We start from the raw sequence: 553,829 nt of genomic DNA, 5'->3' as shown, positions 1-553,829 counted from the left end.
GTATGGACACCAGAGGGGACACGATCAATAATCACATTAATATCATATCCAGAAATGAAGATCACCTCTTATGTATCTTTGCTATTCCTCTTTACACTTGAGATATACCTGCCGTGAGTGATCCCATATTATCTCTTTCTGCTATGGAAAAAAGAGCTGTTCATCTAGGCTGTATGCAGTTTAGTCTTCAAGTGCAAATGAGCCATCACTGATTTCAAATTTAGCATATGTAAATGATTTTTTACTTTCCTTCAGAGTTCTTCTTTTCTCTACTTCATTGTTTTATATTTATACTTAAAAGCAGATGGAACAATGCACTCATAAGAGAACTGCTCAGCCACTGTAGCAGAAAATACCAATGCCAGTGTTGCTTTGTAGGTCTTCTAAAAGTTTTCTAGACTTAGTGTTTTTGAGAGGAGGAAAAAGTGATCATTATAATGCAAATAGTTACTACTGTGTCTAAAGCCTATTATTAACAAAGACTGTTGACCTTGTGGTTTTCATCCTGTTATTTTAATTGTAAATACTGTTGTATCTAACAGTATAAATTAGTTCACAAATGGGACTTGGTAACAAAGGACATGGAAGAGGCTGAGGTACTCATTGGCATCTTCACCTTGGTTTTCCTTGGTAAGATTTGTCTCAGGATTCCCAGGCCCCTGAGACTCATCAGAAAATCAGGAGTAGTGAAGACATCCTCATAAGAGCAGGATCATGTGGGGAGGGGGAAGTCCTGAGGGCTAGAAAAAGCAAGTATCAGTCCTGTCTTTGAGAAGAGCGAGAAGTAAGAAGATCTGGGCTAGTCAGCTTCACTTCTTGCCTGAGAAGGGGGCAGAGCCAATAATCCTGGAGACCATTTTCAGAGGAATGAATGAAGGACAAGAAAGACCAAAGGTAGCTGGCATGAATTTATGATAATAAAATCATGCTCAGCTCACCTTCTAAGATGAAATTACTTTTTTAGTAGATGAGGAAAAAGCAATGGCTCTTGTTTGTTTTGACTTAGGCTTTTGACAGATTCCAAATAACATTTTTGTAGGCAAACTTATGAGGTGGGGACTAGCTAAAAGGACAGTGAAGTGGATTGAAAACTGACTGAACTTTGGGCTCAAAGGGTTGTGATCAGTGACATTAGTACAGCTGGAGGCCAGCTATTTGTGGTATACCGGGTTAATTGTATATGGCATTAAAAACACCTCTTTTTATCAATGCCTAGTATTTTTCTTATTTAAATAAGAACACTTCCTCAGTAACTCCTTGATTTTAAAAAAAGCATTCAGTGATAACCTGGAAGTATGAGCACTTCTAAGCACCAGAAACACTTTTAGGGTGAATGATTAATGATGTTGTCATTATTTGTCAAGAGAAATTCTTGTCACAGCAGATATACAGCTAACACAGTTGAAGGCACATGCTTATGTCCTTGCTGTGGTTCCTAGGAAAAGCCTCATATAGCTCCATACAGACAGCCTGTAACATAAGTAGCATGCCTGTTTAAGGAGTGTGGTGAGCACTAGTGAAAGCATTGCTCAGCTGGCAAGTGCTCCCACAAACTGTGTGTCACAACTTCCCAGCAAAATCCCATATCTGGAAAGAACAACATGCTGCAAGACATGTGTGATGAAGATCTTTCACTCTTAAGGAGAAGCAGTACATTTGAGGAAAGAGCCTTGTTTTGCTTAGGAGAAATGTAAATCCCTTTTATTATTCTGTTTGAGTTCGGGCCTTGTCTGTGCTGAATAGCATTTCCCAGTGGATGGATCAAGAAATGTAACTCAGCAAACCCTGCAAATGCAAGCAGATTTCCTTTGGTTGTGGAGATAAGGGTGTTCCTCTGAACTGTATCAGTATTATTACAGCATCTACACTAAGGCATTTGCTGGCCTTGATAGCAACCAGAAATGGGAGGAGTGGAGCTGACACCCCTGCCTTTCGTAAGTGTGCCAAGCAAATTTCAACTACATGCATGAAGATCACTTGTTATGAAGAAACTTGTATGCCATAAGTATTTTCATTTAAATTTGAAGGTCTTAGAGGAAAGATAATCTTAGTTGCTAATCATCAGCTAAATCCCAGGCCCACACTGAATTCAGTAGGACAGCTTTTCATTCAAGGTATAGTTTACTTAGGAGTAAGTGACAGTATCCACTCCTATTTGATTTCAGCAGGTTTCAAATGTTAATTACAAGTAATCACAGCAATCTATAATTAATGCAACTCTGACCTTCTTTGGCTTATGAAATATGCTTAGGGTCTGTCCGTACTGATAAGTAAAGTGGACCACACCAATCTGTCCCTGCAAGGCAAGAGACAGAGTGTGGCTCACACTTAGCCATTTAGGTGCCATATGTGAGTTTCAAGGGGTCTCACTCAAACTGCATATTGGAAACAGTTTGATGCTGTTCCCTGAACTGTCCTCAGGCTACTTGGAGGAGGGGTAACTGTCCAGGTTGTTCAAGGGAGTGTGATTCTAATAAAAAAATATGGACTATTGCATTGTAGAGCTTCTAGCTGGGTCCATGCTCAGGTCACATTTGGTTTACTATTGGACTTTACTGGCATGGAAGTTGTTTGCAGATTTTTTTTAAATGGTCAAAACCTGTTGTATCCTGTCCATTGTGAGCTGATACTTCTGTTAATTACAGAATTACAGCTCTATGTACTGTAAAAGACAGTGAGATTCTCTCTGTGGAAATACTAAGTCATCTCACAGAATGTAACAGGTATTCTGTTGCTGCTACATAGCTTTACATAAGGAGCCAGCCTCTCCTTAGCAGTGCCCACTGGTAGAACAAGAGCAATGGTCATGAGCTGAAACATAGGAAATTCTATTTGAACATTAGAAACCACTTTTTTTTCCTGTGAGATTGGACTACATGATCTTGGAAGGTCCCTACCAACCTCAGCCACTCTGTGATTCAGTGGTTCCATACATTACTTCATCACTGCAGGACATCTTCCCCTGCAAGATCTCAAGAGCCTTTGAAAAATCTGATAATTACATAGTTTATTTGGTGGTCATTTGATAGTCAAATTAGTAAAGCTCATTTACATAAGAGAAAGGCATGGAGAGAAAAATTTAAGGATGAAGCAAAGTCCTATTCAAGTTACACATTGGTAACTCTGATTATGATTTCACACTGGCTTTATAGCAGTAAAATGCCACTGACTTTGGTGGAGTTGTCCCTACTGAATACTACTGCTGGGAGAAACAGGCTGGAGAGTAAACTCATCAGAGACAAGTGTTGATTTGGCATTAATACCACTGCTGCGAGAAGAAGCTGAGCCCATGTTTTCACATCTGTTTTCCTCTAAAATCATAAGACAGCCTGGCTACTTGGCTTTACCATCTCAGATTGAGGCGGTGAAGGTCTTTTGTCTTGGATGGACATAGGCGGATTTACCAGGCTTTTCCAAAACATACTAGACCAAATAGCAACCCCAGTGAGGTAGCAAAACTGCCTCAGTAAATAATTATATTCACAAATAAATAAATAAAAGCAAGAATGCATAATTGCAGAAGGATTTGGGCAGAGAAGAACTCAGCAAAAATAAACTTCTGGTATTGCCTGTGTACCGACTGATGATTTTTTTGCCAGCAAATCACCTACTGTCATGACAGTGCATAAGAATTTAACCACGTTACAAGCCAGACTCAACTGGGGCTGGCCATACCCTCTCCTTCCCTCAGTGTTTGCACTCCAGCTTGGATGCAGGCTTGCATCTGAACTTCATCCATTAATTCTAGCCTAGAAACTCCCAAGAATCCAGTGTCAATTCAACCTGCTCATGTAAATAGAGGAAAATACTGAATTCAAGAAGCAATTTTGCATAAATGTTTTTCTCGCCAGCAGCTGATTTTACAGGATGCAACAGAACAGTCACAGGACTGCCGAGGCAGTGCACATACTAATATTGCTGTTCTGCCTCTTTATTTTTAATGTAATACCTAGATCAGTGTGCTGCTTTCTTCATATTAATCTGTTGCATGTGGAATTAGCGAGTTGTAGGCTTATACCCGAGTTTGTGTTACTCAGGACCAAGGTGGTTAACACAGAAAAGAAAATAATGTCTAGTTTTCTTGCACTTAACACCACTGATTTGCTCAGTCTCTTGAGCGTAAGTCAGACTTAGATTCTGAAAGTCCATTTCCTCCTATGGAGAGGGGTCTGGACGTTGCCTATTCTAATCCTGGCACTTGTGGGTTTTTTTGGTTTGGTGCCCAAAGCCTGTTTGAATAAGCACACTGCCACTGCTTGATGAAAGAAATGAAAAGCACAACATTAATTTAAAAAGCCCCAACCCATTATATAACCAAATGGGATTTTCTTCATTTTCGGGGCTTTCCTTGACATTTTTGTGTTAGGTGGAAATGTTGCTACAAATTTTAAACTGGAGAAATGCTTCTGAACTGTGAACATCTGGTAATGAATAGCTTTCAAATCCAATTTAATCTTTGGAAAAACGAAACAACTTTGCTGCCCTACTGCACCATCTACAGGCAGAAAACCCCCATGCTCATGTTACAAAATGTTTTAACTCTTTCAAGCATTTTCTTTGATCGTTGCAATTAATACATAAACCCGGAATTTTTCTCTTTTCATCTTAATTAGTATGAGGTTTTTATGCCTTTTGTCTGTAAAATGACATTTCCCACAACTTTAAATACCTTGTACACTTGGGCCAGGGAGCTGTGCCTCTGCAAACCTTGTGTTAATTTGGATCTTATCACGGGATTGTAGAAAACAAAATTGGCTTGGTCCTTTATTGCAGTTTAGGCATTTAATGGGACGTAGATAAAAGCTGTTGCATTTATCAGCTGTCACACCCTTTTTCATAAAAACACCTACATAGGGATTATGATTAACATCAACTCGCTTGTCACCACTATGCCTTTTTTACCCATGATTCCTCACTGGCTAGAGTTAAAGATATTCTTAAAATGACCTAGAAAATGCTGCTTCCCTTTCCCACAGCAAATAAAACCCTGCTAAATATTCTTGTATATCATTATGATAAAACGAGAAGGGAAAATTTAATGCCTGAGCTTGTAAAATATGCTCTAGTTTTGCAAGGCTGTTTAAAAAGTGAATATTATTACCATGTGAGGCCACAGTAGCTGCACATCTGTAGCTGCTGTTAGCTTAAATCTAACATGTGGTTTGGATGCCTACGTTCTTTAAGTAATTGAATAGGAAAAATACGACATGAAACTGATGGATCGAATCTCATGAACTGCCCTCCTCCTTTTTAGGAAGAAAGCAGACCTTTTTTAGTTGTTTTCACCTTCCTGAAAAGATACGTGTTTAAAAAATTATATCCCAATGAAATAACATCCTTACTAGTGGTAAATAGATATATGCATTCTGTCAATAAAATTTGAAGGAATTTATGTGATTTTGTTTTGGTAGGAGAACAAGGGCCTAAACTCAAGATCACTTATCTACTTGGATTTTAGTCTCATATGTAGTGCCTCTGCTGGGAAATCTATGGAGCAAGAACATTATTTGATGCTGGATATGCAGCATCCAGAGGCAGTAAGGCATGGATCCCGATTACAGTCTTTTTCCATTCATATAATGAAGAGTTCTGAAAATACTGCATGTTTTTGGTCTGTTCTTCCACATTTTTGCCTAGAAAATTATTATTTTACATTTTGATTTGTGCCTGGCTCTCTCTTCTTTTTTTCCTGAGCTGCTGTGCAGCAGTGCTGGTTTCTGATGTTAAGAGAGCTGGCATGTTTCACCCCATCATCCGTATTCAGCAGAGGCAGAAGTCACTTCCATATGTGGTTTGTGGAGTGTTTTGGGATTCTTTCAGGATGAAAGGTGTGATATAAATATAAGATACTGTTCATTCCTTTTTTTTTCTGCAGCACACATAGTCCTAACAAGTTATCCTTTCATCTTGAGCTCCCCTGACTAAATTGTCAAGCATCTCAGTAATACCATGAATGTTTGCTTCAGGCACAGTCATAATCACTATTCTGTTAGCTCCATCCTTACAAAAGGATGGCTATTCTCCAGGCACACAGTTGACTCTCCTGCTACCAAATGCTTTTTCTTACCATCCTTGGTATCTTCTCTTACAGTTCCCCTTGAGTTTCCTTGCTTCGGTCTAATCCTCCAGATCTCATTCAGGTCCCATTTCCCATTTGCCGTATTGGTTCACCAGCAGTACATTGTTAAATCTGTGCTGATCCTGTATCCTGAGCAAAAACCGACCATAAAGGATACTTCTTTGGACTTCTGAGTCCGTCCCTTCCTTCCTTCCTTCCTTCCTTCCTTCCTTCCTTCCTTCCTTCCTTCCTTCCTTCCTTCCTTCCTTCCTTCCTTCCTTCCTTCCTTCCGAATTCCTTCCTTCCGAATTCCTTCCTTCCGAATTCCTTCCTTCCTTCCTTCCGAATTCCTTCCTTCCTTCCTTCCGAATTCCTTCCTTCCGAATTCCTTCCTTCCGAATTCCTTCCTTCCTTGCTTCCTTCCTTCCTTCCTTCCTTCCTTCCTTCCTTCCTTCCTTCCTTCCTTCCTTCCTTCCGAATTCCTTCCTTCCTTCCAAATTCCTTCCTTCCAAATTCCTTCCTTCCTTCCTTCCTTCCTTCCTTCCTTCCTTCCTTCCTTCCTTCCTTCCTTCCTTCCTTCCTTCCTTCCTTCCTTCCTTCCTTCCTTCCTTCCTTCCTTCCTTCCTTCCTTCCGAATTCCTTCCGAATTCCTTCCTTCCTTCCAAATTCCTTCCTTCCTTCCTTCCTTCCTTCCTTCCTTCCTTCCTTCCTTCCTTCCTTCCTTCCTTCCTTCCTTCCTTCCTTCCGAATTCCTTCCTTCCGAATTCCTTCCTTCCGAATTCCTTCCTTCCTTCCGAATTCCTTCCTTCCGAATTCCTTCCTTCCTTGCTTCCTTCCTTCCTTCCTTCCTTCCTTCCAAATTCCTTCCTTCCTTCCAAATTCCTTCCTTCCAAATTCCTTCCTTCCTTCCTTCCTTCCTTCCTTCCTTCCTTCCTTCCTTCCTTCCTTCCTTCCTTCCTTCCTTCCTTCCTTCCTTCCTTCCTTCCTTCCTTCCTTCCTTCCTTCCTTCCTTCCTTCCTTCCTTCCTTCCTTCCTTCCGAATTCCTTCCTTCCTTCCTTCCTTCCTTCCTTCCTTCCTTCCTTCCTTCCTTCCTTCCTTCCTTCCTTCCTTCCGAATTCCTTCCGAATTCCTTCCGAATTCCTTCCTTCCTTCCGAATTCCTTCCGAATTCCTTCCGAATTCCTTCCGAATTCCTTCCTTCCTTCCAAATTCCTTCCTTCCAAATTCCTTCCTTCCTTCCTTCCTTCCTTCCTTCCTTCCTTCCTTCCTTCCTTCCTTCCTTCCTTCCTTCCTTCCTTCCTTCCTTCCGAATTCCTTCCGAATTCCTTCCTTCCTTCCAAATTCCTTCCTTACGAATTCCTTCCTTCCTTCCTTCCTTCCTTCCTTCCTTCCTTCCTTCCTTCCTTCCTTCCTTCCTTCCTTCCTTCCTTCCTTCCTTCCTTCCTTCCGAATTCCTTCCTTCCTTCCGAATTCCTTCCGAATTCCTTCCGAATTCCTTCCTTCCTTCCAAATTCCTTCCTTCCTTCCTTCCTTCCTTCCTTCCTTCCTTCCTTCCTTCCTTCCTTCCTTCCTTCCTTCCTTCCTTCCTTCCGAATTCCTTCCTTCCTTCCTTCCTTCCTTCCGAATTCCTTCCTTCCTTCCGAATTCCTTCCGAATTCCTTCCTTCCTTCCAAATTCCTTCCTTCCGAATTCCTTCCTTCCTTCCGAATTCCTTCCTTCCTCCCTCCCTCCCTCCCTCAGCAGCACCTCATTCTCTTCTCAGAGAGAGGCAGAACACAATTGCTTTTTTGAGCCCTTCTGCCCAGCTCTGTGGGAAAGGGAATAATTAGCTTCATTTAGCTACAGGGCCAGCAGCTCCTTGCCTTCTCTGCCCTCCCCTCACTTGACCCCAGTGTTTTAGAGCTGCATCAGTGCCTGGGTAAATACAGCTGAGCAGGTGGCCGCTCCCAGCTGTGCCCACATTGCCGCTCCCTGCTCCTTCTCTGGTGCTGCCCTGACACCCACCCAAGGCTCCACAATTGGCCCTTGAGAGCTCTGATGGGGAAAGCAGAACATGAAGGGGCACTTCCTCACACTCCCTCTTTTTCATTCCTCATTATTTTAGCTCAATTAATTTGCTCTCATGTTCCTGAACCCTCTTGCATTCAACTTCAGGCTATGCAGGCTACTTTTCCCCCTGACACACTGCCGTCAGGTGGTAGGTAATATGTAGCTCACCAGAGCAAGAACTTGTCAAGAAAATCAATGAGCTGCTGTGACCCTTGGGGTCAGGCAAACAAGTCTTGTGGAGTTTGTTAAATGAGGTATGGGGCTATGCTGTCATGTGAGAGATAATATAGGAATAAATAAATGTCTATAAACATTCAGATTTCTGATACTTGAAATGATCCACTTCATTCACTGTGTCTGGTGCCCAATTTAGTAAAAACACACCTTTCTTTACTTCTGATTACTTTCCCAAGCCACCATTTGTGCTGGAATGTAGCAGGCTGATATATGTCATGGCACATAATCTAGCTTCCCTCACTTCCCTAAGTGTACACTGGGACTTCATCCGTAGGACCCAGTGGTGGTGTCATCATATAAAACTCATGTGTGTATGATCAAAGGAGTCCTTGTTTTTCTTTCCCCACAGCTCATAACAGAGCTCAGAAATACAGAACCATTTTGATATTTAAAAACCATTTGATATTTAATCAGAACAGAAGCTTGGCATATGAAGAACATGGGCATATAGCTGAGCTGAGCTTTGGGAGACATTAAAAATGAATTATGCTGATAAAGAACAGCTGTATTCTTACATCAGAAACCATGGGGACAAATAATTAATTTGCCTTCATTAATTTCCCAATTCTTTCCTGGCAAAAAGTCCAGAAATGCTTAGACTACAGATCTAATTGCCATGAAGTGAGTGTATGTATTAAGAGACTGTATCAATTATTGGGCCGTCAGGTGTATTTATAAAAGCCAATTTCTGCTCTTACAATGTTAAGATCCCTGCTCACCTCCACCTACCTTGGGTCTTTTTTGTTGCCAGCTAGCAGGAAATCTGGAGAAAAGAAGGTGATAAAATGTTGACGATCATTTTCTTACTTAATGAGTCTGTTTCTGAACCTTGGCTGAGCAGAGCTGCGTGCAGCTGTGAGGTGGAAGAGGGAAGCAGGGTACGATGTTAATTCCCTTTTGAAAGACAGCACTATGGAGGCCACAGTATATTTGTCTCCCTTGACATTCTAGACTGTGGAAAATAGTAATTCCTAGGTTTAAATTTGGTGGCTCATGTGTGGTTTAAATAAAATAAATAAATCAAACCAATTGATCAGGTAAGTGTGGGAGTTGAGTTTGGTGTCAGAAGAGAAGGGTACTGCAGGGATGGTGGGGTTTGTACCCAGTGTTTTTGAAGGAGTGACAGAGACTCCACTTACCATGCTGAAGAAGGACACTGAGCCCTTGCTGTCATGAGGAGTGCACACTGGAGGGCAGGGAAAATGCTGGGACACACTCAGCTGCCCCTGGCTTCCAATGAGCCAGCCCGTGCAACAGTCCCTTCCAGGAGGGGGCTTGCCTCTGTCTTCTCTGCCCAGCAGTGGCCTGTAACGGGATGTGTAGTAGTGGGCTTGTTTGGAGGGAAAATACATTCAAGGCTTTGTCTACCTTGTCTATGCTTCAGGTGGAGCCTTCCGTCTATGCCTCTGATGCTGGAGTGTAATGTGGGTTTACATTTGGAGAAAGATAGGGACATACACATACAGAATATAAGTACATACAGTATATAAGAAAGCTTTACATCACAAACACTCCTGTTGCACCAAGCCTACAGACTGAGGAAAGTTTTAGGAACTGATAGATATTCAAAGGATAGAATGAGACTCCTGGGAAATGCAGGCTAAACCTCTGCTGGTGTGGCTCTTCTGAAGGATATAGACCTTATATTTATAATTTATTGAGTGCTTTTGGATGAGTCTAATTTTATTTCAGTGGCAGGCAGAACAGAAATCTTGGCACTTTTTTTTGTCATGAAGCAATCTTGACAAGTATATGTGGCTGGTACTTAAAAATTTCCTACTGTGTCGTTGAAACACTTCCAGGCATCATTTAATCAGGTGAAGGAGATCTTAGCTCACTCCTTGTTCTCATTCAGTTTTGCCAATTACAGCTTGTCTAGAATTTTGTCTCCTCTTACTTGCAAACGTCTCTTCAATTCTTGCTAATTTCTGCAGCTAGACCAAGTGATTAAAACCGACCTTTCTGGCAGGCACAGTATGTGCTCTCTGTCTGTGCACCATGCTGACTGTGCTGGTAATCACTGTGAGCCCTCCAGCCTGCCTGGATGTAGGTCTGGAATTTGTTTAGCATGGGCTGGGAGGGTTTGGGAGGTAGGGGTGCACCAGCCCACAGACCCCTACTCATGGGCACGGGGCCCGTGTGGCTCAGGGAACACCGAACCAGACAGCCACCTTTGCACCACGGGCTGGGCAAGCTGAGAGCTGGCCTCTGTTTGGCTTGTGGCCAGTGCTTGAATGTATTTCATAGAATCATGGAATCATTTAGGTTGGAAAAGTTCTTTCAGACCAACCATTAAGCCCGACATTAAACCATGTCCCCGAGTGCCACATCTACACATCTTTTAAATATTTCCAGGGATGGTGACTCAACCATTTCCCTGGGCAGCCTGTTCCTTGGACAACCCTTCCCGTGAAAACATTTTTATGTAATATCTTACCTGAACTTCCCCTGGCTCAACTTGAGGCCACTTCCGAGGGATTCCCGCCGGACAGTGGTGATGCCACATCTTCCATATTCTGTTTCGGTGTGGTTTGTTTTGTTAGTTGTTTGTTGCGTTCTTTCCGATTAATATAGAATGCTAGCAACACAGAAGGAAGCGATTTATTCCCGGAATCCCTGAGCCCCGCCGCTGGGCGCGGTGGATGCGGTGCCCGGGTGCGTGGCGGTGGCGGCGCAGCCTGCAGAGGGCGCTGCACCCCCGCCCTGTGCCCGCGGCCGCCGTTCCCTTTTCCCGACGCGGAAAAGAAGCATTTACAGCGTGTAGTGTCTCCCGGCTTCTTTTCTTCCAGCCTGCTGGCGACAGAGGAAGTCACCCAGTCCACTGTCATCTGTTTGGCTGAATAACATGCAGTTCATTTGCGTGGCATGTGATTACAAGGGTCTAGAGGACACTAATTAGGAAGAAAATCTGGGGAGAGAATAGGGATTAGAGAGTATCCGCCAGTCAGATGCCTGTCAGCCAGCAGAATAATAATAATTAATCATTATTAACAATATGTCCTGTGTCAGTAGTGCATCTTATCTGAGGACTCTACCAGCTTTTTGTGTTTAATCTGTGCAGCTCCTTCTGAGGGGAATAGACATGATAAAATATTTAGAACTGAATTTGCAAATGGCATTTCTGAAATGAGACCCCTAAGGCAAGCCTTATATACAAGCATCAAAATAAAGTGCCTGGTTTTGAGACATGCTGAGCATCTGCAAAGCCCCGAGTTGATGTGCTGGTGTTACCTCAGATGCCTCTCAACGCAGACAACACGAGTACCCCCTTTATTCTTGGTGAAGGACAACATTTCAAGTCATGAAATGCAGGCTGTGCTGGGAAATGCAAATCTGGCCCTGTGGCCTTGCCTGGATTTATTGCTCATCTCTCCTGTTTGCATACAAGCATGCAGTCTGCAAGGAAACTGCCTGATCACACATGCAGGGCCAAGTTCTTATGAGTAAGCTGTGCACAGGTTGGGGATGCACAAGGCCAAGCATGCCACAGGCCAGTTCACCTGCAAATACTCCAGCTTCAACTCTTCTTAACCATGGTGTGAATGCTTTGAATACATCTGGGGTACTGCCAGCAGTGCTGTTTGCAGGACTCAGTGTACTCACTCTGCCTAAATCAGCTCCCAAATCATTGTACAGGCATTGTCCAAAGCATAAGAAGTGTTCTGGTGAACAAAATGCCATGTTGCCTTACAAGTCAAACTTCTGAGTCATAACCAAAACAACAGTGCTGAGAAGAAATATCCAGCAGTTTTGAGAAACACGTTTGGTTTTACATCTATGCATTTTTTTCAGTGTTTTATGCCTCAGATAGGATCTAAGAATGTGAAATGCTATTTTTAGCAGCATCTGAAAAAACCCAAAACAACACAGAAAAACCCCACCTCCCAAAAAACCGAGACCAAAACAAAACAAAAAACCAAAACCAGGTTTTGAGCTCACACGTACAATGTTTTGCTGCCATGTTTCCCACACACAGATGATTTCTGTCATTTTCATACTCAGCGGCCCTGAAATCAGAAGTATTGCAGCCTTAAAGCTTAGACCCCTAATCTCTCCAGTATCTCACTGGAGGGATACATGCCATTTCAGGTGAAAAGTGTTTGCTTTGTCCAACTAATAATGTGGTTAGTCGCTTAATTGGATGCTGCTCCACCTCCTGCAGACCTGGCAATTTTTTTGCTAACACAAGTTGACTGAATAAAAGCAAATAAACCTATGCCACAAATGACTCTTTGCAACACCAGGGTATATAGCCCTTCCTGGCCTGTGTGCAGCCTTTTTTGTCCTTTTTTTTTTATCACCATCATAACAAAGAACTGGTATACTCTGTAGGGAAGGAAGCCTAAATTATGCCATGTGATCTCTTAGGTTTGTAGGACAATGGTAGAAATCCTCCAAGTTCTGTAGCAAATGCAGATTAGTTAGAAAATCCCTCTTTAGAATTGATTTAAGTATGGAAAGAAAAATACATCCAGTGTTGCAGCACTAGTGCTATTTATTTGAGATCAAAAATTTTCCCCTCTATTTTCTGGGTCTCAAATATTTTATTTCTGCCATGCTGCAGTGCTTTTGAATGAGAATAACATAGACCCCTAGAAAAAGACAGATATAGGACAAAAGATTAGGAGTCCTGACAGTGGACAAAGTGGCAGTACACAGATTTGTAATGTCCTTTTTGAGTCTCAGACTTGTCACTACTTTGTAAGCAAATGGGCAAACTTCACAATCCTCCTAGCTGTTGTTTCAAGTTGTTTGGGAATAGAGGCAGAGCCTTCTAAACTGGTGACAATCAGATACTGAAGTCAGTAATAATCACTACTATGGGCCCCAGTGCATTTCCTCTGACTTTAAAGATAAAATTCTGCTGTTCTGTTCAACACAACATGTAAAAATGTTATTTGTAGATTTGGCAATGTGGCTGGAGAGGTTTCTGGGAGTATTGTGAGCCCACTGCGACTTTTCTCCAATGCTCAGCTGGAGATATGTAGCTTAAGCTCCTGCAGAAATCTTTCTTGCATTTTATACAGAAGGGTCTTTTTATTTCCACAGATGCCTTTTCTACCCTACAGGAAGTGTCAACTGTGCTGTGACTAAATCCACTTAAACTGCAGTTACCCCAGTGCTTCAGAGGACAGTATCACTTGGGGCACGGAGTGAAAGTTCATCCCTTAGGAAAGAGTTTGCCATGATTTTGCAAGGCACAGCAGTAACCTGGTAACCGACATATCCATTTCTGTTACATTTTCTAGGTCAGTGTGAATCATTCTTAAGGGAGAAAATTTAACCAGGCAAGTTGAGAGGGCTGTAACTGCTCTGCGCTCCACCTTCCCCAGCTAGTTCTGCCCAAGGAAAGGCTTTTGGGGCACATGGTGTAGTCAGGGAAATACAGTCCCTATCCTCTCCTCATCCTCTCAGGATGCTTTGCTGCTGGCAGCAGGGCTTACAATAGTTCTGGTTCCAAGGATCCCACCCCTGGCATGCCACTGAACAAATGCAGAGTAAAATGAGAGAATAAAGCAATTTCAGTCTGAGTCAGGAGGTGCAGATGTAAAGGCACAAGGAACCAGTAGGAAGACACTGCTCAGAATGAGAGGCAGATTCCAAAGCAAGGTGCCAGGCAGAGAGGCAATTCTGTTATACACCCTAGTCTAGCCCTGTATTGGACATGTGAAGGAACCCACAGTCTTGGAAATAGTAAGAGTTCACCCATTACACACATTCAAAGGTAGTGACATAAGTATGAAAACAATACTCTTCCATATGCTGTGAACAACAGCATCAGTGGTTGACACGTCTCTCTATTACCTAAGGAGTAGTACTTACCAGCAAGACAACAGTGTACGGGGTATAAATTTGACCATGCTGCACCCTTTCTTTCATGTTATCTCTGAAGATACAGTGGGGCCATGGTCTTGGCTGCTTTCAGACCTGAAGCTCTCATGCCATAAAGGCAAAAAAATGTGGTAGCAAGGGTTACAGACTGCAGTGATTTGGGCTGAGGACCAACAGAGCATAACATACTGAATAACACTCTGTCTAGGTTCAGCAGTTTGTGGGCAATGAGCATCTCTCAGCAGGAATAAACCATGAAAACCACAGAACTCATCTTCTTCAATTACACAGAGTATTTCTTAGCCCAGCGTTATCACCAATTAGGCAAATTCTTTTCTCTAGTGATGAACTTCTTTTTTGACCTTTTATAGGATACTCTACTTCCTTGTGCCTCAGTTTCCACACAGGGGATAAAAATATTCCTTTAACTTGCAGAGATGTTGTGCTGATTAATTAATGCCCAGCTGCACTTTCCAGACTCTTGAGATGAAAAGTGCAATGTCTGTATTTCCTTGTAAAACTGTATTTTACTATCTTGCTGAAAAAGGCATAATTTGGACCACTGCCAGTGTGGGAGGGAGGACACAGGAAATTAGAATTAAGCATATCTTGTTTACCCCTCAAACCCTGCACTTCCAGGACTTGCTCAATGCTCATTGTAAAACCAGAGTATCTGCAAAGTACCTGCTATCTCTATCTAGGTTTAATCTTGGCTAAATATTATCCAAGGAACAAATTGTGACAGCTGCTGTTCAAACACTGGGCCTTCTGTTGATGTCAGTAGTTGTATGAGAAACGAATTTGGCTTGCTGTCCCATTTTAATGAGAGCATGAGTGTGTGCATCTCCCATGCGTAACACTGAGACAGTGTTAAAACAGGTCAGGATTTTTGGTTTAAATACCTCAGTCTCTGGGGCTATCCTATTTCCTGCTGAAGAAATCAGCTCTTCAGCAAAATGTGTGTCACCTTAGCAGAATCAGCGGTGCCATCTGCAGTTAGAAAGCTGGGCTTCACAAAATGATGCATTTGCTTTCAGTGACTGCATTACATCTCCTCATGAAGCCTCTTGGATCACAGAAGCACTGAATGTTCTGAGTTGGAAGGGATCCACAAGGATTATCAAAGTCCTGGCCCTGCACAGGACAGCCCCAAGAATCATGCCATGTGCAGCCATGGATGTGGGCCATGATTTTGGAAGAGGGGTCCTGGTTTGTTCTGTCAGAGCAACACTCACTGTTTCTCAGACTGCTGTGAAGGGTAAAGTTTGGTTTTTCTTTTTACCGACCTCTGCAACATCCCCCAAAAAGTGTGTGACAGGGAGAAAGAGCTCTACCTGTTGGAAGACAGACAGGCTCTAAACAGAATTTTTAGGTACAAAGAATGTGTGGGTTGAGTGAGTAGCTGAGCAACATCTGAGAAGCTATGGAAATCAGAGTTTTCCTAGATCTAAGAGGTTTAAATTTTTCAATGGAGAATAACTGTGCCCCATTGTAACAAAGCCAAATGTTTTTTTGGACTGTGTGTGAACCCTTGATTTTGGCAAATAATGGCTGACTGGGAAGCTGGAAGCCATGTGCTGTGCATGCAGTCTGTAAGCCTTTTGTCATTCTGAATGTTGGTTCAAGTAATCTTTCTTTGACAGCTCATTTGCATCTAAGCTATCCCCAAAGAGTCTGAGAGTTTGGAAATAATAGAGATGACATTTGGGTAAGTGTTTAAAAATGCACAGCAGCAGCATGCTCGGAGGCTTGCATTAACAAGCAGAAACGAATTCTGAAAGTGAGCTACAAAAAAAAGAAGAGAATCTGTCTGAATGAAGTAAGTTTCACTGGGCATCTGATGACTAAGTAGGAAGCGTTTTGTGCCAAAACCTGAGAAGGTAAGCGTTACTCGCAAGATGACAGTGCCAGAAAATAAACCACCACCAATGCGGCTCATGGCTAGAATGCAGTATTGAGCACAGCATACTCCCAACCTCTGTGAAGTGCTCCATTGAGAAAATTGCTTGCAAATCAGGCTGAATGGCAACGGAAAAACAGGGCAACAGAATGATTTCAATGAGCCAAAAAAATTATGTGATTTTAAGTGTTCCTGTCCTCTAGCACAGGCATGGTGCCAGCAAATCTGTTCAAGCAAGCTTTGAGGATTAGGGCGATGCAATTTTGCTAGTTCCCAGGCAGCTGATGTCATGTGCAACTCAGGAGATGTTGCTGGATACCAGTAGGGTGTATCCTGTCAGGAAAAGAGATGGTGGCTGCTGTGTTTGCAAAAAACCTGTTTGTGCCAGGATGGGTACATTAAAACTGTCTTGGTGAAGGTAGCTCCGTGCAACTGAAGCAACACAGAATTGTAGGTATCAGGAGCGTTAAAGTTCATTAACTGGATTTACCACTGGTGTTTCCATGATGTGCAAATGTTCTAATTTCCAGTCCTATTGATATTGTAATAGTTTGTAAAGACAGCAGTTCAGCTGAGGGGTTGATTTTACAAACATATAAGAAGAGACACCGTTTGCCTGAGAGCTTGTTAGTCCAAATGGGGTGAAACTAATAAAGAATTGAAGAAGTGAACAAGCAAGATGAGGGGAGGAATTGCCATGAAGTAAAAGGACAGACTAGGGCAAAGCCAGAACTATCAAGTTCAGCATCATGCCAGTAACAACCATTCAGAGCTGCTCAGTGGATATAAACCACAACAGGACCAGCTTTATATATTCATTTTGCAAAGCATAATTGCCTTCATAAGGGAAGGCAATGTTAGGCCCTCTGAATAAAAAACGATGAAAGCGCTCAGGAATTTGGCTCTAAAATGGGCATTTTGGGCTCTGGAATGTTACAAAAGTATATTTATTTGTTGTGGAAGGATGGAGATGAAATTCAGGCTACAGAGTCAGGACCCAGCTATGACTACCCAGACCTGATCTGGCTAGAGTTGGTGCTCTATTTATGTGGTGCTCACAACAGCCTTGACCCAGGGCTCACTCCTGCCCAAACTCCTGCCTGTTGCTGTCTATTCTAAACAAAACTCAGCAGAAACTGCTGAACTTTGGAAATTAGTTATAAAGGTCATTGATTTCAGCCATTTATCCTTGCCCGATTTCCACATTCTGGAACATACATGGCTTTACCTGGAGCCTTTTGCAGAGCTTTCTTTGTCTTCAGTGCCATAAACAGCCAGCCTGAAGTCTGAGCTCCTTTGCCTGTCAGTGTCATGCTCAGGAGCACGCAAAAGCCAGAACCACTCATATAAATTACCTGCAAAGAAAGATCAAAGGCGGTAAGAGCGTGTTGAGTGTTCTCATCTGTTTCAATGAGCAGCCAAAGCACAGCAGAGCTCTCACAGAGTGCCAGTGTAGCCTCTCCTATTTCCTTCAGACCTCTCACCTCAAGTAGTGCCTGTTCAGTATTGCTGCCATCTTTTAGATCCAGAGGAAACACTTGAATTACAAAGAGGTAATACTGTTCTTCAGTAATACAGGAGCAGGGGTCTTTGATACCTGTGCTGCTGCCTGGAAGGCCCACAGCCTCACTCAAGTCCAGATGAAGGTATAAAGCCAGCAGGTGAAGCAGCATGGGCAGTAGGGATCTTGGGCTTAGCAGGACTGGGGCCCCAAGCTAACAGCAACACAGACAAAACCCCTCTACAAGATAAATTGCTTTTTGTAGAGGTCATTTAGCCACTAGGGGGCCTTTGCACAGAGAATCTCTAATAAATAACTCGGAAGGGAACAGGATTTTCTCTGCTGTGAGAAAGATGGAGATTTTGAGAACTTATCTGCTTCCTCTTATTCTTGAACAGAATCTCAGCGTTCTCAGTGTGATACCTGTCCTCTTCATCTGTTTCCCAAGCACTTTCCCGTCTTCCAAAAAGGGCTGCATTGGGAAACAGCCAGGTGAGGCACCTGCTACTTGGACACTTAAGGAGCAGGCTGAAGAAACACCAGTTTTGATAACTGCTGTTTCAAGAAACACAAACTTTTTATGTTCAAGATTTTGTGAATTCCCATGGGGAATAAAATAAGTAAGATCCTACCTCAGAAAAAAATTGAAATATCCTGCTCGCCCAACTGCTATTCTGGGATGGAATACAAGTGAAAATGTGATGAAATACTCAGACGAAATAGTAATTTAAAACAGAGTTTCCTGTTAAACAAACAAATTTTTTTAAAACACCAGCAGGATCAGTTTAAGGATGGAGCAGCTGATTACTGATAGATTTTATACTGAGGTTGTAAAGAATCTCAAAGCCAAATGATTTGTCAAGTGAAAATTTTGTGTTCATCTACTAAAGCTAAAATTATTTTCCACTTTTTTGTTTCTGTCTTTTTCATCTTTTCAACAAGGATTTGAGAAATTTTGGGTTAAATATGCATGGAAGTCTTTAGGATTGGAATTATTTTGAAGATCTTTGCTGAACCCAACCCATTTCAGAGTATGGCCAGCTGTAGTGAGAACAAAGAAAAAGTAAACAGCGGAGGACAGTAGACCTGCTCCTCCCCATAGCAACCACTGCTCAAAAATACAGATAGAAGTTGCTGGAAAGTTCTGTGGCACTCCTGGGTTTTATTTTGGAGTGGGGAGCTGAAGAAATAATTATTTTCAGACTTGGGTCAGGAAATAAGAAGCCAGTGAAATGACTCATAATATCCTAAACCTGCTAAATAAAACTTGTTTGAAATGACAGCCCACTGGAGAGCACAGTGTCTCTTGAATCAGTTTAGAGCCTCAGTGTATAAATTCTGTGATCACAAAGATACCTTAAAAGGCTTTTAATTTCCATAGTGCTTCAGCTCCTATGGATTTCGGACCCTCCCAAACAGAAGAAAGTAGGTGACTTGCTTGTTCTTCTGGACTAATGAGAGAAGCAGGCTATAGCTTTCTTTTAAGAAAGTGAAGGTGGATGTGCCTCTTTGGTCCACATCCTATCTAAGAAAATACCTTTGTTGTTTGGGAACAGGCGACTGTAACATGCCTTGATGGGTATTGCAAAGGAAGGGAATATCCTGTTCACTTGTCTCTAACTCTAGCCCTAACTCCCTCTAGAGTAAGCACTTCTCACAAACAGGCTGCAGACTATAAAACACAATGAAATTCACAAAATCAATTAATAGTCATTAACTACAAAGGGCTCTGGAGAGATTCTTGAATGCTTTACTACTAGGGCAATTTCCATGTTTTCTCTAGATTTTATTCCTTCAGGCTTCTCCACAATATTTCCAAATCACCCATGTCACAGATTTTATCTAGGGAACTTAAAGACATCTGCATAGAGCACAGTCCTTAATCAGAGTCCTTTCTTTGTTGTTTCCTCTTGTTTCAGATAGATAAGGTTGAACAATTTGATCACATACACGATTAGTAGGTATGGTTAGTAACACAAAATGCCTTATCTGTGGCTGCATCTACAGTTGCATTTTGATTTGGTAGAGTAAGATAGTGTTGAAAAGAAACCCCTGCTCATTCTCATTTCTGGTCCACAAAATTGCTTGGCACATGGGATCTAGGCTTCCTCTGAAAGAAACTGCACCAAAAGCTGTACTCCAGATTAGCATCACACATGCTCCAGCTCTCAGTGAGATTCTGGACCTATGACCTGTCCATCAGAGAGTTTCAAACCACTTGCCTGGGGCTGATCAGATGGCACCCTGCATGAAACCAGATGAATTCAAGCTCTAGATGCAACTTGTGTAAAAGACAGAAGGGAAAAAAGCAGCTTAGACTGCCAAGTGAAGTCAACAGCAATGGTACAGATCACTCTCTTCCCTGGAGATACTTGCTGTGTGTCAGTCTTGCTGACTGACTGATTCCCTCTTTCTCTATGGCATTTGAGAGCCAAAAATAAATTAGGAACTTGTTATAAATAAATTAGCAGTTAGCACTGTTAGTGCTGTGCAGGGAGGCCTGTAAAATCTGGGCTAGGACGCCTGGAAATGATGCTGCTGAAGAGTGAGGCCTGGTCAGCCATGGCCTTTGCCTTCATAGAGCACTGATGCCCACCTTGCTTGGGCTGAATTTTGAGGAATTAAGAGGTTGGTGTGGCTTGAACTCTGATGCCTGTCAGGAGCAAATGTGCCTGACTGTGTTCCTGCCTTCTCATATCTGTCAATAAACCATGATTTTGCCACTTCTTCACCTACCTGCTTTGCAGTCTAAGCTATTTGGTAAGGGTAGCTCCAACTTTGAAGAGTAGGCTGAGTGCAAGCAGCTCTTATTTGTTGTTACTTTGCCTGTGTTAAGCATTGGATTTCTCTTGGAAAAGCATTTATTGGTCTGTGTCTTGCACATGCTCCATTCCTCAAATACCTTATGGGGCCGAGCATTCCTCATGAGCTGTGCACTGTGCTGGGTATGCTTCAGATCCTCAGTGTTTCTCTAACTCTGCTGTAGGAGACTGGGTGATTTTTTTGCCATATTAACTGCTTTTGTATGCTATATGATTTCTGTGTGCTTCATGCATCAGAGCTTCTCCTCATTCTGTCTTCCTGTCATTATTCTGAACACAGACAACACTGAGAAGGCACATGGTGCACACTGGTGACACATCAGGCCAAGTGGTCATGGTGAGCTGGTTTCTGCAGCTGACAGCTAGAGGTAGGATGGCATCACGTTGAGCTACTTCTGATTCACCACCTAAAGAAACTGATTATAGCTAGTCCATATGGGACTGGCATGAGTTTTGAGCCAGACCTCTGGACCAGAAAGTCAGACCTCTGTAGCAAAAGTCTGAGTGACAATGCCAGCAGGCCCTGCCATGAGTGTAGAATCATCCCAGATTGCCTAAATCCTTAAAATAGCAAATTTCTACAAATTGTCTTTCTTCTTCCATTTCTTGTTGGTTTCTCAAGGAAATGTCTTACAAGGGCTCACATTTTAATACAGTCAGAGCATCCAAGTATCTTCCAGGGTAGTCTCATCTTAAGCCTCTTCTCTTTGTTCTCACAAGAATGTAAATATAACTTCAAACCCTCAGGTCTTGTTCTGTTCTCAAAAGATGACAAGCACCCATGAGGGCTTGGGATGCTGGGGTTGTGATGGGTTGTCTGCTGCAAACTGGTTCTGTAGGTAAGATGGCAGACCAAAACCTACCTGGACTCTGTCCAAAAATCACTGGGCTGGAGTACTGTCCATCAAAAACAGACTTCAAGAAAAGGGCAAAAACATGGGTATATTTTTTTCTGATCTGCTTTAGCTAAAACACTTAAATATAGTGAAATGATTGTACAGCACAAATAATTATTATAGTCTTATTGGCCTGTCTGCTGTATGAAAGAATTTCTCTCCTTGAAATATTTAAGAACAATGTAGTCACAGTCCACTGAAAACAATTACAACAGCAGAAGAACCTGAGATGCAACATAAAATGCCTTTGATTTTTTCTTCCTTTTTCCTGTCCTTTTAGATTTCCTTTACCCGGTTTTGCTGACAGCATTAAGTCACATTTTTCCTAGATAACTTTTGTTATGAATTTTGTAAGATTTTTTTTTAGCCATACTTCAAGGCTGATGGTAAGATGAATTACTCAAGGCATCCCACAGTTCTGTAGTTCGTATCAACCTCATGATTAAATTATTTGACATGGATACATTCTTTGCACATTGATACACTATTTTTTCTATATATAAATCAAGTGGGAATCAAAATAACAAAACAAGAAAATAAACAATGTGCTACAACATTGTTGGGCAAAGCAAGCCACAAGGCTTCTACTAACAAGGATTATTGATATATTTATTAAAATAATCCCCCATTTCCATCTCAATGTGCACTTGATTTGAATGTCATAAATAAACAATCAGTTTTTGATTTTTGCAGTGCTAAGCATAAAATTAGAGCACAGAGAAACCAGCCCACACAAAAGCCTCTGACGAATCCTAGAATCCTAGAATGGCTTGGGTTGGAAGGGACCTTAGATACCATCTAGTTTCAACCCCCATGTCATGGGCAGGGACACCTTCCACTAGACCAGGTTACTCAGAGACCCATCCAACCTGGCCTTGAACATTTCCAGGGATGGGGCATCCACAGCTTCTCCGGGCAACCTATTCCAGTGCCTCACCACCCTCACAGTAAAGAATTTCTTCTAAACATCTAATCTAAATCTCTCCTTTTTTAGTTTTAAACCATTTCCCCTTGTTCCATCACTCTCTGTCCATGTAAATGTCACTCTCCCTCACTTTCATAAGCTCCCTCCAGGTAATGAAAGCAGACTGAGTCCTTTTGGCTGAGTCCTTTTGGCTGAGCTTAGGTGTATCTGAGGTGCTATTGATGGGCAAAGATCTGTAAGTATTGCATTCAGACCTATTTCAGCTTAATTGGTGGATCTCATTTCCTAAGAGAAGAAAATGGTGTTATTAGTAATTGCTTTCTTGACGGATAAACAAAACTCAGTCCTAGGGTTAGGCTTTTTATAGGAAAATTCTTTACACTCACATGGTTCACGTGAGCTCTGTCTGACACATCCAGGCAGGAGCACAACCATTAGGAAAAGTTTGAGTATTGTTTTTCATCTGCAGACTTTGAGGAAAGAAAAAGAGAATATTACAATATTGGCATATCCAGGTAAATTTATCACACAAGAAAATAAAATCCTTAATTTTGATATGCTGTACTATCCATGGTCAGCCACCTAATGGCCTGGGCTCAGCTAAAAGCCAGCAGAAATTCTCCTTTGGCATAAATGGAAAGGACTTGCATCTTCACATCTGGAGCCCACTGGTTGTCTCCAGGCATCCATGACTGGTGGTGCAGTTGTATCTGCAGATACACTGTGGCCATGGGATGGTTCTGCAGATACGTTTCATAGTGGAGATGAAATGTAAAGAGGCAGCATGACAGGTTTCCAGATGGTGCTGCCTCTTCACTGAGCAAAATACTCCATATGCAAGTTGGCTATACATGACTGTTGGCTTCTTCCAAAAATAAAGCTGGTCATTAACATGATTCCGTTCTTTTTTGTTGATGTTATTAAACTGAGAAATAAATCAAGTATTTGTGGGTATGTAGGAAGGAAGGCAAATAAAAGAAAAAACAGAAACCCAGAAAGAGGCAAACCCAGACAGCAAATGGCATGAAAGCACTTGCAGAATTAGTTTGTGTGTCTCTGCAATGTTTTTATTTATTTTTCACCCTGCCATAATATGTGGGAAAATATCATAATGTGCTGATACACTGGAGGGACACAGTGGGCTTCTGTTCCTGTTCCTTGAGGGGCTTTAGTTTATTGAGACTGCCTTTAATTACTGGGATTGAAATTATAATCAAAGAAGGGCTTGAATAGGGATGTTGATATTTCTTGTGTCCACAGAAGTGAGAAAAATACCTCAGGCCAAGGTTGCTTCCCCAGAGATATGTTTGCTCAGTTATCTAACAGATCTTGCATTTGGCAATGCCTATATTTAATTACGACTTCAGAATCATGGTAATAGAAAACTGTTTATCCTCTGCCCTTAGACTCTTAGATGTCAGGCTGATCTGCTGCTCTTTTCCAACTCCCTGATGGAACTGCAGTGAATAACAAGCTGGTGCTTCTGGATGCACTGTGCATAAATACTCCTGGAAGCTACCCAGAAAATACCCTCCAGGAAAATTCCAGAGACACTCTTGATGATTCACTCAGCGCTAGTGAACCACCTAACTGGATGTGAGCACTCACCCTGTCATAAAGGGCTTAATCTAATAAGCAAAACAGGAGTCTTGACTCCCAGTCCTTTTTATTTCGCTTCTTCTTTCAAAGCCATCTGCTTCTCCGACCTATTTCAGAACATGCAAATTCACAAGCGAGGTGAAATTTCCCATGGACCAGTAGCCTGTGAAATGTAATTACTGTGCTAATTTTGAATTCCAAGCGGTCAGCACAGGCTAGGAGTGCTCACTCAGCAAACGTGTTAACACAATTACAACGAATATTAAAAAAAAGCCATGTTGAGATTTGGCAGTGACTCTGAAAAATGACAGGTAGCTTTTTTGGGGTCAGAAAACAGACAACAAAATGCCTGATAAATGTTTGGGGGTTTTTTTATGATGCACAGATGCATTCTCAATAGAAACAGTTGAAGGCAAAAGGAAATGATAGCAAGAGCGCATCGCATCCAGGCTGCTTTCCCAGCAATGCTTAGAAAATGAGAGGCTGTTATGAAATCTGTGCTCCCTTGTGAGGTCTTTGCTACCTTGGATGACCTCTGTCAAGTTATGTGCTCATTCAGCACTGCAGCCTGTCTGTAACAGGGGCTAACGACACTAAGCCTGCTGGATAAATCCATGTGGGATTTATGACTGTGCAATGCACAGCATTTCAAGGTATACAGTATGCCAATTTGACAGTATCAGTGACAGGGGTAAGGCTGAGAAGCTGTTTCAAAAAAATCTTAGAAAAATCCTGCTTATAAGTCTCCCATCGCTTCACAGTGGAATAGAAGACTGAGATTTAATACTGTATTTTAATGTAAATAAATTTACGGCTTCCAGTGAAGACAACACATGGCTGATTTTTTTTATTCTTTCAGGGATGCCTTTGGGATTCACCTAGTATTAAAAAAAGAAAAGAAAAAGAAAAAAAACCTGTTTTGATTATGATAGCAGGTGGTATATTATCCAATCTCTGGAGTAAATTGTACTAACACAGCCTTGCCCAAGTAACCAGGAATGTCAATTTTGCCCATTAGCACCTCTAACTCCAGTGGTGGGTTTCAGGCTATGGTGCTTTTGCAGAGGGAGCTCAGCTCAATGAAGCAAAGCCCCAGATCTCTTCTGGGGAAGCAACACTCTTTGACCTTCTGTGCTACTTACCTTGGAAGAGGAGCTACAGGCACTGCTGGTGTGCTCATGGCAGGACCTGAGGGAGTTAGAGTGACAATCATATTGCACTTTGACTCCATTTCTTGGGAGGGCTTATGTACAAGGGGTGCATGGAGTGGAAGGGGGAATATGTTTCCCTGCATCCAAGACTAATTTCAATCTATTGTGGCATAGACAGAAGAATCCGATGTACTCAGCAGGAAATATATGGAAGAGATTCCTAATGCAAAAATAAGACAAAATGTACTGAGGGGGTGTGGGGTGGGGGTGTGTGGAATTAATTTTGATATACATGCTTAAATCAAACAGCCCAGTGGTTACAGCACTGCTTCAGATGTAATCTGTCTTTGGTCAGATGTGGCTGAAAATCCAGTTACAAAAGGCAATTGCTCTTCCCCCTTGGTATTTCCTGTCAGCACAGTAGGGTTTAGGGGCAGAAGAAGTTGTAGGGGTGCTGTGAGATGAAAGTGCCCAGCAGCACAGGGCTCTCCTGCTGCAGGTACTCGTGGGAGTGTGCAGAAGCTGCCCTGCAGATTCAGGACAAGCATCTGCAGTGTAAATGTGTTTTAACAACCAGGGAACAACATCCTACATCACACGGCTGGCATCGTGTGGGAGCTCCACGAAAAAGCAGAATTCAAATCCAGCTCTCCAGCCCTGAGAAATGCTGCTTTAAGCATAAAACCAGTTTTCTCCTCCCTCCCTGATGCTAGCATGTTCTCCAAGTCAGAATCATTCAAGTGAGGCAGGGTAGGAAGAAAAATAACCATGACAGAATAGAATATATATATATGCAGAGATGCATCGATATACGTGAATACATGCATCTATATGATTTGGATGGCACACACACAAGGGTTTTGCGTAAACAAGTTCTTTTAGGATTGCAAAACAACATATTTTTCCTTCGTGTCATCCTTAGAAAATTTTAGTTGAAGTTTAAAAAAACCTCCATCAATCTGAAACAGACAGGCAACACAGTAAAATAAATTCTAAGTGATGCAAATTGGCACAGTTATTTGAATAGTGTTATAGGCAGACATAATAATTGTTGCCGCCTGCCTATATTAAAATGTTTCTGCTATACAAAGCCTTCCATGAGCTGCAGTTCTCCTTTCTCTTAAGTAGTTGTCTGAGCTTGTTTGCTATTTATAGTAAAACAATACTGAACATTTTGCTCCCATGTGGGGTCACAGGACAAACATAATGACAGACAAATGAAAGCACAGGCAGACAAAACCGAGGGGTCAGTGTATAGATGTCTGACATTATATCTGGCTGGAAATGATTCCAAAAGTCAACATATGCAAGTACTTAAATGTGGCTTATATTTTCTCTTTGGTCCAGGGCCCTGACTTCCTTAACAGCAAACACTCACAAACACACCATCTGTTGTTGAAGAGTGAGCAGTTTAATGAAGAGGATGAGATTCTTTCCATCTCACTTATTCCTTGGTGCCCATTCCATTTTCTGGGCAGTTGTCTGCAAGTAACACAGAATTTCCTTTGGTTTCTTGAGCTGTTGTTCAGACTCTTAGCTCATTAGACTGGTGATTTGGAATGCAATCAAAGATGTCAAATGTATTTTATGATTTTTAAATAATTTCCTTTTAAAAGGAAAGAGACCTGATGGAAACACTCAAGTGTTATTGTCAGAGTAGCTGTACAGTGTTTTAAAATGAAAGTGTAGCATCAGCAACAGCAGTGATACATGCATGTACCTGTGCATATGCAGCCTCTGCAGTCACCTCAACCCAACTTTCATCAATCTGTCAACAAAGGGACATGATACTGGTGTCCCTGTGTTCTTCTTCATATGGAACATTTCTTGTGAGCTTTGGGACCACGATTTAGGGTACATCTCCCACAGCACACTCCCCACACTGACCCGGAGAACTCATATCTTGTGGGCTTTTGCCTTTCTCCAGCTAAACAGCTTCACATCCTTTCCCTGCAGCTTCCCGGTGCTCCTTTCCCACTACAGGCCTGGCAGGAGGAAAAGGAGGACTTTTGCTCCAGGACATGATGAGCCTCACTGAAGATTCACCCAACCAGCAGCCACATTAAGCAACCAAGCAAGGAGCCCATGAGCAACCAGAAAACTTAGTTTCCATAAACCCAAGCCATTTATTTCTCTAACCCCACTACACAGCTGAAGAAGCATGGCAATCCAGGTGGAGCAGCAGAGGCTGCCATATTCCATCCCTGTCAGCTACTCCCTGTGGCAGTTTGGCCCTACACTGCGTTTGTGCCAAGGAAAGGGCCAACAGGGGCCATGTCCACACAAAGACATAACCGGATCCATCCTTAATGTTGGAGATGAAGGTCTTCTCATGTCACTGTCACCATGAAATAGGGCCTCAGATATGCTCCTTTACACAGTCCAGTTGGGTTAACATCAGTATGGAGAAACTGGAAATCCTGTTGGTCATAGCAGCATTGATGGGAATGTATGGTTTGGTGGCATAAAGGAAACAAAGCTCAGAGAATAACTGATATCTCATCCTAATTAATGTCCATGTAAAGAGTCCTACAGCAAAATGAGACATGTAACTCACCTCCCTTAGTCCTAAGCAGCTCTGGAGAAAATGTTCACTTTTCAGAGAAACAATCACAAGGGAAGAAGCACAGTTAACTCACCCACCATGAGCACTTCTCTTTTAACAGAAAGGCCTGTCTTTTGTAGGAGGGCATGGCATTTTCCAGAGGATGGAAACTCCAAGGTAGTAATTACCTGATTCTTCAAATTAAAAAACAGGGGGAAAGAATGAGTGTCAGGGGGAATGAACATGTGTCACTGTTTAACAAATACAAGAGATGTGCCCATGTCTCTGCACAGCTGAGATCCTGATTTAGGTGACAGTCTTAACTTTGAGTGTCCAAGCTGGAGGTTTATCTGGTTTTGCTTCAATGTTCCTTACAGATAAAAACCATGACCAAAGTCTAGAGAGCTTGAACACTGGCCTTGGGCCTGTATTTGTGTCAAACTCTCGCACCTTGTAAGAAGATCACTAAGAGGAAATACAGATGTCACAAAAATCTTTTAGGCAGATGATAAGAACCAAAAATTCCAGTCTAGGCTAGAGTCTGCTTCAGGCTAAGTCACTGACAGTAGAGAGAAACAAAGGTTTAGGAGGAATAAACAATTAGCAACTCTGATTTATTGGAGACTGTTCAGGAAACATTGCTATAAATTCTTTCCCATCTTGGATGAGTTAGCTAGAGACATGTTTCCTCTCAAAGCCTTTGTAGATTCAAGAACACCACTAGGAAAATCCCAGAATTACTGACTGCACTTTAGGTGCCTAGTTGGCTTTTTCTTCAAAAAGGTATTAGTAGCATCACCAGTTTTGGACTACACATCTGGAAGACCAGCTGTCTTTTGCTTCTTTGATATTCAGTTCATCAGAGATCCAAGTACCCACGCTGTGCCATCTCATGTTTTAAAAAATGCATTGATGTCCTTTGTGAAAAAGGCAAAAGATGAGAGGAGACAGGTGATTTGTAGGAAGAACCAAAACACAGTAGGTGTCTCTAGGGATTTGGGGATTTGGCTTGAATTAAGAGTAGAAGTAAGAATTTGCTATGTAGCAAAGAATAGAGCAGCATGCAGGCAGAAGGTGATATAGAGTTGAGGAAGCTGGAACACTTCTGGAATTTGGATCCAAGAAACAAAGAGGGCAGAAAAGGACGCTCAGAAACGGGAGACTGAGCCAGGAGTGATAAGCAGGGAAGTGTTTTGTGGAGGGAGGGGGAACAAGGAGATTACAAGTAAAGCAGTTGGTGACTGTGGAGGGCAGAATACCATGCTGAAGACAGAACATTACATTTTGAGACATTTTTCATGAAAGTATCCTTCCACTAAGATATCCGGCACCATGAAAATTAACCTTCAGATAAATCTATTTTGATAGGGATGCATTGGACATAGAAAAGGGAATTTGCAACCATGTGGGGGAATCAGGAAGTGGTCCTAAGAGATTGAAATATCACCTTGCACGTGGATAATACTTACGGGTGGGTATCCAGTAAGGTGGTGGTGAAGCTGCAGAATATTTCATACAACACTGCTCTATCCCTTTCACAAACAGGCTGTGCAAGGAAAGGCTCCAAGGACAAATGTGCCCCAATGCAATCCTAAAGGACTCCAGTCTTTAGAAGAAATCCAGGGAGACAACACTCAGCTGAGGATTAGCCATGAGGGTTTTATCTATGCCAAAACAATGTTGTTTTTATGTGACTGGTATTACATAAAGAAGGGTTTAGCAGCTTGGGGTTGTTAGTTTAACATTTGCATAGCCAAGAGTGAGGAAAGAAACAGCATATGGTGCAATTTATTATTAGAAACCGCAGCAAGGTATTCAGTTTCAGGGGAGTTTCCCTTTTTCTTCTTGTCACTTGTTCCTTACCCTTGTTAGTTCCTCTTTCCACAGTCACATGTTCCCCTCCCGGTCAAGGACACGATTTTCAGCACGAGCTGTGCTGCTGATTTTACAGTCACTAAGCTGTGCTCAGTTTCTGGTGTTACTCTGCCTCTTTCCATCACTACAGAGCTCCCTGCCAGAGAGAGGAGCTACTGTTTGCTATCCATGACCATGAAATGATGACCACGAAGGGGCCACAAAGATGCTCAGAGGGCTGGAGCACCTCTCCTACGCAGACAGACTGAGACAGCTGGGGTTGTTCAGCCTGGAGAAGAGAAGGCTCCAGGGATACCTTAGGGCAGCCTTACGGTGCCTAAAGGGAGCCTACAGGAGAGCTGTAGAGGGACTTTTGATAAAGGAATGCAATGGTAAGACAAGGGGAAATGGCTTTAAACTGAAAGAGGGCAGGTTTAGATTAGATATTATGAAAAAGTTCTTTACTGTGAGGGTGGTGAGGCACTGGGACAGGGTGCCCAGAGATGTTGTGGATGCCCCATCCCTGGAAGCGTTCAAGGCCATGTTGGATGGGGCTCTGAGTAATCTGGTCAAGTGGAAGGTGTCCCTGTCCATGGCAGATGGGGTTGGAACTAGACGGTTTTTAAGGTCCCTTGCAGCACAATATGACATGATTCTATGATTCTATGACCTTGGCTTGCAGGACATGGCAGTTAATTTTGACGGAAACTCTTCGGTAAGAACAGGACTTGAGGGGGAAATGCCGGAACTTACACACGTGGGAACCTACCCAGCATTGTGGTCTTTTGGGTAACAGCATCCATTGTGGCAGCACATTTCTGTCTCTTTTTTCCTTCCAAAAGTTTTTCCACACCTTTTATTCCTACCAGTCTTCTCCAAGAAGAGGCTGGCAATTATTCTTAAGACCACAAACTATTTTCTCTCTCTCTCTCTTCTTAAAAAGAAAGTCTTTTTCCTCCTGTTGTAGCAGAGGCATTTTTCACCCAGGGAATAGATCGACTGTGGTCATTTACTTCTTCATCCCCAAGGGAGGTTCAAATGCACATCTCCCCCAGGGCTGGAGAGCTCTCCTGATAAGGTTGTAAAGCACCACTTTCAGTGTGCTAAGTATAAAGATCCTGCACCTGCCCTTTAAGAGCATACACAGTGTTGTCAGTGGGTTGTTCAGGCAGGGTGCTCTCAGGCCACTCCAGTATTGCTTCACTTTGTGCATCTTGGAGAGGGGAAGAAGTCAGCTGCTCAAAACCACAGCAGAGCTGAAGGCATTTTAAAAACATTCCAGTTCAAACAGTGACCCAGGCAAACAGTTTTAAGGTCAAACACAGACACCTGGTGTGTCAGTGTACCTTCAGGGCCAGTTTGCTGCTGGGCACGTGCTTTTTGCATTGCCCTTTTGGAACTTCAGTTTCTGAAGCAAGACTTGGTTTGTCTTTGCAGCACAAGTCCAATTTTTGTCTGTGTCTCTGTGCCTGGTTTATTTCAATCATCAATACTGCTTGAATGAGAGTCCTCTATTGACTATTTATAGTTCTAAACAAGGAAAACAAATACTGTCTCTTTAGATGAGATGCCAACGTCTCTGTAATTCCCGCAGTTGCAGTGCTATGATTGGAATTTGGTGCCAGATGCATGGATTCCTCAGACAAACAGCTTTCTGGCAGGAGAGAGGAAGATCTGGCTCTGGCAAGTCTGTTTACGTAAAAAGTTGCCATGTTACTGGCTCTCGTTACCTGCATTGGCTTGATCTGAAGAAGCAGAGAAGCCAGACACCAACTACTGGATAAAACAGAGCGGGCTGGGTGCCTTTACACACAGATACACCTAGTTATTCCCATTGGACCCACTAAGTGATCCTGACAGGGTAGCTACAGACAAACAGTCTAATTTAGGCACTCCAATGGTGAGAGGAAAGATTATTTTATACTGATTTCCTTTTTTCTTGCTGCCAGAGATGGTGCCCTTTGCATTCCTGACAAGGCACAGAAAGAGGTGGGGGTTGGTGTGTGCATCATCCTCACTGGACAGGCTTGGCCAAAGCAAGTCAGATTGTTTCCTGGAGCAGAGTTTACGTGAACAGCTGCTAGAAGAAGAAGGGTTGGCTTCAGAGCCTGGATTCCAGAAATAACTGGTAAGAGAACAGAAGAGTCTTCAAGAATAAGGAAGGGTTAGCAAATAGCAGACATGCTAAATCAGGTCACTCAGGAGAGGGTCAAAGTGAAAGCAGAAAAAGGCATCAGCTTTCAGGATCAGATTGGTTTCCCACCCACCCCAGCCTCCAAGCAGCTGAAATGAATTCTGCCTTTTAGTTGATGAGAAATCAGCAAGTGACCTGTTGTTAAGCTCTGGTAAAGCTGGTATGGTCTGTTTGCTTGACCTTTTACTTTCAGGAACTTGGCATATGCATGAGTGCTTTGGAAGTTTGCTGCTGGCCAGCCCCCACAGGTGCCCTATCCTGGCATGAACCAGAGGTCATGCTGAACCTCGCTCACCATCTCTGAGCACCCAGGAACATCAGCCCCATTCACTCTTCTGCATCCCTTGTGTCCCACTCTCAAACAGAGAGAGCTTTCAGAGTTGTCACAATTTGTGTTCTCTTAGTACTGCACCCATCAGCGACTCTTTTAGCCAGGGCTCTGAGAGTCCCTCCTCAACATTCCTCCTAGCTCACACCACCCTTTGCAGGAAACTAGAAGGCCCAGAAACCATGATAGCTTTTACCACCCAGCACTGTTGAAGGTCATTTTGAACCATGGAGTTCCAGTTGGTGGTTTCCCTTGCAGTCATGTGATGCTCAGGGCTCCTTGCAGACAGGGAGGTTTGGCTGTGGCGTGTCTGAAGAGTGCTGCAGTGGGAGTTTCCCTGGGGCATTACTGGCCCAGCAGTGGCTTGCATGCCTCCTCTCCTGCCTGGCCCTCTCCTGCTTCTCCTAGTCTGCATCCCACCCAGCCCTTCATGCTAAGGGTCAGTGGTGTTCTTGCCAGGCCACCTGTCCCAGGGGAAGCCACAGCCCTGTACACCATAGCAGGAGCCCCCACCCACACTTCCTCCATCAAAACTGCGCTCAGGCACTGCCTTGGAAAGTGCACATTTCTTCCAGCAGTGTACCCAGGTTGTACGTTTTTTCCCCTCCACAATTTTACTTTCTAAACCCATTAGTCAGTTCCTGCTTTCTGTTTTAACAGGCTCCAGCTCGCTGAATCTGAGGGCACAAAATGACTGAAGCATTTGCCTGGCACTACAGCATTCTTTCACTGAAAATGGTGGTGGTGGTGATTCCAGAAGTAGTGCGGCTGGGTAGGGGTCTGTGGCTCAGACCCAGGAAGCCGTGACCGACCCAGAGAGAGTGTCCCACAAGGGACAGTTTTCCAGAGGTCTGTGGCGGTCCCTCAGCCGCCGGGGTGCTTTCGCAGAAAGGTGCCTGTCTCAGCAGGCTGTCAGCTCTTGAGTGATTTCAGCGAGAGTGACTTCAGCTCTTGTTCTGCCAGGCCAGAGCAGGAGAAAGACGAGAGGCCCGTACAGCAGCTCTGCATGAGGCAGCTTTGTTAGTCCACACCCCGCGAAGGGGAGGCTAGGGACTAGCTCTCTGAACTCAAAGGGGGAGAAGGGTAGATCTTCTAGGGATACAAGGGTGGGTGTGAGAGGGTAGAAGCCAATGGGTTACAAAGAATCTACATAGGGTCTCCCAGAAAATCATGGTTCTTGTTTTCTCTCACCCTCACCGTGAAGGGCTGCCTTTTAACAAGGGGATTTTGCTGGGAGGTTACACATCTACTTACCTCAGCAGGCCTCCCTCCAGGGCAGGGGTTGGGCATACCCCACACAGAAGTATGTTTGACCAGGCATTACTGAACCTAAAATTTGTCAATTCATAATTTTAACACTCCATGGAGTTTGCTGTTCAGAAGCATACACAGGAAATCTGAGCTGTTATTTTCCCTGTCTTTGATCAACATGCCAGTGTGCTGCTGTGAAGTCAAACAGCGTAGGCTGACAGATGAGAATTTTCCCCCAAGGGCATTCTCCTAGGAAGGCAACACTGCTGATTTAACAAGGCAATAAATCTCAACATATATGAATGCTGCTGTGTACATGCTTTTATGGCACTTGGGGAAGAAATCAAAATAATTTAAAAATGCAGAAGCCTTCATTCTACAGTTCTTTAGCATCTGAACATTTGTATGTAGCTTGAAATGAGCAACTACGAGCTGGAAGATGGAGCTGTGCCTTTATAACAGCTGTAGCTTGGAACATCTCAACATGCTGCCTTTGGAGCCCCTCACCAACTGAGCTCTCCATAAACAGAGACCTTGGTGCAGCAAGGGGAGGATGAAAGACAGGGAGATACCAGTGGAAGTCTGGGACTTCGCATCCCTGTCTTGTTTCTTAATAACACTCAAGTATAACTGCTTTAGTAGAATCTGTCTTCTCCAGTTCTCCCACATGTACCCCTCTCCCCACAGGGCTGCTCTTAAATGCTTTTCTACCCTCAGGAGGTGCACATCACTAGCAAGGCTCTGGCTTGGATTGACCCAGCAAGTCATGTTGTCTCTGAAGGTGTTTTTCCCATTTAGGTTGTAGTTGTGGTGGAAATTTGAGACTATAGCCCTTTAAAGTGACATTGCACACACCCAGTGGGATTACAGCAGCTGCACTGCAATTCTGAAGATCAAGTTGTACCAGCTTTGGGTAGCAGATATTGGTACAGGAGCTGACTTAGGTGTGAGAGGTGCCAAATGAAGCTTTGCGATCAACCCTCCTGCTCCTGAGGAAGTGTCAAGGACACAAACTCCAGTTACTCCCACAAACTGTGCTGTTGTTTTCTGGTTTGGGATTTTGTTTCTTTTCCCCCCTACTATCCATTACAACATTCCAAGCATCTTAGGAGAAAGAACAGCACTTCAGCAAACAAGACCTGACTTTTTCTGCAGTATGACTAACTGCCATGTGGAGTTCAAGATTTCCTATTGTTTCCTTTACACTCTTCACAGCACTCAGCAGCTCACGTGGACCAGACACAGTTACTCCTTGCAATAAAGTGTACTCCACCTACAAACATTGAGCAACACAAGTCAGAGCACTGTTGGATCGTTAAGGAAAACTTTCCTAGGAGAGCATGATCAACATTTCAAGCAATGCTTCTGAAGAAAGAAGTCTGTGAACAAATCAAAACTATTCTTACATAGTTTTACATCAAATGTCTTCTTACACAAAAACCAACAGAGGCTTGTGTGGTGATTTACACCACTTGGAAGAGGTGAACTGCTGATCAATTCTCAGAACAGGCAACATCATTTCATTAAAAAACCACAAACCCACAATAACTGGGGACCCCTCCTAATGCTTAAGTCCATCAGCCTTCCCTTGTGCTGCACGGTCTGCTTTGCCAATACAGACCCAGGTTCCCAGCAGCTTCAGGCACAGCCTGCACCAGGCCAGGCTCCTGCATGGACTCCGACCTCACAGCTTGGGCCTGCACAGCTTTTCAACACTAAACAGGGTATGTTTACAGAAGACACAGGCTTTGCCCAAATTCCACCACTGTCAAAGAACCGGTCTCAAACCCTACCTTGATTAGAGTTCAAAGTACTGGAATTATTTTTATTAGCAAGGTCTAATTACACAGTCAATTTAATAACAAGGACCTAGAGTTCATGCTTGCCTATGTTAACAGCTTGATCATGTTGCATGCTGTAAATCAGATTCCTATATTAACATCTATTTATATTAATTTACAATCCATTTCAGCCAGCTGCCATAGGATAATGGATTAGATATTACTAACAATTTGGTTGTAATCTGGGAAGCAAGGAAGGTTTGATCAAGCACTACTGTATGATGGTACAGTAGCTGGATCCAGTCTTCTCTGAACACACTTGTACACCCACTCCTTCCCTTCCTTGTCATAGCAGAGCACAGCCCTGGAAGTGTGCAAGCACCATCTCTTCAATAATGTGAAAGGAGAATTTTAAGTTAGCAAGTCTGAATAGCTCCAATCAAAAAAAGACACCAACACATCTGTAATTAAGAACTTGCTAGACAGGACTGCTGGAACTCCAACTCTCTACTCTCATGCTGCATTCTTTAATTTATATTCCCCTGGAATATACTCCATAGATTTGGGGCCATTTACTGTAGAAAATGTTCTTCACGAAGTCAGTTCTGAAGGCTATGTTACAGTTTGAGTATGTCAGCTGTTTTAAAGTTCACAGTCTGTAACAAATGTCAGTTTTCTTCCCTCCTTTGCACGCACTTGAGAAAACCTCATTACTTCAAACATGACAAAATATTCAAGGACTGTAAACACAAAAATGATGTACTGTGTTTTCAGTTCAGTAATGCCTCAAATGAATTTCAGAACAAAATCAGTCTTAGCAATTAACACAAAGATTTTTAAAGTCCTTTATTAATCTGAATATAAAAAAGACAGAAGCTGCCTACAATATAGGACAAAGCTCTTGCTTCATGAGGAAACAAAATTTTCTTTACAAAGTGAAAAAATAAATACCCTCTTAGAGTAAGGTTTATATGCTAATGTGTCATAAAAAAGTAGAGTTTTAATATTTTGACAAAATGTCTGTGCAAAGAAACAGATGCATAAACACACATTACTGCTACATTAAGGCAATATGAAAAGTATAGTCAGAAAATTTCAGTAAAGTGACAGTGTACTTTTCTAGCTTTGATTAAGCCAGTATTGCACCCAAACATGGTCTCCAGTTCCCTCTGTACCCTGGAGAAGACACTAGGAAACCAGAGCCCAAAATGCCCAAGTAGCGGGGTGGAAATCAGAAACATTTTATTGGGTAGGTCATTTCCGGCTAAAGATGCTAACTGAAGAAAGCATTTAAAATTATACACAACCCTTAAAGACTAATGGTGAATGTTTAATAGTTTAAAATCAGTCTCCAAAAATAAAGCCAACATGAAGGGCAGCTGACTGCAGCTCCCAAGACCAACAGCCAAAAATGGACTATGGGGAAACTTGGCAGTGCCCTGTCCACTGAGAGCTGTGAATGAAGTCTCATAGCAGTGCTTCCACAGGACACTGTCAACCACAAGACTTTCCTGACCCACCCTCAACACTTAAAGATTAGCAATCTTGTCTTCCCTTTCTTAAGCTATTCTCTCAGAATTGTTTTCTATTTAATAGAATTCTGAGTTAAGCACAGCTGCTTAGTGAAGCCTTGTAACTTCAGTTTAAGAACTAATTTTAAAAAAAGGAGTTCTCTCCTCTTTAAAGCAATTTACTAAAAGCAGAAGCCATGAGCCTTACTAAACTGGTATGTGTAAAAGCAAGTATTAATATTAAAATAAACAATGCAACTGTACTAAAAAGGATTTAGAGCATGTAAAAGAAAAGGCTGCATTGCTTTTGCCGGGTACAGCTGCATGTGTACACCACATTTCTCCAGGGTTACCGAGCTTTGTGGCAACACTGCCATGCTACAAACGTATGGATCATTCTTTAAGTAACATGAATCAATTACACTTGTACTCTCAGAAGATGTCCCAAACCATTCTGGACATGCTGAACAAAGAATATTTATGTTAAAAATGCAGTATTTTTTGCTTTTGATCGTGGATAGATGCCAGAGTGATTGCCTTCTTCACAATCAATGGTTGCATTTCTTATTAGTGCAGTTTGAAGAGTACATGATGGGTTTCAAGTGTGTACGTAGATCATATCACAGTCAGATTGAGAAGACTGGTGTGGGTTGGCAAGTACACATGCTGGACATGCTCTACACGAGATCTGCAAACAGGACACGACTGGAAAGGAAAAACATTGGGAAATTATTTTACTTTGTATTTTGAGAATCTCTGCACTTCCTGCAGACTTTACATACACAATAACAGAGCACTTTTTCCATCATATCCCATACCTAAGACAGGGTATGGGTGGGAAGCATGCAGCTCACTCTTATCCTCACTGCAAATTACATAAGCACATCATCCAGACAGAACACTCTCTGAAATTAGTTTGCTACAAACAAAATTTTAGTAGTTGTACTAGAACATCAACACAAATGTATTAATCCCTGATCCTCAAATATACAAAAAACAAACCTTCCACACAACTTGGCAACTCATAACTTAATGGAGCTGCATTTACCTGTAACTGGGAAGCACAGGACTTGCAGCAAACTGTGTGGCCACAGGGACAAAAGGTTGAATTTATCTCTTCTTCACAACACACCATACAAAGCATGGACTCCTTCAGCTTCCGCAACTTCTCTTGCAGGGCTTTTGTTTGTTGGCAGCTGAGACCCTCACAGTTGTCACAGTTCATGCTGCTTTCCGAAGACTTAAGAGGGGAACTTGGTGGGGTTTGATCACTTCTTGAAACAAGATCCACAATGCCAGCATTATAAAGAGCTCGCCTCGCATGATCATAAACTTCTTTTGATGTTCTTTTAATGTCAAAGACATATTTTTTACCAAGATTAATGTTTTCATTCAGAAATAGAGATGCTAGGTGACCCTTTAAGTCTCGACTATACTGCATCATGACAGCACTGGTGACAGTGTCACACCTATAAAGCAACAGGATAAATGCAAGATTGGTTAGTTAATACCAACAGACCCATCCTACAGTAATTTGTTCCCAAAGCTGAAGTACCAGTACTGAAATTAAAGCAAATGAAATGGTCTGAGGTAGTATTTAAGCTCTTGAATGATCTTTGCATGACAACTCTACTTTGAAAAGTGTAAAATGGAAAGTGACAATGGCTTTACATCTTCAAAATGTTAAGTGTCTGGTAAAACAGAGGCAGCCTATGGAAGGGACTTAAGGAATTATGCTAACAAACAGCAGACACTTGCTTAATACACAGTTCAGCCTGGCAACACCTCTTTGCATGGTATTTCAAAGCACCGCCTTAAAGAATTCCACTTAAGAGTCTTTGGCTCTCAATTTTTATCATAGAGTCAAGTAATATTTTTAACCCAATTTCCACCCAGTACTTTATATACTAGTATTATGTCATTCTGAAAGGAACCAGTGCGAATGCAGTGTAGAGAATTAAGGCATTTGTATTTGCCACTGTGCATTTCAGCTACCCTAACCATGCCTGTCACTTATTTCAGTGATACAGTGGAATCTGCAGAAGCCTATTAAGGCATATCACTTCTCTAGGCAACACAGGAAAGAAAACACAGAATGTAAGGACTACAGCCTCACAGGGCCTAAGGTCCAAGATCTAAGCATATGGCCAAACGCTATTGCCAAACTAAAATTCTGCTTAAATTAAAATCAGGGACTGCAAAGGACAGAAGAAATTACAAGCAGAGACAGAGATCAAAAAGTAATTGAAAGTGGTGTGTGGTAGTTAATTTTAAGAAAACACTGCTAAGTGTGTTTGACAGCTAGTCTGACTGATCAGTGCTGGATACCACTGAATGAAAGGGGGCTGAAAAATTGCCCACCAACAAATGAGTATAGCACCCCTACCTCAAAGAGCAGCAGGATAGAGACAATGGATAGCTGCTGGCAGGAAGCAAAATCCTGAGCATGTGAGCAAGGACAGAAGAACTGTAAGAAGGTTTAAATACAGGGGATGGGAAGGTGGCATACAGGTAACATAACAAATGAAGGAGCCAAATAAAGGATCTACACAATCTGAGTAACAGGATCTTCCCCATTGGTCTCAATCTCCCTCTTACATTGGAACAAAAAATGTATGTATTGTTTATTAAGTATCCAGGAACATTAAAAGTTTATACTCTGAAATGCTGTTATTCATAGTGGAAAAATTTTGCTTACTTTTCTTGTTACTCCCACCCCACAAAATGGAAAGCAGCAAAAACCTGTTCAGCTTCTGGACTTAAGAGGAAAGGAGAGGCTGCAAAGACAATGAAATTTTGCAGAGTATTTCCAAACTGCAGTCAGACTGCTGGCTGCTTAAGCACTTAGTTCAAACACTGGAGAAGAGCAGCACCACACGACTCTAGGGGCAATACTGACCTGTAAAATGCATGAGTCTCTGTAATTGCTCTGTAGAGTCCACTTGCTGCCCTTGTACTGATCATCTTAAACAAGACAACCACACTATTACCAGACTCCTTGGTAACAGTCAGATACACATTCTTCCCAGACTGAGTTGCCATTTGAACAACAGGATAAGAAATCCTATAAATTAGTATTAAAAAGGAAAGGTTATTTAGTTTTTAAGGATAAGGGCATTTTCCACAAACTACTACAGTGCATTTTTATCAGAAGTTACAATGATTTCTGACAGTAGTCAGCAATGCTGATTGAAGATGCCACCTCAAAAATAAATATAAAAATCAGGAGTATTAAGGTCACTTGTTATTTTGATTACAAGCAGGTAGTGCCCTCAGACCCTATATACAGTCACTTTTAGTAATTCTCAGAGCAGTTTTGTGTATTTATGCGAAAACTAGAGGCATGCTCAGTATTTCTGAAAAATTGATCATGCAAATGGTTCCAGAAAATACGTACCTGTTGATTGGACTGAAGTCATCTTTACGGATGGATATGCCTTCAGGTCCAACACCAATAAGGAGTTTTTGCCCTTCACTATCTCTCACTGAGTGCCACTCTACCCCATAGTTCTCCAGTGTTGTAACAATCTGTAGAACCTGGTATTCAGCAGATGCTTGACTTAGACCTTCAAGCTCCTTGTGCTTTGTAATAATGCTGTTGATAAAAAGATTAAGGATAGGTGAATTAACTCAAGTATCTGCTGTTACTGTCAGCAGCTTGTTTTAACACAGGTTTTTAGATGACCTAGTTAAACAGATTAGCACATGCTCCTGACCTGCTTTATCTGTCTATAGATTTCCAGCAATTGGAATTGGAAGTAGCTGAGAATTACCAAAACATCCTGAAAATGTCAAGGAGAAAATACTGCACATTTGCTAAGAAATGAAAAAGCTACATGCAATCAAGGCTTTCTAACCAACACCACCAGCCCCAAAATATTTCCCTGAGCTACCCTGAGCTAGTTCATAGTTAAAAAAACACTACAGAAAAGTATGACACACTGAATGTTTCCTGATATTCAGGAATTGAGCTATGAAGGTGTTTCAGAATTCTGTCTGCTCTTCAGGATAAGGGTACTAAGCCAGATAAATGCTTTCATTCACAAGTGTTGGTCTAAGACATACTTACAATTTAAATACTTTGCTCCAGGTACTTTTATATATATATATCTGTATTTCCTCAAGCACCAGAGTTTTCACAAGAAAAAAAACCAAAAACAAAAGCCACAAAAACCAAACAAAAATCCAAACAAGTAAAAAAACCAAGAAAAAAAAAGCCAACCCCAGAAAACCACCAAAAATACCCCCACAAAAAACCACCTAATAACTGAGCTTAAAAATTTAACTGAAATCAGAACATCAAACATTCAGGTCACATTTTCATCTCCAAAACTATTATTGTTAAATTACTGTTTTACACTATAGCACCAGCAATTAAATGCATAACAAAATCTTCTGCTGTTGGTCTCCAAAAAGGAGACTAGATCATTGTACTTTTTACCTCTCCAAAATGGTAGTGGTGAGCTCTTTTGCACACAACTCTTCATAATTGTACTTGGCAGTGTTCTGGTTATAATCTCCGAACTTCATCTGTGCCAACAATGCACTAAGTTCAATTGCATGCTCTGAAGAACACTGAAGATTACCAGCAAGAAGATCTTCTTTTATATGCAAGAAAAACATATGCCTGCAACACAATCAGAAACATTTGCTTAGAGAAATCATTACATGACATCTGTAATCAAAACATGTAACAAGTAACACCTCAGCTATGTTTGGTAATCCCAGAATTTGCAGTAAATGTACCCAGTAGATAAAGTCTGGCACAAGGGAAAGAAAATGGCCTCCATATTATTCTTCACTTACTCTTAAACATGAAGCTACAAGTGAAGACGGTATCTAAAAGTACTGCTAAAAGAAATGAGCACTTTAACATCACCAAGAATATCTCAAGAATAGGAACTGCTTTAACTCCTAAGGCCACTTAGTAATTTCAATTTAGTGAGTAAAATATCAATGAAAGATTTCAATTGGTTTTCTATGTTTACATTTTTTGTTGCCATTTACAAGTTATTCTGCATTTCACAAAACCAAATTTGGGAAGAGCACCTCAAAACATACACACTTCTGTCATGCAAGAGGAGAAGCCACACTTTGTCTACACAGTGGAAATGCTCCAGCCCATAGGGTTTTTGCCAGTGACATGATTAACAGAATAACCTGAAACACCTGAAAAGGCATTGTGGAATAAAATAGAAAAACAGCTTCTGTGTAAGCATTTGTCAGACCAAGGCAGGTTTGGCAGCTTGCTGAAAATTCACAAAGCTGCTCTTAATTATCTAACAAGTTACTTTGACAGACAAATCAACATTTTCGCCAACATTAACAACAGCATGTTAATATCCCCTATGGGCTACCCTAGCTTCTATAGAATCATCCTTTTTTCCCCTCAGGGGACACAATATAAATTTCCCACCATTTCTTTTTAAGACTCAACATATTTATGGAATCCAGATGCAGAATTATGTATCACAGTTACGTATCACTGAAAAAAATCATTCAATAAATGAAGCCTAGCACCCACAGGGATGTGTCTTGGCTTCCACAGGAATGGGACATTTACTTTTCTGAAGTGAAGTGTAATCTACTTTTAAGAAAAGCTTTACTGAAGCTCTGTATTGAATCTCTCATCACTGAAGTTGAAGATCCTAGTAAGTGATGAGCTTTCCTTACAACGGGAATTTTGAATAGTATCTTACATATATTCTTTTGTAGCATTCTGTAATTCCTTTGTACAACAGGGCAAATAGGACATTTTTTGGCACTATGAGCAATAACAGAACTTGCAAAAGTTGTGTTTTTCTTAGCTCTACTGGTAAATGTTGCAACTAAGAAGATACCAGTCCAAAAGATGCCTCATATCCACAACTTGTTGAATCAGGAAAAAAGAATTGGTATTAAATTATCCTGTAACCTTTCCTACAGTCCATTTCCTGCAACAAGCAAGTCACAGCTCCCTTTGCAAACCATTTCTCCTGCTAGAGCATCATGATAGTTGTGATGCAAGTGCTTAATTGCATCACACTGAAGTCTGAACACCAACCTACATCCTTCAGCAACTCTGGAAGGGGTCTGGTGGAAGCCAATGCACAGCCTCACACTATGCAGGACACAAGTTTAGGTGGCAAGAGGACCAGAACTTCAGACAGAGCTGCCTCTACTGTTAGCAGCTTATTCCTTGTTTAGGCTCTTTTTTTTTTTTTTTTTTGAGAGTCAAACCTCTGCTCTAATCTGTTTCTCACACCTTGAAGAGTCATAGCTCTTTGGGCTTGGGCCACAGAAAGGCCTATCTGTGGCCTTTTAAAGTGATTTAGTTGTACAGACTCTCTTTGGTGCTCAGTCCATAAACCCGAAGAATTCAGTATAAATTACTAAAACACTAGGGCCAAAATAAATTCAAATAGTAGGTATTTCCTAACTCCAATCAACATTTCATAAAATAACAGCTTCTCATGCACTCTTGATCCTCTGACAGAACAGGATTTCCAGTCACTTTAAGTACTAATTACAAATACAGTATTTTCAAAGAAAGATCTGACAATTTTTTTCTCATTAGCTGAAACATTTACAACTACCACACCTAAATGCTTGTATCTTCAGGGGTTTTTTTTGCATATGACAGCACTGACTACACAGGGTAAAGTCAAGAGTTCTCCCCTTGCTGGGAAGGCCTTATTGACATCTCAAGGTGGGCTGAAAACCAAAATATTGCTCCACCAAATACAGATGAATTACAGATGAATTCTGAAACAGATACAGCAGATGCATGGCTTGTCACATTCCATTACTATAATGCCAGTAATGGCATAGAAGACAAATGAGTTTAAGGCACAATGTGAAATAGCATCACATCAGCTAATGTGCAGTAACTTCCCATAACTGGCTCATATCACATAAGGGAAAACATCTCACAGATACTCAGCTACTTTGCATTTTTTTGATAAATGGAACAAACAGCACATATAAAGGACAGTTACGGCAAAGTAACTAGTTATGCAAATTCTTGTCCCAGCTTACACTATCATAAGCTGTTTTATTAAGTCAGAAAACAGATAAGAACAATATTTAACAGTCCATCTGCACCTAAATTACCTAAACTGCACTCAAGACAGTGAATGACTTTGCACTGATCTGTTAGAGCAGCTGCCCCAAACTAAAGTTCAGGTAGCAAATTCTCTGCCTTTTTTTTAATGTGTGTTGGGGTTTTTTGTTTGTTTTTGGGATTTTGTTTGCTTGTTTTGAGTCCTTAAGTGTGTTTGATGAAGGAAAGGCATCAAGAAATTGAAAGACAGTGAGGGTTATAAGCATTTTATACATCTGAAAAAATGGTTTTGATTAGCCCATCCAGCTGCACTCACAGTGCACACCTTCAAAGTTATATAACTATCCATTGTAAAATCATCCCTCTTCAAAGGTCCAAAACATGACACTAGCCACAACATGATTATAAATGCAGATTTAATTTCTTTTTTTTACACAAAACTAAACAAAGTCTTTTGATCCTTAAAGAAAAAGGCATAAGAACGTGATTTTATTGCTGAATACAATAGCAAAACTAATGCATTAGGAGCCTTGATGCAGTTCCTTATCTAGTTCTGCAAATTCTAAAGGACCTAATAGACTGTCTGTAGAAAATCTGGTCATATCACAGATTTATGTAAGTTTCTGTAAATTAGATTGTGACCTAATCGCTTCATACACAATCTACCATCCCTCCTCTCTTGGAACCTTTAGCTATGATAAAAAAAATTAAGACTTTTTCTCACCTCTAAAGATATGTTGTACAGTAAAAGGATACACTTTTTCCAAGGAACTATTTCAGCACTAGTATTTTACACTTAATGGAATTTTTACCTAGCACGTTTTAGAACAATGAACTGTTAAAACTAAAAACTGAACTGTTTGTAAGTTCCCTAAAGGTTCCAACATTACTGGTAGAAAATCAAAAGTTTGTCCACCATAAAAGAAACTAAATGTTTTTGTTTCTGCATCATTCACATTTCAGTTGCACTTGATGCATTAATATTACATGTTATAAATTTGAGAAGTAACTGAAGTCAGACAAAAGGTAGGTCTGTCTGTTCCAACCCCCAGCCCCAATTCTTAGCACATTCTACAGCTATTTACTACCCTTGCCAAAGCTTCATTTAGTCTCTAAATCTTCACAACTATGAAGTTTGCCCATCAATTGTTGTGTCTCCTAGTCATCTTAACACCTGCCAGATGTGTTGGGACATTGATCAACTAGTGGCAACTTTAAGGACAAACAGAACCTCCCATTGCACTTGTAGCTCAAGTTCTCTACACGTGACAGCATTGGTACAGAAGACAGTCTCTGTAGCCCAAAATAGCCTTTCCTTCCTCCCTGAACCTCATGCCACCTAGACATACCTGTGTATTCAATTATGGAACATTCCCTCTGAGTTTGGTAGTTCTAAACACTACACAGGAATATTGACTAGAGGGCAACACATTAAGTTTGCCAAAGCTACACTTTGTCAGTCACTGCCCAGACAGATTTCTTCTTTTCCAAAGGGAAAAAAGGCACTTTTACAATTAGAACAGGATCACAGGCTTTCTTCAAGCACTAGCTACAGTGGTGATCTTATATTCACTTTGCATCCTTATTTTTGGATCCACGTTTTTCATATACTTTAATATTAATGTGCATATAAAACAGTAAAATAAAATGTAGTGTGATTAATGTATTGCAGTTGGATGTAAATAATTCGATACAAAAACTGTAGAAAAGGAAGGTTACAAGGAGATTTCAGCAGATGGTCTGTTTCACAAAAAAGTGTAGCTACCAAACCGAAGTCACAGATCCAGATATCAATCCCATTAATTGCTTTTCGCCTCCCTCTAAAGCAATTTATGCAGGCTGATGATACTGAACACTGCTACCAGAAACAGACATTAAGTATTTCACTACAATGGAATTCCAAGAGAGGACAATCACCTAGTTAGTGTTCATCCAAATGAACTGGCAATAACAACTCCACAAAAAAAATACTCTGAAAAGTGTTGAGTACATGGAATATAAGATCAGCTTTTCTTTTTTAACTCACTGAAGACACTTATGTGCATTAGGAATCAACATTCTGCTAGTAGTTTCTACTACTTTTTTTTTTAATCAAGGCAAGGGAAACAGAGCAAATAGGCAGCTAAAAATTTTAAGCTCTAAACTTAGCTGTCAGTGGAAGAAGTGGAAAACCCCAGTCCTTTATCAAAGAGGTATCTGCATCTGATTAATGACTCCTAAACAGAAGCATAGCTGAAAGACCTCATTCTCATGCCAGACTGGTGGCAAGTATCTTAGCACACCTCCCAAGGAATTACCTGTTCTGTTTGCAGTATGATTCCTTACCACAGGTTAAGTCTCTTTCCTACTGTGAAGTAAATTTACTGCTCTGTAGTCTAAAATCAAAATTAAGAGGCATAATTGTTCTCCCTAAAATATATATTGATAAAGATCTCTAAATCTACAGAATATAATTCCAGTTTTAAAAGCAGACAAGGCCACGCCACATTAAAAAAACAAAGTTTTTTGCTTTTTTAATGCTCCTCAGTATCTTTGTTGTTACTTGCTCTCAGCAGAGTGGGTAAAAAGTTACCAACTGCAATTCAACTCTGATCTAGACAAACAGATCCATTAAACCCAGCCCAGCGTCTATCTCACACACTTTCATTGCCTTGTAACAAATACCGTGTCACTGCTGAGCTGGCTACCCAATGCTATGGGATAATAGGATGGTTCTCATTTTCTACCTACTACATGTATCTGACTGCTCAACGGATTTTACAAGGCCATTCTTAATTTCAACTAATTCATCAAAACAACCGGCAAAAAAGTGTACTTTGTAAATGTAATTCAAATACTGGCAAACATCACACAACTTAAAAGCCTCCAAAACAATAATTGCCACTTTCAAGGCTGGCAAAATGCAGCTCTTTTGACTGCTTAATGATATAGAGTTAGAATTTGGTCATATCTTAAACTGTCGGGGCTTACGCGTGAATATTTGATTTTCATTCATGCTACACAAAGCAAATATGGTTGAATTTAAAACCTAAACCCACCATTCTCCCAGACTGCTGCTGGACACCATTGGCCTCTTGGACAGCTCAGCAAACACTCTCCTTTAAAAGGTGCAAGTTTCAAGACTCCTCTGCTCCACGTTCCACAACAGCCTGTGGCTGATGCCCGGAGCTCTCTGCCCCGGAGCTGGCTCCCGGGCCGGGGCTACTCCCGGTCACTGCCCCGGTGCTGCCCCTGACACCCGCATCCGGCAGGGCGGACCCACCCGGCCCGCACCGCTGCCGGGCGTCTCCTGCCGGCCCCACCCCCAGTCAAAAAGTCTCCTGAAAATTCCGATTAGTGAGGTATAATCCTTTCTCTAAGTCCCAGCTCCTTATTGCAATTCAACACTTCACAACATTTGTTACATGAACCACCCACAAGTCATTCAGTAAAGAAGCGAAAAGCAGGTTTGCTTTTTTCCCCCCAAACTGTTGCACGACCTATCAAAGAAATACAGAAAACAGTGAAAACAAACGCAACACAAGCCAGAGTTATGATCTCGATCTTGGACCATCACATGTGTCTTTCAGCAAAGAGATAGCAATCCTTTTCAAGCCAGTGTGATTTTCCATGCTAAAGAAAACATGTAGCTCTTCACTCCTCTAAAGCAGCACACTGTTCACATCTCAGACTTATTTGTAAAACTCTGACAGCAGTAGATTAAATTTGAATGACATTCTTGCACTGAAGCACTTTTATTCCATTGAAAACAATTCTAAACTATGAAATGTGGTGCAATTCAGTACCAGGTAGTCAAATAAAAAACCTAGAAGCTGAGATCCAAAGAATAGAAATAAACTGCTTTTAACCCTGTAAAAGAAGTGCAGTAGATTTTCCATGCAATTCCCAAAGCACTTAGAGAAGGTGGTTTGTTGCCACAGTGGTCAGAGATAAAATTATAACCTGCTCTGTAGCAAGAGGGCTGCCTTGTATAAGAATATTAAAATTGGCTGCAATCTTCCACTGGGCTGATTAAAGATAACAGAAGCAGAGGTCGATGTTCTGTTGCCAGATCGGCTTTCACAGCATGTAGAAACCTGAACATTAAATTGCTATAAACAAACATAAACCTGAGTTTTAAATTCAAGTGCAAGGCAAGGGTTGAACAAAGCACTGCAAATGGGGTTGGCAAAGCTTCCAAAAAATACAGAAAAAAAACCTGGTAACTCAGTCACAATGCTTGCTATTATAATCATGATGAAGCATATCAACAAAATTTAGAATTACTTGCAGCTTCTCAGGTTTCAAAAGCAGTTCTCAACATGCATCTAATTTATATGCAAAAACAGGATCAGAGGCTGCAAGCAAAAGACTGGAAAATTTCCCTAGCATTCTTCACACACAGGACCACAAGGCAACAGCTCTGCCAGAAACACCCCACACATCAAATATGGACATAACTGCTAAAGGAAACTAAGGACACCCATCACTTTCTTCCTCAAGACTTTGCAGATAAAGATGAAACAATGTGTCAGCTTTAACTGTACAGCTAATCCTTGCAATTCTACGATACACCTATTAATCTTTAAGTTTGGCAACAGGTTTACAAGTTTTTCATCTTCTCCTTGATGCTTATGCACAAACTAAGTATGAACTCACAGTTACATGCATAAGTAAATCCTCAAGCAGACCTGAGGAGAAAAAAAGTCCATCTACTGAAACTCAGTGTCAACAATCCAGGAGAACAGACATTTACCACAGGCACTGGAATTCTAGGTCTGCTACATGTGCACTACCGGGCTTACACAACTAAAAGGCAGTTATTACAACTTGACATACAACTTGTATTTGTTTTTTTCTTCTGATGCCTTATCCCAGATTAATTTAAAAATTGTTTGCTAAAAATATTAGTTTCAGAACAGTCTTAATTAGTACGTAAAAAAAAAGCTTGCCCCATCTACATTCTTTTAAATCATCTTTACATTGGGGAAATATTTGCTTGCTCTGATGTAGGTGTATAAGCTCTGCTACATTTTAGCTACACAAGCTGGTCTTTGAGGCCCTTGGGGCATGTTTCACCAGTTCAACGTCTCTATTAACTTCCACCTCCTGCCAAGTCTTGCATTGACAGTGTTGAAGGCAGGGACACAGACGTCTGCAAAAGCCTTGTAAAGTTGAACAAGCATTCATCAATGATAGCATAAAAATGCTACTTTCAGGTTTCCTCAGATTTTCACCCTGATTTGTTTTGTGAGTGGAGACACATCCGACATGCCCGGGGTAATCTCTTCTGCCTCATCAGGTATGAAATTAAATGGCTCCTTTTGTTCTACATAAATCCCATTTGTAATTTGGTTTTATACTCACAGAGAATATTTAAATAAGAGGAGAAGTTTCTTTAAGGAAAAATACTCAAAGCTATGCCATGGATAGTAGAAATTATTTCCTAAATAACAGTATATCAAAACTGGAATTCAGTTTGAATGCATTTGCCTAACTGGAGCTATTATCCAGGACAATCATGGTCTACCACCACAGCATTCTGAAAACTTCAACCATATTGATAAGCTAGAACCACTGCTCCCTAAAAGCCTCTCCCCTACACATTAGATCAAAAAAACTCTAAACCTTCTTCCTATGAAATAAACACCAAATCAGACTGTCAGCCTCTGACCAAGTTCTTTAGACATCCTGTGCAGAAGCACCATGGTGTATTCATGGTCTTAATTCTGAAAGTACTAAGTTAAGGATTGTAAGAGTACCAAGTTCAGGCAAGCAGTGAATATGAGTTTTGGCATTATCATATAAACACTAGATTCCAATTGGCTCCATTCATATTAACTGTACTATCCAAAACTAACTGGAAAAAGTAGCTGGAAGGTCAGCATTAAATATATATGTGCACAGCATTCTTTAAAGATAATTCTGTTGCAATTCATGTGGTAACCAAAGTCCTGGAATAAAAGCAAGTGTTCCCTACTAATCTTAGAAGACTATTTCTTCTGATTTAATAACAGTATAACAATTTAGTTAAGAGGACCAGCCACAGAGGCAGCCAGACAGCTGTTTCTTTTGTAGCCTCTAAGGGCCTGTAGCTATATGAAAGTTACTGTAACATAATACCAGACAAAAAGGAATTCAGCAAGTTTTTTTGCACTGTGGGAGGAATTGTTTCCTGCCTTTCTGTACTAGTGGTTCAGAATGACCTAGAGTAACACCACAAAACAGAGGTTACTATCGGACACACAAATACCATATGAAAAGTTTGCTACTGGGAGCTTAGTTTCTTCCAGTTCCAGCACTAAGTGCTCACAAAATTACTCACACTCATCACTTACTGGTAGCTACACAAAACTTAATGTTGCCAATTTAATTACATTTTCCTAAAAAAAATTATCAATGAACTTCAAAACCACTAAGATTTTAAAACTACATAGAAAAGTCAAGCAAAATTACCATAAAGAAAGAAAAACAATGTGTAGTCACTTTCCTAAGTTACAGAAATTGAAAACAAAGTATTAAATGAAATGCACTTACAACCATATTTATTTACCTTGTCTGTTCCTGTAAGATAAGATGTGGCTCAACAAAGAACTTGACTCTCAATTTCAATCGATAAGGGGCTAAACCATCCATCTGCTGGGAGATCCTGTTCCTCAAATTCAGCCATAGATTCTCGCCTTTGCTGCCGGTGAACTGCAGTCCAAAATAATCAACTTCTATAATTCCCAACCTTCTGCAAACCTGAAAGAATGAGGTTCTTTACAATCAGGCTACAACATGATAATGAAAAGTAACATCTGAAGTGGTATTTCAGACTGCTCACTTAAAACACACACAAAATCCTGCTGTCAGCACCTTCGTACAAAGGCTTAATTACTTGGATTCTAGGTTGCATACAAAACAGCCCAGAGAAAAACACTAAGCATGAATAGGAATTTCTCCACTAGCCAAAAAACACAAGGGCTTCTATGGTCAAATTTTACCCCCAGGAGAGGCACTTCAGAGGGTCAGCGGATTTCCACAAGAAGAGAACATCTGCTATTCAACATCAAAGCCAGTCGCACTTGCTGGGCAAGGAGGAGTAAAAAAAGTACAGCCACCCACAAGTTTTACTTAGGTGCCACCAGCAGACCGGACTGTTCGTCTGTCTCTCCCCAGCATCCCCACGGCAGCCACCGCAGACATACCGAGGCGGTGGAGACGGAAAAGCGAGAAGGCACCTGGACGGCAGCTCCAGCCCGCTCGGCCCCTGATACAGAGGGCTGGATGCAGTGGGTGCTACATCCCCCGCCTCTGGCCCCACTCGTGTCCCCTCCTCGGGGCCACTTCCAGCAGGATTCAGTGGCGAGGCCCGGGCCTGCGCTTCCCACAGTAGAGTGCCGGAGAGCCCCGTGGAGGGGGATGCAGCACCCTCTGCATCCAACATGGAGAAGGCGTTGGGAAAAAGAAAAAAGGAAAATAAAAACCCAAAACCATAAGGGACGCGGGGAGACTGCGGCGCTCCCCGCCCCCACCACCGCGGCCGCCCCCGCACGGCCCAGCCCCGCGCCACCGCCGCCCTTCGCCCGGCGTCCGGGCCCCGCCGCGGGGAGAGGGCGGCGGGTGCCAGGGGGAGCCGCGCGACTGCGGGCACCAGCGCTCGGCACTGCCCCGTGGTCACCGCTACGCCCGTCACAGCCCCCGTCCAGAGCTCTGGCGCCCGGCGAGCGGGCAGCGGGGAGAAGCCCCTCACCTGGTTGAGGCAGTCCTCGCCGTTGGCTTTCGCCTCTACCTCCACCTCCATCACCACCGCGTCCGGCCTGGTCACATAGCACAGCATGGCTGGGGACAGGCGGCACCGCTGCTGCCGCCACGGACACGCGGAGCGGCCGCCGCTGTCGGCACGGGCTGAGCCCCACACGCACCCGCACCCCCGCCCTCGCCGCCACCCACAACCGCCCCCAGCCAGCGCCCGTGCCCCGCCGCCTGCGCGCCGCCAGCGCCGCTCGCTCCTTATGTACCCTCCGCCGCCCCGCCCCGCCCGGGTCCGCACCTGCGGGCCAATCACGGGGCGCCGCTCACGGCTGCAGGCCGCCGCCGCCGCCAATCAGCGCCGCCATGGCCGGCCGGGCGTGTGTTGTGCTCGCTCTCGGGCGCCCCCCGCCGTGCCCGCGCGGCCGCGCGCCCCCGCCGCTCTGCGGCCTCTCCTGGCCCTCAGCGCCCCGAGCCACACGGCGCTCTCACCCTCCCAAACCCGCCACAGCCCGGAGCTTGTCACCCCGCCATTGTGTCCGCTTAAATCAAAGCAAGGTGTGCTCTTCCTAGTGCCGGTGGAAGCTAAGCCTACTGGCCAGGGACAGTCTGTGAAACGTGAGAGAGGGTAGCTGTGGGCTGTGTGACAACCAAATATTACCTTCACAGAATCAATCACAGGATCAGTTAGATTGGAAAAGACCTCTGAGATCGTCGAGTCCAACCTATGATGAATCGCCACCATGCCAACTAGACCATGGCACTGAGTGCCACATCCAGTCTTTCTTCAAACACCTCCAGGGACAGTGACCCCACCACCTCCCTGGGCAGCCCATTCCAATGTCTTACCACCTTTTCTGTGAAGAAATTATTTCTAATTTCCGAACTAAATTTCCCCTGGTGTAGCTTGAGACTGTGTCCTCTCGTCCTGTTGCTGGCTGCCTGGCAGAAGAGGCTGACCTCACCTGGCTACACCCTCCTTTCAGGTCATTGTAGAATGTGATAAGGTCCCCCTGAGACCTGGCTCATCTCTCGGCTTTCAAACACTCCTTTCTGTCAAAGGGAAGATAAAATCCAAATTGATGTTCTCACTCCCATACTCTCTTTGGCCTCCTCAATTCTGTGTTATACAGCATGCAAAACCCTGGAAAAGATGGAAATTTGAAGAACAACTTGTCAAGCCCTATCACAGCCTCCATGCACCACCATGCCAAGGGATGGTGGAGATTTTAAACTCGTTTTCTGTAGATATGAATCTTATAGGTGATTCCTGACCAGGACAAGAACAGGCAAGCCCTTAGAAATATTTGTTTGTCAAACATACCCAAGGTGCATAAAGTAGTTTATGGCTGCTTTAACAATGTAAATTGAAACAACAGGGAGGACTAAGTACAAAATGCACGCTATGTGGGTTGCCCGAGAGAAGTGCAGATCAAAGATGTACTGAGCGGTGCAGTGGTGAGGAACAAGTAGGCTGTCAGGGGAAGAGCTGTGAGAGGAAATGGGTATCTGAAAATGCAGTGAAGAATAATAGGAAGAAGAACAAACCACAGCACTAATGCGAGGTCACTACAGGGCGGAATATTAGCGTGTTCCCATGTGTGTGGGTCACTTGCTTCTGTTTCACAATTTCTGCTATGCTTGTCAGGGTTGTTAGTATTTTCAGTTTTTATTAAAGAAATGCTCAGAACAGATGCTTATTCTGCTGAGAACTCTGGCACACACAGTATATGGAGCTCGATCCATTTTGTTCATGTGAACTCTAGAAGACCTCTCAGTTCTGAACCAGGCAGAACAGTAGGAGACAAATAAGAGTCAGGACATGAGATGTCAAACCTGAGTGGTGCTACATTTCACCTGCACACTTCCTAGCTCAGATTTCCATGCCCAGGTCTAGAGTGTTTAATTTGAAGAATTTAGAGTCTTAAAGGACCAGACTCATAGATTGGAGGGTTGAAAAAGGTAACTAACATGACAGAAAGATGAATAAAATTTCAAAATTATATGCATCTCAACTCTGTGATTTTCTGGTGGAAAAAACCCAAACTCTTTGGGAGAAGCTTAATTATAAGGGGATTAGCTACTAACAAAAAATTACAAAATATTTTAGTAAGGGAAAAAAGCCTGTGTTCTCCACTTCATTTTTTGTTGGAGTGGGTGCTGGAAATTAGATTTTAGTTCTATTTTAGTTTTACTTCCGTATATTGTGGTGATATAGTATTTTGTCTGATTTTGATATTTCTGTCATACTCAAAAAAAGTTCTAGATGCGTTATGAAGAAGAAACACCAAAACTGCCATGATGACTCATGCCATTAGTATTCTGATATCCTCTCCCTGACAGTAGCTCATATCAGATGTTACAGAGGAAGGTGCAAGAAATGTTTATATAATTGTGAAATAATAATGTGCATGTATATTTTCTCTAACACTAAACAGTTAAAGCTGGCTTATACCTTATAGATTACCCTTTACTTTTTTATCCATTTTTCTTGTATAGTAGAAATCAGTTCACTTTACGCTAGGCACTGTCCAGACAAAGAGAAACATGCCCTTTCTATATGTATTAATATCCATCCTGTGTTTTCCTTTAATCTGACTTAATGTGAATGCAGGTGTTCTTATTATGTCTGTAAAAGTGTTATCCTGCTTTGAAATCTGCTAAACTGTAAGCCACAAAAATAGCTTGTGGCAGTAAATTGCATAGATCGGTTAAGCCCTGTGTAAAACAAGCATTTCTTTTCGAGGGTGTCATCTGGACACCACTGTCACAGAAATACATTTCATTTTGCAGTCTCTTTGTGATATTTTATTCATGCTCTACAGGAGGGAGTAGAGGACCAAGCCCTGCATTTGCACCCAGGAGACAGCTCGTGTGACAAGTGCCTGCTGTAGCCCTTTGGGCTCTGTCTGAGAGGAAAAGCTGAAACATCTTGCAGTGTTCTGCCTGGTGTCTTTGATGAATTATCAACACTCAGTGAGCTACACTGTCAAACTGCTCATAGCATGGATGTTCACCTTTTGTGTATCATAAAAGAGCAATGTTTATCAACATGTCATCTCAGTGCTGTATTTCACAAAATTATGTGTGCTGTAGATCTCTATGGTGGGTCAGCCTTTTGCTGCAGTGTTTCAGTTTCAGCATAAGTAAGTGACCTTATATACATTTATATATTTACATTTCTTTGCCTAACACCGGTTGATTATTTTTCCTACATGTAGTCTATCTACAAGGTTAATTCTTTGTCACATCCTGATTCAAATAGTTAGTTGTAGTGCCTCCTTGTCTGACACTTGAATGGAAATCCTGTGAGAAGTCCAATTGCTACAAGAAGGGAAACAATAATTTCAAGATCTTCAAATTTAGTCCCCAACATGACAAGATTGACCATAGTTTCCAAAGAACACTCATGCCTCTCACTGTACAGACTTTTAATCTCAAGGTCTCCGAGGCAGTTGCCTCCAGCCTATTGCCATGATCCTTCATCTTGTGAGGAATTCAGTAGTGTAGCTGTGGTGTCTTTACCCAGATGTTTTTGCAAGATCTTCTCTAAGATCCTCAGTTGTTGCTCATGGTATTGGCTCTAATCAAATTCAGGATATTTTACTGCCACAGAAAGCCAGGGTAAAAGGTTCAAAATGCTCAGCTGCTGCCTGTGCTCAGGATGGGGCTTCATCAAGTATTTAGAAGTTCCTATCATTTATCTTTGCTGTTCATTCATAGCAGTCACATTAAAGACATGAATGAAATACTGCGTTACCTCAGCTCTTGGTGCTAAAGGTGTGCTCTGCTGACTGTGAGGGAGACAATAACCCAGACAAATTATAAACTTCTTTTGCCTTGCATAGAAGAGGCCTGCCCCTCTCTAGGAAAGCTAGGCACCAACAGACTTCTCACAGTGCTGGTGGTGTGTGGTGTCTTTTGTTCTAGCAAGAATGAATGGCTGCATGAGAAAATACTTCTAACTGGAATCCTAGTTTATATAACAATCACAAGCAGTATGACGATGTAGATTCTGACTGTTTCCCTACTCTTGTACTTTGCATATGCTCTTCTGTTCTCACTTGTTGTTGTCTAACTTTCTTTGACTTAAATAAGAGATATTAAGGTGGTTTAAATACATGGTTTGTTAGGCTACTGACATATTGTTTGGTTAACACCACTGCCATCCCAGGAGAGTCATGAAAGGCCCATCTTTGCAAGCCCAAAGGAGCACAGTGACAATGGCAGATAGGAAAGCAAAGTAAGGACTAAGAGGAAAGGAGATCCTCTCTGATCCCCTCCCAGGGTGGCCCAGCAGAGTCTCAGCCCTGGTGTCCGGATATGAAACCTATCACCGTGTGTGATGGGGAGCAGCTCCCCAGGTTACTAAGAGGACCTGCTATCCGAAGGTGTGGGACACATAAGGTGGTGCAAGGCAAGAGTTTTTGGGAATTGCACAGAATTCATCATGGGTATTCAGAGGAGGAACCAAAAGCAGGACAAAGTAGGGGTTTAAGAAATTGGGACAGTAACAAGTGTGGAACAAGGGAATAAAAGAGGTCACCTGTGTGAAAAGCTGTCTGGCTGTGCTGTGCCCTGCTCCTGACCAGCACAGTCTGTCCTCTCTCCTCAATAACTCCACCTTTAACTGTTTTCCAGTAAAGGGCTCTTTATTGCCTGCGTGTATGGGGGTAGAGAAGGTTGGCTGTGGTGCAGCAGCTGGAGCGAGTGTGGGTGTGACTGTTAGCAAAGATAATGCAAATGAGTCAATGAGTAGGTAAAGGGCTTTGGGAGCAGGGATGGGTTTGGAGGTCTCTGAGGATCACCTCTGGATGGGGAGTGGCTGCTGGTCGGTCTCTAGGGACAAGAGCACAGGGAGGGGGCTATAGGGACCAGGGGAATCCCCAACAGCTTTGGCTCTGTGTGTGTGATGAGTACCTGCTCTGTACCAGCAGCAGGAGTGGGGCTGTGGCTTTGAGAGCTTGTATGTCCTGGTGGCAGTAACTGGGGAGACCAGAATCCAGGAGCAGCTGCTGGACACACCAAGGCCTCCTGCTGGAGGACTCCACCTTGTAGATGAGTATATATGGACCTTCGCCCTCCTCAGCTAGAGCAGAGAGCAGAATGAGGCTGGTGGTGGTGTGAGTGTTGGTGTGAGTGGTCTGTGTGTCTGTACATGATCTGTATGGCCAACAGAGTACATCTGTGTATTTTGTGCTGTATACATGTGCTCTGGGTGTGTCAACTGGGAATACATGTTCAGCCTCATTACTGGTTGGACCTGGGGATGCGGAGTGGCAGCAGTCTTGCCTCTCTCAGGCTGCCGAAATAGGTACTTTCCACTAACACAAATCCTTAGAGAAAAGCACTGGAAAGCACATACCATACCATTGCTATTTTAGTCCTGCTTTCCTTTTTTTTTTTTTTTTTTTTTTTACATTTTCTGTCTCTTTGTATTCTGTGTTAAATTGAGTAACCACAGACCAGGTCAGCACAACTGCAGTTTAGGATGATTTGAAATGAAACTGAGTGTGATCATATGATTGTAGTCAGTCTCTTCTGCTGTCTCCTCCCTGAGTAAAATTGCTTTGTGCATGAACACAACAGTAGTGTCTGTCTTCCTTCTTGTCACTGTCAAGTCTGCTGGTCATGTTGCAAATGCACATCACTCAAGTGGATGATGATCTTCTAGCTGAAGCATGGACAGAAGCATAAAATTGAGAAGCTATTCAGGCAATGATGGTTGCTTATGGGAAACACCATAATCTATCCATAAACACACAAACATTTTTTTTCCTACCTAAAATATTCTTTTCGTGTTCTCACATGTATCATGCCTTTGCCTGAACTTTTTGAAAAATATTCCTCTGTCCACAGTGCATAATTGGCTTCTATGGATAAAAGAGTGTGTCAGTGATTGACATACTTCCCACAGTGCTGGTTCTCCTTTACCAAAATAATGAACACAGAATAAAGTGCTGAATTGTCTGTGCAGCTAACAGGCCATAAGCTGATTGTTTTACGAAGCATTATTTGGTGGTCATCCCCAAGACTTTTGATAAAACTGGTCTAGGATGTTTTAAGAACATAGCAACTATCCTGCCAAATCAGACCAAGGATTCACATACCTCTGAATCCTGCTTCTTGGGAATTTTGTCCAGTGGTAGATGACATGTGTAACATACAAGAGGTACTTATTCATGTCTATGTGCTGCAAAGTGCCCAAGGCAAATACCTCATGTTATATCAAAGAGTATAAGAAGAAATTCTTATTCTTATTCCCCACAATGCTCCCCCAGCTTCCACTGATTTGTAATTCAGGGACTTTTTTTGTATTAGATAAATAATTTTATCTTGAATTGCATTTCATTCTCCAAAACTTTCCCAGTTTGAGACCAGACTTATTGTAGAAATCTTCTTTTTCTTGTTAGAAAATATATCGGCTGCTCATGAAATCTATTAATTCAATTTAATAACTAATTATTTTATAATTGCTTTCAGAAGGAAATTCCTTAGTCTGCACTTTTTCAGAAGCTCCAAACATCAAATCACCTTTGAATTCGAGCTTGTTTTCTGGGTCATTGATTCAATTTCTGAGCATTTTGCTTCCTTTAGTGCTTGTAAAATGGAGTCATCATTGATTATTTTCACGTTGCTAAAATGTGCTCTTGTGGTCTGGAATCAAAGCTTTCACAAATTAAATTCTCACCAACATTTGTTCCTACTACTGTCACTATAAGCTCATATATTAAAGCTGGTTGCCCTTCCTCACACCACCTTCAGAACTGCCAAGACATTCAGAAAAATGAGTTGGAATTTGAACAGATTAAAACATGAAGAAAGACTTGTATAATAGGTATTTTTCTCTGTGTCTAATAACTGATAACCACAATATAAAAAAATTTATATGTATATCAGAAAGTTTTACACTGTCATAGTAATAGTCAGTTCCACAAAATAGAAAAGAATATAATGATAATAAAAAAAATCTTAAAAAAGGCTTTTTAAATCTGCTGTATCAGACCTGTCAAACATTGATTTTATAAATCTTGTAGTATAACCCTTCTGTTTTTAACTCTGTCCATCAATCAATATAACTCTTGTAATGTGCTTTTATTACAAATAACACCTAAAAAAGAGACTTGACAAAATACATATTTCTCTATTTTTAGTTGAGTTATCTATGCATTTGACCTAGCTTTGTCTGTACCCATTTCCACTGTTTCTCTCCTGCAAAACCATCAGTTTTTTGTCTGAAGAAAATGCAAAATATCACCACTGGCAGAAAAATTGAAACAAACCTAACAGTGTCATTACAGCTTGATATGATAAAGGAGAATATAAATTAGTACTATAACGTAAACTCTCATAATCAATTCTACTTTTTTCTGGTTTTATTTTCTTTCCTTTTTAAAAAATTTTTAATTTTTTTTTTAAAATTTTAGGTTGATTTTTAATCCATGTACATTTTCCTGATTTCACAGACCCTGCACATCCTGTGGTCAGATCCATCCTCACTTTTTAAGGATCTGTCTGGGCAATCAAAAACATGTATAATAGGGCACATATACAAGCAAGGTGAGTACTAATGACAAAGATGGTCTTAATTGTAACATTTTTTTAAAATTCAGAATTCGTTGTTTGAAAATTCAGTAACTATTCAACAAACTAAACTATAATAATTTCAAATGGTTTACAAAAAATGTCCTCTCATTGCCTCTTTTTCTTCTTTTCCTTGTTGCATTTTGTACCATCAAACAATCTCAGTGTGACATTCTACAGAAACATTAACTCCACCACGCTGGCCTAGATTGAGCTAATAAAATTATTAATAGCAGTGGTATTTTATTACAAAAACAAGAAATTATGTTCTCCTTTTATGATTGGAAAATTTAGGCTTCTGAGCGTACACAGAGTTAAGATGATGTCACACTGTTTATTTGAGTGCAGAAACTGGAATTCTGTGAGGTGAATTCCTCCAGAATTATGATTAGACAAAAGGAATCATTTCTAATTCTGCTGTCCTGTAATAATGGTCTAGCCTTCTGATTTTAGAGCTGCTCATCAGATTTCATGAATCCATGTGCAGATCAAAAAGTGTCACATCAAGTTTAAAAAAAACCAAACTAACCTATCAATCATTCACAAAAAGTTGGAAAGGAAAGTGGCAATTTTATGCCAAGAAATTTAACAGTAGGTATTGCCCTGGCTTCTTTGAAATATTAATTCTGAGGAGAAGAAAATAGTATAGTTACCATTATCAATTTATATTTTTATTTCACTTAGAATTTACAGAAACATAAGAATTTTCTTTAACCTAGCAGTATTTTTAGTTTATTATCTTTAAAATATTTTATGATATTATTTTAATCTACATCCTAATATCCCAGTTACAATTTGTTTAATTCACACCATTCTTTTAAGCAATTGAATACATAATTTGCTTATTGCCTAAAAAGGATAGATAAGAATTACCTGGGCTATCATATATCTGTCCTCTGATACACACTGAAGAATACTGTTTGCTGCTAAATGTTGTGTCCCCCAAGTGTTATTATTAAAACAGCTTGTTTGAGAAGATAGCATTTGATAGCAATCAACTGATTTACTCCAAAAAATACAGTCTCTAGGAATTAATGTCCCAGTATTTAGCAATTGAATGTCTGAAACAAAAGCACATGAGCACAAAAGCAATCTGATTGCACAATTTTATAAGCATATTTTTCAGGAAGGCATTTTCATGGACTATTATCTTTCAATTGCAAGTATTTGCAGTCAAAACAATTACATTTTGTTCTAAATGTCAGCCAACAAGATTGCCAACAAAACAGAAGCAAAGCTGGTTGCTCTTAGAAATAACATAACTCACCACTGTTAGTCATTTTTTCTCTCCGATCTCTTCAAACTAGACTATCTCACTTCAGCGTTCTCATTTCATAATTAGAATGCAGTTTAGGGTCTATAGCTCTCATAATCACAGTAAAGAAGTCATAAACTAATTGGAGGGACTAATACTTTCACAGTTTTCAAATGTTGCTCATTATTTTTAACAAAAGTCTACTCTGACAATGTATCAGAAGTTCCTCTTTAGAGCTTGAAGCGTGCATGGAATTTGTTGTGAGTAGAAGAGGAACAGATATCAAGTTGTGGTAATTCCAGTTAAGTGGAAATACAACGAGCAGATTAAGATAAGTCAGAAACTTTCAACTCTGCCATAAAATGGGAACAAACCTTTTACAGAGGTGATTATTCCTTTCTGTGAATAAGATTATCCTTTTCTAAGAAAGGTCAAAGTAAGCAACTGTAGATAGAGTAGGATTGAGACATTAATGCAATGTGTGTGGGTTCTCTCTCCATACCATGTTTTAGGGAGAATTTAGGTCACAGTCAATGATTTTGTCACTAGACAGATCCAGCACTTATCACTTCTACAAATAAGGGAAGATCCAAGTGACACAGAATTCTGCCACACTGGCGGCGCAGAGGGTTTTTCAGTGATGAGGTATGGAGTAGGTAATGGCTTCTTTCAAACCCTGAAGGGAAATTAGCTCACAGATTAGCTTTTTGCCTGTGTACCTATACCAAAGACAGCACAGCTAATTGGGGGGAGGGGGGTAAGAAAAAAAAGAAAAAAAAAGAAAGGAAAAAAGGTATCTTGTCATTTAGGTAAAGACAAAATATTAGTTCCTGCTAAAGATATATAGACAGGTGTATGTATACTTATATATATGCATATACTTGCACATGTACATTAATTAATACTGAGTGTGAGAGGTTACTTGTGTTGCATTGTAATTTTTACTCCAAAGGGTGATACCAATTGTTTAATGAAGTCAATGAAAACACTGCCAGTTTCAAGAAATGGATGAAGTGTGACAATTGATTTTCTGACACATTTGTCTCACAGTTACATGACACGTTTTTAGCAGGATCAGGAGCTTGTTAGACAAGAGGCAAAGCTCATGATACTCAGTGTGAATGAATTTGTTCGCCTGAATCAGCTCCCCAAACTGACACTTGCTCAGTATATTCTTGAATGCCAAAGAAAAACAGTAATCATTTTCTCAAAACTGTAATCTGGTAGGTAGACTTCTTATTGCAAATGTTTTTAATAAGCTCATGGAGAAAGATATTTTATTGATAGAACACCCCCACCTCCACCCCCAAACTTAGCTGTGGTTGCTTTTACAGCAGATAATGAAACTGCTAACAGTTGGTAGAAAGAATTTGATAAGTTGTTTGATTAAATGAGTATAGTAAATAATCCAAACAGAAGTCACAAATGTCATACATATTTAAGGATACATAGTTGATATATGTGAAATGCTCCAATAGCCACATCTGCAGCTGAAGGGCACTGCCATGCTTCTTTGGTACAGGAGGCATCTACCGTGGAGCATGAAAGAACATCAGCAAAGAGAAAAAACCCGCGAGGGCTTGGAGAGGTGCATTTTCTAGGAGGAGAAAGAGGTTGTTTGCCTGGTGCAATTTGGGAAATTGGGAAATAGCTTGAGCACTCAGTAGTGAGCTAAGGATCTGAGAAACTGGGGCAGAGCAAAGGAGAGGAAAATAGACATAACAGAAAAATGACATAAACTAGTTTAGGAATAGAAAGAAATACAATGAAAAAGTTATGTCCTTGATAGTGAAAGAAGATAATTAGAATTTGATTTTCTTTGGTCGTGGAAGACTGGAGAAAGAAAGGGGATAAAATCGAAAATATGAAGAAAACAATATGAAAAAGGTATCTGGAAACTCTGTGGGAAGAGCTCTGTACATTAACCACAAAACACACAAATGCATGCAATACATCACAGAGAATATAACCTCTTGATCCAGGATCATCAAAAACTTTAAAAATACTTTGAATTATTTACTTTTTTTCCCCCCGCATTTGCCTTCTTTTAAATTTGATTTTATGCTTGATGAGTGAGAATGCTTATCTGTAGAAAGGAAAGTATCCTAATAACCTCTGATGCTACAAGTGAAAGTACATAACATTGGTCAGACACTCAGTTAAACCCAAGAAAAGTGGCCCAGAATTGTCCTTTTAGCTTTACAAGCAACAAAAAAATTATTTACAGTTCCCAGAAGGCAGAATGGATACACAAAAATGGGTATCCTGTATGAGAATATCTTGAAGTTATGGCTGATTTGCAGTTGACCATAGCTGTGAAGAGAACAAAAAGCAAATTGTAGAATTTTCTATGAAATACATGCTATATAAGTAGAAGTCAGATAAATTATCCCTATTCTCAGAGGCTACTTTGTATGTCTACAGCTTGGCAAGAAAAACAGTAATTTCCATAGACAGTTATTGCATCTGCAGTTTTTGTGGGAAAAATGTATTGCTCTGAAAGAATTACACTGTGTTTTGTTGTAGTCTGTGTGAGTCATGTGCAAATCATTAAAGTCAGAGCCTGTCTTCTATAAACCTCATCATAATTATGTAGGCCAAGGTTAAAGAGAAAATGTCTGGTTTATGATTCCCCTCACTCTTCTAGCTGTACACAAATTCTTCTAACGAGAAAAAAAAAGTGTTTGAGAAATGACAATTCTTTGCAATTTCCAAAACTCAGTTCAACATCCATTACACAGCATCTGTTTGCAGACTCACTTGGCTAAAATATTATATTTGCACCTGATAGCTCTCACAAAAATTGGAAGAAAAGAAAGAACTATAGCTGCAAAAGAGTACATGTGTAACTCTAACTTCCAGCACAGGAAATATAATTTCCCTGTTTCTGCAGAAGGCCCTAGACATTCAGAAATTCCATTTACAAAGAAGATCATCTTTATATTAATTAATATTTTTGACTGAAGAGAAAACTAAACCAAACCAGAAGAAAAGTAGAGTGATATGCCTGTGAAAGAGCACAGGAGTGTATATCTTGCTTGAGGAAACCTATTTTTCATGTGCCATCAACATGGGCTCTTTCACTTGACTTGCTCTGTATTTTTCACAGAGCTCTAACAACTACTTTAATGTCAACGTTCATTTAAGGCCAGTATACAAGAATCTCTCTCTAGGTTTTTAAATCCCTAAATGACCTTCAGATAGTTTTTAGAAGTTTTTTTTTCCTGCATAGTGTCTTTGGAATCACCAACCCCGTGCCTTTTAGTATCACCTTCCTCTTATTACTGAGGTCTTCCAATTAGCTGGTGACTGGAAATATGTTGTCCTGTGCATTAGTCTTAATTACTATTGTGGGAACTCATTCTCAGCAGGAAGTCTGTGAGTCAAAACCTACATTTTTAAGTAGGTTTTAACCTTTTTAAGCTGTTAGCATGTAGGTAACATAGCCCTTGACCTTGTCCTGCTATCCCTTATTAGATGTTCAAAAAGGTTGTGGTTTTGTTTTGGTCTATTGGGTTTTTTTAACGTCAAACTACTCCCAGTTTTGTATTCTATTTGCAAATTATATTTTGGTAGGTGAGAAAAATGATCTGCTTGTGAAGCTGCTTTTGGCTGTGGCAGGAAGTCATTAATGGGAGGTTTCAGTGAGTGCTGGCATCCCATAAATAACAACTACTTCCATGAGCATCAAAACTAATGAAGCCTATGGATTTGTTTTGTGATTGGATTCTCAGCTGCTTAATAACCTGCTACCTCTCACTGAAGCTTTTCCTTTAACTGGAGCATTTATAATGTTCCTCTTGTGGTTTCTCTGGTGTCTAATAAAGGCTGAGTTTGTGCTGCAATCTTTCCTCACTGAAGAGACCGATACCGTCTCTCTTCTTTGCACAGGTATCCAGTTTTGCAAAGCTTATATAATAATTTGGTGTCTTTGAGACAACTGCCTCTCTGTCAGACAGCTGAGACTCGTCCACAGTTTTAAAAGTTACTGGATTAGGACTCAGCAGAGACACTACAGAAACACGTACCATATCTACTTAGGAATCCAGGCTCAGTGTTCTGTTTCCTTTAATGTTTTTTTTTGAGGTTTTTTACATCCAGGAACTGAGACCACAGGCTCCATGTTGATTCGTTCATGCATGTCTATCAGTTAAGTTAATAAGTGAGCAGTCAAATAAAGTTAAACAAATAAGTTAGCAGTCTCTGGGTTTGACTATACAATTGTAAGAGGAGTGTGTTTGTGACCTTCTTGAACAATCCATGGCCATTTCTCATAGGACAGACTCTATAATTCAGTGTCATAAATTCCCTTAAACTTTCTGTTCCAGGCATCTTGCAGTACAAGCTGCCTGGCAGAGCACTACCCTCAGATTGCTCGTGCAGGCAAACTGGGTTAGGCATGAGTTCTACAGTAATTGCTTTTCCAGTGACTACTTGCATGCCTTCTCTGTTGGACAGAATTACCAGTGAAGACCAGTGCCTCAGGGAATTTCCATATGTGTTGTGGCATTTGCTAATTATAGCGCACTAATTCCATTACTATGGATGGTATTTGTGTTTGTTCAGCTTTGGCCCAGTGATCTTGTTGTTACCCCAATTTCTATGTGAGACTTTTCAGATGGTCCCTCTTTGATCAAAGCCAACCTCTATGCAAACATTCTTACTCTACGTCACAAACTATCCATGATGCTTTGTGGTGAAACACCTCATGCCAAACAAAACAGATGCGGCAGAGTGTGGGGAACATCTTATAAAACAGGTTTTTAAGTCTACACTAATATGCACTCTGTTTTGCCAACAGAACCCAACAGAACCCTGCAGATACAAAAAGACAAGAAGAATATTTGACATAATTTCATCTAGAAATTCTTCCTGTGTAAAGAGCAGAAACAGTAGAAAGCTTTTCCTTTTATGGATTTGCTTATTTTTGCTATGTGAAGCATTATTTCCATGGAGTGTTTAATTTCTTCTTTAAATGTAAAAAGTTATTCTCTCTTTTTGTCCCATCTCTTCCTGAGGAAAAAGAGTTTCAGACATTATTTTAGCATATGCTTTAGCATGGACTTTTTCTGGGGTTACAAACTGTGGTCCAGCCGTGAGCCTTTCCGCTCTGTTCTGCAGAGATCTTCCTTTTGCCTTGGAAGATATCCTTAACCTCTTCCTCAGTTGTTCTATTCTCCTGAACTTCAGTTGAGATTGTCCTATTGATTAGAGCAAAAAGGAGAAAAGAGAAGGCTCTGGCATGACCTAGCTGTGGTCTTCCAGTACATAAAGGTAGCCTAGGAGAAAGATGGAGAGAGGTTATTTACAAAAGCAAGTACAGATAGGACAAGGGGGAGTGGCTTTAAAATTATAGAGGGGGGGTGTTAGCTTAGATACTAGAAAAACAAATCATTACTGTGAGGATGGTAAGGCACTGTAGCAGGTTGCCCAGAGAAGCTGTGGATGCTCCATCCCTGGAAGTGTTCAAGACCAGGTTGGATGGAGCTCTGAATAATCTGGTCAAGTGAAAGGTGTTCCTGCTCGTGACAGGGGTGTTGGAACTTGATGACCTTTAGGGTCCCTTCCAACCCAAATAATTCTATGATTCTATAATAATTTTAAATTCAGTAATGGGTACTTTGAATATAATACTATTGCAAATTAACATGCTGCATGGAGAGAGATAGGGGCTTAAAGTAGTTTCTTGAACTGCTGGTAGTCTTTTCTTTGCTCCAGTACTTTTTGGGGCACTATACTGCCTTGTACATCTTTGTCCAATTAAAATAGACAGAGAAGTATCCCATTTACTGTCAGATCTCCATCTTCTACTGCAAGTATTGGCTTTTGCTATGGTGGTGATTTTTTTTTTTTTCAGAACTGAAGGTGCTGATTTTGGTGCTGTTTCACTGTATTTACACCAGCATGCTCTGCTAGTAACAGCAAAACATTGCAGTGATACATTCACTGAAATTCCTCTGTCTTATGTTATGACTAACAAGCCAAGCTCAGCTTGTGTTATTTACCACAGCATGTGCTGTTTTTTTGCAGGCTTAGTTTGACCTCCACATGTCTTTCTGCTTCAAGCTTTTTTTATCAGAACTGTGTTATCTGAGCATTGTCTATTCTCTACCACTGCTGTTCTGGACAAAATAATTTCTTGTTATCAAATCCTTGTTGTTTCATCATGGGCTAGTTTTAGCCTGCCTGTTGCACTTGTGAACAATCAGTGAAGACACAGAAGAATTCCTTACTAGGACAACTGCAGCATTTAAACTGGGTTTTCAATTATTCTTTAAGGAGCCTCCTTCTTTCAGCCCTTCCCTTTCTCTCTTTCTTCATGAATAGCATATGAAAACTATCCTTCTGATTTAGTTATCTAATTCATAAGACCAAACTTAGACAGTCTGAGTAGTCCTAAATGCTCAATAATGCATTTTTCCTGGTATGTTTCTTTCAAGTTTTATAGTTACCTTTTTCTGCTTGAGCTAACTGGAAGCTGTTAAAATAGTGCAATACTATTACCCAAAAAAAAGCCACTTTCTGACCAATCATGCTGTTTTTGCTGGCATCCACTCATTTAACCTTCCCTGGTTGTCCTTTCCACTATACCTCTCCTGCAGAGCTTTTAATTGCTCCATCCCTTTGCTGCGGTTATTTTCATCATTTGTACCACTACTCCTGGTATCACATTCTGCAGTTAAAAAGGCATTCAGAGCCAAATATCTGACAGAGGCCTGCTTCATTCAGTATCTGACTCTGGCTGATCATCCCTGTCTGCCATAAGACTCTGAATAATCTCAGCATCCACTTGCAGCTGGCTCATGTCCCAGCTTCTTAAAAACCACAGTTCTTCAGAAAGTGCGTTTTCCAAAACATTGGTATTATAAATGCAAATATATTCTTCAAAGCAAATCCAGAGAAGGGTCCAGAACATAAAAGTCATAGCCTTTGAAGCCTGTCCCAACCCCAGCATACAAGTTTCTGATGGCATTAGTCTACATTCAGCCATAACTAATAACCATAATCAAAAAGAAACAATATTGTAGGGTGCACTCTGCAAAGCAGATTCCTAAAGCACTTTAGCCAGATGGCTGTGCTAATCCACGAAGACTAATTTACAAAACAAAACAAAATGTTCCAATGTTAAGAAACAAATTGCAAATAGTGGTACTAAACCAGGATGTGATTTTATTGAAAGATATGTATAGTTCCATTAAATTAATGTCTGTGCTCTAAAAGATGTAGAAATAATGCCTAATTACTCTAGCTTTACATGTGCAATTACAGTTTTTGAAGGTTTGCATCATTCATATCAAGACCAACACTCAGTTATTGAACAGAGCGTAAGGGATTTTGAGTGTGGAGTTTTGTGCCTACATCTTGCAGACAGTTATTGAAGAAAATAGGGTTTTATTTTCAACAATTTTTTAGTTAACATTTCAATGGATCTTTTATGCTTTTCAAATTTGAATAACTTGCTAGGAATTTGACATGCAGTACAATCTACAGATTTAAAAGTACCTGATACTATTGTTCTTTGTTATTTAAAGTACTAAAATATTTAGTCATCTTCAGCATGAATCAGAGTCCTAATGCTTTGGGTGCTTCAATAGATGGGAGATACAGGTTCCACTTCTCTTATTTGTGCAGTAGGTATAACTCTGATAGTGCTTTCATCATGTATTGAAGTGGGTTGGCATCAGTCTAAGAATAGGAGGTGTTTTAAGAGGGTATCACTAACCTATCAAATCACCCATTTAAACCAGAAATTTGTTCTCGAATCATGGCTACCTACAAACATGTACAACACAGTATTAGGGTCCTGTATTTGGGAATTTGATTAAGTCTTCAGTAAAGCTTATCACTGTTTCTGCTCCTGGACAGTACAGAGTTCTTTACAGACATTTGACACAGATTCCAAGTTCTTCAACTACGTTGATATAATGTGGGTTGTTGCTCTTTGTTATCCAGCAGATTCACCAGGATTTTTTGCTATCATGGCTCTAGATAATCTCAGCACAGACTAAATCTGGAGGTGAATATACCTCAGTGTGAAAGGACAGAGGGCTGATAATGAGAAAGATCTGAAGGATAAACAAATATTTTATCTTTAGCGGTATTTATAGGCCAAAAGGGGTTTCACCCCTATACTGGAATTAAGTAAAGCAGAATTGAGCAAAAAGACTACAACAACCTAGGAAGCTATACATTAGAGGAAAATATCCTGAATGCAGTGTGCTGGAACTCCATGCCTCCAGGTCCAATCAGTAGCAGGGACAGATTGTGCTGATCAGTTACAGGACATCACCAGACAGACATCCTTTCCAGCCCCTGTTTTCCATAAGGCATCCTTTGTAAACTTTAATGCTACTAGCTGGAGGATTTTGTACATCATAACAACTGTAATTATCTATGATCTCCACACAGGTATTACAGAGGATCATCCTTATACCCTCTTCCCTTAAATAGCCATGAAAAGTTAACTGGAGTCTCTAATGCATTATAGTTCATGCAAAAAATCACTGGGGAATGAATAAAGTAATATAGAGTCCCCCAGAAAAGAACTAAGAAAAGCTGGGGGACAAGAAAAAAATTGTCCTTGAGGAAAGAAATAGCTGGACCACATCTGTGGATTATGCAGCAAACTGAAGGGAACACAGAGTGAGCAGTAGTGAGTAACCTGCATAACCTCAAGGGATGATAGGTTTTATGGCATCTTCCCAAGATTTCAGACTTAAGACACTTACTCAACTTGTCTGCAATATGACAGCAGGACTGAAAGCTGTGTTTGATTTTTCAGAAAGGTTTTACACCTCTTGAAAGGACTGTTCACAAACAACTTCAATTGCCTCCAGGCATTTCTCTTGCTTATATCATGTACATAAAAATAAGAAAATTAAATTAGACTTCTTAATAAGTAATTTTCTGAATAAATCTGTAATTGTTTTGAACTACAAGTGTTTATGAACTCCTGAATACAATTCTTTATCTTCACAAACTGTAAGACAAAGAGAGAGTTTGACAAGCAATTAGGAGTCTCAAGATAGAAATTGCTCTGAAAGTCGAAGGTATTTTTGTTATTAATCATTGTGTAGCTCCCCACTACTGTAAATCAACACCAGTACACTGAAGTCAATGGAGTAATTGAAGCAACATTGATTTTTCACAAGCTGCACAGCTGACCCAGAGCATTTCAGTTTTATTCAGGTTTCTTTAAAGTAATATAGTTCTATTTTTTTATTTCTCCCCCTTTTTGTAAGTCGAAGAAAGTAAATACTAAAGCTAGATTAATTAAGTGTTTGGAGTTGAGCATATGAGACGATTAAGGACTTATATTAAGGCCTTTTTTTTAGTCTTTCAAGTATAAAATGTTCCTATTCTTGTTTTGAACTAAATTGTAATTTCAGTTACAACAATGTACTTATGGAGCATTGCTAATGAAATACAGTGCTATTACTGAGATAAACATCTGACTGATAGTACTTTACACGTACTCCGGTGATGAATTTACAATGCAGCAATTTTTCATATAGGAAAAGTTTGCCAGAATACATTACAAAAATGTTTCCGTAGTCACAGAATCACAGAATTGTTTGGGGACAAATGGACCTTAAAGATCATCTCGTTCCCCTGGTGTGGACAGGGACACCTTCCACTAGATCAAGCTGCTCAGAGCCCCATCGAACCTGCCCTTGAACACCTCCAGGGATGGGGCATCCACAGATTCTCTGGGCAACCTGTTCCAGTGCCTCACCACCCTCACAGTAAAGAATTTCTTCCTAATAACTAAACCCACACTCTTTCAGTTTAAAACAGTTCCACCTCATCCTATCACTACACTCCCTGACAAAGACACCCTCCTCATCTTTCCTACAGACTCCCTTTAAGTACTTGAAGGTTGCTACATCTGTGCTTGTTTTTAATCAGGGTGAAAAATAGATGCAATGGATTAATGAGAGGAAGGGAAATTCCTACATGTACCAAATAAGACACTATGCTTGTTGAAAGTAAACTTTCGAGTGTTGACTGATACATTAAACATACAGAATATCTCATATAATAGTTTGATACAAACCACTTACTCCAGTGTTTTGGATTACCTAAATTTAAGGTGTTTATTTTAAGCTATCACATTTCCAAAAGCTATAAAAGTGGAGCAGGGGAGAGAGGAGAATATCTCCATGGCAGCCCTAAAGGAGTGAGTGGGGAACAGCACTGTTCATGTCTGTGCTTCTGTGCCTGCTGTACAAGGTGGGAAGGACACAGACTGCCCTTCAGTAACTGCAGTGACTTTTGACCTGCAAATGCTGTGCAGCCCCACTCCTCCCATCACGTCCCCGTTCCCTTCTCCTTTCCTTCTGCCCAGTCACAAGTCCTCACTCTTTCGCCCCAAGTCTGTGCACCCCAATCTGTTACTGCAAACCTCCTCCTTTCCTGCCTTTCTCACAAACACATGCTGCAGCCCCTCACTCCCCACACCAGCCCACCTCTTTTTTGCTAGGAGATCCTCCAACCTTGGAGTTCTCCATTTGTTGCATGTCTTACACCTCTGCCTCAGGTCCAGCTTCGCTGGGAGTCTTCAGTACTTGTCACACCAGTGCAGTCTCCTCCAGCTGTTGCCAGTCAGCTGCTGTTCCTGCTGTCCTTTTCCTTGCTGTCCATATTCCCATGGCTATGTTGGGGTTTTAGTTTAGTCCTAGTTTTTTTTCCTGTTAAAGGAATTTTTTCCCATATGCATGTTGCTAGGGGACAAATGGCTGTACTTAAGAAAGACAAAAGAGCTGCCCATTGAGGGTGGGGTGGGCCTGGCTACTCCTTTGTTTCACCTGGGTGTGGGGTCAGTTCAGCCGTTTTTCTTTCTGCGGAGAAAGATCCCAGGACCCCCGGCCCACCCTCCCTGTCCCGCTGGAGGCTGGGCTGTGGCCGCCCTGCCCCGCTGTTGCTTCGAGCCTTCGCTGCGTTGTAGCCGTGCTCACCCTGCCTGCCCAGACCTCCGGGGGTTCCCCGTTTGGATACATCTCGTCTGTCCTCCGGGATTTGTGCTCATCCCTGCCGCTCTAGCCTGCCGCTCCAGCCTGCCGTTCCAGCCTGCTGTTCCTGAGAGTCCGGGATCGGCTGCCCAGGGGTTCGTGAAGCCTTTGTTCCTTCCCTTCCCGGGATCCCAGGCCGCCATTGCCCGCGTGTTTCCCGAGCTCGCTCCGGAGCGCCCCCTGCAGCCGCGGGGGAACCATCGCACCTGCCCTGCTCACCGGGAGCCGCCAGCGCCCCTGCCGGCTGCGAGCGGAACTGCACCCGAGGGGAAAGGGCCCGACAGCCGAGAAGGCTGGCACTGGGTTTGTGTGTGCTGTTACTGCCATGGTTGTTGTTGTTTTGTTTGACTGGTTATATATATAATAGTAAAGAACTGTTATTCCTATTTCCCACATCTTTGCCTAAAAGCCCTTGATTTCAAAATTATAATAACTCGGAGAAAAAGGGGTTACATCTGCCATTCCAAGGGAGGCTTCTGCCTTCCTTAGCAGACACCTGTCTTTCAAACCTAGACAGGCTACCAGAACACACACAGTCCTTGCCTGATTTCAGCGCCTTACCTACAAGATCTTGCTTGTTGCAGATAGAAAGAAATCCAGGTACAGGTTGCATTTACCAAAATTCCACTTGGATGGGACAATTAAGGAAAAAAAAGATATGTTCAGAGGAGAAGCCCACAGATGTATCATGGCCCTACTAATTTCTCAAAATTAGCATTGTACTAATACATTATTTATTTGAACATGGTGCTAAATAAACTCAGATTCTGTTATGCAACAGATCACATCACAGAGAATACAATGTACCATAGATTCATTATATCTGACATGGAATGACCCCCAGCAATAGGTCAAAATGGAAACACTTTTGATTCTTACTGACAATTGGACCCAATTAGCCCATGGAAAACATCCAGTTTTGAAAGAATGGGTCTGATTTGGAAGCCTTTAAAGCAATCACTTAGAATCTTTGTGGGGTACTTCACCAGATCTGTATTTACCCAAGCCTTGTCGAACTGCCTCCAAACAGATGTTGTAAATAACTCTTGTCTGGAGTCGTATAATTTTATTGCTAAGTAAATGAACTGAGGAGGAGACAAAGAATGCAGAGCAGAAAGAAAAGGTCAGTGTTACTCTCTCTACAGTGACAATAAACATGCTAAAGTGGGGGCACCAAAGCAGAGGTGGGAGGGGGGGAATTGCAAGGAAGGAGGGATAGATACCACAGTACTGTCTTGCGGTAGCATGTGATTCATAAAGCAGCAGGACGTGACGAGGAGAAAGGGTGATTCAACTGAGAAATTCACACTGCTTAGTACTGCAGCATCTCTCATTTCAGGCATCTGAAAGCTTTCACATTTCCATGCCACAACCTCAGTGCTGCCCTTGGTACTGCACAGGCTTTCTCTGCAAGCAGCAAGTCTGAAAAAAAGAGACCTCATGTCTGATCAGCTGCCATGGAAATACAGTCAAAAAGTATACACCAACTCTCAGTGTCTTTTTGAAAAAGGAATTGCATTTTTACCCTAGTTTCATTGAAAAAGAACTAAGGCACAGATAGATCAAGTGCCTTTCCTGAACTCAAAATACAAATAAATCTGTGGCTAAGCTTTCATTAAAACCCAGATACATTCTCAACTGTGTATCCTTCCTGCCCACAAATGACCTCTAAAAGTCTGTATTTCCTTAGAGTTCCCCTGAATTGGCCAAAGGGCAGCAGTGGCAGCAGCTGCTATGTGGCAGCAGCCAGTTAGGTCTCTCCATTCCACTCCCCCATCACACCTTTCCCGTGACTAGCTGCCTTAATAGGAACTTTTTACCTTTTAAAGTCACATTTCAAGATAAATACCGGCAATTTCTAAAATCCTATTTCCATGTTGGGCTCTTACACTACATAACTCAAGCATAATGTCTGCTGACACTTGAGCGTTTCATACACACAGGAGTATCAAACCTAGTAAGTAGAGAAAAGAGACCCACAGGAGTAACAGCATCAACTTCCAAGCAGATTGGTTGAATTTAACAAACCATAAAACATTTCATTTTGGGGTCAGCAAGCTGCTAAGCCTAAGATATGCAGATTCTATTAATTTCCATGCCTGGCTCTTGGAAAGACTGAAAGGGGAAGATATACAGGATACACAGGCAGAGCTGGCTGCAGTGCTGATTAAGAGGACACAAGAAAGCTTACTCTGCAGTACTGAGCGCTCGGATACCATCTGTCTCTCCTCCTCAGAAGATCCAAGTTCTGCAGCACTGGACAAAGAGATGGGAGGGCTCTGGGTAACTCAGCCAGCCCTGGCAATTCACTGCTGCTCCTGATCTAGAAATAAAAGGATTCACTCATCTCTCATTTGCATGCATGTCTGAGGTATGGAAAGGAGGATTTTGCTTAGGATGATTTCCACAGAACTGATCAAATCTAGCGATAGGAGGGGAGCATTGCTTTGCTGGATATTGAGAAGCAATAACTGATATTACATTGCAACCGATCTGTGACATGCTCAGCATAGCTAAGTGTGCCATCATCTACCCTCAAAGATCAATCATCTCCTGGTGAAGGCTGTCCCAGGTCTATACTGAATTAAGGACACTATAAAAGTAAATCAGGCAAGGCTGGAAACTCAGGAATGATTTTTCCAATTATGAACACAAGAAGCAATTAGTTAGGCAAAATACAGTTGGAATTTGGCCAGTAAAATCAAACCCTATTTTTATAAGAAGCAGCACAGGATCCTTAGGAGCACGAATCTAATCTAAAAAAAGGAGAGAAGATGGAATAACTGCTCTTTTTTTTCTTGTCGTAGTGTGGTTCTTTCATTTTCCTGATTTTTGCTTATAAATTACTTAATTATATTCTCTATTCATAAATATTCTATGATACAGTTGCTTGGAAGTCTAATCCTACAACTGTCATTGCAAATGAACTGAAATATGATTTGAAGGACTATATATTGAGAATAATTCCTTGATCAGGAAATTAAGCTTAATTTAGTGAATGGAGTACAGGTCTCATAATAAACACATATATTCTAATACAAGTGTGAAAACTCCAAATATGAATCTGGGGACATGTTCAATTTTTATGTCTGAATCAGCCACTTTTTGCTACTCTCATGATTACAAAAGCCAGAGAGAAGAAAGGTGTCATTTTTGACACAGATGTAAATTTGTATTATATTGAACTTTTTTGTTTGCAAAGAACATTTCTGTTGCATAGGGTGTAGGTGAATTTCTAAACAAAACGAAGAACAAAGCATAGCCATAATAAACAATGTTCCCTGAAGCTTATAGGGCCACAGCTTGTTAAAAAACCCCCAAACCTATGATAACAAAGCGCCATGAAGGTGGATAAACATTTGTTGGTAATATGAAAGGTATGAAAGCTGAACAAAGAAACCTGACAGGGTAAGGTGATTTTAACTTTTAACTGTACATATAAATATATGTGTGTGTGTGTGAATGTTACTGAGAATGAAAAGAAAATATTTCTTTGGATGGGTTTACAAAGAGAAGAGCTAGAAGAAGCAATTTTCATTTTTCTTTTGTAATCTAGACAGTGTAAAATTATTCTGTCTTTACAACCTCAAGGCAAAGAAGAAAGTCTGCTTCTCTAGCTAAAAAACAATCTGTCAGATATTTTTAAAGGAAGTCACAACTGATTTTTCATAGAATAAAAAGCAAGAGGATTAGAGCTTTATGGTGACAATGAAATCTGCTCAAAACTCTTACAGTGAAACCCAGGGCTCCAGTGAGATTGTGCTTGAGGCACTGATCCTGCAATAAATGCAGTTTAGATTCTGTAGATTCAGGGCTTGAACTGTCAAACATATAGACCTTCTTATTCATCCCGACTTAATTTTTTTTTCATAAACTCCTATATTTGAATAGAGCTAAAAGTTATCAAAATGGAAACAACCCACAGCACACAGACCCCAAACCTACAGCATCAATGCTATCCTTGTAGGAGAGTGGTTGCAAAGCAGATGGAAAAATATTTTTCTGAAAATACAGTTCTAAACAAACTGTGTTGTGTAGTGTGTCCAATTTACTATTCTGCATATTACACACTACTGTGTCCAACTGGCGTTCTTTTTGTATAATACCTATTTGCTGTAACAGCTGGTTTATAACTCTGGGCTGATGCCCAAGTCTTTGGCCAGGCAAGGACATGACTGGCGTTAATTCTGCTTTGAGGGGATTTCCAGAGGTGCCTTCAACAGGCATTTCTGTAACACAATGAAACCACATATACATTTCCTGTAGGCTCATTTACATAATCTTGTTCTTTTAGAAACCCCGAGTTTACAGGATTTTAACCTTCACATTTTGTGTATGAGACTGGAGATGGGAGAAGTAGCAACTGATAGGAAAGAATGAATACTCTTTGTGCTTACCTTGACTGGTGTTTTTCAAGCCTAAGGTAAAATTTAGGTAGGTATTTTGTTACTGACTGAAAAGATGTGACATTCATGTAATCCCCAAAGAGACAGCATTCAGCACCTTAAGATGAATTGTATTTGGATTTTGTGCATGCATACAAAAACCTCAAAAGTCAAGAAAACTGAAATCTAAGGGACAGAACCTGACTACATAGAACAGCCTGACATTTCACTCATAATAAAAAATGTGTTTTCCAGATCGATGCATTACATAGATTCTTCTCATTACCCTCAGTTAGTTTCAACACTATCTATCACTGTGCAAGTGGGGTAGGTACTGGACAAATAGATTTGTTTTATTGTTTGTAAATGACATTCGCTTTTTGCTTATTTAAATGGAAATTTCAAAATCAGCTTTGCTAGTGCCTATATTCTATTTAGAGATATATACACTTTTATAAAAGAGAAGTTTCCACCCCCTCATCAAGAAGAGTGTGATAATTCTCAAAGCCCAAGTACGCAACCTGTCTTCAGCTTGAAATCATGCCTTTGAAAACAAGCATCCATTTTCAGTTACTTGCAAAAGCTTTGGCTTGGGGAAAGGAGGAAGTCTGGAGGCTGACTTATTTTTCTTGCAGTCAAGAGGAAGCAGTCTCACTCCACATTACTGTAACAGAAACACAGGCAAGGAATGAGCCATGTAGAAATCTGTGGAGCTGCCTGGAGGACAGAGCTGAGTTTACAGCAGGCTGCTCACCTCTGAGCACAACAGACTGTAGCAACACCAAAAAGCAAATATCTGTGCCAGACTAAGCAGAATACCACACCTATTTACAAAGAAAAACATGTCAAGAGCAATTTTCTTTAGAAAATTCCTTATTACTCATGGTGGTTTGAAGCCCTCCTATGCAACTTTAGGGGACAAAAAAGGAAGAGAGTATGTAAGAACTAGGAATTCACCTATCACACTACCTAACATTCCTGGAACATAACTGGAACTAAAAAGGTACTCAGTCATTTCATAAAACAAAAGTAGTGTGAAAAACGAGGTTCACTCTCCTGTTAGAATTTAAAGAGTTTAATATAAAGACAATAAGAGACACATAAAATAAAGCAAAGGGATAACGGCCGGGTGCCTTGGCGCTCTGCCAAGAGCACACCTGTTGCTCGAGGTGAGTCTTTTTTATACCATTTTTAACCGTCTGTTCTTTATTCATATTAAAACTTTTCCAGGAATTGATCTGCATGGCCACTCCTTGGGTCCGCCTTTTTAAAGCACGCGTAGTCTTCGGCCTTGTGGTTTTATTTCTTTTGATTCTTGGGGTTGGGCCCGCTAGGTAAGAGTCGATGGTAGGGTGGATCTTTTAATTCTCCAGACAGTCAGGGCTGATTGCAGCTTTGGCCTCTTTGCCCCCCGGGCAGAGCGGTGATAGCGGCTCTCGGGCCCTCCTGGCTGCCCTTTCTCCGGGCGGAGTAGCCTTTGGGCCCTTTTGTTCCCCGGACAAAGTGTTGATTAGCAGCTCCTTGGGCCTCATCCTCTGCTCGCTTGGAGGTTATCTTACTTGCTCACACTTGCTAACATTCTTGCTAAAACGAGAGAAAACTACATCCACACAGCAAAAAGCATTTCTAACATGATATAATATCTACTTTAATACTTTGCGAGAAGCCAATACTATATGTTTATAACAGTAGCATTACTTCTGTTTTCTTGTCTAGGAAAGGAGATGGTATTTGCAGAATCACAGAATATGCTGGGTTGGAAGGCACCCACAAGGATAATTGATTTCAACTCTTAGCCCTGCACATCATCCCCAAGAGCCACACCATGTGATTCACTGTGGGAAGAACCTTTTTTAATATCCAACCTAAACCTCCCCTAACACAGCTTCAGGCCATTCCCTTGTGTTCTGTCACTGGTCACCACAGGGAAGAGCTCAGTGCCTGCCCCTTCTCTTCCCCTCTCAAGGAAGTTGTAACTGCAATGAGGTCTCCCCTCAGTTTCCTCCAGGCCGAACAGACTAAGTGACCTCAGCTGCTCCTCACACGGCTTTCCCTCAAGGCCCTTCACCATCCTCATGGCCCTCCTTTGGACACTCTCTAACAGCTTAATGTCCTTCTTATATTGTGGTGACCAAAACTGCACACAGTATCCAAGAAAAATAGTAAAATATTGGGAAACCAGATTGGCAAGGTGTCCTATCACATACTGAAGGTTGGATTCCTCATTTATAATTTATAATTTCGTGAGGCCATTCAGTTTGTAATTTCCTTTCTTCCCTTTTCTGTCACCAAAATGTGATAACAAAGACAGAAATAATGAACCAGAGAGAACCTTTTGCCTCTAGAAATACCCTTCCCCTGAAAGTAGAAATTGTATTATTAATTTATACAGTAAAGTAGAATTAATTAATTAGGAGACAAAACACAGAAATGTATTTTAGCTTCAATTTTTATGCATATGCATTTCTATATGTATTACATATTTCATAAACTATGTGCCCACCTGAAGTACGTGATGGTACCCACCAGACCTGTTTTCTGGGACATCAGTGAGTCTTCCTGGCCCTGCAGCCTTGTGGTGCTCCACAGAAATGCTGCCTACCCTTGTTCTCTCAAAAGGAGATGAGAGTATCTTTCTGCAGATGAACCAGAAGCAGCTCAAGCTTCCTTAAGCGTGTCTGCCAGGTTCATCCAAATAACCTGAGGCATACCAGCAGACAGACTAGGCTGCATTTTCATGGCATCTTTCAGCCAGTCTAGATGCAGACGGCAGCTGAAATGTGTGATCTCACACTCCCCTGGCACCATAGGAGATGTTGCTGCTCCCAGCTTTGCACTGGCATTGCATTAATGTGTGAGGGAGAACAAAAAGTGATCTGGCTGGAAAATATGGGTTTCTTCTGGAGTTTCAGACAGAGCAGCCCCCTGACCTCATTTGCATGAGAATACATGAATGTAATCGGGAATGCAAGGAGGCCTGGGGAAAGCGCCTCATGGAGCAGAGGGGTGGGTAGCATCTCTTTCAGCAGCAACTATTACTTAAATCATCTCAAAATAATCATGCAATCACTACCATGCTTGCTCTTGTGTGGTAGAATTCCTCCTCTGTGGAGTCTGGAGCACCAGCACAGGAGTGTCCTTCCTGGCTGGGCACCTCTCAGGGACACATGGCAAAAACCAGCAAAGTCCTTTATCTTCCTCCAGGGTCTTAATCTGTGACATGCAAAGCTTGTGCCTCAACCTCGAACTGTAAGTGCTTGTATTGTCTTTAAATATGCAGTATGGGCCAGCCAGAGACTTTTAAATACAGCTGCTATCAGGTAGGTTAGACATCTAGTGGAAGAAAACACCCTTGTTTTATTTTATGAGACATTTCCCAGATTCCCGGCAGGACTGTGGTTCTTAAAGACCACATATATGGTACAGACCCTGGATAAAAGAGCTGGGAGTGTGAGTCCCTACAAAACATTGGACTGAAACACTGTGGGACAGCAATACGTGGCAACAACCAAAGGGGCAAAGGAGAGATGGAAAGCTAATTTTATAACTCCATAACCTTGTTTCTGCAGGTCCTGAAATCCTTTGTGGTTGTGCGATTTCAGTACTGATGTCCCATGATGAAATGTGTTAAGTCTTTATCAATGAGATGATGGCTTTATAAAGGATAAAAATCTAAGGCTGCATTAGAAAAAATGTTTTCTAATGTCAACTTCCAGTTTGCATACAATAGAACTGTAGAATATGCAATTCAATAGGAATACTTGACAACACAGAAAAAGGCATAATATTCTACCTGTTGTCTGTGGGACAAACTGCCATAGATTTGTGTGGCATATGTAGGTACAGTTAGAAGAGAATCTGTACACATATATATCTAAATAGAAAGAAAAATGATTATGTAAGGTCAGTACTCCGGTTTGATATGGCACTTTAAGTGGTCCTGTTGTGTTACGTCTTTACCTTTTCAGCAGAGCTAGATAACACTTATTTTTTGCTCTTTGTACAGGCCATGTAGCACTGTGGGGGAAAAAAGAATGGATTTAAAGTACACCTTAAAAATAGTGAGCTTTATCATTTTATCACCATTATTCCTACTAGAAGGTTATTGAAGAACTTCATTTCTCTTAAGATAAGGCTTAGTCTAATTTTCAGCCTAAATCAATATACTTTCTAAACTAGACCCAAAAATAAACCTCCGAAGTTGGTTATTTGGCTAAATTCTCCTTGTTGCAAATTAAACTAATTTCATTTTGCCATTTTCCTTAGCAGAGTGACAAACAATTATACAGCAGCAATTTTATTGATCCATTCGCTATAACATTTATAGCCCTTTTTGTATTACAATACATACATCTCACTTGAATTTTCTTGGGTAGGACCAAAACCAGCCAGGTTGTTTGAACTTCTATTCATAGGTCCTATTTTCTGAACCTCTGGTTTCTGTTGTTCTCTCTCTCAGCCTCCTCAGAATGTGGTGACCTAAGCTGGCACACACCTAAGCCAGCACACACCTCCAGCCTCCAGAGGCCTCTGCAGGAGGAGTAGAGCATGGTAATTATCTCCATGTGTACTACATGACTTTTACATACCATTTCCTGGGTTTGGCATCATATTGCAGGCTCATATTTCATCTGTAACTCTCTAACCTTGTTTTCTGCCATGCTGTTTCTCTGCCAGGTATTTCCCAATTAGTGTTTCTGTGTTTCATTTCCCTTCCCTTCCGTAGCTCTTTGTGCTCACCTCTTCCATAGTATTTCTGCTGGAGGTGACATCCATAATGCCTACCATCAGTCAGCCTGACTCCTTTATTACAGAATACGTGGTAGCTCTTCTAGGAAACACTGCTTACAGGTATGTCAATGATTACTTACATCTGCTTGGGAGAGAAGAGAGGCACATGGTGGAAAAACATGGATCAACAATTATGCAATTAAACATTAGTGTGGATCCAGCAGGCCCTCAAAGCTCTGTTGTGCTTGTAGATCACTGTCTAGAAGTGAGTGTACAAGTGTCCTGGAGAATATCACAGAAAGAAGGCAAACTGCGCAGTGGATTTATGACAAGAACAAATGTATGCATTTGTGCAGCACCCCATGAAACCGATGGATTGCGGCAGAACAGCAGGGCTGTAGGAGTCATTTGCTAGTGAAAAATGTGCAGAGCTGGTTTAAACCATTCAAAGTACAAAAGGGAACAAAAATTCAAGCTCACACATGACAGTTACCATATGTCAGGTTTTTTTTCATATTCTTCCTAAAAAACACTGGGCAGGGGTGGGGGGTTGGGGTGGGAAGAACATCTAATTTAGGCACAGATTGCCCTTATTTGCATTTATGGAGGTGTGTGAAGAACTTTTCTCTGTCCTTTGAACTCAGGTCACCCACAGACCAATTCTGATACTTCAGAAACCATTTGTTTTCTCTGTAGGTTCTACTGCTCACCCTGGGAGGTTGCTAAGCTCAAATCATCATCATAGTTCCCCTTCCATCTTCACCACCCTGCCAAACATGGCAAGTAGAATACACTCTAGACAGTCCAGTTCACACATTGCCAAGTGCACTTAATGAAAATTTTTAAAGCTCATCCCTGTCTGTTATCAGAGCTCCTTCTCAGGAAGTGACACTGCATAAAAGATTGTGCTAATTGCGACAACCCCGCCTTTGTCAGCAATTCTTTGAAAGGTGACAGCATGGAGGAATGGCAGGGTATTTTCCCAAGGATACCTGAGGTACCCCTTTCTGTAGCCAAAACAGTTCTGCATCTACTTAGCTTGATGCATATCATCACCCTACCTGACACTTTTTGCCCACTGTAAATTGTGTCTGCATATTATCTCAGTTTACTTGTACAAATGATTGGAAAATTTAATTTAGAAGAAGTACCTAGGATAGTAAAATAAGGACCAGTAGAATAACAGCTCTTGTGCATTGCTACTATGGGTTTGAGAAATGAAGACTAAATTATTTGGTAGGGTAATGTAAAACTGAAATGGAAAATGATAAATAAAAATTTTGTGTCTCAACTATAGACACTGTATTAGTGCACCTATCAACAATTATTCAGCACAAATGACAGAACAATTGAAACTGTCCCTGCTTATGCATAACTATTATGTTGTGGAGTTTGTACCCTTGAAACACTGGAACATATACTGGACACTCAGATTCTTCAGTGACATGAGTATATGCACACATATACATACATGTAGATATACATCCTTCAGTATGTACACATATATATAAAGACACAGACAATGTTGCACTTACAATTTTTTTGCATTTGTAAAGTGTGGGTAAAACCAGCAGCTTAAAATCTCATACCAACCAAATATGTTTTTAACTTAAAAATTCCTATGAAGTTGCTTTATTCAGAACTATTTCATTATTATTCTTCTGTAAACTTCACTTTCTTCTGATTCTTGAAGTTAGTATTCAGGTTGAAATATGATACATTAGGAATGAAATACAAAGCATGGATCTCACTGAGAGCCTGCATGAATTATGGACAAGTAAGATCACATTCCCTGAATTCATGTCCTTGGTGGCTGTGTGTGCCTCAGTATTGAATAGCATTCACAAGCACTTGATTTGCTTCTCTCTTTACAGACCATGACAGGTTGAAGACACTTGGTCATTGAAATGTCCCTTTAACTCCTCACTTACTGTCAGAGGACCACTGACTAACACCGTAGAGGAAAGATTTATCCTCAAAACTTTGCTTTTCATGGTACCGACTCTCAACCCGTTTTTCAAGACTTGGCAAAAAACACACCCCAGGCAAGAGACTCTCAGATATACTTAGGGTTTATGTACAATGACAAAATCCATATTTTCATCGTGATTTCTTCTGCTAAGAGCAAATGCTGGGGAAGCTGAAAGAATTTTGCTTGTTGAGTGTCAGTATAAAATTAATTTAAAGCTAGTAGTTCCAAATGTAGCAGATTATGAAATTGAGCATCTCCAGACTGCCACTGTCTTTAAACAAAGCAGTAAACAAAATTCTTGCTGACATCCATTAGACTACCATGGTCACAGTGTAGCAGTGTAGTTGTTTGATGGTTTTAAAAATGTAGTTTAATGGTAGCAAACTGTCCTGATGGCAGTACAAGGTGGCTTTCAGGATGCCTTGGGAAATGCATGGCCTGAATGCTTCCCACATACAGGTGTGAGTGTGGGTGTGGAAGATAATCAACATGCCTTGCTCCTGTCAAAGTCACTCCAGTGTCTCTCCTAAGGCAGATAATCTTTAAAGGGGAAAATTCATGTTGATTATAGCTGAATGTAAACAGCCATTGAGGTATTGGAAACAAAGGTACCGGGGACAAGAGAAACCCAATAAAATCCTTTTGCAAACTACAGAGTTACTAAGGTACATTCCTATATGTCATTATGGATCTCCAAGACTTAAGAAATTGAGGAAAACCACAAAATCTTATACCCTGAATGTTATCATTAAGAATTAACTTTCTTCTTGTTTTCTGGGTGATCTTAATTTGTATGTCCTAGAAATGCTGCTAGCTATCTTTGCACACTCTCCATCCATTTGTTTAACACTGAGCATTTTGCTTCCCCAGGTTTTTCTATATTCCTTAATAGTCACATTTCTTCTTCTTGATTGTTTGTTCATCCTATAAGCAACAGGCTATATGAAGGATTTTTTTTCCCTGTGTGGCTCCAAATCAACAGATGCTGAGCTCAACCTGAATCTGCTGAATTACTCTTTGGATTGCCTTGTCAAGCATTATTTAAATGAGGCTGGACACAATGATTTTGGGTAGGACTCACTTTCTAAATGTGTCATATTCCAGAATGAAAACTCCTTTTGTAGAGGGCCAATATGCAGGGAATATTGAATCAACTGCAGTAGCTATTAGATGACTTTCTTTGACTTTGGTCCCAGATCCTGTTTTATGCTTTCCATAAAGTCAGTGCTCCTCAGTGTCCTTTCCATACAACAAGAGGGACAAAGCCAGCATCACTCTTACAGCTTAAGACAGGCCATGATACTTTTGGCTGACAGGCTTCCTACAGATGTAGTAAATACAGATTATTACAGCCTCTGATCCAGCCCTCAGACAGGGACCTAACCTCAGTCTCATGATGTAGTACTCTATCCACAACACAAACCACTGTACCTGAGACTGGGACCGATCTCTTCCTTACTACTATGGATAAGGACTGCTCTCTGCAAAACAGAGAATCGTAAACAAAACAATCAACTGGAATTACATTTATTACTTGTAGACAAAATAACTTGCTGCTATTATTAACTATATTGATAAGACAATCTTTCAGAAAGTGGCCTTGTCTGGTTCTGACTACAGCCTGGCTATCTTATCCCAGAGTACAAAACAAATGACATGAATGTTTCCTTGTACAATCCACTGCCTGGCACATGTATTTTACCAGACTTCAAAGTTCAGGGTCATCTTCTGTCTTATCTAGAGGAGTGTCAATATGAAAAACTGGCAAGGCCAGCATGTGGCCCAGGCCACTGACCTCTGAAAGAACTGTACTTTGAACTCCACTGTTTGTCACTGCCAGCTCAGAGGAGCAGCAATGCAAGACAGGCTGATGCATCAATTTCTCATTTGCATCCACCTGAAGAAGACAACAACAGCTTGTGCAGATACAGACCAGCATGGGAGCATGAAAGGAAATTATTTACCTTAAAGCTGCTGTGGTTCTTCTTGATGTCATCAATGTAGAGTTCATGGTTAACCCTCTGTGCCCATTTTCTTGCTCCCTCCAACAGCAGCAGACCTGAATTATGAAGGAATAAGGACCAGGTGGATCCCATTCTTTTCACCTCTGCTTAAAAACATGAAGAGGTGTAGCACACACAGTCAGCAGTACCAGGTTAAAGGCTCCTCTGGTGACACAGAGGAGTAGGACATGCTCCTACATCTGTAGGGTCGACCTGGACCCTGATGATTGCTAGGTCACTGCTCTCTTTTTCTAGGGGAAGAGTAAAATTCCACAGCTGAGTACAGGAGTCACTCTGCAAAGCAAAATAAATTGGGAAAGGAAGAAAACATTGTTTAAAGGGTAAAGGATTTTTGCAGTTTGATGGATGAGTTGTTTTATTTGGCTCTGCATACTGCTGATATTCTCTTCTTCTAAAATTTATACTGAAAATTCTTTGTCAGTAACTTTTTGACACTATCAACACCAGTAGTAAAGTTCATAAAATCCTAATCTTTCAATCGAACTTTCTCAGTCCCCATTATTTCTCCTACCAAGAGGACAAAGAGCAAGCTCATGGGTACACGTCTTGCAATTTCTGTAGTTTTGGAACATCTGAACTTTACCTCTGTTTTTTCTCTGAGTTGACATGAGGGTGAGTCATATGATGCCTGTTTCTGTTTTTGTTTTCCAGCTGTTCCAGCTTTGCTGGAAATGACTCACATGAAAGACCATAAAGATGTACCTGTGGCTTGCTAAAAGGAAATTTGCAAATCATCTCTGTTTCAATTTGCTCTTTTTAAAGGGAATTAATTAATCTCCTGCCTCACGAATACAATGGGAAAGACCAGTTTCTCTGTGTGGGTAGATCACCAAACTATGTAAAATCTTACTGAAGTTGTTAGATATCCATATAATCCTTGTCATCATTTGTACCACAATGAATGCAGAGAAGAGAATCAATGATTTTTGAGGCTGTCATGGGAGAAACTGAGACTCTTATGATGTGTAAATTCTCAATGCTAGTCCTACAGTAATTGAAACAGTTAGGAAGTATCACACTCTTTTAGCTGTCTCTGAATGTGCTGGACTCAAGTTTTCAGCTGGCAATAATTTTTTCTTTATATTGGGTGCCATGGTCGGTTGGACAGCAAACAGTATCTTTTTCTTTGTTAACGAGCTTGCCAGCATGAGAAAAGACCTCATTTTTTAAAACTAAGATTTGTCTGTTTGTCTCTTAAATGTGTTTTTCAGTTCTGGAGGACAGAACCATAATTGAAAATCCTTTTATATTTTGTCATCTTGGGACCTGCTGGCATATCTTATATTTTTGGACATCCCACAGTGAAGAAACTACACAACTTTTAAACAAAAAAAAAAATCAGTGTTCTGGATAGCATCAGGGCCACACTGACAGAAGAGACCAACTAGAGGAAAAGCAAACATCAAAGGATGAAAATATTTCTGGTATGATCTGGATGATGAGATAGGAGAAAATGTCCTTTTTTTACAATGATAAGGGAACAGGGGGATTTTTTTTTTTTTTTTTTTTTTTTTTTTTCCCAGTACAGGTAAAGCTGGCACTCCAACAGAGAAATAATGTACTGTATTTTTCAGGAAGAAGACTGTATGTAAGGGATACCACTTCATTACAATTACATGCCCTAGTGTTTCATTTTTGCTTTCTACTGCATGTCAGGGTCTGGTTTTTCGTGGACAAAAAATGACTTGCTAGACCATGGTTCCCCCTTCCTGCTCCTTCCTTTCTCCCCAGCTCTGGGATTTATGACAGCTGCTTTTCAAAATTCACTCTGTTTTGCAGTTATATATAGATCACTTGCTGGAAGTCTTTAATAGTAGGGGCCACACAAGAAACAAGCTTTTGAAAAATATTCACTTTATATTTGTTCTTAAACATAAAAGAACAATGTTCTTTGGCTAAGAACTTTTGTTTCAGTTGCAAATTAAATACTTTGAATTTGAATATTGAATCAAGACTGTCCAACCTTTTGCTTCTCCCCTCTTCCATTCCTACCATGCCTGTGGGAAATAATTGCCTTGTGTTCAAAATGGTACTATCTCTGCCTACAATGACAAATTATTTTACTTATAGGAACATACCTCATCTGGAACATATCCAGACAGAAGTGAATGGGTGAGCAGCTATTCAATAGACTGCTTTATTCTTGCTTAGCATAAAGCTCCAAGGTCTCAACATCACCAGCCAAGTCCTAGTAAAAGGACATTTATAAATTTTCCCAGGTGTCATCGCTGGCAGTCATCCCTACAGTATCTTGATGAATCATCAGCATGTTCTGGCCTAATTTAAGATTTTATAGGTCTGATGTTTTGTGACTGCTTAACATTACACAGTCCCATTGACTGCAAATGTAGTGTTGCAACACTTCCACATATCAGTTTCCTTGAACCAGGAGCTCAGAAAAATCACAAGTACAAATATTAAACTGTCTATGGAAAAGTTGACTTAAATTTGTTACCCCACAGGAATCTGCTGTACAAGCAAAACTGAGTTATTTGGTATCATATTTATCTTTTACAGATAATTTAAAAGATTAATAAAATTGAGATCAAAGCCTCCATCCATCCATCCATCCATCCATCCATCCATCCATCCATCCATCCATCCATCCATCTATCTCTCTGCCTTAACAACGTATGAACCTGCTGGGCAGTTACAACCCAGTTTCACAGAAGGTCAGTGATGTCAAAGACAATTAACACTCTTCGGATTTGACATGCTTGGGTGGAGCTGGGGACTTAGAATGGGCTCAGACACAACATGCAGACATTTGCTTAGGCAAACAGGGAAGTTACAGAAGTAGGGGAAGGAGTTTAAAGAATGAATGGCTGGAAACCATGGGAAAAGAGGTTTTATTGGTTCTGTGGTTCATGAAAATATTTTTCTATGGACTTCCATATCTTCCAAATTTTTTAGGCAGGGCCCCTGTTTTTTTATTATTCTCTTTCCCTATATGACCTTGATGAACTCCCAGAGAAAGCGTAGGCAAAGAAGGAATAGGTGATATTTTTAAAGACTGTACCAGAACATATATACATCAGCAAGAAAGGTGTGGATAGCAAATTATACCTGCACAAGACTGCCTTAATTCTGCCCTTTCTTCCCTTATATGTGTTTGATGCTTGAACCTCAGAAACCCTGCTTTTAGCAAGGTGTTTTGCAAATCTAAGCTTTGCACATACACAGATGGGAGCTGCAGGATTATGGAAGTGTGCAAAGCATTTCTGACTGCAGCATCGTTCCTGCAACTGAGAGTTTGAAATACAGAGTTCTTGTCTTATTAGTGAATTGGTAAATCTGGCGTATTTTAAATTCACAGTTCAACCATATTATTTGAAAGCAGGAAACAATTACTGAATCCACTTTTAGAAAAGCCTAAATGATAGCAAGATGTGTGAAGTATGACAGCTTTTTCATGTTGATGCAGCTGGGTCCTGAGTTTGAGGACTTTTTTTTTGTATGGATTTCAACTAACACTATAAATGCCTTTCATCTTGAAAGAACTTAACAGACAGGGGTTCATTCATTTCAAGAGACTGGCTTACAGATACTAAAAGGATAAAAAAGTTACTTGTCCAATTTTTTTTCCAATATTCCTTGTTCTAACAGGAAAAATACAATAGTTTTAAGTACATAATTTCTTAATTCGGGAACTGGGTGATAACTGACTGAAGAGAAAAAATCACATAAGATATCTCTAGTTAATCAGTGCTAAAATATATGAGCCCAATGAGAGTGACAGGTTTGTAAGCAGGAGGAAAACGTCTAAGCTGCACATGCAAAATACTTGCTTGCATGAAAGCAGCTGCTAACTGCACAAATGTTTTTGTTTGTCTTTCTCTTCACATATGTGTATGCACATCTCATCATCTGCAGCCATTAATTAGGAAAAAAGTCATCCTGAGGAAGGAAGATTTCTAAGGTTCTAGATCAATGTTCAAGACAAACACAGACAGTCCCAGGCGCTCTCAGGCTGCGATGCTCTGGGCTCCCAGGGTCCAGGTCACCATGACAAATTTGATATATGCTAACGCAGGTCTGGAAGCCTAAGGTGGAAATTTGCATCTGTGCATGACTAGGGCAGGAATTAAAAAAATACCAGGAGGATGACAGAGAAAAGAAGAAATAAAATGCTTCCGCTTGGTGCAGGAAGCATCCAAGTGGAACAGGCAAAACATCTGGGATATACTGGAGGTGCTTTATTGACTATGTGGCTTAATTTACTAAAAATCCTTTTGAGTCCTAACTTGTGGCTGAGGGGTTTGAGTCAATTAGCTGACAGAAGGAATGACAAACAACATCATTCAGTGGCAACAAAATCAGGTGTGTCTCAGAGATTTTGTCTCTTCCGTGATGCTTGCACCCTGGGATCTAGCTAGGAAAGGCTGGTTTGAAAAGCATGGCAAGCACAGGACTTTGTACGTAAAGTTTCCCAGCAAATCAGGTTATTTCCCTCTTCTGGAAAATAAGGTTTTGCTGCTCTGTTTTTCCACTAGCAGAATCCAGCATAATATGGGAGGGAATCATACAGGAAATGAAGACAATGTTTCCTGATTTGCTTAAGGAGAGGAAAACGTAGAAGGAATAACTGACAAAGGAGAGGAGAAGTTGCAAATGGAAGTGGCATATCAAGGCACTCACTTGATGGTTTTAACACTGTGTGAAATTCCCGATGGGGATTTGAAAGCAAGAGAGCTGGCAGCCAGGTCAGTAGTTCATCATTTCTAATGAGGTGGGGTCATGGAACTGGACAGAAACTGACTGCTCCTCCACAGAATCTAACAGCCAAGCAAAATTCACAGGAGTTCCTTATAGTTCATAAGCTAGGCTACAAACCCATGATTTAAAGGCCTTTGGAATCACTGATTATCCAGGCATCTCCTGTGATAAACTGCCACACAATTTAATTATCTTCCCCAGTATCAATTTAGTGCGATCCCTTGAGACATGTCACTGAACTCTGTCTTCACACTGAGCAAATGGATCTGTTACATCCTCTTCAGCCCTTTAGACACAGAGGAGAGGCACGTTCAGCAGTCACATGCCCGACTGAAGTACCAAACACCAGCAGTCAGCTTTGGCGGCTTGTCCTTGATGCTGGATTTTTTTTGCATCTGTGCCAGCTGTGAGCCCTGTGTCCCATTGAAGAGCAGAAACCAAGAGACAGAGAGCAGAGGGAAACTCCCAGCAGGACACTTGCACTGCCTGCTCTTTGCCTTCTTCCTTGATGCACCTTCCTGTCCCTGCCTGGAAAACAGTTTCCAAGGGGAGAACACTACCACCTCATTGCCTTGTATAACCCACTGGTAGTTATGGCAAGAAGCTAGGAAAGCGTTCAAAGATGCTTGCACTTAAGCAAGGTTTAGTTCCCACACATTTCACAGGGACCAGGCTCCTTTTGTTTGATCCCACAGTGCAGCTGCATAGCTGGTATGCAACAGCCTCCTTAAATTTTGTGATGACAGGAGCTCACAAAATCTTGTGTAAGCCCATAAGAATAGCATGTGATAGCATTGAAGATTAAAGCAATGCTGAACAAAAAATTCCAAACCCCACTCTGCCCTTTAGCTTGCAACAGATCAAGGAAAAACCGTAAGGTGAACACACACAACAGTAGAATGCCTGGGATTATGAGTCCAGAACAAAGAACAAGAAACCTCAAAGTTTTCTGTGGTGGAGGTGTTCATGAAGAAACCCTACCTCTGAGCAGGCCAAACTTCACAACAGCTTGGCTCCAGACCTGGTGCTGTGGCTCAGGCTTATCTCTGCTTATTGCAGGGTGTTGTTCCGAGAGCAGAATTCTGCTTTTCTGAGGTCTTTGCCATACTCAAGGTTATCCTTTAATCTTGCAGTGCAGGTTAATTCTGCCTGGCTGAAGGGCAGTGCAGCACAGCAGGTGCCCTGCATGTATGCTTGCTTCAGACATAAAAGTTGCACAGACTCCTGCTGGGTTTTTAAGAAAACCTGATCCTCCTTATAAGGGGAGCAAAGCCAACACTCGCTGGAAAAACCATTACTGGCAACAAAGGCCAGCAAGAGCTCAACAAAAGAGTTTTCACCTTTCCAAAATTCAAACGCCAGATCCCTGGAAACAACTGAACAACACTCAAGGAAGTGTTGCTGAGCAAGCTACCCAGAAGCTCTGGGACTGGAGCAAGCAGATGGATACAAGGAGATAGGTGCACTAGATCTGCAAAGTCAGTGCTGTCCTGCCCTCTTACTTAATTGAATTCCTGTAAGGAAAATTTTTCTCCTTGTACAGCTTCAAAGACAGTGTCTTTTCCACTGAATTATTGTTATTAGTATTACTGTCTTTAAAGGCTCTCTCACCCAATTTCTGTCTCATATCTTACATAGCTTTCAGAAAATTATTTAAGTTTGCTATGTTCCAGTATGAAGCACAGCTTGCTCAAGTGCACGAAGAGTATGGCAAGGAGAAAAATCACTTATGTGAGGGAAGCAGTCAATTACTCCATTGATGTGTGCTGCTTTATAGGCTTTTCACTGCCAATCAGTGTCATGGCTTTTCTACTCTCTTTACAAACCAGTGCACATGATTTCATGTAGTTCAACTGATTTTAGCCTGGCAGCAGTCTGTAAATAAAGCCATCCCTTGTCAAACAATTAACTCATTTCCCGTTGCACATCACCTCTGAATACTGCTGGAGAAACAAGCCAACAGCAGTGGTTACTGGCCCAGACATGCACCAGAAGGCAATCTGACCTTCTCCATTTCATGTCAAAATGCAGATGGAGAAGAAGCTGGGAGCCATATCAAAGCAGAGCAAGGTTCACACTATCCTCCTCTGGAGCCTTGGGGCAGGAGGCAAACTCTGATTACTTGGTGCAAAGTTGAGTTAGTTTGAGATGTCAGGGCTGCAGAGGGATTGGGTGGTGTGGGTTTAGTGTGATGTCTGGTTCTGTTTTGGTTTGGGTTTGGTTTCTTTTCTTTAATTTTTTTAAGTAGCTAAGCAAGAAGCAATCTGATGTGGAAAGAGCAGCAGTCTCATCACCCTGGCACTGATTTTATCTGCACTTCTCTTTGTGGCAATTTTTTCTTGCTAATGTTCCTGTTCATCTAATAAAGACATAACCATTTAAGTTGTTGAAGACCCTTACAGTCAGGGCTCCTGAAGCTCTGAAATAGCTTCTGTTGCACCAGAGGCCTCTGTTTATGCATCCTGACACTGGCTCTGGCAAAGGCTGTGCTAGAAACAGGAGATTGTTGTGTCCCTCAGACACAGAAAAAGAAAAATAAAAGGAACATTGAACTGGGACCTCCTCAAGAGGATCTTGCTTCAGTGAAATGGTGCTGGGAACTCCTAAAAGCTTTGCAGTGTCTTACCCAGCTGGGAAATGCACTCACTGCTCAAGAGACAACTTAGTTCATTCATGCTGTGCTGCAACATTCATATTTTTCCAGCTCAGTGACTCTGATATGCAGACATGGGTAAAGACAGAGCTGAGAAGAAAGATATTTCAGCTTTTTCCTCTGGCCTTTTAGCTTTAAGACAACATTATTCAGTGATTAGGTTGCTGGTCTCCAGACCCAGCTGTTATTTTTGAATCTGCCCTTTTCCTGGTTTCTGATATCAGACAGTTGCTAAAATTCAACATGCCTCAGTTTCCTCATCTATAAAATGGGGGTGAAAACCACTTTTAAATCTCATGGCAAAATATTTTTGAAATGCTGGGTGTTTACCTATCAATAGCTGTGTGGAAAGGCAAACTATGCCCATTTTACAAGCTATTATCTTCTATTTGGACCTCTCCTCTCTTCAAATTCAAAAGAGAATGTTGTGACTGGGTAAATAGTTTTTATTGCATTCACCAGGAAACCTGCTATCAACACTTCTATTTAGCTGCTTGGATCCAAACTGTCAAAAGCTTTATCCTGCAGGTCCACACATGGAGTTATCCAACAATTCAACAGATTTATTTTTTTCCTCCAAGTAACTCCGCATAGAAGCATGCCCCTAAGGTTCACATCTTTCACTGAAATCAATCAACAATATAGGATCAGGGCCTAGTAAACTGCTTTAGAGGTGCTTCATAGATTAATTTGCTCAGCCAAACTGTTATTTAATTTCATATAGAGAAATGTCCCATCCCATCTCAATTCACACAGCTTCAGAGGGACATCACAAGAAAATACTGTCCCCCTTGGAAGAAAAATAGAAAAGATAATACATCTTATTTCTTTGTAGTTAGAAACCAGTTTCTCCCTCTGACTCAAATTTTTCCTGAACTCTACAGAGAGAGTCAATTGAAGCACAGGCTCACCCCTGCAGTGTGAGCAGAAACATCCCTGGAAAGGGAATGAGAAGATGTTCCTATAATCCAAATGCAATCCTGACCTGCAGGGAAGAAATCAGAGGATATATATTTGCTTAACTCCATCAGCTGATTAACATGATTTTTTTCTCACAGTATTTTATGATTCATGATAGTTGATTTGAGAAAAAAATAAAATTGCACCAATCATGGAAAAAATTAATCAAAATTTTTGTAGAACATAGGAATGTAGAAATTGCAGTCATGCTGCTAAAAAACAAATAACACCACTCAAATGTGCCTTGCAAAGGCAGAGGAGCAAACAAACTCGACTTCACTACATAAGGTGGCAACACCTTTTTCCTGAAGGGTTTTCCTTAAATTTTTGATGGTAAACAGTTCAAATTATTATGAGAACTGTCTTCAGTTTTCCCTGTGATGAGCAAAACTTCATCCTTCTGCCCAGAACAAGACAAAACCAATCCAGCTCGAGATTTCTAGATGTATTTGATCAATTTTATTCTAAAATTTGAGAAAAAGGATGAAACTTGAAAGCATCAAAAGAGAAACTGAATGTTTCCATAGTTTGCAGCCTATTTAAGACATGCCTGCTGAGCTTTTGAATTACAGCACCAAGTTAAATGCCACTGCATCTGCCTATTTGACCACTGGTTTAGGGAGATGTAGGATGGAGAAGGATTTTATGAAGTGCAGCAGACATGGAAGAAGTGAGAATCCTAGGATGAAATAATATCATATCAATTGTTATAGAATAATTTAAAAGTGTAATGAGCAGCAGCATTATCTGATGTGAGCAGGGGGAAGTTTTGTGTTCAATTATAAGCTAAAAATCAATGCAGAGAAGTCATAAGAATGTCTTTAAGAAAGACAAAGGTAACATCCTGATCAAAAAAGATAAAGACAGTGTTTTGAAAACTGAGAGTTAGATAAATTGCTCGGGTGCAGCATTTACCTGTGAACTGTCTCACAACATTGCTGAGATAATATTTGCTTCATAATATTTCTTAATTCTGGAAAACTTAGGCAGAAATTAATATGCTTTACAGATTAATATTAGCAATTTAAAAATCCAAGAGATAACATTTTCTAATCCACTCTGCCTCTTTATGCCCATGATCTTTTTGCTGCTTTATCAGAAGCAAAAAGAAATTAGAGAGGCTGCCAAGGCTTAACTTGCTCAGCAGGCTGCAGGCATTAGCATCAGCCTTGTAAGAAAATGCTTGTGCTGGCCTTATCTGGGGGAGGTCAGCTCCCACAGGGTCTGGGTGGCAGTAGCTCCAGCACTTATTAAATGCATAAGTTTCCAGTTCCTAGGACTGCTTCACGAAACAAATGAGTAAATCCAGCTTATAAGAAGCCAGCAAACACCACAGTCTGATACCTTCAAGGCTTCCTGGCCCTTGTGCTCAGGAGCACAAAGGTCAGTTGGCAAAGCAGGGTTTGGCAGGCTGCATCAGAAGGTCTTCTTAGCCTTTTTAGGAGTGGTTTGAGTCTCTTTCATGATGAAACTTTAGTTTTAAGTCCTTAAAAAAAACCAAAAAAAGCAAACAAAAACCCAAACCACAACACACCCCAGCAGTAACAGGAAAGATGTTCCAAAAAGGATACTGAAGGTATTGTTGCATCAGCGCAAGACGTCTGTGGCATAGCTCAGCTCTGCCTTACCCTGTGGCATCCAGAACACGTCTGGTTTTATCTGTTATTTTTCCACAGCTTGTCTCTTGGCTTCCTCAGCCATCACAGTCCCATATTTACACAGCTGCCTCTGAAGCTGTAAGTCAACACAGAGATTGTTGCACAAACAAATGGAACATGTGGATCTTGCCAAATATCACTTACTCCAGTTTTCCTCCTCCTTCTTAAGCAGTTTATGTTTTGGCACTAACAGACTCCCTGAAAATTAAAAAGAAAATGCTTTGTGCTGTGTGTCATGTATAATGCATATCTGTTTTGGCAGAAAAAAAAGTTTTGAATAGCTTTAGGATGGGAGAAAATACAAATAAGAGAAATTTCAGTGTAAGGCAGCAAAATCCAGTGTCACACCAAGACCAGTGCTGAGGCTGCTGTGTGTTACACCCCACCTGAGCCACAGAGCCCCCTTCCACATGACCCTTTGACTTTGACCAGAGAAACAGATCCTGCCACGTCAGGCTTATTCAGTCATAGTGCATAGTCTGACACAGTGGGGCCAGGTGCATCACTTGCTTTCTCCTTCCTCCAAAACAGGTAATCCCAGACTAACCTTCAACATCTAGTTTTGTATTTTTTCTTAATCACACCAGTTGCAATAAATGAATTTATGCTGTTACTTGTCTCTGGAAAATAGGCACTACATGCTGAATAAATGCAGTGCAACAGGGAATGTCACACTGAGTATGGGAGACAGATCAGATGAAGAGATATATATACTCTGAAAGGAAGTTATCAAAGGTCTCCCAAGCTACAGATGTTGCTATAAATAGACTGACATCCTGCATTACTAGAAACTTCAGAGAAGCCTGTTTCACAGTACTTAATTCCTCCACTGCTCTAAGTGAAAATACAGACAGAGGAAGATAGGGCTGTACCAGGTGGAATAATAAAAGGTGTGTTACTGAACACAAGAAATAGGCAGATATCCATTTAGCAGCATCAAACTGTAGACTCCACAGAAGAATTTAGTCTGTGAGGAAACAGCTGAGTGAGGTCAAGTTGCACAGGGCCATGTCCTCCAATGCATTCAACAGAGGCTGTACCTCCGTGGGCACCCATGCCAGCATGGCATCACCCTCAGGGGGAAACAATTGTCTTCATATCTCACATCCATTTCCCTTGACTTGTATCTGCTGCCTCTCCTATCACTGTGCACCTTAAGAGAGTCAAAGAATAAGCTGAGTTGGGAGGGACCCACCTGGATCATCTGGTCTGGCTCAGTCTCCTCTGTGCCCTGGTGTGAGGCAGAGGTACACAGCAATGAATCCTCCTCAATACCTTCTCTTTCTTATGCTAAACAAATCCTATTTTCTGGGTAAATCTATCCAGCAGCTTCTAGCACTGAAGGAATTCATTCTCTCACTGCTCTGCTCCCCTCCCCAGAACACAAAGGGTGTTGAGACAGACTATGCACAGGTTAAACACAAAGAAATAGTGCATCTGGAGAAATGAGGGCCATAAAGAAGCAAAAGCACCTCCATATCACCCCTCCTTTTAGCAAATGGCCATGGGCTTTGCCAGTCAGAGCTGTGCCTACCAAGGCTAATGATAAATCTGAGCCCATTAAACAACACTACTGCAGCAGAAAGCAGCCTACCTGCGGTCCCACTACAGCCTCATTGAACTACACAATCTGCTAAGTTTTAGTCAGGGTCAGTGTTTGGGCAGAAAAAACTGAAGGAGCAAGTAGCAGTACCTGTGGCAGAGAGAGATCTCAGCTCTCCAGCACTTCATCTCCTGTGATGAGGTATTGAAACCCCACTGTGCTCACAGTCCTGCCATGCTGGCAGGGATGTACACAGTTAGGCCTTGCTCAAGTCCAGCAGGTTGCAGCTGCTGTGGTCCACAGGGAGGTCCCTGCCCATGGTTTGGCACCTGTGCATGCCCTGCCCTAGGAGCAGGAGGGGTGGATGGCTGACCCTGCTCCAGGGAAGCAGTCAGATGCTGTTTCAGAGGCACAGGTTGGGATGCTGCCAGCTTCAGAACTTGCCCCATGCCTCTACCCTGAAGCAGTAAGGTCCCTTCCATGCAGGGCAGCACTGGGTTAGGTAGGAATGCCTCAAATATCAGGCCTTCACCTGGTAGAAGTCCACTCTCTAGAAAATACCTGTGCAGGGAAATTCATTAGCACTGAAGATCAATGTGAGTACCATTCTTTGAAGAACTATAGGTTCATGTAAGTCTCTGTGAATTTTATTTCACCAATTAAAAATATGTTGTTTTACTGCAGGGTTTTCCTTTGAGGTGCTTTCAGTTAATTACACTGCCAGTATCTGCAGCCAAAATACCACCATGTGTCTCTTTGTAGGTGGTTCCTTTTTCAGCTGAGACTAAATGAGAGTTCAGCCTTTGAACACATTTGGAACAGTAAGAAACAGTTGTAGCCAACACTGGTAGCTTCTGAGAGGCACTGAAAGGATTTAGGAAGACATTTCTTCACTTTGAATTTAGACCAGGTGGTGATACCTGAATTAGCATTATTATTAAAGAGCACCATCCTTAGGAACTAATTTTTTGGCAGTCAGTTTCAAGCTCCAAATTAGAATATTCCTATATTCAATTTATGCAGGTAATTTTCCATAATTATTATTAGTGACAAAGGCCAGCACATGCCTTTTCAATTTACATAAAGAGAAACTGCAAACCTAAACTTCTAATGCAGTTCAAGATTTCTGGTATTTCCTGGACTTCCTTTAACTTCTTACTGTTAACTTGTGCCAGAAAGTCCAGTACAATCTGTCCTGTGCTGCTGAAGAGTAATTATTCATTCATGGTAACACATAAGGAGGTCAGACTTTATTAATTTTAATCTGTTTTACACAGACGTTAAAGCAAATTAATTTTCAGGTTTAATTAAAACACAGGTTTTAAATATAGATTAACAATATCTAAGAAACCAAAGAGGGTAGTACTGTTCTTATTGAACTTACACCCATGGGACTTCAACAGATGAAGAATCAGAGCCTTTTCTTTCTTCTTTAGCTTAATGACCCAGACTCAGCAGTGTCTTTTATGACTAATATGTGAAGAACAGACATTTGTCATCCCCAAGTATGTTGTTTACTAAATTTACAACTTCATAAAACCAGTAATTTTATCTTTCATTTAAGTGATGCTGTGGATCCTTACAGTTGTTACACTTCCACCACAATAAAAACTGAAAATTCTTAAAATACTTGCTCTCCTTTATTTTTGGAAACAACATTTTGGACAATCGTGGTAGGAATAAACAAATTGATCAGAAATTGGAGACAACTGTTGTCATTATGAGGAAACCAGGTGATGCTTGGGAATATTTATGCTGGAGAGAAAAGATGGGCTTTTAAAAACACTTGATTCTGTGAATTGAATGAACTATAGCTGGATAGAGGTTTCTGCATGACTCATACAGTTTGTCAAATCCAGATGTGTGAGTAGTGTATCAAGTGACAGAGCTGAACAAAAGAAAGGCTACAGCTGAGCTATAATAGCACAGGATTTCTGCTGAAAAATCAGCTGGGAAACCCATGAACAGAGCATACAAGAGGTAAGAATACACTGCTTTGACAAGATTTCTTTTATAGTTATGACACTATATATTCTTACCCAAAGCAGATGGTATCCTTGCACAAGGTGGTGAAATTTGTCTAGCAGGTATACTTGCCAAGAAATAATATTAATTACATGCTATTAAATGAAAGTTTTATAGTGCTATTAAAAGTGTTTTAAAGATGGATAAGGAAGAAGCACAGTTCTGCAACTTATTTCACACTAGAATTCCAAACAAAATAATGTCTAAATGTGACCTCTACAAGGCCACATAGTGCTTGAAATTGTGTGGCAGGTAAGGAAGTGTTTGGTTAGGTACAGTCCAGGGTGCTTACCTTATTTGTAATCTTGAAAAAGCCAGCAGTGGAAATGACAAATCATCAGGGGGAAAAAAAATAAAAATCACAAGAACAGAGACACATAATTTCCCAGCAAATCAAAGATATAAAAGGAAAATTATGTGTGCAATAAGAAAGCCCAAACCAACTGTCCAATATGTATCACTTCCCATAGATTTTGCTTTTTCCTTTAGTGTCCCACATTTTTGGCTTTTGTCTGCAGAACACTCTTCAGTTAAAGGAACTTCTGGTGATACTCTATCTGAAGGACACTCTAGTGAAATGTGCCTTTGATGTATTGTACTCCTAGGAGAATCTCTATTTGCATCACGTTTTCTGAGCACAGTTAAGCCATTAGATTTCAAGTTATATTTCAATATATCTCAGAGATTGAAAGAAGTGATGTAAGCACATAGGTTAGTCAGGGTGGTTGAGACCAGCCACTGGAGACAGGCCATGGCCTAATGTCAGTATTTCCTAAGGAAATGCAGGTTATGTAAAGAGAGAAAGCACATGGCCTTTTTTGTACTCATGACTGACACTGAACATTTCAAATATGTTGTAGCAGTAGCCTCATACTCCAAGTATTTATCCTGGGGGAAAAGTAGATTTATCCATTAAACTCTTGTTTACCAATAAAACCTTCAAACTGCTCATCTAAGGAAATGTTTCTTGTAAACAGTGAATGGGAATCTTTTTCTGCATGAATGAAGTCATTTGAACTGTATACTGCCTTGAACATGGAAAGAGAATTGGAGGCATTTAAAACAAGAATAAAAACTTGTACAGCATTTGTAAGATCTTTTGCCAATTCACAAAGAACCTTTAAAGCAAATAAACAGGAGAAACCTCAGCTTAGAGGTAAAAAAACCCCCAACAACAAAACATGTACCAACACTTGCCCTGCTATATAAAGGAAAGAATATCACTACTATATTGTCCAAATACTTCTCATTTGAAGTGAGGATGCCTTGTAGTTCCAGGAAGACTTCTTTTGCAGTGCTGATTTTGAAGGATATACTGAATTGTTCCAATGGTAACTGGCAGTGGAGCTCAGATAAATTCCATCCAGAGCAATTGAGTGAAAACTGGTAGTTCAGTGATTTACAGCTTTGTTCCATTCTAGCCCATGGCACAAGAGAACAAGAGAAAAGCCAGCAAGAGATTCAGCTGTCCCAGCTTCATGGTCTAGCATAAAGCAGGCTCTGACAGAGAGAGCTGCTCACCTCTTTTGAAAGGTTGTGCTTCTGGATACCTCTAACAGATGTAACATGCATGTCATCACATGTCATCAGTTGTGGAGACAACGTAGCCATGACCCTCTTCAAAATTTGAGGCCAGTAAACCTGTTTTGCAATTGTAAGCCCTTAAGTGGGGCAGGAGCCTTTCTCTTGGCATTAGAAGTCACTGACTTCCAGCCTTCACCTTCTCCAGAGGTAGCCCTTACCTCAATGCCAGGGGAGAACATCACCTGCACTGCTGTTACAGATGGGATTCAGGTCTTCAAGCTGTTAATTTCAGAACAGATAGATCCTCTCTATCTCGCTTTCCTCTTCTCTGATGCTGTTCTCCTGTAACTCCTCTACTTGCCAGCACAGCTCCTGTAGGACAAAGGGCCATCTCTCCTGGCCTCAGAGAGAGACTCCAAGCATTCCCCACAGCCTAGGACATTTGCAGGGCTGCATCCACCATTTGCAACTTACTCTGTGTCAAAGTCTCTACCTTGGCACGGAGAGCTGCCAGAGAAACCACTCTATGGTGTGTTAACACCATGTCTGAGACTTTTGCAGCAGAACAATTGACCTGAGTCCCTCTTCTTTGTCCCCTTTTGTATAAATGCTATTATCTGTGCTCTGGGAGCTGCACTCCTATATATTTCTTAGTTGAGCACCAGCTAAAAGAATGCTTGGCCCTCTTCAGCTGGGGGTGGCTGTAGCAAAGGTTCTGGGCACCTGGAACAAAGGCAGCTGATCATGCTTGTTGAAGCTGCTAGAGCATCTTCCTTACCTTGTCCTTGCCTGGTAGCAGCAAGTACCTTAAATTTCTTGGAGTGTTTCCAAGCACTCCCTGATGATCTTGGATCTTATCACCAGAAGGTCAAGAAGCTTCCAAAGCTGAGCCTAGAGACTGCTGCACAAAAACTGCATCTTTAGCTGTGCTCTCATATATCCATTTCGCAATATTTTGAATTTAGCCTCTTTTTAAACCCTAAATGGAACAGTGGGTCAGTAAAATGACATGATTTATAAAAGATGAAAAATGATTGGGAGCCATTTTTCACAGCAGGTCCAGCTCCATCTGTAGCTGCCTCTCACTGCAGACAGGTCTGGGTGTTGCAGAAGATGATGAAATACTTTCCCTTCTTCCATTTCAACTTTAAAATTCAACTTCAGATGCTGAAGATCAAACCTTGATTCACTATCATGATTTCTGGCCCCAGTGGATGTTTGTGTAAGCCATGCCTCTGGCTAGCTTTTAATCCTACTAATTTCTTGACCTCCACATTATGTCAATGAATTCAAGTGTCTGTTTCCACAGAAAAACACAACATTTCCTAGGACTTATTTTGTTTACAACCATTATCAAGCAAGAATCTCTTCTCTGCTACTGGAAATGAGAAATCTGGGTGTTATATTGATCCTTCTACTTCATTTAATACAGGCCTTAAAGTGAAAACGACACTCCATCCTGCAGCCTCCAACACAGGCCTGCTTTTGTGGATCAGCATTATGAGTCTCATTAAAAGGCAACGCAGACCCTTGGTTATCTCGATAAAGTAGCTCACTTCTGCTGCTTTTCCTACTCAACATGTATGAAAGGGACTACTTCTCATTTTACCAATATCAGGCACAAGCCAATATGGTTTATAGCATGGTAGTCAAACCAGCTGTAAAAATTAATAGGTACTTCTGCTCAAGTTCACTACTCTGTTCCACTCCAGCTGGAATGAAACTCGTAAAACTTAAAACACAATTGAGTGAAGGCTTTCACACCTTCATTGCTTGATGTTGTTTCATGATTCATTATGTGGCTGTTTCAGTCAATCTGACTACCATTAGGACAGGGAACAAAATTACTATTCAAACAGGTCCAACAGGAAATTTCAGGTCCAACAATTGGTTTCCTGTCTGACACAATTCACATGATGCAAGGTTGGGGATTTTTTGTGTTTTGCATCTTTTCCAGTAGAATATCAATATCAAAAAATCAATCAGTGGCTGATAGTGAATGCTAAAACCCCTGAATTGCTAAAAGATAGTACCTTTTGAATAGATAACAGGTTTCTGGAGGCAGAGGGCAAGGAGACTCAAAGGTCCAAAAAATTGTGAAGTTTGACAGACTCTGGCAATGCTTCTGGCACTTAATAAACCTACATTGCATTTGTAAATTCCTATTTCAAGATTCTTTCCTTATTTGCCTACAACTAGCAAATACATCACATGTTACTTTGTCTAACACCTTCACACCAAGGCACTGTTTAGTGACTGAGGCAGCACTGAGGAAAGAAGCATCAGAAGATGTTAGCAGATTACATATCACACCAATTTAAAGCCTTACAGAGCAAATCAATTGTGATGGATAGCACTTCAAATAATAATCTGATTACAGAGGGACAAACCCAAGAAACATCCAGGGAATTCCACGATGTAGAAACCCAGCAGATTAGGTCTGAAATTAATTTCAGCTGGATAATCGCTTTTGTATTCTGCATTTGCATGAACAAAGATGACTGACAAAAATGGATGTCCTCCAAGGGACATAAATTGGTAGCCCTTGGGGCTACCTCAAGAGTCAGGGAGAGAAACCCCCTCTTATTTGGCCAACATCGATTTTGCCATTCATTTCCAAAGGGCTTGCAAGTATCAGGACCAAACTGAGCTTTATAGCTTTTCCTTTCTCAAGAGCACATTTCTGTTATGCTCCATAGATTTTGGCCATTCCAAAGGGTCATGATGAGCTCTTTTCAGGGAGACAATCTCACTCTTCTATCCTTCATGTCCTTCTGTTTAAGGCTATGAATAGTCCCACTGACTCCTCTGGGATTACACGGATACTGGAAGTCAAGCACATATCAAAGTGTTGGCAGGATTGCTGCCTAGGGAGTGAGACACAAAAGGATGTAGAAAAAATATTCCTTAATGAGACTCTATTAAAAAAACCCACAAACGTTATTAAATTTTGGTTAGTTTGTTATTGGTGGGGAAGTACACTGAATCTAGCAGTGTGTATTTTCACTATAATTTTTGTTGTTTGGATACATGCTATTATGCATGCATACAGTGATGTTATCTACTCTAATATCTTTCAGATATTTTACTCTGAATGTCATAAGCACATAAAATCAGTTAATTCCTTCCATGTTATGAGTGCTGAATACTGATTGTGGAGCTATCAGTAATATGCATTCAGAGGATACACTGCACTGACTCTGAAGGATCCACAATTGAATATTGAATAATCCACAAAATATGACAAAATGCAAATAAGGTGACTGACATGATATTGGAATGTTGAATTACTGGAGGAATACAAAGGAGGTATTAGTATTTTGTTCCTCTTGTGGAAAAACTACTTGTGAGACTCTGACTTAACTAATTTCAATTTTTATTAAAACCCCTTTCATTACTCTGACCCACTGCATATGACAGCTGCATTTCAAAATTAACACTAATTTGCAAGTGCAGCTGGGCTCCCTTGACAGTGAGACAGAGCACAAAACATTGTTAAGACAGAAATTGAGGGTGGAGTTACACACATACTTAATTTTATAGTACATATGTTTCAGAATAATTTATTATAAGTATACCCCTGTGACATCACTGCCAGTTTTGGACCCACAGTTCCCTGCTTCTGACTTCCTATAAGCCAGAGCTCTGCAGATCAGTTTGGGCCAGGTGTACCTTGCATTACTATTTTAGCTGAGGCAGATGTTTCCTCCCTTTTTATCCCTTCTGGGTTGCAAACATTGCCATGCAGAGATGTAGAGTTTGAGTTTAGGGAACTCAAAGACTGGTTTTCCCTTGCTGGAGGCAGTGACAGCTTTGGGAGGGAAAGTTTCTTGCAGACTCCTCCAGGGGCAAACACCAGCACATCCTGCCTGTTTGGTAATAATTAGCGTGGCACAGCAGGTCAGGCCCAGACTCGGCTGGGTATGTGCTTGCTAAGCATGTGTTTATCCAAAGATCTTGCTTGAAGATTTAATTTGATAAACTAGGGCCTTAAAAACACTGTTGGAATTCTTTGAGGTTTGCTTGTGCTGTATGTTAATAAAGTAGCAACAACTTAGACAGCAATTTAGATTTTGAAATTTCTAATACCTATATATATATAATCATAGAATCTCAAAGGCTGGAAAAGACACATAAGAGTCCCACCATTAACCCTGCACCACCTTGTTCACCAGTAAACCATGTTCCCAAGTGCCACATCCACATGCCTTCTGAACTCTTCTAGGGATGGTGATTCCATCACTTCTCTGGGCAGCCTATTCCAATGCCTGGCCACCCTTTCTGTGAAGAATTTTTTCCTCATAGCCAATCTACTGAAAAAAGTTACTGGCACAACTTGAGGCCATTTCTGTGGGTCCTGTCACCTATTACACGGGAGAAGAGACTGACCCCTGCTTAACAACAACCTCCTTTCAGGCAGTTATAGAGAGTTAAAAGGTCCCCACTGGCCTGAGATAGATAGATAGATAGATAGATAGATAGATAGATAGATATGTCAATACATACATATAACTTCTAAAATATTTAAGCTGTACTGTATATCCAATTTTGGTTAGGAAAGATGTAGTATACTACCTTTCACTGTGACAGCTTTAAAAAGGACTTGTTATTTACAAGTGATCTAAAATCCACATGCAAGAAGACAGTAAGGGAGATTAGTGCAAAAAATAGTCAGGATTCAGGCACCAGCATCGAAGGGTTCTTGCTGGTCAGACACTTATTTAGAGGTGTCTACATTAGGTTTTATGTGGCTGTTTCCAGAGCTGAGGGATTGGTAAGGTGCCATGGCTAGGTTATAATTAGGCAGATTTCTAACCCTCTCTGTCCTTCCCTCCTCCAGCCTATGACTGTCAGTCTTAGTTTGAGCTGATCTAAGTTTCTAATGTTTCTTCTTGGGCACTGCTAACAGCCTGCAGCAGTGACCTCTCTCATCCTGCATTTTCTGCCTTTCTCTATAAGCTTTTACTACAAGCAAAATCTCTTCCTGCCCCTTTAGCTCTCATGTCGCACATGTGCCAAACTGGGGGCCCAAGCCCCACCTCATCAAGGTAGTCCCTGTGGGATCACCTCTGCCTGCTGGAGTCAAATGAAGGAACACCTTTTGTGCTTAAAAAGCTGAAGTTCACTATAGGATGTTTAAGCCTTCACAGCATCCTGTAGGCTGTTACACAACGTGACCTGTTCCCACCCACACACTTTGCGGCAGTGTTTGTCTGTGAGCAGCACCCAGCAGCGTGACACCACATTCAAGGCCTGAGCCAACTCACTTCAGAACTGATCTGGGCACCCACCATAGCACCGTGTCTTGACAGGGACACAAAGCTTTTCAAGAAATGAGGAGAATACAGACAACTCTGCAGCAGTACTGGTGCTGTGCTCACAAGCTACTTGACGTTCAAAATATGCTAGATTCAAACCTGTCTCGGTCATCTCAGACTTCCATGGGTTTTAATTTTAAATAAAAATGGAATTAATGGGAAATTTCAGCTCTTGATAAAATCAGAGTCCTTCACATTAAACTCTGACTCACACAGAAAGTGGTAATCTCTCTATTGTTTGTTTAATGAAATATGTTATTTGTCTAGTAAAAGAGAACGTTATGATTTATCTATCAGTGGTTTGCTAAACATCTCATTCATTTTGGTTTGCAAAGTGAAGCTTTAGGATGAGGGTGCTGATATTTTTGAATACCTGCCCATCCCCAGGGAAGCTGGAAAAGGTTAAAAATATATTGCAGGCGCTCAGAGTCCACTAATGTCTTACAGACAGAGCTGGCATTGATCCTTTGCCCTCTCCTGCTAAATCTTCCACAGATGAGAGCAGCTATTTACTTTACATTGTGCAAGCACAGCTCCTCAAAGAGAAATAAAATCTTTCTAACTTGGAACATACTGCTTGGAGCAGAGTTGGATTTCTGTTACACAACAACTGATTATTCTCATCTTAGAAATATCTGGGGCAAAGAATATGTGTCTTCCAAGGCATCAGCTCTGGTGAGTGGAAAAAGAACTGACAACCTGGAGATGTCTTCAGACACACATAAGACATTTATTTATCTGGGTACAGGCTGAACTGGAGTAGCAGCAAAAAAAGCATGCCTTTTTTTTAAGTTGGGAAAAAATGGTGGAGAGTGTTCAACAAGAAGGAGGTTTAATTAATATGAATAAAAGGAATAACTCAGTATAAAGACAGGAATTTTATTGTGATGGTGACAATAACTGAGGAGCAGTGTCATATCTCCCTAGGTATATCTGATGCTTCTTTTTGCAGAGCACTTATTGAAAAATTTTAAATTGACTCCAGGATTAGAAATATGTGTCTTATGAGTGCATGCCACACCTCAGCTCTGACTTCTAACTTGAGAAATACTAGATTAAAATGGTACATGCTATTATCAATACAGCTTTATCAAGATGTTGCCAAATCTCATGCACTGTGCTATCTGCTTTGAAAAATATAGGGAACGTCCATTTAGTTCCAAATTGGGCCCTCAGAGATGTATATATTCTCAGTTCTTGTGAAAACTAATGCAAGGAGTACATGAAATCTGGCTTCAGAGCACAGCCCCTTATGAACTATGCTTCTGAAACACTTATTTTTGCTTTGATTTACAGCAGTAAGTGCTACAGAGGCATCTGAAGGTCTCACCTGCACTTAGGAGCCTTTTGAGCTAGGTACCATTCACATTTGTGACTGCAGGCAGTCTCTGTGGTGTCCTAGTTCAATTTGTTGCCCTCTCTGGACAGCAGGGAGGGAGCTAGAAAGTTGAAAGATGCCCTGTGATATTCTCTGCTTTCATATAAACAATACTTTGTTAAGACATAAACGGGTTTGAGATAAATTGAAGATGAATTTACATTATAACTGTAGACTTCTAAGCAAATTTCTTTTGAAGGGACTTGGCTGGCTAGACTTCAGCAGCATCCTTTTGCAAGAAGATTGGGTTGAAATGTGAAGTAAGACTAGTGTTGCACAACCTACAAAGCTGGCAAATAACATAATAGGAGCTGAAGATGTGCATCAGCCAGAGTCACTTGCTGTGTGCCCAGGTCCCAAGAGGGGTTCTGTCTCCATGCAACTGCTCATTCTTCTGGGCAGATAAAAGCCGGTGACTTCCTGGTAGCACACAGTCACCACAATTTTGCACACAAAAGGTCTGAGCTGTCATCAAATACAGAGCTACTCTCGTTGTGAGCCTTTTATGCATAAAGCACGTCCTGTTTTCTGCGACTGCTTTAAGGGGAGCACATTCACTCTCAGCCACACAACTGATGCACTCAATAAATGCACGTACAAGCAGTAGAGCTTCACTTTTGCCCTGAATCCCACAGTGTAGAAAGCAGCTGCGTACGGAAGGCAGGGTGAAAGAATACAGATAGTGTTTGCATGAATTCTGCACCCCACAAGCCTCAGAAAGAAAACCTGAATGGGAGGGGAGGTCTGGCTGGGATGCCCCAGGGCTGTCTGGTTGTGGCTGTGGCCTGGAGTTACCCTCCTGACTAATCGCCACTTTGCTTGCACAGGACTTGTTTGTGAAACGTCTCTGCACATAAAGCAGAGCTCTCTCACCTCCATTTCTCCCACCAAAGAACGATACTCCTTGCACTAAAGGTTGTGTAACTGAACACTGGAATACACAAAAAAGTGCTTTCAAACCATATGAAAGTCAGGAGGCTTTTTTTTCTTTCCACTATTCCATTTCCCTATGAAAAAGCTCTCTCTCTTTACAGGTATGCTTCTTTTATACCTTCAAACATTCTTCTCTGTCTCTCACTGATCACCATGTCCCAAAATCTTCACCATTTGTACTAACAGACATGATGGTGAGGTTGGGAACTGACTTGCAGACTGCTTTTAACTTCAATTGCTTTTTAAACCAAGAGCAGCTAAAGTACTAGAAAACCCTTGATAAAAGACAGCTCTGCTCTACTTAAGAGAGGATTATTGTGCTTCAGTTTAAACTCCTCTCTTAATCAAATTGACATAAGCTTGCTTGATATCTATTTAAGTTTCCATCTTATTTTTGCTCTTGTTTAATTAAATCCATTTCGAATTATGCTTTGAGGCAAACCTGCACTACTCTGTATGTACACAAGCTCTCAGATGGTGTTACCAACAGCCCATTTGGAAATGGTACAGCTCATTAGCTTTGCTGGCTCGCAGACAGTTCAGGACAGTTTGAATTTCCTGCCAACTCAATGGTATTATTTAGTTTGTATTTAAAAGCTCGTGTTTCCTTTTGACCCAGGATGGTCAACAAGCACAAGCACTGAAGGGCCTGGTCTTTCATTAGCGTCTGCAAGAGCAGAAGAGCCCTGAGACTCTGGATGAGTACAGTGCATTGCCTTTTGCTTCCTTTTACTGCTGTTTTATGGAACAGAAGGAAAAGACAATGTGAGCTTTTGTACAAAAGTGAGGTGACCTTTCCAAGTTGCATGTGGGATCTGCTGCTGTTTCTATAGAGACCAAATGCATTAACCTGAGTCAAGTGGGAATGCCTGAGGCTCATTGAAAGGGATATCATTTCTCAGAGAAAGCTGGAAGATTTAAGTAAAAGGCTTGATTCATGTGTTTTACTTTCTAAACAAAGGGAAGTTGCATTTAAGCTTCCTCAATTGGATGTCTGAGCAAAGACAAACATTTTGTGTCTGATTTCAGCTTCCAATTTCCAACTTGCAACAGTCTTACCAAAAAGCTGTCCTACTTTAGGGTCCCAAATGCTTCCTTGGCTAAATAAGACTGTACAAGAACTAGGTTTAGACTGGTGAAATATGCTTCTTGTTCAGTCACAGAGTCTGCAAAAATACTCTGAGATGCTACTTAGTTTGTCCATCTTACATCCACAAACTCATAAACCGAAAACGTCCCCTCAAGGCAGGTCCTAAGACCTAACTCATTCTCTTCAGACCTAAACCCATTTTGTTTCAATACTGAGAACTAGTGTACAGAATAAAATATTATTCACTATGTGTAAGAAAGATTAGAAAAAAAATCTTAAGAGATCAGTTGCACACCTTTTCTGGGAGCTGACAAGAAAAGACAATGATACGTTTCTATACTAATTAATAAAATAAATTATTTTCACTGATTTTAGGTGCTAGGCCTATTTAATTTGCACGTGGGTGGACATGAATCATGTCATAAGTACTGCTTGTTGTCATCTGTCTAGATATATTCTGTCTGATCACTGGAGAAAATTCAGCTTCTGCCTATGTGCCTAGGCAGTTCAGTTTTTTGGTGGAGGAACAAAAGGTAAAGTGAGGATTCTCTCCAAATCCCCATTTCTACCTAGTCCAACAGGTATATTAGGTAAAACAATTCTTCTGTGGAAAATCATCCCCAAGCCCTCACCCTTCCAGTGGCTTCCCTACAGCTTATTAGAGAGTCTGAAAACAAAGCGTATTTTAGTGATTTTTCTCTTTGCATCTCTAAGGCATGCACTCCTATGCCCACCCCTGGCTTTGGGTAGTGGAGTATGCCTGCTGTAGAAGTTAAGAAAAATAAAACAACAGTCAATACCAGCTCATTAAAAACAAAAACAAAACCTCACATCCAAATAAAAACTCCACATAGTTAAAAATGGCAGAGTTTAAAGTTTGATTTAAAGGCAAATCTGACAAATGTTGCATAGGAGAGAACCATGTAACTTACAAATAGGAAAATTTCTAGTTATCACCCATGAAAAAGAAATACTATGATTAGTTTGAACTGTGTTGAACCTTTGACTACTTAAGGAAAGAATTATTCACAAAGGCAGCCAGTGCACAAACAGCTCTTCATCTTTTACCTAGCTCGGTTGGCTTTTAGATCAAACAAGTCGGATCAAAGTTTGTTTTTACAAAGTCCCCTTTAGATGGAAGAGTCCCAAAAGTACTTCATAAAATGGCCCTTTGAGAAATATAATATCTCTTAAGTAATTAGTTAGGTATGCAGAATTTAACAGAATAAAGAGCAATGCTGGGTATTAGCAACAAAAATAATTGGTTTTGTCATCTCAAATACAAAATTAAATACTTCGAACTGACTTTCATTTTCCATTCTGCTCCCCGATCACATAACACACACAAAATGCTGCTGTAAGGGCCTGAACACTCTATTGATCTTAGCAGTTCTGATGGCACCGCTCACTGATGGTGTCATTGTTCCCAGAATGCTTGGTGGTCAATTGTAGGGTGCCCTTCGAACTGTCATCTAATTGTACAGCCCAAGGGTGAAGGTCGTGTCCCAAACACAACTCACTGAAAGTATCTTCCTGTTTTCTGGCTTGCTGCTGCTGGGAAATGCTGCCTGTACCTGGTGCTCTGGTTGTGATAGGTGATGGAGGGAGGAGAGCACTGGCAAGGACCAGAAATTCTTTCTAAATTGGAGTTGTTCTGGCCTGGTGCTCCATGGGTATGTCTTCTTTGTTTGATAAGGGTTAAGCTTTTTATTAAAGACGTTCATGTGGCTGCTTTGTGTGCCTGCACGATATCATACCTCCAGATAAATAAAAGAGCATTAGTTTTGAACACAATCCTGGTTTATCCAGTGCAATAGCACATGCATATGAATTGACTGGAAATATTGACACAGAGTGACGGAAAAGGTTAAGTCAATGTTTGCTCAGTGCTGCCATCCAGAAGTCATTTTGAGTGCAGCAAATTCTGAGACTCCCGAGCAGGAAGTAAACAAACAGGTCAAAGCAATTAACAGATAAGTTAGGCGAGCTCAGTGCATGCACAAACAGGCTCAGCAAAGCACTCTGTTCCAGTCTGCTGCCCAGCCTAACACTTTGGCAATGTCTTACTGCCTGTGGTTCTGCACTCTTGTGTTTTTCTCCGTGCATGGGGCATTAAGTTCATGCTTACTTAGGGAAGTGTGACAGCCGGCAAGGGCATTGAGGCCTTCCTGGGGAGCAAGGAATACAGGGAGGTACATTTGTGGGGGTTGTGTTTCATCAAAATAAGGAGCTGCTCCTGTTCATATTGGCAATGAATGTATTGACTTCTATAGGAGCAAGACTGGGAGCTGAAGGAGTCATCAATCTTGTTACACAGTATTGAGCAGAAGTGTAATAGGTGCTCAATCTGGTCTGTATATTTTTCATTTGCAATAGCTGTGTATCAGGGGATAACACACGTTTATAGGAATTGATCTGACAGCCAGAATCTGTAACTAAGGACAAGTAGTGCAGCCCAAGAAGGTGGGACAGGACCATAGCAGGTCTTTGAGTTTCCTGGCTAGTAGCAAGGAGAGACAGTAGCCTGGCCAAACCCCAATCTGTCTTATTGCTCTAAATTACGGCATCGGCACCACCTCATTCTGGGCAGCAGTGAAGCAGTTAATGTGACTTTTGAGGGAGAGATATGAGCTCCTTGTCAGCCCAGGTAAGTAAGTCAATATTACAAAGCAAACTCCATAAAGAACTTCTTGTTCTCCAACAGAGGACCTTCATTAAAGCAGCAAGCAAAGCAGTACGCTTATTTCCCAGGGGTCAACCACTTACAGCTTAAACTTTCAGAAATTAAATTTATTCCCTGTATTCCAAAAGACATTTTATGTAGTAGTGCCCTTTTGGGATTATAAAATCAAAATCTCTGACATTTTCCTGAAATTCCATGGTAGAAGGAGGGCATAGGGCTCACATTGTTACAGCTGAAGGATGCTAGAGTGCCCCACAGTGCAAGAGCTCTCTTTTTGAATATTTGAGCTACTGTTGGCTGAGATGGGTTACCTGCTGGAAGAAATCAACACTTCAGTAAACTCTTGAAGTATAGATGGTTTACAGAGAGAAACAGAACTAAAGTCTTAGACTGGAGCTTCTCAAACGTCTGCATTCAGCTGACAGTGACTTTCAGGTGAGGCCTTTTTCTGTCTAAAGTCTTTGTCATGTTTGTATGAATTTGCAGCCACAAATGTGAGAACTTCAACAAACACGTGGCAACTGGAAGAAGGCTTTAGTGAATGAATACAGTTTAGGACTCAGGGCAAAAAAAATAAAAGGCTATCTTGGGGCTCTTCATCCTTGACATGAGAAGATGAAAAGGGAACATTGTAACTTCAAAGTACATGAAAGACTGCAGCAAAAGGAGCAGCTTCTTTTCTTTATTTACTTGTCAGATGGGACAAGAAATAATGTGTTTAAATGGAAGGAAGAATCAGGTCAGGCGCAAGTAAAATAAACTTTCTAGCAGCAACACACTGAAGCACAGAAGTAAATTCCCTTGATAGCTCTAGGGATTATCTTTGCTGGAGGTATTGAAGTACTTGACGAAGCTAGTGACCTAAATATATGTGGATATAGCTGACATTATCTTATGAGGACATGAGACCAGCCTTCTTCTTGAAGTCCCTTCAACACCGCTTCTTTTACACAGGGTCAGGAAAACTCTACCATAGAACCAGTAGACTGTTCCATAATTTCAGAGGCACTTCAGAGAAGACAGAGGAGGGATGATTAGCCTGGCAGAGTGGTTTGCCCAGTTGCAGGCTTTACTTGTACCAGAGATGGCACTCAAGACCTTGCAGTGTGGGTTTTTTTTCTCCTCATGCATGATTTCTGTGATGGTAAATAATATTGGAGAGGTTTTTACACAGTTTGTCAACTACTTTCTTAGCTGCAAAACATGACAGCATGAGTCACAACTTGTCTGAGGGTAGAAATTATTTAAATTGAAAATAAATATCCAAGTTGAAGCTCATAGAAGTCAAAGGGAAATTGCAGACCAAAAAAAATATATTCAAAATGAATAATAATGTCTCTCCATATAAATTACTCTTCTAGAAAGCAACTTTTCTTATGCTACATATTTGAGATGCTCAGGTAATTCTTAGAAATATGCCTCAGAACACTGAAAGTAATGCACATCATGTACAAAGTTGTGCTGTTTTCCCTGGCTTCAGCTGCATTTGAGATTTCAGGAACAGCTTGTATTACCTCATTCATCAATCTCTTGTCTTGTTCTGTTCCCACATTATTCTATTTGAAGTATAAAAAATGCTCCTGTTTCATTTCACCATTTGTATGTATATCAGACCACCAGAAGAGCAAATGGAGTGAAAGATATGAAGTGCCTATTAGGTATGTGGGATCTATGAAACAGCTCACCTGGAGGTAAAACAAAATACTGGCTATGAAAAGTTTTCTTTTTGTACTTCTTCAAGAAATACTGAGAGTTAAGGCACTAAATGCATTAGACATTTCATGAAGATCTCTCTCTGTGCTCAGACTACTGAACTGACAGGCTAGGATGAAAAGGAGAATTAATTAGAATTAGTAGGAAAAAGGAAACTGCTGGATCAAATTCTTGCAAGAGAAAGGAAGAAGTTGTTTCACTACCTAAGAAAAGAAGCAAGAGCAAACATTTTTTGATCTTGAAATCAATTGATCCAAATCAATTTCCACCTGACCAACAGCGGAGCTCCTAAGTAACTTGAGTGAAGCTAGATGAAAGAAAGCAGTGTAAATTAGCTAGAATACCCTTCCATTCTGACATGATTAGACCACTTTCAGTGTTTGAGAGATACTATTTTAATCTACCTCAAACCTTTTCACACAGCACTAGCACAGGTTTCTTGGTTCTGCTTTCACTACAGGAAATTGTACTGTGGTTGAACAGGAAAGGTTGACTATAACTGAATTTTAGGCTGATCTGAAAAGTCTTTTTTCTTTCTTTTTCATTCTCCAGAAAAATGGTTCGTACTTAAAGACCTTTTGGTTTTGATTTTATATTTTTATAGCTTTTTCCTAGGTGGTTTCTACTCCCCAATATACGTGTCTAAGCAAAACATTATTTTGAAACAAAAAAAGATGTCTAGAAAAAAAATCAATTTTAATGAGAGGAGGGGCTTGCTAAACCAATTTGACTTTGGTGGTAATTTGTGCACACAAATTAGATAGATCTAAATTTTTTGCAGTTAACATTTAAGTTACTATAACTTTGCTCTGTGCCCATCAGTATTTTCAGTGTATCTAACTAAGAAAGCCCCTTAGTTATCCATGTGCATCTGCTTACCTGTATCATAGTGCAATCTTAACATCCAAATGGAATTTCACCATCATGTGGTCCTGCTAACAGACTTGTGACCAACAAGCATGAGAAACATCCTTGTACATGTCCTTGCCTTGCTCTTTTCCCACTGCAGTGTGTTCAGGGAATGTCATGAGTGACTTTAGACTGCAAAACATGCATCCACTTAAAAGATTTCCATCCTAAGCAGACAAAGTGCAATCTCCCTCTGCACTACCAAGGATACCTTTCATGTCTTACACTATCTAAGAAATATCCAGTTCATCCATTCTCTCTGACAGGGAAAAAGATAAAGAATTCAAGACCTTGGAAAGTCTTATGACTACTGATAGAGGAGCAAATTTGGGTAATAAGGTCCATGTGACACAAGCTGATAGTACGTGTTCTTCCTAAAGAAGAAGAAACAACTATGGGATTCAGGACAAGTGAAGATTCTTGTCTTAGAGCAGCATCTTCAGAGCAGCAACCACTGAAAAGTCTATAACCAAACACCTGAATGATCCTTTCTGGACTAAAATTATTTATATACTACAACATCCTATCCCAAACAGTGCTTTCCAATGTGAAGATTTAGAAGGCAGAATAGTTTGTTTAATTAATTAGAAAATAGGTATTCTCCCTAGGAGTCACTGTACTTTCACCACCCTTCTTAAAACCATTTTCCCTCCCCATTTTTAAATGAAAATTTAATTTAACCCAGACAGCTTTTTGTGTCTCAAGATACACGTTTGGACTGACTGCCATTTGATGTGCTCCAAAGAGGTGAGATGCTCCTCTGAATCTGTCTATTGGGCAAAAATGCAGGTTGCCACATGTGTATAGAGGAAAACAGTTTCAGAATGTAGGCAGGGATTTTCAAAGGTAACTAAAGGGAAAGAGCTCGATATCAAGCACTTCTCGTTATTTCACAATTACCCTGGGGACATTTACAGTACCTCGAAAAACAGTAGAGGGAACAGTAAGAAAAATCAACACATCTCAAGGAGAATAAAGTCATCAGTGTTTTAAAAACAACTCTAACTGCTTTTAGGAACTGTGCAAGGCTAAAAGGAGAACACCAAATTTGGTTAACAGAATACCCAGGTACTCCTTGGTGGTAATTAATGTTTACTGTAATGATCTGCCCCTTCATTCTCATGTTAGCTAGGTTTCAAATGACTGGAAGAAATGAGCCAAAAGAACACGGCTGAAACAAATCAACGAGCAATACTTGTCACCGAGCGAGGCAGACAGTGCCACGTGAGGGCACAGGCTGCATTAAAATATTTGCCAGGTTTTTAGACAGGCAATTATCGCCTCAGTCTTTTGTAGGCCTCTGATGTATAATGTCATATTCACACACAAACACATTCTCTCTCACTTCTGCATTTGCCATTTTAACCACATTTCCCTCACTGAGCTGTTTTGATGGAGATTAGCAGGCTGCTTTTGCGTGGCAGCTGTGGCACTTCACCTGGAAGAGATGAGGGTCACCAGGGTCAGAAAAGCAGTCAGACAAGTTAATCATCAGCTGAATATGAAAATGACAGAGCAGGGAAACAGTCTGTTCTGTGCAAATAAAGTCCTTTTGTGAGAGTAACCGATTGAGCTCCATGCAGCTTGTCCACCACAGAAGTTGAATAGTAAAGGACTGGGTGGTCAAAGACACAGGCTGCACTGCTGAGAGCAGTCAGAACTGGGTAATTGTGTCTTACCACAAATAAGAACCCCAAAGAGAGAGAAATTTGTTACATATGGTTATTCCTGGAGGTGAACACTCAATGTATTTTTTCACTGGCTCTGCAGGAAGCTTTCAGGACTCTGTTTTTAGCAAGTGAAGAACTCCTTTTTCCCACCCCACAGCACCAATTATTTGCACCACAACTTCAATGGCAAAAGATTAGCTCAGTAACAGCATCACTGAACTCACCACAAGTGTTTTATGAAGCTCATAGTGCTTGAAGGCGTCCCTGCCCATGGCAGCAGGGTTGGAACTAGATGATCTTTAAGGTCCCTTCTAACACAAACCATTCTGTGATTCTATATGGCTTAAACAAAGAGGGAAGAGACAGCACTGCCAAATTGGAGCTCAGACTTCACTGTCTGTTGGCCAAGGTGCAGTAGGGAGCAGCTTAACATAGACCCACTGGATTTTTTTCTTTGTAATGCAGTGTTATTTTAGCCATTGCAATGCAGACTAAACACCTAGAAGCAGATAATGAGAGAAGGAAACACAGAGTTATGCTCTATAACATAAACACAGCTAATTCCATCTCTGCTGTGTTGCTGGATCGCCAAAGAATTTTCCAAAGGAAGGCAGAACACCTTTAAAAACTGTGCATTTTATATGGAAGACTGAATGGCTTCCCAAGAAAGACAAAATTCTATGTGTTTGATCCTCGCATTCATGTTATTGTTCTGAAAAGCACTAAAGACAAATGTTTAGACATTAGACTGTCAGTCTCTGGGGTAGGGCTGTATTTTCTAAGTATATGTATAGTGCCCAGTGTAATGAATACCTTTGCAAACTAAATAATTAGTAACTCCTGAGATACTTCTAATATCTTCTGAGATGCCTCACAATATGTGAGCTAACACCAAATAAAGCATTTTTTAATATATAAACCACCACTATCAGGAGGAATTATTTGTTTCTCCACCAGTAACTCTGAGTGGATACATAAACAGAAAATCTAGTTGTGTGTAACCACTACTGGTATACCAAACACATCACTCATCACTGTTTCTGTGCTGCTCTAATATGTGGCTGAAGGAGGCCATTGCGTGAGTCCTTCACACACATCTGCCAGTATCCTTTGAGGGTGAAGTTCAACTGTACATGATGGAGTGGATAATACATCTTTTGTTGCTGTGTGGGTAAGAACAATCATCGAAACTATTTAGAGGATAACTGGTGTGCTCTATTTTAAAAGGAAATAATCTGGTTTCCAAGGGGACTAACTATGAGACCTAAAGCCTGTAGTTTATCTCAGTGTAGGAATAGGATCATTATGGAGGAAAACAGAGCACCCATCCAGTTCAATTACCCCAATTGTATTATGAATGTAAAAGAGGAAATTGTATGTATACCAAAAAGGAAAGTTTCCCACTCTTCCCCCTCCACCCCACTTGGAACCTACCCTGGAAGCATTTGGTCTCCTTCAGGCTACAATAGGGCTTTTGTGCTCAGAAAACTTGGAAGGTTTGTTCCTTGCTGATTAGTCAGCTACCTCTTAAACCCTTCTTCATCTTACATAATCAAAATGCTGGAGCTTATCAGGCTGTATTCATGCCCTCGGTAAACTGCCATGTCTACAACTCATTGCTGGTGCTTTTGCAATCAACAAAAGAACAATTGGAAAAAACACTGCTTGGAAGGGGTGAAACATTTGCCAGGTATAAGTCAACCATAATAAAATATATTCTCTTTGGGGGAAAAGTGTTCCTTAGAACATTCAACTAAAAAAATGTTGGGAGTGGAGAGGGTAGGATCCATGTTACCCAGTCCAGAAGCTTTTTTTCCAGTGTTTGGATATCACTATATTGCTCTTACTCTTCTGACTTGACCAACATCCCCACATGCCGGGGAAGTTACGCAATATCAACAGCTGGTCAACATATGAATTCTGGAAACACTGCAATGAGAAATGAACTGCTGAGGCTCTGCTCACGAGGTTGTTCATGCCAGGCTGGGATATTCTGCCTGACCAAGAGAACTACCTCCTCTGCTGTTGGGCTGGTATTCAATTAACCACTGCAACCATCAGCTCTCTTACATGGGTTTCTAGCACTTTATGGGACAGGTCATCTGCTAGTGGAGTTCAATGTAAAGCTCTGATTTTCTCCTCAACAATATTTTTACCTTCTCCCTCCTTGTTAACAAGTTTCCTTTTCTCTTCTTCGGTAATCTGGAGTATTCAGTAACTTGGATCCTGTTTTGCTTATGTGTATTGACTGCATATGCCTGTGACCAGATCAAATTAAACACCATTAAAAATAAATGCATCTGCACCTATTTTGCTATTCTCTTTCAAATGTTGTCATATATCCAGGCCCACTATGCTGGATTATTGAACTTTGATCAGTATGCTCTGGAAATACTTTGGCAGTCCCACTGTGACACCCAGAAAATGTTTTCAGAGGGAAGCACCAATGCATTTTGGGATGCATGTTGAGAATAGCAAGAAGTGTTAGATGTGTCATGTTTATACTGATCTCAGGGAGTAAACCAAGCTGCTTTTTACAGAGGGTTGTGAAGCTATGATTGTAAGAAGAGAAAATATATATCCCAGGGTGTTCAGGACATTCTTTGATTTTAAATTATTCAGATCTTCTAAGTAGTGGCCTATTAGCACAAGTTTGAGAGTTGGCTCCTTTTCTTCTGAAAACTGTGAGTATGGTGCAGCCTTAATAATCTGTGCCTGCTCTCTGGAAAGGAACAGATGGGCCAATTCATCAGAGTAAGTCCGTAAGTCAGTATGGTAGCTGGAAAAGTTCTCTGCAAATCCTGTGCATCACTGCAGATGGGACTGATATCCTGATGATCTACTGCCAGTGGTTCTGGTAGATGATGAAAACGAGCACTCATCAAGAGGGCAACATCTAATTTTGTGTAGATTTCCACCGCAGCCATGGTGCCACTGAGGCTGGATGGCTGCTGCTCTTGGAGACAGCCAAGGGAACCCTACCTTGCACTACAGTCACAGCAGCAACTTCAGGCTTCAGTCTGAAATAAACCGGAAAAAGCCAAAATCCCCCGACCCTTCTGTTTCACAACCCTTTGCAGGTACAGAATATAGTGAAATAGATATGATGAAGGTTTGGGGTTATTTTTTGTGGCTTGCATCTGAAAAACATGGATTTGGAGCTAATGAACAAGTACAGGTAGAGGAGCTCCCCCATCCCCTGCCTGTTTCCTCTTCTTTTCGATGGGTAAAAATCTGGTTGGGTGGATGGCCCAGAGAGCAGTGGTGAATGGAGCTACATCCAGCTGGCAGCTGGTCACCAGTGGTGTTTCCCAGGGTTCAGTTTTGGGGTTGGTCCTGTTTAACATCTTTATTGATGATCTGGATTTGGGGATTGAGTGCACCCTCAATTAATTTGCAGACAACACAAAGTTGGGTGCAAGTGTTGATCTGCTTGAGGCAGAAAGGCACTACAGAGAGACCTGGACAGATTTGATCAATGGGCTGAGGACAGCTGCAGGAGGTTCCACAAGGCGAAGTGCTGGGTCCTGCAGCACTTTGGGTCCCACAACCCCATGCAAAGACACAGGCTGGCCTATGAGTGGCTCGAGACCTGTTCAGCAGAAGAGAGTTGGGAGTGCTGGCTCAGTATGATCAAACATGTGCCCAGGTGGCCAAGAAGGCCAATGGCATCCTGGCCTATATCAGGAATAGTGTGTCCAGCAGGACCAGGGCAGTGATCATTCCCCTGTACTTAGCACTGGTGAGGCCACACCTTGAATACTGGTTCAGTTCTGGACCCCTCACTTTAAAAAGGGCATTGACCTGCTGGAGGGAGTCCAGGGAAGGGCAACAACGTTTGTGAAAGGACTAGAGACACGCCTTATGAGGAATGGCTGGGTAGCTGGGTTTGTTTAGTCTCAAGAAAAGGAGGCTCAGGGGGAAATTAATCGCTCAGGAGGAACTTCATTACTCAACCTCACTTGAAAGGAGGGTGTGGTGAGGTGGGGGCCAGTCCATCTACTGTTCCTGCAGTGACAGAACCAGGGGAAATGGCCTTAAACTGACACGGGGGAGATTCAGAATAGACATTAAAATTAAAAAATTTTCTGTTAGGATGTATAATAGGCTCTGGAATATGTTGCACAGGGAAGTGGTGGAGTCACCATCCCCAGAGGTGTTCAAGAGGTGTCTGGATGTGGAGCTGGGTGAGGTGGTTTAGTGATTTAGGGGTTACAGTGGTAGTGCTGGGTGGACGGTTGGACTACATGATCTTAAAGGTCTCTTCCAACCTTGATGATCCTATGATCCTATGATTCATTCTCTGCCATCTAGGTCCAGCTCTGTAGGAACATTTAGTTCCTCATCCATTACAGATTTCAGCAGGAATTAGGCATTGTGCAGCTGAACCTTGCTGTACTTCGTCTGCAACAGAGTTCTTTCATAACACTGAGTTTGCTTTGGGAGGATGGGGTTCCAGGAGACCCTGCAAGCCATCAGAACCAGTTCTTCAAAATGCAGATCACAGCCATTCAACAAATCACAGTGCAGCAATAGGTAAAAACCATCTCTGTGCGTCTATGCCTTCCACAGAGACACACGATGTGTGACTGAAAGAGAACAAGCCCATCACAATACCTGCCTGATACAATGCTTGTTTATAGTCAGTGCTGTCAGTGTCTCACTTCCAGGGGAAATAAATTCAAATATGAATTAGCTTCCCTGGAAAAAAGTTTGCTATTAGGAAGGTTTCTAATGCACTTGTAACAGACCTCAATGGATAGCAGAATTGTTTTATTGCAGGTAGCATCCTGTAAGAGAAACAAGAGTTCTTAAATCATGCAGCTCTTGACAGCCCCGCTTAAAAAAGAAAATATCACAATTCAGCCTAACAACAACTCAGTAAAAGTTGCTTTTTAAAATGGCAACTAGTAAATTCCAGGGGCAGGGTTACAAAGCATTTTGTTAGCAGCTCAAGTGTACTCTAGTCACTTCTTTCTGTCTATCTCTCTCACAACAGGAGGCAATTTTAGACTGCAGAGCACAGATGTGTCTAGCAGACACATCCTTCTTCCTGCATCTTAAATAAGTGTCTCACAGACTGTGAGCCATTAATCTCATAAAAAACAGGTACTCAAATAGGATGAGAAAAAATATAACAACAAAAATCACCTAAGAATTGTCACTAGCTGTAAGAACCAAATGGATACCTCCTGCTGCGAAAAAAACCCCACTGTCAGCTGTTGCTCTTATTACTCTGAATCCTAGAACAAAGGCTGGAGGAATCCATTTATCTATGCATTTCCAGCATACCCGTCCTTGTGAGACCAAATGCCACTGCCAGATGCATTCCCTTAAATATTTTATTTAACTACCTCACAATGCATGTTTGTTATGCTGTCATGGCGCTGACTAATGTAGTAATTTTGAACTTCTGTGATTATTCTTGATTAGTGAGTGAAATGAAGACAGCTTCTTCTCCCTCAGCTCCCCATGCTCACTCTGGTATTCCACAGGCAGGTCCTTCCCATCTGCCAAGGCATAAGCAGGGAAATATTTCACCCAGGAGTGAGTGAACTGAACCTCACTGCTCCACAGGCAGGGATGTTCTTCCCATCTCTCCAGGTCACCTAAAATGGAATCCAGAAGAAACAATATGAAAACGTTACATACTACAGACCACGTAAATGCCTACGTATTCCAGCAGGAGTTTGGTGCAAATTACATGGAACCCCTGAGACTGAGAAAAATTATCGACTCAATCTGATATTTTTGGAGACTGGAGGATGTTTCGGCTTTAGTGAGTTCACAGCACAAACCTACACAATAAGGCACTTGCCAGAGTGGGAGCTTTCAAGTCCTGCTGTCTATGCCTTGAAGTTCTTTATAAATTTCCCTCTGACTATACTTTTTGTGCATCATGCATAGTAGGTAGGCATCAGATAAACTTAGAAGAAACAGTGTTTTCCAGTATGACTCCTGAAAAAAAAGAGTTAACTTTTGAGTGAATTTCTGCGCAATGGTTGAAACAAGGACTTGAACATTCTGAAAGCCAGACTCTGCCACTGACTGACTGTATGATCCTGAGAAAGTTGTTAATTTACTCTATGCCTTTCATTTCTCCATCTGGGAAAGCTGATACTTTATCCTAGGTACATACATGGAGCTCAGTTACTTGCTGATTATAGTGCACTTCGACATGTGCATATAAAAAAGGTTTTGAAAGCAGAAGTTATAAGTGCTGGTTGTAACGTTTTCAATGTTTTCAATTTCAGGTGAGTTTCCTTTCAAGACTAAAATAATAGCTAGAAATGACATATGTAAAGTAATAAAAATGTTGCAGAAATGCTTTGGGTTTATTGTTTGACAAAAATAAAAAAATTTGCATTTTTCAGCTATCCTACAATTTATCACTGTTATCAGAGCTGGGGAAAAGGTTCTCTCTGCACTCCATTCCTGACAACACATTGAGCCTTTGCCAATCAGGGTAAGCCATATTTTCTTGAGCACAAATTTATTCTTCCTGCCAAAACAACTTGTGTCCTGTTTTATGACACACAGCAGTCAAATGACATTCTAGACACAGACATGAATCCACCCACGAGGTGAAATGTAGCATTCATATAACAAAACCAAGTTAACCTCTTGTGCACATTTGCTCAACACAATTCTGAAACACTTTACCTTCTGGAAACCACCTCTTTGGGAAGGAATAAAAAAAAAAGTTATGTGACCAAAATCTATGTTAATCCACCAACTTCTATTCAGAACTTCTCAGACAGATCTTTTAGGAAAACAGCCCTAGCTGGCTTTAATGATTTACTTATGCTGCATCAAAACTCATATGGTATTTGATATAATTTACTTACTGCTTTCAGTGTAAGCTCTTTCCAACTTGTTTCTTTTAAATGAACGGTTGCTTTAATGCCGTAAATATTCAGCAAACATCAATATTATGGCCAGCACAATGTGGTTCAGTGTAGCAGTGCCAAGTTTTCATTGATTGCTGCTTGTATGCGCCAGTTTTAAGACAGGCTTTTAATAAGCTCAAAATATGTTCACGGGATTGGTCTCAAAATGTCTCTAGTGGAATAATCAACCTTCTAAGAGGCTGCAGAGAAAAACAACAATTTTATTCAAAGAATTCCAGCTCAGACACTCAGTCAAAACAATTCCTGGCTTAGCCTCATTAAGCAGGTCTCAAGCTGAACATCCAGATGACAAAAGCAGCTCTGAAGGACTGCTTAGGGCTTCCCCCAGCCCTGGCATCAGGGCCTTTGCAGATGTTGCATTGCCACCCCGTGGCTGCTCCCAGGTCCCCATCCCCAAGGCCATCAGAGTCTTTGTCGCTCCCCCAGACACCACTGCAATCAGGGATCCCAGCCTATGTCTCTGAACTCTCGTCAGCCACGTTTCACAGGCTGAATGAAGCCCAGCCTGCTCACCAGCCCCTGCTGCTACCCAACATTTTAACTATAGATGGCATCTTCATCATAGGCTTTGGGTCTCCAAAAACCTGAGCTTCTGCCAAAACCCTGGGCAACTACCACCCACTGATGTGCAGCTGAAGAGTGCTGGGGCAGGGGAAGGTCCCCAGGCACTGGGTCTGGGGGACACCAGCCTTCAGCCTGAAGGACACAGGCAGTAGCAGAAGGCCACTGCCCAAGGGAAATGTGAAGAGGGGGAGAGGGGCACACAGAATGAGTAATACCCAGTTTTGGTGGAAAGCGCTAGAGCACAATAATATGGCTCTGCAAAGGAGAAGCTGTTTGGAAGGTGGAATGCAAAGCTGGGTAAGGGCTTTCCACTGTCACTTGATGTCAACCATGAGGAGCTTCTCTGCACTAGCAACCCACTATTTTTATTATTATATTTCAACAATTCTAGCAGTTCTGCAAATGAGAATTGAATAAAGCCTGGAGCTTTCTGGGGAGAAAGAAAAGGACAGAAATAGGACAAAGAGAAGCACAAGAACAAATGGAGGATACTCTTTTCAGCTGGGACCTGTGATTCTTAAAGTTTACTAGGACCTTGGAGACAGTGAGGGGATCTTTAAAGCTAGTGTGATGATTTGACCACATTAATGGTGTATATACTAAAAAGAAGAATATGGGAAAAAACATACTTTGACAAAGTGTAAAGAAATTTTTTTAAATGAGTGGTTGTCATTTCACAGATCTACAAGTTGATTTGAAAGACTTTAGACTAAAGTTTAACTTTAAGTTAATCTTTAAAGTTTAAAGTTTAACTTTAAGTTAATCCTTCCAGACTTTAAGAAAAGTCAAGGAAAAAGATCAGAATTAAGACCTGAAATCACCTAGGGAGATAAGTTACATTTTTTCCTTACAACATTTTCCACAGAGAACAGAATAAATACAACAACATGTTCTGAAAAATTCTCTTGCAAAATGTGAGCTGTTGTCTGAAGTTCAAACGCAAGTGTATTTCCCTGCCTCATATTCACCATCCACCTCATTTCAAGAGCAGTGACTTTCACTGTAGAATCAGCAGTGTGCCTTCTGTTAGGGACTCAGCCATGTTCCCAGGGGAACATTAATTTGACCTGTGGCAAAGAGACATTTCTCAGTGCAGTTCAACCTGGGATAACTCAGATGTAAATGAATTGAAAAAATTCAGTCTTTCTTCCTTTAATAGAAAATATGCAAACCTAGAAAAAAAAAACCCTGTTATTTATGCAGCCTTTCTATGACGTGGTTTGGTTAATTTTAGATTCTGGAGGTGGTACTGTTTTTGCTGTTCTGTATTTTTAAAGACCTGTCACCACACAAACATTGACTCTATCACATATCATGCAATTGTGTTATTTCCCCATTGCAAAGTTAAGAATGTGAGTTTGGGAAGGATGTGTACAAGTCCACACAGGTGCAGGCTGTGGAAATGAATCCAGGTCTCTTGAGTCTCAATCAGATACTTTGTCATATGGTTACCTTTCATCTAGGTGAGATTTCTTGCTTTACTTGTGCAGACACCAGCACCAGGCTTGCACAGAAACAACACAGAGTTAGAGGGATTGAAGCAAGTGTCAGACCATTTTCCCCAGTAGTTGTCACCCTTTTTGTCATAGGGCAACTGATGTGTAAGCTCAAAGTTCTGGAATAAGATCTAGTCTGTTCCATTTTCTTCCTTTTCCACCCTTTAAAAGACAAACTGTGTCCTTCAGCCTTGAATACTCCAGGCTAAACTCCAACTTTAAGCACATACACAGGAACAAGCTCTTGCTTCTGCTCACATCAAAATCCTGAAGCTCCTGCTAAAAAAGAGGTAACTATTTCTAAAAATGAATCAATCAACTGAATTACCTTCTTCAGGGCTCAAAATACGTAGAAATTAGTTATAAATTGTTTCTTTGAGTGTTTATTTTTCTCATGTATTTCTGGCTTTGCCCGAGACTAAAACTCACAATGTCTAATATAATTCAGAGATAGTCTTTTTCTGTCTAAAGAGAACGTGAATATTTGAATGATTGACAGACTTTATAAAACTGATCATGATTTCTCCACAACATTGACTGCTCAGTGAGCTGTCAGATATTGTGCAGCTGGAGAACAAAAAAGTAAGTGTGTTATTTGCTGGAATCGAAATATCAATTAGATCCTGTGATAAGTTAATTGATATATTTAATGGAGAGAGATATTTTCCTTTGATGTGCAGGAAAGATAGTGCCATGAGTACCAAAAATGTTTGCTAAGTTTGCTGCAGCAGGCAATTGCTCCCTCTCCTCTTTTTGAAATACTTTGCTTAAAGGGGAGGTGAAGCTTTTGAGCTGAAAAATGTTCACTGAGCTTAATGCCTCCTGTCAGACTATATGCATCTGCCTCCCCGAATAACAAAAAATAGAAGTTGAACTGGAAAATTCAATAGTTCTTACACGATCTTTGTTTTATTTATTCATCTTAGAGGAAAAGAATGAGCCAAGAAAAGAGATATGAGGTCATTTTTCACTCTTTAATTTAATTTTAAAAATAAGTCTGTGTTGAGGCTTAATTCATTCTCCTACTTTCCCTGGCAACTTTCAGTACATCTGCAGTCATTGCAACTGCTTGGATCTCAGAGCCCAATGATGGCAGGCTATGGTTGAAACACAGAGAGGTGGTGAATAAGTTGAAATATTTCATGATTATAAAGGACCTTGTTTGGCTTAAATGCTGGCCATGACTGACAAATAATTATGAACAAACAGTTATAACAAATAATTATGAAGGACCTACAGTCAAGGTGCAGCTCTGGAAAGTGCTTTGGTCTTCTGCTGATAGGTATCAAAGGAACTTGATCTAACTTCAGGTATATTAGATTAAGCAGGATTTTGATTGCTGTATTTTCCTCATGATCAACTCTGGATTCTTAGCTGTGGATGACAACCATAACCTAGAGCTAGTATAAGTGGACTGATGAAGACAAATTGGCAGCTCTCTCTTCTGGAGATCCTCAAGTTCTGATTTAGATTCACATATCTTGATTTAGATGCATCTCAAGAACAGGCCAGGCTCAGTTCACAAGGATTGTGACTAATCAGTGCCCACCCCAGGAGAGAGCTTAACAAATGACCATTCCTACGACAAGAGGCCATTAGCAGTCCTTTCCAGCTGGCCTTCCACCTTCTCTCTATTGTCCAGTTCTCCAAGTCTGATTAGATGGGAAAGAAAGGATGGAGTAGAAGTCAGTAGAATAACCTAGAACACTTCAGACCTGTGCTCAATTTGTTATTTTACTGATCCATGAATTTGTGTTAAAAACATGGAATAAATAATTAGTAAACCACCCTTGTACAGAAATAAAACCATCAAATTATATCAGTTGCTTATCAGTTCTATTGTAGCACATAAAAAATAATTTTGAAAATACTGAGGAATACATCCCATGCCTAGAGCTGTTTAAATGGCTCAAAACAAATGTGTCATAGTTCGGCTTCCACAATATTTTCTTTGCCTTCTTTCTCACACACAAAAGGCTAAAGCCATTTTCTTCTTTTTGAAGAATTTTCTCCCCTGAATTGCAGTTCCCTGCAATGCAGCAGGCCTTTAATGAAGCAAATAGGATTAGACCACTGGAGGAATAGTTTATCCTGATTTTTGAAAATCTAAATCCAATGTTGTTTAAATGATGCTGGCTCTTCTTTCATCAATCATAGTCCAAAAGATGTTTTGAACTTTCTGTCGAAGTACATTGTATAACAACAGTGATACAGGTTACTGGGATATTTCTGCTCCTCGTAAGAGCAAATTTAATCAGACCGACACTCTGTAACATTTTCTGTTGCCACCATATAAATATATGCATTAGAGAAACAATATTTTGTGCTGTCCCACTCCAGGAAACTCCAGTTAGGCTAAAACGGCCCCTGTATCCAGACATGAGAGCCATGGGCAGGTCTGTGCAGGCAGCCCACAGCACAGCTGCAATGCAAAATAGAGGCATTAGAAGCCTCACAAAACAAACCAGGTCATCCAGGTAACTGCATGGTTCTGCCAAGAAAACTGCTTCTGAACTGGCGGCTGCTCCCAGCTTGGTTATGCCAGTCAAGGTCACATCTCATCTTTTCCCTACTTATGTAAGCGGATAAAACCTGCCAGAATAGCTCTGCTGGCCTGAACTGGAGTGATTTGATGTGGGAGCCTGTCAGAACTGCCACTGAAAGGATGAACAAAGACGTAATCTCTGGCAGTCAGCACTGAAATCTGCCTTTGCTATGGCCAAATTCAGTGCTGCCAATTCTTCTTCTCAACTATGCTGGCTCTGCCTTTTGAACTACCCAAATATGAAGCCAAAAATTTCCCTGTGTATCCTGTAAACAATACAGTGAAGAAACATTCACGTAACCATTTCCTTCCTGGTTTCTACTGACCCAAATAATGGTGTAAATGAGACTTTTGAACACACTGTGCTCAATGTCAGGTCTGTGTTGTAAGCATCATTCCCGATCTGCATGGGGCAGATTCTGTGTAGCAGGTCAGTAGTTGTTGTGAACATTTGTGCTGTTTCCCCAGATATTCCTGAACTGTCACATGCAATCCCAGCTGCATTTCTTCCCTCTCCAAAGGGGCAGCATTTGAAGAGCCAAAGGATCTGCTCTACCTTTGGCAAGAAGCCTTTAGTTGTTCTTCGACTTTTTTATGGTTTCACTGTGGAGAAAAAACAATCACTGCAATATAACATGGAGAAGAGATAATGCAGGTTTACAGCAATTGTCTCCAGCACATCACATCTACCCGCCCTGCTGTGCCCTGTGTATTATATGGCATGCATTTTCCCTTTTAAGGGTGGGAAATTGCACAACTGTGATACTGTCCTTCAGGGAATCATTTGGTTTAGTGGGTAAAATGCAGCTCTGTTGCAGTTAAATTCAGTATATTTCCAATCTGGTGTTGTTGCACTCACTTTTGAGAGGTCTTTAGAGACAAATGGACAAGACATGCACTCAGTGGTCTTTTTGGGGACAGAGGGTTCAGGATGAGTGTGGGGGTGTGAATTTCTCACTACTCCCATTAGTTATGGCCACGGGGATGTTAGCACATTGCATTTCCCTCCTACCCCATGAACTCTGCTCATCCCAAGCCAACCCACCCGAAGTGGGTTAGCAATGCCAACCAGCTCACATGGCTCCTGTCATGTCAGGCATTCACTGCACTCATTGAATGTATTCCAGACACTTTTGCCTTTATCCTGTGTTTGTTTTTTGCCCACGCCTTTGAAGATATTGTATACCAAGTCAGATTTTCTGCTTAACCAGCTACATACTATACATGTATATTACAGTCCACTACCCCTATAACCCAGTTTCCTGTTTTCTTCCAAGTTCACAGTCTTTGTAACTTCATTTCCTAGAGACACACAGCTCTGTCTAATCTCACTCTTCTTTCTGTCCCACTCTCAGCCCTCACCCTTGACTCCATTACTTCACAGCACTTTGTCTCCACCTAGCAATTCTTTGTCTTTTCTAACGCCATTTTCATGGCCAAGATCAGCATTTGCTTCTTTACCTGAGCTTTGTTCCTCATCTGATCCAGGGCTGCTCTTTCCTGTGTATGCACCAAAAATGAATCTTTGTATTGTGTCTGTCTCACTCTCAACATGAGACTCTCGGGTCACACAGAGCATCTTCCTGCATTACTCATAGCACCTATGATGTTATATAAATGATCCAAATGGGCACCGTATCAGGTAAACTATGTCATACAGCCTGGACCGTGGCCAGAGCACAGACGGAGATTTCTCTTCATGGCGCCAGTCCTCTGCTTGTTCCCCTGTCCTTAGCATATTCTTTTTCTGCGAGTCGAAGTCCTGTGTATTTTCCACTGTGACTCAAAGACTGAGGCATTTTCATTTTCTTCCCATTTTCTCAATCTTTTGTGCATCAACAAAAAACCATTAAGGAATACATTGCAATTAGCACTTCCTCAGATGCACTCATCTGTCAAGAGCACTCAGCACAGAGCCAGTCTTCTGCAGGTGGGTAACTTAATGCCTCCTCTCACCACTTTTATTTATCTCAAGTTAATTGCCAGAAGTGGAAAGCTCTCAGTGTTCTGCATTGAATTCATGATCATACAAATACTTAAGATGATGGATTGGGTGTCTGTGACAGCTATCAGTAAACCAGAGATAGAACCGGGATTCTCAGAGCCAAAAACAGGAGCACTTGAAAAAGCTGGTGCAGACAGGGCAGAGAAGAAGACCTGAAGTTGATGCACCTTTAGCAGCTGTTTAGACTCCTCAGGTCCATTCTTGATGCAGTGTGGTCCTTGTTTATAGACACAAGCATTTCTCCTGGCTAATATTTTTATCCCTACTGGGAAAAATGGCTTATGCATTGAGTGAAGTACACATCACCAGCACCAGCACATTTTCAGCACTGTAGTCACTGTGATGCCTTTTCCTGGTCTTAAAATCAAGAGTCAAACATGGTTAGAAGGGAAAAAGGGATTTTACCTTGGTATTTATTCTAAGGATCCTTAGGTGCACTATACCCAGGTGGAATGCACCCCAATGCACACTGCAGTGCACACCCCACAAAAGATCTGGTATAACATTATAGGTTTTACTAATTAGCATATCTATCAAAGATTCTCCAATGAGAGGCTCGAGTGAGCCCCCCTCCCCAAGGAGCCTTCCCCTGGATGGTTCTATCTTAGTTTACAAAGTATGTTCTAGAGAGGACCTTGGGGTCTGGGGCACACTAACCCCTACCTACAATGCTTCTAAAATGTTTAGTCTCCTAGCTTAACAAACAAGTCCAAGAATGTAGGCAAAAAGCATTAAGAATACAGAAGTTGTAAAAGGGTATAAAAGGGGTATAAAAGAAAAGGCAAAAAATCATCATGGCATCAACTGGGGCCTGAGAACAGGGCTGTGAGGTGTCCCCCTGAAAGAGCAGAGCATGACAGCTTTGTATGACAACTGTTTTTTCAACCTACAGGTTTTTCAACCTGTTCTAGAGCAGAACAAGGATGGAATCTTTTGCTGTCTCCCAACACAATATCTAATCAAAGCCATACTGCCACTAGGAATCAAAATGATAGATGGGTTCATCTCCTGCAAGGCACTGCATAAACAAAAGCAATTCCAAGTCCACAGAGCCAACATTCTGAAGCCTTCACCCAACAGTCACATTGTCCTTGGAGTCAAATGGTTGGCCCTGCCTTGCATTAAGCTAAATACTCTTGTATATTAGCAGGATGGAGCTCAGAAAATCAGGTGGTTATTACTGATTAGCCCCCATCAGTAATTTGCTAATTGCTTATGGATGCTGGGGGATGCACATATTGTGGGGAAAGACAGCAGTGGCGGAGCAGCGCAGCTGTGACGCACCAACCCACTGGGCGCTGCGCAAGAGGAGCCTCACAGGAGGTGTTGCATCGAAGCAGGGACTGCCTTGGCTTTCTCAGCAAGCTCTTCCTGACAATGCTGCTGGTGCATATACTGTTGTGAGAAGCCAGCTGGCTGGCATTTGAGAGCAGATGCCAAGTGGCTGTCAGATTGTCATCTTGAGTTTTAGTATTCAACCTGTCTTTCTGTGAATTGGCTTTTGGCCTTTTTTCCCCCAGGGAAGAGTTGTGCCTCAGCCAAACCACCTCAGATTTATCTCCTGTAAAAGAAATGAAAGTATGAGTCACTATTGCTTCTGGTGAAGCAATTAATAAATTGAAATTCAAATGCTTTAAGGTTTTTTCCACTCCCTTTTTATTTTTTTTTTTTTTTTGGTAGTTACATAAGTTTTTCTCAGCCATTACTAAAAGAAGCCCCAGGAAAACACATAACAGCCACTTCAGACAGTTTACTCATTCAATCTGTCCATTATGTAATTAATTAGAAAAGCTGAGAGAAATACAGTTTTTCAGTGTCTGAGCTCCTGATGGTCATATTTTAAGTTTTAATAAAAAGGCTAGTTGCATATGGTGTTCAACATAGTACTGGTCAGTCCTGGAGAAATGTCAGCAATTTATCCAAAGATGCAAGACAAAAATAAATGAAAGCTAACTAAAAAATACTCAAAATTAAACAGCAGAAATCCCTGGAACAATTTTTCCATAAGTAGCGGTCCAAAAGATGCAACTTCAAGTACCCTTAAAGGATTGCTATTTCTATGAGAAGTGCTTCACTTGTGTTCTTTGGGAATGGAACAATTTTCAGATGTGTCATGGCAGGCAATTTAACTCACCGATCTTGTGGGAAAATAATACACTTAAGAGTTCTGGAGACTGGAATAGAAAGAAGTCGTTATTGCCATTGAAGCAAGAAAGTATCTGCTGGGAAGATGCTTACATGAGTAGAAAGACCATGTTTTCCATCAGAACAACCACCTAAAAAATATGTAAAGGCCCAGCAAAGAAATAGTTCCAAGTAACTTGTGCCATTATACAGGATTTCCATTCTGTATTATCATTTGACCACCTGAAACCAATCATATTTGTGTTAAATCCCATTAATGCAGAAGGATTCATATTTGTTGCATTCTTTCTAATTCTGCTCAAAAAAGTAAAATACTTTTTTCCTTTTGTGTTCCGGGCATTTGTATTTAAATTCTGACAATAAAATACTATTTAAATTTATCCAGTGACACAAAACATCTGCTTGTTCACTGCCAGACCAAGGAAACTGAAAGAAGGAAAAATGTTTCAAATACATTCAGTTACAGAAACAGGTTTTAAGCACAAGAATCAGAGCAAAGCAAAATGCACCTTGCAGCACCCAAAGAAAAGATCACAAAAATGTTGAAATGTCTAATACAGAAAGATCACGCTGGTCTGTGCTGCCAGCTCTCATAGAACTAAGTTAATAATGAGGAAATGCATTTAATTTTAGGTCTTTTCAAGAAGAGGGCTGATGTCCTGACATAGCAGAAAACCTTGGGATACTGCCAGCACTTGGCACAGTATCCTTTCTGTATAGCTTACGTAGTTAGAAATGCGGGTTTGGATGAAGAAGTCCTGATGTCATTTTGGTAACAGCAGTAAGAAATCAAAATGTTAAAGTAGAGACAGCAAAGAGGACGAAACCACAACATCCAAATGCAGCAGCATGATATTTCCTGGATCTCAGTGCCTGGGCTACGCAGGTTCCTAAAATAAGCATTGTTTGGTATCTTTTGCATGTCCTGAAGTGCCACATCATAATTTTCTTGAGGTTTCTAATTTAAAATGTTCTCTTGTTTGAAAGAGTCAAATTGCAGGAAAATCAGGCACGTCTTCCTTTACCCACAAGCTTCTAGTATGTGTGTGTCTCCAGGAATTTGTAATAGCACCAAGAAAGATACTAAAGCACTTTAAACTATGGTTGGGATTAGAGGCATTGCAGCAGTGACCATGGAAGGCAGGTATCTAAATTATTGTGCTTCAGGGCTTGAAAAGCCAAACAGGAGGAAGTGCAAGAAGCAGGGGCATACCCTTTCCAGTACAATGCCAATCTTGGTTATTAGAGGACCTGAAAAGAGGATAAAACCACAATTGTCACATGTTCATTAAAATAAAAGGAACAAACCAAGTATAGATTTCTTTTAAAATAATTGGCTGGTTTTGAGAACAAAATATTTAGTGTTTCTAATTTATTGTTTTGAATCTTCACGTGTTGTTTTTCTCCACATTTCTGCATCTTGTCTTAGAATTACTGCATTTGATGGAAAGCTTGTGTCATCTGACCAGGCTCATTGAAATGAACATTTCTCATGAAAATTTTATTTTTGTGAAAATGTCAAATAGAAAAGGGCTTTGCAAAACAGGAATCTTTACAGAAAAAAAAAATAGATAGGAAAAAAAGATGTCTTTTAAACAGCAATCCTTGAAATGACATCCATTTTTTAAAATGCAGTTTGGCCTGCAAGGAATTACACAGGACAGTCAAACAGAAGAATCTCCCTAAGGCTGATCTCCAGGAGTAACAAAAATATTGCCAATAAACCATAAAAATGTACCCAAAAGACATTAAGAGCCCTGAGGTACTTTTGGTTCTGGTTTGGCCAGATTTCTGAAGACCTTGCAAAGAGGGAGAGGGAAAAAATGCTTCTGTCAGCACTGCCCACGTGGTCCTCCATGCACTGGAGGACGCCCCTGGGACTATGCCCAGGCCCTTCACCTCACTGGTGGCTCTGGGAGCAAGGTCCCTTGGCACACAATTGGGGTCAGCTCAGGGACCTCTGCCAGGCACTCTGCATCTCTGCACTTGGGTCACTCTGTCCTTGACAGCTTCCCTTGCATCACTGCCTGCCCTGGCTGATGTGGCCACCAACCTATTTGCTTTCCCAGGCCATGACACTTGGTCCTCTGTTTTTCCTGTGCTCCCAAAGGCATGCACCAACATTGCTTCACTTGGAGCAACACTGCAGCCACATGTGAGTGTGATGACTGTGCTGGCCTGGACATGGGTGAGAGGAAACCTGGTTCTCCCCAGATCCTGCTGGCTAGAGCCGGTCTGCCCTGGCAGGAATGGGGCAGCATGCTGGCCTCTTTGGCCGCAGGGGTGTGTGGCCATGCTGCTGACCTTCCTGCCTCTCATTACAACTTCCAGTGTATGGCAGAGCTGGTCAATCCCAGCACCACCAGTCAGGCAGCATCATCCCTCAGCTCCCTGGCTCCTGAAAGGCCAGGCTGGGTCAGGAGCTCCCCAGTCTCTCTGGAATGGAGAGACAGCCGACTAACGCGGTGTCGACTGACAGTCAAATAGGTCATTGTCTGAACTTCTGGACAGCAGCACAAGCAAGCACTTGACTGCTCGACACAAGAGCTCCACAGATGGGAATTTCAAACAGTCCTGAAGATTTTCCATGGGATCTCCTGATTTGAACATCTCTCCAAAGGCAAAATCTGTGCATTGCTGTGTTGATTAGCGCTATAGGAGGAGGATCTGAACATTCAGAAAATCCTTCAGGTGGTTTCTGCTGCAAAACAGACCAAACTGATAGATAAGATGCCAGTATAAACTGTTCCTGCAGAAGCAGAAACAGTCACACAGTGCAGTGTTAGATATTGTTTAGCTAGTTAGATGTTTTGCGTATAGTACAAGGGATGATGGATCCTGCCTGTGCAGGAATAGTAATATAGGAGCATTGGACAGATGGATATGAGAATTAACATTGCAGATAATACAATCATGAACATTATACTGTTTTTCCAGCTTTTTTAAAGGTTGGTTTAAAGTACTTTAAAGTCTGTAATTTTTGAGGCATGCACCCTCTCCTAAAAACTACTTTGAAGGCTCTGGTTATTTCAGAACCCCTTTTGCCTTCTAGACCAATGGCTCAGTCTGCCTTGGATAATATTTCTATCAGTGTTAGGATGTACTTCACACTATCATAGTGTTTGGAAAATGCTTGCTCACCACCAAGCCCTCCTGCCATTGTGTGGTGCCACACCACTTTATTCCTTTTGAAATGCTTTCTTTGCACTTTGTCCAAGCTGTTAGACGCTTGGTTTGCAAGCCAGGTTGCCACTTGTTTTCTGTTCAGGCTGGAAATTTGCCTTTTAGCAGCTTCAAAAAGGAGATTTTTACCTCCTCAATTTCCTAGGCATATAATAAAGTCTTTTAACAGAGGTGGTGGTATAGACATGTCTGCTGTGACAATGCTACTACACTCACATAAGAAATAAAACATTGGGCTAACCAGTGTTACTTCTTGTTGAAAGGCGTCTTCTGTGAAAGTCCTCCTTCCCTGGACTACCACAGGCCTGGGCAGATCAGGGCACCCTTTTGCCTTCTGTCTCCTCAGTTTGTTGCCAAAGCTTTTTGAAACTTTCTATAAGGTCATTGATCGACCAACAAGAAAAAAGGTACAGCACCAGCCTCCACCCCATGATACGTAGCTGTGATCCCCCAGAGCCCTGAGTGAAAATGTCTGTCCTCATGTATGCCACAGTCAGGGCTTCCTGCTCTGACATATTTTCATAAAATAAAAATACTTTCAATATATGGAAATAGAAAGTCTTGTATCCAACAAAGCAACAAAGTCTCTTAATGTAGGGTTTTAGCCCTCTGATAGAGTCCCAGTATCATAACAAGACCAGCAGTTAGTTCATTGAAAACTAATGACCTAAAAACTTTACTGGATTTGGCCTACTGTTCCTGTTGGTTTCTTGTCCCATGACTATAATTTCCAATCAGTTCTGACTTAAATGACTTTTTATTCTCTTCACGGCAATCACAAGCTTACAATTAAATGCAGCATGTAGTTTCCAAGAAGGAAGAACAAAGTTTTTCTCAGTAATGGCTACTTGGGGACTATGAGAACTACCTAAAAATATTCAGAGCATGTAAAAACACAAAACTGTAAAAGATTTTTTTTTTAAGTAAAATTAATTGGACGGAGTTGAACAGTGAAAAATGTAAGTCAGACAGTATCAGGAGGGGCGTCCTGGCACTCCATGAAACTGCAAAATAACCTACTGATGGGAGAGGTTGGAAGCATCATTAGTGCCATTCATTTAAAGCAAGACAAGGCAAAGCAATGAATGGAGCAATGATCTTTATGGCCCTAGAGCACCACAATCACTTGATGAAATACCCTTGTATTGGCATTTCAGGTGAACTTGTGGAACTGGTGTAGTGGTCTGTACTTCACCCATACCACGTATGTCCATTATACTCCCATTTGGAAAGAAGGAGGCTGGATTACCTGGAGCCAGAGCAGGAGGACATGCAAATACACATCTTGCTTTATGCAGAACAACAGAGCAGCCATGAGAGGCACTTCCAAGGCTTTTGGCAGACATGAAGTATTTCCCTGCCACATAGTAGCTTCAAGGCCCAGGGGTCTCTTTCATGTGTCACAAAGTCCACTTTCCTCATACGTGGCTGTCAAGCTTCCTGGAAAAAACAGATTCAGAGGATATCAAGCAGAGACACCAGCTGCTAGGTAAGATAATGCATCTGATGCTTCTGAATTGTCAATAGAAAATAAAATTCTATGTTGCTCCAGAGCCCTGTCTAGTCACTTCAGGTAACTGAAGCGATGAAGTTTCCATGGTTTCTCCAGTGAAACTTTTCTACTCCATAGATTCCCTGAAAGAATTGATCCTAATACTGAACCCAAGTTCTCCTTTTCTCAGATTTACTACTCAAACCCCAATTAACGTTCTTGATGCGACATGGTTGTCTGATTACCATCGCTGTTATGTAATTGGAGTAACTTAAACAACTGATGTCTAGTGGATAAGGACATCCCATTATCCCACTGACGATAGTCATCTCCTGAAGCAGTTGCACTGTTGTGAGGCCCCTCCCAGAATGACCATAGGCAAGAACTACCGTGAAGATTTTACGAGAACATCTCTCCAGCTGCCACCTCAGCAGCACCTAAGATGCAGATGCATCTAAACATCTGCTCCATGCTCTCAGGTGACAAAGACATATGAGAGAGATAGCAGGCAATTAAAATTCAGTTTATGAGTGGGAACACTGGTTCAGCTACATAGATCACTTCAGAAAGGAAGTTATTTTTCAAGGGAACAGGAACACTGTGTAGTTAAGCAAACCATAAACTCTGGGGTTACCTTCCGAAGACGGATTGCTGAAATCAGTGTTTTTCAACATTAACCTTTTCCTTCTGGAAAGGTCAGTTCATGCCTCTATTCCACTGAACATGGGAGCTTAAGTGCTAGAATTAATGCATCTTGGGAGCAACCATCCCAAGAGGGGGCCCTGTCAAAGCTGTAACAGCATAAAACAAGGGGATTTGTGGTTTTTTTCAGTCTGCCACATGCAGCTTTTACAGTCACTAGTATAATGCTCTTTTGGAAATCCCCTAGTGATAGTACACTTCATTTGTTCTACATTTAGGTTACCACTTCTCAACAACTAATAGGAGGGCAAAGGGGCTTTGTATTTTTTTTTAGCTACAGAAGTAAGCAGAGACATTATGGTACTGCAGAGCAGCTCACACAGTATCTCCACACCTTACCCTTACACCAGCACCCTAGATTTGTGAAGATAAAGTGACAGCAGATTGGAGGGTTGTATTCCAAGATTTTTGCTGAAGTTTGGAAACATTTTCAACCTTGAATAAGCATCTCCTTATACAAATGGCCCACTAGGCAAATAATCCCTCATTTCCTCATCTAGGAATGATCTTATTAAATGTCATTAGGTTATTGCTTCTATTAACAGTATCAAAATGCATCAAACATCCTCCAGGTTTGCCGGCAATGACCTATTTGCAAATTGTGCTCTATGGCCATTATTTTCTTGCACACATAAGAGGCAATTCTTTTAAAATGCAACCTTAGATGATGATACTGGGAAATTGCTTACCCTCCTATAAAATATACATATAAAATATGTAAAGAGTCTGTCAGAGAAATGTTCCTCTTTAAACTATAACTTGATCTTACAGGTGTACTAGTCACTGAAATTACGGGTTTTGAGTTTCCAAGCTTTGAATTATTCCACCCCATTGGACTTTTATGGCTTTCTAACCCAAGCCCTCACTCAGAGACACAAGGCAGCACAAAAAGTGAAAACAGCACAGGATGTGCAGGCTCAGGAGCACACTGATAGCCACTGTCCCCTCTGCTGTGACAAGTGCTTTAACTCTGTTCCATGAAATATTCTGGATAATTCCATGAGATTAGTTGATACTGAACACGTCTTTTTGACTCACTTAAAAGGTTAAATTTCTTGAGGTAAAAGAAAAGAAAACCAAACAAAACTTTCAACAAGCACATATCAACCTTTGCTACTCTGGGCTAGGGTAACCTTTGAAAAACATGTTTAAGAAAACAGTGTAGTTCTAATATGGCCCACATCTCCTAGGTTCTGTAAGGTCCATGTAAACATCAACTCTTTCTACAAGTATCAGGAGCCAGTAAGTGATAAAGAGAGAAGGGCATTCTTAAAAACAGCAAGACTGCATAACAAAGTTCCTGTTATCTACCACTATTTAAAATTACAGAAGTGTCTCCCTTTTGATAGGACTTGTTTAAGAAAATGCCTTCTCACCAGAGGAAAGTCTAGGCAGATGTGAGAAAAATCCCCAGTTGTTTCAGAACAAGTTAAGTTTTAACTTGTTCTGAGAAGCTGAAAAATCAGTAAACTAAGAGGAAAATCATGTTCTTCTTTCTTGAATCTAGCTTGCATTATCACACAGACAAATTCTTAAGTCAAGATATTTTAAGGTCAGAATACCCATTAAGATACAATCAAGGCTCTGTCTGAAACTTGGAGGCAAAACTAGAGCAAAGTTATTTGGGGGAAATGGAAGAAAAATTTATAAAAAGGACTCAAAATGAGTCAGAGGGCAGAAAGATGACTGACCATGTTTGTTTAAAAATATGCCAACTGTACACAAGGAAAAATGTGCTGTGAAAAATACTGTACACACAGCAGCTGGCAAGAGTTTAATAATTTTGAGTTCTCCCTGGACAAGTAAGCTAAATAATTCAAGGCACTTTCACAGCTATTGAACTTAATTTATGAGCCTAGATTGCTGATCTTGCATATGGTTCAGGGAAATCTGCACCAGTCCATATCATTATCACCTTCAATTCTAACTCTCTTACAGTTACAGCAGTTTGGGAATGTTCAGTGTGAAAATTAAGTTTTTTACAAAAGCAGAGCTGGTGAGATTCTGGCTTTACACTTGATTCTTTGCTCTTCAGTCATTGCTGTCTTTGTTTCTAATTATCTCACATTACAGAATGACAAAATGAATCCAGAGGCAAGTGGAAATCCACTGTGCTGAGTGCTGTACAGACAGCTAGAGACAGTCCCTGTCCCAAGCAGCAGGAGAAACATCAGCAAGCTTCTGAGAGGTAAGAAAATAGCCACCATATAAGAATATTTTTCAAGGCTGGATTGTTGATGGATTATGTATTGTATCTACTGGGGCTGTCTCATTTTAATTATTAAGGTTACATTAAAATGAGACCTAGTATCACCACTTTTGGAATAATGCAGAGCAAAATCATGTGTGTGGGGTGGGAAGACAGCAAAGCAACTGCTAACAAACAGCACATAAGCATTGGAAGATAAGAACAAAATACTAGGGGATGCTTATCAAAGATCTATAAATATAACCTGGAGAAAAGAAAACTTGTGGGGCCATAGCTTGAATCTATAAATACCTTCAAAATATAAATATAAATGAAGGAAGGGAATTACTCAATCTCAGCAGATGCTGAGACGCAGAAGCAGGCTAACGAGGAAGGAGTTGAGACTAAGCTCAGAGGGCATTTCTGAATGTTAAAAGCAGTTGGAGCCTGAAATACTATCAAAGAGGGTACCATCCTGCTAATACACAAAGATGTATTCAGTGAGGCATTAGTGGGAAGAAATGCAGGCAGGGTGCAATCTTGCAAAGAGCAGAAAGACAAGCTGGCTGCTCAAACAACCTTTCTAGCTCCCACATCTGTCTGGTGTCAGGAATGGCCTGAATGGATTCTCAACCCTTGGGACAGGTGTTTACACCACTCAGGCTCCTGCAATGTGACAGTAAAGTAGTAGCTGGAGATCAAATAACCTCAGTAGTAAAAAAATAGACATGAAGAACACCTTTTGGAAATCAAAAGACAAACAAAGTCCAAATTGACTTTGGAATTCGTGAGAGTTTTGAGGTCAAATTCACCCCAGAGCATTAAGGCTTTTTTTCTTTCCTTTTGTTGAGAGGAAGGCTTGTAAAGTACTGACATGGCCCACAGCCATTCTCACATGGATATGCTGTCCTTGAAAACCTTGGCTCCTAGGACACACAGATGAAAATGCAACATTGCCCTCGAGACTGGCAGTCCCCCAGATTAGGTCTGAAGGTAGCTTGTTTTGTGCACATTACTCAGGGATAGGGGAGTCTGGGATTCTTAATGTAGCATTTGATTGAGTGGGAAAAGTGTAAATATCCTTTGGGTTTCTGTCAATCTTCACTGGTACTGACAGTTATGGAAGGGTCAGAAGGAAGTTCGGACTTTGGCCTCGTTTGGATACACCTGCACGCAAGAGCATTGTTAATGCAACACCCCATGTTAGGAAATCACATACTTGTGGTGCTTCAAGGTATTTCAGCCCCATTTATTTAAATTTTAATTTCTTCTTTAAATGCAGGGCCTACAATTATACCTGAAAAAATGGGCACATTAATACTACTGTAGGACCATTAATTTACTCACCTTCTTGTGGTTTTTTACATCTATATTAGTAACTGCAACATTGCAAGAAGAATTGTCATGTATAACACGTTCAATTCTCTTGGCTACTGAATCTTGACTAGTGACATTATTTTAGATGTGTTACTGATTAAACAATGTTTTTGTAGTACAAAATGCCAGGCTTGGTAGAGAGCAATATAGAAGCCCCTCTCAGACCTGACAATTCCTACGCACCTCAGCTTCTAGCATCTTCAATGATTTCCTGTAGACCAAGTCTCTTTAAAGGCTTTGGATCCTTTAAAGCTCAACTAACTATAAACAACATAGAAGAAGGAATAATTCTCCCAGTTAAGCCTCCCACAGAGACTGTTCTCCATGCCAGTGTACAGATGAATAGGCTTTGAATGCTAATTGTAACACTGTGTGTACTCTTCCTGAGCTAATCAGCTCACAGGGTACAGACAAGCAACTTTTATTATCAATTCCATTCCAGCACACAAACCCTCCTGAAATGCTTTTCCAATAGCTAATTTAGAGACCTCCCGTTGGCTTAGTTCAGGCTGTGGAAGGTTTGTAAACAAGCTGTGTTATTCAAGAGGAATTTGCTCTCTCTCACTGTCTCTCTTGCTTTCTCTCTCTTGCCTAAAGTATTAAGATCTAATGGAAATAGTTGCCTAAGAGAGGGAAGCAAAGCATGCTAATACCTATTGGCAAAGGCACATGTTCAATGTCTCAAGAGGTTTCATGTGCAACAGACAAGAAAACTCACTTGCAGACCTAAGTAGCAGTGTATCACTTGCTTTACAAAGTAAAAAATCACTGCAAAAAAGAAATTATTTTCTCCTTTTGATAGTGGAGTAGTCTTTACCATTAGAAGTTATGTACAAATTTGGGGTTGCCTCTCACTTTGAAATGAGATATTCCATATATGATCAAAGCAGTGATAACCTTCAGATATAAAACCTCTGCTGGGAACCCTGCCAACATGAACTGCAGACAGCATCAACAAGCTGAATGCTAAGAGCTTCCCCACACTGTGTATGGCTGTTCAGATTTGTATGGAATGGGTAAAGAAGTGCCACTAAAACTGAATATTTTCCTTTGTTATAAGAGACCACAACAGCAATGTGGTGGAGTCACTTTCAGACTAGGTATTCTCTGTTTTTAAAACCCCAGTAAATGTACTCCTAATCTGTTCAGAAGTCTGTTTTGTAAAACAAAAAGTACAGTTTCACAGAAAGAAGCCTTCTAATGTTTCTGGCACTGCTCTATTTTAAATCTTTAGGAAAGAGAGTGCAGACTGTGGAAAAACGATCTTTCTTTATAAGCTCAAGTGTGTGAATAGCTGGTAATAGTCCTCAGGGAAAAAGGAAACTTAAACCAACCACTCCTCTCACTCATCCCCCTCTCTTCCAAAAAAAAACCCAACAAAAAACCTCCATCAACCCAAGAGAGAGCTCCTTGTTTTAGATAAAGGGAGTTTTGTAATCTGACAGTATTCTTACTAAAGAACAAAGATCTTAGTGTAGCTCAAGTGGACTTTCAGAGACCCTTTGTAAATGTTCCCTTCTTGCTGGAAGTTAATTTGATCCCATTATGTCCGTATTCCACTATAATAGGTGGTTACATTGCTATAACACTACTGTTCTGAACTGCACCTGGGAGCTGCTGCTCTTACATACTACAGTCTGATGTCGGAAAAGCTATTTGCAAGCCATTTAAAAATCCACATTGAATGGAAGCGTGGGCAAACATTTTTCTGCCATGGAATTCAGACACAAAACAAGGACTTAGTCTTCATATAAGACATTCACCAAATTCCCAGTTTATGCTGAGAGAGGGAAACCTCTGAATGATCTGGTCTCTCTGAACACATATTTACGAAAGCCACTTAATCCTTTGGCCACTCTCTGTAATCTACTCTGTTCAGCAGTGGAGCCACATTTTTCAAAGGTCTTAATATTTTTCTTGAGCAGCCTTTGAAATGGGAAGTGAGATCAAACTCCCTTTCTGCTGAAGTTGGTAGCAGACTCCCACTTCTTCAGCCAGCAAGTAACTGTGGTTCCCACTGACAGTATGAGTACCTCAGGAAATAGTATTCATGTCCCACATAAGTGACCCCTTTGTTTCTCATCCACATTGACTGTGTTTTGTCACAGCAGCTTTTTATACAATACAAACAAAGAGTCTAAAGAGAATTTTAGAACTGCATGAAAATGTCATCTTATCTTCGCTTCAGACAAGGATCTCTTACATACATTTACTTTGGCTTTTTCTCGTTAGCAAGGAGATGAAAATCTCAAGCATCTCATAGCTCATTATTAATACATAGTCATGCTCTGCTTCTCACAAGGGAGATGGAGATACTTGCAGCAGGCCCCTTGAGACAGCAGCCTGATTATACAACTCCTGTAATATAGACAATTCCAAGTGATTGCTCAGAAGAAAGGACCAGTTACAGTCATTAACAACATTTGTTAGGCACCAGTAGTGTTTGTGGTGCTCTACAAGACAAACACTGTCCTACTTTATCCTGAAGAACAACAGATGTCAAAAGACTCTTTTGAAGATGCAGAGAAAGCGACAACTTAAAACATTCCTGTTGGGTTTGGTTTTGCTTTCCACATTTTCTCCTATCATTAAAGGGCCTGTAAATAATATGGAATGGTGAGGACAGGCTAGTGACAATGACTCTGATAAAATGTGCTTTGAGGAAGAATTTGGATGAGAAAAAAGAGATAGCCACATTCTGGGAGATAACAGCAGCCAGCAAGAGTGAAGGAAAGCAAACAGAGCACTGCAGTTGGCACTGATTACTACACAAAAGGAACCAAAGATGGAGATTTGGCTTGGTGAGGCATTGGGATGAAGCATTTCATCTTGGAAGGGAGAGCCAGAAGATTCAATGAAGTAAAAACATGGTTTGATCGTCAGGAAGAAGGTTGTTCTAGGAGCTGCATTTCTGACATAGCAGTAAGGAACAACGAGGGTGTGTAAAAGGTGGGAAAAGGTTAGAGGTTACCATCAAATGAATGACACTCAAGATGAAAGAGAGTAGGACTATAATGATATTACTACTAAATGTTTAAGGACATAGAGCATTAAAATGCATTTAGGACATGAATAGAAGCAGCCACCAGATGGATGAAGGAGGGGATGGAAGTAGTTCAGTCATGTTGTCAGACATCACCGGGGAAGGAAAAAGACAAGAAAAAGACCAGGAACAAAAGCAATTAGGAGAAAATAAGGTAAGTTCATGGGAAAAGCTTGTGACAGACCCCTTCCCTCTTATTGTTGAAGTCAGTAACATTTGGAGGAAGAATGACAACAAGGCAGCTTAGTGAAAGAAATGAAAGTCTCAAAGAGGGACTTGATGGGAGCAGTGGGACTTCTGCTTGAGAAAGATTTGCAAAGTCCCTTGAAAGGAATTCAGTACAGACAGTCCCTCTGGCTCATGAATGCCCTTTCAAGATATTCTGTAGTGGAAGAAGCAGAAGCGAGATGTGACCTGTGGTTGTGTGTACATCACACAAGTGCAAAGGAGAGAATTACAAAGTGGAACCTAAATAATTAACTTGAGCACTTTTGAAAGCAAAAGAAGGAGCAGGTGATAAGGAGACCAGGAGCTGCAGGGACATTAGACATGTCCATAACCTATGGGGTGTACCTGAATGGACAAAAAAAGGGAAAGACACAATGAGCACTGAAAGAGCAACGGCTGGTGACCACTGAAAATTTTGATAATGAACAGTCAGCTAAGACACAATTAGGCACTTATATCCAGATCAATTTCGTGGCAAAGGATGACATCTCTCATGTTCTGGCTTCTTGGTAAAGAAGAAGATGCCATGTGGATGCAACTATGAATTTAAAACAGAAAAAGAGGAAAGTAGTCAAAAATAAGGCAGCCTTCAAAACTGTATTTACCAGAGATAAGACTAAATATATTGTTTTCTGGCATCATAGCTGAGAGGCTGAATGGTTCATCTCTTCCTTTCAATTTTGCAGACTCTGCGGACAAGAGTCAGCACTTGCTCAAAGGAAATAAGCATCAGTATTAGATGCAATCAAAAGACAAGTTCATGCATTTGTTAGATTTACTCCATATTTGATGATGCTAAAGGCTTCTTTGAAGTTATCTACAGGGCAGTATTCAGCAGATGCCAATTTGGCTGAAATCAACAACTGAGGGATCTGGTAATTACAGTCTCAGATATTTCAACCTGTGGTTTCTGGACCCCTGAGGATACATGGATTACTTCTAAGGAGTCTGTAAAAGCAAGAATCAGTAGGTTCAGATTTGCTGTACAGGATAGGTATCTTCAGTGAGAAATTTTAAGGAATCTGTAAGTGTCCCTCTACATAGTAGTTTTCAGTTCCTTCACTCCCCAGATCATGTGGCTGATGTAGAGAAATATTACATAAATGTAATTAAGCATGCAATAGCTTCCTCTCTTCTTGAATTTTAGGAGGATTTTCTTTCTCTCACTTCTTCCCCAGGGGCATTCCATACTATTTAGAAAGCATTTGTTAAAAGATAGGTTAATCTGTTTATAAGATCCAAAGAATGAGGTGGATATCTGAGGTCTCTCCATTATTCTAGAAACAGACCACATGCAGTACTTACGTGTAGTCAAGTGACTCAGTTTTAATGAGACTATCACTGTGGAGAATAAAGAAAGGATTTTTACTTTACTCCCCAAAATAATAGGCAATTGCTCCTTTTTCTTTCCAAAACTGCCAGTTTTATCAGCATTTATCCTAGCCCTTTATAGAATTCTCTCACTTCAGCAACTCCAAGGTTAATTTTGACAGAGGATGAACTGAGACAGGACACTGGGATTTGCTTTCAGAAGAGAGGAAGGTTGTATTAACCATACCAGCAAGTGTTTTACTGCTTCCTTTATTCTCAAATTATTAGTTTGCTTAATAAGAAGGTCAGAGGGAGAAGGCTTTCAGATATATTGTTTCACATCAGAGGATACACTTCAGATCAACACTACAAGTAGTCTGAGGACCATAATAAACCCCACAGTTTTCATCTGATTGTTAATTTCTACATGGCATTCTGCAAGCAAGTAGGAGCTTGTTCTTCTTGCTCCAAGCCAAGTAGAAGCCATTAGTTTCTCAGCAGGACATAGCCTGAGTTCAGTGCCCCACTACTGAATCCATACAACTGTTAGGTTGTTGCAGTGTGAGCAAAGTGAGCATGCATTTGCCTTCAAAACACAAGAGAAAAACACTCGTTTTGTCCCTGGGCAGAACTATTTGTTTCTCTGATTATCAGAAAAGGATAAATACTACTTTTCTTCAAAGCAGTTAAAGAAGGAAAAAAAATACTGGTAAGTGGCTTGAAAAAATTAGTATGCATTTCAAGATTAAGGGTTAGATCTTTTTATTATGCCCCACAATTTACCCTTTCTCTTTCCACAAATAGCATTCTCACTTTACACAACAAACTGAAGTCAGTTTTGAGCATAAACTTATTGTTCTGTCTTCTTAAAATAGGAGCAGTAGGAGACAGCAAATACAGGTGTATAACCTTTACTGAAGAACATGCAGTTTGCTGTATACTCTTACCAAAAATAAGAGATTTCCCCAAATGCCTAACAACAGACACTGGACTGTACAAGACAATTAAATATGCTTTAATCATGGAGGGCCCTCCAAATCTGCACTTTTGACCTGAAGGCTACTAAGGAATGTCTAAAGGAAATATATCAGAAACAAGATCAAGTAGATGAATGAACATTAAAGGGAAGAAGGGGGTCATATTTATGTAATTCACATAAGTTGCTCCAAGTATAACTTCAAACAGTATCACCTTTTTTCCCTACTTTCATAGAAGTAAAAGTGAATTTCTTTCAATTTTATATGAAAGATGACAAATCCATCGCATCTTTGTCATGCAGCAAAAACCAGCTTTTAAACAACACTCTGTAGTAACTTATTTCTGCTTTTTCCAGTTGAAGAGAATTAAAATTCTACATTTTACTTCTTGTAGGTAAAGGCGCATAAGCCATTATAAAGTTAGGGAAGTCTGTTGGTGGGGGTAGAAAGTTCTAAAAGTCTTTGCCCATGTTCAAGAGGCCCACCGTCTTCCACGGATAATGCCAAGAATTTTTAATAGGACTCTACTGTCCTTGAGTTCAGGGGTTATTCAGAGCCTTTTCTTATCCACAGAGGACATTGCAAGCAATGGCAAAGGATGGCATCTTTGAAAAATGATAGAGAATCAGAGAGTGTTCTGTCTGGATGACAATCATACCGCCATTTTCAAAGTTGGAAAAACCTCATGTAGTTCCCCCAAGCCTCCAGTTTCTGCCCTTGGAATCCAACCAAGCATGACAATTGGCAGCATGGGGACTGCACCTGTGTCCTGGTATTAAGGTGGTCAGTAAGGCATACAGATAGAGGAGATTACAGATGTAGTTTAGGTCTGGCAGGATTCCTTAGTGCACAGCTGTACTGATCTGAGTACTAAGCATCTACCCAGCTACAGCAAGGTTACATCAGAGCACTGTAACTCAAAGAAGTCTTTCAGAAAACGAAGAAAGAAAGGCAAAAATCCATTCCAGTAAACCTGATTGCTTCAGTTGCCTGTAAGTTGACTACAACCAACAAAACAATCTGATGCAGTCTCACAACAAAATGAGTCTGTGCAACCAAAGGCACCTTTTTGATACCAGTGTTGCGTGGGCTGACCAAAGATAACATGCAGCTGGATCTGCTTGTCACTAAAAAGGAGGAATGAGCTGAAGATACAGTAATCAGTAGTAGCTTTGGCAGTAGTGGCCATGCAATAGTGAAGTTCAAGATCCTGACAAGTGTGAGGGAGGACAGTAGCAGACTTGAGTTTATTCAGGGGACCCTAAGTGGATTCTGATGGGAGGCAGTTCTCAAGGGCCAAGGATCTCTGTGAATTTGGTAGACCTTCAAGGACAGCATCCTTTGAGCGCAAGAATGATTGCCCCTGAGATTCAGGAAGGCAGGCTGATTCTTCGTGAGACTTTTGCTAAGCAGGGAACTTGAGATGAAGCTTCAATGTGAAATGGCAGTATATAGGAGGTGGAAGCAGGGACAGGCTATAAAGACTGAATTTAAAAATATTTTCTGGGCATGCAAGGACAACACTAGGAAAGCTAAAGCTTACTCAAAGTTGGCACCTATAAGGGGTATCAAGGATGACAAGAACCCTTAACATAAAAAACCAAACAGTGAAACTGTGGGACCTTTGTTACATGGGGTATGTGACAGCAAGTCCAAACATGGCTGAATTAATCGATGTCTTCTTTGCCTCAGTCCTATGGAACAAGATGTCCCAGGCTTCACTGTTCAGAAAAAGGGTTCAAGAGTAAGAACAGCAGAAAATGAGGATTACAAGAGGAAACAGGCATAAATTGAAACAAGAGGGTTACAGACTGGCTATAAGGAAAAGCTTTTTTCCCCATGGGGACCATGGGTAACACATTGATCAGAGAGGTTTTGCAGTCTCCAGCCTTGGAGTTTTCCAGCACCCAGCTGGTTAAATCCCTGAGCAATCTGTCCCGATCCCTCAGCTGGCCCTGCTTTGAGCAGGAGGTTGGACTGGAGACATCCTGTATTATCATGTGATTTTGTGAACCTGACAACCAGTCTAGCTCCTGCAGCATGATGAAACCTGAAGAGTGCTGCAACTTCTTTCTTAAAACTGTGTTTTTAGATAATGAGAACACTTTAACAGAACTTGCATGAAAAAGAAATGAGGAAGCCAGATCACAGTATTTTATATGCCCTTCAGAGCCATGCAGACAAGCAGTGTCCAAGGCACCCAGCTTGCTAGATATTAAGGGAAATGTGAAACTAAGCACTCCCAATGAAACAACAAACAGCTGCTCTATCTACAAGGAAAGGAATACAAACAACATGCAGCTTTTTATTGCAGTGCTATTCACACTTTTATTTCCACTCACAATAAAGCTGGTAATATCTGCAAAATTTATTCCAGACTGCAAGGCTGTGCAAATATCTGTATAATTCAAGTGTAGTGCTTGGAATCCTGGCAGTTGGCCAGAACAGCTGTCTATGTAAACAAGTTTGGCTATTTCTATATTAGCCACTCACAGCTATACCTCTCTCCTGGCCTATCAAGCCAGAAGATTACCCTTTATTTTATGTTTCTCTGTGTGGGACAAAATCTAGCAGTGGAACTGCATTTACAGACAATATAATATGTAAATGATATGCACTGCAATTAAATAAATGTCCATTTATCTGAGCAAGGTCCATTTAGGAATGCCCTGCTGACTTTAGAGAAGGACTGTAGTCCCTAAGTTCCCAGTTGAAACAATAAATGAACTGTGTGAGTGGTAAAGTTAGCTGGAGAAACAAACAGAGAAGATTTGTGCAGTGACATAAATTAGGACTTAAAATTATCTCAACAGCTTACATAACATTTGCTGTGCATGAATGCATTGCATGTGGTGTTTAATATTGCATATATGCTTTGGCAGATCCAGTGCAACTTTACAGTGAAGCAAGGACACAACAGATGACAAACTCTCCACGAAGCAAGAAATGTGATAGCTTTATTCACATACTGCAGATGCAGTGAAATGAATCTGGGTTTAGTAATTATTTATTTATCTGCATGTGGGATTGTTTTGTCTGTTTCTCAGATTTTGGGTTGGTGGTTTTTTTTGTTGTTTTTGTTTGGTTTCGTTTTGTACATAGGTCACTGTTGCCTAATAAGGACCTAATACTTGTAAAGTACTGAGTACATCACTTGATGTTTTGGAGTCTGGTGGCTATTGCTTCTTGAAACACAAGAGTAAATTGAGTCAGTGATGCTGTTCAAATCAAAATAGGAAAGAGGATAACCTTGCAAATAAAATGGTATATGTGCAAATAAAATGCATATGTGTTTCGTCCATGTAATTGTAACTCTGAATGGTAACTCTCTGCAGTCCTTAGGACAGATTTTAAATATATGAACTGAGGAACCTAAAAATGCCCAATCACCTGACACAGAAATCTGTGGCTAGAGGAGAGCATTGCCAGAGAGCATTGCAGAGCCCTCCTAACACCTTGCTACATGTTTGCCAAGAGGACCAAACGAAGAACTTCAGTAAGCCAAAGACTTGCAAAGGGTACCCTTTAACAAGAGGCACGTTGCAGGTAGAGTTCTTGCTCTGTGCAGTCATCAAAAACCATTTAAAGTGCCAAGATCTGTAGTTCTGCTTTCTGCTACATTTAGTGTCATCAGCAAAACGCACCCAAAAATTAGAAAGCAAACCCCCAAAGCAAACAACTACCCCCAGAGGACCTGGGTCAAGAACTTTGTTGTTATCAAGTAGTGACTTTGTCCTGACTGCAGAACAGCAGGGGAAAAGCTCTATATGCAATCTATCCCTCCAATATGTAGATGAAGATGTGTCTTCTGGAATTCCCAGAAGGTGCAGATATGGCATACAGGCTTGTACTGGCCCCTTTGAGCTTTGCATGCCATCAGTGATAACAGGGCTGTTTAAACACACTCTGCTGAAGAAATAAACAGCATTTTCTATTGAAGTGCTTCAACAGCAAGCAGCCAGTCATCTTAGTGCTGAAGGAAGGAGTCTAAGGCTTAATTTTCAGGAGGGTTGTCTATACAACAGCAGTTATGTCAGAGGAGCAATATCTAGTTTACACAACAAAATACCCTTGAACTATTAAGCTGCAGGAAAATTCTGCAAATCAAAATTAATTACAAGCATGTCTTGGCTGCATAGAGACAGAAATGCTGCAGCCCAGTAGAGAACTAAGAAAAGTCAATCAGGGCACTGGTGAGCATTTAACAGGAACTTATATTTTGAAATATGTGGAGTACATCACTGTGAGGGTCAGCATTTAGCAGCTTTCCCCTAATTCAGGGTACTTTCAGTACTGAGACCAAAATGAATTATTCCCTCTGTATCTTTTGAACATAAAAATATAGGGAACTCTCATAGGTGAAGATGACAACTACCATTTTTGCTTTAACCATCTTATCCCCATTTTGAACATCCTTTGCCCTGCTCTCACCCCCCACTGTTTATTCAACCATGACTACATGTTGGGATAGGATTATCAAAAGGCTGGGATAAATTTCACTGTGATTTTCCTTGGCACAGCATTTTAAGCGAAAGCATTTGCTATTACACACCCTGATAACGGCACCCCTAGGTACAAATATCCTATTTTAGAAGATCTGTGTTAAACATTTTGAATTCCCAAATAGTTACCTCCTCGGGAACAAAATCATTAAGCTGGGTAGTTTGACTTAATTAGACTTAAATGTCATCAGTGATTCACTCTGTTTTAATAAACTCATTTGTTTTCATGTCAGTTCTGTAATTTACACCATAAAAACCCACTCATGTTGTTGCAATGTCTCAGGAGCACAGTCAGAAACTATCTGAAAGTCTTTCTTGGCTGCCTTCTTGCGGGATTCATGACATTGTAACAGATGCAAACAGTGTCTGTGAAAGTAAATCCTTTTCGTGGAAAGGCATCACAGAGAGCTTTGTGTCTACTAGAAAATTTGGAGCCACAACACAAAAAGAGATACAAGTGCTTTGGAGGAGGAGCTCTGTTGAGATATGTGCTTTGCCATAAAGCTCTGAAAGTGAGCAGAGTGAGAAGAGGAAAATATAAGAAAATAGGTGTTTATGTGAAACCCATTTCAAAATGGTGAGTATTAAAAGTTGCCTGGTAGCTTAGCAGGTCCACTGTCATCCCTAACTCTTTTGGAAAGAGGTGCCAGAAGTGTGGGTCAGAGCCAAAGAACAGGCTTTCTTTAACATATATACTCTATTCATTGTGACCCTTCACTCTCCCTGGACATTAGAGGTGCCTCAGGAAATCTGTGTAAAAGTATTACATGCATTCAGTCCACTGGCAATTTAAAAATCAATATATGACTTACCAATACACTACACTTTTACATACGGGAGGGCAGGAAAGGAGCTGTGGCAAGGATCTCACCTCTGTGCACTGAGCTGAGCAGTGCACAAATACCATCCTAAAGGGAATTTGAGCACTCTGCTGTGGATCTGCTTGTGATAACCTCCAATGCACAAATGCTAGGAACATGCTCTTGAACTCTCTAAAGACATTCCTCCTTGACACTGGACAGAGGTCAAAACATATGTCAACAGCTATAGGCTACCTAAATTTCAGAAGGCTGGTACTCACCACTGTGGTGGATCCAGTCTAGGAACAGCATTTGCTGGATGGGAAGCCTGCCCCAATCTACTTCAAAGCACAGTTGAGAGTAAACAGGTATGCTAATGAAGAAATTACACATGCTACTCATTTACCAGCTCCCAGAGGAACATTAATGGCAGAAGTTGATTACACATGCAGCAGCAACAAGGTTCTATACCTGATCAAACACATTTGTGGGTACGGCACTCTTTTCTGTGCTAGAAACAAGCAGGACAGGCAATATACTGACAAAATTATTCATAATGCACCTCCTGGTCAGATTAACAGGGGTAAATGCTCACCCTAGTTGGTGATATTTCTAATTAGAGACTGAAAGACAGCACTTGACATAATCTGTGATTAAAGAAGAAAAAAAAAAAGCAAATAAATGAGCATACAAATACCCCATGTAGGTTTATTTTTTTTTTTTGTATGGGTTTTCTTCCTCTACAAATACTGAACAGGTTTATGTGCATGAGATTTATGTGCATGGTTGGATATTGCTGAAACTGTGTTTGCTTTCCATTTTGTTTGAAGCAGCTCCACTGGAATCAGGTTTATTTATTTACCTGGTATTTGACAAACTGTCTCTGACACTCAGCTATCAGGGGTTCATTCCCATGTTTCTTACTGGGAACTCCATTCTCCTAATTGTTGCTGTAAGCAGGACAACACAAGAGGTGGTTTTGCCTCCAGGCTATTTTAGCTGGGTCTGGTATCAGCCATGTTTTATTATAACCTATAAGACTGACATCTCTTTGATTGTCTTTCCTAAGACTTCAGTTTTCCTTTTCTTTTTTCTTGTTTTTTCAGTTTCACATACACTCACACACAGAAGGTATATTTAAAGGGATATATTGATCTTAATGACCTCTTGAAATTTATCCTGGGGCTAATCAGAGGCTTGCTATGTTTCACTGGCTAAATCTATCATGGTATTGAATAATTCACAGCCTGCCTTAAAGGCTCCAGACTAGGTGATTTACCCCATATTAATGTGATGCTTTTGCATTTTAATAGGCTTATGTTAATGTTTTACAAAATGATAAAGCATTCTTCTGAACTCTCCGGTGACAAGGGATGATGGTATGAACCACATAACTCTAGCAAAGGACAGCCAATAACATCAGATTTATGAGTGTTGCTACAGCATCTGTTATAAACTTGAGCCAGACCAAACCATTTTGTTGAGACTTACCCCTGCTCTGACTGCAGAAGTGGCTTTTCCCAGCCTGCCTGACACTTCAATGAAAGTAGTCAGGCACAGGAGAAAAGGTAGGGCATTCTGAAAGCAGAACTAACCTTTCCAAAACTGTTTCAGTGCAGAGGTTTTTATATCCCTTTGAGGAAAGACCTAGAGGAGAACAAGAGGGACTTCATAGCACTGAGGTTGAAATTTCAGAGAGAAGTGCTCATGAGTGGGGTCATATTTTTCCATTTCAAAGGGAGACAGCCTGTCAGCAGAGCTCAATGTGTTAGGCACATGTTGGGTGCTGAGAATCGTAAAATGCAAGTAAGGTGATGAGAACACTCACACCACTTCCCTCCAGCTGCATTGCACCTTTATATCTCAGCTGCTCAACAGATCACAGGAGAGCTTTCCCCAGCCTCTCAAGAGAACAAACAAATGACATTTATCTCTTAAAACCTGCTTATGTGCTTACGTGGGAAGGGACTTGAAGGTGGGGAGGAAGCCACAACACCTCTTCAATAGCTGCTGGTAGTGGCATCCTTATACCAACACAGGATGGAAACAAAAAGGAAAAATACTCCAGCCCTGGGCCTTCTGGTAGACGGCAAGGTGAGAAATGAACTCCAGTTCTGCTAATGCAGACTAATATATACAAGGGGGTGGGGGAGGTGAACTGCTTACCCTACTGACACCAGTCAACTCAAGCCTTTGAGAATGGGACTTGCTGGCAAGTTGCATGGAAGATGGTGGCTTCCCATCTTCATACAAGGAAAGACTAGAGAAGAAGAAAAAAAAAGACAGAGAAATGGGAATAGGGAATGAACAACAGTACAGAAAATTAACATAAAACAAAGTGTGTGGCATTATGTGGAGTGGTGTACCATATCCTACCACTGACAGGCAAAATAATTGCATTTATTGATTTCAAAAACAGTTTTTTGTTGCAAAAGGCAAAAAAAAAAATTCTCTCACGATTTTGTTTTTCATAATTCCTCTGACAGGAAAAGGAGGGTAACACTTAACAGACAAACCCATCTAGAAACGCTAGGATATTCAGGTGCTCACCTAGCAAACAGAAAATTCATTTTTAGCATGTGCCTTGCAGCAAAGACCCAAGCCTTCACTTCACATACTCCAACCCAGTTCCTCAAATGTCGTGATGTAGAAGCCATCTCTACCATAATGAATATGCAATGCACAGTGGAACATCTGCTGTTGGTTTTTAAATGGACTGCAAGCAATTATGACATACACCTGGGAATTAAAAGACCCAGGTTTTCATTCAGTGTTAATTTAGATAACCATGTTAGCCTCTGGCTTACTGGCTGCTATGAGGTGGGGCTACTTGTTTCCAGAAAATGCAGTCTGCACCTGAGATATTTTCATGACAGCTGGACTGTTTTGTTAAGACTGTCAATGTTAACAACCATAGCAAAAGTGTCCACCAGTTCTTCTGCACACTTCTAAAAAGATAATACAGAATTATTTTTCACACCACATGCAATTGGGATGTGGAGACTGTGGCTACAGTTCAGAAAATGACACAAGAAGTGACTGAACATTTAAAAGGATAACAATACCATCTGGAATTTAAACGATTGCTATTAATACACAAGCTGGAAGAAACGCTAAACTGCATGCTTCAGATTTTAAACCAATTTTAGCTACTAGGTATTAGTTGCAGATTATCCTATCACTGCTTAATTCAGAGTCTCAGGAATCTGTATTGGAACATCTGGTGCAGTCAGAGAGGAAACTGAAGTATGAAGTTATGTTGGTATTTATGTTCTTCTCTACCTATAGCATGTGCAAAACTTAAAACCAAGCTGTGCACCTTCAGAACTTTAGAGAATTAAACCATGCACGTGGCTGGTAAGAACATTGTTACATACATGCCTCAGATTAAATACCTACATTTGAAAATATTGGCCATAACAAGCATCTACCACTGTAATGAAGAACCCATAAGACCATTCAGGTACAATGACATCCTAAATCACAGAAAAGAACTGAAAGCAGGCTCAGTAGAGGTTCTATTCCACCTCCCAGATCCTGAATGTTGAGTATATCAGAAAGAGCAGCTGATCTGCCTTCCCAGGCAGGCTCCTCGTACACTACTAGAGCATTTTCCTTTTTTTTGCAACTGTTGCCTCATGTTCAGCATGTGATCTACTACATCTGCCAGGTCCTTTTCTGCAGAGCTGTTACTAATGTTCAGATCTATCCTGTGCTTGTGTAGCTGATTCTTCTTGTGTAAAAGTAGAACCTTTACTTATCCTCACTCAAACACATCCCACACTTTCATGTCACTCAGTGTTTTGTCATGACCTTTCCAAATTCTCATCTTGCCTCTTAGTTCTTTGTGGTCTCTCTTAGCGCTGTGTTTTCCGCAAATGGAACAAATGCAGTTTCTATCCTAGTGTGAAGGCCCGTGACAAAATCTTCTATAGCAATATGGACACCTTGTAAGTGCAAAGATGAACTAAAAATCTTCAAAGCTGAGTCACCACTTTATTCACAACTGCAGTCAAACCAGCTCAAACTTGAAACCTAGAAACACAGATTTTTTTCATTCTTTTCCTCATTAAACACTTGTTTGTTGCAGTTCACCATCTAAAAAAATCAAGCATTCACTTCATTCTTAAGTCAAACTGAGTTAATATCAGGAGTAAATAACGTGTATTTCTCTTTGAGCACTAGTCAGTTTAAACATCAGTCATACAAAAACAGATTTACAGCAGAAATAAGTTGCTTTCTCAGAATAAAAGAAGCAGAAAGCCCATTATTTCCTCACTCAATCTTTTGCATACCACATATGTATTGTAAATATAACCCATGATTTTCAGGGCCTGCAGAATTTAAATGCATCCATATTTTGCAAAAGGATCCTTAAAACTTACTTTCAAGACACAGATTGTTCTGGAGCTGGAATCATTTGGGAGAGTACTAAATGAAAAGAGCCTGTGATGGGGAAGAAATTTTAGTCCATAGTTCAAAGACTTTTTTATTTTTCCTAATACCAAACTTTAAGGAAGTAGTTCATCTCCTCATGGTAAATACACTTGACTTTGGAAATAAATTATTTTATTTCTCTACCCTTACATAGCAAATTATGAATCCTCTCCACCAAACTGGATAGAAAGAATGTTATGTGTTTCCGATAGAGTTTCATAAAGCAGTAGAACAGCACCCATTGTTCTGCAAGAAAATTCAGAACAATGGGAGTATAAGAATACAAGCCAAAAATCTTCTTATTGGATCTTGTGTTCCTTACTGATCAGAACATGAGTAAGAACTTCTTTCTGTTCTGTCTTTGCAAGACCTTTTCAAGTGTAAGAATACATTTAGTGTCTCTGTACTCTCGTAGGACTTCTAGAATTTTTTTCAGCACTACAAGATTTAAATGAGAGATGTTGTATAAGTGGAAAGCATAATGTTAATAAGTTTTTTTAGTATCTCAACAATGATGACCATACTACTCTTCACTCAATTTCTTAGCTGAAGCACTTGGTAACCCTGTTCAATCATCTATACAGTAAAATTACTTATTTACCAAAATAAAAGACTTATCCTGATTGAATTGTCTCCCTTTAAACAAAGATGAACAATTTTCGCTGGGGGTCTTCAACACTTTGCTGAAATATAACCAAGCAGATGTCAAGAAATGGTGAGAAGCATCTGAAGAAGCTACTTAAGTTATGAGTGGGTTTGTGTAGTTTTAAATTTCATATCTTTTCCATTCTGAGTGGCAACAGAGTGGAGACTTACTCGTGTTGCATGGACTATGTTGTAACCAATCTATTTTTCACAGGGCCCTCCAAAGCAAAAGATGACTTAATTTAAAACTTCGTGTAAAACAAAGCCTAAAATAGGATCACCAATTATTGCAACTGCCTCACATCATGAGCAATGTTTGCTTGAGGACCTGAAGAGACCTTGCTCTATAGCCTTACAGAGCAGAAGGCCTTTTAGCTGCAATACCCTTGGACAGCTGTGCTGGTCAGGTGTGTATACTCTGTCTTGCACAGAGGAGCTTAAGCTATGCCTGGTATTTTTTAAGTCCTACGACAAAGCAAAACATCAACAATAGTGTTTTTTAATACTCTGAGTTGTTGCTTCTGGGCAGGGACTGTTTTTGTGTTTATAGGACACCTAATAAAACAGGGCCATAATTTGATTAAAAGGTCAAAGAGTTTTCAAAATTGAAATAATGAAAAATAACTGCTATAGTAATGTGTTTCACAGAACCAGCCTACAGATCCTAAAGAACCTGTCTAGAATGGCTGAGCCAGTAGAGAGCAGGTGATAATTGATTTCTTATGTATTCCAAGTTCACATTAGGACTTAGAGCAAATCTTCTTGATGCAGCTTTAGCTCAGTATTTCTTTACTTAATCACCATGGACAGAGAAGGGATCATCCTTTTTCTTTCTGAAGCAGCCTTTTGTGCTCTTGAACACTGTTAGTTCGAGTCAGTTCAGTCTTCTGTTTCTTGCTCTTAGCAATACCAATTCACTTGGTCTTTCTTTGAAGATCATGTGTTGTAGACTCGTGCTTATTCTCATTGCTATCCTCCAACAGACTTTTAAATGTTCATTTTTTCCTTGAAGTGCAATGCTCTCTTCTTGACCTAGCAGGAATATTGCGGCATACTATTAGGTATAGAAGGTTTCCAGAAAGCTGATAAAATACATTCTGTTAAAATTTGAGCAGCAAAGAAAAAGATAGAGGAATGATAGTCTGTAGCAATGCCTACAGTACTATTTACTAATGTTAACACAGTAATAAGAGTATAGAATCATAAAATTGTTAAGGTTGGAAAATATCTCTTAGATCATTGAGTCCAAGCACTAACCCAGCACTGCCACCATTAAACCATGTCTCCAAGTGCCAGATCTACACATCCTTTACATACCTCCAGGGATGGTGACTCCACCCTTTCCCTGGGCATCCTGTTCCTATGCATGACTGCGCTTTCCATGATGAAATTTTTCCTAATATCTAATCTAAATATCCCCTTGCACAACTTGAGGCCATTTCCTCTCTGTCACTTGTTACCTGGGAGAAGAGAGTGACCCCCACCTGGCTACAGCCTCCTTTCAGGCAGTTGTACAGAGCAACAAGGTCCCACTGAGCCTCCTTTTCTCCAGGCTAAACACCCCCAGCTCCCTCAGCCACTCCTCACAGGACTTGTGCTCCAGACGCTTCCCCAGCTCCATTACCCTTCTCTGGACTTGCTCCAGCCTCTCAGTGTCTTTCTTGTGGTGAGGGGCCCAGAACTGAACACAGGATTGGAGGTGTGGCTTCACCAGTGCAGAGAGACAATCACTGCCTTGATTCTGCTGGCCACACCAGTGCTGATAGAGGCCAGGATGCCATTGGCCATCTTAGCTACATGGGCACATGCTGGCTCTTGTTCAGTCACCGCTGACTTGTGCCCCCAGGTCCTTTTCTGCCAGGGATCAGCATGCTTGTGTGAGAACTGCCAGGTAAACACTGTCTGCTATGAATAATTTCAAGCCTCCTGGGGGCAGTAAAGATAAGAAACCAACACTCCTACCCTAAAAACAGACTCCAGCCAATTAAGTTTAATAGGTAGATCTCATCTCTCCAGTGCTGCATCAGTACTCAGTATAATGAAATGAGTCATCCCATCACCTCTGCCTACTTCTAATGCCGTCACCAAATTTGCAACGCCTTAAGTAGCTCAGAAAAGAGTCTCTTTCTGCTTTTTTCCTAAATTTAACCATCTTAGAATTGCTCTGTTATGGGAAAAGAGTACAAACTGAAGGCTTCCTAGCAATATTTCAGTGAATAAAAGAGGGAATTACTGTTATTTATGAAAGAAGAAAATGTGATAGAAGTTTAATGGGATAAAATGAGTCTGGAGATAAAATAAAAAGCTGTTCCAGAGACACTACATGTGAGTTTATAAATAACATTGTTGATTGCATGCCTACTGGACAAGTTAATACAGCAAAAGATGTTTGAGGAGAGGAAATGAACAGAAGATTGAGATTGGTTTGCAGACATTTGAAAAAAACAGTGTCATAGTGAAAAGCCAGCAAGCCAGTCTGCTTTCAAATATGCAGTCAGTGCATTTTGGTTTGTTGATGATAGTGAGGTAAGCGGACAGCCAAGCTCACATTGACACAAGTGACTGTGAAGTGATTAATACTTAAGATACCAGAGGCAGAGTAAAGAGAAGTGAAAGATGTAATTGAGAAAATAAAGAACATGAATAATAATGCTTTTTGCACCTGGTGAGAAAGCCTGTATTGTTGACATAGTGTGATAGCTACAGATGGTTACTTGGAGTGGGAAATTCGTGAGAGGCAGTGGCAAAATACAAGCATTTGTAGGACTTTTGTGAAGAAGACCTGATTTTCAAAGGTGCTTTGAAGCCAGGAGTATTCAACCCTATAAGTCAGTTGGAGAAGGTGGAAGATGAAATTTTGTTGTTTCATAACAAATGTTAATGATAGCAAAAGGGTACTCACTAGTTATTTAATCAGTGCTACTTCTCTACTATAGGGGTATACTTTGAGATTATGTTAGGTAGTTCTCTTGTCTTAAAAATGAATTAGCAGTAAATTTCAACTTGTCTCATACTTCACAATTTCAGTAGATGTTTAAATGTAGCTAAATAAATTGGAATAATGAGCACAATAATTAGGAATTTGAACTGTCGGAGAAATTATATTCTAATCTGCATAGAACACAAGCCAAACACAGGGAAACAATTCACGTGTAACACCTATCAGTGCAATGATGCAATGTATATATCACTATCAAATAACATTTGGAGTTCTATGCCTCTATGATCCCACTTCAGTTTTGTTTGCCTTGGAGTTAACAAATTATTAAATCAGAAACTCAGTAACAAACCTTGCATAAATGCCTGCTCAGACTTATTCTAGAAGAAAAGGCTGTGATCTTTTTTGTCATTTAGAAAGAATTAAGCAACAACCTTGATAAAGCGGTAACTTCTACTTTCATGTTTGAGACTAGTGGAATTTAGCAAAGTCTCAACAGCAAAGTGTACCAAAAAAATTATTTTTTCGGTATCATGCAGTCACCTTTAGCAGTGCTTCCACGACCATCTCTTTTAGCCCAATTATCTCCCTCCTGTATTCTAGCATCTGACAAGCAAGCAGCCCTGAAACGCACATCACAGTCCATGCTTCCTCTTTAATTTTCCAAATAACATTCAGATCTAGGTATGATCTAATAGGATAATGTGGATGTTGCCTTCTCAGAGAAGGGGTTACAGGGCTGAGAGGAGCAAAAATATCCACGAGAAATCATTTAACTTCAATCCATGTTTTCCTGAAAAATGAATATTTTGCTGTTTTAATAGACTACCAGCTTCTTCCCACAGGATCATTCTTAATACCAATCTCTCAGCTTCAGCAAATCAAGCTCCCATTTTCTTCCTGCTGCATGGCAGCTCAGGGGCAAGGAGCATATACTTCTTGGAAGAACACCCTTCAGGCATTCAAAGGTGCTCTATTCCCACAGCACTTCTAACCTCTTATGAGATATGAAGATCCTGTGTTTGCTCCGATGATATCTTACCTACACCTCGTGCTCTAGTGTGGAGACAGGAACTAACCCATAATGCTCTTCTCAATAAATCAAAATGTTAGCATTCAGCCTAACTCCTTTGGCAACTCTGGATGAAATAAGTTATCCTGCAACAAAACCAAGAAAAGTTGTTGAAGTAAATTGCATGTGATTTTTTTGCTCTCGAGAGCTGCTGTATTATGAGACTGGGGAAAAAAGAGGGTATTTTCAGGAAACAAAGGCTAAGTAAATATAAACATAAATCAGATAACAAGCGAATGTCAGTATTTGTTGGCTTATTTCAATACAGGAATTTAAATTGACAACTTCCTGGGCAGCAGATTAAAGGGTCACAGAGGATGCAGATAATCTTTCATGCAGAGCGTGCTGAGGCTGGGAATTCACTCTCCAGTATTTGACATACCAGTGTTAATCCTCATGTTAGCTCTTGGAAACTATCCAATCCAAGGTGAACAGCCTGCTTGTCTCTTAACAAGCATCTGGACAACAATTTACATCAATCTCAGGTTCATGTAGGAGGGATGCTGCCTAAAGTATGTGTGCTATCTTCTGGATGGGACACTGGAGAAGATTGAAATAAATTTTACTGAATGAAATTAAACAAAAGTTTTCAGCAAATTACAAAATTATTGAAGCAAGTTCAACATAATCAGGTAACTTTCCTAATGAATCATACACTAGAAATTATTTTCATGCTTAGCCAAATCTGCATTTATGCTTTCCAGGTATCATTCTCAGCAGTAAATAATTACTATATTCCTACACATAAATGACCATTTTAAATTTGCATGCATCAATTTTTTAATCAATATTTTTAGAACACTCTAGTGCCATTCTTTCTTAACAGATACTTATTTCATGCAAGAAATGTACCTTATGTGAATGTAACTTACCCTATAAATTCTGTAAACTAGTATGAACATCTAAAAATATTTAGTCCCCACTTCTTCAAAACTAGCTCTTAAAATTACACTGTTCATAACCACCTTCAATACTGGGTTTGGATACATGGGTTAGAAAAGAAAGACCTTTGTTTTTTCCCTTTCCTCATGGATTTATAGATCCTTTCCCTGTCACTGCCTAGTTGGATTTTAGTTGTCTCAACTCATTTTATCTGGATGATAGTGTCCCCAGGAACCGACATGCTCATAAACTCTCTGTTATTGTATCACTAGTTTTTAAAGCAGGACTTAAAATAATACAGAATTTTAAAAATTAAGATACAGAGTAACCACTATTTAGCTGAAACTAGAAGGGATTTTCACCAGACAGAATTCATAGCAGAATCCCCACTCACTTCAGGAAAAAGAAATTCAGCAAGGACATAGCAAGATCTATGAGAAATCTGTATTAACACTCGAAACCACTGAAATTACATTCTTGCTGCCTTTAGAGTAGGAATCAAATAAACACAGAGAGAAACTGTAGATAAAAATACTCCTATGAATCCAAAAGTTAGTGACTATGATTCATAATTACTAATCACTTCCTTACTATATGCCTGTAATTTTTTTAAGGACTAAGGTTATCCATAGTTTCTAGCATTTCTTGTTTCCTGTTCTTTCACGAGATTAATAACTGCAAAATATTTGTCTCATTTTAATTGGTCGAAGAACAAAAAAATGAAGATTGCTCACCAAATACTTTTTCCACACTGTAAGACAAATAAGGTTAAAAAACAGGAGGAAAATTAAACAACAGGAGGGGGAGCATGAGGCACTGTTTAATGCCTTTGGCATTATTTCTTTTAGCAGTGAATGCTAAGCAATGCTTCAAACTGAGATCACAGTTGAGCAGACAGGAAAGGAAAATATCATTTTGTCTGTGAAGTTCTCAGAAGCATGAACCTGTCAAGAGGTAGAGAAATAGGTCACATGAAAGTTAATGAAAAGTAATAAATGGAATACATTGTGCCACAATGTTTCATCTCAATTAAAAGTTCACTTGCTGAATGCCATTTAAATTGACAGATACCCAGCTCTTATCAACTTGCCTATTTATTGTCTTTGCATTTATAAAGGCTGCTGTTTATTCCACTGGGTAACCTCTGGAATCCTCCTGTTGTGTTTCTTAGTCAAGTATAATTGAAGTGCAAAGAAGTGAAATGCCAGGATTCATAGGAAAATGTTTCATGGGAAAATATTTCCTTATTACAGATGTTCATGTGCTTCAGAATAAACTGACATTAGAGGAAGGCTGGATTTTAACTTCTGGCAGTGTCTGGCATCACACTGACAGGAATTAGTGATTGCTTTTTGACCACTGCAATGCCATCACTTCAAGAGGCAGCTCCAACACCCCTTTTTAAGAGTTCAAGACAAAAAAAAAGAGTGCTTTGGAAGGCGAGATAGGGAACATGTAATATCTGCATGACATTCCACACTGCTGCACCACAGCTTCCCACACAGAGGCATGATGACAATAATGAACTTGCTGAAAGGGCTATGCTGTGCTTACTGTTGGGTTACAGCTTCAGCACTGTGTTACCCTGTTGCAAAAGGTAGGATATAGTTTATAGAGGTGACTTGACCCACTTGTAGATGAGACAAAATTTTGTAGCTTTTATATGGGAGGGATATCTTAAGGCTGAAGCTGAGACACAGAAGAATACCAGAGGTACTACTAAAATTGGGAACATGTCTGCAGCATGCTGAAGAGAAAAAGTGAGGCATCAGAAGGATGCACTTTTTAAGTTGCATGTGAAGTCTCATTTTCTCCAGGACAGCTGTCTGTCTTAAGCTTCATGTTAAAGTATTTCATCCCTCTTCTTAGGTTAAGTACTTCACAAAACTCACTTGTCTCAAGGTGGTAGTGGGAGACAGTGTCTCCATAATTGATTGCCCATAAGTCCTTGACCTTGCTCAGGAAATGAGAGCTGTGGTGCATAGTTGTCCTTCAGTGCCAGGGTCTCAACCATATTTCCTTCAACTCCACAGTAAATGCCTGCATTGTGTAAGAGTTGTGGAGCACCTTACACTTCCCATGTAAGAGCTGAGCTACCAAGAGGGAGCAGCAGCTACCAAGAGGGAGTCTGACATTGCAGGAAGGGTCCACTACTACAAGGTGGGAGGGAAGAATATTGATTTCTGTTTTGTCATCCAAGGATGGATGCCAGAGTGCCACAAGCACACTGAATACAACAGAAACACACAGGGTGTTTAGGAGTTTTACTGATCAGGAGCAGGGCTGTGGCAGATTTTGATTATTCTTTGTTCAGGATGGGAAACCTGTGTGCATGTGCAGAAGTCTAAATGTGGGCACCAAACACTTTCACTGCCAAAGTGTTCATGGGATGCTTCATTTTAGGCAAATGTGCAGGTGTTTCAGGCATGGTGGGAGGCTGGAATACATGGGAGACTTTCAGAGTAGCCTCACTTTGGGGGACACAATGCATCTCAGTGGCTAAAAACAAAATGTAACTCAAGAGATTCATCAGAAAGGAAAACAAGCTCACAGTTCAGTGGCTCCAGTTTACATCAGATCCAAGATCAGTGCTGCTCTGACAGTCAGGCTGGCAAATACCAAATCCAGGAATACCTCTTACGATTTGTGCAATTACACAAGTATGCAGACATATTTTCAGAGAGATTATATATGAAAAGGAGAAGAACTGTTCATCCTTAGCTCACAAACACATAAATGTACACTGCTACCATGCAAACTAAATTAGTTGTGCTTGGAATTTTAAAAAAATTATACCTGTGAAGGTCTGAAGCTGAATTAGCTGCTTACATTTAACTGTCCCAATGTCTTTATATTTTAAGGACTTGAGCAATAAGGATCTTGTACTGAATTCTTGCTGATTCTTACTTGTTCAGCATAGTTGAGAAATTGAGCTCTTTGGGTAGCTATCTCCTCTCCTTACCCAAAGCCTCAGGCTGTTAAAAGCGTGAAAAAGAATGCATCAAGGGTTATTTTTAAAATGCTTCTAAGTGGAATTTGTGCTCAGTTAATATTTAAGTACTGCCTACAATGCACATAATAAAATGGGAGCGTGCTTTAGAAAGCCCTGATTGAATGTGCATGTCGGCTGGTGCTCTGCTAGCCTAATGCAATTTGATTTTGACATAATGTAATGGAGCACAGTGATGAAAAACAGCAACCCTAATAAGGCTCCTCTTTTCACAGCTTATTTATTTTTGGCCACTGAAGCAGTGTGCTTTTCTATCCCTCTCTTTCAGAGCATGTAATCTCAAAATAATTAGCTAAGATGACTTTTCCTTGTGTCTTAATTAAATGAAATCTAAGTAACAGACTATTACTCTTACATTGCACGACCATAGGGGCATAGTTTCAACTTGAAGATACTGGCAGCAGAGAAATCAGCTGAACAATGGGAAAACTTACAGCAGCAGCAACTTTACTGAAGGGAAAGCATTGCACCAACAGGACCTGACTGCCCTGTAGGTGCTCAGAAGAGAGCTGGCAGTATTCCATGCTGTCTTAGTTGCCTGCTCTTTAGCATCCAGGCAGATCAGACTGTGCTGTGACTTGTATAAGGTGAATTAATGTTCAAAAGAGAATTGTATCAGGTTACCAAATTAATTTCTGCATAATTCTGGTTTTGAACACAGGTTTCTAGGGTGAAAGGCTAACGCATTAACTCAACACATCAAGCACATCTCATTATGCAGAAGTTAATGTTAATACACTCAGTTTCCTACATTTTGAAGGATTTGATGCTTTCGGGGACTTTTTTTCTTCTCATGCTAATTGTACAATCGGTATCTTTTATCTAACATGTAGTTTGTGTCAAAAAATTCGTTTCAACAAAACAACCATCAGGCACTCATCAAATGTCAGATCATCTAGGAAGCAAGGGAAGTAAGTTGTGGCAGAATAGAAGAGGATGCTATTCTCAGTCCCAGTGGGCAGCAAAGCTAAGCAAATGAGAGTTACCCACTGAATTAAGTGCATTTACTCTTGGAAGAAAACTGCTCCCTCACTTTAGATGTGGATGCAATTATCCTCTTTCTCTCCCAGCCACATGTATACACATTTACAGGATGTTTTTTATGTCACTGTGGGGAAAAATAAAAAGTAAAGAAAAAAAAGCTATAAATGTTCTGAACAAGCACTCATGGTATAAAAGTGCTAAGCCACCAGGATAGTGAATAGTCTGTGACACTTGAGCCTCAAAGACTTTAAAGGATGTGTCCAAGGCCATGTTTGAATTACACTGTGCTGAACCAAATAAGATGGTTCGCAGCAATAACTTCACATCCTGCACAGAGATGTAGGATGAAGTATTGGGAACCTTGATGAAATCTGTTGCTGACATTTAAATAAATTAATTATGTACTCTGTATACAAACAAGAGAAGCTGATGTTTCAGCAGTGATGGGCCTGATTAGTTTTTAATTATGATGAAGCTAGCACTTTAATGGTTTGTGTTGAGCTTTTTAAGCCAAATTTTCAGTAAGCCTGTTCATGTGGAAGCCTAATGCTTTTACTGGCATATTCAGCTATGTGAAGGTATGTAGAGTCTGGTTAAATTTAAATTGTTTATCAAACCCATGCTCCTGGATTTTCCCACCAGCAGGCTTCGTGCAGGTAACAAATGTGCTCCCTTTACACCTGCACACCTGCTTCCTTCACAAATAAACCACAAATCTGAAGGAGGACAGGAAATGTGTCTGGGTCTCTCATGGACAAGTTACAAAATGTCTAGCAGCTTAATACACACAAGCTGAGAACTGCCTCTGGCTCAGTTAATCTAGACACAGCCTAGATTAGACATTTTCCTGTCTGCTGCACTTGCAATGAAGGGTAGTTTCTGTCGTTCTGTGATGGTAGCTGTGAGGTAACTGCTATTTTATGAGAGCAATTGATGCAATGTATTAAGAGAGCAATTTCAACATGGATACATTATTGCTATTCTTTTTTTATTTATCACTTTTATAGATCTTGATATTGACAGTTTGAAAAAGAGTGGGTACTTTTTGTGTTTAGAAAAACCCATCTATTTTCATATAGCAAAGGGAAAACAGGAATGTTAACCCTGTCTGGTAGATTCAAGAAACTCATTGAAATTCATACTATTTTATGATACTGTGGTGTTAAGAAAGCATTAGTCTTGACCAAGACTACAGAGAATTGGTTCCCATGTCATTTCTAAGTGACTGTTAAAATGCAGATAATTTATCTGAGTTGGTGAAGTAATCTCAAGTGCTCAAAGGGAAGATGCTAAGCCAAAAAAGGGGTCAGTTATTAAGTTGCTCAAAAGGCAACAAAATGATAATGTTCTTTTACTTGCTTGCCTCTCAAGTGTTGCTTTCAGCCCTACAAAGCTGGTACAGACAGAAATAAATTAGATGGTTTATCATTAATCAGAGGATCATGGAGTCATAGAATGGCTTGGGTTGGAAGGGACCTTAATGATCATCTAGTTCCAATCCCCCTGCCATGGGCAGGGGCACTTTCCACCAGACTGGATTGCTCAGAGCCCCATTCAGCCTGGCCTTGAACAATTCCAGGGATGTAACATCCACAGATTCTCTGGGCAAACTGTTCTAGTGCCTCAGCACCCTCACAGTAAAGAATTTCTTCCTGGTATCAAATCTAAATTTCTCCTCTTTTAGTTTAAAACCATTCCCCCTGTCCTAACACTACCTGCCTGTGTAAAAAGTCACTCTCCCTATTTTGTATAAGCCTCTTTTAGTACTGAAAGGCCACAATGTGGTTTCCCCAGAGCCTTCTCTTCTCCAGGCTGAATAACCCCCGCTCTCGTAGGCTGACAAATATAATATTAATATACCATTTGTGCTTATTTGTATTAAACTGCTGTATTAAAAGTGATAATGTGGAATTTTTGTGTTATATTTCTGTATTACAGCAAATAAAGGTTCTGCAATGGGAAAATTGCCAATTCACCTTCCTGTCTGGAGGTAGGTCAGAAATAATTTTTCTCTCTTATTCGGTAGCAAAAGTCACAAAATTGTTCCCATACCCCAAAAAATACATCTAAAAACCCACATTAAGTCATTGTGAGGATAGAGGCACGTTACAACTCCATTGTGATCCACTTTAAATAAAAAAGGTATATTATGCTTTGAACATACAGGTTTTTGCCAACATAACACACATGAATGCTGACATAAGTTAAATGTCATACTTGCAGGGGATAGGGTATTTTGGTTAGAATCTGACACAAAATGTATTTTGCATTTTGTAGGTAGTGAAATGTCCCCGAATTTAAAGGCTGTGTTAAAACATGCCACATTTGGAATCAGGATCTTGCGTTTTGTCCACCTGAGGAGCAGATAATTGTGTTTTACAAAATTCAAAAGTGACAAGAACTATGAAACCTGACTTCATAAGGATGTCTCTTGTGACTGGATTTGCTAACACCTCACACAGGGTCAGTTCCAGCTGACAGTCTTCCCAGCTGAGGTGCCTGCAACATATAGACTGTCTCATATAGACTCCCCTGTGCCTCATAAGGGTAGAGTTCCTGTTACAGTGGGTACCCCTTTCACAGCTCAAGCTGCCTCTTCTCTGCCTGCTGGAAACTGTGCAGAGCACAATGCATTTGAGACAACTACCTCTTCCAAATTTTGAATCATTCAGACAACTTCTGCTAAAGTCAGCAGGCTCAGATCAGATAGGCACAGAGAGGGACACTGTCTAAGTCTTGCTATCTTCTGAAACTAGTTAAAAAGGGGCTTCCATGCATGCCCCAGTAGGAGTCTGACAGGACAGACCCAGTTTCACGTTCCTCTGATCAGCTGCAGTGCACCTCACCAGTTCCTGACAGACAGTACAGCAATGCCATGAGATGGTTAATTACAGAAGGTGCAAGTTAAAAAATGGAAAAAAAAAAAAAAAGAAAAAAGTATCCTTAGCTCCCTTTAGCACCATTTCCCTTTTCCTTGTCTCTAGCAGTAGAAGTGTACATTGCTAGCTGACACTCAGTCACTCTCAAACCCTGCAGGACAAAACACTAGTGTTTTGAATGGTGTTATCTCTTTCTGCTCTTTCCCAGCATACCATGTTACCTACCCAGCCAAAAGAAGGATTCCTTTACTTCCTGCTCTGAGGTACTAGGATATACATAGCATTTAAAATGCAATATTAATTTGAGTGGTTGTAGATTGCAGTACATTTAGTACTTGAAGAGAATTGTACCTGTGCAAGTAAGTCACAAATGTGGTGACAGATATTTTTTAAGAGAACCATGTAAGAATGTGTCAAAGTATTCTTCTTTTATAATGCATTAAAAGAAATCCTACTCTGGAACTGCTGAGAAAATAATTTATCCTGATTTTTTTAAAGCCTGATTCAGTCCTCTTAACATAATTTCCTGAGCTTTGAACTCATTGAGTCTTCTAATAGTGTCCTTAGAAGGGAAGGAGGTAATTTTCTCTCTCACTGCCTTTAGGAGATCATCAATCATGCATTACTTGTAAGTATTAGCATTGCACCATTTGCCTTTTTTTTTTCTTTTTTTTCTCTAAAGAAGCCTAATCATGCATGGAGAAAGTGTTGTAGTGTAAAAGTTTCCATTTATAAATTGCACAGTCTTTGTGCAGAATTGCTGTACCTCCTACAAGGCAATTTTAGTATAAAGCCTGACAATGATTCAAATCTCTAGCTATAATACATTTTTTTATAACCTTTCCGTCACCCGCTGCCACAACACATTTCTATAACAAGCAAATTCCATGGATGTTATCATGACAGATTTATAAATGAGCTGTGCTGTGATCATGTCACTGAATATGTGCTTATTAAGCCAAGGGATGATGCAAGTATTGAGCTATCTGAAAAGCCAAGATACTTCTATTTAAATGCCAAGAAACAGGCACCAAGATATTAAGAACTAGTTTGACTGAGCAGTTTTCAACATTTGCATATTCAGTTAATTTCGGTATTAAAACACTGTCAAATTAATATACCAGTCTTTTCCACTTGAAAAGCAGATTACATCACATGAAATGCGATGGTCTTCGTCTAAGTCCTCAACTGACTGTCCCCACATTACAAAAATCAATACTTACTTTTTCAAAAAGAATTGCAATTGGCAGTAGGTGATGAGGAGAAATGAAGTCTGAATACTAACTGTATCCAGTGGCAATAAATGTCCAGGAGGAAAGCATGAAATAATTCTTGATCTCACTGTTCATTGAAAATGAAAAGCAGTTCCATATTAGGCATTAGTTACTTCAGGAAAATAAATCAGAGCTGGAACAAAATATCCCTGGTGCATTCCTCCTTATTTACAAAGTTCTGTTTCTTGAATACACCATTGCACAGCAAGAGACAACATCTCTTCGCCATTCCAAGGCCCCACAGCACAATGTTCTTGGTTCAGGATCACAGCCCCAAGGACTTCCCACTTTCTTCTTCCATTACTTCCACATACCTTTCCATTCAAACAACACCCTCTGAGCTCCATTCACTCCTGTAATACCCATTTCTAAATGGCCTTACACGAACCTTAGCTGTGGGCAGTTGCATGCCCACCTTTCGCCATAGGAGATATTACTGTGTCAAAAGATGCTTATTTGTTTCCAAATGTTTGTGGAAAAGGAACACATCTTTTCCCACCGTGGTTTCATTACCAGTCTTTCATGGGGTATATGTAGTAGCAGCAGCAGGGAGCAGCCTACACTTGAGATTAGCAGTCTCACAGAATTACTGTGCAAATACGACTTAGTGCTTTCTCCTCTTTCATACAAGACTTGAGTAACTGGCACTGCCTCATGCCTGTCAAAAGACTGCTCTGTAAATCCATTCTGAGCAATAAAGAAAAATATAAGTAAAATGCGCATGTTCACCAAGTCTGTTTTTTAACCTTTTGAACTCTAGAGAAGCTTTTTAAAGCAATCAGCTCCAAGTGCAAACGGTATCCTGCTGCCACTTATCCTCCTTTCCCAAGAAACCCATTTGCAAAGTATTATTTGTTTATTTCTCTCAGGATAGAAATAAGCACTGAACATGGGAATGTTAATACACTTCATAATGATAAACCAGGGGTTTAAACGAGCACAAAAACTTGCTGAGGCAAAGCAAATGATTTTAAAGCTCTAATAGGATTCCTTGCATGAATTTGAAACATATGCACATAAAGCACTGACCCAGGACATTGTCACTGCTGTTTCTATTATCATTATGACTTTGCAAGTTCTGTCTTATTAATGAGCATTCAGTGTAGTGCTTTACCTATTGTGAGAGTCGCGGTACCTTCGACGTCCCCCCTTCTTCTGAGAACCACCCCCTATTAAATATAAAACTGCTGTGAAATGAGGTAATACCACACATAACGGAAAAAGCCCAGAGCAAAAGATTTGTGTATTGACAAGACAGTCCATCATAACACAAAGACACCTGTGCTGCCTGAATGACCAGTAGCCATCCAGCATGGGCCAGGTGTAGTACCTCCCCAGGCAAAGAAGTGAGATGCTGAATTACCCCTACCAGCATTGCATAAGACTCACCTCAGGGAGATGGAAAACAAGAGAAGTGAAGAATCACTGTTTATAAGCATGCAGATATTAGGTGTTCTTTCCCTTTACAGCCAGCGGCCCAAATGTGTACATGGAGAGCACACACAAAAATCTTCCTCCCTGCAGAAGAGAATGGCACTGGTCACTGCACCAGGCTAATGCTATGGAAGCACTTAGCCTGACAAGAGAGGAAGGTAAAGGAGAGCCAGCAAACAAGTTTTGTTTCTGTAAATAGATGCCATGAAATTGCATCAACACAGAGTAAACCTGATTCAAAGATTAGATTACGAACTACTGCAGGAGGTTTGGATTCCTACTTAAATTTTGCTGATTCAACTTAATTCTTGGGGTTCCTAAGGATGGTACATCTTCCATGGCTCTGTTTTTTCTCATCCTAGAGGCATATATCATGCAAAGCTGTATGCATGAACAGTCTGGACTGGACTGTGCCTTCAGCTGCAGCGGTCTTTTTATCTCCTGCAGTGCTGTCAATCTCCCACAGGATGGCTGATGCCACTGGCACTACTAATGAAGTATCTTGCCCAAATACGTCACTTCCGTCTGAAAAAACAAGTTAGAGAGATTTCCTGGAAATGATACTGTATCTATGCAGAGACTCACATGCCTGGTCCCAGGGAGGAAAGCAATCTATGGCAGTACACAGATCGGATGGGATCCTTACCATGTACACCTTCTCAGACCCACATCTTTTTTTCATGGAACTTTCTCAGTTCTTCATATCAAGACAGTGTAATTGACCCTGCCAGTCACAATTGCAATATTTCAGGTTTCTTTCTTCAGGTTTTGTTTGGCTCCAAGTTCATCTGCCAGGCAAACAGGGATGAAAAAAAAAAAGTATAAGCTGCTTAGCAGGAAACTTTATCCATTCAAACCAAATCTTCAAATAGTTATTAAAATGAAAGCTTAACTTTTCTTTCCTTCTGCTGAACAGAAGCAGCCTCAGTAAGAAAGTCACTCTTGCCTACTTACAGAGAATATTTTTCCCATTCTAATGTTTGTTTGCTGTTTCAAATGCAGCATATAACCAGTGAGCAGTTACATTTTGTGTCTCTTACAGAACCCTTAAGTGTTGAAATCCCACAGCACATTCACTGCTAAGGAGCATGCAGTTTCTAGCCTCCACCCAAACTGATAATCTTTGTTTTCCACATCCGTATTCTCCATCACACATAAGTCTTTGAAGTTGTCTATACATATAAATGCTAATTGACTACTGCCTTACCCAAAACTCATGCACAATTTCAATGCAAAGGCTTCCACTGACCTCATGGATCAGAACTGTGATATAAAAAAAAGACTCACAATGGTAGATGTACCTGAAGAAAAACTCTGTTTAAGTGAATGAAATATCTGCCAGCCAATTTTACTAAAAAACTCCAAATGTGCAGGATGATAGCTTTATGGATCTATTCTTTAGCCACTAGCTTCACAAGGTGTCAGGCTGATAGAAGGCACAATTATTCATCGGCCAATCTCCAAACAATTTTTCCTAAGAAAATGAAATAAATAAAAAAGGCTGACTGCATACCTAACCAGGTTTTTCAGATACAGGAACCCATAAAAGCATGAATATTTATTATAGGAACCTGAACAATGAAGTCCTTTTACCATTAAAAAGTGATAGTACTTGAGAGAGCTATGCCTGCTCCATTTTCTAGTTTACAGGCAAACAGAGATTTCTGGCTGTTGTAGGAAATATGAAACAGATTTGATTTACAGGGTTTTTTTGCTTTTAGGAGTAGTGAAAACTTTGCAAATGGAAGTTGTTTTCCTACCTCCCTTGTTGCCATGAGTCCCTAGTGTAGGGGAAACCTGCAGGTCTCAGAAAGTACAGGTGCCACTGGTGCATTTTTATACTGCTGACTTTTGCATGGCAATCTTCTTTTATTGGAATAAGCAAGACCACCACTGAAACGTATTCTCATTAATCTGTGTTACAATGACCCTTCTCTTTTTTATGTGTTCACTGCAGTTTAGGAAAAAAATACTGAGACATTCAGTAATAAAAATTTTCTGAATTTAAAATTTAAATAGTTGTTGAAAAAAATGTTGAAAAAAGTGCTGTAAATGAGATCTTTAGGGGAAAAAAAGCCAAACTCAGACTTGGAGTTGTGCTCAAGTAGAGCCTCATTCCATCATGAATTAAGAGGTTTTGACTTCCAGAGAGAACACGGCATAAATGATTTCTTATGTGTCTACTTCAGTTTATTTGTAATTGACCGACTGACTGGCTCTGCTTGGACTCTCTTATTTCTTTAAAATTTTAACTACTTATTATTTGAGCTCATTTGTTTGTAACCAGCTTTATCTTTCTGGAAATGTGCACAAGTAGCATACCCACACTGTTTTTCAAAATTTTATTCAAAGACACAGTACTCACATCCAGAAATAACACACTTCTATGGAAATCTGTTCCAGTCCATGTGGCTATGCTAGCAGGAACTTTTGGTTTGCTTTTTTCTTTTTTTCTTCTTTTTTTTATTTTTTTAAACACAGATTAAGTCATTCTTTTGAAAAGGATCATAACTTTCTTTGCTTAAGATTCATGAATATAAAGATAGAATATTTTCAGACAACGTTAATTCCTTTAGTGCCCTACAGCAATCAACCTCTGCAAACGTATTGCCTAAAAATACAGTGTTGGATGAGAGGCTGGACATGAGTTGGCAGTGTGCGCTTCCAGCCCAGGAAGCTGATTGAATTCTGGGCTGTATCAAAAGCAGTGTGGCCAGCAGGGTGAGAGAGAGGATTTTGCCCCTCTGCTCTGCTCTGGTGAGGCCCCACCTGCAGTGCTGCCTCCAGCTCTGGGGTCTCCAGCACAGGAAGGACATGGACCTGGTGGAGTGAGTCCAGAGGAGGCCACCATGTTGTTTAGAGGGATGAAGCATCTCTCTTATGAGGAAAGACTGACAGAATCGGGATTGTTCGGCCTGGAAAAGAGAATTGTGGCCTTTCAGTACATGAAGGGAGTCTATGAGAAAAATGGAGAGAGATTACTTACAAGAGCAGGTACTGACAGGTGGAATGGCTTCAGACCAAGAGTGTAGGTTTACATTAGATATGATGAAGAAATTATATACTATGAGGGTGGTGAGGCACTGGAACAGGTTGCCCAGAGAAGTTGCAAATGTCCCATTGCTGGAAGTGTTCAAGGCCAGGCTGGATGGGCTTTGAGCAACCTGATCTAGTGGAAGATGTCCCTGCCCATGGCAGGGGGGTTGGAATTAGTTATCTTTAAGGTGCCTTCCAACCCAATCCATTCTATGGCTCTGTGATCATGGCATGACTTGCTGTGGTGTGCAACTACCATGCTGATCTGTTGGGGAGAACTTTCACTCCCTAAGTGAAAATCCTGAATCTTGCAATCTACCACCTTCCTCTTCCAGGTATCCCAGCTCTTAACTCTAGTCCTTTCTTGGGAGATATTCTAAGAGATAGAAAAGACATCACTGCACCCATCCAGACGCTTACACAGGCACTTCACTGCACCAGTGCAGGAGGAGTGTTCCACTGCATGCTACAAGTGCAGCATCAAATGTGAGGAGGGAAGAGAACAATGGAAGAGCAGGGCTCTGCCTGCAGCATGGCTGCAGGCTACCCACAGCTTGGTTATCACTGACAGACAATTGCACCTTAGATACAGTGAGTAAGTTTTATGCTGGTCAGTCTCCCCAGCCAGGATGTTTCTGAGCATTAAGAAAATACTCTATTCAGTTGCCTATGTGGTTAGAAAGATATTTGAAAGGATAGACTCAGCAGCCTTTTGCTGTTGATGTGCAATAGCACAACACATGACAGGATTCAATTTCTAGTGCACAAACCTGCATATCATTTCCCCACAAGCACACCTTTGAATGCCATCCTTTTGCAATAGCCCCTTTGCAGACTTATCCCATCTTCTATTCTTTTCTTCACTACTACTTTGATTCTTCAACTCTGGCTCAGATCAGCTTTCCACGCAGTACATGATCCAGACAGACGCCTTCTCTTGTTCTTACTTTCCAAACCCAAGGATTTTCTCTAGTTCAACACACTTCTCTTCCCTCTTCTGTTTCTTTTGCAGTTTAGAGCCAGGCTTCTTTCTGTTCCTTCACACTTACTGCACTTGCTGTAAACACCTTCTCATCTGTAACCTGCCATCTGAAACAGATTGCCTCTTTCTCTCTGCTTCATCAATTCATTCTCTTTTCAAATCTCAGTCACAAGCATAGATTTTCTCACTATGCTGTATCTTTTAATTTTTTTTCATTGTGTTATCAGCTTTATGCCTGAATGCCTTAATTAGCTCACTGTAGAATGTCTTTACACAAAGACTTTCTGTAATTTATAGTCCTCTGTATCTGTGAGGGACATTTCAGGCCATATTATTTATGACACTTTCTGTAAATAGAGCACAATAGTAATCCTGTGGTCTGCCAATAAATCAGTCTTACCTATAACAAAGTTATGAAGTGAAAAGAAAGACTGTGTATCATGACTGTACAACAGAATTAATGAATAAACTGCTTTAAAGCATACCAGATTAGTTTGCCTTTTTTAAATACTTGGATCATTTGAAGGGTAGAACTCATTTCATGTAAAAGCAAGATATTTTTACCAAGTTAAATGAGTAAGACTTGTGAAATTATTATAAGGGCTCTCTGATTAATTTCATGAGCTACTGGTAGATTTACTGTAGGTGCAACTCCAATTCCTACTGAACACCTGACAGCCTCACAAGTGATGTCTTTGCAGAGACAATCAAAGGACAAAAAGCAAATTGCAATCCAAAACTAATGATGGAAAAGATCAGTCGCATCCCTTAGGGAGCCACTGGTCCTTGCTGCACACTGACAAATTCATGGTCAATCCCAATATGCCAGCAAATTCCGCAGACAATGAAAGTACCATGCCAGAAACAGTGTACACACAGTTTTTGCCCACACTCAGATTGACATGGGAATAGAATTTTTCTCACTAGTTTCTGAATTAATTAATCAAATTTAATTTTTTCACAGAAAGCTTAAGAATTACAAAAATTTTGGATAACTGCATTCATATTGTACTGGATTTAATCATGCCTTTAGCGTAGTAACTGATAAACTAAGTACTACTGTTCTAGGTCATACTCCCTGGCAGTAATCTTTCAGGAATACATTCTCAGAGAAGGAAGCAGGAGAGTGAAGATAAGAAAATCAAAGCAGGAAAAAAAAGAAACCAGGGCACAGCATACTTAATGGAGACAATAAGTTCAGACAGCTGAGAAAAAAATGGGGAAAATGAAAAGCAGACATCAATGTATGTGCAGTGTGGAGAAATGATAGGCAAGAGAAAAAAACCTATCAGGTCCTGAAGACTACTGTAAATGTTTCTCAAAATGAAAGAAAATAATCCCTATTCACCTTGCTTTAGATAAATGAGATAGATATGATTTAGACAATGCTTTTAGACAGGCTTTTTAGAAATGCTTTAGACATTAGACAATGTCTAAAGGACATTACACAAAAGTGATACGTGTATTTATTTTTCTTCCGGTCTCAGTTTACCATATCACCCATTGCTGTGGTTGACACATGAATGACATGAGTCTGTGACAGAAAATAGCTTCTCTACTAACTTTTGGTCAACAACCTGAAAATGTGAGAGGCCCTATTTTATGAATACATTCCTACACACCGCCTTTCTCTCTATTGGATAACAATGATGTCTTTCTTACAACACAAAAAATTTTAAAGGAATTTAAAAAATGGTTTGCTACCCAGTTTAGTCGGGTAACAGAGTCTCAGAGTCACAAAATGGGCTGGGTTGGAAGGGACCTTAAAGACCATCTAGTTCCAAGTCCCCTGCTATGGGCAGGAACACTTTCTACTAGACCAGGTTGCTCAGCAGTACATACAATGTTAGAGTTTCTATCAAATACGTAACACACATTACCATCACATAAAGTCTGTCTTTTCATGTTATGTTCTTTTCAGACAGAAAATAACTATGCATTTAGCAGTGTTTCATACCACATAGCTCAAAGCACACACATGGCTGGATACAGCAAAATCACCTGCAGCTGTGGGCTGACAGAAAGAGCCTGTGACTGCGGGAAAAATCTATTTGGCAACTGACAAAAACCTGTCTTATCTTGTTTTGCTCATTTTCTTCTAAAGACAATATTTACTGTCATAGAAATGCAGAAGAATTATGTTTCTACAATCTGCAAGTGAACAAGACTTGAGGAAAGAGGGAGAGGAGTATGGCTCACACAGCGTGAGAAAGCAGCTCCCTGTCTTTGGGTGCTCGAGGAAGGAGAGCAGGGCAAGTTTGAAGGCTCCCAAAGAACAGGAGCCTTGCGAGGCAACTGTCTGGCTGAGTTAGGAGCCACAGCTCTGTCCTTATCATCAAATTTGAGCCCACTTTTTTCTGCTCATTAGAAAAAATGACAATGTGTACAGGCATCAATCACCGAGCACTGGTAAAAAAGTAAAAGTGGGGAAATTCTGTTCCACAGAAAGTGAAATTCTCTGTCTCTCCATTGTCTTCCCAAGCAGTTATTCCTCAGGATCCAATTCCTAAGTCCTTTTCTAAAAAGCCATTTCAATCATGAATTTTCCACCCTTAAATGAGGTGACGTCCCTGACCCTTTCTCACAGCTTTCTTTCACGGTGATTCTTGGCCATCTAAAATACGAACCTCAAAAACTGTTTTCCCTGTAGCAATAGCCCATATTTTGTCTATTCTCACTTAAATAATTAATCTTCAAGGCCTGAGAAACTCTCTGATGGCTTTCTGCAGAGCATATGAATTTTTACTGGCATTCCCAGCCTACATCAGTAAAGGTGAAGCTGTAATGCATGCAATTAATGCTTAGTATACAAAATGGAGTCTGTAATTAAACACAGATTTGAATAGCAAAGATAATTCACATTTGTAGATCAGGGTTTTCTGCGATGCCACAGAAACTTTGAGGCAAAGTTATGCAGTTTTGCCAGAGTCCGTACCAGAAATGTACATAGAACCTATACTGTGTGATTTCACTTTCATTTTTCATTTTCATAGGAATTATGTGTATTCACCGGGAGCATCTTTACCCTGAAGTCTTTTCTTTTATAGAAGAAAGACTAAGATACTGATTTAACAAGGTTTAACAATGATCTGTGCATGTTTGCATACATAATTAAGTACAGAACAAGTCTTCTAGATGAGGACTCTCTATTAGCACTTGCAAAATGCCCACCACATGTTTCTAGTGCTTGAGCTTGGTTTTAAAGTTCTCTTAATTCACTGACATCAATTACCATTTCCAGGGACACAATTTTTAATACATGTGCTCAAAAGAATAATTTTTGCTTGCCATTTCAGTTCTATTCTCCCGTCTACTCCCACACTTGCTCCCAGAGACACGATTCCACATCTCTGCTGGGAGAGCTGTGGCTCACAGAGAGTATTGGTCAACATGGCACTATGGACACTGACAAATATGGACTTTTTCATGTCTGAAGAGCTCAACAGAAAGACAGCCATTCCACTATGCAGGATAATCTCTACTGAAGACCTAGCAAGCTCACTTTTTATCATTCACACCATCGTGTTTTTCTTCTGCTTGCAAATTTATCATATTATAACACAATACATCACATGCCAGAAGGCATTTCAGAGTAGTTTGATTTATTTGGATGAAATACATGTTCATGAAGAGAGCTGGAACTCTTTAGAAAGGAACTTGTTTTTCATTACTTTGTTTTCAGAAGACAAAACAATTAAGTGATTGTTGAATCCTTCAGGCACACTATATATTTTAGACTTTCCTAGCTTTTGGAACTTATAAAAATCCAATGGCCAGAGAAGCTGGAAAACAGTGATATGCTTTCCTTTCACAATTCTTCCACCCTTCAGAATGGTTCTAAATATATTTTAGCTTAGGGAAAGTTGTTGGTTATGGACTAATTTTTGCAAGCACTATCTTCATCTGATTTCCATGTTGTGAATGGCATGTGAAATGCAAGCTTTCTCTCCACCACCTTACAGCAGGGGCTAAAACAGGATAGAAGAATAGGAAAGCAAGCATATGAACAAAGATGGTAGGGATTTTCCACTCAGAAAGACAAACATGTTAGAGGACATCAGCCCTCGGTCCTCCAAATAAACACCCATCAACACAATCAGGAAGTCAAAAATAAAGAATGCAAACAATCTCATAATATTTAGACCAGAAGGTACTTTTGAAAAGTCATTGCACTTCCTCAGATCTTTTATTGGCTGAGAATTTTCTACTTTACTATTTCTAACTATTTGTGCTTGGGTCATGGGAACGCATGAATGCAGAACGGATGGATGAATTAAACCACACTCCTAATGGAATGGGGGAAGAAAGCGGTGAAACAAGAGTAAGGAGAAATAAGAATACCATGATCCTATTCCTGCAGCAGTGGGTTATACCAAGTGCATTATCTATGCATGTTACACAATCCCAAGTTCCTAGACACTGGAGAGTATCAGGAAGATTCTTTAATACTCTTCCAAAATGGTACAGTATCCCATCTTTTCAGCACATACCTTCAGACTATCTATCTCAGCCTAACAGTTTCTCAGAAACAGAGAGAGGAGGGGTGGAAAAAGTCTGCAGCACAAAAATGAAATTCTGGAAGTAGTACTATTACTGAGATAAAGGGATGGAAACATAATGTAAACAAACAATTTGTAAGAGTTTTGAAAACAAGCTCCCATCTGTTCTAGGCACAAAAAAATGCTACAGAAGGGCCTATAATTTACAGCATAAATGGTACTACTGTTAACCTCAATTTAACAGGAGAGGGAAAACTGCTATTCATGTCAAACACCATAGCATTATATAAATGATCCACACAGAGCAGTAAAATTGAGATGCAGAAATAAGATGGTATGATTTATTTCACAAGGAAGCCAGGGGCAGAAGCCCACATATACTGATATGCCTGATACAGTTTGCTCCATGATAAATAAATAATAATAATTCTACAAATTCTTCACATCTTCTGGGGAAAAGGAGAAAAAAAAGAACTTCCAAATATCTGGTATTTTGTCAATAATCCATATTCACTCTCTAGCAGCTGCTGTGATTTACTATGTTTCACTCCAAAACCAAAATGGCAAATAGGGCTGTTTGGGAACAGAGGTCTCTTCCAGCAGTAGTGTGATTGGTGTGGCATTTGCAACTGCATTTAGATGATTTGGGAGCACAAGTCCTCTTTAAAGTCATGGCACAGACAATAGAAATTAATCCACCATCACAGACGCAGGATTCTTTTTCTAAGTGGATTGGTGGAATTACAGACATCAGAAAGTCATTCTGCTCTGCTAGTTGAGAGGAAAGAACATTTTCCAGTTCTTCAGCAGAAATCACTTGCTGAAGTCACTAGGATGAAATGGGTCTTACCCTTAGGAAACTACACTGCCTACAGGGATGTGCATTTGGCCTGTTTTGTAGAGATGCGTATTTTCCTGCAATTACCAGGGAAGAGGAAAGAAAGGGAGGCTTTGATGTACTGGGAAGAACCACAAATACCATCGACTGATTTGCTGAATAAAGATTCATATTATACCTTAAAAATATTAATTTTTCTTTCTTTATAAAACAATTATTTTTGTCCCAATGCAGCTGTTACAATTTTCCTATTGATCAGATTACTGTTAAATTTAACAAGTTTGCCCAAAGAATATTCCCTGTGGGATTATACAAAAATCTTCAAAAGGCACAAAAGGCATTTGCACAGGTAGAAAAATTGGAAACAGTTGCAACTAGAATAAAATACTTCCCCATCAATGACAAGCAATGGTTTTGCAGCAATAGGGCTCATCTGGTAGGACTGAGGTTTAATTTGGTACCATCTCCATGCTGCCAAAAGTTACAAGTCAGAGCTACAAAAATCATTACTTTAAAAAGAGACGTTTTCTCCTGTGTTTCAAGGAAGCAATTGGAACTGCTTCCACAGAGCTGAGGGGGTTTTTGTAAGTATTTAAAAGATTTTTTTTCTTGCGTCATACCTCTGTAGTGACACTCTCCACCACATGCTAGAAATGGCACAGGCTGCCAGGAAAGTTGTGGGCTCTCCCTCCTTGGAGATATTCAAAATCCACAAGGACATGATTCTGTGCAAGTGGCTCTATGTAGCCCTGCTTGAGTGGGGATGCTGGACCAGATTTCCCTGACCTTAACCATTTTGTGATTCTATATTTATCTCTCACCAGGAAAGGTTGGTACTAGCTTTGTCTCCACAGGTGATGTTCACTCACACCAGAAGACTCTTTATTATGACAGTGCCATATACAAGACTTTCAACTTCTAAATTATTTCAGTCTACAAGTGTACCATCATTACAGCAGAGCACATTTGAATCATCGGCTTTTTCAATAAAGTGACAATGTGCTTTCAGAACCTTACATATTTTGACACGTTGCTTCTAATCCTAATGTGCAAGAATTTGTTGAAACACAAATACTGCCGGAGTTTCATTAGGTTGCTATATTTCATCCCAAATTATGTCACTTTACAGAGACACCTATTGCAATGAACAATAATACATGTGACTGCTTTCGCTAAGTACCAGTCACCAGACAAATACAAATTCCTAAAGGATGCTTTCACCATAACAAACTTTTTATTGTTTAACAGTAGATTGTCACTGACAGTAACAGGCTGCTGATAACTGCCTGTTAATCTTTTGACAGACAGGATACAGACACAGCTGCTGAGTGCTGGACAACTTCATGTGTGACATCTAATTCCTGGAAGTTACTGCAGCAGCATGTTTCTGCCACAACATATATACACACACATACTGTGTGTAGGATAGGAAGATGCCTGAGATAACTCATTATATGAGACCAAAATTCAAGTCAGACTTAAAAAGTTCCTTTGAAAGCACTCTGAAATACACTTGCTGAAGTCATTAGGATGAAATAGGTCTTACCCTTAGGAAACTACACTGACTGCAGGGATGTGCATGTGGTTTGTTTCATGGTTTAGAAGGGTCAGAGAAAACAGGTGAGGAAACTGGCTTATAAAGGGTGATGCATAAGGGAAAATATTTGGAATGACCAAGGGATAGTAGTACTGGAGAAGCCAGGTGATCCCTGTTCCGAGCAGGGAGGATGGGGAAGGTGCCTGGAGTAGCCTCCACTCACAGGACAGATGCAGGACACTGGGAAGAGATGGTATGAGAGGACATAGCTCAAACTCTGACTGAGGTGTCAGCAAAGTGGCCAAAAGCCGCCATGAGTAACCACTGGCAACCTTACCAATCAAAACTGCAACATGCACAATTCACAACATGCAAGCACATGACTCTTAAAGACCATCCCATATTACTAAGAAACACAAGAATTTCTGAAAGACATTACTGCTATATCAAGTAATGATACTAGATACTCCTTTCAATAGAAGAAGCCATTTCTCCCAGGTTTCTTGACATTGATAAACAATCACCTGACTGTGAAATGGCCAGTGCAGTCCCAGTGCTCTCTTATCAGCAGCAGGAAGTTAATGTGCTAGACTAAGGAAAAAACTGATTTACAGAAACAGTGATATCACAGAATCAAAATAGCAGTTAGAGAATAGAGCAGGGAAAATTAGGTGCAAATATTTCTCCATTGTTCCTTTCTTCTAAGAACAAGACAAATTCTTTATCAGAAGACATGTAAGGCGTTATTTAATAGGCCATGGTGATGACACCAACAAAGTGTACTAATATATATATTTAATGTGTGTATTAATATACATTAATATATAATTTATATATAAATATATATAATGTATAAGTTACTACACCTGCACAGACGAGAATTTGAATACTCAAATATTTATGTATTTGTTTAAATTATCTTTGACCCCCTCATATTGTCAGATTGGTTAAGTTGACATAAATGAAAGATAACTCACTACTGTGCAATCTGCTTATGCAAGAGAGATAGGCCACAGATACTGTCAAGGCAATAAAGAAGAGCAGCATTCATTTTCGTCAAGAGATTTTTTAGATCATATTAACTGAAAACACAACAATTGTTTTACCACAAACAAAAAGTAGAGGTAAAGCAAAAACCACATAGAAAGATTTATTCTGCATTACAGCTCTATCCTAAAACTTCAGCACTTTGGTGCAGTATTTACTGTATATCTCTTATGGTTTCTACAACATAAAGCAGTTGTATTTGGAGGCAGTCCCTAGCTTCAAGGCCTGAGTCTCCTCTCTGTGAAATTAGAAGTACCTCAGTTGAAAGAAAAATCAGTCACATAAAACCTGAATCTAAATTATATTAAAACCTTGGAGCTATGCTCTTGGCTCCCCTAAAAGGAACATAGAAATGCACGCTCAGATTCCTCCAAGCATATCAGAAACACTACTTAGGTTACATGGCAAACAAATTACACTGACGATAAGACCCACAAGATCCTGGAAATTTTATTGCTGCAGACCTTAGTCTCTGGGGAAAAAGCCCAGAGAATTCAACTGACACATACTTAAAAAAAAATAAACACAGTATTTTATGCTGTGTGTGCAGAAAAGGAAGTGAAGCTGATGGCGTGAAAAAAACAAGTGCAATATCTCATAACAAGGGAGTTTCTTATTATTACAGCCAGAAGGAAAAGGCTATTATGTGTGGGCATTTAAGATACAAGCAAGCACAGTATCAGAGGGAAATCATATGGCAAGGTGATTGTGATATTACCCTAAAAGAACTTCACAACACAATCTGTCGCCACGACAAAAGGGTTCAATGAGCTGCTTGATCACAGAAAATAATAAAAGAACCTGCATCTGGACAAAACAATCCATGTTGTAATTCACAGAAACAGCATCTAGGAACAAATGGAGCAAACTGGAAAAAAATGCAGTCCCGTATTTGCATTCCCTTCAGCCAGCTGATATTTTTGTGGTACAGTTCCACTGGCAAAGTAATACTGGAATGCTGTTATTGCACTACCCACCTTAGAACACATGGCTCCACTTTTGCCACTACACTGCTGCTCATAAGCCCTTTTCCTCATAAATCTAGTATGAAGAGGCTAAAACACGACACATTAGCAAACAGTAAGGTACAGCAGGAGCAGACCTAAACAGCCAAGTGAGACCTGACACCCTGCAGTATGCACATCTGGGGGCCACTCCTCTAGTTTATCTATAATCTTGTTCCAAGGGCCAATGCTCACTGGTGGCTGGAATAACTTGCAATCTTTATGTACAGTGTCAAATTTGACCCAGAAATCATAGACAGGATTTGGGTTTCATCTCCATTAATCCCAGCCAATGTGGGAAAATTTTGTAGTTTTGCTCCTTTGTTGATAAGGCCAGAAAATGATACAACCAAATGGAGCATTCAAACCAGAACCAGAAACAAACATAAACAACCTCTCAATAAAGCAGCCCACTTTAATGCCATTTTTCTCTCTGGAATGAGGTGTGATATTATAATGTGCCACTTAGTTTAGAATAATATATAGCTAATATCCTTCAGGAATACATACAACCATGTGATGTTTGATCACAGTAACATGGTGATACTTTGTGATGCTACAGAGATTATCAGTTATGCATTTATGAGATCATTCCTGTCACTAAGGAGATACCCAATGCCTGACTTAAAAGTTCCTTTTCTGAGTGGTGAACTTGTGTCTCTACTATACCTTGAGTTGGCCTAATTATTCTTAATTAATTCTTGCCTCAATCCTGTTGTTAAACGGAGTGGGTATTTGCAGAAACTTTATTTTGTGCTGATTTTAAGGAGAGAAAGCAAAAACATTAGAAAGACTCTAAAATAAGGTTTCCAGCTTAGATAAGTAGCTTCTGGTAGTTCAGCTAACTGCATTTTAACATCTTCCTTTTGATGCTTGACAAAGTAATGAAGATCTTGTTCAGTTCTAGGGCAAAATTTTACTTTTGTCATTGACACCTAAAGAGAACTTCAGAACCGGGTCATTAATACAATTCCGCAGTTGTGGGGAAAACACATCCATATCTTCCCCTGCAGCACAAAGCCAAACTTGGAAAAAGCTGCCCTAACAGGCACTTCAGTAAAGGCTTGTATGTTGAGAGTTGGCTTTTCCTCCATTTTCTGGTGACTCAGAAGGACTGTCTGAGACAGACATACAGACATACAGTGCCTGAAGATGATTGTACACCAGGTGGGAAGCATTTTCTAGAACCCAAAGCCAGGTTATCCATTTAAAACTGTAACTGTTAGATTACTGAGATTTGTTTGTGTTTTCCAATTATGATGGGCAGAATAAAGAGTAATTCGATCTCTAAAATATTAACCACACTTAATTCCTTCAGGCAAGAACACAGTAATAACTGGCATTTCTTTTTTGTAGATTGTCATATTACTAATGCCTTCCAGTTATTTCACTCTAAGTTGAGACCATCCCCGTTATTAAATCACAGCCAGCATTCAAATTACCATTTGCATAAACTTTGCCTGCCTCTGGCAAGAAGACAGGAGAAATGCCTTTCACAAAATCATCAAACAAGTACTTTTCCAAAAATAAACTGAAGATTGCAGCCATCTTTTAGTTTCTGAAATAAATGCAGCTTTCAGCCAATGTATCAAATGATTAAACGTAGGGAAAACCTCAAAGAGCGCAAACTGCATTATAAATACAGTGCTTGGTAAAGTGTTGTTAAAGGGCATTTGAATTGGCAGGTCAAACTGAATAAAAATGCAACAACATCCGGACATAGGACTAATTCTTGCTAAGGTGTTCTCCAAGGACTGATGTAGGAAGTCAACGGAATTGCTGATCTCAATATTGCATTTTATTCTATCTCCATTTTTTGCTTCATGTTCAATATGCATTCTTGCCAGACTGATCTCATTCTTAAAATTATGAGTTGCAATGAGGGAAAAGAAAGGTAGAATTACAGTAAAACACTGTTTCAGTGTACATACCCTGATAAAAGAACTTTGGAAAGGAAATATAATAGCTGTGTTTTACCCCATATTTTCATCCCCATTCAACTCCTACATACTTTTTGCAGTATTTCACACCTCTCAAAAGCCAATGACATTTTTCCCCATTTCTCTTTTTGTTTCCCTATTACCTTTTAACAAGAAATACCTTTCACATAATAATAATAGTAAAAGCTCTTAGTTGTTCTGGACTAAAATAAAACATTGAAGTGCTTCTAGATTATGGAACATTTTCACAGGCAAGTGTCTAAACTGAAAAAACATACATTTCTCTGGATTTACACAGATATAATTGAGATGGGAAACAGATGCTGTTCTGTAACCAAAAGCTCAATTATGTCAATCAAATGTATCTTCAGGAAGTTAGAAAGCGACATAAAACTTGATCATCCTGCTAATATTAATATATAATTAGATAATAAGCCCCTACAGAGGGGAAGTAATTTAAAAAATTGTAGTGCTCACAGTATTGCATTTTAAAGATTAATGTCACTGATGAAAAGGTACACTTAACTGGGTTTTTTTGAATTTACATTTCACTACTGCTTTATTTTGTAGCAAGCTTAGTAATTAACTTAAAGATAAGTTCAGCAAAAGAAATCACAAGTCCATTATGTATATGAAGTCATTTGTCATCATGGATATTTTATGAGAATTTTGTGAAGCTGTAACAGATGGTGAAACTTTTACTTGGACTAGAAAGAATTTTAAAAAGTAGCTCTATTTGATTTCATCAAATACATTTTACATACATGAAGAGATTACAAAACATCTTTAGTCTCTTGACTTTTCAAAGCTCTTTGACATGTAATATTTTGTCAGAAAATTTTGACACAGAGTCAAAGCCAGCTGAATAGAATCAACTTAGGCAGAAAATGATGCATGGAATCTTAATCTATAAGAAAATCTGGACAATTTTGTAAACTGTAATAAAATAAAAGATGGAATAAACCCATGGAAATCAGGATTTGTATCTTATTACAAAAGAAACATATTTTTCTTGTAAAAAAAGAATAATCAGTTTTCAATGAACACTTTCAGGCTTTGGATGTAGTACTCTATCCCTCATAATATGGATATTAACATAACATGATTTAGCTCAATCAGTGGAGCTGCTATTCTTTAAAGTTCACTGTGTGAATTCACAAGCTTCCAGCAACAACAATTCTCTTGTCTAAAGAATTCTTCTAGGAGATTTGAACCATTTTTTCCAGTGATGCTGTGTTTGTTTGAAGAACTTTGCCCAACTCTAACAGTTGACAGAAAGGCTGGTGAAGTAGACATGAAATGGGAGACTAAAAAGTACCAAAGCAGTCCAACATCACTTCCCAGACTGACTCTACCATGGGCAGACTTCTTCATATTTACTCCTCTCTAAAACATGTGCTATTATTTCCCTTCCTCCTTTTATGTCAAACATCTTGCAGTTTTGAAGACACACAGAATCTTTGGTGTTAAAGGCTCCAATATCAGGTTTGACAACTGCCTCTAGTGAATCTGGATAAATGAATGCACCTTCTAGAAAGAAATTAATTAAAACCAGGACACAATAATTGAAAAAACCCCTGTATTCAAGACTGAGATAGGGAGGAAGAGGTAGATAAAACAAAAGGAAGGACTCCCTAATACGCTGTCAATAGCAATATCATCTTCTCCAAAGCAGCTATAATACTGTGTTATGTCACAAATAGTCCACTGGTGTGAAGCCACACAGAAGTCATTTCTTTGGTGCATGAATTGCAGAAAAGCAAAAACCTGACCTAGCTCAAAATACTGTTAAAGATACAAAGCAACTCTGAAACATCTGAACTTTGCAAAGAGGAGAATAACTTTGTAAGTATTATATTCTATAAACCTCCAGAAATTGCATGTGCTTTTAGTAGAATGAGAAAAAGATAGTTTTTTTCCCTAGAACAAGCCTTTGTTCTCACTATTTTAGCTTCATCCAATGCAACATAGCAATTGAATTGAAACGCAAACATTAACTTGGCAAACACTTGAAGTAAAATCAACTTGATAGCACATGTTCTTACTACTTCCCCCAACAAAAATTACAGCGTAGAAAAACTGCTTTCCTTAGGATTTGTGTGCACACAATGTAATGTTATGGCATAGAGAGATAACCAACTCAGAGGCGAAAGTAGCCATGTTAGAGCCTTCCGAATGCCCAGTGCCACTCAGGCCAATGCACTTCAGGAATTATTCCCGTATTGTTCTCTGCCTATACTCTGGGAGAACACAGCAGCTCCTCAGAGCCAGGTCGAGCACTTCAGCCTCATGCTGTGCTGAGCAGGAAAGCTGTTTCACTACTTTAGCATTTTGTTTAAAGCTCTTCTTCCGGATTGTTACTGTCATAGTCTCTTTGCAAGAGAATTCAGCAGGACATTGTATTTCTAATCTCTTTGTCAAAGAGTTCAGCAGGTTGTAATATTTCTAGTCCTTCTGTTTTGCAAGGCTGAAAGATCCAAGGAATTATTTTCAGCTTGGCTCAGTTCTCTCATTGCCATGTAAACCTAAACAGCTTGGAATTCTGCATTGTAACTCACATATCCAGTGAAACACCACAAACACTGAAGTATTTCCATGAACTTGACTCCCTGTTCCTTTTTCAAAATAAATCTGTAAGGGACATTGAAATCTCACAAGAGAAAGAGACCTGATTCCCACCCATGCAGGTTAGAATATACCCAGCTGTCATTTTAAAACTCCCAAAATCCCTGTCATTTCAGATATTTTAAATTTTCGTTGCTTTTTTCTATGGCTATTAAATGATAGTGTCCAATTTACAATAGGCTTCTAAAACTATTTTGCTTTACAATTGCTCTAGGGTAGAGCAAACATTAGTAGTCTAGATTAAACACTGGGTGGTGTCTATGTCTCCACAGAAACTTGAAAAAACATTATTGGTTTTTTGGAGTTGGGAAAATTGACCTAAAACATGAGGCAGAATAAACTCTGTATTAAAAGGCTAATCGTTGCCTTGTTTATTAATGTAAAAATAGATCCTTTGAACTTTCTAAAAACATCCATGTGGGTAAAATTAAAAGTGAAAGTGTTCACAGCTTCTAGGACATGTAATTTTATGACATTTAGGGTGCTACTTTCAGTTTACCCTTGGTTGTTGTTCTCTCTCTCTGTAACTCCAACAAAGCAAGGAGGAAAAAAATACCTGATATGGAATACATGAGTCTAAAGAGCACTATTTACAATGACATGTGAAGAAAAGTGTACTAGCCAAACCTGAGCATGTTCTTGCACTGCCTAAATTTCAAGTTGGCAAACTCTCTGTAAGGTTACTCTCTCAATATAACGGCCAAGATTTTGAAACACTGCTATACTTGCCTTTAAACCATGCTTATTCATGAGTTCAGAAAGGATGTATCATACAAAGAAAAAAACCCCATTTATTTAGATGCTCTTCCAATCCCCAGATGAAGCTCTTTTTCAGGTCTTCTCCCAGTTTAACAGTGTTTATTTTGTCGCTGCCTATTATTTACTCTATGTCTGTGGATTTTCAAGTTTGTAATCCAGGAGTTGGACTTCAATGATTTTTGTGAGTCCCTTCCAACTCAGAATACTGCAGGATTCTACGATTCTACGATTCTAGTCAGAGATAAAATCACACTGCAGCCTCTGCCTCTCCATGGGACTAACAGAAAACTACTATAACTGCAAACTCTTGATCTCTCTGTTAACCTTACCTGAAACAGAAGGTATGTTTTATATTATTTTCCTTCTTATTCCTCTAATTGTTTATGGGACCGAACCATTCCTTTTGTTCTGTTTTATGAAGGCATTAATATCTGGATCATGGTCATGTTCTCTTTTCTGATCCTATCCTCTAGTCTAACACTTTTCTGTACAAGTTCCTTCTCAGATGGAAATAGGAAACACTCTCAGGAAGTGTTGCAGTAGGGAATTTCAAAAGTCATATTCTTCACTAGAGGTTCTGCTCTGGATATTGTTATTGCTGTATAGTGCTGAATGGTTTGAAGAAGATCCTTTCTTTGTAATATCCTTAATTCACACACTTGATATTTTTCCCCTAATCTTGTTCTCTCTCTTCACTCTCATCTTCCTTCTTACAATCCTCCTAGGACAATCTAATCTGGATGTTTAATTGAAAAATGCTCTTTGTCTTGTAAAACCATCATGTCATCTGCAGCCACACCTTGGCTTGTAGTAAATGTACTACTTCCTTCTCATCCTTTCTGCTTTCTATTTAGAGTGTGAGATCATCAGCTAAAAACTCTACTGTACAAGTTACCTTTGTACAATATCTGATAGAGTGGCCCTGCTCTGAACTCTCCACACTAATTGATCTTTCAGTATCTACCTGCTAAGCCCACAAGAATCAACAGCCATACTGCTAACATACTAGGGAGAGGAAAGCGCTTTATGCTGTGCTCTTAGAATGGAGAGAGCCAAAGTCCCAGATATTCTCTTCTCTTTTCCACCAGATCCTGAGTTTGTTTGCTTTGAGGCTGCTTTCTTGAAGCTACCTGAGCAACCTTAACTTTAGCAGGTGGTGACAGATAAAACATGGAATTACATTATATTTCTGATTTCTTTGATCTGCTACCCTGAGATACAACCTTACCTTGTGGGGTCTGATATCATTAACCTCTCCCCAACCTGGGGCTGACAGTCTTTCCAAATTCTGCCTATTGAGAAGTCCACTGATCATGGAGTTTTACATGCTGTGTACTTGGTATCTTCCACTAAGCAAGTACAGCCATCTGTTTTAGTTCATCATAGTACCAGTCAGCCCTTCAAAACTTCATGGACAACTTTTTTTAACATTAAAATGCGAAGACCTCCACGCAGCGATAAGGAGGAAGAGAGAATAAATTAGGCAGTGCTTAGAATAGGAAAGACAGCAACCCTTAGATAAGCTATAGATACTACATTCTCATTTGAATGTTAGCATGTTGCTAAGGAGATGGGCAGGAAGGGAACTTGCGAGGGGTATCTACCTTAAGGAGCAGGGTGAAAGAAGTACGTTGCCAGCTTCCCATCAGCTAGACGTCAGTTCAGAGCTGAGGACAATGTCCACTGTACAAGATGTTGCTCTTCATCCCAATCTTCAACTCAAAGCACCTGGGATACATTCTGGGAATCCTAAGAGAAAGAGACTGAAGATCTGGAACATAATCTCAATTTCACACATCAAGATATTAATGAAATGAAAAATTTTCTTCAGGTCACCCACCAGACCAGGAGATGTAGCAATGCCGTTCTTATTCAAATAAACCACCATATTGAAACAAATCTAAATAGTGGAAGCATTAAATATGTGCAGGATTTGATCCAGAGATTGCAGCCATAGAAGTGGAGCTGTACCACAGATATTCCACTGAGAGTCTCTGTTACTAGATTGTGATCCTGCTAGAGACAGAAATTAAAACCAAAAAGAAAGCAAATGGCAGCTAGAATATAAGCTGCTGAGCATTCCAAACTAATTTAATCTCTTGAAACATAGTTCTTTCAAAATAAAGATGTTTAGAAACAGCAGTTTAGCAGTTCTAAGCATGCTAGGGGCCATCACCAGCGAGATTCATCCTCCGGGGAATTAGAAATACTCATCTATGGTCCCTGCATTATAATCAGCCAATCTCGTTATGCCTTCCTGCTTTATAATTATAGATCTTATTAACAAAGATGAATTTAATGAAAAATAGGCATTACAAATCTCACATTTTTTAAAAGAAGAGGGAATCATTTGGTTTTTGGTGCCAGTGAGACTGTTTCTTCATTTAGATAGAAGGTTTATGTTTAGTTAAACACCACCTACCTGGCCTCAAGTTCCTTTTCAGCTGTGTTTTTTAACTTTTTAGCTATGTTTTTTAACTTTTTTGTGTTAAGCAGGACAGTCAGGATGTCAATTATGACATGGGTTTGCCTGGGTGGCCAGAGCATGTGGCCTTTTAAGTGCCACCACTGCAATGGCACATTGAACAGCTCATCTGGGCCCAGAAAGGCCACAGTATTTTCCTGCAACCTGTAGTAAGCTGGGAGGTTTGGAAGTGCATAAGCTCCCACTGCATGTACAAACCCAGGATATGACCAGTGTCAAACAGCAAAGTGGGTTAGGGGAACAAGTAAGTTTATCAAATCTATGAGAAGCGGGCGCTGGTCTGACGGTTTTTTGCCATCACAGTTTTTCTTGAAGACAGCTATGACTGTGCCAGTATAATCCCCCTGAACTTCTCAATGAATTCCACATTTGAGTCTGTGAGATGGAAAGGGATCCCTTACATAGCAACTAATCAGTTGGTTTTAAACCTGCTAAAGAAATGAACTGACAGAGCTGGGAACTGGCCTCAGCCTGTGGTTGGATTCCATCTTTGAAAAGGAATGTCTCACTAAGTCCTTCTCCACAGAGAAGGAGAGACCAGAAACCAGGAATGCTCTTTAAGACAGTTGTGAGTGTCTACCTTTAATGTTAAAAGTTGAGTCTTGGCAATACCCTGTATAACACTGAGATTACTCTGATACAACTACTATTCTTACATATTGTTCAATTACCAGCATTTTAGTATTAGAGGAAGGAAAATAATAAGAAACTGTACTTGGTGTAAAGTTTTTAGCAGAGCCTGTTGGGATAGTACAAAGGGTGATGATTTTAAACTAAAATAAAGTTTTAGATTAGATACACAGAAGAAATTCTTTACTGTGAGGGTGGTGAGATACTGGAACAGGTTGCCCAGAGGGGTGGCAGATGGAAATATTCAAGGTAAGGTTGGGTGGGGCTCTGAGCAATTTGATCCAATTGAAGATGTCCCTGCTCATTCCATGGGAATTGGACTAGATGACCTCTAAAGGTCCCTTCTAACACAAATTACTCTATGATTCTATGATTTGATGAATGGCAAAGAGAAAATAACTGTATACTGACTGTAATGCACACACCCGTCCTCACCTGTGCCCTCCCAGGACAAGGCAGAGAAGTTTGGTATAAGGGAGTGAAGCTGAGCATGGGGAAAGGGGGAGGAAAGGTGTTTTAACGTTTCTTTCTCACTACCCAAATGTATTTTAATTTGGAATAAATGAAATTAATTTTCACCAAGTCTATTTTGTCCATAACAGTAAATGGTAACTAATCTCCCTGTCTTTATCTTGACCCATGAACTTTCCTGTGGCTACTGCTCTTCTTATTTTCTCCCTCTGTCCTGCTGAGGAGTGGGGAGTAAGAGAGTAGCTGGGTAGAAACTTGGTCCTTAGCTACAATTAACCCACCACAGAAACACGATTAAACCTCTTTAATCCCAAAACTCAGTAGGATGCTGTTACTTCAGCTCCAATGTGTTTCTGAAAAGCTTTTGTAATAGTTACTGCACCTTAAACTCAAGATTGCTTTGATGAAAGCAGTCTTTAGGCAAGACAAAGCATAATTTTCCCACTATCAACAGGGAGTCCTGTTTCAGTATGCCACAGATCACTGCTACAGTTTATAGGCAATAATTTTGTTCATTTGAGAGTATTGTTTCTTCTATCAAATCACTTTCAACAGTTGATAAATGGAACGAACTTAACCAAGCTGTAAGCTGTATAAAAAGGAGAAAATGAAAAATTAATTTCTTAAAGGAAGGCACCACGACAAAGAAGCAAATTAAGGAGTATTAATATTCAACTCCACTCTTTCTCTTTGCGAGAGCTGGATGGAAAAATTCTTGGAAAACAGGTTTCAAATGATAAATGCCAATTTGACAGAAGATAATTGATGGAAGAATGCATCTATTCTCTGAAATTGCTCAGCAGGAACCTTGTTCACCTGTCAGACTCTGCAGGGTGATGAATTTCTGTTAGACAGCTCCCATGCTCCAGGGAAGATGAGGAGGACTTTCAAGTCTGAAGCCTGCGAGCTTTGGACTTCCAGGTCACTGAGGCAGCAAGAAATCCTGCAATGTCTGGAATGTAGCACCTCGAAATCACTTAACACAGATATGGTACTGGGAAAAGAATAATCCTGCCTTACAGGCAGCATAAAGGCTCTCTAGATGCAAGCTGGCCTTAGACAAAAATGTGTACTGCTTTGATATTTCAGGTCATGGCATCCTTAAAGAAAAGAGTTCTCTTCAGAAAAGTGGGAGAGTCTGCCTTGGGCCTGTGTATCAGTGACCATTCACCACCTATGTTTTTAACCTCATGAGACTACAAAAGTCCTTTTAGAGATATATCTGTCATTTTATAACCTGAGCATTTTGCTTTCCTGCATCAGGATTCATCCTTCACTTGTTATGGAAGAGACAGCATAATAGTCTTTTAAAACTTATAAAATTTTAAAATATTCCATGAAGTTACACTCATGTAACCTCAGTAACTTCAATAGGTATTAAAACTCTGCAAATGGTTCTCCCTCTAATGACACTACAAAATTAAAAGCTATTCTGTTGCCTTGAGTAATTTAAGCTAGATCTAACAATTCTGATAATTTTATTAACTTTGATGGACTTTGAGATTCTTTTTTTCTGGGATGCGAGTATTATGTGACAGTAACTTTGGACCTGCTTTTCCAAGGAAGTGAATAAGGAAGCTCACAAGGCACTGTACTGCAAGGTCTCCCCTTCCTAAACCTGTGAGTCCATTGAGCATTTCAAACTTCAGAGAAATACACTGTTCTCAAAGACAGCAAATTCCCATACATTTTGTGAAAACTGATTGCTGGAGATGGATTGAAATTAGTGCTCCCACTAAGGAAAAGCCAGTTGCAGTTCAGCCAGTTGGCCAATCACCACGGATATAATGAACAGACAATCGGCACACGCTTATTTCAGCAGAGGCATATGTTGCCACATTCTCAGCCAAACTGGCAAAAGACATGAGAAGGAGCTGGAAGAAGTACTTGAGCACTGAGAATGGGAAGGACTAAGGAATGTGAGAGACAAAAATAGTTTTAAAAACTTCATTAGTTCCACTGTTCACAGAACAACTTAACTTTGGTATCTTAAAACTGCAGATTTTTCCTTGAATAAAGGAACGTATGAATCTCTTACGCAAAAGACATACAGATTTTGCCTTTTAGTCTGTATTTATAAGATGCATTTTATGAGAGCCTATGTTTCATTTTGACTAGCATGAAAACCAAGGAAACGTAAAGTGAGAGCTGTTGAAAAGGATTTTCTAACAGGAGAATGAAGGTGATGCATTCTTATTCTGGTAATGACAGAACAGACAAACGGCATCATCAATGCCTGTATGTAAACTCAAATCTTATGAACTCAATAGAATCACTAAATTTTAGTAAAAAAAGCTGGATTGCTTTTCATTTTTCAGTGTCTGTTCTTCAGGCTAGCTGACAATTTGAAGACACTGAATTTTTTCTAAAAAAATAAAATTGTCTAATAAATTAAATATCTAATACTTTCCTCTGTTACTGCAAAAATGCAAGTATTACAGCCATTGCACGAAGTCATAAATGCACACATATGTACACCTACATACATAAAATATTATGTATATTACTTTTTTTTTCCTAGTCATATTTAGGCTTGTCATAGTGAAAAAAAACCCAGGGAGTCTCATGCTGAAATGAGTTGCTGGACTAACATAAATATATAAGGCTGAGAATTTTGATGAGACCTGATTTCTAGTTATACAACAATTCCATAAGTAACTGATGAATATTTAAAATCTTGTATGTTTGTATATATTTGAATCTTCATTTACTGATATTCAGAAAGCATCTTCAGAACACTCAATATCAAATGAGCTAATGTGAAATTACTGAATCACTCCTAGAGAGTGATGATTAATTGGAAGCAAAAAAACATATCACTGGCTAATTAAAGCTATACAGGAAAGCCATTACAGTAAGAATCAAAGAATCACCATTTTAGCTCAGTCTTCCCCACAAAATCTAGGGAAACTTCTACTTTCAAAGATCTGTGTCTTCAGTGTACAGGCCAGTTCCAAAAGTTGTATGTATGAGTAAAAAGGAAGTACCAATGAATCGATACAGTCATAAGTTGGAAACTTAATGCAGTATTTCAAGAAAACAAGATTGTACAGACATCAGTGAATCACAGAAGGGTTGGTTTTGGCAGGGACCTCTGGAGTCCATCTGGCTCAAGCCCCCCTGCCAAGAAGGGTTACCTAGAGCCAGTTACCCAGGACCATGTCCAGATGGCTTTTGAATATCTCCAAGGAGGGAGAGTCCAACACCTCTTTGGGCAACCTTTGCCAGTGTTTGGTCACTCTCACAGAGAAAAAGTGTTTCCTGATGTTCTGAGGGAACCTCCCGTGTTTCAGTTTGTGCCTCTTGTCTTTGGTCCTGTCACTGGGCACCAGTGAAAAGAGCCTGGCTCTTCTCACTCTCCCTTCAGGTATTTGATACCTGATAAGATCTTGATAATGTCTTCCACGAACCTTATCTATTCTAGGTGAAACAGCCCCAGCTCTCTCAGCCTTTCTCCACTGGAAGGATTCCCCAGTTCCCTGATCATCTTTGTGGCCCATCACTGGACTCTCTCTCCTATGGCCATATCTCCCTTGTACTGGGGAGCCCAGAACTGGACACAGCACTCCGGGCGTAGCCTTACCAGTGCTAAAAGAGGCGACAGATCACCTCCTTAGACCTGCTGTGATTACTCCCAGTGCATCCTCCTAATGCAGTATAGGGTTCCATTAGCCTCCTTTGCCACAAGGGCACATTGTTGGCTCAGGGCCCACCATATGCAGTTAAATTCATAAAATATATTTTCTTCCTCTTCAACATATTATTTAAACACACAGTGACTTTGCAACTTTAAGGCACATGTGAGAAAAGTCTTTAATATGTACACACAGTGCCAATATGAACAGCAGCATTTACATCTGTTTACTGCTTACTCAGTAAAAACAATTTCCTAGTGGAAGCTATGGGATGCAGGATATAGCTAGGAAAAGAATAAACAAAAACTTAGTATTTTATGAAGCTAACAGATTCAGAGATGAAAGAGCAAAGGACTCTAAGCTAGACTTAAAGATAGATCTTAAATACGTATCTTTGGAGTGAAACCAGTTTTTAGTTTAAAACCTGAGAGCAGTTCAGAGTTCTTGTATCTCCCTGTCATATTGCTTGAGTGCACAATTAATGTATACAATAAAACCATGCTGAATGGCACAAAATTGCTCTATGAGAACAACTGGATATTTGGCTACTAGACATGGATATTATTGCTACATAAACAATAATATAGCAATATTAACATTAAAAAAGCTATTAGTGGAATACATGAATTATTGAAACAATGTTTGATAACACTGCACTGAAAGAACTCAATTTCTGAAAGAAGTAAAATTCCTTGTTGCAAGGTCATGCTGGAAATGCTCTAGGTTTATTTTTATTGTAATTTCCCAATAGAAAGGTCATATGATACATATGAAGGCCTGTGACTATCTTAGAAAAGTATACATACTAGGAAAGCTTTCTGGTAATGAATAACATTTATAACTCTTCTGAGAACAAAAATAATATTCTCACATGTTACCTAGTTCCCTTACTCTGCCACAAATGTTGTTTATCTCCGCTACTGAGAAAAGGCAAGGTTTCAGATGCATCTCTCAAGGCAGTGTATTTCTTCTTTCTCACTTTAGTACACATATTTTGCTGAAGGCTCTTTAAGCCTCCCATGCATTTCATGTCAGAGCCTTGGTCTGAACAACATTACCATCACACTCTCTCGTTCCTGGAAAATCCATACAATGAAGGCTTTCTACAGAAGCCAATGCTATATCTCACAGCAGTACACCATCAACAGACAGGTCCAATCCAGTTTTTCCATTTTGTGTGCTGGGTTATACAGGTCAGAATGACAAAACATAGTGGCTTAAATTTGGCACTGAAATGTTTTTATGTTCAGATGTTGCAGAATGATCACATCCCACTCCTAATGATCTCAAAAGCCCATGTCATAACTTCAGGCACCTAAATATGAGCATTTGGCTCTTTGTCTCAGTGTTTTTCATATGAACAATATTTGTCTATGTCTAATGGACCTTGATATTCAGCAATGATAGCTACTTTCCCAGTGAAAAGCATGCCTAAAAAAAAAAGGAAAAGAAAACTGAGAGAGAGCCAGCAGACAACACTTTAAATCAAAACTCGCCTGTGCAATTCTCAGGTCCAGCCTGAAGCTGTGTAATTTGAAATATGGAGTATTTTCCAGGAGGATGAGATACTTTTACTGTAGCTAGTAAAGCAACTCTGGGTTGTCACAACAACTGTAAATACACAGATAAAATAAATCAAACTGACAAAATGTACTGTGATAAGAAAGTTCTGCAGAAGCACAAGAACCATTCTGACTATTTCATTTCATTTCATTCAAACTGAATTATGCTCAATAAATAAAATACAACATGATGATAAAAAAACCCCAGCTCTGTCTCCAGGCTACTTACAGCATAAGTGGATTAGATTCTATGCATAATGAACTAGTAAACTGCAGACCCATATAAAATGAGGAAAGAGAATTTGATTTCAAATGCTGAAACAGTATGAAGCTGACAATTGCACAGAGTTATTAGCCAAATGCTAGGCAGTCAGCCAGAAGGCTTCAACAAAAATTGCCTTAAGCAAGAGCAGCAACCAAGGGGAGGAGTTAATGGGAAAAAAAAATAAAGGGGGAAAAATCCATTAAAATTACTCATGGGATGATATTTGTCACCAGAAAGGCCAGAATGACAGACGAGTAAGATCTTGTTGATGGAAAAAAGTGCAAAAAACAAGAGCGGACTTAATGTAAGAGGAAGTCAGTGAAATAAGCAGTATATTACCAAACACAAATCTAGAAAACTCCTCCATTAACAACAAAGGGACAGCCATTTTATTCTGTTAGTCTGTTGTAACTCCCTTTAGAGTTCACTTGGATAATGAGTGATTAATGTCTGTGTGCCTAAAACTAAAACTGTGTCCTAATTGGGTTTGGCTGAGCTAATTGCCTCTGATCAATAAAACTGACACATAATACGCTTGTCCTTCAAGAATCTTACTCTGGGTATCATTCCACTTCCCTCAAACCATGCTTCTGACATCCAGGGGAACAGAAATTGGTCACGTTAATAGAAAATTGGAAGTAACACAGAAGAACTTACACAGAGCAGTAGGCACTGGGGAAATGCGTATTTTATTTGACTAAAAGCCCCTTGTGCTTCATGACACATCCCACCCACTCGCAGCAGTTTCCTACATGTCTGCAGTCCCTTCTCTGACATCAGCATTTCTATGCTTCCCTTACACCAGCACACAGACTCCAGTAGAGCTTGTTAGTGCAGACTGGGAATACAGCAATGGAAGGGGGGGTCTCTCCCAGAACACCTCCAAAACATACAGGTTCTGCTAAGGTTCATTCACACCCCAATGCCTTGTAAGTGTGCCCCTACAGCCACACTAGCATTTTCTGGCACTGCAATGACACAGAAAACACACAAAACATGACTTTTTCCTCAAACCAACCAATTATGCTTTACAGCCATGGGGAACATCTAATCATACAGTACAATGCCTACTCTAGCAAAATTTCTCACAAGTGCAATAAAAATAGCAGACACAATGTAACTACTTAATACTACTCCAAATACTATCGTATGGCATTCATTCATACTCAATACATCTTTTAAATTTCCTTGACATCAGGGTCAAGGTTAGTTACACAAGCTATGCAGTCTATACAAGTATGTTTTCTAACTAACAAGCTAAACCTGCCTGGCACTGGCAGCTCCGCTCTGTAAGGCCATGGGATCCTCCTGCCAAGACATAGCAGCATGGCTTCTTTTTAAGCCAGTTGCTACCAAGTGCATCCCCTCAGATGATTTCCACAGAAGTGCCAGTGCAGGAGTCATTGGAAATGGCATGAACTAGTATTTTGCTAGGAGGCAGGGACAGGAGGCTCTTGCCTCTGCTTTGTTTCATGAAGATTGCCTACATAGTCCTTAAAATAACAAGTGAAACAGTGTAACACGGATCTCCCCACCTAGCTTAACCAGTAGAAAGGAGCTCATGAAAACCACCCTGTGACTGTATCAAATACCAGCTGGCCACTACACACTTGAGCTTGATGCCACTCAAATCAGTGGCGGTTTTTAAGGCGTTGTTCTGAGAGGAAATAAGCCATGAACTGTACTTAATACATTATCGGTAAAATTTTGATAATTTGAGATACATGTCCTTGCGGAGAAACAAATACTACCACATCCCTATTTTGCTTTTCTATACACAGCCATGCCCTCTAGTGGAACTGGCTGGTTCACTGCGTGTTTAGTCCTTTCCTCAAAATCAGCACACTCTGAACTACATTCACCAGCTGGAGTTATGATCCTTACTTTCTTTTTGGAAGCTGCTGTATTATTAACTTTGAAGAATTTAATTGTACAGAATTTTCAAGACAGCGAGAGAATCCAAAAGATAAAGTTTTAAATAAAGCTCTCATTTTTGAGGTAGCCTTCCTATTTGTTGTTCTTTCGATAGAAGAAAATCCTGCTTTGTGGTCTTTTACATGATGTCAAAGTCAAGTCAACTAATTTGGAAAGAGATAAAAGGAACTGAAGTGATCTGGGTCCACTCCTGACCTATTCCAAGACTTTCATAGCAAAAGCACACGAAAATGACAGAAAACTTCAGTAACAGTAGAAATTACAGTTTCAGGCCCAAGTTCTACTTGCAAACTCACTGGTGGAGAAACACAGAGCTCATAATCTCATGCAGCATTACACCTGATAGCAGCAGGTTTAACATTTGTCTTTGACTGTCTCACTGACAACAGTAGCACCAAGGAAAGGGCAGTCATGGCTGACTATTTTTTTTAAAAAAAGCAAAAATATTAAAGACTAAGAATAAAGTGAAGGCAGAAAAGAAGAGTAGGGGAAAGATAACAGGATATCCAGTTTTCTAAATAGTTTGCAGGATCTGCCAGCTATTTCGTGATAGCAAATTTTTGTCAGCATCTCCACGACTGAACACAGCTGTGACTGAAGATTAAGAAAATACAAAGTCATCCCACTGAATTAGGGTAGGTTTCAGGAAAGGAGAGTTACAGCAGCCATGTTGAGATGGTCACTCCCATCACGCCAGGACGTGTTTTCCCATTACATCCAGTCAGGTATAACTGTAGCCTGCCCTTGGAATTGTCTGTCGCAAGGTATGTGCTCTTGTCCTCTCCCCAACAGCAATTAAGATCCTGCGGAAGGGATCTGTTTAGTTTCGTAACTCTGCTTAGCCACTGATTCCCCCCACCCCCAGTTTTACCCTACAGTTCAGAAAGGTAGGAATTAATAATGTCTTCATTCACCAGATACAATATAAGGAGAGTGGGAGATGAGGACCAAGGAATTTCACCATTACCCCCTCCCCCCCCCCATTTCATAGAAACAGTGAAACTGAAGCAACATATGATTTGATTCTTTTGCACTCTTTTAATTCTCATTTACAGCACAGACTTACCTCGGGGCTCACCAATTCCAACATTGTTTTAATCACTGTCTTAGTGCAGGCTACTGTACATGCAAACTTTTCGTTTGGACTAAGCCAATCTTCAAAGGATTAAGTGTAGAATTTTAATTAACTTTCACGCTGTCAGAAAGGTAGTCCATTAAAAAGTTAACATCTAAACCAGGTCTTTGGACCTCTATCAATCTGGAGATTGTTCCATACCTGTTCTTGTGTGAACTGAATTAAGAATATTTTTACTTGGTATGCAGGAATTATTCTTCTAGTTCTCTTTAGGATTGGTAATGATTACTGTCCATTTCTTCTTCTGCTACTTCCAGGGGGGAAAAAAAATTAAAGAATGCAAACACACAATCAGAAAACAACCCCTCCCTCACAAATTCCTTTATTGAGATAAAAAGATATTCTCTATTCATATAACATAAAAACTTTGTGTCAGCTGCAGAGACTATTACATAGCTAAACCCCCAAGAGTTAGTACAGGTAAGAGCAGAAATTAACTCTTATTAGAGAGTTATAAAGGTTAATTTGGAAAAATCTCAGAAGCTGATAGGAATGGTAATGAGGCCTCAGGATAAGTGAGACTATGACAGATAGTTCTTATGATGTAATGCTAAATTTAGTTTCCACTTATATCATGTAACCCTGCTAAAGTTTTGGGCACATAAAACTCTTTGATAGGTGCCAACCTTTCTTTTCAGCATGCAGTGGAATTCCTGCAAGAAATGCTGAATCAGGCCTTCACGCACACTTTCACTTAAGTTTTTTTCAATTACAATGGTAGTAGATGATTTTTAGAAATAGTTTGTCTCAGGTATTTCTAGCAATATTTGAGCTTTATATCAGTACAGAACCAACTAGCCAAACAAAATATGTATAGAACTGGAGAGCTATAATGCCCACTAGTAAAGTTTTAATTATATTCTACAGATTATTAAAAATAAAAAGCCTTAAATTTGCACCAAAAATAAAGATTGTTAAACCATATTATCAGCAAGGTTTGAGGAGAAGAGGACAAAAATTACTTCCACAAACTGGAGAGATTCTGAAGGGCTGAGAGTTTTGTTCACTATTTCTAGTCAGTTTAAAAATGTCACATTGGGGGTTATTAAGCTAACTGCACTCAAAAGAAGAGATCAAGACATAAACCAGATAGATACCTAAACAAACTACATTTCACATCATATCACCAGAATGGGAAAGTACTTAAAATCATCTTTCACTGAAAAGCTTAACAGGCTTGGTGTCTGCAGTATCACTCTTGCAGAGCAGTCTTAATCTAAAGTCAATCAAAATGGGGGTCATTAAAGGCTAAGAAAAGGTGGAATTATGGAAAGGCACGACTAGGGATGACTTTATGCTGCATAATCTGTTACAGAAATGTAGCCTAATTTATGCTTCTAAGGGAGGCTGATCGAGAAAAGAAGTCTTCATTTGACACAAGGGCTATACAGTCAAATACATTTCTGTGCTCCAAAGATTTATTGCTACTGACTCATATCAGTGTTCTTTACAGATGTGCAAAGCACAGAATGCTTATGCATTTTTTGTACAGCCCAGTATAGCCAGTTACAGCGTATTTGCACAAGATTTTACATGTGCTTGTATCAGAGAAGCAGAAGAATGAACTAGGAAGTCCTCTCTCAAATTCAGGTCAGAATTAATACCAAATAACCAGCTGTGAACTACTTAATTACTAAATGAGCAGAACAGGTTATTGATATTAAAAAGTGATTTAGTATTCATTTTATCTCTAGAAAACTTGACCCAAAGCCCCTGGCAGAATTTTAGGTGGCACTGTGCTGAATTAACACCTGAAGAATCTGTTCCTGTCTCAGAGGTGTTTGTTGACTTAATTGCTATTGTACATAAATATTAATAAATTAGTATAAATATGTAACTTGTGTTCAAAATGAAGCCATGTAATTCAGCTTCAGTGATGGAAATGCTATAGCTCTGCACTTTCTGGACAAACTGAGGAATGTGCAGATCAGACCAACACATATAAGTTTGGAAAGTGACTACAAGGGAAGAAAAAAGAAACCAGGCCTATTCACTCTAGAAACTAAAAAAGAAGATCAAGCTAAACATGTAAGCTGATAAGGAGCTTGCAGAACCTCCTTAATTTTAAATTCCTAAGAACCAGTTAAACAAAACTTTACACAGTGTATTTATAATTCATCACAGGCCTTGAGCAGGGCATGTGCTTTTAGAAGTCTCTTCCAATCTTATACTTCTAGAATTACTGTGACTGTTAATACTATCTCAACACATTTCTTCTCCCAGATTCTACACAGACATGGGAAACAAAACTGTACAGCAGTCTATGAATAGTTTTTCTAACTGTAAAAGAAGCAATGGAGTCTAAAAGTGCTTATTCACTGCGAATTAGCAGGGCCACCACTGATAAAAATCATTTACAAGAAAACTGAAAATATGTAACACTGAAGAAATTTAGATGATTTCTCAAAGGAAAGCTGAAAATTAAAGGTTAAAACCCCTGCCTTGTCTTCTGAACACTTTAATTCCTGTAACATCATATATTACATAAGGCCAGATTGCACAGCTTTTGTCAGCATTTGTAATGCGTGTCTGTGAATACATCAGAAAACACTTATTTCAAAGCCTTCCCCTCCTAGTCTGGAGAGTTAACTATCCAGGCAAGTGGGAAGTCTCTGTTTTCAGATATTGTTGCTAGGTCAAACATGAGAAAAACACCTTCTAAATGTCATACATTCTTTTACAGAACTTCATGTGCAGTCTGCCATGAAAGTTGTCTTTCTGACCTCAAGATAAGGCAAGCTACATCAATTTCAATGTTTGGAATATCAACACAATCGTTTTTCTTTTAGCAGGCATTTAGCTTTTAATTTGTATTTATGCCACAGAGCAATACTGTTTTTTCCATAAGCCAAAACAGAAAATATCTATAGGTCACACACTCTTCTAAAAGCACACAAGCTGTTTTTGGATTACGGTGTCAATTTTCCAATTGATTCAAAGTACCTCAAATCACTCCTGACTATACTTCTGCAGTATCAAATGATACATCCAGCAGTCCTCCTCTGCATACATTCTCCTTGTAACAAATTATTTCAGTGCTCTTCATTTCTTTGGAACTTTCAAACAAAATTGAATTGGTTAGCAAATAAAATGTTTTGACTTTGAAATCTCAGCTTTTTGTAAAAGTTGAAGTCTCACTTAAAGGGAGATTAAGATTTCCCAGATGTCTAAATCCTAGGTCCATGTTGCTCAAATATTATCTGAAAACACACAGGGTGTGAGACTGGTACTGTGACTGTAAATATAGCCATCCAGAAAGACTGGCCAATTGTTCCAAGAAGGTCTTGATTTCACCTAAACTGTCTAAAGATTTGTTGAATGACTTTTAACAGTTATTATTTGAGCAGACAGTACCTAAAAATTTAATTATAACTTTTCACTGCATTATTTACAATTTGTAAGAACAGCCTTTTTGCTTTTAGGTTATTATTTGTAGGAATCATTAGTATCTATAAAAGTCCAGCAGTCTCCAAAGAAAATAGTGGTGGGACCCATAGACAAATAATTCAACTACCTGCTTTGCAAGGACTTTGAAAGGTTGTCATCTATCCCTTATTCCAAGAACCTGGCAACCCCAGGGAGACCCGGTGGTTTTGCTTTCCATATTTTTAAGATTTTGTCACAAGGTCTGATTCCCTGAGTTCACAGAATGGGTCAGGTTGGAAGGGACCACAGTGCGCCATCTGGTTCAACCTCCCTGTTAAAGCAGGGTCATCCTAGAGCACACGGCACAGGATTGCATCCAGATGCGTCTTGAGTATCTCTAAAGAGGGAGACCACGACCTCTCTGGGCAACCTGTTCCAGTGCTCGGTCACCCACACAGTCAAGTTCTTCCTCATATTCTGGTAGAACTTCCTGGGCATCAGTTTATGCCTGTTGCCTCTTGTCCTATTGCTTGGCACCACCAAGAAGAGCCTGGATACATCCTCTTGATGCCCTCCCTTCAGACCTTATGGTCCCCCTCAGCAGCCTCTTCTCAAGGCTGAAGAGGCCCACCTCCCTGAGCCTTTCCTCATAAGAGAGATGCTCCAGTCCCTTGACCAATTTTGTTTCTCTAAGGAGGTCATTCCTACGCTACAATCGCTGATGTCAAAATCACTCTGGTGAGGGTCCCAACCTGCCAAGGGGCTTTAAAATAACCTCTGAAAAGCCGCAACACACACTGCTCAAGATCTATCCTTGAAACCGCCCGGGCTTTAAACGCAGTTCCCCCCTCGCACAAGGGGGGACGCAGAACGAGCGGCTCGGCTCCCCCCAGCAAACCCCCGCGCTCCCAACCTCGAGCGGATGCACAGGGAGCCGGAAGAGGCGGAAGAGACGGGGCGGGCTGAGGGGCGGTGGCACCGGAGGCGGGAACGTAGCCGAGCCCGCCCGCGCTCCGCCCTCCGGCGCTGGCTTTCGCAGCCAGGGAAGGCCGGGAAGATGCTGGAGACGCTGCGGGAGCGGCTGCTGAGCGTCCAGCAGGACCTCACCGCAGGGTGGGTATCGCCTACGGCACCGCGGGGCTGGCGGGGGGAGCGGGAGAGGGGCCCGCGTCGCGCAGCCCGGCCGGGCCGGGGGGGCAAAGCAGGTGACCGGGTGGCGGGGAAGGCGTGGACTGGCACAGGGAGGGAGGAAGAGGAGGAGATTGCGCAGACGGGACCCACTGCCAGGGGTGGTCTGTCACCCGCGGTGTCCTCCTGTTTGCCGGGACAGGCTGGAAGCGCGGCTCCAGGGTCCCGTATCCCCCGTGTTCCCGCCTGGGCTGGGCGGCTGATGGCGGGCTGGCGAGCCCTACGGTGCCGCGGGCGGCTCAGGGGAGGAGGAGGAGCCGCGGTGCCCGGGAAGCAGCTGCGGTCAGGGGAAGGAGGGAGAGAGGGGCAGATAGACCGCTGTTGTGAGAGAAGATGTGAATGGGGTCAATTAGCGCGCTTGAATTTTTTATGAAGTAAGCGACCTTCAAGGTTTTATGGATCAGTGTAATCCCTTAAAGAGCGTTGCTGGGCTCGCTTGCTGTATGGAGAAACTTGCTTTTCCTTGGAAGATGAGTTACTGTCTCTTGGGGAAAAGAAGCGCAGGATAAGCAGATGGAACAGCCCCTCGCTTGCACTAAAAAAGTAGAAAGATATTCTCCCTATGTTGCCTCACAAGGTTTATTTGGATAGGCCCCGTGTCGATCCTGTTTTTAGTACAAGCAGGTGGTCCAAGTGACTGTCATTGGAAGTCAGCGAGTGGCCGGAGGACAAGGTCATGCCTGTGCTGCAGAGCTGTTGGCTCATGATGAGCCACGGGGGAGTATCGTGTTGTAAGCAATTACTTTTAAAAACTATGTGGTCCTTGGCGATGTTAAGGCTGCCTTATAATACCCCTATGGTAAATATTTATATATAGTGAGGAATGTCTGTGTACCTCAGAAACTTAAATAGTTCATCGTGACTTACTTGTACCAGTGTGTGATGGTCAAGAGAAATTGATAGAAGAGGCTGCCAGTCAAACAGATAAATTGCTTACATGTTATCTGTCTCATCTTACCAGACAGCAACTGAATATTAAACTCTCTTAAAAATACAGACAAAAGCATTGCTTTTTATCTGTCTGTGTTTTTTTTTTTTTTTTTTTGGTTCTCAGAGGAGTTGATATCTCAGTAGTCTAAGGCTCTTTTGAAAAGGGTGTTTTTCACATGGTGAAAGAGGACAACAGAAAGGTCATAACATGCCAGATCTGGTGATCATTTAACTCTGTGTTTCCATATATTGCTGCAGTGGAGTCAGTATGTTTCCATGTAGTCTCTATTTTGCTTTCTTCCTAGTGTTGCAATGCTTTGTCCTGAGAACAGTCCCTGATTTCATAATGTCCATCTTTGTGTTTTGGCAGCTCCATTAATGAACTCTTGTTCCAGTGTCCTGTTTTTAAGTGGTATTTTCATCTGTGGTGTAATCTTTTTTTTTTTTGCCATTGGGAACCTGTATCTCAGAACCACAGTGGCAGAGACTGTGGAAGGCGTCTTTTTTTTTCCCTTTAGTGTCCCCATGTAGCCAGAACACAAGTTGACCTGGTTTGCCCCCTCTTCCTTCCTAGACCGTGCAACCTCATTTCTTGGTGTTCTGGATTACTCTGTTCTGCGCCCCACCAAAGTAATAATAGAAGTAATTTTGTGATGTTGAGATTTTAGCTTAAAATTGTAAAATTCTCAAAACACAAAGAAAGTATTTTAGGTGTCAAGTTGTGGTCAACTTGTTAACTTCACATAAATGCTTGCAAAGTAGAACAAGTTGAATTTCTTGAAATTGTGAGGGGAAAGGTTTTCCAGGGCTTTTAAGAAAATAATATCACTTCCCAAGGAATAAGGGAACATGTATGTATGTATGAAAAAGATTAAATTGGGGTTGTATGGTTTAAAAAGAGCAGTTTGGAGTTATTAGCCATTTCTGTGGCCTCGTTCCTTGCTCAGTTGTGTCTGCTGTCTATTTCTGTGTGTCCTGTGAGCAAGGTATCTAAATTTTGACCCATTTACCTGTTCGCAGGCTTTTGCAAGAGGAGGAAAAACAACCAAAATAGGTGCAGAGGACTGCTGCTATTTCAGGCTGGGATGCATACTGGAGAACATGGCAGCAGAGAAGGGCAAATTGCACAGCTCCCTTCAGCAGTGGGGTTCTTCCTCTGTGTGCTGTGGTTGTTGCTACTTGGCTTAGCTGTTGTAAACAGTTCTCTGAGAGGGTGTGGAGACCTGCCTTAGCATGTCTTTTCTCAAATTCTCAACCACCTATTTTGCTGTAGAGCTTTGAAGTTTCCTTTAGTTCCTTGAAAATATGTGGTGGTCGAGTCTGGGGGAGTGCTTTGGCTCCCCCCTTGAAGCAGCCTGAATGTCTGTATATTAGTCTGTTTCTCAGTCCCTGGGTGACTCAGGATTACAGATCTCTCTGGAGGGTATCTTTGGCTCTCAAAGCTCATTTTCATCTTGCTTGTGTCTGTGTCATTTTATTTCTTCCGAATTCTTACTGTCCTGGACAGCTGTGGCTCCAAAAGGCCTCGAGATTGAGGACAGCCATTGCCTTGGTGGTCAGGGAATAGCCAGAGGTTTTGGTTCTCATTGTACTCACTGTACTGTGTCAACTCGACTAGCATATACAGGTTGTGCGAAAAAGAGTGGAAAGAGTTGGGGGGAGGAGGGTTGTTTGGTTGTTTTGGAGGGGGTTTTTTAGCTTTCGAGGAGCAAGATACCAGTCAATTTGAAATGGACCACGTGTGAAACAAGCCTCAGATATGCTCAGTAGCAGTGCACTGTGGTGATGCTGCTAGAGATTCTGAAAGCTGGCAGAAGAAAAGTTGAGCTTGTGCTAGTTTTGTGTTGGCAGACTTGTGGCAAGTGGGTACATGTGTATGTGTGACTGTCATGCTTTTCCTTGCCACGAAAGCCTTCCTGTAAATGGTATTCCTCAGGGCTGGATTGGTTATTTCTATGCAGGTCTTTAATTCCTGTCTGCTAAGGAAACTGTATCAAGAGATGGATGACTTGTATACACAACTCCCATTAAACTTTTCATACTGAAATGCCTGATGCACTTCTACAAAAAATCTCAAGTTTTAGCAGCAGTGTCAGTGGAAGTAAATTCATCTGAAGGTCTCCACAAAACTAAGTGAAATTTGAATTATTTGTGAAACAAGCTGAAACAAAATTAACTAATAGGCTGGAATTAACACATTATGTGTTCAAACAATTTGTTCTCTCGTTTTGGTGTTGTAAATGTCTAATGGATTTGTGTTTTGATTTGTAGGTTGAAGACTTTGGGTGACAAATCAAGAGATGCAAAGAAAAGCAGGCAGAGGTACTTCTGAATGTCTTAATATATAGCATTAATATAGGATGCTGTTGTTAAGGAAAAATTTGAAGAGGCTCATATATATGAGCCAATTACAAGGTCATTTGCATATAACTTTACTATTTTGACAACAGAAAAGCTTAACCAAAGCAAATGCTTTGCTTAATAGAGCCTTCATTGATAGGCCTAAGTAATTTCTAATGGCTGTCAATCGGCTTATAAATTACTATTTAAATGAAATGAATATGCAGTGTTATTGTAGTACCTCATAGAAGATTCAGGTTGCAGTACACTGAAATGTAATTGTTTGCAGTCTCTGTGAATCTCATGCTAAAATTGTAACTCAGAGGTTTTATAGTATAAAAACAGAAATAGGAGCCTTTTTATTGTGGAAAATATGTGTGTAATGAAATACTTCAATTATCTGTTTTAAGAAGTTTTGAGAATTGTGCTGGTTTGGGTATTTTTCTTTCATTGTTTTGTTTTTTGGTTTTTTTCAGTCCTCCGCATTTTAGTTCTCTGCTCGCTCTTTCAACCTCTGTAAGCTACAGGGAAAGAATACTTGATGTCTGGAAATGGCATCTGTGAGAGTTACTTCTTCAGATCAGCTGAGATATGCTTTAGTGTCAAGCATGTTCTTGCTAAAACACACTATGTAGACTCAAATTAGTTTATACACAAGCTCAGTGCTAAAAATAAAGCATCTGAAATGAACTGTCTTAAGTTCTGAATCCTGATGTTTTGGAGGTAAATTTTTTTTTAGCAAGACCAGTTTTATTGACAAGGCATGGAGACTAAGAATGGGGGAAAGTTTGAATAAAACTGTTTTAGGCAACTGCCTTCTCTGTGTACTTCCAGTCCATAATATTTTGGTTCTTCTGGAGTACTGTAATAAATATCCATCAGTTTTTGAGAAAAGCACTGGGTGAACAAATTGAAACAAGGGAATGCTGGGGTGGCTTCTGCTTTGCTGATAAAGTTCAGGGATAAACACAGCTTAGTTTGATTGTAAGGATGGGTGAGGCCATATGGATGGGAGCCAAGGAGAGACCAGTAAGGGTGGTGTTGCAATGGGAGTTTGTCACTGACCCTCTCACCAGGGAGAGAATGATGTTTTCTCTAAACAACTTGGGGAATCCTCTTATCATTAAACCCCCCTTTTTGTGGGGGCCTATAGCTTCCAGCTGCTGGAAGGACAACACATCAGTATGCAATCAAGAAGTGTCCTGGGAGGGTGTCAGGGATAACTTCTTGATGCCTCTTCATAACCTCTCTGGCATGCTGGAATAGCCTTAGGAAAGCCAGAGCTCACCTGGAATTGACATTTACAAGAGATGTCAAGGACAAGAAGAGCTTCTAGCCCTGCATAAAAGGGTAATAAAAGGCTGAAGGAAATCATGGGATTGGTGATGCATGGTGAATTACAGCAAATGTAGAGGCTGTTGAGTTATTTAATGCCTTTGTGGCTTCAGTGCCTTGTGCCTAGTGAAAGGGTTCAAGGAGACTGACCAGTAGTGAATGAAAATAGGCTGAAGATACTCAATCCATAAAAGCCCATAGGACCGTATGTGCCAAGAGGTACCTTGTGAAAATCAAGAGGTACAAATTCCTGTTTCCCTGGGAAGAAAGTATCCCCTGCAACAATGCAGACCCGGGCTGACAGGCTATCTGGGACATAGCTTTGCTAAAAAGACCCTGGGCTTCTTGGCAGACAGCAGGCTGAATGTGAGCCAGGGACATGCCTTGCAGCAGGGAAGGCCAAGAGCTAATAGGGTGGTACAAATAAGACCCAGATAGTGGGATTGAGGAAGGTGATTGTCCCCTGAATTCAGCACACTTTAACTGCCCTGTCCAGTTTGGTCCCCAGTGTGAGAAAGGTGTTAATATTCTGGAGCAATTTAGTGGAGGGCCACCAAAATGGCTGGGGCAGGAACTCTGTGTATGAGGAAAGGCTGAGGTGGGCAGTTGTTCAGCCTGGAGAATAGGTGACTTCTGGGAGACCTAGCAGCAGCCTGTCATTACCTGTGAAGTGGTTATTGAGGAAACTGGTGTGTGGTGGGAACACAAAAGGTGATAGGTGTAAGTTGAAACAAGAAATGGTCAGGCAGGAAAAGCTGAGAACAGCTTCCTGAGGAAGCTGCTTCAATCTCATAGCTGATCCTGATTTTAAGAGGGGATTGCAGTAGAAACTTCCTGGGATCCCTTTCCACCTTACTGGTTCTGTCACTTTTCCCTTGCCTTAAGGACAAAAAGGTTTAATTTATGGTAGTTGGGTTGGGTTTTTTTCCACTCAAGTTATTTAGATGGTAGTGCAAACCAGTCTGTTTGGGTGATCTTCCAGGAGACTAATCTTGGATGACATCAAGATCTTCACATCCTTCAAAATGCCGCATTGTTAATTTTCTATAACTTGTTATAAGATGTCTTTATAATTCAAGCTGTTATTAATGAAAGTGTATGCATAGAATAAGAGATCATGGAGCATTAAACTGGCAAAGGTTCTTTAGCTTAGTATTTATTTTTAGTGTAGGATATATTAAGTGCAATATCTTGTATTGAGGGACATGAACTTGTGTAGTAGTCTTTTTTTCAGAATATTTCTGTGCTCTGTTTTAAATTAAAATGATTTTTGTCCTGTATCTTTGTTAACTATACTTAGAAATTATTTCATAAAACTTGTTTTTAATGGACACAGTTGAAAAGAGGTAAGAGTAGGCTATCATAAAACAACAAGGGAAAAAAGCTTTGGAATATTCTTGTAAGATACACTGTGTAATGCATTGTACACCAAAATTGGCAAAATGTTTGTCCAAGTAAGAACAGTAGGAAACATTTCTGTGCTCAGCATATCTGTCAAGTGCAACTGTGTGCACACATTTTTTATAACAGCCTTCTATTATTAACGATTTTGTATATTTGGAATTTGTTTTACAGAACTGTTCAGTGTTTGCCAGAGTTTTCTGCTGGACTGGAATTACTAAGCAGGTATGACCTTCCTGTCCTTTATTAGTGTCTGCTTCCTATATTAGACTGAGAAAAGGAGAAGAAAATCAAAGTGTTGCTAATAGGTTGTTGGATGCTCTGCAGTTAGTAGTGTGGAGTGGTTACCAAATGACTAATGTGTTTAAAGCTTGCCCAATCCTTAAGTGCTGTCATGTTAATGAAACTGAAGTTCTGGAGGAAAAGCCACATTTGAAAGATGACTTTAGTCCATGTTATAGTGCAGAGGGTTGAAGGAGGCATGCACTGAGCCCCAGTCTGTGGTCTCATAACTTAGACATGTTTGATATCATTTCCTTCTGTCTTTTTTTTTTTTTTTTTTTTTAATTGGAAGGGGTATATGTATGATTACAGTTTTGTTAATTTTTTTCATTTTGTTAATGAACTTGGATTCCAAGTAATGTTTAAGGCAGTGTGTTGTCTTATGAGTATTGCTGGGTCCATTTAGTTTTTAATGCCAGCTATCAGGTTAAAGAGTATTAATCACTTTTTCTTTAAAAGACATTGTTTCTCACTGCATATTTGTCTTGGCAGAGCAGTAAGTACTGGAAAGATTTACACAGCTTTTTAAGCTGTAATTTCTGGTAGTACCTGTAAATATAAGTACAGTGATATCCATGAATTCCTTGGTAAGGAGAGCACAGTAAGAAAAGTAATTTATCTTTTCTTCAGATATGAAGATGCTTGGGCTGCCCTTCATAAAGGAGCCAAAGATTGTGCAAAAGCTGGAGAGGTAAGAAAAAATAATGCCATGCTTGAAATATTCTGAAGTGTGTAAATAATTTTAAACAAAAATTTTTAGTACTAGCCTACAGGGTTAATCTTGGCCCCTAGGTAAGCGCCCACACAGCCTTGTTCACTCACACAGTAATGTATACAACAATGTAATGCAAACCTGAAATAATGCAATGTAAACAGTTGCAAAGATGATGTTGCATGTTACTGCTGTAGCTCTTTAAAAGCAGTGTGGGGGGCTGGGAAAGTACAGAACGTATTTGGGGTTGAGTCACCTCAGTGGTTTGTGTCAGGGCAGGGCTGTTGCACTGACACTGTTCGCTGCCCACTCCTATAGCACAAGGGACAGCAAGATTGGATTGCCCAGCTGAAAAGATTTGGGAAGTGTTTGTGTTTTCTCCTCATTTCATTCACTATTCCTGCCCTGGAAGCAAAGTGATAAGTAGTGTGGTTTATTTGTGGAATGAAAGGAAAGGAAACTTCTAGTAAGTATTACCAATGCATTACTCAGCACCAGGCTTTCAATTTCGAGCCATATTTATGGGGCAGTGTAATCTGGGTCATGATTCAGAGCAGGACTGAGCTGTGGGGTTCTCTGTCCTGGCTGAAACCTTCACTTTGGCTGGGTACATACTTCCTGGCTCTCCTGTTTACTTAGGAGACTTCTCTGTATAGTTTTCCAATGGATAAGTAACACACTGTGTATTTATGGTAAGAAAGAAAGTCTCTTATGTTCTTCTTTCTCTTGCCTAATGGAATGGCCCTGCTTTTCCCTGCATTCTAGTGAAAACCTTCAGGCATTGGAGATGGAGTTCTCCTTGCCCGTTTGGCATGTTTTACTGCTCATAATGATCTTTTTTTTTAGCCAGTCTCTTAAATGATGTGATCACAATTTTATAATACTTGCTATAGTTCGCTTTAAAAGCTGTCATTCTAAAAGCAATGAGAGGCTTCATATATATTAATCTAATATAACCTTATTCCCATATATTATGGCTGCTTGGGAAAATGAGAACAAAAAACTTGAAAAAGACTGAAATTTTCTGTGAAATGCAGATATTTACTTCAGGCATAAGCCAGTGTATATATTGCTTATGGAGTTTTGTTTGTTACTTTTTTTATAAAAGTGGAAAATAAAAACTGTGTAAGCACAGAAGATTGGCTGTACCATAGAAGACCTACAGGTGCACTTGTCCAGCGTCCTATTTCTTCTTACTTGTGCTGTCTTATTTATAAATGTTGAATAGAGAAGGAAACTGAAAATTTCAAGCTTTAATTGCAGCCTACAGTCTTACCATGTTAAATGGCAGATGTTAACTACCAGTTTCATGTACAAAATAGTCCTTTTAGATGATTGTCATTTCAGCTGCATTCAGTTATCTCCGGGCTGAAATGTTCGTGATGTTTGTCCCCATCTTATGGTGGCTTGGTTTGGGTTTTTTGTTTGCTTTACTGTTTTACTGAGATAAATACCATATCCCAGTTTCCAAAATAGACCTGGCTTTTATAAAATAAGACTGTTTGGTCTTCTGAAGTGTTCCATTTCTCACTGGGCTTTGGAACAAATTTCCAAAACTTGTCTGGTGAAACAGGATGTTCTTTTAACAGGGATAGATAGCTGAGGGAATTTGCAAAAGATAGAAGTTGTTCTTTAAAAAGAATGGATCTAAAGTGGGTAGAATTGTAAATTTGGGGGCGTCTTTGCGCATTGCTCAGGCTTTTTCAGTTTCTGCAAATAAAAACTATAAAAATTGAGGAATTCAGAATGCAGATACAGCCACAGGCTGTAGTTGTGTGCAAGAGGAGGAGTAGGTAATGGAATTAAGAGCAGGGAAACAATAATTGAATCATGTCAATTGTATGTAAGGGAAACACTTGTTACCTAAGATCTCTTGATCCTGGTGTTTTTCATAGAATCTGACCTATATAAGCAAAACTTTTAAGCAGTGTATCCTTTTCTCATTATCGTATTATGTAAGAAAAAATTAGGAAGAATGAACAAAAATTGAGCTAATGTAGAAATGTGCTCATAAACACTTGGCACTACTGCAGTTTATCACAAGAGCAGAAGAGCAGTACTATTATAAAGGCAACTTTGTCATTCCTTTTACTTAATTTTCTAGACTATTTTGCACGTGCAGAGTTTTCAGTTTTGTTGTGAAGATGAAATTGGAATGGCTGGCAACATTAAACTGTTCATCTAAATATGCCTAAAATCGCAGCACTGCATTGTTATTGTGCACCAGTGCAACCCTGCTGCCAAAATTTCAGGTACATCTTGTTTACAGTTAATAACATCCATAAAATACTTCCTGCATTGATTAGTATATTGAGAAATAACTTTCTGTCATATTTTTCTTCAATGCATTTTGATGGAAATATTCCATAATACAGGGGATTTTTTGAGCATGTTGTGTATTTACTTGAGAAGTGCACAAGTGGCAGTGCTGTGGGGTTGCTGTGCTGATCTTATGCTTCCAAATGTATTAATTATAAAAATTAGTCCAGATACTCATAAACAGGTAAATAAATTTGCAATTAAAGACCTGTTTGTTGCAGCTGGTCGACAGTGAAGTTGTGATGCTTTCTGCACATTGGGAGAAGAAAAGAAACAGTCTGGTGGAGCTGCAGGATCAGCTTCAGCAAATACCAGGGTTTTTAGCAGATCTGGAATGCCTCACAGCAAGCCTAGGTAAGTTCTTACAGACATAACATGCATTCAAGTTAGTACAGAGGATTAGGCGGTAGTTCAGCTGTTGTGAATGTTGTGGTTATAAAATTTAATTTTACTTTCTATGGTAAAACTGTAGTTCTTAAACAAACTGTTTTTTTTAAAAGATCAACAAGTAGCAGTGGTTGCTCTCCCAGCAGTTAAAATTTTGTATGTGTCATTATTTGAAAAAAAATAATTCTGACAGATGTTTGAACAGCTGAAAAATGCTATTCTTGAAGTCTTATTAAATTGTTAAAACCTTTGATAGTATGAACACTCATGTATATAGCTGCTTCTTTTGGAGTCTATGTAATTTTATATAATAATGTTTTAACTCATCATTTGGGGTGGGATGGGGGGAAATTTACCTGGTTAGGGACACTTTCAAGGCATAAGCCTTTGGTTTTGAGTAACTGTTGGTTCCAAAGCTAACTTCCATAGTTTGAATTAATGTATGGGGTTAAGATATTCTGAAGGGATACCCAGCTTTTCTATAGGTGAATATTAATGCTGCCTTTTAAGATTAGGAAATACTTTGAGTTTGTTAGGTGGGTTGCAGTTTTTATAACTTTATCAAATATTAACCTGTTCATTTAATTTAAAGATGAAAAGGTGACTACTTTGGTGGACTAATTCTGGAACCTCTCATACAGAACTGTTGATTCACTGTTAAAAATTAAATTAGGAAAAAAATGTTGGGGACTCTTAGTCTCTGAAAATCTCTACCATAGCTGAGCCTTGAAAGGGGGATGCAGCATTTGACAAGCAGTAACCCTGTCTGTCCACAGCATGTCTCTTGATGCTTCCATGGAAATCTATACAAGGTGCATCAAATTAAAGCTTAAAAAACCTGCTGTCTGCATATGGATTTTAGGTAGCTAAGTTCCCCAGGGACCGTGACTGCACTCTGCTTTCTTTCTGCAGCTGGGAAGCATGCAGAAATTCCTCATGTAATTGCAGCTCTGTTTTTTTGTGGGGTGGGCTGGATTTACATGCTGATGTGATGTGAAGAAAAGGAGGGTTCTTTTCTGTCTTCAGAGGCTAATTTCTCATTCTGCTATGGTCAGTGGACATGCACAAATCAGCTTTTGTTCCTAGGTAGGCTGGTAATAACTTTGCTATTTATTCTGAACCAAGGAATGTATTCCAGTTTTTATTACAATTTTCTTATACCATTTTGTTTAATAAGGCTTTATCATCTGTGCTAACCATTTAATATTGGCTTTTTGAAAAAAAAAATTTCTAAGGAAATAAAAATTTATATAATGTTTTATTAAAATACTGGTTTTAATATCATTGTACAGTCCACTGATAGCCCAAAGATAAATAATATAATAGAAAGCTAATGGAATTGCCTTTCTAGCTCATAACTGCAAATGCTGTAAATCCTGATGAATTTGGGCTACCTTCTGATTCCTAATACAGCTTTATGAACTAGAATTAATCTCACTCTGATTGTAGAGTTTCTTGGAGAGGTATATCTCTAGAATATTTCTGATACTGCAAAAGTAGGATTTAAGGAAGCATTCAGCAGCCTGCTCAGGGAAGCTAATGAATTTTGAAGTATACTGCTAGGGCTGTGAGATTTGAACCAAACCTTCTAGCTTTACCTTTTGTGTCAGATTTTATCTGTTTTATTGTTTATCTGGAGTTTCTTATTAGTTCCTCCTAGCAACAGAAATTTACTGCAATATTCTACTCACTGTTTCTAGTTTCTGTAACTCTTAACTAACTGCTTCGTATAAATGTAAACTGTATTCAGTTTTCCAAGAGATGACTATTACTCTGACTGTAAATTTTCAATATGACTGAAACATTCTGTAAAAAAAAAAAAGTGGAAATAGAATTGCAAAGTGCTGGGTTATGCATCCAAGATGTAATTTGTCTAACCTTCATCATTTCAACAAAATAATGGTTCTGTCTTGTGACATGATATGTTTCTAATAAATGTATTCATGCTTTCATTTTCAAAGTAGATAGAGGAGCCTGGCTGCTTTTGGTAAAAGAAATTTCAGATAATGGAAATGAACCTTTTTAGTGACCTACTTAAAATTGGTATGACTCATGTACACATTCTTCAGCTTTTGCTCTGTATTACAGGACACATTTTTATTAGCAATTATGAAGTTCTTTAGCTTAGATATTCATATTATCAGTCATTCCTCACTTGAAGTAAAAAGTCTGTGTCTTCATTTGATAAAATTATTGTATTATGCAACGTCTTGTAGCTGCTATTGAGAACTTTGAAGAAAAAATTACTCTCATGTAAAAGTGAAAAGGACAGTTACTGCCCTTTCAAAGTGAAAAATTGGAATCGTCACTTAAGGCAGTTTTTATTTGAGATGTTGTAGAAAATACCTGCTCACCGATATCTGACATACCTATCTTAATATGAAATACGTTTTATGTTTGAGCAGTGGCATTTTGCTCAAACGTCTGTTTTGATTTCAGCAAATCAATACACACAAACATTGATTCAAATCCTGTTTTTCTCCTTTCCTTTTTTTTTATTTTAAAGATCAGATGTTAAGCATTAACTGGATACTAGTTTCGGAAAGACTGGTCTTGTACATAGGTGACAGATCCAACATAGGTTGGAAATATTTTACTGGTGGGACTGGGAAGAATATAAGGCTGGGGGTGTATTTGTGGAGATAAAAGCCTTTGCCTCTTAGTCTTTAGGGGGTTTTTTTGAAGTATGGGCTAGGTGGGTGTGAAAATCCATTGGAGAAGCAGGACCTTTTGCACTGCTTAGAAAAAGTATCCTTGTTTATAATCTTGAGCAGAAAGTTAGTCTTTTTTATTTCAGATTGTGTATCGAGTATGAAAGTTGCCATTCTCTAGCTTTGCAAAATTCAGTCTAATTTTTTCAGAATTTGCGTTTATCTTTTACTGAGAAAATTCCGGAAAATATTGGGAAGATTTACATAAAACCAGGGGATTCAAATAGTATAGTGTAAAGATAGCTGTGTTCAACAGGGAATTTCTCCTTAGGCTCCAGGGCACAACACTTCAGCAGAGAGGTAGAGATATGTATGTATAAAAGGCATACAGTTTGGTGCTGTAAACTTGGAGGTGTCTGAGGATTAAATACACAAGGAAAAGGATCCTAGGATACTTGCAATGTAGCTGCAGCAACGAAGCTGCTTTAACTTCATGTAAGTGGTATAATACTAGCTGGGTTTAAGATCTTTTCTGTAAAAACAGATAAAAATTGAGCACTAGTAGAACTGTAATTATATAAAGTTCTTTCCTTTTTTTGTGGCAGTTGAATTGAACTCTTTCTGTTCATATATGTCTTTCACTGCTCATTTTAAGCTTTTAGTAATATCTGCCCCTGTGTGGCCTAGAGGTAGAGGGAACATCTTTGATGTAATTGCTTCCATCCTTTCTGCTTTTTGCCTTTTAGTCAGGAAATAAATGAGCTTTGTAGAAATGTCTTTAATACTCCTGCATGGTTTCTGTTGTTTGAGTGGCTGGGACAGTGCAGGAAAGATACATCTAAAGTTAGTGGAAACCTGTTTTCTGACATACAGCTGTGATTTAGCTATTCTAACAAATTTTGTACTCATACAGAACTACAGCTAACGTAGGTTTCAGTTAGAAAAATTAGTGGTAAGTTTAAATTAGGTACACTTTAGAAAGAAAGTGTTTCAGGTAAAAATATTTGAAGTTGTTGTGTTCTCAGTAAGTACTTTAATATCTAATAGCTGGTAAACTAAGAAAAACAGTGTGTGCTGATGGAAGATAATTCAATGTAATGTCATCTGACCAAACTTGAAACATACTTTAGAAGAATTAAAATTAAAAGCTTCAAATAATGTTGTTACACTTGTGGTAATGTAAGAAATACAGGCTATAATTGGAGTGATGTGATCTAAAGAACAAGTTATTTTTTCAGCTATCTAATAAAAAATACTATTTCTACCAAGTGTGGCATATTGCTATACATGAAAATTCTTAATCTAGAGGTAAATATATTTTTTAAAATCTGAAAAAGATTTAGAGGAGATGGGGTTTTTTACAGCCTAAGTTTCAAATCAATTTAATCTGTGGGTTTGTTTGGTATTGCCTTTGTATGCACAGTGCATATATTCTCATTTGGGTAAGAGAGATGTTAATTCTCAGCTGAAGCTGGTGCTACTGCACCAGAGCTTGTCTTCAAACTCTTATTGTGAAATGCAATTTTTCTTTCACTTCAGAAAGGAAAAAAACTTCTGAAACCTGTGTTGCAGTAAAGCAGGATTGTTGCCTCCTGGTGAGATCTTTAGTGTCCATTCCTGTTCTTCAGGAGCACGGTGTTTTCTGCAATTCCCACTAGAGGCTGCTCAAATTCTAGTGCTAGGAATCAGTTGCTCTCTAGAATTCACTTTTCTTTATCTTCTTTATTTTCCTGTCCTTTGTTGTTGTCTTTTAATATTATTTCAATAGCAAATACAGCAAAGCAGGTGGTAGGTTTTTTATGTGGAAAAAACAGTAGTTGATAGGTACCTTACAAAATTGTCTTCAGCCCTGCTGTGTTGAAGAATTTTGCAGATTAATAAGGGAGCAATCATTCTGAAAAGCAAGTTAGCACAGTATAAGTATTTGGATTTTAATACACTCAGAGAAGTCCATTTCTTAAGCAGAAAGGGCCTGCCAATTATAATTGTAACCATGATATTACACTTCGAATGCATCAGGATTTTGTGAGAGAAAATTGAGTATGTGGTAAACAATGAGTGTTCCACATCACAAGATGTAGAACTGAAAACATTTTTTTCCTCTCAGACTTGTTTCTGCATTAATTGTCAACTGCCTTTCTTTATTTTTTTTGCCAGTCCCTCCCCTGTCCCCTCAGTGATCTGTATACAGGCAAATAATTAAGGGAAATATTTGCTGATTATATGATTCATGTTTCCCTTTCTTACTGTTGTGGATCTTACTTGTTAGAGACTAAAAAAATCGTGTTAAGTGAAGGTGAACATATGAATATTTACCCTAGGAAATTTGCTTATGAAGTCTTAACTTCTGCTTTTTTAGGGGAACCTTTTTAGGATGGCTATTTATAATGGAGCAATGGCTAAGGAAGTTGAAATTATGTGTAGTCCAAGATAGGCTTCAAGTAGAATGGCCAATCCAGAATGGAAGATTGGACTGATGCCTTCAGCTTACTGTTTCCTTCTTTTGAGCATTCAAAATACATTAACTTTGGCTGCTATTTGTTTGTAAAAATGTGAATTATTCTTACACCTGCAATTTACTTTCTCTCTGGTATAGGAGAAATCCTGGCAAAAAGACAAATAATAGTCCTGTAATTTACACAGTTCCATCCCAGAGTGACTAGCTGGTCAGGGTTTGGGAAGATAGTTTTTCCACTGTGGAATCCTGAGGAGAGAAATGAAATTTAGCACTAATCACTGTCAGGGAGAGTAATCCTTTGATACAAGATTCACATGGGTTAATTCAGATGAGGAGGGACCCCAGGAATTTCTGCTCAAAGCAGTGTGAGCTATGAGATGAGATCAGTTTTCTCAAGACTTGTCATAGACAAGATCTATTTGAAGTTGAGACTGAGCAATTATGTTTAAAGGTGAGATCTAGAGATGTGTTTGTAAAATAGGTAGATTTAATTGTAAAATTTACGTGTATGTGAAATAGGTAAATCTTTATATTTAGCTATCAGTAAAGGGTCTGTCTTCAGAGACATAAATACATATTTACTTATATTACCATGAGACCATGTGAAAGTTAAAATCCTTCCCGTATGCTTTACTTTTGCTTCATTTGAATAAATGAAGATTTGACTTGGCTTTGGTCAGCACGGCTTTATTCCTTGGACTGGTACTGTGTAGGAAGGGCTAAATTGACAGTCTGCTCAAGAAGGAAAAGTACGAGTCCTGCATGCTTCTCTTCCTCAAATATAGACCACAAACCTGTGAGACCACGATGCTGGGGCAAGTAGAGTGCTTCAGCATCTTACCACAAGGGAACCTCAGGTAGATCTCCCTTCAACGTGGCTCTGCTGCCACTCTTTACTGTGGGATTTGGGCTGAGATTTGTTTATCTTTTGGAGCCATTTATATGTGTGTAGTTATTACCATGTTAATTATTTACCTTTACTAAATCCTGCTTCAGTTCAGGTGAGTTGTCTGTCTGTTGATGCAATTTGATATTCATACAAATATTTCTTATAGCCCAGCTAGAGGCGAACTTTGAGGAAATGGAGAATCATCTGCTGTGTCTTGAGGAACTATGTGAGCAGTGTGAATTGGAAAGATACAAATGTATGCAGACACTACAGCTGGAAAACTACAAGAAAACAAAAAGGTAAATAGAACAATTGTTATAAATAGAAATTAGCATATATTATAAACCTTTTGTAATCCCCCCCCCCCCCCCCCCCCCGCCCTCGTATAGAGTATAATCCCTTCTATTTTAATCTTTTAAAGAAACAATAGTCAGGACATTGCAAATTTGTAGTTGATTCATTGAATGTCTTAGTGATGAATAAAGAGTACGTGTGTTTGGAAAATTATCACTACATTGTTGTTAAGATGAAGTCATGTTTATTATTCTCTGCAAAGAATTGGAATAAGTGCTGTTGTTAATAAGCACAGATGAATTGATGTTTCTTTTAATCCCTTGCCCTGGTTTATGGATTTCTTTTTTTTTTTCTCCCACGTACCTGACAGTTTAGGAACTGAATTTTCCTCTATCTTCCTTTCAGTTCCATCATATCATATCAGTGCCTTTCACTCTGTATGAAAGGTATTAATCTCCTGCCATTCTCTTACTTGGAAAACCAGGGCATTAATTCTTGGAATCGAAGTTCAACTTACAGCAGTATGTGTGAAAATTCAGAACTTTGAACTCGTGAACTTCAGGTTTACCTAAAAGATAAAGTAGCAAGAGAAAAATATTAAGTGCTTAAATGACTTAAACTGTTGACTTGCTTGATTTTTATTACTGCCAGTGCCAAAAATAGCCTAATATAAGGAGATAAGAAAAGCAGTATTACATTCATTATATAAATTAGGAAATGAGTTGAATTGAGCAGTTTGTAAAAGACAGTGTCTGACAGCCTGGTAGGGAGGGGTGGGTAGATGTGGGTGTTGACTGACATGGGGATAACCAGGTTACTTGATCTGTCCAGGCAGGAGTCCTACTGTTAGCCAGGGGAAGCACCCTGGCACCCTCCTTGGTTGTGGAAGCAAGTTTGATACATATGGTAAGGGCAGAACAGCTGGTTTGTTTCACAGTTCTGATGAGGAGGTAGTGATCAAGAGCAGGACTGTGCCAGACAGCACTGGCCACATTTTGCTTAGCTTATCTGTGTTCTTTTTCTTGACCTTTCTTGCCATTTTTGTAGCTCTTTCTATTTTTATGTGTTCTTTTAAATCCCAGTCTTTTCCCAAAAGACCTATTCACCCCTGATTACTTTTTCACTATTGGTCCTCATGTATTATCTAGGGAATCTTAGCCTTCTATGGTGTTACAGATCCAGTTACTGAAGGAGTGCTGGTGTTGTAGGTTCTACCTCCAATACCTTACAGCTTCCCCTTCAGCTTTCTGTGAAATTTGGCTGTTTCTCACCTAACTCCCCTTTAAACACCTGTAAAATCCAATCATCCCTAGTGGTGCTGTCTGTGGCTTTTGTCAGTATCTTATTATATTATGTCACATCTGGCAATTCCTCATGTCATGTCCCTTTAGTTTTTCACATTCTGTTCAGTTGTCTTAACCTCAGGACAGGGCCTCAGCAGTAGTCTGTAATTTTCCTGCAGCCTGGATTTTCTCTTTCCCAGGTCAGGGCAATTCCATATTCTCTCTTCAGGAAGAGTCCACAGCAGACAGTATGGCTGAATATTCAGTTGTTCAGACCTACTTGAGTAATCTAAATATTTAAGGGTAATAATTCCAAAATTCTAAATATGTGCTATTGAACCAAATAACACAAATTTAAAATGTGTGTAAAGCAACAGATTTGGTCCCAAATAATAATCTTTCTACGGTTTTCTGAGTGGATTTTGTTCTCTCTGCCATCCTTGCTCCCTTTCCCATAGCCTCTGCTTTCAACATCAAAATAAAGTGTTAAACCATTGCCTGCTCTGCTTAGTAGCATCTAATCAGTTTTATAAATAGAATGCTAAGCAAGCTACTTAGGGTAATTATAAGCTGATTACATTTGGTCAGAGCTAGCAAAACAGGAAGAATACAGGTAATTTCTGGTTGATCATTACCACTGTATTTATTTAGGTAAGAAATTAAGTGCTAGCTCAATTACAGGAAGGACACTTGCCACTGTAGGTACTTGAAGAGTGAGCAGTCGGTTAACTTGACGTGAGTGTGATTTGTGGTGTATGCTTGGAACTCGTGTCCTGTCTTCCTCTCTTTAGAGCTTGGGGTTTTTACTGTGATACCAGCTGAAAGAATCAAGGGGGGCAGGGTTCAGGAGTCTATGCTCTCTCTTTAGCACAAAAATTATTTTCAGGGACTGAATGGTTTTGTGTTTGAAAAAAAAAAAAAGTATTTCATGTATTTTGACAATATAGGAATGAAAACTGAGATGAATATGAACTCTAGAAACTCTGGTTATTTTAAGCATGTAACAAAACGTAATGTTGTTATGAAGTCACTGTAGAGCTTAGGCTAGAGGCTCATGTATTTCAAATCTTTTGAAAAAACCCTATATGAAAGACTTAGAAGGAGGTGCTTTAGGTCAACATTAAACCTCTGAAATGCATCTTATGGTAACTGTGGGAACTTATTTTAATAAGTAAGTCTACCTATTAAATAGAGCAACTTTATTTCAGTTCAAACAGATCAATTTTTTTCCCTTTTGTCATTGTGTTGAGTACTAATTTCAAAGTAGGTTCATCAATCCAGGATCTTTCCCAAGTTATTTAAAAGCCTGGTGTTTGGGAGGCCTGGGGTTTTTTTTGTGAGCTTATCTCTGGAATTTTAGTATTTTCTTTTTTGTGTTTAAATCCATTGATCAGGGTACCAGTACTGTTGTATGAAGTCTAGATTCTACCCTTGTTTTCTCTAGTTAGTCTGTCTGCAATTTTGGATGTATGTTAGGATTAAACCATGTCATTTTGTTTCCTGTCTTTTTTCACTCAAGCACAGTTCTTCTTCCCTTTCCTTCATTCTCCTACTGAGGATATTATGATTGCAGAAAACCTTCTGTATCTCTTTAGTCTCATGTGGCAATTCTTGCTTCCCCAAGTGCACACTGTCCTTTAGGAAGCACTGTCAGGAGCTCACTTCTGTGTCGTCTTTTTATGTGCCCTGAGTGGCAGCCTTGTGGTGTAAGATAAAATGTTTCTGACCTGAAGCTACACTTCCTATGAAGCTCTTGGTACCATTTGTGTCCATTTCAGAGAGATCACCATGTTTTGAAAAACAGAAATCTCTAATTATTTTGGCAATTAAAAGGAGCTGCCCAACTATAGCATTTTGTAGGAATACATTGGGAATAGCAGAGTCCTTGTCATTGGAAGTGAGTGAATAGATTTTACTGTGTGTTATTTGACTTGAAACATAATTGTCTGAATGTTAATTTTTTAAGGACATCTTGTTTAAGACCCCTCTCTATTTTTCAGTATTTGTCAGCTTTAAGAACAGACATAGAAGGAAAATAAATGTAAAAATCTGAAATTCAAACCTTAGTGGGACTATTGTTTTTCCTTTTTGATGAGATTTAAACAAATGCTTTATTTGAAGAGAAAATGAGTCTTTAAATGTGTGTTTATTCCCAATTTTTGTATTTTAGAGGTTTATTTGTGGTCAAATAATGTGTAACCCCATGCTTTCCTAATTAGTGCAGTGAGTGAGGAGTTGGACAGGTTGTCATAGTTTTTGTTGGATGCATTGCCATACCATGATGGCGCTTCAGTGCTTCAGGGGGAGAAGAATGTTTGATTTACTTTCTCATTCAAAAGAGTATAAAATTTATGGCAATAGCATTGCGTAGATCAGAGATGTGTGTAAGGACATGTCTTAGTTACTGTTGTTTTCTTCCATAGACTTTATTCCTCTTTTTAATTGCTTTAGGAACAAAAGGAACAGTAAGGGTTGTTTGGATGTAGATACGGTGGCTTATCTTAGCCCTGACCAACACAAACATTTGAAGAGTAAATTAAAAAAAAACTTTCCATATCTGTAGCTCTTGTTTAGATCCCATAGCATTCCTCAAGTGGCAGGCTAGAGCAGTACTCTGTACTGTACAGCATCCTCAGTGATGATTCCCTCCCACCTGGCAGTGATACATTTAAATTTTACCTTCATAACCCTTTCAAACTTTACATGTAATTTTTAAACTTAATTTTTTATATGTAAAAAGTGTATATGCGCCTTTGTTGCAGATGTTTCAAACAAGTATGTTTTTCTTTCTAACATTAAGTGTACTGTGAATTATTTCTGGGATCTCAGCTACATGTTTCATAGTTCTCATCAAAATTTTTGTCAGTGTAAATTTTCATCAGTGTAAATTTTCATGCCATACTCTTTTTGATCAGTCTCTTAGTGGTATAGATTTGGAGCTGCTACACCTCCATCTAGCTGGGTACCTAAATAAACATTTTTGCAAGATTGGATGCAGAACTTTTATTTTATTCAGGGCAGTTTCCATGGTAGATGTGCAGTGGATGACTGGCTTTGAGTTTTCATGAGGCACTGTGTAAGTTTCTGCACTTGTGCTGCAAAGATGTTTTCTATCCTTTTTCATGAGTTTGCATACAGCACAATGAGCAGCAAGTGTTTTCATGGTGATAACTGGCTGGAATTAATTTTATGGCCATCAGTTGTTGCACTTCTTTGGGCAGACACACGGAATGAGAATTCTTATTGATCCTGAAGAGACTTCCACAAGCTTTGGAGGAGTTTCATGGACAATTTTGCTTCACTTTTTTTGTAGTTTGAAGGCTCTGAACTTTCTTTTGTTTGCAAGAACTCTTGCGTTACAGTAGTCTGCATACGCCAAACCCAAAGGAGTATGCTCCTTCATTATTAGTGAATTTTACTCAGTGCTCCCAGTATTTGGAAACATCGGGCAAGGCTGAACACACAGCAGATTTGAAGATTGCGGGGGTTTTGGCAGTTTTTTCTCTTATTTGCAAAGTGTGAATGTGCACTATAATTTATGTCACTTTTAAGTTGATTTAATTTTGCCCTTTCTCTGGTGATTTTTGCTTGATACAGGGACACAGTGACATTGTTACAAAGAGATTTGATGCTTACCTTCTCCTTATAGTCTTTGTTTTCTTTTGAATAGGCAAATAAAATATATTTTTCTTTGGCTTTTGTGATCTGTAATAAAAGACTGAATGTTTGTGTTGGATCCTCTGTATCCTACAGCACCTTTTAATAATATTACCTCGAAAATGTTAAAACATTATGGCAATCCTGCATAATTTATCTCTACCTTTACGTGGTGCTTGTTAGTGGGCATAATCTGCAAATCCTGTCAAGCTGTTAATACCAGGCATTCTTTGTCCAGACTTACTGTACCAATAATAGGAACAGATGGTTCAGGGCTGCCTTAATCATCATTTTGTACCCTCCCTCACCTCAAAAATGCATTATTTATATATGTAATTAATTCATTGTGGCTAGTGGCAGAAGAACAGGGCTTAGGTGCTTGTCATTACCACACTAAAATTCATTCTCTGTGCTGTGCCTCCTGATAAATTCTGTGTTTCTTTGCTATTAATTATTTCCTGAGACCTTTCATAATTCCTTTCCACTTGCATTTAAAGCAAATTCTTTTAAAAGTAGCTTAAAAAAAAGAAAGTATTAAATGCATTCATTGGCAACTCTTCTGTGAGGGAGATTTTGCATTCCTACGTCAAAGGGATATGTTGAGGGTGCCTGAAGAGATACAAGTTGTATCTTCTCTCTGGCACAATTGCATTTGTGCTGCATGGAACCACATTCAGAATTTTAGGTGAAGATTGCACATGGAGTCACAAGCTCTTTGTACTTACTTGTTTCTGTGAATTAGGGTTGTACTGTATGTCACTTACTGAATAAAGCTTGGCCAGTTTTTAAATACTGTCATTCTTCTTCTTTTTAATGCTTTTGGGGAAATTGATGAACAAGTTAAATGAAGGTCTGCAGTTTCTTGTGTGGCTGTTTACCAAAAACAGGTTTGCAGGAATTCCATTTTTTTCTCGAAGAAATTGGTGGAGTTGATGGTGGAGGTGGCCTTTGGTGGTGGAATTGTTTGTACCTTCTCTTCAACTTCTCTTACATTCTTTGTAGTTTCTCAAATTGTAGCTTCTCTTAATTTTCTGTTCTCAAAAGTGAGCTTTAAACTTTGGTTCCTAAAATTTTCGTTGTATGATAAAAACAAACTGTATTGATACATGTAGGTTTTAGTGATCCAATGACATTGCATACTAAGATAAAAGTTTTTAAAAAAAGAAATTTAAAAACTGTCCCTTTTTTTGGATAACAACAGGATGAAAGCAAAAGCATAAAAACCGTCCTGTGCAAAATCTTACATCTGAAGGCATCAGCTTTTAGAAGGAGCTAAGCATTTATTCCACATTTAACATTCCATTTTGGAATGGTTCCAGTGGTAAATGGTCTGTGTCAGTCTCTTAGCAGAGGACAACACTTGTTTTAATGATTTCACTTCTACCATTTTCTTACAGTTTTAATGCCATCTCCCTCATTTTTACTGTCCTTTTGAATGATAGTGCCTGGAAGATGACTCCTAGTGTTCTTAATGAAGATAAATATTTGTTTCATTTTTCGAAACATCTTAAGAGTAATGCTTTCACTGTACCCTGAAACTGCTGAATATATTAGGATAGTATTTGGTTTTAGTTGTATTTATTAATTGGATTGCCAGTTAATGTCGTTTCTGTTAAAAAAATTCGCTGTTCCATCTTCTGGACTGAAGTTAATGTAGAAGTTTTTCTGGAAAACAGACTTCAGCTACTTCTGTATCTGCATGAGTATGTGTACTAGTTTGAAAACAAACCAGTGGGAGGCACCAAGTCAGAATAACAATTTAATGGGGAAGTTAAAGAAAAGGAAAGAAAAAAAAACTAAAAGAAAACACTGGTTCAAACTGACAGAGTCAAGATACAACCTGAGTCCCTGTTGTGGGTGGTGGTAGCAGTCTGGTAGAATGGTGGCTGCAGTCCTCTGAAGCGGTGATCCTGTAGAAAAGAGGGTCTGCTCTTCCTCAGAAGGTCCAGTGGTGACTGTGTAGCTCCTGTCCTCTGGAAATCCAGTGGAAAGGGTTGTCTCTGGTGTTCAGCCTCAGCTTATATCCACGCTGCGATGCTTGGTTCCTCCCTCTGGGTGGAGCATCTCACAATGGAGTAATGAGTCATGAGGCCAGGTGTTGATTAGGCTCATTAACAGATGATAGTCCAGAGGGAGTTATCTCTGAGTCATGCAGCAGGACAATGATGGGCAATTAACAGAAAGATAGTCTGGGGGGAGGAGGCAAGGAATCACTGCCCCACCTGATTTCAACGCCTGATGGGGATGGTAATAGAATACACTGCAACCCAGGACAGTATGGAAGCAAAAAAATCTCCATTGCAATTTTATTTAAATGCCTTAGTTCTCTGTTCTTCTCTTTTAGTGGATAAAATGTCACTTTTCATGATGAAGAATGCTGACCTCTCTTCAGTGTTTCTTCAAATGAATAGAAACCCTGGCCTGCTGCTCAGTTGTAACAGTAGTTGAGTAATAGTGTTAGTTTTTATTGATTTTTCAGTACTTAAAGGCTTTTCATTGCTTCAGCCTCAAGTGTATTTCAAAGTAGTAATTGGCCTAAGTATCTCAAAGGCGTGCTCAACTGATCTCAGGGATGGGGAAAACAGTTTTGTGTCGGGATTGACAAAAGTGCTAATCCTAAATACAAAAAAAAAAGGACTTGAATTATTTCTGTGCACTGTGCTAGTGACATAGGTTTTGAGTTCTCAGTTTTTTGGCTTTTACTTCTGATGACGTCCAGAGGAAAGTCCCAGAGGAGACTTTCTGGTGGCTTTCTAGCTTACTAAAGCTTGAGTCAGGCTATGGAAGGATTCTTTTTTTTTTAATATATAATTTTGAAAACTTAGCTGTACCAGACATAGCAGAGGAAATGCAGCATTTCTCACTTTTTGGGTTGGATCTTGTTAGGTGCCATAAATATTTTTAGATTAATTTGCTGATAAGCATCTGTGCTTTCTTCAAATGTATTTTTTTGTAAATAGTATTTACAACCCAGCATTTATTAACACATATTATTGTAAAATCTTTTAAATTTAATCCTCAATTTTTACCATTCATATGCTGTCTTGATACTGTCTTTTGTTTATATATGAGTCTAGTAGTTGGAATTTACTGACTGTTACTTTTAGAGCTAGTATTATAAAATTGTTCCTGACATTCATTTATGACTTTTTTTGCTTTCTTATCTGCCTACTCTTTTCTTGAGGATAAAATACGAAATGGTCAATTCTGACTGCTGACATCTTTGTAAATAATGTGGTGTTTCTGTAGTCTCCTAGATATTTAACTAAATTCCATGATGTTTAGTTACACTTAGGAAATTGATCTTAGTGTTACAGCCCTTTGCAAGATACTGTAGAACCTGAGATTTTTTTCTTACTGTTGCTAAACAAATCAAATTCCATTTGATATCAGTAACTTAAAGCAGGACAGTTTTGCCTCCTGGTCCTCCCATATTATTCTTTCTGGATTTATTTTTGTTTGTCAGTGATACCAGTGCAATCTTCCTAGTGTCCATCTCATCTGCTCAGTGACTAAAGCAGGGTTAATCCAACAATGCAATGAAAAGCCTGAGGGGAATGGGAAAGTCCTTGGGAATTTGTATCTGCCTTCTAAGTAGATTGTAATTCTAACTTGCCATGTCAGTTACTCTGTGGGACAAGTCATACAGTGTAGGTCGTTTGTTTCACCTGTTGTCTCCATAATTATATTTTCTCACCACAAACCCTGAATCTCAACTTTTCTGTAAATGAAGAAGTTGAGACCACAGACAGTGTCATCATTAGAACATTCCAGGTAACTTAAAAACTGGTAACTGCGTTAGACTCGTATAGAATTTTACAGACCAATTAAGTCCCCCCCCCCCCCCCCATCTATTTTATGAAAACAAGCAACTGGAAAGGCAGGGATTAACATTATTGCCTCTATGTGTGGCCAGATAGTTTTCATGGATATCACTTGAGTGATCCTGTACAGCCTCTTGCCTCTCAGGAAAGAAGCTGGGATTCGTAAACTGCTCTGCATGCAGAATGAGATTACTTTTGAAGTGTCTCCATGCCTTTATAGCCTGGTTATATTAGACTGTAGCCTGTTATTTTAGCCTTTTTTTCTTGCTCAGAGATGCTGAACTTCATCTTTTGCTGAAAAGAGCTATTTATATTGTAATATGCCTCTTAATTCAGTCCTTTCTTCTGAAAGCTTACTGTTAACTGTAAAAAGGTAAAATGTATTCTTCCAGGAGTAACTAGCCAGGTTTGTTGTCAGTAACCTGGAGTTTAGTAGCCGAAGAGCATATAGTCAGATGCCAGGTAGTTGTATTGATTAGTGGTCAGACTCAGCGTGGGAGTTCCTTGAATCCTGGACAGATGCTGAGCAGCCCACACTGGGCTTGAAGAGCTTTCATGTGTAGCAAGGCCAGAGGCAAGGTAGGTGTGTATTTTTCTTCTAACAGTAGTGGAAAGGGTTATCTCATCCATCTGTGCAGTTCATGAATGTTCTTTTGGATGAAAACTCTTTAAAATCCAGGAGCATTTCCCTATGGAGCGTTTTCAATTGCCTTGTATGTTTCCTCCTGCTTGTCTTTTAACCTTGCTTTGGAAGGCCACTTTTCCAAAACTGTTTTCAGTTTACTCTTTTTCATTTTAATTACTCTCACAAATTGCTGTTTCTTTATACTGTCTGTGTTCTGAATATGTAGTTCAATTCTTAACGTGAGTTCAGTGTATTCTGCAGATGACTTTTTGTCTCTAGACTCTTAGAGAAGACATAGGAGGTATCTTCTTTCTGACAGTTTATCAATAAATACAAAAATATTTATTTACTTATAAAGGGGAGAAATGTGATACTGTTATACATTTTTTTCTGTACATCTGTGTGCAAGGTCTTAATTACCCAACTAGAAAATGTACTGATATCTTCTTAAGCCATCTGTTTTTCCAATATCATTGCAAGTCAGTTTCCTTTCCACTTTTCAGTTTAGTGTCATGTTCTTACCAAGCCTGCCGATAAATGAGATTTAGGATTAAAATTTTGAAACTTCCAAGTTTTTATTTGTATAATTTGACTTAATAAATAAATTAAAAAATCTTCCATGCTGCTGATGCTGAACATGGTTTCAATAAGCATGTACTTTAGTATATAATTCTAAATGGAAGTTTTATTGAAAGTCTTTTGAGAAACCACAAGATGTGATTAATTCATGCTGTGTAAAATAAAAATCCTCAGTCTTTGAGTCTGAATTGGTATGAGGATACTAGGAAGTACAGATCCTTAAATTTTGAATCTGTATTTTTACTGTATGCTAATCATAGATACTTCTAATTTTCAGAGGTATGTGTTGGAAAAATGTTTTTGTCAAATATTAGTTTCCAACTTTCTTAATGAATGGCAATTATTTATATGGTTATAGGGACAGCATCTTAGTGCATCTCAACCCTAAAAATATTGATGGATTTTTGAAAAGGAAAATTCTGGGGGTTTAGACAAAATTGGTGATTGTCACTTGGTTACTGTAATACAATCTTGTTTACTAACCTATTTCAACACAATGGCAGTAATTGTTTCATCTTTCCTTTCGTGGACAAGTGTCATAAAATCTCCTGATTTTAGGTGCAAGTAACGTAGTTTTTTGCTTCTTACTTTCACAAGATGTTTCCTCCAGTATGGTTTTGTTTCAGTCCATGGAAAACAAGCATTTCCTGTGATTGTTGCCTCAACTACTGTGCCATTATTAAAAAATAAGGAGGGCAACTTGTGAGAGTGTTTAAGAATCTTGTAACTGTGCTTAGAGTATGCAGGGTAGGAAAAATTTTTTAGGGTATGAACCTGCAAATCACAGGTATTGTAAAGTAGCTTTTTTTCTCTGATATGAAAGGGAGAAACTAGCTTGGGAAAGGGATGAAGGAGAAGCAGGAAAGGAAATAGATTCTTACAGGAAGTTGCAACTAATAGAATTCTTCACTGTGAATCACACTCTAGCTTATTTCCTGGTAAAGCACCCATTCTTTCAAAAACCTGTATTTAACATTTGGTTACAAAAGTGGGATGTTCTCTGAAAATGTGGAGGTAAATGCATTCTCTTGCTTGTTTTAGAATACTTTGTCCTGCTTAGAAAATAAATTCTTTCATCTTTGAGAGAGTTTTGTCTGATCTTGATGCAAGAGTAAATGCTGAATTGCATCATCTGTTAAGGGGTAGAAGGAGTTGTTGTGGTATAGCAAATGTACTGTGAAACAGTGTCTCTGGTAGGTGACTGAAGGGTGCTTTAGTCTGTGGATAGTGAATAGAATAATTTATCTGGACAACTGTTAATTCAGTCTTTATTTTTCTTATAGTCACTTTTTCTTCCAAAATTCAGAATTTAACTAGGCATTCTGTGAGGCACAGACTGAAAAAGTTTGATGTAAATGAGTGTTTTGTAAGGCCAGCATTCTGCCTTATCTAAGCTATTGCTTAGTTGATTCTTCTTTAGCCTTTAAATTAATGATGAATTACTATCTTGTAGTAATGACAATTGGAGCATTTTGCAGTTTCTTTAAAACAGAGAGAATATTTCCCTTCATTTTATAGCCTCTGCAGTCACAATTGCATAACTTCTAAAAGTGGAGGGTGGCCTGGTATGAAGGCAAAAAAGGTATTACTATCTTTAACTTAATTTCTTAGCTTTCTGGTACATGAGTACTATAGGTTATCTGTCATACTCCATACTCTGGTAAATCCTCTCCTCTGAGGAATGTCACTGTATGTCTCTTTGCCTGTCTCTGTTTTAACCGAGTGAGTGATATTGTCCAATAGTATTGTCAAAATGTTTTTGAATGGCATTGATGAAAATGGGACACTAATTGTTATTTACTGTGCTGTAAATTGGTAAAGCTCTGCTAAGCAAAGGATGCTTTAGTAACTAAAGCCTTAAGAAGTCTTGGTTATTTTTGGAGACGTGTATCTGGAAATTATGTAGCTAGATATAAATGTGCAGTATTTGTATAATTGTGCATGTTTATAAAGAAGTGGCGGCCTAATTTCTAAACTGGTTGATTTTGTTTGCTTTAGATAAACACATGGTAATATTACCCTTATGTATGGTGACAATCAGATTCTTTGATTTTTGTCTTTTAGTGAGTCTTAAAACATGTAAAATAAATCCTGTGGTTCTAGCTGTAGTATTTCTAATTATTTTTTTTTAATTCTGCTCTTCTTCAACAGGAAGGAACTGGAAACATTCAAAGGTAAATTCTATTTTTATTTTCTACCTAAATATTTGTAAGGATTACAGTCATTTGTGTTTTGTGTGAAACTGAGAAGGAACTGTTGTCCTTCTACATTTGACAATGTTAATTTTATGTTGACCCAGCAGGCTGTTTATTTTTCATTTTACCTGTTCTTGCTGCTGTTTTCTTTGGGAGAGTCCTAAGTGTGGGGAGAACACAGTTATTTTGTTGTCTTATCTAGGTTTCAGAGATTCCCTTGTCTAATTCAAGCCTTTCCCTTGGTGTTCAATTTTTGAAGTTTAGGGCTTTGTCTTCAACTGGTTGATGTCTTTTCTGGCATGGATATAATTTTGGCACATGTTGTAGGCTGTTACATGTTAGATTTTTGTCTAGCTGTTTCTAGGGAATTTTCACAGTATTATGCTATCAGACAAATTTAATTTTTGTAGCTCAACTTGTTGGACATACTCGATGATATATACAAATATTTGTCCAATATATGATGTAATGGCTGGAAACTCTGTCGTGTATTATTGCTTTGTCTGTGGTACATAGATGGAACACAATCCCATTTTCAGTAAATCCTAAACTGGGGCTTACTCTGCCTTCTGATGTTAATGTTTGATCAGCTTGAGAATTGCTATTGTCTTTTCCTTTGGATAGAACGTGGGTTTGTGACTAGTATTTATGAGAATGAAGTCAGGTGCATTGACTTATGTCAATCAATTGTCTCTTGAAATTGAAAGCAGGGATGGAAATTTCTATCAGCTGCATTCCTTTGCCTTTTCAGTTCATTACTATCTCATCTTTATGTGATGCTACAAAAGAAAAATAACAGTTACAGTAACAGATAAGCAACACAGATTATGTAAAATGTCACTTTTTCTGTAACTTGCCAAACCAACCCTTTTGTTGATTGATTTGACAGCTTTCAGCATAGAGCAACTCAATATAAAATGGAACATAATGCCAGGCTCCTTCTGATCCAAAGCAAGGCAGCTGCTTTGTAGTATCTGGTGCTTGTGAGAACTGTGAATCCTGTTTTTTTGTTTGTATTGATTAGGTGTTTTAAATGAGTTTCTGGAAGCCAGGAGAGTGGTTTCCAAAGTAATTTCTCTTTTGGCCTCTTGTTATTTTAATAGAGACTTTAACATTATTTGACAGTAAGTATTTTACAGAGGCAATTATTTTGATGGAAGAGGAATGTGCTAGCTGTGTGTTGACCTTGAAATTTATACCAAACTAAGCAACAGGTTCTGTAATGGGTACAGATTTCCAATACTGGTTATGAAAGACTTGTCTTGGTAGCCAAGAGAAGGCTGGATAAGCCTAGAGGGATGAATCTTGGAAAATGGATATTAAACATCTGTCAGCCTAATTTGTGTGGGTTTTGTACAGTGAACTGGTGATAAGCTTGTACCTGACAGAAGAGAGGAGAGTAATAGCTAAGAAAATTTCAAGAATGGTCTTGTCAAGCAAGTCTAATTTCTTTCTAGAAGATGACAAGAAGAAGGTTTAAAATAAACAACAGATTCAGTGTTTTGATTTTGGCAACAACTTTCACTGTTTTGCCTGACATTTCCCAGGAAATTGGGATTAAACTACTAAAAATCCAGGTGCACAATTGATTGAAAATACATGCTTGGAGGAAATGTTCTTCGGTTTCTGACTTACTAAGTTGTTCGCTCTCAGATCTTGGAATTTTTGTTGTCAACCTAGATTGTGAAGTAGAGGTATTCATTACATTGGCTTCATTCGGTCTTTTTCTGGCCTTTTGCACCTTACATTAATATCTGAGTATCTGCCGTATCTTTCATCAGCTGCCTGGAAGTAGGGAGAGTAGGAGATTCCTTGTTGTGAAGGATTCATTACATAATGGCAGATGTTTTGATTCTAGGGCAGCTTTGCCTGATCTAACTTGGGGCTCCTATTTGAGTTTCCTGTTTAGAGCTGCTTCTGGGGCTCGCTAGATTTTGGCAAAAATGATCTGTCACTTGGTTGGCTTTAGTTCCGGTTGATGAAGCACACTGAGATAACTCGGTGGATGTCTGTAGGAATCCTGTCACAGAGGAAGGAAAAGGCAGAAGCAAGGGCAGGCAGTGTGTCCTAAGCTGATAGCCTAACACTGTAATCTAAAAAGCAAAAAAGCCAGGAAAAGTTGTTTCCAACTGAAACATGTTAAGTAGTTGAGTAGATGGTTCTTTTCATTTTAATATTGCAAGTATAGACTACAGCCTCAACTGATTTATCTTTGCATGACTGTCCAGAGTGAAATGTCCTCATCAACATTCTGTTCATGAAATACCCAGCGCAGGGTCTAGGACAGAACAACTGTTTAAAATACCTTCATATACACTTGCATCTTTTAGTGCATTTGCACTTGAAATCATTGTACATTAAAATCTGTTTCAATGGAAAAACCCGAAATGCCATTTTTTTAATAGTAACTTGTTATTTGTGAATTTGAATACCATATGCTAAAAAGTAATCGCTTCCAGGATGTAAGGATGGTAAATGTCTTGCATAAAAATATCTTTCGTAAAGATACAAGATCATTCTATCTGAATATGCAGGACTTAAAGTACCACAAAAAAATTCCTTTAATATGTTTGCTAGAACGGTTAAAAGAGAGTTGTATGCACTTTTTTCAGTATCCAAATACAACTCTCTTGTTCACCAGTGCTGAGTTCTTATGCCTTGCTCAGGATAGAAAGTAAGTTTTACTGGAATTAAGATACTGGCCTAGTCTGAGGTTCAAAATAGCACAGCACTAGAAACTTGAATTCAGTGGTGCATCCCATCAGCTGCACAATGAATACAGAAAAAAATGTGAATTATATGTTCGTGCTGACCCTGAGAGTGCAGCTGTGACTCACAAGGCCTCTGGGTAGCTTCACAGACCTCTCAGCTCTGTTTTAAAAACTTTACTTCCCTGGAGTTTTGTGGATGTGTAAATACAAATACATACACAGGTGTAGTCTGTAAATTTGTGAAATCTTCAAATGTCTGTTACCTTAAAAACATTGCTAGGGCCCTTGTATATACCTAGTATTTACTTATTTTAATACTGAAACAAAATCTGCCTTCACACAACCAAGAAGCAGAATTGTTTCTGCTTTCATTTACAACTTCTTGCTGTGTGTACCAAGGTACAAAGTAGTAATTCATTGACCTTCTAAATATATTCTTTGAAGACACCAGGTGTCATCCAGAAGGGGCCCTAACAAGGAATGTCTGTATGCCTGTTTGCAGCATTGGAAAGTTTCGAGAATCCACTAACTCTCTTGCTTGTTACTACCTTTAAGGAGCATGAAATAAGAGTGTAATACTACTTTAAGAAATTATGAATTATTTTTGTATTTGTCAATGTTTTAGTATTTGTTCCTGCCATTTTCATGTTGGTATTGCAGATTGTACTCTATTTCATTGTAAGGAATAGATTTTACTAGTCTTCCTTTTGCTTTAAGACTTACTTTTACAGGGCCAGATATTCTCCTTTTGTTGTTTGCTGCACCCACAGTGTGCAGGGGCAGGACAAACCTTTCCAGTCTCTCTTCTTTCAACCACAAGGGTTTTCTATTACAGAGTAATTGAAATTGATTATTACTTAATAATCTGTGATGCTGAGAAAGTGATGGTTATAAGCTTTCCTGCTTCTTTGTGTTAAATATCTCTCCCTGAAGAAGGCAGGGAATGAGTGTGTGGTGTCTTTGTTGACACTGCTGCAGCACTGGCATTTGTGTACCTGAAGTGTGAGTGTGAACCAGGACAGAACATCTCAAAGGTTGCCCAGTTCCTTATCTTTTTTTAGTACTTTATCATTCAGAGGTCTTTGCTGTAAAAGATGATGGATTTATGAATGGAAACATTGGTATGCCATATGGAGTAGCCTGCAAGTTTGTTCCTAGCATGCACCAATTTCAGTCTTTGGAGAAGTGCTTGTTGGAGCTGGCTTATGCTCTGTGCTGTCCTGTCTTGGCCGAGACTCATAAACATGCAAAAAAAAGAAAAGTGTTCTGTTCTGAATCTTGGCAATTTCTTGCAATACTAGAGTTAATTTTAGTTGATATTTTTGTGTGGTTTTGATTTCAGTGTTTGATGGGTTGTGCTCTTGCATGGTTTAGAAAGGGTGTGTATCATTTTCATTTTACAGCTGAGAAACTGGAAATTAGATAGCACATACATGGTTATTTGCTCCTGATACTTGAAACCTGGTGCATTTATGACTGAACAGAGATTTCAAATCATTCCATCATTCTTCTAGGCACATGGTACCATTTCTTAATTTATTTTTTTTTTCCTTTTTGAGTTAACATTTCTTTAGCTCCAGAGCAGCCAGGATTGTGTAGTAAATAGTTACAGAATACTGTTAATCTCATTAGAAGATGGAAGAGTGGAGCAGATAATGAGGTAGGTAATCAGCTGTGAGAGAGTAGGGGGGAAAAAAAAGTTTTAAAAGTAATAGAATTGCACAATGCATATGTTATTACATATGCTGTTGAGTTTACTTCAGAAATAGAAGTTCACTTCTAATTTATCCAAATGGGAACTGTATACATGATAGATTTTTAAATTGTTTATACAAGTCCCTTTCTATTAAAAGTTTAGGATGCAATGTTCTGAGTTCATTTCTGGAAAGAAAACTAAAGCACTAGAGGCTGTTTAGAGATCAGCAACACAGCACTTTTGGACAATGAAAGGTGGCAGCAAATTTGCAAGGGCAAATACGCACATGGCTTTGGCTACTGAGTCATGCATATTTCTAAGCTTTAACAGGATTAGTTTCATTCAAGCTCAGGGAAACAAGGTCATATGACCATTTTCAGCACTTCTATTTACACTACAACAAAATACGTTTTCAGCCTTTTGAATCAGAGGTCTCTCCCAAACAAGGCCTGATAAGTTTTAAGAGCTTTATCAAAATGTTCCTTGAGAAGGTGACCTGTGAAATAAAGAGGTGTTTTTTCTTGCTTTTGCCATCAAAGTTAAGTCATGGGGTCACATTTGATATGCAGATTTTTTTGTCATCCCTATTCGTGCATATAAGATGCCGCTGTTGAAATTGCAGTTTTCCAGTCCTTTTATCAGGAGCTTAAATATATCTATATCCAAACTTTAATTTTTCCCTCTTCTAAGAGCCCACAATATTTGGAGCAGTCTGTTGACTCCATCTCTTTGTTCTCCACTTTTTAAAATCTACTCACTTCAACAAATAGTATGTCAAACTGATTTTTTTTTTTTTTTCCTTCCAGTCTAGGGATTCTCTTTATCATGCTGTGTTCTGATGGCTGTCAAAACAAAACTCCTTTTTCCTACTCTTCATCTTGCCTTCCAGATGCGTGGGTAATATGCAGTGGAGGTCCTTACAGCTCATGGTTGACAAAGCTCATCCATTCAATGATGTAGCTGCTCTCGAAGTTGAGCTGCAATTTTGAGCACATAATCCTGTATGTTTCTTCTGAGCAAGAGTAAGATGACATTGTGGTAGAAATTCATTCCAGCCACATGGAGTTCGATTACTTTAACATTTCTGTGGTTCAAAACTGCAATATTTAAACCTTGTAGCACAACTCTTACTTTGTCATACCAGAAAACAGCTGGGAAAGAATTGCTTAATTCTTTGTAGTAAAGCTAAAATGGAATTAAAATGTCAGGTTTATATTCAGATTTCAGGGGTTTTCCTCATTATTTTGCTATAAGCTGAAAATGTCCTGATAGAGTTCTGGTTAATACTGTGTTTTACTGGCTTCTTTACCATCCAGGCTGTGGAAGGAGAGCCTTGCAACTTTGGATGTCTTGTGTTGTCTGTGGCAAGAATTGACCAAGACTCTTATATATGATAACCATTCTCTAGGGAACAGAAAGATCTGAGACTTGGGCACTTCTGATCAAACCTTGAGTGAAAGGAAAATAAGTTTAACTCTTGAAGTCTTCCATTTTAGTGTAATTGGGTGAGGCAGATGGAGAAGGAAACAAGATCCTAAAGTGTCCTTATAGCTACCTTGCTTTTGATTTTGCTTTTTACATTTTCAAGTTTGCAGACTCTTGCGTCTGTTAAACTCTTGGGACACATTTTAAAAATTTCTAGGACTGTATCTAACTATTTGTATCTTCTACTTTTGCGTCTTTTTTGCTTTCCTTGAAATAGATATGGCCTTAAAATCAAGCCTTTTAAACAATAGTGGTTTTGTTTTAGAATCCTTTTAAATAGCGTAATTTAAGGAAAGTTCACTCTTGGTCTTTCACTGGTTTCAGCCCTTCCCAGTAAAAAATTGAATCTTTATACATCTGGGCAGATATTACCAACACTGAAATGTATGTGTGATCTTTCAGTTGTGCATTTCTGTAGCCCACGGGTGGATGGTGCAGGGTTGCACATCTGATTCTGTTTGGCCAAGTTATCAAACTTACTGGAATCCTTTGAGAACTTGTCCTATCTATGAATACATACCCAGGAACATTGGAAGTTTTCAGTTTTCTGGGATAATACACCAAAGAAGTTGCTTGTCTCTTGCTGACATTCTAAATGTGACTTCCTTCTGAATTGGCAACACAAACTGAGCATGAGGTGTAATTGAAAATGTATTAGCTGCCTTTGCCAAGGCAGCAAAACATTTGCTGGATTAAGTATTATTATGACTGGGAGTCAAACTACAGTGGATAGTATCTTGTGTATGCATTTATTTTGCAGATGACTGGGAACAAACTTATTATCTAATATGTTAATAAGCATCAAGTCTTCAGGACAGACAGTATTTTCTATACAAGAAATAGAATTTACATTTCAATGGAAGAGGAAAAAAAGGGGAGGTCGGCATATTTCAACGATAGAAACAAAATTATCTACAATTCTACCTTTGATTACTACGTCAGAAAGCCAATTTCCGTTACGCTTTGCCAAAAGGAGGGCTGCACTGTCAACTAACTTAATCATACAATGGTTTGGACTGAAAGGAACTGTAAAGATCGTATAGTTCCAACCCCCCTGCCATGTTGGGGGTGCCACTCACTAGGCTGGGTTGCTCAGAGCCTCATCCAGCCTGGCCTTGAACACTTCTAGGGATGAGGCATCCACAACCTGTCTGGCCAACCTGGGCCAGTTCCTCACCAACCACTGGGTAAAGAATTTCTTCCTAACATCCAATCTAAACCTGCACTCTTTCATTTTAAATCCATTGCCCCTTGTCCTGACATTATCTGCCCATTAAAAAAAAATCCCTCTCTCTCCTTTTTATAAGCCCCCTTAAGACCATAGTGAGGTCTCTCCAGAGCCTTCTCTTCTCCAGGCTGAACAACCCCAGCTCTTAATAATTTGATATGATGAGGAATTATTTTCCTTTTGCTCATTTTTTATTATTATTTAATATTTATTATTATTTATTATTATTTTTATTTTCAACTGGTGAGGTGAAAACAGGTAGTGTCAATACAGCCTTGGGTGGATCTCAGTGATAAAATGGCATTTTGTTTGATTCATTACTAAGGTGGCTATATATTGGAAAAAGACTTGAATTTTCAAAGCTTAAATAGGGAGTAGGATTTCTAAAGGAAGTCTCAAAAGGATGCTATGGAGAGACCAGATTATTTATGGGCAAACTAGATAATCAGATTTCCTTGGAATAAATGGTGTGCTCGTGTAACTTGGCTGATCAAAGATAAGTTTTGATTTTGTCTCTTCTGCCCCAAATCACTTCTGGTTTAATGCTTTAAATGCCTTTTGTTTATTTATTTTTTCATTTTTATTTTTTGGTTTATTGTGTGTTTGACTGTAATATAATTTTTTATGTTGCAGATTCGACAGTGCAGTTTGTAGCCTCCATGCTCAACTAGATTTCAGGATTTTATGTAATGGCTGTCACCTGAAAGTGCTATTCAGAAAATGAATTAATATAACCCATAGAATGCTAACGTTACTAATACTTCTGAAACTTGGTGTTTATCAGGTTTTTTTTTAATGCTAATTCTGACAGGGTAAGAGTGAAGAGCAGGAACGCTTCTTTCTATTAAATTCTGCTTCATCTACATACATTTTCAGAGAATCTTGCGGGGTTTTTTTCATGAGGCACCCATATGCCCTCTCACCTTGTCTTTGCTTTGCATTTTGAGGGGGCTGGTTTATCCTCCCAACAAATTTTAATAGTGATGCATTTATGTAGTTCTCTCTTTCTTTTCCTTGAGTCCTACTCTCTTTGTAATCTAGTATTGCACTACGTCAAAAGCCCTTTCAGAGGTCAGATGTATCACAACAAATTTGGCATCACTGCAGCTTAAAATAAGATGCCTCATGAGTGTGCAGGTGCAGCTCCTGTTGGCTGTGGGGGAAGTTTACCCTGTGCTGGAGTCAGCCTTTGCAGAATCCTGGTTTTGTCAGGAGTAGAGGAGGTCAGGGTGACAAAAGGGATTTTCTTCAGTCATTGCCAGGGTGAATAGCAAACTGTGTAGATAATAGGAAATGATTTCATGGGAACATAAGTCCTGTCATACTCAGTTTATGTAGAAAAGAAAATACTTAAAGGTGTAATATTTTAATTGTCCCTTGCTTAAATGCTTAAATGACTGATGTAGAAAAAAATAGAAGCCTGTTTTGTCTACAGCTCTAACTTGAATTCATCCTTTAATTACCAAAGTCCAGACTGGAGGTGGGATTATCTCATGATTATTATTACTATTCTTTCACATAGATATTTTTGGTGTTATTTTCACCAGTTAAATAAACCTGAGTTTTGTAGGCCAAACATTCTGGGTATTTTTACTTTTAATGATGTCACTTGGAGACGTATTTGTTATATAATTGCCTTTTGCTCCTACTCTGTATTTTGAGAATTGTCACAGAGAAGGTTCTTAAAATGTGATCTTTATAAGTAAAAAAAGGGAATTGCTATGGCTATCCTGGTTTCTGGCACCACTGCACACCCTCCTAAACTGAAGAGGCAACGTGTGCCAGTGTTCCCAATTCTGAGGAATGCCTTACAGGTTTTGAAACATAAATGCACTGTTGTGTAACTGCAGCATCACCAGAGCCAAAGATTCTCAGTCATATGCTGTTGCTGTATTTTTTTTTCTGAACTGCATAACCTTTTTTTTTTTTTTAGTTTTTGATGAAAATGTAGCCTGTATATGTAATACAGAAAAATCAGTTTTCAGTAGAGAATACTCTTCCTAGTTTATTTAAAAATCATATCCAAGGCTTTTAATATTTTATGTGTGAAGTAAGAATAGTATGTAATCTGGCTTGTGGAGTATCTGAGCTAAGCCATGTTAAGGAAAGGCACTTTAAGGGGAGAGCCTTGTGAACATCACCTAATAAAAAAAAAGAATTCAGAACCCTTCTTTGCCTTTTCCCTTGCTCCTGAATCACTTTCAGACGCTTCCAGCTCTCTGCCAGATAAACACATGCTGTAGCTGCATGTCATCAGATTATATCCCGCTGGGAAGATTTCAGTCTCTGCAGCACCCCTTGGATCAGCAGCATGTGGTATCTTCCCAAATACATGCCTGCATTTCTGGTGGAGCCCAGCTGCTGGGAGCTTGTGCTCAGGTTCTGGGGAGGCGCTGAGTTGAAGTATCCATGTGTGTGCTGCTGCATCTGCGTGCGAGGGACCCATCGGAAACTGCCCGTCGCGGTACCACTGCTTTGAAAAAGCAGCCTTCTGGCAAAGGTCTTTGTTCTGCATCAGTGAAGATGCACACCACTGGGGCTGCTTGGTAACTGGAGCTTTCACTTGACCAGTGCTGGGTTTCTTTTTACTTGCTTATTTCTTACTGCCATGTCATCTCCGGGAGGCACTGAGAATACTCAGAAGAATTCATGTAGGTGGAACTTTATTATCATCTTTATTATTTGTCACCTTAACTTGCCAAGCTAATGTAAAATGCAAAATGAAATTTAAGTTAGCTTAATTAATTTCCTCAGTTACCACCATTGCCTGATTTGCAAAGAGTGTGCTGTAAATGGCAGGTTAATTATCGACTTGATTTAGCAAATTTGAATGAAATAGTGACTAAATGTCTATTTTTCCAGGGCTTTTGTTTATTGCTTTGCTTTTGTCTGTCGCTTTGCATTATTGTCAAGGTAATACTAATCAGAATTAGTAAAAGAATTCGAATACACAGATATCTTGTTAGCTAAAATTCAAGCAGGCGTGTCTAAGGGTGGGGTGACACCAGAGGATGAGAGGAGACAGAGAATTATTATCTGAAGATAAAACCACGAATAAAAAAAGAGAGCAGTGAATGTATTAGCATGGATACAGTTATGCTAATTTCCTTTAGATAAATAAAACAATAAGTAAATTCTAATGGTGTATTTTTAATGAAGCAGCTAATGCTATTTACATCCATATAAGCCCCCTGTATCATATGAAACAATGTTTTTAATAATGCACCAGTAACATTTTTATGCTGTTAATTTGTAACTAATGGTGTTTAGAGCTGTGCCCTAATTGAAGTAGGAATAAAATGTAGATTTCTACTCTGATTCTTTTTATATTCTTTTACATAACCACTAGAAGAGTTTTTTTTCTGTTACCATTCACGTGGATTTTTTTTTTTCAGTGGATGTCCAGGACCAAAAGATAAGAGTAAATTGAACTATTTGTTATTTTAATAACCTGTTGGAGCATGCCTTTATCAAGGCTCTACCTATGAGTTGTAATTTTGACCACTAACGTTGATATTCATGTTAAATAATTATGTAAAGTTGAATATTTTGTTCTTAGCAATTCATGTGATATTGGAGAACTCTTTACATTTGTGTTGATTAGAAATAATTAATTTGTAAAAATACTTGCTTTCCATAAGTCTAGTCAGATCAGTTGATTATTTACTTAAAGATGGCAAAATTTACCCTCTGTTCTGCTAAATGGGGTGTGACTACTTTGCACTTAAAATTGTCAGTGTTGCAAGCAATATATATATATATATATATATATATACACACTACTGGAATAATCCATTTTGTATTCTTAACTACTTTGTGCTTATTGACAGAAGTTGTCCCTGTACTTGTTCTTGTTTCCTGAAATTGCAATGGAAACATGGGCAAAGAGTGGCACAGCTGCAAATATTTCTTTTTTTCCTTATTTACCATCATATCTTGGACAGTAGAACAGCTGTTTTTTGTGTAGGGTGGGGGCCACCCTTGGACTTATATAAGGATTAGAATATGAAATTGGAGAATAATTTGAAATACAAGCCTTTACAATATTACTCCAAGTACTTCTGGGAAGAGGTAGCAGAAAGTAGAAGCCTTAGTATGAACATTAATACTATAATAAATAATAAAACTAATAATCAAATACCTCTATGGTATTTGATTATTCTAATTTCTTTTAATCACATTTTAATTTCTAGCTTTGTGACAGAAAAAAAGTAATGCAAAACGTGTATTTTTTGATAATCTCTTTGCTTACCACCCATGTACACTAAGGTTAATGACAAGTTAAAAAATACTCATACACCTACTTTTAAACTCTCTAACAAGACCAGCTGTAGTACTTTTTGGGGTGCTGAAAGACCACATGCTGTAGGCTCTTGCTGCCTGTGACTTTATCTTGATGTAAATGAATTTTTGAACAGACATTATTCTTTATTTTGGCATGCTGCTTCTATTTTATGTTAGAAATGTAACTGTAAGTGCAGACATTTCATCAGTTTGATTTGTAACTAAATAAATGTACAGTAATAGATTATACACTTTTTACGTTTCTCTACATGACACTGTTTCTTTCTGCAGTGGTACTCTAAATATGATACTATTTTGGTTCTTACAGTGTTCAAAAATAGTAGAATTGTTTTAAAAGCTGCAGTAGAAATAATTTATTCCTTCTTTATAGCATGTCCTTACGTAAATCTGAGCCCTGCCTTTCCCAGCAGTGTGTTATTAAACTACTTGTTCTGCTCAGGTTCTAATGATGTGTGTGGATGGCTGAGGTGTGCATGTGAGCATGTAGAAATTCTGAATGCTTCTCTACTCCTTTCAGTAAATGGAACAAAAATGTGGATATTCTGGTAAACTATTTTGCCCATTTTGTTTGAGTGTTAGGAATGTCATGTGAAATTGTATTAAGCCAGTGGAGCTGATGCTGTACAAGCATAAGTCTTCAGTATTGTAGCTACTGTGGCGTCCTTTTCCGGGATGTGTTTGCTTTTGCAGGTAAAATGTTGGATAATAAAAATAAGATATTTAAAATGTGAGCTATTTTAAAAAATCAGTAAAACAGTTTTATATGTACGTAATATTTCTAGATTGTGTATTTCTAACAGAGTATGTGAGCCAAGGCCAAAAGCGGTTAAGAGGCTGTTTTGACTTAACACATTGTTTCATTTTTAATCACTTGGGTTACCCTGTGGATTGGGGTGAAATAAGAATCTTGTGGAGATGTCACTCAGCCCATTTTTTCCTTTTATGTAGAAGGCAGCTAGTGCTATTTTGATGTTGCATAAATGAGACTTGATCAAAACGTAGTTGGCTGTGTCTCATTTTAAATCAAACGGGAATGGTGCCATTTATAGGAATAAGTTTCTGGCTTAATTAGATGATTATGTAATCACTCCAGACCTTGCGTACCAGCGTTTCCATTGGCTCAGGAGGATTTTCCCTTGATCATAATCTTAAATCCTCATAGATTTATTCTCTCTTCTCTGGTTATTGAACATTGAACTGGGAGCCCACGCCTCATAGAGAAGACACACTGAACACCACACAGTTTGTTTTCAGTTATCTTGTGCGTTCACAAGGGTAGGAAATGAAATTGGTGATACTTGATAGGCTCGGGGTTTGCAGGTCACCAGTGATGTGGGAGTTGCAGTTGTGCTGACACAATGTCGAAAGCCTTTATATTAAAGATTTACCTTTATTTTAAAGAGCACCGTTGTCCATGTGGTTTGTCTCAGATGGAGGGTAGTTTTTGTCCCTTGCTGGAGTGCGCAGGGTCTTCCGGAGGGGCCTGCAGCTTCAGCTTCTGTCTGGATATAACTGTGTGACTGGAAAAAGTCTATCCATATTATGGGTTTGGATGACGTATGTATTTTTTCCCTTTTTGCTTGTTGGTACATATTTAGAGGGTTGTGCTGCCAGTCATTTAGTATCTGGTTCTTACTACAACTGAACATGTTTCAGATGCAAAGCTGTAGGAAAGCTGACAGAATAGAAAGCCAAGTCCTTGATTTTCAGCACATTTTGGAAGTCATAATGGGTATGAAAATGTCCACTAGTTGCAGGACGGGAGGAAGTCTGGCGGCGGTACTTCTGTCTCTCTCTCTCTGTCCCTATATGGAGTTCAGGGTGCTTTTCTACCAATGAAGATTTCTCCTGCATATTAGTGATTATTAAGTCTAATGAAATCCATGGAGTGAAAATTAATTAGGTATGTGAAGGAGTTGTGGACTAACTCTAGAACAGAAGAGAAAACAGAAGAGGTTTTATCTAGCACAAACAATAAATAGCAAACCAAAAAGTTCTGCAAGTGACAGGTTATTGAGTGAGAATGATTTAGGAGGAAAACAATCTCAGTTATGAAGTCTCTTTTGAGAAATGAACTATTAGGATTAATTCAATTGTGAACACGGTAAATAACATCCAGGGGTGGATCAATCATGAAATTTCCAGTGGACAGCTGCAAATGAGGTGTTAGAGAAATTATTGAGTTATAAGAAGAGAACTTATTTCACAAGATGCTCGGCGAGCTTGGCCTGCTTGACAGAGCAGGGGACATGGAGACTTCTACACGTAAACATATTGAAGGCGTTAGCATCAGGGAAAAGAGAAATTCCTGAAAGGCCAGGGTGTGTTGAACTAGGGGGAGCTGAGGAGGTTGTTTTGTAGTAATTAGAATGCCTCCAGCTAATTGTTTATTGTGTAAACTGTTCTAGTATTAATTTAGCAAAGAGGCTTTCTTAAATCCTATAAGCATGAAAATACTGTCTGTTTATGTTGTGATACTGCTCAGTTTCTTATTTTGTCTGGCATCAGTTGTTTTCTGCCCTACCACAGTCATCAAGTTACTGGGGAGGAGGAACACAGGAGTTTTGAACAACACATCTGGAGTGCTGTGTCCAGTCTGGGCTGTGCAGTACAAAAAAGACAAGGAGCTCCTGGAGAGAGTCCAGTGGAGGGTCACAAAAATAATTAGAGGTCTGGAGCATCCCTCTTATAAGGAGAGACTGAGGGAGCTGGGCCTGTTTAGTCTGGAGAAGAGAAGACTGAGAGGGGATCTCATTAACACATATGAATATCTCATAGGCAGGTGCCAAGAGGATGGTGCCAGACTCTTTTCAGTGGTCCTGGTGACTAGATGAGGAGCAATGGCCATAAACTAGAACACATGAAGTTCCATCTCAACATGAGGAGGAACTTTACACTGAGAGTGGCAGGGCCCTGAACAGGCTCCCCAGGGAGGTCGTGGAATCTCCCTCTCTGGAGACATTCCAAAACCACCTGGATGTGTTCCTGTGTCCCCTGTTTTAGGTGACCCTGCCTTGGTGAGGGGTTGGCCCAGATGATCTCCAGAGGTCCCTTCCAACCCCAACCACTCTTTCTACTGAAGTCTGTTGGATAAAAAATGTCTGTTGGTTTTCTGATTCTTGGAATCTGCTGCTCTTCTGTCTTCAGAGGGTGAGAATTAATAGCTCTGTGGTATAAATTTAGTCATCGATGACTAACCTGAGACTTTGTTATATAAATGTCAATTTTGCCATATTCTGCTAATTGGATCCATGTTCCAGTGATGTCCTCACTTATCATTCTTAGTTGCTATTTTGATATAGAAGGCAATATGGCATCTGTCTTGTTGGCAAAGGCTTCTGTTAAGAGTTCTGTATAAAGCCAAAAAACTGTATGGAACCATTAACTTTGCTTGAAAGGGCAAGTCTGAGAAAATTCTGGTGAAGGTTTTTGATTCTGTCATTGCCTGAAGACTTGACCACATCTCAAGCACCAAAACCATTTGCATTTCTTCACAGAAGACAAAAGCTCCAAATACCACTTACTAACGTTAAAAATGCACTGATCTCAAACTGGTCATTTCAGTGATGAACATGTGTACCCTTTCACGTTCTAAGCATTGGGGACAGTATAAAATTTGATAAAAATGTTTGGGCTTTTCTTCATTTCTCTTAAAACTTCCATTTAAAATATGCTGGTTTACCTTTGTTTTTCAATTCCATGTAGTACATCATATTTTCTAGTTTACATTTTACTGAGCTCTGTGGAGAGTGTTAGATAATTTGTGTAAACATGACATTTCTGTACAATGTAGCATTGTTTTTAGAAGCACCTTCCTTTTTTATTTAAGTTGCTGACTTCCCTCTGCATTTGTAAATGGAGCCTTAGTGGCCATCAGTGTGATCTCATATGTCATGACCTAAAAAGAAAATTTGAAAAGCTGCATTCCCTTCCTTCTGGAGTCCTGGATGATTGCCAGAACTTTGCATTAAAGCCCACAAGCAGTGGTACTAGGACAGTTTTTGCCTTAAAAGATAGGTGGAGTTACATGTGGATCACCGCGCCAGCATCTCTGGCAGGATGGAGACAGATTTGTTCTGACAATATAATGCGCTTTGCAAGCTTCTATTTTTAGATTCTTTGTGCTATGACTTTTTAAAGACTATATTGAACAAGTATTTTGTTTCTCTTAAGAGTCTTACACTTCAGGAGGCTCCAGGTTCATACAGACACTGTTAAATTCTGCGAGTCAAAAAGTGTGTGTACCTAGAGAAGTATTTTTCAGAGTATTTCTAATCATAGCTCTTCCAAATTTTATAGTTGAGCTTCTTCATAGTGTTCTTTTGCACTGTTACCCCTTGGGTAGGTGCAATCCGGTCTTTGAAGCACCCAGGGACTGATTTCCTGCAGGACTTTCATCATTCCACAAATACCTGGAGTGATCTGTGAAGTCTTGACTTCCACATTCATCCTCAGATGAATGAAGGAGTGGCAGTGCAAGTGCCAATGGCACATCCCTGTGCTCGGACCTGACCTCCAGATCTCTTTTTGAATGAGCAGGTAGCTCAGTTTCTGGGCTCTGACAGTTGTTCTCCTAGCACTGAAGCAGAGATATCATTTGTAATGGCTGAGTAGTTGAGTGGTTTGTATTTTGGGAGGCAGGGAAGCAGTTGTATTAATTTGCTGTGTCAGTTTATATAACCTTGGTGACTCAGTGGGTGCACATTATTCTTCCAGTACTGCTGATTTAACTAGTTGGCTGCTGCCTTGCTCTCAAATCTGTCAAGTATGTTCCTATAGGTTAATAGAGGTGAAGGGTGAAATATGGTCAACTGTTTAGAACTTTTAAAGAATATTTAAAACAGAAGTTAATGTGAACTGTAAATGAGACATTGAAATGGCGTATTTCCAAATAGAGAATCATCAGATGTGGCCTGTGTTATTATAGGCTGCCTATCTGTAAATTTATGTTCTTCGTTCTAACTTGTGGGTATAAGAATAACATTTCTTGTTTTATTTTCTATATACATTGCTATACGTGCTTATAAAATGAAATCTCTTCCAGTCTTTTTTATTATGTTTTTCCCCCTAGGCTGTGTATCCTCATTCAGTTTACTATTTAGAAAGCATTAGACAGGTGTTAGAAAAAGCAGGCCATCAGACTTCAATAGCTGCTGATGTGATTACTGTTTTCACTTTAAAAAATGGATTATAATAGCAGTATGCAAGTATATAATGTCTGACCTATTTTGAATAGTAAATGGAAACTGCTGCCTTGCAAACTTCTTCATCAAAATGCAGTTCATTCTAGCCCTTTAATATTTCATATGTTCATGTGTGAAATTCTGTGTAATATGTTGGTTACAATGCATTTGTATTTAGCCTGGAGAAAAGGAGGCTTGGGGGGACCTTACTGCTCCGTACAACTACCTGAAAGAGGTTGTGGTGAGGTGGGAGTCAGTTTCTACTCCCAGGTAACAAGTGACAAGAGAAAAGGAAATGGCCTCAAGTTGTACGAGGGGAGGTTTAAATTGGATGTGAGGAAAAGTTTCCTTGTGGAAAGGGTTGTCAAGCATTGGAACAGACTGCCCACTGCAAGGAAGTGGTTGAGTCATCTTCCACACATTGTGAATGCATCCCTGGAAGCACTGGAAAGCGTGGATATGGCACTTGAGAACTTGTTTTAGTGGTGAACATGGTGGTAGTGCTGGATTGGTGGTTGAACTTGAGGATTTTAGAGGTCTTTGCCAACCTTAACAGTTCTGTGATTCTGTATTTACCAGTCTTATTTCAAAAATACAGTATTGATATATTATCAACTCTCAGTGCTTTATTTTAGTTTCTTCCTTCTTAACCAGGATTTTAGGCTTGTTAGGGTTGGATCTGTCTCTGATGCAGACACTGTTTGATATATATAGAAACACATGTATTGTCAAGGGAACTTGTTTAACAGATAAGGCACAGATGAAAAATAATTTAGAATGAATAATATCAGCAAGGATGTTTCAAAATAGGAGGCTTTTAAACCAAATGTCTACAGTTTTATAGAGCATGAAATTATAATAATGATGTTACTTTGATTCCTTATGCATGCTTCAGTTCTCATTAGCCTTGGATAGTCACTATTATAAACAGATTTAATAGTTTATAAGAGAACCACAATAGGTTGAAGTTCAGTGCTTGATGAACACCTTAGTATAGCATTCATTCCATCTTGTAGAGGAAATATGTGTTCCAACAGAACAGGAATGTTCTTGGTTCCTTCCCACCCCCAGCACAAGCTTTGTTCATAATTTCAGGTATGTTTATGAACTGATATTGAGGTGATTTGCCAGATGATGTCCCTGGTGTGTGTGTGTGTGTGTCTTGGAAGACCTCATAGTCTTTGTTTGTCATGTTCCACAGGTTTTGTTGTTACCCAAGCCCAGGACAGATTAGATTGTTTCAATGTTAGTCTTGTGAGGAGTTTCTTCTTTAAATTCTCTTCATTTATCCCACATTGCCTGTCTCATTTGTGTTTTAAAAGGCATTCCAAAGTCTCTGGGCATCAAATGTTTAGACCCTTCGGTACTGTTTGTAACCCACTTCCATTAAACTTAATCTTTTACTTAAAAAATAAATTTTGGTCTTCATGACTGTAAACAAAATTTTTCCTGCATTAAAATGTCAGTGAAATCAAATGTGGTGTCATCTGTTGTCATCTACAGCAGCAGTGAAGAGATGAGGAATACTCTGCCTAAAGCTTTGGAAAGCTTAGGTCTTAAAATTCATAATTTTATTTCTGTGTTAGTAATGAATAAGAATACTTTTGGTTGCTCTAAAAGGAGGCAGCAAATCTCTTTTGCCATGGAAGTTGGACACTGTTGGGGCTGACAAAGCAGATGTAGGATGACAGGAAGAAAGAGAAGGAAACAGGGCAGATATAATGGTGGCCTGAAGGCAATGTTTTCCCACTGTCATGCCAAATGTGTTGTGAACAAATAATTCATATTTAATAAAGGTCATATTGTGTTTTAATGATACCCTCCTCTAAAATTAGTTGATGTTCAGATTTCAAGAGGCATGTTATCCAAGCTTAGATGTGAAAGAGGAAAAATTGGACACTGAGTAGGATCATTACACTTCTGCTTATAGTTTATCCTAATGCTTCAAAAATTAGCATTTCCACTTTCTGTTTTAGAATCACCATGCAATAGAGGCTCTTTGTCCAGGTATGGGTGGCTATACCTGTTGTAGTGACAGAGTGTATGATTTTTGTTGCTATAGAGAATGATACCTAGTAGAGAGGTGCTGTTTAGAGAAATAGAGCGAGAGTTAGGAAATTTAACTTTTTCAGAGATGAGCTGCACGTTTGCCATGTGCAGGAAATGTGCATGCATTTTGTGAGGTTTAAAGTACTTGTGACTGATTACTGCAAAAATATTCTGAAGAACAAAATCAAAAATTAGGTTAGCAAGGCCTTATACATATTCAGGAGTTAAGGAAAATAATATAAATGAAGTGTTCTTTATTTTTAGTTGGCCTAAAGGTGAATGTTTTTAAAGTGCTTACAAACAGCAGAAGTTGATTGATACAGATGTCAGGGAAATGAATTCATCATTTTATACTGTATTGCAGCACAGGCACAAGTCAGTACTTGCTGTCCCAAGGTGTGGCAGGAGATATTAAAAGACCTGTGTGGCATCCATGTGCTGGAAGAAAAGAAGGTGGGGAGAAAAGCTGAGAGAGAGATTTCATATAGCTGTGTATATTGAAAGGAATCATCTCATAGGAAGTGTATTTTACAGGTTTCACAGTCCTAATTACACTGACTTCCCTCTTCAGTCAGCCCCCCTTCTTTTTCCCCTTCCCCCTTGTGCTTTTATCAGCGTCCTGAATTTCTGCTTTTTATTCACTCCTCACTGTCACTTTGATGTCTGTGCATCCTTTAGGTGGATTTTCTTTGTTTGCTCAAATAAGATACTGTATCCTAGGTGTCGTCTGTCAGGTCGCTTTCACCGTAGGCATAGGGTTTAGTCACTGATGGTCACAAAGCAGGATGTGCTTCCTCACTCAAACGCAATTGTTCCTGCAGCCTCTTGGGTTTTTGTCTGTCAGAGTAGCTTCAGTAGGGCAGATTTTATTGTAGTGGCTTTTTGTTTGTGGTGTTTGGTTTCAATAAGGCAAAGCCTTCTCTGCCTCTGTTTTAAATTTCTTCCTCCCAGTTAGTATTGTTTTTCTCCCCACAACTTGTTTAATCTCTGCCAGACTGGAGAAATCCAGAATGAAGGGTCGTATCTCATTTATTATCTCTTTTGGGCAATCTGATTTGCCAGTTGCCCTTCCCCTCTCCCTCTGCCCCATCCTCATTTCTCTTCCTTTGTATCTCCTTTCCTTTCATATTTCTCTTGTTTAGTGCTCCACTGAAGCATCAGTAACATCATCCATCTGCTCCCCCTCCTCCCTTGCTGCATGGGTGTCTCTCTTTTTGTTACATGTATTCATTGAGGTGTTGGGTTAAGCAACTGAGAGACCTAGGAAATTTTGTCCTGTTCTAGTGGTAACAATTCCTCCCAATGAAAAGCAGGTGTAAAACTGTGAACATCAAATAAGAGAAGTCTTAGCTATTAATTATTCTCGTTCTTTGAGGGTACAGGTGACCTGGTTAGTTACGTTAGCCAGTGAAACTTGTCTAGATGCATTTAATATTAATAAATTCCTCTATTAATTTCCATTAGTCTGTTAATTTCTATGTATTAAATTAATTATTTAAAGCAATCTATTAACCTAATGGTGTTAAGATCTTAGATATGGCACACATGAGAAAAGACCTGCTGGTTTTTGTACAGTACCTTTAAACCAGCCTGCTACAGTACTTGAAAAATTAATTACGTGGTTGTTTAAATCAGTTTGAGTAGCCAATTTTGTGATCAATTTATCCATTACTGCAAGCTCAACCAGAATAAGCACAAGTTTAAAATAACACTGTTAGTTTGTACCTAGTGCTACCATTGACGAATTAATGACCCAACAGCAAAAATAGTTTTGAGTGAAGGCGGTTGCTGCTGGAGCCGGCAGTATGGTGGCTGTTGGTTTTATACCTGATGTCAATTCTCTGCCAGCTTCAGGAGGACAGATGACAGCTGATTCTGTATAAAAACAATCAAACAAACACACACCTCCAGAAAGGTTTCTTTTCAGAACTGTTGGGTCTAGAAGAATTGTTTTTGTTCCCAGCCACCAGTGCTTCCTTGGTGTGGCAGTGCCAGTTTGATCTAGTACCAAAAAATCAGGTATATTGTTTGGGTGAGTGGTGATCTACCTTGACTTTGCCAACATTGATGCACTAGTTTAGTCTGGTTGTCTTTAAAGACAAAGTACGGTAAAACTTGCATGTCAGATGAAAAATTTGAGAACTACTGGTATGCTGAGACATGGTAGCTTCTCTTCTTGTTAGTAGCAAATGTTGTCTGCCATGTGAAATCCTGGAAGATTAAAAGCGTGAGATGTTGAACAAAAGAAGAGGGTGAACCCAGCCATAGACTACAGTTTACAGACTGTAAAAGAAGGGTTTTGGTTTTCTTCCCATCTGCCCTTGTTGTATGGGTTGCTCCTCAAGATTTGTCCTTAAATCCTTTAAAAAACAAATAGACATGTCAAAGTTGCAGAAACTGTTATGAGTTGGCAGTAAAATTATGGAAGGGCTTTGACACTCTAGATAAAGATGACCTTTATTATACCTTCAGTGTTGCACATCTGTACAGTTTGGAAGATGGCACACAAATAAGTCAGCAAGCCAGTGGGAGCAGATAATCTTTCAAGACTTTTTTTTTCCCCCCTTCAAAAGATTTATCTCAAATATTTTTCAAGTTTATCTGAAGAATTTTATTCTTATAATTGAGCTATTCAATGACAGCTAGTATTTTGCAAGTTGGAAGTTCTGTCAGGGCTGCTTTTTTTGTTTGTTATGGTCTGTTATTTCTGAGCTATAGACCATTTAATATTCTGTTAAAAAATGAAGAAACAAGTGGAATGTCTTTGAGTATATGAAAACTAGATGCATGGGAGAAAGCTTAAAAGGTTTCATTAAAAATTTAAAACTCAATGTCCTTTCTTTAGAACTGACACACTGAATATTGCCTTACCTCTGAATCACAGCCCATGTGCTAGCTAAACTGTTTTTCACATTTTAATTTTAAAGATAAAAATGTTCAGTGGAAAAAACACTCTCTATATTTCTGCACTTAACGTCAGATTCCCTATTTCTTGCTATATAATGCCTTTCCATAGGTAGAAAATGAGGAATTTTAACTGTGAAAATGTAGTCATATGTTCTGAAAATACGGCTTTATGTGCAGCCAGATTGTTCTGTTTGAAATGTAGTACAATTTTTGTTTTGGTTGTCTTCCTTTTATTGTGCCTGTATAATTGTTACTGTCCAATTGGGTGAATTTAAAACAACCCATTAATTGAAAAATGCTTTTATAAGAGACTATTATAATGTAGCTTGAAGAGATTTGTCTTACAGTGTTATAAAAAGTATGGAAAAGGCATGCTATTGCTAATGTTGCAAATTGGCTTTACCAGCAAATAGCACTGGTACATGTTCCTTTTTTAAAAAGAATGATGGCATCTTTGAATTTGAGAATAAATATGGATTTTGAAAATAATCTGGTCTGTCATAACTCATACTCTGTGTGTAATGAATATGGAGGACTGCATGTGTTTTAAAATTCCTCAGCTGGTAACACATCTCTAATAGCTGTCAGTCCCCTCATGTTTGAATGCTCATGGATGCTGGTTTGTTAGAGGGAATGCTATTTCAGATCTTGTTTCACTAATGATATCAAACAAAAGTGTTTGCTCATCTCTAGGATTTCTAAAGAAAATCTGTAGTGTGATTCATTTGGGACATTAACCAAACAGTGTTGAACTGGACTAGATTTGTAATCTAATGGTTCTTTTTCTAAGAAATAAGCTCAGCATTAATTGGGTGAATGAATAGCAAATTTTTTTTGCTTGCATTGGAGAAATTGTTTTGGCATAAATTGAATAGGAAATAGACTAAGTTGGCAAGAAAAAAATACATATTTCAAACATGTTGTGTGTGCTACTGATAAAATGATTTGCTTATGGTCTTTTTAAAATACTGCTGCATATGAAACTTTGGTGTAAACAAATAAGGCTTTTTCTACCTGTGGGAGTGTTATTTCACTGGTGGTCCTGGAGTTCTGACTATGTGAATATTTAGTTTTAATTTGTGCAGTTTCTCACCTGTTATAATTAGCTTAAAATAGAAAGAAAGAAATTACAAGTCCAGAGGAGGCCACCAAGATTATAGGGATGGAGCACCTCCCCTCCTAGGAAAGGCAGATAGAATTAGGATTGTTCAGCCTGGAAAAGAGAAGGCTTTGGGGTGATGTAACTGTGGCCTTCCAGTACCTGGAGAGAGCCTACAGGAAAGACAAGGAGAGAAAGAGGAAGAGTGACTTTTTACAAGAGCATGTAGTGACAGGACAAGGAGCAATGGATTCAAACTGAAAGAGAGTAGGTTTAGATTTGATATTAGGAAAAAATTCTTTACTGTGAGAGTGGTGAGGCACTGGAACAGGTTGCCCAGAGAAGTTGCAAATGCCTCTTCCTTGAAAGTGTTCAAGGCCAGGTTGCATGGAGCTCTGAGTAACCTGGTCTAGTGGAATGTCATGGCAAAATATTGGAATTAGATGATGTCTGAGGTCCCTTCCAGCTCAATCATTTTATCTAGAATTCATTCTACGATTCTATGATATGTTCCTATGATCTGTTACCAAATATAGTCTGCGTAATAAATACGGAATGCTTTACCAAGCATGTGAAAAAATAAAAATCTCTTTCAACTAGTTACATGATAGTTTGTAAAAGGTATGTTTTTCCTTTTTTTTTTTTTTTTTCCTGTTCTGACTGTGCTGTCATTGGTTATGTTAACCTAAGACTTGTATTAAAGTATGTCTTCCAAAAAACCAAAATCCCTCCTCAGGTCTAAAATATTTCACTGTCAATGTAAAGTAAGTCCGGTTAGGCTGAACTGTACTGAGACTACGAATCTGCAGCTCATTCCTTTTGGCTCTGAAGCCTCTAGGACTGTTCAACAGGATCTTCTCCTCCCTCCGAAGAGAGAGGTATAAATTAGCATGTTCAGTCAGAAAACTGGTTATTCTGGAAGCAGTTTATGGAGTGAAACCCTCATTTTGTTTTAGTTATTAGGAAAGAAGGCAAAAATTTGTTTGCCTTCACGCTTTGAGGCAAGATTTAGTTCAGTGCTGAATGGTGTTGTTCTGTGTGTCTGATGATGGTTATAGTTTGGGTGAAGAGTAGTTCTGCTGCAGCAGGAGTTTGGGACTGGGTGTTATTCTTGAGGACAAGTAAAAGTGATACCTGCCAACTGATGTGCCATGTCGTGGGACCTGTGTTTTCAACCTGTGCACAATGTGTTGTGACAGCAAAACAGTATCTCATCATTAATTTACGTGTCTGCACATGCACATAATTTCATCTAGAAGGCAAATAGCTCACAGCTGTGCTAAGGTTAAGATTGACACTATTCTTGTAGCAGCAGAAGCTACTTGTCTGTCTTGAGAGCCTTCTAATTCCAAAGCAAGGGTGGTTATCTTTTTGGAATGGAAAATAGTCATTAAATTGTTTGATAGATCAATCTGTGCTTAGACGATGGGATGTTATTAATCTTATTTGGGACAGTTTCATGGACCTTTTAGAAACGTGAATAGAATACTGCAGTACCGTGGTTTGTATTTTAAGTACTTTGGGTTTAGATTTGCTATTGATTAGTTTTTCCATTTGAAAATTAGTATTTTTGAGGTAAGGCTGAAAAACCAGTAGTTGGAGAGCATATGCATTAAATACTGCATTTCGTGACAGTAGAATTGTGCTGAATCATTTGAGCTGTTTTCAGGTACAATTTCTGTAATAGTGGGATTTTTCAAATGTGTGGCTAGGTTTTAAAGCCAGATTGTCTTCACAAACTTAAATGTACTGAAGGTACATGTGACATTGTCAGGTTTATTTATAGTGGAAATACACATTTTGCAGCTCACTAACCGAATTATTGTTCTTACATAATTGCAGATTTATAGTTTTTATAGTATGGATTTATATGTGGATTGTTCTCACATAAATGGTGGATTTATAGGGAGGCAGGAAACAAGTGTGTGAGCGTAGATGCTATTTTTTTTTTTTTTTTTCTTCTTCTTTCTACACTGAGGAGGTTCAGCTTAATGTTATCCTTCCCTCCTTCCCTTGCAGGTCACTTTTTATTCTGTTTTAGTTGGGTAGGAATCTGACTAAAGGATAAATCAGGGAGGTAGAAGACCCTCTTGCTAACAGAGCCTGTCCTGGTGGAAGCTGAGGAAGGCTTGTGGTACTCACATCCCACTGAAGCCACAGCGCTAAATTCTGTCTTCTAGAAAGACAGATATTGTCCTTGAACACCAATGACCATAAAGGACATTGAACCAGAAAAATGGAAGATGGTGGATTGCAGATTTGTTAACCCAGGAGTAGTCAGGCATGTGCCTGAAGGAGAGAATCCCCCTCCAAAGCTTTTGCTGTAACATTTCCATACTTTGCATGACATGAAGCAAGTGTGGGAAAACCCCACCCCTAATCTGCCATAGAACAGTATATCCATGGTGATTTTCACTGTAGTTAAAACCAGTTAAAACAATTCTAAAGTCGTTCCTGTTTACCACATCTGCAGGCATAAAAATGTGTCTGCCCTTGATTTAAAAAACAAAAAAAAGAGAAACAGGCAAATTCACTCAGGTTTTGGGATCTTTTTAGTGACAAATGAAGTGGCCAAAAGTATTCTTGCTGTTTCTGAATCACAGTAGATCTAGTTCTAAAATGAGAATCCATTACAGTGGTGTGGGCCACCTTGCAGAGCAGTCAGCCTGGCATATTTTTAATCACAAATGTGATTTTAATTTTTTTTTTTCTTTAATTCTAGATATATTTACATTTTTAGAACTCAATTTGTGCATTTGCTCTTTGGTGGAGCATATTTTTAGTGTCTCTTAATTACGATGATTTCCTGGTAGCCAGATAAGGTTTGGAGTTCTGTGGAAACCTTTTCCCAAGCTGTTTCCTGTGGCATTGGTCGGAAGCTGCCTCTTCCTCCAGGTGCTGTGTTAGTAACTGGAATCCTGGCGTGCACAGGCACCTATTTTCTCTGGTTTATTCTGATATTTATTTAAGCTTGTCTTTTATATTCCAAGGATCTCAAGTAAGCAATGTGTTTAAAGAGAATTTTCAAGGTAAGCCAACTTACTGAAACTGCTTGCTGGGAAATGTTAAAAATAATTTTTTTCTGCACTGGTAAAACCTCTACTTTTCCTCTTGACTAGATTGCTTGTGAGCTACTTTTCATATTCTGATGCAATCTGTAAAAACCCTAGTTAGATATTATCAAGAAGTACGTACAGTCATTCTTAATGACGGATTTTTTTGATAATCTTAATTTTAGTAAAACATTTTTTCATGAAAATGCAGGCTTTTGAGACTTGGCAGACAGTAAATCTCATTTGGAACAGTGTTTATTTTTTCAAACACAGATGATCATTCTGTCACTGAGTGAAATCCTGACTTCACATTCTAGTGAATCAGGACTTAATTCTTTTGATTGTAAGTATTTGAGTATACCTTTAGTAAAAACAAATTGCTTTGTGAAGAGGCTGTTAAATAAGCCTTTAAAAACAGCTAGGTCTTGTAGATTTCACTTGTTTTCCTTTCACTCACCTGTGGAAGAAAGACTGTGTGCACCTAGATCACTTATTCTACTTTGTTTTCCCCAAGTTTTGCCAATGCACTCTCCCCACCTGTCAGCAAACTATAGTGCAAGAGTGCTCTGCACATCCTCCCTTGTAGTATCAACATGTATTCTAAATTCTGTCAAGAATAATTTAAACATTTTTGAGGGAAACTGCATCCTTTGAAGCACTCCCCAGTGTCTTGTCTTGCTTTGATATTTGTAGTTGAAAGGGTCTGTAACGAGGCAGTTGCAGGATAAGTTGCTAAGTCATGATGCACTCGAAAAGCTGCTTGGCTCTCTGCCTTCCATTGTCTGCCTGTATGATTTTATTGTTCTGATTTTTGAAGGGTTTTGGTTGTTCAGTGAGTAGCCAGCTTACTGATAGGTTTTGACAATCTCACATGGTGTTCCTGCAGCCAAGTGATGATGTTGCAGTCTGGGTGGATGGGCAGCAGGGTGGACAAATGACTGGCTGGGTGGGAGGGTGGTACTTCATGGGTCATTCCCTATCTGGGGGCTGGGACCAGAAGCCACCGCTCTGTCCAGAGTGAGGAGATGGAGCGCTCTGGCACTGAGCTTGGAGATGACCCCGGCTCTGTGGAAACCTGTGAGGGCAGCGAGCCAGGTGCCAGCCTGCAGCACATCTGGCAGCAGGGAAGGCCACTGCACCCTGGGCCGTGTGAACGGGAATGTGGCCAGGACATCAAGGGAAAGGATTATCCTCTACCCAGTGTGTCTTCATGCCGTGTCCAGTTTCAAACTCTCCCAGCACAGGAGGAACATCAAAACCCAGGAGTGAGTTCAGTGAAGGGCTGCTTGCAACTTTGATCTCTGTCACAAAAGCAAAAAACCCCTCGAAGAATGTGTGCATGCATTTTATGGTCTGGTTGGATGAGGCTACAAAAAGCAAATGGACTCTAGTAGGAGGAAAAGGGTTATTTTTTTGTGTTCTCTGTGTCCTTCTTTCTTTAGACCAGATGCATTTATGGGTTCTACTTCACATGAGATATAAAGTTGCATAATGAATTAGTTGAAGGGAAGTAAACTGGTTGTGTAACCAAAAAGCCATCCATTTGGACAACTTGACATCTTTCATGTTTGCTCTAAGGGATGTGTTAGCCATGTAAACAACCAGTCTTTTCAATTGCTGATTTTTTATTTTTTTTTAAAGTAATTCTTCTAACTTATTCAGGAAATCTGTTGTACATAGCTGGAAAATATTTTAGATTAAAGCATAAAATGGTCACTTTGTTCATTGGATAGAATCTTCAAGTACTGTGGCAGAAATTTAATTTGTAGGAAGTGTCAGCCAGGCCTAGGAGTGATACCAGGAAATGGTGCCCTCTACTCTTGAGGTGTATGGTTGTAAGCTATTGTAATTTGTTCCTTTGGAGTTTGGATTCTCCTGGTGTGTGGTTCAAACACTGAAGATGCAGGGCAGGGGAGTCAGGCTGTGGGTTGTTCCCTGACAGGGAGCAGGGTGAGCCATGGGGCTGTTCCTGGGCGTGGTGCAGAAGGCTGTGCCTTAGCACTTGAGTGTTTGCTTTTTTAGGAAAAAATTGCCTGCTTTTAGTGTCTGCTCTCTTAAAAGTCATAGCTGGTGAGGAATTAGTCATCCTTTATTTGGATTATTGTGGCAACTCCTGTATGTCTGCATCTAATTGTGCATTAGCATTTTCTGTGTAGTCTGTATTGTTTTCTTTCCTGTGCACAGCACTGTAATAGAGAAAAAGGTGCAGTAGCTAATTGAAAAGTACGATTTTAGGGTGAAAGGAAAAATACAGTATTATTTTAAGTGTGCCAAGCCTCAGTTTGCATCCTGGGAGGAATTCATATGAGCAGTGTATGATGGCATATGGATGATACTTTCAATACTTTTCAAGTATGGAGGATACTTGGAACTCCTTTGGTGCTGTCTCTATTCAGTGTTTTATAAACTACACTTGGCTTATGGAAAATGTAATTCTGAGTAGCCTTGTGAAAGAAACAATACACCTGTTTTCTTTGGTTTCATGTGTGACTGTTGGCTTCACCTACCCATCCTTAGTATTTCTGACAACAAACAGAAACCACAAATGCAGCAGTTTGGTTTTGCTTAGCCAAGCACCTCTTACTACACCTGGCAGGGCGTGAAATCGTGCAGCAAGGTTCTAGATGTTAACTCTCTCTCGGACTTTGGGGAACAAGTCTGTGACAGCAGCTCTGTGTTTACAGTTTCCTGTGGAACATGCCAGCACAGCAGGCAGCTGTTGCCATTCAGCTTTGGCCAGTGACAATTTCAACAGTTTTCAGGACATTTTAGGCAAAAGTTAAAAACAAAAAACTCAATGTCAAGAGGGAGATTGTATCAGTCTCCTGTCACTTGGATGCCATCTCTGTTTTGGGATTAAAAGTATCCTGAATTACCAATCTAGAGTGCAAAACTGTCAGAATATATTATGAGAGAGACAGAAGATTCCCGTTGTCAGTGAGAGCCGCTGGCTTTTATTATTACAATTGAATAGCATTTCTGCATCATAGACAATGTTATTAATAATTGCTCATCATCCAGGACTGCAGTAAAGGAGTTGCTCCAGGGGACACAGAGTCATCATACACCACAGTGTAATTGATAATAAAGACATGTTGCCTTCAGGGAAGATGCTTTCTGTTTCATACACTGATGTTTTATTTCTGCAATCCCCTTAAAAAAGAGATATTTCAGCTTATTTACTGATGTTTTAATAAATATCTAGTGTATCAGTCCAGTTTCCTGTCTTCTTGTGGCATCTACCACAGCTCAGTTGCTTCTGTGTATGATCTGTGACCTTGATTTCAGGCCACAGAGTGAATTAACTGCTCTCTGATGTTTTGCCTGGTTTCATAAAACATGTTCTGCATTTGGGTAATAATCTCCATAATGGTAACTGCTTTTAATGAATGTCCATGTCTTAGAATATCATTAACATAATGTTTTTCCTGGAAAACTGACACAGCGCTTGTCCTAGAAAACCTTGCACTCCCTCAGCATTTATCCATGTGGATGCCATATTCCAGCTGTGTCTGTCTGGCGTGTGAAAGCCTGGACATTTTTCACCCAGTGGTATTTGTTGGACCTTTCCCTAACAGGCAGAATGGAACAGACCAGCAGCTCTTCTCACCACCCCTGTCCCTTCCATCAGCAGCTCAGCTGGAAAATTCCTTTTTATTGTAAGCAGAGTGCTCATGAGACCAGAAAAGTGAACAAAGAACTCTGGGAACAGGGTTCCAGGTTATATATTCCTCCTAAAAAGCAAATTTTCTGAAGCATATTTTAGCAGTCTGACTGCAGTCAGTACTTCAATAGCAACTACATTTTTTAATCTAGAAGATGGTTTTCTGCAGTAAACAGCACAGTTCTTTTCTCCTCTGTCCAGTCTAGAGCAAAACAGGGGGGAAGGAGCTCTTCTAATGATACTCTGTCTAATATTCCTAATTCTGTCTAATATTTCCTTTGCTGCATGTACATGTAGGATTCTTCAAGGGATTTTCCCATTCTGTCTGGAAGCTGGCAAAGCCAGAATTTCAGGCACATATGCACACACCCACATGTTATGTATGTGTATTTATATATGTAGGTACATATCAGTACATGTATGTATCTTGCCACTTGCATTGTAGGGGAAACATGCTGCAATATTCAAATTAAAAGTGTTGCTTTTGTGTGCATTAGGTGCATATGACTGCAGAAGCATCATTATCTGAATTTTTTTGGGCAGAATTCTGAAATCCTAGTTGTTGATGGACAGTGCTCTCAGGTGTTTCTGTTTATACAGCTCAGGAAATTTGCATTTTGCCTCAAGATAAATCGTTGACATCACTTTAATGTGAAGGTTATCCTGCCTAATAAGGCATCACTGTCCTGGTTTAAAATACAGTTGCAAAGCACAGAGACCTCCTTTATGGCAGCCTGTGCTAACAGCCTGTAGTAACAGCCTGTCAGAATTTACTGAACAGGTTCTGTGGGTTTTAAATTCTGAGAGTTGGGGGGATACACCTGCAATATTTGATTTGTTTGTTTGTTTCATGCTCAGCTGAACTCGATGCTGAACATGCACAGAAGGTTTTGGACATGGAGCACACCCAGCAGATGAAGCTAAAGGAGCGCCAGAAGTTCTTTGAAGAAGCCTTCCAGCAGGACATGGAGCAATACCTTTCCACAGGATACTTGCAGATAGCAGAGAGGAGAGGCAAGTTGTAAAATACCTTCTGCATAATGCACAAACTCCCAACTTGGGAGAGCATTGTTGAGGGGGCAGAGTCAGCAGTGGTTTTAATGCACAGAGGAAGCTCTGCAAAAATGTCCAAATTCTTCCTCAGTGGAATTGGAACTTCAGATAAGCCTTTTAAACAAACTTTGTGTCCCAGGGGCACTGGATACCTTGCAAGGTTAGTCAGGCTCTACTCCTTGTCTGAGGAAATGCAAAGCACTGAACTACCTCTGGAACAGCATTTTTCTCTGCAGCTGAAGAGTGCATCTATGTAAAAATATGGATGGAGGCAGCTGCTTTGTCCACTGGAGTTCCAAAACCTGGGATTGTCACCTGGCAAGGGGATACCTTAGAACACTTTGCAAAGTGCAGAGGAAAGCTCAGTGTAGCATTTCAGAGCAGTTCCCAGGTGGCAGCTGTTCCCTATCACTGGGTGTGATTAGGACACGGGAGGTCACATTAAGAGTCTCCTTATTATGAAATCACACAAGTCTGGCATCTCCAGACTGGTTAAAGCACAAGAATGCCAGAGATTACAGGCACTTCTGTGTGGGAGGTTTCCATCTGCTGGACCAAAATGCAGGCGCTGTTGGACCAGTAGGGAAGCCAGTGGGAAATTAAGCATTCATGTGGCAGGAAAAAATGTAGAGATTCTGTCCCTGCTCCAAGTGCAGTTCTGCTATCATTTGTAATATCAAAGCAGGGAATACAATCCAAGGTTTCCATTTCTCTGCATGAATGCTATAAATACTCATCTGCAAGATGCTCTGCATGGGTGGCCAGGGAGAGGTGGGATATGTAAATCTGAATTCACAGTCAGGGAAGGAACTGAGTTTGAGTCTCCTGCTTTGTGTAATGTGTGGTCTTTTAGGCTAAAAGTGGACGTTGTGATGGGCTGGTACTGGGCACACAGGCACACAGCTCTGTTAAGAGTGTTAGGCTGCCTAACATTAGGAACTTCAGCTTTTTAGTATTATGTGGAACCCATGTTTATCAAAGAAAACTGTTTTAATGAAAGATTTGGACCAGCAATAAATGTAAAACTGCAGAGCTATAGCATATTTGAAAAAAATAGCTCAATCAAATTACAGGATTTCATCTCAGTTCACCTATGAAAGCTTTCAATAGGGTAATTGTTAAATTTAGATAAACCAGTAAACTCTTGGTTGTAATAATTGATATTATGCAGCAGCTGGACTTTGAGTGGCCTTGAATTTGTTTTCTTTTGCATGTCTTGCTGTTCAAGGAAGGAGATGCTCACCCAAGTATTTACCTCCCTTGCAAATTGTCAGTTCTGTATTGACAGATAAGTAATTTGCTCAAGTAATTAATAATGTGAAATCCCCATGCTGAGAGAAAATACTAGCCATGAGCCTGGGTTTACAGACTACTGACATTTCTTAGATTAACTGAGAGAGGAGCAACAGCTGCTCTCTGTTAACATTAATCCTGATTTCTGAATTTCTATGTCCCTTGTATATTGACATGTAGTGACTGTGTGCTTAAATGTGTTTGTTTTTCTCTACAAGGACTTTTGATTGAGAGAATTGAAAAGGAGTGTTCCAAAATGGAAAGTTTCAATCTTTGCCCCTGAGTCCCATCTCAGCTTGTTTCTGAGAAGGTTACTGCTATAAATACTGCTGCTAAAAATGGTTTGGTTTACAAAAGCTGTAATAGATGGTTGTTAGCTTCACAACAAAGATTGCAGAGTGCTCTTGGATTTGGCCTGAGGTTGCTGCTGAGCAGCGCCTGTGAGTGAGCTCCTTCCATTCCTAAGTTTAATTATTGCTAATGCAGACAATTACAGCAGCTTCTGCAGCCTTGGTAGGTAATAACCTCGTGTAGCTGATTGTCAGTTTGCTCATTGCGCTGTTTCTCCTGCAGAGCCGATTGGAAGTATGTCTTCCATGGAGGTGAATGTGGACATGCTGGAGCAGATGGACCTAATGGACATGTCTGACCAGGAAGCACTCGATGTCTTTTTAAACTCAGGAAGCGAGGACAATAATGTGCTGTCTCCTATGCTGGGTATGGTACTTGTAATGACAGCCTGCTTAGAGACAGTGGTAAACCACCAGAACATTTGTAATGGGTGATGTTATCTCACGACACATCACACTTGATGTAGATTGACTGTTCTTCATTAGTGCTTCCCGACACATTAACATTTAGTTGCTGTACAAGGGAGTTGCTGCAAAACTACGTGGTATTTCCAGACACTCTCATTTTTCTTACTGCAGCTCCCTGTTGTATTCATCACAGCCTGGGTAGGTGATGTGTTTCGTACTGGCTTGAGGTGCATTTTTGCCAATATAGACTTAGTAGAGGACATTTTAGCAAACGTAACAGAAAGCTGGCAGTAATGAGGCTTTTATTTTTAAGACTGCTTGCTTAGAGTTTGTCCATAACGTTGCTTGGCAAATTTGGACCAGTTGTATAATGCAAGATCTTCAGTGAGAGATACTGAGAGACATGGTTCAACACAGCAGTTTACACATACACTGAGAATTACTGTCTCAATACTAGATCTGTTTTCTACCATGGAAGTGTTTTTCTAGTTCAAAACTTCAGTACTAAAATACCTTTCCTTGAAAGAGCCAAAATGATTTTTCTTGCGGGAGATGATGAAGCTCCTTTAAAAGGTCCTTTTGAGGTCTTCTGAAAATACAGATTGAAATATTTTTATGGAAATACTTACAGTGCTCCCAATGTACAGGTGATTAACACCTGCTGTGAACATGAAAAGCTTATGGCAAATGGTCAACTAGTTTTAGTTAACTACTAAAGGTTTTTTTGTTTCATTGCAAAAACAGAATTCAGATGGGTGGTTTTGGATAGGCATCCACTTCATGCATTATTAAAGCTGATCATCGTTTCAGCTTGCCAGTAATTACAGAAACACCCTTGCTGGCTGTTTGGCAGATGCTGGACCAAGAAGCTTCGTGTCCTAACAGCAAACAGTCTTAGCTGGATTATTTAAGGAAGTGCAGAAACTACTTTTTTAACTAAGCAGACAAAATGCATTAGCTTTTGAAAAAAATACATTATTTTATGCTGTAATCTTAATATTACAGCCTGTATGTATAGTGTCTATACATGCACATACACTGCAATATAATGTACCTGTGCTGTAGTAATGTTCCAGCACTGCAACATTACTGCAGTGTAAGTCTTGTGAATCTTGCTCTTGTGGTTCCAGACATTTTATTTCCCTCTGATTAAGGGATTTTTGTGCTTGCTTTAAGAACTGGGCACCCTGGTATCAAACCAAATATGCAATAGTCTTCATTCTCAGAAAAATGAGATGGCTTAAAGGTAACCCTTCATTTTGCTGTCAGGGGAGAACTGGGTTGTCAGGGCAAGGTTTGTTTGACAATTGTGCTGAACACCACAAAATAAAGGTAAGTTTTCTTAATAACTGGTAAAAATGAGAATCAGCTCAAGACATTGAAATGTTTTCAAATTTGCCTTGCTACAAACATTGCCAGCTTGTGGGCATTGGCTTTGCAACATTTCATGACAGTAAGTTAAACTGCAAAATTGAGTTAGCTCTGTCGCTCCTGAAAAACCTCTTCTGTGTGTTGTGTAAGTTATTCTAATGCATGCTGGTGTACACCACATTAGGCAGGTTCTCTGAAATTTCTAGCATTCAAATTTCTTGAGGACCAGTCATAGGCAATGTGGTTTGAACTGCTCTGCAAACAGTCTGAGCAGAGGTAGGGTGTAGCTCATATCCATCTGACCCTTCTGAAACACTTCTCCAATATAAATTTTTAAAATAATTTTCTCACTAAAGTTACTCACCAGCAGAAGCTGCGTGCTCTGACTGTGGAGGAACACTTGTTAGGTAGAAAGGAAAGAAAAAAGGGCTTTTTTTGGCAGATCACATAGAAAGCATTTAGATGTTTCCTCATTTTAACTTATTTGTTGTCAGGGACTGTCCAGGGAAGAGGATCTAATTTTGAAACCTGAACTCTCAAACTGCAAGCAAACGCTGTTACACTGAACTTGCCTACAAGTCTTCTGTGCACAGGATGTGGAGGAAGCAGAGTCTTAAAATCCCACTCCTGTGCACCTGAGCTGTGGTACAGCTCTACCAGAGGATTGCTTTCATGCTGTGGACAAGGATTTGTTTTGCTTTTGCATCTTCATTTTTAGTCAAAACTGGGCATGATTATTCTTGCTTGCTTCCTAGTTGTTTGTTTGGTTTTAAATTTCCAATTTGTGTAGTTCTGTTGCACTGCATTTGTTGGGATTTTCTTCTTGGTGTCTTGCAAAAGAAGAGAAACAGCCTGAAAGTGACTCCCTAACCAGTGCAGAGCTGATGTTCATGTACTGACTTCTCAAGCCCCTTGCTGAGCCAGAGCTTGACTTCTGTTGTTGCTGTTGTTTTCCCAACTCTCAGGACCCGACTCCAACACCTACGTGAATGAGATAAGTCTTCAGGTGCCGAGCCAGTCCGAGTTACGGCAGAAACTCTGTTCCCTCTCCTCGACCTGCACCGACTCCGCCAGCCAGGATGCGAGCGAAGGAGAGTCTCCCGTTGTTCAGTCTGACGAAGAGGAAGTTCAAGTGGACACTGCCCTTGCTGCTGTAACTGAGAGAAAGGGTGCTTCAGATGGCAGTGATGAAAGTGACTCTCAAACTATTTGAATCTTAAAACCATATCCTTTAAGAATGACTTCTGAATGAATGAACAAGTGAATGAAGAGCTTGCCTGTGTAACAATTTGCTAACCAAGCATAACAGCCAGATCTTTATACTTAGTAATACTGCCTTTTTACAAAATTGCCAGTCATGTGGAGGTTGGTTTTTAAAGAAAAAATTATGCCTAAAGCACACACACTTTAACAGTCTTGGGGCTCAGGGGAGCAGGAAAACTGTTGTATATACTATGTATAAGAGAATTTAAGGGGAGAGGTAGAAGTTACTTTGACCACTAACCTTTAAATGGCTGATTGGAAGTACTTAAGAGTTGATGTGTAATACTGAACCCAAATTGTTCCTTGCATGTTTTCAGCTGCTGCAACTGAAGATTTAAGATCCAAACCAAAATGAAAAGTTATTTTCTACTCTTTACTACCTACTGCCTCCTGCCTTTGTCTACTAATGCAGCAGTCTAATGTCTACTAATGCAGCAGTGTCTACTGTTCTCACACTTCTTATTCAGGACCAACTTAGTTATAGGTGTTAAGGAAAAAATAAGAACCTGAGAAGGAGGAGAGATGCATATGGAAATGTTACACTCCTTGTGGAGCAGGTATCTTAGCTTTGTGTAAACTTACTCCTCTTTCAAGATAAAATAAAGTATTTCTATCCCAACCATGTCTTTTACTTGATTACCCAGGTATTTTATCCATGACAAGTGAACAGAGGAGCCTAACTCAGAAACAAAAATGGTTGTTAGGAGCACCAGTGTAACATGCTTTTTCCATGGTAACATCTGTTTGACTACACTAGGGAGATAAACCTGACTTAATTATTAATTAAGTGCATGTATTTTAGAAACCTCAGGACCAATAGGCATCATCTCATTGCCGTTTTTTCTGCAGTCATTTTTCTCTCTGAACTCGAGGTCTGACCATGTCTAACACCTGTTGCTTGTCAAGTCTCATGCTCTATTTGCAGGGATCTGCTCTCCTTTGAGAAGGCTCCTGGTTCCTGCTCTTCCTGCACAGAGGGAAGGAATGTAATCAGAAACAGTGTAAGTAAAAGGATGAGCTGTGATGTAGATTCCTTCCAAAGACCTGCCCTGACAAAGCCAATGGTTGGGAATGAGGCATCTCCTGCTGCCTGCCACCTGGGAAGTGGTCAGCTTCCTTAAGGACTCTCCTGTTAGCTGACAAAGTGTTTCCTGACCCTGTCTGGGAAATGAAGGCTGGAAGCTCCCTACCTACAATTAGAGATTTCCTATTTAACAAGGCAGCTGTTGAAAGAAATTTATCTTGAAGGAACTTCCTTTACTCTCTTGCTTTCCAGAAGACAGACAAAATGTCCAAAAAAGTTTTGTTTTTTTTATTAAACCTCGTAGTACAAACCTGGAAAGTAAACAAAAAACTGGCAATAAACAACATGAAGTCTTTCCTTAAAAGGAAAGAGAGCAGAGCAGCGCTAATAAATTAAAATGTCAAACTGTAAGCCATAGTCAGAAGTTTACTGTCAAGAGGGAAAAGTACACAGCAAGGCCATAAAAACCAGACAACCACATTTGAAAACACTTGACTCTGTTTATGTTATTGTTAAATATTCCAAAACAGTTCAGTCTTCTGCAACAACAACCAACAAATTGTATTATAGGACTTTCCTGACAGTCACCACTGGCAAGCTCAGTGCAATATGGGTAGCTACGGTATTGTTGAATTCAATTACGAAACAAAACAGTTTGTGAAAACATTTTCCCTTTTTTATTCCACACATACTGTACACACAACCAGAAAAGGGCAACAGCTACTCCATTATTATTTTTTGTTGTTGTTCAGTGATGTAAGCAGCACTTATAAATGTTACAAGAAAAACCCTGTAAGCATCCAATCCAACCGATGAAGAAAGTGAAACGTAAGGCTTTTCTTCATCTTGTCTCTTTGCCATCCCTCCCCCCACCCCAAGAAAAGGCTCAAGTATTTAAAAAAATTTACAGGCATATGTACAAAAGGTGTTGATTTTTTTTTTGTTACAACATGAAGAGAAAAAATAGACAAGATGAAAGCAAATGCATTTTCACATTCAAAAGAAATATGCAGACTTGCTAGTGGCTCTAAATGTGATCATATAATGAAACAAATTCAAAATGAAAATTAATGCTTGACTGTGTAAAGGTGTGAAAAACAGCAGTGGAATGGAAATGGAATGTTAGAAAGATTGCACGTCTATGACAAAAGAAGCACTTATGGCTTCAATCACTTTTTTCTTTTTTTTCTTTTTTCTTTTTTTTTTTTTTAAAGGATGCTATTGAAGGGTTTTTGATAAAGTAGCCAACAGCACCAAAAAATAACAGAATGGATTTCCTAATGAAATCAGGCACAGTTTTCCCTCACATGACTCCTCAAGGCAGGCAGTCTTTTTTTCCTCCTTTTTTTTTTTTTTTTTTTTTTTTTTTTAATTTTTATTTTTCCCCCTCAAAACAGATGCATAGTGATGTGCTGGTAAAAGAGAACATACTCCAAATCTCCTCCTTTTGCCTACAGTTAGGAAACAAAGTCCATCTTCAGCTGCCATAACCTCCCAAAGAAAGTGTGTATTCTCCAATTTAAAAAATTACAAAACTCATCTTGCTGTGACAGAATAAAAGACAGCCAAAGTAAAGCAATTTCTTTCAAGTTTTTGTCTCCCATCCCTTTTCTCTCTAGAAAAATCTGCTCACATGACTGGAGAACAAATTATAAAACACATCAAACTTTAACCTATTCAAAAAATGGGTTAAAAGCCTTTTTTCACAGTTACCAAAAAGGCTTTTTATTTTTTCAGCCATAGGGACAATACAAATTAATATTTTATCAGCCCCTTGCCGGTTTTAAAACAGTGAACATACGGCAGTTTAAAAAAATCAGACTGCTGTATCTATCTATTCTAAGTACAAAAAAAAAAAAAAATTCAACAGTTTAATGCTAAAACAAAATTAGTTCTCTAAAACCAGAAGAAAATCTTCTTTAGAGCTAGTGCAAAGACAGCTTGTATTCTACAGCAAGTACTCCAAACTATGGTATAATAATTACAAAAAATATATATAAATTGACAAAATGAGAGTGTTGGCATCTTCAGGATTAACTTGAAGCACTTTTGGATGAACTGGAGGATGAAAGCCTAGATGATGGCACGTCCACTGTTGCTCTCTTACGAGGTCCTCTTTTTGGTGTAGGCTTGCTGATACAGTTCTCAATGCTGCCATTTTTACCAGATACTTTTCCACAGATTTGATTGACCAGACTGATTATTTGTTCCTGTTCAGGAAGCGGGAAAAACAAAACACAAATTAGCATCTGCTCTTCCTCCAGAGTCACTTAAACAGGACAGCCATGGAGTGCTCAGAAATGCTGGAAAGCCCATCTTAAAAAGCTGCTTGTACCAGTGCTGCTCTCCAAGAGCTGACATGGTCATTTCTCCCACTGCTTTGCTATTTACCTTTGGGGCCAAGTCCCCTCACAGGTAAAGACATGGGAGCCTCAGCCCAGAACCCAGGCACAGTCCTAAATCACCAGCTTGACTTCTGGGATTATTCATCATCACACTTGCTTGGAGCCATTACTGCACCTCTCATCTAGACATGCTCTGCAAGTCTGCCTTAAAGGATGCTCGTGCTGGACTGGAGTAAGTCAGCTGAGCTTCCAGTTACCAACAGAGGGAAGGTATTCCAAAGTACAGAAGTTACCATAACATAACCAGTGAAAGCAAAGCCTCCTGTTCCATCCCAAAGCATTAAGTGGCTTCTTATGTTCTGTGGTACATACTCATGCAGTTTATGCTTCAGGTTTCATCTCTGTCGTCATGTTTCCCTCTGTTTTGTTTTTTTCATTTAAATCGTAATAAAGCACCTTCTTCACACATCAAAAACAAAAACAAAACAAACCCCCAAACCCAAGACCATTTTCCTGAGGACTCAGCAGGGCAATGGCAGAGTTAAGTCTACTCCCAAGCGTTGGTTACCCAGCCCCCAGCCCTGGGGCGGTGTCACGCTCACCTCATCGTAGCGGTACATCATCTTCAGCCCCCGACACGACTTCTGCTTCTCCACGTGCCGCAGGGCACACTCCAAGCAGAAGACAACATTTTCATTCTCCTGTACAACCTACATAAAAGAGCAGAGGTGGGGGGTAAGAAGTGCAGTTAAGGTTCAAATTGTAGCCATGTTCCCCACACACTATTCAACATGCCTGGATTACTACACCTGGATTTTACTGCAAGCTAGTGGAAGGAAGTGTAAAGCAATACATTTTGTGAAATGATTCAGGATGTGTAGTAAGTAGAAAGAACATCTCTTTCAGAGTGCTAATGTTGGTAAATACATATAATTTTTAAAAACCAAACAAACAAAAAAACCCCCCCACCAATAGTAATGAGGGCTAAATCCAAACTGTATATGCATTTATTGGCATTTCCTATGCAGTCCTAAAGATCTCCTGAAAGGAGGATTTTCCCATTACTTAAAATGCTGTCTTGAACAAGGATGAAATCAGCTTAGCCACAGGATTCCTCAGCTACTGTCTTGTTCAGCAGAAGTCACATTTGCTTAGCTGGCTGCCTGCCAGGCCTGCACACTCAGCTTGGAATTTAACATCCAAGTTGGGTTTTTTTTGTCCCTAACTACTGTTAAAGGCACGGGAAAATCCTTCCCATGATTAAACTTACTCCAGAGCAAATGGACCAGAATTAAGAGATTCTGGTTAGTGTTTTGGGGTTTTTTTCCAAGAAACTTATTTTAAAGTTACTTCCAACTAATCTAATGCTGCTTAAACAGTGGTCTAAAGACATGTAAACTCAGCATACTTTATCCTAGGGAGGGAAATGGCTACATCTGATTATATACTGTTACATTTCATTTCCATTAAACCTAACATCTATAACCAAAAAAAATCCCCAAAAGATGACAGAGAAAAAGAACTCCCAAACGGAAAGGACTAAATATGGACTTACGTGCACTTTATTATGTTTATTTAAATACCTATTCTTGGAATTAAATGGTATTTAAGGTAGTTTGGGAGGGGCTTTTGGTATTTTTAATGATATTGCTGTGTTTGTAGGTGCTCTGCATACAGCTCAAAGCCTGGAAGTGTCACCACAGTGGTCAGCACACCTTCAAAACCCACTAGGCAATTCCCTCTAAAAAAGAGAAAGCTTAGGGGCTATTTTTGGACAGGCTGGCAAACAGCTTGATGGATAGGATAAACTTCCCCTGCAATTTGGCTTGCAGGGACATTGTCTCAGCACAGGCTGTGGCTGCATGCCTGTGGTTCATGGCATGTGTGTGAACTGTACCTCATCCCGAGACCTGCTGTGCCATGACTTACTGCTGCTGGCAACCTGCAGGTGTCCTTGTTAGCCCTTCTCATGCAATGCAAACATCTCACGGGTGTCCGAGGGCAGCTGAGTGCCTGGATAATTTATCCCCTCTTCTGGCAGAGTGGGAAGCCAGCTGACACTGCTGCCTTCTGCCACCACTGGCCAAGGCAGTAAGTGTTCTGACAAACTCCATCAACACCTCTGTGTCTTGCACGGAGTGCAGGACATGGCTCTGTGGCCATGTGCTGTCTCAAATGCCTATAGATTACTGGAATGCTAGAACAGGGGGAAGAGTACTGCAGGAGTGGCAGAGGACTGTACCCACCATGGAAAGATAGCACAGGTGCTGACAAATCTGACACCTCCTCTCTGACGTTTCTAACTGCAACCACTTTCGAGGCTTTTTCTTGCCATCCACGCCGGTGCTGCTGCTGTCGTGGCTGCCGTAGCGCGCCGAGGAGTGGAGACCGGCCTCGTACAGCTGCTGCCGCTGCCTCAGCTCTGTGTCCCTGTGAACGGAGGGACAGTCAGACACTGGCACTGCCTCCAGCCACCACAGAGCCACACACAATCACCCTTTACCACACTCATCACTGAAACCTGAGCTCCACACAGCAAAGCCCTGAGTGTTGTCAGAGGTTGGTGCCATTTCCTAAGCATGGCAGACACAGCCAGCACCCGGGAAATGCTGCCTAATTGCAAAAGCTATCTCCGGATTTTAACAGTGACCACTGTATCAAGCCAATGGTTCTCAAACTGCTCCACAGAGAACTGGGGATTGCCGAAGACTTCCTGGAGGTCGATGGTTGTTCGGGCCATGTGGAGAGTCGGGAGCTGTGGCTAACATGACTGTCATTCCTGAAGTTGCCAAAAGCCACCTTGAGGAAGAGGAGCCGTTGCTGTCAGGAGTAACAGCCCCTTCATCAGGAGGCAGAGATGAACCAAGGACCTGCTGCCATAAGGTGCTTCAGGCAGGAAAGGGGGAGCAGGGCAAGTAATTGTGCCAAAAGACGAAGATCTTGCTGTACACCCAGGGAAAAAGAAGGAGATGTCAATTAAGAACAACCACCAAGCCCTCCGGCTGCCCTTCCTTCACCCGTGGCGTGTCTAAGGTGGACAATACCTCCTGTGCTGAACTCTACAGCTTTAGGAGAGCAGGTTGGGTTGGAGCTGAGTGGAAGACAGCAAGTGTGGAGTGAGCCGAGCAGATGGAAGGGGAGGATAAAAAAGTGCACCACCAGACACAGCTGAAGATGAGTGGAGAGCCAAGCTAAGCAAATGGCACGGGCAAACTGAGCAACCAAGGCAGATCAGGAGAAGAGGCAGCAAGAGACACAACAAACAAGCAAAACAAAGGAAAAAAATATGTACAGTGTTCCACTTCAGATGGCTTTTTTTTTTTTTGCCTTTTTTTTTTTAGATTTTGTTGTTTGGGCTTTTGTTTACTATAAGCAGCCACAGGAAGGATCGATATCCTCCAGTGAATTCCAACCTGTGCATAAGAACAAGTTTGAGAACCACTCTGATAGAGGTCGATGTGATGGTCTAAGAACAAGCACCAACATTTCTCTTTCGCCTTTTGTACTTGCAGACTTCCTCTTCAAGGGGAAAAAAAAGGCACTTGAAAGTGGTTATTCCCACAGGGGAACCACCTGCAGGTAAAGCAGTCAGCACACCTCTTTGCATTTCTTTCTGAACACTAAACAACACATGGGCTGTTTTCCCCTTCAATATGTCACTGGAAATTTTCCAAATGAACATGCTAGTTAGTTAAATACAGTTTGTAGACTCCATTCATCAAAACTTTCTTGACATCTCGAGTATCAGTTGTCACAAACTTGAAAGATAGGTAGCAACTACATGGTAGGGAACAAAAGAGAAGATCATTACAAAGGAAGCCAGGCAACATTATACTTTCTTTTCTCACCTATCTAAAGAGAAACCCTGAACATGTGTCCTTAATACTGGAGTGAAAAAGGAGTGAAGTTTTTACTCTTTAACACTGGCAGTCTAACACCAGATGTGCTACCATGCATGCACAACTGCTCACTTACTCACTGGTTTAAACCAAGACAACTTTCTGTATACAAAGGACCTTCTGCACCTGTCATGTAACAGTCTTGATGCTGAACACAAGGGTTCCTGGTGCAAAACCCACTGGATTCACAGTGACTACTGATGGTTTAAAAATTCGAGGTGTTTGACCACTTGGCACCACGTAGTTCACATAATGCATCAGGAAATCTTGACTCTCAGCACCAAGAATTAACAAAATAAAAACCCAGTGCAAACAGTAGTTTTAATTCTTTGATGGTGTCTAAAGTAGGGAATTCTTAGAGTAAGACATCCCAACCATGGGCACTTTCACATCAGCTACAGCCAAGGAAGCTGCTTCTCCCATGTGTGCCTGTCTTCAGGTACATTTGCTGGGCTTTTGCTTGGATAAGTAGGGGCAAGGTGTGTCTGAACGGGTTACTTACGGCATCCACCTCTGGAGTCTGTCAATGAAAACAAAAGAGGTACAGCAGGCCCCCAATTCGTTACCTGAGCTCTCCCAGGAGCGATGATATTGTACTCAGAGTCGGTCCATTTTCTTTTTTTGCTTCTGCTGTTGCAATCTGATAAAGCAACTTTTCCATTGAAAATGGTTTGGCTATACGGCGCCGCTTCATTTCCTGGGACAGAAGGAAATTGCCACATTAGTTCCCGAGCAAATTTGAAAATAAAATGTTATCAAGAATTAATTCAAAGTTAATTAACTAATATTATTAATACTAATAAATTAAGACAAAAAATAGCCTTTTAAAACAATCACAAGTAAAATCTTTCCCTAGTCCTAGTTAAAGTGTTTGTGTTCCAGGCACCTCAAAATTCTCTCCCTAAAAATTAATTTTTCCTGTGGAGGCCAAGAGGAGCAACACCATCACTCAAGCTCAGTAATACTGGATGGCTCAAAGTGCAAACTGTAAGATCTATACATATGACCTCCTTGAAACCCAGGACTGGTGTTATTTTGCATCTGTAAAACAAAAAAGACAACCAGTGTAACAGGCAGATGCCAAGGAAAACAGAAAACAGGGAAAAGAGAGGGGTTCAGGTCTGCTTGTTACTGGTTCCTCTCTGTGAAAGCTTTAAAGTTATATTTTTCACTCAATACCAACGGAGTGATTTTGGTAGCTTTTGGTAATTCTTAGGTAGGCAAAGTCCTTGATTTAATGTGCAGGTGGGAAAAGTGTAGCATTTTCCCTGTACCTGCAGAGATCAGTTTTGGCTTATGGAGAGTCAGAGAGTTAAATGACGCTAACACCAGACTGTAATGTGAGGGTGACATTTCTGGTTAGTGGTTAAACCTGCCAAATACCTACACACAACCCTGAAGATTTAATTTTTTACCTTAATTTTTTTTCACCCTGTTCTGTAACCCTAATTACATGCTCTGGGTTATTTCTTTTTTCAGAACCAATATATCATTAAATTAATAATTTTTAACAGCACCAATTGCATGCATTCAAGTGGTAACTATCACATTAAATGCAATAGCAGCCTTTGCTGACCAAAAAGGGTTCAAAAGAGGTTCAGAGGTAAGAAAAGTGTTCTTCAGAAGCTATTTGCTCTGCTAGACCCTGCATGGGGTTGGAACAGCTACACTGCTAGGAATGGTATAGGAAGATTTTTCCATGTTAGGTTTGCTTAGTCTGAGGTTGTGTACACAAGAACAGACTCCAATCCAGGGAAAAATCCTGCACAGGCAACACACACAGCAAGGATAAAAGGTCATAGTGGGTGGCTGGAGAAGAAAGCAAGGTCGGCTCCAGCTGGGTGACAGCTCAGGGACATTGAGCCTGAGCTGGGTTTAGCACAACTTGCTGTATCTCTGCATTTATCTGAATTTCTGAATCCATGTACATTTTTCTCTTTCATACAGGACTGAAATACACAGGTAAGTATTTTACAACATACTTGCACTGCTGCCTAATTGTTTCTTTTAGTGACACATTTTTCAGTATCATGAAAGTCAACAAACATTCATATTATAATTATCATCAGCCTGGCACTTGTGATCTCTCCTGCTCTCATACATCTCTTGGTCTTTCATTTTCCAGGCTGAGCAGTACTCTTACATTTAATGCAGAGGCTAATTAATAACTTTAACCATTGATCTCAGCTGTGCTTTTTCTAGTTCCTCTATATTCCTTCTGCAATTAGAATTGCACAAACCACCAAGACTACACAGTGCCAGGGCAGTGTTTCTGCTTTGTTGTCTGTTCCCTCCGTGTAATTCTTAACATTCAATGTATTTTTGTTATGCCACTCCAGAGCTTGACTGGAGCTTGACTGACAGCTCCATAGGAGCTCAAAGACCTCTTTTCTCAGTAGCAAGAGCCCGTCATTCAGAGCCCATCTCTGTATCTGTCACATTAGGATTACATTTTTAAATTTAAATTTATCAACACCAAACTTCATCTACCATTTTCTCACTTGGATCACTCAGTATCATGAAATCTTTCTGTAACACTTCATAGCTTTAATTTTTGCTGCCATTACCATTAATATCCTCAGCATAAAGAATTTGTTTTGCTATTAGCTTCCCTTCCTAGGTTATTTATGGATACATTAAACTGTGCCAGTACAAATTCCTAGGAATGCAGAAAGAGACCTCCTCCCTTCGGGATAAAAACTGACCCATCCTCTGCTTCTCTTTAAATCAGTTATTTTTTTGGTGTGTGAACTTCATCTCCCAATTTATTTAAGAGCCTTTTCTCCCAGAAATGCTCACAGACTCTGTCAGCTGCAAGTCTTCTTACCTACTTCCAAAAGTTTCAAGGGCTGGAGGCCATGACCTTGGTGCAAAAGCCACCATTGGTGGTTGCCCTGCTCTTATTCTTTTGTACATTTCCTTTTTCCTTTTGGTCTTTAGGAAGTTGTTCTCTGAAACCTCTTTTTGCTCTGCAATTCTGTGTATTTAATGCATCTTGCTGCAGATGTTCTATTACTTGCATTTTCATCTTCTGAGTACAAAAGGGATTTTTTGGTCTTATTTTCAGACTCCTTTCTCCTGGTGTTTAGCTGTGCTATGTTTGCCATTTGAAATTGTTCGTTTTGGGGGTTTTCTGCTAAGCAGTGTGCATGTATTGTGAGCCTCTAACATGGTATCTTTAAGCAATTTTTATGCTGCATGCAAACACTTGACCCTTCCTCCTGCACTCTCAATTTAACCAGCTTCCTTGTGTTTATGTGAGGCTATCTTTTAAAACACACCACAGTAGTGGCTATTGCATTTTACTGCTCTTCCAAGGTTCTTAATCTCCACTCTCCACCACAGCACAGCTCTTTGCTAGTGAGGACATCAGGTCCGTTTCTGTAGGACATCTTTCCCTTTTGTTTCATCTGAAGGAGCCCCATGTGCTCAGGGCGGGACAGCTCTGTGTCAGGAGCCAAGGAGTGGGAATCCTGTGGCATTTTAAAGGCATGTTCCGCACCCAAACTAAAACTGGAGGCAGGGGAAATACCTGTCCAGGCCCTGCCAGCATCTTCCCTGGACGGTCAGGAGTAGTGTGCTAATGCCACAATTTTCCTATTGATGAGATCAGTGCACAGGGATTCTGTCACTGGTGACAGAGTTAAACCTGGCTTATGGACAGTAACCTCTCCTGTGTGTGCAGCAGTGCTGCTCCAACTGGAAGACTAACTCCATCTTTCCTGTGTACTTCTTCCTCTTGTATTACAGTACCAGCTGAGTCTCTTCCCACCAAATTTCCAGTAGGCCCTACAGCACCAAAGCCCTCCTTTAAAACCAGACATCCCCTCTCATTTCCAAACCTCTAACCCAGAGTGCCTTCATTTAGTCCAACATTCTGTACTTCAGTTTCCTAAATGAGTTTCACTGACTTTGCCCAATGCCTTATTTGAAGCTATGGAGTTGTCCCGTTGCCACTCCAAACACACGATCTTCCACAACTTTAAATCTTCATCTCATCCTTACCTTAAAATTTCAAGAGCTCTTAGGGTGCTTTTTAAAAACCAGCAAGCTTGTTCCACATATGGTCTAGGTTAAACCTGACTGTCCCTTTACACAGGTGTTTATATAAACTCGTTTATTCCAACAATTTTTCCAAAGGGCTTGTAAGACTGAAATCAATGCAATTTCAAATGCAGAATTTCATTTTTCCATGTATTAAAGGAGATTGAGCAGTCATTCAATACAGAAATGAAACAACATCATTTTAGTAATATAAAGAGAGTCACTATAAAAAAAAATCAGGTCACAGTATCACAGGATGAAAACAAAGTTAATTTATCAAATGCTAAAAACTGTCAGTATTGCTGTGGAGAACGAACAGACAGAAGATACAGTTGTTTATCAGAGAGTTTCTTTAACAGTCCAAAAGGGGAATCTTGCCCATTACACAGAACATCTCACCGCCTCTGGAAAGCAAAATCCTGGCTAGCCTTGTGGCAAAGTGCCTTGTCAAAGTGGAGGAATGAAAGAATAATTTCCAAAATTAAAGGGAATTAAGAACATAAGACAGTTTAAGGACAGAAAGGGAAGGGAAGGGAAAAAAAAGAAGAGGAAAGAACAACGCAGTCGATGTTTTAAAAGTTATTTTGATATCAACTTGTTATCTGTGGTTTTGTAAAGTTTGTGAGAGCTGTGACTTCAATTTCCAAGGTAGGTTACCATAGACTGTAATCTGCTGGATTTTCAGTCATCTTATATTTACCCAGTGCAAAGCTCTTAAAAATTAATCAAAAGAAACTGTTCTTCAAAATTTGAGGCACCAAGAGCTGTTTAATTGCTGCATAGTGATTTCTGTCTCTTACAGGAGTAGCATTTTCACGAAATCAAACAAGTGTTCAGCAGAGCGATAAATACAGCATATGGAGTTAATATAATCATGTACGTTCACACAGGAAAGGTTAGCTCAGGATTCTTATGCCTTACTTATAGATATACACAATCCCCACCTTCCCCCAAAATAAATATGTAATAAAATAACCTTTTATTTCAAACTAAGTTAATATACAGTTAGTATAACCAGGCTGGAAGAATTCCATTTACCCTAAAGAAGCAATCCCTAACTGTGGACATATTACAGTTAATTACTTAGTAACTTGGTCTGAAGCTGTAAAGGATCATTTACTAGTGGCTTAGCTATAAAACACTACCAAAATAGTATCTGTAACCCAGAGTGTATTTCAGAAGGTTGGGAACACAATTAGTGACATATATTCTTTGTCCAAGAACACAGAAATGTAGCCAGAATCATGATGACTGGACCATTCACCTACTTCTGCAGGCAACCTGCCTCGGTCAGTTGTGTGAAAAGGGAATGGGAAGGTTATTTATTTACATCTGGTATTGGATGGGCTGGTCAGTGAACCTAAGGATTTTCAAGTTGATTAAAATTGAAATTGCCCTGATCAACAGCTTTTCCTGAAGGAAGGGGCAGAGAAAATCAAACAATACAGCTGTGAGTGTTAACTGACTCTGCCTATCATAGGAGCTAACAAGCACAGTTATTGAGATATTTGCACCTGAGATTCTAATGGTTCTAGAAAACATCACTTAAAAAAAATTAGTAAGCATAATACAATGTATAATCATTAGCTCTGACGGGATTTTTGAAAAGCTTCCTTGCAAACTGGTCTGCAGGCATAACAATCTTCTGAATTTTTTTATATATACACAAGTCTTTAACTGTCAGTGAACAACTCAGTCACTTTTCTGAAAACACTGGATCATCTTATGCCTTGCAGAACGTTTTCCTTTCTTTTGTTTATTTAGTAGTCCAGAAAAACAGATGTAGTTGCACTAGTCTCACAATGCTACCAATCCTGGAATGTCTGCTTTGCTGTCCTTTTAGATGGCAGGGCCGTGAATCCATTCTAACTCCTTTTCTCAACTTACCTTGGCTGTTTTAAAGCCCATACTTGTCCACTGGGTGGTAGCAAAGTGCACCGATTCGGAAACACTATAGCCACAACACACTTTGGACACAAAGGATCCCGGAAAACAGACAACAAACTGCCCGCTCTGCTGTACAGTACGGTGCACCCTGATCCCCTCCTTACACAAGATCTCTGGGGAGATCTAGAAAGACAGAGGGAAAAAAAAAAAAAAAAAGAGAGAGAGAGAGAGAAACAATCAATTGGAACTTTGTTTTACAATTCTCTGATCCTCTTCCTGGCTGGGTGCTGCCACATGCTACTGCTCATGGAGCAAAGTGTGCTCTGCCAACAGCTCTGCTCCGGTTGCTTTCCCTCTCCCATTCCTCAGCATTTGGAGTGACAATTGCAGAAGTGGCTCTCCTCAAACCAACATCTGCCCGTTGACAGAACACTGTCTAATACTACAGAATGCAATGCAAGTCATTCAGCTTTCCATCCAATCTTTTCTGACTTGGCACTGAATCCATTGTGCTACTGCACTTCTGTGAGATGTTAACATGGGTAGCCAAGGGAGGGATTTTTGTAATGGGCTCCCAAATTATACTGAAATGCACTAAATAGAAATTGTTATCCACAAGATAAACAAAGGACCCAAAAATACTTAAGTATTAGGCTTCTCCTATCCATGCTGGCTGGCACCATAAAACGTCAGTCATGGCAGATGAATTGATAAAATCCCACTCCCTTTTTGAGGCTAAATACATTACAGACAGTATTAAAAATGGACATTTATTGCACTGTCATGTTTATTTTTATATTAACACAAAATAACAGCCTTGTTAGAGAAATACTATGTGGGTAAACACTGCAAACAGACAGTAGCCCACTCTGCATCACTGCAGTGTAAGACAAAACTAAAATAAATCCCCAACCAACCAGCCTCCTGATTAGCCTTGGGTTCTCACATGGGAATGCCTCTCCCAGTGTTAACCTACCATGACATTACTTTCAAGCATTTCCAGCCCTGGAGTGCCATTGGCTTGCAGCAGGGTATGTACCACATCATCAAGTTTGTTCTCCTCCGCAGCAGGAATGCAATACCTGTTGTTTTGTCAGAGGAAAAGAGAAAGATTTACTGTGGAGTAAATAATGGTCCACAGCTACACAGTACCAGGCAATTCAGATCAGCACATTGATTAGAAGAAAAAAGTCACACACAGGCTTTCACACACAGTTCTTTTGGTAAAACACTGAGGATTGAATGGAAGTTGTTTATTCAGACTCAGTCTGATCATGTTCAGCAAGTATCAAAGAACACAAAATTCCCAAACCAGAAATGTGAAAACTCAGCGCCCTGTAGTCAGAGGAGAGAAACCAGCAATAGATTGCTCTTCATTTTAACAGCACCAAACCAGCTAACTATGGGCAGAAGTTTGCATCTTGTGAGCACCAATATATGCTGTCATCTTTACCATAAAAGGCTGCATTTATTATCTGTGCATCAACCAAAGGATCTTCACATTTAACAACATTCTCTGTAACAGTCAAGGAACCACAAATCCCCTCTTACTGTCAGTACATGAAGTTGCCTAAGACCTTCTCGCCTTACTTACTGAACAAATCCCACATCCCTCCTCTTGGTTGCAACAAAAGACCTGACTAAGAGCAGCGAAAGTGGCAGGAGAGGTTTCAAACTCTGCTGGGCATCTGCCAAGTTGCAAATCCTCCTCTCCTTAGAAGCCAAGGAAGCAGCTGTCCTCTTGTGCTCACTGCCAGCACTGCTCCCTCAGCAGAAGTGACAAGAAGTAACATAGGAGTCTCAAGTCTTAGAGCCACACATCCACAGAACTGCTATTTTTTATATAGATCTTTTATATATGGATACAGGGAGGCGATACGGTGACAACTGATCACTGCTCTTGCCTGCAGCCTGTCTGAGGGTGATGGTTTATGTCCACCCAGAAGGTACCTGCTCCCAAAATCTGGCAGTTCGTACTTGATGACTGCAAACTGAGCAGCACAGCTCAGTGGGAAACACAGTGCTAATCCTGGGATTCCCAAACCTGTCTGGAGTTGCTGCCATGCTCTGCTTTATTTGTGACGTTAGTTTATTTGGGTTTGTTATGCTCAGGCAAGTAAAAAGCATCTCCAGCTTTTTCATGACTACCCTGTTCACTTTGGCAATGAGACCTCAACCTGGAGTCCATTTGCCCCCATGCCAGACACACACACACACATACAGAGGGAGTCGTTTTTCCAAACTTGGAACAAGAGAATGAAGCTGGAAAGATTTTGGGGAACCGGTAGTCTTTCTGCCATTCATCTGAACTCTCCAGCAACTTCAGGAAGTGTTCTGCTGGCCTCACAGCCCTTGTCAGGGTACTTGCTTATAATGTGCACTAAGTCTGTGTGCATCATGCAGAGTTATCCTGACTGATGAGTTTGTAGGAGGCTGCACTTCCTAGGATTTGAATACCTCATTACTGTTCACTGTACTGATGATGACTTTGATTTGTGTTTGTTGATCTTCAAGCCAAGAGGCAGAAGACATGACATTATCTGCTCATACAGCTAATTACAGCCACAATAAGAGCCCTAATGGGCTGGTTGCCAAGGTGTATGAAGACCAACTCCTTACACATATATTGACAGTTATCAGGACCTTGCTAAGAAATCCCAGGGTTAGAGAGAGGTGAAGTAGAAGAACTTTGTCTTGATAAGTAAGGATCAAGTCCCAACAGCAATTTAAATGCCATGTCTCAAATACTTTACAGTGCCTGTGTTGCTAAAGTGACAGCTTCAGTACAGCTCCCCACGTGTGGGGGATCACTCTAGTCACACTATAATAACAGATTTGAAATAGGGATGAAAATTTGAAATAGGGATTTTAAATTTGAACCCAGATCATGGCAGAACCCACTCTTCTCTTCTAGAGTCAGAAAATACGGCTGGAACAGACAGAAGACTCAAGCATGCAATCCCTCACAAGACAGGCACAGGAAAATGCGTGGGAAGGACGTGTGAAGAGGAGGGGCAGTGCATGGAACTATCTGAATACTGGAGCAGGACTGAGGGGAATGAGATCCTTTTCAACTGGTGTATGCTGCAAATGCACTCATCTGCAATTCCTGATGTACCTATAAAAACGGGAAGTTAGCAGCCAGTATAGACTTCTGAGTGTCTTGGGCAGAAGATGATTTCCTTCTCTCTTTTAATGGGCACTGAGGATCCCTCCAGAATAAAAAGGTTAGGTAACTGACCTCTGCCCTGCATGCAAGTTGAGTTCTCCCCTGTTTAATCTCCAGGAGGTAAAACCTGAGAGATTAGAAAGTGAGCTGAGCAATCTGCAGTAAGTAAAATGATTTGAGCACCACAGGGATCTGTCCTTGGAGGAGAAGATTTCTGGGTGGTGGATGGACTTGGCAAGAGAGAGGAGAGGTTTGGAGCCCAGTGGCTGTTTTGTTGTCACCAAAGCAGCGACTGAAGGCAATGCTGTCAGGGCTACTCCAGGTACTACACCAGACCTGCAGATATTAAATTCATCTTCTCCTAACACAGTTGGGTGCTTTATTGCACTATTAAAAGTTGTAATGAGCTAATGAATACTAGCCTGACACTTCAGGCTGGCAGCCTTGCTAAAGAATAGCTTCAACAGACAAAGGAGTTTCACTTCCTTCTTATGAGTTACTCCTGCCTATTATCCCTGTTTCATTAACGCAATCATCACAAACATGCCTTAAGCTATGTACTCATCTGTATAAGTCCAACAAGAAAAAGCAAATGGCTTTTTTACTTTTATTCTTCTTGGATTGGAAAAACAGGAATATTAGCCTTTCCTAAAATTTGAGCTGTCTGCATTCAAGCCTGTTCAATCCTAGAGTCACATCTTTTGACACACACAGTACGAAGAGTGGCCTCAGAACTTAATTAGGGGATTCTTGAATGCCTTCTGTTTGGAATCTACTGTAATTTAAGACTAGATTAATGTCATAGACAGAAACAGACTCACCTAAGGTTGAGGACAACACAGCTTGCTCAGCAATTTGTCCTGATAGTACATTATTATAAAAGATTACAGATTCCTGATTCACAGAACAGGGAGAAGAGCCATGAAATGCCCATGAGAGAAACTGACAAACTCTCAGGTCTGCAGCATAATCCAGCAGTTACCTTTAACCCTTGAAATGATCACATACAGACCATTTCTTCAACTGAACACATTTAGAGAGAGGAGATTCTGCTTTAATGGTTTTCTCCACATCTCAAATCCTTTTTGTTGGGCCATGTGCTTTCCCAGTGACAGCTGGATCAGCACCCCTGACCTCAGCAGCATCTGAGAAATGTGTGAGAACACACTTTGCATGTTCATAAAGAGCAGTTCATGATGCCACTGCCACTGTGGGAACTTCTGGGTGTAAAGGTGGCCCTGCAGACCTCCTCCTGTCACACCACATGAGGAATCAAAGGCTCAGAGAGATCTGAGCTCAAGAAGGGAACCACTGGAACTGGTTAAAGGGAACCAGATTCTCACCATTGCAAGGAGGGGACATTATTTCAGTAACTCTTCTGTTCTATTTATTGCATTTTCTCTGATCAAGACACAATCACATAGCTTATCATTCATTGTTCCTACTGATGATGCCTCACTGGTAGTAACACCAGTTATCACAGGAGCCTGGCAGAAAGGCACATGACCTGCCAGCAACATCTGCTTTCTCTGATGCCTCCATCGTCTCGCAGTGCCAACTAAATCATCATCGTCTGCAGGAGCACATATACACTGAATTCAGGTAGGATTCACCACGTTCAAAACCATTCATAAGCTGACTGCTGAGTGTATTTGCATGATGTGTCTACAAAATATGACAGCAGCTGACTGGTGATGTCCACATCAAGACACCAGAACAGACCATGGAAGGCCAAGTGAAACTTATCCTCCAGGAAACAGGTTTTCATCTCCTAAGTTTATACCACATTTTCCCATTAAAACTGGCACCACACACACACACACTGGACCTTCTAGGTGAGATTCGCTCATGTAGAAGTACTACACAAGCTGCTACTAATACCAGCCTACAGGCAGCCACCACAGGGAACGTGAAGAAAACAAACCACGGGAATACCTACCAAATGCAATCAGCACCAGTGTGTAAGTAGTCAATGTATGGAAGGTGATTTTGGTCTCGAGACCAGCATGAGGTAGAAAAGACCATGCCAATATTTAGCCAAGGAATTGTCACTCCTAAAACAAAGAGATTGAAAAATGAGTTTTGAGTAACTTCAGTTTGTTCAGTAAAAGACCGTTTGAGAGGACATTTAAGTCAAAAATCTTACTCTCCCTGTAAGCTGACCCTTCAAGTTTTAAGTCTTCCTATCAATGCGAATAATTCATAGGGAGTAATTAAACAAAGTCAGTGTTTTCCACTAAGAAAATATCTACTGGTCAACTGCAGTGCCCTTGAACATATTTGTTTTCCAATTGCTGTACAAAATTTATATTCTTTGGAGAATTTACAAATACCTGTAACTCAAGCTCATTGCCATTGATCAGAGGAGGTTGCTTCATGTTGTCAGGCATACATGTAATTTTTTAACAGGTATCCCGTTTCCCACTGGTTTGTTCAGGCTCAACAGGAGATTCCACTGTGCTTTCCATGTTTCTTACCAGTAAATTGCAATGGTGTATATGCAGCTGGAGAGCTTGTGACAATTCATTTAGAAAATGTGTGTGCTGCTTTTCCCAGTGCTGCAGACTACATTTTGCAAGTATGGAAGTTGCACAGCTCTGTCCTGACACAAAAGAACATGTTACCCTGGCAAGAACAGCCAGGGATACTGCAGGTACAACTGCTTCCTCCCAGGAATACAGTCTCAACTATTCACTAATCCTTTATCTGCATGGCTGCCTTCACCCCTTTAAATAACACCTGCTACATACAATTGCACATCTGCTCAGTCAGCTGGGGAACAGGGGACCAGAAAGAGGGTGAAGCCTTTGGTGCCCACAGCACCACATTCAGAGCACACTTGCACCAGCTGAAACACCGAGAAGGGACTTGCTTACCAGGCACAGCACCAAGATGTCGCAGGATGGATCCTGTATTATTAGGAAGGACTGTGAGGTTCCACCCATGCCTGTTGGAGGGGTGACACAGAGGCAGACAGTGTCAGTGCACATTCCCAGTGCCAACACTCCCAGTGCCAAGCTGCCCTGCTGGGCTCTGCTCAGGAGTGAGGCAACAAAGAAGGTGGGTTTGGGGATTTTACCTTGAAAATGGTTCAGATTTTCCCACAGGAAAACCACTCCCGTGGGTGTTGGTATCTACTTTTCCACAATGCACTGCTACATGGCAATCTTTCTGTTCCACTATCCGCCAGTATTCTTGCTGTGGTAAGAGAAAGCAGTAGTGCATTTTTTTATTCGCTGAACAAGGTATCTCTCATTAAAATATAAACTCCAGAAATTTACAAGGCTTTCATGACCTCAATGCAATTCAACACAAAATATTGGTTAAAACTAAGAATATAAATAATTAAAAGTAACAATAAATTAGGAAGGCAAAATTTAGATCCTCTCGGTTTCTGTGTTTCAGCATATGTCAGATTAAGAATTCTTTCTCTTCCTCAGTTCATCAACACCTTTATTAAAAATGTTAAAAAAATTTTTAAGAAGGAAGAATCATCACCATGTCTATTCAACTTTTTTTTTTTAAAATTCCAAACGAGACAGCCTTAAACTGATTACAGAAATGCTTGAAAGTCAACTATCCTGAATCCCCATACTCAGTGCCCTGAAATAAAAACTTTTACCATGCCTTGAGCTGGCCTCACCTCTACTTCAGCTACTGTAGGCTCCTTTGTGAAGCACATATTCATGATATTTCTTGCTGTTCGGTAGAAGGTTGTTAAAGAAACAGACCTACCCTGTGGAAAAATACAATAAAATTAAAAGTGAAAATGAAAAAACAGACCTTCATCCCCCCACCATGTCCTCATTCTTTTCCTTACAGGCTCAATCCCAGATGACAACAGAGGGAAAGAGGACGATGTCTCCAGAAGAGATATGGGTCTAAAGCTCATTTTGTTGCTGAGAGAAAATACCCCAGAAGATACAGAAATTCAATTGCATGAACTCACCAACCCACCATGTAAAAAGGCCAACTGAATGTTCCCAGAAAGAGCACTGCTTTGTCCGGCACAACGCTCAGTGTTTGATAAATACAGAGGATGGACATGGCCCAGCTTCCTATGACAGGTTGCAAGGAATGCAGTGGGCAGCCAATGAAATCCAATACATTATCCAGGGACCATGTGGCCATGCTCTGTATGTACAAGCAGCAGGTGAAAAATACTTAGAAAATTCACAGAAATGCTCAGCATCAAATGCTGTATATGGTGGAAGAGGGACACAAAAAGCGAGAGTTTGCCAGCACTACCGTGATCACCTGCTTTCAAAAACTAGTTATGCTCAATTCAACAGAAGCAGTTCAAATGCCAAAGAACCTGCTATTACAAGGTTCAGAAAAATAAAACACAGTAAAGTTGCTGAATGAGTGCATTCTTTCTTGGCACTGCTGCAGGAGCTGTACAAGAAGAGGATCTGACTTGGTTTTCTGCTTGAGCTACCCCGAAGTTTCCAGACACCCACCTTCCTGCACACCTACACCACCAGAAGCTGGGAAGCAGATGGCTTTGGAGGAAAGAGCATGAGAACCCAACCCACTCGCTCCTTTCAGCCCTGACATCCTGGTGTGCCCAGACAGGAATACCTCTGTTGCCTCCTCTGCTCCAGGGCAGAACGAAGACGCTGGGAAGCTGATTGCCACGAGAGCTGGCAGGCACCACACGAGGTCTGAGGGCACTGCTGCAGCCAGGGACCAGCAGTGCCCTGCAAACATGGAGTACAAAATGTCTTTGCTCCCTCACCAGATCCACTGCTCCTTCCCGCTGTGCCCCCTGACCGCTCATCTGAGCAACCACAGACTTAAAATCTACATAAATGATTTTTATTATTTGGACTGTTACCTTTCTAGTTTTTCAATTATGAGACAGATCTGCCAAAGCACCTCAGCCTTTTTTTGGTTTTTAATTTATTTAATAACTATGTCCAAGAGTAAACTTGAAAGAACTATAAAAGCAGCTTTCCCCCAGAGGCCAACTCTATCACTCCGCCATGCTCATACGGTTGCAACGTTGTCACTTTTTAAACTGAATGCTGCATAATTAGCTTTAGCAAAAAAAGTTTGTGAAATGCCCAGGGCCTGGGGCACTCTGATTCCCATAAACTTCAGAGCTGGATTCTCTGTGATCCAATAAGCAATTTCCTTCATCTTTTAATGCCCTCGTGAATGGTTTATTGAGGCAGCCTTTTACAACAAAACCTCTCGTAAAGCACAGGCCCCGCACCAAGTCACCGCGCTTGGGCACTGCCTCCACGGTGTGCAAACCAACACTGCAGCAGCTGCCTCCTTTCAGTTAGTTGCCTCTTCCTCTCATCTTATGCAGAGAAACAAAAATAAGGCCTCATCTTCCAAGATTAACCATGCCTTTCCATTTTTCAGATATACAAGAAAGAAAATAGAAATATATAGCAAGCCAGAAAAGAGAAAGTGGAAAACCAGAACAGTTTAACCCTTTAAAATTGCATCTACCCATTTCCTCCTTTGCCAAGAGTTTGGTATCTTTTTAGTCTCCTAAAAACTGAAAACCAAACTGAATGGCTGAGGGGATTTTGTTGTCTGTTTGTGCAGTTTGTTTGTTTCCTTTAATCTGAGGGATCCCGTAACATTTTCTGATGCCAACACAGAAAATAATTGAAAATGCTGTAATGGAGCATTCTAACCAGAATACAAAATGAATTGCTGAGGAGCAACACACCCTTCGCAACACCCTGAGAAATAAATATCTCAGCAGTTCAACAACTGTCCTGGGAGCTTCAAGCTACAAAGCAGAGTCTCTGTTGCTGTGACAAGAAGAGAGGAACGTGTAAGAAAAGAAATTCCTACTTCCTCCCCCGATTCTTCTCATGTCTGATTCAGGGGCCATGAGAGCCAACCCAGGGAGAGCATCACCACCACCACCACCAAGGCTGAGAGAAGGACACTGCAACACTATGAGTGTTAAGACATTTAAAGCAAACATAAATACGAACTGAAACCAGAGATTTCACAATAGTCACAGGTAGGAAGGAGTGGCTCCTATTAAGTGGAGTATGAAAATGCCAAGTCCCTGGGTGAAGAAAGCTCAGCATAGGATTTCCATGATGGTTTTATGGGAGGGCTGGCAAAACTCGCACTGTGATTTCTTCTGTGTGTTCCTCTAATGGGACTTCTAATAAGCCTTCAGTTTGTTCTGTATGGAAACAAATGCTGCTTTCAGTCAGCACCAGCACAGATTTTTAAAATATTTTCAGAGCTAAAACTGGGCAAAGAAGAGTGAAAATCTTGCATCAGATCCTTCTTTGATGTCAGCAGTTTACTTCACACACTTATAAATGACATTTTAATCGTCAGGTAGAAAAGCCACTTATTTAGGAGCAAAGCAAGCAAGCACAGCAGCCTGCAGCACCCACTTAAAAGCGCAGCAGACCTCACAGCCTGGGAAGGAGAGACACTGAAAACAATTTGGGAGTCCTGGCAGAGGGTCAGCTGAACACAGGGGAGATTTACTCTAACCTTGACATGTGATATGGCGGTAACTGCTCCTGGAAGACTGGATGTCTCTTGCTAAAAACAGCTCAAGCATGTGCTGACTGCAGCAATTACTGAGAGAAACCCTAAATGTATGGCCTCTTCATAGTCTGAAGAACAGACTTTATGGCCTAAACTGGACTACAGCCATGTGATTATGATGTGCTCCCTCCAGCCTTCAAGAACCTGGGAATTTTTCACATACATGAGTTTTTTGGTGGGTTTTTTTTGGGGGGGTTTTTTTTTAATGTGTTTTTTATTTTTAATTAGAATTAGCAGTGTGCTTTAGAAAGGAACCATTACAATCCCATCATCTGTGGAAACTGTAACATGAGGGCAGGTTCTGGCAATCAAATTTTGAATTTTCTCAGGAACATGTTACTAGCTGAAGAACACTCCCCCATCCACACACACAGGATTAAAAGGCTTGTTTCATTAAATGCCATGAAGCACCCTCTGCTTACAACTGGCGCCAGCACCACCTTCCTCAGTCTTTTAAGCCTAGTGATGAAATACAACAATTTTACATTTTGTGGGCTACTCTGGTGCATCAAGCTTGAGGCATAATTTCTGTGTCTTGAGGCTTGCTCTAAGTGACATTACCACTATTAATGCATCAGTCCTCCTACAGGGCTTTCCCCTGAGTGCTGTGAAAATGAAGCTTCATTCCTCTCTCTGCACTCAGGCGGACCAGGCATCCCACAGTGCATTCCATGGCAGGGATCTCTCCAGAATCCACCAGAGATTTGCTTACCCCTGCCTTACCCCAGTCCATCACCTGTGACAGCAGTTCCCAGTCTCTGCTCTACAGAGAACGTGAGCTGGGATCGAGACAGGCAAGCCCCAGTGTCCGAGAAGCTGCTGGTACCACAGTGGGCAACCCAAAGCATTTTCTGAGTGGCTCCATATGCTGCAGCTGCTTTGGTGGGTGGGGAGAGCCCTGGCCCACGGGCTCAGTGATGCTTCTCTCTAACAGCCTCTGTGCTCAGGACAAAAGTATTTCTACCTGGTATTGTCAGACTCAGACAGGGTCTGATGCTGCCAGTACTGCCAGTGCTTTTTTGGGGACAGAGCAGAAATTCTGGGAGTTCTCAGTCTTTTGGGGTAAAGGCCTGGTACTCAGCAGACTCAGACTGGTTATACCAGCTACACTTTGATTGCTTGTTTTTTTTTATTTTCTAAGTCTTCTTCTTCTTCTAATACTTCTCACAAATCCCAATCTTGTTTCCTGAGTGACTTTGTATTTACTGAACTTTAAAGTGGGACTTGCACTGGAAAAGAAGAAAAAGGCATTCCCCCACTAAGTTTGAGGTTGTTCATGCAGCAGTCAGGGTAAGGTGTATCAAGTTTTTCATTTAACCATCATTGAGCACAGGATATTAAGGACAGAAATGCCACTTCACTATTTACAAAAGCTGCTGTCATTAGACAAGCCTGTCTCCATGGCAGCATGGCAAAGAGGTTGCTTTTCAAAGGTGGGATTGAGGCCAGAGTCCCCAAGAAAAACAATTTTGGGGCTGACAAATCATAACAGGCTGCAAAAGAAAACTGAAGCAAGCTTTCAAAGCCAAAGTCGTGAGCTCATGCAGTCCCTAAATAGCTTAACAATAAGTCATTTTGGGCTATCTGGCTTCATTTCCTGGTGATGGAAGCAAGATTGGAAGGGGAAGAACACCATATTCCTTTACTGGGCACGGACACTCAATGCTATATTTCTCTCCGAGCACGGCTACGCCATTCAACACAACTCAAAATTGCACTGTGAGTTGCAGTGCCAAGTCCTGCTCCAGAGCAGGAGACTGCCAAATAAAATACAGTGAAAGAGTCAGCATTCCTTTGTAAATGGATGTACTTGATATGTGCAGGACTAAGTGTCCATCTGACTGTTAGTGCTGAGCAAAGTCTGGCATTGTGGATGAAAATATTGTTTGCATTTCAATTTGCCCTTTCTAAATGTAGTAGTATTTCTAGTGATGTTAATTTCGATGCGCAGCACTACTTCACTCAACAAGAGATTTGCAAGAAGCAGGAATGAGAAAGCAGAACATTACTTTAAATGTCACTAGAAAATGAAAATAAAATCTGTGCCTGCAAGGATAATTGGGTAGAGATACTCAGGGAACCTCTCACAAGGAGGTGAAGGGAGGGGGCAGAGCCCAGTGCATCTTGTTATGACAATAATGCCTCCCAGCTTTTCCAGACATCCCACAAGAGCCAGGCAGATCAGATAAAGCCACCAGACTGCCCGGCCATAAAAACCATGATAACTGCTGCCTTGGGGATCCCACTGCAGCCCAGCAGCTCCCCTCAGACAGCTGGGTGTGCATCCGGACGCCACCCACACAACAGCATCATCGGCTCTGCAAAACAGACCGGGCAGTGCCAGCCTCATTACCTTGTATATACACTTGTGTAAGTCACTAAGGACTCCCTCCTCCTCCTCCTCGTCCTCCTTCGTGGTCTCCTTTTCCTGAGCAAAGAGCCGCCGCCTGCCTGTCTTCAGTGGGACATCGACCTCTTTTAACTTGTTGCGGAAGCCATTTTTGTGAACCACGCCATTGATGAGTCCATTTTTGGGCTCAAACCGGGGCAAGGAATGGAACTTGTAGGCATTCTCTGAATGTCCCTCCAAAGGTCCTTTCCTCTTCTCCAGGATTTCCTTTTCCAGCAAGACCTCCTTCTCCAGTTTCTTGTGCTCCTCGGGGGAGAGGGAGTCGTAGGAGAGCAAGTACTGGCAGTAGGCTTCTTGCAGCTTGGCCAGCCTGTCCTGTGCAGTTTTGGGGATGCGCAGCATGTCTGCCAGCTTGTTCCATTTCTTGAGGTCAGTCACTTGCTGCATCCCCCCCATCTCGTTGATCAGCTGGACGAAGCAGGCCAGGTCGAGCTCGCAGCCTCCTGGGGTTCACGTGTGCCAGGCAGCAGAAGAAAGGAAAGGGAAACACAGGAGTAGATTAGGAATGCTGTGGGCAGCTCATGTCAAATGTGCTACCAGGCTGGGCACACAGGGGACATGACAGCTCCAGGCACCTGGGCACCAGAGCAGAATTGTCGCTCTCTTGTATGCCTCCCTCTAAACAGAGGTACGCACCACAGTTTTGCCAGCTTAATTCATTCACAGGCCGTATTCTGCTACTTGCAACAGCCTTCCCTACGATTCAGTTTGCTCTCCTCCTTGAGTTTCATTCCCTTCTCTCCTCAGAGCACTCCAAGCTACCTCCTTGACACGCATCTGTGCCCTGGTCATTACCCAGTGGCTGGGGAATGAGAGTTGCCCAGCTCTGTAAAAGCCCACGCACCTCACCCACCACCAGTCCCACATTTGGTTCATACCAGATATAAACAAAACCAGTGTCAAGTTGGGGTACTGACAATCAGAAAGACAAAATACCTATCCTTTCTGGAGGTGAAATATCAATTACCTAATATCTGCACAACACCTTGAATGAAGTTAGTATTTAAAAGGAGCACAGTAACATTATTAATTTCACTACAGGTAATAAAGTTCATATAAAAACCAAAGGGAGGCAGGGGTTGTTTGGGGCTGGAGCCAGCAACTGCATAGAAAGTTCCAGACACATTATTCTTCCAGTCTGAGGCCATCCATATTTTATACTCCATTCTGGTTTTGTATGCTTTAAGATGACTAGCACATTTCACACTCCAGTCAAAAAAAAAAAAAAAAAAGGATTATACAAACTGCAGCATAAAAAGCAGCCAAATGGATGAGGAACAATAAAAGAAACATCATAAATACTCTCAAAGCACAGAAATAATTCATCAGTGGAAAGAGTGAAGAAATGGCCCAAAGACCACCTACAATTCAACAGGGCACTGTTCAGGGAAAAAAGAGAATTAATACAAAGCTAGCATCAACATCTCTGCTGCCACGCTGTCTCCCTTTTGCCTTTTTCTTTGAGAAAAGTAAAGAACCATTATGCCATAGCCATTTCAGAGCACTCAGAAATGCTATTGCAAAAGAGCAGGGCAAGCAGCAGCACTATGGTAAATGTTTACTGTAGGATGCACACCTACATCATCTTAAGTCAAATCATCCTGCCTGCTAGCACAAGCAGTATTACTTTTTCCAAACTACCCTGTGCTGCATCTCAGATGCTTCATTGCTGATTCCAGTTTTCCTTCTTCCCTCTGCTTTCCCCTCTTCCACCACTTGCACCAAACCAGTGAGGAGGGAAGGCTCAGCAGTGTAAACCTGCATGCAACATTTTGGGACAACAGTTGCGACCGAGGCAGAGTAGCACCAGAGGTTGCTCACATTTATACTGCCCACACAGCACAAGGCAAAGGTGTTTGGCTGCAGACAAAATCAAGCATAAGGCTTTGGGTAGAATTTGATAAGGGTGGAGGCAGAACCATGAAGCAGGCAGATTTATCCTGTTTAGTACATTTGGGAATGGGTTGGGGGAGATTTTAAAAAGGTCTTGAAGCTGAGAAAAAGTAAAAACCATTGGGAAAAAACCAAAATGAGTTTGGAAAAGTTTTCTTTCTTTCTTTCCTCTTTACTCTTCCATACATAACATAATAAAAATGTAATTTCAAGATGGCTTCTGTTACGTTTTTGGTCAGTGGTTACTATGTGCAGGTCACAAATAAGCTGAAGGTGTAACTCAAGATGGCTTTCCACGCCAACAGATTCAGCAATCTACATAAAGTTGGGTAACATACTCCTAACTTGGAAAGAAGTGTGGCCCAGATTTACCCTTATATGTGTCCTCCAGTAGGACAAACAGCACACACCCAGTTTAAGGTCCTAGTTTCAGCACTGTTGAAAATTCAATTTTCTCCCGCATCATGGAATGATCACTCATAATCACTTTGCAATATTGGAACTCGAGTAGCACTTCATTCAACCAGAGCCTACAGCTAAGATTTGCAAAATGCTCTCAATTATAATTCCATTTCACACAGTCATAACTTTCGGAAGCATTTATATCTCAGACTGATGTTTTCCAGGATCGACCTAAGCTTGCTGCTTAAACTTTCCTTGAAAGACTGAAAGAAAAAAAGGAAGGGAAAAAACTCAAAAACAACAACAAAAAGGAGTTCTAACCTCTTTAAAAGCACCAATAGCAAAATGGCTTAAATAGGAGATCTGGCACATTATGCAGAAGCAGTGTCTAACTTCGGGGTTTTTTTTAAATTGCCTTAATTTCCCTACTTTTTAATTGCTTAGTGAGCAAGCTCATTTTAAAAAAGAGAATCTTAAATCTTCAGGTATGCATTTAATACCAAATGCTGGCACTACACAAGCCATTGGCAAAAGTCCCACTTACTTCAATGGAAATGTGATTTGGCCCTGAGAGAAGGGCTATGCATGCATGTCTACTTAAATAAGCGTGCATTTATCACCACAGATTATTTTTATATGTTTCCTGCTAGAACCAACAGATTTTTCCTCTTTGTGCACTGATGATCTCCAGCTTCTTTTCTCCATTTTGTTTTTGATTTCAAACACCGGATAGGCAGGAAATTAACTGGAGAAGGGATACATAGGATGCAAATTTGTAAGAGACCACTGTTTGTTCTGGTTATATGGCACCCAGCAGAATAGAATCCTTGCCTATTCATTAGGCTCTTAGGTGCTTAAATAATACAAATAATTAACAGTAATGCCATCTTAATGCCGAGTTAAGGTATTTCATTAAAAAGTTAACATTGTTCCAGGGGCACTAATCGAGCTGTCTTGCACATTTTCTTCTCTCTCTTGCCAATGTAAATGTAATTCATTATTCTTTTCTATTAGTATACAACCATTGCATACATTAGGCATACAAAATGTTCACTTATTGCTGCTTGAGTGATTTTAATTTTCAGATTTCCTTGCATGTTTTTGCACAGCTACAGCAACAAAGCGCTAACTCCTCATTCCTCCTTCTTAAAATTTTGTTATTTCTCTGCTGTGCCCTGCATCAGTTCACCATAAAGTCTGCAATAATTTTGTGTGCTTTTATGCATTTTCCCTCACTAACCATATGTAATATAAAATAAAGTTTAAAAAGGAGGAGGCGGGGGCAAGGAAGTGTTGTGAATTGTTTAAACAGAAAAGCGTGTCCTTTAATCCAACCAGCGCCGAGAGCTGCCTCGTGTTGGATAATGCCTCAAAGGCAAAACTCTAGCCTCAAGTTGCAACATGCAGGTCCTGTGAGCTCTTGACTCAAAACACCTCAAAAACAAAGGGGAGAACTAATAAAAATTAAAAACACAGGTTTCTTACTATGCAGTGGCTGCAAAGGCAGTAGAGATGGAGGTAGCTCATTCAATAGTTCATTTGTATGCTGCTGTTGTCATGTTTTTACAAACTATTGTCACATTTTTGTCACGTGTCATATCTGACAGCAGACCATAAACCAAGAATTCTGTTAAATAAGTGATTCTCACTCAGGCATTAGCCCTGGCAGACACCTGCTGGGAGAAATAATGAAACCTCCATTTCGCAATCAACTACATTTTACTGCCTATTCTTGACACTTAATAGTTGTTAAATGTCAGCAGGTCACTGCAAATTTGTGATTTTAAGTGTCTGAGTACCCAAACACAAGTCAGTTCTGAGATATTTTCTTTCCCCTTTGGTTAAATGTTTTTAAAGAAAGCGGGGGGGGGAGGGCGGCTGAAAATGTATTAAAGCCTGGCAGCATTGCAACCTGTTAGGAAGACATCTTTGGAAAGGTCTGAAAATATTCTGAGACAACCTTTAAAACAAGGCTATCAATATCCACAGTCGTACTACCTACAAAAATTAACAGCAGGGAAAGAACAAGATTCTGAAATCTGCAGACCAAGCAAGGTTTCACATAGGATTTTTTTTTCTCCCTGGGTCAGATAGGGAGGAAAGTGGCAATATAACGTCACCCTGGAAAGCTCTCCAACAACCTACCTGCATAGTGCCTGGCCAATGGAAAAAGAGAGAGATCCAGAGCTCTGCAGTATGAATTGAACAGGGGTCTGGTTAAGCACAAAGGCAAACGGAGCATAAAGTCGGATACGGACACTTACAAGCAGCGGCAAATTGCCAGGGAATCACAGCCCTTACCTATGAGTGGGAGTTCATCCATGGTAATGCCCTGAGATTTGAGGTGCTTCTTGATACAGGCCAGCCGCTGCACGTTGGGTCCCCAGCGCCTGCCTAGCTTGTGTATGTGCTGAATCTGTGTCACAAACCGCATTTCATCGTTTAGCTTGCACTCAGGTCTCCAGTCTGGAGGAGGAATCACCCTGCACATCCCATACTTCTCTACCTGAGCTCGGACTGACTCAATGTATATCAGTGGGTCATGAAATTCCTTGGGGGAGGGCCTAAGGATGGGAATCTCCCCCAGCATCCCCCACCCAGACTTACTACTGCCCTTTTCGTGCTTTCCCATTGAGTCTTGTGGCTTGTGCAAGGACTCCGCTTGAGAGGTAGAACGATTTTCACAGGAGGCATTTTCAGTTTTGCCATGTGCTTGTTTCCCTGGCGTACTCTTTCCAGCAGTGGCTCTTTTCGGCCTATTTCTTTCCAAACTCTTCTCTGGCACTTCCTTTCTAAGGTGTCCATTCAGCAAAGGCTTTTCTACTGCTGCCTTTTTGCTGGCAGCTTCTGCCAAGTTGACGGCCCCTTTCATTCTCTTGGTGGGCGACTGTATTTTGTCTATGTGATTCGTCTCTTCCAGCCTCCTCTTCGAATTGCGCAGCCCCTCCCTTAACTGTCTCCCCACCTCCTTAGTGCATGTCTTTTGGTTCAACTTGCCATTGACTTTTACACCATTAACAGCGGTATTGTTAGACTTGGATGCTCCAAGGGATAGCACCTGTTTGCGGGTTTTTGCATTGCTACTTTCTATTTTCCCTGAGATTGTGTGGTTGACAGGTGAACTGGGTTTGTGGTGATTTAGTTTGGTTTCCTTGACCAGTTCTTTCTTGGCTTTGGTGTATGTGACAGTTCCCTTTGTCACTGTTGCAGTGTACTTCACAGTTTTGGACGGTGAAGGTCTGACTTCTCTCATCTTTTTGGCACTGGCTGCATTTGCACTCGGAGATGACATTCGAGTGACCCCGTTGACTTTAGAAACCTGAAATGCCAGAAGTGTTGCAGGAGGAGCAGAATGAAGGAAACAGAAAACAGAAAAGTAAATTAATAATGTGACCACTCAGCCCCAATGTACCATTTGCTGGACAACCATACTCTGCAGTCCTGACTGCTGGCCCCATCATACAATCTTCATATAATGGTTTGCACGCAGGCAAGAGGGGGGACTAGGCATTTATAATAATCAAATAAAATAGAGATTTGGTTGTTTTTTGTTTTTTTTTTTAATTTACCAGAAAGCCCCCAGAAAAACCCCAGTCTTGCTTTCAGAGGGTACAAAGCCTCTGGCATTAGGAAGGGTGAGGTCCCTTGTTTGCACTACCCCCTTCCTTGTCTTCGAGAAAGCTGGTATGGTATTACAAAAAAAAGACAGTCTGATTTACAAACTGATACCTTCATTATTTCTTTTTCTGGCCCTCAAGACACACTGTCTCTCCCACCCAACTTCCTTTAAGTGCACACACATTTCACTGCTTCTTAGCTAAGTAGGGAGCATATATTATCTACTCTAACTGGAATCTGCACATTTTGCAAAAACACACACTGAGATTCAAATCAATTTACCATCTATCCGTGTATACATATAAAAAGAGATGTGGAACATATTATGCACCCAACAGATCAGCATGGCCATGAAGGATTCATACATACTAAATATTGTTGCTGAAGTCGATAATTTGAAATAAAAAAAACCATATACAGGAGTCCAATGGGGTTTTTTTTTAAAGTTTGGTATCTGGGCAATTTTGCTGACACATATTCTATTAGATCATATTGTGTCAATGCAGCTTAGCATTGCTGGACTCTGCTGCTTTCTGTCAGACATTTAAACGCAGTTACGAGACTAGAATTTGTATTTTAATCACAAGATGTGTTAAGCAATCCTCAGCTACAAAGGGAATTGAGACAGCTCAGCACTGCCAAAGCTAAACCCCGCTACTAAAAAAATGAAGTTCAAGTTCAAACCTCAAACAAATTTCAGCATTTACACGACTTTAAACATTGACTTCTCACCTCCTTAAATGACTGTGAGCACAGAAAAGCACACCCAAAAGTCAGGAACATTGATAAAAGTGCTCAAAGTGAAAGCATACAGTACAATCACCCCTTTTCAGCGCTCAGGTGAGTAACACCATTTCCTGCAGAGTTGTAATACTTTCTCCTGTGAGATTTTGAAATCCTTGCTATATCAGTAAGCAAGGCAGCTTCTCTCAAATAAATGCAAGAACTACAGTCACTTATATAATAGGGATAATATAGAATAGGGATCAAACAGAGACCAAAAATATTGTTCTGTGGTCTTGCACACAGTGACTTGTGGAAGAGGAACTGGAACTTGGAGATTCTGCATACACACACATACGCGTGTGTGTTTGTGAGTGTGTTTATGCACATTTTCTCCTTTGTACTCCAGAAGCTGGAGCAGGAGTAAAGCTCTTTTAAAAACCATCCATATTCTTGTCCTTCCTGTGCTTGCAAGGTAGAAACGCTTAAGGAAAATGCGGTTAACTGATGACATGAGTTTTCACCTTGAGCTTTTCAAAGATGTATGAGATATCATCTGGAAAGCAAACAGTTGCAAACAGAAATGCATTTACCCATTTCCCTTGAAATTTAAGCAGTGCTCTGTATTTGAAATGGATGCCTGGGTTTGACTTTTACAGCACTTTTTCATGCTGCAGAACAGACGTGGGTAGGGAGTTGCTGAGACATTACCTCTTGCCTGCAGCAGTCACAACAAGCGCTGAACACCCCTGGCTTTATAAATAGACAGGAACATTGATTACAGATTTCATCTAGACTAATAGAGAAGAATTGATTGAGAACTGGAAGGGGAAGGTAATCTGGGTGACAGTGATCATGAAATGGGTTTTTGTTTCTAAGATGTGACAACAGTAGAGAAAGGACAACAGACTTAAAAAAAAAAAAAAAAAAGAACAAAAAACCCCAGAAACAAAGCAAAAGAAAAGAAAAATCCACCTGAAAAAATCCAAACCAAAGCAATTTCCACTCAGAGAAAAGGCACAAAGCACAGGCCATTATGGCTGTTCACAAAGTTCTCTAACAACTGGAAAATTAGAAAATAATCACGGTAAAAAGTGGTAACACAATTATGTGACTAAGGGCAACTACATAGGAAAAGAAAAAGCACCCATGAAAATCAGAAAGGCCAAGGAGCTAAAGAAACTTCAGTTAGCAAGAGACTAAAACAGAAAAAAAATTACAAATACCTTAAAAATACAAGATAACAAACAATGGAAGAGATAAAGCACCACACGAGGAAGGAAAACAAATAGCCTGACTAAAGTGTTCCTGCTTCTTTTGCATTAACCTTCACCAGAAGTGCCAGTGACTGAATATTTATCAGGTATAGAACACAATCCATTTCAGCAAAAAAAGGCTAGGAAAGCAACCCCATTAAGCTAGAAGGTACCTGGATAACTTAGGGCATGGCTCCTGGAAGTAAGCTGGGGGCAGACAGAGAGTCTGCCTAATTTCAAACCCTAAAATAATTCTGGAACAAATCATCAAACAGGTAATTTGCAAACACACAAATGACAATAAAAAAATGTTAAAAACGAAACAGCAAAATCTACCCAGAGTTTTGCCAAAATAGCAAATCAAGCAAATTTAACCATCTTCCAACAGACACCTGGCTGAGCAGGTAAAGAAGCACCTCCACTTCAGTAGGATTCCATCACTGCTCCCTGGGACATTCCATCAAACTCCTGAGACACATTCCAGACATAATTACTCTAAAGTGGCTTCACAAGGGACTAAATAAAGTCATCCTCAAGAAAAGTTTTCACTGCTACAGTTTGCTACTGTCCTGAGAGGGCATTTAATGTGTCTTTCTGCAGGGACTTGGCTTAGCCTTGGTTCTACCAAGTATTTTCATTATTGTAAAATTTGGCAGTGAAACACACCTAGAAGGGGCTGTAATCACTCACAGGACAAGATCAAAACCAAAGGCAATCTTGAAGAACCTATTTCAGAACATTTCTACAGTAGGAGGAAGTGCTATTTTTAGGAAGTACAGATTATATATATGTAGAGGAAGAATAACATTTGGGGACCACAGTGAGCTGCAAATTGCAATGCCAATACAAAGCACACAAATCACTTTCTGAGACTTATTATTAAGGATGTCAAAAGCAAAGGGTGGGAGCACAGGCTTTCCTATGAAGAGCTGGACCCAGCACTGGGGCCACACTGTGAGAAAAATCTAGATAGAGGAGAAAGTCTGAACGAACACGAAGTACTCAGGTGTTTGGAAAATAAGACTGGCTGAAAAGCCAAGGGAGCTGATCTTAATTAATCTGAAAGAGATCACCATGGGATAACTCTGTAACAGTCTTCTGATACAGAAGGAGCTCCTCTGAAGAGAGACAGTAAATGCTCTTTCCTTGTTCACTGGGAAAAGCGGGAGGAAAAATTGCTTTAAATATCTACAATGATCTGAGGCACAACTACAAAAACTTGCTCATTAGTAGAGAAGGAAAACACTGGAAGAAGCTGTCAATGGACATTGTGGAGTCTCCTCTAGAGAAGGTTCTCAGAACATTTCAGGAGGTTGTAGCTGTATTACTGTGCTGTCAGACAAAATCAAGACAAAATGTCATTGTGAGCAGTCAGGTTACATGGAGGCACCTTGTCACTCCAGCCTGCCGATGACTTTTTCTAAGGAAGTTGTGACCAGAAGTCTGAAAGGCCACCTGGGGCACTCCTTCAGCAAGAGGTTGTGACACAAGGGCTGAGAACAGAACACAGGAAAGTGGTGATGGAAAAAGGCAATATCCTCACAGCTTCTCCTATTCAAACATGTCATCAGCACCACGAGCTTTAGGACAGAACCGCGAGTTCTAGATGGTAAGCACAGTATCTTGAATTTTTATTCCAGCTCATCTTGGAATACAACCATTAATCCAGCACTGCCAAGTCCACCACTAAATCCTAAGTGCCACACCAACGGGTCTTTTAAATACCTTCAGGGGTGGTGACTCAACCACTTCCCTGGGCAGCCCATTCTAATACCTGACCCCCGCCTTTTCAGCAAAGAAATTTTTCTAATACCCAATCTAAACCTACCCTGGTGCAAATTCAGGCCATTTTCTCTGGTCCTATCACTTGTTAACCAGAGGAAAAGGCCAACCCTCACCTGGCTACACCCTCCTTTCAGGCAGCTGTAGTGAGTGATAAGGTCCCTCCTGAGCCTCCTTTTCTCCAGACTAAACAACTCCAGCTCCCTCAGCTGCTCCTCATCAGACTTGTGCTCCTGACCCTTTCCCAGCCCCTTTGCCCTTCTCTGGACACGCTCCAGCACCTCGGTGTCTTTCTTGTGGAGGGGCCCAGAGCTGAGCACAGCACTCGAGATGTGGCCTCACCAGTGCTGAGTACAGGGGGACAATCACTGCCCTGGTCCTGCTGGCCAGGATGCCATTGGCTTTTTGGTCACCTGGGCACACACTGGCTCTTGTTCAGCCAGATGTCAACCAGCAACCCCAGGTTCTTTCCTGCTGGGCAGCTTTCCTGCCTCTCCGGATCCCTCTGTAGAGCCTTTCTACCCTCAGCAGATCAATGGTCCTGCCCAACTCGGTGTCATCTGTGAACTGACTGAGGGTGTCCTCAATCCCCTGGTCCAGGTCATCGATGAAGATGTTAAACAGGGCTGGCCCCAACACTGAGCCCTGGGGGACCACCATGAGTGACCAGCTGCCAACTGGATGTAATGCCATTCACCACCACTCTCTGGGCCCAGCCATATAACCAGTTTTTAACCCAGCAAACACTGCACCCATCCAAGCCACAAGCAGCCAGTTTCTCCAAGAGAATTGTGGGAGGCAGTGTTAAAGGCTTTACTGAAGTCCAGGGGGACAACATCCACAGCCTTTCATTCATCCACTAGGTGTGTCACCTAGTAGGAATAAAGTGATTGACATTAGCCTTACATGACTCAAAGTCTTGAGCCAAAGGTGAAACTGGGGATACGAATAATCTTATCTTTGCTTTTCAGCAATGTTCCCAGTTTTGCTGACATATATTTGTCTCCAAACCACTCTTTTTTCTCCTTTACTGAACACTTGCCCTGCAGTAAAACATGGTATGATATTAAATTTTGTTGTCTTTAAAAAAAAAAAAAAGAGAACCAGCACAGTCTTGCAGCAGTTGGTTTGTTAGATTTGAACTGGTCTACATACACACCTCTGCATAGCACCTAGGTTTCAGCCTCCAAAAGCATAACCAAAAGATTAACAACCTGCTAGACAGCAACCACAATGATAAGAGCAACATTAGCAACACTGACAACAGTTTTGGTCCCAAACAAATCCAAGTTATGCAACTGGTCTTGAATTCATTCATAAAAATAGTTCTGTGCTGCTAAGAGTTGTACAGAGGTAGATTACCATATTAGGCCAAGAGAGGGCCCCATTGAACTACATTTCCTTTGCTCACAAGCCCTTAAAGTAGCAAGGCTTTGGAAGATAGCAAATAAGCAAGCAAAAGAGATAAGGAACCTGTTACAAGTGCAAGGGCACACCAGATTAAGAAAGACAGAAAAACAGAAAGGGGGGAGGGGGGGGGTAAGTAAATTTCTGGTAATTTCTAGTGCTCTGCCTTTATTTTCTGTAAGACGTGACAAAACAAAAATAAACACAAATCATGCAAATGCAGTGATCAAAGAGCAAAAATATAGTGGAAGGAGGAGGAACATGTGGCTAGTACCCTGTGAAAATGAAAAAGTCAAAGACTCAGGACAACAGCAGGAAATTTAGCAGTGTCTCGTAACTGATTAAGTCTAGGGTTTTGTACAAAGCTAAGGGTTTCTGTCAGGGAAAACATATAATCCACCTTTAATTAGTTAGTCACATTTTTATTAAAATTGTAAGAAAGTTCTTATGCTACTGTGGGCTGCAGAAGAACATTTAGGTGCCTAACCACTTTTTAGGAAGTAAAAAAAAAAAAAAAGAAAACACACATAATCATCTTGATTTAAACCCCCCCCCCCCCCCCCCCCCCTTTATTTTCTGAAGCCTGGGGACCACCCTTGGTGAGGTGTCCATGTGGTGTGACTGCTGGCTGTACTGCATTGCTTTAAACTTTTCTCCACTGTGTGTTGCACAGTCGAAAACATTTAATACTCTATGAAGCCAAACCACTTGGGTTGTGGACAAAATTGTTCTACACTTGTCTTTTTCCTTTCAGAACTACCTTCTGAAGTGGCAGCAGTTAACTTTCACAAAAGTTTTAACCAACCAAACTCTGATGATACAACTTTAAAGCATTTCACACAAGTGTTCCAGTAGGTTAAAAGAACTAAGAAGTTCAACCTTACATTTTGGGAAACTTGTTCAACACAATGAGCTCATGACAGAGCATGCCACAACAAGGACCACAGGATGCTGTTAATCACAAAAAAAGAAATCCAGAAGGATGCGAAAGAAGGCAGATATTTACACTGATGCCTAGATAAGGGCAAATTGCCATAGTGGAATAAAGAACTGAAGTCTTACAGAGGTACTGACAAATAAACTGTAAATAGCCTTCAGGATCTCAAATTTGCTTCAGAATGCAGCATAAATCCGGTGGAGGCATCTCAGGAGAACTTAAACCACCACTGAAACACAGAGCATTAAAGACTCCCTCAGCAACAGCATCACTGCTTTTCTTTTTGCCATTTTTTATTTTGAAGCCTGTGTCTCAGAAATGTCATTTCAAGGCCTTGACAGCCCCCTACAAGATGGCAATTCCAGCTCCACTGAAGACCAGGTCAGCCTACTTAGGAGAAAAACTTTCAGATGTCAGCAAGCAAAGGCTGTCTCTAATTAGGCTGTTGAGAAATAATCACTGCAAAACAACCAGCCAACCAAAAAAAAAAAAAACCCCAAAACAACCAAAGCAACATCCCTCCCCACACCCCCACAAAAAAAACCCCAGGCCCCCAAAATGCCTGAGAGCAGCAAGCTTTCTGTACTGCATTGCCCTGGTGCAGGTACTCTGCTAACCCAGCCTGGGCCTGATTAAGGACAGTCACAAGCACTAAAAGACCGGTTTGCTAAACCTTCACACCCGAATTCAAGTTAGGTTGAAACAAATCCCTTGCTGAATTTTTTTGCTAGCTTTCAACCAAGTAACATGGAACTCTATAAAAATTTCTCCCACCAGGTACCTCCACTGTGAAGGAGGCAATATTTTTGGAGCGTCTTCTTTATACATAAGACAAAACATTTTTCCCAAACTCCGAGGTTTGTGCTGCCCATGTGCAAACCGAGGCACGTGAGTGCAATGTCAGCTTCTCCACAGCACCAGTGAGCCTCTGAGATAAGCCACACAGACCAGCTCCTTCTTCCATGTGCTGCCAGCCTTGGCACTGTCAGCACGGAGTGCCAGTCAGAAAGGTTTCATAAACAGCAATATGAACTTTACTCTTTCATATGAATATACCAGATAATAAAAATACATGTTTATCATACCGATATCATAATTTTATAAGCTTTATCATACTGACTTCCCATGTATATGTACACTTTTATTTTCTTTTCTTTCTTTCTATCGCTGAAAATTAACTCCCTGCTGCTCCAGAGCATGCTTTTGAGGATTGCCACATTCGATCTACACCAAGCAGTGAAAAAACAAGCTTAGAACCTTAACAGCCTGTGTTTCCTGTGTGTCCACAGTACAGTACAACTCATTACCTGTTTCCTTAAGTCCTGAGCCGATCTATGAAGAGTGTGGTGGTTGTTAGCCGTGAGCCCTTTCGTAGAGGAGCCAGTGTTTGTAGCAGGATGGTGATTAGCAGCAGCCTGGTCTTTTCGACTCTCAGCCTTATGTTCGCTGTTCCTCTCCTTCCCTGGGGTGGCCTCTTTGCTTTTGTGTTTCTGAGCGGGTTCTTTCTCCTTCGATGATTTGCTGGACCCATTGAAAACTGAGAAGAGAGAAAATCAGGTTATTAAGGAAAAAAAAGAAAAGAAAAAGTATGCAAGACCAAACACTTCATTCAAAAGACCACAATTCTCTCTGCTCTCAGTCTTGGATATTTAGTGAATGCCTTCTTACATCTAAAGTTAAATCAACACAGAAATAGAAGCACTATTTTGCATATTTCTTTAAATGAACAGATTTACTAAAGTATTTCCTCTTCTTGTTAGCACACATTATCTTCAATATCCAAATTAAAACATATAAGGTATATTACTGTTTTGACTGATCTATATTTAGAATTATGAGTTTGATTTTTATTTATGACAGTTTTAATTATCCTTCTTTGCTCTTGCACTGAGGGAATTCTAAACATAACCTAAACAGAAAAAAGATTTATTTTTATACCAATGTAACAGAAAGGAAATGTTCCATGAAAAAGCATGTTTTGTTTTCATCAATACCCAAACTGCTGAATCAAACTGACAGCAGTTTGCCTATAGCAGGAAAGCTGCAAATAGAAAAAGGTACTTCTGCAGAGAAAGGAAAATACTAAAACCATTTTGGAACATGCAACATGAAGTAACACTGGGACATATGCTGAGGACTGTAGCCTTTTAATGAAGTAAAGGGATAAGAAAGCGTGGAACAGAAACCTTTATTTTTTGTACAATAAATATTATGCAAATATATAGAAGCAAGTTTTGTTCCTGTCTCTCTACTGAATTTGTTTAAGAACAGTCGCTGCTCTTCTGTTGTCAGGGAACATGAAAAGCTGAAGCTAAAACAAACAAACACAAAAATCACATCCCATTTCTCGGCTTGTTAATCAGAAATGCGCTGAACTCATGTCAGTGATGCCCCCTCTTCAGCGGACAACTTGACAGAGGTCCACAAGGCTTATGATCCAACATTGACAATGGCAAGTGCCCTCCTGCCTTTTACTCTTGATTTCTACCCATTTTTTTTTTGACATGGTTTAGGAAAGGATGCAAACAAGAAACTTCATAAATACTTAATAGCACGACTATGTGAAAATCTTATTTATTGCACACAACATACACCATCTGTTTGGGAATAGTAACTAAATGCATGAGGTTACTGTTTTCTTGTGAAATGAAGGCCTTCTTTTGTCACTAAAGGTGATATTCCTACAAGACATACCTTCTTATTTAAGTTGTGAAGCTTAGCAGTCCCTACAGATGTCCTGCAGTATTACAGTAGGAGCAGCAGCAGTAAGAGTAGCAATAAAAACCCAACAATCCTGCTGGACAGAAGAGGGGCAGCTAAGCTGCTTTTGACTAGACCCTACCTCCAAACCTTCCCAAACAGTAATCCAGCTTCCTGCAGCACCTTCAACAGCCAGAACCCCAGCAAACTATTGACAGATTTGATTTTCAGGTCACTTATCATATTCAGTCAGTCATAAGTGTTGAAGCAGATTACATTCAAAATAAAAAACTGCCAATTGCTTTTCCTCCTCTCTTCCTTCTCACTTGCATTAAATGGAGTAAGAATGAGAGAAAAGCTGTCAGCAGTGAAGTCACCGCAAATTTCCCCGTGGTTCTGTCACTCCTGAGCTCAGGAGCAACTGGTGCTGCCCCAGCCAGCCAAGGATCTCTCAGTGATTTCAGCGAAAATCGCGTAACCCTTTGTGTCTCATTTCCAGTGATGAAACTGATAATAACTGCCAACCCCTCTCAGGAAGTTCATGTCAATACATTCATCCTCCTTCGTAAGGAATTCTCACATCACATGGAAGGCGCTAGAGATGCACAAAGCACGACTGTTTTTAGTAAGACACAGCACAAACCACCAATGGCAGCTTTGTTAACATGTATTTTATCATTTAGAGTGATATCTTTCTTTGGAGGGAACAAATTGTATATACTGATCTGCTCCTACGGAAACATTCAAGTCAGAGAGATTAATTTTCTGTAATCAGTTGCCACTTTAAAAACCGAAGATTACTAAAACAGAAAACACAGCCAAAAAGCCAAATTGTGCACTTCTCTGGTTCACAAAAAAAAAAAAAAAAAAAAAAAAAAAAAAAAAAAAAAAAAAAAAAGGCAAAAAAAAAAAGGCAAACATGAGACAAGGTATATTTTATATGCAACAGCTCATTAAATTTAAGTGTCGTGGGAACCCTGCCAGTTTTACCCTCTGAGTAATTATCTTTTGTCTTAATTTGTAAGATTCTTGAAAGGGGGAAGAGAGAAATAGGAGGAAAAAAATGTTCAGTCTCACAGGAAAAGCTTAAAAAGCTTAAGTCTGAAAACACAACAAAGGGAGATGTAGATGCAAAACAGTTTTTGCCATGCTGTCTCTCATTAAACATTGGATGGTATCAGTTTCTATAAAAATCAGTATTTGTTTCTTCCAACACCTAGATTACTCTTATACCCAGCTACTTTATATCCAGCTATAAAACCTTTCCGCAATAGTAAGTTCTAAAAAGTTCACAGACATACTATGTGAAAAACTATCAAAATGTTAAGTTGATTAATTACAAAATGCTAGCACAAGCCAAGCATTTAAGGGGGAAAAAAAATCCCTGAGACTATGATTTTCCTCCCATCTCACTAAAAATGTCGAAATAAGTTATTCAGATAATAAATAAGTTATTTAGTACAATAGAGTTAGATTAAACTCTGGCCCCAACAGCTAGTAAGACAGTTCAAAGAAAAAATGTATCACCAAAAAATGACCAAAAACCCCTTCAAAAAATTTTGTTGAAGAGTAACAGAAAATAAGCCAGCAACACCCACTTCTAAAAGGAAAGAAAACAATAACCCCCAAACACTCTGCATCAAGTATTACTGAGACCAAATCTGATTAAACAATGAAATGATTACTAATTCTTTTGTGTCTTCTTATGCAGCAAATTGCCTTCTCCTTCATGTCTGCCAGCTCTTAAATATTTCTGAGGCACTCAGAAAATCAGGTAAGGTGTACGTTGTGCTTTACTAACCCCAGACAGATGTGTTCCACGACAATCTCCCACATTAGAGGTTAGTCTGACATGCCAATATCCAATGTTTTGTTCCCAGTCACTTTAATTCCTTGCTGAAGAGTAGTCAGTAAAAGTTTCACCCTTGAAGCAATAATTTCATCAAAAGATAGAAAGACAAAATACCAACTCCAACCAACACTAGTGATGAAGCTTGCATTCCCAAAGCAGAAATATGTAGTCTTGAATTATGATTATTTTATGCTACCTTAACCAACTCTGTATTTCCAGAACAGCTTTTAGTTAAAGGTAAGAAGTGCTATTAACAAATAATTAAAAGTGTAAGTAAATTATTAGCGATCAGACACTCCAAATAGAGTAAATGGGTATCATTATACCCGTATCCATCTGAATGCTTATTCTCAAAATGCTGTGTCCTCCAAAGCTATTATTATTATTAAACTGAAACAGTAAGAGTCCCACAGTGAAATACTTGTGGGTCTTTTGGTTAGCAGTGATGATCAAACGCAAAGAAACTGAACCACTATATTCAAAACTCATGAGCACTGGGGGTTTTTAAACCACTGATATAATTTATGGCAGCAGAGCAAAACCTTATGGCAGGCGTGATCCCCATGCCCGCATCACAGTGCTCTCTGCATCAGGGGAACTAGACCCCGGGCACCAATATTCACTCAGGATCCCATACAGGGACTTCGGGGTATCTCACTCGAAACTATGATAAAAAATCCCTACACAAACCAATGCAAACTGTGCAAATTGTGCCTGTATTAGGTGCAGCTATAATAATGCCTAAAAAATTTTTGGTCAAGTAAAGACACAGATGTGCTCAATTACTACAGATTAACTAAGCATTTTCTACAGGAATTGACACTGTAGTGGGCGATAAACATTATGTGTTTTCAGCAATTTTCAGAAGTATTCCTACAAATTAATTTGCACACAAACATTTCACAGGATACAGTCAGCCAGCCATTCAGAAGCTAATTTATATTATGTACAATAATCAGCCTTTCACTGTGGAAGCAGCAGAATTAGTGAACTGGGTTCAGTCAGCTATTGACTCCATGGGCAAAGCTTTGTTTCCCAAGCCCTCCTGGAGATTATTCCTGCACCTGATATGCTTTATAGTTGAGGTAACTGGGGAGGTTTAATATGGACTGCAGAGTACTGAACCCTTTTGCTGTGTGCCAGTGTCTGGGAGACGAAAGCATGGAACATACACATATATATGTGCTGCATGTTGCAGAGCTTGTACTGCATAAAGCAAGTGACTGTGCATTCATAAAATCATCCAAAAAAAAAGACGGGAGATAGAAGTGAAAGGGAGAAGTTTTGTTTTGAGAAGGAGAAAAGGGAACCTTGCCAATATTGTGAACCCGAGCCAGCTATTCCAATGCAAACCTCATGTTGTTACATAGATCATGTTTGGGAAGAGATGTAGTATTAATCAACTTTCTGGCATGGAGTATCCATTACTGTACAAAAACATTCTTGCTCTGGCTTTAATTCAGTTCTAAGTCACTGTGAAAACATTTATGTGGCTCTAAAACTGCGTTAAAGGACCCAGGCAATAATTCTTTTCCCCTCCCAGAGGAACTAAAACAACCTTCTACTTCCACAAAACACAGTATTTTAATACTGCCAATTGTTTTCCTTAAATGTTGGGTATGTTCTGACTTCCATAAATCATTCCCAGGGATAGAAGCTGTCTTCTGGAACCCCCCAACATGCTCTGCCTACTCAGAGTCAGGAGCAAAGAGGTACTTCAGAAGAAAAGGCCAGCACCACACCATATGAAAACATGTCGTATTGCTGTTTCCACACTTCCCTATCCCTAATGCAACACCACTCAATTTCTCAGTGGACAACACCACATGAAAATTTCCATAGCTGCATGCTAGCAGGAGTCAAACAGGAGAGCCACGGCAGAGAGGTAACACTGAATTAGTTTCTGACACCATCAATAACACGGCTCAAACCCTGCGCGCACAGGAATATATTGGGCCACAGGGAGAAGCGTTATTGGTATGAGACACTGTGCCACCGTTTGCAAAAATTCAATACCAAGTGTCTCATCTCAGCACAAATTCATTACTCTCACCTAACCATTACGACACAAACAGCATCAAAAGGGTCACTCACTAAGCAGCAAGTCCATACAAGAAGTATCTGTCTGTTATCACGAGTCTCGCACCAGGATAACAATTCAATTTTTTTTTTGAGCAACTTCCAGCTCCCCTATTCTTCTCCACAGGTCGTACATCTAGCTACTGAAAATCCGCAAATCCCCAAATGTGTTGTGCCTGATTTGCATATTTAAATATGCAAATTACTGCAAAACGGGTAATTTTCGTGTTACATATTTTTGCAGAAAAATTAAATGTGCAAAAATGTTTATTGCAACAATTACTGGTTCCATGGTCTTTCAACAAAAGGCTGTAAATCACCAAAATAATTGCCTACCCATTAACTATTGCAGCACTCTGCCTGAAATTTTCTCATTCTGCAAAAAATATTTTTCTTCTAAATGTTTACCTCTTCAGGATTAGTTTCACTAAAAATGATGCATAAGCCTCAGACTCTGTCTCATGTACCCACCCACAAATACCAAATTTAGTTAAAACCAAAACTAAATAAAGAACTTCAACCATAAATCAGAATTTTCTGACAACACACTCAAACAGTAATGTATGTAAAAGATGTGCCACTCAAGCCCAAGATACACAAACACTGCACTGAACTACACCCTGAAATAAGAAAAAAGCCATCTACGATCTTTTCCTGCATCATCTTTGTACTGTTACACATGTAAGGAAATTACTCTGCTAAATTATCCATTGCAAATTGAGAAGCGAAATGTTCTTCTGCGTTTCTGGTAAGCGAGTAAGACAGCACTGAAGCAGGGTATAGTGTTTCTAGCAATGCTTGCTTTCTGTGCACTACTGCCAGGTCTGTTTTGACATTTGAGCCTCAAGAGAGGAAAAAAAAGAAGCATTCATACAATTTTCTCCCCTGCTCATTTCAGGCAAAAGGCATGCAGAGCAATTTTTATCTCATGTTAACAAAACACAGCATGAACCAGTAAACATTTCTGACCCTGTAGGTTTGCTGGCACACTGGAGCTGGTTTGCTCCAGCTAAGGACACCAGACTCACCCTCCATGAAGAAATCTGGTTACAAGCAATGATGGTTAATTCTGTTTTCCTAAAAGTAAATTAGAACTTAATTGTCTGTCTCTGGCATCCAGAGACAAACAAGACATTCCCAGGTGTGCTGGCCCAGATGTGCACTCCTCTCTGCCTTTGAGCTGCTGTGCTGGTGTGAGAAATATATAATTTTCCAATCATTCTTCCTGAGAAAATTAGCCAACTATTATTAGAGGAACTGTAGCCTGCTGCATGCAACGTCGAAGCTGTCTACACAACTGTATCTGTGTGTGCTGCTCTGCCTGAGGCACTTTTCCAAGCCACAAGCCCTTTCAAGTAGAGTAATGCCTATCCTCTTTTGCTCCTGAGATGGGACCGATAACCCAACAACTCTCCAGCTCCACCTTCCAGCTCTCTATCACAGCCTGCCTAGCAAAATACTTGGCACCTACAAACACTTTTTTCAGGAGCCTGAAGAGAAAACCTTCCATTGTGCTGCAGAATGAAATCAAACTAGGATTTATTTAGTTGCGGGGAATTCAAAGAATTAAAGTTTACAGGAACAGAGACTTAAGCCTACCCTCTTACCTACAACTTGGAATTTCCTCTGAGCAGCAGAGAGATGCAATTTAGACCCAATACCTCCCTGGAAAGACTTGCGCACTCCCTTTTACACACTCCCATGAGCGCAGGGGATAAACACTTCTGCCAAACATTTCACTTTGCTCTTTTAGAGCTAGATGAGTGTGCAGCACATCAGCAGTACTATGAAAGGAGGGTGAAAAGGCACGGGTAACAATTTGATGCTCTAAATGTATCTGTGTAAGCAGTAAGATTGGAAGGCAACAAGTCAGTTGAGCTAATTACTTCATCTTGTGCAGCAAGCTATGCCACGTGCTATACGTGCTTCCCATTCACACTCAGGCGTTCTCGATTGAGTTAGCTGTCCAAAAGGTGGCTCAACAGGCTCAGTTATAACAAACAGTTTGGTGTGCAACCTTAATAATGCCCCATATTGGCATCAGAAGAGGATATTGACAAATGACTTTGCCCAGAAAAGTTGTTCTGGCCCCCACTGAGTAGAAAGCAATCATTTGACACTGTCTAATGACATTAATCAAGCTTTGAACCTTTGTTGTTGGATGTCATAGCAAATGCTTAGCATTTTCAGGTCCAAAGTGCTTGACTACACATTGTATATTAAAAACAAAAGACTTTAATTCATTAAAAATAGACTCTCACGCTAGATTAAATTCATTTGCTGCACCCGTCCCTGGTCTGCCTTTGTGTGTGGTCTCATTTAAAACAGACACACATGAACCAGAACCTACTTTATTCACATGAAACAAAAATACTATTGGCTGTCAACCAACATAACAGACACTGAAGAATGGGAATACCCCTGGGTAAGGAAATTTTAATTAAAAAAAATAAAAAAGAGAGAAGAAGAAAAAAAGAAATTACAATGATGAAGAAGAAGCAGCTGCCTTCTCTGGGAATTCCTGTTTCTTCACCTTTGTCAAAACATCTCACATTGTCTCCTATGTATTTTATAAAGGTCTTTTGCAGCTCTATTAAAGCAGCAGCTTCATTTACACTCTCTCTGATCTATATTGATTAAGATTATGAAGCCATTATATGGCTCATTATGTTTGCCTTTACTTACCCCCAATTAAGATTTCAGGTGTCTCCGGTTTTGAGCTAATTTCCAAGTGGCTGCCATCTGGGACATTCTCAAGGAACATGATCAGCTCCTTTTGCAGTGATATATCACATTTAAGGGAGCAGTTCTGTTACATGCAGCCTCATTTTCCATAAGCAGAGTTTTGTGTGTCTTATTTTGGGGGGGGTTATTTAGAAACCAATCATAAGTGCCAAGTTTTGATCTATGGCTGGTAAAGCATTAAAGCTCCTGGTCACAGCTGACAGTTGAAATGCTATTAGGCATAACATCCCCTTGCAATTATCCACAAATCATTCACAAAAAGTGAGTTTTTGAGCTTGGGTGCGCAATAAAAACAGATTCAGATGCAGTAATGAAAAAAAAATTTGGCATATGCAACAAAGGCACCCTTTATAGAAAACTCCGTTTTGAAAGGCAGAGATGAGGATTAGCACAGGGAAGTAATTGGGATCTACTCATCTCTTCTTTGGAGCAAGGTAGCATGAAAGAACAAATAGAGAAGGCACAGGTCACCTCTCAAAAAGTGCGCTGTAAAGAGACCTTCCTATCAGTCCTTTAAGTAAGAGGAGAAGAGCTGAAGGGGCAGTCACCAGAAAGAAAGATTTTCATGGAAAACTAATAGTGAGGAAGGGAACAGAGAACATAGGCTACATTTTGAAATTATGTCAGGCAGAAATGGCACACAGGTGTTATGATACAAGAGCTCTTGCTGGAGCAAGAACCACATCACACAGGATGCTGGCAGGGGAGTATTACAGCAGGCTCTAGGAATTTTCAGCATGGCTTTAAATGTTCCATTATACACTAGGTAATCCTGCAATAAGCATGGATCCATTTTTCAAGATATGGCACAAGGACATAATGACACAATTACTGTGTAATTAATGCAGCTTTTGCTGATTTGCAGAGAAATAACTGACTTGAAAAAGTTTCTTCCATAAAATCTTTCAATCAACAACATGAATGCAGTATCAACCCACTGCAAGTGTGGTCTCAATACCACATGAGAGAAATTAAGTATTGCCCCTGACACGTGTTTTGATAACACTTATGAATGCTTATATTTAACTTTGATAAAGTCATTCTCAATTAAACATCAGTCTCAAAAAAGCCAGAGTGACTGTGTGTCTATACATGTGTGTGTGTATACATATATATAAATATATATACATAAATACATATGTAATATATATGCATATATGTGTGCGTGTATACATATATATAAATACGTCTCACAGAATCATAGGATTTTTTAGGTCAGAAAAGACCTTTAAGATCATTGAATCCAACCATAAACCTAAGATATCCCAGTCCACCACTAAAGCATGTCCCCAAGTGCCATATCTACATGACTTTTAAATACCTTCAAGGGACAGTGACTCAACTACTCCCCCGGGCAGCCTTGACAACCCTTTCAGTGAAGAAATTCTTCCTAATACCTAATCTAAATCTTTCCTGGCGTAACTTGAAGCCATTTCCTCTGGTCCTATTGCTTGTTACATGGAAAAGAGACTGACCACCACTTCAGTATATATGTGTATATACACATGTGTGGATGTGTGTATATAATTCCAGCCCTGCGGTAGTTCTGCCACAGAGAGAGTACAGGTTGTCAGAATAAACAGGTTAAAGTGTAAGATGCTAACACTACATCTCACTCTGCCACTTTTTCAATCAGATCCAGAAGAATGGACAAGGTTTGAGTACATTCAGCCCATAAATTTCTTTACTAGGGAGTGCAGGAGAACAGCACTACTTAGGACCTACCTTGCCCATTTGGTACATGTTTATGCGTTTTTCCTTTCCTAGGGGTTGACTGGCATGATGATGAAGCATTGTTTGTGGCTGTTTTTGTGTCCTCTGTCTCCTCCTCCTCCTCTTCTTCATCCTCATCATCCTGAGAGCTTCCAAAATATACCATGTTGCTGGGCAGGGCCGGAGAACCTGATCATTATAAAGAAATGTCTCATTAGCATCATTACATTCACTTAACGCACTAACCATATTGATCATAACCTACTTCAGTGTCATGCACAGCAAGGGAAGAGTGGGACTCGGAGCTGGAAGGTCACACCAGTGCATGGCTAACTAGAGGGTTTTTATTTATTAGTTTTTACAAACAGGATATGCATTTGCTTGAAAAGCAGGGTTCTCCCCCCCCTTAAGCACATTCTATTCATACTTCAGACAATCAGTCTTGCTACAAGCCCTAATTAATAGCTCTGTGTATTCAGAAAAGGACTAATGCACATGCTTAATTTCAAATTCATGCTCAAGTGCCTTGCTGAAGTCTTAACACATAACTGGAAGCTTACAGCTTTTCCAAACAGAAGAAAAATGAGCAAAAAACCAATCTGCACCACAGAGGTATTTTGAAGTTATCATTACAATAAAGCATCAGCATTTAAAGTTCACAATACTTTGCAGACCACCACAGTATTGTACACAATGTTTTGCAGTATTCTGCAGTAAGAAATAAAGACAAAAGCCAGGACATTGAGAAGCATATTTGCCTAGCAGACTCCTGGGAAGGGAGAAAAAAGAGGAAAGGCCTTCTGATTCCCTGTGTGCTCCTCTTGAGGATGTTGCTTCTCATCTCTTGATTACTTCCCACGACACTCCCATGATTTTTAAATGTACAAATACTGCTGACAACTAATGGGCACCTTCCCATGTGCCCGATATCACTTTCTACTTCAAAATTAGTCTCCTGTCTATCCCCTGCAGGGACAGGCGCCCTAGGAGCCTTCCACTTACTCCCAAAGAAAAAATTTTGGTAAAGAAAGGGAAAAAAATATAGTCAGCACACTTGGATAATAGCAACTTATCACTTCAATTATTTTCCTGCAGCTAAATAAAACAAAAGGACTAAGAGAACTGGGCTAGAGACCAACACAAAGTAGTGGCTATTTGGCTGGTGCTTCCTTAGGAAGCACTTCTGGCTTCAAGCTCTTCAGAACTGCAGTTCTGTGTTTTGTTTGGTTTTCAGCTGTTGGTGTTGCCATTGCCAATAATTAACTAAAGCTTATTTTTTGGTTGCATATTTTCCACTTCCACCAGGTTTGTACAAAACACTCTTCACTATAAAAATTACTTTTTAATTAATGAATTACCTAAATGTGGAACAAAAACTGGGATAGACTGTTTCTGCAATGAATCATCCATTCTTAAGTATACTGGTTTTGATTGGGATGGAGTTAATTGTCTTCATAGTAGCTGGAACAGGGCTGTGTTTTGGATTTGTGCTGGAAATAAGGTTCATAACACTGAGATGCTTTAGCCATTGCTGAGCAGTGCTTGCATGGTGTCAAGGCATTTTTTGCCCTGTTTTTCATGCTGCTCTACTAGCAAGCAGGCTGGGTTGCACAAGGAGCTGTGAGGGGACAGAGCCAGAACAACTAGCCAAAGGGATAATCCAGACCATAGGACACTGTTCTCAGCAATAAGAGCTGGGGGAAGAAGGAGGAAGGTGGGGACATTCAGTGTTACAGCATTTCTATTCCCAGGTAACCATTTTATGTGATGGAGCCCTGCTTCCTGGGGATGGCTGAACACTTGCCTACCAACAGTGAGTAGCAAATGAATTCCTTGTTTTGCTTTGCTTGCAGCTTTGCTTTGCGTATTAAACTGTCTTCATCTCAATCCATGAGTTTCCTTACTTTGACCCTTCCAATTCTCTCCTCCATCCCACTGAGGGCTTAGCCCCTACCTGTAAAGAAACTTGCTTTTGGCCTCTCTAGCAGCCCCTTTGGAATGGTGGCTGCCTCAGGGGCAGAGAGAACTCCTCACCAGCATCCTGTGCTATGTGTGAGTGGTAGCCCTGGGGCAGCCAGGAGAAACACTACAGCAGCATTGAGGGCAGGATGATTCTTCCCCCCCAAACAGTGTATTATTCCATCCAACCTAGACAGAAATGTATGGAGATATATGGTTATCCTGGAGGAAAAGGCTTTTGCATGCCACAGTTCTTATGTTTACATAGACTAATGATCAAATTAAGACTGCTGACATATTTCACGGCATGGAAGCTGTAGCAACTTACAGAAACAAAAAACCTTCACATTTTTTATGCAAGCCCAGAACTTTCTGGCACACTCTAAGCAATCAAACATAGTAGGTAAGAGGTGTTGAGAGGCACATTAATTCTTCTACTCGTAGGAGAGTGGTAAGTCTCAACAGCAACTAACTAGAAGACTCTAAAACAGCTACTCTAGGACAGTGCTGTCTGAAAAATAAATGAGTTTTTCTTCCATCTAGTTACCCAAGCGTGTAGTATGGATTCAGAAACTGGATGCAAGTGCATCTGCTCTTATCAGAATCTGAAGTTTGACACCATCTGACACCACTGTGCACTGACAAATGATGGTGTAAAAGAACCTTACTGTTAGGAACCCTCAAAATTAGATTCAAACACATACTGAAATCTCCCTATTATAATTAGAGAAATACTCAGAAAATGTATCCTTTTGAGACACTTAAAATAGGAGTTCAGATACAGTGTCTGTTCTCTGAGCTTCACCTTCCTTAGAATTCCACATCTCTGAGCTTTTTTCGGCAGCTGCTTTTAACAGCAACCAACAAAAACGTATCATCTGCAATGCAAATGTTTTTATTACAATAGCAATCTTTTTTTTCTTCTTAAAGCACAGAATAAAATACAGTACTGTGTAATTCTGTTTAGAAGGGAGCAAGAGTCTTACCCAAGTTCGAGAGCAGGCACAAACTTCACCTAACTCCTGGTATTCAACTGCTGTAATCTCAGTGCATAAATCTTCTGTCAGAATGACAGTTTTTAATTCTTTCCAATCGAGAACTACAAACAACAATGGTTAAACTGCATTCCTGGGACAGCTGGGACTGTTTGGGAAGTACATTTCCAGAGAAGTTAGACTAGCAACATCCAATAACACAGAAGAGTCCCGCTAACCCTGACTTTATTGATCTAAGTGCTCTGCAATATGAGACCTTAGAGAAAAGCTGGCATTCAGTCTGGGTCTCCTCCCCTCCTTCCCACCAGCTTTCCCTACATATTTATTAAACTTGACTTGCCAAACAGAAAGAAAGAAAAAAAATTCCGGACTTGCATATTTTTGTTCTATTTAAGCATTGTTATGGATGGAAGACTCTGAAAGAAATTTTAGCGCTCTGAGTTTTCTTGCTTAATTTTTGTATTTGAACTATTTTTATCCTCATCTTTTATAATACTGCTTCAGTTCTGGAATAGCCTCAAATAATTTGTTCACAACTATGTGTTAAACTGGTTAAAACCACTTTCACTTTAAGCCTATGTAGCTAAACATGTCCAAAAGGCTGAGAAAACACTGGTTTAAAATATTGAAACAGGCTGCCCAAGCTCAAGACACTGCAAATTCCCTTTATGAGCAAACTGAAGGGAAGACATGCCTGTAAGTACACTTACATGTGATATCATTCAAACTAAAAGAATGACCATCATGTTTATTAAACAACATCTAAGGTGAGAGTGGTTTATGTGCACTGCTGGTTTACACCAAACAAAGAGCTTATAAGCAACACCCCTAAAGCCCCTCTTAACAGAAATAATACTCAGAATTCTCATGACTGAAGAACTAATGAAACTCATATGAATGAAACTGCACTGTGAAGAGTGGAAGCTATGTGATCACTGACCTTCTTTAATAATGATTCCTGTCCTAAATATCCTTCATTCTCTCTGAGATCAGATAGGGATGTGTACACAATGCCACAGCCTACCTGTACAGGGGACCCCACTTGTTACTCAAAGCTACTGATTTATATAACAATACTAAGAAGCGTTACTGTAGCCATGAATGTTCAAGACCACTGGAAATATGAAGAAGAATGTGCCCTCAAGAGCCAGTTTGTTTTTTCCAACTGTATCAGATGGTCAAATAAAATACATTGCCCTTCCTCAAAAACCCAGTCAGTCTTCACTGCAAGTTAAGACCATGGTGGTTTTCCTTACAGACAGACTTTGTTGAGAGTTGTTGCTCTCAGGTTACTCCCTGTGTAACAGTTATTTACCATGAAAATGGTGTATGACAGCAAGATCATAAAAGCCCTCCAAAATGACATGAGAGTAAGGAAAACCGCAGGTTCAGCAGCCACATCTGTACACACACATTCACAGAACATACAGTTGTAGGGGCTTCCCTGATATGTAAAATTTATGGATCACTACTCTCCTTGTTTGTCTCTTCCTGGACACACTCAATAACAGAAACCTATGGGGCAGCTATGCTGGTTCCTTCTTGCACATATTTGCCAGCCAGGCAGCAAGAGTAAAGATGAGTAAACATCCCTCCTCTTCCTCTTGCTCTCTCCAGCACGAAAGTGCGATTCTCAGAACCTACCAAGGGTAAGATAAAGAGTGACACTGGAATTAATAACCAACAGCAAAAGAGAAGAGCGGCAATGCTGCAAATAAAGGGCAACATCTGTGCCTGGGAGGTGGTGCCTGCCAGGTCGCAGCACTCTAGGTATACAATTCCCCACTTCCTCGCTTTCCATCCCCAAGAAAACAGCAGAAAAATCTGCAAGAGAGAGTTACGAGAGCCTGTGGCTGTATCAAATTTTACAAGTCTCCTTCTGTGCTGGGAGCCCCCACGCTGTGCAGGCAGCTGCTACCATGGGCACTGGAGCACATGAAGTGGAGAGTAGGGAGCAGCCCTCCAGAGCTTGGGGAAAACACACAAGCAGCCCTCCACCCTGAGAAACCCACTCTGCCACATACCCCATCAGCAGGTGCCCACACACTCAGCAAATCTGAGGGCAACCTAGAAATTAAATTTGACTTGTCACCACTCCTTTAGAAGACATTTCATGCAGGAACCATCTAGACTGTTGGTGGCTGTGCGGACATTTTTCTTGGCATCAAACATGGCCTACAGAACATCTACCAGCATCTGGCCTCTTCTCATTCATTATACCTGTGCCACCACCTCAACTGTGGCAGTGTAATTTTTTTGTGGGGCCATGTGGTGAATCAGATCAGGGAACTGATTCAGATTAAAATCCCAGACTAAGGAAATTAAAGTCCATTAATAAATGCTGTAACCGTAATGTAATGTTACAAGCTCTGAAGAAAAGATTTGGAAAATTTCTATGCACACTTTTACTTATTGAATGTGTAGCATAATATATCACTTTATGTTATTAAACAAAACATTAAATGCAGTATGTTTCCAGTCTCGTGTAGGACCTGCATGTTTTACATTCTGTCCTGATGATGCCTAGGAGGCACACAATTCCAAAATGCTTCCCCCCCATGCCCCAAGACAGCTGATTTGTTTTGCAGCCAACATTTGTATAAAAGCATATGCTATCACCAAAGATCTGGATGGGGCAATTGCAACACGTTGGGAAGGAAGGAGAAGCCGTGGCAGAAGGAGTAAGCTGTAAGAAAGGCTGCAAACTGCAGCAGCAGCAGAGTAGAAGGGAGGAGCCCAGATGTGCTGGGGCTGGAGAAAGGTGAGTGGTAAGAGGTATGCTAGCAGATGGACACAAGCTGCAGGAGCAACGGGAGAAGGGAGATACGGAAGGGATAATTGACATGAAATAGTAACAAATACAGTAAAGTGGAAAGGACATTCCTGTTAAGGCTGCTCTATACAAGGCATCCATCTGATAGTGCAGTCAACCTGCTGCCCTGATGCAGACATGTGCCACTCACCTTTTCTTGCTTAACAACTCTCACAGTTGAGAGCAGAGAAGCCATGGCCAAAGCCTGGCAGCAACCTGGAGGGAACTTCCTAGCCCTCTCCCCCTCCTCCAAAACACTGGGGAAAGGCCAAATCACCAAAGGTGGACCTCATAGTGAGATTTTGAAAGCCTAACAAATTTCCATGGCTGACTAAGGGATTGCAAGCCATACAGAAAGTTTGGACAGCAGACACAACCCTACGTACCCTCTCCTCACCAGTATGAGAGCTCCTAGGATTGGATACTGCTGCGTGTGGCAAATTTTGAGAGAATCATTAATGATGAGTTGTTTTTCTTAAAACCACTCATCTAGGTTACAATGACCTATGAATTATTACAAAAAGGGAAGACAATCAGCTCTTTCAAAAAACTAGATTTGAAGTATGTTTGGCAACTGTTTCCAGATACTGATACTGAAATTCTCTCTTGAATATTTTTGTCTTTCCTCCTATTGAGAGAGCAACACAAAAGAAAACTTAACTATATAGGAAAAACGATTACCACAACTACACACAAAGTGTGGCCTAATGCATATGAAAGAATGACAAATGTATTTCATGTCCTCTATTACAACATTTTGGTGCTTATACAACAATAAGTACACAGTAAAATATGTGGGGTTTAAGTCATGGTGCTACTTTTAGCAATTTCCTAGGAAAGATGTCACCCTTTGCATGTGCAAAATTCAGGCTCACTACTAACAGTAGGCAGAATTGATGCTTTTGCAGCCTGTACATACAGATGTGTTGACCTCAGCAGCAAGTGCCTGATTAATAGAATAAACTATACTCTTTTTCAGCCATTTTATTTGACTGATGATGTTATTACTTTTTTTTTTTTTGACAAATGTGTAGTTTTCCCTCCTAAATTATGGTTTTGTTTCTCATTAAATTACATTAACTTTTGTCTTGGACTAGCTAAACATGTTAAAAAAACCCTCTGAATTTGGATCTGAAGAGTGGAATCAGAAGTATGGAAAGTGCATATGCTTTGCCAAAAATACTATTTCATTACTCTTCAGAATTAGCTGGCAGTGTTTCTGCAGTATTTACTGAAGTACAAACCAAATGTTTTCATCTGGACAGGATTCAAACTCTGGTATGTTACAACCACAACAAAAATCATCTCAGTCCAAGAGCCTTCTCTGTAATTTGGACTGTGGTTTCTGCAAAATTGGAGGATTCTTCTCGATGAATTATTTACACCAACTCCCCCTGTAGCTCCTCTCTTTTTTTCCCCCTAACAATTAAACATAACCCAGATGTGCTTTGGAAAAATCTTAAAACAATTTAAGACATCAGAATGATTTAAGCACAGGGCAGGTCAAGGTATGCGGGACTTTAGCCCGCCCCAGAAAAGCACACAGCATGCCAAGCCCTACAGTGAGCCACGTTCAGAGGTTTGGCTTCTCTGACACACAGCCCCATTTTGTGGCTGAATGCAGGTGGAAAAACCTTACCTCTCAAATGCTCCTGATGTGCTGGCATCTCAATGCTTAACATTTAGGGCCTGCTTCTCATTTATTATATGTCCTACTTACTATGTTTTGGCAGGACAAAGCCAACTCCCTGAAGTGCAAATATATGTAATTTATGCCTGCACCTTATGGTAGTTTTAACAAGCCAGGCTAAAGGAGTACAAACTGCATAAACTCTATAGGAAAGAGCAATTGCAGTTCACTTGTGTGATTCCACCTGCAGGAACAGTCCCAGAGGGAGCTCCTCAGTGCCTGAGCGAGAGGGAAGAAAAGGCCATCCCAAATACGGAATTAAAACAGAGCTCCAACTCTTCCCTCTGCTGCCACCGTATGAATCACAAGGTGCCACTGGTGTCACAGCTAATTTATCAACTAGCGCAGCAACATAAACCCCATTTTCTTCTCAGTCTGTTCTTCAAACTAGTAGAGCTAAACCCAAAAACCTAAAGAAAATTCTTCCTTTTCTAGGGAAATGGAGCAAGGGTGAAGAAATGAGTGAGTATGCAGGAAAAAAAAAAAAAAAAACCAACCGAAGGTTGACTTTCCAAACTTAGCAAAACACTCCAGAGTAACAGAGTACTCAAAATTTTAAAAAACCAAAGGAGTGCTTCTCATATTTACAATTTGTATCTGACAATCCCAAAATAATTTCACTCCACCAGCCCGAATAGATTTTACAGTGAACCTCAAAACCAACCCTTTCCACATGCACTTCAAACCCCAACTTCATGTTCCCTTCCACCAAGAACAAAACAAATATAGAAGTTTCAAACCACTGTGATGCCATTCCCAAAAAGCTACCAGGCTGTGTTTCATACCCAAGAGATCCTGGGCCCCACCCCTAGCACAAAATCAGTCATTTGAGTAACACTGAACCTATGGCATATTCCCAGGTTAGAGAAACGGGCTCAGAGGTTTTTGCCTGGGATGAAGGGCAGGAATTGCCTTTGCCAGGATACTTTACATTCCCCACCTGGGCAGTGAGCTTTTGAATTGCTGCTGCCATGGCAGCACTCAGATTTTATGCCAGTAGCTCATCCATAATCAATGTCCAGCTATGTCAATGCCTATATACAGAGTTAAATATTTATCCTCATTTTACAAAAAACTAAGCAACTCACTGAGAGATTCGGAGTGAATCTGTGGCAAATACAAAAGCTAAACCTCAAGATCAGTCTCCCTTTTCAGTCAGTAAACTGCATCCTGTGGCTTTTTGCAGGGGTAGATATTGGGGTCATTGACATCAGAAAGGGCTCAAAAACTGGAAGAAACTTTAATTCAGCTCTAGTACTACACACAGGATACTCTATCTTACTTCATTCGGCACCTCTTCCCATCTCTTAAATCTCCCAGTAGGCACACACTGACATGAAATTCCATCTTCCACTGGAACGGATGCCTGGCGGTTTGGCACTCCAGCAGCACTCCATTCCCTTGGGAAGAAATAATGCCATGATGGTGGTCACCAGGCTCTTCTCTCTGTACTTCACACATGTGCTGTTCACTGCGAGCCTGTATAATCACTTCTCCCTGCCAACACTGATTAATTACTCTTGTCCTAAACCACAAGAATTGCTTGGTAGCTCATGTTCCACAGGTGGCCTAAATGGCTGCACATAAGAGAAGTATCTAATATTCTACACTTCAATGTTACTCCTAACTTTAAACCAGAAATTTTTGAGATTACAGTTACTAAATACAAACTTATTTTTATTAAAGGATTTGTGCAATTAAAATTCAGCACCCTAACGTTTATTCTTGGATTTTTCAATCCATCCTAAAATTTTCGTTTCAAATACTAAATGATTTAGTAATAAAATCAATTACAATTTTTCTTCCAGTATTTTAAACGAATTATTGCATGTCTGCATGTTTTAATGTTATTTTGGAATTATAAAAACTAACCCAGACTTAAAAGAAGCTCATACTTTTGGATAGTGTCAGCATTTCATTGCTTTGCTTCCACCCTAATCAAGTTGCTGTGCCGTTCAATCTGCTTACTCTGATGTGGTGAGCAAGTCTCCACGGTGCCAATGGCTGGTGCTTCAAGAATGTGACTGATCCAAGTCAGCAGCTCTCCAAGTACAGCACACGTTCATTACCGTACCTATTGACACTGAACTAACAGCAAACATACCTTTTGCCTTGCTGAAAGATAGGCAAATTAACAGTTGTTTTCTGACATGCCATAAATTAAGAGCTCCCAAGTTTTGGTTCTGGGGGCTCTCCCATTGTAATCGAAAATCTCTGCAGGTATGAACTGACACAGTCAACCTCTCCTATCAGGACTCAAAAGAGAAGACTGGGATCAAAGGCCCCTAAGCCTTTCTACCGCCCAAATATAGGTGTTTAAAAGAATAAAAAGCCTGTTTAAGAGCACACTGCACTACAAGTTAGAAGTTACTGAAGTTCACACAAACATGATATAGTGAAAATTTTTATTTGGACTTTGCCCAATTGCAACAAATTATCAGATTATTAAGTCAAAACAGCATTCAAAGAAAAAGAACAACCACATGTTTTGCGGAATAGAAGAGCCTGAAAACTCAATTTGTGAGATCTCAATTAAACCATCTTTATTTAGGAATCCCTGAAATTCTCTAGCATGTAACTCCCAGAGGCTCAGCTTAATTAGAAAACTGATCATGGGAAAACTTCTTAAAATGTAGTCTCCTAATCACAGCCTTCCTGTTACCACCTTTTGCCAAAGATCTGTTGCTCACAGGGAGTTGTTTCTCCTTCCTCCTCTAGTCTGATATTTGACTCATGATATTTTAACCTCTAAATAATTACAAAGAGCAAAGGTAACTTAAATGCACTGTAACAGAAGCTATTAAGAAAAATATGATCAGAGGCAGAAAACACAGTAAAAGTGAGAGCTGTTGTACAACCACACAGAGATGACACACTCGTATCTACACACTGCTGAAAGATGATACTAATTATGCCTCTGGCAAAGGGCATACAGGCTCCTTCAAAGAAGCTACTAAAGATAAGAACACTGCAGACAAACACTTCAGAGATATCTGTATAATTCCCTTCCTTGTGTTGAAAATTCTAGGTCACAATTTAATAAAATACGAAAAAGAACCCACCAACTTTTTTAAAAGGAGGATTTTAAAATAATAGAAAGCAGAGGAGCCTTGCCAAGTTTGGTCAGTTTAGAAATGTATTCCAAGGTGCTCAGATATTCATCAACTGTTACAGCTTTTTCACTGTGCTCCACTTACCTTTAAAAAGTAATTAGTACAGTGTATTATCAAATCAAGAGTTTGAAAAACAAACTAATTAAAAATATGTCTAAAGCTTTAGTGTTCTGGATAATGAAACCAAGCAGGTTATCTTGGTTAAATTATTTCCCTTTGAAATTACAGGATGCTAATGGAGTGGCAGGGGGAGTTAAAATTATTTGTATCATTAGATTTTCTTACACATACCAGGACAGGTAAATGGTACTTTTTCTCCTAAGTATGGGACCTTATGCATGTCAAGGGCCTTCCTTCCACACTGTAGCATGATAGTATTGCTCCTTCACTGACAGAATTCAGCTGCTCCCACTCAAAATAAACCCCGCAAGAACAATGAAGAGTGAACCTCGAGTGGTGACAGGATTATTACCTTTCTCTGTTTAAAACCAGAAAATAAAAGTACACACTGACATGTGAATTCATGGTGGAATTTGGTCAAAGGCTGGACTTGGTGATCTTGAAGGTGTTTTCCACCCTTAATGATTCATTATTCTATTGTGTGGCAAATTTATGCTCTGCTTCTGACACCGCTGGGGGGTGTGGTGGGACAAGGACAGAGAAGACCACTCAGTTGCATTCCCACCAATCCTGGGAAAGACTCCTTTGCCCAAAAAAAGACTTTGATTGTGAATCCAGGGACTGTATCACCAGAGCATTTTGAAGGACTAGGACCTAATATAGTCCTAACTTAATTTTTTTTTTTTAATTAAACAAACATGGCGATTTACTGTTCTGGATCTTATCACTACTACACTTAAGATTTTTGAACTGCTGAACAACAACCCTGTGAGTGTGTTTTTATTTCCATGCAATTGCATGTTGCATTTCATCGTCAAAGAACAAAAAGACAAAGCTGGACACATGCAGCTGGACAGAAGTCAGAACAACCACCTGTTGCGGTGCAACAGTTCTGAAACCTTCAACACATCAATAAATAATAGCACGGAGGCTCCAAATCAAAATAAATCCCTTCCAAAAAATCCCAAGTCTTCCCTATGCAGGGTCTTAGTAAGCTACTGGCTCTTCCCTCTCCAAGCTCACTAGGCACCACCAGAAGAGTAGAACCCAACTAAGCCTGCCAGTGCCCTGGAAAGCCACTTCTGGGACCTTTCTGGAGCTGGATGTACCATCACACTGCTATATGAACTCCCTACAAGCATTAGCAACCAGCTTCCATCTCCTTTTTCTGAAATAGACACATCAAAAGAGACAGCCACCTGGAGCTAAACATTCCCAGAGGCCAAATGGACACAACCTCAGGCAGCCAGGACCTCTTGAAGGACACAGTAGTTCAGGCACTGAAGCCATAACGATGAAAATACAAGTATGAACAACCCAGTCCTCCCTCCAAGCCACAGCACTCTCCTGATCCTCCACAGAGAAGGATCCAGGTAGCTGATGTCCAAGAAGATTCCCCCACCTCTTTTTAACTGGCTCTTTTCACGTTTTATACAGGGGTGATGGAGTAATAAGCTTGTGGGGGTGCTGAAACAGAAAGCTGACAGCTTTCCCTTTCTGCTTTTCTTCAGACTGTTTAAGCACACCAAGAACTTGCTATGTGTGGCACTCAGAGCAGACTTTCCCTTGTGGTTTTTAACATAATTGTAATTGTGATCTTGCCGTCTGAATGCACGTGTTGTCAGAAATGTACGAGTACTCCTGCATACTGAAGAAATTAGGAATGAATTGGAAGTTCTTAACTGACAGTACAAAACATCAATTATGCCACAGATGAATAACAAAGAAGAAAATTACAGGTGCAAGAGCTAAACAGCCATTGATTTAAATAAAAATAATAATACTTTAAAAAAATTTTTTAAAAAAACCAAACCAACCAACCAACAACAACAAAAAAACCAACAACATGAAGCACTGGAATACGACTAAAGTACCCATGCTTCCCATTTGCATTGCTAAACCAGAATGCTAAGAGAGTGCTAAGAGAGTAGGAAATGAAAGTGGAGATAAGTGACACCCCCACACAGGTTGCCTTTCTATAAGTGCAAGTGCCTTCAAAGCTATAAATAACACATGCTTAGTTAGCAAGCAGTGGAAACAAGTGTGTGAATGCAGCCATGTGTACTCACACACAGACACACACACACAACCCCCATCTGACTCTTCCCACCAACAACTGTGGCAGTTGGCCCAGATCACAGCAGTGACATGCTGCCAACAGACTGATCAACCTCACACTAAATTAGAAATACATTTCCACAGATTATATTTCAGAGGACCATGATGCCACTTTAAACTCCATTAGATTCTGCTCCTTTCCATCCTTTAAACAAACACAAAGGCTACCAAATCACCCTCCTCTATCCCCTCCACCCACCTGCTTTACCAGAGGTCCCAAAAGGATGGAGGCTCCATACTGGATGTGAATCAAGTTGGATAAATTAGCAACCAGTCTAAAGGTACCACTAGCCTAAAATCTTATAGAAGAGAAGAAAAACGAAATCAAACCACACTGCATTAAGGTGAGAAAGCCTCAGCAGGAAGCTACGGGTGGTGTTGATCACAGCTGTCCACAGATGCAACAGAGACCTACGAAAGGGGAACTCCAATGCAAGTGCTGAAAGATTCAGCCCACTAGGTAAGACTTTTGCAGACAAAGCCTATCTGTAACAAATGCACACCCTTTCAGCAGGTAATGGGACAAAAAAACAGCAAAAGGCATCATTCCAGCACAGAGGACGGAGCAGTGACTAAGGAGACAAGGAAAGCACCTATAGAGAAACATACCGCAAGAGATAACATGACCATTGGGGGATTAAACTGAAAGACGCTATCTTCAGTACATGACTTGGGACACAGGGCCATGGAAAGTCCTAAGAAAAATGACCACTCAAGTAACATCTCCTTCTCTAGCTTAATCTAGACACTGAGCTGTACCTCACGCTCAGGTCCCCCAAGTTCGACATGCAGGCTTGCAGACACACAGCCCATTGATCCCAGACACACCACACAGCTCCAGCCAGGCTCAGGCACCTGTTACTGTGAGGTGATTCAGGTATCTCACTCCACAATTTCAGATGTGTCGTTTGTACTTGGGTTGCTGAGAGGAGGAGCTCACCTGTTTTAATTATCAACACAGGAATAATGCAGCTCTTGAGGTGGACAAGAACAATGGCAACCCCTCCACCCACTGTCAGATGGAAAGCCTGACTCAGATTGAACAATAAAGGACAGTGAGTAGGCAGAGATGGGGAATTTCCAAGAAGATTTTCTCCTCTTGCAGGAACAAGTACACAAGCAAGTTAAGCACTTCTTCAGTTTATAGTCAGACAAAACAAAGGAGGATGGGGAGGACTTAAGGGAGCTAGACAAAATCCTATTCAGGGTATCAGAGAGCCAAGCATAAAAGACATTTCTTTTTGCACTATTACCAGGCTCATTTTATTATCTTTAGAACCACGAACTCGAATGCTCCTGCTGAAGAATTGCTGAGAGCTGAAATGCACGCAATACATTCAAGTGCAGCTCCAGTACATTTGTCTGGCTGTTGCTTGGTGTGCAGCGCTACAGCTCCTTCTGTGAATGAGACTGTGCCCCAGGGCTGCTGCAAGACACCTACCTCGAAGACAGAGGAAAGTGAGAAAATCTTCTGTCTTAGGCTTCCTTTTGGAGAGGTCAGAAATCTGAGTGACAGGAGGGGGTAACAACGGCTCCACTATCTTTATTGGAGTTGTGCTGGGACTGTTTGGCTGGGACTGAGCAAACTTCCTTTGTGCTTGCAGCCTTGGCCTGTGGAAACAAGAGCACATCAGAAACATGTTAGGCAGAAAACATAAAAATTTACCTTTTAGAAGAGAGAGACAGAGACCTGAATCCATCTCCTACCAGTACCAAATCCCCGGGGTCAATTATGAAGACAGTATTTTATTTGTTTTATCCTTTGGTATCTTCTGCTACAATTTGGAAAACCAGAAAGGGAACAGCTTGACTGTAAAATCTGTGACTACTGTTTCATATGTTCTGAATGTCTTCTTGCACATGATACAATTACAGTTTACCATTCACTTATTTGGAAATTAAATCTGTATTTTGCACCATGAAAATGTCTTTTTTTTTTTTTTTTGTTAAGTGTTAGTGCTCATTGCTTTCTGTTTTTAATTAATTTACAAATTAGGTTTATTTTAGCCCCATTAAGGTTTTAATTTATTCCAATCTGCTAGAATCTTATTTCCATAAATACGTAATAATAGATAAGGTATATATATTTGTGCCCAGTTCTTAAAAAAAAAAATCAAAACCTTTAGGAGAAGATCTTTTTGACAGGGAAGACATCAGGTCAAAACCTTAAGATTTTTGTTTGCTTGGCCACAGCCCAGAAGACAATAAGCAAAGAGGTTGGCAGTGGGGTTAAGTAAGATTTGGGATAAATTTGTAAGAATGAAGGACATGCATGGAGTGAATTTGTTCAGTCCTGGTACTGGGCAGTGGAGTGGCACTCTCTGATTAGTTTTACAGCATGCCTGAGTACGGCTGCAGGAAACGAACGGCTGCAGGTGGTTTTGGCAGTTCGCTGCAAATAATTTCAAGCCCATCTGAAGGCTCTGATTAACTGCTAGGTAGCAGTGAATATGATTTTCTTTAATATGTCTAGAATGTAAATTGGTATTAGGGAAAGCACTTTGGGGCAGGACAGATACCTGGAGGGGGTCTCACTGGGATCCTGGCTCAGCTCAACATATAAGAACATGCTAATTTCTCACTTAAGCAACTGGGATTCTAATTATGATCTATCTTTATTACAGCTTCAAAAAGGAGAGAAGCTACAGAAAGAACTTAAAACCTTGTTGAGAAAGGATGCAATTTTATGTCATTTTCTTCCCTAATAGCAGAGTATTTACATAATGTCAAAGTGAAACATATCAAACAACACTGAAGGGAAGCCCAGGTCTTGTCACTCCACAGCAGCCTTGACTGTTGTGACTTAAGGAAAGCACAGTTATCATTCAGTATGGATGCAACACATAATTGGCAAACCTTTTGTTTTTCACGGGTATTAACCTAAAATATTTGGGTAATAAGAGGTTTATTACTGTATTTTAAAATTCTGCAATCATGTCACTAAGATAGCAAAAAAAAATATTGAAAATCCCAGCAGCGTTTGTATGAATATACACGTTCCCTAATGACAACAAAGAGCAAAAGTAACATTCAGCAGTTTTCTCCCTAAACTCTGCATAAAATTGTCCATGTCCTCACTATCCAACCCCCACTGCCCCGAACAACAAAACATACCAGCCATTCTTAGTGCTTATTTTCATCTCCTCCATGGCAAAAATAACCTGGTGTTTACAAATTTTTTTATCATGGTGCTTATAATTTGTGAACTGGAAACGAAAGACTATTTAACATGTATATTTCCTCATATCTATGAACAATTATCTTTCTAGAATGAAGGTGTTGTATAGATCTGCCTGTATCTCCACAAAATTACTCAGATTGCTTTGCAAAGCCCCATTCCTTCACACAGACTGAGGACTCCCGCACAGGATGAATGGGATTTTAATTTCAAGCAACTACATTTCTATCACCAAAACCATACATGCAGCCAGAGAAAAACGCTTTGTGTTGGCTTCTGTTCTGCACAAAACATATGCTCTCTCGGCAAAAAACAGACTATAAAGGTTAGCAAGCATCCCCGCTTTCTGCACAGCAATTTTCTCCCACTGATGTGCTTCATCAGCCAGGCTGTTAAAAACATTCGCCCACCCAATCTCTGCATCTCTGTACCTGCTCAAATCTCACATGAGCGATGATAAGCAAGAAGGACGACTACCACCCCAAAAAGTAAAGGTTAAGCCTGTTTCACAGTTCAAATGTAACCGTTTGCAGCAAGAATCATCCACACTGGTTTGTAGTATCCCTATTATCAGTTGCCAGAGCACTGAAAGAGGATTAGAGAATGACTTGCAAGTTTGGCATAGATATGAAATGAATTAGTGAACTGAAAGCACTTTTGGTTTTGTCTTTGAAAGTACACTCTATGCTGGCGTTTTTCTCTGGGACAAAAAAAACCCCTGTGGGGCATGGAGCCTGGCCTGGCAGCATCACAGGCTCTTCACTACCCTTGGGGGCCCTTGACTTCAGCAAGGACAGAGAAAATGCCAGGTCTTACCTCCACTTACAACCATGAACTTTTGCCCCTTCCCCAGGGAGGCTGTGGAGACTTGTTGCTATGTGGGCAGATGTGTCCGAGATGCTTCTCCTCTCAAACCAGTGTTGAAGATTGCTGTACTTCCATCTGCTCAGTGTGACCTCACCAGTGCCACACAAACAGGCCTCCTTATGAAATATCCATCTTTTATTAAAACCACGAGTTACAGGGTGGAAATATCACTGATTCAATTTACGAACACTAGTAAATGAAGGCACTCTTTTATGACTGCAGCATCCTTTAGGTTTCTGCAACAACTACTGTTCCTTTCATGGATACGTATGTGCTCCACAGGCTTCTACTTCAGTGCCTGAGAGTGCATACAGAGTGAGCTGTGAGCAAGAAATAAGCTATTCTGTAGCTACAGCATACTGGGACGATGAATCAAGATTAGGAAGCAAAAGACGTTCTTAAGCAGCCCTTACTTCAGATTTATGTAAACATGACCAATTTCAAAGGTGGGCCAGCAAAGGAAAAACACGCATATTTCAAAACACTGGCAACCACTAGAACTGTTTCTTTGTGAAGGCATGTATGCACCTTAATAAACTTGTATGTCCCCATGAAAACCTCTAGCAGCATAAAGCCAATTATTTCAGGTATGGTTTCACATTACACTTAATCCAATTTAAGTGTGAAACTGCTGCCAAAGAAGGATTGTACCCTCCTTCTTCACTACAGTTACACCAGATGAAGCATAGCAAGTTGTACTCACACACCACTTCTGAGCAGGGAAGAATAGAAGTGGTAAAAGTGCTCAGAAAGACACTGTGTGTGTATGATGGTGTCTGTCAAAAATTTAGAGAGGAACAGTGTGGCCAGGAGGACCAGGGGGCAGTGACTGTCCCCCTGCACTCAGCACTGGTGAGGCCACGCCTCGAATTCTTGTCCAGTTTTGGGCCCCTCACAAGAAAGACATTGAGGTGGCAGAGCATGTCCAGAGAAGGGCAACAGAGCTGGTGAAGGATCAGAAGCACAAGGCCTGTGAGAAGCAAGTGAGAGAGCTGGGGGTGTTTAACCTGGAGAAAATGAGGCTCAGGGGGAATCTCATTGCTCTCCACAACTGCCTGAAAGGAGGGAGTTGCCGCCAGGTGGAGGTCAGTCTCTTCTCCCAGGCAACAAGTGACAGGACCAGAGGTAATGGCCTCAAGTTGTACGAGGGGATGTTTAGACTGGATATTAGGAAAAGTTTCTTCACAGAAAGGGTTGCAAAGCACTGGAGTAGTCTGCCCAGAGAAGTGATTGAGTCACCATCCCTGGAGGCATTAAAAGACACATGGATGTGGCACTTAAGGACAGGGGTGGACTTAGCAGTGCTGGGTTAATGGCTGGAGTTGATGACCTCAAAGGTCTTTTCCAACCTAGATGAATCCAGGATTGTTCAAATGCCTAACATCACACCCATGGCTTTGCTCTTTGCTTCTTAATGCAATGATTTCTGCTGGAATGGCCTATTTAGCACGCATTTGGCAACAACAGACAGATTGGCATGAGCAGCAGAAAGAACAAAAAAAATCCTGTTTCTGTCCTCAAAATAAATTGCTCACTTTGTCCTCATTGAGAGGGTACACACTATGTAAGGCTTATAAATACGAAAACAGAAAAAACTTCACAAGACAGAAAAGGATGAGGAAAGAACTCAACATAATCCCACATCTAAATGTCATGTGAACACCCAACACACAGCCAGAAATATCTAGACTATTTAAAAATAAACAGTAAACCACCTTCTCTCAACACAATCTTATTTTCCTTCTACTGCTTTTGAGAGACTTTAAACACGTAACTATGACACAAAGTTCAAAAAAGCCTCAGCCTGAGGAAGTCCCACCTCCTTTGGGTACGCTTTTCTTCTACTGAACTGACTGTTTAGGTCTGAGAAAGTAAATTTCAGCCAGAGACTAAAACTCTGAAACAAAACTATCCTGGTTGCAAAAACTCAGACTGCGCTACAAAACATTTCTCTCCCAATACAAATATACTTTTTGAAGCTTTTCTAGAGTAGAATTTGGTTTTAGTTGAATATTTCAAGCAAATTGCATTCTTTATAATTAAAAGACTGCAGTCTGTGTGTTAACTAAAAATACTTCAGAATGTCTTTTAAAATAGAATATCCTAGCACCATTCCTTTAGCTTGTAAAAAAGCTCACATTTAGGAAAAGACTTAATACACAAAGGCAGTCTTTTCTTTGCAAAGCAAAGCTCAGGCTAGTAGTACCAGTCTGTGTCAAATTTAGTAAACAATAATATTCTAGATAACAATGCATGTTGTGCTAGCCACAAATCAAGTATTAAACTATCAGTATGTGAAATTTATTTGTACATTGGTACAAAAATCGGACTCTTTTCAGTTTATTACTCCATAACTCCTAAGCAAAAATGAAGCATAAGTACTATAAAACATACACAAAAACAAATATGCACAATCGGAGTTGCAATATATTTGCATTCATACTAACCTATTTACAGAAATTTCTGGGTTTGAGAGGCTGTTCTCATGCCTGAGCATGTCAACTGGGAAGAGATTTGCAAAACAAACTATCTTCTGCGAACATTCTCTAATCTCCAGCAAACTGCAGGTTTTCACAAAACTTCCTGACTAGTTTGTGCTACAATATGTCCTTGCTGTTTGGTCTCCTTACCTTTCACTTACTCCTTGAACTCCACTTTTGCTTTTGTCTTTTCCTGCTTTTTTGTAGCCTGATGTTTCCTTTTTCTTCATAACAGCACGACAAGGAGTTAGGTTTCCAAAAGCTATAGGAACCATAGCTGAAGTAGCTGCTTGAGCAGTACAGTTTTGTGACTAATTCCCATTTTCCTTCTCAGTGTAATGTGCTTTTTACTTAACAATTAAGGGAAGGCTCTGGCATAGCTGGGCACTCTACCTCACAAATTTTGTTCTGACCACTCCATGCTGCTATCATTACAGCTTACCTTCTGCTGTGTACCTGGGTTATTTACTTCCTTGCAATGACATTTTGCTGGCATGGTGAAATACTTATCTCTGAGGTTTACTTGGCTCTGAACGCCTGATCTCGATGAGGTCTGAAGTGCACCATCTTTTAGTCTCATTGGAGGTGATAAACCAAGTATGTAAATTGTGTAACTGCACCCTACAGCGTGGCACTCGGCCTGGCACACAGCACGTCTGTACAGAAACATTCACTTGTGTGTGCAGCTTTGTTTAGCAAGGTAAACTTACCCAAACGTGACAGGCTGCAGAAATATTCTGCCCTCACTTAAAAGTAAACAAGTAATTTAAGCTTTACTAGTCAGGTGTCTGCTGGAAATCAGATGATTATCAAATGTGTAATTTCCACCTCAAAAAAAATCCACCATGTGACAGGCACTTCTAGGCAAGCTCAAGATGTGCATGCAAAACTTGTTGCTGGAGGTATCATTCTTCATGGGATGAGCAGGAAATCTTTATCACTATCACATGTGCCAGCAGGAAGCATGGCTAAACTACATTTTACCCTTTCAAGACTCAGAGTTAAGTCCTAAGACACTCCCTCCCAACAGTAAGCTTTTAGAAGACCACCAGTTCATGTGACCAGGGCTCCAAACTTCAAACCAAAAAGTTGTCTACATCCACAATGCCAAAACTTAAATGAAACATATTCTTTTTTCTCTCAACTGTGAGGGTAAACATTTGGATAATAAAAAAAAAAGATGGGAAAAAAATTCCCAACGAAACACAAGATCTTGTTGGCTGTCTCTGGAGCACACCTGAGTGCACGTGTTGGCTCTGCTGGCACTAGGCAGCGTTTCTGTCTGTACTCACACACCTCTGCCACCACAGTGTCCCAAGCTACGCTGGCAGGTGAATCAATGGCACCACACCAAGAGCAAGAAAGCAGGCAAGCGAAGGAGTCCTGTGAACTGCATTTCCTCTCCCACATGCCCCAAAGCTACTGGGATAGCATTTTCTGCCCGTATCAGTGGTTATCTGTTGCCCATTTGATAACACGCCGGCTTCATCGCTAATGCCGGCAAGTCTGCAGTAGTGGAAACAGAGACTCAATCAGCATCTGTCCCCCCACGCCTGTTTGTACCAGGAAGGGACTAGAAGTTAAGAGACCTGGTTGCTCCCATCCATGCAGATACTGAGTGCAGGTAACTGGTGCAAAGCATGGGGTCATTCTCAGATATGGCTTCTTCAAAGTAATTTGCAAGATAATGTAATCCAAGACACAACCAAGACCTGTACTACCAGGTAGGAGTGTAATTCTTAATCCTGCCATAGATTAAAAGAATCTGGGCTACTTTTCAGCAAATTAAACATTCCAGAAAGGTTGAATGCAACGATTTTCAGAATCTGTTTTTACTAAGACCTTTATTCACCCAATCTTTTTTACCTTCTGTGGGCCAGTAAATCAAAATTGGGCCTAAATTAACATTATTTTAAACCAGATTTAAATTTTCAAGTGATCCAGTCAAAGCACAATATTAAGCCCATCTTTATTCAGTTCTTGATTGTTGAGCCTATTAGCACAGCACATTTCTGTAAAAAACACTTCTTGCTCTAAAACTTTAGCTACAATGAATGGATGCAGATTTTCCATTGAGATTTTTTGTGGTTTTGTGTTTTTGTGTTTTTTTTAAATGGGAAACAGTTGGTTTCTGAGAATCTCCTCTCCGGTTAACAACAGAAAGGTATTTGTAAATGGCATCTAATGAACAATAATTCAGCTAACCCACATGCTTCATGATGAACTCAAAGTACAGCTAGACACAAACTTTTTTTGCTAAAAACTGCTCCAATTATCATTAATTCTGGAACTGCCTGTTTTTCCTGACAATGCTCACTGATTACAAGAAGGTACTTGCAGTCTCCAAACCCACCTCATGTCATGCAGTTAGCAGAGACACTTATACCTACTAAGTGAAACAGCTGGCTGTTCAAACAACACACAAGATAGCATTGGGCAAAGTAGGGAGTCCTTAAAAGCTGCTGTTTACCACCCACCACCACTTTAACTGCAGAGGAACTGGACAACTCCAGCCACCATAAACAAGCCGTGTACATACCCCACATCACATACACAAGCACTCACAATGATGCAGGTATGGAGAGCCTGCCTGCTAGACTGAGGCCCATACCAGACAGTTTATAGAAGACGCTGTAGAAAACTAACACTGCATTCAGATTTCACCTGTGGATCCAATAAGTTCAGGTGTTTGTGTCGTCTAGATAACCCTGAGAGGGCTAAATCATGCTGGGTACTAAATGCCCTGGGTTTTTGCCCTGAAACATCCATGGTGGTCAAGGAATTTTGACACTACTCTTACGTAGGCAGTAGGATTTCGCGGTGTGAACTTGAGTCCCCTTCATAGACTTCAGGATATGGGGAAGCAAAGAGGAACGAGAAACAATCCAAAAAACCAAAAGCGTAATTAGTCAAAGTTGCAGCCCTTCTCCAGGAGAATGGGTTTCTTCTCATCTTACTGCTGCAACTGGTTTTAACTGGACTTGATTCAAGAACAGTCCATGCTTATCACACACAATTTGCATCACTGCAGCACTGTAGGCCAAGGGGTCACAACCTCTTGTTGTGCCTAAACCAAAACAGAACTCTGAAGTTACCACGGTGCAACTCTAGCACAGCACAATTACAAAACCATGCATCTACCTTCAAATACCTCAACAATGGCATGCTTCCAGCTCAGACTCTAGCTGCTGGAGAAAGGCTGACTTAGATTTAAATACATTAATGACCATCAAATACTCAAACCCTTCCACCTGTCCCATGTGCTAGTGGCTGTGGCACGTGCAGGAGGGTTTATCAGCTGCTGTCCAGAGAGAAGAAGCAGCGGGAGTGTGACCAAATGAGGATATGGCAGCTGAATGAAGCTCCCAAAAAGCAGTCTTCTTACAGCCTTTGTCATCAGATCACACTATAGCAACTGTCCTACAGACTGTCCATAAATCCAGGACCAAAGCCTTATTCCTCTATAAGTGTGGGATCTGGACAATCAGAAAGACAACGACCCTTTTAAATCTACTTTCTCCAGAGCTGTACCACCTGAGATTGGACAAAAATTTTTCCTCTCCATACAGACATGTGGTGAGCTATACATGGCAATAGATGGCAGAAGAGATCCTTCTGAATACTGGAGACAGGTGGTGCCACCCTTCCTTTGTCCTGCAACAGTTCTTAAAAATTCCCATTCTGGAGTAGCTTCATTTCTAGTCTAAGAACATAAGTACTGGTACTTCAACATTTGACTGCTCCAAGTTGTACTCCAGCTGTGTCTACACTGTGCCACATTGCACATTGCATAAAGCCACCCAGGCTAAGCCTTCAAATTCATCAGTCCACACGGGAATGAATCTAACAACAATGCTGCAGACTGTGAGTCCTACAAATGCTCCTGCCAAAGTCCTGGTTATTGCTGACACCCTCAACACCACAGCCAACAGCATTCAGCTGGGCCAGCTCAGACATGCTCACAGAAGCCACAAATGTGCATAGTAACGCAAAACCAGCCTCATTTGGAAGGAACAAGAAACAGGAATGTATTCCAGAAACCCATTTTGGAGGGGGCTGTATCCTGAATACATCTCTTTCCTTGCTGTTCTTTGGGCTATGCATGGCTGCAGGGGTTGCTCCCTAGAGACAGTTTATGATACTTGAAAGGCATGTGGACTCTTTGGGACTGAGCTATAGTGGGAGTCACTGCACTGGTGTGAAGCAGTACCAAGCACCAGCTGATGAGTGTTGATTTCAGCAGTACCATAAAAGCTACAACAACTTCCCACTTGGACACAGCTTACTTCTGCTCCTGCACCCATGCTCTAGGAGCCATTCCTCTTCTGCAGCATTCTTCACCTCAGGCTGCTACCTGGTTCTCTTCACCAGAGTGCTCTGCAAGCTGCTTACCAAGCACAGCTGAGCACAGCTACCTACAAAAGCACTTGGCAAACGGAGACTAGGGTTTCTGGTTCCTGTATCCAGAAGTGAGGGCTGCCCCCCTGTTCTAGCAGTGTGACCCAAGATTCCTACTCCTTAGCTTGAGCCAAACCCATCATGCCATACCAGAAAGTTTTACAGGAAAAACATCACCAAGGAGTAACTTTAGGGCAGGTCTGCCATTTTATGCTGTGCTGCTGCACAGAGAAAAGCATCACCACATGCTAAAAAGCTAAAATGCAAAACCACAGCAGCAGAAAAAAGAATTAAGGAACTCATTTACATTTGCTTGGTTTTTAATAATCACTATCAGATGTTTGAGTGTGTACTATGTCTGCAAACTTCTCTTCAAGAAGAAAACCACAAGAACAAAGTTATTTTTTCACATTAAACCCTGTCCCTTGTGCTGGAAGTAAACAAGGTTGAACTCCACGCTAACAGACACCTTCTCCACTGGAAGGAAGATGCAATTTCCAGTTCACTTGCATGGTCTCCACCTACTGGTAAGGAACCTGTCAAGGTCCTGCTGCCAGCACTTGCTGAAGGTGGAAGAATGAAGCAACCCTCACAGTCTTTTGATATTCAGGTAAAGCCAGTGTGGGAAAGCCTAGGGGCACAAAATGGTCTCCCCTTCCACTTCACTGCTCTCCAACACACCATGCTGCTGTCTGTGTGGAATTACAGGAAACTCTGTTATCTACCACAGGCTTGGATTATTTTCAAAAGCATTTTTGACCCCTACAAAAAGATTTCCCACTCTATGGAAGACAGTCTATAGAATGTTAAAACCTGCCCATTTTGAGAAAACTTGAGCATTGCCCCCTACTTAATTACAAAGAAGTCAAAACTACTTCTAGCACAATACACTGTGCAGCTTCAATAATCTTCTAGTATATTATTTTCAGTGTTCTCAGACATCTGAGGTACATCTGCAAAACCTGTTCACTTCCCAGTTCCCAAGCGGGAGGCATTAAACAAAACCAGCACAGTTCAGATGACAGAGCTTCCCACTTCCTTACTCATGCAATACCTGGGCACTACCCAAACTCCTGGTCTCTGATCAATTTGGAGATGCTCTTTGTTCCCTATCATACGCCAAATAATACCAAACATAGCAGCAGCTCCCTCCCTAGTAATTTGACCAGCTGCTAAAACTCAAGAGGATGCAAAATCAAAGCCATGAGACTGAAGGAAAATTCTCTTTTCACTTAGAGCAGCCTTTTCTCTGCAACTGTGCTTTAAAAAAAGAAAAAATTGTTTTACGGACCATTTCATTCTTGTTTTCCAATCTCAAAACAACACGCGTACCTCAACTCTAGCAATCGTTCACCTTTGCCCTAAAAGCAACTTGCACTAGCCAGAAAGCCACAGATTACTTCTGGCAGAAATGTCAAAAATAACAGTGCATGGATCATTTTAGCCATCATCTGAATGGCTGAGAAACTTCCTGTTCAATTAAGCCCTGCATTAATCCCTAGCATTTGAATACAATTTTCCATCTACTGGCAGGAAGTGATAAAAGTTGCATGGTCAGTAGGTTGTGGGCATTTTAACCTCTTACAGAGGTTGCAGATTGCAATTTAACCACACCTGAAACCACGTATCTGCACTTCCCATGGGGACAGCCTTTACAAGGCTCCTCTACCAACTGGCTATTACCAGGAACTCGACATTTCTCTTGTAAAACTACAACATTTAGATGCACAGTGAGGAAAAAAAAGAAAAGAGACACAAGATACCCTATATCTGCTGCACAGACTTTATTCTAATAAGCAACAAAGTGATCACTTTTGCATAAAACACCCATCAGTCACATTTACTGTCTTGCCAAAAAGGATTACTAAACAGAAACATGCAAGTGAGCTATCAGGGGAAGGAAAGAAAAAATAACAATCAGTATATTCCATTATGTTAATCCTATGCTATTCTTACATAATTCTGAATTCCATTATGTTAAACCTATGCTATTCTTATATAACTCTGGAGATAAAATACAAATTATAGCAGGTACTGTGTCTACTTTCTGGTCTCTTTTCCTTCATCAATGTAATTTTTTGCACTGAGTTTCCCTTGGAAGGAAACCACGACTCTCTCCAGGCTTCCTCCCCAGGAGTCAAACAGCCCATTCTTGCAAGTCAATCAGGCAGACGCAGTCAATTGTCCCAGTAACTCTGTTCATGCCTTCTTTCAAGCCATGCCACATCCTGCTACCAGTCAAACTGGCCTGAAAAGGAAAGGGGCCATTCACCTCAAATCTCTTCTTTACATAGATGCTAAATCCTATGAGAGGGGGCTGGCTGGACTGCCAGAGCATGCTGTCTTTCTCTTCCTCCTGAATGCCAGAAAAAGTAGTTGGGAACTAATGATATGAATGGAAACTATGGTAACAATTCCTGTGCCACCACAATCTATAGCCTTCCCTGCAGACTCTCTTTCTTTACCTGCAGTAGTAAGTATTCAATACTCTGTTGCTTCTTGTCACATGTGTCACATTCCCCTGGCCCTGGAGACTCCAGTAAAAAGATATGGTGCATATCGAGCTCATTTCAGTAGCAGGTAATCATAGTAAAAAACCCACACAGACACACACTAATTGTGCGTACACACCATGCATCTGTCCAGGAAGTGAAAAAATACAGTCCCTCTGAGAAGACTTTGTTCACAGAAGAGTGAGATTTATCAGTGCTTCTTCCCTAACACCCACCTTAATTTTAGTTTTAAGATACACGGCAGTACATGAGCAGCCGGGCACCTGACATTTGATGATACAACCCAGATAAACTAAGAGCTTGATGATAGTGGAAGGAGAAAATCATGTTCCTTCTGGTTCTGCATCCCACTGTGCACTCTGACCAGGAAGTAATGGGAAGGCACAGTCCAAGTGGGGGGAGGACACAGGGAGTGGGACCACACCTTTCAGGAGCAGCAACTGCTGCCTCACCAGCATCTTCCCACCCTAAAGGAGCGGGTTCAGTTTGGTTTAAGCTGATCTCAGAGAGGCTGCTGCAGAAAAAAGGTGTGGTATGTGTTCTTCCCTTCACCTCCAGCCACACGTTCCTGCTTATGCCAGCACTAGAGCTCCTGAGACCCTATAATCAGCTGGCTGAGGAAGTCAGTCTAGCTGAAAATTAATTTATAGGTTGGGTTTTTTACTTTTTTGGGTTGGGTTTCATAAGCACAGAAGTGCTTGTGCTGGCACAAAAGAGGTGGCAAGAACACACTAGAGGGAAGAACAGGACTGCCTTTTCCAGCAGCAGCTCGCATTAAGATCACCCTATGCTGACTGAGAAACACATTAGTTACTGAACTGTAAAACTTTAACAGAAAATGTGCCTGGCAGCAATGCCAGTGTCCCCTTCACTGTCAACCCTTTTGCAACAAGGAGCCTAGTTTCCACCAAGACAAGCAAGGAAGACAAATTTGGGTGGGCTTTTTTACTTGATAACCTTGGGGGTTTTTTAAGAGTTCTTTTGAAGTAATGAAAAGGTCTGATTTCCATCACTTCTGCACCCATGAGCAGATCACCCACTACCTTCCCTGTATCATCACAAGCAAAGCCCCAGCTTACAAACATTTAAATAGAAAGGAGGGGGTGGCATTCCAGATGCTGCCTACGCTGACAGTGACACTGCACGGAAAGTGCAGTGAGCACTTTCTAGGTGCCCCATGGGCAAAGCAGCTCCTCTGGAAGTGTCCCTGAGGTGTGGCTGCAAGGCCCTGGCACTGATCAGCTGTGCCCAGCCTGAGGGGACACCTGACAGCAGGAGTGAAGGAATAGCCTCAAGAGCGGGCCAATTGTAACTTCCAGGAACACATACTTGCAACAACTCTAGGGTCACATTCAGTAGACATCTCCATTAGTCTAAACAAGCTCTAATAACTAATTTCACACTTCAAGAGGAGACCATCTTCAGCCATTTTAACCTGCTGGTAACCTGCTCTGTGACAGGCAGCAATGTGCCTCCTTCCTCTGACTGCATTATGTTAGAAACTCAACAAGCCACTGAAGTAATTCCTGCTGTGGATGTACACACACACACCAGTCTGCTCCACACCTCTGACATCTCCTCTCAAATGTGAATCATGACAACCAGCCTCAAACGTGATAGCCCCAACGCTCACCTTGCTCCTCACTGGGCCTTTGTTTTAGCTGCAACCTGATCCTCCAAAATAGATTGAATGCCTAAGCTTAAACTTCTTTCCAAATCTGTGTTTTTCAGAGTCTCCTTGCAAGAGAGATGTTCCTGCCTATCGCTACAGCTGGCTCTCAAACCCCAATGGAGTCCAAACAGCCTCTGTCACAGCCCATCAGTAGCATCCATTCAGCCCTGTCACCTGCAGCTCTGGCTCTGAGGGACAGGAGGCCACTCACCAAGGAAACTTCACATCACTAAGCACAGTAAATTTGTACGAAAACACCCAAAACCCTGGGATGCTTCCCGGCACCTTCTCTCCTCCTCAGCTGCACTGAGTCAATATTTGGTCACTGATTTACTGGCAGTCCTCAGGCAAATCACTTTTGTATCCCTTTTCCAGGCTAAAATTAGACATTGACTGAAAGAGGGCAGGCAGAAGGATTAAAATCCTATGAAAAACAGTATGTGCACACCCACGCCGGCTTGAATCAGATGCGGTCCTGAGGTCAATTTGCCACATGGCCGTACAAAAGGTCGTGGCAAGAGTGCTCCCACACAGGAGCGGCAAGAAATTGGCAATTACTTCAGCTGGGACTGCTGGGGAACATTTGATGAACTCGACACCAGTTCGCTTAGTTCTCAAAGGCTGGGCACTTGAAAGGCAATTGGTGAGAATGCCACACAAAACCCCACCAAGAACGGAAGAAGTGAAATTAGAAAGAACACTTGGGCAGCAAGAGAAAGCAGGTAATAAGGCCAGGAGCAATAGAGAAAATAAAACATTGTGAGGGAATGCAAAGAGCTGTCGGTATGTTCAGGAAAAGTGGAAGTCACCCAAAAATAAAATTGAAATCCTGTGAGGACCAAGGATGGATGACGAAGGAGAGAACGGCAATGCAGCCATAACATGCCTGATTAGAAAACTGCAGAAATCTGACAAAACACGCAATCCTTTTCATACCCAGCCAACCACTGAGCCACAGGTAAACAAATATGTGGAGGATTTCACAAACCCCTCGAGTATTTTCTTGGTTTAAAATTATATTAAATATGGGTTCAGTAGCTTGGGATACTGTTCAAAATAACAAACAAATGCAACCACAGCGGGTTCTGTGAGTGACTGCCCTTAGCACTAAAGAAATCTTCATAGCTTAAAGGTGAGAATTAAGTCAACAAAGTCAACAAATAAAATAAATGCATCTTTTATCACACCATTACCAAGGGAAGACAATGCCAAAAGGCAGAACTAGAGATGCTTCTCCTGAGGCCTTGCTGGCAACACAAGACTGCCCCAATTTAATTTAAGTTTTGTTAAATCAGTTCAAATCCATGTGGACTGTTATGGGTTAAGAGTAGGTTAAACCAGTGCCTTGTTGACAGATAAATCAAAAAGACAGCCTGTCCACACAGTCTCTCGTGCCAGTTTAACTTCATTAATTTAAAAGCTGCATCTTAATTTATCTTAACATAAGCCGTCTAAAAATCTCAGCAAAGCACCACCACTAAGACTTGAATGATTTTGGATCAGTAAATCCAAAATCCCTTCTAAAGCTATACCAGATTCCAGCCCACCTTCCTCACAACCTGCTATTTTCTGTGGTGGTTTCCTACTGCAGACAGAGGCAGATTTTGCCTTTAGAAGAAATTTAAACTGCAATTCCATCTCCAAATATTCAAATTCTATACTTTGGAAAAGGTAATGACTCCAACTTCACATTTTGAATCTATATGGACAGTATTAAAACCACACCAAACAGAGACAACCCTGGTCTCATACAGGGTTCAAAATCTAAGTAAGAATTTTGCTAAACATGCTCATCTATATTTTTGTGCATTCACCAGGGCTCTCTCCCTACCCACGAGGGACTCCTCACAGCCAGCTCCAAAAGTGTTCTTGCTCCTCCATACATCGTTACATACAGCTGCAAGATCAGAAGATACACTAGAAATAACTGGGTCACTAACAGTATCTCTCTTCACAGCCATTGCGTGACCTTAAACAACCTGACATGATTGATGTGGTCAACAATGCTTTAAGCTAAATAAAATTAAACTATATGGGTAAGTTTTGCTTATTCAATGTTTTATACACGCATATACATGCACACACACATGCACACATGAAATGCATATGTATGTTATCTGCAGTGAAAAGCCGTGATTGGAGACAAACATCACAAATATGAATAGCTGATTTTTAGATTACTATAATAAGCTTAGCAGAAAGTATTTCATAATTTAATGAGATAATAAACTGTCATAATTAGCTGCATTTTACATACCTTTCCCCTTCCCCAAGGGGAAAGGAAAGCTTTAAAAGCAATCAAAAATCAAAACCAAACACTCCTCCAGATTTAGGAACCCATCCTACCAAAACTGGTGACCTAAACACCTTAATACCTACAAAACATGGTTCTGAGGGAACTGAGAGTTTCAGACCATTTCCAGCTTTAGCCATTTAAGAAAGGCTTTCTAAATCCAAAAGAAACCAGTGGAATGCCAACACCCTCAAAGTGCAGATGCAAAGCAAAGCAGCTGCTGTAGCTCACATATTCGCTCAGCATTGGAGTGTCAAATTAATGACTACTCAGTTTTATTGAACAGTTCCTTTAGAAGGATTTAGCAGCCAATTATTACATACAATCATTTCCCTGAAGAAAGGAGGTTTTAGGAGGAAAGCCAGAAGTGGGGGGGGGGAAAAAAGGATAGTGAGCTTTATCATCTTCTACAAACCAAAAGCAGCAGAGATGATCTGTGGTGTGAAACCCCACCACAGTGCCCATGAGGTTCCCTAGGTTGTAGGGAACAAGCAACAAGTCAGGGCAGCTCTTCCTCTACACCCCTCTCTCAGCAGATAACAGGGAATTCTGAAGAGGTATTTCTTGGCAAGGTTTTAATGTTCTGCATTCCACTCAACGAAGGAAAATCATGCTCAAGGCACTGTCTTTGGAACAGCTACAGCTGATCCAGAACATCAACCTCCCCCATCCAGACAGATGCCATGAAAAGTGAGATACGTCAAAAGTTAGGGTTTATCGATATATAAATGAATCATTTGTTCTACTACAGAACAAGGTGGTACTCTCCCCTCCCCTGACTTACATGCTTCTAGACAAGAAATACGAATAAAAACTATGGCACCTCAATTTACAGAGTCTCAGAAACACCTCCTGGGGGGGAAAAAAATAAAAACCTATCAGTCTACAGATACTGTAAAAGTAGCAGTATAAATAGGAAAATTTAATGAATCAGCTTCATAATACAGCAGGGTTACAGCACCTACATCTGCTGAACCCAAGTTTCCTCATGCTAAGAGCAACTTGATGCAGAAGCTGTGGTACTCAAATGAATTTGTTCATGAAACAGAGGATGTTCATAACCTGCAGAAATGTGTCATTTGTGTGTCAGGTGGTGGGATGCAGCAGAGAGAAGGAATTCTTCAGGAGAAGCAGTGAAGAGTCTACACCACGTGAAATGCTATTCCACAGCAGTACTGATGGATTGTAACTGTTAACAATGGGGACTTTAGAAGGCTAAAGTAATCAGCTGTCCAAAAGAAATACCTACGGTTTTTCATACCATCTCCAAGAAAAGAGCAGCTATTCCCTTATTCTTATTTATATTATTTGTTATATTTATCTTATTTATATTTCCAATTGTATAAGAAATATAAATCTGCAAGAAAAAATAAAGCCTGAGGGGGAAAACGAAACAAATCAAACCCCTTCAAAAACTGAAAGTCTCACACTGTGAATTCCAGAAATTCTGCCTAACACATGGCACTGGGGGGCTCTGGGATGCCACCACTCAAGGGCTGGTTGCTGCAGATGTCAGTAAGCAGTTTGTTTTCATCAATAACACAAGATGCCTGTAGCATCACCAGTTTTACTATGTTCATTGTTTATTAGAAAACACAACTGTCTTATTTGTTATTAGCTGGCATTTCTCAAGGTTCCCTGCCTTTATTTTTCTCTCCCTAGTATAAATGAGCACATTTGCAATAGTACAAATAATACAGTCTAAGGAGAAAATGAAGCTCACACTGTGGGATGTTCGTTGTGTGAAGCCAGAAAATTTAAAGCAGTGATAAATGCATTAAGTTACATTTCACATATCATTAAGTAATGCTGAATTATATCCTTAGAACACCCAACTTGACAATACAGCCCTCCTAACAGAGGGGTGATCGCCCAGCAGACATGGCAAAGCACCGTGCTGCATTATATAACAGCATTTTCCAGAGGAATGAGCACAGCACTTTCTGTGATGCACGGGGAGCACACAAGCTGTCACTGTGCACTCAGCAGCCTCTTCTACAGGGACTGTGCAGCAGAACCAAGTCGCTTGTAGGTGTATTAAAAGGAAGAATAAATGACATTCGAGTGACATCCATGTTTTGAAATGCATGTAGTGCCCAGCATCACTGCGTTGCCTAATTAAAATCCACAGGACCTCAAGGCAACACCCATCCAGAGGTAAAGGACTCTCACAAAGGCACCTCAGGTATCACTTCTGCCTTCCTATCGAGCTGGTAGAGCACTGCTCTGCACTGTGACACCCGCTTTCTGCACCAGCTAAGCACCATGATTTATATGTGTCAGCATTCATATGGAGGGAGGGGAGGGCAAAAAGAAAAGAAACACAAAACCCCATCTAATCTCATATCTCATCCCACTTAAGAACTTTCAAGGGCTTTTCAGCTGATGAGGTGTGCTGCTGGCATTGAGTATTGCCAGTGCTCAGACCTTCTTGCTCTGTGTTTCATCCACCCCAGTAGTGTAGCTCAAAATCTTCATAAATCCTCCCTGTTATATTCAATCTGGAAAATAACCACTGTGACACAACGCTTTGGAACTTTTCATTTCTACACTCATTAAAATAACTAAGGAACTGAGACTGACATTGGGCTTTTTTTGTGGGGTTTTCCACGTCCTCGTTAAGAGGTTCCCTGGCTGACATGACTCAGAAATTTAGAGTTCATTATACAGAACCACTGAAATTAGTACTCTGTTCATGGGCTTAATAGGTATTTAAGCAATGTAAGAGACAGGTTTTGTTTTGTTCTTTTTTAATTGATAGAATAAACTGTATTCAAATGCTCAGAAAGTCTCACTTGTCTGAGAAGCAGAGAGAGATGAATGAGCCAAGCACAAACAGTCCTAGGGCCCTTTGTTGCCAATAAGTGGGTTTCCTCCTCCATCTCCAAGCCCTTCATAATTAAAGATAGCAGCTCACCTAATGCTCAGGAAATGCCGTAAACATTTGTTTTCATTAAGGCTCATATTGGGAAACCACGCAGATTCTGTTGAATAAAACCTAGCAGAAAAACACTTCAGTAGAAAAGGTTGAGACGGTCCAAAGAAACAGCAGAGTAAGGAACAAGCAAGGAAGAAAACAAAGCAGAAAAGTCAACAACTAATTCATGCATCCTGTACTGACTAATGATCACTGAAGAAGTACAGAGAGGAGCACAAACAGAAAATGGATTTCTGTTTTAAGGACTAAAGGGTTCAGTGCTTTTCATACAAAAACCAGCAAACCAACAGAAGAGGTTACCTCAGAAGAGCAAAACATTCTTCACACTGTTAAAAAAAATGAACCTGAGTGAGAAAAGCAAAGAGGGCTTTTGCTACCCTTATTAGTTACTGGGGTGGGAGGGGTGCAGGATATCCAGGAAGGCAAGAGAAGACTTTCTTTGTCCTATATTTTATTTGGAATCATGAATAACACTGCCCTACATCTTCAACACCTGTTCTTGATCTACATCCTGGAAGCATCTTGCTAGAATGCTCCCCCTAATTACACCCTCCCCTCTCCCCACCAAGAAAGCTGTCTAACTCAGCAGGGTATTCTATCTGAAATAGGAAAAAAAAAATCCTGAATAAGTGTGTGTGTGTCCTCCTGCCTCCACTTAAAGGAGTTTTTGTCAGTCTGCTTTTTAAGCTGAGAATGTCAAGCTCTAAAAGACATGTCCCCTGAGCATTGAGAAGTCTTGGGGGAAAAAGAACACCCAGAGGAAAGGATAGGTCAGAACAACCACAATAGTATCAGGGTCTGGAAATCTGCCCAGATACTGAAATACTGTTGCCTGTCCTCATGTCAAACACTATTTCAGACCAAAGGTCTTTAAAAATCATTATATGAAGATATGGTATGTGAAGATTACATTCACACTTCCTTTTAGAAGACATAGTAACAAGAAGTTGTAACAAATTCCCTTTCAACTTGCCTTTTGCACGTTAAAAATCAGAAACAATGATGTGACATAGCTGCATTTCTAATATCAGAGCTCTGTCTCAGGAAAAGAATCTTCATCTCCCACAGCTGAGAAGAAACAAGAAACAGCAACAGGCCCAGGCTCTGCCTTTCTCACCCATCCCAGCCAAGAAACTTCCTCCCTCTGTATCAAGATGACCAAGTACTTCAGCAGTGACCTATGAGTGTTTTGTTGAAACTTGGAAATTAGCATACAGCTGCATCCCCAGGCTGGCAGAGGGCTTTGAATGGCCTGTAAAAACCTGATAGAGAAGCAAATCAATCTGAAGCCTTGAACTGGTGCAGGTAACACCATGGAATCATACACACACACACACACACAACCAAACAGCTACAGCAGTCAAGTTTCCTGAAACTGAGCAGTTTCAAAGTAACAGGCTGGGAACCAGTGCTCAAAAAGATGCAACCAAGAAGCTGAAAATAATGACCATAATTTGGAGTAAAGTTCCATATTGAGAAGTTTCTGTGACTTGAAATAAGAGGAACACAGCATGGCTTAGGATACAATGGGGTACTTTTCTCATAAAATACTGAGATATTTTCAGTGAATTACCCCATAATACTGGAAAAAAGTCTAAAGGAGACATTATTCCACTTTTACTATGGATGACATATACTTCTTGTAGTCCTGTTGAATTAGTAACCCTGCACAGCTACAGCTTTGGGGCAAACGACACAATACAGGACCTCCAACGCAGACTCTGCAAAAAAGGCTTTGAACAAACAATCTCGTGGGCGAAGAGGACACCCTTCTCTGCCACCAAAATAATCCAGCACCCAACAAGTGTGAAACCCAGGTATGCAGCCGTCCAGTCAAGGAACAATTTATAACTTCACACTGACCACCTTGAGCAGAGGCAGCAAGACGACACAGGCCAGGTAAGAGCCTGGAGAAATACATGGCAGAGGATACACGGCGTCACTTTCTGATGGTTCATTCTGTGGTGTAAAACTCCAGCAGGCATACACAGAGTAAGATAATTGAAAAGGAAAATAAACAAGACTCTTTGAAGTCAACTTCCAAGTGCAGTCAAAACCACGGGCATTTAATTTACAGCATTCTTCAGCCTGCAGACATCTTAGGAAAATGTCCAATCCACTGAAATCAATAATAAATAAGCACTTTCAATGGATGCAGGAATTAACTCTTGTTATTTAAAAATGGATTTGAATGCAGTTGTGCTGATAAAGCACTCTCAAAATCCTCCTTCAGGGAGAGAATTTATTTTTGTTTATTTATGAGTATCTATGTTAATTTAATATCAGAAAAAGGAAGAGCAATAAATAAAGCCAAAAATAAACACATATACAAAACAGATATAAATAATATAATTTGCTTATACTTTGCCCTTGAAAACAATAAAAAACTATTACTCCAATCTTTAACTGCTTAGAACTCTGCCAATTAAACTTGAAGATGGAAGAGACATAGAGCAATGAAGTGCTGTGCAAGGCCACCCAGTATGGCACGAATTTGAACACAAGGCTACCTGGTACTTAGAGATATTGTGGGCTGTACTGCCCAAAGAAGAACAGATGTTTGAATTTATGTTTTAGTAGGGTCCTGCAACCAAAAGCTTCAAGGAAAAACCGAACTTTTTTCATGTGGGGTCCTTTTTATGAATTACTTCAATTGATTGTTCTGATAAGAAGAGTATGGCCTTTACTCAAATGCTATCTCCCCTCTTCTTCCATTTCTTATCTGATTCACTTTTAAAGTTTATTTTGCAGTCCATCTGGAAACTGGAAGCAATTAAATATTCTTGATCTGGGATGGCCTACAGCACAAGTATCACAAGTGAATTTAACAGCAGGATTTCAGTGCAACAGAAATGAAATAAAATGGGTAAAAATCAAACCTTGATTGCATGGTAACACTTGTCTAGGTATTACTTTATACTTTAAATCTAATTTTCAGGTAATGAGAGGATTTCATAGGCCTAGAGACATAAAAGTGAGGGTCTCAGAAATTGTGCCACACCTAGTTTGTCTTCTTGTTACGTTACAAATCAACCAGGTGGGATGAACTAACTTTTGAGGAAAATCAATAGTGGCCAATTTTTCTAACCAAGATACTGCAATTAGAGGGCCAGCTTGATTTCAGGCTTCTGACCTAACAATCAGGCAGGCTGAAGGATTTCTCATTCTCTACTAGTAAACGTCATGATTTTCAATGTGCAGGTGTAAAGAAGATGTTACTAAAAATAGAAGTAATCAAGAGAGTCCCAGCTGCTTACTTTAACAGCAAACTAGACATATGCAAAAGAAAAACATGAGACTCCCTTCTAAAAAAAGAGTTGATTAAAATTTTAGAGTAATTTAGCTTAAAATGCATATTTTGCTTGACAACTTGCAGAACAAATTGTCAGGGGGCCAGGAATAACCTAAAGCATAATAAAAGAGTACAGGAGACACAAAGTAAAGGGTTTCAGAGTCTCTCCCTTGCCTCATGAGGAATAGGAATGACCAAACAAGACGCCATTGTTTGCTCGCTTAGAGTAAAACTGAGAGCAATGTTATCCTGGAGGGCTGACTTGATCAGGGCACCCAGCCACCCCCCAGAGGGACTGATGCTGCTCCTGTTCATCTTTTTCCCCAAAGCCACCTCTGCTGTACTCCCTGTGGTGCCCAGGACATCTGTCCAATACCAGTTCCACTAATCCAGCAGAAAACCACCTACCTTTGCTTCGGCCAGGTGACAAACCACACCAGACTCAGCCCAAATGGGGTCAGGGGAAGGACACACCTCCTTATGTGATACATGTATCACTCGGCTGCATAGTGGGCTTTTAAGCTGCCATTTCCACCCAACACTCTCAACGGGAGGCAAAGAGATTTGCATGGCTGACCAACAGCCCAAGGTAGGGTGTTTATGCAGTTGTAAAACAGAGGATCTTCTCAGTAGGCTCCTGGCTGTGCAAAGTCACAGGTGACAAAGTGCACAGTGCTTAGCAGGCCAAAGTAAAACAGTGTGACATTGTAATAATCACATAGAGCAAGATGTCTCCAAAGAAAGAGGGGGAAAACCTCTGAAGATGCAGGTACCATAAAAAACACGTCCATCAAAAGAGCAGTGCAGCTACACTGGCTTTCCAGGTGGGATGTCTGCTCAGACAGGCACTTGTGGTAGAACTTCTCGGTTGGAAAGCACATTTCAAATCTAAGTCATTCAACAAAGCAATGGTATCAAACCACAGACACCAAGTGAAACAATGCTCCCCCAAGCCAAGGGGTTTAAAAATACAACAGCACACATGCAAAGGAAAATATCTGTTGAAGAATAGCTGACTATCCAAACATCCGTGTTTCTCCGTTAAGCTGGAATATATAAAGCTGTACATAAAGAGCTATCAAAATTATGATGAGGTGCAAAGAAAAGTCTCTCAGACTTAAAAGGCTAATGATGTGTTGTCTCAAGTTTTCATTTCTTCACCCGAGAAATTTTAACTTGCACCAGAATATGTTTATATTAAATTCCAAAAGCTGCCATTTAAAATAAAAAAATTCTAAAAGCTGTCCTTGACACTCAGCATACATACACACACATGCTCCCAGTTAATTTATTTTACAGAATTATGACTTCAATGAACAACTCTTCAACTGCGAAGAAAGATCAAATCAGATAATAGCTCCACGAGTAACCCTTTTAACTAGGGACCTCCTAACTCTCTACTCATATCCCAAATTTTTTGTCCATATAAACAAATACCTACAGGATTTCAAGAAAGTGAAAGCATTACAGGCAAATGACATGTTGCAAGAGAAGAGATGTTAGAAACAAAAATCTGTACAAACTTTATTGAAAAGATAAATAACAGCTGCAGGAGCTCCAGGAAAGGAGGAGGGCAAGGGAGGAGAAGAAGAAGAATGGACAGATATCTCCATAGTAACTACAACTATGAAACTCAGGGGAGAACTTGTCTGAAAGCTGAAAGAAGGATGCTACCAGAGAAAACAGACTGTGATATAACTGGAAAAAAACCAGAAACTTCCAAATAATTTTCCACATGGTCAAGGGTCCCTTAAGCTTTAGTTTATTTAATTAGAGCCAAGAACAAATAGAGAGAAAAGCAAAGAAAAAAAGCATAAAATCAAAACATGATGATGACATGGCCATTACTGTACAAATTATTTAACAATAAACATACTGCTAAAAAACCAAATATACCAATATTCAGGTTAAGAAGAAAAAAATAGTTAGTTTCCCTCAGGAAATTCTGTGCTATTGAACACAACAATGGAAGAAGAGAAAGGAAAAGCACTATACCAGCATAAGCTAGGTGATACATGTAAAATTACCTTGATTTTTCTATCAATACAAGAGACCTGACTAGAGGAGATTTTTACAATACAGAGGTTTATACTTTTCAAATGCAGTTCAGACTGAGAAAACTCCTACAAGTCCCAAACTGAGATGCTGGTGACACGGACTGACCTATTTCTGAGCAGTAATCACACAACTCCAAGCCTCTGTCATCCATCTGGGAGTCTCAAGACCCACACCCTTACCTGGAATCTTAATCTGACCCATAACAACACTAATACCCACATTCCTGTCAGTTTTGGTGAATCAGCAGTAGCTCACATTCATGCTGTCATTTGCAAGGAACATGCTGAGAACATGTTCCCATCACTCACACATTGTCCATGTAAGCCACAGGAATAAATACAGAACAGGATTTTGTATAGTTCAGTGTATGCCAAACCAGCATACAATATGAATACAATGTTCAAATACTTATAAAGATGAAAAAAACCCAACCAAACCAACAAACCCAAAACCCAAACCAAAACAACAACAAAACAAAACATAACAACACACCACCAATATTCTTAAAATTCAGTATATTAGGACACACTTCCACCTTAAAATATTGGAATGGTGCTCTCTTTTTTAGTATCATTATCTTTACACAGCACATAGGACAACACCAGGTGTAGCAAAGAGTTATGTTAGCCCAAACATCAGCCTAGAGTTTTATACAGACAATGGCTTATTTGCATTAAAATAATTACTTTCACATTGGCAAACAAATTTGCCTGAAAAAAGTGTCTTTTTCAACTATTTCGTACATCAGTTTAGAGTGACCTCTCCCTAGTATTAAAGTAATCAACATCAGGCCTGTAACGCACAGGGGTGAGACATGAATTATGTGAATCACAGTTAGGGATGGGTTATCAGGCAGCTGAAGGAGTGCTGGCCATACACAGAACGACAGAAACAACTGCTCCTATCCCGTCTGGTTTGGAAACTTCCTTGATTCCTCAGTGAATGAGTCCAGACTCAAAGTCACAAAGACCTGTCCCAGCAACTCTGACTTCTGAAAAGATGGTGGCAGGTGAGAACAAGCAAGTTTGAATTGGACACAGCGTAACACTTCTCAGCTTGCTATAAATCATACCTCCATAATTATTAAATCACTACTCAAACAAGTTGTTTACATAGCTGCCTACCCACAAAGTTCAAGTGTTCCCAGATTATTGTACCTTGTTATATCTTTGCATGTCAGATAGAAGAATTCGTGTCACAACTTCTGTTTGTTCCTTATGAAAATACCGAAAGAACATTAATCACCCTATTTCTTCCTTTTCAAACTACATACAATGATCTTCTTGACTTGCATTATAAAGCAGGTAATCTGTCTTTTTACTATTTCTCTAGAAATCCACTCCAACGGACTATTATTGCTTTGTTTATATGGCTAGTTATTTAAATATAAATGTGCAGCACTAAAAATATATTCCAATCATATCAGCATTTCCAGAAAAGGAGGGAGCGGGGGGGGGGTGGGGGGGGGGTAGGCTTTAAGAAAAATTATTATACATAAATCTTATTGCCATTTTGGTTTTATTGCGGATTAATGCAGTTCTTCATGAGCAAACAACTAGTGCAGATTTGCACTGCCTACTGAAATAAGAATAAAATAACAGAAGCACCTGGTTGATAAGTGGGCTTTCATTGTGTTGTAGCAGGCAACAGCTGAACACAAACATATTACATAGTGTTCCAATTAGTGAAAAGACTGTTCATTAAAAAAGTCCTGGAAAAACACTTTGATATTAAGAGCAGTCTCCTGCTTTCACACCCAAGTCATAATACACTGCTCTCTCCATCATCTACAATACCAAGCAGAAATCCCTCACAAACTTACAAATGTGGGAACAGCATTGACCTTGTTTTACATCTTGCATGAAAGGTGCTAAGTCTAGTGCTAAAGAGACTGTTCATTATTAACTATAAAAACAATCTGACAAAAAGAAAAAAAAAACTAGGGGAAAAAGATCCCCATCCCCAAATCCCCTCAACCTTTTGACAGCTCTACTACAAGAAAGTCCTTTGCAAATCAAGCTGAAAAGGATGTATCACTAAAAGAAACTACTTAAATTAGCAGCTTGCCTAATATGCAAAAGCTTGCCTACCCTTGACTGGCTTTTTTTTGTGCTGAGGGTGCAAAACAGCTCTGCCAGCCTAGCAGCTGTGCAGCCACCAGCCAGGGGAGATCAGCATGCTTGTCTCCCCCTCCTTGGACACATACTCCCACCTTTTCATGTGACAAACCTTAGCCCTCATGTTGCTCCACAGTGAGCCAGTTCAGGGAGTTAAAACTGGCATCTAAAAATAAAATTTTTAAAAGACAAACAGGAAAAAGGAGCAGGCAGCAGGGAGCCAGCACAAGGCAAGGAGCAGGAGCACATCCCATGGGTTGGCCTTGCTGTAGTTCACAATCACACTTCTGACTGTCACATGCTTGAGACCGTTAGCAGAAAGCTGCTGTATTAATTAAAGGCCTCAGAAGGTTCCTAATAAGCAATTTCTGGCCAATCTAGCCGTGGCAGCTTAAAATGCTACTGCTCCCCAGTGGGTTGTTCCTTTCTCCTACAGCCAACAACCTTCCCTGCAGCAGAACTGGACAAAGAGTCTTCTCCCAGGAGCTCTGCACACCCTTGCACCAGTGGGCAATGTCCATCCCCTGTTTTGCTACTGCAAGAGGGGAAATTTCTCCAACCCTAATTTTTTCCTAAACTAAACCAATGTCTTTTTTCCCCTTAACAGAGAGAATATTCTAACATTAAACTTTAAAAAATCCCCGATTTAAAGCTTAACAGTGATCAAAATCAGTCAGCCTCCTCCCACTTCTCACAGCCCTCTATTAAGACAACTTTACAATAAAAGATAAATGTATTTGTGCATTTGGCAATTCCCCATGTGAATTTCTGGGAAGGGGGTCATGTAAATGAGTAGCCACCTGATTAGTAACAGGAAGCAAGCAATAGCCGATTATCACCAAAGATCAACATACTGTCATATGAAGTCTGCTCTGCATATCTCTTCCTGGGTAAGGTGGGCAACTTGTTGCTAGAAAACACACAGCTGTCTCTGCACACTGTTATTAATTCCCAGTGGTTGCAGTCCTTAAGAGTTGCCCATAAAAATGTACGAGCATCCAACACAGAGACCAAACACCTTTGGACAGTTACCTATTGATTTTTTCAACTGAGAATCATAGTTGGAAACTGGAGATTCACAACAAAAACATGCAGCTACATGGAAGCTACACTTCTCCTCAGCAATAACCTTTTGTTCATAGGCTTTGAAAAATGTATGATCTTTACATGGTGAAGACCACCCAATCTGATAGTTTATCAAGCCCATATACCAACAGTTTTGTTCGTCTCTCCCCAAAGCATTGAACAAACCAGCAACTTCTCTCATTTACATGGCAACTAGACAGCAATCCATTGCACAGCAGATTCAGTGTAACACTTGAATGCTTGGTTTTTGCCAAATGTTAGAATAATGCTGGCACTTTTCACCTTCACTGGCTGAAAGAAGTATTTACTGCTTAGGATTATCCTGCTGCTTCCCCTCAGACCTGACCACTACTAATACACACAGCTCAGATCAAAGTAAGTGTTTTCCATCCTTTTGAGTGTAAACTCAAATAAAGCTAAGTATTTTGAAGCACTAAGCTTGCCACTACTGCCACTGCCAATCCTCCCCAAACTCCAATTACTCTGTAAGAAGGGCTTGCAGTTTTGGACTTATCTGGAGGCTGCAAAGGGGCAAAGCTGTACATGTGCTCCTTTTCCTCTTTACCACCACCAGCAGCTGAAATCTGTAGCACCACAAAAGGCGGGCTGCAGACTTTCAGAACTGTTCCAGAATATTATTTCAATATAAAATAATGCATGTAAAAAGAAATGGAGATGGGAATTTTCGCATCAGATGCAAACCTGGTTGTGTAAGAAGCTTCCTCCAGTCCCCAGAGAGCAAAGGTATTAATTACTGACTACACTCTGACTAGCTGGAACCATTTGAAGCCTAACAGTGTCAGGCCAGTGCATTCAAAAATCCTGCTCCATCAAACAAAGTATCCAAGTGAGTTTCTGAACAAAATCTGCAGTATTAGATTAAATCTGCACACCTTCAACATAACAGCCATCTCTTTCCTTTATGGCTCTTCAATCAAACTATGATACTAGAAAAGGGGTTGAAACTGGAAAATTAAATAGATGTGATAAACCTTAAGCTGTGCTTGGCTGGGGGTTCTACTGTTGTGTTATTCTGCTTGGCATATATATATGTGAAATAAGGAATACTTGTCTCTGATCTCTTCACTGGTCCACAGCCAGGCTGGTAGGGATTTACCTCCCCCACAGATGCCTGCCAGCACCCACCTATCTACAGCTGAGTCCAGTAACTCACTGGGAGCATCCACTACCTAGTTTTGACCCAAGGGAAGGCTACACCAGGGATAGTTGGCACCAACAGGGACAGTGAGACCACAAGGCAATGTTAACTGCTAGCAAATTCACCCTCCACTCAGTTTGCTACAAGAACTTACACTTGCTGCTCATCCAGGCTCTTGTGCAAATTGTCTCTGAAACTGGAGGAGTTTGGATCAACTATAAATGCAAACTAAAACCACACACATGCTGCACACATGCATGAATCCCTATCCCCTTTATGTAAGGTGACCTGCTCTAGGCAGGGGGAGGAAATGCTGCCAGATTAGTCCCTGAACTGATGGACAGGGGGCCAGAAGGCTGCCAGATAGAGCAGCTGGGAAGAGGTGGGAAGAAGAAACTGGGAAAAGATTGCCTCCACAGTGCCAGCCTGCCATTACATTTAAAGAACTGAAAGGTCAAACCAGAGTCTTAAACTACTGAAGAAACTGGATTACAGTTTAAGAGAAGCAACCCAGAAAAGATCTGTCTGCAAAGAGGAAGCTCAGGGAGGAAAAGAAATAGGTAAAAGTCTGTGTTGGGTGTAAATGGAAACAAAGCAAGAACAGTCCCCTTCACAGCAACTAAAGTAACAACTGTAATATTATCTCAACAGCTCATGATGCTTGAAGAAGTTGTGAAGTGATGCCTTGCCTTCCATGAAAGCCAGAGAAAGTTTTCATCTTGGGTCTGTGTTGGGGCTGGGTTTTTTTGTTGTTGTTTTTAACCTGAAAAGTACCAAAAGCACTGAGCTCCCTATTATTATGCCTGAACCACCTAGCTGCCTCTCAAGGGTCTGAATTCCCTCAGCCCAAACCCACCAAATATTCTTCCAAGAATGTTTCACCCAGAGTACTCAAGTGCAGTTTCTGGAGACTGGTGATGTAGAAATCCCACTCATTTCTGAAGCTGGACTGTGCAGGGCACCAGAAGCAGGTACAGCGTAAGGGACAAGCCCTCCTGCCCCTTGCCAGCCCCAAGAGAGGAAGGGGATGTCCCCCTGGTTGCACTGACAGCTGCTCCTACAACTATACTCTGAACAAGAGATAAAAGTCTCCCTCAGGCTAACAATGAAGAAACCTGGCAAAAGGCCTCAATTCATTTTCTTCCTGCTATTATTTTTAATCCTAACCAGCTTCTTGAAGCTACTCATGGTGTGACCCTGCAAGCCATTATGAGAGCACAACTAAGGAATGAGGGGACCAACTAAAGCACTGAGGGAAGCAGAAATTCCTTAAGATAATGTGCAAGCATCAGGTTGGCTGTGAAATAATGACCACGGTGTCCCAGGATCACACCAACAGTAGATGTCACCTAAATAGCTCAGCAGAAATAATTTTCAATCCCCCGATGTATCTCATAAAGCCCAAAATCAGCCCACAAATATCTTTGCCCTGACCAGCAGTAGGATGTAATAAGCCTTGCAAAATTTCTACCAGTATGGAAGATAACACAAATTTTACTCTGATATGCCTGATGAGCTAAGTGGGCACATTAGTTAAGAGTTTTAGTTTGTTGCTTGGGTGCACAGAAAAGATTGTGGGGACCAGGGATATGAAACAGTGGAACAAGAACAGGAGGGTGTCCCGGAAAGCACCAGTCTCCTCACCCCATCAGGCTTCTCAGTGGAATTATAAAGTCATACAGGAAACAGGAATACTTCTTTTGTTTGAAAGAAAACTGTTGTTGTTGTTATTATAACTGTATGGTGTGTTTTGGCTTGGAACTAGGATGCAATAAGTGTGGAGGAAAAAAGGTTGAGGAAGCATTTCTGATCCTGTCTTTTAAGTGGCATTTTTTAGACAGCCTGTTTCCGTTCTTACTTCACAGAGAGGACAACTCCCAGCCACCTGCATTCTCAGCATATTTTCTATAATAGATTGGCTTGAGGTCTATGATTTTAACCCACATTTTGCACATTCAGTGAGTTCTGGGAAAGAGGAGGCAGCTTGCTGCAGCAGTATCTCAAAGTAGTCTTTTGCAACCAATACCCACCACACTCCCTTACTATGCAGTTCCTCTTCTCAGAAGCATCTGTTCTGTCCTTTCCTATCTTTTTAACGTTACATGGTTTCATTCACTGAAAATTAGAAATACCAACAATAACAGTAACTACTTTAGTGATGCTTTCCTTGAACTTGCACACACATACATATTGACATGACCTGAGAGGCAAACGCCAGGAGAGGAGAGAGTCTTAAGGCATTTAAATTAGCATTCACCTACTGTAAAATAATAACGGCTTTTCCATGCTTTCCAAAACAGCAACGAGAACCATCTATACCAACAGGTGAAGCAAAGCTTGCTATATCTTTGCTGTTCATAGAAGGAATCCATGCTGCAACATCTGTTTATGGTAAGGCAGTAGGTGCGACCACAACCTACTGATAACATAATGCAACACTCTAAGAGACAAAGCAGAAAGGCTCTACTTTAATCATAGCGCACTACTGACCTTTTCCTTGAGGGCCCTTCTTCAAAATCTGAAGAACTAACATCGTTGCTTGTTGAGGACACTTGCGATGCATCGTCCTTCTCATTCTCCAGCTGTTCTGATCCTGGTCCTAATCCTTTAGATTGGCCATTAGTGAGAAGTCCTGCAAACATGACAAAGGAGTACACAATATTCAAAACCTGCATTACCAGTGATTTTATAAAAATTCACATGTGACACTTACAATAGAGAGCTGATGTCCAAAGCAACTGTCTTGCAAAGAGATAGACTGACAACATTGATTTTGTATAGAGGTACTTTAATAAAAATCTGCCAGCCTGCCTGCTTCTGATTTGGTTAACTCTAAGACCCCAATCTCAAATAACTCCAATATAAGTGTTTGCAATAGTGTTTATAATCTTGTCACTTTCAAAAAGGGACATATCTTAGTCAAATTCATCCTTGTTTTACAGAATTCCTGTGACTGGCATAGATGAGAGTCTTTTGCATTTATCTGTGGATTCATATAAAATTAAGCTGCCATTTGGTCCAATTTGACATCATCTTGCTCTTCATTCTGGTGCCTCCAACTACTGCAATTTATGATCCTTTGAAAAAAATCCTGCATCCCAAAGAAGTGAACATCAAATGTCCATTTCCTGACTTTGATTCTTCTGGCCAAGTGTCACTCATCTACAGAAACTCCAGACTGCCAGAAAAGGTACATAGGGCATCAAAGGTACACAGGACACAGCTGCCTTCCCTTTTGTGCCTTTTCTCTCCTGGAGAAATAATACAGCAAGCAGAGTCCCACACAGATGGAAGAGAGCATTGGACCTTTGCAAGCATAACTTTTAACAAATTTTGTGTATTCTATGCCACCAAGTAACTACAATATAATATGACTCTTACAAACAACAGCAGATAGGCAATGAAACCACTCATACTTAAGGAAGAATTAAAATAGTAACATATTCTTCAGGAGGCTCTGGGATGAGAGGGAGGAAACAATTTTATTAGCTCACTCTTTACTCCATGTTATAAGAGCTTATTACCAGAGGAGCTGCAATTTCATCCAGGAGAATGCTTTCTCATCTCTCCACCCAAATAGTTTTACAAATGGCATAACAAAGCTTTGTTTCACTGCTGTACTTCCTCAGAGAAATGTTGATAAGACTTCTCTCCCTCCTTTAGCCATTTCAGTCTCTCTTTCAAAAACTGCACCTTAGAAAAGAAAATGTGGCGGGGAAGGGGGTGGGGGCTACGCTTTCCAAGATGAGCCAGGCAGTGAGGCTGGTCAGAGTACTAAACTGAAAACATTTACTAAGAACTGCAGTTCAAGAATTTCCACCAGCACTACATGAGTGCCAGACCATTTCGGACCTCTGTTTTCAGGAAAATCACCATCCAGCACCACCAATGCACTTACTCATTGCATAACCAAGCATTCCGCCAAGCTCAGCTCCGAAGAGACATCGAAGCATAACCAGAGCAAGAGCAAAGACACCTGCTCTGGTGAGCTGCTGTCTCTAAGCACTGGAAGCCTGGCCACAGTTGAAGCCAAATGCTCCTTCCTCACAAGGCCATTTATTCACTGGTCGCTTGGGCATTACGACTGCCAGGGGGCTCTGAACTTCACCAATTCCAATCTAATTGCTCTGACTGCCCATTTTTAAACAGCCTAATCCAAAGCCTGCATCATATCTCTCACTCTCATTTTACCAACTGAAGTCTGCTCATATTCGTTGTGAACTATACCACATTTCTGCTGACTTGGGCTATGTGATGGCCCCATGCTGCAGTTTTTGCATATGCTGTTTTAAAAACTTCACCTACAAAGCAGAAACATGGATTGTTTTTTTTCTGGGGAAGAGTCAGTGAACTGGTAGCTCAATTTTTTTCCCTAATACACAGCCCACAGAGCAGAAGTTGAAACTACACACCAATTTTTGCATTAAATTGTCTCTTCTAGCCAGCTCCAGACTGTCAGGGAGAAGTAAAATGACCCAGTTTACATTTTCTCTCCCCTTTTGTTGAATTCCTTTTGATATTTCCTTTCCATTAAAGGGATCTCAAACTGTGACCCAACAAATAAAACAAATTTCAGTATCAGCACATGATACTACAAAAGGGTTTGTAGTGTAACAACACAATCATATGACGTAGGGTGACAGCATCCCTTCAAAGCATTCCCGAGGAAATGAAGGCAAACTTTGAAAAAACACTGAATAGATTATATTTCTATGCTGAACTCACTCCCTCTAGAAGCCCTAGTGCCTAAGTTTATTCTTATAAAAGTTTCAACTTTTGCTTTGCATTTTTCCATGAAACCACTGCTGATAAAATTTACAATTTTTGAACTCCAGGGAAGTCTAAATCAAGCATATCATTTGAGGCCTGACACTCAGTAACTTAACTCTTATGGCAGAATTTGATTAGGTTTTCCAAAAGCAATATTTGTTCTGGAGACTTGCCATATGTAAAACCCAGGAACCTGAAGTATATGAGTCAAGAAAATCACCTTTCAGGCTGTCAACTTGCATGCACTTGGAAGGCAATTTTTATTCATCCTTTCACCCTGCCAAACCATCAGCTCACTTGGGAGACAAGCATGATTTGTGTTCCTCAAGGAAAAAAGTATCGGTTTGCCTACCATTACTCATCATAACCAGCACCATTCCAAGACGCAGTAATATTGCCGATAACTGATGTTAGCTATCGCCCGCTGGAACCAACTAAAACAAGTGCCCTGAAAGAGAGGCATAAAACTACAAATGAGAGATACTGATAAATACTGGGAATGGGTGTCATGTTCTACAGGTTTTCAGGGCAAGCACAATTGCAAAATCCACTCTGAAGTGATGAAAGGCACAGACAGCCACAATCCAAAGCCTCCTTTCAAGCTCTGGAGAGAAAGCACATGCTGAAGCAGGCTGTTATACAGTTTACTGCCACTCGATCATTTTTATATCAAATGCATTCAGCTTGCCCCCAGATACCTTTCCCTTCAAATGCCATTCCTGTTATCTCTAACTGCAATAAGCCACATTCTTTTCTGCTGTGCATCAGCTGGGAGCCATGAAAGGTCTGGAAGCCTCAGGACAGGATGGGGACCCCACAGTTTTGCCAAGTGATACTCAGGCACTCCCATCACCATTAATGAGTTGGTACCAGTGCAGTGGACAGGTCACACAGGTCTGCTGGTGCACTTAAAGAGCATCAACCCATGTGAGTTTGACTCTCCAAGGCCAACCACACTACAGGAAGCAGCAGGCATTCATATTTCTTAAAAGCTGAGTAGTACAGTTGTGTACGTATATAAAGAGAGAAAAGCAACTGAGCAAGAAAACACTCTTTTGTACAGTCTGGAAAGCTGAACCACTCCAAGGAGTGGCTACTTCAGAGCACCCAGCAACAGTCAAGGAATCAGCAAGCCCTCCAGAGCCAAATCAAATCAAAGGGACAAATAGTTCCTCTACTGCTTTTCCATGGCTGTGCCCTTCAGCCTCTAAAACCACAATGCCAGCAAGCCCTGGCTCCTGTCGAAGCCCATGACATTCTCAGCTGCTGGAGAGCTGGCAGAGGCTGCCTGCCCCTTGCCCACTAGGCTCATCTCAGCCCTAGCTCTCACTGCCTTCTCCCCTGGCAGCTGGACTCATGACCAGCCACCAGACCTGAATAACTAGGCAGAATAAATCAGGGTTGATAAAAATAAGACTTTATTCCTGTAATAGAAAGTGTTTCTTTTAAAAGTCAAATTAGATTTTTCAAAAAAAATAAACCTCATTAAAATTAAGTTTGAAAGTACAGCAACTTGCATTATAAGTCACTGTAGGATTTCAGTTATTAAAATGACTTACATGAAATAATTTATATATACAGAGAAGCACTGCATATTTGCTGTCAAAGTTTAAAAGGAACTGAACAGTTCAAAGTCACTGAATAAACACTACCTTAATTAAGTCAGTAATAATGAATTATTTTATTAAGCCACAATACAAGAACTTGCATATCAAATGACATCTATGACCCTTTAAATACACTGTTCTGGCTCTAACTGATCAAGACTAGACACTTTCAGAGAAAGGCCAATTACTAATTCCTAATAATTAAAAAGGGTAGCTTAAAACTGAACCATAGAGATCTTAACATCCTCTCTAAAATGCATTTTAGTCACATAAATGTCAACTTCACCATTTTCCCAAATTTGTTTTTAAACTTCCACAAATGCTGCAATACCAAACCGCAGGTTTAGATACATGCTGCTTAAAAAGACCAAAACAAAAAGAGCTTCCATTTATCAGTACTGAGAAAAAGCAGCAAACGTCACTTTTTCATCCACTGTTACAAGTGAGAGGAAGTACAAAAGCCCTTTCTGCATACAAGTCATTATTGAAGAGACTTCTATAACCTCCTATTTATTTGCCTTCCACACTGAATGTTTTCAGATCTGTCTGGGGCTACAAGTCTGTTTGTTTTTTCACATGCAGGAAGGGCTCTGCTCTGAGAGCTGAGCCATACCCTCTAGGGTGATCCACACAGAGTACGGATATTATGGCTTTACAACCTGCCCACAGCGTGCTCCCTCTTGTTCCCACTCCATCTCACTGCCCCCTTTGCTGCTCAGCTGTAGCTTGTAGCTGAGCAGAGGTCTTGCTGAGCCTACTCCAGCAACCAGAACATCCCTCTCACCAAAAACAGAGTGTGTAAAGAACAGTTAAATCTGCTTAAATTAGCTTATTATAGGGGCATTGTGCTGACTCAAGTGGATTGCTTCTCATAAGAGCCTAGCAAGTAAGACTTAACAATACCAGCACACGCAGGGCTTAATTTACATTGGTACACATTTGCTGACCTTACTGGTTTTGGTGATAACACACCCAGCAATCTACAACTCTTCTCAAGTCATGATCTAACTCATCTCTGGTCATCTGGAGAGATGACTGACAGGCACATACAGGACAGGTCTTGGGAGCATCTGAAGATGTGATACAAAATCCCAGTACCTGGGAATGCACCATATAATAAAACATGATGTTAACTCTAAATACATAGAAGGAAAACTGAGGAGGAAGAGAGGAGCAGAAAGCAGCAACATAAGAGAAGACAGAAAAAAAGTAAGGGAGGGTTTGGAGTTAGTTGGTTTTGAAAATAGATGAGATTGCAATTACTGGTATGTTCTTCATTATTAAAGTTACTGAATAATCGGGAAACCAAAGGGGAGCATCTGAGCAAATTTCAGCATCATGTGGTTAGTTAACTAAGTGGTTGGGTGAAGAGACTTTCACAATGTTTCCAAAACACTATTTCCACATCACTTACTCTAATGCCAACAAGGCATCTCAGCATGAACATTTCCATGTTCTTACAATAGAGCAACACCTATTTTAGCTTGCTGTTTCCCAGTCCTAAGGCAGCTTAGGAAAAAAAATACATTCAATTGTATTTCCAGTCAGTTCTCACAGTCAGAGGCAACCCACAAAGCCATTATGTTAGGAAAATCAGCAGTCAACACCCCACAAACACAAGCCAAAGATATCAAAACCATTAAATGACCTAAACAAAGACAATTTCAACATGACCATGTTCACAGTTTTCTATATGAGATAACGTCAGAGGGTCCACAGTCCAAGGGAGCCATCCTGCAGATCTCAACAATATGTGAAATATGTAAATCTGCTCCTGGGTTCTTTTTGACTACACAGGGACACTTTTCTTCCCACTGCCAAGAGATTCTGGGTTGGTTTCCCCCCTGGCACTCCTTTCCCTGCAGTCCTCCCTGGTCCCTGCAAGCTGAACTGCTCTGGGCTGATAGAAAAGGTCCAGTTTCCAGGGCAAGCAGCAAAACAAACACAAGTTACAGTAAGTTTAAAAAGGGATTTACCCAAGGCAGCATTCTCAATGTGCTAGGATGACAATGCTCCTTATGAGAGCATGTAATAAATAGCAGGGACTGTAGTTACATAGCCATGGAGCTAGAGTTCTGTTCCCTTATGGAGTAACATGCCTGTCCAAACTTCAGCTGTGCAGTCATGGGAGTTGTACAGGAAAGCTTTGTTTAAAAATATTAATGATTTCTTTCTTTCTGCACCATCTCATTTAGGAGAGCTGACACAAAAGTTAGAAAGCAAAGGGTTTAACCACAGTGTTATAAAGTCTGAGGGTTAACCATCCCACACCATGGTCTGGAAGTTTAGTACCACCTGAACATGGACAAAGTCTTGAGCATAAGCACACCATGGAAGACCACCAACATGAATTCTATGCCTAAAATAGAAAGGGAAAAAATTACTATCTTCAGCTCTTTATTTACTCTGGCCATCAGTTTCACAAAGGTACAGAATGTTTCGCACACATTCTGTACAAAAATCAAAACCAGCAATAAACTGGTGGCTCACCTATACCTCTTGTTTTCCTTCAACCTTGTAGATATTGCCTACCTAGACTTTAGTACAGTCTTTCACACCATTTCCCACACACTTTGCTTGAGAAACTGGCTGCTCATGGCTTGGATGGGTGCAGTGTTTGCTGGGTTAAAAACTGGTTATATGGCTGGGCCCAGAGAGTGGTGGTGAATGGCATTACATCCAGTTGGCAGCTGGTCACTCATGGTGGTCCCCCAGGGCTCAGTGTTGGGGCCAGCCCTGTTTAACATCTTCATCGATGACCTGGACCAGGGGATTGAGGACACCCCTCAGTCAGTTCACAGATGACACCGAGTTGGGCAGGACCACTGATCTGCTGAGGGTAGAAAGGCTCTACAGAGGGATCCAGAGAGGCAGGAAAGCTGCCCAGCAGGAAAGAACCTGGGGTTGCTGGTTGACATCTGGCTGAACAAGAGCCAGTGTGTGCCCAGGTGACCAAAAAGCCAATGGCATCCTGGCCAGCAGGACCAGGGCAGTGATTGTCCCCCTGTACTCAGCACTGGTGAGGCCACATCTCGAGTGCTGTGCTCAGCTCTGGGCCCCTCCACAAGAAAGACACCGAGGTGCTGGAGCGTGTCCAGAGAAGGGCAAAGGGGCTGGGAAAGGGTCAGGAGCACAAGTCTGATGAGGAGCAGCTGAGGGAGCTGGAGTTGTTTAGTCTGGAGAAAAGGAGGCTCAGGAGGGACCTTATCACTCACTACAGCTGCCTGAAAGGAGGGTGTAGCCACATGAGGATTGGTCTCTTCTCCCAGGTAACAAGCAATAGGACAAAAGGAAATAGCCTCAAGTTGTGCCAGGGGAAGTTTAGACTGGATATTTGGAAAAAACTTCTTCACAGAAGAGGGGATCAAGCACTGGAACAGGCAGCCCAGGGAAGTGGTTGAGTCAGCATCCCCAAAGGTATTTAAAAGATGTGTATATGTAGCACTTTGGAACATGGTTTAGTGGTAGAGTTGGCAGTGCTGGGTTAACAGTTTTACTTGATTATCTTAGAGGTCATCTCCAACCCAAATAATTTTGAACTACAGAGAGTTACAGTTTCTTATGAGCTACAGCTTTGTATACAAGTTTATTTGCATGGTATCATTAAGGAACAATTTTCACCATTTTTCGTAAGTAACAGACAAACAGCTGCGATGCAATACAAATCTACATTGCATTGTCTGTAATCCTAAATTTGTCTTCTACCAAAACCACACTTTACGTACTAGACTACGTGCTGAAACACTACCAAAATCTTGGTAGGCATGTTAAATAAAACCATTAGTCATTTGATGCTAAGTTCAACCACACCGGTATCTCTAAACATCTGCAGTCTGCATTAATCAGCACACTGTACCGAGTTACTGTATTTAGCTGTTGTACAGCTATGCACAAAAGATAATTTAGTTTTATAGTGCAAATGCCATCTGTCACGTTGTCACAGCATGACAAGGTATCACATTACATATTAAACAGACAACATGCTTCAAAAATAAGGCCTATTTTCATGCTCTGGTTGTCTCAGAGACTAAAGAATGGGGTTTTCATAATAGCGATATAATTTAAAAACAAAACAAACCACAATATTTTTCTCTGGGATAAGAGATATTAATTCCGTGTCTACTTTTTTAAGGATAGCTGTCATAAAGGCTATTTTGATCTAATTTGGTAATGCAAAACCACAACAGTTTTCTGTCTCTAAATAAAAAAGCCACAGCATGAAACCATCATCGTTTATGCCACACGATGCTCTGTGCTGCCACCACGATGGTAATTAACAGTACGTGGGCTTTTCAGATGACAAGCCACTGGACATTAGGTTGATTGTGGTACATAACAGAGCATATGCATGAAGCAGTACCATTATGCCAAAAACTGTTAGCAAATAGCTTGTATAGTCTTCATAAATGACTTGAAGAGTGCTTTTATATGTAGATATAAATCATTACTATGGAAGCCAAGCATGAATGACATTACAGCACAAGATGTGTTTGTCAGCCTGTCAAAAGACCAGATCACCAAAGAGAACTGACTAAATAACACAGGTTGAAAGAAGCTCCTCACTCCCATTATGGCTCCATCCAAAACCACTATTAAGCAGCCAAAGACATTTTGTGACTTTGTGTCCTGCATATTAGTCCATTACTGATTAGCAGCATTAATTGAAATTAACTGTTCTGTTGTTTCAACACAACACTTTCTAGGGTGTTTTGTTTTCATTTGGGGGAGTTTGGATTGAGGTTGAGGTGGTATTAAACTCATAAAAGCAGGAATACAACAGTCTAAAATGAACCTTATTTAATTCTGCCAGGAAACTACCCCAGGCCATATGACATACTTCAAGCCTCAGTTTGATTTACGAAATATGCATCTGAAAGAAATTTAAAACAAAAGAAACCAATAAAGCACCCCCAAAAAAAGCCTACCAATGTCTGCACTGTATAAATAGAGAAAAACCTCACCTGAAGTTTGTTCATACTTCTGTTATTTTAGGTTTGGGGGTTTTTTTAAAGTACTCAAAGAGACACACCTCTCTGATTAAAGACATTTCTCCACTTTAAAGGGCACAATGAGAACTCTGAACCTCTGATTCACCCAAGTAAACACACAACCCCTTCTGGCACTTTATACTTCATAAACCAGAATAGAGGCCATAGCCTGGGCTCTATGATGGTGTGGCCTGGATGAGGGAGGGAACAGGAGTATCAAACAGGCTGAGCAGCGAGGTAGGTGTTCATTGACAGGTGAAGGAGATAGCAGCAGTAATGCTGACCCAAAAAAAGCTGAGGGAACAAACACATCTCTTAAATCCCCTTCCTACAAATGCAGACAGCTAAGTCATAGCTTAAAATCACAAACAGCTACCCCTTAGATTTTTCCAAACTTTTTTTCTTGATTTTACAGAGAGGAGGCTGGGGGAAAGGAAACTTAAGGAACAACTGCCCCCAAACCCAAAAGATAGAGCTGTCATGAATGAAGCAGAACAGAGAGGAGGAAAGAGAGTTGATGGTCACGACCCTACCAGCTGCTCACTATGTGTTATATTGTACCATTGTGCAATTGAGCTTCTACCAATTGCCCCTGGAGCTGTATGGTAAGGGGAGAGCAGTAGCATTTCTAATAAGTAGGTACCAGGCTGTGTAAAGACATTAAGTTTTGACAAACAAACACAGTCAATTTTACGGTACCATAAACACTCCCTTTTAGCACCAGGGAAACAAGCATCATGTACTCTTCCCGTACTTTGTCAAGGAATCACACTATTTATTGTACAAATTTGTTGTACTCGAATCTACCTCAGTCGCACAACCTCCTTTGACTGCAGTCAGAAAGCTTCAGAGGAACAAGAGGACTCCAAATGCAAGCTATAGACCTTTGCTGTTCAGATATGTGGCTGGAGAAGGCATGAAGCCCTCAGCAGGAAAACAGCAACAACCAACAACAGGAAGAGAGCTTGGTTAGGATGCAGGGACCTGGAATCTGTCCAGATGCAGCCACTGCCAAGCAGGTGCCCCTGAAGAGGCCACCTCCTCTCCAGGCACCTCAGCTCACCCAACTGTAAAATAAAGGTAGTGAGTTCAGCTTCCATAGTGAAATGCAGGGAGGGGTACAGACAGTAACCACGACATGAGACACAGGGTTTGTGTTACTAACATCCCTCAGTGGTGTGTGCCTTGTGTAGATTTTGGTCTTGGACGGAGTGGCTTTATTTCTCCCTGAGGAGAAAAGTGCCCTTAATTGCCTTAGATTTGCGTCTGTCCTGTAAGACACCTTCTCTCATATGCAACCTGGAAACAGAGTTAAACATGCTTTTTATTAGAAATTACAGACACAAGCAAGTCCACAAAAAATATAATTTATCGCCATTTAGTTCAAGGGTATCAGCAACTGAACTATCAGCATAACCACTGAGAGAGAGAAAAGTCTAAGTTCCCAGGTATTAACAAAATTCAGAGAGATAGAAATAAAATCTTTGGTTTCTATGCCAAAACCATCATGTCTTGTTTATCCTGCCTTTCCTGGGGAATTTTACAGCTGAATGGAAAACCAGTGGGGTGACACCCCATGGGAGAGTAAAGAAAACCTGCAATATGCCTATGAAAGAAGTGATTTCATTTTAAAATGTTTTGTTCTTCCTACCTTTTTTTTTTTTTAACCCATTTGAGAGCTATTTGGAGAAAAGTTATTGACTGTTTCCAAAGTATTTTTACTTGTTCTTCACAAATACCCCCCATGTGAGGGAAAGAGCATGGGTTACACTGCTAAATAAGAATTAAGTAAAGCTAGCTAATCACTGTTGCAGGTCTTTGTCACCCGTATGTCAGTAAGTGAGGGCAATTCCTCCCCCTCCTGAAGCAGGAGCTACAGAGCTAACTTAACTGTAACATACCACAGCAGTCCCATTTTTCAGACAAGTTATTTCCCCCTACCTCAGCATCACAGGGCTATGCCTTTAGACGCACCCTGTTTCAGAGTTAAGCTTTTACTAGGTATGGATGGACAAAGGAACAATAAATCCACACTTCAAAAATATCCATACCTTGACACCTAGGGACTAGACAGATTAGTAAAGATGAAAAAGAAAATTTAAAAAAGACATTCTGGTATTTTAAGTAACATGAGAAAGAAACGCTCTATGCCAAGAGCATGTCTCTAGACAACAGCTATTCTACACTAGAAAGTAAAAATTAGCAATTGTGTCTCCACAGAGTATAAACGAAGGAGGAAGAAAGAAGGTGAAGGCAAACACAGTGAAGCAAGAAAGAGCCTGCTAATTGGAAGAAAATACAACGTATGAATGTGCAAATAAAACAACACGGGAAATAAAAAGGCATGCAGTGTCTCAGTAACAATGAATACTTGTGAGCCTGAAAAGGAAGAAATGTGCAGCTAAAACTCAGAGGCTTAGCAAGGCCTGACTATATTTGTTAGGATTTCTAGGAAACCCTCACAGATTGCATAATTTGAAAACTGCATATCTGCATGAAACTGGGAACAATGCAAAACAGCATCTTGATGAACACTCGCTACATGCTTTTCCTCTAATGAAGCACAGTTCCCAGTGATCTGCAGTGAGGGATCACACAAACAGGCCGGGCTTATGATCTGGGCTGATGGAGAGGAAGAAAAGCTCATTTCTGGAACTGGTGTCCTGGACAGCCAGCATCTCCCCTAAGAAGGCAGCAGCAGGCAAGGGCCAGGCCAGCCCTCTGCTGCAGTCTTTGGGGAAGCCGGAGAGCTGGCAGCAGGAGCTAAGAACGCAGCAGGGCTCTTATGTAACATCCACACTCCTCTGATGGACTGGGACAGCCCTACTCCATTTGCGAATTGGAAGCAGCAAGAAGAGAGAGACTGAGTTACTTCTTTCTCAAGTAAACCAAATTAAATAAAATTATAAGAGACATAAACGTATGACTTGGCTCCTACACACACCTCAAAAGTAAGCAAAACAGCAGATTCTGAAAGAGTAGGAGGGCTTCAGCACAGCAGTGTGCTCAAATAAAAAGGATGGGGAAAAAACAAGAGAAGTGCCAGAAAGCCCTATTGGGGAAGTTATCCTCTGCTTAATTGTCTCTAATTCTGCGCCTCTGTGACAAAAGCTGTGAAAGGAAAACACTGAATGACATACGTCTAATTGCACAGTCCCATTTGATATTTTAATGCATGTCATTGAGGATTTGCTTTTCATGACTTTTGCCAGGAGCATGGGCAGCCCTCCAGACAGATAGAAATTTTTTCCCCGATGTGACAGGAGAGATGAGGATTCTGTTTGCTGCAAGAACACTCAGCCTGTTGATACAGCCACAGTGATTGTCCCATGCAGCCAGCAGATACGAGCATGGATTCAGCCCTCCCTTCACTGGAGGTGCTCTGAACTTTCAGTCAAAGAAAAGGAGAGAAAAAGTCCTCATCCTGTCCTGGGAAAAACTGATTGAGCTAAATGCTAGGTGTTCTACATGAATTCAAGTTACATATGACAGATACTTGAATTAAACCACTTTAATTACTTTTGCTCCACATTTTCAATAACTTTTTAGTGAACATGCCCTCCCTAACTCTGAGATCATCCATCAGTCAGCTGTAGGAGTCAAGCTGTTCAACCTCTTTTGCTGACAATGGGTTTTTTTCCTCTGGCATGTCACATCCTTCTACTAAGCACTTGAATTATGATCTCTGAGTATAGAGCAATTAAATATCCACTGACTTGAAAAAAAACCAGGTCACAGTCTCTTCTAACATAACACCCTAGCCTCTTCAGCAACATGCCAGACAGCCCTCCCCTGGTGCAGGAGGTCAGGGCAGTCTAGCTGGGCTGAAGCAGGGAGGCAGGCTGCCTCCCGCAACACCAGGGATGCATCGCCACTGCCTGAAGCCAGATCTCAAATTTCCTGCCAGCGTGAGTGCTCACACGTCTGAGAGCCTTAACATAGACTTGACAACCAGGCCAGCATAAGGTCCTGTGACATCCCAGAAAGTGGGAGGGGAGGAAGCTGCCTGAGCAATTCTCAAACACTTTTTTTTAAGCTGTTGGTTTCAAAGGCTTTTGTCCAGAACCCTAAATGTCATCCATGATGCTCAGTGCCTTGCTGCTAGTAGGGAAAGGGAACTCTCTTCAGGGGAACACCAGAGCTGCTTTTCCTGTGGGAGAACTCTTCCCCTTGGCATCATCTACCCAGTGTTTATTTCCTTTCCTTCACAGAAAGCATCTACAAGGTATCATAAAGCAACATGAAAATTCAACCACCTGGAAAGCTCCCAAAACTCAGCCTTTGATCTTTTAGGATGCCTCCATCCTTGTCACTGGTTTTTCATCTAGCTTGCTAAATTGATTATAAAAAATATATTCTTTAAAACACTTGACATGGTTCTAACACATGAAACAGCACTGTGGTCACAGAAAGAATTTTTTTACCACAGTGAGTAAACGTATTTAAACCATATTTTCAAAACCAGGATGCTTAAAAAAAACAATACAAATAAAAAAAAATCCACCTATCTTACTGTGAAATCTGCTGCAGATCTGTACTCTCCCCTTCTCAAGGGAAGGGAATTTTTTTTTCCTTTTTTTAATTTCTTGTAGGGGCAGGCAAGTGAGTAGTCTCATTTCCTCACTTTCTAAAATTAAAGGTCAGAGGAGTATGCTCCACGCTCAGGATGAAGAACTGCCTCGTTGTTGCACTCAGTTCCCTGTAATCTGTTTGCAGAGTTATTGTCAGAGGAGAGGACGCTCGTGACAGTAAAACATTGAGACCAACCGCAGCAAGCTGAAAGCACAAGTGCAATATGAAAGCCCAACACAAATGAACAAACTGTTCTGCCATGGGCGTGCATGGCAGCGATGACATTTCACCTCTATTTGAGCACTAAGCCTTTGCCTAAGGTAGGGATTCCGGCCCATTCCTACGCGATGCTGACAGCAGTGGCACAGGTTGGCGGATGTCTCTCTGATGCACCGCAGCCACCTACCTGCTGGGAACGTGCAATGGGAAAGTACAAGCCAGGAAATAAATCTGTAGCTGGAAGACACTTAGGAGAAATCCCTGCCCTCCCAGACCAGCTCCAGCACTGCAGTAACTGGAGAGCAGGTGAGGGGATACAAGCAGGAGGATCCTACATCCAGCCTGTAGCTGAGCTCCGAGGATCTCACTGCACAAGTGGAGCACAGGCCAAAGGGAGAGTGACTCAACTTTAAAGGTGTCTGATAATGACAACTTCAGCCACCTGCCAGACTGTACGTGGAGACCATTCTCATTTTAACTGGGGGGACAACTGATTCTTGCCAGCATTAATGCAGATCTCTGAAGCATCGGCATAGGAAACATCAGTGCTGTAACAGCCTTTAAGGAAACACTCCTCACAAGCTAAGCAATTTCCATCTCTATTTCCAGCTCTTGAGACCAGCAGCTTAACCTTACTTTCACCTCCCTTTTGTGAGCTCTACAGGCAAACCACGGGGGGAAGAGATGAGAGCTGGGGTAGGGGGGCAGCCACTTGAAAATCTGATGCTGGAGAGAAGTCTTCTGAAATGTTAAGGAGACTTCCCGACACACCAGCCCCCAGAGGAGTTAAATTCCACCACCATGAAACATTCTGCTGCTATTAAACAGCGTTTTTTGCTCATGTTTCAGGGCATCAGGAGAGGAAGTGAAACAACATTAGCTGCTTCCTGACTTAATAGAAACCTTGGAACAACCATCAACACACCCTCATACAGTCAAGACTATATACTGATGTGCATTTAATGGCTTTATCTTTCTGAACAGGCAAAGGAGATAAAGTACTATCTTCCAATTTTTTAAGAATACTATTTCCTCCTCCCCAACCAAGAACTCATTACACAGAACGTTCCTGTCATGTATTGGTGTAATTGAAGGCTAGCACCCATTAGCATATTTCTTGTTTTAAGTACAGCATCAGAGAAATGGGAGTGAGGGGGTGGGAGGTACATGCAATGGAACAGCATAGAAATACATGATAAAGAGGTAAATGAGCTTTCAAAATATACCCAAGAGACTGTGAGTATACTAAGTTCGCCACCGTATCACTACAATCAAAAAAACCCCCTGATCTAGGGCCAAAAGTATATTATTGATAGTCAAAACACTGCCTAACTCTATTTCCACATGATGTGACAATACTGGAGGAGAAAAAATTGTAAGGCAAATGGAATCCCTCTGTACATTCACAGTACCCCATGAATAAAAAGCTAGAGAGACATACTAAACTGAAACAGTTCAAACAAAGTCTTCCTGGAGTTACAACATTCCCACCCTACAACGTTTCTCAAGCTGCAAGGACTATTAAATAGTATTAATGTTTAGCATGCATTTAGCACTTCATGTGTTTAGAGTGATAACAGGCACACGCACACACCAGACCCCCCCCCAAAAAAAACCAAGAAAAACCCCACTGAACAAAAGGCAGAAGAATTCTCCCTGTTCCCACATGGGGCAAGGCTATAGTGACATTCATCCTGCAGTTGGAGATGCCAGGACATAATTAATCCCATGTGCTGGGATGAAGCAGAGAAGATGGTATCAAGCACACTGTGAGTATGGGAAATACCCTTTCAATAGGGGAAGTTGGACCAATCTAATGGGAAAGCAGCACTGACAGCCTTTGCTTCTGTGAACATTCAGGCCATCCAGGTTAAAGTCTAACTCCCATGCAGAACTGTTTATCAGTAACACCAAACAGCTACACAGTAAGGGCGAGAACCAATGTGAACAAACCCAGCATTTTAAACATACCATCCCCCCTACAAAACAAGCAAACATAAAAAACATCCCATTTAATCATAAAAAGAAAACGTATGACTAGATGCAAATGGAGAGCAGGATGCAAGAAGGAATGAAAGCCCAAATTTTTTTTTTCCTACTGCCATGTAAAATCAGGAAAGGCTTTGGCAGAAGCAAGATTGATATAAGTAGACCATAAAAGAATAGGCTGGGGCTTCTTACATTTAATTTCTTTCTGAACCTAAAATCTGCCTCAGAGATACTATGGAAAACACTTTCAAGTCTTTTTAAAAAAAAAAAATCATTGGGGACATGAAGGCCTCATTGTTTTCCCCAAACTTTATATGTCAACACATACAAACACATTAAAAAAAACCCTTACCTCCCTTCTGAGACATTAAATCCACACAATGTTTCTTGGAGAGGGTAAAAAGAAAATGTAGGTCAAGATGTTGAGATAGGGATTGCTTCTGAAAGATGAAAGCATAGGAGGACTAAGCTTTCATTCCTTATGTTTCTTTGAGATTTCAAACAGAGTGTTATTTGATAATGGTTCCTTTCAGAAAATTGAAATTTAATATAGCTAATTATAAGTTAGAGAATTAATGTACAGTCAGTACTCCAACAGAGCTGGTATACCATGCTGATGCTTTTTACCAGCATGTCCCCAGTGCTTATTATAGATCTTTTCTCCAAATACTAAGGCCAATCTGTTCTCACATTAGGCTGGATGGCCCAGGAGTCAGGGTGGGGGAAAGGAAAAAAAGATATCTCCATGGCTGTAACACTGAGCCTGCAGCAATCAGCCTGGAGTTGCCGGCACAGCTCGGCACTGCGTGGCACAGGAACAGACCCTCACACTTCAAAGGGAGCCCAGATAATAAGAGGACAAAGACAGAATAAAAAACACAAGCAGCTCTAGAGGAAAAGTACACTGAGGAAACAGCAAAATACCTTTTCCTCCTTCCAGTTAAAAGGGAGGAAAAAGGTTGTCAACAAAAGATGAAGAGCTCAGATAAACAGAGAGGGAGGACTCCTAATTGTCCAGTATTAGCATAGAAGTATCTGAAAATATTTGTCCTATGAGCAATCATAACCTAAAAATCCTGACTTACATTTCACAGAGAGCAAGGGGTATAAATAGGAACATCTCTCACAACAGGCACCGGCAGTAGACGCTGCTAGATTTGGACCAGGAACAGTTTCTCTGCAATTCTGATGGAAGCCATGCATCAGCGTTTCAGGGACCTATGCAGGTTTGGGACGCTCTGCTTCTAGAGACGGCACAAATGTGTTCAGCAACACCTGCTGCACATAGCTGCTTAGTAAGTACAGCAAAACTGCAGCTTGTGTAGACTTAAACATAAATTGTACTAAGGTGAATTTTGAGAGGGAGAACTTACATTGTGGGAATCTCTTGCATTCCATAAGGTTCCAGCAGCTTTCCCTTTGTTCTTCACTGTCATTTCTGACTATGTATTTCTTTAAGTTCTCAGATGAGCTCTGTGTTGAGGTGTCAATCAGAAGGGCCATACCCCCGTTTTTCCTCAAAACGGTACCTACGGTCAGTTGAGCTGCAAGCTTTGGGGTGGGGGGGCAGAGGGAAACGTGCACTCTTTTGAACAAGCAGAAGTTTCTTACACCTTAACAAATTAATTCCTCTGATGTCATATTTTCATTTGGCATGTCCCCACCTGGTTTTAGAGCACGACCTATGTAAGTAGTGCTAGCCTCCAAAATACTCTTCCGCTCTTATAAAGCCATGTCAGGACAAAATCTGCCCCTACAGAGGGCACCTTCCTCCTCCTCATACCACAAGAATTGCCCAAATCCCGCTGAAATTGACGCTACCACCTGTTCCCAAACCTTGGGGCTGAGAACTTCAAGCTGCAGAATAGCATTCAACTTTAGAGCACACAGACACACCAACCAAAAGCTCAGTGAGATCCCTCCGTAGCACTTTAGGAAACTGAAGACTTCTTGTGACAAAAGGACACCAAACCAGTACTTTTCCATTGCTTTCAGCCTGAGCAAAGGGGAACAGACAGCATGGAAAACTCCATCTCCTTCAGTCTACTCTCGTTCCTGCTGCCTGAAGAACTACCTCGTCAACAAAGGTCAGGAGGGAGAGCAGCCACAAAACAAAAACTGAAAGTTATTTTCCTAAAACCTTGGTAAAATTTCTGACCCCTTTGTCCGTACTGGCAGAATCTCCCCTGGAAGTAGGAAAGCACAGACTGAAGAGCAGACTCTTCTTCTCACAAGAGTCTGTCCCCTTCTAAGTTTCCCTGCAAATCTAGTTTTCACGAGACTATCCCCACTGAGACCAAAATTATTTGAGAGGCTTTAAATAGAAAATTACTGAGCAGTTATAATTTTGATCCAGCCAGATGGCAATCCAGCACCATCTCGATATCCAGCTATGCCAGAGAAACTGAAAGACTGCAAAATTTTCCCCATAAACCCCAATATTCAAGTTTGCATAAAGTATTTTAAACTCGTTTTTCCAATCAGTCAACTATTTCTAAAAAGTCTGCTTTCCAGGCTGTTAACAGCAGAAGCCTAGATCCACAACATAAAGAAAGGTCATTTTCTGTGCTAAGCAATGCCTTAACTAACGGCCCATTTATTCTACTTTATAAGCAGAGTACTTGTATATAACCCTGTGTAACGCTGTGGATGTTAATCAACCTTCATGACTTTGCATGCCAGTTTTATTGGAGCGCCTGCCATGCTGGCATAAAGAGGACTTTGTACCAAACAGTCTTCCTCCAGCCTAGCAGAGATCAGCATCAACTTGCAGCTCAAAAACCTCTTTTTCACAAAGAGCATTTACTCTTTAATTCTGGTCTCTTGTTAGTGAGACTTTAAATATTCAAGGACAGCACCATACTGTGCTGAGGTAATCTATGAAAGAGTGCATTTAAATCTACAGTTGCAAATGGGCTGTGTTTATCTACTTAGATAAGACAGCCTTGTTCATTTCAATTAGAGACGGCCAGTTCCAGGCAAACATAAACTGGCATTTGAAGTTCATCCCTACAGGACAATGAGATGAGGTAAAGCTTCTGGGACAGGTTTCCATCTAAATAAAACTTGACAACTAGTCCCTAACCACAGACCTCATTGTTGCACAAAAGGCCATCTTCAATTGATTTTGGGGAGGGGGAGAAGAGAAGCAAAAACCTATGTTTCAAGAAGATTTGGAATTCAAGCCACATTCCTGTAACTTCTATCCCTTATTCATGACTTCCACCTGAAGGTAATTGCTGCTGACCTCCCGAGATGCAAAGAGGCAGAACAAGTACTCTAAAAAGCACCAGATTTTATTATCTTGGCAAAACAAAGTTATTTGCTTACTGCCCTGTCAAGTAGATTGTCACAATAAAGAGAACAGTTGGGTGTCTTCTTCTTGGAAGAGAAACAGCATGTTTCTAGACAGATACACTACAGGAACCAAGAGGAGGGAAGGGAAATTAAGTCCTGCATGCAGACTCTGTAACAGGAATATGCCTCTCCCCAACCCCAGCCAACTCGGGTACCATGCCTCAGAGGTTTGTGGCTCCATGCAATCTTAACACTTCCTTCTGGCATATGGAGCCAGAGACTGAGAGAGAGCCTGAGGCTCTGAAACAAGATCTCAACATCCCAGCAAGGGAGCAGGGGTCAGGAAAAAACAAAAGGGGTTGAAATTCCTCTTCAGCCCTGTCCATCCAATACACCTGTATGTGCATGTGCCAGTACAACCTAGATGCCTATTCTCAATGAGAAAATACAGATATGTGAAAGGACATGTTTCTATTGTTGCACCCTATTGCTAACATTGTGACAGCATTTCCACCATGAACAGAAAGAAACTTCCCACGTTGTGAAGAAAGGAAAAAAACCTGTAGTCTCTCTGTGCCATTTTCATAACTTTAAAGCATCTTTCAATCCATCCACATACACAGGAGACGTAACATAAAAACACTGGGGTGCTCACAGAGCATCTTTAGAAACAGTTGGCCATGAAACGCTTTCACCTTTCACAGTACCAGAGACAACAACCACTGTCTGAGGGAGGTATTTTATGGAGAACTGCTTTTGAGACAACCTGGCCAGAAGAGAGCACAAGATGCGATTTAGCTCTAACATGTCTGTTTACACACATGCACACACACACAAAGACTAAGAAGAGGCTGAACTGAAATATTTTTAAGGTCAACCACCACTGAAGCTAAGTGGGGGATGAGAGGAGGAGGAGAAAAATGCAATTAAATGCTGGTGCGGTCTTCAGGCATTACTCAGAACGGCTGGCTGAGGCTGCCAAACCTTTAGCAGGAAAAGTGGCTTATCTCCTGGCTTCCCAAATTGCACCAGAGGTCAGCTGATGAGGTTTCAGGAGTTTGCCAGCTCCATCCCTCTGTGGGATCTTTGGCAGATTGCTCCAGCTGGGCTCCTTCCAGCTCTTCCCTTTTTTTCCATTTTAGCGTACAGCTTGAATAAAGAAAACAAGATGAAGGCTTTCAAAGATAACACAGTCTTTTACAAACAGATGGAGAACAAAGTACAGGAAATTCTGAGCAAAGTAAAAAATGAATGTTGTCTGTTCAGGGCTTATCTGGAATGAGTTAGCCTCTTAGTGGACAGATCTGAAACATCACACAGTCCTGACTGCGATTGCAATGCTCACTAACAGTCTTGTAAGGGGAGAAAACAGGATGGAGAAGGGTGGAAATTCAGCCGTCTTTAGCTGTCAGAGCTGGAAATTCCTTCATATGTACCAGAAACAACACTTATGAATTAAGCTTGTCACTGTCATCCCTTGTTGCCCTAAGCCCAAGGCTTCTCCATCTATACCTTTGACTTGACCAACAACCCCCTCCACTATTAAATTCATTTAAATTGGGAAACAAAGGGCATCTGAGGCAGGTTATTGAAAACATGACAACTACTTCTGAATACAACATCACCTTAACCACTTGTAAAAAATCTGTGCTAGTCAGACACACATACACACACAAAGATTTAAAAGTGCAGGCACATTTATTACTATGGAAAGCAATCTGCCATGACTTAACTGTATACATACGAGGCTATATTTATTTTTTGGAAGACATTCACCCACAAGCTCTGGAACATATCTGCTATGTGATGAACCTCTCATCATCATCAGTTACTTAAAGAGAGCAGTTATTCCAGAATGGTTTCTTGCAGATTTTAAATCAAAAAGATCCAAATGAAACCAAACCAAAATGTGGAGGCATGCGCTCAGAGCACAGACCAATCTCCCAGGCTGTTATAAGCTGTGAAATGAATGTGACTAATTCCTGAAGACTTCCATTGCTCTAAAAAGGTGACTGATTTTCTTGCTTTTCACACCAGAAATTCTACACTCAGATGTGGACCAATGACACCTAAAATAACATTATACCAATCTACTGGTGCTTTCAGTTTACTCCACATCACTACAAAGATCCCCAAACCTATTTTGATTGGCATCCCATATTCTTAACAAGTCAAGGCCTCTGAACACAGGTAACGCAGGGGGTTTGAGGTGAAGAGTATGGTACATTGGCAGCTGTGTCAGGCAACTTGCTGAAGTGGCTACTGTGCCCATCAGCAGTTATAGAATCTCTGCTTTTTCTTCTAAAACCACTTTACTGTCAGGGTTGATACAATAAGGCTTACAGCACACATGACACCTGCTCTAATTAAACACAGCCTAATGGCCTTAGAAATGTCCTGCTGGAGCATATAGTTCTCAAACTCTTTCAAACAGAAAGTCATTTCTAAAATGCCCCCACATCAAATAAAAACTACCGTGGAGGTTCTAGGACACAAGACAGCCCCTTGAAGGCTGAAAACATATTCTCTCTAATACTCTGAAAGCACTCCACAAATACAGTCTTGCACTAAAAGCTGAAAGCTGTAGTGTAAAACTAATTAGCAAAGGCCTTATTCAAAGCCAAGCAGAGACAGTTTCAGAAAATACAGTTCCCTAGGACTAACTACAGTGAAGTGCATTACACAGTCTGTCCGTACGACTGAAACATCTCTGCACTTACTTGTAATACTCATTTTATTTCCCATTACATTCCTATTTTCTTAATAAAATGGAGTATGCTATTTTAATGACTGATTTAGTGGCACTGATTTACTCTCATTTCTAAAATAAGCAAACTAGAATTGACAAAAGGTACAATTTTTGTCAGAGCTGGCAATCCTGTAAGGTAAAACCACCACCACTCTTCTGGTTGTACATGCCAGCCAAAAAGATGCCATGGTGCAAATTTAGGCTGGAGATATTATGGTCGATAAAAGAGAGAATGAAACAGTTTGCCTGTCTACACTCAAGGGTGCTCTCCAGACTGTTGATACAGAAAACAAACCCAAGGCAGCAGCTATACAGAATTACCGTGAGTCAAGGAAAACAAAATCGTTTTCTCTGTTGGTGTTAAGGCCAAGCTTTGAATCACGGACAGTCAATGTAACAAATTTCACCACTATGTAGGTCATGGGTTTGGGGTTTTTTTTTTGTTTTGAGTGGGGCTTTTCTGGTGTGTTTTTTTGTGAGGTCTTAGTGGTGTTGGAGGTGGTTGATAGAATCATAGAGTATCCTGAGTTGAAAGGGACCCACACAAGGATCATCGAGTTCAACTCTCAGCCCTGCACAGCACCATCCCCAGGAGTCACACCATGCCTGGGAGCATTGTCCAAACACTTCTCAAACTCTGTCAGGCTTGGTGCTGTGACCACTTCCCTGGGCAGCCTGTTCCAATGCCCAACCATCCTCTGGGTCAAAAATGTTTTTCAAATACTCAGCCTAAACCTTCTCTGACACATCTTCACGCCATTCCCTTGAATTCTGTCACCGGGCACCACAGCGAAGAGCTCAGTGCCGGCTCCTGCTCTTCCCCTCACAAGGAAGCTGTAACTGCAATGAGGTCTCCCCTCAGTCTCCTCTCCTCCAGGCTGAACAGACCAAGTGACCTCAGCTGCTCCTCACACGGCTTCCCCTCAAGGCCCTTCACCATCTTTATAGCCTTCCTTTGGACTCTCTCTAACAACTTTATGTATTTTCTATATTGTAGTGTCCAAAGCTGCACACAGGACTGGAGGTGAGGCTGCAGCAGCACAGAGCAGAGCGCGGCAATCACTTCCCTAGACCAGCGGGCAATGGGTTGATTTTTGGTTTGTTTGTTTGTAAGAGAAACATAAACCTAACACCTACACTTGTGAAGCACTTTTCAATGAACTTTTAAGCTGCATCTTTTTTTGCTCATATTCCTGGCAACTGTTGTCCCTTCTAGCATCTGAGGTTGTGGTTAGACAAGATGACTGTGCCAGTCCTAAGGCTGTGGTTAAACAAGATGAATGTGCCAAGTCAAGCAGCTTGCTACTATCAAAAGGGATGAAGAGTCTGGTATCCTCCTCCTCCCGCTTTCAGTCAAGGTACTCTGGTCCCACATTTCCACCAAATGAGCACATGGTGCTCACTTGACCTCTTAATGAACATGTGTAGTTCATTAAACTAGAAAAAAATTACTTATTTTTTTAAGTTTTTTTTTTTTCTGGGCCAGTTTTCTGCCATGCTAGTTTTCTGAACCGGATGTACTGCATGGGCGGAAAAATGGCAGAGCCGGCACAAGGTGGAAGGAGGGGGGCCAGACCCATCAGCTACTGCTGAACTCTTTCCCACCTTTCCTCACCTTATTTATTTTAGGTCTACAGTAACTCAGTCTGCTACAGATTATGCACACACCTCTGTGGACTCTTCATTGCCATTTTCATTTTCTATTACGATTAGCAATATGCAAGGAGGCAAGATTATTTTTAGAATTTTGTTTGCCTAGAAATGCACTCAAGAGCAACAGAAACTCTTTTTAGATGGTCATGAAATAAGTTTTAAGAAAATTAATTAAACAATTTCTCTGTTTCACAGGCTAAAGAAATATCCATCCCTGTTATGTTTGAGAGGAAAAGGAATATGGGTGTCCTGTGAAAGAAAATTTTCTATTAGTCTTGCCAACAGTGAAATTATATTAAGACAGAAGCACAATTTGGATGGACATAATCAAATTCAGTAGACATCACTGAGGGCATAATTTGGCCTGCAAATTTTTTTATAAATGGTGATGATTGAAAAGGCAAAGAAAAACCTGTGTCAGCCAATGAACAAGCAAGTCCCTGGCAGGTTCAAAATTAATTCTGTTCTAGAAAACAAAGAAAGGAAAATAGATCTGTAAATTTTCAATGAAGCCCAACTCAAACATCCTGTTATTTATTTGTTAATCTTTAAATTCACTTGACAGCAAGCACCAAAGTAAAAGTGATGTTGAGTGCCATGACAAATTTGCTCAAATGCTTATTTTCTGAACCTTTTAGTTGAAAACATCTATATTTAATCACAGTTTAAAACTAGCCAAAAAGGCTGTTTATTCTGAATGTAAAGGGAAAATACCGCAAAGTTGAAAGAGGTATTTCTGTTTCTGTAAATACGTTTTTTTTAATCCACTTACAGACAAGGGTCCTTGGCACAGTTACAATCTTCTACTAAAGCTTAGGAGACAGACAGACATTACCCACTGTCAACAAACACAATCTCACATCACTGATGGAGTGAAAAGCTCCCTAGACAAACGTTAGCATAAAACCTTCTTGCAGTACTTAATTGCAGCCTTCAGAAATAAGAGGGATAAGTTATCAGTATATCTGAACCATCACAGTGAATGAAGAGGGCTGCTTTCTTGTTCAAAATTGAAGGTTGAGTAGTGACCCAACCAGGGAAGGAGGCCCACACCGCTCTGGGTACTCAGAGGTGCAGCTGAAACAACAGCACTTCCTCAAGGGCTGCTGTGTTTTCATCTGCACGAGTGAGAGGAGAAGAGACGTAGTCCAAGGGAAGACATGGTTCCCAGCTGGCAGCTGCTGCCATCCCCTTATTTAGCTTTTGGCAGATAATACATGGCACTGAGCTGAAGCACCCGGCTTAGCAGTGTTTAAGCATTTCTACCACATCTGTTGTAATTTTCATGCCACGCCTGGAGTACCATCTACACGGCCAGGGAAAAGATGTTTCACCAACAAGCTGAAGTCAGATGAAGACAGTCCCACGCCACCCAATCACTGGGCACCTTCCTTTCAACATGGCTCACCTGGGGAGCATGGACAGAAACCCCCATGCAGGAGCAGCGAACATTTGAAAACGTAGGCATCAATGACAAAAAGACCTATTTTCAGATTGCACTGCTGCCTGCCCCAGCTGGCTTGAACAGCCAGTGTGGAAGCCAAGGGATGGGCAGACCCAGGAATCAGAGGCTGGTGCTGCCATTGGGTCTGGAAGCACAGTCCCCCCAAGAACTGTCTCAGAGGCTCCTGCCTGTCAGTGTGGAGACATATAATTTGTGGAAAAAAACCAACTCCCCAACAAAAGTCACATGAACTTTTGTGTGGGAATGGCTGAGGGCAGAAGCAGACCAGCACGAAGTGGTGGAGTCCCCATCCCTGGAGGTGTTCAAGAAACAACTGGACATAGTGCTATGGTCAAGTTAACAAGGTAGTGATCAGACAAAGGCTGGAAGTCTTTTCCAACCAAAATGATTCTGTGATTCTGTGACGGGAGAAAGGGGCACTGGAGACTTTATGGTCCAACCACCACCTCCATCCAGGCGCTGACATGGTTCCCACTCCTTTAAAGAACTTACATAAAATAAATAATTTCCTTTAACAACCTTAAATGTAAGGTGAAATCTCTCAGAATAGCAAAATTACATTTTTTTACTCATCTCTTTACTTCCTTAATGAACAAGACTTTAACTTCTGCCTTAAACCAAAGCATACCCTCACATACATTTGATTTCCTAAACAGATTATGGCTGCTGTGAGCTTAACCTAGATGACATGTTTGGAAACTGCCATGACACCTTTCTAGGACAAAGTATAGCTGGTGAAAACAAACTATGTGCTTGAATAATTCTAACGTCTGGTTTGTCATCTCTGTAGATTAACTAACCATCTTAAACAAATAAGGAAACTTGTCACTTTTTCCATTCAAGAAACACACTTCCGCATCACAAATTTCTTTATTGCAAGTTTTGAAAAACAGAACTTAAAATCTTAGGTCATAAAAGTTTGCTTTATAATATCATCTTTTGAGGGTACTGGGTTTACTCTCATCAACAGAATGCAAGCCATTATTACATCTTTCATTGCCTTTTTTATAGCCTTATCTCACATTCTAAGCTACATGAGAAGAAAACAATTTCCCAAAGGATTTAGTTCTCCTTTTAGATGAGGATCTCTGAAAATTGGTATCACTATTCCAAACACCAATCGCTATTCTTAAAATCCTAACGCAAATGACAGGTAGCACTACTCAAAATCACTCAAGAGGTCCCTCTGGGTTTTTCCAGCGCACAACCGTGTTTCCATAATCAGAGTTCCAGTATCCCTTTTAGGGCTGCAGAGTTTCTTGACAACCAGCACAAGCACCTCCTTCAAATTTTATATTCCCAAGTGCTGAAGAGGAACATGCAGGAAACAAAGGCATACTGTAAGGTGTCATTCTATAATCTGAAAATATCCACAGTCAACATAAACACGCATGCAATATAACCACTGATACAACAACCAAAATATACCCACTAGCCTTTCTCTTTCATCGGAACTTAAGTAATAGGGTTTCAGACACAAACTGAAAATGGCAGGATTATTTTCAGGATAAAAAGTACATTTAATAGTGAGACAGAGACAGCTAAGGTATTATAATACATAAAATTGCCCAAAGTAATTTTAATTTTTATTTATTTAAAATTTTATTTTTATTATTCAGAGAGGCACAGAGTTAATTGTCTCTGCGCCACCACCAGCACATCAGAGCTTGCAGAAACTTTAATACAGAAAAGACTTCTGTTAATGGGTTCATCTTCCACATTTAAAATTAATTTGCTTTTCACACAATCAATTGAAGAGGCACCAGTATTCCAGCTACTAAATCATTAATGATGCTACTAAGACCAGATGAAATACCACTGACAATCATTTTCACACAAGTTTAGCTGCACAAACACTGGCAAAGGAACTTTTGCAGCATGTTTATCGAACTTCAGCCGCTCCAAATTCATAAAAACTTCTTAAAGACACAAGTTGCAAGGGGCTGGTGTACCTTTTACCTTCCTCTATTGCTACAAGTAAATACTTTCTACTAAAACAAATCACAGATTGCAAGTCTATGAATAAATAAATTTAAGGAACGACAGTTATAAAACCAGACCAGAGAAAGTCTCTCAGCATTACAGAGGGTGGCACCAAGATTGAATCCTGCTACCCAGTTGTTTGCAGTCCCCTCAGGCATCAGCACACAAGACCAATCCATACTCCTGCACAGAGCAGGGAGTTTAGAGAGCCTGATTCCCTCTCTCACCCTTCCTTTCCACTTCTGAAAATGCTTACATTTGCCAAGTAAGGTGACCTGTTTGATTTTCAACATTACATAAATAAATTAATAAAAAATGGGTGACTCACATAAAACTATATTTAACTGAATGCTACCCTTTGGAGTAACATACAAGAAACAATGGATACGGCCTGAAAGTTGAATGAAGGACACATACAAGGAAACATTTTTTATTCCCAACAGTATGAAATCTGGGACCTAAGACTCATCCTTAAAATACTACACATTTCCCTGAATTCAAAATAGCTCAGTAATTTCTCAGGATGACCTGCTTTTTTCTCAGTCCATAGAGACCCATGGAATTGAAAATACATGGCTACATATTTTTTTTTAATGTAATGAACAAATTGCATGTTTAAATTGATTTTCTTGATGTCACTGCACAATATCAATCCTCTTCCCTTTTGCTCCTTTTTCTCTCAATGCTCATTTGAAACATTCTTCCAAATATCAAAGGCTAAAAAAAAAAATGCTTTTGGACAGAGATGTTGAAATAGAGCAGTGCCAAGACAGCACTTTTTAAAAATCATTTAGGAAACAGAAAGAGCAACATGGAATATCATTCTGGCTCAGATAAAATACCCAACCCCCAAATAACTGGTCATCTACTTCTGTGAAGGAGAAAAGCTCTGAAGATGTGAGCTCTGCTGCTGACAGGGGAAGCCGGTGGCATACTCCATGTCTGGTATCTGCATTGACACAGCATTTCCAGCCAACTCACTTTTTATCTAAGCTGCCTTTGGAGAAACTAGACACCATGAAAACCTCAGTCATCCCGTAACCTGGCACATCATCAAAGCCTCCTAACACACAATTACTGTGCTTCATGCCTTTAGATTTTTTCCTTTGACTAAACAAAACACCCACAATGGAATAAGAAACTTTCCAAGAGAAATTGTGTTTGACAGAAGATCAATGATGCAGAGGTGTTGGAGGGAAAAAAGCCAACTCTGTTTTGTGTACACCTCCAAGCTCAAAAATTGCTTGCTCTTAAAGCTAGATGCCCCTTCCCGTCAGATTAGTATTTGATATTATTACTGAACTCCGAAGTCTGAGGTCATCTTTAATACATTAAGGAGTTTGCAATTTCTTATGCAATACAGTGACTTTATCATGCTGCCTGTAGTTATCCAGCCATTCCTCTAGTTTTCTGCCTTGTCGGCAATAACACTCAGTGGAATCTGACTCACCATGTCAACAACACAAGCTACATATAAATATGAATAACCTACCAAGCAAGCACCCAGCTGCTGCTTTAATGCATTAGCACATGTATAGCTATGCACATGCCTAAAAGGAACTGCCATAAACCTCCATAAAGAAACAAATAAGCTCTTGTGAGTGAAAACTGTAAGCCTGCCCAGAAATCTGAATCCTGCTAGTCATCACTTTCAAGGCTCAAGCCAGCATGACAAAGCCTTTTCAAGTAAGGGTCTAAGTGAATCTGAAAGAAACACACTTCATATTCACTCTCAGGACACCACAGCTTTTTAAAGCAAGCTTTAAGGGAAGGGGAGGCAACAGATAATAACTGACTAGAGCATTAAAAAAATAAAATTCAATTCCTTTCAAGCTCCTGTCACCCAAGCTCATCTGCATCTCCTTTTAATGCCTTTAAACAACTGCTCTGTGAACTACTAAACTAGGGGAGTCCAATGTCACAGTGCTTGTGTCTCTTCAGCCCTTTAACTCTGTATGTAGGTCCTATGCTCCTCCACCTATGGACTTGGATCACTCCAGAGACAGATGCTAGTCAGTTTCTTGCATCTAAGTGACAGTATGTAAGTTCTGCCCAAGGCAACTGAAGCCAATCACCTCTAAATGGTTACCTTCTATGCTGACATACTCAGCACATCAGGAAGCAGACTGACTAGAAAGGCTCCTTTCCTCTGGATTGGCACCCTACCCCTGTCCTCCCACCTGGCACCTGCCCTCCACCCTGATCCCCATATAAGTCAGTTAGCCAGAAACCATGTAGACTGTTCAACCCAGGCATTTCAAGCACTCCAGAAACAAGCTCCTCTGTGCGGATCACAAGGGCACAGTGTATGCCAGATGGTGCACTAGTCTCCCTCCCTGCTACAGCATGGAAAAAGAACTGAGTCCTTCCAGCAGTACCACAGAGGTGTCTCACCGTTCACTGCCTTGAGGCTCCCGCTAATGCCATCGCTGTGCTGCCGCTTCTGTGCATTCTTGAACTCCTTCAGAGATAAATAAAGGACCTTCCGCACCACCCTCTCCTCTGACCAGGGAATCCCATCACTGTCATCCTAAAGGAGATGGAAACAGAAAGGAGACATTAGTTGCATGCACCTGAAACAAAACAAAAAACCAAACTAAACCAAACAAACCCCCAAAAGCCTAGGGCTACACAGATTAATTCAGAAAAAAAAAAAAAAGTAAAACCAAAGAAAAATACTGTGTAAGAAAATGTAACCTGATCAGCTCTAACAGAGAACAGAAACATAAGTATTATCATCAAATCAGAGCATTAGTCCCTCTAATCCTTTATTCTGCAAACAGCAGTCGGCATGTACCAGGTGTTAGGCAGGAGGTAAAACGTAATTGTTAAAATCCTTATAATGAATCCCTCACAGAGAAATTTATCACAGCCAGGAAGTGTTCTCCCAGGTAATTAGGAGGAGGGAAAAAAACCCCAACAAAATACTAAAACGAATGTTGCAGAAACTGAAGAGGCAAGTTTGGTGAACCAACTTCTCTTGTTGCCATTTTGGCTTTCATTTGTGCCTCTTGGCTCAGGTTATTTTTCCTTCCGGTTTAGTGATTTGCATTTATTGCAGTGTTACAATGAAGTTGTATATTGATAACAATGAAGTTATTCTGAATTTATCTCAGTATGAAGCCAAGTGGAATTTGGCTCATGGGGCATCTGTTCTCTATTTTCTTTATTTTTAGAAGAAAAATGCTATTTTGTCAAAAGGAATACTAGTCTATGTCAAATTTAGTACTAGCTTTAGTTAAAAAGATTAACTCCATGGAAAAGTATTTCCCTAAAGCCTTTAGCATTCAAATAAATTAAGTCAGCAAATTGATATAAAGACGTACGTCAGATAGGTAAGTCATCATATTTTCATAAGCCCTATAATTGTCTTGGGGTCTTTGGAAATCACTATTTGAGCATTCTTGCCCTTGAATTCCTCAGGGGCTACATCATTGCCAAAGCAAAGGAATAACATTTCTAGGCAGATCTTTAGTGGTAAGTGTACCACAGCGTACTGCCACTGTCACCTTACACTGGAAACTCCACAAGCCTCATCAGCGATCCCCACCAGGAGGCAGGAGAGCTTAGACCATCCATGTGCCAAAGAAAGGACAGACAACGCCAACTTCCGAAAAAATAAGCATAGTTTAGGGTGACCAGCAATAACTTTTTCTTTGCTCCTCTAGTGGCATATTGGCATTCAGCTGCTAAATTGTGATCAAAATCATTTCCTTCCCTCACTCTGCCCCCAAAAAAATTCTATGACAAATTACTTGGCAGGGGTTAAAAAACAAAACAAAACAAAACATAAAAAACCCCAGCAACAAAAAAAGCAACATAATGCGTGCAGTGAAAGCAGCCAGTATTTTGGCAGCAGGATGTGCATTTTGCACGAGGGACAAGCTACTACACTTTGAAGAAGGCTGAGCTATGCCCAGAGAGTTTTAGAGTACAGGCAGCTCTGGGCCAAGAAAGCAAACTTTGTAACCCAACACCCACAGCAACCAAAAAAAGACAAAAAAATCTCTCAGCAAGCATTTTAAAAGGACTAGTACATCCAGTTATTTTGTCAACAAAGGTTTACACAAACAACTCTGGCTTACCATTTTGCAGCCAACGCAGCTTCAGGCCTAACCAGAAGCAACACTAAACACGAGAGGGCTGCAGTTCTATTTTAACAAAGCTTGCCCAAGGACGCCTCCATTTACATTCCCACCAACAAGGGTCCACTGGGACATCATGCGTTTCTCTTTTCACGGGAGCTACTTAACAAATCCTTAAGGGAGCCAGGCTCAGTTAGGAAACAGTCATAAGCACCTCCAGCCCCTGTCCATGTTACAGACACATGCCTGTGGACAGCACTCACTCCCTTCACTGGCATTCATACTGGAAGTTGCACAAAAACACCCATCGGTTCCTGATCTCACTGGCAAATGCACCGTGATAAAAACACAAGAAAATTAAAATAATGTAAAGTAAAGTAAAGTAAAACCTGAAAGAAATTCAATCCACTCTGTCACACAATCTCATGGCAAGGAGCACATGGCAGCATTTGCTGCTTCAATAGTGACAGGGTGAAACCTGCTGATAGGACTGGTCTTTAAATCAGTATGTGCTGACCCACAGGACCTGTGCTCTGACACCAGCTGGCTACAGCCCCTCCTTTGGAAGGGAAAGTGGTCACCACAGTCCCTCCTGTGGGAGGGAATGCACTCACCACCACACACCAGCGGCCTCTGGTCTAGGCCACCCTCCAATGAAGAGTCTGGAGTCACCTCCCCCTCCTCCCAGGCAATGTGGATGAAAAAGGATGTCGTGCAACCTGACACCCTATTTTCCTGCAGCCAAAGTGTCTCTCTAGTGCCAGCTGGAGGCCCTAGCAGGCCCAACATGCAGGACAAGGTCCCACCAGCCTGGGGACTGCCTGGGCATTAGTGCCACCAGCAAGAGATGGCTCCCAGAAGGTGGGAACAAAGATCTCAGCACTCCTTGAAGCAACTTCACACCACACTCATTTCCTGGAGCTGTAAAACTCCAGACGAACCATCTTGGTTTCATCCGCCCTGTGAAACGGCAGTGCTGCCTCCAGAAATGCACATGCAGAGTCTCTCCACAGCAGCCCAGTTGTGTCCAGGCTGCAGCCACTGTCCTGCCTGCACCGCTCTGCTGTGCTTCCCCTACACATACCACCCAGCTTGAAAAAAGATCCTCAAGTTCTCCAACATCATGTCCTATCCAAGGCCAGCAAAATGAGGGGCTAACCCACTGCCAACACCTGTATTCACATGGCTCCATACTGCAGGAGCAGTAAAAAGGTTTCACAATCACCAAGTGCATCTTCCCTGGAGCCTTTGGCACAAAAACAGCCACATGCTGGACAGCAGCTGACTCACAGCCCAGCTGAGCCGCAGCTCCAGCTCCCGACACATTTAACCATAATTACATGGGTCAGATCACCTCTGCGTCATCACCCCAGTGGAGGGAGAGCTGTTGTGTGCTCGCTCATGTGCCTGCTCTGCACTCACACCACCACCAACTGCAACAGTTATCTCACTTTAGCAAAACATACACACACCCAGAACCACTTAGAAATATGGTCAAGTGAAAGTCTTGAGGAATTTAATCTATGTAACTTCTCAACACCACCCCACCACTCCCCCCGCCAACCCAAGCTCAAAGGGACTGACTCAACTGCTGCTATTAAATATTTCCACAGGGAGTAGAGATTTTTTAATAGATGGCTCTCAAGGCTGGCAGAGAGAGGTATAATATCATCCAACAGCTGGAACTCGACTCAGAAAAATGTAAGACAGAATTAAAGAACAATTTCTGCAACTGTGCAAGTAATTAGCCATTGAAACGACTTATGGGGAACCAATGGATTGTCCATTATTGACTCAGACCCAAAAAAGGACTGAATAACATCTTAAACTGTAGGTTCATCACCACAAGCCCACAACCTTCACTGTGCAGGTTTGCTGAGATGGTTTCTGCCTCCCAATATGACAATAAGATTATCTTATAAACTCAGAATAAAACTAACAGAGGCAAACAACCAGGGAAACCCTGGGGCAGAATTAAGAAATGCAACTGCATAATTTCCTTTAAATTAAAAAAAAACCAAACAACAAAAAACAAACAAAAAAACCCCAAAACAAAACAAAAAAACAACAAAAAAAACCACCCCATGCCACCTTTTTTGTTATGCCATTTCAGGAAACAACACACTGTACATTTATGTCTGAACTTCAGCTACCAGGACAGTCAAGCAAGAGTTTGGCAAGTTCAGCCCAAGGGGACAGGGAAGAGGAGCACGACTTCCCTTTACCTACACAGTACATTCCTACTCAGGATGTTACCTCACAGATTGAAGAACAACTTTCTGTTGTACTACATGGCTGAACATACTGTTAATCTGAGAATATGTGTGTGTATATATATCTATATATCTACACACACACGTTTTGCTATATGCACATTAAATGTGTGTAATACACACTAAATGTATGTAATACACGAAATATAAAATATATCTCTATTAATGTGTGCGCACCAACTAAAATACATATTAATGTTTTTAATCAACATATAGCAATAATGATATATATAATACATCGATATGTAACGTGTATATATTTGCAAAGAAATCAAAATGTGCACCAGCTGTAACTTTTTGCCATTCACCTACAACCTAGGTGCTTGTTCCCTGCAGTCCAGCTGCCTGGTTTGCCCATGTAGCCTGCACACAACCTTCCTATTTCCAAAACTATACTCAAATCCTAATTTTAAAAAAGTAGAAGCGAGGGGCAGGCTTCACATCACCTCCTGAGCAGGTGAAATGTCAGCCTGAAATCATGAGAGCTGCTGAGCTCCTTAGGCAGCAGCAGCAGAAGCATGACTCAAGCTTCTCCATTCACTGCAGATACAGCATTCTTTAGCCTGGCCCAGCCTTGCCTTAAGCAAACAGGAGTCATAGTTCACAGGGTAAAACAAAGCTGGAACAAGAGAGAATGCATGCAGCACTCCATACTATTTGCTTTAATTTCTATGTAAATACTTTTACAGCAGTAGTGGTTTTATTTGAAAAGTCAGGACTTTGTAAGGTACGAAGATACTTATAAGCATGTGTGTTATGACTCAGTGTGGCTGGCGTATTTCCAGCTCTCTCTTTGGGTCTTTCCCAAGCACGCATCTCCTGACCTCATTCTTCATGCCAGGTTGCAAAAACCAAAACAACAAAACACAAACTCCCTCTTTTTTCTTTTTCCAGCACTGCATCCAACACTTGGTTAAAATCACTGTGACACCCAATGCCCTAAATGAATATGCTTTCATGGTTCAACAGCCCCCAGAGAGTCTTTCCTGCAGATGTAAGAAGGTCATTTTGAAGCAATGGGAAAAACAAACCACAAGTTTCTACCCCTTCCTCAAGGATATTTTTGAAGGAGAACTGTTTCAAAGGGTGGTTTTTACTGCGTTTATAGCAACATAAAAAAAGTATGTCTTTTGCACGAAAAACAGACAACACATTTTCATAGATCATACGAATTACTTTTCAGCTAAAGGACTGAGATGGAAATGTTTGTTTATTAGATTCAAGACTTGCAACAGATTTTTGCCTTTTGGCTGTATATTATCAATGGAAAGCAGTTATACCTGTTTTTCTCTAAAAGTCAGACCAAAGAGGAATTGGTGGAAAACCCAGATTCACCTTCCAAGGCTGAGAGCGATCCTTCCGTGCAGTCTTGGGCGAGTTACCACTGCTAAGTGTGATTAGTACTTATTAGCAATTATCTTACTCATTTACAAAGCCTAATTTCTCAGTATCTGTATGGCACAGAGTGAACCTCACGAGAAAGTGCAAAGTCTTATTGCTGTATCACATGTACTTCCCCTGCTGCGTTAGCAGGTCTCCATCGTATTGCAAAGTTCCATCAACTTCCTCACCACCCCAAAGACACGTTGCAGGGGAAAGCCCCACTGTAGGCCCGTCGGTGTAACCTCCCTCTCTAAGTAACCTGCAGGACCCAGTGGGCTGATCCACAACCAGACAGTGGAAGCTCTTCTCGGCACAAACTTCTAGCAAAAGTTTAAACTTCCAGGGAAACAATTTCAAACCAGACTGTAATAAATTCAACTGAAGCTCCATAAATAAACATTTGTGGCTCCTTCTGGCAGTTATCATGCTGCTTGGACTTCTTACAGCCAAGCAGAGCATGGTGCAAACTAGTTATATATACCCACAGCAATATCTTTGTAGTCTTTCGCTTACTATCAAGGTCCTTCCACTCCCTTCTCCTCTCAGAATAAAGTTCGCACTTACTTAATATTTAACCTTTTAATCAAGTTTAACTATCCAGAGAGGATGTAGCAGTTTCTCATTTAAAACAAACTGCTTATATTCAGTGAGAAAAAACAAAACTTCATGAATGGCTTAAGTTGATGAAGATTGATACAGCTTGGAGACTTTATAGTAGAGTGACTCATGCCTTCTGGAAAATGTAATCTGTTCTGTCTAGTTTAGGAAAATAGGTCATGTTTTAAAAATGTGCTAACTAACATGAAGAAAGGGGAAATTTCCTTTATTAATGGCTCTGTTTTAGCATTTAAGCCTATCTGGTAATTAGAGCTGCTTTTTCCTCTCGTACTTCCAGAAAACTTCCCCAAAGAATTCACGTTACATTACAGCTCCCAACTTGAAGAACCAATGTTATCACGGCAAAGAATCAGTGGAAGAAAACAAAAATCTCTCTTCTTCCTGCTTTAGCACTTCTCCCACAGCTTTCATCCCCTGCAATCTCACTGCCTTCTGCTGCGCCAGGGACTGCATTTCCTCCTTTCAGATGAATTTTGAAGAGCAGCATGGGAGAGAAATGCTCTGGTTTTTGGGTCACTAAAGGCCTCGGGCACTTTTAAACCCAGTGAGCTTCAACCTGCTCTTGCAGAAATACATTATGGTAGAAGAGTTACGGTCAAAATCTCCAAATACAAGTCACTCCCAGAAGTGAGGAATAAAATATAGTTCCTAAATTTATCTTAGGCGTAATAATGAAATTTTTAAAAACAGTCGGTTCATGTGTTGTTTCTTTTACATAAACTTAAGAGGCCTTGATGATGTTTCTGCACCTCTAGAAAACTATTACTCAATATGAAACTAGTGAAAGCCTACAAGCTGTCAACTGTTTCCCATATTGGTCCGCCAAGATAAATACTAAAAAAAAGAAAAAAAGGCTAAGCACAAACAAATCCAGAGTAAAGACAGGTCTCAAGTTTTTTAATTTATCAACTCACAGCACAACTTCAACTCGAACCATCTCACTTATAGCACTGACTCCACAGCTATGACTTTCTTAGGCCAGATTAGGAATCTAAACCACCATTTTGCACCCAGAGCATCTGAGCTTTGGGATCTCACATGAACCAAGGGTGGTAGAGTGCTGGTAGAAAGAGGTATGGAGGTGTAAGGTGATTATTCAGACTGAGGGAGTGGTTTTCATAACCAGCTTAATTCACCTGGCACCATGTGGGGGGATGCACCTGCTCCAAACCCAATGTCCATTTGACCAGCTTGATCAGAAGAGTCAAAATCTCATTCCAAGACAAGAGTTTTCATCCAGATCAGCTTCCTTATTCTTAAGCATATGACCAAAAGACAACTACTGCTGGGGCAGAGAAAAAAGTGGGGTTGTCCCTTTGCACACCAACTCATGCTAGGAGGGATGCAAGCCCACCACGGCACCAAAACATCACAGTCATGGTAAGAGGGCATCACAGATGTATTCAGGAAATTAAAGCCACCTTGCTGTAATGTAACTACAGTGAACCCAAAATATCTCACTGCATTCTGATGAATCTTACCCACTGCATTCTGAAATTAATTATGTACTTTAGAGAAGTGGAAAGGAAATACAAGGGGGTGGCAAGGCATCTGTTACAAGGGCAGGGCCTGCAACGATTCAGGTAGATCACAGCCTGACATGGTACAATCTTCTGTCTGACCATCACTAGTAGACAATTTATGCCCAAGCAAAAGCTCTGACTTTATAAATAGGTTCCTTACCTCGTGTTCTCTTCAAATAAAGGGAATGTCTCCTAAAAGGTACACTGAATGGTCTTTGAAAAGATATGTTGTATACAAGTGCATGCCTCCCAGGCAGAAACCAAAATAATTCAAGAATCATTTCCTGTGTTGGTGAACGGGTAAGTCTTTCTTAAAAGAAAAACAAACAAACCAACCTGATGGGTGATGTTTACATTACATGTCTTCACTTCTCTGAAACACCATGAAATAATGTATATTTATCTTTGATTACATAGTACAAAAAAAAAAAAAAAAAAAAAACCAGCTGAAATTGGATTAGAAACTTCTGCTGAAAAACAATTTATTGCATAACACAACTCTGACAGCCTGGGTTTCTGGCCACCAACTGAGCCTTTATAAAAATCTGCTGGGCAGCTGCCAAATCAGTTCTTTGAGTCTTGGCATGTCTGACATCTGAGACAGTAGTCAAGGCAGCCACATGTCCCGTGCCATCCACAGCCCCGCGCTTTTACGGTTAAATGGTACCGCAAAGAACAGAGTAGTGTGAGCCATTAAACACACAAAGGTAAAAAAATCTCCTGCAGCTGTGGATCTGACAACTCTGATCATGGTGCAAAAGACCAAGAGCCACAACAGGATTTCTTCCTTTTCACGATCTGGTATTAATTTGAACATAAAAGTAGCTTAAGAAAAGGGGGAAAAGAGAAGCAAGAAGGGTAGCAAGCTCCGAAAAACCTTTACACTCCTAGCTGAAAATCACTGCCATTTATAAATTTCACATTCCAAATATTCTTACTCTGCCTCCAGTTCTAATTAAAACTCTCCACCAAGTACACTTCAGATAGACACATAAAACCCAGTATGCAAAGAGTATTCAGCAGCTCAAGATAATTAAATTCAAATATATTCTTTCTAATTAATTTCATTTTGATTCAGTTCATATTTTTATAAAGGTGTTTGAGCTCCAGTACGCAGTCATATGAATACAGTCCAAAGAAAGCATTTTCTGCAGTTTCAATATCTGCTAATAAGACCTACAGATGTGTATGGCTAATCCAATCCTGCTGCATATTGCTAATTATATTAAGACTTTTTTCCACCCTCAACCGGAAAGCTTGATCCTCAACTTGAAAAATAGTAACCACTTTTGCAGGCCAAAATATTGTACAGGTAGTAGGGAAGAGAGAAAGCTAAAACTGATGTGCTATAAATTTGCCTTCAGTATTTCAATCGGAATTTAAAAATATCTAATTTTTTGGTGTCTTGCAGTGTCTGACAGGTTGGTCAGTGGCATCAGTATTTTAGAGAAGCTGAAGAACTGTTAATATGTTTAGCATCTATCCTCACACATCCAACAGGAGGTCAGTGTTTACACCATTTCTTTTGTAGGACTGTGTTACCCAGATGCTGAAGCCTTGCCTATAACACAGGAAAAGATCTGCTCATCTATCTGCTTTCTAGGAGTATAGTAGTATGTTTAGTGTGTGTGTGTGTGTATATATATATGTACCTCAGCAAAAATGTGCATCTGTGAATACAGAACTCATATTGCTCCCTCACTGAAATAAGTACACTAGCCGAAAGCCTATACAGTTTAGCTACATTGTTTAATATAGCTGTGCCCACCAGGAATGTGATGCCTTCCAGGCTTCAGGCTGCAGATGGAGGTCCCCTTGAAAATGTGGGAAGGACACCATATTCCTCCTGGATGACCCTGTACTCACCCCATTTAAACCTTTCCAGTATGAATGGGTTTCACTGGCTTAAAGCAACCAAAGAAGAAATTCTGGCTTACCTGATTCGCTTTGATGGCACTGCAGCAGCTCATGCCTACATGAGTAGCTCCGCCACCAAAGCCCTGCAAGAGGACCATGGCCAGCAGTGAAGAGTGTGGCACTGCCAAAGCTGGGGCATGGCAAACTCTACCCACAAAGTAACTTACGCTGTGATGGACCTGCAAGTTTGCATAAATGTGAGCCAAAGCAGGTCTGGGTGATGCATGGAGTCCCTTGTCTTAGCTTGGAGATGTTTAACTTGATTTCTTCCTCTTTCATGTCAGTCTACAGGATGTCCCTCATTTAGGCAATCATCAGATTTAAAAAAAGATTTAAAGAAAAAAAGGGAAAAAAAACCTGTTCAATTAAGCTCAGGGAGGAATAATGACAGTCAAATATGCTGAACCTTTTGCTAGGAAGCCTCAGGATACTGGGGCCTAAATCAAATTTACTGAGCCGGATGGGGAACCAAATTAGTTGAATTGACACAGGCTCCTGGGATGGACACACTGACACTGCACTGAAGTGTGACGTTGATTTTGCTTGATGTACTACCCAAAAAGGGAGATTTCTATCAGAATCATTTTGTCCTTGTTTACATTCCTGACTGGCAGAATATCCTTTAAAGCTAGGAGGGAAGTATCCATTGAAGCTGGAAGATGTAAAGTAAACCTATACTCTTTGCTCCCTAAGCCAGTTAAAGGACACATATGAGGAGACTCTAAAGCTACTCTAAATGGGTTTTTAGGTCAGTGTAGTTATATCAGTAAATTTTCTGCACCAAGAAAGATAAGCTACATAAGCAGTGAACACCTACACTCTGAAGCTTTTCCAAGCTCGCTCTTCCGTACCAAATACATCTGACTTCCAAAATATTACCCAACAAACAAATGATGGTTTTGTAGTAGCACAGGGAAGAAAATAATAAAACCGACATTTGCTCTGTGAGGCCATCGCTCAGTAAAAAAATCAGATGAATGTATCCAAGTATCTTCCCAGAAGGCCTGTGAAACATTTGTCAAAACAACCAGTGCCAAGGAGGGTAAAAGACCATTCCCTGGAATACAAGTTGCAGCAGATCACTTAAGAGTACCCAAGTCAAGAATTTCAGACCAAGCAAGAAGAAAGAGCTGCTTTGCCACATGCAAGCTCCATGAGACCTGTTTGGGTTGGTGTACAATTCCCTCATCCCTCCTCTACTCCCTGATCAATGGCAACAGTCAAACTTTACGGAAGGATTTTAGAAGTAACATCAAAGACAACCATTAAGCTTTTAAGTGCACTAATTGACATTTTAGCACTTACAAATCCATCTATGTGTTCTATCACTCCATTTAAGAGACTTGCTGCCCCACCTGGTATGAGTTCCCTGTGTTTTTAGCAGGTAGAGGGGGATTTTCAAAGCTATTTTTTTCCCCTCAGACAGGATTTTAGAGAATTCGAATTACAAATATAATGCACTTCAAAAAGTAACACATTTCACAAATTTAAGATCTCTTCCATAAAAGCTGTAAATGGCATCACAGCTATAACTCACAGGCTTCTAAGCTCCAATGAATTCTGCAGCTGTTGCAGCACATTGAAGCCAAATCATTGTTACCTTCACACCACCGCAACTGAAAACCCCAGCTATGGTATTACTAACTGCATGGTGCTACATGAAAAAGAGGAGGGGAAAAAAGGAACCCCTGCGTGATTTTGCAGCTCCTTCTTTTTTCCTTCACAACGCCGGCATAAAACAGATGCTGAAACCATGACGGGCTGCTTTAGGTTTTCCTACAATAACTATCCCACAAGAGGATCCAGGGAAGCATTTGAGAACAACAATCCCCATTGATGCTGTAACATCAGAGGACACAGCACTCCCCCCTCCCCAGGTACGGTGACTTACAGCAGACAAGCCACTACCCACGGCCAAGCCCAGCCTCTGATTACGAAAGAGCATCTCAATGACAGCAGGTCTGGACCCTTCTTCTATTACTGTCACATACCAACATGTTCACCTTCTGTTCTGTTAGAGAAATCCTCATTCAGTCCCAATATTTAAGGCAACAAGAAAGATCAAATTAAATTCGCAGGGTTTTAAGCCATTCAGTTCATTGCTAGATCTATTTTAGGGTCTGAGGCTGCCAGCCACCCCCACAGAATCTGCGCGCTAAACAAGGCTTTTGACAGGCTTGTTTATACCTTCTGCAGCAATCAAAGGCAAAACATAACAAATCAAAGAACCAGGAGACAAATACAGTACTGTGCATAAGAGAAACCTCAAAAAGCTAGCCAGCAGCAAACCTGCTGCTCACTGAGCCCGGCAGAGCAATACGAGATAACACAGGAAAACAGAAATGGATAGTTAAGTAAGAACAGACTTGTGCTATACATATGCAAACATCTGCAGGCAGAACCTCTGAAGCACACATCCATCAAAAGAAGCAGACGAAGAATCCCAAGAAAAGAAGTAGGAAAAAAAAGTATTAATTTTCTCCAAAAGTACCATGGAGAAGGGCCATAATTTAAGAATTCCAGCTTAAAGATTGCAGGGAACTTCAGATTTTTACTGGTACCAGAAGAACAACAAAGAAAAGAAGTAGGCATGGGCAATGTACAGTATTTCTGAGGCTGGGATTTAAATGGAAATGGCAAAGGCTGCATTTTGGGGCCTAGGCAGTTACACCACACAAGGCAGTTAACTCCAATCCATGTCCTTCCTTAGAGAAGGCAAAATCACATTTTCTGTTCAATTCTTCCCTCTGTGGAACATGTGATACAGATGGGAGTCCATTTTACTCAGTGACACACTCACTATGAGCTGCACAGGCCATACTTCAACAAACCTGCCACATCAGGGAAGCATCTAAGTTGTATGTTGAAATACACCCAGAAGAAATTCAGCAGTACACCTTTGCTACTGTGTTCCTTTAAACCTTTCACCTCTTAAACTGCAAGTTCAATGTCAGATTATAAACATTGTAAAAGCTCATAAAATCCAATCATAAACCTGCCAGCTCATTTCAAGATTGTTTGCTCTTAGCCTTGCAAAAACATCATGAGCAGTACAAGAATTGCATCATTTCTCTGCAAGCTCTCCAACCCTTCATCTGCATCAAGCTAATGGATGGGCAGGTGTTACAGCCTTACCTCAGAGACAGACCTTTGCAGGTGATTTTCACAACACATCGCCTGCCTGCTAAACCATCCACAGCAACATCTGCAACATTAGCTTCTGATGAAACCACCTACTACTTTATTTTTCTCTTGCAAAATCTAGCTTTGCTTATTACCACCACAACTGACTGAGACGAGAAAACCTTCTGCAACTGCAGCAGGAGCAAATGCTAAGTTGAGATTTTTGGACAACTCTACGGTACCCCATGTAGCAATGCCTGCCTCCAGCCCTCCCAAAGGCTGAGCCAGGCACCACTGCAGCTGCCCAGGGACTGAGCAGAAGCACAGGCTGATAGACACCTCCCCACACAGCAGGTGCTGGTTGCTCTCATTAGCCTGCTGTAGGAAAAGAGGGGTCATTTCATTATGTGGGCTGGATTTCCTGCATGACCAGCCACATCATTTCAACCCTCCCAAGGGAAAAGACTACGGGCTTGATGGAAGATGTCTGTTGCTCTTCTGTGGAAAAGGACGGTTTTAGTGGAATGAAATTGTCATGGGGGTCTAGACACAGGGCTTATCAAAAACAGGTTTCTGCCAAAACATTCCAGGAACTGGCTAAAACGTATCTTGTAACACCACAGTGACAGTTACGAAGGTCATTTGTGAACAAGCCTGTGATTTGACCGTACCCACAGCACCGACAACAAACTCAACCTGAACTTCACACTTCAAGCACACAACAAACCACTCTGGTTTTCAGCTTTGCTGTACACTTGCAGAAGACAAAACAGGATAGCCAGAAAAGGGAAGGAAAAAAACGAAGACTGGATTAGAGCACCCCTACATTTTTAGGTGTGGATCAGCTCTTGCAGTCTCTTGGCAAATGAGGTGGCAACAGAGAATCATCCAGGCACGTTTAGGAGCTGTGTTTCTATTTATTTTAATTTGCAGTCTATTGATTCTACTGTTTTGTTAGCTCATTCATGAGTAATGCTGGAACTGGACGCTGAATGCAATGATGGACTGGGAAAGGCAGATGATATATCCACCCAAAGAGGGAACCTCCTCGGCCACCAGCCTCTGCTCCCCACAAAAAAGCAGACCTGTTAGAGCCCAGCACCATTCCTGTGATGCTGCAGGCAGGCAAAAGATTAACAATCCATCATTTCAGTCCACTACAATTCCTTATCAAAAGACCATGACAGATACAAGGAGAAGGAACAGACTAGTGATGCCTACACTACACGTTGTAGGCAGGCACAAATTTGGTAGCTCAATTTTCCTACTGGAGCAGTCTCAGATGCACTGGGCATGTGACCACATCCAGTGACGTTACATGAATGCAACACCCTCTGTGAGCAGTGGCTCCAACAGGATGCAGGGATGGAGCTATGTGTCCCTCGGGAGAGCAGATCGTGCTGAATCTTAATTAACTTTTTAAAAAAAAGAGAAAAGGTGTAACCTGTTTAAATGCCTTTGCATCACTGGGTGACCTACTCCTCCCCGTGACTCCTGCATCCTAGCCATTGCAAGTCACTGCATACAGATGTAGCAGCAATGGTACAGCTTAATCAGTCAATGTTTTCACAACACATATTTCAAATATTAAGCACTTATTGAAGACTTAGAAGTTACTGTGTAAATATTTGTATTATATTATACTGCTAACGCTTCCTCGCCAACTGTGGAATTTTAAATCTATCTCGTCTGATAAAGCTTTATTTACATATCACACTGCTCTCGATACTCAACAAAGTGAACTGACTAAATTTACACCAACTCCATTGAAGGAGTACTTGTCAGGAAAGAGCAATTCAATGATTTTCTGTCTCTGCTTTGTGACCAAACTAAACCATAAGCAGTCACATGGCTTGTTTTGGGTTGACATTAACTGTTTTCACTAGGCAACAATGCTCCCAGGGAAAGCATTCCACAAACGCACCTTGCTCTTAAAATATGACGCAACCAGCATGGTCTACACTGAGCTACATACTCCCAATACAGAGTCTCTGCTCAAAATTTGGGAAGCTGCTGGTGCCCACTGCCCTTACATCCGGAGCACTGCTGCAGTCGCTTTAGCCCTCTGAAGCACTCCCAGGATGCTACAATGTCCTCAGGCACCAAAGTAGTCCCAGGGGTACCAGAGGGGAGAGGCAGGATTACAGCCACCAGTTACATGCGGAGGCAAGCAGAGTTTGTCATTTATTTGGGTCAGATTATCACCTCCCACTATTTTACAAGAGGGGAAGGCCATGAGAAGGCTCAGACGAGCAGTGAATGCTTGGCAAAACATGATCAAGATGCAACCAACAGCAAATGCAAACACCATTATTAGTCCCAAAGTACGTTATGTGGAAAAAATAACAGCCACCAAAATGTGGCGAAATTTTTTTCTATTTCTGAAAAAGACGACAGATTTAAATGGCCTGGTTTTCCACACAAGCTTTAGGAAACACTGTGCAAACCCCTTATCCTGTCCCTCCTCTTCTCCCCCACAAAAAACCCTAAAAAGCAAAAGAGACTTATGGGACTTTATATCAACTCCAGCAGTTGATATCAAGTTGATCATCACATCATCTTCGAAAAATCTGAGTGTCTAAAGCACTCACAGTATTGAAGAAAACCCTGTAGTACAATAATAATCTGTTTACTCACTGAATCCAGCTCACAGATTTATTCTTTATTTTACATGCTGAAGGAATATTTATTCTCTGATGAACTTAGTTAGACTTGCACAATCATAGGTTGAAAAGGAAGAAGAATGGAGTTGAAGTTGCATGCTACCTTTCGACAGCTCTGCCAGCTGGAAATATGCCATCAATTGTCTGTTCCCTACGTGACTCGAAAGCAGAGGAGTCTGCTTAATAGAAATTCACTCAATTTCACCTTGTTTACTTCAGATTTAAGAAAACGGCCAGGAAGAAGATAGATAAAATATTTTTCCTTTTACGAACATCCTTGTCCTTCTTAGAAACAAGCTTTTAGTTTCAGACCAAATTTATGACCTTTCTAATCTAAAGTGTTACAGAACTTGGAAGAACAAAGTAGAAATGGACATATTAGAAGAATTTTCCTTAGTTTCAAAATTTGAGCAGAATTGTACTAAGAAAAAAGAAGTACCTCCAAGCATTCTGTATGTGTTACTACCAAGCTATGCATTCATTCAATATATGTGCATTTCTGTTCTGGAGAAGTATGTTCTGCTTCCACAGAAAGTCACAGGCACATATAAACAAATAGCGGAAAGCAACAGTTTCTGTCAACCGGTTTATTCAAGGAAAACAAAATTCAGTACATGTCACTGTCACACGAGTCTTTACCCTACCTTTTGCTATGCACAGGAAAGGACAGACAGACATACACACAAAGAAGTACATGACACGTATTGCCCATGAGCTGCAGTGGCTCAAGCCTCAGCTGGCTGAGCTGAAGCTCTCAGCCGCTCACAGCCCCCTGACAGTGGGCCAATTCACTTGCCCCAGCCTACTACAGACAAATAAACAAGGAGCACATTGTACACAGACATCTGTCTTTTTTTTTTTTTTCTCCACCTTACCACTCAAGAAATGCTACTAATGCAACAATTACTTAACCATATAAATCTGAGGTTAATAAAAAGACCATGCTTTGAGTGACAATATCTACTTTGCCATCACAGAACTAACTCTTTTTTTCCCTACAAATAAATGTTATTATCTGGAAATTGAACCCTGAGTGGTGAACTAGCAGCTTGCTTTCTTAGATGCTTCAATACATTAAGTGCTTTGCATTATGGACAGATCAACTGCCCATTCACTAAGGAAGGTTACCAAAGTGATGCTGTAATCTCATTTAGCTCCCCCAGCGTTTACCTTCTACAGCCAGTCTCGGATAGCAGGGGGAAGAAAAAAAAACATACAGTAATAAAGCTGGGACATTTCAAATGTGGAATGAGAAAATATTTACTTCTCAGGTTAGAGATCCTTTTGCTCGAGCTACCTCACTAAAAAAGCATGGTGCCAGAAGTATGAGGAGGTAGAAAGAGATCTACAGATTGGAAACGTTTTGAAATGTAAATGAAAAATGCAGCAAATCAAAACTCTGTGGAAGTTACTTAAAAGTTAAACATTCTAGTGCACTTTACAGCAAACTTCATTGGGTAAAAATTTGGATTCACGACCAAAAATACACACAAACCCAAGGCAATGAAAAGGAGGATAAAAAAGGCATAAATCACAAAGTTTGAAAGCAGTCATTCCATTTGCGCCTTTTTCCTGTGTTTCTGCCCCATAACACTTGCCAGGGATGGAAATCTGGTAAGATTCTCACAAAATAACCCCTACTTCCTATAATAATAAACCTCCTTATTCCTGTTGCAGAATAGGTACTGAGCTGAAAACTACTGGAGCTTGGAAAATGGACAGGGAAAACAAAAAGCTCAAAATTCATCTCCAAAAGGACTGAGAAGAGCAGTAGAAGAAAAACAAACAAACAATTAAAGTGACTGGTGCGAAAATAATGTATTTTGCCTTAGTCAGGTAAGAAACATGAAATACTAATTAAAAAAATACAGTTAAAAAGAAATAGCACCAAAAAGCTGGCAGTGAAAGAAGGCTGACCAGAGTCTTCACTTTAGGCAAAACACCAGCCTGAAGAACAATTTTTACCTCTGGACAATAACCCCCTTCAGTGTACAGTGTGCTCTAAGTGGAGACCCACGGAGAGTGGAAGAGCAGGAAAGCAAGGCTGGGTGAAAAGCCAGCCCAGTGTTGGGAAATGCCCAGCATATGTCTGAGTGTGCAGAACCAAGCCTAAAAAATGAAGCATTCACAGACCTCAAAGTATTTCATATTGCAGAGTTGCAACAGTATGCCACTGCTGAATGCCATGTCCAATTTCACCCACAAATAAATTGGTTTTACATGGAATTTCCAGGAAGTAACACATACTTGTCTGCTTGTGCTGAAATCAGTCCTTTTCTTTGCGCTGCAGACATGCATAAGGAGAAACATGGCTGGCCCAAGATAAGCACTTAAGGACACAGCACCATTTATGATGCAGATGGCACCATGACCTGGTTCTGTAATAAATCTTATTTTAATTTAGGAAACAGTTTTGAGATCCTGGACACGTTAATTACTGTGAGGAAGCAATGCTCAGGGAGAGAGACCCATCCACTGTGGCTGCAGGCTTGGGCACCTGCACAAGAGGCCTCTGCACACTGGGTGGGGGGCAAATGGGCCAAGCTCAGGGGGGATCAGTGGCCATCCAAGCAGTGGGATTAGTTTATGATAGACACTGGCACAAGCTGGAGGTAGTCAGCATGACTGCTTATGTTTGTTCATATTGTAGAGTGCCATGGCCAGGGAAGGAAGGAAGGACTGACATCAAAATGGGAATACAGAAAAGGCTACCAAACTGTCCGCAGGACTGGGTACAGAGTGTGGTGAAGCTGTAGCCACAGTAGTGGTCCTGGACCATCATGGGAAGACATAAAGCATAGAGGGATATTGTGAAGAAGAGATGCATGTAGGAAAGATTTTCACCATTTTTCCCTACAGTGCATCTCAAACTCCTCACATGGGTTCATTCCCTCAAATTTATGCCACCGAATTTCTCTTACATGAAAGAGAGAAAAAAAATTGTTTCTGCTTGAGTAGTAACTCAAGGTGCCAAACCACCTTGGGACTAGGGCAGTGCAATTTCACTTCTCAGGGACAGAAACTTGCTTATCCCCTCAAACAAATGTCTGCCTCCACACAAACTCTGCAGCAAGTGGTCCAAGGGCCACCATGTCCAAAACGCCACTGTGTCTGGGCACTGAAAACCAATGCCACTACCCAACCTCAACACCACTATGTTCCCAAGCCCAGTCACATGGGGCAAGGAGAGGCAGGGCACCCATCCCACTGAGGCAGGTACTATCAGGGAGAAGGGCTCACACAAACCTGCCCCACACACAGAAGAGCCCACCCACAGAGAAGCCCAAGCTGGCACAGGGGGAATCAGCCCAGAAAGGAGGAGACAAAACGGCTTCACTTGATTTTTACTTTGTTTTCCCCACTCTCCCTCTTATCTCTATTGCTACACATAGCTGAAAATACAGGGAGTTCAAAAACAAAATCAATTAGTAAACAGAATGACCACGTCTCCATTTTAGCCAAGCATTTTACAGGGTCCAGCTGCTGCATTTAAGTAATAAAGGTGGGGCTGTTTAATTACTCATCTATTAGCATCAGGTTTGGGCACTGCTCTGGAAACACAGGCACTCTTCCATTCACTAGCAGGGAAAAGGCTCTCAGAAGAGCTCCCCCAGCTGCCACATGAAGCGAAATACAAGTAAAAAATTAATCTTACTGTTTTCACAGACATAAATCTGAGTTACTCAAAGAAGTTGCTTTGTGAACAGCTGAATCAATGAGATCTGACTGCATGTGGACCCATGTGCTCAGCTTCCCCCAGCACCGCGCTCCCTGCCAGCCGGCACGCAGCACCCAGTGGTCAGGAAGGGCCATCAGCCTTCCTCCTACTCCTCAGTTCAGCAACACCACTTGCAGGAGTTACCTTTGGGAATCCTACCCCTCTCTGCAATTTCCTGGACACATGCTGATATATTATAAACCTGCTGGTGAAGGGCAGAAGGGTGATGGGAGCAAACTAGTCTACTCCCCATGCTTGATGCCCTCTTCCCTTCATGGTATCTTTGCCTTGCTGCTCCATGCATTCAGCATGGCCTAAACCCTCACACTGGCTGTCAGCTCCTCAGGTCCTACACCAGCTTTCCTCCTTGCTAACAGATCACACTGGATTTCTACACATGTACTTCAAGTCTCCACTGAGAACAACATTCAAGATGTCTGTGAAGCAGCTTACACTTCATTGTAATTTTCCCAGATTTTCTTCCAAAGGCTTGGCAGGCATCTACCAGCACTGCACCTCCAGGAAGGAGGAGGAAATGAAGAGAGGAAAAGCATGCAATTGCTAGAAAGCTCACAAAACCAATGAAATTACATCACCTCATCTGATCTCAGCATTATCTTGCCCCTACAGAACAGATTTTTGGTCCAGCCCAAAATAATCCAATAGCACAACTGCAAACAATACCTGCAACTGTGTACCCTTGCAAATATCTGCAAACTAAGTCAGAGATCTTACAATTTTATAAATGGAGGCCACAAATTCCCAATTACTTTACCTTCTTTTTGGTGTACACTTGTCTAAATGCAATTTATAGCTGCTGCTTTTTTATCTTCAGCTTGTGTAAGGTCCAGCTTTCTTTCCTTCTCAACAGCAGGGGAGAATACAACGTTTAAAATATTACCCCAAGTTTACAAGCATGGTGACCTAATCTTACAAATCAAGTACTTAAAAACCAGTGCTCCTTTTTCAAATATTTCCTGCATATTCTGTATCATCTGACTCACCTTTATGGACAAAGTACAAGTATTAGAGGCATCTTAGTCCATCTAGGAGGGCATGTACTTAGATATTCCTTAATAAACTGAATACACGAAAAATCCACCACAACAATGATATCCACTTTTAAATGTATCACGGTGCTGAGGTCAAAGAAACAGGTTCATTATAGAAAGGGGGCTCTTATTCTTGAATCTGCATGAAATGGAAAATTAAAATACCAGGACATCTGTACGGTGGAGTTCATAAATACTATACATAAGGGAACTGATGTCCATTCTGTCGTGCAACAACTATCACAGTCATATTACTTTTCCTATACTTTTGTTTAAGGTTTCGGAGCTGTTGTGACAAGACACTTTCTGGACAGGATTTTCTAAGAAATTCAACTAACACAAAACTGAACAATGTGTGTGTGGCACACATGAAAACAACCTTCTGGAAGGAAATATAAAATAAATGGTTTTCATCAAATTGTGGTCTCCAAAAGAGCGGATACATGAGGTGGCTTTCAGTGCACTGATTAGAAGAGTGACAAGTGACATCAGAATTGGTGTGCAGAGCTCATTACCTGCTTTCCAGCACCTACCACAATTCAATAAATTTTCACTTCCCATAGGCACTGTGGAAATTCTGAAGGCCTTTGTAACAAAACCAGGATTCATCTTTCAGTTATGACAGGTCCAAACAGATTTCATTTCCGCAACATTGGAAACGTACGGAGGCACATCTCAAGCAGTCATACTAGCAACTTGACATTCAACAACAAACACTACAAATTCACCAGGAATGATTTACTAAAAACTCAAGCCAAGCAAACAGCCAGCAACCTAAAAATAAGTCTTTTCCATGCTGTAAAAACTGACTGTTTTCAAAGGTATACCTTAAGTATATGAAAAGGATTTTTAAAATTATTGCATGAGAATTTAAATCAAGAACCACCATGTCTAGCTGAAATGTAAGGTTTTATTTCTGTAAATTAGAAGTCTCTTCCCAACCCTTTTACAAAGAATAAATTATTCAAATCATCTAAAAAATGCCTTCCCCGCCCAGTTCAGCATTACAGGTAAACAGCACGGCTTAGGCATTAACAGCCTTGAGCAATATTAACAGCTGGATAGGCAATATCAGGAATCAACTGGGTAGTGTGTTTGGAGAGAGAAGTAAAACTCTGGGGAAATGAGGGCATCTATCAAGGCCAGAGAAAAGAAGTGTAACTCGTTTCAATATCTCCTTTCCCTCTGTCCCCAGTTCCCAGCCCTTTGCTTCAGCTGATCCCAAATAGCAACTCTGAGGGGTTTGTTGTTTGTTTAGTTGGGGTTTTTTTAATAAGGAAGTACTAAAATGGATTTCATGCTGCTACTTCTGGAAGAACTCAGAGAAGTCCATGACAAACCATTTTTTTCCTTCCATGTTGGAAAGTACTTGACTTTTAAGAAAATGCAGACCATCATTCCAATCTAACCTGAGCACTGAGTCCTGCATCCATGCATGGGCTGAGAGCTGAATTGGTTTCTCTTTTAGACACAGAATGAGCTCCCTTCAGACACAATGTATGGAAAACTTCTCTTACTGTAAGCAACCATCAACTAGTTTCTCATGCTCCTAACTAAAAGAACCTTTGAAGCAGATCCTCACTATGTCTGTCTGATTTCGTAAAGGTTTTTAACTAATTTAAGTAGAAGTGGAATTAAGGATGTGACAGCACAGGCTTCAGCCTCAGCTACCAAACCACCATTACATGTTTTGGGCCTACCCAGAAGGCTCAAACCCACGCTGCTGTACCCTCATGTGTTTTATTTTCTTTCATATATTTACACCTCTGCTGGTAGGCTGAAGCCAGAACGGGCAACACCCACCCGAGCTGAAATTGCACCTTCCTATTACTACACAGACACACGTCATTCCAAATGCAATCAAGTCTAGAAATGCTGGTACAACAGCCCAACCCCTCATGTAAACAGAACTGCAAATCAGGCCCTGTAATCCACCTTCTGTTTGGGAAAATATTTTTATTATCCCATCCAGGGCTTGCTTGGAACTGTGATTCCATGCAGACTGGGGACTCTCCAGCTCTGGCACAATGGCTGCCATGCATGAAGGTTCCTTCTCAAAAGCATGTGAAAACCAGATGAGCTACAGAGATGCTCTAGATGCACCAAGGTATGCAGGAGAGAAGCTGGAGCCACAGGAATGGCAAGAAAAATGATAGAGGTAGACACATAGCTACAAATCTGATTAATGTTCCTGTTCCCATGAATAGCAATGCAAAGAGATTTCTTACTGTGGAAACAAAGTGGTTAAGAACAAAGGAGGAGCCTGGGAAGTTGAGAATCAATTTAGGGATTTTGCAGTGTGGTTATGACAATCCTCTACCACCTTGCTGCTGAATGATGAGTGGCACTGCTAGAACAGACAGACAGATAAAACAGAAGTCCATAAAGCAGAGTGCAATGAGTTCTCTGGTTTTACACTTCAATTCACCTGCAAATCCTTACACATTGTGTAAAATTAAAAAACTCAGACACACCAAGTACCACACACACATTAATCACCATAACAGCTGGGGGTGGGGGCGGCAGGAGATGTTTCTCACTTTTCTAAAATTGAAGGCATATATATCCAAAAAGATGCACACTATAAAATTATAGATTCTTTGGAAGTCAAAGGCAGATGTCAAAGTGATTTTCATCTGTTGGGGATTTCACTGAGACGCATATATAAAATTGCCATGAAATCAGGGGAAGCAGATACGGTGGTTATATTTAAGTAGTTCAGCAGGAAGTCAGGCTGAAGAGAAGCAGGGAAAGTTAAAAAAATTATACTCCTCTTACTATACAGTTGCTACTTGGAAGCAATAGAGCTGACTTCGGAAAAAAAAACCAAAAGCAGCAATGAATTAAGAGGATATCAAATACATTGTATCTGCTCAGTAACCAAACTGGCAGGAAAGAGCCTGTTACAAATGCTGCATTCAGAGGTCTCAGAAGGCAGCCTGGCCAACTCTCTCCTCAGCCAGGCAGCTGCAATGAATCTGCACACCTATGCAGGACAGCACACCGATTGCTACACAGTGCACCTTAATGATCCCTGAGGATGTCTATCATGTGGATGTACAGCGTTCACATCTCAGAGGAGAATTTCCCTAGGTCTGCACGGGAAGCCAGAGGCGGGGAGGAGTTCAGCTCGGGCAAAGCTGTTACAGCTTTTTTTACCTTGGCGAGTGTGACTTCATCAAGTGAACTTTGTTACATATAACTACAGCCACTGGAAATCCTGAGTGCTTTAGCACTTGTGAGGCCTCTAGGTGTTGGCAAGGAAACACAGAAAGATGCACACGATTAAAACCAGAGCTGGAAGTTGAAAATTGCTTTTTTGAGTCCCTTGCATATTTCCCCCCCCCCTTTGTTTAGCTGATCCAGAACTGCTGTTTGCATGGGGGAAGAAAAAAAGTGTTGGCATTTTCTTCTCAGGCTTTATTTCCCTTTATGGTATCCTTCCTTTCATTCAGCTGTTCCACAGGAGATACTCTTAGGTCTGACAAGACAAGACCTATAAACTCTGCCAAAACTATACTTTTAAAGCCAATTGGTGCCAGAATCCCGCTTTACTTCTATGACAAATTTGCTCTTCTTACTTTTCTTAAGTCAGGCTTTTACATTAGACTACTTGCTGGAAATAGACAAGTATTTCTAAAAAGGATACATTTCATCTCAAGGTCTTTCTTCACAAATCCACCAAATGAGATAGCTTATTATGAGGAATTAACCAGAAAAGGATGGTCAGATAGAGAGCTGGGTTAAAAAAAAAAAGACATCTGGAATCAGTCTGGTTCTTCCAGAAGTATTCTGAATTTCCCCTCAGGCTTCAGTACCTCCAGATACTGCTTTATTAAAATGAGTACAAATCAATCCTTAAATGTCTTTACCTTCCTTCAGGAGTTTTCTGCAACGGCATAATGCTGCAAGAAGATCCCCAGGAAGTCCCACTCAAACTGTTTCTGTTGGCAAGTCGGGGGGTCAGTAACTAAGTAAGACACGTGCATCAGAGATCCCAACAAGGCAGGTTGGGAAGCAGTGGCACCACTTCCTGTTACAGCCAGGAGGCTGGGACTCTCACACTGATGTGCAAATGTCCCCCAAGCCAGACCACAACACGTACTGGGGAAAATCCCATATTGAATGTATTTCCTCTGAAAAGATTGGCTAGTCTTGATTTTTTTACAAATACTTTCATAACTGATCTGTGAAACAGAAAATACAGAAAAAGATTTTTTTTTTTTTTGGTAAAAGAATTCTTAGCATTGCATGGAGGGAGCATTTTAAAAAGCCTGCATTATTTGCAACTAACACATTGTATTTTTGACACCAGAAAGAACAAAATAATCTACCTAACATCACTGCCTAAATTAGTTGGAAAGAGAAAAGGTGATAAATAGATTTTAATTACAATCTAATTATTCACAGATTACAGCCCCCAGCCAGACCCAGCCAACCAGAAAGGTTACTCATTTGGGGCATCACAGTACGTACCCTCTTTGACAGGGTTAGCTTTACTTAGCAGCCCATGAAACAAGCAGGACAAATATAATCAATTTATTACTAGAAAAACCTTGGGGATGACAGAATTGTACAATATATCCAGTTGAAAGGGACCCCTTAGGATCACACATACTTTTTACACTTTTAATTTTTATTTTTGTCTTCTACAAAAACTTGTTTCAAATATTCACATCATTGCATCTGTCTGTAACACATATACTTGAGATTATTTTTCCATTCCCAAAGAGATATACTCTGTAGATGACTACTTTTCACTCAACCTGAAAGTGGTCAACTGCATCTTTCAAGTCCAAAAAAACCCTTTCACCCTGATTAATGAAGCTAAACCTTTCCACTCCATTTTCCTTTCAGCACAGCTGCTTCTCTTATCACTCCACCTGTACTTTCCTCAGAGCTGCAACATGATGCTCAGGTGTGGAAAAGCTTAGAAATATTTATTTTTTAACGCACGGGCTTGGGAGGTTTTTTTCCCAGTAGACATAAAATACCAGACTGGAATGATCCTTTACATCTTTTTTCCAAAACGCTGATTGATGAATAGCTCTTTGTAGAATTCTAGAAATTTTCAAGACCAAAATTTCCGCCTGAAGAGGTTAAAAGACTGCAGAACTTTTATCAGGCAATTTCTAAAGTCACCAAGTAACAGGAAGCAGCTATGGGTAATTTTTTTAATTATTATCAAATTTATCCACTCTCAGTAAGCTTCTGTGATGGAAAATTCACTACATGGTTAATGTTGCTGAAATGTACTAAGATTAAATAAAGCCAAAAAATGACTGCTTCTAAAAGTTGGGGAAAACAAGTCACAATTTCTGGTAGGCTTCAGAGGCTTTGGGGCTCTCAGCATTTAAGTTGAGAAAAATGTTTCAAGTGTCTTATGGAATACAGAACATAATGGCAGCAATTTACATTTTGAAGTTAAAAGAAAGAAGGCAATGTATGTTACACAGAGGGAAAACACAAAGAAAGAATTACTTCAACAGCTACGAAAATCCCTTGGGAAAAGAGTATTTCGGTTTGAATGTGTTTCTTCCTATTTCTTTCCCCTTCTGGAAAGAATTACTCCTTTTTTTTTCTTTTTAACAAGTATACACATATAATATACACGTATGAACTGCATTTAAAATTGTTCAATAAAATTACTACATTAAAGAAACCACACACATTTCCAAGAGAATCAAGAAAGACAAGACAGACCCTGTTCTCACACACCAGAAATACTGCCAGATACACAGGACTGCCCAAAGTCACAGAACAAAGAAAACTCACGCAGATGAGCAACATGTGGCAAACCTTTAATCAGACATTTTTTTCTATGCGTGCTAACACCAGCAAAAGCCAGCACCAGGAATGTCAATATTTCACAGAGCAGAACAAAACCAGCCCTGACAGCACGGGGGCATCTCAAAGTGCCAGCAAACCACAGTACTGCACAAGCCGAAGAAGAAACACCTTTGAAAATCAAAACCATAAAGCATCTTGGATGATGTGTTCAGATGATCTGGGATCTTAAAGAAAGAAAAAAGAAATCAGTTCTATCATAATTCAAACAGGTGAATGGCAGGCAGCCATCCCAGACTGCCTACAGAAGACATCTATCAAGACACAGAGAGAGAGATGGCTTGCGAAAACGAATTGTTTGGCTCTCCGTCTCCCAAAGAGAGGACAGCAGGAGGCCCCCAAGCACAGAAGGGACAGCCTACTCATCCTCTTTTCCAAGGGTCCTTCCATCCCTCACCTGTGCTGAGATGGGATGGCACATACCCACAGAGCACATGGGCACTGCCCAGGAAGCCTGCATTTCCAGGCTAAGATCTGGAGGCATGTAAGGAGCGAGGGGGCAGCAGTTTCCCCATGAGCTTTAGGAGAGCCAGGGCGGCCCCAGCCCCACAACGCTCTGGTCCCTTCTCACCGCGGCTGCTCTGCATAGCTCCGCGGCACTCCAGTCAGCTACACAACAGAGTGGCAATGTGTGCGCTCCTAAATTAGGTTACACTGAGCAGTGGCTTTAGAAAGAACACATTTTCCTCCTCCCCCCACCTCCCCAGAAGTTGACAGAAAAACGGGTTGGGGAAAGTACTTCATAGATTCTAGAAGAAAATTAAGAGTGCAAGGGAGGGAGGTATCTGTAGCCAAACATGAGTCAAACTGGCCAAGATGACAGAGAGAAATATTTCATAAAGCTGCTGCTGGAACTTTTATTGTACTTCTAAAAATTCTCCTGAAGGCAAGGCTTTGTTCAATTTTTGCTCATTAGATTTCTGCAGTTTCTACCCTATACTGAGCTATCTGACATGGTAGATTGCTCTAACCCACACAGACACATCAACCCCGTATCAGAAACCTGAAAGGAGCTGCAAGATCAGCCTAAATCGTTTTTTGTGCTGCAGCTTTGTTCTCTCTTTTTCCCTCTGATCTGGCAAATTAAATTCTGTTTAACCTAAGAGTTGATACTGTTACTGATTTGCATGTACTTATTACAGATGCATATGTGGATTGTCTGAGAGGGAACATTTTTCAGAGTGATCTGATGAAGATTAAGGTAATTTACTTGATAAATCCATAAACTTAAAAAAATATTTTAAAGCATATTTCGCTGTCAAAGCCTTCATATTATTTAGACTCTAATCTATGTATTTAAGCATTAAGTAGACCTGCATTTTCAGACTCAATGTTTTCATCTTCCTCCTTTTCTTCTGCACACTCTCAGCCATACTAAATTTCTCCATGAGAGCTTCTGCTGCCCATTAACAGCTCAGTGCACAAGATCAGGGAGTTATCACAGCCATTTTAGACAGCACAAAATCCAAGAACAGAGCTTTAAAAACCCAAAAACCCCCAGCCAAAGAGGGAACCTGATTCAGAAAAAAATGGCTTAACGTGCCTTATGAGCTTTTGTTTGTCTGTTTTAATGAACAATGCATTGCAGGGGATGAAGGCTGATTTATAAAGAGACACGGATGTTCCTGCACAGAAGGCAATCAGTTCCCAGTTTAATTATTCACTGTGAAAACAGAATTCCCTTTAACCATTTCAAACATGGCCTTTTCATTTGACTTAAATGCCTCTGTGCGTTGCAATTGCCCCTGCCCTGGTTAAAGGATCATGTCAGAAGTCTTGCTGGAGCCACAAGAGAAGCAGGATGACCTACTGCACAGCAAGGTTAAAGACAGCAGTGCTCCATTTACTTCTCTACTGCTTATTACGTTGCACAGTTCTGCCATTTAATTTCTACCCATACGTAAGTGGCTTACACATTCCCTTCATTAAATCCACCTGCCTACACTTCGCAAGCATTTTACCTTTTCATCTCTATCTCTTCAATTCCACCTCCCCAACTACTTTAAAAAAAAAAAAAAAAAATTTTCATTTCCGGCCAGCTTTTTATTCCGTCAGTATTCTGAGATGAGCAAAATTAAACAGTTTTAGAGCTGATGCCAGACCACCGAATTCTGTAAGAACAACAGAGAAGTTTCATAACTATATTTCATTCTGTTCTGTACCATTTTATTTTATTTCTGCCTGACTATCGTCATGCTGTAACAGAACATGAAAAGGTTTGCGAGAGCCAGGCTGGGTGATGCCTGTGTCTTTTTTCCTCAGTAGTTACAGTTAATTTATAACCCAGTAACGTGCATGTCTCGTTCAGATTATTCCTTCCAATGTGCATTACTCAAAAATTAATTTTATCTTCCAGCAAGCTGCCCATGGAGCCTACCGGGGCTGTATATCACATAAGAGAGGAAGAAAGACACTTATTTGGTCTCTGGGCTACATCTTGTAACTGCATGTCCACAGAATCCAGCAACAGCACAGGCTGCCTGCAGATAAGGAGAGTGGGGCGCGCTCCAAAGCTGCTCCAAAACAAGCGTGCTTTACGGCAGACGGTCCCTCCACGCCTTTTCGGTGGAAGCAGGGATGGAGGAAGGCATACTGCGGAGATGGGGCCACAGGCTAGCAGGAACCTCACAGATGAAGAGCCCCTGGCCAAAGAGGCCACAAGCTGTCAGGGGCTTGTTGATGTGATGAGGTCTGAGCCCCATTTATAACTTTAATCCCACTCAGCTTTAAAGCAGGCGAGCTTGGTGTGTTGTTTTTCTGGTTAATTTTTTAAAGTAAATCTCTGTATACACTTGCAGAGCTCTATAAATAAAAAACATGTGCATTTATCTCCAATTAAACTCCTATGTAAATTTATATGCAAATTAAGTGCAACCCTCAGGCTGCTGGCAAGGTGCCAGTTCAGCTCAGCCCCTGGTACAGCAAATTGTGCACCACCAGTGGGATGTGACCTGCAACTTACGAGTTTAGCCAGAAGAAGGCAAGCACGGATGGGCCCATCCAGGGGAGGAGGCAACCAAGAGGGACTGCGGGTTTCGAAACCTCTAAATGCAGCGCATCCACGCCATCAGAAAAAGAACACACGTCACTCAAATGCAAGGGAAAATGAGACTGAATGTGTCATTCTGTGACGAGCAGATTTCTCTCGAGCTCCTCGTCTCCCCACCCCCGGCTCTTCGATGCTTCACCCAAGCCTGCACAGTAAGAGCCAAAACCTTTTTGTAGGTTCTGTATATAGGTGCAGTAGCAACGCCCCTCCCAAAAAAACCACCAGGAAGACAAGTGATATAGGAGAAGGGGAAAAAAAGAAAAACCCAGATTTGAGAAGCACATTAATCTGCTTGACAAGCCATGAACCACATCACCACTTTAATTAGAAGCAAAATCTGTGGAGGCAGAGGGAACACGAAGGTGCAAGCATTTATAACAAAAAAGGGACTTGTGATTTAATGACCTCCTCTGCTAGTTTAAAAATTAATGGGGCCAAATCAGATTAAAGCATTTTTAATACAAACCAGTCTGACATTTATCACTGGTGTTAACTGTAAGGTGGTTGCCCCATCATTTCAGGAGAAGAAGAAATTCTGCTCCTTTTTCATCTAGGTTGGCTCCAAAAGTAATTCTTAAAGCCACCTTGTATTTAAGGTATTTCTGCTGTGGTCCAATGTGTACCACTGACTTTCAGTCTCAAACCCCAATTATTTAGGATGACTTTTCTCTATCTTGCTGCTTTAGGCACAGCCTGGGAAGGGAGATTGGGAAACCCCAGCCCACCTTCAGACTATAATGCCAGAAGAACTAGCCCTCTGCACACCTGCAGGGCAGGGGTTTCTTTCCTCCTCCTCACCCCAACACTTCTTGCTCTGAGGGACCGTTTTTTTTTTGCAGTGCTTCTTTTTAAGCCAGACCAATGCAATGCTCTGTTCCACAGAGCAGCACAAGAAGTAATTTGCGGGTGCAAGTGGGAAGCAGCAGACTTGGGGCTGGATGGACACAGAGATGGATGGATGTCACCCACCTAGCCTCGGGGAGACACCAAAACCCCTCACACACCACTTCCTTGCATCAAAACCTGCCTTTGATTTAGAGCTTGTGATTTACCACCACCACCATGGAGAAAGACAGGAAGCACAGCAAGTGATATCCTGATGCGGGGGAAAAAACCTACTTTTTGAGTGTGGCCATTTCTGCACTGCTTTGAAGGCCTTGTCAGCCTGGAGAGATGCACGTGCCAAGAGCATGGCTTTCCACATTAAACCTTCCAGGAAACAAACCCCAAACGCATCTTGCAAGCTCCGATCAATGGCAAGGTGATGGAAGAGCCACAGTTGCAACACTGTGGTGCTCTTACTCCTGCCCTCCTGCCCTGTCACTGTGGTTCAGCTTCAATGAGAAAAAACTTGAAAGTAATCACCTGAACATCACTCCTTCTCAGAGAAAAATTACACCTTATTCCTTAGAAAATTGACTAAATTTGGCATAAAAAATTCTGGGATAGCAGGTTAAAACATTGAAAAAAGTCAGCCAACTGCAAACAAAAGTTTATTTCCTTTGGACAGGTATATAAAAACATCAACAGTCTAAAGGCTAATGTCACAACGTTAAATAACTCTTTCAAAGCAAATTACCAAGACTGTAGAAATGAACCTCATATATAAACTCAGGTGATTTATTTTTCAAGTGCATGAGATTTACATTTGCTTCCTTAATGCTCAGAATCAAATTTTCTTGAGGCATATGAGCATTTACAGAGAAATATTCTTAATTCAAGGTGCAGCATAACTTGAGTTTTACTTCTTACAGATGCACAGTGCCCAACAAGCAATGAGTAGCGCAGAGGAGGCTTTGAGCTACTGAATGAAAACCAGATTAGATCAATCCAATACATTGCTGGGGTGTACGAAGTCACTGGTGAGAAACATAATGAACTCAACCCCAAATCTGGTATTTTGCACTCTCTCCCACCCAAGCATTGTTATGTCTCAAGCCAGAAAAGAAACCCCTCTGTCTGTCCCAGCTGCGGCATGGGATGGACTCTGCTTCCCAAAGGACAACTGATCTAAACCCACTCACCCCCGGTGCACCTGGACACCTCTGTGCAGCTGCCTGTGCTGCACCTGTAAAGCACCAAAATTAAACATATACAAGTCTATTAAACAGCAGCAAGTAGGTAAGCTGCAGAGAAACAGCCCATTACACCACTCCACTTAGCAGGTAAACGATCTTATCTCTTCCACTTGCCTCCTTAGAAAAACAGCAGAGCTGGGAGAGGAGGAAAAGCACAGGGAGAGCAATTTTTTGGCAGTGACAACTGTCAGAGGGAGTTTGGTTTGAAAAGAAATATTAAAAGCTTTTCCCCACTTGGACCTTTACGGCATGGAGAGTGCTTCATGTTATGTATTAAAGCAACATCTATTTTTCAAAACCTAAGAATATAGTATCAGTACATACTGCCTCGGGGTTCACATCAATTTCCTGCTTATTAATTAATTGGCTTGTTAATACAACAATTTGCAGGCCTGTACTGCCTAGTGAGCTCAAGGAGCCTGTGTTCTCCCTGCCAAGATCAATGTGCATTAGTCTAAACTCTCTGATGTAGAGCAGACCCTACTTCTGTCAGAGATAACTGAGAAGCGACATTAACTCTTGGAAACATCTGCTCAATATTGGAGGGACGAACGAAAAACAAGGCATAAAGTTTAACTCCCAAATGCCATAATTTAAAGGGTCAGATGAAACATCACTTCCAAGATCAGGAAAAAAAAACGGGGCAAGGGGCAGGGGGGGAACAAACCCCACAAAAAGAACACATATAAAAAAGCCCTTCCTTTGCCAGCAGTGCTATCAGTGAAATGTAAAAACAAGACATCTACAACATCTTGCAGATCAGACATAAACCCCCCTATAACTCCTGCATTCTTTACAGTCTGGACTTCTAGATAACACAAACCTCACATTATTTAAGTGTATCAGTAGAAAAACACTCACCTGGCTGCAATACGAATACAAATAATCCATCTTTGAGGCACTTCCACAACACACAAGCTTTGTTCCTTGGGTCACATTAACATTAGCCCAATAAGGTCTGTCACAGAGCACATACCAATTCCCAAATATTCATGAACAACTTTAAGAGGCATCAGGATGCAGCATATTTATGCATTGTTTGCCCCTCTATTTTATGAGTGTCCTTCGCTCTTATCAAGTCTTCTCTACCAGTTCAAACCAGCCACCCCCACTGATAAATAGAACAAAATACCAAACAGCTTTCCAGAAAACAACATGCTTGAACTCCACTTGTTTACAATTGTTGCTTGCAGCCGAGTTGTGGTTTTTTTCTCCATTAATTCATTCATTTACATAAACATCTTTGGAAGGAAAGCTTCCTGTGATGCTGAAACTTATGGGTATGGTTTCATGCTTCACTTCAGCTGATCTAAAAGCAGGCTGTTGGTAACAGGGGCACTCCTGCTCTCCACTTAAATATTCCTACATTTATCGGTAGCCAAATGCTGACTGTAAGACAGGAAGGAGGGACAAACTCCCAATGAGGTGGGGAGAAGCAGATCTCAGGCTAGCATGTATCAACTGGGATATCGCATCCCAAATCCTTCAACACAATCCTTGCACCTCTTCCCTTTGGTTCCCCCATCCACACACCAACCAAAACGAAACACCTAACAACTCATACAGCACCTCCATGCTGCTTCTGCTTATTTTATCTCCAGCAGCAGGCAGATGTTTTCTACATCAAATCCCCAGAACCAAACTGCCAAAGATACAGCAGTGTTTTTCCTCAAGGCCTTGGCTTTCATAACCTGCAATCGTGCAGGGAAAGCAGCACACGGGAAAATTAAGAGCTGGAGTACACGGAGTAGGCAGCGTTCCTCCACCTGACCCATCCTGCAGGGACATCCTGTTGAAAGGCAGAAATTTGGGAGGCTGGAAATTTGGGTTGCAGAACCACGTAACTGTTGAGAAAAAGCTGACAAAGACGAAGCATGTGCACGTATGTCTGAAAACATCTCTCTACAAATGCCGGTATATACATACAGTTGTCTGCTCAACAGGCTCTCTTTCAGATTATGGGGAAAAACAATAACAGCAGCCTGCTATCAACATTTTCATCAACAGCAGAGCAGGAATTAAAATATCAATCATCTATCCAGATTTTAAACAAACTTCTCCAACCCTGGACACACAAAACATGCAGAGTTCTTTGCCATGAGAATCAAAAATGTAACTCACAATTTTAAAATTAGTCAGTGGTGAATAAATTCCTTCTGTGTGTTGAACTTTAGTTTCCAAAAGGTAATTTTATGGATGAGGCCAAAAATCATTTCTAATATGAATTTCAAAGGATATCCCAGCAAAAATCAATTATGAAGTCAATGCACAGAAGCAGGCATGCTGGTTTTATGGTATTTCTGTTACCATCCTCTATATTAAAACACAGAACATACAAAAAACTGTAGACTGTCCTGGATTTCATTCCCTCTAAGCCAGCGCTTCACGAGACAGTGCAGGAACCAAACACTGTTCTTTTACTTTTGCAATACCATAAGACAATGCAGGAGCTCTTCCACTGCCTAACTGGAAGAAGGGGTGGGCCAAGCCACCAGCCCTACAACACAAACTTCATGTGATGGTTCCTTGGAAAAGGACAACAAAATGGAATGGCATTACAGTCCACACACAAAAAGAGACTGAGCTGTACAAATTGGATACTGACCCCAAAGCCTTTACTGTTCAGCACGGACTTCCTGCACTCAAAGGAATGAAGCTCCAGAGCTTCAGCCCTGGGTTTAAGCCAGTCAGTGAGGGAAGCACCGTCCCCAGGCCACCTCCTGATCAGAGCAGTTAACACCACCACTTATTAGCCCATAAAAGCCCAGACCTCTAACACAAAAACTGCAGCCTGAATAGGAAGTGGCAGTGGAACTAGACACAAATGCTAAATCCCCAAGTCACAAGAAAGATGGGGAAAAAACCCATGCTGGGCAGATGCAGCCCCCTGCAGAGTACATGCGAGAGGGACAGAAGAAAGAAGTCAAATTATTTTGCAGTCAGAAGGAACGTACCTGCAGGTAAATACTAAGATATAAACTGATGCAGGGATTGCTTCAAGGATGTAAAACCATACCAGAAGTGACCTGAGTTTCTAAAGCAAGGATTACAAGGCATAAACTGCTTGGCTAGGTAAGAACGCAAAATAAAGAAAAGTGAAAAATAGGAAACACTGACGACATGTCAAATGGCAGGTGTTACCAAATGCTCTGCCAAAATTACTTTTTGCAATCAGCTGGAAACAGAGGGCATGACCTACCCTCCCCAGTACATACACTGCAATTCCTTTTCCCCCACACCATAAATCAGAAGGGGGGGGGGGGGGGGGGGGGGAAATCGCTCTAGTTGATTGTTGTGTCTCCAACAGGGAAACCCAGTGGGTCTGTGAAGCAAGCCAAGTTGTCCTTCAAGCACGAAGCAAAGGTTTAATCAAATACAAGGTTTGCCAGCTTACTGGAAGCTGCTCTTCACTGAGATTATGTAAACTTTTTAAAACGCACATAGGGAAACACCTCAGAAGATTTAGAGGATTTGTAAATTGAATGCCTGATGATACCCTGAAGGGAAGGGAGACTTAGAGATGTGGGCTTGACCTCACATGGAAGGCATCCTCCAGCAGAACAGAAAGCACCACATTTGAGAGAGAGCAAAGGCAACAATATCACAAACATTTTGCCATCAACTGGGATTAGTATCATGAAGAATTGAATTCACTTTTGTACTTGTAATACAGAGAAATACAGGCATGTTAATTCACTCATACCCAACACCACCTTAGCTGCCCTGGGCATGAACCCTTACTAACTTCTTGCTCTTGAGTGAGTTCACCTACCCCCACCTTGTGATACAGAAGCTGCCAGGAGCAGTGCAGGAGTCTTCCAGCAGAGACCACCACAGCCAAACCATCTGCCTACCTGTGCCCCAGAGGGTATTTATAACCAGAACGCTGCATCTTAATGACACACTTTACCTTCCACAACATGTAATGTTTTCTCAACAGAGATGAATTCAAGTGTCAGGTATATCAATGTCTTGTCTCCGGCCACAACTGACTTGCAAATGCTCGCTCTACTTATTGAAGAGGCTCAAAAAAAAAGCTCTTTTAGAGCTGTCTTTCTATATATCCAAATTCTCTTTAGACAAGGCAAAACCACCACTTCTCATCTCAAATCTTAGACAATGTCCCCAAGTTTTCCTTAAGAGAAATAAGCCTGAGTGAAAGTGTACACAAATCCCAAAGTCACAAAGGGTCACTCTTCAAGCAAACTAAGCAAAACGGTATTTACAAAGTAACATGGAAACCAGGGATTTTAAGCACTAGAGTAGACTCACCACAAGTACTAATAAAGTTTGTATCGTGCCAATATTACCCTTATAAAACTTGTATTTTCGGGGCTATGTTCCATGTCAAGCACATTGTTCACAATTTCAGACCACAGTGCTTCTAGCAATGACATACTCAGCTTCAGCGTAGCAAGGAATATGTATTTCCCAGTTCAAAAAAAAATTAATAATCCTTAGTACCTTTTCTGAATGCCCAAATTTTCACTATTTAACTTTAACTACAGTTGCTACAATACTTTCAGAGCTGAAATTTGACCTCAAAATTAACATTTAAAGATAGCAAAATGTTTACTTTTGAAATGTAACAATTTTCATCGGAGGCTAAACCTGCAGATCAGCTGTTCTGATACTACACTACTCAGCCAGTAGCAAACTGTTGAAAAGGCAAAGCAGTAATTTTAGTCCATCTGGAAAGATGCATGAGAACAAACGAGCAGTACTCCAAGAAATAGGAAATTCTCTTCTGGTATAATAAGAGGTGATAATCCTTGCCATTTTCATAATTTTCTTTTTAAATACCTGAGAAGTGGAAACCTTTGCCATGTTCTGACAAAACAACATGCAGGATTTATATTGTCAGATCTATCAAATATTTTTATTTTTAAAGAAGAACTTACTAAGGACACAAAATTTTCCCATCTAACAGTAATCTAGCACCATACAGAAGGACATTTCTGAAATACTCAAAATACTTCTCCTTTCAGTCAGTATACACTTGCACCAGCTATTGAAGTCAGAGGTCTGGAGCCTATATACAAGGTCATGAACAAGTTGTAATAGTTCTGTCAAAATGAGACATCTCGGGACTTTTAAAATTAGCCTATGCTTTTTCTAAATAACTTATATATTTTCCAACCTCTTTCAAAGGAAAAATTAAAAATTAAGCTGGTGGGAGAAAATTGGAGAAAGATTTGCCAGTTATATTACATTGGTTTCAAAGGGAAATGGCAGAAGGTAGCTTCTGCTGAATTCAGAAAAATTGCACAACAGGAAGCATGCATTCAAGTTACAGTATTTAAAACAAACAAACAAACAAAAACCTAAAAATATGCTCTAAAACAAACCCCAAACAAAAGGATGGAACCAAGAAACAAAAACACAGATGAGGACATAACAATACATGCATGACTTATATCAACTCAAGAAATGCCATGAAAAACCCTTTTCATCCAAAACCACACTTTAATTATTCTGTGGGAAATAATGATTTTTCATGACCCCATGAGCTCCCACCTCTCTACTCATCCTTCCCCTCAGGAACAGCCCCTCTCCCTCAGCTGTGCCCTGTTTCTAAGCGAAGTAGCACACACATGGACAGAAGGAAGATTAATTCACCAAAACCTGGTTTGCATCACATGGATCTGCAGAGGCGGTGTGAGAGAACTCAGAAACCACAAACACTTTTGGATGGGTGGGGCTTTTTTCTGAAATGCATGCTGAAGCCTACACTAAACCTCCTCGTTAATTTACTGAGAACATGTTTTTGAGTTTCCTTGTAACACAGATTTGTGCATTACACCATTCACACAGTTCTCACAGGACTAGCTGTGTATTAGCTCACTGCACAACCCGGGCCGCCTAACTCAGATGCAGAAGTCTGAATTTCCTTTGTGTCCCACTATCAACTACAAAATGTTCAAAGGCTCTACAACATGCTGATGACGTGGAGAACATTCTTTTTTACATGTAATGATGAATTTGCATTCTTTTAACTTCTTTTTTTCCCCTTCCACATTTCTGAATATGGGGCATCTGTACAGAATATTTGAGAAAAACTCTGCTATTAAATAAAAAATGAAAAATATAAAAACTTAAGGTATCTTCATTAAAGATGCCCCAGGAATTTGAGCTATTTTGCTTTCCAAGAGATAAAAGAAATCTCCACCATTTCAAATTGTAATTTGACAATACTGACTTCTCACAGACATATCCAGAGGATTTATTTCTTTTGAAAGGGCCTTCGCTAAATGTACCATCTAAACAGTGACTCAGAAGCCCTGAAGTGACTTGGAGGCATGTCAGCTTAATCCTGCGACAACGTGAGCGGTTACTCTTGCTCTCAAGGTGCAACAAGTCCTTTTATGATCCTCACCATGAATGCAAGGAGCTGTCTCTGCTGCAGCAGCAGCTGGAAGTAGAGCCAGCTTCAACAGTCCCAGACAAATTCAGTGCACAGTGTCCCTAATTACCACTGTTTTCCTCCAGCTATATCCCCTTAGGGCTTGTTTTTTTGAAATCAAGAAACACAGTGGGAACCAGACTGAAACAAAACCCTGTCCAGCCCTGTTTCTGCACCATACCAAGCTGCTGCAGTGAAGTGCCTATCAGTAATTAGATGGCGACAGTATTTTTGAAGCTGCCACTTACCTGTTTAGATTTGGAGGCAGGAGTTTGCCTGCCTGTGACTGTCTGATGGGTTACCTTTACCACAGGACTCCATCAAGGATGCATAAAAATTTAAAAGTCATGCAGAACGTTTTGCAGAGGCATTTCCAGCTTCAGTGTTCCGCTGGAAGTGTTTGCTTTGTCTGTTCAAGTGAAAAATGATCCCTCATCCAAGAAGCTGACAAAACTATTTTTCTTACTTGTAGCTTTTGCTCTCTTCTTCCATCAAGTTTTACACCTTTTCACAAGCCTGTGGTGTTTTACAAAGACTTGTGCAGGATTCCTCCAAATCAGAAAAGAAACTCTTTAATAAATACAATTTCAAAATCTAAATGAGTCAAATTTACTTCTGGATAATGGAATTTTTATGTGTACAATTTTAGCGAGACTTCAGTCCTGGGATTAAATTGAAATTTATGTGGGTAATTACCATCACTGGAGAAAAATACAGGATAATCCACATCTAACAGCTTCCTCTTATAATTGTAAATACTGGCCACTGTGTTGTATCAAGAGCCGGCCACACAAGTGGATAACTCAACCATTCCTGTACTCGTGCAGGATGTACACAAGGTGGTATTAATGAGAGCAAGGGTCTGAAGTAGAGCTCACCAGACCAAATAACCTCCTGACCACACAAGTAGAAAATAATTAAAACAATGCACGGCTCTCACTTGGTTTTTGGGACCAGATGACAGATGCTCAGGCAGCCAGTGCATGACACAGCAGCAATGTTGTGACAGGGCAGGGAAGAGGAAACGTAGCCTAGTCCAGGTTGGGCATATGTAAATATAGATAGGTTGAAGGAAGCAGCGTCATCCTGAGCACAAAACCTTGGAGCAGAAGCCTATTTCAGGGCAATCCATTTCACTCAGACATGCCAGGTGGGAGTTGGCTGCCTGTTAAAAGCCAAGCCACAATGTCTTAAAGTGGGGAGAGAAATGTATGTCCTACTTCTGAGTTGGTGCCTGGTAGAGCTGAGTATTTAATGGCATACCGGTAAGTACAACTAAGGGGCTGGGGGTGGTTTTTGAGAAAAAAAAAAACCTGCTCATTCTGAAAAACCACTTAGAGTAGAAGAGCATCCCTTGAGCAGAGCAGGAGGAGTGGGGTCAGGCTCAGCCTTTGCACTGGGGCTGCGTCACACTTCTGTACCCGCTCCTGCAGAAGGCTCATAACATGGGGAGAGGAAATCAAAATGGTAGTGTGACCTTCACAGGCTATAGACAGCTTGAATGCAGTTTAACCCCAGCATTATGGATGAAAGCTTAGGCTCATGAAAGGCAGGCATTAACTAATCTGCTTACCCATACGAAAGAGGAAAAAAAAAAGCCACGTACACACCAAAAAGCACACTATGGTTTACAGTAAGCCTGCCAAGAATGTAGCAGCATAATCATAACAGAGTTTATTTCAACACATCATTGCAACCATGCCTAAACGTTGTTCTTTGTACTGGAGGAGGCATGCTGTCAGTTATCCCTCTAACGCCTATCTGGGAGGCGCCGAGGCTCCCGCAGCCACCACACTCCATCCTGTGCTCCACTGAGCCTGGCCAGCGCCAGCCGCTATGTCCCCCTCCCAGAGCCTGCCATGCAGTATCAATCAGAGGCTGGAGCCACGTACGACAGAAAGCTGTGGGTGGGGAGGAGGGATTACCAAAACAAAAATTAAAGACCATTTGCTTTTACACATCTGCCAGCTCAGTCAGCTGAAGAAGCAGGAAGAAAAAAAGGCATGACAGGAGGAGAGACAATTATTCTTCTTCCCTTCATGAGGATTTTCCTTCCTGTAGCAAATGTGTCCCTTCCCTGTCTTCCGACTCCTTTGCATCCTACATCCCTGACAAGGACACCCAAACTGACACCCCAGTTCTTACTGAAAGATTTTGGCATAGAAATATTTCAACTAGAGACATGGCATAAACATATTAAATAATGTTTCTTTATCTTTCTCACATAGAAATCCCTCACCCTCAGCCTCTTCAGCCTCTAAATGAATTTGCTTTCATCTATTCAGCAATGCTTTTTGGCTCAAGTTTAATTAAAATTTCAACCAGCCTATATGAGTGAGATGGTATCTTTCCTTTCAGAGACAGAAGACAATATCCTCTAAGTATTTCATATCCTCATTTCTTAAAATCAGCTCATCAGAAAACCACACTCCTCAGCAACAAGTGTTAGATTATCTTTAGCCACCAGCATCAGCGTACTGAAAGACTGAAGTCATTTAATTGCCTCACTGAGATATTATTGTACATTTCTCTTCTCTGGTGGATTTCTCTGCCTTTCTTTTTTCAATGTTACTTCATTTCACCAGTTCACCTGTTCAAAGGATTCCTTAACACAAGGAATTCCTAAGCACAAGGTTCACAAACTAACACTGTATCTCTGGATTTCACAAAGACTGAAAAACTGAAAATATTCTGAGCTCTGCTGTGTGTGGTTTTTTCCACCTTTTTGTTCAGCCACAGAGTTAACATCTTCCAAACTTCCCTCTATAAGCACAAGATCTGGTAATACTGATTTCAAAATGAAATCTGATTTTCCCATGCAAGTGAATAGTTTGGGGATCCAGAAGATTCTAAAAACATCCACATAAATACCATGCAAATAGTTGAAACTGTAATTCCTACTAAGTGATTTTGCTTCTTTCTTCAACTCAGCCCAGAAAAACCTTGTTAGGATGTACCAAGGTGCAAGGGTGGGTGTCACATCTGAGGAATTCTCTTAGCTAAACCCTAGCTGCTTCTTTGCTACTCTCTCCTGCATCCCATGGCACATCTCTTGCACTTAAGAGAAACTCCAGGATCGTCTCCTGAGCTACTGCATATCTCTCTTTGGGAAGAGAAGGAATAAAGGCCAACAAAACCACTCACACAATCAAACTGGATGGGAATGTACCAACTTAAGAGAATATGCTGGAGTCCAACTCCAAATGCCTGTCTCCAGCTGCATTTGAAGAAGACAGTGACAGGAGTCAGGAGAGAACTCTGAGTAGTATGTCCAGAAAGAACCACACAACTAAAAACCTCCGGCTTTTAAAGGAAAAAAACTCAACTCACTCTTGTCATTACATGCACTTAGATCTGGGGGGGAAGGACTCAACAGATGGACACACTCAAGTTTGATCAGGATCTTCCACAAAGGTACCAAAAAAACCCCCCCAAAAACCTCAACAAATCAAATTATTTGTAGACATAGTAATGAAATTCACTGTTTACTATTACATAAAGTATTTGCATATTTGAGTATTATTTTTAAATAAGACCATTTCCTCACTAGATAAGGCAAGTTAATTATATTGCATAGCAGAAACTGCACGATAGTTTGCAGGGTTAAAGCTGCTCCATCAATAGTTCATTATCGAATACATAATTTTCTCATTTCTACTGTTTATTCTAGAGAGCTGAAAGTCAATGGATTACACCACTACTAAAACTGAACAAATACATTTGCCAAAGATGACAGTGGCTCATTCATCTGACCAGGATCCCTCATCAGGACACTGTCTGCTGCTATAGGAACTCCTACAGACACTTCAAGGGAATATTCTCCACACAAATTCACCATTAAGATTACAGACCTAAATGATTTTCTTTTGACTCATAAACATAGTGGAAATTCATCATAAGGTAGAAGAAAAAAGCCTTATATTTGTATATTTACATACAGGTGTGGTGGCACTGCTTTTAATGCATTCATTTTTTAATCAACATTGAAGCAGTTTTCTTTTCCTTAACATGGTACAGTAAAAATTAAGTTGAATTCCAGGTGGTTGCTACTGTATCTTAAAATGGACAGGCCTCCCACTTATGCAAGTCTTGTTCTTTTACCACTATCATCACAACTTTCTGAAAGGTATTCATATTTATCTTAAGGCAGAGCAATACGGTCAAACTGCTCTTTTCCTCAGAGGCCCCACAGCCATTTGTCTACTTTTCCCACCTCTCCCTCCAAGGTTCATGGCTGCTGTCAGGACACAGACCTGCAGGATGGAGATGTTCACAATCACTATCTGCTGCTGCTTCTAAGATCTCATACAGGAAGCTCATGCCATTGACCTCATTTGATCCAGGCTAGAAGTAATAACGGAGCTCCTGTGGCTAATTGCCAAGAGAGAAACACTCTAAAGGACTTATTTCCGACATCCTCCTCTCCTCTGATGAAGATCTAAACTGGCATCTCGAGACAGGCTTCTGATTAGATCAAAGTAGGAAACATTTCATGTTATTAGCCACATAGTTTCATCGTGTTTATGAACCACGCCATAATGGACCCCAGACAAGTCAAAATACAGTAGCTTGCAAAAACCATGATTATTATTAGAATGTAATTATTCACATCCAATATGTATCTTTCTAGTAAATGTTCGAAAATATTTTCTGTCCCCAGCCTCACTGGAATTTAGTGCAGGTTAGCATCAAGTCTTCTAGTTTATGACCTCTGTAATACTTGAAAAGATTGCTTCTGTAAATAACCAGGAATGTTTAAGAAACCAGTTTACTATATTTGCTGTAAAGACATGATATTATCTCAACAGGAAGAGATGGTTTTTCATAAACTAATTCCCCCATAGCCAGTTGTCTAAATAATGCAGGAAATCTCTTGTATATAAAAAACATCCAAACAACTAATTATCCAACTACCAGCGCTGACATCGTGCTGTATAAGGCAAGATATAGCAATTCTAATTTATGAGAATTAAAAGCATCTTTGACCAATCACAGCACTGCATTTTGAGCAGCCACTTGTCCCCAGCTGAAGCTGGTGCACACAAAATTGTCTGCCTTTGCCCCTCAGAGGAGGCACAGGCTGTGGTTTCAAACTGCTGTGACATAAGACAAGGTAACCATTTGGGTTCCTTATGTTTATTGATGGTGCTCTACTTTAGTGGGACAGAAGGCTGAAGAAGCAAGGACTGGTCCACAGGAGCGGGGAAGCCAGTTTCTACAAAGGGCAAGGCTGTAGGTATGGGTGACATTAAAAAGCCGCTTCTGCCTCCCCAGTGCATGGCAGGCAGCGGCACGCGGAGAGAGGGTGCTCTTTGTTCACCACTAAATTTCTTCACCAAAAGCCAGAGATGCCTCTCTCTCTCTCTCTCAGGCTTCAGCCAATTTACACCCTTGAAATACTGCCTCCATCTAAATCCTTATTAAAAAAATTAAAAAGGGAAATTGAAAGTATTTCTTTAAAAAAGAATCCTAGGCATGTATTATATTTTGTTTGGGTTTTTTTAATATATATGGAAATGTATATACACAGAGTTCCCTTCTTCAGCTATTCAAGGTCTTTATGTGCAAGTTACTTTCTTCTCTGCAAAACATATGGGCAATCTCCCAATATTAACTTTTCATTTAGGCTCTCCACTTATGCAGGAGCTTTCATCTCTTTTTTCTTCCAAGCAACAGCCTGATGTTACACCTAATGAGAGCCAGTAGCCAGCCTGAGCAGGCAGAGAGCAACAACGGGCTGCCATAAAACATCTGAACAGACCAGAAACAAACACGCTCTCTAATTCTCGAGCGGCAACAAGACCCTAAAGGGAAGCGTTGTCTGAGCTGCTTCCTTACACCTCCTTAATAACACCAGCCCTAAGCCAAGTAACAGCAGTGGAAAACAGGATGGAAGGTGGGTGATTTCTTGCCACTTGCTTCCAACATCCTTTGGTCAAAGCAAAGGCATCTCAGCGGCCCTTCACAAGATCAAAAGGCAGCAGCTCTATTTACAACATCCTGAGCAATTTAGGCATCGCACTCAGCATTGTTTCCTACCTCCCGCCCAGTTCCCTTTTAAATTGGATGGTCTCTAAATGAAACCTCTACCCATTATGAGTTTATAGCCATGGCGAGCCAAGGAGTCCCACACAGACAATTTTAAAAGAAATTAAGAAAAATTTCTCCATCTTAACCTTGCTGCACACGAAATGGTAGTGCATGAAAAGGAGAAAAAAAAAAAAAATTGCCTGGCATTTTTTAATTACTGACTTGAAGGATTTATGCTGTTATGCATTTTATGGTCTATCTCCACTTCCCAGTGACGTGTCCGGTACTTGTGAGTGTGCAGCTTCTAAAGTAGCTCTCTTTAAGGGAAGACACATTTATGGGTAAGGAAAAAACCCTTTAAAAATTAAGTGTCGGGTAAATGCACAGGATGTTGCAAGCATCTGCTTTATTTGCACCTTCTTTCCCCCTCCTCTTTTTTTGTGGTTCTTTTTTGTTTTCTTTTTTCACAACCTGTATTTAAAAATTTAGGGCCACTATTACACCTGTCACTGTAAAGGGACAGGACCCATAAGGGAAGGAAGGAGGATGTGCACATGCTAAGTAGTCCCCTGGAAGAAACAGTGAAGAGAAATTTCCCAAAATACAGCATGCAGATGTTAACAACCCATGTGTACACCACCCTCCTCTCCCAGCAAAAGCAGGGGATCCCAAGACCGAGGGCACAAACCTGTGCCCGAAGGCAGGGCCAGCCCAAACGGCTGGGACATGGCACCAAAGCCACCAAGCCCCTCCCAGCCCATGATCCCCTGTGCCACAGCTACTGAACATATGTAAGAGCTGGATGCTCATCTGTCCCCTTTTAACCAGAATACATCAGGCAGAGGGACTAAGGAACATACCCATGCTCTTCCAGAAACACATTTTCCTCATCCTCAGTCACATCTGCTGTAAGCATTGGACACTTTAAAAAAGATAATCTTCACTGGACACTATTTAAAAGACAATCTTACTTTTCGAATGTGTAATTTGTTTTTCTCATCCTCTTTTCTACCTTAATTAGTAGTTTTATGTGCTTCATATATTGTCAAGTAAGATGTCTGGATGTATAAAAGCAAAGAGAATTAAAAATCACAAAGTATTTTAATTTACATAAGAAAAAGTTATGATTACAGTGTCTTATAAAACTTCTAATTTCATCAACTTATTATATGTCATTCTTCAATACAGAGAACACTTACAGTATGAAGAGTTCTTAAATCAAAAACACACTGTTGGGGAACAATCTTCCTTTTAATGATGCTCAGTAACAGGGATTAAAATATTTTATGAGTCACAGTTTCCATTAAAAAAAGGCAAAACTAAAAAAAGGACAATGGTGATGAATTTGTTGGAAGTATGGGACTTGTTCATTAAACACACCAAAAAAATGTGTTGGGGAAGAAGGGAGCATGCATCTGAAAACTTATATACTGCATTGTACTTTAAAGCCCTAACTATTTTTCCCTTAATTGGCTTCTGCAGATCCTAAGGAATCTGAAAACCCACCAGCTCCACAGCACAAGCAGCCGCTGTCCCGGCTGCTCCAGACAGGGGATGAAAGAGCCCTTCAATCTACAGATCTATTTATATTCCTTCACATGGAGACTATAAAAAGGTTTCCTTTCAGGCTGAGGTTTCTCAGCATTAAAGTTAGTAACTGTTTGAACGTGAAAAATCCTATGTACACAGATTTTTAAAACAGGGGTGATGCCTTTGTGTTCGGGTAAATTTGGTTTGAAGCAGCAACGACACATTCTCGCACATCTACTAACTTCCTCTGTAGTGCCTTTGCAAAAAGAAAATGGAACGCAGACTGAAATGAAATAATGCATTAAATAAGTGATGCCACTGATTTTGAACAATAATAATTTCTGACCAAATGTGCTCTGTCCCAGTCACCTCTGTATTCCCCCAACCTCTGTCTCCCCACCAAAGGCAGCCAGCCCAGCATGACATACCAAGCCATTCCCAAAGGGCAGAGAGGGGCACCGAGTGCTGGTGTTTCTCATCCGAGCCTGCCCTGGCTTTCCTGGCCAGCCTCACACAGAACGGCTCTGTGCTTCCACTTCCTCCTATGTAAACACCAGTAATTATATTTCCATACCTCACAGCATGTAGAAAGGAATGACAGCTCATACCTTTCCATTTAAAAAGTCTCCCACTCTGCCATGCAAGCTGCTCCAGAAACAGACTTGTGGTGAAAACAAATTGCTTAAAAATTAAAAGGCATACAATAGAAACTTGGAGCCAATTGCTACAAATTCAGCTCTATGATGGGAAAGGAAAGCACTGCTTTTAAAGTAAGCAGAGAAAGAAGCACTGTGTCTGGCTAACATGCATGGTCGTGGTCTTCTTTTCAATTTGCTTTAAGAATGTATTCTTTCCATTAGTTCAATAAAACAAGCTTAAAAGGCTGATTATTGAGGATCAGCATTTTAAATTTAAAATAAAAAGTTTTAAGATTGAGCCTAAGCCAACTCCAGCTCTCAAATTCACACACTTCTTCCTCAAATCCACCTGCACCAGCAAGAGCCAAGGCTTCCTAAAAGCAAATGAAAGCACAGCTCTCTCTTGGGAAAATCATGACAACGTCTTGGTATGACAATTGCTACTTTTTTTTTCCCCCCTAATTCACAGTGCAGTGAAAAGAAACCAGTGTGAAAAGGTCCACACAGGTCACCATGACAATACTGCACGACAGCACTCCTGCTCTGGCCGCCACCATCCCCATGGCCACTCCACACCATGCCCTGCATCCACCCTGTGTGTGTTACCTACAACTTTTAATTGACACTAGAACTGCAGAGCAGCCTTGCCCAGGGCAGTTACTGCCACCCCTTCACCAGACCTGCATGGGGAGGAAATGTCAGAGCTGGGGGTGTAAGTTGCTACTATGGCCAGAGGTGTAGTTTTCCCAAAACATACATATTTTCCAGCTTGAGTGGTAGAAGTAAGAGTGGGCTGGCTGGGCAGCCAGACAGCCAAGCAATGGCCAAAGCATCTGCTCCAAAGCTCTAGAGTTCAGTACCAAGTTAGCTATACTAGTGCTGCCCACAGCTACAACAGCGGAAAGCCCACTAAGTACTACAACAGTACTGGCCTCTAAGGATAATTGCCAAGGCACAGAAGTGCAAGAGCAGGTGTATTTGTTTCTGAATTGTTGCAGAACATGGATGTTTCTACTGCAAAGGGATTTTAAAAAAAATATGTATCCAGTTGGCACAACTAGAAATAGAGGAGAAAAAAGGGGGAAAAGTCTGTCCAAATCAGGTTATTCATACCAGAGGTAACGTCCATACAGTTTCTCCTAATGGCAAAAGATGGTTTCTCCATTAGCAGCACGTTAGTTAACAGAAATTCAAAATCACACAAAAACTGATAAAGATACTTGTACAGAATCAAATCCTCTGTAATCATACTGCAGCCTTCCTTTGCAACAACCATTAGCAAAAGAAATCAGGACTCAGAGGATAGAATTTAAAACTTTTTCCACCCCTCCCATAGTTGCTTCCCTGCTCTTGCATATCCTACCCATTGCTGGGGGAATGTCTTTAACGGGAGCAGCTAGTAATGTATCATAATAAACCAGCCAGGTGCTTTCATTCCAACCAGAAACATAAATTATTACGGGGTTTTAAATACATACTCCATTCCAAGAGCTCTTTTATTAGTTATGCATATTTCAAATCAAATTCTGTGGAAAGTAACTTAAAGGACATTGCAATCGAGAGCTGTGCTGGCCCAATAAAGCACATCAATCTCCTGCATTCAGTGAATAAATGGCAGGTAACAGCTGTTATGCTGCACAAAACTCTTTTCTGTCCTAGACTGAACATGCATTTGATCAAATTGTCTCCAATAATGCCAGGAGCGCTGCCAACCAAAAGATTAAATATTCTGATTTAAAAAAAAAAAGAACCCCCAAGATGCGATAAATATTTTTAGCTCCGAAATAGAGGAAAGAACATTCTGTTATTCCCGTTCTTTAAAGTTACATTAAAAAAATTGACATCTGTCCTAACATCCAGATTATGTAAATCCTGCTTTGCAAAGACATAGTGCTTGTCCACAAGTGAAGAAATAAAAATGGAAGAAATGTTCTGGGTCAGTTTGAACTTCCACGTTATCTATAGGGACAAATTAAAGAAGCCAGTTTTGCATTTTGTCCTGAAGCAACAGAAAAACCTCTTTCTCCCAACAGGTTCTTCTAATGACAGAGATTGCCAGACAGAAAGAAATCCACTTTACCAGAGCCCTGGCGTGCATCAAAAGCAGTGTCTGAAAAGCAGGTTTTGTCAGAACTTGTAAATCGATGGAAAGGTTCGCTGACTCACACCGACTGATGCCAAAATGCCTTCCCTCTAAATCTGCCTTTAAGGTAGCATGCATAGATAAAGAAAATTGGCAGCATCTACAGAAAAATTAAATTATGCCCTTTGTTTCTTTGCAATACAGAAAGAAACCTTGTCAAGAAAATCTGGAGGGTGGATTTGTGTTTAAGTACACACAAAATGTGAGGTCTCGTTCTCCCTAAAAAGCTCCTGGTGATTATAGAGCGCAGAACAGCAGCCTATCCTGTGGGACTAAAGCTGCAGGAACTAGGAGAGAGGAGTTTAATCTACAGCTGCTTGCTTCTTTTTCCCCCTCCACTGGTGACTGATGAAGGCGTAGGAGTATGAATGCCTTCACTGAAGGCTCCATATCCCTCCCACTATTGTAAAATGTTTGAGAGGTTTCAATACACATTTAAGTTCCTACCACAATCTTCTGAAGCAAAACTAATGAAGAATCTGTTTTGACTTGATGTTTTGGGGACTATTTTGTTGTTGTTGTTCATTAGCTTTTTTTTTCCCCTAGGAAAAAATAAAGGAAAAAAGCCAAATACAACTCCCTTAACACCAGATACAAGGGAGAATGGGGAGAATGGTGTGCAGAAGATCAAAACAAAATCTTCCTACATAAGGTATAAGGGACAAGTTTAATAGCCTATGAATGTGGACCACAAGGTTCACCCTTTCTGAGCTCTTCAGAGCATTTTTAAAATAAAAGCTTTCCTGGACTTCAAAGGAAAATCTTTGAAAATTCACAAGCAACAGGGGACAACCACAGAGGAGAATTATGAATACAGATAGAACTGGTGTTACAGATAAATTCCCTTATCAGGCAATGGGACAGGTATCTTAAAAGCAAGAAATAAAAAAAGAATGGCAAATTACTAATGCTCGGTACACTCTGAATCTCCCTGCTAATTCTGACAGTAACATGGGGAAGATTCATATAAATGTCTCCAGCCATTCTGCAGGAAAGATGAATCAATCAGCCAGGCTGATGGATGCCTGAAAACTGGCAGCAGAAAATTTCAGCTTCTAAGGTATTAAGCAATGATGTGATTCACTGCCTGCTGAAACCTCCATCGAGACAAAGTGTAATGCCTCCTGGACAGGAGCCTGGGAAAGGTAGGACCGTGCATGTGCTCCCTTCCCAACCTCCACTCCCAAGCTCCAACCTGAGGTACTCTGTAGAGAATGAGGCACACATAGTCTTTCCAGGAACAGCATCTCCAACACTGCATTTGCCCAACACTCAATGAACAAGCACCAGAAAGACACAGCTGGGAATTAAGGGGAATGGCCTTAGGAGGTTAATGGCAAAGGGCAGAGGGTTAATTGCAACCTCCTGGAAGGCAGAAGAAAACTATGAGCAAAGTGCAGCACAATACTCAACGACCTCTGAAAATCCACAGTATTCTGCCCTATTTCTCTGTGGACACACACTTATTTCACACATACCCTTCCCTTCTTTCTAAACCAAGCAGTGGTAACACCTCTACCTCTGGTGAGGAGAAGGGCTGGACAGGCCACTGGGGTGCTACAGGAAATAGGACTGACTGGCCACAGAGCAGCAGGCCTGTCACAGGACATTCTGCCAGCCTGCCACACCAAATAGCCTTGGAAAAGCCCCATGCTTGGCTGCTCAGATAGCTGCCATATAGTCCCCCAGTTACTTCTCGGGTACTTCGGCACATATAATATGATGGGAGCCAATCTTAAATCTGAGAACTGGAAGTGACAGAGCATCAGAACAACCAAAAAGCACAGTGCCCCTCCAACAGCACCCTGACAGTCTTTCTACAGATGCTTTTTGGTAAGATGATGACACCATGCTATGTGATGGCTGGTCTACCTAGAAAAACAATCAAAAGGAGAAGATGAATTTGAATTAAAGGAAGGCTCTTTAGACCAATTCAACAGAATTGTCCAGGTTGTATACCGACAAGACAATATAAACTCTTAACACACCTAATATACCAGAGTAATGGTCCTAAGAAAAAGGCACGTGCTGTGCTGAACAAGAGTTACTTTGTCTGTTCTCCTCCATGTTAAGCCACCCTGTTTTGCACATTCTTAACATGATTATCCAGTAACAGTCCCTGCCTATATGTTTGGCTACGCATTTTACATGTAGCACTGCAGAACAGAGGGGTACTGAGGGGGGGAAAAAAAGGTATAAATGTGTGAAGCTAAATTATACATATTTAAGCAATCACATGCCTACCTGAAAATCTTGCACTGCATTCAAATTCACATTTTGTAGGAAAGACCTGGCAATATTTGGTCTGCTTGAATAAATATTTATTAATCTCAATATAAAAGATCAGACACCAAATTTATATGAGTTGAGCACAGTTCGGGCAGAAGCCAATAATAGCTGCTTTCAGAATTTGCAGCGTTGGAGTTTGCCAAATGGAAGTGACAAGTCTGGACCACTAAGAAAAATGAAGCCATTTGGTAAGTTATATGCTGCGTAATAAACAGTCTGTCAGTTTGCTTCTAATCCCCCCTCTTCCATAAGGGTGTTTTTTTCTTTTTTTTCTTCTTCCTTTTCCTTTTTCCTGATGCACCCCGCAGAGCACATACGTATTATAAATTAAACAGAAGCTACTTTGGCTCTGTGGACCACACACCATGGACAACTTAGACAGGTCATTGTTACCTAAACAGAATTTGGTTTTTTGTTTGCATTGTACATTTCCTTTCTGTTTTGACAGCAGGTTTTAAAAAGAGGATGTTGCCCTCCTTAGAGCTTTGAATCATTGACGAAGAAAAGAGAAAAAGAAGTTGTTCTGTGACAATAGCACAAAAGTAAACCCTTGCAATTTTTCGTTTCTTCCCATGACATCTGTGGGTAGTCCTGTTCATAACGCCTTTGTTCCGGGCTGATTTACTGCAGTTTGAGACAAGACACCATTCAGAGTCTATTCCAGGAACCACGGAGGAAGTAGAAGGAGGATGCATCTAATTTGTTAGCTGCTGTGACATTGCCACTTACGATTAATACAAGGCATTGAGTGAACAGAAAGTATTTCCTCCAAGCATCCTCCATCTCAGCCCCTTTCTGTGCACACTGAACAGGGTGGGGATAGCAAGACTGCCATGACAGGTCTGCTATTTGCAACATAGCTTGTCAACTGTGCAAGGAAGGAAAATACCTTGTATTTCAAAAGCCAGCATACCCAGCCAGCTGGCTCTGCCCAGAAGAGCACTACTGGTGTAAGTGGGGCAGCCAAGAGGGACTGCTGGAAGAGAAGGTCCTGCACAAAAAACCCCAGGAACAAGGAGCAGGTCCATGAAAAGTTCTTGCCTTGTTTGTGACTCCCTGCAAGTTGCTGCACACACAGGACTCCCTATTTACAGAAACACGGTCACACTCCTTCCTGCCTATGAAGATTTGTAGAAGGACTTAAATGTCTGCAAAACCCTTGAAGATCTTTTCATGGCAGACACTGCACAAGTATTGAACACTTTGAAGGGAGGAGCTGGCAGAAAGCATTCAGTTCCAAATGATAAACCAAACAAGAGCTCCACAGCTGATCCTTACCCCTACTGAGTCCTCCCTCTGGCAGGCAATGGGACCTTATTTTGGTGACGGGGAAGACACTCAGCTCGCCAAGCCCACCCACCCCATCAAACCTACATATGTGGATGTGCTGGAAGCGTCACACTTAGGTGGCACATAAGCCACAGAAGTTTTGTTTGCAGCACACACATAGGTACCAGATTAAGTTCCCACCCACCCAGAGATCTCTTGGAGTACCAGCCAGTCAAAGGAAAGTCATGCTGCCAAAATAACTCAGTGTCCCACTTTTTTGTCTGCTCCCTTGCCCCGGGGTATCTCTTGTAGAGGGCTATGAGCAGGCTGCCAGTCAGGTAATTTGCCGTGGTGATGGGAGCCTGTTCCTTGCACCCACCGTTCCCACGCACCGCAATCACAACCAAAAAGCCCTCCAAGAAAGCTGGTAACAAGTGAACTGCTGTCCCAATACACCTCATCTGGGAATGTCCACTCCTGCTGGCCCCTCAGCACTGAAGTGCAGGCGCCTCGACCCACACACTTAAGCTCGCCTGAACTACTCTGCAATTTCAATCTACTGTTGCCATCCCTCCTGAATAAGTGATGTCCTTGCTGCAAATACCAACCTCAGGCTGCGCAGCTGACGGGTCTGCCTCCCATAAAATGGGCACCAGAGCATTTACAGTGGGCTTATACTGGGTCTCAAAGGCAACACAACACAACATAACATTTGTAAAGTAACAAAAAAAACCCAAAATTGCAGAATAAAGTTTTTAGAAGTTCCTCAACATCACGTGGAGTAAAACTTTCTTCTGCTATTAACTTTTCCTGTTTTTCTCTTTTTATGCAGCTACTGCTTCCAGGAGCTTATCAAGAAAATAAGCCTGCTCACATCGGCAAAATCCCAGCTCACTCATTTTCTTAAGTAGCATGTTATCAAAATGTACCGACACAAGCTGTACTTTCTGGATACAAAGGAAGCCCTTATAACAACTACAGTAACACCACATTTGCAACCGGTTAGGTCAGTCCTGCAGACTTCCCTTAGACTCTTCCCTAGCCTGCACTTAGGTCAACCAATTCTTGACATAGAGAGGCTGTCAAAGACTCAACAGCACTTTCTCAGGCTTGTGACTGATCAGCTCAGTGGATGACCCTGTCTACTCCTATTTGCTGTCACTGAACATAACCCTCGTCAAAATATCCTCTAGGAAACAACACGAAATGTTTTATTTTTTACAGAGTGAACATACTTTAGTCTTCAGACTTTGGCATTATTTCCATAATATAAACCACTCTAGTTTTGATGGGAAATATCTATCAATTCTAGAATAAATTACATTCTCTACCAGGTTATTAATATTCTCTACTATATACTTCTCACCTTTGTAACATCTACAGAGCAATGACCACTTCGGGACAGATTTGAACTTCACACCTCTGACTCATCCAGGATGTTGGGTTTGATGCACAGTCCCCGAAGCTGCAATGCAGCCACGGCTCATAGAAAGAGTGTGGAAAGGAAAACTGGGTAAAATCACATTTGCGTGCAGAGCCATGCATCAGTGTCAAAGCGAGGCAGATATTTCACTTTGGCATTCCCTGCTTCCAGTCAGCTCATGTGCCCACTGCTTCTCAGAAGGGCTCTGCAGCCTTTACAGTCAAAGGCCAAGGGATGACTTCTGGCAACCAGAGAGACTATGTTTGTCCCAGGGTGTGGTTAGAGAACATGACTGAGCAAGCTCCTGCCCTTGCTGGCCAGTGCAACACCTTCCTCTCCATCCCCGCTCCTCCCTCATCACGTTTTTTTGATTGGGTGTCTAACAAATGAGCAAACTGATCATGTTTGCTGTGCAAACAGATGAAGGGCTGAGGTGATACAAAGGGCAGAGCAGAAGCCAGCAACTGGAAGCTGATGAGGAAGGAAGAGGGAGCATGACTCACCCCTTTAGGCAGAAGCAAGCTACCAGTCTGGCTCAGACATACCTTTAACTTCAAAAACTGTATTTCCAATTACTAACCTTTTGGAGTAAATAATACAGCATGCACCCCAGAATAATGAACTGTTTTAGGTACATGTGTTATTTCCTGATCTAAGCAACAGCAGCCACAAATTCACAACGTTCATGAGCACCTACTCCAGAAGTGGCTGCCATTCCGGGCAGGCACCACAGGACTCTTTTACAACAAAGCAGGAAAACCAGTGCCCCGCAAAGATTGTCAGAGGTTTTTTTGGTGCTGCGTTGGCATTCAAGGAAGGACTGTGTTCAGGATTCCTTTTTTCCTGCACATTGCAACTCTAAAGCATTTCCTGACAAGTAAGCCACAGGGACAGGCTGTATCACTCCGAGGCTGAGATATGGTTGAAGGCATGGGGAACCAGCACCCTCTGCTAGGGCACAGATCAATACACAGAGAGCGTGAACACCCCCCCTTTAAATGTTTATAAAAAGTGCCTGTTGTAGCCACCTTCTTAATACACACACAGTCACAACCTGCAGCAAAACAACCTTTGGCCGAAGCTCCTTTTTTCCCCTCACCGATGATGCACCACAGCCTTTCCTCCCGCCACCCTCCTTTCCCTGGGGCTGCCCCGCAGCCCAGCCTCTCTGACTCAACCGGCCCTCTTTTACACAGCTGGCACCTTCGACAATTTCCGAGACATTAGCATTTTCCTAAAATAGTCTCAATCTTACGTAAAATGACCGGCATTTCAACCATGCCTTTTGTTTTCAATCCCCCTGACCATGCCATCTGAATAGAATGAAGTCCACTCTACGTTTATTGGGGGGGACAGAAAGACAGAACCGAGCTGGGGTTGCTGGATGGGAGGAGTGGGGTTCTTCCCTGGCTGCATAGCCTTTGCTCTCAAAGCTCTTCTGGCCGCAGAAATGACATCTTTCCTCCATCCCTGCCAGCTCTCCCAGCCTCTGGGCATGAGGCACAGACACACTGCAACACAGAGACATTTGCTGAGCTTTGCCTGCCTTTCTGCTCACAGGGCCACCAGTTCAGGATCACTCTAGCTCACTCCCATGTTAAAAATTGGCAAATTACTTCAAATATTCCCAATCCTCTTCTGGTTAGGAACTGGAAGACAGGTTTTCAGAGCAGGATGACAGAAACAAAGCTACTGTACGTGCCCTGTTTCCCTAAGAAATTAGGCTCCTCCACTCAGCATAGACTGCTGGGACACCTAAATCGGGGGGGGGGGGGGGGGGGGATGTTTATTGTACTACACGTTTACTGTACTAACAGCATGCAAAAAAAAAGGTTCAAGGGGAGCCTTTGTCATATCCAAAACTAAACAAACTTTAATGTTTAAACTCATTCCAGATCACCAATAAACAAAGCCCTAAGTAGCAACTCTGCGGCTCTGCTGATCCCTGCCAAGGAAGTTCATCTATTTGGATGGAGTAAGCACCCGATTCCAATGGAAAAAAAAAATTAAAAAAGGAGAGAAACACAGTCACATTTGGGAGCACAAGAGGTGGAAATTAATGCGAAATAAAAAAGGCCAAACCAGGCTGCAAGTTATAAACACCAAATATTGAAATTCCAAAGCTGACCTGCAAATTTCACGGTTAATACGATGCAGATCCCTTTTCTGCAGTTGGGTTAAAAGTGCACAGCCCTCTCCTAGGCAAACCTCCAAGGAATTTTAAAGCTTGAATGAAAATACTAATTACAATGTACTAAAAACAGAGTGAGGAAGTGTGCGAGATGACTTTCGAGCACTGTGAGGAAGAGAGGAGGAGACGGTTCGGTCACTGCTGAAGCCAGAGACACGCAGCAAAAGCGGCCTTCCTAATGAGACCTGGCAACTTGTAAAGGATTCAAGTGCTTACCAAGCTTTGTGTTGTACCTGTTACGATGAAGCTGCAGCACTTACACAGTTAAGAAAAGAATGCTTAAAAAGAGTGGCTCACCATCCCCAATATTTAGCATGACCAGCATAGCCATCCTCTTTAGTAATTACAGGAAGACTGTATCTTAGCAGCTGGTTTTGCAGGGGAAAAAACCAGATATTTATCCCTCACAAGGTTAACTAGAAGTGTAAACTGAATTCCATGTTAAATTATCCCCTATATGCCAAAGCCACAACATCTAGTACTTGTTATTACTCTTTCAAAAGAAACAGTCCACAGTTTACACACATGTATGTTCTGAGGAGAATATTTTATAAACCCCACAAAAACATTTACACAAAATAACTCAATTTAGGCCAGCAGAGCAAATCTCTCACATACAAAATGTCAGCCAATTAAGCTTTTAGCAGAGCACCAGGGAGACCGATTTTAGAAAGCTAAGCAGGTTTCTCAGTCTAGGAATGCCTGAAATCTGTTTATTCTCAGTCAACAATGACTTTCTGCCTTCTGCCAATTACTAAAGTAGTGGGGGGAAAATGGATTTACTCTCTGCTTTTACAGATCAGTTGGCTTAACAAAATCTAAACTCATACACAGGCACCTCACAACCCCTCTCATTAATGCAAGCAGGCGACAACAAAAAATTTGCTTTACTTTCCTGCTCGTCCTCTATCTGCTTATCCTTTCTTACCAACAACTGAAAATGGCTAGTGCTCCCATGGCATTCTTCCCCCTCCTGCCCGTCAGGCTGCAGGATGTAGCAGGATTTCAGGAAGAGCTGGCATGCAAGGACACAGCCATGGGCTGTCCACCAAGTCCAGTGAGCACCCTCAAACTGAGGGACCTGATGAGCCATACCACAAACATCAGGCTTGTAAAAAGCCCTAAGATGAAGTTCCCCTCAAGGCCGTAACACCCTGCTGCCAAATGGTGAGGTTCACTCCTCTGCTTGCTCTTACCCTTCTCCTTCCTTTACTTCCCCTTCTACTGAGCCCTAGAGACATGCCATGCAGCCCACCTCTCCTTCTCCACTGGCTCTGGTCTCACCAGACATCTCTGTGGACCAAAGCAACTGATTAATCTGACCCACACCACCCATTTTCACAGCAGCAAAATACAGCAAATCATCACATCTTTCCCAACAGCAGCCAAACTCTCCCTCTCACCTGTGCACCTTCCCCAGCTCCCTCAGCTGCTTCAGTGCATTTATCCATCAGAAAACCTGCTGGTCCCACACAGCCCTTCAACGGAGCCAAAACCACCAAATACTGTTCTTGGGGTTGGGATAGCTCATTTACTGATGAACTCAGAGCAGCACTTTGCAGGCATCTTGTAATCACTAAAATTATATTCTTCTTGTCTGTGTTTCATTCCAGACTCAAGAAAAGGTTTGAACATAACCTTATCTTGGAATAAGTCCCAAATAAATTTCCATTTCCCAAAAGACAGGTTTTCTCCAAGGCAAGTAGTGGAAATTTGCAACAGTTTATTTTTAAAAAGTAGCTTTACCTCTGGCCAATACCATGTATTATCTGGATGTCACCAGAGGTCCTGGAAAGTAGCTTACTCCTAAAAGCCTGGAGGCTCTACAGCACATATGATGCTTACCAAATATTCCAGAACACAGTAACTTATTTAACTTTCACTCAATAACATAAGCTTTCAGAAGTAAAATAAAAAACAAACCCCAAACTTAACATATTTAATCTTTTCATCGTAACACATTCAGAATACCCAAATGCTAAAAAGCAAACAAAGAGATGTGCACATACCTTACCTCTGCAAAACACCGCAGAGATGATGCTCGACCAGCTACAACTGTGCCTTGTGTTTGTTTTTCCACCTTCAGTTATGATGGGTATCCTTCCCTAGGAGCATTTTTTTTGACTGTCAGCATCCCCCCAAGACTACCTACACCCACAGGAGAAAAGCACTGAGCACAAAAGTTAGCTAGCAACTACTAGCAAAATGAAGCAAACTCTGTTATTCCCCCCAGCTAGAGTACTGGCAGAGGAGAAAATGAAAGTTTCTCTGCATGTTCTCCACATGTAACACAGAGCACTACCATGCCACTGCAACACTGCTAATGAAGTAATAACAAAAATGCCCCAGCTGGTGAGGGTCTACATCACTAACGATGAGAAATTAACTCTCTCCCATTGTGAGGCCAATTTATTGGGCTTATGAAATGCAATCAAGACATTTCTGCATAGATGATGTATCATGAATAAAACAATGAATAATTCTGTTGAAGAGTATAACAAAGAACTTCAGCAAAAATGAAAAATAATCAAAAATCCACATAGACTTCTTTTTTTCCAAATAAGCAAGAACAGTTTATTTCATAATAAGCTAGGGAGCTACACGCATCACCCCAGCTCAAGAGTAAATACACTGTCATGCTGGGTTTGAAGGGGCAAGTCCTTCTCACAGCACTTTGGAGTAAGGTGCTTAGAGCCTTCAGCTCCACTCTGAAGACATGTGAGGTTGTGGGAATTAAGAAAGTGCTTGCAGGCATTTGCATGGCAGAAGTGACAGCCAGGACCGCCAAGATGATGACTGGCCTACAGTATTTATATTAAATATAACTGAAGATGCTTCAAGGCACTGTGCATACCAGGTAGATTACCAATACCTGGCATTTTTCCACTTGAACTACTCAGCAGCATGAAAACAATTCATCCTATCGAAATTATTCAGCATTTATGAAATGTTGTAAAAAACAAAAGGAAAATCCAGTTAGTGATCCGTCAATCCTCGTGTTGTGAAAACATCACGTATTTACAGACTATGGGGCGGCTTAAAATAAAAAATCATACCATACATTTCTTTACTTTATGAATGAAGACAGTTTCAGTAAACTCCATCTTGAGGAGGACAAAATGTCTCAGGATGAAGGAAACGATCTCACGAAGAAACAGCAGTGTATTTCAATACAAGGATTTGCTATCCGGATATGATAATTTCTCAAAACCTCAAACAAAATACCACAGCATGCTAATCTGCTCTTTCGCAGCAGGTAACCTCAGACATCCTATAACTCTACAGTGTGCTCATTCTTGCCTTGTTTAAAGGCTCTGATGTGTGCAGAAACCAGCCCCAGCCCTTCCTCCTGCTTACCAATCCTGCGCCTTAACATCAACTTTATTTCACGTTCCAGATTTCAGAAGTTACTCCATTTCTTCCAGGAATATGCTTAATCTTCCTGAAGTTTTATTTACTTTCTAAATAAAAAATACCATTAAAAAAAAAAGTGTTGTTTCAAGAGGGATTTTAAATTTCACTACGATCAGGAAATTAACAAGTGTTCCCCACAACTCAGTTCTGCCCGGCTGCCACCAAAGTGAAGTCACGCCTTTCACCACCAGCCTGAATGACGTCGTACAGCTCAGCTTCATGCTGCAGCCCATTCCCCACCCTGCCAAAGCCACAGCTGCCCCAGGAGCAACCCAATTCAGGACTGCTGGGCTTTCCTCATCCTTCTGCAAACCAAGGTCTGGTTCTTACCGCTGCAGTAGTCAGCACTTACCATTTCCCCTCTCCTTTCCACACTTGACTTTTTGCCTTCCAACACAAGAGGAAGAAGACAGAGACAGCGACCACACAGTCACAGTGTACATCACGGAAACATGTTATGGGAGCAGAGGAGATCGGAACAATGCTTATCCTTCCAGACCAGGATTCTCAGTATTTCAACACCAAGTAATAGCTCAGCTAAACCTTTCACAACAGTTGAGTCAGAAACTCCAGATCTCAGTAAAAGAAATTGAAAAAACACTCTTCTCTTTAAGGGACTGATTGAAGGACTTTCCCAGAATGATAGTATCCTGGCTCTTACTGCTCAAATATAAAGCCCACACTTGCTGTAAAAGACAAGCCCAAATGCTGCTTTGGACAGCGGCAGAGAAGTCAAGAGTTTATGTTTATAGGCTCTAATCTAATTTCCCGTCTTCCCCTTACTCTCACTACCCTGTCTTAAAAATTCATGTTTTATTAGATTCATGAAACAGCTATAGCTCATAATGAGATAAGTCAGCTGATACTGTCGGTGGGGTGTTTTGTACCAAACATTAACACTAATTATATAACCTTCTACTGCACTTTGCTGAACCCACACACTTACAGTGCTTGCTGTATTAGTGCAAACAGTTCATTAGCAATAAGTTTACAGGCCTGGGCAGCATTAACCTTTCCTCAAAACTGTCCCAAGCAGAGAATGTGGACCTTGTGCTGTTAATTACAGGAGGCACTGCCAGACTCCCAGGTGCTGACATCATGCTGGGGTAGCACCTCCACCAAGAGCTGGGAGAACCTTGCATCCCCAACACCATTCCTCTGAGCCCCAGTAGGGACAGGCAGGCTCCTCCATCCCATATATGGTCCATAAATTTTGTCCCTGCCTTGAAATACGAAGGTGTCAAACCAAGCAATCTGTAGTTTAAATGCTGTCGTAACTTTTCTGACTGCACACGGTTAAGGGGAGCATCGTGCTGAGTCTCCTGACTGGGAGAGTTTATGGTTCTACACAGGACAAATGCAGCCAGCATCTCTTCAAACTGGGTTTCTCAAATGCAGGATTCCTGGATCAATCACAAATTAATCAGTGATGCAAAACGTGCACAGTCCTTGTTTTCACTAAGCTACACACATCTGTTCTGCAGTTTGGGAATAAACTCACACCATAGGCACTGAGTATGTCAAAATAATTTTAAAAGTGACAGCAGGTCTATATTTTGTCTTCAGATTCCTTTGCATGTATAAAAAAGAGGTGGCAGATGAGAAATAAGTGTGTGATAAAACTCAGTCACCTATTGTCCCACAACACATAAAAAAGAGCTTCTTTAGAGCTTTTGTTTAAACGACAGACCCAAATATGAAAAAATAAGCATTCCTGACCAGAGTTGTGTTCATAGAGTAGATAGAAGAAATGCATTAACAACAGCAACAACAACAAAACCAACAAACAAAAAAAAGACCAAAAAAACCAAAACAAAACAAAAAAAACCAACCATAAATTGCATTTCAGAACATGGTTTCACTGATATGCTTTGTGGCTTTACCTAATGTGAAGAATGCTCAAAAAAATAATAAATACAGAAGCAGAATTCTTTTTAAGCTCCCCATGCAATTATAGAGAGTCTAGAAGAAGTGAGAAATCTGCAAAATGAAACCCACCACGAAGATACAGCACTCGAACAGATTTTGTCACATACACACCAGTCCAAACAGGAATAAGCACGTGGGGAACAGAGAGGGAAGGGAAGCCCAAGGCAGAGCAGAGATGGGCCAGGCACGCTTTGTTAGCAGCAGGGGAATTCACTTTGCTGATAATAAAAGAGAAGTATTTTAATCTCTTTCACAAGCATAATCACGGAAACAACTGAAAACCATGACGGACCAATTGACGGTTCGTTACAGGGAACAATGCTTTTTGTTTTCTAAAGCCTGCTTTCTCAGATCTTCCAAGTAAAGGGAGACACATCACAGATTTGAAAGGCAAGGGAGCTGTTTAAAATTAATTTCAGTTCCAGTTGCTGCAGCAAGGGAAGAAAACCCATCTTCTCCCATTCGGCCATTTGCTTCAAGTGTTGCCTTGCAGAAGGATGTTTGTCCCCGAGCCACCTTGGCTCCAGACGAGTTTGTCCACAGACTCTGCCTTGCCCATGTCAAGAGCAGTTTTGTTATCAGCATGCTTTAACCTCAGGAAATACTTCAGGGAGACCGATACACCACCCTCTAAGCACACGTTTCAAGAAACTATATCCAGCTATTTTGCTGTGTGCAAACGGCTATTTTGTCTTTCAAGATCAAAACACAAGCACACAAATAAACAGAGGATGATCCGACTGGAAAAATATTTTTGATGTGAGGAAAAGACTTTGCTAACCAACTATTAGAGAATGCCAAACTGTCTAACACTCAATTCTAGTATGATACAATACACGGTAAGTTAAAATGAATATACATGCACTTTATTCACTGGTTTTAAGTACTTCAGCACATCTGTTCTGCAAAGGTTTACCCCACTACCACCTCAACAACATTAATTCTCCTGGCAGGGCTGTCAAAAGCCTGTATTTCCTCAAGGAATGTTTTCCATAATTGAAAATGTGGGTAAGAGACATGTGTTTGTTTAGCAAATGCCAGCCTCACTGGGTACCAACGCATGAACACTCACAGGTCAAACAGTTCCCATAGTCCTGTCCCAAAAGCTATGGGCCATCTCTCCAGCCCCACTGAGTCCAGAGAGCATTTTCGAGAACTACAGACTTCTTACTAAGAAGGCTGCACACCACAACAGCTTGTAACAGCGCTAAGGCCATGCTAACCAAACCTGCATCTCTGCAGAATAAATTTGCAGAGTGCAAACGCTCTCAGTCACGCTTCCAGCACACCACAGATCACCCATTTCAACTTCTGGTGCAAGACGATCAATACGAACCTCCTAAAAAATTCCTTCTGAAATGCACTGGTGCCTTTGAGTTTCCCTATTCAATGCCTCACATTCCTTTACAAAAGATTTGTTCATGGTTTTCTTGACAAATAACAACATAATCGTAAATTGCAGTATTATAACAGGGTTTATGGACTGAGACCTTCCAGGATATTTATTGTGCTGCTGCATGGGGGAGGTAGCTTCCTTTTTTTACGTGCCCTTGTAGGAATGAAGTCAAAAGCAGACCCCAATGCTAAGGACAGCCCATCCAATGGAGAGCAGCAGGAATGACGCAAAGGCACTGCCAAAAAGGTGTTACTTCATTCTGCCAGGTTACGGTGCCATGAATCACCCCCTCTGATGCCAATACGCTGCGGTTGCTGCCTTGCTCACACTTAATAGGAATTTGCTAGCTGGTGACATAAGACTAATCTTATTCAGAGCATTTTAAGGCACCCCACTGTGTCTGAGAACACCCAAAACTTTGTAGGGCTCAAAACCTAGAAGGTACATTCCAGACTCAGGACAGTGGAAAAGTATCCCTTCAGGGAATTCAAGACAAAGATAAAAGCATTAAACAAGAGAAAAAAAAAAACAAAACAAAACAGAACAAACCAGACAGGAATTGCTGACTAATTTTTTTTTTTTTAATGACTTAACATTTTTTTAATATATAAATGCTCAATGTATACCTTCCTAGTAGCCATTATAAACCCAAATCCACCACTTCTTGCTTGCCTTTTTAATTTCTCTAAGTCTCTGAGAAACTTTAAAATATTGCAAATATAGATGAGAAACCTGTATATTTGGTTTCCATTTTATTTTTTCCCTCAGTAACTGTTTTGCAAAGTACATTTCCAAAAACCTGAGAAACTAGGAGCATGATCAACAGCCTTTTGTCCTCAGGCACCCTTCATTCCAGAAAGAGCTGGAAAACCCAGACTGAAAGGTTTACTTACAGGGTATTTAGCTCAATTTAGCTCATGTGGTAGCAGGAGTTTTCACAGAAGCTTTTGTACAGTGCTGTCTATGGCTCACTCTTTCTGAAATCATCCCACCAAAGCGAAAAAGTCAAGAATCTGAATGATGTGGCTCTACCAAAAGTGGCATTTATGTCAAAGTACAAATTAAAACCGCTAAGGATCACAGAGGCCTGATACATTTTAGCATAGAAAAAGACACAATAATGGTTAGCTGGCTACCCTCTGTTTCTCTGTCATCCCCATTATTAAACCATGCAACAAAACCTTTTACAGAGGAGGGCCTAATGATCACTCAATATACCTTTAGTCTTTAATTTAAGCAAGAACTCTGATTAAGTGCATAGAATTAGCTTAAAATAGCAATACAGCTGGCCACCTTTGGCAGATTCACAACCAATACGCTTCATCTATTTGTAGCCACTTCCTTTTGACTGCACCACCTTCATTTAGCTGCCAAGTTGGAAAGAAAAGCAAATGTTGTGCTTCTTTTTAGAGATTGAGGAATTAATTCTTTGTATTTTAAGATCAAAAGACCTCAGTTCAAAAGCACATGGAGCTTTAGTCACTTAAATCTACCCATTATTTGCTTAAGAAACTCTCTAGACTAAATTTACAGGATGTGACACCAAGCAAAATTTTCCCCAACACAGGCTTGCACCCAAACTTACGTCTACGTTTCAGAGTATAGGGAGAAACAAAATATAAATGAACAATGTCAAATTCTTCTTTTTCAAATCCAGCTGTTACAATAAAGCATACTTTCCTTTTAAACATTTTGTCTTTAAATCGAAGTAAGGTGTTAGCAAAGCCATTGTAACACGGCTTTTTTTATCCAAATCTGATTTTACAAATGCAACACCCATGAACTTCCACGCTCTGAGACCTTTAGGTACAAGCCCTGCAGGGATGGAACCCAATACCCTGTCAGTAAGGAGCAGGTATTCAGCAGTGCTAGGTGTCAGTAGGAAAAATTTTGTTAAGGTACAGGTCTCACAGAAAGAAACATCCCAACCAATGCTCAATTTCATCCATACAAAGTCAACCAAAACAGTTAAACTCCCACAGAAAATGTCAATACAACTTTTCTCACAACTCCAGTTGACTAGTTCTGGCAATTTTTTGTGCTATTTTGTCTCTGCTCTCCCTTTCAACACTTACAGAAATGAAAAATCACATAACATACTCAGCAAAAATTAATGAGCTGTCTTTACCCCATACCAGCTCATGATACACATGGTCAAAAAGCAAAACCACTTCCAAAGGAATCTGCAATCAATTTTAACACATTCAACAGGTCTGTCAAGAGAAGCATGTACGCAATGCTTCATCTCCATTTGTAAATACAAGGAGGGACAGAACAATGTAATAAATACTTTATGAAGTATCATTGAAAGTGAAACAGCACAGCTGACAGCCCAGCCCAGTTAGGTCCAGTCCATCACCCAGGAAACCTTGGAGTCACTGAGAAAAGAGGTGAAGTTACTGTGGTTCAGGTATCGCTGCCACTGCATCTCCTTTGGAAAGACAAGACAGACAACACTCACTATAGCCTGGCAGAGGAAGGATGTGGGTTAGAGGGGCAGCTCCAGTGCTGGAGTGCTCCACAAGTAATTTCTGGCAGTAGTGCCCAGGGGAAATTAAAGATGCAGTCACACTTCCATGCAAGACTCAGAAAGGACAAACAGATCAAATGCTGCTCCAAATTCACAGAAAAAAAATCACCCTGCCTTTACATGCCACAAAACCAAGTAAACAATTTTTGCCAACCCATGACACTTGTCGTATCTCATTGTACAGCATATGGTGGAATTCTTTCTAAAGCCGCTCTTTCTACCCATTGCAGAGCCAAGCAACAGTAGCTGTTTGGAAATACCTGCAATTGTTATTTTTCTGAGACAGAGGCTTATACCTTAGACACAATCAGGACCAACCTTACCTCCATCTGGCTGTTGTAAGCAACATGAATTTTGGCATCGTTACCACAGGAAATCACACATAATAGAACATACGCTCTCAAATATTCTATTTAATTATACATTAATTGATAACATACTAGCACCTACATGTGTCATTTCTAACAGGGTGTAGAAACAACACTATCAAATAAAATTCTGCCTCAATGACCCATATTCTGTCCAAAAACAGGCTAGTCCTTGGCTCCACCACACCCCTCAGCTTCAAGAAATGCAATCTCAAATTTATAAAATTTTAAAGTGACATTTCCTGCTATATTGGACTTGTGTGAAGTCATGGCTATGAAAAACCAATTTTTCCATCATCACCAGGAAACCAGAATCACCAGGCAGGGAAAGTAGCACTTTCAAAGTAAAACTTCTACTGCAGTCATGGGGGAGGGTAGGGGGATAAAGAAAGAAATGAAAAAAAAAAAAGCTGTTTGCAGTTGAAGTATTACTGAATCATTTCAACATGCAAAATAGAAAGAAAAAGTATGAAAGGCACTAGAATAACTTTTCTCCTCTCCTCTTCTGACCTGAGAAAGCAAATCTGAGAAAGTAAATTACATAAAGGAAAGAAAATACTTTTTTTTTTTTTTTTTTTTTTTTAAGCATTCAGTGTCTTCTTTACAGCATGGTAATAATTTTCTGGCCATAATCATGTCCAGCTTCACTCCACACATGATCCAGCATTCCCTGAAACTGCAGGAATGCATTGATTATGAAGCCACATGTGACTTGCAGCACATAATACAGAGGCATCTCTTCCAGGTTACACAGCTCCTCAGACACACTCTCCAGCAGGAGAACAGTTGCAGACCAAGAATCAGATTCTGAGTTCTGGTCCTTGGGTAATTACCTTGGAGGAGTTTTTTGCAGCTGAAAGAAGCAAAGGCAAGAAAACTAGAAAACCAGACTTTAGGCTAAAAAGCTGGACAACAGGATAGGATTTAACATACCACACAGCTGAAGAAAGCATTTCACTCAAGTCTTTGATACACAACTACCCATCTATCTATGAAGGAAGAAACGCAGCCAAGCACCAAGGCTATGCAAACATTTCCAGGTTCTAAAAAGATCGAGCCAGTCAAGCTTCCCCCTTGTGGTTTGCATGTCGTCATCAGCATTGCTCCGTGTTTGTATAGCCTTATAGCTCAAATATGTTTTATATGTCTTTGGAGGATGAGTGCACATATTTATGAGTTAGAGTGATTGCTTCTTCGTGAGCAGTGCACAGACATGTGCAAAACAGAGGTTCCCAAGACTGTAATCCTGTCTCCAACCAGAACACTGTACGGAGAAAGAGAAAGGCAGGAAACCAAACCAACATACAATGGTACTGACACATTTTATTAGGAAGGAGTGTATATAAATTAAACAATACCACAACAGCACAGCCCTAACAAATCCTCTCTGCCACAACTAATTCTTAAACAGCAACATTCTATGACGCTAAGGTAAATAATCTAATTTTTTATATTTACTCAGTACCCTTCAATTTAAATACCCCACAATATAAGTGGTATTTTTAAAATGCATATATATCTCTCAGCTGCCCCTTTCATTCTTATTCTTCTACTCCCTCACCTCCAAAATAATGTTGCGGCATTGGGTACACAAGCTGGTACGAGGAACTAAAAGCAAAGAATCCCACGAAGAGGAAAGTACTCAGGAGAGATCCATTAAAATTCAACTGCCAGTTTCTATCAGATGAAGATCTCACCTCCCAATTAACTGAAATTTGAGTGGGATTAAGACAGAAAGGTGCACCAAAACTACAATGGAGCAGGAGTACAACACCTGTGGTTCTTGCAGCTTTCCTATGCTTAGACATTAGGAAATCACAGCCATCATTTTCAAACATGGATGCAAGATCAAAGGCATCTTTGGAATTTCTGTTGGCATTTTATTTCTAGCTAGGAGCGGGTCAAGCCCAATGCAACATCTATGGGTCTACCCTTAAAAGGCCTACTACAATTTTGCTTGTTTCTAATCAGATGCTTGGGTTTGTAACTGGTTGCTTTCCAAGGTGTCTTTTGGTTGTTAAGTACAAATAAATAGAGACGACCAGAGGATTTGGTAGGACAATCACAATATTTAACCCCAAACCAAACAGTCTCACATTTACCCTTGCACCTAAAAGTCTCTTGAGGAAAGTTTCTCCATTCGGCTACACCCTCCCCTACTTAATACCTGTGATGTAGGAAAACTGGCACTAAGCATTTTTTAAGACTAGCCCAGACTTCCTTGGCCATCAGTTTAAAGGAACTGAAAAGCAACAGCAAACCTCCTGGCCAGTGAGGGTAAAGCCATCACCACAGCCACAGTGAGAAAATCTTCCCACAGAGTCTGAATTCAGCCCTTTGCCTTCATTACAGACGTTTCTCTCCCTTCAATCACAAAAGAGACTAAATAGCTAAGATTTTAAGTCACATCTATATGCGTTACAAATTTAGAATTCTAAAAATGGTCTTTTCCCCATGTATTTCAGAAGCTGCCTATAAACAACTCCTCTATTCATATAGGCCTAAAAGCAGAAGTGTCTTAGCTGTAAGACCAGATGTAAGCTGAACTTGTGCCCATGAACTCAGAAGGAAAGCCAGAGTCAGATACTAAAGAATCAGACACCCATGCCACCCTGCATTCTTCACACCACATATTTTTTAAATTAAAATTATTTTACCACGTTACTAGTAAGCTTCACATTTAAGTGCAAAATCACACCTGCTCAGATAGCACTTATTCCCTTCAGTGCCATGCACAGCATAAACCCTACTGCTGCTGCTGAGCCCTGACCTGACCCACTCAGCTCTGCTGAGACCAGGGCAGGGATGGAAAGGACAGGGAAATGGCAGATCCAGAGCACCCTGGAAGCAGCAGAGCCAGCACTACACAGAAACTCATTTCTCAGCTTGGCCCCGCTCTCATTTAACTCAAATGGATTTAGAAAAAAAGCTACATTACCACAGTTGCTTCTGAGCCAACATTTATTCTGGCAGGCTATCATCAGAGCTATTGAAGTTTTTCTCTCTCTTTTTATCCTACTGAAGTGTTATAATAGGAGCAATAATACATTTACATTCACTTTATTCTTCCTTAGTATAAAGTTCAAAATTCTATAAATGACACTGACGTAGGTAGCAGAGGCATTTGGGCTGTACTGCTTACATCCTCCAGGCACTCAACCTCTCCACTGTAGGCTACAGCAAGGACTAATCCTGCCACTTCATACCAGCTACTGAGACTCTGATTAAACAAAGCTGCCTACAGAATGGATTCTCCACAAAATATTGACATCACCCTGGTCCATCATAGATGGCTTTGGGATCAGCGAGATCCACTCACACACTATTAGTAACAGAAATAGGGAAAAGGAGAGCCTGATCAGAGAAGATCCATCCTTTTCCACCACAGCTAACTCCAAATTTATTCTGCTCAACTTAAAGATGCTATGTAATCATCTTGCTCAACACATGGCAATTACAGAAGTGGCTGATAAGTGGTGCTAAACAAGAATATTTGACTGCGTGCTGGCAAGCCAGTCAACAATAGCATCCGCCACATGTAAGCCACCAGCTTGCCTATAAAGGAATCTAGATTAAAACCAACATGGAAATACTCACTGAGATGTGAGTCTGTTTACCACAATAAACATGCTATTTTCTACTGTTCCTGAAGATGCTGCCTGTATCACTTCCAAACATTTACTTTTTGTAGTGAAAATGAAGACAGATGTTTTAAGAGTTGACAATCTCTTCCCCTTACTGTTGGGGAGACTCATAACAGAACCAGCCCCCACCTTTCTGCACACAACTGCATGAATAGTTTTGTAAAAGGCTGCAACTTGCTGCCTGACTAACCGTCACTCAAAATACAATATGGCTATCAAGTGTTTCACACCCCTCTGCAGGCACTAGTGCTCATACCAGGGACAAATCTTGCCAATTCTTCCTGCAAAATGTCACAGAGACACAAATCTTCCTCAGTGCCAAAATGCTTTGTGAAAGACTCTCACTCTTTTCTTTCCCCATTACTGCAATATTCTTTTACTCCACAGTGATGAATCCCATCAGAATATTTCACAGAAATCATTTTTATAACTACTGTGTTGGCTCGGTCACTTCTATCTTTGCATTTCTCTAATGCAAACTAATTTTCCCTCTTCTCTGCTGTTTCACACTTTAAAGCCCTCTACAATCTATCTACATCTTCTCTGTCATCTTTGCATGAACAGTCCAGATGTTGAATCGCACCTCTGATTAATCTACTGCCTATTTTTCAAGCCATAAAACAAGCAAATAGGCCCAATTAGCTTTATTCCTTTTTTAAGCTACATCAACTCTACTCCTGAATTTTAATCTCTACTAGAAGGAGAATAAGGTTAAGGCAGTACATCTTCTTAAGGTATGTTTATACTCAGAAGGAAGCTTTGGCAGCAATGTGGAGTCCATGTTTGATGGCTCTCCATGGCTTCTTATATCTAAACATACTAGTACAAAACCAGTAAAATTGTTTTTCTGCAGCTGTGCAGACTGCAACAGCTCTAAGATTCAGGCTTATTCAACGCTTAAATGAGTACTAGTCAGAAAAGAAACCTACTCCTTTCTGTCTCATCTGTATGGGAAAATACTCTACTGGCACATTTTAATAAATGGAAAAGGAACTGCATCCAAAACTAGGTACAGAATCATACCTAAGCTTTCTAACGTTGCACATTTTCTTGATACAGATATGCCCTTACTCATACACGTACCAAAGCAGTAGCTACACGTAGTTTCTGCAGGAGGTGGAAGTTGCACGATGTTAAGAATAAAACAGCTAGTAAAAACTAGCTCTGTCGGTGCAGTTAATAGACTTGACACAGAGAGATTTCGTTAAGTGACATATTTCACACAGGTTTAACTGTTGAGTTCTACAGGGCTATTTTTACATAGGCACTCTTTTGACTAAGATTACATTCTTGATAAAATTGAGAATTGAGGCCTACATGTGCAAAGCTCTATTCTCATTACAATTAAACCACAACAGGACCACCATGGTAAAAATTTTCAAATTCAAAAGTAAACTAAGGATATTTCAGATATCACAAAGACAAAGCATTTTCCTGATACTTTACTGATTCAACTGACAAGTGAAAAAGGCTTTTATGCATGAGGAAAAAGGATGTATTTCAGACCCATTTTGACACGAGTGCTGCTGAATTCTGGGCTGGGCACTCTGTACTTCCCCACATCCACCCTGGCAACAAAACCCAGCTCCAGGGCAGCTGCTAAAAAAGACTTTTTGGAAAACAGCATTTAAAATGTGCTTGTAGGGCTGGGATACCACACAAGGATGGCAATCCAGAAGTAAAGCAATTTTCTATGATGTTTATGAATAAAGCATTCAGAGGAGAAAGTTTTAATCTGGCCACACGTGGTAGCATATGTGTTTTTTTAAATCTGAAAATGGTTTTTTTCCCTATGAGAAGAAAAAAGAAGGGGGGGGAGGAAAAAAAAAACAAAAAGGAAATCTTAATTAAAACTGTGACAGAGATAGCAACCAAAGTGAAAACCTACAAGCACCAAGAATTGAATAAAATTGAAAATCTGTATCACTCATTTTCCACCGTGGTTAACTACATTCAGTCCCAGTTCTAATGCGAAAAGGGGGAGGAAGGGGCCACAGAGAGAAGCTTCTGTCCCCTTAGCTCCTGTTCCTAATGCTCCAATACTGCATTTTGTTTTAAATCAACTTCCCTGGTTTTCATGGTACTTCCCTTCTGCAGGATCCTCTTACTCACAAAAGGAAAAATGATACTTGACTTCAGACTTTATCAGAAAGACAGTTTCTTCTGCAAAACCTAAAACCTCATACCATAATGCAGAGAAGTGCATTAGCTTTCACCCAGGATGGGACGAAAAACTGAATAAATACAAGTGAAAGAAGGGAATTTATATTACCCTCAAACATAACTGCCAGAACGCACAACTATGCTCAGTTCCTGATGAATTTTTCCTGCATGATCTCATCCTTATAGCATCTGGATTTGGAAGACGCTCATTCAAAAACCTCAGCTTTGTCAGTCTCCAGACAAACTCTGGTTACTATTTTATTTATTTTTTTAAACTCCTGACCTGACACTTTTCTCCTTGTCTGTGTATGCAACACAGACTGAGTGCTAACAAGACAAGCACCCACACCTGTAGGAAGTGGAGAATTTAACCTAAAAATTCTGACTGACATTTAACTTCACACAGTAATACTTCTCTGGGGGAGGGGAGTTTCCTATAGCTGCATTAATTCAGGCTAAAAATACCCATGCTGACATGCTGTCAATGTGAGAATCTCTTTGATTCCAAGAGTTTATTCAGAGCTTTCGTGTTACTTTGAACTTTTTTGTTGTTTAATATGATCATCGCTCCATTTGTCATCATATGACAAGAGCAGACAATTACACAAGCTGAAGATATGTCTGCCAGTCATAGCATGCCATCTTGCTGCTGTCAAGCAAGGAGATGTGCCTCTACACACCTCTAGATTGAGTTCATTAAACCAGCCTGCAGGATATCCCTCAGTAATGACAGAGATGAAAGACCAAATTAAAATTGCTTAATTCAGATACACAATCTCTAGCATTTTCCACCTTGCAGTCTAACTGGTTAAGCTACATGTTTGAATAAGCCGTCCTAACACAGCAGCAGCTCTAATTCTCCACTTCCACCACTTTCAATTAAAGCATCTGAAATATTTTCACAGTTTGTTTTGTACTTCCCTCAGCCTTAAACGATAGCTAAGTTATTTGAAAGAAAAGCAGACGGGGCGGCCACATATTAACATGCCTTCTGCCAACCGAAGCACAAAAGCAGCTCTCCCCTGCGCTACAATTGCCACAGGAAGAGCCCAGCACACCAGCGAGGGTGGGTATCAAGCAAGAGAGAAGCAGTGTCTCCTCAGAGAGCTTGTGTCAGGGTTTTCAGTGCTCACCACTGCTTTCCCAAGGCAAATGCACTGCCTCCAAAGCCTTGGTGCTTCGTTAGTAACAGCGCATTACCTCCACATTCCTCATCCAAAATCCAGCTTTCCAGCAGGATGTTCTGAAAAACTGCTTTTAACCATGTGCTTCTTGAGTTTTTTCATTTCCTAATACAAAATACTATGTTCTTACTGCACAATTGTCTTTTTCTCATACAAACAGGATAGAAGAATCATGCCTAAAAAGCAAGTATCCTGGAATTTTGCATTAACACTGTAAAAAGTCCATGGGCAAGTAGCACCTACCTCAGCTACTAGATTGAGCGATGTTTTCAAACAAAGCCTAATTAAAATAAGCTCTTCTGAATCTCCATCAAGAGCCAATTCACCAGCAAGGAGACAACTGCTTAACACAGCCTCCTATCATGAAATACATTCCTGACACTGACACAGCAAACATTCCCATTAGCAGTGCAAGACCATTTCCAAAGTCAATGCACTTACGAGTCAAAATAAAAAACTGGAATCCCAGTTTCCATTACTTCCTCATTAGTGGCTTAACACATCAGAGTAGGGGGAGCAAACTTAATAAGAATCATAAAAAAGCTTATTACACCTAAAACATTACTACTGCATTTTTCAGGACAGCTGAATGTATCCAAGTTTTTATGTAACTACTAAAGTGTTTTCTTTACCAACATGATCTGGCATGTTACCAGAAACCCAAAGGGCAACAGGAAACCACAAAGATGATTTGGCTCAAAATTTGCGTTTTCCTAAAGCCTGGTTCTACAACAATGCCTGTTTTTTAAAAACGTGAAAAAAAGAAAATAAAAATTATACTGTTCATAATTTGGTTTAACTTTTAAAATATTCCCATGAAGCAGCTCTATCTCTAAGCTTGAACTCAAGGGTCAGATGGGACTCAGAGCTGAAGCAAGGACAGGGAGGCAGCAGCAGCTGCTCCTGGAACAGATAGTGCAGGCAGCTAACAAGCCTGCCCTGGGAAAAGAAGAAAAAGTCACGTTCCCTTTCTGCTCCTTCCACCTTTTGAATTTAATAATAATTTCCTTTTTTTCTGCCACACAACCTATGGAACACCAGGGACTCGGAGGAAAATGGGAGGAAGACCTTAGGAGACAAATTTGCACTACTCCCATCTCCTAACAGAGTACTTGTGGCATTCAGGACAGAATCTGGCCTCTTATTAGGGTCACCCACAGCACAGAATTCGCATCCCTGCTTGACTGCAATCTGCTTAGTGCAGGAATGGGGCACGGAAGCAGCAACATCATGGGCACAAACCTCACCTCCTGGTGCTCCAACACCCTTTTCTGCCTGAGAGGACTCCCTGTCTCTCACAAAACCATATTTCCACTGCTGGGGGATAAAAGTAGCTGCTCATCCACCACTCCATGCCCACACCAAAACCAGCAACTTCCCAGCTCAGCCTCTCCTGTGCAGGCATCGCCAAAGGCTGCTTGTAACTGCACCATGCCCCCAAAATGTAAACGCCCCACGACGTGCTCAAACACTTTATTTCCATGCACATTTCAGAGCCTAACTACTGCAGCATGAGGCCAAGCAAGGCCTAAGGGCCTACACACTTAAAAATGCACAGATCTTTGCCAAAGAGGTTTTGCTTTTTCTTAAAATGGCCTGCTTAAGTAACATTCAGTGCATTTCCACCTCTGCTGAGAGAAAGCACTATGCTGAGGATCCATCAGCTGTAGTCAAAGCCCACTGCCTTTCTTCTCCGATCTATGGGCCATAGGGACGGAGCCAGCACCGCCGGCACAGCTCCTCCAGGTCCTGCCCGAGCGCCTGCTGCCGCTACACCCCAGCTCCGCACCCCAGGGCAGCCCGCCCACGCTGCTGCCAGTCCCGCAGCCAGTGGCAAATAATAAAATAGAGACTCCAAGGGAAATAAATGGCAGTGCTTACAGCGACTGTAAATGAGGTGCGGGAAAGGCAGGGATGTAGGGCACCGGCTGCCAGGTAGCGATTTCTTCCGGCTGCTGCTGCTTTTCTAGCTACAAAGTGCTGACAGAGGGAAAGCTGCAAGCAACTTGCTCCCTGGAACAGCATGAGAAGAGAAGGCTGGTCGCTTTTGAGCCTGAGCCGAGAGATTATAGAGGCCACGAGAGCAGCAAGGAGCGCAGGGAGGAGGTGGCTCTCTCACGTCTGCTGGGGTTACAGCAGCTCATGTGCCTCAGTGAAGCAACAAATCTGGAAAAGAAGCTGAACTCCCTGCCTTCTCACTTCACCAGGCAAGACTCAAGGATATCCTTGTCACACATCACACCTGGAAAAGTGCTGCTTTAGCCACAGGCCAACAATTTAGCCAACAAACATGGATCCCACCAGTCATGCACTGAACTAAACATCATTTGCTCCAGCAGAGGAATCTGCCTGCATTACGGCAGAAGAGCTTAAGCAAGAACACAGCTTCGACTGTCCATGTCGACCAGCCAGAATAAATCCCATAATCTAATTTGTATATGACTGTTCCTAAGGTATCCTACACTCATGTTGTTCACCCATACACGGCCAGCAGGCACCAGCAGCAAGCATGCTTCCAGACACGCACCCCTCCCTACAAACCAAACTTGGCCCCTGGGGTGACAATATCACACCCCCAACCAGGAAAGCAATGGCTGCCTGAACACTTCAACAGCAGTCTGCACCAACACTGTTTAGCTCATTTCATTTCCAAATGCACAAGACAGGTCTCCAACACACAGACAACAAATCCCCACTAGCCCATTCTTACATTCAATTTGCATAACAGATCACTCTACAGCATTAGCAAAATTCCACGCTGCAAGCACATTTAATAAAATCATAGCGACAACGGCTTAAACGGCGCATTAGTTAAAATTCCTGCAATGCCTATTATCGGCGGAGTTACATGATACGGGAAGGGTGGCGTGCCCTAATGAAACCTCATGCACGCAGCCAACAGACTGCAACAAAGACTGGAAGATCACATGAGTGCTCCCCCAGAAAAACAATTTAAGACCTGAACCCCATCACCCCCAAAAGCCAGTCTGGCATCATGTAAGCAAAAGCCCTACTTCATGTTACATTTCTGGAGCCACAAGCAAAGGAGAGGAGAATTGATAGAGGAACTGTGTGTTCAGCCCCAGCACGCAGGCATGCTTTGCATTCTTAAGCAGCCCTCTCTGAAACCAATCATCATTACTTGCTAATTGGCTGGAAGGAACCTTGCTCAAGCCTTGACAGCCAAAAGAAGTACTCTGACTTCTGGTGACCATAGGAGACTGCACAACTCCTCTGGCTGACAGCTAAGGAGGAGCAAAAATCTTCATTAAAGCTGTGCAGTTATTTAATTGTGACTGCTTACAACAATCAAAATATGAGCAAAAAAGATGCACAAGACAGGAGAACTGAATTACTCATGTACGAGGTAGGTATAGTGCAGTAATTCAGATGTACATTTACACGAGTCAGGGCAAACGCTGTTAGAAGCCAGGACTAAATTGCAGACGATCCTTAAACCATCTTACTCCTAAAATATTTTGCTCTAGGTAAAACATGCACCATGTATTTTAAAGCATTAAGACACTAATTCTGTAAACAATAATGCCTCCAGCATGCACACCGTGCGTTGGAATGGATTCCTCAACTTGGCCTCATCACTTATGCATCTGATGAAACAAACACTGACAGCTTTTTTGCATTTGTAAAGGCCCCACAGCAGCTGTGGTGATCCCACCATAGAGCAATGAATTAAGCCTGAAACCCAGCTGGGTCTGCACAGAAGCCTTTTTTGCACAATACAGCAAGACTATCATTGTTAACCTAGGCATTATTGTAAAATATTCTGCATTACATTAAGAACGGAGATAGAGATGCCCTGGAAAATTAGCTTTAATAGGCAATTTATAACATTTAAAAATATGGATACCACATTGATTGCTAATTGACAACAAATTTCATAGTTTCATTTACACACAACCAGAGTGAATCAGGTAATTACAGAATACCACTTAAGCAGGAAACAAAGCAAAATTAAGAAATAATTCACATTAAAGTCATAAAATATATGACAAACTTTTATAAAATAAATGTATAAACATATGTATGAATTTAAAATAACTATCAAAATTACAAGTCTTGAAATGAGAAGGAATTTGAGACAAAATCTTAGAGGAAATGGACATATGCGTGCTTTCATCTAATAGAACTGTTAAGAGTTTCTTCCAAGACTAAAGCAAGGAGCTTAACACTGTGTAGCAATACTTAGGTATTATTTTTACACTTCACAAGTACATAAACATGTACTGAAAAAAAAGAGTCAAGAATTACTTGGGGAAAAAAAATTTGAAAGTAATCAACTGAAAATTTTTTCACAGACAGAATACATTAGCTCAAAATTGAAACTCTATTCCATGCATTTAACATTGTATTTAAGAGGCCAGAGAAACCAAAATAAAAGTTGCCTACTTTGTAAAATAGACTATTCAGCTCACTGCTTAGTTATTAAGAACACTTCTTTAAGACAACCACAAAAACGTCTGTTTTTCAGGTATGCATAGAGACATTAAAAAAACAAATCTAAGTTGTATGAAACACTTAGAAGAATTCAAGGTGCTACTCTACTGACATGAAAAAATTTTAAGCCTGTCCTCACAACTACTGAATGTGAGGAAACTATTTCTCTGGGTGCCACAACAGAAATACACCTTCTGATTTCAAGTAGATATTACACGTGGTTTGTCTTCCCCCCCATTTCTCCTTTGTCTAGCTGAGTGCATAGACTCCCCTGTGCCAACTTCATACAGGCTTACCAAGGAAAGGTACCCAAAGAGAAGGAGAAAGGACAGATGAAGCAGGAGGAGGAAAACAAAGTCACAGGGAGCAATTTGGAAATAAGCAGCCGACTTAAGAGGTAGGAGCATGGTTAGCAAAAATAGCAAGATGAAAAATATCTTCCATTTACCATTTTTGAAACACATGCATTTCTCCACAATGCAGAACTATCTAACCAGAGAAATTAAAGTCTTACTGAGAGAAACCAAAATTACAGGCAGCAACAACAAAAACCCTAATTCCATTTGTGGGATCGCCTTTGTTCCCAGACCATTTTTATTTTCAGCAGAAGGAACTGAGGGAAAAGGAAGAGAGAGCAAAAGGTACTAAAAAAAAAAAAAAAAAAAAAAAAAAAAAAGGAGGGGGATATTAGGGACGAAATGCACTTCAGACTCTGTGCCACACGTGGTTAAAATGAAGCAAGATCCAATTGGCAGCTTTTGAACATATGACCCTCCAAAGGCAAGCTGTCAACTCGGTATCAGCTGAAAGAAATGAACAACTCTGCAGTGTTCTGAAACTCTTGCGTAATGAAGTTAGTTTCATCCTGGAAGATGGCCAAAAAGCACAAATCAATGAGCAACCAACCTCCTATCATTTTTATCACAACAGTAATACTCATCCAAAGGCAGGTTGTTATTAAGCCCTAGTAATATTTGCAGTGGTCTTCCACACCAGAAAGTCAAACTGACAATAACAAGGATACTCACTGTACTGAGAAAACGTGGGCAGAACCACTTTTCAGAAGTGACAATAAAGCAGCTCCACAACCTAGTCCAGGAAGAGCCAGACACATCAATCTTCTACAGAGAGAGCTGTGAGATTACCAACCTTGCCAACATGATAGCTCTGCAAGTTTACTTCAATAGACATTAGACATGCCAGGATCTGGAAAACTATATGAAATGAGACTGTATAGCATTACACTTTGCTCCAGAGAACTTTCTCATGCTGTGGCATGAACCAAGTATGAAATGCATCAATGTAAGGAGACACAATTTTGAGATGGGTAACCCTGAGAGCAGACACTTGCACCCTCAAGAACCTAAAGGCTGCATCATTGTGGAAATTCTCTTGGTTTCTCCCTAGGGACTTCCTGCATGAACAGACAATCAAACCAATTTACAAAAAGGAAAAAAAAAAGCCACGCAAATTAGAGCAACCTGGGAGATGCAGATTTAAAACCCTGTTTTTTGACAGTTTTATATTCTCTTATCTATGACAGGATTAGGAGCCCTGATAAGAAGTTCACTATAACCAAGATTTCCCTTACTAGATGTTGTCCTACTTTCTAAGCTGAACAGTACATCAGTCAGCCAGTATTAGCATTGTTCTTACAGTCTTTGTCTCAAATAATGACAGCTATTCAATCTTCCTTCTTAAATACTTAAAAATTTATAAGATATTACTTCTTGTTTCAAAGGATTGCCTCAAGAGATCACCTATTATTTTGTTCTCCTTAACTAGACTAGTTTATGCACAGGCTTAACATTATTCACATATGTTGAAATTAAACTATGTATTAAATCCCCCAGATCATCTGGAGATCCTTGCTTTTATTGAAGATGATTTAATCACTGAGAAAGTCAATGGATTGGAAATTTGGAAACCAGCTGAAACTATCTTAATGGCGTTCTTCCACAGAGGAATGACCTTTCAAAGCAAGTGCCACACTGTGTTGCTTCAGCTCTGTAACACGTGGGTTCCTGACTAAAATACTGGGTCTTCTCTTGTGGGGAAGAAATACCTGGACATTTGGAGAGTACAAAATTAAGGAAGAAGCAGTACAGCACCATGAAGTCTTTTAAGAAGAAAGGATAACCTTTCAGCCAAGATGCTATTTACTGCTCCACGAGAACAGAAGAATGGTGATAAATCACCTATGCAGAGGATAGTTGGGAGCAATTTCAGAACACCTTCAAAAGCATGACTAAACAGACACCTTCAAAGTCTTCTTCCAAAGGCAACAGCGTAGTGTGCTCGTATATACTCTTCCACTGTAAAAGATGAAGAAGCAGATCCCTCCTACACTGTCATGTCCATCAGACAAGCCGTAGCTGACCTTCTGAAGACATGACCACAACACAATGCTGAGGGAGAGCACACAAGTAAAAGCAGCAAAAATACCACCAAAATGGCTAAAGACAGGGTAGGACCTACCCAAGAACTCAGGACAAGCCATCCTCCACATGAGCAGGACTCCAACCATGGATAAATATCGTGGCCGTTTTTCCTCACATTATACTAACCTTGATTTCACAAACTCTGCTGGAGGGCAAGTTAGCTCTCCAGAGCTGAGCACGCTCCTGCTCTTAACAAAGCCCCAGATGAAGCTGCAGTCTGCTTGTAGAGTGCAGGCGATAAACTGACAAAGATTTGAAGCATCTCTGAAGTGAAGGAGACAGATTCTGAGACTGCTAAAAACCAGGCAGTCCTGCAGTCAGTCAGTACCACCTACTTGTGATTATGCAAGTGAACAGGGACACAAAAAGGAGAGAAAGAAAAGTAAGAGACAAAGGCAAGGCATACCCAGAAAAAAAAGTTCCAAAAAGAAAAAAAAAATCTCTGTGGTCAACTCGATGCTACAGCAGAGAGGAAAGCAGGACACATACAGACAGGCATTCGTGCAGGAATGTTGCTTCTGGTCCCATCTGGGCCAGGAGGCATAGCCTAGCAGGAATGGCCTGACAGTCATCAGGCATGAGGACAGCAGTGGTTATAATGCCTTAAGAGATGGGCAGTGTGCAGGGGGATAAAAACAACAGGCTCACCACTGGCAGGATCTGAGCAAAGCAAGCATAAAGAAAAGAAAATAATAGTTTACCCCTTCACTTTCCTCCATCCAAATTAGAGAACCAGTAAATTCCAAAATGCCTACAGGGAATTAATCTCACTGCATCCCTGACTGCAAGAGTAACAGGCATAAAATTACACCAAGAAAGGAAAAGGAATCAACAAGTATATAAGAAAATATGCTGGGGGGTGTGGGGTATGGAGACACACATAATTATTTACATCATAAACACATTTCCTTCTTCTGCGTGATAGATAACAAGCTTTCACAGGAGCCAGCTCAAGTAGTATGATAATGAAATACTAAGTATGAGATAAAGAAATTATATTACCCAGAAGACTTTAAGAGACCATACTTTTCTCAGCATATTTTTCCTGAAAATTGTATTCCTGCTCTCCAATGCAACAGGGTCCAGAAATCATTATACCTGGTCTGTCACCCAGGCTGGAAGAAATCTGACCATCATTAGTTATTTTGGAAAATCATACTCAAATGAAGATTACAGAGCCCCTTTCAATAACAGGAGCTATGCGGTGGTTTTTATGATTGGTCAGTCGTGCCACAAGTGCTGCTCTTGACTGAAAAAGTATGAATATTAATGGCTTATAAATAAAAGCCTTTAATGCATGCGAAATATAAAATTAGCTTTTCCTGAATGCTCACATCAGCAGGATTTGATTTCCCAAAAGTTCATAAAAGGACTATAAAAGAGAATGAGCAGGGCCACGTTCTACTTTCCTCCACAGTATTTGTGCATTAACAGTTTGTTGAACACCTTGCAAAACATAAACACACAGTCAGTATTTTCTATAACCAACACTCAAATTCTGCCCATGGGATTGAGACACAAGTATCAACAGCACAACCCCCCCTTCCAAAGTGTTTCCTATGGAGCTGGGCCCCCAAACGAGCTGCATGAACCTTGCCTCATCTCCCCACCTGGCCTTCAGGAAAAGAAAATAATACTGCAACAATAGTTCATTTCGCTTTCTTGCAAAGAGACGGCAGTAACTCTGTAAGAGCTAATTTCCTCAGACAGGGACAAAGTGGATAGGAGAGCTCAGTCAGAAAGACACAGAAATGAGAGAGAAAAGCATAGCAGTGGAAGACGAGAAGGGAGAGTGAATTGTAAAAATGCCAGTACTATGCACATATGCATATATATGTGTGCATAGCACTGGCATTTTTATATACTGTGCACACTATAATGAAGAGTAAGGAAAGAAAAATAGCAGTTATTACCTTTAAATAAAATATTAAGAGGCTTAAAAAAAAATAGAAAAAAGAAAATGTTTCAGGAGAAAAAAAAAACCAAAACCAGGCATTTAGTAAAGCCATTAAAACCATTAAATGGCTATCACCCTCTCAGCAAACTAACATTCCTGCCTGCAAATACTTGCACACACTCTAACACAGGAATGGCAGAATCTCAAGCCCTGAAAAGCACTTCGGCATGTGCTTAACTCATAAGCTCCAAGTACTTCAATTGACGTCAGTGAGAGTATTCCTACATTTGAGACAGGCACGTGCTCCAGTGCCTTGCCGGATTGAAACTGATGGTGCCAATTCCATGTCTTTTTATTAATCCGCAGCAAAGCCAAAGAGGTCCTTGTGCCTCGCTACTCCCTTAACTGCCACTAAAAAGTCCTGCGGGCCTGCACTGAACCCAGACCATTTAAACATGAGACGGTGGAAGAAAAAACAGCCTGGGAATAACTACTCTTTAAGTCTGATAATTTCAGTGACCCTATTTCACATGCAGCTCTTTGGCCAAAGCACCATACCACGAAGGAATGATTCACAGGGTCACCACTGCTGGCTTCAATGGTGAGAAAAAGGCATGTGATGCCACATCCTGCTGTTCCTATAATTAAAGGAAGCCTTGGTTTTTGTAGCTTTTTGATTTGACATGGTTTGGCCTTCTCAGACTACTTAGGAACCTGGGTCAAAAATACATCAGCACTTCAGTTCATGTGCACATTCAATAGACATGAGTAGTTTTAACAAGAGAAGCTATCTGAACTTATTATTCAGTGGTACAAAATAAAACAAATAAAGCCATGGGAAATTTCTGGATGAACTTCCCTTATGTACGCAGGTCCTTTATCCTAAGATGTAGAAAATAGAACAGCACACTGGCTTCACTTCCACAGTGGAGTTCTTGCATATGGGATGGGTATGTGTGGCTGTTGAACTAAAAAAGAATTATAGTTCTACTACCACATTCAGAGTGGAACTTAGCCTTCAGTAGCACAGCTATCTTAATTTTCTTTTCTTCCTCTTTTTATTTCTCTCGTTGAAGTATAAAATTGTTCAAATCCTACCTAAGCAAGCATAACATGTAACAGTAGTACATTTTGAATTCTGTTTGAACTGATTTTAGCACTTTGGAAACAATTATGGCACTACCATCACCACAGGCACAAACACCTTTAGCTTCATTTTCACCTTTGAGGCCTAACTTCGTTTCGATGTTATTTAATATTCACCATGCTTCCAGCAATAAGGCAGTACAGCAAAACCTAAATCCGAACAACTCTTAGAACAGACAAGGACAGCTAATTTTGCTTGCTACGAAATAAAACATGTATCTTGACTCCTATTTAGTCATAATTTCACAGCCCATTTAAATTCACTCTACTGCTAACAGACGCAATCCTACCCCTCCCTTGCCACTTCACTGGGTGTCCCTTAACACTTTCCCGGGACCAAGTATTTTTCCAGCTACATCACAAACTGCAATATTAAATGAATCCACATTAAAAATCAACCACGTTTTGTCAGTTCAGTTCTAATCTGCAAAGTCCCCAGCCTACGGTGGGAGTTACCACCTGGCACACGTCAGCCTGCAGAAAGGAAGGGGAACAGGCAGCCAGAGGGAAGGCTGAACCACTTCTTCCAGTGCAGTGCAGGCTTAGAGTAATCACAGAAACACAGCACTAGGCACCTCACTGGTCTCCACATTCACAACACCGTTACTGAGGGCAAAATGCATAAGCTATACACAGGACATTTCAACCATTAATTAGGAAAAAGAGGAGAGTAAAACAGGACAGCTTCTCTTGACAGCTATTTCTTATTTTGTTGTTTTTACTAGTTCAAGGCTTCACAGATTTGAGGAGGGGAAAAAAAAAAAAAGCTGATTCAAAATTATTTGCCATTAGGATAACCATTATTTCTTCCAAATTATAAATAATTCACAAGTTACAGTTACTGTAACATGCCCTAAGTCCAGCTTTTAACTAACATGAAGTTGCCTGTCTTATGAAGTGATATTACTATGTTCCCATTATAAGATGAATAACTACAACAAAAAAAATAACATTGGCTTTCTGAGACCAGAGAATGTCCCTTTCAGTTGTGGCTATTAAGCAGAAGTTAGCTGGAGTAGTATTTCTTCTAATAATTTATTAAAAGCTGTACTACACCCAAGCAAGATTGTAACATGAAGGCAGTCCTTCTGCTACTAGTGCCTTAATCTTAAATCTGAAAAGCTTTTACCAGTCTGCAAGGTGGCAACAGGCCATGAGAATTATCATCATTATCACTACACTTCAAGAGGGGGTAAAAAAGTGACTATCAATCAGAAAACCACATCTCAGGTGTCCATCTAGGTCATCCTTATGTGAAATACACTCAAATTAAGACCAGTCACTTGGAACACCACCCAAAAAGGAACCACATGCAACACCAGCTTAGTTATCAGTCAACTTAAAAAACAATAACAGAAAACCTTCTTTTCACTTGGTTTTTTATGAACTCAAAAGTCTGAACCAAGTTTTGTAGGGCTCAAATCAAAACAAAAGCAGGTTGGGTTTTGGGGTTTTTTTTCAGCTCGAGTTAAGAAGTTAATTCATCTGGCATATGTGCAGGGTTGGAATTTTGTGGTTTGGGGGTTTTAACATGCAGGCTGCAGCTGAGAGATCTGGCTTACAACTTTGACGTACCAAAAAGAACTGCAGGACCAAGTGGCTGAAAGTAATATCCATAAAATAAAAAAAGGTGAGAAAGAAGGAAACATACCTTCTCTAAGTCACCCTCAGTCTGCCTAATGGGTCCACCTTATAAAAAGAGAAAAAGCTATAAACATATGGTGGTAGCCTGCAGCATCTGAAAAATCTAAATGCAATTTCTACACTATGTACTTTGTGGGCATAAAGACTCCCAGTTTTAGAACAGCACAGGAAACTATATGCTAAATATAACAACTAATAAAAATAATGATAAGCATCTCAAAGAGTGAGACACTGAACAGACTCTTGTCCAAGACTCATGGTTTCTGTCCACTTTAATAGTAGCAACCTGAAAAATATTTGTACATTGCCATTGACTTGATCTGCAGGCTTTACATCGCCAAGTTCCTCACTGCAATTCTTAAACATGCAGGCCATTCAAAAACGTAGCTAGAAAATTGTTATTTAGCTGCTTAAATGGAGCTGTCAAGGTCCAGGGGAAACTGAATTCCTGTCACTGAGGAGCCTCAAAAGCTTACTCTCTTGGCTGGACTCCCCAAAATGAAGCACGACTAGCAAGATGCCTAGCACAAGACTAAAGCTTACCCAAAGCAATAATAAATGTTCTAAACCAGAAAAAGAATAAAGCATAATCCTCAAAGAGAAAAGAAAGTCCTTCCCATAACATACAAATGTGGGAAAGGGCAGAGAAGACCATCCTGATCTTGTGGGCAGTGAAGGAAAAAAATGACCTCATCAAAATGCCAGTACACAACAAATCCAGAAATATTGTGGAGCATGTATCTCTACCCACTCACATAAAACTGTTTCAAAAATAGGCACGGAATAAACATATAGTTGAAAGAGCTGGTAATTTCTCCAAATTCACTCCCATCATTTTTAATTGAAAAGCATGCATTGCTTCAACACTCATCTGCAAGCAAAGCTAAAAATGAATTGCTTGCAATATATAGTTATCCTAACTTGGCTCAGACAACACAGTATCAAAGTGCAAAACTAAGATTAGTAGATTATGTCAGAATGAGCTCTCATGGTTTATTTTTGAATGCTGTAAATATCGTTAGCCAGTCATCATAGTATGTGTGTGCCAAAATACGCTAATCTCCAGCAACTATCACGTCATCCAAAAGTTGTCAGACCAGCAAGGCAAGCTTAAAGAACTGAAAGCAGAGCACAGGGACTCAAATACCACAAACCTTCCTGGAGTACAGCAGCAGGCCACAGTTTCTCAACTTATTATTTGCATTTCTTCTCAGTCACAGATCCAAGGCTGCCTTTCTTGCAGAGCAAATCAAGGGAAGAACCTGGCAGAAAAGATGGCAAGAAGCCATACAGAAAAGACGAAGCCGATTACAGAGGAGAGACATTTAGAAAGGATTAAATCATGCCCCTCAAGTGATACAATTATGAACTCTTCTGGGGGCATCTTCACATTTCTGCTGAACTGATTTTAGCAGTGTCAAAATGTCCGATTTCGTCTGCAGCATTCCTACAGGCACTAAACTGAACCTGACCAGAAACTACTCTGGCTCCACAGGCCTGACCGAGATGCAGAAAGCATATAGAGACCTTAGTTTAGCTTTCTCATTTTGTTTTCAGTGTCTATTTTTAATCACACAAACCAATTTTTATGCCCGATAAAAGGAGGTTTTTGTGCACCAGATAAAAATAGGGGATATTGTTTGTGACACGTCAGTCCAGGATGAGACATTTGCTGCAGAAATGCTGAAGCAGCTTTACATCTCCCCTGTGTGTACCAATGATGATTTCCACCTGGGCCTTTTTCCCTGCTTCTGTGCTCAGCCAGGCTGGTCACTCCGAACAGCTTCCTGCAGCAGCATAAATTAAGCCAATAAACTTGGCACAGGAGCAGGTGGGGTGCACTCCCAGCATCCGTCTGCTTGCAGACCAGGGAGCCGTGATCCGGAGCCTCGAGACACGGCGTTTGGCATGGCAATGGTCCCAGCCACCACTCAGCTCTGCCACTGATCACGGTCACCCTTGCAGAGCAACCTGAGCAGCATTCTACAGTTTCAGATCCCTCATCTGCATAGGGAAGAGTCAGACAAAAAGACAGGACACACAGAGGGGAGGAGAACTAGCATATTTTCAAACAAGACCTCACTGCTATAATTAAAGGGTTTATTCCTTTCCCACAGCCCACCACTGGAAATACCAGGCCTCTGTCAGATTACTGACGGAACAACTTCAGAACAGGATGTCATTACACAAGGGAAAGTGTGAAACCCGAGCAAGTGAAACAGCAAATGGTTTTAAACCTTCTACCTACTGCTTCATTGAGGAAACGTTTTTGTGACTGACTGAAATAAACCCACCCCTCCAAATGAAAACCAAGAGCTCCCAAATAAAACCTGCCTGTTAAAAACCAAGAAGGATTGCATCCAATATTCCCAGAAGTAATGAGCCAGCAAAACAACCAACCCCACAAGGATCTAAGAGAACACCAAATACATTTTGGCAATCATATTATTTCGTGTATCTGAATTTCGGTATCAAGTACTCCTCACATAGTAGACCTGAATTTTACAAGTGATTTGCAGATTTTAAGTTTCCTGGTGGCTTCCTACCACTTAAAAATGCTTTAAACAAAGTGCGTACCATGCCCCATCATTCACTTGGACATTAAACTCCAGGTACATTTTACCCTTTCCTCTAAAGTCCTAACAAGAGGTTAAAAACTCAGAGCTGAAGTTTTGGCCTGTGGGGTAGGGACATTTAGGGCCATCAGCACCAGGAAACACTTAAGGGAAGTTCAGGTTTGGCAACACTGAAATTTGCATTAATAGACTTGAATTTTAATGTTCCGTTAATCTCACACAGAAGCAGTCAAATCCATCAGCACTATTGTTTTCAGACTGTCTGCCCACTAAGGCAAACAATGCATCATTTACACTTGGTTTACATTTATAGTTGGGAAGAAAGCCATGCAAAGGACTAAGGGGGGAAACCAGAATGTTTTAAATGCAAATTTGGATTTCGAAGAAGCATGTATTCCTCTGCAAATTCCACATCTGCTAGATCACACAAAAGCTGGGTGCTTGTAATAAAAAATAATAAACGTGTCTCTGCTTTCCTTTCCCTACTTTAAAATTGCCTTTAAAGCCTTCCTTTCACTTGACTGCTGCAAACTGGAAACTTTAGAAATGAAAGCAGCTGGTCTTTCCCCTCCGTCAAGTTGATTGAATTCAGTCACTATACAACAAAAATGGGCAAAAACAAACCCCAAATCAACCCCCAAAAACATTTCCCCACCCCTCAAGAACTTTCACTTACGTGCAAACCAGGAAATAACAGTAATGTGTATAAACAAAACGTTAATTTTTAACGTGGATTCTCTTTAGCTTCAGACTATAAGATTTAAAAATTGACCTACTTTATGTAATACTCCCACAGCTGAGTCATCAGAGTATCAACTGGTCTCTATCAGCTGCAGGGTATGATCATCTCTTTAAAAAAATTTTAAGTATCCATACCGAAATGCCTCTTTTATTATGTTAAAAATATAATGTTAATGTAACAGTCTACACCTGAACTGGGGAGGGGGAAAATTTTGAGGAAAGTTGGAACTGCGTAAAGTAGTCCCTTATAAAGCAGACGCCATGCCTTGTAGCAAAAGCCTGTAAGCTACAGGACAGAATACTGGAGAAGGCAGCAGAAATACAGATTAGTTCCAACTCTGCTGTCGTTATGGCATGTAGCTTCAGGCAAGTAATTTAGACTTCTTTCTTTTTCATCAAACAATAAAATGGAGGGAATACTACTGCCTTTCAGAATCAGCTGACGTTTATACCACACTTTAGCATATGCATAACATTAGCTACAGAAAAGGAAGGCGTAATATGTTTTTAATGCTGGCTTAGTAGGCCTCACAAGAGAAGCTGAAAATGCTTAATGAACACTGGAAACTCTTCACAGGGGCTTTCATTCACTCTAATTCGCTCTGGGCAGCATCTTACACACACTCCTGGCTTGCAGACCATGAGAGTGAGCAGGAGTCCATTAGTATCTCAGGGCAAAGCATCTGTTGATAGCAAAATATTCATTTAAAGAAAAAAAGTATTTTAATTACTAGTTTACACTTATGTACCATCCTATAGCCTCTTACAACATAATACTGTAGTCTCAAGAGACCAGGAGGAGATTAAGAGGAACCCAAATGCAACTCTCGAGTGCAGCTAGCATCCGTAAGTTTTACGTACACTGAGAAGAAAGTAAGACTTGAGTGTGCTATGCTGCTGGAATTGTTACTGCAAGTGTGAAAGAGACCCAACAGAAGAAAGCCCCAAAAGGTGATGTGCAGTAAGATGCAACGTACACTGAATACTGTCTCTGCTGCCAGCAACCTATTTACATTATTTCTTGTAGGAAGTGGTCAAACTTAGAGCCTGTCATCGGTTGTGGGATTAGAGGACAGAAATTAACAAACTCGCACAAGAAAAAAAGCAGGGCAAGCAGGTCTGGCTGAAGCCCTGGAGTGCCCACAGTCAGGCTCCCGTACAAACACCCCTGATGCCGAAGAAGGTGGTGGTGCTGCAGAGTCACCATCCCGCCGCCCCAAACTCCCCGAGCCCACATCAGCAGACCCAAACAGGGCGTATTGTTTCAAAGGCTGCAGCAGGCACAGGAGCTCTCAGATGTCTGCAGCATGCTAATCCTGGCCGGGCCTTGCTGGCCCTCTGTCTGAGGGGCTTACCAGGCCATCCGTAGGTGAAGCGTGTCACCTCATGGCAGACTACAGCACTTTTACTTCTGCAAGGACAAGGAAACAAATCACACGAGGTGACAGTAGTGACATTACTCCTTAATTATACTTCGCCATCTGCTACCGTGGCTAAACCGTGCAGGTATTTTAAGGCAGTAATCCAGGTCTGATACTCTGAGACCTAAGACAGCAACAACAGACGATCTGCTATTCGGCATCACAAAAACGGTCAGAAAAATGCACCTGTGAAATTACGTTCAAGACTTCAAAGCTTTTGAGTCAAGAACTATTAATTCCAAGCGCATACTGAACGCAGTCTGGCTTCTCAGCGGATGCTTTACAAAGCTGTCAGCTTTCTGAGGCTGGAGCCAAAAGGCAATATTTGATACGTAAAGATGTTTGAGAAGGAGGAGGGTAAAGTGAGAAGAAAGAGTTATATGAGTCAGCCATGGATCTTTTAAAAATTAAGTGATAGCGTTTTTAAACCACAGGAAAAAAAAGAAGTATACACAGATTTCCTCATTCCTGGGTTACCAATCTCAAAAGATAACGCTCCCTAAGTTTAAGAGAACTTTCAGTTGAGAGCACTTACGGAGCAGGGAGCCAAGCCCCATGACGGCAGCCTACAACAGAGGCTTTACTCCATTGTTCTCACCACCTTCTTGTTTACAGAATTCATTTCGCAAATGCTGAAAAGAAAAAACCGGCGGCGGCAGCAGCCTGAACAGGCTCCGCTCCTGATACAAGGCCAGGTTAATTAAACCCAGGTTGGATGGGGCTCTGAGCAACCTGGTCTCGTGGAAGGTGTCCCTGCCCACGGCAGGAGGGTTGGAACTAGGTGATCTTCAAGGTCCCCTTCCAACTAAACCGTTCTGTGATTCTGTGACAACTCGCAGTGGCAAGAGAGGAGCGGGGCCACGAAGCACCACCTGATGCCCATGCGGCGGGGGGCGGGCGGGCGGCTGTGCCCTGGCTCCTCACGGCGGACCATCACCTCCGGGCTGGGGGTACCAGGGGCCCGGGGTGGGGAGTAGGGCCCGACACCGGGACCCTTGTTCCGGGTGCAGGCGAAGCTTGTGCTGGCACCAGCGAGGAGGGGGAGGAGGCGGCGGCGCGCTCCGCCGGGCTGCCGTAGCGCCCGAAGGTCACGGGCAGGAGACGTGCCACCACGCGTGTCGCCACGAGGCGACGTGACCAGCGCTCTCCTCCCACCCCGGAGGCGGCAGGGCGGCCCCACACCTGCTCACCTGGCCCGGGCCGCCCCCTCCCCTCTATCCCTGCCTCCCTCCCCCGCGGCGCCGCCGAGCGCTGCCCCGGGGGCTCTTCCCGCCCCCGCCCCGCCTCGGCTCTGACGTCACGGGGGCGGAGGGGGGCGAAGTGCTGGGGGGGCGCCGAAGATTCCGCGGCGCGCAGGCCCGTCCCTTTGTGACGTCACGGGGAGCGGGGCGAACCTGGCCGGGCGGCGGCGTGGCCGGCGGCCCGCGGGCTCCGTCACAGCCCCGGCAACCTGTTGCTGCCGCTGCCGCCGCCAGCGCGCCCCGCCGGCACCGCCGCCCCCTGCCAAAAACAAAAATGGGGAGGAGGCGGGGGGGAAAAGAGGATGGGGAGTGAGGGGGGGGGGAGGAAGGGTTAAATAAAAGCGCCGCCACGAAGTTGTGAGCGGGGGAGCACCATGGCACATTGTCCGCCCTCGTCCCCCTTGCCTTCTTCCCCTGGGAGCCGTGCTCTCGGCCCCTGCCCGGCGGTGCGGGAGCGGCGCCGCATTGTTTGCCCTGGCGAGCCCGAGGAGAGCTGAGCTTGGGGGTGATCTCTCCCCCTTTTCCTCTCCCCCCCCCCCCCCTTTAATTATTAACACCGCGGTTTCCTTCCCCCCGCCCCGCTTTTGTCTGCCTGCCTGGGAAACGTGGACGCCTCGCGTGTTTCGCCAGACTTTCCACCCGCCGTTCCCGTTTCGATGCCATACTTTAAACTCGCCGGCCCCGGGCTCCCCTCTCCTCTGCAATGCGGATGTATTTTAATTCGGAAATTTAGGGGGGTGCGGGGGGCTGGAAAGGAGGAGAGGGACAGCTCCGAAATAGCGCGGAGCCCCCCCCGTCCCCCCTTCATCCCCAAAACCACACACACATCGTTCCACCACCTCCCCCGGGCAGCGTTGCAGCGGGGCGGGCAATCGATAGCGGCAGTCAGCTGGAGTCAACTGCAGTTTTTACCAAATCTATAGAATACCCAGGCAAAGTGTCCCGAAGGTCACCCTCCCTGCCAAGGAACACCCCTCCGCTGAAAGAAATCGGCGCAGACGACAAGACGCGATATAAACTACAACTTTTAAAGCCTCGCATCAAACACGCCCAAAACCGAGGATTTCTATTTCTCCCCCCACACCCGCCCCCCAAAATACGATTCTTTTTTTTTTTAAAGAGGGAGATAAAAATCATTATCCGCTCTACTGCATATATGGATAATCCCCTCCGCTTTTCCAAACGTAAGGAAAAACTGCCCTGTGCCAATCAAAACGTAACTGGAGCACGAACAAAAATCCAACTACCCATCCGCATCTATATGTTCAAAGGATTAGACAATTACAAGGGATTGGTTAAGCGGCTGAATAAAGCAAGGCAGAAATACAGCTCAGGCTGCGCTGGATTAGCCCAAATTTTCGAGCCATCATAATGAATTATTTTTCAAACAGAAGCGAGCCATTTTCCTCATTATTACAGTCAATCCCGAGGAACGCGCTGCCCGTAAGGCGATCCCCGGCTGCTCCGGTATCTATCGCAAGGCAGAGCGGCCGAGGATCGCACACAGGAGATAGGATGTGGTACTGCGAGAAACCAGCTCGCCATAACCAGACACTCGGTTTCAACTTAAAGGGCTTCCAACAACCACCGCCGCCGCTTCACCAGACAGGGATGGACAGACGTATATCATTAAAAAAAAAAAAAAAAAAAAAAAAAAAAAAAAAAAAAAGCCGAAAAGCCACACCAACCCAAAAAACAACAACAAACCTCTTTTAGCATGCAAAAGCACAGAATTAAGAAAACCGCTTGAAAATGCAGTTCGGTGACATTATCGCGGACAGCCCCCTGAGCTCCCCGCGTTTCATCTAAAACTAGATTATGATTGTGTCATTTGAGGTCAATACATTTATTCACTGGAGGAATCGCTACACAAATCTGGTTTTATAACCGAACTGGATAGCAGGCTTCCTCGTTAAAAGGGGCCTCTGAAACTCCCCCACCACACCACAGAAAAATCAAATTCAGCATCACATTTGTTCCCAAAGCCTTAGAGCTGCAAGATTAGCTATAAACTTGACATTCACTGCCATTTCCTAAAACTGGGAGTCAAACGATATATGTTATGGCCACTTACGTATTTCTTTTGAATTATATTCCTCTTGGGTCTTTCTTTGCTCATTCTGGTATCCAAATTCTGATTGCAAAAGGGGACAATTGCTTCATGAATTAAAGCCGAGACAATTAAAAAAAAAAATTTAAAAAAATACCGAAAAAATCCAGGGGGGAGGGGGTTGTTTGTAGTGGTATCTTGTAATCCGACTTTCTTTCCTCACAATGTGATTCTCCTAGCAATAAATCCGAGAAATGGGGGACGGAAGAAAAAAAAAAAAAAAAGACGAATGCGAAGGAAACAAAAAAAAAATTCACTTTAGTGAAGCATTATAATGGAAAATTTCCCCCTAAACACAAAAAACGACGCCCTTGATATCCCCTTTTCTCTTTCTCAAGCCGCCTAAGCGATCTGCAGGTCCTTAGTGTCAGAGCTGTAGTTACATCTTGGAGGAGGAAAGGGGCCGGGAGGAGAAGATAAATAATCGGGACGTTGGAAGTCACGTTTGTGCCGCTGCAGCAGGGAAAGCGGCAGGGACAACTCCAGCAGCGGCGGCGGCTCCGGCGGCAGCAGCGGCGGCGACGGCGAGGGCTGCACGCACCGTGTGTGTCTCCGCTCCTCCAGCTCCCCCCTAACCAATGAGAACAGCTCTCCGCCAGCAACTTTAAATGGACCTGGCTCTTTTTTTTTTTTTTTTTTTTTTTCTGTTGTTAATATATATGTCTGCGTGCGTGTGTGCGCGCGCGCGCGCGTGTATGTGTGTGTGTGTGTATATATATATATGTATGTGTGTGTGTATATATACACACACGGACACACGCACACACATACATGCATACACCGCCTAGGGCTCGCCCTTAATTCCCAACCGGGGCAGCAGCCGTAGCGCCCGGCCCCTCGCCGCGCTCAGCACATGCAACAGGCCTCGCTAAACACTCCACGCGGGTCAAGCGTCATGCGCTTCCCTCTCCCACCCCCCACCCCTCTTCCCACCTCCCGTCTTTTGGCATTCAAGCGCGGCCACCGGGCAGCCAAGGTCGCCGCGAGCTGTACGCTGCAACCCGCCCTGGGAGTTTGACGACGGTCCCTCAGAGCTCACCACGCTCGATCGCCGTGCCCTGCCCCCCTCCCCGCCCCGCTGCAGCCTCCTCTCTCCTCCCGCCTGCCAAGGGCTCTCCTTCCGCTCGGTCTCTGTGCCCGCCGCGCCTCCCACGGCTTCGGCACGCATGAGGGGCCCGCCGCGCTGGCAGCACCTGAAGGTCACGACTGGCCGCGCAGGGCCCAAGAATTGTCCTTGCTCGTGGGGAAACTTGTAGTTCCCTCACCACAAAATGGCGAATGGCGGAGAACTACACCTCCCGGCGTGCGACGCGCGCCCGCCCGCCGATTGGCTGCTGGGGAAGGAACCCCCTTCGCCACGCTCGTCCTTCCCCAACACCGCCACCCCCCTGCCCCCCCTCTACGTTGGTTTCCCCCTCCCGCTTGTCCCCAGCTTCCCCCCTCCACGGCGCTTGGTGGTAGAGGCTGGGGGGGGTCGGGGGGGGGGGGGGCAGAGGGAGGGGGAAGTTTATTGGGAATTGCTGACAGGGAGTGGAGAGGCAAGCAGGCGCCGCGGGAGGCTGCAGGGAGAGCGCGGGGATTAATGTGTCTGGGTTGGGCTGGGTAGTGGCGGCACGAAAACTTCGTGTCTGTGGGCTGCGCCTGTCGAGGAGGCGGCGGTGTGGGTCTGCCGGACAGACAGATGGCCGGACAGAATGCCTGCCGGGCGGGCGGGCGGTGTCAGCTCGGGACAGGCTGCGGGCTGGGCTGCGCCGTGCGGGGCGCGCTCGGTGTCTCCAAGGTATCCCGAGGTCGCGCCTGCTGCGCTGCCGCTGCGCCGGGGCTGCCCTGCGGGACCCGGGCCGGTGGCCCGGCGCGCCTGGGAATAGCGTTCCTGTGCGGATGGATGTGTGCTTTTAAATCCCGCGGAGAGCCCGGCAGCTTCCCAGGAACAGCGGCCCGTCCTCCGCCAGGGCTGGTCCCGGGGCTGGCAAGCCCCATCCCCACCGGGCTCTGGCGCTGGACCCGCCGGCGGCTCCTGGAAATCCGGTGTCGGCGCGAAATCCCGACGGTCAAATTCTTGATTAATTTCAAATATATTTTTTCTTGAATATTAAAAAAAAAGTAAACTGTTTCCAAAGTGGAAGGTGTGTCTTCAGCAAAAACGCAGCAGTTCCGTAATGGTGGATTAAGGTGTTGGAGCAAGCGGCGAGGAGGGTCACAAAGTTGATAAGGGGACTGGAGCACCTTCCCTACGAAGACAGGCTGGGGATGTTGGGGAGACTCCATAGTGTTCAAAGCCAGGTTGGATAAGGCCTTTGAGCGTCCTGATCTAGTGGGAGTTGTCCTTTCCCAGGGCAGCCAGGGCCGCGGGAGTTGTAACTAGGTGATCTTTAAGGTTCCTTCCAACCCTTAACATTCTATGATTCTGTAATTACATCTCCTCTAGGGACAGGGAGAAAAGAGTTTCATTAATGATCTCCCTGGTGTGAAGTATCATCGTACCCACTGTGTGTTTGTGCTTTTCTGTAGGACTCACCACGAACTATAAGCTGATGTACTTTTACGCTAATGACTACACTTGGGTGATGCTTTTACACTGTCTTCCACATGCAGTTTTTATGTTCAGTTCCCTTCTGGAGTGTATTATAGCTGCTCCATAGAGTTGAAAATTCTTGTGCAAGACTCTTGAGTGGCAGTGCTCAAAGTCAAGAGAACAGGACACAGAACTTGCCAGAAACTCACTCACTGGTTCCTAGCCTTGAGTCATCACCACAAGACCATCCTTCCTCGCTTACGTAGATAAGTGACCATCGTGTTCTCCGTTCACCTTAGACATAGAATGCAAATAATATTCAAGATGCTAAATGGAAAAAATAAAGTTATATCATAATTTCTTAGTTTCCCTTAACTTCTTCACGTTTATTGCTGATTATTTCAGGACTCTTTTCCTAATCTTGTTTAATAAAAAAATGGGGTACAAAATGATCTGTGCTTGGCCTCATCCAATATCAAGCTTTTATGATAATGCTACTTGTGATCAGGTTAGTCTTTTGAAGCCTTTTCTTTAGGTCTTTTATAAGAAAATATAAATTACTTTTTAAGAGTAAGTCTAAAGTGAGGTTTTCGTTCCTTTAAATTGGAAATATGCACATTTCTCATAGGACTGTTTAACTTCCTGCTTTCACTTATTTTTTTAGGGTATTTATGTAACATGAAGGTCTAGGACATCCTTGGAAGAAAATGCTTTTGTCTTGGCTTTTTGTCAGTTAGTAATGATGAGTCTGTGCTTCTCCAGAAGACATGTTGGAAAGCCAGAAGAGACAAAGATAGCCATTCGTGTATTTCTGAGTCAACAATTAAGCAAAAAGTTTTCGTAGAAAATCTACCTGGCTTTTCTCAAATTACATAAGGGAGCAAACCCAGCTATTCCCCCGCCCCTTACTTTGGAGATTACTTCCTGAGTGTTCTTAAAAGTCTCGGGGTTGCTATGTTTGCTACTGGCTTTTGTGCCATGTGTTGAACAAGAGCTTACTGTCAGTGCAAACTAATGAATTTTCTTCTCAAGGCTGGGTGGCAGAAACCTTTCCCATAGATCCGTGGCTCTATTTACATTTGTGTTCTGTTACACATAGCATTGTATTATGCACATGCTGGGTATCGTGTATCCGCCGTGGGTCTTGCCTTTCAGTTCTAGTTTGTGTACATTTTGGAGACTGACCTTTTAAATACTGAAGCTGAACTAAATTAATTAAATGCTGGTACAATAGCACTTAGTATCACAGGTTAACTGCTACTGATGTCAGTGTTTGCCATTACATTTGATCACTTTCTTTTTCTAGTTTCATTGTGCATTTCACCATGGTCACTTGCAACTATAGCTCTGCTTGAAGATGTTTGAGAAATGACTCCTGTTAGCATGACAGAGTTTCCTTGTTCCTTTTTTTCCTTGTTTCCTTCTCATTCATTTCTTCATTGTAAATAATCTTTTTACAGGAATTACACACTTTTATAAAGTAGCCCCCAAACTAGATTTATGTGTTCTACAATTAGGATTTAGTCACTGTCCAGCATCAACCTTTCCAATAACCTCAGTAGTCTGAGTATAATACTATCGTACAAAAATCTTTGAGGATTTTTTGTTTGTTTGGGTTTGTTGGGGATTTTTTTGGGTGGGAAGGGGAATTTCTTGATTTGTGTGGTTTGTTTGGGATGGGGTTTTTTGGGGGGGTGGATTATTTATTTCCATGAGCATAACACATTTTATGCGTTGTTCATTTGGACTTGTGCATACTAAGTATCCTAGGTGCAGTTATGTCTGAGCAAGAGGTGAAACATGGTCACTTTCTAGCATGTAAGATAATGTTCTAGCACACAATTCAGTGAAAAGTGAGAGGAAACGTCATTGAAAAGGAACCTTGGTGATACCTGTCCAGCTACTAGAGTTTTCGTAATACTTGCCTAGTTCACATCTCAATGAAGGTAAAATCCCTTTGAGGTTAGAGGAAAAGAACATTCATCACAGCTGACTTACATATGACTGCACTTCTTTTTTTTGAATTTTAATCAGGGACTACTGCTTTTGACACTTTCAGACTTGGAGGGCAGATATATGTGCAGATTGGTTTGTGGTGTCCTCAGAGTTCTGAGGCAAGCGTTTTAGTAAGCTGATGTGGAAGGTCCTGTTACGGGTGCTGGCCAAAACAGGTCAAAACAAATAAAAAAGAATATGTAGTTCATAAGGAAAATTATTTAATTTTTGAGGTATTTGTGTTCTTATAAAACAATAGGCACAAGCAGTACAGGGAAGGCAGAAAAAACATGGGGTGAATTCGTGAGCCACAATTCACCAGTCAGCAAACAAAGGGCATGATGCTAGACAAGTTTGGCCATAAAAGAGCCTTGTCTTGGGGGCAGTCTGTGATTGTTTGTGGACAGATGGCTGCTTACCAGTTCATAAAAATAACTTCTGGATGCCTTTTCTTCAACTGTGTTGTATTTACCTGAATTATGCCTCAGAAAAGAAAATGCTAGGTTCTCTAGTGTTGACCAGCTTTTCTACATCTGAAAGGGATGCAGCTTTGAATTCCAAGACCTTATGTCTTGTGTGGATAAAAGCAAAATATTTTGTACATTGAGAAGGATGAGAGTGAGAGAGGGTTGGTAGCTTTGTGCTGCTAGATACAGAACTTGCTTCTAGCCCTAGAATTTGGTTGGCAATCTGCAGAGATATGTGGGGAATTCTTGGGGTTTTTTTTGAGGTTTGAATCGCTTCTTAGAAGCTTGATGGAGTAGGTAAAGAGACTTTAAAAGTGGACCCCCAGATTTCTCAAATCAATACACATTCCCACAGGGTAGCTTTTTGTGCGACAAGCAATGACAGCATTTATGTACAGCATATTTTGTTTCACGTTTGAGAAGATGGAACTTTTACCACAGGCAGACAACTCTTCCTTCTAGCAGGTAAGAAGGATGTGGAGACCACAGAGTGAGGCCTCTGCCTATGGATCCCTTGCCACTGACTTGAGTTAATGTCTAGACCCGACATTCTGGTTTCCACATTTCCTAATTGAGGTTCCCCTCCACTTTCTGTCATGCTTTACATCCTAGCTGTGCTGTAGTCACATTCTGCCTTATTGTTTTGCTTTGGTCTTTAAAGCCCTGTAGCACATTACAGTAATATTGGAGTAGAATATTTAAAATAGCATTGCAATACTTACTTAAGAGAAAACCAGTTACTGCTGTGAATGAGTCCCTGAGGGAAGAGGGAAGTGGAACTTCCTTTTATTTGTTCCCATGGGGAAATAGAGATATGAGTAGCCAGTTACTGGTAATCAGTTTGGCCACTTCCCCCCAACCTTTTTTACTTGTTAAATGTGTGTGTAAAATGCAAATATAATGACCATGCAACATAGCTGGTGTACATGCAAGTGATGCCTCTGCATCTGGGTCTAAGGGTTTCCCAATAGGCAGCTTCCAGCCTGCACTTAAGCTCTACATGTGTAGTGGATTCTGTATCACATGCACAGAGGCTGGATTCGTGCCCCACAGATTTATGCACGTGATTTAAAGTCCTCTGGGTAATTGAGACATGGTGCCTGGCATCTCCAGGATCCTTGAAGCGGCCGTACATACACGTGCAGGCAGACACTACACAGATGGTCAGAGTGAAAAGTTATTAAAGTGGCTAAGTTAAGCACTCAAAAGTTACAAAATGCCAGAATTGGGAAAATGCTTATGCAATCTTAATTCCATCCATACATCTATATATTGCTTTGTAATAATCTTAAAATAGACTATATGCATTTCCCCCCAGCTCCCTAGGATGATTGGGTTTTTATTTGGTGCGTTAAGCGAGTCTGCTCTGGGGATGAGTTAGAGTACATGCTGAAGGAGAAGAGAGTGTTGTCTGTTGAACTCTTACCCTCCTGTGTTTCTGTGAATGTAAGAAGGGAAGACATAATCTCATTGTTAAGGCAGCTGAATGTTGCTTTGGAGTTGATCCTCTGCCAAGGAGTGTGATGCTGGGTAAGCCATTTACATCAATCTTTTAATAGTGGCCAGGTCAGCACTACTAATTTGTACATAAATAGCTACAGTTGTCAGGTGGGTGATGAGTTGTGACTTGTGACCATCATGGCTCTTAAATCCAAATCTCCTAGGGTGCAGGATACTTTGTTCTCCCACTTGAAAACGTAGAAGAGAGGATGGGGAAATAAATATGTCTGTGCTTGCTAAAGTGTTCCTGTGGTAACTCTTGCATCGTTCCTCATTTTATGGGTTCTCTTAGGTCTACACATGTGCATCTTCACCAAAGGCTGATGGAAGCTGTATCCTTTGAACACTCAGAGAAAATGCAGTGCTCAATACTAGCAAGAACTGGATTTTAGGTACTTTGAGACTCTTCAGATCTTAATTTCTGACTGCCTCAGTTTACAGACTGTAAAATGGAATTAATATATTCCTTTAGGTCACAGAACTGATAGAAATATATCACTTGTGGACTATCATGATGTTTTCGGTGCAAGCACCACAATCTCTTCATTTGGCTCTTTGCCTTTTCTCTATTGAATTTGTACTTTAGTACTTTGTCAGCTTTTCTTTTCTTTGAATTTTATTTCACTCCTTTTTACAGCTGGCAATGTAAGGTTGCTTGTTCTTGCCACATTGTTCAGCATCCAGTGCAGTTTGCTCAGTTGCCCTTCATCTGTTGAGATGTAGGACTGTGGGACAGTAACCCCTGAGGCACAGAAGCTTGAACAAAATCCTCAGAAGTACGCAAGCTTGAACAAAAATTGTCAAATTGATGTGAACTTCTGATTTCGTTCCAGTGCACAAACAGTAATTTTGCATAAATGTGAACTGTTTTTGTTGAGTTAGTGATTTAAACCATTTCATTAGATTGAAGTAGGAGGCTTTTACATGGAGATAAGAGCTCTATGAGGAAGAAGGGGAACAAGAGTGTCTTAGTGAATGGAAGAGGGTCTGGAGAGAAGCACTCCATCCTTCTTCCTCCTCTTCTTCCTCCTCTTCTTCTTACTTCTCTGCGCTCATTTGAAAATCTGTCTTTCTTCATCCCTTCTCTCCCCCAGCCTTATGAAGAGTATGATACTTACTTTGAGCCATGGGTGAGATCAGGCTTGTGGACTAACGCACTCAAAGTTGTGATCAGAGGACAATGTGGATGGGCAAGGGAAGATCCTCTTCTGTGGCCAAAAGAGGCATGGGACAGAGCTGGAGCAGGAGAGGGAAAGATGACTGCCTTGCCAGCATTTCATTGGTGAAAAGTGGCATGGGAATGGGGGAAGAATTCAAAGAGGAAAGTGGAGGGTGGGACTGGAGTGAGTGCAGAAGCAGGTAGGTTGTGAGAAGGGAGAAGGACTGGGGAACAGGGCAGGGAGTAGGTAGATGGAAATGGGAAGGGCTAGTTTTGCTGTAGAAGTTGAATCTGGTGATTCTGTGGGAGGAAGGGAAGAGACAGCACAGGTTTTGGTGCTCCAGAGTGGACCAGAGGCTCTGGAGACTCCCAGTTCAGCCAGCACCATTCCATAAACCAGTATTTGCATGTCTGCTTTTCCTGGCTGCACATCAGCTGTCTGGGCAGAGCCTGTCTTCCAGGGCTTAATTTGCAAAGAGAGAGAGTACATATGGCTCTGAGATGAGATGTTGCATGCTGAAGCCCATCTTCATAGGCAGTATTGACGCTCCTCCCAAGCACAGGACACACTCAGTTTTCCTGTTGGGAAAAACACCCAGCTCAGTTGCCCAGAGCTGGTTTCAGCCGATGAACAGCATGGAAAAGTGGTGAATCAGGCCTTGAGCTTGGCTCCAGTGCTAGCACAGTCTGTGCTGCTGACATCCAATTTACTAGCCAAAGATTAGCCATAATTTTGCCTTGTCACTGACGGTAAATTTCAGATGTTTGAAACATCATTTGTATTATAGCCAAGCAGAATTAATTTTGAGCATGGCGGAAGCTGTGTTTTTAATAAAAGACCATGTTTGTAACTAATCAAGTAGCACACACAGTGATGTCTCCTACTGAAAGGGCAGAAGCAGCAAGCTCTTGTAGTCATAAGGAAGGTTATCAGACAATTCAGTGTTTAGTAACAGTATAGAAAAGGCCTGATCCTTCAAAGTGCTGGATGCTCTCAATTACTTTTGATTTTTGACCAGTTTTTGATGTACGCCCACAATGCACAGAGTCAACACCATGAAATCATTAAGCAAAGAGGAGAGTGTAGGAAATAAAGTATGAGAACAGTTTGCTTGTTTTTAGGAATAGCTTTTATTGCCCAAAAACTGGGATATATTTACTTCTTGTTTGTGATAGACAGTTAAAGTAATAACTCCAGTGGTGGTCTCTGTTTTTATTGAATTTGTAATATGTGCTGGCTTTGGATGTGCAGTTTGTTCTGCTGATGTGAGACGGAATTTGTGCTCTGTTTGGTTCATGCCATGTCTTCTGTCAGTTCAGTGCCTGTATAAGCAGGGTTGATGGTATGCAGTAGCTTGGTGTGAGAAGCTAAGATAAAACCCCAGCTGTTTCTTAAGATATCGCCTGCTGTTATCAAGAGGTTCGTTCAGGTTAGCAATTTTAAGTGTTACAAGGACCTATGTTTTTGAACTGCTTTCCTGAAGAGAAGATAGAAATGTACATGCTTGGCTATTTTAGGAATAATTCTTTCTTGAGTGTGCTTATACTTTATGAAATGTGGACTCAGGGAATATGGGTAATAAAGCTGAATTATCATCCTTGAGTGTTTGTAGATTAAGGATATTGTGTACAAATGAGCCATGGTAAAAGCTGATTTAGGTTTAAAATACCAGCAGCAGCAACAACAACAACAGAGAATGGATAGCCCAACCAAGTGTCAGTCACGTCACTGTAATTCTTAAGGGATTCGGGTACAGCTGAAGACTTGCCTTCTTCACTGATGTGGACGCAACACACCAGCAGCCAGCCAGCTTCCACAATCCCTCCTGCTGACCAGTCCATGAAGAAATAGCTATCTGCCAAACAAGCTGTTTGTTTCATTTCAAAGCCCCAGTGGGCCCAGCCCTTCCTGCCTAGCAGCTGCAGCACGCTCCGTTCCTGCTCAGTGCCTGGCCTGGGAAGAGATTGCTCATTGGCCCAGGAGAGTGGTTCTCCATAACTGGCTTGTGAGGAATGCTGTGTGAGAGGATTTGGCCTTTTTTTTTTTTATTGTTTGTTTTATTAAAGTTTGTTTATTAAAGTGAGTATCTGGTCACAATAGAAACATGTTTTTTGAAGCCTGTGTATTGCCAAGAGAGCAGGATAGAGCTCTATCAGGTTATTGCTTCCCCAGGATCAGTACACAGGCAGCTCTGCAGGTCCTTGTGGGCAGCGTCCTGGCGCCTTCTTTCTTCCCTCTTCCCTCTTCCAGTTGAGCTCTGACAGATCTGCTGCAGTCATCAGTTCCCTGCATCTCTACAGAGGGGACAGGGATGTGGGAGTTTCTCCACCTGTGGCATTTCTGATAAACAGAAGTTAGATCTGTACTGCAGATTGCAGGGGTACCAAAGCTAGCTTTGAACAAGCCAATCCGAGTGCCTCTGGCAGTCTAGCTGATGAAGTAGAGGGGTCTGGATATGCTCATTTATACCACTAAAAAGTATGATTGTTTACCCTTGGATGGTAAATTAATCTGAGATGGTAAATTCCTGCAGAAAGCCAAGTCTGCCTCTAGTACCCAAGGCAGTTTAGCCAACTTTGCACCATGCATGTACCCAGTCAGTTGTGTTCATTAATTAAAAGTTTTAAACTGCCAGTAAATTAAAAATATGTTTGTCATAGGGAGTTCCTATACCATTCTCCCATCAGTTGACAGGAGAATATGATGCCTGCAGCTGTCACAAAAAGTGTGGGCAACAGCCCTAATAGCCCTTTCTAGTAAGTGTGTGCCTTACATATGGTTACATAAACTGTAATATGTCAACTTGCCTTTCTGGGCCATGAGATGGCTCATCTTGTGAACATGGGAAGGTGAATTTTAAACCCAAGATAATCTTTTTTGGAATTTATGGCTTTTGGAACTGGAGCATCTCATCACTAGAGGATTATACGTTTGTATGTTGTAGTTTCTCTGCATGGAGCATAACATAAATAATCTCAGGCTTTCTTAGCAAACTGTTGAGGATGAGGGAATTGTCTGGATGAGGGAATGGTGTGGGAACACTGTTATGGACCAGTGAGTCAAAGACTGGAATTCCCTGTATAAACCAGTAATCTGTCTGGCGAGTTAATGTGCTCAGAGCTGCAGTGGTTTGGGTTTGTTGACACACTTCTCAGTGAGACTGGTGTTATTCAGTCTTCTGGCTAGGACTGACTTTGGACAGCTGAGTGAAACAAATGTTCCTAGGGAGAAGCATGAACTGAAGGCTTGAGGTTAAAGCAAAATATCCTTTGCTGGCCTTGGAAGAGAATAGCAAGAGTGGTGATTTTTAAATCCTGCCTGTGAGATCAGTGTTAAAAGCCTTGAGCAATGTGGTTAGGTCTGTGTCTACAGTGTGTGTAGCTGCTGTGTCCTTGTAGTCACAGCAGGGATTTCTGCTTGGTTTGTGACTTGGCTCAGTGTTTAAATGGACGCCCTCTGAACTAATCTTTCTTCTGTAGCTGGCTGTATTCTGCTCTTGTTGGAGACCCAGTCTTGGCACCCCACTGTGATCCAGTAGCTCAGCTGGATGAACTGAGCTTATGAGGGTAGGGTTTAGGATGGACTTCTCACTGAGGAGAATTCATCAGTGTCCCGTTGCTCATTGGCCTGTGTGCTGCAGGTTGCTGTGCTGCAGAAGCCTTCTTTCAGGACGCTTCCACTGGCAATCCTCAGACCACAGGTGGAGGTCCCCAGCAGCAGTTGGGGCTTCCAAGTGCCCAGGTGTTTCCTCCTCAGACATTGTGTTGCCAGTGGGGAGAGAATTTCTCTCTACTTCTGTTGCAGACCCTGTTTGGGACAGTAATGATTTGTGAGATAAACAGGATGGGTTGCTAAGAGATTCTGAGTTGGCTGATTGTCACCGCACTGACTGACCCAGAATGGCCGGGGCTGAAGCCTGCTGGATGTCACCACCTGCTTTTTGCCACCCATGCGTTTCTGGCTTGCCTTTTCCTATCTTGCTTCCAGTCTGCCCGCTTCAAAAGGAAAGAAGCTAGCTGAAGAGACCTGCACTACTGGTTATTTGATGTAGATTTTGCTAAAATGGACTGACACATACATACAGTTCTGGCTGGTGGTAGCTGTGCATGAATAAACATAATTACCCGTGGCTGTGATGTGGTATCTAGCTACTGTAGATGCAAAGCATGAATTTAATAACTGTGTATGGTGAAATGGTTATAAATGCACAACTGTGCAGTGTAGACAGGGCCTGATATATCACTCATTTGTACATTTGTAATTAATTGTAGGAACAAGATTGTTCTTTGCATGTGTTCTTTCTTTGCTGCCAAGCACGACAGAGAGCTATAACGATCTTATACCTTAAGCTTGTAATAAAATGTTGTTGGTAACCTAGCAAAGAAATTTCTTAATTAAGTTTGCTACACAAAATCCCATCATGCTTTTTAAGATTTTTTTTTTTTTTTGCTAGGACTCCTTAATGACTTTTACCTCTGAGTGTAATCAACAACAAAATTTCTGATATTTTAGAAACATTTTCTGCATATTTTTTCCATCTGGATATAATGGAGCATAATTTAAGACTATGGGCAGAAGAGGGGGTAAATGATGCATGTAATGATTGTTTTAACATTTACAAGAAAATAATTTATTTAAATTGGATTAAGCCTTAATATTATCACACTTTTCTACCTGATTTACCATGGGGGGAGGGTGGGGGAAAGGGAAGAAAACGATTTCATGGTGAAGTGTTTTAAGTATTTAGTATTTTCTTTGCTTTTTGATCATCCAGGCATCCTGCCCCACAGCCATGTAAATTTTCTTACATACAAATGTTCATTGCCATCTTTTACATTCCTCTGCTGATAGTGAAGAGGTCATGCTAAATCAAACTGATGGAGAAACTGGACATCATCTTTACCCTGAGTGCCCAGATTATTTCTACCAGAACAGAGGTAGGGTAACAGCAAAGAATAATTTGCTTTTATGTATTACTGCTTTTAAGAACTCTATTCATCATATTGCTAACTCTGGCATACATATTCAGAGTGAGACAAAGAAATAAGTACCTGCGTAGGTAGGACATGAGACCTCTGGGGCCTGTGGCTTTTTTCTGTCCCCAGCAGTTTTCCTATCAGCCTAATTATTTCTGCTGAGAATGGGTCTCCAAGTCCCAGTCCAAACTTTATCATCTTCATCTAATTCTTTTCCCCGCTCCAGGAGAGAGAAATCAAGTGGGTTAAATTCTGTATCTGTATGCTACTCCATCTTTGAGTCTACTGATTGAAGTGTTTTGTTTATAATAGATGCTGTTTTGACGAGGGAAGAAAAAATCTCCTACAGTCAAAGGAGCTCCATTAGTGGCAGAACCAGCAAAGCCTGGATTTCTGTATGTTGGTGCCTCATGGTTTCATAGTGAATTACAATTGTGTCTTTTTTCCTGCAGTGGGGTCACTTGTTAGGTCTCTCTCCCATGTGGATTCTTTAATGCTTCATAAGGTTTAAATTCATGTTACAGCTTTATTTTTTTCTTCCAGCTATGATACTTTTAAAATCACTTTCTTCCCCTATTTACTTTTTTACAAAGAGTGTGGAAATTTGAGTGTTCTGTGTATCTATTGCATTTTGTTAAAATAGAAAAAAGAAAAAGCCTGAAAACTCAGTGTGTGACTTCACAAACTTCAGTGTCATAGCAAAAATGGTAGTATCTTGCTAAGTACATTGCCCTATTTGGGTCTGTATTTAAGTTCATGTCTTCTGGGAGATGTAAGTTTGGATTTCTAGTTAGTCCTGCTCATCCAGTAGAGCTACTGTCATCAATGGAGGATGTTCTGGCTTTCTGAAGCATCAAATAGTTATTATGTAAATTCCTATTAAAATGCCAGGTTTCTTTCCAGTCACATTTTCATTAGAGTCAAATATAAGTTCCTCATCACCTTCAAGACGAATTTGATTTCTTTTACAACTGTAAAAAAATTCAGAGTTTGGGGCAGGTTTGTTGTCACCAATGTACTATAAATCACTTACATGTAAACCATAAAAAAATTTCTTCCCAAATCCAGTTTCAGTACACAAAGCTGGGTGTGAAATCTCATATTTTTAAATTGAAAAAGTTTTGTTGAATTTGTGTTGGGGTGGTATAATACTCGTGTCTTGGAGTGACTTTATGATGTGTATCCCCTATTGCTTGCTCTATGCCCAGACATGAATCCTGTGCCTTTAAAACTGGGTCCGAGAGATAGAAAAGAAAGCCAGGAGAACTTTTCAAAGTGGTTTTGTGTTCAAGGACACAGATACACACTCCCCTGCGTTCCTGGCTGCTACAGAGCCTAAGAAAGCACCTTCCTGCTATTTTTCCCAGCTCTTGGCTCTTTTTCTCAGGAGAGAGATGGAGAGTTAAACTCCTTTGCTTTTCACCTAGTCTTCGAGCTGAGGCAAGAAAGGGTTTTTTTCCCCTGGGACTTTGGTTCTTCTTCTTGTGGACTGTTCAACAACTGCAGAACATCGGCAGGGAGACCCTACACCATGGCCCGAGGGGCCCACGCCAAACCTCAGCTCCAGAGGGGAGAAAGCCACACTCATAAAGGACTCTGAAATCTACCCAGGTTCTCTCCGCAGCGGGAGGTTTTATTATTTAGCATTATTCTTTCCCCGTGCCTGCGTGCATTGTGTTTGTTAAATAAATCGGTTTTTTCCTTTCACTTTCCTCCGAGGAAAATTCTTCCCGAACCTGGTGCGGGAGAGGTGGCTGTAACCTGCCTTCTATCAGAGGACGTTCATTTCGGACGTTCCCCCGAATTTGTCTGAAACCGGGACAACATGGAATTCCATGATACCTTTTTTCTGTAAGAGATTCACTTTTAAAACTTAAAAGTACACTTCAGATAAAGGGAAGGTTAAATTCTATTGATGCACGCATTCCTTGTATGTGCATAAGCTTCAGTTTACTTGGGAAGTATAATATCAGTAGAGTATTTCTCACTTTAAAGTTTATTAATTTCTTTCTTCTCCTTTCTTTGAGGTGTCAGTACTGAGATAGATGAATCATTTATTAGTGGGAGGCCTGACACATGATGAAATCACTCTCTGACACTTCAATGACTTCCAATGTTGTTCTGTGAACATTCAGCAAAGTGCAGATGATGTGATGTTGCCGTTCTGTGGGTAGTGTTTTCTCCTTTTTCTCGCAAATGGATGAAATGCTTTATCATCACATAGTGTATGAGAACTTCCCCGTTTGGCATGAATAGCCTTTCCTTATTATTTCGAGTGATTCATAATCTGATGTAGGAAAAAAATAGAACACATCTGCAACTGGCAGAGAAGATCTTTATATTTCTCCTGAGAATCAGTGAAAAAGCAGAAGTCGATCCATGGGGTTTTTTTCGAGGGGAAGGGTGTGGGGGAGGCCACAGATAACATTCTTGGCTGAGTGTTGCTATAGTTTGGAGTCCTCCTCTTAAGACAGAGCATGCAAATCTCCATTATGTTACAAATGAAGTGCACCTAAGGGACAGTTCTCTGTTGGCCACAGGATTACCACCGGAACAGGGCAGTGATCTCAACCCAAAGACATTTAGGGTGTAAATTGGCATCTGACAATCAAGCAATTGGCAATAAACAAGTGGGTGTTTGACAATAAGCTGAACAGTTTTATGTACTTAAAAAGTAAGTAAATTTTAATTCTAGTGTCTTCAGTAAACAGTTGTGCAACCATATAGGTTAGAATTTTTGCCTTACTGAACTTACCTTCTTTCCCTTCCCTTCCCTGTATCAATGTTTTTTATTCACTTCCCTCCCCATCCCTCCCAGAAAGTGTTGCAGTAATTTCAGACTATAAAGATATTTTCCTGCATCATGCAATTTGAAATCTGAGCAATGTTACTCCTGCTCTTTTCCCAAGCTACATCACTCAAACATTCAGATGCCCTGCTGAAAGTAAAGTGTCACAGGCTGGGAAGGTGTAGGTGTAGACGTGCTTCCCAGTACCAAATCTGGCATCTAAAAGGAGGCCCCGGGGTTTTATTCCAATTTAACTGGTCCCTCCCTTTGTTTCCTCAGAAGATCACGGTCTTTTCCCAGTCCATCCCCTCTCATTCCTTGAAGTTAGGGGGTTTTTCTCTCTTGACGAGTATAGTCCTTATGACTCTGCTGTCTGAGCATCTTCAGTTCCTACTGTGTCTATCACCACGGTACTTTGCAGAATGTACTCTTCACAGATGTATGTGGGTACGGCAGATCTAAATATTCATCAGACTAAGGTGGTGAGGGAAGACCAGGAAAGAGTTGGCAATTAAACTCGCCTTTCAAGTAAAGACACAATATATCTTGTGGGATATTCTCTGTCTCTAGTGGCTATTTTTGTATCCTTGATTTTGCCCTCCAGAGTTTTGGCTCTAAACTGTTCTACAGCTACTACTGTAAAGAAGCAGGTGACCTTTGGAGATAGTAAAACTGTCTTAGTTATGTGTTTGTTGTTTGCTATTGCATGTTCCTCACCAGTGTGCACACATCAGATGTAATTATATGTGCAAAAAGTCAGGAGTTTGAAACCACTTTGCTTACTGCCTTACTACTCAGGATCTGATTTAAAAAAAAAGGAAACTTCAGAAAGGGGAAGAAATTATATCAATTTCTAGTCCAGAGAGACTTTGGTGTGTCTCCACCAGCTTTCCTTGGCATCTTTACGTTCAAATCATCTGTCCCATTAGGTGTGGATCCTGGTAGGTCATCACAGCTGCCCAGAGTACCCTGGCTGGTGGGATCTTGGGAGGTTGGCTCTGACCCTGAGACTGACTTAACACAGAGGACTGCTCCTCAATGACTGTCCTGCCACAGGAATGCAGGAACTCCCTGTGGCCTTCACGGATCACGCTAGGCCTTTTCCACAAAACCCTATGTGCAGGTGTGTCTGAGGAAGGGGCTGCTGATAGCAAGGGGAGGCTGCCCACCCCTTCTGATCTGATGAGGAAGCTCATTTTAGGACCACTCACAAACTTGAGGCAGGCAGAAAGAACTAGATCATCACAAGCTTTTTAATTAGCAGGCATTGGGTGGCTCTGCCAGGAGTGCCGTTCCAAGATGGTCTAAGCTGATCCAAACCAGAGCAGTTGCTTTGAATCATGTCTATCCCCACCCCATGTATTGCACCAGCGTTGGTGCTTGTTTTACTCCACAGGGAGATGAACTAACAGGGCAGTGTTAAGGTTTTTGAAGTTAGTTCTGTCTTCTCTGAACCAGTTCAGTGGGAGACCAGACCAGCATCCTTGCTGGCACAGGAAAGGGCAGCAGCTAGGGAAGGAGGGACTGTGGCAGCCCAGTTTACATCGGATTAGACTGTCGTGGAACCACAGCTTCATTTGGAGAAGGCACATGAGCATCTCTGGGTGATTTGAGGGGACAATACCCCCAGGCAGGAGGACGGGCATTGTGATAGTAATCTCTCCGAGTAGGACAGATGATCCAGAGAAAATATTTGTGTACAGTATAAAATAAATTACAGAAGAACTCTCCAAACACATTGAAAAGACCTAGAAGTTTGCTGTTCTGTAAAACAAATTAATTCAACATAGGCTTTGAAAGATGTTTGTTTTGCTCCCATCCCTCTTCCCAGCACCCCACCCCATCCTCTTCTTGCAAGGCATAAGATATCCTCTTGCCCTGGCCCTCTTAGGTCATGGTATGACAGGCACCCTGCCAAACGAGGCTGATCTTATAAGCTGCCTCTGCCCTGATTGTTGCTGGGACTGTTTGCATGATTTTTAATTCACTTCTGTGCTGCCCTCATTTTTTTTCCAGCCTGAGCTTGAAGTGGGATTGTGCTTAGTTAGCTGTGAACTACACTGCTGCAAATTCATGGTCTATTAGCACCTTTTCAAAGCTCCTCTTTCTGTTCTCTGAAGAATTAGAACACAGCTATTAAAAAAAAAAAAAAAAACCAACTACAAAAAAGCAACCAACTACAACCCCAAACCACTCAAGGCTATTGCACAGTGTCATTGTTTAAGGCTTTGTTTTTAAAAAGGATTGCTAAGAAGGTTCGTTTATGTGCGTCCTTGCTTTATCCATGCTGTATTTCGAGTTGAAAACAACAGCATGGGTAATAAGATGCTGATGAACCCAAGGTAGATGTGACAGCGTAATGCGGATAGTGCTCGTAGAATTTGTCAAAGCAGGCGAAATAACCCCACCTTGGGCAATTTTCAAAAGAAATACACCGCAGTACTTGTCAGGTCTGGGTAACTGCTACATAAACATACTACCTTCTGGCATGCGAATATCACTTTGTATAAGGCAGTCGCGCCATAAAAGAAAAGGGAGAGGCAGGGCAAAGACCCTGATCTTGCAGAGTCTTACAAGCGGCTGAGATCTCACAAAAATGCTAAAACAGAAATCAGCCTTCTTTGGGGATAACTACATTTGTCTCTATCCACACATTTCATTTGTATTCACATTCTGATAAAATAAGCAATGCTGTAATATTTATTAGTGTATTTTGGAGAATATATCTATTGTCAGCAGCAGGAATACAAAATTAGGCTAGAAATAGACTCTTTCTCATTAACAGATTACTACAAGTTTCAGAATTACTGCCACAGTTGGGATACACACTTTGGCAGAAATATCTTGCAGTATGAAATAACTAGAGAACTTCAGAATCAAAATCTACAGTTACCACACAGAATCATTGTAGGTATAATTTTTGTGTTAAATATTTATATTCCTTTTTTTTCAAAATACATGCAAGGATCTCATAATTTATATTTCATTGAAACAGTAACAAAGGAGAGCAGCTGAATTGTGCTAAGATTCCACAATGTTGACCCATATATATATGTATATTTTTTCTTTGCTAGGATGTGAAAAAGAAAACAATGACTTTCATAATATACTCTTGCAAAAACAGTGTGACAGCTTTCAATACAACCTTTAAGTGTTTGTAATACCAATTTACACACGCATTTGTATACAGAGATATGAAAAATCACATCTTGGAAATTAAAGGGGGCAGATGGAATCAAAAGTAATGAAATTATAGCCGAAGCATGCAGTAAACTGTAAACCACAGTTTGTTTACCTCTGCAGTCTTAGGCGGTCTTCTTTCTTTGCTATTTCACTGATAGGTTCTGGGTCCATGGGTGTGCTTAAGTCATGAGTGCACCACCTCTGCCATTTACACTGTAAGGAGTCTGGGTTTTTTACTACAGAAGGCAGAATCATCTACTGAAATGCGGGAATAATGTAAGAACACCTAGTGTTCCCCTAGATTTTGTATGTTAATTCTAAGAATATGTTGATTTAACTTGATTGAGGCCTCCTGGAAGAGGAGCCACCCATACAGCCAACCCTCCCAAGGAAATGATAACTTAAGATAAGGCATTCATTTGTTACCTTAGAGTTGTTAGCACAATGGCAGTGCTTGATCATGAGGACCTTGTCTTTGTCTTCCCTTGGGACTTCCTTAGCCAGAGGGATAAAAGCCCAGGAGGTCGCAAAGACAGTGGAATTTGGCAGGATTGGAAATGTTTCCTTTCACACCATGAAATTATTGGTGTAATTTCCAATTGTTGCAGTCAATTGAACTTTTCTTTTGAGAAGGCTGTACATCAGCATATGCTGTAATGACTAAGAAAAAGGAAAAGCTTGACTTTGGGAAGGTTTTCAATTTGAGTTGGGGAAAAGCACACTCTGGAATAACTTTGTCTATTGTTACATTCTGTAACACATCAACTGCTGAAAATGGAACCATTTCCACACTTGGCATGCCTCATAATTTTAATAAATGAAATGCAGCCTCCCGTTGCCCATCTGGAAAAATAATGTAGAGCCAGAATAACCAGGAAGCCTGTCATCCTTAGTCTCTGTCCAGAATGTTTTGATGGGAAATCATTCTATTAGAAAATTTCTGTCAGTGCTTCTGGTTGCAGAATCCAGAAGTAGGACTGTAAGTTGACCAGTCTAGTCGTCTTCCTTTTCCTTCTCTTCATGGATATACCTGCTTCTGAAAAGCTGTATACCTTTTCCCTTGCTTCTAATCAATTTCTGGGGTTGTAATGCCATAATGTGGTAGGCACAAGCATGTAGAGAGTGAATTCTCTAAGAGAATCTTAGAGAAATTTGCATCACTTTTGTTCACTTCCAAAGAAGCTCTTTTTTTTCCTTTATAGCTTCTTATGTTTGTCATCTGAAAGTCGTGGTACAGAGGCTCATGTTACAAACAAGAATTCTCCAATATATTCCCATCTTCCCGCATTAGGTCTCTGCCTTCTTCACCATCAGCTAGAAATTTCTAACAGGTCAATAATACCTGAAAGAGAACATCCATTAAAATGAGGACTCCCTGCCATTAAACACTGGCTTTTCTCTGTAAAACAAAAGCAAATACAAATCTTTCTAAATAAAGTAACTTCCAGTTGCCAAAGAGGAGTACTCCCATCTCTACCACAATGTTGAAACATGCCATTAAAACAAAGAGATGGGGTTGATATCCCCAGAAAAATATTTATACTAGCAGAAATAGGTAAGAGTCAGTCTTTCAGTTTAGGTTCTGCAAACTGTTGTTGATCATAAGTACACTATTTATTTCAGATGGGTACAGAGAAAATCTGCCCTCTGACACTTTCTCTATGTGGGCAAAAGTAATTTCTGAGAATCCTTTAGAAAGTTTAGGCGCAATAGTACATACCATAAGCATAAGTCAACAAGGAAGGTCAGTGTGATAAATAAGTTTCTTCACTAGCCAAAGTTCAGTAAAATTGTCCAGATGGCCTTAGACAGCAGACTGTTCTGTGCCTCAGAGGAAGGAAAAAGGGGTTGTGGGTTGTGCCAGTCTAAAGAGAGGCCTAATTCACTGGTGATCTCAAGAGAATATGAATGCTGTCTTAAACAAGTTCTTCTGTGTGTTTGTGTGTGTGTGTCTGCATTTTCACTGACCAGGAAGATCATGTAATAGTTTGGGTTGAAAGGGACCTTCAAGGGTCATGTAGTCCAATCCTGCAATACACACGAATATGTTCAACTAGATCAGCTTGCTCAGTGGCCTGTCCAACCTGGCTTCCCATGTTTCCAGAAGTGGGGCATCCACCACCTCTCTGGGCAACTTGTCCCAGAGTTTCACCACCCTCATTGTAAAAATAATTTCTTCCTTATTTTTAGTCTAAATCTTTTAGTTTAAAACCATCACCCCAATCTTGACCTGTTGCAACAGGCCACGCTAAAAAGTTTTTTCCCGTTCTTTTCTTAGGCCCCTTTTAGGTACTGAAAGACCACAATAATGTCTCCCTGGAGCCTTTTCTTCTCCTGGCTGAACAATCCCAACTCTCTCAGCTTTTCCTCATAGGAAAAGTGTTCTAACAGTCTCATCGTCTTTTTGGCCCTCCTCAATGTTGCACCCCTTTTTTGATGGGGGCAGTGGAATGGATATATTTATTGAAAAGGATGATCTGTGATCAGATTTACTGATGCCGCTGCCTGTGTGAGGATGGCAGTTCATTCAATAACAACAGTTGTGGAAAATGAGGAGATTTCTGAGAGATTCTTGTTCTAAAAGGCAAAGTCTTATGCACGGGGAGAAAATAAATGACTGGATGCAACGCCTAAGCACAAAGCCGCTCTTGTTGCATTACATTAAGTGGATTTTCATTTAATGTCTTCGATCTAGCTATTGCTGGGCTCCATACAGAATCCAGGCAGGATTTGGAATGTTGATCAAGTCGAGGATAAAGTGACAAAGAAAATGGGCACCAGTTTTAAGTGCCACAGTTCAAATAATTGTCAAAGGAATGCCCTTTGTCTAAAACCTTCTGCCATGGTGATTAGCAGCTGTCTGTACTTTGCTATTTGAAATGTTTCTATCAGGACAGATAATTCTTTGTGGTCACATGATTATTATAGCCGTGATTTACCAGCATTATGTTGGTATCAAGAAAAAGTGCAAAGTAATTTGAGGTCTCTTGAATCAAAGGACTCTGGAAAACTGGTATGCTTTTTAAGTTTCTAAGATACTATTTCTATTTAATATATGACAACAGCATTCCTAACACAAGTTACTTCCAATAAGGCATCAACATTTGCACATCTTATTGAGAAATACAAGGATTCTTTTAATTCTCAGTTCCAGTAGCTTTAATGCATTTTCCTTGGGGAAAAAAATCTACTCCAGAACAAAATGAATTTGTCTCCGAAACAATAAAAGAGCTCAGCCCAGTACCTGGCTAACCTAAGTCTATTTAGCAATTTACAGTCCGTTGAATATTGGGCTGTAAATTTACTAAGAAACAGGAAGCGATTGGCTTGTAAACCTTAATAAAACAATACGTAATGGTGACTTTATATGTAATGGTGGCTTAGATGGCATTAACAGAAAGCCAGGCATTTTCAAATGAAACTGCAGAAGAATTTAGTAATGCCAGTCAGAGAACAAATTATATTCTGTGAGAAAGCTTAAACAGAGTCCAAGCTAACTTTCAGTAATGCATAATGTAAATCAGGTTAAAAACAAAACCTCGAAGCAACCCCAAAACCGATATAGTAAAAAGTTTTCTTTATCTTGCACGATTTTTAGCAAGATAAGCCTTTGTACACTTCCTATTATTGTTTCATGAGAGTTTCTTATGTGCATCAAAGGAAGAATATCCCTTTAAATGCTTGCTATTGATTTGCATTCAGAAGCCCAATTGAGTGCTTTTGTGGGAGTTCCCTATGTGAATCAATGAGAGTATTAAGTTAATAAATAATTCACTTAACAAAACTGCATTAGGATAATGCAAAAGGTTTGCAAAAATCCTGTAAGGGAAAGCTTTCTCACATTCCTTACTAACTGCTGAAAGTGAATGGAGCTCAAGAAACATTGCAGCATCATCTTCAAAAAAAAGCTTCGCACTTATTTCCTGTTAACTTCTCAGTGAGGCAGCTGACTAGGTGTTAATAGATTTCTTTTTTTTCCTTTTAGTTTCATGATTGGAAGATTGAGGCTGGAAGTGATCTCTGATAGTTATCTTGTCTAAACTACCTGTTCAAGCAGGTCACCTAGAGCAGATTGCCCAGGATTATGTCCAGATGGCTTTTAATCTTCTTTGCCCCGGAGATAGATACACATAACTTGGCACTGATCTGCTAGCAAGAAAACTTTAACACATCAATATTGGAAGCTTATGTTCACTGCTCCCATTTTAATAGAGGAGTGTTTGAGCATTGCACAGATTTCTGGAGTGGTTTTTCATAACACTCTTCTGTCCTCCCAGGTTATGGCTCCTACAGGTCCTGGCAGATGCTATCACAGCTGAGTACAGCTTTGGGGCTGTACATTCACATGGATAATAGCTTCTTATTTTGCTTACTGATTGTCTCTCCATTCACAGACTCCAGAAGAAAATTAGTTGGGGAGTTAACCTGGATGCATAACCATAATATCCTTGGGGATTAATTTGGATACCGAAGCCCTTAAGTTGTGTATTCGTGTTAGTATTTTGGGATTTTTGGAGAGATAAACACTTTTCTGCAGACTAAATACTTCTGAAGAATAAGACATAATCCTAACTAAGATTTTCTAGATGAGCTAGTTATAAATTTTATGCTTGAAATTTGTATGTAGAGGGTTAAGAATTTACCCTTTTATAGCCTAATAAACATATTTTTAAATTTTATTTAAGCTCTCTAGAAATAGAAAAAGGTAAAATACTGCTAACCTGTCTAGGAGACTTAACTCTGCTGCTTCACTTAAACCACTCTAGTCTTGGAAAGTCGTCCAAATGACGCATAAATGACTGTCTCCTCAGGACCTTTAGCAAGGCTCAATGCTTTGTATTTGAGTTACAAGAAGCTTTTAATGACTTCTATGAAGTCACAGAACAGAGCCAAAGATATACAGTTGTACATTCAGAAGACTCTATTAAAGGCCTTTTCAGCTTTGCTGTGAATTTACAATTTGAGAATTTCCAAGAGAGTATATTTTCTGAGACAAATTTCATTGCCTTAGGATAATTTTCTTTTTTTTTTCTTTAATGTGATTTGTCATGGTAGAATCTAGACATTTTCCGTGTGGGTTTACTCTGTGCGCTATGTGGCCTGCAAGGAATTAGTTTTAATTAATATGACTGGCAAATGCATTGTTGAAATAGTCGTTGTCACAGGCACGCCTTTGTGTTAACAGTTGGGTTAAACAGCCCCTTTATCAGAGCTATTAGCACCTAATATTACTGTCTGATTAAAGATCATTCAGTGGATTAGCCAGTCCCAATGCTTCCACAGACCCCCAGACAGGTGCTGAAAGAAGAAACTATGTGAAGTAAATTAGCACTCCTATTGCACTGTTCATGCCTTTGTCTAGGCTGCAGGAAAGGAAAAAGTTATTGGGCTCTTTGTTTTTTGTTGTGGGGTTTTATTTGGTTTGGGTGGGTTTTTTTTTGGTCTGTCTTAAGCATGAGGTTAACTGGTACAATCCCTGAAGATTTACTCTGCAAAAAAGGCCAGATCAGCACTAAGGCCTTTGTTCTACAGATGTCCTGACCTTCCCATCTCGTGTAGGAATATTCCTCCTTTCTTCCTCACGTTTGTTAGGAGGGTAGGTGTGCTTTTACACTAAATACTTTATATTTCTGTGGGTTGGTTTTTTTTTACATTGGAAGCATCATGTAATGTAGGCAGACTATCCTGTGTCCCTAGAAATGCATTTATTTTAAATTCGTACATTTAAACGGGACTCTAGGCAAACTGGAAACGCGTAACTTAAGAAGGCAGGAAATCCCACAAGAGTTCACAGAGCATAGCTTAGCTGACTGACTTAGTTCGCTTTTTAATGGGTGAAATGAAGCCTTGACATTAATAAGCACAGGCCTCCTGACTTCAGTGGAATTTTGCATCCTTATCCAAGTCAGATTTCAGGCTCAATTGTGTCGGATAGCAATTTATAGTACCTTTCATGTCCCCCTGAAAAGCTGTGTCCTGCGTAGCCTGGGGACTGTTTCTGACAACAAGGCTGCAGAGCAGAAAATAGTGGGCTGATGACAGACAAGACCCCAAAGTTTTTGTGTGCCTTGAAACATGAGCAGTGTGTCTTGTCCCTGTTGATTTCTGTTAACTTTGAAAGGACCAAGAGTTTAATATAAGTAGCTGGAATGTGAACTAGCCCATAGCTAGGGCTAGCACTACTCTAAGAACTATCTGAGCACTGCACTTAGTAGGATAAGGAATTTTTTTGAGCTTCTATGAAAGAAACAGAATAAAATAAGCATTATTTATTGTTGATGTGTTTTTCTTTTTTTGCTGCCCTCTTTGGAGAGGATGTCAAAAGGACATGCTAGTGTCAAGTGGATTTGAACCTGTGCTGCTGCACATTGCTTTAAAATGTAAGCTAAAAAAAACTCTCAGACTGTCTGCTTAGATGGAGGCAAGTGTCTAAGATGCCTAGAGACCCTGATAAAAAAAAGTAGGTAGTTCAGTCTGGCTTGAAATAGACTGCCTCTTACGTTAGAAGGTGGTGACATGTAAAGGGAGCTTTAGAGATGCAGCAAAACATTATGAGACAAACCCTTTCTCCCCCCTCCACCACCAAACCCCTGAAGCATCACACTCTGTAAAAGATGCATTAGATTTATCAATAGACCTTTCTTTGCTCAACTGTGCTGCAATTCCTTTTGGGAAAAATTGTGATTTCATCAAAGACACAGAAGACTATGAAATTGGAAGCAGATGTGAAGTTGGATTGGATAACTATATAGCTGTTTCTTTTGTGGAAGCAGTTTTGAACAAACCCAGCCTTATGTGCTCCTTGCTGTCTTGCCCCATGTAACTTGCCTGCTTTTTACGTTTTCCAGGGAATACGGAGGTGCAGTGTAACTTACTGATCTAAGTGTAAATTTCTTTCCTATCACATCGTTTGTCTCTTGATTTTCCAGTGGTTCCCATATTCTTTGGAAGATACGTTTAAACAATAACATCAGTATTTTACATTGTTAACAAAGTACAAAAAAATACAGGCAGTTCTCCTGACATAGAGGCTGAATTTACTCCTGGTTACTAGCATTTCTGCTGGCCTGGGTGCAGTTTACAGCTGGCCCCAATAGGACACCTTAATTTATTGGCATGCTTTAATTTGTTGAAAACAGACTTAGATCTCATCTACTTCAAGAAAGCTCTGTCTGCTGGCATATTGAGTGTGTTATTAATGTAATTGATGAACAGAGAGGAGAATAATTTTAAAGATTATTACCCCTTTTTGGGTACATTTTTATTCAGTGACTGGGGCACCACATGCATTGTGCTGCAATGAGTAGAGGATCCAAACAACAGGATTTATGATGTTGTTTATCCATTGGTGATGCTTCCTCACGTTTGATTTACAGCAGAACTGACCCCCGGCCCAGTGAGTGTATGGTTTCAAATCCACAGCTTGCCCAGAATTCACAAGGGCTGACCCAGCTTGATCAAAGACTTTATAATGCTTAGCTGTCCATTTTCTATCTGCCATATGTGGACATGCAGTCTCTTAGGAGTTAATTTTTTCCCATCTCAGGGGTAGCACCTGATGAAGAGAGCCCCAGGTGCTATTGCATTTGCTCCCAAGGGCAGCCTGTTCCTTGGCTGCACTGATAATTTGGTGCTGAAATGTTCCACTTTTGCAGGACAGAGGGAACAGCCCAGGGCCTGGAGGAGTGGTCTGTGTTACTCAGTGTTAGCACAGGGCAGGTTCACCGCTCCAGAGCTCCAAGAATGGACATTTCAGCTCATCCTTCACCTGCTTTGGCCTCCCACTGCACAGCTATGGATGCTTTCACTTCCTTGCTCTTCAACCCATACTGGCCTCTACATGTTCTCTCCCAACTATCCTCCATTCACCAAAGACCTGCTCACCTCCCTCCTCAATTCACCTATCCTCTACATGCTGTGCCTACCCCTTCTGTGTCTTTTATGAGGTCCATGTCTTCCACAGGGTCAGCCTTCTCTTTGGCTCACTTCTGGTGCTGAGCAGAGGTGATGAGACGGGAAGAAAGAAAGTAGCAGGCACTCCTGAATCTGAACATCTCTCCTGCTAAGCTTGGAGCAGCAGTGCAGTGATTTTAAACAAGACAAGTAATTAACATGCCTTCCTGTTGGAGATCAACTCTGAGATTTAACTATGGAAAATCACAGTTGGGAGAGTGAAATGGCAAATTTTTGATAAAAAATCACTTTAAATAGTCCTTATGCAACGACAAATCAATATTTTCCTGGAGTAGGCACATGTGAAGTGTGTATGTTTTGTGAAAAGTAATTGTGTCAAACTAGGAGATCAGAATTCAACCATTACAGTGCAAAAGACAAGATCCAATTCAACCCATGAATGCCATGCTTGTGCATTGCTGAGCCCATCACTGACAAGTGCACAGTTCATACCGATCTCCCAACTGTGAGGTCACTCCTTGAATCTGCATCGCTCACCATGTGTAATACAGTCCCCAAAATTCTGTAAAACAGATCAGGATTCATATTCTGTTCTCAACCCTGCCTGCAGTTTCTGTCTCATAAAACAGATACAAATTGGGGTGTAGTTGTACTTTTCCAGAAATACAGGGCTACCATGAATCTCTGGCTGTTTTCTGAATGATTAACAATGAATCACTGTTTTTTTACAAGTCTCAATGCATTCACCATATGCCAGGTGTCGCAAGAACATGAGAACATCTACCAATTTGAAACTGGCTAAACAGCTTCACACTGGCATCTCTAGTTTGTAGTAGGAGTCTCGAGAAGGAGCTACTTGAGTTTAGCATTCCTAGTATGGATCAGATACTCTCATCTTCTTGAGCATAATTATCCACCCCCGCCATCCCATCCTTTCTATATTTCCCAGTAGGAGGATCAAAAGAAAGTTAGTTAACTGCAGCATTCATCAGATAATCCAAAGGAGACATTAATCAGGAAGACAGTATTTCCAAATAATTAAATCAGGGGTTAATTCCATACTTATTTATCTGATTTTCCTGTGATTGTGAGTGTGGCATTTCTCAGCTTAAACACTAGTAAAAAAGACTCCCTGCTTGAGGAGAGTGGTTCTGGGAAGGGAAAAAAGAGAAAGGAAGGAAATGTATGTCTTCTTCAGGACACCTGCTGCCTATTGATAAGTTTTAATGGAAATTATTATTCTTGGCATTAAGATAATACTTGGTGAGTTGCTGAAAAAACAGTAAGCAGGAAACGATCTTAATTTTGTATGGGCATATATAGTTAGGTAAGAAAGACACTGCAGATTACTTTGTTACTGTATTAATTATTAAATTTGTTTTCTATTCCTTGTGTCATCTCCATCTTTCTTTTGTCCCAGGTGACCACTAACAGGTCACTAGGAAAGAGTCTGTCTTTTCATCAGGGCATTTCCACCTGTTCTGCTCTGACAGTATCAGTGCTATCAGTGGGAATGTACAAAACGCAAACAGACCATGTAGGGGAGAATCACTATGGAAAGAAATCGGTCTGTGAGCAGTGTGACTAGTAAAACATAGTTTCTGTTGGCATGGTGTCCCTTGTCCCTTCCCCTTCTTGGTGCACCATGTTGGCCATTCTCCATCTCTTCCGTTCTGTAAAGAGCAGTGTGCATGTGTTTAGCTCAGTGCTGTACGTGCCCACTACTAGCTGAGCTCTGCCTGCTTTTTCCTCAGCTCAATCACTGATTTGGGTTGGCCAACAGCTCAGAAAGTTTTCTGTGAGGGAGGTTGGGGGAGAGGGAGGGAGTGGGAAGAGGTAAAAGCATGGAAAGAGGCAGATGACACAATGATTTAAGCTTCATTATGTACAAAACTAAGCTGAAGATGGCTGCTGGTGATTACCATTAATGAAAATTTATCCAGAATGCAGCAATGAATTGTCAAAGGTACAATGACAACAATGATGCATTCAGGATCTGTGGCAGTGGCCTCTTCCTCCCACTTCCCCGCTTTAATTACAATTCTAGTAACTTTCAGTATCTATATGTTAAAAATCGTAATTGCTGGCCTAGTTGGACTCATTCAAAGTCCACTTAATTCCTTGCAGGAGGCTGAGATTGATGTGTGTTGAATCCTAGCTCTCTTTCTGTATCTTTGCAAATGTGGGCATCCTATGGAAGCATGGAAATGCTTCTTTCTCAAAGACTTCCACAGGCTATTCACCCTGTCTGGGGGATAGTTACAATAAGAAATGGCATAATACGTGTACTCTGTTAGCCAGCTTCTGAACATCTTGGAGCTGACTGTTACAGCGGGGATTACTGTAACACGCATATATCAAACCAGGAGTCCCGTGGAAAATAAGTATATATGGACAGATTCGTGGTAGATGTTTAGAGATGTTTATTTCTCCAGCCGCATGGCCGGGGCTCTGCCCAGGAACGCCGCAGTCACGGGACCCGAGGGTCCTTGGCCACACCAGGGAACACAAACCAACCAATGGGGAATGAGACTGACCAGGGGCAGGGAGACCCCGTGTCTCCCCCCCAGGGCCCCTCTCCCAGGGCTCCATGGCAGGGGAGGGGACCCCAACACCTCACCCGTTTTATTTTAATAAAAGGAGAATGAAAACAACTGGATAACAAGAACAGTTTCAAGACAAAACAAGCCACCCTCCTGTGTCTTTAAATGTCCAAACAGATTCTGTGGAACATCTTAGGGCTGACAGAAGGGAGACAGAACTCTCTGGGCATGCTTTGTGGGGAAACTGAGGCAGGAGAGGGTTTAATTTCTTCCCTCCCCCTTTTCATCCCCCCCCTGGCATCGGAGAGGAATTGTAGGGAAATGGAATTGTATAGGGAAGCCATGGGGTGAAAAACGGATTAGGAATAAACTGGGGATAGGGTAAACTTAGGAAGGGGTTCATATTGGGTATAGGGTAAAAGGAGGAAGTAGGCTGTGGGTAGGGAAGTTGCTGGGATGGATAGTGTTTATAATTTTGTGCATAACGGCTGCCTTTGACTGGAATACCTCCAGGCCCAGTAACATTTGCTGCTTGTAAACCCTTCTTTCCTTGCACTATATCAAATTGTACAACTTCCCCATCTCCTACACTTTGCAGGTAATTTTTAGGGTTATTCCTTTTAATGGCAGTTCTATGGATGAATAGATCTTCCACTGTATCATCTCGTGTTATAAATCCATAGTTGTTTTTTACATTGTACCATTTCACAGTTCCTGTGATTTTCGTGGCTACAACTCCTCCTATCACGTGCTTGCGTGTTCGTCGTGGCTGCTGGTCCCGCGTGGCCGCTGCCTCGCCGACTCCGATGTCTCGGCTGGGCCCCCGCGTTGCGGCTGCTCCTCGCTCTCCGAGCGGCGCTGCTCCGGCGTGTCTGGGCTCTGCACGGCCCCGCGTTGCCATCGCCGCTGGCTCCGTGCCCTGTGAGCGGTTCCGCTCCGCCAACTCCACACTGCTTTGAGAGCAGCCCCGTTCCGGCTCGGTGCTGCGCGGCTTCTCGTGTCGCTGTGGAAACCGCCGCTTCTCCCTCCGCAGGGCTCTCCGAGCCGTGTGCTCAGAGCGGGCTGCCACGCCGATGCCGGTTCCTGGCTGCTCGTGGCCCACGGCACCCGCGGCGCCTGCGGCAGCGCTCCCTCACTCGCGGCCGCGTGGCCGGGGACCCCGAGACAGGGATGGGGTCCGTGATAAGGTGCGGGCTCCCGAGGGGGCCGGGCGCATCCAGCACAGGCACCTCCGCCGGCACGGCTGCAGTCATGTGCTCCCAGGATGGCGGCCGCGCGGCCTTAGCCACGGGATAAGTATGATCCTCTGCTTTAGGGGTAATGGGACGATATAAATGCTCCTCAAGAGCTTCCCTGATTATAAGGTATGCACGGAAAGCTTCTCTTTGATCTCCTACTTTATCCCAGATCTCATCCCAGAAACACCCCTCACAAGATTCAGGAGGTTCGATATCAAAAAGTAAGTCTCGAGAAATGTAGGAGAACCTTTGGAAAAGCCAGATGAAAAAAAGTTCTAGATCTCCTGGTTGCATTACTTTTTTGTTTTGTTGTTCAAGGATTCCTTTAACTTCTAGGTACATTTCTTTCTGTGGCTCAGAGAGCCCCATTTCCCACGATTCTTCCATAGTCCAGAGAGAATATCCAAACCAAGGTGAGAAGAGAGGTCTAGAGTGGTTATTTTACTCACGAATCTTCCTCAGGGATCGGTGTCCTGCCCACATTCTTCCACCAGTTTTTTACAGCGGGGATTACTGTAACACGCATATATCAAACCAGGAGTCCTGTGGAAAGGAAATATATATGGACAGATTCGTGGTAGATGTTTCAGAGATGTTTATTTCTCCAGCCGCATGGCCGGGGCTCAGCTCAGGAACTCCGCAGTCAGGGGACCCCAGGGTCCTTGGCCACACCGGGGAACACAAACCAACCAATGGGAAATGAGACTGACCAGGGCCAGGGAAACCCCATGTCTGTCCCCCCAGGGCTCCATGGCAGGGGAGGAGACCCCAACAGCTGACAGTTTTATCTTCAGAAATACATCATACTTTTTTTCAGTGGAAATGCTAAGGATATGTCTTATTTTGTATGTGGTATCTAGATGCTCTAGATAGGCTGGAGATACACACATCTGAGTCTATTGCCATTCAAGGAGATGTATGCTGAAAGTTGTGGTAGGGATTTGGTGTCTGGAAAAGAAATGGTGCCTCATTGTTCCTGAGTACCTTACCTCAGAATTAAATTTTATTTGCAATTTGTTGTGATTTTTGTTGAAATCTAAGTGGTGATGTACTGCACAGTACAATGGAAGATAGTGAGTAAATAGGGAGAAATTTCATTCCGAAAGAGGGAAACATTAAATCAGACTGATAAATCTTATTCTTCTAGGCAACTGAGCACCTGACAGTCACTTCAAGTCAATTGGACCTGCAGATGCTGCTCCCAAAAGAAAGTTGGCCAATGGAAGTTAATGGTGTGAAAATAACCTTAAGCACCTAAGTTTGAAAATGTTTATTGACATTTTTATCCTTTAGCTCAGTATTGTTTTCATCCAATATATTGATCATAGATCTGGGAGTTTTGCAAAGGTGTTTCAAGAAGCTTAACTGGACATTTATTTGAGTTCTACGAAGCAGATTCTGAATGGTGTGGCAGAGTAATGTGTAGAGGCATGTCAAATGAAATACTGTATGTTTTCAAGTGTTAGTCAAACCCCTAGCGCCCTTTAGCTCACGTAATAAAGTTGCTATACAAGTGTCTCTGCTTAAGAGAACTCAGCATTTAAATGTCCATGTAAAAATTGATTTGGTTGAATAATGCTGTTCATCCTGTCTGGGGCCCAACATGTCCTAGAGGAGAGTAAAAGGAGTGTTTCCCTTCTAAGTGTTGTCAAACCAGAAAGAATGATTGTTCCTCAGTTTTGCATATGTCAGCGTAATAGAAGCTTAGTCATGCAAATCCTTATTACTTGGCAGTTCTGCAGCAGGGAAAAACAGAGCATTACCATATTTTATCAGTGTTTGAAGTTAAAAGCCTTTCATTGTGCTTTTTAAGAACAGATGTCAAGACAATATTGAAAAAGTAAATATGTGCTGAAAAATATTTTTCTGATTTAAAAAAGGGGGAAACCACCCCTAGTGAGTTCAATGTGTTAGTTTTCATTTCCATAAAAAGACATGAACTGTTTATATGCTTCCTTCTGCTTCCACGGGGGGAAATAAAACAATTATTCAGTTAATGACAGATCTTATTTTACTATTATTTAGTGATTCTGCTAAGTGCAGTAGTACACTACAGAGTTTCAAATCATCAAGGATTTCTTAGCCCTTTATGGGACTACAATACATTGTAGTATGCTGAGTAAATGAGCTGTGATAGAGAAATGATTTACTCATGTGGTCCATAGACACACATAAAAACCGAGCTTGAGAAAAGCTGGCTCTAGAAACACTAGCAGGATAAGACAAAGGGGAATGCAAATGTCAGTCACATTTTAAGATGCTCTTTACAATGACACAGAGCCAAATTTATTAGGGACAAGGCCTTTTCCATTCTTGTCTTTTCCTTTATGGAGTAGTGTTGACCATGAGAAGACATGTCTGGTAATTACTGCTGGCCATATCAGGGTAGATGTAGCCATGACTCACCAGGGTAAGAACTGGCTGGGTCACAGTCATATATTCTTCCAAGCTGGCTAGCAGTGGTTTATTTGCAAGTGAAGTTTTCCTTTCTGGCTTCCTTATGCAGCAATAATTCACCAGCTTACTGGTTCCTATGTAGGAATGTCAAGGAGGGGGCTTAGATGCTCATTTGTGCCTCTGTGCTGTATTCAGGTACTCTGCTGAGGCTGTGAACAGTGATTGCATGATAAAAATCATTTGATGCCTGTTTGTTTCAGATCATCAGAGGAATGAATGAGACCTCTCAGCACAGTCTTTTGTGTAGGTATGCAGAGAGTTGTTGTGTTGCTGGCTTCATCTGTATTACCAGAAGACTCATTTTATGAGATACCAATTATAGGTGAATCTGTGAATGCCACCTATAATTAAGCTTGCTTGACACTTTTCATCACAAGACCCTGTTTTCTGTTGCTTATAGGTTTGTCAAATATATATTATTTGGACTGAAACTGTACAGACTGGGAGACTGCATCTGGAAGAATATCTAAAGCTTCTGAAAAAATGTGTGGGGTTTTTTTTCTGAGAACAAATTTAAGAGGAATGTGTTGGTTTTTTTTGCTTGTCTTAAAAATAAACATGTATCAAATGATCTGGAGAAAGAATTCAATGCTTGGGAGGTAGAAGCAATGGGTTCCAGTATTGTCAGGGTCCAGGCTTTCCAAATGACCTAGGTGCACTAGGTCAAAAGACCTAGTTATGCAAGTTCTCTATGCAAGAGAACTGTTAAAACATAGCAGGGGTGTGGTGGAAAGTTACTTAATTGTGGAGATTTAAGGGAAACTACTTAATAACTATATATTTTCCAGGTTGTCATTCTATGATCGTTTCACCTGCAAGAATAAGGGGAAGCTCATCCCATTCACAGAATCATATGGGTGATTCTTGCTTGCAAAACACTCAAGTAGTACAAGGATGGCATCACAAAAAAGTCAGCACACGTTCAGAAGTCTGTCTTTGTAGCAAGTCTTGAGTACAGGTCAGTAAACATCTGTATTTCTAGTGTTTCATGGAGAGCAGTAAGAATTAAAAACAAAACCTGAACATTCACATATGTAATAATTAGCATCTAGTCTGTTCACTGAATGCAGAAATGGCTCTCAGAAAAAATAGTCATGTCATCCATAGTCCTGCATGCAGTGTGTACGCCAAGGGGCCTGAAATGCAATTGTCTGGGAAATCTTTTAAGGTTGTAAATTTTGAGTGATTGACTTTGTATCTGTAATGTTCTTTTAATATGGTTATTGGCGTATTTGCTACTTGGTATTATCTGTAACTCAAGCAGTAGAGGAGGTAGACAAATGCATGAAAATAAAGTAATTCCACACTGAAGGAAAGAATCAGAAAATTATTTTTTTAAAGCCTTGGATAACTTCTGTTTTGTCTGCAAAATAACATTTTTTCTTGGAAAAGGTGTTAGACATACCAGTTTCATTTGGCTATGGACACCACCACATAAATAGCCTGCTGTGAATGATACTTTCTGCAGCTTAATCAATATCCTGCCAGGAATAAAAAACAAAAAAAATCCCTCAAAAAACAGTTGTAAATTCAATAAATCACTTAATTGGTGATATATTGGAATTTACTCATAGATACATATTACTTTTAAAAGAGTGAGAAAATAAACCTTGCTTTATACCAACTATTCGCATACCAATATTAATTACCTGTTGATGAAATTCTTGAATGATGCGTTTTCTTTTTTTAACTAGCCAAAGAATAGTGGATCTGTACTCTTAACGACAGTTATCATGCACAAACACATAGCACTTTTCACTCATATTTCAAAGAACACTGCAAAAGTTTCACTCTTTTGTAGGTGAGAAAATAGTGTAGAAAGGTGAGGAGCTTGTCTAGAGCATCATAGCAGGTCTAACATACTGTATTCTGCCCATAGCCTGCTGCCTTCCAATATCACTTCATCAGAGCTGCATTTTGTGTATCCTGAGATGGTGTATCCTCATGTGTCAAATAGGTCTGCAGGATGCCCTTGGACAGTGAAATAACACGGATTTTGATTGTTGTTTCGAAGAGCACAGACTTGGAAAAGTGATTTGAAAGCTAATCAAAGCAGAAGGATAGAGGAGAAACAGAACTGTAGCTGGCTAGCACATTTAACACGATTGTCAGTGTTTAATTAGGAAGCACTTAAGGTCAAATGTACAAGCATGGCACTGGGGATCTGATCTCTGGTACTACACAAAAAGGTGAGAAAAGCTTCTGCCCTGACAAGAAGTTGTGAGAACTTGCAGTCTTGTGAACACTGGAAGTTTAAAGGTACAGACAGGCACGAACTCTTTCAGCACCATGCTAGTTAGCTTAAACTGTCTAAATAGTACTGCCACTCACTTTAACTTCGAGTGGCTGCAGGAGTGTTTCTGTAAGCAAGTTCTGCCAACAAATGTGAGGGGGCAGTAACCTCTGCAAAGAAGTGATGATCAACAGCTGGGGCTCTAACCTTCCCCAAGCATGTCTGTATACAGCAGGGAACATCTGTCCAAAGCCTAACTTCCAATATTTACAGAACAAAAGTATAGTTTGTTTAACAAAATTGCTTGTATTAGCTAAATAATGGGACATGCTTTGATTCTGCTCGTGCTAGAACCACCCAACTTTTGCTTTCCTTACTTAATTAGCATTAATTTATTCAGAAAGATCAAGATTTGGATTTTCAGTTGCTTTATTTAAGCAAAGAAAATAGATCTCAGGTCATGCAAGACTCTCTTAGCTTAGGGAAAAAAAAACAACTTTTATGTTACTCGTTTGAGCTTTTTTTCATCAAACTGTGTAAGGATCAAGACTGTGTGTGCATAATATTTAGTGATAAAATTCTCCCCAAACATGTCACAATTTATTTGGTATCATTTCACTATGCCAAGCAGAAGAGAGTAGTCACTGCTCCCTTTAAGTGTTTGAAGTTTAAACACATGCTTTTGAAAAATGAGCAGTGGTAGAGAAAGTTGCTTCCTACATTTCAAGTCTTACTGGGTACTGATATCCATTCATTTCTTTACTCACAAAATGGCATAATGAACTTCAGCTAGACAGAGTGTTCTTTTGATTTAAGGATGACCAAAACAGCATCCAGAACATGCACAGTGCCATAAGAAACTTCGGTGTATCATGGTTCTTTAAGTCATGAATTTGAATTTAAATGCTGTGTTATACTTATTTTCATAAGTAGGAAAAGGGTTTGAAAAGTTAGGGTAAATGACCCATGAAAATTATTTCCTTCTTTTTTTTTTTTTTTTTTTTTCTTATCTTTCCCTGAGAGTTGTTCTAGCTGTATTTGTGTCTGTGAAAGTACAGCACCTGCCAAAGGAGGATAAGCTGAGTGTAGATTCCTACACTTACTCCTGGGCATTCCTTGGTTAAATCATGCATTTGTTAGCCACAGAATAAGTCTGCATTGAACAATCCTTGAAATAGCCTGAACCCTGAGTAGGAGCATTTTATTGTACAAAAGGAGACAGGCAGAAGAGCTCTTGTAAATATGTTGTCTACTGCCAGAATACAAATATGTAATTTTTCAGTATGTTTTTGTGAACGAGAGGAACAAAAGTTATTTTAAACTTCTCTCTTTTTTTTCCTCCTCCCTTTGAGGTTACAGCTGTAATGAAATACCCCAAATGTCATTTATTCCTCTCTGCTCTGCTTTCAGTATGAGTCTCCAAGGAACAAGCAACATCTTTTGTGGAAAAAGGGTATCTGAAACCTATTCTGAGTACTGCAAATGGTGAAATAAGAATGACAGTAAAAGAAATAGGATAAATGGTGTCTACTGAGAAAGCTCCCATGGAACTGCTGAGTGAGGATCGCTGACGCTCACTCAGATAATTATGAAACTTAGTGAAGATGAGCTGTCAGGAGATCTCTAATTAGATAGTGCAGCAAACCCCAAACCCACTTTCCTACATGCATTACCAAGGGGCGTTACCTTAGAGAAGCTGATGTGTTGTTCTCCCAGTGAAATGGCCAAGGAAAGATTTGGACAGGTAAAAAAAAACCATGGAAAGCTTTTGAGGTGAGTCTGTTTGTGTATGTTCTATTCAATTCTAAGTTCTTGAGCACAGTTGTAAAGAACAAAGGTTTTGTGCTATCTGGAAAGCTGAGAGGTGGGTATATACCCAGTAGGTGGGGTTTTATCACAGTTTCCATTTGCCTTGATTGTGCCATTTGGAAGATGATAACAGTAACACCTTGTCCTTACTGCTCTGCTTTGCACACATTACAGAAATGAGAATGAAAAATACCCTTCACTATTTGTAACCGACTGTTTTAAACATCTCCTTTTGCACTTGGGGCAGCAAGTCGTGTTGTTGTATAGAAGCATTCTCTATTTACTTTGCATGTAGCTGTTCTTTTAGAAGATTATTTTTTATACAGGAAAGTGTTGGTTACTGCCATCAGATGATTCTTACATCTATAGAAAGTCTGGGTTCTGGGTAACGATGTTAAATGTGCTAAACAGTTTTCCTTCGGGCTAAATGATAGGAATATTTAAACATGTTTTTAGCTGCTTGTAGGAAGGCAATAATCAAGCACAGCAAAAGCTGAGCTGAATTCAGCTACTCAGTCTGAGAGACCTGCTCCAAATGCAGCAGAAGAAATGTCAGGTAAGAAGCTGTGAGCATGGCTTAGGAGCAAAGGGGGAGTCAAGGCCCTTTGGCTCTTATGTCTCACTGGCCAGGGAGGCTTGGGCATGCTGAGCAACAAAAATGGCTGTTGTTGTTTGGTTTTTGTTTACTTTGTGTGGTTATATACTTTGCAAACAGCATTGCACAAATACAGCTGCAATGAACACCTGTTCATGTCATCAGCTACTTCCTTCTCAGGGATGTAGCCCACGGCTAGAGCTGCACAAAGAGCCTGGCATGATACAGGTCTGACACCAGGTCGTGGCAAACCATTTTGAGTGACAAAATATCCTGCTTCTGAAAGGTTTGAGATGCAATGGCCAGAGAAGCAACAAGAATAACTTCATTATCCTTGGCACAGGAACGAAAATTACAGAGGCCTCTCTTCGCTCTTGAAAGAAGCAGTTGAGAAGCTTTGATGAAAGTGCATTTGTTACTTAGGAAAAGGACCAGATAGCTTGTAGATCAGGTATATGGAGAATGGAGCAGCCTTTACACTTGCAAAGACTCCCTAACTAGACAAGACTTCCCTTTGCATTGCTGCAATTCTTTCCAGAGAAAACGTGAGAAGTAGTTTGTGCAGTACTGAAGCCCAATGACTGCAAACAAGATCTGCTGAAAATGTGTGATCCGGTAAAATTCAGGGTGGGTGCACTCAAAAGATGGCACCTGCTTGTAAGCTTGGACCAGTAATTACTCATGAGGAAGTTAAGAAGGAAAAACCTCAGCAGAACATGGGTGCCAATAATCTTATTAAAACACACCTAGAAAAAAGTGCTCTTTAATAATTATTTTCTTGATAATAGTAGTAGTAGTAGTAGTAGTAGTAGTAGTAGTAGTAGTAGTAGTACTATTACAGCTGGGAAAATAGCTGGGTTTTCCAGAGATGTCAGTGGGAGCTGTGCATGATTCTGAGGTGTGATGCTAATATCTTAAATTTAAGATGCACTGGATTGCAATGACAGTGAACATTGTGAATACGGAAATAATACCCAGTGGCAAGCTGTAACCTGTCTGCACCAAAGTCAGTGAGGAAAAGGCATGTTGTACCCTGTATTATTTGTAAAGTAGAACATGATTGAACAATTAAAGGCTTGTGTCATAGAGGATACATGTAGGGAAAGCACTGCAGCCTTGAATAGTCTCTTCACACACTGGGCACAATAAACTACTTTTCGTGTGTGTGTGTGTGTATTGCTGTGCTAGCAGCCCCATTGAAATGATGGAATAAAATGGGTAGGCGTGGTATGATCTGTTTTTTAGTAATTGCAGAACACTCTAGGATCTTCAGAACAAGGATGCTCAAGAACTGTGAAATAGCTATTATTAGGCTGGGGAGGGGGGCTGTGGGGGGTGGTGAGGGGATGGAGAATGATACCATGGGCCCTGGTTCAGACAGTGCTTGTTTAAATCTATCACATTTGAGTGGGGCACTTACAGGCATGTTTAATGCCAAGGATGTGAAACCTTGTTGAATAAGTTAAGCATCAGCTGAGTCAGGTGTATGCTTGTGTGCAGCTTGCCCTCTTCTCGGCTCTATTACTCTACAGCCTGTGAGACTTAACTGCTAACAGAGAAAACTTGGCAATGGAGCTGGTTTCTTACCCTGGTAAGTTGTAACAGACACATGGGTGATACTGCCTGTTAATTTAGAAGGCATTTAACACTTAATCATGCTTGTCTAGTACAAGCCAGGAAGGACACTACTTTCTGCAGCCTCTAATTGGGTGCCATCAGTAATATAAGCCTAAAATTGTCCCAGTCAGCAACTGTATTGCCTAATCAGCATGAGCGTGTGCCCATTGGGGATCAGACATAGATAAGCGGGAGAGAGGAAGAGAGAGATCTGAACATATCTACAAGATGAGTGGCATGTCAGGAGCATAGAGGATGTCTAGATTTATGTGCTTTTTGGCAGCACTAGTGAGCTATTAATCATTTCTCATGAATAGGGCTCTTGTAAATCAGAGGTAGGAAACACTTTTCGTGGATAATCATGGCAAAAATGTCAGCTTTGCTAGTTGGTCATATGCTGATAGGATGCTTAACACTGGAGCAGACTCAATCTCATGCATAAAATCAAAATAGTGCTCCCTTTACATGATGAGTGGAACGGAGGGAGACAGCAGAGAGGTGAACTTCCATCAGTATTTGAAAAGCAGAAAGCTAATGTGTGATAACAGAAAGGGAGACCTATAGGTTTTTAAGGCAAAGCTTTACTGAGGGAGCCAGGGCTGAGTTCTAGTTAGCATCTGGGTATAGCACAACACATTTAATAAGGCACAGTTTGCATCATTTTAACAGCTGGCTGATCAGTTCATGGTTTTCCTTTACTTTTATTGCCCTGCAATTTACTGTCCTTACGTGCAAATACCTCATTAGTCACAGGGTTGCATATTTCATGAAGCATACTGAATGTGCTGTCAGAATTAAATATTGTCAGGATAACAAGCAAGGGTGGGGTTTTTTAGCTTTATCACTGAAGGCAATTCAGGGTGAATAGAAAAGCTGGAAAGCAAAACACGGAAGGTCTCCCTTCAAACTGTGCAAGGCAACTGGCTCTGGTGTATGAAACCCATTGCTCAAGGACTGACATTTAAAGGGCTCTTGGAAGTGAGTCCTGTGGGAGGCGGGTGGGTGAGAAAGCCTCACCCAGGGCTCTCCGGTGCATTACTTACTGTAACCAATTGGAGCTGAAAATCTCAGTGGCTAAATCAGGATTAATGCAAAATAGTTCTTAGGTTAAAAATAATGACATCCTCAACGTGCTTTTGGCTTAAGAAATTTCCTAATGTTCATTTCCCTAAGTGAGCACCCCCTCTGCCCTTCCCCAATTTGTTCTGTTGGCCTCCAGTCCTATCCTGTTTCTCTATAAATTAGCAACATGCAGAAATGGAAATGACAGTAACTGTTGTCCAGGTTAATGCTGGTCCCAGCCATGCTGCGGAATAGTTTTGGGCACAGCCTTGGATAGCATCTGTAAGGGTTCTGCCCCACACAGGTGTTGGGATGGAGGCTGCCAGGTGATTTTTCCTTGAGATGGAGGCTGCCATGTGATTGTCCCTCACTGCCAGTCCAAACACGCTGAACTAACGACCTATGGGAGACTTTTAACTGCGTTTCCTGGGAGTTGTGGGAAGAAAGTCCAGGCTTTTGAAACTCCCTGGGAAACATCCATAAATCCCTGTGAATCACAACCATTATAAATCCCCTTTCAAATTAAAAGTCATTGGTTTTGCTCAGAAAAAAAAAAAATAGTGTTTTGAAAAGCACTCATGAATTAGCTTGTAAACAAAAGTATCCTGGCAGTGACTGACAGGTGCTAGTGTTTTTCGGTATTTGGGTCAGCCCAAGACAAATTGGGTCAGAGCTGGGCTTGAGATGGGGACGCGTTGGCTCTACAGGCATCTCTGCATTTGGTGTTGTTTGTGTGTTTAATGGTGCAGACCCACCCTGAGATTTCCTGTCTTTTCCCTTAAACATCAGTTGAATTATACTGGATTATTTCCTTCCACATGGCTAGAATACTGGCTTCTGGTTTTGGGGGGATCTTATTATTACCTTAATTCTTGCAATTTTCAGGGTTGTGAAGCTTAGGGTAACCACATTATAGCTATGGGGATGAATTTGTCCTCAGATAACTTTTATCCACCAGAAGAGATTTCAGCACACTTGATTTCTCAGGCAGTCCTAATTTGCCATTGCTTGGCAGTGGGGAATCAGCAGAGAGTGAACGAATCTCTTCTCCTTCTCCCTCTTACTCAAAATTCAACATGTCCTGCCCACAATTCTTCAGATTTATAGTGTTCCTGTGGAATCTGCAGTTCAGGACAATTGAAAAAACAAACCAGACAACATACTTCTTCCAAACAGGTATAGCTTTTCAGCATCGTTTTTCCTTTCTAGGTTTTCAGCTGTTCCCTCCTTGCCACTCTCTGCCACCCCTAAAACTTTTCCAATCAGTGTTACTTAATTAATTGTTGTGAAATGGGTTGTCTGTTTAATATTCCCAGACCTCAGTACCTGTCTTAGAAGTTCTGTAGTTTCTGTTATCAGTGTGTCAGGAGTGAGATTTAAATACCAATGAATTTCTGGAAATGTTGAGAAAGGAGTGGGGTGAGAGTCAAGCTGCTACATATATAAAATATATATAATGCACTATACACAGTGCACTATACATAGTGCATTATGTATATAAAAATATACTATGCTGACCTATTTTCTATTTTTTTTTCTTAGATGCAGGCTAACACATTTCAGCTATCCTGTTCTCTTGCTAATTTAACAAACTTGATGCCTTTCAGATGTGGGTCCATGAAGCAGATTGCTCCCTGTTGCCACAATTCAGTCCTGCTTCTCCTTTCTCTACTCCTGGCTTCAGTCCTACCTTCCTTGCACTGTCATCCTTCTTGCTTGTTGCATGAGGCTGCGTTGAAGTGTTTGCTTTTGCTGAGTTCAGAGAGTTGAAGCGGTGCTGGGCTGTCACAGGCATGAGGAGGTTGGGAGAAGGGGCTAGGGGACGGGGAGGAGGAGGAGGAGGGATGGGAGAAACAGAGCTGACTGTTTAATTGTCATAATCTTAACTGCCCTTGCCAGTGGGTCTGTACAAAGCCGGCTGAATGGATTTGCCACAGGGATATGGGGAGGAGGCAAAGTCCATGTGTCAGTCACTGTGAGCTGGTACCACAGCACCCTGGCTCACCTACCACGGTGGTGCAGAGTCCATCATCAGACAGTGGTGCCCTGCTCCCTCCGAGCTCCCTCTGTGGGAGGTGCTGTCCCACCATGGCAAAGGCATTGGATCTGTACGGGAATCGACCGCCAAGCCCTTACATTTTGGAGCAGTGCTTGGCGCTGTCCTGATTAGCCGTGAAAGCAAAAGCCACTGCTGCTTTTCGTTTCAATTTCATGTGCCTCGGGAACATGTGCGCTCTGCATTCTCAGACCCATTACCTTCAGAAAATACCACTCCACAGCACTTTTGAAACTGATTCAGATACTTCTAATGACTTGTAACTTGGGTGCCAAACAGAATAGGTAGAGCAGGATATTTTTCATCAAGTTCTTGTTAAAAAGAATGTAAAAAACATTAATTGATACAAAGTCATAAAGATCTGGGTCTCCAGTTATTCTCAGAGCCCTTAGGGTGAAATTAACCCTCAAGTAGAGGCTCTTTTAAGGCTTTTACAGGATGCCAGTCCCATGGAGGGGGGGGGTGTCTGAATAAAGATGTATTATGGAACAATTTTGTTGTATGATTTTCAAGTTCAGTATCTGCCTGTATCTTTTCAGTGTTTAGCTGACTTATGATCCTGGAGCACATATATTGATCCCTAATCTTAGATTGAGAGTGCTAATATAAAGCCACATTAATAAATTTGTCAACTTGATAAAAAACCTGATCCACAATAAAGCAATACTTAGTGTTGAGTATATATAGTCTATAAATGTTTATTATCTACTTATTATAGAGGAACCTGAGATTAGTCTGGCAGCTATATGTGATAAAATATAATTATATATATATACACATCATGTTATGTGTATATATGTGAATATATATTATTTTTAGCCATTGTTAGGAAAAGTCAGAGGAGAGAATAGGGTCATGAATTCCACCAGTTTTACTTTGTCATACACTGAATAAAGCATGGTCCCAGTCCAGACTAAAGAAAATATTGCCATGAATTAGTACGATATTTCTAACTGAAGGATGTAACTTCAGAACGAGAGTAGCTGCTTGTGCCTTCTTATAATGCTCCCTGTGATTTGATGCAACTTTTCTTTTGTATGTTTTCTTTAATTTTTATGTTTTATGTGAAAGCTGAACACACTGAATTTGTTTGTAATTTGGAATTTAAAGCAAGGCTCTTTGTTAAAGGCCCAGAGGAAGTTTCCATATGACTTATGGGCCATTTGGGCTCAATTGAATTTAATGGGTTTCAGCTGCACCTCCACAATGGCTTTGAAGGAAGTGAAGGGAGATCTATAGGTCTTAATTGCTCAAGACTGGCTTGTTTCTCTTGAAAAGGCTGTTTGCAAGAAGCAGGTTGGGAGTATTAAAGTATATATCCTCAAAGGGATGAAGGAACTGCCGTTTGAGGAAGGGGCTAGGATGAAAATAGCTTTAAGAATTACTCAGGAGCTGAACTAGGCAATCTGAACTGGTCCATCATAAGTTCTTGTTTGTTTGCTTAAAAATAATCAAATAATTGGAGGGCATGGCTAAGCCAAAACTCCTTTATAGTCCTTTCAAGAAAGGAATGAAGATCTTGGAACTGACAAGATAAATTAGGCCGAGACTAAAAGAGAAACCCAAACACATAGTCCCCTTGGCCTCTCTCATGCTGGTTGACAGACATGAGTGTTTGAGTCAGCAGGTGAACCATGACTTCTAAGAGCAGTCGTTTGTTTATGCTTCCACTGTACAAAGCTTTTCAGTGGAACAGAGCAAACCTAACTGGGCAAATTTCCATTTCAATTTCACATTTCCTTCTGCATGTGCAGCGCCAACTGGCCTTATAGACTGTTGTTACTAAGTTTGTTAGGATTACCCCTGGCTTCGCATTAGGAGGTGTCTGACCCATAAGAATCTCTTATGACCCTGTTTTCCAGGCAGGCAGAGAACATGTGAAATGCAAAGTTAAGAATATAAAGGAACTACTGTCTTACTCAAGATAAGCCAAGAGACCACATTACAGGAAGTTAACCTTTGGTGTACTCTGTCATTTTGGCCAGCATCATACAGGCAAGTAGGAAGGGGACATTCTCCTGAGGTACCCGGCAGATGAATGCCAGATGGTACTGTCATAATACACACAAAAAAGCTGAATACCTACCGGTTGTGTTCAGTACAAAAGGAACATTTTTCTTTTTCTGAATCCTGCAGGGCAGAACTCAGACAAGCATCTTAATGCAAACATTGCAGTAACTGAAATGTGAAGCTGGAAATCCAGAGAATTCTCCAAAAGCTTTAAGTAGCTTTTTAGGCTTCATTCATGTTGGGCCTAATGGATCCTCAAAGGGGAGAATGGCTTATCAAAGACAAGCATTTTAAGTACCTCGTGTTTATGTGGTAGGTAAATGGGCGTTTGTTACATTTGAATTGTTTCTGAATATGCAGAGAAAAATATCAGACCACCAGCAGCAGCACAGTGAAGCAGCAGTACCTAGCTGGGGGGAAAAGTGTTTTCTTTTCCCATGTTAAGATATGTTCGTTTTAATTTCCATGCAAAATTATAAGAATAAAAATATGCTGCCCTTTAGGGGAATGGCATTTTGCTAAATACCATGCATTGCTACAAACCTTAGATGTGAAGGGCCACATGCAAACATTTACATAGAAGAACTTTATGGATGTGTAGCTGGCTATCAGTCCTGCAGGAAAAAAATATTTCTGACAGCCTGGCTCTTTCAAGGTATGACATTTATTGCCTGCAGATAGAGGCTGAGTTGGGTAGGTGTGATGTTGTGACAGAAATTGAATGGTTAGCTCTGCCTTTCATTTCTTGTCCTTAAATCCTCTTCAGCTGGCTTTATGTAGCCTGTTTTCCTAATATCTGAGTTTGCTATTAGCAATGCACTTACATATGGATGCCTCAGTCATTACTGTCCGGCATTCTGGCCTATTCAAGATTAGAGAAGTCTTCCTCTAAGCTTCCCAGAAATGCTACTAAAGTTTGTCTGTTCGTTGTCTTCAGTGGTTGCATCTTCTTTCATTAACTAGGGTAGCTGGTGTTGAAAACCAAACAGAAGGTAATGACAGACCACAGCAAGCTGTCTGTTGCTGCAGATGGAGGATACCTCTAGGATTTGGGTCAGAAAACACTTGGCAAGCATCCCTCTGAATTCTTCTTGTCACATGTTGAAGAAGCCTGCTTACTGGCAGGGGTGAAGTAGGAAGCAGAAGTCTTAAAATGGCTGCAATATGATTTTTTTTGTTTTATTTTTGTTCAGCATCAGAGCTATTTACAGCGTATCTTGCCAATTTATTCATACTGTTGCTGTCATGGGTTTTTCCTGATTCTCTGCTTTCAGGACCCACCCCCACCCCCGCCCCACATGATCCCATTTAAGTTTGCAGTGGCAGGAAAAAAGAGAGTTACTTAAGCCCCCTTTTAGAACGGGACCTTGCAGAGGTACTGTAAGAAGCCATTTGTTTTCTTTAAACATATTTCGGCTTCGCACGGGCGCACACACACATTCAGATGGCTTCCACTTGAAATTCCTCATCTAATCCAAATAGCTCACAGCCTTGACTGTGGAACCGTGAAGGGGCTCCCCTGACCCCCTGCTCTGCCAGCGTGCGGGGCTCGGGCCGGGGCAGGCCGTGCTCACAAGGTCTGCGCGTGTTGGCCTGCTGGCAGATACACCTCCAAAAGCTCCGAACCCCGCCTTTCTCTGCTGCTTGCTTGCGAGAAGAAGCAGAGTGAAATCTGAGGGAAGCCTTTGTCTCTTTGGAGACTCTGTCACACACTCTGCCGGCTTGGGCAGAGTAAATTTGAGGTTTGCAAGCCAGCAGGGAGAGTTGCTGTATGTAGAGATGGCAGTCGGGTGGATACGCTTGGCCTGGAGGGGAAGCAGGAGTGAATTGCACCATTACACTGTCTGTAGCCTCCTCCTTACTCTGTCCGTGTAAACGAACACACACAAACACACCGTATTGTTTGCAGTTCTTCAGCACAGCCTTTTAAACAAATTTTAAACAATGCCTCTTTCTTTTCTTCTTCTAGGGCACGAATAAGTTATCTAAGGTGCTGGATAGATGGATGGTGGCAGAGCTGTTGGACCTACTGTACTGCTGTAACTCTTGCCTTACAGCCTCCTCTGTCCAGGCAGTCTCTCTTCCCGAGGAAAAGTTAGAAACTGCCTATGCACCAGCACCTTCCTTTCCCAAGAAATAGTCCCTTGGTACAACTGAAGCTGCTGTGGCTGTACGCAGGGGAAGAGGATGCTGCAGGCATGAGGCTGGCCTGGGAGGAATGACTGTAGAGAAGGGAGAATGTCTGCATTTCGTTCCAGGTCCTGGAGAGGCTGAGATTGTATTCCCTTGACTCTGTCCCATTGCTTTATCTTTATGGGGTCCTGCAAATCCAATTTATCAATCAAAATGCCATATACCAGCAGCTTTTTTTGTATTTAACCAGTAGGCATTATTTTGCAGATATATCTCCTTTGTCTGCATATCATCTGGAGAAGTACTTGTTGTGTATATACATGTAGACCAGACTTCTTTATTTGTATTGCCATACTGGTTGCCTTGCTCATTGGTCCACAGGCTTACATTAGGCTCTGTAGAGGTACAAAATCATAACGCTTCAGAGATGCACATTTAAATAGATCATGTCCATTAATTTTATTAGGGAGGGAAGAAAGTTTTCTTTCATGTCTTCAATAATTTGTCCTATTTTTTGTTGCTCAAAATCATGGAAAAGGAAATGAAAAGACACAAAGAGTTTTGCCCAAGAAGCTCACAAATTAAATTTAAACTGGGATGGTAAGATAGGTTAACAAACAGAAGAGAGGCAGTAGGGTAAGAAAGGAGAAGGGTTACAGAAATAAGATTACTTGCAGTCCATGCAGTATACCCTAATACACTTCCTTATGCCCTACTCTATCCCCAGATGCTGCCGAGAAACGGCCAAAGATTAGCTCTCAAGCTCTCAGGTGCAGGGACCTGTCTGTGTGGTGTTTGTTTTTATAGTGCCTAGCTCAATAGGACCCTAATCCTCATTTGGAGTCCCAGAGTCCTGTAGCAATACAAGTAACACACACAAAGTAGTAGCAATAAGATCCCTTGGCCCAGTTCCTTTCTGAGTGCTGTATCCAAGATTAACCTAAGAAAAGGAAAGGATTATGCAGCTTGTAGGGATGTAGCCATTATTTTGGGTGTTTGTTCTTACCTTCTGAAGTTTGCTCATCCCTTTCAGAAAGGATGTTTTGTCCTGAAACTAAATTTGATATTAACGCTGCCCTACTCCTTGTTCGATACTCAGTGATAGCTGAAATGTTTGGCTCTGACTATGTAAAGGTGGGAATACCAGGAAAGAGGACCATATAATATCTGGGCATATTTGGAGCCCAGCTCCTGATAAGGAAGTGGGAACAGAACAGATTTTTTTTTTTTAATAAGATGACAGTTGTTCTCAGAAATAATTTCCCAGGAACTCTGATGTTTACAAAAGAGGCATCAGAAAACACATATGCCTGCCTAAAGGTTTTGCTTCTGATGGCTGAGGTGAAGCCCAGGTTTGATACTGCTGTTGTCTGGCCTGCTGAATCCTGGTAGGTCCAGGTCTATTAGGGCCCAGCAGTTTGCCAGAGTCAAGAAGGTCAGTAACCTCATGGGCTGTGTAATGTATGGTCTGCTCCATCAGGATCAGTGTGTGCAGTTGGCTTCAATTCGCTGTTCTCTGAAATTAAGAATAACCTGGAAAAGTCAAACTGTGTTTAGAGCTTAGTTTTACACATGGTCTGAGCCAGCATTCATGCCTCAGACATGCGTCTAACATATTCTGGCTGCACTGTGAGGTGTTAAAGTCTAGCTGGAAAAGAGCTTAAATGCTGCTGCTTCACTGGTTTGGGCCCCACAGTGGCTGTCATTCTCCACTCCTTTACCTGTTATTTCATCCTTTAAGTCCAAGTCCCTCCAGAAACATGAGCTCTCACGCAGCTGGTAATTCTTATATGTCCAAGTAATGTGGATTTGGATCAAGAAGACATGGTCAGAGTTTGTCTAATTAACTTCCTGTCACTATAGCCAAGTCAGAAATTTAAGGTACAGTAACTCATTTTATAGTCACTCTTTCTGGCACTGAATATAGATTGGAAAAATTCTTTGCTTAAGCAAGATGTGTGGTAATATTGTTATGCAATATTAAAGTGCTCTTTAAAAATAAATTATATTCTCGTGAGTGTGAGAGACAAATATCCCCTACCACAGCCAGACCTGACACAAGCAAGTCTTCTCTTTATCCTGCTAAATTCTTCCATGAAGAGAAAAACCAGCCAAAGAGTTATATCCTAGTCTTTTCTTTTTTTTTTTTTTTTTTTGTAGCCCCTGAATTATTTGATGTTGAGTCTTCAGAAAGACTAGATAAAGCATTAGCTGTGGGTAGAAAAACATATCAGGTACCACACCAGTTCATCAGGGTTGTGCATGCACATCTCCCCATGCTAAACCAAGTGTATGGTTTAAAAAAGGGTCCCAAATATTTAGGGCAGAAATAGTCATTCCACTTGTAAGTGCTCTTTTTCTTCTGGGTTTTCCTCTTAGCTTCCAAAAGCTGCCCCTTAAATGCCACTTGTGAATGGAGAAAATTATGCACTTTCAAATTCTCTCCTGGGGAATGAGGGCTCGTATCTCTCCCTTTCACACTGATACTGTAATTTCACACTATTTTTTTTGCCAGCAGTTGGGCCTTTCCTCCTTATATATGACATGCATGTTTCATTTTCATTAGGGCTTTTATACTTTGAGAGGCCTGGTGAGCAGGGGAAGGGAGGTGGCTGGGTGGAAGCACTGCCACCTGAAGGGAAGCAGTCATAGGAGGTGGTGGGCTCTCCCGTGTCCCAAATAGTGCCACTTTTGTACTCTGCACTACTGCCCTCCCTCAAGTGACACAGGGTTTTGCTGCCACTGAAGCCTCCAGTGAGGCCACAGCCTTTACAACAGCTATTGTAAAGCAATAAGGACACACAGAGGGAAAAACCTAAACAAACAAACAGTGCACCGTGGTAGTGGTTGGATGGAAACTACGTTAACCTATGTAGGGGTCAGGCTCTCCAATGGCTTACACTTTGCAGAAGCTAGGAGCTAGTGCATTGTATCTGTGTAATGTCATGTCCCAGCTGTGGTTAATTGCCACCCAAATATCAAAACTTTCTGGGCTGACCATCATCAAAGAAAAGCTCACACATTATTAGTCTTGTCTTTCACCAGGAGAAGGGCAAGACTTGGAACCCCGTGTGGGAGAGAGGACAGGAATGCTGCGCACTGCATTTTGTAACTTGACTTAACACGGCTGAACATTTAACGTGTTCAAGAATAGTTTGACAACTACATGGAGGGTACTTCTTTCCATGCCTACTGATGGGGTGAGCTCTCAGGCACTCGTATGATCCCTACTGGGTTGTGCCATCTGGATCTGATATCTGGGCACTGCCCTGGGACTTCAATTTTTGCACTTTAATTGCTTATGGAACTGGCCGTACATAGGAAGAAAATGGAATTAAAACAGTTTGCCTGTAAAGATAATATTTTCTTTTTATTAGAACTACCCCAGACCTATAAGGTTGTTATGTAGCAAAATTCAGCATACACAGCTCAGATGTTGCATACCCAAAGGATACTTCCCTCTGGATGTCTCTTACTGATAATAGAGCAGCATCAGAAGTAGTAAATGGATTCTCTGAGCACAAAAAAACCTGGTAGCTGTAAGCAATGTCCTATAAACTCCGTGTATCCTGAAATGCAGCCCACGCTGCAGCGATGCAATCGAACTTCCTTTATATGAAACCTTCATGTACTCTCCCAATTCTTTTCTTTCTTCATTCCCACCTTCCTGCCCCTTGGCATTCATTCACACTGACGTTATTAGAGTTGTCTCTGAAGCTGGCCCAAGGAGTCCTACATATTATTTACATCACAACAGAGCCTGGGGGCCCCAGAGACAGGGCTGGGGGTCTGTTGTGCCAGCTGCTATTCGGCCTTTAAGTACAAAGATAGTTCCTGGCCAGAAAAGATTTCTATCTTGAATTTTAACAGGTAGACCAGAGGGAGATGATGGTTTCCCTGATGCTTCAGACTCTAAATTCAAGTTGCTGTGAGTAGTAGTCTTTAGGAAAACCTCCTCCTCTCTTGCAGGAGTATCGAACAAAGCTGCCAAATTGAGATACCCTGAGATCATCGCCAGCTGGTGGTGCAGAACCCACAGCAGTCAACCAGCGGCGTGTAACACACACCAGACAGAAATAAAGTGAACACGGAGATTTCACAAATTTATTACGAGTCCAGCCTAATGCTCGTATTCAGAGCATGTGTGGATTTCCACCTCAAAAGAAAACAATTCCTGTAAGTCCCTCAGAATTGACCAGATTTTAAAAAGCTTTTCACTGGGGAAAAAAAAAAAACAACAAAACAAGGAAAACCAAACCCAAAAACCTTTAAACCATTTAAGGCCACCTTAGAAAGTCAGCCTGTAAGTATACAAAACACTGGAGAGCATCATATGCTAATCTGCACTTAACAAAACACATAGCATTACCAAGAGTAATTATACAGTCCAGCTATTAGTAGCTTTACCTCTGGCTGCTCTCCATCCGGCTTTCAAGCTACATCCTTTCCTTTCATCTTATTCTACACCACATGAAACAGGTGAGCTGTTCCCTTTATATAGCTCAGGGCTCCAGTCACATTGCTCTCAAAGCTTGGTATCTTCATTTAATCAGTTAAAAGAACCGAAATAATCAGAGATCTTTCATGAACTCCATGCCAAATTTTAATTCTGTTAAGCATTCAAAGCGTACCAAGTTAAAAAAAAAAAAAATCAAGAAAATAATAATTAATTTTTCCTAGGAATATCTACTTTGAAAAGCTGCCCTGGAGGGTACATTTGTAGTTTAGGAGAATATCTTTCACAAATCACCCATATATCACTGCTAGCAAGTTGCACAAAAAGAGATCTCCAATGCTTTTTATTGTCAAGGCAACACTGTGGTTTCTGCATCCCAGTTGTTCATGCATAGATAGTAACAGCATCCACTTTTTATCTGATCCATTTGAATTTTCATCCTGACTTTAACCACTACTGATTTCTTACAGGAGAGTACAAATTGTTTAGGGTTATCTTCACCAGTAACAACTTCTGACAGCAAAGAGATGGCAATACTAGCCCTGAAGTCTGTATTTGTTACCTATGGATTAGATGACAGTGCCAAAGACTTAAACTGGTAGAGCATTAATTTTCAGTTTTGGGGTCCTTGAATGTGTGGGTGAGAAGTAGTGAATTATTTTTAAGGGGTCTGTGCAAGGTAACTCAGATAAGGCAGACTCATGACAATGGGCTTAAATTGGCTTGAAAGGAGCCTGAAGTGCCCCTTGAAAATGCTGTGGGGGTTGCAAACTGGAAAAGATTAGATGCCTGGGGCTATGCTATCTGCTCTGATTTAGGAGCTTGGGTCCTTGTTATCTGCTGGGCCATTCTTTCTCCAGTACAAGATTAACCCCACATTCTTGCATATGGGTCCTCTTTCCACCTAGGCCATTTGACCCCAGAGAGTGCCGATATTGCCCCTTCAGGCATACAGCAGTTCTCTTGCTCTCCACCATATGCTTTTCTTTACAGCATCAGCTGATGTGCTGCTGGTGCGTAAGTGACCGTCATGATGCACCACAGGTCCCAGGATTAGGCCTCTGAGAAACTGCAACAGTACCTTGTAGATAAGTCAAATATTTCCTGACCTTCCTGTATTCCCATGAACAAAACCAGTGAGACATCTTACTGAGTTTGTTCTGAGATATGTGCTGGTTTAGCAGTGGAGGAGCATTAAGATGTCTGTTAGTTTGAAAATAAATAAAATGTGTGTGTGAGGTTGGCTGTTAAGACAAAGAGCTGTATTTTCCAAACAGAGGTGTATGTGGTGATAGTTTTGCTGTGAGTCCATCTGCTCTGTGGAGTCACCCTCCTGACATGGAGGTCACTGTTGTGTTCGTTTGCTAAAGACCTCTGAAGAGCAGCTGGTACAACCTGTACAACCTCTCTCCAGACAGGGTAGACTTTAAAGTTAGGTCACATTAATCAGGTCTGTGTCAGTCAAGCTTGGAAATTCCACCCTCCAGACAAACTTTACAATGGTGAAAATTTTTACTTTTGTGGTATTTTTCTCCCCTTATATTTCAACAAGATTTCTCTGGTGGTAGCTTGCGCCTGTCACCTTTCACTGTGCTGAGCAGAGCCTGGCCCTGCCTACCCCATACGCTCCCATTTGGGAGCCGCGGACTGCAGGATGATCCCCCTTCATCCATCTCTTCCTCAGGCTGAAAAGCCCAGCCCTCTCTGCCTTCCCTCCTCCACTCTGTGCTCCCTCACCATCTCGGTGCCCTTCCACTGGACTCACTCCATGATGTCCATGCCTGCCTTGTACCAAGGAGCCAAGGTGGGCCACAGCATTCTCAATTCAAGCTCATAAGCACTGAATATGTTGGAATAATCACTTCCCCCAACCTGCTGGCTACATGCTTTCTGCAACAGCCCCATGTTTGGGGTTGAGTCACAACGAGGAGGTGGAGGTAAGCATGGTTAAGGATGGATATGCTGTAGGGCCCTGAGGTAACACTGCTGCACACACTCCCATCACAAGTAGGATGGCGTGGTTTCGGCAAACAGGGTGTCTGCTCACAGCTTTGTGCCCCACCCTGCTGCTCAGACAGACAAATGCTGGTGAATCACTATAATTCAAAAAGAGTGTAGTTCGCTTTCAATTGCCACAGCTGTGAGCTGCAGTGCTCAGATGATTCACAAAGGGTTCTGCCTTCCAGGCCCAGGGGCTGGGGAGGCCACTGGTTGCAATGCCAGACATTGCAACCTCATCTGTGCTAAGGGGTCTTACTTGCACTGAGGGCGTTGGAGAGATTTGAATTGAAACCACAGTGCTTATTCCTTTCTGTTCTTCTCTTCTGTTCCTCTACATTAATACACTATGGAAGCTGCCAGGGAGGTGTTAACTGTTTTGTTTGCTATTTTGTTATTGGATTTGGCTGGAGAACTGTTGTGGAGAATTGTGTGGGGGAGGTCTCCCTCTGTTCCTAGTTCAACTTAGGAAATGTGGCAAGGTCACCAAAGAGTGGGCAAATTTCTTTGTCAAGCCGTAGACAGATTTCATATGGGTCATGAGAAGAACTCCAACCTTAACGCTACCACCACCAACAGTCTTACAAGAGCTGTGAACTATTTGGCAAAGAAAACTGGCAGTTTTGTAACCAAAATCCAATTTCACAGGAGAGTTAGCTTTGTGCCTTTTTTTGGATACTGTTTTGCTGTTGTGAAAAGCAATACATATGGAGGCCCATTAGAGCCTAAGGCTATTGTTGATCAGTCTTGACTCATTCTTGGCACTCCTTTACCTTCCTTTGATAGCTCAGCTGATAGAGTGGAGGACTGTAGGCTGTCTCTGAAAATTAATCCTTAGGTCGCTGGTTCAACTCCAGCTCAAAGGAAAGATTTTTGAGGTTTGTTTTCGCTTTTGTCTTTCACTTTTTTTCCAGAGTTTACAACTTTGCAGAACTTCCCCTTCCAACCACTCTATACCCTGTGAGAAATTTAGTCTATTTTCCTTGTCTGCTTCAGATGGTTCTTACAGCTGCAGTGCTGTAACCACTGTCATCTCTCTATGGAGCATTCATTCAGGAGTTGGACTCAGTGATCCTTGTGGGTCCCTTCCTACTAAGAATATTCAGTGAAATTTATGAAATCTACCTAATCAGTTGATGCCCAACATAAGAGCTTCTGTTCCTGCAGGGGCTCAAAACCTTCCACAGACCCTTGAGAGTTGGAGCAGACACATGGTGCAGAACTTGCAAAGCCTCTTTTACCTGAGTTGGGTGTGGAAAATGGGGGCAGGTCCAATTATTGGTGCACCCTTGTTGCTGGTTTCACCCCTTTTCCTATCTCATTCTTTCATCTTGAAGTTCTGAGGCTTTGAGCGGGGCAATGGGGGGCTAAGAGAGCTGGGAAAGAGAAATATTTTTTCTTCCCCAGCTCTCTTAGACAGAAAGGGAACACCAAGATCATTCATGTTCTGATACCTGTCTGAGACAGTGACTACATGCAACAATAGTCACTGCCCTCCTGAAAGGGCACGCTGTCCTGAGGTATATGATTTCCAAGCACTGTCCATTTCAATGAAGAATTGTAAAGGTTGGGGCTGGTACAAAGGAAATGGATAAGAAAGAGCCCTGAGAAAGGATACCAGAGGCCAGGCTGAGAAGACATTTTAAGGACTCATTCATACAGGAACCAACATCAGAAACTTTCAGAGAACAGAAAACAGGGGACTGTGACCTGTTAAAATTTTGTTTCACACAGGAAACTGACTCACTTTCACAAGACACAATGAGTTCTGAGACGTCTGTAAGAAGCTTTATTAAAGAAAAGATTAGAGGGTTTTATATGTTTACATTAGACGAGATGACATTAGGGATCTAAATCCCAAAGCTCATGCAAAGCTCCTCATGCAAAGCATCTCCTCATGCAAAGTGCATTGCTAAGCTGAACAAAGGTAGAAGGAGGTAGCAATTTCATTCAGTTGATTACCTTTCATTGTGCTTAGTAAGAAATATTTGCTAGTAGTTGGAGTCAAATACATCAAGAAACCAGTTAGAATGAATAATCAAGTGATTATATGTAATTCCAATATTAAAATTTTTTTTTTTGTTTTACTAATTAGCGTCAGATCAATGACCATCGATCATAGTACAACACTTGTTTTCTTTGTCCTTCCAAATTCAGCTGCGTTAATTCCCCTTCAGCCTGCAAAGCAGTACAGACTTGCAGCCTCATAACCATAATGGGTTTTCAGCACAGGGAGGCACAGGACAGGAGGAGGCAGTTCTGCCTCTCCTCCCAGCAACAGAACTGGTTTGCCGGGCCCCGGGGGTGGGGTGGGCAGGTCATTCATTTATTCCTTCATAGGTCCTCCCACAGCAGGATGGGGTTGTAAAAGCAGGAGTGGGAGAGGCAAGCAGATTCTTTGCAGTCCTGATAGGATTCCTAGGGAGGAGGATGCACAGCAGCATCGTCTTCAGTGGGACTCTGGCAGTCAGTTTATATGAGGAGGCAGAGAGGGGTATGAGCCTGGGTGATGCCACAGGAGGAACTCAGGTGTAACTAACCTGGATTAGAAATCTGTCCCAAGGCACCTGGGACAAATTCCCTCCTTACAATGTGCCTTTTATGGCCTTGGTGAGTGAAGTAGGAACCTTTCCACGATTCGTGTATTAATTGCTACAATATGCCTGAAAACTGCCAATAATCATGACATGTAAATCCTTGTACTCGTGTCAGGGAAGAGACCGATGCTTTCCCTGAGACTGGGGAATGGCAGTGACTGATGGGCAGACTGGCCCATCTTGCCTCACAGGTATTTTGTTGATGTGCAGATCTTTCCTGACTTAGTATTTCAGTCTGAGTTGTGCAAGGTATGACTGAAGCAAGAATGAAGGGAGAAAGGATTAATTAGAAATAGGTTCTCATTGCAAGCGATGTTCCTTCTGTGGCAGAAGAGGGAGAGTTGTTCCACTGTGGATTCACCCATATTGCTGCCCACCAGTGGATACCTGAGATAGTGGAGATACCGCCTGATGTGGTTGGCTTCTGTTATCCCTTGGCTGTTCCATTGCCTGCTATTTCAGCTGCCGGGACTGCCCCCATACTGATGAAGTGACCACTGACTCTGTGTCTTTCTCTTCAATGACATTTACACAATGTAATTTTATAAAGTAAGTTCCAGCCATTGTAGCCATCAAGACAGAAATGTGAATTTAAATAAAGTTCTGGTGTTTTTCTCACACATGTGTGGTGGGAAGCATTTAAAAATTGTATTGTCTTTTGTGATTAGGAGCTTCAGCTTTTCCTTTACTCTTGAACAAGCTTCCCCTCACTGCCAAATGCCTCTGACTCATTGGACATTGTGAAGGTTGCTGTGTCCTTGTCAGAGGAATGGCACTCCACAGGCCAAACCTCTGAAATAAAGATGTAACCAGCTGGGGACATGATAGACCAGCAGTAGTACACTCCCATTAGACAAGATAATGTTTGTTATCAGTGGGATGAGTGGGACTTTCCTTCCCTTTCCTGAACACTTTTTTTAATCTTCTTGTCTCACCTCTTGTCCCTAATCAAACCTTTAACCTATAACCTAGCTTAGAAGCAGCACGCTGCGTAATGAAGAAATTGAAGCTCACACAGTTAGCATAAACATGTTGCAAAATATCTGTACTTTCTCCCCCAAGGAAAGAGCAGTGGTTGCATTCCCAAAGGACAGCTTGGTGAGTTGGATCCAGTCACCTGCGCCCACAATTCTTACTCGGTTGTTTTGCACCTTCGCTAAGCAGCAAGTGTTCCTTGGTTTGTGACTGGTCTCCTCTGTGCTCATCCTGAAAGTAACTTTTCATTAAAAATTAAAAGTGCAGTTTTGGCAATGGTATAACTCCAGGCTCTCTGTTGTACTTGCATTGAATGACTTTGTGTATCTTGTGCTTTGTTTTGATTTTCCAATACAGGTGAATCCCAGCTTTGCTCTAGACACCTGCTTTCACCTGGTTGCATCAAAGCTGTGTTGCAGGGTTTGCTTATTCAGACACAATGTGAAACAAGTGAGAAAAGCAGGGTCTGCCTAGGGAAATTTGATTAACCTTAAAGAAACTTCGGAAAATGCTGGGTGATCTCCAAATTTTGGATGATGTGAGCTGCATGCAATGGTATCAGGTTTCAGCCCAGAAGTGTAGTGCTGCATCAGTGATAGGAGTGAAGCCTTAACTTTGTACTGAGCCCGCTGCTTTCCTTTGAGCACTGTAACATTTTTCTGCTGTCGTTGCTCTGTTGTAGCCACCTGTTGCCTCTGGTCATGCAGATTTAGATAAAGCTCTCTGTGCAGGGCCATATCTTTGTGAAGTTTTTCATGGCAAGGAAAACATGGTCCTGACTCCTGTCTGGAATAATAATATAAATCAATAGCAACAACTGCACGGTTCCCTTACAGCTCTAGAGGTAGAATCATGGCAATTAAAATAATGTGCAATTAAGGAGAGCTTGAAAAAGCTTTTAAACCCAGGAAGCAAGTCAAGATGCTTTGCTGATGATTTGCTAGTTTGTAGAAATTGCAAGTGGTTGCAAATTGGTTTGCTTTTACCATGAAGTAAAACTATTCTCCAGTGTGTGTTTAGCTGAATTTATGAAAAGCATCTCAGCATGGCTGGAAATGACCAACAGTAGTTGCTGCCTTTACTTGCATCCACCAGACCAGATAGATTTACAGCAAACTAAGCAACTGTTTGCACCTTTCTTCAGGCCTTCTTAACCACCCTCTAACAATCAATTTTTCTTTTTCCTATTGTCGTTGTTATAATCAGACCTTGATAAGAATTGCTGCCAGAGACACCCAATCAGTCCCACGCTATCATCTGGATATGATTAGAGTCCTCAGGACAGATTGAAGCCATTTGATAGCATTGATTACTTCCTTATTTCAGGTTGTGCCATTTCACCATTTACTGTTTTAAAATTCTTGCCTCATTTAAGAGGGTACCTTTTTTTTACATTGTAAATAACAAAATCTATTTTGTTGTGTGAGTCCAAATAAGCTTTGAAGTTTGTGGCTTTGTAATTTGAAAGTCATCTGGAGAGTGTATGCTCTCTTGTCATCTTTAATCAATGCACTATAATCAATTATCATATCAAAGTGCTCAATTACTCCTTAGTGCAGAGGTGCTGTAGCTGTTCGGCCTAATTTCCTAGAAGATTCTCAGCATTCTCACTGCAGCATTGGGGTTACTTACCTGACTACTTAAAGATGTTTGCTGTGAAAAAGAAGCTGGTACTATTTGAACATCAGCCTCCTCACAGAAAGCAGTGTCAGATGCTTCTTCAGCACTGCAAACCAATTCTGTCTGTCCAGTTTGTCACCTGGGTGTACTGTGTTGCTGCCAGTTCCTAAGAAGAGAGTCTTTGTATCTGTGCTTTTATGCTAAGAATCCTGGCTCCCATTTTTTTTCCTGAATATTGAGCAGTTTCAGCATTCCCTTTTCCTGCAGTATACTACCCTTCCATTTCTCAGGGATTATAGGAGGAAAGTTACTGCTGCCTGTTGGGTCTATAAGTTTCATGTTTATTTGAAGGCTGAGGAAAAGAAATTATGAGGGGGGTTTTGTCAGGTTTTTTTTTTGCATGATTGCTGTCTTAGTCCCCCAAACCTTATAGAAGCTTGAGAAGATCTGTATTTGTGAATTAAAGATCTCTCCAAACTCAGAATTGAGGTGTTTGTCATCCATATTGCCTTTTTTTTGAGTATGCGGAGCTGAAAAATACACTGATAATTTTATGTCAGTATAAGGCTTTTTTGGGATCACTATGTTCTGAACTCCACACAAGCTTTAGTATTTCTCAAGTTCCTAGCTTTTGGTAAACCATTGACTTAATTCTCCAAGAAACCAGCAACGAGTTTTCCCACGATTTTAGTTTGCAACAGCTTTGCAGACAAAATGATCTCCTTGGTTCCTTCTCCCAGAAAACTATTGAACCGCCAGTGAATGAAAGTCTAGGAGTATATTGCTGTATTAAATCTTGGAGAATTGACACAACCAGTTTTCCAGCACTGACTCCATGCCAGGAGAGCAGAGTGGTGTGTGGAAGGGAATGTTCCTGCTGTAATCTGATGGGGAAGGAGGAGAGTGGTGTCAACCAAGCAGAGTTGCTGGTGCAGGAGCCCTGCTTGGAGATCCATCCATTTATCCATCCATTTATCCATCCATCCGTCTTTGGGTGATTTTATGATAATACTGTATTCCTCTATCATCTGCTTTATGCCCAGAAATGGGTCCTGCAGCTTTAAGTTGGGTCCAGAAGAGGGGGAAGAGAAGCCAGGTGAATTCTTCAGGGCAGTTTGTATTCAAGGACTCACACCCACTCCCCCACGTTCTCCCTGCTGCAGAGCCGAGGGAGTACCTTCCTGCTTTTAGCCAGCCTCTTAGCTGAGGCAAGAAATTTTCCCACACCGGCATACCAAAATCCTCTGGTAACTTCTTCTTGTTCTTCTGGAACTGTCCAGCCTAGCTGTGATCTGAGAACCAGATCACTGGATCCTGTGGACCAGCAGGGAGGCTGCGGGGACACCACATCCTGGCCTTGGACCTTGGGAGGGGCCAAGCCAGCTACAGAAAAGAACTCTGAATCCACCAGCTTTCTCTGCATCGAGGAGTTTTTATATTTTAACAGTTATTCATTTTTTCCATGTGCCATGTGGTCACTCTGCTTCTTGAATAAATAGTTTTTTTCACTTTCATCCAAGAAATTCCTTTTGTATCGGTGGGGGAGGGAGTGCTGAAACCTGCCTTCTGTGGAGGTGATATTCCTTCCAGAGCATTTCCCCCTAAACTGGTGTCAAGCCGAGACACCATCCATCCATCCTCTGAGGCATACTGTTGGTTTCCTGCAGGAAGCCACCTGTATGTGGATGGGCCAGTGCTCAGTACTTGGTAAGAAATGAAACAGCACATGTACCTAGGAAAGGACGGTGAAAAAAGCAGAGAGGACACAAGGCTGTGTTTGAGCCACTTTTCATCAGGCTGAGGGAAGGAGAGCATGAGTGGCTTTATGGTGAGAAGGTCTGTAAAAACATAGCCATTATCCTCATCTCATCTTACCTTTTGAGAAATAATCAAACTTGCGATGAACCTTGTGACCTGTCAGACCTCTCAACTGAACTGCAGCTGGAGAGATTCACTGTAAAAGGGTATAGGCTGCTTCTTATTGCTGATTTTTAACCATGAGAGTTCCTAAGGGAAATAGCATATAGTAATAACATTTAATGGTTTTCTGATGAGCATCTGGTACTGGGTGTTTTTTTCTTTTAAATTGCATTAAAATTAAAACTGCATTATTGCAGAGTCCTCATTTCCTGTTAGGAGGCGAATTATGATGCTCTATTGATTTGCAAAGCTGTTTCCCATCCTGCCTAAGTGTGGTTAGTGGACAGAACTTCACTCACAGACACAGACATGCCCTACCACCCCCCTCAGTTCTGAAAGTTTTTCACTCTAAATTATTCATAGTGAAACCGCTGATTCTCAAAATTTAAAACAGAGGAGAGAAGGTATAAAATGCTCTCATGTATGCCTTTGTATTAAATTATGTGCTATCACATTGAATAAAAGGAAATAGCAAGTTAAGCATGTTCAAGAAGCCACATGATGAGTATAATTGATGCATTCAGCCTATAGAAAATACATATAATAGTCCATTGTAGTTATGGGATGGGCCAGCCAATATTTTTGCCTTGGAGATCATTACTTAAGCAGATGACTCTTGACCCTTTTCTTTTAGTGCTTCAAGAAGTTTGCCAGAAAGTACCCTTTTGTGCCAATCAGCCTTTAATATCTCCCTCTGAGCAGCCTCAATTTTTCATTTAACTTACTTCTGAATGTTAATCTGCTTTTCATCCCAAGGATCTTTATGAGAAATAAATTGGAGCCTTTTCAGAAATGCAGTTGTAAAAGCTTCTTCCTTACTAGTTGAAAGTTTGCCACAGTGTAGCAGCAATGTATGTGTTGTAAAATGATGTAAAATTTAACAAAAAAAAGAAATCGAAAATAAAAAGGCAACGATGCAATGCTGGAGAGACATGCTGGGTGTTTCTGTATGGAAACTCTCTGACCTGAGTATTACATGGAAGCATAGGAAATGGCAGCTGATAGGAGACCAAAGAAACTTGCATTTGCAAAGACAAAGATCTACTTTGACATAACCTTGCAGTTCCCATTGGTCCTCATCCCCCCCCCCCCCGGGTGGCCAATGGGCAGAACAAAGAGAAAGGCTCACAGCCTAAATGGCAAACCACATTAGAGTAGATGGCTTAAATAGGTTCTGACTCAGGAAAGGAAGAGTGCTCCTTGAGATCCTGAAGATTGGAGCAGTACATGAAACTGGGTGGTTCCTTTTCAACCTTGTTGGGGAGAAAAAGGGAAGAAGATACCGGCAAAGAGAGCGGGCTCCACTGAGGAGACCGATGCGTGCTGCCCCTGGGGGCCGTTGTTGTGTGAATGCTGCTGGGTTCCCAGCTCTTCCCTGTGTATGCAGGAACTGGAAAGAAAATCCGTGTTTTAATGTGAGTTGTATTTCTCTTTTGGAGTTTTTTTCATCAACTACCCTCTTTCAAGGGGAGTGCAGGTAGACCTCTGGAATGAATTATAAGGAAATCCCATATCCTCCTACAAAACAACAAAGAAGCCTAATGTCAAGGGGAATGATAAGGGATCTTTGGTGATTTGCAAATGAATGGAACTTGGAGCCCTTTCCCCACACCACAGCAATTACTGGTGAAAAAAACACTGAAATACGGCTTTTCTGAAGCCAAGGTGCCAACAGATTCCTTCCCATTTGTTTTCTTTATGATGAGGCCTTTCTCTCCTCAGTGCACATGATGATACCCACTTTATTTAAAAAAACCTACACAATTGATGGCTGCTTTTTCCTTTGCTAGGAAAGACAGACCTTGGCAAATAATTGCTTCTTGCTCTTACTCCTAACATATGTATGACTTATTATTTATAGAGACTCGTAGTAAAAATGAGAATGATTTTCTTGACCTGGTAAGTTACAGCTTAAACCAATAAAAGAACAAAGGAGGGGTGTGTAAGAAGAGGACATAAGAAAGGCTTTTTTTTGAAGACTCACATGCACGGCTAATAGATGTAGACAGAGAAAAGAGATAAAATACCTCAGATTAATAACTATGACTTTCTGCTGGCTTATTGCTTTTAAAAGCTTTCCCCTCTGTGGACGCAGAGCTGTATAAAAGATGAAGTAGTTGCACTCCACATTTTAGTCATCCCAGTAATGATGGCAACATCTCTGTTAACAAACTCATATTCTCCAAAGAAAGCAATCCTCTCTCTAGTATTTCCAAGGGAAAAATTAATCGGGTTCACTTCTTTGTGTTGGCTCTATATTTGCTCCTCCATTCTTTGGTTCTCACTGCTTGACCTTTGTTGAATTACTCATGTAAAGCAACAAAATGCTGCTTTAAATATATAAATCTTGGTCCTTCTGTTTCCTGTGAACAAGTCCTGCTGAGAAAGTGAAGAAGAAACCTGTCAGGATGCCATAATAAGCACTGTATATCAGAAACCTACTTGACAGAAAGCCCAGCTCAAACACTAACTTTGTTTTTGCAAAGCAGGAAATGTTGCTTATATTTGTATAGTAAATATTTATTTGTGCGTCACAGGGAGCTTTCATTAAGGTTGGATTAGCTGGAAATCAGGACAAGGCCTGAAGTTTTCTCCTTCATTGCTGTGAAAGCAATTGTCTGAAGTAGTTCTCAAGGAAGTCCCTCAGCTTTTGAGCTAGGCAGGAACACATTGCAATTGACCTCAATACTGTGTTCTTCAGCAACTAAAGAGGAGGACTTTTAGGCTGGTATTTAAAATTTAGGAAATGTCCCAGAAGGATGGAGAGAGAGACCCAGAAGCGGAGAGAACCAGCAAAGGGAAAAGGTCACACATATTGGAAAGAAGGACAAGGATAAGAGTGGTGTTTATTTCACAGGGGTGAAATCACAACGTGCAAGTACAGGTTGAAAGAAGCCCACAAGTTTTTTTTAACTCTAAAGAAGCTCAAAACTAGTGTAAAATGCATTGATTCTACTTCTTTCTCTTGCTTTATACCAGTTCTGTTCCAGAAATTACCACTGCCTTTGGCACCAGCAGAAAGACAAGAGTCCAGGGAGTCACAGAGACCTCCTTAGCCCTGAAGTCTCTTAGGATGAGGGCTGAGGAGCTCAGACAAGGCAGGGGAGTCTTGCCATTAATCACTTGGGTAGATACAGAGGAATGTGCTACCATTCACCTATGGCTTTTTCCAGGGCCCTGCATCACAACACTCCTCCCACATACTTTCCAAGTTTACAGAACAAGCTTTCCCAGCAATAACCTGGCGTGGGGTTGCATTTCCCCTTCCACATACCTGGCAGCTCTGCCAGGAGCTAGAGCCTGGAGGCTAAATGCCTCATGGGTGGTGGTGGATTGCTTCAGCCAACAAGCCTGGCAATCTTCTGCTTTTATGAACACAGAGCTCACCTTGGATATTGAAAGAAAGAAATGCGTTAGCTGGAAGTGTGTTGGGTTTCTTCCAAGGCACACTAGTATGTTGCTGTGCACCAGCATGGAAACAATTTGCAGGCTGGAGAGCCAGTAAGATCTTTCTCAAGGAGCTGTGCCACATGCTCTTCTCTCCCTTCACCTCCAGAGTCATTCTTTATTCAATCTCTTTTGCTTCAGTTTCACCATCTGAGCTTAAACGTGGCCTTCTGACATGAAGAATCTGGGTGAGTAGAGCCACATTAGCTGTAAAATCCGTAGCCGATCTTATTTTTTGGCATGAAGATGGCTGTTACAGCATTGTTTTTATTATTCATCAAAAGGAAACTTTTCAAAGTAAATACATCAAATACCACATAACATAAGCTCTTCCCAACCACTGCTTCCTCTACTTTTTTCTCTTCCCTTACCTCCTATTTTTATAAGTAATCAAGTTGTTACTCCAGAGTCAGTTCCAGGTCATCTTTCATTTGCTCAAAATACATCCTTATTGGCAAGCTATTTTCCCATTATTCAGGAACACACATATTGTTTTACTTACAGCTGTGTGCTGTATTTTATGTTCTCATATAAATGTTATGCCTGGATTATCATAACTAGAGCAAACTGGTTTTAGGGTTTGTTGTTGTTATTATTTTTAGGTTCCTTCCCCTGCAAATATTATTGTATCTATTTTTCACTATTTTTTAGTTCTTGAAGTGACTCAGCTTTCCACATTTCTCTCTGCAGAAGGTAGATTTCCTTCCTTGGCTGTGCAAGTTTCCCTACTTTGAAGAATAACGATAGCTAAAATTTGGGAAAGATTAACAGATAAGCAGCATTGCTTCTATCCCATGAGAGGCAGGAAAGAAGACAAGGCAGGGACATATTCCAGAAATTCATTACCTGCTGTGTAAAAAACTGAGTTTTTCTTCTCTGTTTTAAACTGTTGCTGGTTTCAATGAGTGTCCCTGTTTCTGGTGTAGTGGAATCTGGTGAAATCTGGTGAATTCTACATTTGCTCACTATTTTCTTGATTTTGGGAGCTGATAAAATAAAAGCTCATATTTATGTCTTGAGGGCCCAGTGAGGCAAAGCACCCAAGTCCTATTGTTTTCAGGATGTTCTTAAATATTTGCTGAAGTGGTTAACTTACTTGAGGTCTTGATGCAAAAGAATGCAATTGTTATTATTAATCTTATCACATATTTCATGCCTGTATGTGCTAATGCTTGATGCATTTTATAGACATACAGTATGCAGAACAGACGATTTTCTTCTGTGTGGATGAAAGAAGAAAAGGTAGAATTTCCCCCTTATTTTTAGGATGTCTGGGATAGTGGAAGACCCCTGAAGGAAAGTGTGCTGCAGCCTTGTTGTTAGGGTTTGGGGTTTTTTGCATTGTCTTCTAATGCAGAAAGCCAGGGTTCTTCCCCCCCTGCCCCCCATGTGAATGAGACCACATGCACCTCTTAAGCTATTCAGTTTACTCATACTATGTGCTTGGTAATTTGTGTATGACTTCAAGGCACTCAGAGCATTAAAGGAAGTCTCCTCCTGGAGGTTTTTTAAAAGAGACTCTCCTGGATTTTTTGAAGTTGAGATATTTGCAGTTTGCATGGGCTTGTTTTTTCTGAGCAAATGTGTGCTAAATGCTAATGTTTGCATTATAAATGGGTGTCTTATAGTAAGTATGATGTTTAACTGGCATCCAAGATTCAAGAACAGAGCATTTGATCCGCGTTAGGTGAACTATTAAAAAGATTCTGGTCTCTTTCATTATTTTAACCTCCAAAGAAGAAACCCCCTATAGGACAAATGTTTAAACATTGAGGCAAACGGACAAACAAACAATCCAACCTTTTGCCATTGTTGGTGGGAAAAGTGTGCCGTGTATTTTGCACGACTCATGAGGAACAGCTGGCACAGTTCTGGTTGTGAGTGATATTTTGGTTATTTGATGTTTTCAGGAGGAGAGAGAAGAGCTTGTAGCTGAATGGTTCCTCTGGCAGCTTCCTGGCTTGAACTTCAGGATGAATGTCAAGTGAAAATGCCAGTAAATGACACTGACCAGGACATGTTTGTGTGACACGTCTCTTCCCCAGACTAATTTAGTTATGCCCTGCTCCACAACAGTTCACAAGTTGTTCTTGAAACAGTAGGGGATCCCAGAGGGACCAGGTTTGCTCTTTGCCCACCTTGGCCTATTCACCTTCCCCACTGCACTGGGAGCCATCGCTGCTGCACCAATTACAGCCGTGGTCGGGGCTGTCTTTAGTGGGTATTGATATCTGAACAAACAAACCAAGAGTCTGGTCTTGATTGCTGATGTCTTTGCAGTTTGGTTTCCTGTGGCGTGTTTGTACAGATGTCACGGCTGATATTCCCCTGCTTTTCAATAATCACGACCATATTGGGGGGCGGGAGGACAGGAATGATTTGCTGTGTGTTTGCTGCAGGAGCTCACACCCCACTCCTGTGGCTGTGCTTCTGTTCAAGCCTCGCTGCCTAACCCCCTGCTTGGGATGGTGGCTTCTTTTTCCACCTGTCCGTCTTCAGAAGGGGCTTTCCATCCCTCAGTCTCAGCCTAGAAGAGTTGTCATTACAGGGACTATTGTCATGTGATCACATCTTGTCTGCAGCTTGAATGAGTGCCTAGTGGCACACAGAAAACACCTCAAAGGACAAGGACAATGGACAGCCTGAATAAATGACCACCATCTCAGTGGATCCTTTGTACAGGATACATGTCCTGGATAGCCCCCCTTTCCTACACACGGTGTTCTTTGTATCCTGCTTAGCACTTGCTACTGTGTTTGTCCAGAGCTGGTGCAGTGCAGCCCAGCCGTGCCCCCCCCTCTGATCTGCACCGGAGGAGCAGCAAACAAGCAGTTCCAAGTGAAAGGAGCTGGAAGGACAGATTTGGGCTCTCTGCTCACCCTGCTGTGTGCTTGGTCATAGACAATAATTTCAGTCATGCCTTGATTCCTGCTAGACTGAGCTGTGCTATCTACGTAGAACAAGTTGCTTTACAGTCAAATGATACCACGAGTTCCTCTATCACCCTATCCTTTCTGCCCCAGGCAATACCCTCGCTCTTATTTCAAGATCTTTTTCACACATGTCTGACATGTTCAGGGGTAGAGTTGGGAGCATTTAAATCCTCCGACTTTTTGTGGGCAGCAGGACTGGAGGAGCAGTCTGCTCCAAGCCGAACTTCCCCTCAGACTACTTGCAGTCATATCCAAATGGCAGTGGGGAAGAAAGAGAGGCTGATTGTATGCTCTGCAGTTTTCTCTGTTAGAAAGATCAAAAGAATTGCTGCCTTTACTGGCAAATCTCAAGGACGAATTGTGGCAGCCAGACCAGTACTGGTCTGTGTTGAACTGTAGTCACCCAGAATAAATCAGCACTAATTGCAGTCTAGGGCTGTGATTCCAGAGGGGCTGCTTAAGCACCATACAGTGACACCCCCCCCCCCGCCCCCCCCGACTGCCTGGTTGTTAAAGCCAGCGGCAAAACTCCCAACGACATCAGGAGACACAGGGCTGAGGCTGCACCCTTACATGCTTTAAAGCCAAATATCTTGCTGCCTCTCTGAGGCAGCAAGACTGATAAAGTGATGTGGTCAGCATTGTGATTCCACCTTTGGCAGTGTGTAGCTGCCCCAGTATCATGAGATCCAGAGGGAAGGTGATACCTCGGCTTTCTGTCCACAGGAGAGCTGCACGAAGTTGCTCTGGTGGCCTTGGAGAAGATGGGGTGGCTGCAGGTTCAGGTTCTTGTTCTTTCCCAGATTTACCCATGACAAGATCTGCTACCACTGTGACAGGGGCTATCTCCTGGCCCCATGGTCAGCTGTGGCACCATCCAGACTGACCATTTCCACTGTGGCAGAGTAAATTATTGTTCTTTCATTGCTCTCACCTAAGACGATTCCTCCTCTTCTGTCTCAGAGGCAGTGGTTGCTGCCAGATGGGTGATCTTATGTTATCCTGGCTTAGTCATTTTTGTCACAAGAGTGCAGAAGGATCAGCAAAATATTTCCATAATGCAAAAATATTTCTATAATATAAAATTTTATTTCAATTTCCTTCTCACTGAAACTATATTTGAAACTAATGCAGTTTTAAATATAAATGAAATATGTATAGTATAAATTTCAGACTTTCCTTATAAAGGACAGACAAGAAAGGGAATTCAAGTCAGTTTAGAAGCCAAATTAGCCTGAAGACGTGAGTGCTGGACAATTTTGAAGAACATTTCTTAGCTGCTATAAAGGGAATAACTTTTTCTTCAATAAAACAAGGCAAAGATTGGGAACAACATCGGTGCAAAGGCACAAATGTGGTCTGCAAGAAAGCAAAGGGCACGGTCTACCTTCCTGCCACTTGCCCCTGTGGAAAATGCTAACAGGAACTGCAGGTATGAATGGAACTGAAATAGCTGCGGTGGGAACATGGCTTAAGCCATGGAAAGTGGTGAGGACTGGGGAGAGCAAGCCCAAATGCTCCTTCCCCTGCACACACCAGTCCCACCAGTCTCAGGGGCAAAGACAGCCCCCTGCATTAAGTTAAGGGGACAGAAAGCTGAGCAAGCACAGGGTGAGGTGGGGTGCAGTGGGGCTGGAAGTGGGTGTTCTCTGCTGGCTGTCCTGCCTCTTCCCAGGACCTGTCCAGGACCAGATGATGCCTCCTGCACCATAGGGGATTGGCAGCACAGGGCCAAGCCTTGCCCTTGCAAGCCAAAGGCTGGACACCAGCTCCCATTTGTTCAGTTATTAAGAGAAATTAAAACTAACCCTTGTGTTGGGGTCTCCTCCCCTGCCGTGTAGCCCTGGCAGAGGGGCCCTGAGGGCACAGCCACGGGGTTTCCCTGCCCCTGCTCAGCCTCGTTCCCATGGGTTGGTTTGTGTTCCCTGCGCGGGCAGAAGGACCCTTGGTCCTGTGACTGGAACAGTTCCTGGGCAGAGCCCCGGCCATGCGGCTGGGGAAATAAACATCTCTGAAACAGCTATCAAGAATCTGTCTGTCCATATATATTTCCTTTCCACGGGACTCCTGGTTTGGTATATGCGTGTTGCAGTATCCCCACTGCAACACCCTTGGTCAACTGTTAAATGTGGTGCTGAGAAGGTGACACCAATCACTCCTGCACTTGACCCCTTCAGGGCAATTTATAAACACTGGCTAACTAATCCTCCATGTGTGGCTGGGGGAAGGAGCAGGGATTTTTCATCTCTTCTCTCCCACCTCCATTTTGTGCAGATTTGATGTGAGGGAGGACCCTGTGCCTGTTTTCTCCAGGTGACAGTGGCCAGGAGTGGGCCTGACTGTGTCCATGTGATGGGATGGGGCAACATGGCCAAACAGGACACCGGTGAGGACCACAGCCTTGGCTCGGGAGAGAGATTTATAAGTAGCACACCACATTGCTCTTCTTTTTATAAACAATCGGAAATGTCTTGATGCCAGATGCTCAGCTGGTGTAAATCAGCAGAGTACCACAGATTTATACCAGCTGGAGCACTGGCCCCTGTGCCCCAGTGGGAAGGGGATGGGGGAAAGGGAGAGAGGCTGTTTCTGCTAACCGTTCCATCGACCTTCCTTCTGGGTAAATATCTCCATATGTTAACAAATGCTAATTAAAACCAAAAGCACAGAGGAGCTCTCAGGATGTGTGTGTAACAGGAGCACCCCAGGATTCTGCACTGCTGTAATCTTTCCCTTCCCACTGGATCTCACCTTTTATTTGGTGTTGCACCTCCCTGACTGATATTTAACCTTGCTCCTGGTGCTCTTTGTTGGAGTTTTGCCATGCATACAATATTGCTCTGATGGGTGTAGGACTGGTGTCTACAGACACCTGGGGGCAAGCTGAGATGTTTCACTGGTCAAGGGGGAAAATATGTTTTGTTGCAGCACGCCTTGCAGTCATGTAAGTAACTGCTCATCAATCAAGAGCTTTAAGGGAAGGGACTCTGGAAATGTCGTGTCTGTTTTGGCTTTCAGGTGACCACCACTGTCTCTGTGGACTGGGATAATTCAGAGCATGATCATTTCTAGGGGACAAAGGTGTCATGGTTTAAAAAAAAAAAAAAAAAAAGAAAAAAGCATGACTATCTGTGATACCCTAAAGATAACAATAAATAAACACAAGTTTGCCTTGAGGTGAAGTGGAATTTTCAGAAGTGAGTTTTCGAGATATCTGTTTGTACAAGGGCTAGAGTATCTCTAGGGGAGGCTGTGCGTTGGAGCCATTGTGCTGGTATTAGAGTGACATTTCCAAAGTGATGGATAGGATTTAGTATCTGATTACTGTGCTGCCAATAATGACAGTTGCACTGTTGTAAGGTGTAGGGATAAATATGTTACATATTCTCAAAATGTTATATGGCCAAAACTTTTTGGGGAAAATTCAAATATACATGATGAGTTTCCGGAGACACTCTAGCATTTCACAAGGGGGTCCATGCATTGATTAGGAAATCACTGATGTGCTCCCTTTTACTCATAAGCCTAAGGATTCATTAGGGTTTTTTAATTGTCATTGTTTGCATTTGATAGTGCTGGCTTATGTGTTTGTATTAGAAATAGACCCAGGAGAGTTGCAGCAATTCATGCTGGCAGTGTAACAAAGGTACATGTGCCCAAATATAATACAACTCTTTATTTCTCAGTAAGAGCATCTTCCCACTGTCTTTAAGTCAGTGGCAAAAATCTCGTTCATTTCTTGTGGGTCAGAGGTGGACAAAAAGTACTGTTTCCCCACCCCATCAAGTCAGCCTAATATTTTTGCAGTACTAGGAAGGCAATATATGCAAGAAAATAGGGGTGACTTGTAAAGCAGCAGTCTAACATTTGGGCTTTGCATAAAATGAATGTAGTCTAGGTACCCCAAAGAATGGGAGAGAGAAGACCCTGAATATACCTTGAATATACCCAGAAACACCCAAAAGATGATACTCTAACTTCTGTGTATTTTCTTATGAGTTTTCACAGCCTTTCAGTGTTGCTGAAGTATTTAGTTTGGATACATTTATGGAGATTGCCATCTATTACTCCAGGTCTAGCTAGCTTTTGTCTCAAGTGACACTTACTGTGAGCAAATTAGCACTGAAGCCAAATTTGTTTTCTTGTGATGTCTCTGCAGCAGGTACAGCTTTTGTAAACAGATGCTGCAAGAGAGGTAGGTTTTTTGCATCACTCTAGATCTCTTGAGAACTAAAGTGTTCAGGTGAATAACTGGTTGAGAGACAAAAGAAATACCATTAGCCGAGAAGTATTTTCAGACTGTCTCTTCTTAGAAATTCATTCCTTATAGTCTCTGTCACTTTTCTAGAAATTTTGGCTGAAAGTATACCACAGTAATTCCTTTTCTGTATGCTTAGTTGATATCTGTTTCATCCACACCACATGCAACTCAACTGGCTAACAGGTACTGCACAACCAACTTTTGAATTTTTACATTCATAGGCAAGTGTCAGATGAATTTTAAAAATATATTTTGTTTGTTTTTCATGCACCTCTTCCAACTATTTGGTAGTGATGTTTCATTTTTGAAAATAATACAAGCCTGATCTACAGCCCTGCCAAAACTCTTCCAGGAGGTGAAAGACCTGTCAAAGATGCACACTTGCCAGAGCTTCCTTACTCTCCTGCCTGAGCAGCATAGTCCCCCATAGGTTTCTTTTGTCTAACCTTCATTCTGTTGCTGAAGAGCTATCTAGTCTTCTTCATCCCCTGCTCCTCCCTGTTCTGTAATATGGGTGCTCCTTGTTAAATCTCTGTGAAACACAATGGTCTATGAATAGTGTAACCTAACTTTTTTGGCCTGTTGGATATAGCTTCTCTCCTGCTGTCAGCTGGATGGTTCATTAGCACACACATAGTACATCCTTGGGCTGGTTAAAACCTACAAGAATTGTATTTCACTCTACAGCATCTCACTTTACCTTGGACACTAATTTCTCCCATCGCATTTTTTTCAGTGGCATGTCACAGGGCTGCAGATCAGCCCTCTGCCAGGATCCATGATATCTGTGGGTGTATTATTCCATACCCCAACCTTACCATTTCCACCCAGCCTCCAATGAACATGAGCATCATTGTAAGGTGGATCGGGGTCTAACAGTAGGCAGGTTGCACCTTGTTTTGTATTTTGTCTGGTTTTGTTTGTCTCATGTTCCTGGAGTTGAGGGACTGACATTGCCCATCCAGCTGAAACACATTATTGTTTTTTGCTGTAGTTGCTTTGAAGGCCTGGAAAGAAGTGATGTTGGCAAAGGGGAAACATTCACATCACAAACGCTGTCAGGCTCTACAAGTCTAAGCAC

General features: G+C 40.9%; 3 protein-coding genes across 3 annotated transcripts; 1 reads left to right on the top strand and 2 right to left on the bottom strand.

The window, feature by feature from the left end:
• Positions 1-35,889: 35,889 nt before the first annotated feature.
• Positions 35,890-51,405, bottom strand: MYLIP (myosin regulatory light chain interacting protein). The gene is made up of 7 exons (XM_082301168.1): positions 51,191-51,405; positions 50,009-50,199; positions 40,876-41,061; positions 39,832-40,029; positions 39,334-39,498; positions 37,483-37,903; positions 35,890-37,139 (listed from the first exon to the last, which is right to left on the bottom strand). Exons 1-7 carry the CDS (start codon positions 51,275-51,277, stop codon positions 37,050-37,052), a joined length of 1,338 nt encoding a protein of 445 aa, XP_082157294.1. The 5' UTR covers positions 51,278-51,405; the 3' UTR covers positions 35,890-37,049.
• A 153,311-nt stretch (positions 51,406-204,716) lies between these two features.
• Positions 204,717-268,136, top strand: DTNBP1 (dystrobrevin binding protein 1). Its single transcript, XM_082284990.1, has 10 exons — positions 204,717-204,813; positions 208,090-208,140; positions 211,069-211,119; positions 211,807-211,867; positions 214,429-214,561; positions 220,759-220,891; positions 233,006-233,028; positions 263,288-263,443; positions 265,349-265,492; positions 267,870-268,136. The coding sequence occupies exons 1-10, from the start codon at positions 204,758-204,760 to the stop codon at positions 268,115-268,117; spliced, it is 1,056 nt and encodes a 351-aa protein (XP_082141116.1). The 5' UTR covers positions 204,717-204,757; the 3' UTR covers positions 268,118-268,136.
• A 1,026-nt stretch (positions 268,137-269,162) lies between these two features.
• Positions 269,163-482,941, bottom strand: JARID2 (jumonji and AT-rich interaction domain containing 2). Its single transcript, XM_082284973.1, has 18 exons — positions 482,255-482,941; positions 391,140-391,275; positions 361,944-362,085; positions 330,844-331,013; positions 316,608-316,784; positions 306,814-307,043; positions 298,085-299,102; positions 293,432-293,931; positions 288,179-288,271; positions 287,615-287,733; positions 287,412-287,482; positions 286,475-286,589; positions 282,343-282,448; positions 281,367-281,549; positions 276,002-276,132; positions 273,783-273,966; positions 272,139-272,246; positions 269,163-271,401 (listed from the first exon to the last, which is right to left on the bottom strand). Exons 1-18 carry the CDS (start codon positions 482,297-482,299, stop codon positions 271,225-271,227), a joined length of 3,705 nt encoding a protein of 1,234 aa, XP_082141099.1. The 5' UTR covers positions 482,300-482,941; the 3' UTR covers positions 269,163-271,224.
• Positions 482,942-553,829: the final 70,888 nt, after the last annotated feature.

Source organism: Coloeus monedula (assembly GCF_965178545.1).
Source record: "Coloeus monedula genome assembly, chromosome: 1".
Lineage (NCBI taxonomy): Eukaryota > Metazoa > Chordata > Aves > Passeriformes > Corvidae > Coloeus > Coloeus monedula.
Note: the sequence above shows the minus strand (reverse complement) of the source record. Positions and strands in the feature narration are given on the sequence as shown.

What these genes read in the sequence shown, in the direction of transcription:
- MYLIP (XM_082301168.1), bottom strand. Translation starts at nt 51,277, where the DNA reads ATGCTGTGCTATGTGACCAGGCCGGACGCGGTGGTGATGGAGGTGGAG. An exon ending in ATCTTACAGGAACAGACAAG is followed by an intron (nt 41,062 to 50,008) that starts GTAAATAAATAT and finishes ATTGTGTTGCAG; the next exon opens with GCATATGTTTTTCTTGCATA. An exon ending in GAGACTCATGCATTTTACAG is followed by an intron (nt 37,904 to 39,333) that starts GTCAGTATTGCC and finishes GTTGCTTTATAG; the next exon opens with GTGTGACACTGTCACCAGTG.
- DTNBP1 (XM_082284990.1), top strand. Translation starts at nt 204,758, where the DNA reads ATGCTGGAGACGCTGCGGGAGCGGCTGCTGAGCGTCCAGCAGGACCTC. An exon ending in CAGCAGGACCTCACCGCAGG is followed by an intron (nt 204,814 to 208,089) that starts GTGGGTATCGCC and finishes TTTGATTTGTAG; the next exon opens with GTTGAAGACTTTGGGTGACA. An exon ending in ATTGTGCAAAAGCTGGAGAG is followed by an intron (nt 211,868 to 214,428) that starts GTAAGAAAAAAT and finishes TGTTTGTTGCAG; the next exon opens with CTGGTCGACAGTGAAGTTGT.
- JARID2 (XM_082284973.1), bottom strand. Translation starts at nt 482,299, where the DNA reads ATGAGCAAAGAAAGACCCAAGAGGAATATAATTCAAAAGAAATAC. An exon ending in ACATGTACCAAATGGGCAAG is followed by an intron (nt 307,044 to 316,607) that starts GTAGGTCCTAAG and finishes CTCTCTTCTCAG; the next exon opens with TTTTCAATGGGTCCAGCAAA. An exon ending in CTACAGTAGCTGAAGTAGAG is followed by an intron (nt 287,734 to 288,178) that starts GTGAGGCCAGCT and finishes CTCTTACCACAG; the next exon opens with CAAGAATACTGGCGGATAGT.